The sequence below is a fragment of the Patagioenas fasciata genome, chromosome 5 (assembly GCF_037038585.1).
Source record: "Patagioenas fasciata isolate bPatFas1 chromosome 5, bPatFas1.hap1, whole genome shotgun sequence".
In the NCBI taxonomy this organism is placed as follows: domain Eukaryota; kingdom Metazoa; phylum Chordata; class Aves; order Columbiformes; family Columbidae; genus Patagioenas; species Patagioenas fasciata.
The window spans coordinates 68,729,884-69,211,211 of record NC_092524.1 but is presented as its reverse complement, the minus strand read 5'-3'; the positions used below and the strand labels follow the sequence as shown (position 1 = coordinate 69,211,211).

At 49.8% G+C, this 481,328-nt stretch overlaps 16 protein-coding genes and 1 long non-coding RNA gene across 40 annotated transcripts; 5 read left to right on the top strand and 12 right to left on the bottom strand.

The window, feature by feature from the left end:
* Nucleotides 1-9,486: 9,486 nt before the first annotated feature.
* On the top strand, nucleotides 9,487-13,418 carry ARF6 (ARF GTPase 6). Of its 2 annotated transcripts, none has more exons than XM_065838665.2 (2): nucleotides 9,487-9,613; nucleotides 9,713-13,418. In XM_065838665.2, exon 2 carries the CDS (start codon nucleotides 9,997-9,999, stop codon nucleotides 10,522-10,524), a length of 528 nt encoding a protein of 175 aa, XP_065694737.1. In that variant the 5' UTR covers nucleotides 9,487-9,613; nucleotides 9,713-9,996; the 3' UTR covers nucleotides 10,525-13,418. The 2 variants fall into 2 exon arrangements, with proteins under 2 accessions (XP_065694737.1, XP_065694738.1); XM_065838666.2 differs by having other exon boundaries at nucleotides 9,514-9,635.
* Nucleotides 13,419-31,855: 18,437 nt separating this feature from the next.
* VCPKMT (valosin containing protein lysine methyltransferase) lies at nucleotides 31,856-35,734 on the bottom strand. Its single transcript, XM_065839369.2, has 6 exons — nucleotides 35,491-35,734; nucleotides 35,251-35,361; nucleotides 35,000-35,072; nucleotides 34,020-34,139; nucleotides 32,664-32,768; nucleotides 31,856-32,276 (listed from the first exon to the last, which is right to left on the bottom strand). Exons 1-6 carry the CDS (start codon nucleotides 35,700-35,702, stop codon nucleotides 32,262-32,264), a joined length of 636 nt encoding a protein of 211 aa, XP_065695441.1. The 5' UTR covers nucleotides 35,703-35,734; the 3' UTR covers nucleotides 31,856-32,261.
* Nucleotides 35,735-38,733: 2,999 nt separating this feature from the next.
* SOS2 (SOS Ras/Rho guanine nucleotide exchange factor 2) lies at nucleotides 38,734-94,490 on the bottom strand. Its single transcript, XM_065839311.2, has 23 exons — nucleotides 94,122-94,490; nucleotides 83,184-83,309; nucleotides 80,083-80,214; nucleotides 74,502-74,666; nucleotides 73,637-73,840; nucleotides 71,990-72,133; nucleotides 67,828-67,938; nucleotides 65,539-65,637; nucleotides 61,722-61,849; nucleotides 60,701-61,356; nucleotides 57,816-57,897; nucleotides 56,100-56,222; nucleotides 53,543-53,646; nucleotides 51,658-51,877; nucleotides 50,624-50,743; nucleotides 49,001-49,163; nucleotides 48,222-48,339; nucleotides 47,543-47,715; nucleotides 47,003-47,119; nucleotides 44,872-45,133; nucleotides 42,791-42,832; nucleotides 41,598-41,707; nucleotides 38,734-40,510 (listed from the first exon to the last, which is right to left on the bottom strand). Exons 1-23 carry the CDS (start codon nucleotides 94,206-94,208, stop codon nucleotides 40,025-40,027), a joined length of 3,972 nt encoding a protein of 1,323 aa, XP_065695383.1. The 5' UTR covers nucleotides 94,209-94,490; the 3' UTR covers nucleotides 38,734-40,024.
* A 1,512-nt stretch (nucleotides 94,491-96,002) lies between these two features.
* On the bottom strand, nucleotides 96,003-109,938 carry L2HGDH (L-2-hydroxyglutarate dehydrogenase). Of its 2 annotated transcripts, XM_065838333.2 has the most exons (10): nucleotides 109,850-109,938; nucleotides 109,547-109,662; nucleotides 107,750-107,901; nucleotides 105,032-105,163; nucleotides 103,418-103,580; nucleotides 102,950-102,984; nucleotides 101,969-102,136; nucleotides 100,328-100,485; nucleotides 98,969-99,100; nucleotides 96,003-98,335 (listed from the first exon to the last, which is right to left on the bottom strand). In XM_065838333.2, exons 1-10 carry the CDS (start codon nucleotides 109,921-109,923, stop codon nucleotides 98,140-98,142), a joined length of 1,326 nt encoding a protein of 441 aa, XP_065694405.1. In that variant the 5' UTR covers nucleotides 109,924-109,938; the 3' UTR covers nucleotides 96,003-98,139. The 2 variants fall into 2 exon arrangements, with proteins under 2 accessions (XP_065694405.1, XP_071665935.1); XM_071809834.1 differs by lacking the exon at nucleotides 109,547-109,662 and having other exon boundaries at nucleotides 109,850-109,870.
* On the top strand, nucleotides 109,870-113,877 carry DMAC2L (distal membrane arm assembly component 2 like). The gene is made up of 5 exons (XM_065838337.2): nucleotides 109,870-110,009; nucleotides 110,193-110,299; nucleotides 111,948-112,156; nucleotides 112,638-112,809; nucleotides 113,459-113,877. Exons 2-5 carry the CDS (start codon nucleotides 110,199-110,201, stop codon nucleotides 113,571-113,573), a joined length of 597 nt encoding a protein of 198 aa, XP_065694409.1. The 5' UTR covers nucleotides 109,870-110,009; nucleotides 110,193-110,198; the 3' UTR covers nucleotides 113,574-113,877.
* On the bottom strand, nucleotides 113,862-129,546 carry CDKL1 (cyclin dependent kinase like 1). 2 transcript variants are annotated; one of them, XM_071809835.1, is made up of 10 exons: nucleotides 129,446-129,546; nucleotides 129,036-129,145; nucleotides 124,673-124,794; nucleotides 122,293-122,365; nucleotides 120,209-120,299; nucleotides 119,258-119,458; nucleotides 116,840-116,922; nucleotides 116,322-116,378; nucleotides 115,536-115,691; nucleotides 113,862-114,844 (listed from the first exon to the last, which is right to left on the bottom strand). In XM_071809835.1, exons 2-10 carry the CDS (start codon nucleotides 129,042-129,044, stop codon nucleotides 114,743-114,745), a joined length of 894 nt encoding a protein of 297 aa, XP_071665936.1. In that variant the 5' UTR covers nucleotides 129,045-129,145; nucleotides 129,446-129,546; the 3' UTR covers nucleotides 113,862-114,742. The 2 variants fall into 2 exon arrangements, with proteins under 2 accessions (XP_071665936.1, XP_065694406.1); XM_065838334.2 differs by lacking the exons at nucleotides 129,036-129,145; nucleotides 129,446-129,546 and adding an exon at nucleotides 127,810-128,194.
* Nucleotides 129,547-129,968: 422 nt separating this feature from the next.
* Nucleotides 129,969-191,001, bottom strand: MAP4K5 (mitogen-activated protein kinase kinase kinase kinase 5). 5 transcript variants are annotated; one of them, XM_065838223.2, is made up of 33 exons: nucleotides 190,847-191,001; nucleotides 190,352-190,550; nucleotides 172,091-172,148; nucleotides 160,984-161,074; nucleotides 159,438-159,502; nucleotides 158,683-158,738; nucleotides 157,374-157,421; nucleotides 157,237-157,279; nucleotides 155,582-155,654; nucleotides 154,534-154,665; nucleotides 154,007-154,069; nucleotides 152,565-152,646; nucleotides 152,206-152,322; nucleotides 151,926-152,004; nucleotides 150,905-150,963; nucleotides 149,916-149,980; nucleotides 147,164-147,208; nucleotides 146,252-146,294; nucleotides 145,792-146,002; nucleotides 145,193-145,290; nucleotides 145,050-145,091; nucleotides 144,468-144,552; nucleotides 144,297-144,376; nucleotides 141,316-141,376; nucleotides 140,476-140,590; nucleotides 140,296-140,354; nucleotides 138,796-138,899; nucleotides 138,250-138,427; nucleotides 136,751-136,819; nucleotides 136,065-136,157; nucleotides 134,451-134,521; nucleotides 133,988-134,043; nucleotides 129,969-133,068 (listed from the first exon to the last, which is right to left on the bottom strand). In XM_065838223.2, exons 2-33 carry the CDS (start codon nucleotides 190,457-190,459, stop codon nucleotides 132,981-132,983), a joined length of 2,637 nt encoding a protein of 878 aa, XP_065694295.1. In that variant the 5' UTR covers nucleotides 190,460-190,550; nucleotides 190,847-191,001; the 3' UTR covers nucleotides 129,969-132,980. The 5 variants fall into 5 exon arrangements, with proteins under 5 accessions (XP_065694295.1, XP_065694296.1, XP_071665934.1 ...); XM_065838224.2 differs by lacking the exon at nucleotides 147,164-147,208; XM_071809833.1 differs by lacking the exons at nucleotides 190,352-190,550; nucleotides 190,847-191,001 and adding an exon at nucleotides 172,387-172,410.
* Nucleotides 191,002-200,670: 9,669 nt separating this feature from the next.
* Nucleotides 200,671-230,986, top strand: ATL1 (atlastin GTPase 1). Of its 2 annotated transcripts, XM_065839569.2 has the most exons (14): nucleotides 200,671-200,813; nucleotides 212,555-212,802; nucleotides 213,145-213,279; nucleotides 214,058-214,162; nucleotides 214,724-214,774; nucleotides 216,615-216,671; nucleotides 221,126-221,218; nucleotides 222,588-222,726; nucleotides 223,936-224,063; nucleotides 224,713-224,769; nucleotides 225,930-226,001; nucleotides 227,335-227,766; nucleotides 229,224-229,238; nucleotides 230,263-230,986. In XM_065839569.2, exons 1-14 carry the CDS (start codon nucleotides 200,780-200,782, stop codon nucleotides 230,371-230,373), a joined length of 1,677 nt encoding a protein of 558 aa, XP_065695641.1. In that variant the 5' UTR covers nucleotides 200,671-200,779; the 3' UTR covers nucleotides 230,374-230,986. The 2 variants fall into 2 exon arrangements, with proteins under 2 accessions (XP_065695641.1, XP_065695642.1); XM_065839570.2 differs by lacking the exon at nucleotides 229,224-229,238.
* Nucleotides 230,987-231,922: 936 nt separating this feature from the next.
* Nucleotides 231,923-249,904, bottom strand: SAV1 (salvador family WW domain containing protein 1). The gene is made up of 5 exons (XM_065839895.2): nucleotides 249,662-249,904; nucleotides 247,177-247,623; nucleotides 237,883-238,153; nucleotides 236,891-237,034; nucleotides 231,923-233,064 (listed from the first exon to the last, which is right to left on the bottom strand). The coding sequence occupies exons 1-5, from the start codon at nucleotides 249,753-249,755 to the stop codon at nucleotides 232,866-232,868; spliced, it is 1,155 nt and encodes a 384-aa protein (XP_065695967.1). The 5' UTR covers nucleotides 249,756-249,904; the 3' UTR covers nucleotides 231,923-232,865.
* Nucleotides 249,905-250,606: 702 nt separating this feature from the next.
* Nucleotides 250,607-320,230, bottom strand: NIN (ninein). 9 transcript variants are annotated; one of them, XM_071809828.1, is made up of 30 exons: nucleotides 320,132-320,230; nucleotides 313,669-313,872; nucleotides 305,812-305,893; nucleotides 298,463-298,632; nucleotides 292,294-292,333; nucleotides 290,367-290,557; nucleotides 289,104-289,250; nucleotides 287,717-287,884; nucleotides 286,286-286,422; nucleotides 284,660-284,800; nucleotides 284,307-284,481; nucleotides 283,421-283,531; nucleotides 282,346-282,435; nucleotides 281,114-281,267; nucleotides 280,673-280,794; nucleotides 277,863-278,389; nucleotides 275,142-277,139; nucleotides 273,215-273,340; nucleotides 272,718-272,787; nucleotides 271,619-271,834; nucleotides 271,129-271,242; nucleotides 270,147-270,269; nucleotides 269,508-269,621; nucleotides 268,591-268,737; nucleotides 267,526-267,681; nucleotides 266,036-266,185; nucleotides 265,132-265,230; nucleotides 261,476-261,658; nucleotides 255,590-255,703; nucleotides 250,607-254,373 (listed from the first exon to the last, which is right to left on the bottom strand). In XM_071809828.1, exons 2-30 carry the CDS (start codon nucleotides 313,849-313,851, stop codon nucleotides 254,164-254,166), a joined length of 6,258 nt encoding a protein of 2,085 aa, XP_071665929.1. In that variant the 5' UTR covers nucleotides 313,852-313,872; nucleotides 320,132-320,230; the 3' UTR covers nucleotides 250,607-254,163. The 9 variants fall into 9 exon arrangements, 8 of the variants coding, with proteins under 8 accessions (XP_071665929.1, XP_071665923.1, XP_071665924.1 ...); XM_071809822.1 differs by lacking the exon at nucleotides 320,132-320,230 and adding an exon at nucleotides 319,926-320,002; XM_071809823.1 differs by lacking the exon at nucleotides 320,132-320,230 and adding an exon at nucleotides 316,824-316,974.
* A 5,909-nt stretch (nucleotides 320,231-326,139) lies between these two features.
* Nucleotides 326,140-331,751, top strand: ABHD12B (abhydrolase domain containing 12B). The gene is made up of 13 exons (XM_065839082.2): nucleotides 326,140-326,269; nucleotides 327,963-328,090; nucleotides 328,560-328,662; nucleotides 328,749-328,868; nucleotides 329,145-329,175; nucleotides 329,307-329,352; nucleotides 329,444-329,573; nucleotides 329,803-329,843; nucleotides 330,102-330,181; nucleotides 330,340-330,422; nucleotides 330,947-331,025; nucleotides 331,158-331,282; nucleotides 331,617-331,751. Exons 1-13 carry the CDS (start codon nucleotides 326,187-326,189, stop codon nucleotides 331,636-331,638), a joined length of 1,071 nt encoding a protein of 356 aa, XP_065695154.1. The 5' UTR covers nucleotides 326,140-326,186; the 3' UTR covers nucleotides 331,639-331,751.
* A 351-nt stretch (nucleotides 331,752-332,102) lies between these two features.
* Nucleotides 332,103-349,725, bottom strand: PYGL (glycogen phosphorylase L). The gene is made up of 21 exons (XM_065839081.2): nucleotides 349,585-349,725; nucleotides 347,981-348,233; nucleotides 346,394-346,495; nucleotides 344,638-344,716; nucleotides 343,519-343,622; nucleotides 341,252-341,383; nucleotides 340,667-340,778; nucleotides 340,501-340,583; nucleotides 339,156-339,299; nucleotides 338,881-338,973; nucleotides 337,831-337,977; nucleotides 336,612-336,775; nucleotides 336,396-336,510; nucleotides 335,632-335,733; nucleotides 335,411-335,558; nucleotides 335,237-335,295; nucleotides 334,771-334,912; nucleotides 334,398-334,605; nucleotides 334,183-334,317; nucleotides 332,834-332,900; nucleotides 332,103-332,472 (listed from the first exon to the last, which is right to left on the bottom strand). Exons 2-21 carry the CDS (start codon nucleotides 348,221-348,223, stop codon nucleotides 332,284-332,286), a joined length of 2,568 nt encoding a protein of 855 aa, XP_065695153.1. The 5' UTR covers nucleotides 348,224-348,233; nucleotides 349,585-349,725; the 3' UTR covers nucleotides 332,103-332,283.
* Nucleotides 349,726-351,838: 2,113 nt separating this feature from the next.
* On the bottom strand, nucleotides 351,839-415,835 carry TRIM9 (tripartite motif containing 9). Of its 8 annotated transcripts, XR_011739484.1 has the most exons (14): nucleotides 414,944-415,835; nucleotides 378,835-378,930; nucleotides 378,284-378,406; nucleotides 372,165-372,275; nucleotides 371,274-371,427; nucleotides 369,663-369,820; nucleotides 367,248-367,386; nucleotides 361,987-362,175; nucleotides 359,294-359,335; nucleotides 358,667-358,690; nucleotides 356,961-357,264; nucleotides 355,771-355,933; nucleotides 353,310-353,462; nucleotides 351,839-353,271 (listed from the first exon to the last, which is right to left on the bottom strand). XR_011739484.1 is itself a non-coding variant. In XM_065838576.2 (13 exons), exons 1-13 carry the CDS (start codon nucleotides 415,757-415,759, stop codon nucleotides 353,400-353,402), a joined length of 2,382 nt encoding a protein of 793 aa, XP_065694648.1. In that variant the 5' UTR covers nucleotides 415,760-415,835; the 3' UTR covers nucleotides 351,839-353,399. The 8 variants fall into 8 exon arrangements, 7 of the variants coding, with proteins under 7 accessions (XP_065694648.1, XP_065694649.1, XP_065694650.1 ...); XM_065838576.2 differs by having other exon boundaries at nucleotides 351,839-353,462; XM_065838577.2 differs by having other exon boundaries at nucleotides 351,839-353,462; nucleotides 369,663-369,808.
* Nucleotides 415,836-450,462: 34,627 nt separating this feature from the next.
* LOC136102689 (inositol 1,4,5-trisphosphate receptor-interacting protein-like 1) lies at nucleotides 450,463-451,929 on the bottom strand. The gene has a single exon (XM_065839987.1). The coding sequence runs from the start codon at nucleotides 451,927-451,929 to the stop codon at nucleotides 450,463-450,465; it is 1,467 nt and encodes a 488-aa protein (XP_065696059.1).
* Nucleotides 451,930-455,983: 4,054 nt separating this feature from the next.
* On the bottom strand, nucleotides 455,984-457,450 carry LOC136102722 (inositol 1,4,5-trisphosphate receptor-interacting protein-like 1). Its single transcript, XM_065840046.1, has one exon. It carries the CDS (start codon nucleotides 457,448-457,450, stop codon nucleotides 455,984-455,986), a length of 1,467 nt encoding a protein of 488 aa, XP_065696118.1.
* Nucleotides 457,451-459,920: 2,470 nt separating this feature from the next.
* ACTR10 (actin related protein 10) lies at nucleotides 459,921-470,479 on the bottom strand. The gene is made up of 13 exons (XM_065840040.2): nucleotides 470,319-470,479; nucleotides 468,976-469,048; nucleotides 468,478-468,560; nucleotides 467,389-467,497; nucleotides 465,683-465,790; nucleotides 465,260-465,327; nucleotides 464,878-464,957; nucleotides 464,487-464,522; nucleotides 463,455-463,534; nucleotides 463,291-463,364; nucleotides 462,836-462,917; nucleotides 461,553-461,754; nucleotides 459,921-460,413 (listed from the first exon to the last, which is right to left on the bottom strand). The coding sequence occupies exons 1-13, from the start codon at nucleotides 470,393-470,395 to the stop codon at nucleotides 460,232-460,234; spliced, it is 1,254 nt and encodes a 417-aa protein (XP_065696112.1). The 5' UTR covers nucleotides 470,396-470,479; the 3' UTR covers nucleotides 459,921-460,231.
* Nucleotides 470,297-476,401, top strand: LOC139828153 (uncharacterized). Its single transcript, XR_011739483.1, has 3 exons — nucleotides 470,297-471,126; nucleotides 474,505-475,098; nucleotides 475,944-476,401. It is a non-coding gene; the product is annotated as an uncharacterized lncRNA (long non-coding RNA).
* Nucleotides 476,402-481,328: the final 4,927 nt, after the last annotated feature.

Below are 481,328 nucleotides of genomic sequence, written 5' to 3'. Positions count from 1 at the left end.
CAGGTTTAAGCAGCTGAGAAAGCCCAGACTTCTCATTCTGGCCACACCACGATGTTCTGTTTTTATTTCAAGCCAAGTGGGGCACATCCATCATTTACTAAAGAGCAGACAGGCGACGTCCCACTCCCCGCTCTGAAATGCTCCTCATAGAGAACGGCTTCTTGATTCGCCAGTGTTCTCCTGAGAGCGTAAAGCTCAGAGCCAAGCACACAAATAAGCTATGACAATAAATACATGATGGAGCAGAGTAATGGGGCACTCCTGGGAGCTGGAGCCGTGGCTCAGTTTGGAGCGGGCTGCCCGAGCCGTTGCTGTTTGAGGGATGGTACCAACTCGGGGTGTGCGGGGTCTGAGACAGAAACACCATGGGAAATTCTGCTGCCCATCATTTCCCATTTTAGTACTTTCATTTATTGGGATCATAGAATCACAGAATAGTTTGGGTTGAAGGGACCTTCCCAGCTCCCCCAGTGCCCCCCCTGCCATGAGCAGGGACATCTTCACCAGCTCAGGTTGCTCAGAGCCCCGTCCAGCCTGGCCTGGGATGTCTCCAGGGATGCTTCAGCCACCACCTCTCTGGCCAACCTGGGCCAGGCTCTCACCACCCTCAGGGACAACAATTTCTTCCCCATGTCCAGCCTGAATCTCCCCTCCCAGAGGTCTGGCTGGGTCCTGTGCTGTGACTTTTCCCCGCTGCAAGAAATCCCAACAAACACCACCAAAACAGGAGCACACCTGAGCGAGCAAGGCTGGGGCAGCTTCTTCAGGTCGAACACCTGCGGGAGGAGCTTTTGCCTTTCCCCAGTATCACCTGACCCTTTTTTGCAGACAAGCACAGCATGGTGCAGGGGAAAAGACGCCAAAAGAGGCTGGGTCCCGCTCTCTTGCCCGGGCTGTGCTACAGGGACTGTTCACAGGCGCCATCCCGCTACCGAGCGGCACGGGAGCTTTGACCTGCTCCGTCTCCGACCTGGGCCGGTTCACCCCTCCTTAGGCGACCTGGTGGCCCCCGGCTCCCCCGGGACCACCATATCGATGCCGGCCTTAGCGCGGACGCCCGCTCGGCACAGCTCGCCGCAGCCCAGAACCCCCGGGCTCAAGCCGTCCGCCAGCCTCAGCCTCCCCGGCGCTTGGATTACAGGCACAAGCCACCGTGCCCGGCTTGTCACAGCTCCCGCTGCCGCCGCTCTCCAGAGCTCGGGGACGGCTCCTCCGGCCTCGCCGCGGCAGCCGGCAGTTCCACCAGCCAGATGCGTTAATGCTTCGGCATCACGGGGGAGGAGGAGCATCGAATGCGGGGTGCAAAATGTAGCTCTTCACGTGAAGATTCAGCACAATACTTTGCTTTGGAAAGGCCAAGTTAAGCTGCTGCAGGGCAAAAATTTAAGTTTGTGGTCCTGGATGTGTCCAGCGAGAGCTCAGGAGGATTTGCTGAAGGCAGTCTAAGAGGCAACCTGCAGCGAACACTTGCGGATGTAATTAAGTGGTTTGATTCTCAGAGAAGGATGTAAAATTAATAAAACTGTAATGCAAGGAATAAAATGCAGGAGCTTCTTGCCTTTATCCACTCACTGCTGCAACAGAAAGCTCTCTGGAAATACTTTCACAGGGTATTTGACATCTTCACTGTGTGTTTTGACTGCCCAAGAAACCTCCCCCAGACACCCCATGAGAAGAACTGTGCAGCTGCTGGGGATGCTGCAGGTCCCTCACCTCTCTCTGGCTCCACTCGACCTGTGGTCACAAGGAAAGTTTAGATCCAATGTGTTCAGACAGCCAGTGCAGGCTTTGGTCTAACCCAGGACCGCAGACCGCACTACTGCTTTCCTAGCAGAACAAGTTAAGCTGATCCTAAATCATACACCTAAATCATACACCAGCATCGCCAAAATGGCCTGGTTGTTTTTCCCCTCTTCAGATACACATTGTTGCTTCAGACATGCTGAGCAGCCCCTCAGCAGGTATTTAAGCATTTCTTCCAGACTGTCTGACCCACGTTAGCAGAGCAAAGTCCAGGGCTAAAGAACACACCCAGCAATCCCACCTCAGCAAAGAAAAACAACATTTTCCCCAGTGCTGCAGAGCCCAAAGTCCTTAAGGGTCTCAGGGAAATATGATTGGGATGTAGTGAGTCCTTAAGGGAGGGAGAGACATCATGTTCTGGGCTCCTATTTATCTGCTTAAGGAAGAGCTGGCAGTGACAGCTGGAGTTTTGGTTAAAGCCATTAGGATAATGACTTAGGGGTCATGGGCACAAGGAGATGTAGGCTTGACATCCACAAACACGGGAGGAAGCCAAGCTGTCCCCACAGAAATAACATTTAACGCAGGGCTGAGCATCCCTTTCCTGTCCCCTCCTCCTCCTCGCGACTATTTTGCCACAAACAGGCAAATTTTACATCACATGAAAAAAATATAGCAGGAGTGAATCAAGATAGCAGGGGCATGAAACAACCTGAGAAAATCGGATGGTAACGAGCTTGGCAGACTGAGGAGGGACGAGACACAGAGTCCTGACAGTGGTGCTGATCTGCTGGCACAAGGCTGTGTCCTGGTGTTCCTGACCACCATAGCAACACCTGAAATAAAAAATGAGGCCGCTCAGAGCTGGGGAAACCTTGTCTGCTCAGCTCTGAGCTCAGGGGAGCTGTGCCCCATGCTGCTCCTCTGACAGCTGGTTGCTGCATCTTGCTCAGCAGGAGCAGCTGCTCCAGGCTCCCACTGAGCTCCCCTACACGCGGGAGCTGCGGCTTTGTGCTAAGCTTTATGGGTAAGCTGGGCTCCAGCCTCCCAAAGAACCGGCTTTGGGATCCCACTGAGCTCCAAACCCCCATCTCTTGCGATGAGAGGCAATGCTCACAGTCTGGGACCAGAGAGGCTTCGAACGACAAGTAAAACACACCTCACAGGAAAAAACGCCCTTGGGAACTGCCTGCAAAACCCCCTCTGCGTTAGAGCGTGGATGCAGAACACAGCAGATTTCTGCCAGCCTGCAGCGCTGACTGCAAAGGATCCGCACCCTGAGCTTTCGGGCATCCCCGTGTCACTGCCGTGCTTTGCAAGACACCAGGATGGCCCAGAACATCTGGGCATCAGCAATGGATGAGAGGAAATGGCCTCAAGTTGCGCCAGGAGAGGTTGAGGTTGGACCTGGGAACAATTTCTTCCCCAAAGGGCTGTGGGGCATTGGAACAGGCTGCCCAGGGCAGTGCTGGAGTCACCAGCCCTGGAGGGTTGGACAGACGGACATGAGGTTCTCAGGACATGGGGCAGTGCCAGGGGTGTGAAAATGCAAAAATCAGAGAGAAGAGGAAAAGCCTCCCAAATTACTTTTACTCTTGTTACGGCTTTGTGGTTTTTCAAGCTGATATTGTCACGGTGGCGATTCAGGATTTTGGCATATGAAATTTGGTCGGGCAGGATCCCCCACATACATTTCCTCTGTCTGCTCCTGAAAATCACCTGTGAAAGGAGAAAGCAGCTTTTTTTGCCGTTATAATAGTAACTGCAAAGCCATTTTGATGTACTGAAGATACAAACCAAACCCAAATAGCCTGGAGGCCAAACTGGTTTTCCTGCTGGGAGGCCAAGGCTGGAGGAATTCCAGGGAGAAACGTGGGGTTTCTAGTGATTCTTCAGGGTCCTCATCGCACCATTTCAGCACTCACACAGGCAAACAGAAATCTGACGCGGTCAGAATACTCTACAACACCTTTCCCACTTCTATTCCTTCCCCAAAGATGTTACGTTAACCTTATGGGCATGTCCCGATGACCTTTTTAATGCCACACTGCTGGTACAGCACACACCGCTGGAGAATTTATCTAACACAGGTACTAAAATCAAAGCGTTATTATGTTCCCTTTTCCTCAGAAAGCCACAAAGGTCTTTGAAGGATGAGAGCAACAGCCTTTTCCCACCTCCCTCTGCCAAAAGAGGAGAGAAAAGTGAGCAAGGTGAGCTACACTACATTAAAATAGGTTTGGCCTGATGATCCAAACTGATTGGGAAGGTATTTATATTCAAAGAGATAAAACCAAAAGGGGTCATCAATGCATTTCCTCGAGGTTTGCTTATCCTGGTGCGATGGCCATTACGTAAAGTTGAAGGTGTATCATTTTCCTTCAGCACTCAGTTGTGGCAGCGCTTGGATCACTGAACACGCAAATGAATGAAAAGCAAAACCATGACAAACAATAGATGCAAACCATGCCCATAAGTTCCTTACAGAGAAAGAAAAGATAAGGAACATAAGGAGCAGGCTGCCCTGCAGCCAGGCCCAGACCAGTTATCAAAAGGTCCTACAGATATTTGCAATCTTTTTCCCCAGGCTTTAAGTCATAATCACCACATAACCATAATTGTTTTTCACTCTCTGGGCTGTAAATCCACCCTGGCACAAACCAGCCTCCCCATCCAGCCACACATTGTCAGCCAGTGCTTACTTTTAAAATATTTAACTTCTGCAGGCTACCCAGTAACTTACCAGGTGTCGCCACGGACCCGAGGAGGATTTTAATTCTTAAGCAGGTATGTGAAACTAAACCCTGTCTAAGAGGTCACGTTTTCCAGATAATCCAGAACATGTCTGAGTATTCTAAATGCTTTTGTTGGGTGTTTGACCTTGAAAATCAACCAGCAACATAAGAACCTGTGCTCTATCGAGTATATACAGTGCCGAACCTGCACCTCTTTCCCCAGGGGTGATTACTGGGTGTAGATTTGTAGATCTGTATCAACTTTGTGCAGGCTGAGCACTGAGATTAAGAGTCTGTTTTGCTCAGATCATCACACTTCTTCATCTCCGATGACACATTTCCAGCCCACAGTTACTTAACTCACTATCTTAAAAAGAAGAACCCATCTTTTAAGACAAAAAATTGACATTTAAAAGGCTGGTGACACAAGCTACGTTATCTCCTGGCTCTCCAAGGTAAGGTGCAGTAACTGCAGGGACACAGCGAGGGGGTTCCTCAGAAAACAAAGCCTTTATTTGCTTTACCAAGTTCTGCCATTTACATTCTGCTTCCTGTTCACCGTCCTTCCCGTTCATTTACGGAAACTGCTACGACTGCACATAAAAATGTTTCAAAAGTAGGTGGTGCTCTCTCACCAGCTTCTCACCCATTCTCTGCAGGATTGGTAAAGGCAACTTGCACAGAGCTTGTTAGTGACTAATTTGAGATCTTAACTATTGAAAGAGCTGAGTTCTCAAATGTCATTTTGCTCTACATCATCCCAAAGAGCAGCAATAATTCCTTTGAAAACACATGCCAAACCATGTAAAATCGTCTTCTGGTGCGCAGACCGTGTGGACAGAAAGTTCTCCTGAAGGGCAGGGAGGATCCTCACAAGTAAAGCCCAGCACACGGTGAAAAAGCATTTGCCTGAGCGGATCCCATTTCTCTTTTGTGGCATGTAGCCACCTCTTCGCGTCCTCGACCGAGCTGTGGGTTTCCTGTGTGAAGCAGAGCAGCGAATCGCTTCTTGTCGTTGGGTTTTTTGACTCTGATGACGGCAAGATCGGCTTTGGGTGTTGAAGAATACAGCAGCGTGCTGCAGCTCAGGGCTGAAAGGGCAATGGGCAGCAGAGGGGGCTCAGGGAGCTATTGGGGTGCGCAGCCGGTCCCCGTTCCAGCTGCTGAAGGTTCAGAGACCTGTGGGACAAAGTCAGTGGAGCAGAAGCTGCCGAGCACCGCCTGGAGCAGTGCGGCTCACCCCGGCCACCCAGCGCAGGAGCCGGCCCGTGTTCATGGAACCACAGCACGGTTTGGGTTGAAGGGACCTTCCCAGCTCCCCCAGTGCCACCCCTGCCATGAGCAGGGACATCTTCACCAGCTCAGGTTGCTCAGAGCCCCGTCCAGCCTGGCCTGGGATGTCTCCAGGGATGGTTCAGCCACCACCTCTCTGGGAACCTGGGCCAGGCTCTCACCACCCTCAGGACAACAATTTCTTCCTCATGTCTGGCCTGAATCTTCCTCTTTTAGTTTAAAACCATCACCCCTTGTCCTGTCACAACAGGCTCTGCTAAAACATCCATCCCCATCTTTCTTGTAGGCCCCTTGTAATCACTGAAAGGCTGCATTAAAGTCTCCATGGAGCTTCTCTTCTCCAGCTGAACACCCCAACTCTCTGGGCCTGTCCTGAGGCTGTTTCTGGGCTGCAAGCGCACACAGCCGGCTCATGTCCCACCTTTCTGTGTTGGCAAAGTGACAACACAGATCGGAGCACCCTCCCGTTTGCCGATATCAAGCACGGGCAGGCAGGAACCCTGCGGGAGAGGAGCAGCTCAGGAAGTGTCACGGCCGCTGAGTCAGCAGAAGGTCCCGTTGTGCGGAGATCGGCTCCGGTGCAAGAGCAGCTGCCGCCCCTGTGAATGCAACTCCTCGCCATGGCATGAGTGCAAGTATTTCACAGGTCCCATCACTTTGCGATTGCCAGGAGGGAGAGAAGGAGCCCAGGAGAAACAGGTGGAATGGGCAAAGCCAAAGGTGGCCTGTAGACTGTCCCCCAAGGAAGCGGGACAATGCAGTCACCAACAAACCTAAAGAAGCCATGATTTGTAATGGGTACAAACTGGAATGCAAGAGGTTCCACTTATATTTGAGAAGAAGCTTGTTCCTGGTGAGGGTGTCAGAGCCTGGCCCAGGCTGCCCAGGGAGGTTGTGGAGTCTCCTTCTCTGCAGCCATTCAAACCCGCCTGGACCCCTTCCTGTGGAACCTCAGCTGGGTGTTCCTGCTCCATGGGGGGATTGCACTGGATGAGCTTTACAGGGCCCTTCCAACCCCTCACATTCTGTGATTCTGTGATTCAAGAGGCAAGACCCAAGGAATGGGACATCTAGATCCAAAACAGGAGGAGAAGATGACAGATAAGGCATTTCCCCACTCTGCAGTTACTCATTTTGGTTTGTCCCCCGCGGTGCCCGGCGGCGGGTGGCCCAGCGCCGCAGCACGGCCACCCGGTCCCGCAGCACAGACATTCGGTGTGTCACCGGCTGTGCTGGCAGAATCAACGCTCAGGATCCACGGTCCTCAGCTGGTGGATCCCGGGAGAAAGCACCAAAGTCTCAGCTACCAAAAAACAGCAGAAAAACCTCACGTACGGTCACCCCACCCCTTAACGCCTCACACAGGCAGAACAAAAACGCCAACAAGGCTGTCGCTTCCTGAAACCAGAAAATGCTGCTCTGAGGCCACGAGCAGCGCAATCGGTGCCTGCACAAGGACAAAGGCAGCACTTCAAAGCTCCCGATGTCTCCTTTCCCAACCGTTTTGGTCAAGACCCGTGGTCTCATACGACTGCTGATTTAATAAGCTGCTGCTCGCGGTCACACGGACCAGAGCCAAGTAGAAACCCACTAACATCCACACCCTGGCGTTAATTTTAGCCCCGCTCAGCAGTAAACTCTATTTACACAAATTTCCCGTGCTGGTGAGAGCAGTCTGAACTGGCTGTATCCAGCAGGATCACCGCGGCGCGCTGTAAATCCCACGCCAGTGCAGTGCTTAGCTGCATGATCTCCTGCTTTAAACACCACAATATGAGCTCTGGCACCGCCTGATGCTCACAGGGACGCTCGGTGTCGGCAGAACGTACCCCTGGCACAGCCTGCACCCGTTAGGAGATGGTATGTTTTCCTTGGCATCCTCCCTCTTTGCTCGCTGCATGGGAGAACAAGGCTTCTTCGGAAACTCCTATTGTCACCCGCTTAGTTCTGTAGTCTAGGAAATCTCCCATTCTTCCAGACTTCAAAGACATCAAAGCATTTCCCGTTTGCCCTTCCAGAGGGGATGGCTTTGCGTGTGCCACTTGATTGCAAAAATGTCTGCTGTAAAACATTAACTGAAAATGTGGGTTTTTTGAAGGGATAGAAGGATATGGTGAGGTGAGCCTCACCCAAGTGAGGGTTTTCCTGTGCTCTCCGAGGGCCATGCAGACCAGAAGGTGACATCACCTGGCCTCCCTGAAAGCCAGCCCCAAAATATATTATCCCCATAATATCCCCAACAGGATATTTAGCTGGGTTTTGTGTTCTGAATGCCACGTCCCATGTCCGCTCCAACAGCTCAGATGCAACTACCAACCCAGGCTCGCTCTTCCCCTGCCTTCCTCCCAGCAGGAACTGGGCAGGCAGACCCTGCTCCAGCATGCCAGGCCTGGAGGACCAGCCGCATACTGGTTACGTGTACCGGCTTTGCTGGTGTGTCACTGGGAGTGCAGGATTGCGACACGCTGCGCCTGTGAAACCAGCCGAACGTGTGTCTGCGATGCGTGCTGCTCCGCGTCATGCCGGGCGTGCTGGGGCTCTGCTCCTGGGGATGGGGACGCAGTGTGAACCAAGCGCGCGGCCACAGCTTCAGTGTCACTGATTTGAATTACAGGGAGCAACCTAAAAGAAGGAGCCATAAACCCAATGACACCGCCCACCACAGAACAGTTTGGGTTGAAGGGACGTTCCCAGCTCCCCCAGTGCCACCCCTGCCATGAGCAGGGACATCTTCACCAGCTCAGGTTGCTCAGAGCCCCGTCCAGCCTGGCCTGGGATGTCTCCAGGGATGGTTCAGCCACCACCTCTCTGGCCAGCCTGGGCCAGGCTCTCACCACCCTCACCATAAAAACAAATGAACCAACCCAGCGTTCTAAGATAGGGTTTTAATTTTACAAGGAAGAGGCTCCTTTGGGAGGGCTCTGGTGAGTGCCCACCCCAGCAGGTCACAGCACTGGTGGCAGAAGCACCCAAAGTCACGTCCCCACCTGGGCCCGCGGCTCCTGCTGCACCGCGTCCACCCGCCCCGGGGTCACCCAGAACCCGACACACCGCAGCAACACCCGAGGCAGGTGACAAGGGACTCGGTGCCACCCGCCCTGGGCAGGGGCTCAGCTCTCTCCCCAGGACACCCTGTGCCCGGCCACCTCTCCCACCGGCGGGCTGGGACCAAGGCTGTGACACTAGGGGACCGGCAGAGCCCACAAACGGGCGGCAGCCCCGTACCCGCCACCATAGCGCGGCCAGGCCCTTTAAGACGCGGCCCCTCTGCCCTCCGCGTGTTCCTGCTGACGTGTGATCGCGTGGCGCCTCTCCCCACCGAGGCCCCGCCCCTTCCAGTCGCCCGCATGCGCAGCCCCGCCCGCAGCAGTCTGGCCCCGCCCCTGCCGGACCGCCGCGCAGGCGCAGTAGTGGAGGGAGCGGCGCCCCCGCCCGCGTTGGGGAGGAGGCGGCGCTGCTCCCGGGCAAACCAGTCGGACGCCCCGCCCCGCCGCGCCCTCCCGCGCTGTCTGCGCATGCTCATTTCTACGCGAGAGGGGCGGGGCTCCTAACCCGCAGGCGCAGTTCCCCGCCCGAGGCCGCGCGGGAAGCGGGACGGCACGCCCCGCCCCGGGTGGAAAAGGGCGGGGCAGAGGGGCGGGGAGAGCCGCGCCCCGCCCTCCCCGCGGCGCATGCGCAGAAGGCGGCGGCGGGTGGCGCCGTCGCGCGGCCCGGCGGGCGGGGCGGGGCCGCGGCGCGCAGGCGCGGTGGCGGCCGAGGGGAAGTGAGGCGGGCGCGCGCGGCGCCTTTTCCGGCGGCGCTGGCTGAGGGAGCGGCGCGGAGCCGAGCCGAGCCGGCCTGAGGTAAACCCCACCGGGCCCTGAGGTAAACCCCGCCGGGCCCTTTCCCCTTCCCCGCCCGCTCTGCCGTTCTGTCTCACGCTCTCTCCGTCCCTTTCGCAGGCGGGAACGCGGAGCCGCCGCCCCTGAGCCGGCATCCATGAGCTGAGGCGCCGGGGCGGGAGCCAAAGGCAGGAGCCGGGCGGAGCCGCCGCCTCAGGCCCCGCGGAGCGCGGCCCCTGTTCCCCTCACCCTCTTCGCCCCGCTCCTTCCGCAGCGCCCCATGCGCTGAGCCCCGCCCGCCCTCGCCGGACACTCGGCCCCGCTCGGGCCGCTCGGGTGGGTCCCGCTCACCCTCCGCTTCCCCCCTCCTCCCCAAGCCCGGAGGCCCCTTGGATGCCGCCGAGATGGGCAAGGTGCTGTCCAAGATCTTCGGCAACAAGGAGATGCGGATCCTGATGCTGGGTCTGGACGCGGCGGGGAAAACCACCATCCTGTACAAACTAAAGCTGGGCCAGTCTGTCACCACCATCCCCACCGTGGGCTTCAACGTGGAGACGGTCACTTACAAAAACGTCAAGTTCAACGTGTGGGATGTGGGGGGCCAGGACAAGATCCGCCCGCTCTGGAGGCACTACTACACGGGCACGCAGGGGCTGATCTTCGTGGTGGACTGCGCCGATCGCGACCGCATCGACGAGGCCCGCCAGGAGCTGCACCGCATCATCAACGACAGGGAGATGCGGGACGCCATCATCCTCATCTTCGCCAACAAGCAGGACCTGCCCGATGCCATGAAACCCCACGAGATCCAGGAGAAACTGGGCCTGACCCGGATCAGGGATAGGAATTGGTACGTGCAGCCCTCCTGTGCTACTACAGGGGATGGACTCTATGAAGGGCTGACATGGTTAACGTCCAATTATAAATCCTAATGAGAGAATAACTATTTAGTCTACAAAGAATTAAAGAAAAAAAAAATAACCCACATGGCTTTCCGGAAGAATGATTCTCTACTGAAAAGTAAAGCAAAAGCATCCATAGGATTATGATCATCTTTCTCCAGTTACCGCCCTTTCCTTCTGCACACTTGACTGGATTCCTGTTTTAACTCTTCTTGCTTGGCGTTAGGATGCTCTAATCTCCGAATGTGACACGAACACAAGCACTAGATGCTATGGCAGACTTCCAGCAAACAGGGGAAAGACACATTGTAGACTTGCTAAGTAACTTTTTTCGTTTGTTTGGGTTTTTTTCTCCTCTCGATAGCCCTTAAGATGGTTTGATTATTTTGGGGGATGGTTGGGGGCGGGGTACCATTTTCAGTGTATGCTTTCTGGTTCTACTTTTTTGATTATATATATATATTTTTTTTTTTCCCTCCTATCACTTGCTGTAGATTGCTACTTTTTTGCATTCACGCAGAATATGTTGGTAGGTCTACTTCATCTAGTAAACTGAGAATTATTGCTTAAAAATCAAACTGCAGTCTGTCTTTTTATATTAAGGACTTTTTTTTAAAAGAAAAAGTTCTAATCTGTAACTAAATAGTGACTCTCAGTCTGTCTTCATATCTCAGACTAATAACGAAACGAATTCTTGCCTGCGGTGGCAGCGCGAATACCATTGTAACATGTTCAAAGTGCATTTCAGGCGCAGCCATCGCCAGGTAATGTAAGAACCGCTTTGAAATGTCAGCTGTGAAGTTCTGAACCATACATCATGCATGAGAAGGGATGCAAATAAGTTCCCCATACTACATAGCAACCATATAGCAAATAAGGCAGGAATGATGTAATAGTTCCCGGGTAGATACTGTTCGGTTTTTGTCTTGCATTGCAAACTTTTAAAGACGTTTTAGCTGCAGTTTTTCCTACTTGTGTCAGTCTCCGATCCCATAGGTTCCTTCCAGACAACGCAGCAATAACGTGTAAGCATTGCAACAAGTTTTACTTTAAATCACGGATGTTTAGGCGAAAATCTAGCACTGACTTGCCTGTCTTGCGATGGAGAGGAGTTGCTCCCGTCTCAGGACAGTCTAAGGCATCTAAATCTTAAAAAAGATTTCAGATTCTTTCTGAAATTCATCTCATGGAGGAAGAAATTGGGAGTTCTGTGCTAAGCTGTAACCGAGCTTGGTAATTCAGACATCTGACTGAAGGCCATTTTGAGGAAATAACTCTTTGCTTTAGTTTTCCAAGACTGGATTGAACTCGTCCGAGGAGTTGCCGTCTCTCTCGGTTGTTGCTGTGGTCCTGCGGGAAGGGAACTATGTTGGATGGCTGAAGCCCATTGAGTAACCAGAGCGGGGAGGAGGGAGAGAGAGAGAGAGAGAAAACGACTATGAATGTAAACTTCCATAATTAGTTCTTAAAGGGCAAGCAGCTCATTTGCCATATCGCAGTTTGCAGATGTGACTGGCAAAAAGAACCCCTTAAAAACTCCACCCACCCAGAACAAGTATTACTATAAAAACTCAAGTATTAGTGCTGGGTGTGAAAAACGTTAAAGCAGCTGGTTCTTATTCAGCCTTAAGGATTAACTTCAGATTTCCTCAAGGAGTTAAACTTGATTGGGGAATTCTAGGAATGTATGCTACAAAACCAGAAGAAAATGGCTATTTTTTTTTTTCTTTCTTTAAATTTATTTTCCAGCTATATGAGTTTTACATGAAACTGGGGGCATTACACTACATTTCTGCAGTGTTGACTCCGCATGCTGAGGACATTGTACATGGAGCTCTTACCAAAGATTTATGGCAAGATAAAAATACTGAAATCAAATGCTTTGGACTACTTAAAAATTCTTTTAGAATATGGTTCCGAAAGATTTATCTCTATGTGGGTTGCAAATGGGACTGAATGGGTTCTTGGTGCTAGAAGATAGAGCATTGACTGAGTCTTCACAAGCGTAATGTAGAATTAACTTAAATCTCAGCTCTAAAGAAGAGGTAAGATATTTTTGGTTCCTTTTTTCACTCAAGGCTTTTTGCCACTGGAATATCATTGCTCTATTTTCTAGCTTTTTTTTTTTTCATTTTCTGTTGATGTAACTGAACAAACAGTGTGGTGGTATAAAGACTAAAAACACAAGAATATGGTTACTGTTTTCTTCTGGAGCATAAATAAAATAGCCAAGCACAAAGTAAATGCCTAAACTGGAAAACTTGAAGCTCTATTAATGGTTCTTGAACTTTCTTAAATCTATTCTCAGTCAACACGAAAACTTCAATAACTTAATTTTTCGTCTGAGTTGATTTACTGTGTTTTCAAGTGCTGGGGCAGACTTTGCGTTAAGTTGAATACACAATTTTGTATTTCCTTAGTAACTTTGTTATTCTGTTTTTGTAGGTGAAAGGAAACTGATTACGCTTCTGAATTTTTTTTTTAAGGTTTTTTTTGGGGGGGAGGTGGGTGGGAAGGGGAGAAAAAAGTGGCTGAAACATGTGGCAGAGACTTCACGAATAAATGGCCATTGCTACTGAACAAAAGAGAAAAGGTTTCACTTTCCACATGTCCTTTATAGGTTGTAGCTGAACCTCACCACGAAGGAGTGGCTGTCAAGCTGTTGACACAGCCTGCAGGATACAGGGGCAAATCTGTAAGAAATCCTATGATTCACAATCTAATCTGGAGTTTTAAGTGCATCGATTTGTGTTCATGTGAATTTATGGAGTAAGTTTTGAATGGCGTTAATCGTGTCCGATAAGTGAATGAGTTTGTAGACTGTGATCTCCCTGACTAAAGTAAACAGGAATTTTGTGTTCTCAATATGGCTGTAGTGTTGGTAAAGAACTAATAAGCAGAAAATAAAGCAATTATACAGCGGAGCTCTCCTGGTATGTTACTTATATTTAATTACGAGAGAAACAGAAAGGGGCAATATGGAGCACTCTGTGACATAAAGAGGTCTCTGTTCTGTATCGCACAGTTTTGAAAGCCTGTCTGTAATTCCTCGGAGACTCAGATTAGCGACTATTTTTATAAGTGGAAAGGATGATACTTTAATTCTTCCCACTTGCAGTTACCAACCTTGAGCAAACTTTAGTGTCAAGTTTATGTTGCCTGGGGAGGCGATGGGCTCCGTGAGCGGGCACGGAGGGACCATCGCTGCACAGGACGGTGCCGCGCGTCACCACGGAAGTCACTTGGAAAGGGAAGAGTAAAAGCAGCGATGGACAAAAGGCTTGAGGAGTGAACAGGGTTGTTGGTGGATGTGAATTTGGTGCCTGAGCAGGACGCAGGAGCGGATGGAAGGACTGGGCCAGGTGCAGCAGGGCCGGGGGCGTGCGGGGCTGCGGGTCCTGCGGCAGCTGCTGTCCCACAGCCTCCCGGAGAAGCAGCCGCCTCGCAGCGCCCGTTCCGGCCCCAGTTCCCGCTGTGGGGCGGCTGGGGTGGTGGCTTTGGTGACACAGGGGACAGCGGAGGTTTGGAGCAGCTCCCAGCACCCATGGGTGTGAGGCTGTGAGGAACCATCACCTTGTTGTGGAGCTTTCAGGAATGTTCTTTACACAGGTGGGGGTACCAGGGTGGTGGGTCCTGCAGTCCTCCACAAAAACCTTTTTAGTCCGGGGTATTTAGGCCAGGCTCTGTCTACCTGAACGTCAGTTAAGGGTGTGGCTGTGTAAATGAACTTACTCTGACTTAATTAAACTACTTGGGAGTTTGGAGACAAGGCTCCAGAAGAGTAAACTCGTGTCTCTTTTCATTGTAGTACTGAGTCATTTTTCAGAGTGTCAGCACTTATCGGTTTAAATCGGACCTTTGTTCCAGCAGGAGTTAGCGTGACTCCCTCCCTGAACCGCGCCGTGACTCACGCTCCTGCAGGGATTTCTGCCACGGTCACAGGCCTCGTGGACAGGGTTTGGAAAGAAAACCCGCCGTCCCTAACTGGAAATTAACCCTGCTCATACAAGAGTCCTCGCAAAGCAGTGTCCCTCGCTTTAAAACAAGAAAATCAGTCGCGTCACCAAAACAGTCGCCTGCAAGATCTGGGATAACCGGTTGCTTCGCTGGTGGACCTGAGCGTTATTTCTTGTGTTGTTGGGAATGGGAGAAGCAACCGCCGGGAGCGGAGAACTTGCTCTGGAGGGTGAAGCCGCCTTGGTGCGGGTACCATGACTCAGACCTCCCGCTAACGCCCGGCTGTGCTTTTATCTTGGAGTTGTTTCTGATATCTGTCCAGCCCAAAGGGTTTGGTACGTGGAATCTGAAATCATTTGGGATTTAGCGCTGTCTGGAAACAAAGCCCTTTCCCCTCACCTCGTGGGGAAGCGTAAGGGGCTGTCGGTGAGTTTGTGCCACCTCCACCCATAAACTCTGTTCCTCTCTGTCATCTTAAGCTCGACTTCGCCACCGACGCCACTCAAGTCTTTAAGTCTCAAAATTACGTCTAAGCAGACGCTTTCAAGACTTCGGGCTGAGGTGGGTGACGTGAGCACCGCGATCCATCTCGCTTTCAAAACGCGGAGCAGTGTAATTTTAGCCCTGCCGTGGGTTCCGTGGGGCGACGAGTGAGTCAGAGCCCGAGTGCTCGGCCCCGGGAGCCGGTGGCAAAGGCGCCTTTTTATAGGCAGCAAAACGGGTCTGCGACGTGCGATCCAGGAAGTTGCTCCTCTTGCTTAAGAACAGGTATCTCTGGCCTCCTTAAAAAACAGAGGAGGGGAAAAAAAAAGAAGTGAAGATGTGAGTCATCTGCTGAGCTCTCCGGCCTCAGTCTCGCAGCGGTTTAACAGCCTCAAGCCCTCGCTTCGCCTCAAGAGAAGCGTTTTGCCTTCCAGAGGATGTGCTTCACCCCGTTATGGGTTTATTTAGTCGTATCTCTTAGGACAGTGTTAGTTAGAAAAAAAGGAATCAGGATTTTATGGGTGTCTGTCTCGTGAGAAGTAGAAATTGGTAATGCTTGAAAATTGATAACGCTGAGTGTAACCTGGAGGGGGAGCGGCCAGCAGGTCCTGGGTCAGGGCAGGTCCCCTTGTGCCCCAGCCGCCCTTCAGATGTGGTGAAAACTCACTCGGAGGGTAAAAAGAGAAGAGAAGAAAGCTGAGGTGTGGATAACGAGCTGAGCTCCTGAACCTGTTGCAGTGGCAGTGCCCAGAATGGATTCCTTGTTCCAAATGTAACGGGGGTGATGCTGCCTGTGCCAGGTGCCGGCTTCATCCCCAAGTCTCATTCCAAGGGAGGGGAGGTTTTCTCTTTTATCGTTGCAGGAGATTAAAACCTGGGGAAAGCTGCAGCGAAACGCCGCGTTGTGTGCTGATGGGGGGTTGGCTGTTTTAGGGGAGCGCACTCACTTTGCATTTTATGGGGGTAAAAGTCAAAGACCTCGAGGCGCTCATGCTGTTCTGTGACGGGGAGCAGGACAGATGGGGCGGGCGGGCTGGCTGCAGCAAGGGCGGCGTCTTCCCAGCCTTAACTAGGGCTATTTGAAAAGTTTCTGTTGTTCCTGTGTCCAATTCTTGTCCATGAGGGTCCATCAGAAAAGGCGGAATGGGGCGGGTGGTCCCTGCCTCCATTGCCACTGCTGGAGGTGGAGCGGAGCGGAGGAAAGCGTGCAGGGCCGACACCAGCCCCGAAATACTTCTGGCGCTCATTTGAAGCTGATATTCGAAGAACAAACTCGTTACACGAAGGGTGGGAGATCGATGGGTTTGCTTCGAGGTGGATCTGAGAGCGGTCCCGGCGCCGACAGCTTCTCACTCTTCTCACTGGGAGCAGCGTTTGCTTGGCGCGCTGCCTCAGGAGACTTTGCACTCTGCAAGCACGGAACGCGGGGCTGCGTAGTCCTCGTGCTGTTAATATTTGCTATTTTTGCCCCGAGGAGCTTTCTGCCTTTTCCCTTTGAAAGCGGGGGGCTGTTCACTTTCAGGGCCGCCCGCCAGCGGAGCGAGGTGCGGTTATCCCATTAGCGTAACATCTGCCAGAACGCCCTTTCCCCACGGGGGCTGGATTAGGCTGGAACCGACCCAGCTCTTCGGGAAGCTTTTCCTATGGCGTCCTTGTGCCTTTCAATCCGCTGCTTTAACCGTAACCAAACCCAGCGCCCGTCTCGCACCGTGGGGCTGGAAGCTTTTGTGAGCAAGCAGTGATTTGGCTCTACCTTTCCCTCCAAAGCGCGTCTGAGTGTTCAAATTGCATCGTGTTTAAATGTTCGAATTATATCTGACTTACCACGTATGTACTCATATTTTTGATCTAAAGGGTTGTTTTGGCTGCAATGACTGGGCTGGTTTTCACATCAGCGCTGAAAATAAAAGCCTTTAAGGGGGCGACGAGGGGCAGCAGCGGGACGGGCGCCCCTGGAGCGCTGGATTTCTTCTTGCTGCCCGATACAAAGGTTTGGAACAAACTTCCCCAGCACCTGCTGGCTGGAAAAGGAGCCAAGCTCAGCAAGGGCCGCTCTCAAAGTCGCTGCATTGTGGAAGACATTGAGCCGCTGCCAACGAGCTGTCCCCGGATCTCGCCCCGGCTCATCTTACAACCTTGGACTAGTTAATGAATTCAAAGTCCTCCAGCCCTTGCCTCAAGCATCTTGAGCATGTGGCGTGTGTGAGCCGGGGCCGCTGTCACCCTGGGGTGCTCCTGCCGGTGTCCTGTGGCTGCAAAGGCACCTTTGTGCCCCCGACCCGCTCCTGGCCACGTTTGCTGCAGCTTTCTGGCCCTCTGTAGTGAGGGATGGGAATATTGCAGACCAAGGCTGTGATAAGCTCTCCACTAAGTAATGCTGCCTGCAGCCCCGCAGCTGCAATCTCAGCATCTCAGCTCCTGCCTCACCTGTTTGGCTGATACCTCATGAAGAAATCACCTGCATTTTTCCCCTTGATATGAGGTTATGCTCATGGTATCAAAGCTTCCCAGCTTTTCTTTCCATCATGGTCCTTATTAATGATTGATGAAGGGGGCTGCATCTATGCGGATGAGCTGCAGCTTTGAAGTCACCCATGGGTTTCCCTTACCCGAGGTCACAGCCTGAGCCCCCTTGCTCCAATGCCGCTTGCTTTTGCTCATGGTCACCAAAAAAAGGGGCTGCACATCTTCTCCTTCCCCTCTTCCAGGTGTTCTGGCTCCTGGTCCTCCCAGAAACGCTCCGAGTAGTGAAACTGGTTGATCACGTTGCCGCGGGAGCGTTGGCATCCGAGCGGGACCTGTGCATTAACTCGTTCTGCCCGGTGTTTGCCGACTTGATGCATTATGTAGAGACCAGGCTGCTCTTGGGAAAACTGGAGCTTCCCAACACTCGAGGGTTTAATGAATGGATGTCTCTCTGAAGCTCGCAGCTTCCTCCTCTCTTGGATTGCTAATGAATCGCTTAATGCACCTGGAATGCTTTTCCCATAGCGCAGAGAGGTTTAGGGCGAGCAGGCTCACTCTGAGCTCCAACCCACCTCCCAGCGACCGCCTTCAAAAAAAAGAAGGTGCTATTTAAAGCATCGCATCTGGGGATGTATTTAACATCTACCGACTCCCCGGCATCCCCAGGTTGCCAAAAACACTCACGGTGGCACCAGGGAAGGCTCCGGGACAGCCGCGCCGTGGCTGCGTGGGCACAACCAGCCTGTTCCCAAACCTGCAGTTCAAGCCGGGGCGCTTGCAGATGACAGATAGGGAGGGTGAGGTGACTAATGAAGAATAAATATCCTGTTGCGCCCTCCTCGTAGGCAGCGATGTCTCAACATGCTAATGGCAGATACGGGGAGGCGGGAGGGGGGCACAGCTGGTTCCGTCAGCCCTGCGTTTGTTTTGCCTCTGGGTTTAGGAGAAAATGGGGAAAGCAAAAGCTCTGGTGGCTGGGATGGTGCTGGAGGAGGCGCGAGATGGGGAAAGGATGGGTGGAGGGTGGTGGGGACGGGAGGCAGAGCAGCGCGAGGGGGAAGGCTCTGTCTTCCTCACATGGGTTTATTTCCACTGTTTTCAATGGCAAAACCTGGATTGCCGCATCCTTTCTCGTACCACAACGACTCCTCTGAGTTTCCGCCGGTGGAAGGGGCTCGCAGGGGCATCAGGGCCGAGACGACGGTTTTCCATCTTCTCTGATTTTTTTCAAGGTGCTGCAGAGTTGTTGTTGTCAGAGCCTGTTCCCTGTTTTGGAAACATAATTGAAATTATGCAAATGCTGGTGCAGCACCAGCGAGGGATGTGCTGAACACGGCACCGCTCGGACGCAAAGCTGCTTTAGCACAAACCCCACGCTGCCCGGGGGGAGATGGGGGCTCAGCACCGCTCCTGCCACAGCTCCCAGTCCCACCAGTATCTCATCCTGCTCCGATGATGCTCAGAGCAAAGCGCAGAGCTGCCTGTGCTCACACTGAGACACTCGGTGCTTATAGAATCACAGATTCGTTTTGGTTAGAAAAGACCCTCAAGATGATCGAGTCCAACTATAACCTATCTCAGGCACTACACCACATCCCTGAGAACCTCATGTCCATCTGTCCAACCCTCCAGGGCTGGTGACTCCAGCACTGCCCTGGGCAGCTTGTTCCAATGCCCCACAGCCCTTTGGGGAAGAAATTGTTCCCCAGATCCAACCTCCACCTCCCCTGGTGCCACTTGAGGCTGTTTCTTTGTGTCCCTGACTCCCCTCAGCTCCTGTGTGAACCCCCCAGGTCCCTCAGCCGCTCCCATCACACTTGTGCTCCAGCCCCTCACCAGCTCCGTTCCCTTCTCTCCACTCACTCCAGCACCTCAAGGCCTTTCTTGGTGTGAGGGGCCCAAAACTGACTCCAGGATTTGAGGTTTGGCCTCACCTGCATTGGAGCAGCGACACCGGGTGGGTGATGCTGCTCTCAACCACCCTTTGGCTTCGCATCCCAGCCACAGTGGTCAGTGACAGGAGAGGTGACAGGTAAAGTTTGGGCTTGCAGAATACACCAGCGTGGTGGCATCTTGGTGGGGTGGTGGCGTCTTACTGGTGTGGTGGCATCTTACTGGTGCTCGTGGTGTGGGATCCCGGGCGGGTTTGCAGATGCACAAAGTCCTGCAGAGACATTTGCAAGAGGAAGGAGGATTTTGCCAAACTAAAAGCACTTCCCCCCCACACCCATCCAGGCCTTTCCAACCGCGCGTCCCTCAGCGGTTCCTCTTTTAGCACCGCAGCTCCTAAAACAGCAAAGTGTTGACTGCAGCTTTTCCGGAGGCGGCAGCGCTCCCGCGTCGGTTCACGTGCGGCTTTGCCCCGGCCTCCTTCCCGCTGCGGTTCCGAGGCTGAGGGCGATCTTTTCCGGTCTGATCGCATGGCTGAGGAATGTATGTGCATGTACAGCGTGTCTGGAGTCAGTTCTGTGCCAACAGGAAGGCTTTTGCGAGCAGAACGGGGGGAAAATGATGCCCAAGTTGCTGCTTCCCTGGTTCCCGTTGGGTTCGCGATGTCGATGGGGGCTGCTCCATCCCGGCCTCGCCGTGGGGGCGCATCAGTGATTTCAGCCTCTCCACGGGCCATAAAACCTTTGGCAACTGGAACAAAAATATTAAATGCGGTTGGCTCGCAAGGTAATGCCGGCTAATAAATAAACAGGGTTGGGAAGAACCAGCCAAAACAACAGGCAATCCAGCGTCGCAAACAAGCGTGGCATTCAGCGCTCCCTACGAGACACTGCGGAGGGTGACGATAGTAATTAAGAAAGCAATTAATGCTAGAAATGAAGCTGCCTCACGAAGACAGGAGGAAACGCAGACTCCAGCTGTGCTGGCATCGCTGGTCCTGGCAAAGCCCGTGCGGGACGGGGATGCTGCACCAGGCGCGTTTGTGGGCTCAGGGTCCGTATTTCAGGAGAAGCAGCTGGTGGGGTCTCGGCATCCCCGGCGTTGGTGGGATCGGTGCTGCACGTTCCTCCCCAGCAAACGGCTGCTGGGACACAGCAGTCGAGGAGGAGCGGGAGGACCGGCAGCTCTCCCCGCCAGCTGCTGTGTCAGCTTGGAGCTCTTGTTCAAAAGAGCTGGATGATGTTTCTGCAGCAGAGCCAACATCCAACGCGCTTCACTGGGCTGCAGCGCGCACGTGGGGCTGCGGTCGGGCACGGTGGGGATGCAAAATGCCTTTCAATGTAGATCTGAGTTAGATCTAAAGGTGGTGGCAGCTGAGCAGGGACGCGCTGGGGACACACACGACGCCTTCTGCACCCGCTCCCGGCCATGGGTGTCCGTCTGGTTTTATGTGCACATCTCCCAACACAATGTCCTGCTGGCAACAACACGCAAATACGAGAGCCCCCAGAAATGTTCATTTCTGCCTTTGCACGCTGTAAATGAAAGAAAAAAAAAAATATATATGCACACAAATATATCAATATAAATTGCAAAGGTTTTTATATATATATATTTATAAATAAATTGCAAAGGTTAATCAATGCTAGTGTTCAATGGACCCCTCTTTCTTGGGACGTCTGCAGAGCAGCTGGTACTTGTTCAGATGCCAGAGGAGATGGGGACGTTGGTGAACGGGGACCCCAGAGCCCAACCACGTCCTGCACCAATTCCCCAAACCCACGGCCAGTGACACTTTTTATGATCCAGTGTTTAACTCCAGAGCAAAACCTTTGCTCTCAAGCCACAGCACCCCCTTTTTTGCTTCATCTTTACGCTGTGAGGGGGTCACGGCAGAACAAGGGCTCTGCCACGGCTCCTGGGGATTTTGGGGCAGACACACCAGCCTTGCTGGGTTTGTGGGGGACTCAGGGGCTGGATCTGGGTGCTTCTGTGCTTTCTTTACGCAAGTGTGAAGCCTTGGGAGCAACGCTGCCATCTCAGCATCCCTCATCTTCCCAAAATATCCCCTCTGCAGAGCTCTCCCAGCCAGCTCTGACCGCCCCGACAGCTTCTGCAGGGCGTTGCCTGCCTGAATTATATATAACACTTGGGTTTGGGGTGGTTTTTTACTTTTTGGAAGGAAATCTCTTGCCAGGCAATACAGCTATGGCCTTGCTTCCTCCTCCCAAACCAAGACCTAAAAGCGTGTGTATGCCTGCAAATATTTGGCACATGTGCAGCAGGGTCGCAGGGGGCTGGATCACAGTTTTCTGGTTGGGACAGGGTTTTCCTTTCGTTTTCCAGAGGCTGCAAAGTTGGAAGTGGGGAGGTGATTGATGCTGGAGGCTGGGAGAGCTACAGAGGGCCTGAGAAACCCCCGAGGGATCCCACGGGGAGGGCAGCGGCGAGTTCTCCGCATGGTTTTACACCCAGCATGGGTTCAGTCTCCTGGGCAGTACGTTGTGTAAAAACGCAGGGTTTTTCCCCAAAAAAAGGGTGCGCGGCAAGGAGGCATCGGTGGGGGTCAAATCTCAGTGCCGCAAAGCCAGACAGCAAACATCTGCACCCGCAGTCGCGCTGCTCCTCAATAAACCACATCCCCGTGACGCCGGCGGGTGTAGATTAACCAGAAGGTCAATATTGACCCACGTCCCGCGGTCGGGAGGCTGACGGTGCCCGTTCGCCCCCTTGGCAAAGCTCCGCTGGGAACGACGGCACCGGGGTGACTTTGGCATCGTCTGTGCCGAAACCCCCACGGCGGTGGGGGTGAAGCTTTGTTTTGGGCACGGCCGGGCTGACACCCCAAAATCCACCCGCGGGAGGGGTTTGTCTGACAGCAAACCGGAGCGATACCGAGTTTTCCTGATGTGTTCCCCAGCTGTTCAGCGTTGGAGGGAAATCACACCGGCGTGCTTTCCTCATTAACCGCCGTCATATTTTCCAGCCAGAGCCTCAGCGCGCAGCGCTGTAAATTAGAGTTATTTTCCTTTCTCAGCTGAGGTTGCTTAAGGAGGTTTGGTTGAACAGGGTGCCGGCAAACCCCCATTTCCCACCCGTGACCCTGCAGAGGCACCGGGATGCTCCATCTCCCCTGTTCCCCCAACATATCGTCCCTTCTTTTATCTCTCAAATGCATCTTAAATATAAACCGCAGCTAAAACGAAAGCAGGAAGGTCGGTGGAGCCGGTAGCGCCCGTGGGATGTGGTTCACAAGCTCTTTGTACCCGGGGGATGCTGCGATCCCCCCGTACCAACCGACCGGTTCAGACGTAGGAAGATAACCCACCGAGCCCAGGAGCAACCCCAAATTTCGGCACAAGGCTCGGCCGAAAGTGCCAAGGTTTCCACCAGCGTGAGAAGGCAGACTGTGATTTGCATGGCCAGATCACAAGCTGCTTGTAAAGGATGTGACCTAATTAAAGTTTCGGCTCGTTTCAATATGATTTTCATAGTCACACGGGGTGTTTTTTTGGGAGCCGTACAACCGGCTGTTTCAAGCTCGGAAGAGGAGAAACTCTCTAAATCGCTCTTGGGTGCCTCCCCAAAATTCACTGCCCAACATGAAGCCGATGCTCCCAATCTTTGCTGGTCGACCAGAGGCTGGAAACTTGAATTATGTTGGGGGATGCAGCGGTTGGAAACATTTTGCATCCCGGTTCCTGTGGTTTGTGGTGTGGAAGGTGACCTGGTTCTCCCATCCCGCTTCCCGGGGTGCCCTAAATCCGGCCTTATGGCCGGATTTAGGGCACCCCGGGAAGCGGGATGGGAGATAATGGGGTGAAATGGCATCCCCATGGACCAACCATCCTCCCCATCGCTCAGTTTCAGTTCTTACACAAGACGCCTCCAGCCAAGGTCCCATCAGACCCCATTAACCCATCAGCGCTCCTAAGCACAAGGCAAAACCAACCAGGAGGCTTTTAAACCCCAATAAATATCGCTTTATATCTTAATTTTCCCCGTAGGGATGTCTGTTCAGCGGGGAGGGCATCCCGGGTGGGTTTTTTGGCTGGATAAGCGTTTCCCTGTTGCTATGGTAAGGGTGAGAGCTGGGAATTTTTGTGTGTTGGTAAATCCAACCCGTTCTGCACAGCTGATTTGCCCTCCAATTAAGGGCATTCTTCACTTCCCCTTGCAATTAGCATAAAGAAAACCAATTAACTCCTGTACGGTGGAGGCCGAGCACCACTTTCCACAGCCTTTTGATACAGTCAGAAAAAACCTGTTGACAAAAGACATTTATCAGGCCGAAAGCAAACCCCGCACCGGTGCGTGTTGGAGCCCCATCCCTATGGGAAAACCTGGTTTTGCCCCCTGGTGAATCATTCTCTTGGCTTTGCCAAACCCCGCTGAGGTTGGGGTTTGGGTGCAAACTGGTGATTTGGGTGTAAAAGGGAATTTCTTGATCATCCTTGCAGCGTTTTCCTACTTAAAAAGGGCCAAAAAAAAAAGATGGGGACAGAGTTTGTAGCAGGGCCTGTTGCGATAGGACAAGGGGTGATGGTTTTAAATTAAAAGAGGGGAGATTCAGGCTCAATAGAATGAAATTGTTGCCCTGAGGGTGGTGAGAGCCTGGTCCAGGTTGGCCAGAGAGGTGGTGGCTGAACCATCCCTGGAGACATCCCAGGCCAGGCTGGACGGGGCTCTGAGCAACCTGAGCTGGTGAAGATGTCCCTGCTCATGGCGGGGGTGGGATCTAAGTGATCTTTAAGGTCCCTTCACCCCAAACCACCCTGTGATTCTCCGCTCCTCGGGCCCATTGGCACTTGTGTGTCCCCCCACCACCTCTCTGGGCTGTGCAATGCCTGCTGTGCCATTCGCTTTGCTGAGCACCCAGAGGACAACACCGGTGGGCACAAAGGGCCGCTCTGCTCCCCCGATCCCCTCTGCCACCAGTTCTCCTGTTTTCCACCCCGAAGCCACTGGGATCCGGGCGTGGGCTCGGCCGCGGGGTTTTACCATCACAACGTGCATGCCCGGGCGGCCCCGCCTGCAGTCCCCGCCATGAGGAGCGGCAGGTATTACCTGTTCCCGGACTGCTCCGACTTGCCCTGCACGGCTCGGGCCATCCCCAGCAGCTCCCCCAGGCCCCCCCAGGTGAATTTGGGGCTGGCAACACCAGGGTGCCAGCTGCTGCTTCTGCCAGCAGTGGTTTTACCACCCCGGGCAGCAGGGACCATCTGTGGTTTATCTCCAATCTCCCAAAATAAATACAGGAGAACCTTCCTGGTGGGAGAAGACGGTGACGCCGCATGGAATCAAGGGGTGACCAGGCTCCCACAGCACCGCCGTGTCCCCCGGATTTGCCCCCTGGGATTCCCCGTCACAACACATCAAATTTGCCTGACTGATGCTCCACCTCTGGGGACGCCCCGGGTGGCCCTGGCCCACGGAGGTGGCTTCAATCCACCACGCTACACCGTGATCGCAGCTCCACCGGCTTCTCCTGAATTTCGGTTTCCCAGAAGGAAAAGTTTCCCAACGGTTTTATGTGCTCCTGGTGGACCTGGCGCCCTGCCCAGGTCCAGCATTGCCCCAAATCCCAAGTGCTCCCACCCAGCGGGATGGGTGGCCACCCACCATCTCCCCGCTCCAACGTTCCCCGCGCCAGTGGGTGTCCCCGTTTGCTTTAGAGACCCCAGGAGGGGCAGGATCTGACCCTGCAGGGACGGTCAACACCAGCAGCTAAACAGGCTCAAAAAGGGCTGCAGGGAGGATATATCTGGTCACTATTAAACACCTCAGGGAAAGGGCGGCTCTGCGGTTTGCTAGTGCCTATTGGGTGGGTTTTGGGAGCTGCTGGGGGGGCGCAGCCCCATCCCATCGCTCGGTGTCAGACAGAGCAGCCCCCGTCGTGCAAAGGTGCCCGGAGCATCTTTCATCCCAGCACCGAGCCCTTAGCATGAGCAGGGCCTGGAGGTTTGTCCACAGAGGGGGTGAACCTCATGGCTCCCCCTGTCCCCAAGGGCCACCCGTGACGTTGTGACAAGCGATTACACCGACACGGCATCAAACCCCGTCTGTCAGCCCCCAGCAATAATCCCCCGGGGACAAAAGACCCCGAGGGCAGCTCCTGCCTCCACCAGTAATTCCTCCCCTGCGCCCTAATCCTCATCCCTTCTGTCACAGCGGCCAAATCCAATTAACCGTGCAGCGATGACGATCCGCCTCCCGCGCGGTGGGTGTTCAAACAGACCCAGCAGCCTGTGGGGGGTCCCTTGGGGACGGGTGCTGCGGGGTGGCACCGCTGGCGCTCGAGAGGAGCACCCCAGCCCTTCAGTGGGGTTTATTCCCCAAAAAAAGGGCATTCTGACAGCCAGGAGGTGCGTCCGTGCAAGGTGGAGCCCCACAGCAGGGATGGTATGGGACTCATGGCTTTTGGTCATTTTCCCCGTTGGCTTGGCCATGCCACTGGCTTCCAAACGGCAGCGGTACGATGGCCATCACACCCACATGGGTCCCAATTGCCCTTCGAAACCCAACAGCCATTTGCAGGGACTCACCACAAGTCTCCAGGCTCCATTTCACGCATCTGGATGCAGAGGAAGATGCTCTGGTCCTCATCCAACCCAGCACAGGGGATGGCCATGGGGGGGAATGATGCTCTCCGACCCGGTCGTGCTCCCAAGGCCACTGACGGCTTTTCCCACCACCTAATTTGCCAAAAAAGTAAAAGAAAAGGGTTTATGATGGAAGTACCACAACTATGGGATGGCCCCAATGAGCTCCCATCAGGAACAGGGTGCAGTCAGATAAACAGCCAAAATGTTCGTATTTGCAGCTTTCGTCAGGGCAGCAATGGGGATGAAAGCTGCAAGTTCAGGACACAAAAATGAAGCTTGTGGGATGGAAAGGAGGAGCGGCGCAAGGGGAAACAGGGCACAAATGCAGCACGGCGCTGGGAGGGGGTTTTTGGGGGATGTGCCACCGGGGAGACACTGATTTTCTAGGCACAGACGTGGGGAAAAGGTGCACAAACGATGGTTGGACTCAGGTGGCCACAGAAATGCTGGGCAGTGCCTTAAATGAAGTGGAGAAGCGGTGGAGGCAGTGGCTGACGCCAAGGGGACGGGTTGAGTTGGCCAGGGGACCGCTGAGGGTGACATGTCGGCCGTCGGCCAGTGCTCCAGGACCTGAGCTAATGTTTAGCTTCGGACTTTGCCAAGTTGTCCAAGGGGCAAAAGAGGACGAGGGCAAGAGACCCGTGCGGTGCCTGGGGCCAACGCTCTGCCTCCCGCATGGGCTCCGGCTGGGATGGGTGCCATTGCTGGGTGTAATTTCTAATGACTTGGTCTTGGTTTAGGATATTTGCTGACAAGGCCTTGCTGCGCTCAGCTCAGCTCTTCATAGAACGCTCAGATCTTCCTAACTTATTTACTCCTCTGTGCTGGGCACTGGGGAGGTCAAACCTCAAATCCTGGGGTCACTGTTGGGCCCCTCACGCCAAGAAAGGCCTTGAGGTGCTGGAGCGAGTGGAGAGAAGGGAACGGAGCTGGTGAGGGGCTGGAGCACAAGTGTGATGGGAGCGGCTGAGGGAGCTGGGGGGTTCAGCTGGAGAACAGGAGCTGAGGGGAGACCTTCTGATCTCTGAACTGCCTGAAAGGAGCTTGGAGCCAGGGGGGGTTGGGCTCTGCTCCCCAGGAACAAGTGCCAGGAGCAGAGGAAACGGCCTCAAGTTGCGCCAGGGGAGGTTGAGGTTGCATCTGGGGAACAATTTCTTCCCCAAAGGGCTGTGGGGCATTGGAACAGGCTGCCCAGGGCAGTGCTGGAGTCACCATCCCTGGAGGGTTGGACAGACGGACATGAGGTTCTCAGGACATGGGGCAGTGCCAGGGGTGGGTTAACACTTGGACTTGAACTTGAGGGTCTTTTCCAACCAAAATGAGTCTATGATTCTACTATATTCCCAGCACGCTGGGCTCCAGAGGGGTGTTCACAGGGGCTGCACTAAGAGGACGTGATGGAGAGGATGAGGAGCCCAAAAGCATCCTCAGCGCTGGCACGGAGCTGAGCGTGTCCCGCTAGCCTGGATAACCCGCCCTGGGAGGCTCCTCGTCCCTATTTAAACCCCCCTCTCCTGGGATGTTATTAAGGACGTGCCTATTAAATGGCTCCATGTCACTTCAGTGTGGTTCGCCCCTGTCACCTCCTCCCCAGCATCTCTGGTTTCACCACATCCATGTGCTTCCTCTCCATCTGCATCACCTTTACTCTGCAACATCCCAGACTTCTACATTTTGAGTTTTGCTTTGCCGGGCAGTTTTGCACAATAACATTTTCCAATCCCAGATTATTCTAATGACACCGCCAAAGAGCTAAAAATAGGAGAAAGGCATTTTCTGCTTCTCCCCCAGCAGGCGCTGCCGGGAGCGTGGGGACGGCGCCGGGAGCCGCCGAGGTGTTTGCGGAGAGCGTTTGGAGAGGATCACACCTCCCCTTTCCTTTCCCAGCCCTGGAGCTTTAAATATCTGGCCCAAATCCACACGAGCCTGGGGGTGTTTAACTCCTTCTTTGCATTCAAATCAAAAGGAAATTGAGCACTTAAATCAGGGCTGCTGAGGAAACAGGGTGGTGGGTGTGAAACCACCTTGGAGCTTCTGCGTGTCCTGGGGCGGGAAGGACCAAATCATAGAATCACAGGGTGGTTTGGGGTGAAGGGACCTTAAAGATCACTTAGATCCCACCCCTGCCATGAGCAGGGACATCTTCACCAGCTCAGGTTGCTCAGAGCCCCGTCCAGCCTGGCCTGGGATGTCTCCAGGGATGGTTCAGCCACCACCTCTCTGGCCAACCTGGGCCAGGCTCTCACCACCCTCAGGGCCAACAATTTCTTCATCGTGTCTGACGTGAATCTCCCTCCCTTAGTTTTAAACCATCACCCCTTGTCCCATCGCAACAGGCCCTGCTAAAAGGTCTGCCCCATCTTTCTTGGGGCACTTTCCTCCTGGGGAGGTGACGGCCGCCCTGCCACACACCAGCACTGCACTGGACAGGAGCAGCTCGGCCCAGCCACGAGATGCATGAGTCAGAGGTTTTGGGCACAATGGGAAGTGCGGGCTCAGCGGGACGGGGACGCGCTGGGACAGGGACACAGCGAGACGGGGCTGCGAGGCTGCTGGGCGCTCCAGCTGAACCTCCTCTCACAGAAGCAGCAGGAAGCCAAGTGGCTTTTGCCCAGCCGAGAGAGGAAGGAAACGGGCGAACTCAGGGCGGTGCGTGCGGAGAGGGACGTGCCACACGTCCTGCTGTCCTGCCAGCACGGGCCGCTGGTCCTTCCCAGCAGGAGACCAGCGACCGCATCCCAGATCCGCAAGAGCCGTCTCCAGCCCGGCTGCTTCCCCACGGCATCCCCACCTCCCTCCCGCCCACTGCCGCCTTCTCCCTCTTTAGAAAAGGAAAAAGCAAAGCAAATCCAGGAGTGCAAGAGGAATAAAAACATAACCAAGCCAAAGCAGGAGCCCTGCATCGCCACCCACCCGAGTCACCCCGACGAACTCTCTGTTGCCCTCATAGCCCATGTGGGAGCTCGCGAGGGCAGAAGTAATTGGCACGGGCTAATTACAGGTATGAAGATGGGGGTGCTGCTCGCAGCATCAGACACACAGGCCCCACAGCACGTGGCGATGGGAGAAACCTCCAGCATCAGCCGCCCATCCCAAGGGGCAGCGCGAAGCATCCTCCAGAAACGGCCCCAAAGGCCAAAAAACATTTACCAGAATTGCAGCTGCTGCTTTCTCTGCTCATCGGCGTCTTCCTTCCCTTTCCCACGGGACAGTGGCTGTGAGGAGAAGTGGATGTTGGGAAGAGGCAGCACGGACCATCTGCGCCGTCACCCTGCGAGGTCCGGGGTGACCCGAGGGCTGGGAGCACCCGAACACTCGTCCTCACGCTGTGGGTCCCCACCAGCGCAGGAACAGGCGCTCGCTGGCCTCTTTGTTGCAAAAAACCTCACTGGTTGCTCAGCAGCAGAAAATAAACTCGCTTTTCTGTTTCAGGATGTGAAAGGAGATAACTGCTGGACCACGAGACGGAGCAACCAGGGCGGGGGGCAGCGAGTCCTCGGCACATTGAACCAACAGCATTTCGGGAGGTGAAGGGCGGCGAAGGCTGCGATCCCTCTCCCTGCATCCCACACACCATGAAAGTGTGTGACACCGATGGAACCCTCCCCTGCCACCCGCTCGCGGGACTGTCCCTGCAGCGCACACCAGGACAACAACCCACATGGGCACCACTCACCAAGGAGCAGCAGCAGTTTCTAAGGGGAAAATCCATTTGTCAAGGATTACACGCCACAGAAAATGATTCTAGAGCTGCGGAGGACACACCTTCCCAAGCGAAGCCACCAGTGCCATGGGACACATGGGCGCAGGTCCTGGCCCCACACAATCCATGGGGACTCTGCAGCAGCGACAGGGGACGCGCGGGAATTGTCACCCCATGTCCCATCCTCTTCCTAGCAAAGAAAAAAAGAATAAACCCAGAGCATTGAGGACAAGTCTCTCGAGGTCCCGCAGGTTTCTGAGCCATGTCGTGACTCGTATCGCGACAAGAAGCGATCAGCCATTTCTGCGGCTGGTGCTGGGCGGGCAGCAAACGCTGTGCTCCATCGCCGACTGCACCCAAGCGCCCTTGCTGTTGTTCTAAATGGAAGCGAAAAGCTGCACCAGCTGTCATGGCAAAGAGTCAGCAGCCCCGCAAAGCCCCATTGGGACACAGGACGGTTGCACAGCCATCGGTGTCACTGAGACGCAGGTGTCACCAGAGGGACCGGGCAGGAACAAGCCACCCAGCACGGCTGCGGTGTGACCCGAGCGTGAAATCACCCGTGACCTCCGCGCCTGCAAACCCACAGCGTCAGCCGTGGCTCGAGCTGCTGCTCAAACTGTCCCAGGAAATTGTCCATTATTTAAGTGCCAAACTCCCCGGTCTCCCAAACATCTCCAGCTGTGACTGGTGACTCCAAACCGGCACAGGGACGTTTGCTGCTCTCTCCTACAAGGGTGTCAATCAGATTTTGGCCACATGATGTGTGTGATGCTCTCCCCGAGGGGACAGAGCTGGGACAAAAAGCCAACGGGGGCAAAGGGGACAGGTGACAGAGTGGTTCTGCTTCCAACCGGCCTCACTAGTGTCTTCCTCACACTCCATTTTCCGTTAAGGCCCCACATTAAGAGCAGTAATCCCAGCAGCCACCTGCCCTATAACCACCCTCTCCCCAGCCACCATGCAGAGATCCTGACACCCTTTCCAAAAGCCCTTTTTTCCCCCAAAAAGCAGCCATTTCACCCGGTGGCTCCGGGGATGAGGTGCAGAGAGGCAGCAGCCGCCCACACGTGGCCGTCCTGGTTCTCAGTGGTTTCCTCTTTCCGAGTGGCAGCAGAAGCGGTTGGGTTTGACATCCCCCTTGCAGCGGGCGCAGGCGGTGACGAGATGGCGCAGGGGGGTGACAGGATGCGGCTGTGCCCCCGCCAAGGTCCCTGTCACCCGGTGACGTTGACAACTTGAGCACCACACGTTTGAGGTCAAGGGCAGTTGGCAGCTGCGCACGGGGAGAAGCACAACAACTTCCTCCCTTTTTTCTTCCGAGATCCGAAATCGCACACCCCGTAGATAAAATACAATGACTCTGTTGGCACGAAACCCCTGAGAAACGTTGCTCCCCGCTCCTGGGGTCTGCGGGCAGTGAGGAGGTTGCACCCGCAGCGAGATGCTCCAGAAAACAGCGCCGCTCTCGCTCCACGCTCCCTTTGGACACTCCTCTGAACAAGGCTCCGGCAGGGAAGCCGTGCTGGTGGAAACACACCAGTAAATACCTTCCTGCAGGCCACCGGCTAATTAAGGAGCTCTTTTCATTAACAAGTGAACAAATGATGTGTGCGGTTACGACAAATTACATTCTCGCTTTGCCGCGTGATCACTCATCAGTGCTGTTGTGCTTCGCAAGCCAGGGCAGCGTCTTATGGAGTGTGGAGTTTGCGAGGAACGTTCTTACCGGAGACAAAGGAGCCCCAGCTCAGGGTAGCCCCTGCAAACAGGCTCCCCCAACCCCAACACCGAGGTTTTGAGAAAACCCAGCAGATTTAGCTTAAATATTGAGGTTTCTGAAGCAGGGAGCACTCGTGCTGCACACAGCGTGAATGAGACGCTCAGGGAAGCAGCCGCTGTCATCGGGTTGTGCAGCAGCTCTGTCGCAGCAAAGCCAATGTCACAGCGGAGCCACCGTCACCACAGCCGCTTCCACTACACAGCAGAAGCGAGAATTCCTTTCAAACCAAACCTCAAAGCCACCACTGTGCAGTAACGGTGAGGAATAGCAACACCTACAACAAACCTGTGCACCAGAATTGTTCAGTGTCGAAATCTAACGCTGCAGATCCTTATACCAGCAAAGCACAGGTGGAACTAAAAGGGAGAACAATTTGGTGCAGGAACATCCCGGATGAGACACCCAGGACCTCTGCACCACCAAAGGGACACAAACCACAGGCTAAAAACCCAAACCCACCATCCAAGACCCATCTCAAGTGCAAAAGTTTTATTGTCCGGCCACCTGGGGCTGCAGGACAGACCCCGCTCGCAGCTTTCTCCTCACAGAGCCGTCGGTTCTGTGTCCTGGGATCTGCTCCGCGAGCACTCAGGAGTGCAGGGAACCAGAAGAGGCGCCCAGCACCGCTTTGGGGGAAGCTCTGGTTCCTTTTTCTGCCTTGGCCTGCATGCAGCTCATGTCTGTCCCGGTGGAACAGGGGATCTGGTGTAACGAGGCCGCTTCTGGAGCCTCACGCCAAGTCCACGGTCGCAAAGCCGTTTTCTGCAGATGAGTCACAAACCACAGTGCAGACGGTCCCCCTGCGGTGTTATTCAACCCCCTCGCCCTCTTCTCCAGAGCTCTACCGGCTGCCAGAGGACAGATAATGTGGTCAGAGACCTCAGGATGGAAAACTCTGCAAAGAGATTAAAAAAAAATCTTTAAAAAGCGTATCGATTTTTAAGCGGGCCATTTTTGTTTAAGCACCGGGCCCACACGTTGTGTCAGCACAATATGCAAAAGACTTTCTAGACCTAACTGTCTGCTGCAACAATTAACCGAAAAAATGATCTACCCAAGTGTGATGGGTGCTAAGCACCAGCTCCAGAGAGAGGTTCTGTGGAGAGAGCTGTACGGTGGGGGATACAGTAATAAACCAGCAGTGGGCTTATTATTACTGTGGGGCCTCAAAACGGTGTTTCGGGGCCAGTTCAGAGCTTCGCCCCTGGAACGCTCACACTACACCCAACAAACAGCAGCTCTGGGAACTCCCGGCAGCCGGTTGAAGGTTAAACGCACCCACCGTGTGCTTCCTGTGGATGTTCACGATGTGAATGTCCTCGCTGCGATACTCCTCGTCGTGCTTCTCCAGGGGAATTCTTTCCAGCTCAAAGTCCGCCTGGAGCAGCTGGTGATCAGAGGACACGCAGAACTGAACACAATCCAAACGACACCGACCGCCCTTTTCAATTAAGCTCGTTCAGTTAAAAAGCTCCCACAATATATCGCACGAGGACAAGGAGCCTCAGGAGGTTGGAACCACCACCCTCTGACCATGCCACTAAAGGCCTCTACAAACCATTTTTGCCCCCGTGCAGCACACTGACCCTTGTTTTAACCACTACAGACATCTTGCAACATTTAATAAGAATCCAAAAGCTTGCGATAAAACATTTGGCTTCCTCTGATCTCCACGTCGCCGAGCCAAACCACAGCACCTGCTGTGTCTGCCAACCCTCTCGACTGCAGGGGGGAAAACAAAGTAAGGCTAAAAAACCCCAGCATCGACTCCACCGTGTGCTCAGATTAACTTGGCTGAACCCTGGCAAGCTAAGAAGGAAATAAATTACAAGCGCACAGAAACCATCCAGAAACACCCACACCTATTGTGTTTACTGTGGGAGCGGCACCTCCCCAGAGCCGATCTCAATCGCAGGCGCCCTCCTCACAGTCAGGCCCCACAAGAGTGCAGGGCTAATTGTCAAAAGGTGCTTTTATTAACACGTGCTAATCACCCTGGAATTCTCGCCCTTCCCCTTGTTTGTAGCAGTGTTATTATGTACACAAGGGCGGCTTGTACGCTTGTACTGCACTGACCGTCATCCCCACAACCTCAGGAGGGGTTTGGCTGTTACCTGTGTTCCTTGTCTTCACCTGCACGGAAGATACAGCCGGACTATTTAATTATATCATTTATTAACACTCCCTTTGTAGAGAGGGGAAATTTCTGCAAAAGCAGCTACATCACTTAGCAGGGAGTCCTGAACTCTGGTTTGATTTTGACAGATATTGCCTCGCATACCGTGGCCCTTTGGCAATCTGGAAGGTATTGCAAGCCAGAGAGGTTTTTAACAGCCAACGCAAGTCAGGCTGCTTGGATCAAAAGCATCAATCTAGTTAAGATTAGTAAAGCGAGAAAGGTTAGTTTGACCTTTTGAGGGAAGGAAACCCAGAAAAGTCTCCATTGCTAAGTTGGACAATAACTTCAAGAGTCGCCATCCGAATTTTCTGCTCCATCTAAGCATGCTTCTCCTGCTACAAACTCTGCTTCCTGCAGTCAGCCCGGATTTGTACAAGTAGCAACTCCCACTGATGTTCAGCTGATCCAATACAAAGCTGCTTTCCTCGTGTTCAAAAAGCGCGTGTTTCAGACACTCACCTCAAAGTATTTTCTCTCAATTTCAGGGTTCTTTCCCATCGTCCTCTGTTCGTAACAGCACAGGACACACGTATCAGGGCCCGTGAGGTCTTTCAGCGTCTTCAGTAACGGTTCCAACGACTGCCCAAAAGAGGTTAAACTTTATTTCACTCGTACGATACCTTCTAACTACAGAAAGTCTGCACTCAAGAGAGAAGCTTCCAGTTTTGCTTTTCGGGGAGTTATTTTTAGTGCTTTATCTAGGACAAAAGGAACACGGGGCCAAGCTGGGAAGCTGAGGAGAAAGTGAGACTGCACCGGAGTTTCACAGACCGACCAAAACTGAACCAGCACCAAAGCCAAAACCACCCCCCACTGCTGAGCGGGCGTTTCCTTGAGGCACACAAGGACTATCTCTCGATGTGATTCAAAAGCAAGGCGTTTCTCAGCCGTTCTTGGAAAATGGCTCAGATCCAGACCACGATGCACAGGAACAGGACCACGTGCAGGCGCAAGGGGCTACAAAACCACTGACGGGGCACCGGGACACGGCATTTTTTGGGTCATTCCCCCTTTTTTGCAGCTCCCATTAGCTCCATCCTAGAGAGCTGCAGCCCAGGACACGGGGCAGATTCACAGCAGCTGCTTGGCTGGGATGTGATTTCTCCTTTTCCCTTTCCAAGGGAAGCGCGATGAGAACCCAAACAGTGCCCACAGGGCACTATTACATCTCATCCACCGATGCGCTAAGACAGTAACACCGATATCATTCACGTTTTGCTTTACACTCCGTTCCCAACACAAAAAAAGTTCCCCTCAATATTAACTGATTTCTAAAAAAACAGAAGAGTCCTTGGCCGAACCTCAAGTGGCCCCAAATTGGTTTAAAATACCTTTTTCAGTCTGGTTCTGCACATTCCCATAACCCACAGGGACCAAATATTAAACCCTCACCCTTCCCAGGGAAACTTTGGACACGGGTTGTGCAAAGTCTCATTTACCTCCTCATAGTAAATGCAATCAGCCATCAGTATATAATCGGGGGGAGGCTGGAATTCTGTTACATCTTCACCCCTAAAAAGAAGGAAACAAAAGATGAAAAGCTTCAGTAATAATAAAACAAGGAGGACCGAGCACAAAGTTTGCTATGTCCCAATACCGAGCTCCACTTTCAAAGCGGCGTTTTCAAGTGTGTTTGGTGATTTAACGAAGCGAGAAGGGTTGAAGAGGAGCAGTAAAGGATCATACAAACCATTTCAGTACCTTGGCTCGGACTGACCCTGTCACCAGATGTTTGTTGTTTTCTATATTCACCCTCAGCAGCTCCTGCAGCTCCTCCAGGTCCGTGACCGTCACGTTTGCCCTGGAACACACACGGCGGGGGAGTTACAGCCCAAGCCGGCCCCCACAAAACACACATTTATAAGGTTTCACGTGGAGAATATAATAAAGAAGGATGAGAGGTGTGGAAAGGCGGAGCGGCCGCGCTCACCCCAGCGTGGCCGCCATGATGCCCACGGCGCCGGTGCCGGCGCCCAGTTCCAGGACATGGCGGCGGGCGAGGGGGCAGCTGCCGGTCTCCAGGAACTTGGCGAGCACCAGCGCCGCGTCCCACACCACGCAGCCCACGCCGCCCCTCGCCCGCTGCTCCAGGCGCAGGGCCGGCCCGGCCCGCCGCTCCAGCTCCCGCACGAAGCCCGCCATGGCCGCACGGAGCCGGCGCGGCGCCTCCTCCGGGGCGGACCCGCTCGGGGAAATGGCGGCGCCGGCACTGAGGAGATCGGGGCTCCCGCCGCCCCCGCCCCTCAGCCCCTGGATGGCGCAAACCCCTCGGGAACGGAGTGAACCGCTCCATAACCCTTCCTCACCAACTCTTTGTCAAGTGTGTAAAAGTACACCCACAGCTACACAGAAAAACAGAGTTTTTAGTGCTTACGGGCAGCACTGGGGATCTTATTTCTGCTCGTTAATATCTCAGGGTGGGTGTCAGAGGATGGTCCAGACTGTTCAGTGGTGCCCAGCGCCAGGGTGAGGGGCAACGGGCACAGACTGAAACACAGGAGGCTCCATCTGAACATGAGCAGAAACTTCTTTGCTGGGAGGTGCCAGAGCCTGGCCCAGGCTGCCCAGAGCGGGTGTGGAGTCTCCTTCTCTGAGACATTCAAACCCGCCTGGACCCGCCTGTGTGATCTGCTCTGGGACCCTGCGTGAGCAGGGGGGTTGGACTGGGGGATCTACAGAGGTCCCTTCAACCCCAACTGCTCTGTGATTCTGTGAAGCTGCAGCTTAACTCGCCAGGTTGTTGCAGGAGGGAACACAGAGTCCCAAAACGCCAGGGGTTGGAAGGGCCCTGGAAAGCTCATCCAGTGCAATCCCCCCATGGAGCAGGAACACCCAGCTGAGGTTCCACAGGAAGGTGTCCAGGCGGGTTTGAATGGCTGCAGAGAAGGAGACTCCACAACCTCCCTGGGCAGCCTGGGCCAGGCTCTGCCACCCTCACCAGGAACAAGTTTCTTCTCCTCTTTCAGTGGAACCTCCTGTGTTCCAGTTTGCACCCATTGCCCCTTGTCCTGTCACTGGTTGTCACCCAGAAGAGCCTGGCTCCATCCTCCTGACACTGCCCCTTTCCATATTGATCCCCAGGAATGAGTCCCCCCTCAGTCTCCTCTTCTCCAGCTCCAGAGCCCCAGCTCCCTCAGCCTTTCCCCACACTGGTGCTCCACTCACCAGCCATTGCTCGGGGGGGCGTTGCAGCCTCGTGTGCCCCCGCAAAGTCTCATTTCCATCTCCAAACCACCACATGCAGGAGCTCACCTGGCAACCAAGTCAGACCTTCCAGGCTTAGCCCATTGGACTAAAGAAGACATTAAACACCAGCCAGAGGAATGACAGCTGTGAAGGAATTTTTCTGCATGTGAACTGGCTGGAATTAACCCACAGTGATTAAAAATCTACTTAACGAGTTATCCAGTGGAGCCTGTAAACCCTGCGGACACACGGTCCCACCTGAAGCCGCAAGACTGCTGGAAATAATGGGTGTTGTAGGCCCTCTTCCAATATAAACTTACAAAAAGGTTTTTAAAAAGCAGCTGAATATGCACCAACATTTTCAAGTACATTTTTAAGTTGAGTTTTTCCTTGGACATGGGGAATTCAGTTTTTATTACTTACTTTCCTAGAATTTCTTACTGATTCCCCCCTCCTTTCCCAAGGAGTTACTGCGTTTGGTAGGGGTTCCAAATGATATATTCAGAGTTGCGGCGTATTTCTGAAAACTGGAGTAAAACTGGGAAAAAGAAAAGAAGTAAAAGATATTTCTTTTGGTCTCTTCTTGGTTTTGACCACACAACACCCAAATAAGTTATTCTGGCTTCAGGGTGGGGGGAAACGCTAAAACTCAATAACTCACCACTGGAAACAACTGGGAATACGTTTCTTTTCCTGTTCTTTTGCCTTTGTATGCAGTTCATCTGCACTTTTCGGAGGGAACTGCCTTTTCCCACCCAGCAATTTCACATTTCCCCCCCTCCAGCTCGTTATCATCTATCCCTCTAATTACGAAATAACCGTGGTGTTAATTTACCGCTCTCTTGGCGTCCCCTCGAACGGCGCTGCGGGGAATCCACTGCCCCCGACCGCTTCCAAACCAAGCCCAACCTGCAGAAAACCCACAGGATCTCCTTCCACGTCCAGTCCTGAGCACAAGCTTCACATGATCTGGTCAGGGCTTTGCCGAGTCAGGACTAACATAGAAAGCTGCAATATATTTTAATAAGGATATTGAAAATGCTGCTGCTCTAAGCACTGGCACAGGAAGGTATAAAGCTGACGTCTGTACAGGGTGTTTCAAAAAGATGGACCCGATGTGAAATGCTTTGAAATTGGGTCCATCTTTTTGAAACGCCCTGTATATTGCAACATTTCGGAGAGTTCCCCCGCCCGCAACGAGACGCAAAATGTCAAATCTGGAAAAGTATTACTCATCTTTCAGCAATAGCTGCTGGTGAGGACTTTGAAACAGTGAATACAGGGAACTACATGAAATAATTCACTTGTTCGGCTTTTTGCAGCTCACTGGAAGGGTGAAAGCCGACAGCTGGTCTGCTCTGTGCAGAGCAGCCGGGAGTAAATACTTCACTGAGCACAATTTCTCCACCAGACACCAGCAGAAACGCTCTTCCCAAACTTACAGAAGAGTTACGAGCTGTGTTTTTACTGCAGAGGCAAAACCCCATAATCAGGGCACCATCCGCTTACTGCTCTTCCAGTTCATCCGGCTCGAATTTGGGACTTCTTGGATGTTATTTGTGCAAAACGAAGCGACTCTCCTTTATGGATTTGTTCTTCCCCTTGCACGAACGGCCTCGGCGTCCTGTCCCTGTCTTCTTTCTCAGGGACGGAGCACGAAGGGGACAGGCAGTAGAAGATGGTCCAAGAGAGAGATGGCAAGACGAAGGAAAATGAGCCCCCGTGCCCGGGGTTACCACCGCTCCTTTCCAGAGGGAACACAATGCAGGCAAGGCTGGTGCAAAGCTGGGGTGTCACTCGTGAGCCGGAGCTGCTGCAAATCCCCCCCCAAATCTCCATCTCCAGAGGCTGAGGGGTTGGCAGGCGGAGGGAAAGGTTCAACTCCCGCAGAGCTGTCAGGAAAACTGAGGCACTTTGGATTGCCAAACAGCTCCTAAAATGCAATTCCCGAGCTCGCCCTTCCAAGGAACACGCACTGCTCAAGCTCTTACAAATTAAGACTGGGGTGATTTATTAATCTTGTTAAGAACTCTGATACAAAGCACAGTAAAAGGCCACAGACCAGTAAATAAAATGTGGCTTCTGGCCACTTTATAAATGCTGCTACAGTACTACCAGTAAAACAGACTCACTCACACCAGTTCAAACAAGTAGTTCAACTGGCAAAGAAAAGTTCCATTCGCTTATCAGTTTAAAAAGTTTAATAAAGCTTTAAGTGTTTGCTGGTTTAAATGCTACCAATTTCCAAAACGGATTCACGATTAAGTTAAGTGAGCTCTAAAGAAAGTTACGAGGTTTGGAAGGCAAGGCTGTTCCTGCCAGAGGAAACACTTCTGACCGTACGAGATTGCAGGAGTAGCAGACTGTATTATAGGCCTCGAGTCACTTAAATTTATACAGGTTACTAGCATTATCTGTAAATATACAATATAAACAATTGTACATACATGGCGTATAGCTTTGTTCTCCAGAACAGTAGACAAACAACTCTTTAGCTTAAGACATCTTCGCCCACCAAAACAAAAAGGCACATCTGAACAAGATGCATGCGAAGGACGAGGGATCCTTTCCAGTATCCAAGACGGGGAGGCTTTGCTCGTTCTTTCTCGAAATAATCAACACCAACTGAATAATTTGGTATTTAGATTTCAACCTATTTTTCTCTTTATCTTTTTTTTCTGTCTTCAGCAGCAAATCAATGGCGATTAAGACAACGGCGTTAAAATATTCGAGAACAGTAGCGGTCACTCACGAACCTCCAAGCTTACACAGAATTAAAGGCAGGTGGCCAGAGGTTTAAAATCGGTAACGCTCTATATCCTCGTGTTGTGAAATCATCCCGTTGTTCTTTTTTCTTTTAAATAATAAAAAAAAAAGGCCACTAGTGCTCAAATTTGAAAAAAAAAAAATCCACAGTCGCACCTTTTTCTTTTTTTTTGGCTCAGTGCAATTAAACGGTGTCAGTTTAAACTCATTTAGTGTAGTTTACAGTGCAAAAAGGTATATTTTGTGTACTGGCATAACTGTCGGCACTGAGGGTGTGAACCAAGGCCGTGCTGCTGATCACCTGAGGGTCGCTCTGCCGCCTTAGGCCAGAGTGGGTGGAGACGTGCTTTTCCAATTGAAACCCCGGGTTTGGTTTTGATCAGCAGCACTTTAAGAGCATAATTTGTGAAAGTACTAAAATACACTGCTTTTTGAACGAATAAATAAAAAAAAAACCAAAAAGGAAAACTTTACAAATACTATTCCAGTGTCAATGACTACTATGGCTAAGGTCATTGAGGAGTTTCTGCGTTTTCTAGCAAAGACAGTCTGTGCAAAGGAGGGTGGGAGAGCTCCCTTTTGTAAGTCTTTGGTGGCAGTTTTGGTAGCTGGGGGCTGGAGTTGTGCCGGGGCGGGACGGGGGGCGCGGGCGGGTGGCCCGGGCTGTTGTGGCAGCGGCGCGGGACGCGGGGCGAGGGGGTGCCCGGGGGGGTGCCGGGGGACGCGGCGCTGGGCTCCCGCAGCCGCTCGGGCTCCCGGGGCGCGCGGCCCAGCGGCGGCGGCTGCAGGCTGAGCGGGCAGTTGATGAAGTGCTCGGGCGGGCGCAGCGGGACGGGCGGCGGGGTGTCGGGCAGGGGGTCGCGGGGGGGCGGAGGAGGAGGGCTGTGCAGCGGCTGCTCGAAGGGGCCGGCGTAAGCGGGAGCGCGGGGTTGGATCTTTGGAGGAGGCGGCTGCCGAGGTGGAATCGCCGGAGGGTCGTCGTCCGGTTTTAAACTTCCCTACAACGTCACAGAGCAAAAGACATGGTGAGAATCACAGCATCCCAGAATGTCAGGGGTTGGAAGGGCCCTGGAAAGCTCATCCAGTGCAATCCCCCCATGGAGCAGGAACACCCAGCTGAGGTTCCACAGGAAGGTGTCCAGGCGGGTTTGAATGGCTGCACAGAAGGAGACTCCACAACCTCCCTGGGCAGCCTGGGCCAGGCTCTGACACCCCCACCAGGAACAAGTTTCTTCTCAAATTAAAGTGGAACCTCCTGTGTTCCAGTTTGAACCCATTGCCCCTTGTCCTGTCACTGGTTGTCACCGAGAAGAGCCTGGCTCCATCCTCCTGACACTCCCCCTTTCCATATTGATCCCCATGAATGAGTCCCCCCTCAGTCTCCTCTTCTCCAGCTCCAGAGCCCCAGCTCCCTCAGCCTTTCCTCACACGGGAGATGCTCCACTCCCTTCAGCATCTTGGTGGCTGCGCTGGACTCTCTGCAGCAGTTCCCTGTCCTTCTGGAACTGAGGGGCCACAACTGGACACAATATTCCAGGTGTGGTCTCCCCAGGGCAGATGCAGGATTCTGTGGATTGCTGCTGCTGGCAGAAATGTGACACTGGCACAGCCGTACCTCTGATCTGAATGTGACCACCCTGTTCCTAAAGTAGCGAGCAAGAGTTTGGACACTTGGAACGTGAAACTTTAAAAGGGCAACTGGAGCACTGTGTTTGAAGGTCTTTTAGAATCACAGAATCATTTTGGTTGGAAAAGCCCCTCAAGATCATTGAGTCCAACCAAACCCACCCCTGGCACTGCCCCATGTCCTGAGAACCTCATGTCCGTCTGTCCAACCCTCCAGGGATGGTGACTCCAGCACTGCCCTGGGCAGCCTGTTCCAATGCCCCACAGCCCTTTGGGGAAGAAATTGTTCCCCACATCCAACCTCAACCTCCCCTGGCGCAACTTGAGGCCATTTCCTCTCCTGCTTGGTTAGATGGTTGGACTCAAAGATCCTACACGTCATCTCCAAACTAAATTATTCTATGACTCTAGACATTCCCCGGTTTATTATCCGAGTTGCTCCACGGAAGGTAGCGATACCTTGGCATTGGAAGCGTCCTGATCCATCTTTTTCCGCGGGGGAAGCGGTGGAGGGTTTTGGGGCTCGTCGCTCAGTTTGGGAAAGCTGCCCCAGGAGCTGAAGAAAGTCTCTGCAGAGGGAAAAGCAGATATTTTACTGCTTGTGCAACCCCTCAGGAACACGCTCTAGAACATTAAACCAAACTAGGAGCGACTCAAATAAGCAGATCTTTGTGCTCGACAGCCACACGAACCATTAACGTCAGCTGTGTGAAATTCTCATTTGTTTCTTTAATCAGATATACCCTCACCAAGAGCTCTCCGATTTCCAGAGATAGCATCACCAGCTAACCGGCAACGCTAACGGACAGAAAATGAAGCAAACTCCTGGTGAGCACTTCAATAACCTCCGCAATCCTCTCTGCTTTGCAGAATTCACCCCGTTTGCCACTGCGCCTGCACTTTGCCCGCACGCCTCAATTATTCTGGAGTGGAAGGTTTGTTCTCTCAGCCATATGGATACACATTCAAACTGGGAAACAGAGAGGCTTCGTTAACGGGTTTGCAGCACTTCTGAAGCAGGAGAGTTACATGCTGAACAGAACAGATGATATGAACTCTTACAGCATTTTAGGACATTTGTGGTCCGTCCTTTTTTACAGAGGGGAAAAAAGATCCTCGCAGTTAAGAAACAACAACCCTCGACCTGTATTTGTGACTGTTGTATCAACACATCAGGCACTTCTCCAATTTAATATTTTAACCGTATTATGAAAAACGTGTATGTGCCTGTGTGATAAGTGAGCAAAAAGAGACGCTGCAAACACAGAGGAATTCAGGACACGTCTCACAGCCGTGGTACAAAAAGCACCTCTTCTTTCCCAGCAACAGAACCAGTATTTTCACTAAGTGGCAATACAAAATTATCAGGTTGCTTCACTCGTAGCATTAGTCAAACAAAATAATCATCAAGGACGTTCAAAATAGAAGCAAAATCATGGCAGGGCCTGGGTAAAAATCCAAAACAAAACGAGTTTGTAGACTTTACAAACTGCTTTTAGCTAAAAACTGTACAAAAATAAAATTGTAGTAGAACTCTAATAAACACAACAAACACTTTCATCCCAGATTGCGGATTTTAATTCCCATTCAGCTCTCCTGAAAGCGGGAAAAGCAGAGTTAAATCAAAGATTTAATGGAGTTACAGTACTCACTCGATTGTGGCAAACTGACGGGAGCGAAGATGCTATTGTTACCTGTTAAATGGAAAATAAATAAAGATAAAATAAAAAAATCAATTAAAGGCTTCCCAGACAGAGCAAGTGCACTGCAGCACATAACGTGTGCTTGTGAACAACCTCAGAGATCACCATCAGCTCCAGGTTTACCTACTGCTAACATCAATTAAACTTTCCTGTGTGAAATGCTCCTGAACTAGAGATTTTAAGTGAAGCTGGGCATTAAACTTCGCTATTCTACTCTGTTCTGACACGACCCCGTTGTTGTTCAACCCCCACAGCCCCAGCGCCCTCGGCATTTACCATATAAACACTTTTGGTCATTTAGGCCAAGTCTACCGCCCCCGTAGAGCAGGGCAAGACCTCTCAGGCTGATTTAAAGACTAAGGAGCTGCTCAGAGCTCCAAGCAAAGCTTGGGCGCGTTATCAGGATGAATGAACCAAGAATGTAGCTTATTTAATCGAGACGGAGCGAGTGCCCCAAATCTGGCACCTCGGTTCACATCTCAACACACACCAACTGGATTCCTCTTCAAAGGAAATTAAACCAGAATCACCAGAGCGCGTTCAGCCACAGGCGCGCTCCAGAAACACAGGTGCGCTGTGTGGATGCCGGGTCCTCGGCACCGTTTGTTTCTCTCTCCGATGTGCCACACGTGGTAACACAGGCACAGTTGTGCTTCACGGGGACATCACAGAATCCCAGAATGGGAGGGGCTGAAGGGCCCTGAAAAGCTCATCCAGTGCAATCCCCCCATGGAGCAGGAACACCCAGCTGAGGTTCCACAGGAAGGTGTCCAGGCGGGTTTGAATGGCTGCAGAGAAGGAGACTCCACAACCTCCCTGGGCAGCCTGGGTCAGGCTCTGCCACCCTCACCAGGAACAAGTTTCTTCTCCTCTTTCAGTGGAACCTCCTGTGTTCCAGTTTGCACCCATTGCCCCTTGTCCTGTCACTGGTTGTCACCCAGAAGAGCCTGGCTCCATCCTCCTGACACTCCCCCTTTCCATATTGATCCCCATGAATGAGTCCCCCCTCAGTCTCCTCTTCTCCAGCTCCAGAGCCCCAGCTCCCTCAGCCTTTCCTCACACGGGAGATGCTCCACTCCCTCCAGCATCTTGGTGGCTGCGCTGGACTCTCTGCAGCAGTTCCCTGTCCTTCTGGAACTGAGGGGCCACAACTGGACACAATATTCCAGGTGTGGTCTCCCCAGGGCAGAGCAGAGGGGCAGGAGAACCTCTCTGACCTACTGACCACCCCCTTCTAACCCACCCCAGGTACCATTGGCCTTCCTGGCCACAAGGGCCCAGCGCTGGCTCATGGTCACCCTGCTGTCCCCAAGGACCCCCAGGTCCCTTTCCCCTACACTGCTCTCTAATAGGTCATTCCCCAACTTACACTGGAACCTGGGGTTGTTCCTGCCCAGATTCAAGACTCTACACTTGCCCTTGTTCTATTTCATTAAATTTGTCCCCGCCCAACTCTCCAGCCTGTCCAGGTCTCTGGATGGCAGCGCAGCTTCCAGTGTCACCCACTCCTCCCAGCTTGGTGTCACCAGCAAACTTGCTGACAGTCACTCTATTCCCTCATCCAAGTCATTGATGAATATATTGAATAATACCGGCCCCAGCACTGACCCCTGAGGCCCTGCACTGGACCCAGGCCTCAACTGGACTCTGCCCCATTGCCCACGACTCTCTGGTTCTTCCCTTCAGCCAGTTCACACTCCACCTCACTACCTGATCGTCCAGACCGCACTCCTCAGTTGAGCTGTGAGGATGCTGTGGGGACTGTGTCAAATGCTTTACTGAAGCCAAGGTAGACCACATGGCCCGTACAGATTGCCTCAGCTCCAGCGGGCAAAACCCCTGGAAACGCCACTTGTTATTGAACTATTTACAGCAGGGATCTCCAAACCACGTTGCACGGAACACTGGCGCTACTTCATACTCCACAACTAAATTTTGCAACATTTTTTAAAAAGCTGGCATACACAATACATTTTGCAAGCCTGAGGGACGGTAACGACAATTAATAAAACACACTGCACCGCATTTACCGTAAGAACTGTTGAGATCGATGTCTAAAAAGACGCTGAAGTCGGAAGACGCGGACACGGGCGGCGTGGACGGCGTGTTGGGCGAGGTTGGTGCCGACACGGCCGATTCGTGCTCCGCCTCGGTGATGCGGCTGAAGCTGATCTTGCTGGGCTCCTTCTCCAGCGGCAGCGGGTGCCCGCGCACGGTGCCCGACGTGGAGCCGTGCCTGCCCGTGTTGGGCCTTATCCCGGGAGATTTCAGGGGGTACGTTGTTTTTCTGGGCTGGAAAAAGAACAGCTGGTTAGTAGCACTGATATTTCAGCAAAATGGCCAAGTCTCTGTGAAATGATTTTAAAAGTACTTAACAAATACACTTTAGATGGTGTTACAGCCTTACTACAATTGACTTAAGGTTCAGCCTGTTATCTATAGAGTTTACTGAAAAGTTACGGATTAATGAATATTTTTACCAACTTAATAATTTTAAGTTTTATTTCTTTATTTCCACAGCTATGAAGAATGACGAGTCCAGTTTCAGATGCGTCCCAATGTGGACAAATCGCAGGGAAGAGCGAGTCCCAACCTTGGGGAAGACAGAATTATTCCAAGTGTCCCCACACCGCAAAGAGCCTCAAAGCAGCAGCGTAAGACACTTTGCGCTGGTCCCACAGGAGGTCACCAGGTCCCTAATGCGCATCCAAGGGCAAGGACACCCTCAGATGCGCCTTGTCCACGTCCTCTGGGTTATTCGGGATGAAATTCTGACGCCCACATCACCGGTGTGAATGAAAGAAGCCTGAGATTCGGGTGGAACGCGGCACAGATCAAAGCACGACTGCGCCAGAGAGTGCCCAGAACTGGACTTTCCTGAAGTTCCAATAGAAATATCTCATTTGGGAAGCAGGAACTGGAAAGATTTCATGCCCGATACCTTTCTTAGAAAATATTTTAGAGAAACTACCATAAGCGGCATTTTGCAACAGCAATTTCTGTCATTTTCTTGCCATATTTGTCATATCTTCTTACTCATTCCTCTATCAGAAGATTGCTAAAATGATCGATAGCTCTCCCCAAAATTACCGTAGTCTCCAGCTACTCAAAAGTACAATTACAATGTATTAAAAACTCAAGCATTCTAAAGAACAATCTCTTTAAAAAAAGAAGTTCTGGGCTCCAATAGGTATTTTGTTTAAAAAACAGATTGTTACGCCTTTAAATGGAATTGTATTTTGTTCAGCGAGAAGGCTGCACCGTATAAATTCTGGGGTGTACTTCAACTTCTGCAACAATGCAAAATATTGAGACAAAAGAAAATCAGAAATTAACTTCTACTTAAAGAAAACACATTGGTGAAGCATACAAGCCATATTTCAAGTCATATTTTATAAGATTTTTTGATACTGTGAAATGAAAAATGTTATCGGGTATTCTATTAAATGATTATATGCCAAACAAACCAAATTTAAACTGTGGTATTTTATGTTTTGTGAAAAAAACGTTCATTCTAAAATAAAGCGAAGGCAGTAGGTTTTAGTAGCGACCAACACGACTAAAGTGCTGGAGTGGGTCCAGAGAAGAGCAACAAGGCTGGGGAAGGGACTTGAACACAAGCCCTATGGGGAGAGGCTGAGGGAGCTGGGCTTGTTCAGTCTGGAGCAGAGGAGGCTTAGAGGTGAGCTCAGCACTCTCTAGAACGACCTGAAGGGCAGTTCTAGCCAGGGGGGATTGGGCTCTTCTCCCAGGCAGTCAGCAATAGGACAAGGGGGCAGGGGCTTCAACTCTGCCAGGGGAAATTGAGGCTGGAGATGAGAAAGCAATTCTGTGCAGAGAGAGTGGTCAGCATTGGAATGGCTGCCCAGGGAGGTGCTGGACTCACTGTCCCTGGAGGGTTTTAAACTGAGATTGGCCATGGCACTTAGTGCCGTGATCTGGTCAATGGGCTGGAGTTGGACCAAGGGTTGGACTGGATGAGCTCTGATGGCCTTTTCAACCCAGTCCATTCTGTGATAACACCCGAAATCCAAGTATTTTTATATCATCTCATGGTACAGAATTCTGAAGGAAATCTATATGGCTTATTGGATTAGCTACGTATCCTTTTTCACAGCGGTTAGTGGATTTTAGGTATCGAATTTGCAGGACAAGACTTACAAATCTAGGCGGCTGCTTGCAGTTTCGAGGTTCAATTTCTAATGACTTGTTGAACAGATAATCCGTAAACTCTTTTTCTGGTATCTTCCCCATAGGATTGAGATTTTCGAAGAATTTCTAAATGAAACAAGCATCGATAATAGTTGAAATAGAAGAATATACGCCGAGTTTTAATGAAGGACTAAGTGTACTAAATGCATTTTAGGTTAAAGGCAACTGGTTTTTCTCTAGGAAGTTGTACTGTTTAGTCAGTATTTCTTATTCATTCTGTTTTGTTGCTAAAAAATAAATCTCTGATAGCATCTGAAGAACTATAAGGGGATGAACAAGGTCCAGAACGTGGAACTGAAGTGAGTAAATCCCCACTTGTGCCACGCTTTGCTGTGGTACCTTGTGGTCCATAATCCACCGTCCCCCCTTTTCTGACGGTCACTATTCAGGCAAGATCAGGCCTAGTACAAGATTATCTGAGAATCTGCTCTTGTGTACATCGTTTTCCTCCCTCCTGTTCCCAAAACCAGATGTTTGATGTTTGATTACCCGGATTTCTGGCTCTATCCGTAAACAGTAAGGCTGGTTTTGATACTGCTGAATTTCTCCTGTGATTTCAGCCACTTTTCTCCTCTTGCTGAAGTTAATTAATTCTTTCCCTTGTCTTTTAAGGAAGTCAGGGTTCCCTTCTTCTGTCTTCAAAATGTTTGTTAGGTATATTCCTGATAAAGAAGGAAGTGTTGGGTGAAGTCAATTTTCATTCCAAGAGCTGATTTCACTCTAATGATAAAGTCTGAGCACAGGTAGAGCATTCCCTTTAGTGGTCTAACAGGTGATTAGCTGGCAAAAATTAATTAAGCCTGCATTTTTACATAGGAACAATATATTATTGAAATAAGATGTTTTAACGTGAGATCCTGAGTTTAGAAAAATAAAGAACCATCTTCAGGTCATGACTATAATCCCATCACCAATATTGAGGGGGTGTTTCATCAAGTAAGGTAATACTCACACCAATGTGATACCAGAAATCTGTATAGTGAACTAGAAAAATAAACTTATATAAAAGACACCAAGTCTAAATTAAACATTACGAACCTAAGAAGTCAAAGTCACACGTTATATTACAAATTTTTTCGAGCTAAACGCAACCTTGAACACTTTAAGCAACATTAATCAAACCCCAAACTGCCAGCACCAAATACGAAGCGGCCCTGGGGGTACTTACCAAAGAAAGGCACACAGGGTGGATTGATTGACTTGAGCTTAGCTAAATATTTCTTAAAATGATCTTGACTTAATTCTACTGCTTCATCCAAAACTCTTTTTTTTCTCTCCTGTAGTGCCTAAGGTGTCAAAGAAAAAACAAAGACAGGGATGCAAAGCTTCTCAATAGCACTGGCAGCAGAAACAAGGCCACTTTGTAGCTCTCTGAGCAAAACCGAGCAACTGAAATTCAGATTGGAAAGAAGCTCTTTTGTCAATGGTTCACTCTGGACTCCAGCACTATCAGTTCAGTCACGGGAATCATAAGGCCATAAACAGACCGTTATTTTGTCTATCAACTTACAAACACAACCCTGGCTTTAAAATTTAATAAAAATTAAAGATTTAATTTTGAAACTGACTTCGAGGCCTTGTACTACCTTTTGAAAACATACAAAACTCCATTTTTGTTCATGTTTCTTTTTCTATTCTTTGCTACCAAATGATAAGCATTTCTTTCCTTGGCAAATAAATAAAAGAGTCGATGCTCGTGCAGTCTCCTCTTACTATTGTCCAGCTCAACCGCTTCAGCAAATAGATTTTCTGAGACTCTGACGGACTGAAACCTGTTAAAATACCCCAGCTCAGGGTTCTCAGCCCTGGGATTCTCTTTGATATCCCTAAAACACCGGACTAAAGCAACAGGTTCATTCGGGCAGGTTAACGATGGAATGGCCGCGGCGCTTCCCCTTTTTGGGCTGAACCAATGTGAGGAAACACCTGCTGCAAGGCTCCCCTTACCTCAAAGGTGTGATCCAGTCTGTACACCGACACGGAGTTCATTGCGCTGACGATCTCCAGAACGCCATTGAAATTGTTCAGATCTTGGAAAACCTGCAGGATTTCGATGATGCGGCTCAGCACGGCCACCCGCTCCTCGAAGTTCTCCGTTTCCACGATGCACCTGATCCAAAGACGATTTGCGATCAATAAAACCCGACATTCTGCCAGTTACTACAGCAACATTTTCCAAGCCAAAAAACCGCGCGGTACGTCCCGTATGCACATTTTGGCTCTCGCTCAAGAACCTCAAGCACAAATTAATGTAATGGCATCTTACATATGTTTGAGTTGGAAAGCCAAGGAAGGTTTTGGCATATCCTGTAAAATAATAAAGCAAACTCCAAGTGAGATCCAGGATAAGTCGGTTTTTCAAGTTCATTTTCATTCCAAGAGCTGATTTCATTCTTTCTAATCAATGATAAAGCCTCAGCATAGGTGGACTGTTCCCTTTAATGCTGCAACAGTTGATCAGCTGGCAAAAATTAATCAGGTTTGCATTTTTATTAATATGTAACAACAGTCTCTACAGTGGCATGTTGAACTCACTGGGCTGGGTATGTACATACACAGAATCACACACAGAATCCCAGAATGGACTGGGTTGGAAAAGCCCTCAGAGCTCATCCAGTCCAACCCTTGGTCCAACTCCAGTCCACTGACCAGATCACGGCACTAAGTGCCATGGCCAATCTCAGTTTAAAACCCTCCAGGGCCGGTGAGTCCAGCACCTCCCTGGGCAGCCATTCCAATGCTGACCACTCTCTCTGCACAGAATTGCTTTCTCATCTCCAGCCTCAATTTCCCCTGGCAGAGTTGAAGCCCCTGCCCCCTTGTCCTATTGCTGAGTGCCTGGGAGAAGAGCCCAATACCCCCTGGCTAGAACTGCCCTTTAGGTCGTTCTAGAGAGTGCTGAGCTCACCTCTAAGCCTCCTCTGCTCCAGACTGAACAAGCCCAGCTCCCTCAGCCTCTCCCCATAGGTCTTGTGTTCCTTCCCCAGTCTTGTTGCTCTTCTCTGGACCCGCTCCAGCACTTCAATCTCTTTCCTGACCTGAGGGGCCCAGAACTGACCACAATACTCCAGGTGTGGCCTCCCCAGTGCAGAGCACAGTGGAAGGATCACTGCCCTTGTCCTGCTGACCATGCTGGTTTGGATACTGCACAGGATCCCATTGGCTTTCTTGGCCACCTGGGCACACTGCTGGCTCATGTTGAGCTTCCTGTCCACGAGTCCCCTCAGGTCCCTTTCTGCCTGACTGCTCTCCAGCCACTCTGTGCCAGCCTGGAGCGCTGCAGGGGGTTGTTGTGGCCAAAGGGTAGGACCCACCACTTTGCCTTGTTGAACTTCAGCCCATTGGAATCAGCTATGTAACGGGAACAATACAATGGACATAAGTGGAAAAAATATCTTTCATTCTCAGGAACAGGGAGGATGTGCTGAACCAAAATCTGAACTTGCTGTAATACTCCACAGCCATCTCAAGATTCAAGACAAAAGAATTCCAACAGCAGAAGTGAAGTAAATGCTTCTCTCGGAATGTCGGGGGAGTTAACACCACTGCACTGTCAGCACCTGCACTTACTTTTCGAACCAAAGGGTGAGATTTGTAGTATGACGAATCATTTTCAAGAGATTCGGGGAGTTAATTTCCTTATCTTCTTTAGTCCACACGCTACCGACGAGTTCAGAAGGCTGCACTGCCCTGATAATGACAAAGCAGGATGCAGAGGAACGCTCAGTACAAACAATAATTGTGTGTTCTGTGTTTGCACTAAGAGATTATTTCTTCCCTTAATCACGACTCGATATTTCCCAAATACAATCCAATCTAATCTCCTGCAAAACAGTTACTTTAAATAACTTTTTGACGAGCATTTGACTAGAGAGGGAACTATGTCTTTATCTTAATTGAAATTGGCATTTTTGAATAAGCATTTTCAGATAAGAAAATTACAAAGGACTGAGTTTAATTTCCTGAAAGCATAAGAAAGCAACTTACAGACAGTTACAATTGTTTTTTTAATAAGAAGCTGAAACAACCTGCTGGATAAATGGCCTGTTTGAACAGAAACCTGCTGGCACTGAAGCACGAAAGGACGCTTCATCTTCCAGTTTTACATGACTTTAAAGTATTTCTGCCCAGCGAAACATCAAGGGCAGCTCTATTTATCACAGGTAACAAGAGAGCTGGGGAACTGTGAAATACTTATGGTACCAAACCAAAACGACTCTTCAGAATGAGCTCAGAGGACCCTGATGTACCAGTAGTGCATGAATATGTGTCTAACATCTTCGCTATAAGGGAGGAGAGACAACCACATTCTCTTTTTATGATGCAACACGCGTTTCTGATAACGTAACACTGAGTTTGATTTAACTAGGAGACAATACAAGTTAACATTATCTACTCCTAAGGTTTTAGTGTCCTTCCTGTACTTATTTATGTTGTTGAACGGCTGATATGGAGATAATTTTTGCTTCCTTGCGTATTTTGATATCAAACAAAAAAACCCCTCTTCCCATAAACTCCGAAAGTCAAGGGCACGTACTTTTGACTCCAGGCTCTTTCTTGCTCTAATAATAATAAAACAAGACAGGTATCAGTTCAGTCCCTACCTATAGAGGTCGGACTCGAGGAGCGTGAGCTGCCGCGCGATCTCGATGGGGTGCAGAGTCATGAGGTCGAGCGCCTCGCTGTGCCCCACGCGCCAGATGTGCCACTCGATGGGGGGCGGCGGGCTCTCGAAGGTGATGTTGTGGCTGATGCCGTTGGCCTGCGCCTTCTTGCGCTTGATGATTTTAGCGATCGATTCCACCCACTTCTTCATGGATTTTCCTGCAAAACGGAAGCCATTAAGTAAAAAACAACACCACTCTTTTTAAATACCATCTTAACTGACTTTGGAGAGTTTAATAAAACCAACCCCCAAAATATGTGAACGTGCGCTCAAAATTCTGCATCTCTGCATGCAAATTAATTCGGTTTGTAGTTCCTTATTTTTTCTTGTGGGTTCTCGCACCTGCATCAGTTGGCAAACGCAACCACATGTGAACTCATTTTCGGGTGCCGGTTGTGTTTAACCACACATTTACTGCCAGATTCGGACTGGATCAAAGCAACTTTAGACATTGTATTTTACTTTTTGCCCTCAGCTGCAAGCTGCTTGCTTCACCTACTTAGAGAAGAACTAAAAGAAAGCAAACAAGCTTCAAGTGCGATCTTTCCAACACGCTGAACAAAAAAGATTAGAGAAACAACGTATTTACGGTATCGCTCCAATATTTACAGTACACAAAATAATGGACAAGATGTGAAATGCCTTCAAGACAAATACCTTTTAAGAGGCTAACCCAAATGTAATTATTCCTCTCTGGTCAGCAACAGATAGTACGGAGAGCCCTGTGAAAGATAAACTACCCTTCCCTACATTTGTCTTGGAATGCGTGGCATGGCAATCTGGAAAGTAAAGTCTCTAATCACCAGGATAATGATTAAAATTGACAGGCCAACACTGTTGCTCTCCACATAAGCTGTCGAAAAAAACCAATCGGCAAGTTTGTAAGGGCTTGCTCATGAGGACGTGATACCAAATGGGTCAAGGATTTTCTCCTCAAAAGATGATTTTCAGTTGGAACTTTCAATAAAGGGGAAAAGAACAAGATGGAAAAAAATAATCTCAGGAAGTGAAATGGGAGGAATTCTCTTTGAAAACAGGTGACGGTCTGAATTTTAACAAGACTATTGTAAAGTCGGGCAAGGAGGAACATTACTGTCCAGAAAGTTAAATATCGTCACGCATGAAGGAATTTTTGGTGGGTGTTCAGGCTCCAGAATCACAGAATCCCAGAATGTCAGGCATTAAAGGGACCTGGAAAGCTCATCCAGTGCAATCCCCCCATGGAGCAGGAACACCCAGCTGAGGTTCCACAGGAAGGTGTCCAGGCGGGTTTGAATGGCTGCACAGAAGGAGACTCCACAACCTCCCTGGGCAGCCTGGGCCAGGCTCTGACACCCTCACCAGGAGGAAGTTTCTTCTCAAATTTAAGTGGAACCTCCTGTGTTCCAGTTTGAATCCATTACCCCTTGTCCTGTCACCGGTTGTCACCGAGAAGAGCCTGGCTCCATCCTCCTGACACTCCCCCTTTCCATATTGATCCCCATGAATGAGTCCCCCCTCAGTCTCCTCTTCTCCAGCTCCAGAGCCCCAGCTCCCTCAGCCTTTCCTCACACGGGAGATGCTCCACTCCCTTCAGCAGCTTGGTGGCTGCGCTGGACTCTCTCCAGCAGTTCCCTGTCCTTCTGGAGCTGAGGGGCCACAACTGGACACAATATTCCAGGTGTGGTCTCACCCAGGCCCAAGCTTGTTCATGCAAGGGAGAGTCTCACCAACAGCTCAATTAAAAGCATTACAATTACTCATGTGTGTGTGAAGATGTTCTCATGCCTGGAACCCGGCAGGTTGTACCCAAACAGGGAAGAACAACAGGACCAACACGGTACCTCTGACACTGGAAATGAACGTCTCCAATCTCTCCAGTAGCTCCAGATCTCGCTCAAAATCGTAGAAATGGTGCTCTACCCAGTGCCGGAAAACATTCAATACTCTGAGGAGAGAAAAAAAGGAAATACTATGTTTTGTTTTCAAGGATTTCCGAGGCCCATCCCATGCAAACACTAAATGAAAGACAACTCTACAAACACCGAGTCAACGATTCATGGAGTTGATGACTGTCCAAACACACCGGACAGAGGGGCAGAACGAAGATCTAGCGACACACCGGTGACCACACAAGTCCCCAGGTGTTTAAAACCTAATTTTCCAGTCTTATCGTATATGTGGTTTGGTGCTTTTAAAAAAAAATCTGATATAAGGAATGCTAGGGATGAGGTGGTTTCCGAAAAGGAAAAGAATTAATCAAAATCAGACAAAACTGGTCTTTCTAATATAAATTTCAGGGGAGGGGTGTGTTGTTTGGTTTGTTTTAACTGAGAAAATTACTTAGAATCTCCCATTTGTTAAGAAACAAATTTGTCGTTGTGTCTTTCCTATACACAAACTTCAGCTTAGAAGTTGTTGCAAGTGTTACGACTTTTTAATTACACAAATGGCCGTACTAGATCCAGCACTTCCCTTAGGGACAACACTAAACTTCCTCTGCATTTTTTGTCTACGCTTTCTCAGACCACTAATAAACCTTTCCACATTAAAAAATAAGGTTAATCACGTGAAGGAATAGCTACCCAAAGAGATGATTTAGGCTGGAAATTAATGACAGCTTCTAATTATCAAAAAGAGTGATGTTTTGAAACAAGTTCTCAACAACACTAACACAGGATCTTATCTCTCTGAAGCAGAGGTCAGTGCTATTAACAATACTGGAATTTACAGAGTGCTGGGCATATCAACCTAGCAGCTCAAATTCAGGCACTTATTTGCAACTGTAAGACAGCTTCAAGCTATTATGAACATGTATCTCCTAAATTCAAAGAGAAGCTGCAGAATGGTGTGTGCTAAATAGCAGCTTTAAATCACATCTCATCAGGCAGGCACCAGCAAGGGGACTCAGCTCCCGAACCGTAGCATAAATCAGTCAGCAAAGAGAAGCTGTGATGGATAAGAGGCCTCCTCATCTCTCAAACAATAAATCAGAAACCAAAACCAAAGACCCCGGAAACTTTGGAACAGGAGGCAGGTTTCAAGCAGCTCAAACATAGCACGTGGAGGCAAAAGTGCTGAATTGATTTTGGAAATTAGTCAAACATGGTTAATCTCTGCCTCAAACTACTCTGCAGGTTCCAGTTGGCTGGTAACCACTTGTCCTGCTCAGCTCCGGAGTCGGTGGTGCTGCAGGAAGGTGCGTTTGTGCCACAGTGAGGGGCACTGTGAGGACGTCCCCAACCAACTTCCAGCCTAGCAAGCAGAGGAGGCTATAAAAAACAGCATCAAAAGCAATAAAACTATATTTCAACTCTTATTATGCCACAAAAGCCCATTCTGTGTGAGTTTCTACAAAGGGGCTCTGCAGGCGCCTATGCAGAAATGAACCAGAAGAGTTAAGCTGAAATGAGGAAGAATCCGTGTGGAGAGGCAGCGTGTGGAGCTCTCCCAGGAACTGGCAACTCTGGGGGCTGCTGGTCCTACCAGACCCACAGGAGCTGATAAACCCGGAACACCAGGGCCTGACGCACGTGTCCAAGGCCAAGGAGCACACACGAGGATCAAGGTTACGCTGAGCTTGTGTAACTTGGATTAAACCCAAGAAGGTGGTGGCAGCTAAATATCGATAAAATGGGACTCCTAAGTGACCTTCTACTCGAAGGTACCGACACATCAGTGTGATCCTCCACTTTGAGGAAACTGCTGTTGCTCCAACAGGTAATTGTGAATGACTGTGATAATGCAATAATTAAGGGTAGTCTGTGCATAGTGATCTGCCATTAACGTCTTGATGCCGCTAGTAAAAACAGTTTAACGAATCAAAGTTGTTCTAGCAAATATTGGTTGTGATCTGTGTCTCCTTCTGACCTGTCCCCCATCAGGGAAACAATTAACCTCATTCACACTAGAAACACTTAATTGTTGCCCAAGTTAGCTTGGTCAGCAAGACCTTGAAGATTCACCGCGATGTGTGGTACAGACAAGAGCCTCCCTGTCTGCGTGCAGAGGCACCAACGGCACTGCGAACGGGAGTAAAACACCAGCAGGACTGCAAAGAAATGGAAACAGAGAAACTATCTTCACAGGGGCTGCTAACAAGGAATCCATTCAAAGTGTGGCCACAAACACGCTCAGCTCTACGTCTCTCACCCACAGCCGCCATCCAGCGCTCTTGTGGGCGGTGAGCGCAGCTGAAAACCAAAGTACAGTTGCAACAACAGCACAAGTCAGTGTGACTAATGAGAACACGGTCTGGGATATTAGCCTGGTTGCAGACAGCGATAAGTCCTTACTCGACAGCACAGCAGTCTCCACAAGAGATTACTGTCCCCAGGATCACCGTGTAATCACCCAACTAAAATCTGGCTTTAACAGAACCAATTTAAAAAGCAAATAAACCTGAGTTGCACGGGCTGGACGTATTCCTTGCGGAATCGCTTCAGGTCGGCGCTGATGGGCTGCTCCCCTTTCTCGATGGCCAGCCTGTCTGCTTCCGTAGGCTCCGGCTCCGGGATTTCAAACCTATGAACAAAGTACCAAAAAAACGGATGGCAATTAAGATAAAACGCAAACCTTTTATGTAGGACATGAAGAGCAATTGCATTTGGGAAAAAAATCAGTGTGGTGAAACTCAAGCGCTCATCTAATATCCAGTTTGCCTGGAACTGCCTCCTCCCCTGGCTACGTGCTGCTCACACGCCCTGGTAATTCGCCACGTCTCTGCTCATCACAAGATGTCTAGACTAGGATAGAAGGTTTTTAACTACCTGCTAGCTTGTTTAAGTGAAGATTAGAAGAAAGCTTAAGAGCAGCTTTATCACACCGCATTAAAATGCTGTTTACATGAAGAGTCTGCGCCTTTCAAACAAACTGCTTAGAACATTTCTGTTCTTATTTGCATCAAGACTTAGGTGTCTTTACTCAAATGCGCTCTCACCATCAAGTTAAGCAGTTCAAAACATTTCCACCCCACAGCAGAGGCTAAAACTTAATTCAGGTAACTAATTTAAGATTGAGAGGGGATGGAGTACATCTTAGCCTTATCCCAAGACTCTATGGCACAGGGAAATAAGTCGTGTCGTACTCTCTCCCTATTATTTCCAGCCTTGCAGGGAAAAATATCAAAATTCCCCTGGCATTTTCAGGAATAATTGGAAATCACACTGCCTGTCTCTCACAAGGGAGCAGGAATGATACCAAGTTCCTAGGAACATGAGTAGGTGTGCAGAGACACGGGAAGTTGGTCCTCATATGTTCTCAAATGCTTCTTGAGTGGATCTTTGGTGGTACTGTGGGAAGATGACGCTTCATTCCATTCTATCCCCCACTGGGAAGGTACCTGTGACATTGTTCAATTGGCAACTCCTTTTACCCTGGCATTTGAACACTCTGATTCATCAGGGCAACAGAAAAAGGAGTTTAGGGTTTTCCTTTGATGACAGAGTTTACTTCAATTCAATAGGGGTCCCCATGGAACACAAAGCAAGAAATCAAGTAGCTGTGGGTTTTGAGCGGGAAAATAACATGGTCCTGGATATGATGTTGGCAGAAAAAGGTGATATATGTGTAACCAGAGCTTTGCAAGGACTCACAACTTTAGTAGAAGAATTGGCTGAGAATTCACACCTAGATAGTCCACTCGTGGGATTGTTAGAGTCTTGGTTTGGAAAATGGAGAGAAATTCTAGTATCTGGTTTTACTTCTTTAATCGTAGTAGCAGAAGCACTAATTTCTATGGCATGCTGCATCATTCCGTGTGTCTGAGGACTTGTTCAACACCTTATTGAGACAGCTCTAACAAAGCAAATGCCTTTAGGGCCACTGCCATACTCAGATAAAATGATGCTGCTAAAAGAAGAAGAAAGAAGGAACAGCGAACGCATAACTCCAGAAGAAAAATGTGAAACCACGTTGTCTGGGCTTGATGCCACCTATAGAACTGTATAATAAGAAAATGCAAGTTTGCATTAAAAACTTACATCCTGTTTTAAAAGTTACTGGTTTATGAACTTGACTAAAACATGTGCCACACGCCACTGAGAACCCGAGCAGGAAGGAGCCGGTAAATGAGCACAAAGTGTTTCAAAGTCTTGAGAAAGGGTGGTCATGGCTTACCTTTCGATCAGTAAACTCAGCAGCTCCTGGGGCTTGCAAAAGGAGCGGTAGGTGGTAAGGAAAGTACGTACAAAATTGGGATCTGCAAAGACAGAATAAGAAAATGAGGGAGTGGTTTTTGTCCAATTCCAAAATATCAGAAATAAAGTACACACATACAGAGAAAGTTTAAAGTGCAGAAAATACTCTAAGGCTGTAAGTCAAGCACTCTAATTTGAAAAATACCCAAAATGATACTCTTAGTGAAATTTTCATTTAGCTCTTCGATGCATTTCCCCCTGTCAAAGTCTTACCCGGTGCACAGCGTGTTCTCCCTACAGCCGTCGGCAGCCCTGGCACGTGGAACGGCTTCAACTCCCGAATACACAGCTATTCCCTGGTTTCGTCAAGATGAAACACGGCAGAACTAGACTGTCCGCTCCAGTGACATCAAAAATACCTACAGCACCGACAGAACATTCGCCTTACCTGTTCCTCACCGCCGCGGAACGGGTGTCACCGCGGGACGGGCCTGTCCACAAGCTACCGTGTGTTTTACCGAGCCCACTCTGCTATGTTAGAAGTATCAGAGGCAAAATGTCGTTCCTTTAATATCATAATTCCACCCTCTTGCACAGAGTTTTTTTAGATGGTGGATAAGCAAGCTGGTAAATCACTTCACTGCGAGCCACAAAGGGCCTTCTGATCTCTGCACTGCCTGAAAGGAGCTTGGAGCCAGGGGGGTCGGGCTCTGCTCCCCAGGAACAAGCGCCAGGAGCAGAGGAAACGGCCTCAAGTTGCGCCAGGGGAGGTTGAGGTTGGATCTGGGAACAATTTCTTCCCCAAAGGGCTGTGGGGCATTGGAACAGGCTGCCCAGGGCAGTGCTGGAGTCACCATCCCTGGAGGGTTGGACAGACGGACATGAGGTTCTCAGGACATGGGGCAGTGCCAGGGGTGGGTTATGGTTGGACTCAATGACCTTGAGGGGCTTTTCCAACCAAAACGATTCTATCTGGTTCTAATCCTGACATCCCTGCAGCAGATCCCCTCACAAGGATAACAGCAGCAGTACCAAAAGCTTCCAGAGATGCCTGGCAGCAAACAAACACTAAAATACATGAAAACCAAACCTAGAGAAGCGCATGTGCATATTCTCACTCCGAAATGTGGATTTGGGGTCGTATGGAGTTTCTTTTTCCTTGCTGTGCTGTAAATAGCCTGGGATCCGCCAGCATGAGGCACAGGCAGGTTACACCAGAGTCTTCAATGTGGGTTGTGAATTGCTTCCAATAAGGTGAAGGCAAACGCTGATTTTAAGGAGGTTTGCGCCCCCGGCAGAGCGCTGCTCAACATTTAAGGGATCCAGATACAGGAATACACTTGCAAGCCCAAAGTCACAGCGCTTTCATCCTGCGGTAACGCAGCCCCGTCCTGCACTGGCCTCTCCTGTTTCCTCACATCTACATTCACTCCTCAGTATCACTGATGACACGTTGAGCGTAATTCTTCCTCTTCCTCCTAAACAGCCCGGTAGAATCTCTGCTCTGCAAACGACGCCTGCAATTCCTTTAAAATGGAGCTGCTACTCTGTTCTCTAACCCATGTAGGTTCCTTTATATTATTTTTTAAATGATTTCTTTTTGCACATGCAATTCTCGATAGAAAATACGAGCGATGCGCTACTAATAGCGGTTCGTGATTTAAATCCAAAAGTTTATTAACTCTGCAACTGCTCCCTCCTGGTGTCAAGTGGGGACTTGATGGCATGTGTGGCATCAAGTGTGGCATGATGGGTCATGCTGGGAATGCAGAGAATGCTTCAAACTAACCTGAAAATAACGCAAACCTACAATAACCTGACAGTTACAAAAAGAAACATCACGTATTGACTTAAATACAAAAAAAAAGCACCATGAAGATCTGTCGAGAGTCCCTCCACACGCTGGTAAGTCATGGAAATGCCCCGGTGGAAGCTGAGCGAGAGGATTTTGTTAGTTTTGGCTCCAAACGCTGCTTGGAAGAAGCCCAGAGAAACCTGGGAGGCAACGCCAGCATTGAAAATCCCCAAGGTCAAAGCGGCAAGTTCTCGCACTACAAAAACCGATGTTACGCTCCAAGACCAAGACTCAAATGCATTGGTTTGTCCAGAAGAGCCAAGCTCACAAACCACCAGAACCCATCGCGTCTTAGGAACCTGGGACCCGCAGACAACACACCTAAGGATTACCTGCACAGCAAGTAGTTGCATCAATTCTGCCCTTCAATGTGGGAAACGCTATCTTTTCCTATTTTAAACACAGCTCCACGCTATCTGGCCTCAGTTTTCCAAAAAGACTCGCTTAACCACCAAGTGCATCCCCGTTCAGTGCACACTTTTCACCCCAAACCTAAGATCTAAATTTCCATCAACATTACCACGTCATGTAAGCACTTCAAGGTTTCATTTCTAGGTCTTTAAGACAGTATTTCCCAGGAGAGTTTGAAGAACGCCGACTGTGACGTACATCCCATTCTCCCAGGGACTTTGCAAAGCGGCATCGTACAGTATAAAAAGTATAATATGCAGTATAATAAATAACCTCCAAGCTTTTTCTTCCTCCACAGCCACCCAGCCTGTACCAGCCCCGCTGCTTTAGCCACGATGGTCTCAGGAAACACATCAGTGGCTCCTATTACACCACTGATTTATTTTTTGGGAAGGGGATAAAGGGAGGTGAAGGGCTTGCATATGCAAGATTTTCTTACTGTTTTGCCAGCAAAGCCAGTTGATTTAATAACAGATACAGGTTGGTTTGTTTCCTGCTAATCTTGCTTTACATTTAACGCAGAAAAAACCCCAAAGATTGATTTCACCACCCCTACAAGCATGAACTTAGAAACCATACGTAACAAATGTCCAGCATACCTGCATACATGTGGTACGTTAACCGCTCGATTAACTTCACAACCGTCCCTCCTTTGATGATGGGAATGCCGTTCCTGCTCTGCAAGTTGTCCTCAAACACAACATTCTCTTCCGAGTCTTCCACCACGAAGCGATACACGCTGGGGCTGGGCAGCCGCAGCGGTTGCTCATTTTCTTCTTGCAGCAACACGGCGTCCAGCATCCTGTCCAGCGTGCTGCGGTACTGCAGGGAAATCAGCGCCGCCATCCAGTTCCCCTTCTCCTCCGCGGACTTGGCGGCAAATAACACGCTGTTCTCATCTTTAGACACCAGTTCGAAAGCGTGTTTGTATTCAGACGTGTCGTCTTTGTCGATGATCTGGATTTTCCTCATGATGATCTTCTCCTTCAGCCTGTACTCGGCGTTGCTGTAGCCGGGGAGCCGGGACTGCCCGTGATTCGCCTTGCAGCTGATCATCAAGCCATCGAAGAGAAAGATGTGGCGCTCGTGCTTGGCGCCGATTTTCGTCAAGCCACCTTCCATGATGAATTCGTTACAGCACTGCCCAATATCTTTGCCTTCCCAGCCATCAATATTTTTCTGGATTTCATTCATTTTCTTGATGGCCAAGTGCTTGCTTCTTATTTGTCGGTTGTAGAAGCGACAGACAGGCTCCCTTGAATGAATAAGAGAAAAAGTCACGATGGGCACATTCCACATTTGCTATTCCAAGAGATTCAAACAATAAACTAAATTAATTGTTTATATCATTTTTTCTTGGCCCTAAATACACCCGAGCCGAGTTTACTCTTCCAAATAAACCACAAGTGCTGCTTTGGCTACGGCATGAGTAAGATAGCAACGTTATTCCTAGAAGTGGACCATGAAGATTTTGGGCTACAACTCCATTCACAATGAAAACCAGGCACAACGACACGCCTTCAACAGAAAATACACACATTATCTAACACACAGACACACAAAATTACAGTTGCTTCTACGTCATTTATCTCCTTTTCTGCCAGTTCTGTGTGTTCTCACCCCGGGCGCCGTCGTGGGGAGTGTTTGCTGTAGATTCTCTCCATGCTGCACTGCAGGTTGAGGAGGGCGGTGATGGCTTGTTTGAGACACTCCCGATCCTCCTCGTCTTCGCTGCATTCCTGCAATTGCTGCCACATAAAAACAAAAAAAACCACGTTTCTTCCGTATTTGACTACTTTACAGAAGGACAGGAAGGCTGACAAACATCATGCGTTACCTGCAGTACTCAGGGACTTGGAGTTATTACAAGAAGTGCACTCAAAATTAGCTAAAAATATTTGTTAGATATTCAGGAAAACTCGGCAGATACTCAACAGGAGGGAGTTGAGAAAGTAAACCCTTCACCCTTTTACCAGTGCTAATTGTCAGATATTGTTTTTCACAGAATCCTAGAATGTGAGGGGTTGGAAGGGCCCTGGAAAGCTCATCCAGTGCAATCCCCCCATGGAGCAGGAACACCCAGCTGAGGTTCCACAGGAAGGTGTCCAGGCGGGTTTGAATGGCTGCACAGAAGGAGACTCCACAACCTCCCTGGGCAGCCTGGGCCAGGCTCTGCCACCCTCACCAGGAACAAGTTTCTTCTCAAATTTAAGTGGAACCTCTTGTGTTCCAGTTTGAATCCATTACCCCTTGTCCTGTCACTGCTTGTCACCAAGAAGAGCCTGGCTCCATCCTCCTGACACTGCCCCTTCCCATATTGATCCCCATGAATGAGTCCCCCCTCAGTCTCCTCTTGTCCAGCTCCAGAGCCCCAGCTCCCTCAGCCTTTCCTCACACGGGAGATGCTCCACTCCCTCCAGCATCTTGGTGGCTGCGCTGGACTCTCTCCAGCAGTTCCCTGTCCTTCTGGAGCTGAGGGGCCACAACTGGACACAATATTCCAGGTGTGGTCTCCCCAGGGCAGAGCAGAGGGGCAGGAGAACCTCTCTGACCTACTGACCACCCCCTTCTAACCCACCCCAGGTACCATTGGCTTCCTGGCCACAAGGGCCCAGTGCTGGCTCATGGTCACCCTGCTGTCCCCAGGACCCCCAGGTCCCTTTCCCTACACTGCTCTCTAATAGGTCATTCCCCAACTTATACTGGATATATCAATATCGTTGAATAAATACTTTACTTATCCCTAAAGACACCACTTTTTAAAGATCGCTGCTGTAAATTTAAGATATTTTCAAACTACAGATTCAAATTCAAATTTGAAACCTGCAACTGAAGTGATACCAACAAAAGATTCTGTGTTTATCATTATCCACTATGCAGAGACATTTAAGGTTGGAAAGACTCGAGGCCGAATTCTAATTCTAGTCAGAAATCTTGTGTATGAAGGGCACATTTCACCGCTTTCACTAGGAAAATTTGCCACTTTCAAAAGGCATCATATATTAGCTTTCATGCAGCATCCTGCTGTATTTATCCAAGTCAGAAACAAAAGAAACAACCACATGTTCTTGCACTCTCTGCCAGACTTTATTCTTCAAATATATGGGGAAATTTAAGTGTGTGCATGTCTAACCTGATATTAATGGGAGTTATGAGCAGACTCGGAGCCCCCAAGAGACTCAAAACTCTTGCAGCGTTCCAGGTTTAACACAGGCTATCAAAACCAAATCACTTGGTTTAAAACATACATAGTAACCACCCTTCTCTGTTGCTGAAGAAAATCCTACCCAGTTTGCATGGAAAGCATTTAATCTTAAATTTTAAACACACGTAAAGCAAACCTCTGCTCAATCAGGCACACGTGTTAACGCTTCCCTAAAAAGCAAAGGCTCCGCAGTGTGTAAAATCAGCTCAATGTCTCTGTTCCCCCGAAGCTGCGGCGCCTGATTCCTTTCTCTAATTTCACGCTCTCCACTTCCCGGCTCTAAGACACAATGGCTCATTAATTAGCCCGACCTTCGGCGTAACACGGGTCGCTAATCCAGTTACGTCTTTGAAACGTGAAAGAAGAACATCTTAAGAAGTTCCTGAGGATTATCCTATGCCGCTGGTCCTCACAGAAAGAGAAGTTAGGCTATTTTGCACATGAAATGTTTCTCCGAAGGTACCGGTACCTTCAGTTCTGGGAGCAGTTTGTTGTCTTTTGGAAGATGCCTTTAGAAAAACATAAGCTTTATAAAAGCAAATATTAAAACTACGTCAATGTAAAGTCTGTGTTCTCAACAGTGCAGTAATCGAGAGAAAAGTTTGCTGATGATTGGGGTAGTTTGGATTATCAGTAGAAATACTTAGAGATTTAAAATGTATTGAGACCACTCGGTTTTAAGCTCTGCTACAAAATATGGGCAATCCATACAGCGGAGATGTGTGGTTCACGGGTCAAAAGCAATCATCCTTATTTTTACTGATTTAAATGAGGATATGCAAAAAATCACAGCAGACATAATGCAGGCAAGACTGAACTAACAATAACGATAATGATGATGATGATAATACGTGCCAGATATTAACTACAGACCTGGCCCTAAAACAACTGCTATTTTTTGGCTTGAGATTCATTTGTGAAAACTTTGTATTGTATTCTACATAAGATCCATGTTGCATAGTTTCCTTTTCTTCCTTCATACCAATAAACCCTTTGAAATGAAAAGAAGACCACAGAACACACCTGTACACCACCACTAGTATCGCTTTTTACACTGAGAACTCTAAAGTGCTGTTTCTGTTGCTATTTCAAAATGTCAGCTATAGCCACAGGATATTTACCGGTTTAATTAAAGTATTTCCCAGTTAGTTAACAATTAACTTGCCCTTAAAAGTGTTAAAGTTTCCCAACACAACGGGGCAAATAGGAACTTTTTTACATTATGTTCAGCTACTTCAAAGAGCTCCAAACTAAGCCTTTTTCAATATTTTCTATGGTAACGTTATTTTCCTTATTCAAGAACGATTATTGCAGCTCTGAGCTGTCACATTGCTGCTGCCCGCTGGCCTCTCCTCTCATACCTCACACCAAAAACATTCGCTTGCAAGCAAAAAGGCTCACGCTTAAGTTACTTTTTGGCCTTTAGCTGTTATAGCCAAGGGAAATACCTCCCGACCTGAACCTCCTTGCACACCAGAATGAAGAATGTGCAAGTGATCGGTGCTCAGACCGGTGGAGGTTGTTCTACGATAAGTGATGCCTCAAGAGGCAGAATCGCTCATAAATACAGACTAACTGACAACCTGTATGGTAAACCCCCAAAATAACCTCCTACAATAATACCTTTCTACCATCTGCGTCAGAATTCCATCAAGCCTGACGTTTCATCAATGTCATTTCTTAGAAGAGAGAAAACAAGGAAATAATAGTTTGTATTTTCATTCCTCCTCTGTATGGAGAAAGTGTGGTATGCTACTAAAAATTGTATTAATTTGCTCTCTCTCTTTAATTTAGGACTTGGGACAAATAGTTGAATATTACAAATGGATTATTCTGACTCTGCTGGAAGGAGGTGCCTCCTCTACCCCATAATAAGATCAGTTGAGCTGCAGACCAAGAACGCTGCCCTGAACCACACTTGGCTTTTGCCAAACGAACACCAAACTCAGACAGAAGAAACAAGATTCATATTTTACATTTTTAACTATTTTAGAACTCAAGTTCAATAAAGGTTTGCTTAATATAGCTACTTCAAATGTTCATATCAGAGTGACAAATGCTTTTGAAGACTTTTTACATTGTTTTATTTCTCAGATATATACTAATGTGTCAAATCAATGGTTCCATCTCTTCCATTTTCAGAAGAAGTAAAATCTAAGAGGTTATTTAAAAGCTCAGGTTCTCTGCATTAAGGAACGTTTTTAGCAGAAACGAGAGCGTGGCTTCACTTACCTGTAGTAACTCAAAGTAGTGCAAACAGTGATAGACTGGGATGAGCATGAGCCGCGGGAGGACGTATCGCACGGCTTCTTTAAACCCCTCAGCAGTTGACTGCAAAGGAAAAAGAAACAGGATTTTACTTACACTGAAATACTCAGAACGGGAGCGGACAAGGCCCTCAGGTTAGCACTGCTCTGAGCACCAGGGTTGTGGCAGACACAGTGTGTCCCTCCTATATTACCCTATGCTTACACCTAGTAGTAAGGTAGACAAAACACGCAAAACCGTTTTTGTCTAATGAGACTCTTTGTAAGATTCTGAGACACATAAATACTCTGACATCAAGCAAACAGAACCTGCAAACAGCCTTTTCCCGGCACCGCACTTGCCATTTTCCATCAACAGCTTTGAATTCATAGTCTGTATCTCCGAAAATGTCCTTAGCCCCCAAGAATGCCGGCGATCAGCCTCCTTAGAAAGGTAACCTGTGGGGTGGCCTGGATATTTGCTCAAAGTAGTAAAGCCAGAGGACCAATTTACCCAAAAGTCATTGTATAAGCTCATACCCACTTCCAAAAGAACACATTTTACTGTTGGCCACGCTTCGCAGCGGAATTTAAAGGAAACACTGGAATGTTCAAGACCAGCCAGAAATCCCATCCAGTGTAACAAACACGTCACCAGCGTCCCTCCAATGTCCTCTCCTGCTGGGCTCCTTTTGGTGGGGATAGAGTTAATTTTCTTCGTAATAGCTGGTATGGGGCTGTGTTTCGGACTCGTGCTGAAAACAGTGTTGATAAGAGGGATGTTTTTGCTATCGCTGAGCAGATTACACTGAGTCAAGGCCTTTTCTGCTCCTCACACCGCCCACCAGCGAGTGGGCTGGGGGTGCACGAGAACCTGGGAGAGGACATGGCTGCGGACCCAAAGGATAATCCACACCATATAATGTCGTGCTCAGTACATAAAGCCGGGGGGAGAAGGAGGAACGGGGGCATATTCGGAGTTACGGCATTTGCCTTCCCAAGTCACTGTTCTGCGTGGTGGAGCCCGGCTGTGAATCCCTTGTTCTGCTTTGCTGTTAAACTCTCTTTACCTCAACCCACGAGTTTTCTCGCTTTTACACTTCAGATTCTGTCCCACATCACACTGAGTGGGGGTGAGTGAGCGGCTGCGTGGGCCTCAGTTACCTGCTGGGGTTAAACCACGACACCCACCAGTATGTACATTGTGCTCCAATTCACAGCCAACACACCACAGAAACACGGAGGTGTCATCAGGTGCTGAAGAAATTAACACTAGTAGGCCCTCTCCCTCACAAACCGAGAATCACAAGTTTATGACCTAGAAAATGAACTAGAAATCTTTCCCCACTCCCAGCAGTTAACTAGTAGGTTGTAAGATGAGGTTTTCCAAAAGAAGGTGAAACCCCTGTCATCTTCCAGCCCAAGACAACTATTCAACAGAGACCGAACTACCCGCTCTCTTTTTTGGAAATGACCTCCCCTCTCATTTAAGACTTCTGCACCGCTCTGCAGCTGCTCATTCACATCCATGGCCACGCTTGGACCTTCACACCTTGGAGAAGTGTGAGGGCACGTCCCTAGGAAAGGCCAAACCTTTGCGTGGTGAGGAGAGCCACGAGGGAGACCGGACCCACTGTCAAACGACTCCACTGCCAATTTAATCTGGAACAGGGCTCTGGGCTTTAAACTGCCCCAGCAAACCGTACAAACTAAGCTCTACTATAAGGGTTTTAGCTGCGACCGGCACCGACCGAACACTTGCTCAGCAGCTTAAGTGCACGTCTGAACACAAGCTCCATCTTCTGAAGTCTTTAATAGATCGGTGGCGGAAGGAAGGAATAAAAACCAACCAAAAAAATCACAGATGATGTCGCTGGATAGTCCTATTAAAGAAATGATTCCAGACAAACTGCCAGTCGCAGCCCCAATGCTGAACAAAGGAGCCTGGGATATGTAAGAAAATGAAACTATTGTGCCTGGATGCCTGTGTTTGGCATTAAAAGGCAAAACGGCGATAGAAGTGGCAGGTAGGAGAGGTCGCCCTTTATTCTCAAGCAAGAGTTCCGATTGAGGACAAAAAAACCTGCAAAAGACTCACGGATGGGTCAGAGCTACATCAGTTTTCACAGGGAGAGGCAGACTCTAAATGTCCTACACTGAAAAAAGGTCAATCTAAGGATTTTCTTCCTCTCTAGAAAGTTAAGTGTTACTGACAAAATCCAAACCTTTGAAACATAAAAACGAAAGCAATTCAGCATTTCTCATTTGCACTCACCTGGAAGTGGAGAGCAACAGCAGGTTTGGCCATTAAGTTATTAAAATGCTCATGAAATTGTGGAGAGAGAATATCCTGGGACAACGTTTCATACGGATCAAAGGCTTGCTCCTAAATAAAAGCAGAGAATTACATACATACATGAAAGATGCAAGATATTTCTGTTCTAGCTGGTACCATTCATTTGTTTGATAAGCGGATAGACAAGTGGAACTTTTCAAGAAAAGATCAAATTTGCAAAGCAAATATTCAGTAAACCACAAATCTTTTTCACTTCCAAATCTGAAAGGCGCCCAACGTTTTCTCAGCGTTCCTCAATCTCACCGTATTTATTACCAACAGAAACTTTGTCATATTGAAGCAGCGGGAACCAAGAGCAGCTCTTGCTTGCAGTCCACCCACAGCTCACAAACAACGGCAATTTATCTCCGATTTACCGATAAGGACAGAATTGCAGATAAAAAGTGAGACTTAAGGTGAATTTTGGAGACTGTCACCAGGAGGCTTTGTTGTACCACCATTATTTTGGGGTACATCACCTAAGAATGGTCAGTCATAAGCACTGGAGTTTGCACTTATCTGAAAATATCCAATTTGGGACAAAACAGCTGGTCTGAAAGTCCCAAAGGAAAGTGCTAACGACCAAGGGTTTCAGGTGCAAAAATCACGATTCCAGATGGAGGATCCGGCTGCGATTCCGTCACATCAGCTACAGCGGGATGGGATGAAAACCTGACCGCACATGAATTCTTGCAGGAATAGTTTACGAGTGCTCACAGCTCACCTGCCCCAAAGCCTTGTCAGGCTGTTCCGAGTCTCTGCACATTCACGGGGCTGAGTCACTCGTGAATCACCGGGTTAGCCGGAATCAGCACATACCTCTTTCCACCTCACCGCTTGTCAGAATACAGGCTGCAGAATTTGGGAGCACCAGATACCACAAAGGTTCATTTGAACACTGGGGTAAAGCCTGAATTCTTCCATTTGCAGGGGTTCCAAGGGATTTCCCACCTTACTCATGAGGCAGCTGCGATTTAAGTCTTTGTGGGGAGGAGACACAGACCTGCGCTCTCTTTGCACATGCAAATCGTAATCATCGCTCCCAGCTCTCCTCATCAGGTTCTAACCATCTGTCCGTTCACATTAGATTGGATCTGGGAGCGGGGATAAGGGGGGAGGTTTGGCACTTGCAGCAGCTGAAATTATTACAGTCTCTAAACAACAGGCTGGTTTTCTTCAGCAGAATATGAACCCAGTTTACAGCCTGGCTTTTGGGTTTTGTTTCATTTGTTTACTCCACACAGTATCACAGCATGTTTGGGATTGGAAGGGACCTCAAAAGATCATCCAGTCCAATCCCCCTGCTGGAGCAGGAACACCTAGGAGAGGTCGCATAGGAAGGTGTCCAGGCGGGTTTGAATGTCTCCAGGGAAGGAGACTCCACAACCTCCCTGGGCAGCCTGGGCCAGTGCTCTGTCACCCTCACTGAGAAGAAGTTTTTTCTCAAATTTAAGTGGAACCTCTTGTGTCCCAGCTTGATCCCATTGCCCCTTGTCCTATCATTGTTTGCCACTGAGAAGAGCCTGGCTCCATCCTCGTGGTACTCACCTTTTATATATTTATAAACATTAATAAGGTCACCCCTCAGTCTCCTCTTCTCCAAACTAAAGAGCCCCAGCTCCCTCAGCCTTTCTTCATAAGGGAGATGCTCCACTCCCTTCAGCATCTTTGTTGCCCTACACTGGACCCTCTCCAGCAGTTCCCTGTCCTTCTGGAACTGAGGGGCCCAGAACTGGACACAATATTCCAGATGGGGTCTCACCAGGGCGGAGTAGAGGGGAAGGAGGACCTCTCTCAATCTACTGACCACCCCCCTTGTAATACACCCGAGGATGCCATTGGCCTTCCTGGCCACAAGGGCCCAGTGCTGGCTCATGCTCACCCTGCTGTCCCCAGGACCCCCAGGTCCCTTTCCCCTACACTGCTCTCTAATATGTAATTTCCCAACCTATACTGGAACCTGGGGCTGTTCCAGCCCAGATGCAAGACTCTACACTTGCCCTTGTTAAATTTCATCAGCACACAATACAGGAGGTTTATTTGACACCATCCAGAACAGGGGACAATAAAGCTGCATATACAGTTTCTCTTTGCCATACCGGCCAAGAAATAAATGAGCAAAGGCCTCCGCAGGAGCGGGAGCTCAGCTGTGGGTGTGGGTTCCAGAGCTATTGCAGTACAACCAGGAGCGGGGAGACACGGCGGCTGCTCCAGCAGAAGCAGAGAGCAGGGCTGCAACTCAGAACGGAACCTTGCACGCAAATCTATTAGCGGAGCCAAACCAACACATCATATTGATTCTGTGCTTTTTCAACTTTTTACAGCGTTTTAGGAGTGTTTTCTTTTTCTTCCGCTCAGACTGTCATCAGTATTTTGAAGTTTTGGGTTTGTTTTTTGAACACGAGATTGAAACAAGCTGCATTAGCCATCTGCTGCGAGAGACTAATTCAAAAGGGTGTTTTACACTTGCAGCGTTGCACAAGTTAATGAAATAGGGAGGCGTTAACTTGATGCCTGTGTAAATTATCTGTTATCTGGATTGGTGCTGGTACCTTTCAGCCCCTTTTGCTGTAGTGCTGCATCCCACCCTTTTTCACTTTGCAGATCCCTAAAACTTCTATGGAAACACCAACACCAGTATAACAGATTTACAATCTGCCCATGATTGCCCTGCTTTATGAGCTGCTTTCTGAAAACCAGAGTAGCCACAGACACCCTCTGCCCTCATTTCTGAGGCTCTCCCCACTGCCTGAATTATCTAAAGAGATTATTACCTAAATTACCTAAAGAGATTATCTCGGGCAATCGGGAAAACATCCAGTAGTAATTAGAACTGTAAAAGTTACCACCAAGTCCAATTCTTTGAGCAGGCATTAACAAATATCCGTCTCCCACTCACATGTGTCAGGCAGCAAGTTTTCAAATTGCCTCCACACCAGGAAAGAAATGTTTTATTTGCCCCATACCTCATTATCTCAAAACCACAGCAACATTTCTGCTTAAAGCTTCCAGAGAACCTGTCCAGCCAAAGCAGGAAGATTCCAGCTTTCAAGGGCTGTTTGGTTTTTAATTATCCTTCCAAATAAATTGAAGGACCTTTATAATGGCAACACTAAGGGAACAAACCTGGCGGTAAGATAGGCAGAGCAAATAAACACTTCACTTTATCTCTATTTAACGATCCCTTTTGCAAATATTCACAGAGAGACGCTCTCAACATGCGAGACGATCAAATGAACAGCGTAGTTATTAAGTAGGTCTTGTTCCATATTAATTGAATTATTAAGTTCAAACTTAAAAGAATAAAAAGAAGGTTTGAAGAGTAATTTGTTTTTCATCTGCATTTTTCAGTGAATGGAAATCAAGTGAGATTTTTACTTGTTGAAGGGGATTTGTTCCCAATTAAAGCACAGGATGCCTAAGAGTGGCTTTGGCAATAAACGGAGATATTTCTGTTTCCCAGGATAGTCCTTTTGTTCAGTGGTAATATAACAGCTACTTGCTTGAAATCATTGCTCAAATGCTTCTCCTTATCATGATAATAATAATTATGCTTTAACAACTGAAGAACTCGGACCTAGTCAAGTGGACTTTCCTACTGATATTGTCACATGATGGGTTTGGTGAAGTAACACCATGCAAACTTTATCTTTATAGGGTATTGGTAAGTGAGTGGCATCTGCCCAGATTAAGAACATGTCTTGTTTGAGTGAGGTCACAGTCCAGAGTAGCACAAGTCGCTCCTCTTGCAGATCTATGTCCCACTGCTGTGATTTCTGCGACAAAAATCGATGCCCAGAGAAATGGCAGCACCACGTTCTCTCAACAGGCAGCCCCAGGTAGTTTTCAAATCCACATCCCTACAGGACCGTAGCAATTAATTCTCACTCTGAAATTAAGATTCTAGTTACCTGCTCGATAGTGATCCTGTGATGGGTAGAAAACACGCTTTAGCTTACCTACTAAAGCATGGGTAGGGAAGATCTCCGTTCAGAGCTTATTAAAAGGACATTTTACAACTGCAAACTTATCAGAGATAGAGACATGACCCCAAGTGACTTAAAAACCCGCACAAACACAAGAAAGCACCAAAGCGCCATACCTCTGCCAGATCCTCGAAGCAGCTGCCAGCCAGAGGATGGGGACTACTTTCATCAGTCATTTCGACAGTATCCTCGATCAATCCTAAAAGCTTCACTGTCAGCTCATGAATATCCGAAATGTTGCTAAATATCACATCGATATCCTGCAAACATAAAACGCATCTTAGTAGTGTTTAGAATAGTTTATTTTGCTTATGTAAATATCGGAGCGTTTTTGGTGAAGCCTGAACCAAGAGGAGCCAATAAAAGACAAGGAAGACAATGAAATGACGTGGCGTTCCCCGCGCTGCAGGCCTGCCCGGGCACATCCCGCCTTGCCCAATGCTCCCCCCAGTGAGGTTTGATTCTTGTCTCTCAGGACACAAGGGAAATGAGGCGATATAAAGCAGCTCCAAGTCAGACCCTCTAAACCACAGGTAAAACTCAAGCAGCCACGTGGCTACGTTGGCAGAACACTCCCTGGGCATGGAGGAGGAATCGGCAGCTTCCTTCTCCAAATGGTTTTACATTTTTCAAATCCATGTAGAAGGAGGCAGCCCCTTCCCATGACTGCTATTTCCATTCTGAAAGGCGATTCTTGAGCCTTCTCTGCCCCAACCCAACGCTGCCGAGCTTGTGCGACCTCCTGCCAGGACCACGGCAACCGCTTTGTGCCAACGAGCAGCCTCAACGTTTCTCACACCCATTCTCATATAAGAATACTCCCCAGCTCCAAAATATCGCTCCCTTCTTCTCCCATCCTCTTTGTTTCAACATTGTCCCTATGTTTGCACAATTCTCCTATCAGTCAGTGAGGAACCTCCAGACCCAGCTGTAAGATGAATCATAGAAACATTCTAGTTGGAAAAGACCCTCATTGAGTCCAACCATAACCCACCCCTGTCCCTGCCCCATGTCCTGAGAACCTCTGTCCGTCTGTCCAACCCTCCAGGGATGGTGACTCCAGCACTGCCCTGGGCAGCCTGTCCCACCACTTCACAACCCTTTCCATTCAGGAATGTTTCCCAATATCCGATGCCTCCTGCTCCCTCTCCTCAACCCGCGGGTACCACCTGCGAATCCCAGTTCAGGTTCTGCTGGCCTGGTCCCTCCTCCTTCCTCCCACAGCAAAGCTTCACTCATCTCTCATTATCGCTGCTTCTCTTAGAAGAGCTGTGCTCCTCTTTTTAGGTTCCAGCATCCCAAAACCAGAATTTGCCACACATATAATTTCAATCAAATATTTCAATCGCTGATCAAATAGAGATTCCCTTCCCAGAGAATCCAGAGCCGAGGGCTGTTTCCCTGGCAGGTTCTGCAGACAGAGGTGCCCTGGGGCAGACTTCAAATACCAGTTCAGCATTTATCTCCGTGCAGGCAGACAACTGCCAATCTCTGTGTTAAGCAAAAGTGTAACTATCACCTATATGAGCAAAGGACTCCAGTTATTGCTGCCATCTGACAGGGAATCGCATCCATTAAGCACTCTCATGCTATTAACGTCGATTCCTCCGTTTTATTTCATATACAGTCAACACTCGTTACACACAGACATGCAACAAATCAAGTTTAATTTTACCTCCAACGCGGTGAATGTGATATTGATACGTTATGGCTGCTAGCACAGCAATTAATGTTACGCATCAATAACCTATTAAAGGACTTACATTAGGTGTGAACAATTTTCGGTTTGATAGGAAAGCCTCCCGAAATACTTTGATGATCAGATTCAGCTCCCGCAGATATTGCCTTTCTTCTGCTATTTCGTTTCTCACTAGGTCATAGTAGTTGAGTTCCCCCGAAGAAGAGGGTTCGTCTTCGCAGAGAGAAACCAACCCAATGTCATCCTGATCAAACATATCCATCAAAACCTAGCAAAGAAACAGAAAACGTTATATGCGAGCCTGATTTTTACACTTGGCTCAAGCTCGGCTATTTCAGAGAAATCCTTTGAGTTTTTAATACAATACTTTCTGTGATCACTTTCACAAGGGAGTAACATTTAAACTTTGGCAGCAGAAGGCTGGATCACTTGCCAAAGCCATTTTCTCCTTTATAAGTCAGTAAAACCTAGAAAACAAGTCACAATTCATGCAGAACCAACTCTGAAAACAAAGCATCTTGCAGCAGCCTTTGACAAAACCCTCCTGATACAGATGAAATCACACAAAAATGTTTCTCCTTTTTATAAGGATGAAAACTAAGTATCTTTTCTGTATTATAAAAGAAGGAAAGAGCTGTAATGACAATGCGACACCAGGAGGGCAGTAAGCTGGGAAATAAAGGACAAGATAATTTTCTATCCTTACATTGTTTTGTAAGCGCTACCACTGTTTCAAAACTGAATAAGCTCAACTTAAACTTAGGTCTTTACTTGTGACAGGTCAGGCATGAATAAGGAGAAGCTTCTATATTTGAATAAAACCAGTCTCTCCCTCCTATCCCACTTGATCTTCTAAACATAAATTCAAAAATCACCTCTGGTATTATCTACCTTTGTATCTGTGAATTCTTGTAATGCCCCCTCCTTACCTTATCAGCACACATTGATACTTTAATGTCCTGCTGGGAGATCTCAAAGTGCCTGATGTTGAAAACATAGTTTCCAGCCAGCTTTAAAATGTCAGCTGAGATGTATTCCAAGACAGCCACGATATACAGAGAGACGTGGTAATCCACCTTGTACCCCAGGACCTCCTGCAAATTGAAAATAAGAGGGGAAAAAACAAGCTATTTATTCCAAAAATTCACTTGGAATGACAATGAACACATTGAGTTTTCTGCTGAAATTCATCTGGCTGTGTTGATAATTTACAGTAGCGTACCAGGCAGGGCAAAGGACATCAAATGAAGTTTGACCAGCTGCCCCAGAGGAAATGTTTGCAAATAGCTCCTTGTGCTACTTTGCCATATACTGACAGATGAAAAGCTGCACAAATTTGGGTAAGTCTGGACTCTCCAGAAAAAAAACCTCAATACACTTTATTTTAAATTGTTCTTGATGGAAGAAGTTGTCTTTCATGAAACTACACACTGTGTGTTCAACCTGGTATGTACTGTGATCCATGTTAGTCCATTCTTTACATTTGGCTGAGAAGCTAAGCTGTCTGCATCCTTCCGTCACATAAAATAATTCAACTTTAATGATTAAAGTCTGAACAGAGGAAAAACAGGCTGAATATTGCACATTCTTATTGTAACACATGCTGGGTGTTCTGCAGAACATGCACCACGTAGCTTCTTATTTGGGGCAGGATCATTAAGAATAAGTGCAGGTAAATCCAAGCATTTGAATAACGTGGTCTTGTTCTTGTTGTATTTCAACGCATCTTCTAAAATCAGATTCTGTACCTATGTCCACACGCTCCTAAGCAAGACTTGACTTAAAAAAGCCAGTGTTGTCTAGGAAGGTCTTATTTAATGCTGTTTTCTTCCCTAACATCTCTTCTGCTCTTATTAACCCTCAGAAACGAGGACATTGTGTATAAGAACAGTGATTACACCTCAAAAAGTGCTTTAGTTTCTGCTTATGCTTGAATAATGTTTTCTTAATGCAACTGGTGCCACAACGCTACCACTGGAGAAAAGCATTTTTGAAGCTATGAATGAAAAGCAAAATCAACAGTGAAAAGAAACAGCAAAAAAGAGCAGTGTTTGAATCAGATTGAATTAAACATCAGTGATTTAACCCTGGTTTATTGTCATCGTCACTCCTGGCACTCCAGCCACCCGGGTCGGTACCAGAACTATATGATCTGAAACATTCTGGGGGTGGAGAAATGATGGGAAACACCAAAATATTCCCTCATCCTGCGTGGAAAAACCCTGACTAAAGCCAACGGTCTCGCAACCCTATAAACAGCGATCCTGGTCCTATGTGATGCCCATTGAGCTCTCCTGGATCAGCTACGGGTGATTTTGTGAGGACCCAAAGGCCTAATTTTGCGTGGCCCGATGATCAACCGCTGCTGGATGCCGACACGTCAAAGTGAGTCATTTATAAAACCCACTAAAGGGAAATTCTAATTGTAGGTTAACCTTTGTGTGCAATTTCATTTTACAAGTGTCTATTCCTCTGATTGTGCGTTTTAATTTACCCTTCTTGTGTGTTTTAGTTAAGGAAACCCCGCTATAAGTTTAGTGTGAACCTTGCCATTTACAAATCTTTAACTCCATTGCTATTTTGATTGATTATAACAAATATCCTTGAATGGCTCTGTTAAATTGGCTGATAATTAAGTGCTATGAGTAATTACACAACCCAACCTTGTAACTTACCACAAAGTATCACTAAGTTCTAAATTGCTGCTAAATCGAAGCTGTGTAAGAATTATTTTCATGACAAACTGGAATCAGGGATAGGATGGCAAGTTGTGGCACAAATGACTTACAAAAGCACAGGATCATCCCAAAGCCCAGTTTTCCAAAAGACAGGGTGTGAAATAATTGGTCTGACTGGGAAGCATTAGAGAAGCAGCAAAATGCTGGGGGGGGTTCAACTAAGGATGGAAAACAGAAAGGTGTAATTTGTAAAACACCAGGAACGTGTTTAGAAGGAATGTATCAGGAAAAGTATTAAACAAAAAAGATGAAATGGAGGGATGTAAAGCCACTGAGCTGTCACTGTCTTTGAGGGAGAACAAGTGCAAAAACAACTTCAGGGAGCCCATTTAAAAATACAAAAATTAGGAGAAAATGTTGAAATGATTCAAAACATAGTTCAAATTAGAAAACTAATGGCATTCCCTGAGGATTGGGGTAGGAACGTTTGCAAAGATTCAAGCCTATCCCAGACAGAGGCGACCCCCTGCTCACCTGAGTCTCCCCCATACGCTGAATTACAGAATTGGAAGAAACTATGGGGTGGAGCTGGAGTCAGCACTAGAAAAACACCCCCCCTCCATCTGATTCACACGGTCAATTTACAAAAACGCTGCAGCCGTAAGACCAGAGAAACCAAAACGGAATTTTTATGTGTGTTTGCTTAACCGCCGGGGCCAGGATTTTAGTAAGTGGGGATGAACCAAAGGGGTTGTGGGGACTCAACTCCCCAAACGCCCCCCATTCAATAACCAGCAGAGTGGCGTAACTGGGCTATAGGAACAGATGCACTGGAGGGAGGAGAACCATTCGTCATACCTATAAAATCTTTAGATGAGCTCTCGGCTGCAGTGATGAGAGCAGCCTGTACACATGACATTCCTATCCCAAAAACCATAGACTTTGCCACGCAAACCCATTAATCAGTGGAGCCCCAGCTGCTCTGAAACCTTACCTCACTGCAAACTGAGAGGAAATTAAAAGAGATACTGAACATAATGCTCTTTTAGCCATAGAGGCTGATGGCGATGCCGCACCAAGAGCATTAAGACATCTCCGCACCTGGGGAGAATTAACCCACGACACGATAAATTATGGATGAGAAATGGGATGGGATGATATAACCAGTGGAACAAAAAACAACAAATAAAAATGTTAGACAGGTTAAACAAACACCCCAGAGTGACCCTCAAGGACCGGAGCCCACTAATCGACAATTGTCCAGGAAGAATAAATGAACTATGGAGAAAAGCCTCAGCATCAGGCCTTCCTAAAGCCGCCATTCACAGTGAGCCTATGAGCGTAATCCTAAATCTAATTCAAGTGTGCCAAAATCGCCACGATGGCAAAAGGGGAGAGCGTGTCCCAAGTGCTCTGGTGCAATCGCCGCTCAGAGAAAATGTGATGGCCCTTTCCCCTTCCTTGGAAACGAACTGCAAAATACGAGACCAAAAAACATAGAAAGCAGGACAACGATGGGGTCTGTCCGTCCGGTGAGTGCACACGTACCAGTGGCTAATGAAAGAGGTCCTTAGATTTAATTCCAGTTGGTCCTTGATGGAAATTAGTAACATTTCTAATAGACACAGGAGAACAAATCCCAATACTAACACAGCTGAGTGTGTGACCCAGACAGCAAAGAAAGCGAAATTCCACCTGAAGGATGTCAAAATCTTTAGGCACTTGGTGGATTGCAGGTAGTGCTGTGGTTCCACCAGCCACCCTGAGCAAAACAGAACCACAAATCTAATCTAGAAAAGAATTACAATTTACGGGTACTTTAGGATACTGGAGAAAACAGGTAACCTGCATTGTCTATCATTGCTTACCCACCGTATTGGCTTTTACGAAAGGGAATACTCTGGAAATGGAAAGCAGAACATGAATCATAGAATCATTTTGGTTGGAAAAGACCCTCAAGATCACTGAGTCCAACCATAACCCACCCCTGTCCCTGCCCCATGTCCTGAGAACCTCATGTCCGTCTGTCCAACCCTCCAGGGATGGTGACTCCAGCACTGCCCTGGGCAGCCTGTTCCAATGCCCCACAACCCTTTGGGGAAGAAATTGTTCCCCACATCCAACCTCAACCTCCCCTGGTGCAACTTGAGGCCGTTTCCTCTGCTCCTGGCGCTTGTTCCTGGGGAGCAGAGCCCGACCCCCCTGGCTCCAAGCTCCTTTCAGGCAGTGCAGAGATCAGAAGGTCTCCCCTCAGCTCCTGTTCTCCAGCTGAACCCCCCAGGTCCCTCAGCCGCTCCCATCACACTTGTGCTCCAGCCCCTTCCCCATCTTCACCAGTTTGAAGAGGCGGTCAAAACCCTAACACAGGAAATAAAAACGTTATCAGTCACCAGGACCAGTGTACCCTGACAACCTTATTACAGTCAAATGCGGCAGTGTTGAACATGGTACTCACTGTCACCTGTTTCAAACCGGCCCTAATGGACCAAAGAGATCTTTACTATTCAGCACAACAGCAGTGACTGGGACAGAACAGAGACACCCCGAGTGGGAAAAGGAACTTTTGTCTGTAGTCCCAGCAGTTAAACAAGTTGGGCCTCTAAGGGGTAACCCATCCAGAAAACCCCACCGAGACTTGCATTGCTGTTCCTGTGCAGGTCCGGTACTGGGTACGATACCAGCGCAGCTCCCGGAGATCGGGTTCATCTCAGGATTTTGCTCACCAGAGCCATCATCACCAGCACAAACCCAACTCTGTTCACGCGCCAACGCATGCGACGCATGGGGTGCAGACCCTCACTGCCTTTATTTGCCCTCATCAACATGGGAACTCCAGTCCATCCCGCACCCATGGCTGACACACACGTACGGTGCAGAATTTACTACATAGGGCAGGATGCAATTTCATGTTTCCCCGATTCCTACCACTGCTACTACTCCACAGGTTATCCCGCCTGTGCACAGCTGTGCAGCTTAACTGTGGAACTGTCTTGTCTGTCTCTTCACTTGTGTGTGTTTTAATTTACCTTTTTTGTGTCTGTGTGTTTCAGTTAAAACCCTGCTGCAAGTTTAGCCTGGGCCTTACCTTTACTAACCTTTAACTAAGTTGCTATTTTGATTGTAACAAATTTCATTGAATTACTGTTAAACTGGCTGATGATTAAGTGCTATTAGTAATTATAAAACCTACCCGTGTAACTCACCACAAAGGATGAATAAACCCTAAACTGCTGCTGAATCAAAGCCGTGTAAGAATTCCTGTCACAACGACCTGTTATAATTAACGTGACGTCTAAAAATTGAGATGGCCACTCTCCTCAAAACCACCAACAATAAAGTCTTTTATTAGGTCCTTTTTACGCCTTTGCAGAGCTCGTGATTTTAAACCCAAGGCACCAGTGACATTCAACAGTAACTGAAAGGACACTGACACACATCTTAGTTGACAGTATACAAAGAACAGGATCTACTTGTTCTCTCTTCTATTTTGGTTTCTACAGCATTTTGAAACAAATAAAGGCACCAAAACAGAGCTGCTGAAGTAGGTAAGGTATTTGAGTTTGTTTGGGCTTTATTTATGTTAAAAACGAACTAGGCATGTTTCAAAGCAGAGTAGTATATAACACACTAACGTCTAGAACATGATGAATTTAAGGACCTACATTTATTACGTAATACAACATACTCATCCTGTTCTATGGTGACCCTTTACTCTTTCAACCAACATGAGAAACTTACCTAATTTCACACAAACTAAAGAAATACTTTAAAGGTTATGCTGGAGGGTGTGTGGTGGGCAGAGCAGCAGCCATCAGGTTGTGGGGTTAAGTACCTTTAACAAAGGATGTATTTTGTCCACAGGCAGCAGGAGAGGGTTTCTTCTTTTTCGTTTCTCTATAGCAGACTGCGCATCAGCAATCGCCCACTTGTCTATTGGATGAGGAAATGTCTTTTGAACGCGCTCCTGTCCAAACATAACGAGTGCACTTAGATTAACCGCAGTAATCAAAGAGCAGTTGAAAAAACAACACAACAGCAAATTACTTCCCCTGCAGTAGAGACAATTATCCTCCTCCTCAGTGTTTGTAACGCCTTTTGCTAACTGTTCTCCCCTTCTTACCCAACTCGGCTTCACTCTTTTCAATAATCACAAACAGCCTCACTTCCCTAAGCACGACGAACTCTTTCCAGTCTCCTACAATGACTCCGCTCGATGATCTTCACAGCACAAGAGCAGCGAGAAACCTCAGCTGAGAGCAGGAGCCCAAAATATAAACAACATCAGGAAACACTAAATAGTTTACAGTCTAAAGGAAAAAAAACCCAAGTTGTTACTGTTCCTGTTTCATAAAAGTTCAGACCGTAACTTGTCCTACATCAGAATCAAGTTTATGGCAGAAACTAGGAGAAGCGTTGTGATTAATGAAAAGTCTGGCTTAAGACTTTGGGCTCCACAAACTCACACAGGAGTATCTTCCCCATTGTGGCTGCAGTTTACAGTTTGCCGTGGTAAACTGGAGGCAATTTCAGGTCACTTACATATAAATTCCCATTGTAACAGGTGAGACAACCCCCCTAACAGAAGCAAGTGCTTTGGGCAGCAGCCCTGAGCTGAACACGTGGAACACCCCAGCCCTGCCCTCCACAAAGTTCTCCAGGCCCCTCGCTGCAGTCTCTGCCAACTGTGGAATTAAATGCTGGAAAAACAACTCTAAACTGAACTCTGACAACTGTTTTGATTTTGGAAAAACAGATTTAAGTTGGATAGCTCGGAGCGAGCAGCCATCACTTGCCGCTACACAGCCCACTACCATGGCCCTGCTCCACGTGGCATCCCCAAGCAGCTGTGGTGCCACCTCAGTCTCTGCTTTGGAGCTGTAACCTGGGCCACAATGAGGGTGACAACCCTCTGAGGTTTTCTAGATGAGCTGAAGAATGATCCAAAGAAAAATGGTGAAATCTATGTGTCCCTTTGAGAAAAAGATTTCGGCATGTATCTTGAAATTGACCAGGAGGCCTAAGGTCTTCTGAGGCAGCTTTTAAATATTCGCACATGGCTACTGAACGCTCAGCTTTCGGCATCGGCCGTCCGTGCAGGTAAACACATGGGGACCTTTCCTCGTGGGTATTGGTTGAAAGCTCTGGGTTGTTCCACCAAAATCAACCTTCCTTGGGATTCTACCATGAGACCGCCCATAAAACAGATGTAATGTGTCATTCAGCAGTTTTCAGCAGGACAGTTGACCAGAAACACCCGCCTTCTGCGCTCCCACCTCACTGGGTCCCAGCATTCTGCTGGGAGTGATTTGAAGGGCTTTTTCTATTTATAAAACCTTCATAATTTGACATTTTAGACTTTGGATTTTGCAAATACTTCAATATAATATTATGCATGAATAGGTCCATTAACTCCAGGCTGTTGTGGAAATATCTGCACGATAAACTTGAGAGATCACAGCTCTCCTGTTTTTCCTTACAGCTAAAAGCAGCTGAGGAGCAGAGCCAGAAGCCTTGATTCATGGATCTCGGGTGCCTGTTGCTGGTACAACCTCACCAACAACTTCCAACACAAAACCCAATCCTACTTTCCCCGCTCTGGAAGAGTCTGAATCTATTTACCTACAGAACAATAATGTTTTGGGGAACCTGTTACCACTATTTCAACCTAGCTCTGTGTTTTTAAATGAAATAAAAGTTATAACATTCATAGCTTTTAAATGCCAGGTATATTCAAAATACAACACACAGGGATTTAGTGTCTGCTGTGATATTCATAAATACAATTCAGAGAGCTGCCGGTTATCTCAGAACGTTGCCTGTATTGTGTGCAGTTCTGCACACAGCGTACACACACCCAATTAAAATTATTAATTTGCACATGCACAGGGTAATTGTATCATCGCGTGACTCAGGAGCAGAAATGTCGGGAGTCGGTGTGTGCAATAACCAGCGCTCTCTCAAGCCGGCCCGTGTGCTGAAGGCTTTGATCAGCTGAGAACTGCAGAACGAACACGGTTACTTCTCAGCTCCCCATCCAAAGTTCAAATCCAGACTCTAGGCAGATAACATGCTGGAGAGCTATTAAAGGACTATTAAATTTTGCTTTTATTTAGTCATGCTAGAATCTCCATGCACCAGTATTATGAAATACATTAATTATTAATTTTTGCTTATGATTAATGAATTAACTCAATGCTGAATAAAAGGCAACTGCCGCATCTAATAGGAATCTAAAACCCCTCAAGCAATTATTTTGTAAATAAATACATACATATATTCTTGATTTCCATGACACACATCCAGAATATTAGACAAGGACTTCATTTTGGTTTAGGCTGAAAACCCTAGACATATAGATTGATGTAAAATGAATACTCTACAAAGCTACAAGGGGCCGGAGCTCCATGAAAGCGCTTTCTCCCTCTCGAGTGCAGACTGCCGCGCACTCCATTAAAGCCCTGGTTTTGTACGCGATGACACAAAACAGACAGCTGCAATAATACAAGAGCCTCAGTGAGCTCAATAAAGTTCCAGGAACATACAACTCTATTCTCTCAGCTGCACAATCCAGGCCTAACAACAGTAACCTTTCATTCCATCATTTCCTTTTGTCTGTATATTTATGTCAAGGAGCAGGTCAGCTTGCAACAGCCTTAAGCCTAAGGTGCACTCGAGCAGCAGAAAATCCTTCAAAGTACTGTGCATTTCTAAAAATAATGCTGAAACAAACAGATTCCCACCATTTCTATCCTGAAGCCCTGTACAGGGAAACGAGTTTCCAACTAAGCCTGCTTTGTGAAATCTCAATACTATATAATCTTTAAGTACTATCAGACTCTGTTCTTCAGCTTCGACTTGCTTTAACGTCCAAATACCTTTGTTCCTTTTAGTGATTCTGCAAGCAAGCGCTTGGTTTTCCAGTATCGTTCTTACCTCTACGTCTTGGACCGTCCGCGGCTGAGCGATGCATAGTTTGTTTAGCAGCTGAAGTATCAACTCCTCAATGTAATAGAGGGAATCTTCTTTTGCTGAAAGGTTTGGATGAACCTGTTGCTGAACCTGTCCAAAAGAAATAAAAGAATTAGGGTTTTTTTTTTCCCCATTTAAAATTGTATGGAAGGAAGAATCGGGGAAAAAAGCAGGGCAGCTCTGTACTGTGGTGCTGCAAATTCCCACATGTCCAGTAATTCCCCACAAGTTTTTCTATGTAGTTAAGGTGGCAATTCCTATTCCTGCAAAGCTGGCGTCTCTGTTCAATTAAAACCCAAGTGGTTGGGCCTGATGGTAGAGAAAGGATTTCAAGTCAAGGCACATTTCTGCCAGTGATGCAGCAAAAACAATGACTGTGGGTAATTCTGCAGTTATTCATCCCCAGAATGAGTAACACGCAGTTATGTTACCAACCCTGCCAGTGAGTACTGGGTGACTGTGAGCAGAGGAGGAACACGGACCCACCGGAGGAAAAGACCAAGCAGGGACTCCGGGCTAAGAGAACCAACCAGTCTGGCAGGGAACTGAACTAACGTGCTGGTAAAACCTGTGGCAATAAAAAGCCACGGCCACGGCACCGGAGAAGGGCAGCAACACAAAATAATTAGAACATGAAATGCTGTCTGAGGCATGAGAGAGATGAAGTACAAAAGCAAGGAGGACCTAAGGAAAATCCTGAGTCAAAATACAAGTGTCAAGACTAGGAAACGAGCTGCGAGAAAAGCCAACTTCCACCTCCCCCTAACGCAAGGCAGGATAACGCCTCTCAGCTCCCTTCACAGAGGTTAATCACAGCTTTAGTTTCCAAGGCTGAGCTAGACCAGACAACCTGGAACAGGCAACGTCAGCTTAAGGGTCACAACTAACTCATCCTGGTCCCACGTGGCTGTTTTCCTGCTAAAAATCCCCCAAATCAAACACCAACCCCACCTTAAAGAAAAAAAAAGCACTCAAGACTTAGTCTAGATACTCAGTTTTCCCTGGCAGCCTCTCAATCAGGAAAGCACTAACGAGATCTTAAACTATAGCCAAAAGATTTGTAAGTAATACAATCCAGGGAAATTCCCTACTCTCCGCATACAAACGATATGTTAATCGCCTCCAAAAAGGAATCTTACATAGTTACATTGGCATTCTGTACGTGGCTCCAAACACAAGACAAACGGATCGGAAGTTTCTTGGGGAAGGCAAGAACATCTTCGGGTCAAACTCTGAAATCCAGGCACTCCTCCCTCCAGAGACAACGGAGCTCGGAGAGCTTCCTCCAAATAGAGGAATTCATAATTTCATACCAATACCTTGAGGGTAACTCAATTTGTGGCCCTGGTGGCTTTTATAGATGGTGCAGACACAAGCCCAAAAGAAGGAAGGCAGGTGTCTGGCTGGCTTCCTTCCCCCTGGTCAAAGGAAGGTGGGTAGAGCTGTCCCAGAGCCATCACTTGCTGCTCCATCTCCTGCTGTGGGCTGAAAAATGGGGGGACAGGACTGGGCTTTGCCCCCACAGCTCCACGGGAGGAGAGAGGAAGAGTCAACATGGCCAGCAGGTAGGGAGACAAAGCGAAGATGCATAGAGGGGGCTGCTAGAAGGGGCATCAGGAAAAGTGTGGCCAGCAGGTGGAGGGAGGTTGTTCCCACCCCTCTGCTCTGCCCTGGGAGGCCACAGCTGGAGTTCTGGGTCCAGTTCTGGGCTCCCCAGTTTAAGAAGGACAAGGAATTACTGGAGAGAGTCCATGGGAGGGACACAAAGATGCTGAGGGGTCTGGAGCATCTTCGTGATGAGGAGACACTGAGAGAGCTGGGGCTGTTCAGCTGGAGAAGAGAAGCTGAGAGGGATCTGATCAATGGGATCAATATCTCAGGGTGGGTGTCAGAGGATGGACCAGACTGTTCAGTGGTGCCCAGCGCCAGGGTGAGGGGCAACGGGCACAGACTGAAACACAGGAGGCTCCATCTGAACATGAGCAGAAACTTCTTTGCTGGGAGGTGCCAGAGCCTGGCCCAGGCTGCCCAGAGCGGGTGTGGATTCTCCTTCTCTGAGCCATTCAAACCCGCCTGGACCCACCTGTGTGATCTGCTCTGGGACCCTGCGTGAGCAGGGGGGTTGGACTGGGGGATCTCCAGAGGTCCCTTCAACCCAACCAGGCTGAGATTCTGTGAAGGGGCTGCTGCCGCGCATCTTCAACATCCCAGACACAGAGGTGATGAGTGATGACATGGATGGAGACGTCTACCAAGGACAGGCAGCACAGGGACCACACGCACCAACAATGGGAACCCAAATGTCTCAGGGAAGGGACACACACACCACAAACGTGAAAACATACACCAGTGCTGATTGTAGTGGGACTGATAATTAAGATATTACACGGTGGTGGTGAACAGATGCTGCCAACCATGGGAGCTCCTACATGACACCCAGGGAGAGACATCCACCCAGGCAACAACACACATTCCTAGTGCTTAATTCTGCACTGGTGAAAGCACAGGTGAAGAAACACGTAAATAAAGCTGCCGTGCACTGAGAAGGGAATACACATTCTGCTTCTAATCCAGCTGTCCTGCTCTGTTACAGAGTTTTTGTGCAGCCCTGTAAGTATCATTTAGTTTTCTGCACCCCAAATCTCTGCTTCACAGAACTGTTGCACAGCTGAGCACTCCTCAAAGAAACAAACAAAAAAAAAACCCAAGAAAACCAAAACCACTCCTTGAAACCACTTAAGCCTGCGGGTTTTCAACAATAGTCAGTGCGTTTCATGTTCTTCCTGAACATGAGTTTAATTCACAAAACAATGGGAAACCAGGAAGCGTCGAGTTAAGGTCCCCCCACGTCTCTGACACGAGCGCTGCTGCACAAAAAGCATGGGCTAGCTGGGAAATAAAGACATTGCCCCCACAATGAACCCTTAATGATGCTCAGAAATGACAAGAAGAGGAGCTGTAAGATGAGAGGGAAGCTCTGCTCCCCGTACAAAGAGATGGGGAACTCTCATTTTCCGTATCAGATCGCAGCCGTTCTCCTCTCACGAGGGTCACATCCCCGCCACAAAGACAATGACTTTGCTTGTGACTTAAGTGCAGTTCACAGGTCCGAAAAGGGTTGAGGACGAGCGGAGGAGCATCTTCAAACCCTGTCCGAGAACCTCAGCTTCACACAATGAACACAAACAGAAGTGCTGTAGTCAAGTTTGCTTCGAAAGGAGCAAAACCACCAACATTTCTTGGTTGAGACGACTCTTCCCGGAGGATTTAGAAATCGGCTTCCATTTGAAATGGAAGGTCCCACGCGGTCCCTGGCTTGAGGAGAAGTTATTTTGGTGCAAGAGCCGTTACTGAGGAAAAAACCAATTTCGTAGCAAGACACTGTTTTTCATAGCAAAACAAGAAGTTACAAAAGCTGTGCACCGGCTGGCCAAACCAGATGCTGCTGTAGCAAGGTGAAAACACTGATCCTCACAGTATCCACCTCAACCCTGAGTGAAAGGGCTGGAAAAGCAAGGAGAGTCTGATCAAACACTGATTGTATGGAAAAAGCAGGAGGAATTACTGAGGACATGTTTCTTCCTTGAAGGGTTAAAATACCTAAATCCCCACGTTGCACTGAGCAGCAAGAGCTCTGCTGTGGGACCTCTGAGCAGGAGGTGTCAGAGAAATCAGATTTTTTAACCTGTTTTATCTCTGAAAGCACCCATGTGGAGCGCTTGAAGTCACTGAAGAGGGAGATTAAGATTAGCAGGACTATTTTTTACTGTGTCATTAACATCGGATCATTCCTTCACAAGCCGTTCCGATAAATAAAATGACAGGTAGGAGTCCCCTAAGTGCAGCATTTAAACGCGGCCTTAAGGCCTTTCTGAGGGACCGGCTTTTATTTTAGGTGGGAGTTCATAAGCTGCTCCTTCCTTTGCTCATCTTTTTCACTCCTCCTTACTCTTCCACCCCTCCAATAGCTCAAAATTCCTTCTCAGCAAGACGTTAACAGACTTCACAGGCCCCTGGGAAGAAATCTGTTAAGATGAGGATAAAACTGTTCAAGTTGCTCAGCGGTATTAGGACTAGAAATAAATGGATCGTATTTTTTTAGAACTAATCTAAGGGCAAGCTGAATTTTGAACGGCAGGAGGTCTGGCAACGAGTCTGACTCTCAATAATATCTGAGTTTGGGGAAATTCAGAAGTCCTGAGTATAAAAGCAACAGTCAAAGGGTTGTATTTGAAACAACCAAAAATAAAGGGGAAAAAAATAATAGAGCCAAACTTCTTTTTAGCCCGTACCAATGAGACAAACCAGCAGCTCGGTTACACTGTCTAAATATATTTTTACATTATATATGTATTTTGGTAGCAAAAACACTCAGAAAGCTCCGGTTGTTCCACACGTGCCAAACAAGAGATTGTTCATTACAAAACCAACCAACAGAAACACCCCAAACCCACAACACGCACATGGAGTCCTGAGACAGCATTTACCATCACAAACGCAGAAATTCATATTCAGCCAACGAATGTCTCTTTTTAGGTCGGGCTTTTCTTCCTTCTCATCTTGTATCTTCTCAAGATAACACTGCCTGTTAGAAACATGCAACATCTGCTCCAAAGGCATTTTTAATCCCTCATCTGGATGATGCTCCAGAGGACGAAGGGAACCAGATGCAGTAACTTTAAAGCCTGGGATGCTCTTATCCAGCATTGGTATTCCCAATTTTCAAGCATAACTACAGCATAATTCTTTAGGAAGACCCACAGAGATTCAAATGTTTCGAGCAATATCCCTAACAAAAATGCACCGTCAGCTTTTTAAAAATACCCGCACTAATTTCTAACTTTATTTCTAGTACAGCGATTTCTAGATGGCCCATCTTCTACTAATAAATGCTGACAGAGGAAGCATATGAAGTAGTGTCTTAAGCAAAACAGAACTTCATTTATCTTCATACGGCGTTTTAGTCGTTTTCCCTGCAATTCTAAACATCTGATGCCCAGTTAGCAAAATATTCTCTCAATCCAATAAGTGAGCTATGAAAAGCATCTTGGGTGCATCCTCATCCATCAGCTGCTGTCAAACACACCAACGACTTCAGGCTTGTGTTCGTCGTGTCCTTTTACGCAGAGTCAAGGAGAAACTCAAATGTGTGTATATTTATATGTACACATGTATTTTAATCTTTAAAATGGACGGAAAAATAAGTATTTGGATTTTTTATATATATAAAATGCCTTGTTTAAATTGCGATAAGCCCTGAAAGAACCAGGCACAGCCTCTGCCCTGTGATAGGGAAGGAAACCCCCCGGCTGGCGCGGCGATGGCTGCGAGCACGTCTTGCTTTGATCAAACAGCTTCTCAATCTCCCCCAGCTCCTCCACACATCATTTCCCGCTCTGGGCTCTGAACTCGGCGCCCGCTCCTCACTTCTTAAATCCCACCCTTGCCCAGAGGAACCGCTCGCTCAGGCACACTCAATTATTCAAACGGGCCGGGACCTTTGCAATCTTTCTTTTAGAAGATTCTATAATCAAAATTGAGTCACGAGGAACACAGGTCAGCAGAGCTTGGAGCTGCAGAGCGAGCTTTGAGGTTCTGTTTTAAGTGGGCAGGTGTGAAAATGCAATAAGGAACAATAAATGGCAAAGAGCAAAGATACACACTGCTTAAAAATATATTTGAAAAGGCCAAAGCTTCCATTTGGAGACAGGGAAGACTGTCAGAGTTACTGCTTTCTGAACCAGGTGGTCATTGAAATGATGGTAAAAATCATGGGAAGTGTCAGCAGAGTAAAGAGGCCATAAATACGGGGAAAATATGTCCTCGGCACGTTTTCTTTTCCATGAGGAACCTGCTGGGCTGAAGGAACGGCAGCACATGGCTCATCTGAAAAGCCCAGGAGAAAGGGAATGGGTGAGGTAATTAGAAAAGCAAATCCCAGACTCGACAGCTTCTCCCGAGGAGATCAGATAATGCTTGCGGTGCACATGGAGGAAAGAGAGGTGAAGAACTGGGGAGAGTGGGAGAGGAGATCAAGGAACACGGCAAGAGGTGAGCGGCTCCAGAACATGGGTATAATGGGGAGAAAAGCAGCACATTCTGCCCAGTTCCCCCAGTGTCTGGTTTATGGGGTGTGCAAAGGGGCGAGAAGGCCACATGTGAGGGAAAGAAAGGCCCAAGAGAGAGTGGAATTGTGGCAGTAAATAGTTCGGTTTATTTTTTATTCCCAGGACTAGTTGGCCTGGTAAGCGTTTAAGCCAATGCAAATGCTCCTTTCCATGTCCATTTAAACAACACGGGTAGGAAGTGTTTCTTCTTCTAACTTTATTTCACGTCACTGGCTGAGAAAACTCTCCTACTGCCATTTGCCAGCTGCAGTACTTAAGCTGAACAGCATAAAAACAACAAAAAAAGATAAACAAAATAGGGTTTAAGGACCAGTCTCTTTGGTTCCAAATTTTATTTCTGATAGTGAATATTTATGCAAGAACAACAACAAAAAAGCCAGCATACTTACTTAAAAGGGACTAAAACCAACCTACAACACCACCCACACACCCCTGGGAATAAAAAAAGGTTGGAGGAGTTATATTTTGCTTACAGGGGGCTTGGTAGTGTCCCCTGCACAGGGACCTGCTCCCTTCCCACCTCCAGCATCTCTGGATCATGGACACTGTGTTGTGAGGCAACAACGCTTGTGCAGGTCTATGCGTTTCACGGGTAATCAATATCACCAGCACTTGCCTTAATTCTCCCAAACTGAATCTCATATTTGTGTTTGTAGCAGCTGCAAATCTGCTTCAGAGCTCAAGTATATTTATTAGAAGCCAAATGATCTCAAAGATTCCACAACTAAATGTAACAATTACTCCTAAACATCACAACAAGCAACTTTACAGCTGATATTGGAATGCATTAAATAATAATGGATGCTAATGAAATTAGAATGCATAAAATAGTAAGTCACTATAATGACACTAGAGTGTATTAAATAGCTCTAAACCCATGGCAAACGTGCAGGTGAAACGTCCTGACAGTTCCTGCACTTACCTGGACCACAACCCTACACAAGATCTCTGTCTTCACACATTCATTCTCTTGTTTTAAAATACAGAGAAGCACCGAATCAACGTAAACTTCCCAAATGTCCTCAAAATGGTCTTTTATATTTCTGTCTGCAACATTTGGTAAGAATAAACCCTTTAGTCATGCTCCAGAAATTTGATGAGTAGTCCAGAGCAATAGCAGAATTGTTTTAGGAAATACAAATAGCGTACAGTGCCGTGATTACACCAACACGTGGAGCGCCTGCAAAGATGCGAGTATGAACTGTTTAACGGCCTCTGTTTGTAGATAATGTTCCAAGTTATTGGAATAGAATCTTATTCCAAGTAGCAATGGGAGATATTTGGTGTTAAGTTTTCAATTACAATTCCTAAAAGCTTTTTATACGATGTCCAGTATATTAAAACTGGGATCTTCATAGGAGTTACACACTCAGCTGCTACCACTGAGATTCACACCTCATTTTTTGGGGCTGCCCTGCAATCCCAGTCTGAGATTAACAGACATGACATCAAAGCATTGATATCAACCTGCAAAATCAATGCAGTTCTGGAAAGCTGTGCCTGGAAGAAAGCTGCCGGCCAGCAAGAACGAGCTTTGGCACCGGTTACAAAACCCAAATGCCAATTTTAGCAACAGGTTTCATCATTTGACATCTTTCCCCACACAGGCCATTGGGCCACAAAGAGCTAAAAACCCCAATAAAGCAAACAACAAACACCCAGGGAAATGGAAAAGGGGGAGAGAGCAAAGTCCCCGACACCACCTTCCCCTCCAGCACCCACCCCTGCAGAAAATCCTCCCCGCAGGGTCCTGGTTTTATCAGAGAAGGGGGTCAGAAAAGCCCTGCCACCCGCTGTCATTGTCCCCAGGACCCAAACCCACCAGTGGGGCCGTGGAAACGCACCCCGAGCTGTCCAGAGACATCGGGCTCCTGCACCAACCCAGGCCAGCTCCCAGATTAAAGGCCTTCACAACGCTCAGAGCGTGGACCTGTTTGAAGTGATTTCCTCACTGCAAACAGCAGTTCAAGGAACCGTAACCTCAGCGACCAGATGAAAAAAATACTGTTTTCTTCTGATTCATTTACTTTGACGGGGCTTTTATAACAAGTTTCATTATGTTCACTTCCTACTCAGGCGGCTTCCAGCAGAGCAACCGAAGAAAAACAAATGTTTTACACTAAGGACATGCTTGTACATCTACCAGCTGGAGGAGAGGAAACACATGAAACCACTTCCAAATCTTCAGTTTACTAGATTGCAAGGTGCCAGTGCTAAGGATGTGGCGACATCAATATTAAAAAACAGTTTTAAAACACCTGTATTAATAATGTCTTGCTGTTTAGTTCTGTTTTTCCCCAAAAGACTTGCACTGGTATATACGATTTAGTATTATTTACTAATCTTAAGAATACATACATGCTTAAACACATACAGAATATTGTTCAAAAGACAATTCTCACTTTTTAAAACATATTTAAGAACTGATGTATTTTATCTTCTTTTTTTTCACTTGTGATTTGCCAAGTGTCAGCTGCATAGAATGAAAGTAAACGCAAGTGTCTACAAGTGTTTTGATTTCAAAAGTGACCTTAAACTTGCTGAATAGATAATGAAAGAGACTTGAGCTCTTCAAAACATGTCGTGGACTTACAAATTCAAGAAGCAAGGAAATACTACCTGTTGACAGTGAACGGTGCTGGCTCACTCTCCTGCTCCACGGTTTTCTATGTGTTAGAATTAAGGCTTCTCACAAACTCAAGGAAAACCAAAAACTTTCCTCTTCTTCTATTACAAGAAGTATTCATTAAAAAGGATTCTATTTGCCATTCCTGCAAGCATTTCTACCTCTGTACTACCTGTGATGAAAACCCAGCTGAGAAGTTCAACTACCTCTATTCCAGGTGTTTAACAAAAAAGTTCCTGAAGCTCAGACTTCAACATTTTCCTCACAAAAGCATCCTGCTTGAAAAGATTGCATCTGAACCGGCTGCCAAGGGGATTTCTGAGCCTATTCAGAGAGGAATTGCAAACTATTTGAAAACTGTGGTAACATTCTGTAAGCTCTGCAACAAAATAAGCTGATGCTTTGATGCACACTTCGGACTCAGTGCAACACTTCTCAGCTCCCCGATAAACAACGGAAATGCTCACACCTCATTAGCAAAATGAAAGTGCAAGATGTAAACAAAACAACCCATAAATTTACTAAATCGTCCTGGTTTTAAAATCTCCAGTGTTCACATTAAGGCATTTGATCTTTCAAAGAATATATTAAAACTGACAGCGTCTCCCTCATCGCCCGACTGCCACAACGATACAATTTTGTTTTGACTCACTGATACGGCGTGTTCACGAAATAAATGCACATTACAGCAGGATTGCTTCATGCTGAAGGGTGGGTACTGCAGACAAGGAACTTTCCCAGGAAGAAAAAAGAAACTGCCTATAAGCAACTCCAAATTTTTACAAGCCATCACTGGTATCACTAATTTATCTCCTCTGGTTTAGAAAGCCTAATTCCTGCCCTGCTCCTTTTCACCAAAACCAAATGCAAAGAGACAGTAAGAACTGGTAATAGCAGCACTAATCCACCGTTACACTATTTGTATTTTATAACGATGACACCACCACTGAAGTTTTAAAGAAATCCTTTTGGTCAGAGCGATACACCCTCACGTTTGGGTGGATGCTGGTTGGTGTCAAGGTGACATTTTCTGTCAAGCTCCAGCTGGCAGGAACAGAGACACACTGGAAAGCAACGACAAGGAGGAGGAGATTCAAGAGTAAACAGTAGAAAATCCAGGATTCTTCAGCCAGGCGATTAGTGGTTTTTATGCCAGCCACAAGACCACTTAGCTGCCTTCAGCAGCTTTCAATACAAGTGGCACAGGGGCTCAAAACGAATGCAAATCTTTGGGTTTTATTATTAAAAAAAATAAAATATCCCATCTCTAAATCTATTCTTGGAGAGAAAAAAAAAAGACAAAGCAGCACTCACATGCATTATTTGTACGACAGTACCGCCCAGCACCAGAGGTCAGATCAGCAGCTATTCTGGTAATATAATATATAATGGTCCTCACGCTTTGCTCATCCACAACGAAAGGTAACAAGCAAATGACCCCCGGCAGAATAACATCACCCCATGTCCCACCAGCCTCAATTTAACCCACTCCCTGGGGTGTCCCACCTCAGGGGGACGGGCTGGGGACTCCCCTGCTACCCAAAACACATCAGGAGATCAATTCCTCCCCTGTGACGGGCTGAGCGGTTTCCCACATCACTTATTGATGCAGCAGGCAGTTGCTGATCCCTCTTAAGAAAACGCAAGGAGACTTTACCCTGCGCCACAGTTCTCGACTTTCTTGCAGTGATGGAATGGACAGGTTGGGGGGACAGGGTGACAAGGGTTGGGGTGACAAGGGCCGCTCACCTGGGAGGTGACAAGGAGCCTGGAGGAGCTGTCAGGAGAAGCGGCCCGGGGAAGGGCTGGGAGGCTGCCCTGCCACAGCACAGAACCCAATCAATGACACCATCAGCAGCCGCAAACCGAGCAGCCTCGTTAAGAAGGCAGGAACGGGACCGCTGGCAGAGAAGCCTCCGAGAGCCGCAGGGACCTCGCACCACCGAGGGCAGCCCAGGCTGGACGGGAGAGCCTCCGGAGCCGCCTCAGCCCCGCCGTGCCCGGCGGCACACGGGGGAAGGGACAGGCCGGGGAACGGGTGTGTGGCCCAGAGGAGCCGCTGAGGCGGGACGGGCACCTGCGCCCCCCGGAGCCCGGGAGGGTTCAGGGGGTGCCGCCGCCTCCCTGGCCGCCGGCACACGGACTGACCTTGCGCAGGGCGGGCACGAAGAGCCCCCGCCATTTCGGGCCGTTCTCCTCGCCGAAGAATTCGTACGGCTGCGGCGGCGGCTGCATGGCGCCCGCCGCCGGCTCCTCCGCATCGGGGCCGCCCGCCTCGCCGCTCCCCCGCCGGCTACGGCGCCCGGGGCATGGGGGGCGCTGAGAGGAGGGAAGGAGAAGCCGCCGCCGCCGGCGCTCGTCAGGGCCGGGCCGCGCTGGGGCTCTCAGCCGCCGCTGGCTCGGCTCCTCACCCCCCCGCCCGGGCGGCCATCACATCCGGCGCGGGAGGGGCCGGGCTCCGGGGCCGCTCGCCGTGCGCTGACGGGGCGGCGGGTGAGGCGGCGTCGGCCCCGCTCGCTGCGGCCCCGCTACCGCCGCCGCCCTCCGCGCGCATGCGCCGCCGCCCCTCGCTGCCCTCCCCGCCCACCGCGGCCAGCGGCGCCCCCTGGCGGCTGCGCAGGGGCAGAGTCGGCACACCCGACACCTCCCCCGCCCGCCCGGAGCCGCCTCCTCACACCCGGCGCGGCTGCGGCTAATTAATTAATTAATTAATCGGGAGTGGGGCGAAGTTGTGGCATCACGCTAGCACCTTGAACTCTTAGCCGCTTTGTTTGCTGCGATCCTGGACACGACCCTCCCACAGCACCTCCCTCCCCAGCAGGCGCGGCTGCACTGGCGGGACAGCGGCTCGGGAGGTTCCTGCAAAGCGGCTGGGGTTGAAGGGACCTCTGGAGATCCCCCAGTGCAACCCCCCTGCTCACGCAGGGTCCCAGAGCAGATCACACAGGTGGGTCCAGGCGGGTTTGAATGGCTCAGAGAAGGAGACTCCACGCCCGCTCTGGGCAGCCTGGGCCAGGCTCTGGCACCTCCCAGCAAAGAAGTTTCTGCTCATGTTCAGATGGAGCCTCCTGTGTTTCAGTCTGTGCCCGGTGCCCCTCACCCTGTCATCAGGCACCACTGAACAGTCTGGTCCATCCCCTGACACCCACCCTGAGATATTGATCCCATTGATCAGATCCCCCTCCCCTTCTCTTCCCAGCTGCACAGCCCCAGCTCTCCCAGTGTCTCCTCACAGCACCCAGCTCCTCCAGTCCCCCATTCCTTCACCTCACCCTGCACAAAGGATCAACCAGAACCACCAGCCCAGAAGTCACCACCAGCTGTGGTTTGGTGCCCCCTGACCAGCCTCCCTACCCAGGGGCTGGGTTTTTTCGTATCTACAAGTATATCTTCTCGCTGTTCCCTCCACCCCCTGAGCAACCACTCGGGCCAAACTTTCCCTCATTTCCCTTCCGATGGCATTGTATTCAAATCACACGCCTTATATAAATGCCCCTTTTAAGACTTGTCTACAAAGGGAGAGGATAAATTAAATCAGAAAAAAAAAAAAAAGAGGGCCTTTCTACCTTTTTTATAACACATATTTGTCAAATCCAACCCACTAAGCCATGACATGAGGCATCAGGTAATTTCTTTACAACGTTTTAAAAAAATATATAGCATACCGTACTCTTGCCAGAGTTTAGGACTGATCTTACGGGACATTTTCGGGGAATAAATTGTATTTCCCCAAAGCTGTCCTAATGCATTTATTCAGAACTTCAAGAATTACCATTCCACGTGCCATTACAGGCCCAGGTCAGGCTTAAGACTCATTCTGCCCGCTGCTTACACACCGGTGTGAGAAAGAGCTCTGACGTGGGATAAGCTGAGATAAAATAAAGGAAAAACAAGTTTGCTCATGTGTGTCCCCCCAAATAAAGTAATTCCTGTTATATCGAGCTATATCCTGCCTAATTCAGATGAGAATTAACAAATACCAGTGAAACTTTTCTGTAAGTCAGGAGAAACACACAGACCTCACAGTAATTAGAAAACAACCACCGCACTATTTTAATCATAATAGAGAAAGGCGCAGTTATTAAGCCATCCAAGTGAATTAGACCCTTTTGGAAAATATATTCACATATTTTCACACTTTGTGGGCAACGAGATTTATACATGAAACCCCATTATCATAATCCTCTGAAGTTATTCCTTTAAAAAAGGTTTATAACTTTATCTCTAAAAATACAAATATTTCACAGAATGCTACACAAAGATCCATAATTTAAAAGCTTTAGTTAAACTCTACCCCCAAATAATCATCTCCTGAGAGTAAAACGCACAGCAAGGCTGCACGGTTAAATGTGCTGACTGCAGATTCACCGTAGTATCTGACTGCTTTCCATTTTAATGGTCTTTATTCTGTTAATACATGTCGGGGCCACACCTCATGTGGGAGGAAGCTGCTTTTGCAATCCTTTTGTAGTATTTACTGTTGATAGGCAACACTTGCGCTGGGGAGCGCAGATACGATTGTTCCATTGTGAAGACGTCGCTTTTAGGCAGCCGTGTGGTGTTATAGCACTTGGAGCATCTCAATCTTTGTCTAGTGTCGCTGTGGCTAAGAATAACGAACAAAGGGCTTATTATTTGCATTTCCAGGTTGCCGTTATACGGGAGTCACTTTGGTGGTAAAGTAGATGTCACCAGCAAAATAATTAAGAAAGAAATAGACAGGTTAAGCCCTTTTTCCCCTCAAAAGCAGCTCAGCTCTGTGCAGCAAAACCATCAGCTGGCACACCTGACACATGTAACACACTCCCTGTGCACAGCAGGAGTACAGAAAGTAACTCAACAAAAAAATAAAGAGTATGGCAAATTGCCTGGTAGCAAACTACCCACAATTATCTGTATTAGCCAACATCCTGCGAACATCTGCTTTAACAGTATTCTCAAGTGCTTTGTCCCTGGGGCCATGTAATTCTTTTCTGTAGCAATTATGCAGAACACAGCGAGCTGCTCGGGTACCTGAGTACCCGACTTGTTGAACATCGCTCTGGAGTTTAAAGCATGTTCTCCACACAGACCCTCACCCAGGTGAACCTCTGATAAGGCTTCAAATATCCATAAGGGTTCGGCAGAGTAATCGGTGCTTCCTCAGCTCCCTCCTGGGGTAACAGGAGCCCCTCTTGACTCTTGAGGGTGACACTGTGCAATGTGACTCAACTCACCAGGTTTCTGGGCCTTCCCTCCCTTCACATCGCCTTTTACAAAGACCATTTCCACGGGGTTGCTCAACACGCTGTGCAGAGATAAACTCCTTTTGCGCTACCAGTATTCAAAGGAAGAAACAAAACCAAAACCCATGGAGGTAGTTTCTGATCGGTGCTGACTTCCCAAATTTCAGTGAAATGAAACGTGATTGCTTACACATACATTTTAATTTCAGCTCTTTAACAAAATGGAGACAGTGATCAGATAGCGTATCGGAATTGTGTATCTAAATTGACTTGGATTTGGTAATCTGTTGTTAGGCTTATTTTTCTCTGAAATACTCTACGTTCATGTAGAAGGCCCTGAATATTGTTTTCAGTCTCTGATAAAGCCCTTAATTCCTTATCAGCAGAACCCTTAAGCGGGGCTTATCCATTTCCATTACTTCAGTATAAGCCAGGGGCCTGTAGACTCCAAACCACTGGGAGTCACAGAGCAGCGCACAGAGAACCCCCCCATGCTTGGGGGTCTCCAGAGGACCGACCACCTCTGCAGAGTGCGAGGAGGAGACAACGTTCAGAGCAGAGCCGTGGGGAGTCCGTGTGGGCAACGCCACCTCAGAGGCTCCTCCGGCTTCACCTAAAAGCCCAGTGCGGTGCTGGGAGCCCCTCGCCTCATGCTTGGGATTCAAGGATGCAGGTGTTCAAACCTTTACTGCCAACAGGGCTGTTTGCTGCTCCTTGCAGACAGTGGCACCACGTCAGGTCTCGCCAGGCCCCCTAACTCCTTTGTTCACGAAGCCGAGAAGCCGTGGAACGGCAATGGTGAACATTTCAAACGCCGCTTTTGCACCGCACAGCTGTACCAGCACCGATCTCGCAAGCGACACGTTTTATCTTCATCATTAAAGGCTGCAGAGTTCACTCAACACAGACAAGCTGCTCCACGCGCTGCGCCCGTCAATCATTCACAATTCAAATCTTTGCTTCACTTCATCCGCGATCATTTTTGCGATGGCAAGGGAGGAGGTAGCAGCAGGAGAAGGGGCATTTCTGACATGAAGGATTCTGCTTCCAATATCTCCACTGCCTCCATCAAATACAAAGTCATCTACTAAGTTCCCATCGCTGTCCAGTGCTTGAGCTCTCACTCCGGATGGACCCCTGCAAGATAAAAGGAGGAGCTCACCATTAAGAAGAAAACGTTTTCTGAAGTCAGAAAATGAATTGTGATTTGAAAAAGGAAACCCTTTGTTTTGAACTAGCAAGCCTCGTCAGACATGAATTTCGTGCCAACGTTGTATTGCCCGAGCTGAATAACTCCCTTTCACCATGCGCAAGCTTTTCTTATTCTGAATTTTGGACATGTTTGGATAGTTAAACCCACTTCTACTCACTTCAGTGCTTCATCTTTCCTCACGAGTCTCTTCAGTTCCTCAGCATTTCTAAACTCCTTCGAATTACTTTCTCTCTCCACACAGTAAGAAGCTGAATACAGTTTTATTGAGATGATTAAACTAAGTCAACATTCACTCAGCAGCAGCTCACAGTCTGGCTTCCCCTCCGAATTTCATCAGTGTTCTGCCTTCTTTGTGAACTCAGACTGTGTTCAAGCTACTGAATGTGTCACTAGGATAAAGACTACTTATTATTTTGTGAATGCCACAACTGTGAATTTCACAACTGAATACTTCCATGATTTGGTAGCATATTTTGGGGGAGGAAGGGAGTAATTTAATGCAACTCTTGCTACTGGTTAAAAAGAGAGATGAACAAGCCCCTGGGTGTTATCTTTACCTGAGCACGTCATTGACGGTGACCTCAGGGATGAACTTCTGGAGCTCCTTCACCTGAGCGCTGAGGAAACACGCTCTGTACACCTCACTCAGTCCATAAGACAAGTTCCTCAGCACAAGCCTCCACAACCCACTGTTGAGAGCAACAAAAAAAATCACTGCGGGAAGAACAAACCTTGCACGGTAAATGTCAAACTAATGCTAAGAAAGTAGCAAATGCAACTGCGTGGCTGAAGTTCCCATTCCCAACATCAGTGCTGCAATCAGTGCTTTCTACTTGAGAAATACATCTGTCCTTCCCTGTTTCAACAAACCTTGTTCACAGAGCTGTAGCACTGCATCTACAATCCTTTAGACTTAGCTCTGAACTCCGGTCCTTCCTAAGCCCAGGATTTTCCTTTGGTCCTGTCAAATGGCAAGAGACTGAAAACCCACAGAGAGCAGGGGAGACGGACACGTCGCTTGGGATGTTTTCCCACAAACATTCTGAAAAGATCGTCCCGCTCCTAACCGCTCAGCCCTCAGCCAATGAACCTTGCTGTGTCTTTGCCAATCTTGTTTGCTCGCTTCGCTTTCCTCAAGCCTTCCAGTGCAAAAATCTATAGACAACAATCAAGATACTTGCAACTCTTTAATAAACTGCATTAAGTTGAGCTGTTTGCCAGAAAGCTGTTCCCCAGTTCCCTGACCTGTTTCGCAGCCTCTCCTTGAATCCTCCCTAATATTTTCACATTCTTTTTCCAAGTCTAATTTCCAAAATTGAGCACTTGGTAATGGCCTGTCCAGCCCCTCAAAACGAAGCAAGATTTCTCTCAACTTCTACAGATACCCTGTTTAAGTTTGCAATTTCAGTAACGATTCCTATTTCCTCTGACGTGCTTTCTTAGACGCAGCTTCCCAGCCTGCATTCATGGCCCTTAACATATTTCCTACTACTTGGACATGTTTTAAATACATATTGATGCTCAAATTAAGTTGGACACAGCAATTCAGACCACTCTGTGTTCTCTCTTCCAAGCATCCTCTGCAGGTATTTTAATTGCACTGTCTAGGTTGATTAAAACATTCCCCTGCATTGGGCCAAAACCAATCCTGGAAAAGCTCCACCAGCAGCAACACGGCTCAAAAGCACCTTCCGATGAGCAGCCACATTCTCCGACCAGCTGCGACACGTCTCGGGAGTTGATGAAAATTCAAATACAAGATCACATGAAGTCAAATGTCTTGGAGAAGTCCACCCTCATCAGCACAGCTGTCTTTAAACACACCAAGAACTTGGCGTTTTGACAATTGGCTTCCATGGAGTCACAAGTTGACATTTAAATAACTGCGTTCGGCAGGGAAAAAGGCAAGATATTACCTGTAGGTTACAGCGTCTAAAAACTCGCCAGCGCTGAAGTCAAGCAATTTGTAGCCTTCTCGCTTAAAGGCCAGCACTGCGTTAGGACCGAGCCAGACGCTGCCGTCCATCCTCGGCGTGAAATGAAACCCCAGGAAAGGGAACCGAGGATTGGGAACCTAAAGCGGGACACGACAGTTGTTACAGATGTTACAAACCGGGTCAGAGAAACAGCCACGCAACCGCTCGAGTCACCAAACTCATCCAGGAAAACGTTTGTGAGGGGGAAAGTACAGACATTTACAGTTTATTGTGTGAGAGAGTCAATGAAACAACCCAAAACACAGCCAAGGGGTTGTCCTCCCAATAATGGAAATAACTATTTCTAAATGAACACGTGAAAAAGGAAGGAAATTTGCCATTTTATTTCCAATCACTACAACAAAATTCAAGTCCTATAACCACACAACTGGCTCCTGCGCTGGTTTTTCTGCTTGTTAAGTCTGCAGTTAAAGCACGTCCGTAATTTAAAACACTGACGAACAGAGCAGGGCCAAGTAAAACTGCATTTTAGGTAAAAGCAAAACAAACAGAAAAAAGTATGTGATTTCTCAGGATATAAATCAAGCCACAACAAAACCGATGACACACTGATGTTATTCACCGGTAGTAATTACACTGCGATAAAATAGGTTATAAAATATAAGGAAAACCTCCCCATTCCGGTGTTGCTCAAAACAAGGCGCAGTTAGCAAGCCTGAGTAATGCTAATGGTAAGGATCTGCAGTTTGCTTTCTGTTTGTGAATGGAATTCTGTGTAATTGTGTGCGAAGGCTGAACCAGAAATAAGAAATAAGCTCTATGTAGAGACAAGTATGAAATAGCAAAACCTCTTCATGCGCCAGTACTTCACAATCTTGAGCTATTTAGAAAAGATGCCTACAGAGGTGACTGTGTTATAGTCTGAAAATCAGCAACTATTGGGTATTTCTCAAAAAAACAGTGTCATTGTGACTTAAAAGTGCTTTAAGATAGGTTCTTTTTCTCTATTTAGCGCATTGATTATCCCATTAAAATACGCTATTAATACTTCGAACACTTAGTGCAACTACTCCGCAAACTACACTGGTGGCATCACCAAGAGTTGTGCTGTTTTCTAATCTCAGCCCCAATATTTGGCCATAATGAAAAAATTCTGAGGCTGGAAGGCGCTAATTCAAAGATGAGATTGAGAGGCAAATAGCTAAAACTGAGCTTTGGGTATTAGCACGCAAGATTAAACCCTATGTCTAAGTCATTTGTTATTTACTGTTGCCCCTCACTGGCTTCTCAATCCGGCCTATGGATTTTATAACATAAAGAAAGAAGCCAGGTTTTTGTTGGTACGTGGCTATTGTGCTAAATGTTTAACTATTTCCCCTATTAAAAACCAAACACACACACACAAAACAACTGGCAATCATTTCCCATATGGTGCTTTTACCTGTTCTTCAAGAATTAACAAAACCAAGCTGTTCTCTCAGAAAGCAACTAAATCTGTGTCCATACGTTGTGCATCGCTATCCGCAGTCTAACAGAAATAACCGTGGAATATTGCGCTTATTTCTGTAGTTTTAGCAGTTCTTAGGGTACACTGTGAAAGACAAATAGGGCGGTACGTACCGGATAAATATTTCCTTTAACCATATAGGACTTTTCAGGTTTTAGCACCAAATAATCTCCGCGGAAGGGAACGATCCGAGGTTCGGGGCTGCAGCCGCTGATCTCGGACAGGCGGTCTGAGTAAAGCCCTGCGCAGGTCACGATGTGCCGACAATAGATTTCCTCACCCTGTGGAATAAAATATTTACAAAAGAACAACAAAATGCACAAAAATTCAACATTACTACTGAAAAACCACCCATCACATACGAGCTTTGGAAAAAAATGAGTCGAGACCAGCAAGAAAACCAACCATACTTTCAGAAGGAGGGAGAAGAATCCAACGAGCTTTAGGAAGTTACTTTTTAATGGAAGAGCAGAAATAGAACAAGAAAGCAGCAGCACCAACTTAAAAAATTACTGATGGGGAGTGAGGTTGGTTTCTTAAGTGTATCCTTCTTTTTTTTGCCCCAAAGAAGCATCCAGGTATTCTCAAAGGTGACGACTCCATTTCCCGCGCAGCATTCACTGCCTTGCAGGAACGACATCAGTATATGCTTTACTAAATTAGCTTGTGGCTTTCTGGTAATCAAATGATTCTAAATGCCTCCTTATCATTTGTATAGGTGCCAAAGGCAAACATGAAAATAGGTGTTTCTCACCAAATGAATAAGTCATAAAAGGAGGCCTTGGAAACAAGCAGTGTAAGAACGTGCACATAAAGAAGATAAGGGACATGTACAGTTAAACGTAAGTTCAGCAGCAGAAAGTTGTGCTCTCATTATTAGTCCCAGCGCACAGTAAAATCTGAACATGCTCACAGTTAAGAACTGATTGCAGTTGTTTTACAAAAGCAGCCCTAGATGGCAGTGATCATGTTACTGCACAGCAGGTGCTTCAATTTTTGAGAGAGCTGATTAAGCCACCAGGACTCAATAAACATTCTTAAGAAAAGGAGAAACAGCTTCCTCCGAAGCAATAAATCATCAGTTTACTTCTTACCTTTGAGTTCCTAACAATGACTGGGTAGTTCAGTCCTGGAACAGAATTAGACAAGAGAATGAATTAATACACCAGAAAACTAACAGAACAAGCACCTCGTCACAATCAAGGATCCGGACACAGAATATATTCAAGCTGTGGACATAACCGATGCTGTTGGACACAACTGTATTTATGAATTAATAGGTGGTTTTTATTCTTCCATATGTGTACTAGCTCAGATCCAACCTGCCTTTTAAGATAAAGCACTATCATAAGATTAAACATGCAATATCCAGCTAAATCCGATTTTAGTCGGAGAGAACAACCTTCTTCCTCAATTTTACTATCATTTGCTTTCATCAGCTTTAAACACTTCAGTTGAAGGATGATCTGCCTGCAGGGGGGAAGAAAAAGCTTCAGAACCATGTTTTGAACAAACTCTTCAGCAGAACTGGAGTAAATAGAGGGTAATAAAACCTGCCTTACCATCTTCACTTTCTGAAGGGCTTTCTTTAGCCATCTCCATGCCTGTCACTTCAAAATCAGTCAGGATGGTCCCACCTGCTTCCTGGAAGTCCTCGGCGTAGGACTGGGCCACTTGTTTGTAATTCACAATGCCGGTGTACGGGGAATCAAGGGCCATCAGCCCCTGGAACAGTATTGAGATACAGAAGAAAAGTGAGGGCTGGGTGTTGCTCCTCAATACAGAGAATATTTCACATGGAATAATGTGCATTGCTGCTGTTTGCTGACAACTAGTATGGAGAAAACTACTTAAAGTGGATTAAGTGATCACATAACTACAGCATAAACAAGTCTTGCTGACAGAGAACTTAACGATAAAACAGGTTACCTCAACTTCAGCTAATACGTGCTGATTTTTCACCATACACTACGCAATTCCACCTGCAAGTGGTCACTTGGGAGTTCCACCTGATGCACAGATGCAATAAAAGATCAATGATTTCATCTCAACACTTGGGGCATTGCAACCAGAGAGGAAAGTCCCCTCCGAGCTGGACAACAGCCCATCCTTGTCCTGGCAGAACGCAAGGCCCAAGTCCAGCGTGTCGCTAGAATTGTTAATGTTTCTCAGAGGTGTTTGACTCTCTTTATATCAAAAAGGCTCAGTTTCTCACAGTTTTTATCACGTTAGATGGCACCACAACACTTTTCTAGTTCCGGCTGTAAAATAAGGATAGCAGGACTGCTTTTATCTCAGGGAGATGCTGCAAGTGTAGCGACACCAAAAGACTCTAAGCTGCTCAGACATGACAATACCAGAAGCCACTTACATGCCCACAACAACCAGAACGGTTGGTAAAACTGTATCTTACACTAAACCTTCCTCCCCACTTGATGCAGTGCAATATTTTATAACATAACACCACTCAAGTTCCCTTTGCTTAGGAGGAAAGGACTCAGCCCAGCAAACCAGAGCAAACGAAGTGAGACGCATCTGAATCTACTCATTTGCAGCAATAAATGCTCAGCTGGAGCGTGAGCACTTTAAGGAGCAGATACAAAATGTATATGACAAAAAAGAAAGATAAAACCTATTCTGCTCCAGGAAATTTTTGTCTGCAGCTACCACCACTCGAAAGCAGTGAGCAACTCGAAAGCAACGCAGCTACAGATGAAACAGCGTGGGATCATTTATAGCCAGGTTTTCCTCTCAAAGATACACTAAACAACAACAAAGCTGTATTCCAGAAACTACACACATTTCTCCTGCTGTGAAAATAAACAGGCTGAGAAGCGCTACAGCCACGTGTGTAGAAGCACCTGGATTGAAACTGGCTTAATCCGAATCTGCACTTACAGATGCGAAGGGATTTTCCTTTTTGCACTACCAAGCTTTATTGTAAGTTAATTAATTTTAGGGGAAAGGAGCAGAACCATCTCAGCATAAACTCAGATAGAGCAGTTCTAACGTAGGCAAAGGAAAATCTGCCTATCAACCACAAAAACAGAGAAGTAAGCACCTGCAAAGAGAAGGGAAAAAAAAATGCTTGAAACATATTTATGTTAAATTTAAAAATAACGCCACCTGGGAAACTGAGGCCTTATACGCCAAATAAAAATAAGCAAACCCCTTACCCTGCAGAAGGGTTCTTTGGCTTGTATTTCTTTTGGCCCGATGAGTTTGAGCCCTCGGACGTTGTTCTGCAGCCCTCTCTCGTACAGAGCTTTGAGCCTCGGGATTTCATCTTGTTTGACAGCTACAATCAGCTTCGGGAAAGATAACAAGGCGCACCGGTCAGCAAAACACACGGCCAGCTCGGGTTCGGCACCAAGCCCAAGCTAACAAGTGAATGAGCGAATCCAGGGGAGACAAATGTGATTTGTGCCATTAGTTGCACAAGATTCTATAAATACTTACATACATGTATATAATATATGAAGAAGAGTGAAAAAGAGATGTGAAACTGTAACTTAAGTTATTATTGGTGGATAATATAATATTTGCTAGAAGTACCAGGAGACTATAAATCTGAATGTGAAAGAGGAGAATACAATTTTAAAAGAGCCACTGGGATGCTTCCAAAAATAAAACTGAGTTTAACTCAGGATGTACAAATCTCAAATGGCCTCAATACTGTTACAGCAGGGGTGTGTTCTGACGTGGTGTCTAAACTGAACTGCAGCAGCTTCATTTCACCGTGTAGTCAGCTCACGATTATCACACAAGGTTTATCCAGGCTGTGAATTACCTGTGCTAGGTTTGCACAGACCATTCTACTGCCAGACCCGGCCCAGGTCTCCCAAAACCAGCAGCTTTGCCTTGAGAAAGCACCAAGTTCTCCACACCTGGAGCTGCTTCATGTAAAACAAGCCGTAAAGCCTCAACATCACCTTCCCTGGGATGAACTCTGCTGAGGGAGGCGACACGCACAAATTCAGTGTCAGCAAAGGACCAACAACGCTGCTGGGTCAGCGCCAGCCCTGCCCAAGCTCAAACTGACGCCTAAAGAGCAAGTCTGCTGCTCTCTGGGTGCTTTGAGTTGAGAACAGGCTTGGAACTGGAGGTGTCCAGTGGCACAAATCCACAGTGCCATCTTGTGATCGGCAGGAACACAGCCAGGCCAGGACAAACGGCACCAGGATGAGAGGAAACGGCCTCAAGATGCACCAGGGGAGGTTCAGATTGGATATCGTGAACAATTTCTTCCCCAAAGAGCTGTGGGGCATTGGAACAGGCTGCCCAGGGCAGTGCTGGAGTCACCATCCCTGGAGGGTTGGACAGACAGACATGAGGTTCTCAGGGACATGGGGTTAGTGCCACTTGATGATCTTAAGGGTCTTTTCCAACCAAAATGATTCTTTGATTCTGTGGTGCAGGACCCGTCAACACTGCCGCATGCAGGAACCTCTGCTCTGCACTCCGGATTGGGGGCGATCTGTGCCCAGCTCTCAGCTCAGAGAAAGGCTCACAATGCCCAAGATGTTTCTGAGCAACCTGGGAGGGAGGTGAGACAGTCGGGTGATGGTTAAAAGCGACTCAAGGTGGTTCAGACGAGTTGGCTGTGAAGAACTGCAGAGGGACATTCTGAGGCGAACAAGCAACTAACAAAATGGCCGATGAAATTCAATGCAGATAAATGTGAGATGATGATCATATTAAAATCAGGGTTAGCCTCGCGTATAACATGATTGAATCCTTGTTTAACGTTATCACTCAGGACTAACATCTTGTTGGGGTTAGGACAGACACCCCAATGGAAACATCAGCTCAACACGCAGTGACAGCTGAAAAACCCTAAACAGACAGTTAGGAACAACTAGAAAAGGATGCAGGATAATACAGAGAATTCTGCCATTTCGCAGCAAAAATCCAGAGTCTGACCGCACCTCAAATGCTGTGCACAGCCGTGGTCCTCACCTTGTACCAAAGATGCATTAAACTAGAAATGGTTCAGAGAACAAAGACGGTGGGGAGAGTCAAGACAAAGCTGCTCTAAGAAGAATGGCTGAGCAGACTAAGCTGGAAAGGACGACTTTGTGGGAGAAGGGAATATAAAATCATCTGCAACTTGGAAAGCGTCAGCACAGATGAACTGTTCACCACCTCTTTGAACACAAGGGCTAGGGGCCATCAGATGAAGCTTGCAGGAGACAGTTTCAAAACAATGGAACTCTTCACACTGTGGGTTGTTGATATCTGCAACTGCTCAAAGCATGCTCTGGCACAAAAGCTTTTAATGGAAAAACCTTGGAAGGGAAATCCACTGAGAGTCGCTACAGACAAAACGGATCAGCCTCAGAAAACCACCTGAGCTGGGAGAATTAATAATTTGCTTGTCCTGTTCTCATTCCTCCCCGAGTCTCTGTTTACAGACATTTCCAGAAACAGGACACAGGGCTGGGCAGACCCCAAGCTGAACCAGTACAGGCGCTCTTCTGTCCCAGCATTTCGGGCTGTGTTAGCTGGAGGCAAGACAGCACAAATCCACGGAGCTGGGTCACATCTGGAGCTGTTTTGAAGTCACCATGTCTTTTCAAAGCCTGATATGTCAAGAAGCACAGCACGCATACACCCAGAGCCTCTGTGGAGCTCATGGCCCTACACAAGTGTTGCTCCTGGGATATTGCAGCTCAGCCCCCGGATACGGAGAATTACTATTTAGGTCCAGAAAAGGAACTGATTAGAGTTGCTGGAAAATAATAAAACAAAAAGGCACATTCGTCCTGCAGGAAAAGTGTTGCAGAAATTCATCTCCTGGGCGAAAGACCCCTACCAGGCCTGTGCTATACATTGTAACAGACATTATGCAGTCTTCGTTTCCAAAGGTAAAGAACAGGCAGCAGTTCCTGTACCTTGCCACATTGTTTATAGGGTATTCCCTTCTTGTCGCAGTACTCGTAGCAGAGGGCTGCACCCTGCACACACAGCTTGGCCTTCAGAGACCCAGGCGTGTAGTAAATTCCGCTGTGAATCACGCCGCTGTTATGTCCAGTCTGGTGATGAGCTAAATAGAAATAAATACATGTCATTAAAATACACGTTCCATGATTGGCTCGTACCTTCATCACTTCAGCTGCCAGAGGAGCGAGCAATTTGAGGTCCTGCCCTAAGTCGGTGTTACAAGAGATGCTCAAATGAGGGAACTGCAGAGCAAACGCAATCCCTCCGTCTCAAAAGGCTAAAAACCACTGATAAAGCAAGAGCTAGTTAATAATAAACCATCGCAGCTTGCAATGCATCTCATCAACAGAAAGGAAAAGAAAACAACAACAACATCACGAGTTTTTCCTCCAAGAGCAACAACTACAGGCCAATCAAACAAAATTTTCTACATGTTAAAATTAACTTTAAGGAATCTGATTTTAAACTGAAAAGCATCCTTAAGGGCCTCACTTAATGTCTGTGTAACCTTCAGTTTCTTAGGATGTGTTGGCAGGCCTGGTCGGCTTTACAAGCATTTGTGAACTGGATTAGATTGCTGTTGCCTCTTTGTAACCAAGTAAAATGGAGGTGGAAAACAGCAAACATTTCTATTGAAGGAATTTGGGCATATTCTCCCCCTTAAGTTATTATCCCAAATGTCATTCTTGCTTTGTGCTCACACAACTGTTAAGAAGTTCATGTATGTCCCATCTTGGGGATAAAAAACCACTTCCATAACATATGTGTATGATATGAAGAGCAATGTATAGGCTGGCTGATGGAGCCAGTTAGAGCTTGGGCTCATAGGTGTTTTTTGACCAGCAGCTCCCAGACATTTTTAAGCAGTTCTGCTCCCCAGCGACCCTCTGTGTGCACCAACCATCACTGTTTGCTGTTCTCTCCTCTCCTGCCCCTCCAAAAAGCTGTCCTGGCACCGTTTCTCAGTTCATCCTCTCTGCAGGAATAAACAGGACCTGAACCTGCACTGCTCCTCACTGGAGTTGTTCACCCTGCTTGTCCTTCTCCCCAAACCCCAGCTGCTGCAGGAGCCCCGGGTTGGTTAGACCCGTCGCTTTCAAACAGAGCTGTAATATTCGGTCTCTCTTAACTGTAAAGGCCTAATTTGAAGTCCCAGCAGCGAAGCGCAGGCTGATGGCAGCTCTGCCTCTCCACCGCAGGACGTGTCCTGGACAAAGGGAGGAAGAAACCTCCTGTCAGGGCAGGGCCAGCAGTGGAAGCTGCTCTTCCCAGGGGAATCCATCAATCCATCACCCCTTTGGGAACAGGGGCAGACGCTCTCCCATGGCTGGTCACAGAATCACAGGGTGGTTGTGGTTGAAGGGACCTCTGGAGATCCCCCAGTGCAACCCCCCTGCTCACGCAGGGTCCCAGAGCAGATCACACAGGTGGGTCCAGGCGGGTTTGAATGGCTCAGAGAAGGAGACTCCACACCCGCTCTGGGCAGCCTGGGCCAGGCTCTGGCACCTCCCAGCAAAGAAGTTTCTGCTCATGTTCAGATGGAGCCTCCTGTGTTTCAGTCTGTGCCCGGTGCCCCTCACCCTGGCGTTGGGCACCACTGAACAGTCTGGTCACCCACCCAAAATCCGAGCTCCCCTTTACACGTGTGCTCACACAACACTGAGATTTTGCCGCATGCCTCAGGAAAGATTCCCACCAGCCCCACACCTGCTAACCCCGCACCGCGGCTGAGGAGCCCCAGCACGTACCCAGCTCCCGCTCCTTCTCCAGCACGGCGAAGGCCAGCGCAGGGTGCCGCCGGACGAGCTCCCGCGCCGCCGCCAGCCCCACGATCCCCGCTCCCACCACCGCCACATCGAACGTGCTGCGGAGACACACACGGCCCGTCAGCTCCCGCCGCGACCCTGACGGGAGGGCGGCGGGCCCGGCGCCCCATGGCCGCCGTGAGGGCCGCGCTGAGGGGGCGCGGGGAGCGCCCTACGCCCGGGAGGAGGCGGCGGGGCTGGGGTTCTGGTTTGGGCTGGGGCAGGGCCCCCTCCCCGCTCCCTCACCTGCGCTGGCGGCGCTGGCCCCGCCACAGCGCCCCGGCCCCGCCGCCCGCCCGCCGCACCAGTGCCGCCGCCATCTTGGGGGCGGTGAGACCGGCGGGCCCGGCTCCTCCTCCGCGGTCGCTCCGTGAGGGGAAGGTCAGGCCGGGCCGAACTCCGCCGGGTTGGCCGGCTTGGCCCTTGGGGGCAGCCCGGGGGGAGGGATCCCGGGCGGGGCGAGCCCTGGGGCGGCGGCGGGGCCTCCCCTCAGCTGCTGGGCTGACAGCCCCGGTGAGGCCCTGAGGGGAGCCCGGGCTCGGGCCGCTCCCAACCACACCCCGGTTCCCGCTCTCTCCTTTTCCTCAAGAACGTGATGCTTTGGGGAAAACTCGTACCGTCGGCGTGCAGGCGGAGCCCGCTGGTGCCCGGCGTTTGCAGAGCCTTCTGGGGATGGCTGAACGCCGTGTTCAACAAGTAAGGGCCATTAACGGGGTGCAGAGGCCATTAGCGGGATAATCAGGCCATTAATGGGGTGCACAGGGCCATTAATGGGGTGCACAGAGCAATTAGCGGGTCCCAGGGATCCACCGCGGGGTCTGTGAAGAGAGAATGGAGTCCCAGGAGTGGACAGAACGTATGGTATTGAAACGAAGAAGTAAACTTATCAGCAGAGTCAATTATGCTGTTAAGCCCATTCTTTATTTTATCAGCGCAGGGGATCATCCTCCATCTGTGCTCCAAAGGCTGGGTGCTCTGGCGTTGCTTATATTCACATAATTATCACATATGCATTACATTTTTTGAAAATTTTGACATACATTTGTACTAAGAAATAATCGCTGATGTTCATTATAATTTAGTTTCTTACTTACAATGCATCTATTAATTATTAGATAAATATAAACTAAGCACGCTGCTTGTTAACAATGTATCACTCAATCTTCTGTCTCCCTCTTGCCATGGAGAAGGATCTAAAACTTGAAAAACATCCCCTGGTTTTGCAGGTGGTCAGGAAGCATTTAGCATGTCAGTTGGTTCATGATGGGTACGTCTTGTGTAACTTAATCACAGTGTACAGTAATTTAGCATCTTCACTATGATCAGTGCTTTTATTCTTCCCAGATTGCATGCGGGTGCTCAGCGGGGGTTGTTCCTGACCGGTTCCCAGTTACAAGCTGTGCCCTTCTAGAGAGTTGGACTCGATGATCCTTGTGTGTCCCTTCCAAACCAGGACATTCTGTGATTCTGTGGTTCTCTGGTCTTCCTTTGGCTCCCAGCTGCGGTTAAGCCGCTAGCACAACCATTTGCCTTTACTAACTCAGAAAAGCACCTCACCATCCCATCATTCACAACTTGATTCAGCCACATGAGGGTTTCACATTCACTTTTAGAAAGATAAAGCCTTTCTTTGTGAACCTTTCCCTTCCCATAACTTTAGGCAGTAGCTGTTATAATAGTTTTGCCTTGTGTCTGCTCTGTGAAAGGGTTGCAATGTGTAGCTGGTGGCTGGAATAGCTCTGCCAGGTCTCTGCTTGTACCTTCAGTGCTGCTCACCAGACTGAGAAATCCTTCAACTGAACGGATCCAGGGATTTTAACCGATTGCTGAAATGTGTCATTTTGAAATACTGTGATTTTTGACAATCAGGTTTCAGGAATGACATCCACATCACAAGCAACGTTCAGTTTTTATATAAGCAAAATATGTTTGGGGGACAGATTTGCAATTGTCGTAAAGCCTGACTCTGGGTAGAGAAAGGCGTTTTTATCTCTTCTTACAGAATCACAGCATGTCCTGAGTTGGAAGCGACTCACAAGGATCATCGAGTCCAGACATGGAGGAAACAGTCAATTAGAAAGGTTAACATGTGCCAGGTCAAGTTGCATTTGTATTCTTTCTTTTTTTTAACCAAAAGTAACTGCAGTTTAAAGAAAACCTTATGCCTGACTGATGGAGAATCAGCACAATCCAAATAATTACACATAAACCACTGCCAGTAAATCGTATTTTTTTTCAGACATCGTGCACATACCCAAACGACTGTTGTGCGATGGTATTATTGCAAAGCCAATAGATCAGTCGCATTCTAGAAAGCGTGTGGATGCTCTTTGTGTCTCGGCAGGGTGGACTACGACCGGATCCAAGCCGTGGGCCCCGACCGGGCGGCCTCGGAGTGGCTGCTGCGCTGCGGAGCCCTCGTGCGCTACCAGGGCTACCAGAAGTGGCAGCAGGACTACAATGGGCTCCCCACCGGGCCCCTGGGGAAGTACAAGATCGAAGCCATTAACGCCACCGACTCCTGCATCATGTACAGAGGGTTCGACTATTTGGGTAACGTAGCAGACACAGCTGTGCGAAGATGATACATAGCGGTCTTAGTTCTTTCAGTTGCTTCAAAATCTGAATAACTATATAGTTTTCTTGTTTCAGGTCTCCTTTAAATAATAAAAACCAAAATGGGGAACAGACCATTTGTTTTCTTTTATTTGCAGGAGACCTTGAATTTCCTTCATTAATACATTTCTAATTCCGAGCCGTTGTTTATCGCCCAAACTTGTAGAGTTTTTTTGTTACTTGCCTATGTCAAAGCTCCCAGAATCTTACCAAAAGGATACAAACCCTGGGGTTTTCATATATTTGAAGTCCCATAAAGGGACTTTGAAGATTCATTGTGCGTTACGGCCCCACTGTATAGAGGAGCACAGTGGTCTGTGGTTTTGGAGGCAGTTACTAAATTGGCGAGTGAGAATTTAACATCCAGCATGGCTTGTTCCTGGCGTTCTGAAGCAAATCCTCGTTTTTGTCTTTGCAGATGGTCTTGAACACGTTACAGAGATCACGCTGCAGAAGTGCATTTACATACAGGACGAGTGTCTGCAGCGGCTCAGCGAGACCAAGAATCTCCAGAAGAGTCTCCTCCAGCTGAAGATCATTTCCTGCGGGAATGTCACAGATAAAGGCGTCATTGCACTGCACAAGCTGGCGTACGTGAGCTGCTGAGCTCTTCTCACTCCCTACCTGTTTTTTCCCCATGGGATTTTGGGGTTGTGTTGACTGTAGTTTTTGATCACCTTGGTTTCTGCTCCTGAGCCCCTCTTGCAGTTCCTTTCCAGGGCAGGTTTTGATGGTGTCCTGTTGCATGTATTGTCCTTCTGCACCTTACGCCACTTCCCATCGCTCAGTTATCTCGTGCTCGCTGTGGCCTGGAAGGTTTTAGGGCAGAGCTGCGTTTTCTGGCGCTCAAAGCCATTCAGTGTTACACAGAGTCACGAACATCGACAAAAGGGTGATCTGGGGACTTGGATTTCATCCTACAGAATGTTGTTATTATTCAGGACCATCTATATCACTCTCATTATTATTTACATTAAAATAGCTTTTACTAAATTGCTCTTGAAATGATGAAATACTGTTTAATATGAAGGAAGCTTCATGTGGGGGGTCTAGGATCTCTTTTTGACTGAATTTATGGTGAGCTAAAAACTTCAAGTACCCACTTCAGAAAATAAACTTCCATTAGAACCAGTAACCTTTTAAATTCCTTAAAACAACTATGGTAGAATAATCCTTTGTCTAATTGCTGTTTCAACAATTAAATAGTAGCTGCTGACTTTTCTTTTTAAATATTTACAGGAACCTTGAATATTTGTATCTGAGTGACCTTCCTGGAATAAGACAAAAAGAAACTACTGTGCAGATCCTTCAGCAGGCGCTGCCAAACCTGCAGCTGGAGCTGGACTTGGAATAAGCACAACTACACGTAACTGAAATGTATTTGAGTTCTTAGTATTTATCGTATGTTGCATAAATTAAGTTGTAGGCACTGCTGTATTTCCAGCTATGGAAATAAACCCAGATCACCCAAATTACAATTTGAAATAAAAGGTAGACAGGCACACTGTGAGGATATGGATCTGTCCCACAGAAATTGCCACAGAACAGTAGTGGGAAAAGAAAACAGTTTTGCTGTAGCTTTCAGGTAGAAAGAAGATGTTCCTTGCCCAGCAGTAAAACTTGTGCAGTAAAACACATCCAATAAATTGGAAAAACAAGCTACGTTTCTTTTATTGAAAATCAACACAATATTACATCCTGAGATGACACAAAAGCCCAGAATCATTCCAATACATGTACTTAGGTAGAATTCCTGCCTGCGTCTGGCCAGTGTTATCAATTATATTAATGAATTATTTTTGAAAAAAACAACTTCTGTAACACTACAGGCAAGTGACTTCACTATTGACAGAAACAGCAAATAAACCCAACCTCATGATGCAAGGAAGAAACAGGTGGGAGAAACTCTGAAAAGACTAAAGAAACAACAGGTTTTATGATTAGAATGTTCTCCTCCTGCTAATGGTTCCTGCTGCAAAGTCACCATGAGTACCTTTAATGCTTTGTGATATACAAATGCAAGACAGAAGACACACGTAGCTTTAAAGTAGTGCTATTTCAGCGGTTTATAACTACCTGGAGCAGGTTTATAGCTACTATCTGTTCACCGCTCCTCGTGGAATCAGTGACTTAGTCCCAGTCTAAAGCAGTGTCACTGTTTTGCCACAGTGGGACTCAGATTTATTTGGCAAGGTTGCAGTTTGTCTGCCAAGTCTGCAATACAGGCCTTTGGCAAACCAGAGTTCTTAAATTCACACTGTAAACACAGGGTCACAGTGACCCTGAACCAGTACACAATCCTAAACCAGTATACATTCCCAAACTAGTACACAATCCCAAACCAGTATACAACCTGTGCGTCGCTTCCCTCCCATTAGTGACCCAGAGCACGTCGCTTTACAGCCCGTTTTTGTATATATCATAACAGGTATTCACTTAAGTTTTCCACCATGTATCCTCCTTTTGTAAAGTTTGAAATGACTTGAACTTTGAACAATAAATAGTCTTTCGTCTGCCATCCGGTTAGATGTTTGGGAAATGGTAGTTTGATTTCCTTGTTTTGGAGCAGTACTTCTTGTTGTCCAAAGCTGGCAGGATGCTACTGCTGGTTAACTGAGGCAGGTGCTGTAACGAAAGGAGAAGGTACACGGTGTGAAATGAGGAGCAAGCACACATTTCACTGTCAAATGGAATATAAGATATATAACTATTCCTACTGTAACCCTGGACTTTTCACACAAAGAGTTATGGATCTGGAGTTCCGCAACCAGAACACCTCATTAAAGGTGTTTCTTCCAGTCATCCAGGGCAAGAAAAATATTCCTGTTCTATCCTGCGTCAGAGAAATGGGAGAGGGGAATCAGTTTGATCCAGGAATTTGTGCTGCAGCGGTTCTGCACCCTACAGCTCCAGCTTCCCTGTGCGTTACCAGCTCAGCCGTCATGGGGAATCTCCGTAATCTGGGATTCGAAAGCACCAAACAGATCCCAGAGAGCTGCAGATCAAACCAGACGCACGAGCCCGTCCAGTTTGTCCAGCTGTCCTGCTGCTCTTTGTCAGGAGACGCATTCCCAGATAAACCCCGTCTTTCACCCCCAGCGACTCAGGGGAGCTGCGACGCAGAATTCAGTTTGTACCCAGTTACCCTTTGGCCAGGAGGTTCATTTTCTCCTGGGGCTAAAATGAAGATGGGTCCAATGCAGGAGCTCTGTCTCATGTCAGCTGCCAGCACAGGTCCCCCCGCTGGGATCCAAACAAAACCAGCACCCTCCTTAGGCACACAGCATTAAATATGAATACTACTACAAAATGTTACCCCTGGCACGTGCTTCCGAGTCAGCCTGCCTGGTTTCCGAGCTGCCTTTTCGTGTTCTTTCCCCAGATTCGCCGCCTCCCTAATGCTGTCAAAATAGGGATGCTGCAGCAGCTGCTCACACGTCTGCCTCTCCGCGGGGTCCATCCGAAGGCAGCCCTTAGAAAAGATGAAGTAAAAGATCATACAAAACGGTCACTAAACAAGTCTGCACGATTCCAGCTGCTCGCCACAGCCAACGAACATTTCCACAGATACAAGCGTTAATCTTATTTTTTAGTGGATTCTAAGAGTCTGGCTTTTCAGAGTCAGCATGAAACTTGCCAAGCAGCTGATATTGAACAACATGGCAACGGAAGAAATCGCAGCTAGAGGGACAGTTACAAGTGTGCAGTGCAGCAAACCATCAAGTCTCAAAACCCAGTTAATCCCAGAACTCTCATTTGGAATAGAACTTTCTTAAACAGGGGAGTCTGCTACGGCACTGGCTGGGCTGTTCCAGCGTTTAGCATAGAGAATATTGTCCACAGCTGCACCTTCTTTTTATTGTCTCCATCCTCAGTCTCCATTCACTGCATCTTAATGAGGGAATAACATGTTTTCCACCTCCATGAGTGGATTAGAGAGGAGTGGATGAAAAGGCCTCTCTAAATCCCCTCCAGCTCTAATTTTCAATCAAACTCTGAGAATTCAGTAGCCAACCAAACCATTTACCAGCTGGATAAACAAACCAGACTGCGTTTGCTCAGCCTCGGCGCACAGCCCCTCCACCAGCTGCCTTTTTCTTACCTTCATGAGAGCTAAAGCAGAGTATGAAATATTGGGGAATTTCATTTCTAACGGCTCCTGGAAGGAAAAAACAAAAGTGAGCGTACTCCTATTAGCAAGCTTGTCATTCAGCAAATACAGAGACCCAGCTTTCCACAGCGTGAGCTGTACATCACCAAATGCATCTGTCACTCAGGGACCTGCCTGGCATTCCTGAGGCTGGGAGGGGCAGAGATGAAGCAATTGTTTGCCTGCTTTTAGCCAGGGTATCAGTTGAAATGTCACGAGAGGGGTTCAGCCACCTCCAGATAATATTCCAGTGTACACTGGCAGAGGGCAAAGCTTTTGGATAGAGAAAAAATGCTGCACAGCAAAGGACTGGTCGAGCTGAGGGAGCGAGGCTTTTCCAGCCGTGCTTCCAGAGCAGACAGCACGTGTGTGCTGGGTAGGAAAAAGCAGGAACATTTCTCTGCCCAAGCCCCGCATCTCCTCAGCACGCAGACAGATCGCTGCTGAGTGCATCCAGAAGGAGCTCTTACCATGCTCTCTGGGTCTGGAATCCTCACCCCGCTGAAGAACTGGTTGGTGCTGAACACTTGCTGGTGTCTGGGAATAAGATCCCCTTGGACGCAGAATGAAAAAAACAAAGTCAAATTAATTTACTGGTTCTACAGTGCCTGCACTGAACAAGCTTATCCTCTAACAAGGCTGAGAACATCTAAAGAGATGGAGTACCATCAAGTGAGACAGCAAAATGTGCTTCTGTGAAAACTAACGTCCATCTAGGACATCAGCGCATCCTCCGGGCTCTGAGCTTCTCTGCTGTGCAGCAGAGCAGCTTCTATGAATTGTGGCCACTATAGCTGGAGGCTTTGAAAAATACATATTTCTATTTATCTCCCCATGCTAAACACCTGGGTAACTGCGAATTTGGATTTGCACAAGCAAAAAGATCCCTCAGGAGAACCCAGGGAAGGAGGTGGATGAGGCACTAAGCTGCAGGAACACGTCTGCTCTGTGCCAGAGCTAGAGGGTGCTGTGCAAACACCTACCGGGAGCTGAACCCGACTCCAGCCATGCACAGCACCCAGCTGCGGCCAGGGATCCTGCCCAAAGCCCTCGTGAAGATCAGATCAGCAGCTCCGATCACCCGGAGCAACTGGCAGGGGCCGCTGTTTGCTTTGGCCGCGCTCAGAGCGTGGGCAGCTTTGCTGGCGAGCACTGATGGAGGGCGGCGAGCACTGAGCTCCTCGCCACGCTCACGCCGTGGTTCTGCGTTTTCAAAGGAAAAGGATTCCCGAGAGGCAGCGTGTCTGCATAAACAGCTGCGTCTTCTCCGACTGCTGGAATAACACAAGCGTTCCAGCTTCATCGTGATTTAACTCAGACTAGGGGAGATTCTTTTCTGTAGGATGTTGTACAGAAAAGAGCTGAAATGCAGCACCAAAAGCAACATGTGGTAGTTTTTCCCCAATGCAGCTTCATGGCCCTTTTTTGAAGCTTAGAGCACCTCAGAGCAAGCAAAATGTTAAAATCAAACCCATAATGAGCTCGCACAGCAGCCAAATCACCACAATTATACAGCTGCGACCAAGGAGCTTTGCTCTGTAAATTCTGCTGCTCAGTTCATCACCTGGATCAAAAGGGAATTTCTTCTGGCTGGAACCCCATCATTAAAAATAAATTATAGCTTACCTAACCCTGTTCTGGAGAATGAAGCAATCAATGCTTAACTATATTTCAAGCTAATGAACTTATCTCTTTAAAGCCATTAGTCACCTTTATAGTTTCATAAACTGCTGAGTAAAAATTACAATTCTCAGTTCATGGCAACAAATGTCAATTAAAAGTGGGAGTTTGTTCCTTTCCACTCAAGGAATCAGATGATACACACCAGCATCAAATGGAATCAATGAGGCTGCATTAAGTGTTACATGGATAATGGCTCTTTTATTTCATCTCTGTTCCAAATCCAGGTTGGCTTCCCAGAGGCCACCCCAGCTGAAAAGACTGAACAAGATGTGCATGTGTAAGTCATGACAGGAAAACACAGCTGCCTTTCAGGGACAGTAACACCTCAGATACAGCCAGGACCTGCTAAAGGGAGAGACTGAGATCCACTGGGTGCATTCGCCTCCTGGCTAATCCCAATTCCCACCACAGAGGAAACTCCTCCTGTGCAAGTTCTAGCCCTGCCACAGGCATCGGGAAGAATCACAGAATTCCAGCTTGGAAGGGACCTCAAGGATCAGCTGGTCCAACGTTCTTGGCAAAGCACAGTCTGCCCAGCTGCATCTTAAAAGAATCCAGCACTTCCCTGGGGAGATTGTTCCAATGGCTGATTGTTCTCATAATGAGAGGAGGAGAGGAAACAGCCTCAAGTTGCACCAGCGGAGGTCAAGGTTGGATCTTGGGAACAATTTCTTCCCCAAAGGGCTGTGGGGCATTGGAACAGGCTGCCCAGGGCAGTGCTGGAGTCACCATCCCTGGAGGGCTGGACAGACGGACATGAGGTTCTCAGGGACATGGGGCAGTGCCAGGAGTGGGTTATGGTTGGACTCGATCATCCTGAGAGTCTTTTCCAACCTAAATGATTCTGTGAAAAATTTCCCTCTTGTGTCCAACTGGAACCTCCCCAGGAGTAACTTGTACCCATTACCCCTCATCTTTTCCATGTGACTCTTTGTAAAAAGGGAATCTCCATCATCTTTGTAGCCACCCTTTAAATACTGGAACATGGTGGTGAGGTCTCCCTAAGCCTTCTGAATGCTGAACAAGCCCAGCTCTCTCAGCCTTTCCTCCTATAGCAGCTTCCCAGTACCCACATCATCTTTGTGGCCCTTCTCTCAACCCTCTCCACATCTTTTTTTTGTACAGCCGGGACCAAAACTGAACACAGTACCCCAGGCGTGACCTGGAAACGCCGCATCTGGGCCCGGTGCAGAGGGGACACTCACCCAGGGTTCTCCGGATGAGGTAGAGCTGGTCCACATCAGACTTGCCAGGCCACAGGGGAACCCCGGACAGCAGCTCCGCAAACACGCAGCCGATGGCCCACACGTCCACGGGGGGACCGTACTGCGTGTCTCCCACCAGCAGCTCCGGAGAGCGGTACCATCTGGTAGCCACGTAGTCTGTGTAATAATCACTTGGCCCAGCTAGTTCGGGGTCAGGAAGGAGAGAAACAAACAGGAACGTGGGATCAGAACGATGCAGAGGAGCCACTGCCAGCTGTTCCACATATCAGGGCACCTCCTGGGCAGCAATAGCTACAGGAACAGGATGAGTCACTGCCCACTAGCAGAACCCAACTTTGAAAACACTTGGCAAAAATCAAGACCATATTTTTCTCAAATTGAAAATATGCAGAGCTCCACAGCAGGGCCCTGCACCAGCCAGTGGTCAGTTCTCGGAGCCCACGTGATTTGTCTGAACAAGAGCTAAAAAAACCCCAAATTACAGGCTTTTTGACAATGGAAAATGTGAAGCCGTTGATCATAGAGGCAGCGCCTTCTGCCAGAGGGGACTCTCCTGCCAGGGAGCTCCAGCTGCGGCTCCAGCATTGAGTAAGGAACTGCTGGGCAGCTCGGAGATGCCTGAGGCCCAGTGCCATCTACCAGTGCCATCTACCAGTACCAGTTCAGCAGCAGCAGCACGGAGCTCAGGAGTTTGTTTCCAGAGGCGCTTGGCACCGCAGTGTCTGGGCTCGCTCCCTTTCAGCTGGTTTGGGGATCTCTACCCAGCCTTTGGCAGAGATTCTCTGTGGAAACACACCAGCCTTTGTACAGGATGATTTTCATGTGCATCAAAGACAAGTGAGTCTTTACTGGTGTTTGGAAGCCTGATCCTACACTTCATGTGAGCTTTTGTATTTTAACAATCTGTGTAAGTAGCAAGCCAGCACTCACTCAGTATGCGAGCAAATCCGAAGTCACAAAGTTTGATGACTGAGTGCTTGGTTATCAGGATGTTTTCTGGCTTTACATCTCGGTGGATGCACTGGACACAGAAAAAAAGAGAAAACAACAAGGTAAGCAGCAAGTATTTAACCTGGCACTTAATGCAAGTCACTCGATGCAGGTATGTGTAACACCCTCCTAACCCAGGCTGAGCTCTGTGAATATGTGGGGAGGTCCTAATGGGAGGTGATTTTGTGCGTAGGGCCGCCTGGGATCAGTTCTTGGAGCAAGTCCATGAACTGATACTCTAGTATTGTTATATATTACTGATAATCTAGTGGACGAGCAAAGGGGTTTGCTGGAAAAGCTCACAGATGAGATAAGGGCCATGGTTTAGATGTGGGACGTCATCTATTCCTGCAGATATCAGAGCACGCCTGGTGCTCCTGTGGCTCAGCACAGCGGAGACGCAGCCAGGGTTCCGTGCCCAGCTTTGGGATCCCCAGCAGAAGAAAGACCTGGACATAATGGAGCAACTCCAGTGACATGCCATGAAAATGATTACAGGGTTGGGGTAAGGAGGATGATTGAGCTGGGACCATCACTCAACCTGGAGAAGGCTCAGGGGGATCTCATCAATGTGTATGGGAAGGAGTAAAGACAGGAACACCTGATGGGAGGGAGAAAAGACGACCAAGCCGGGCTTTCCTCACTTGTCCAGTGAAAGGACAAGAGGCAATGGGCACAAAAGAACACACAGGAAATTCCATTTAAACATGAGCAATATTTTTTTTTACTGTGAGGGTGGCCAAACACCCAAACAGGTTGCCCAGGGGGTTTATGGGACCTCTGTCCTTGGATATATCCAAACCTGGACTAGGGGAGTTTCTGAGCAGCCTGCTCTAGCTGACCCAGCTTGAGTGGGAGTGCTGGACCAGACGATCTCCAGAGGTCCCTTCCAACCGCAGCGATTCTGCAGTTCTTGAGAAGTCACCTTGCCTGCTGCAGGTTCCCAACAGTCAAGTTTGGGGCTGGGAAAGAGTTTCTGCTGGTCAAACCAGCAGAGAGTTTCATTTCTTCTGTGTATGTGTGACAAGTGTGCTCTACTGAAATCACCAGGGTCTGGCTCAGGTTGTTCCTCCCCTACCATCACCTCAGCGCAGACATCACAGACTTTTCCTAGCTAAGCCGGTGCTAAATCATTCTCTTGTCTCCTCCTGAGGACTGAAATGCTGCTTGTTAAACCAGCATCATGGAGCTCCAAAAAGGGCAGCCGCATAAAACCTCATTACCTGTGATCTACAGCAGGTCAGACTGCACCATCTCATTGTTCCCTCTGCTTTAAAACTCATTAAATCTTTCAGACTGAGCAGGGGAACAGAAAAAAAAGAGGAAAACCAACAAACCCTGGAAGCAGGACAGAGCTATGCCCAAGTTCCTGTGGCTCGGCTGGACATCATTCTCCCAGCAAAGACAAAACAGCCATTCCAGAGTGGCCTCTTCAATTTCAAATATTGGCAGATTAACAAAACCAAAGACAATTACAGCTAAGTTTGCCTAAAGAATTTCTCCAAAAGGCTCCTTTCCTTCCCTGCTGCTATTTCTACAGAATATTTGCCATGCATGTTTCCCTCCAGGGAGCAGAGGAGGGGCTGTAAAACCGGTTTACTGTATCTCATTTTTGAAACCTTTTAACAGGTAACACGGTTCAGTGCCTCTGACTCTCACCAGCAGGACTTTCTGGGCAATCAGAAGCGGTTTGCTCAGGTCTCAGTCCATCAGACGTTAAGCCACTTTTCTAAACGTCAGTTGTAACGATGGCAGAGGGAACGTACCAGGGTATATTCCTGTTCAGCCTGGAAGGGCTTGTCTAAGGTGATCAGAGCGAATTGCTCCTTGACAGCAAACCCAAGTGACCTGTGTGACAGTAAACGCAGCTGTTGTGGGTATACACTAATATTTCAGATAGATGTTTCCTGTTGAAACGGGAAACTCTGTCTGACTTCATCCCATGAAAGCTCCATAACCAGGAAAAACTCCTTCTCCTCCGAAGCCGCACTACAGTGATCGTTAGCGCTGTTCAGGGGACTTACATTGTGTTTATGGCAGAAGCTCACAGCCTGGAGGGTCTGCCACGTTATGCTCTTCACCAGATGCTCCGGCACCCTGTTTTAAAAAAGCACATTTATATTTTGGTCATTAAAAACAACTTTGCTACCACAGAAAAAAGGAAGAGGAGGCCTTTGAGTGCTAACATTGCACAGGGACCCCTCAGCAAAACCGTTGGGGACCAAAGAGAAAAACACGAGGTGCATTTTCTCGTTATAAATAGATTACAAGAAATACATAACAACTCTGACTCATGTCATCGATTGTCCAGAGAGGAATAGGGACGGATGTTCCTACAAGAGTATAAAGCTCTACTACTGTGGTTTGCATCTCCTCTCCTTCCCTCCAATGGCTGGCAAATGCTTCAGAGAGAGAAACCCCCCATTAAAGATCCAACCTCCTCTCTTTCAGTTACTGTGCAACAATTATTTAACTTCCTTGGCTGTTTGCAATGGTCTTCAACAACCCCAGGAAAGGCTGAGGTGACAGTCTTGACACTTTCAAGCTCAAATACAACTTTTTTCATGTGTTTAATACTGAAAAGCTGCCGATTCATCACAAAGAAAAAAAAAATAACAACAAAACCTAAAGCAAACCAATATGAACAATATGCAGGAAGCTGGTCCTTTTCTTTAAGGCACCTTCTGCCGTCAGCACCGAAGGTTTTGTGCATTTTGACACTGTGGTTGTAATGCTAGAGTTTCCTCACAGAAACATCCTAGGAGAGTGCTGCACTGCCAGCCCAAGGGGATGAAGTTGGCCAAATGAGCTGGAAACACGGTGCAAAGAAGCGTGTGCCCACCCGCCTTAATCCTGACCGCAAAAGCCTTGCCCATCTGCCTTCACAAAGATCAAAAGTACGCAACCAGGTGTCATGCGTTTGTTCACACTGGGGTTGTTCCGATGAACAGAATCCAAATGTGAGGTGTTTTCTTCAAAGAGGGTTATCTGTCCTCTCTTCGGATTCCAGGTGACTGGGTTCAAACTGGGGTGACAGCGGCTCACCAGGCACAAAGCCACCGGCTGTCAGTGCTCAATTCTCCTTCCAGAGCTCCACAACAGCGAGAAACAGAATAACAGGCGCTTGTTTACTCAACGCCCATTGGTCTCCTGCAGGCGATTCATTTACCTCCAGGCCTGGAAAATGATTTATGAACTTCTGCTTAGCATTTCCACAGCACCGAGTCACTGCGAAGAATTAGGGACAATGTGTTTAGTGGGAGTGTCATTTGGAATGTGGCAAAGGAACAAGTCCTGTCCTGGAGAATGTTCTTTCTGCCCGTGCAGCTCTCACTTTGTGCCTGTTTAAAGAGCAGGTATTTGACCCTCTGGTTTCACAGAATCACAGAATGGTGATGGTTTTGGTTTGGTTGTGGAGTCTCCTTCTCTGAAGGTGTTCGAACCCGCCTGGACACGACCCTGTGCGTGTTTGCGGAGCTGCTGTCCGGGGTTCCCCTGTGGCCTGGCAAGTCTGACGTGGACCAGCTCTACCTCATCCGGAGAACCCTGGGTGAGTGTCCCCTCTGCACCGGGCCCAGATGCAGCGTTCCAGGCCACGCCTGGGGTACTGTGTTCAGTTTTGGACACTGCTGTACAAAAAAAGGATGCGGAGAGGGTCGAGAGAAGGGCCACAAAGATGATGTGGGGACTGGGAAGCTGCTATAGGAGGAAAGGCTGAGAGAGCTGGGCTTGTTCAGCGCTCAGAAGGCTTAGGGGAGACCTCACCACCATGTTCCAGTATTTAAAGGGTGGTTACAAAGATGATGGAGATTCCCTTTTTGCAAAGAGTCACATGGAAAAGATGAGGGGTAATGGGTACAAGTTACTCCTGGGGAGGTTCCAGTTGGACACAAGAGGGAAATTTTTCACAGAATCATTTAGGTTGGAAAAGACTCTCAGGACGATCGAGTCCAACCATAACCCACTCCTGGCACTGCCCCATGTCCTGAGAACCTCATCTAAACGCCTTTTAAACCCCTCCAGGGCTGGTGACTCCAGCACTGCCCTGGGCAGCCTGTTCCAATGCCCCACAGCCCTTTGGGGAAGAATTTTTTCCTAATATCCAATCAGTGAGACACGAGATGCTCCCAGGCCACTCAAACCAGCCGAAGTTCACCCAAACACTCAGGCTGGGCGCCCTGGTCTCCCCGGTGAGCGGCACCGTGCGGGAACACACGCAGGCTTGCACACAATTCTTGAGGATGTCGTCGCTAAACCCCAGTAACACGGCATGTCCTGTGCGCTGGGCTGAGAAATCTCTCCTGTAATTAATGAAATTCCTCTGGAAACCCTGCAGAGCAGCAACGACACGGACACCCCCCAACTGCTTTGCCCAAAGCTCCCAGCGAGACACAGGCCACTCACCCCCGGGGGTGCTTGTCCAGCTCATGGAGAACCGTGTGGTCGCAGTATTCGAAAACCAGGTGCAGCCGCCGCTTCCTCCTGAACACATCCAGCAGGTTCACCAGGTTGGGGTGTTTCAGTTGCTGCAACACACGGCGGATGGACTGGTCAGTTATTGCACAGGCAGTGGGGTAAAGGTGGGGGGGACACAGTGTTTTTGCCCACAAGGGTCTCAATTCTTTAAGCCAAAACCTTTTACACAAGCACAACACAACGTGAAGAAGCTGCTCAGCTACAGCCCAGCCTGTGGTGTTGTTATTTCGGGAACCGCCCGTGGGCAACAAGTCAGTTTGGCTTCAGCGAGTGCCTCTTAGAAAAGATGCTCATAGATAAAGGATCCGTCACGGTGCCCACGGCTATTCCACCTTTCATCGGAACCACCCAGCCCTTGACGGCACCACCACGAGAAGCAGCTCTCCCTGGGAAATCACACACGGTAAGAGCCCGGAGCTTGGCATTGATGTTTTTTCTCTCATCTTCTTTGCAATGTGAGAGCTAAAACCTGTGTCAGGCGCCACGCAAAGGCCGGGCAAACAACACCCTTCTGGAAACAGCAGCCATGGGAGGGTTTACACACAGATTCGCTCTGTTTTCACCTATTTCCAGCCTTTCCTATGGAATGGGGATCACATGGAGCGTTTCGAGATGGCACAAAGCCCCACTCTGCCACCCACCTCCCATCAAAAGCCCTTTGTCTACAAGGTTATTGGCCGTGCAGAATAATTCATCAGGCCCTACATTTCTCACTGACGAAACACCATCTCACTGCATCCTTGGCAAACACTCAGTTGTTGCCTAAGCCAGGAAATACCTCAACAAACAAACAAACAAGCTGTTACTATTTACAGAGGAAAAGCTGAAAAGATGGTCAAGCAGGTCTGCACTTGTTAAAATCAACATTGTCCTGACAGCTCCTGCCGCAGGGACCTGCGCTGGCGCCGGCTTCGGACCCTTAGGGATGGTGCATTTACCATCTGCATCACAACTGACTTATGCAGTGATTATTTTCATCTTAAGGTCTTTAATATCACTTAAATCTTAATGCTTTTCCTGCATCATCTGCTAAAATGATACAGCTACATGTCAGCTGTTTGCTTCAGATAGGAGAAAAATTTAGGCTGCCTCTCCCGAAAATCTAACTGAAAAATAAGTATTCATGTTTCCTAGATTATGGCTCTTTTAGAGCGGCATCCAGGCTTATTTTGCCTCTTTTCGCAGCAGGTAGAGAATCAGGCCTATGTATTCCTTTGACAGTAACAGTTACACCACTTATTTACATATAAATGCTCAATAAAATAGAGGCTGATCGCACAAAGGAGATTTGAGGAAAGGAAACAGCAGCAATACCACAACCTGCTGCAATTTTGCACTTAATCGCAAATCCGAAAGCGCCTTGTTTCCCAGCAAGCAAATAAGGTAATTCCACGGAAGGAACACTGAGTATCAGTGACAGCAACACAAGTACCTGCGAACAACGTCACACAGAAATCACAGACCAAGGGACTACGAATTTGGGGAATGAAGTATTAAACACAATGGAACATCTTCCTCTGTGGATTTCTGTGGGGTTTTGTTGGCTCTAAAATCCTAAGTCTACACGAATGCATTGTACCCAGTCTGAACAGCACGATCCTTGTAAAAACAAGTCCATTTGAAGTTATTATTTTAAAATTTGTATTAAGCCAACACGCTGCTAACGTGGTTCTTTCATCAGTTCAGTGTGTAAAACCAAGGCTCTTCTGCATGGAAAAGCTGAAGATGGGGAGATGATGGAGGTGTATAAAGCCATGAGCACCCAGCTGGGGTTCCGTATCCCGTCATCCAGCACAAGTTTATAACAAACAAAAGGAAACACTTTTTCACACAACGCGTTCCTAAAGCTGTGGCACTCGCTGCCTCAGGATGCTATGGAGACCAAACGAACACACCAGTTCCAAAAGAGACGGGACAAACTCCCAACGGTTCATGCAAAGCATGAAGCGATAGGTACAACCGGCTCCAGAAATGGGGTGTGTGACAGAAAACCTTACCCCGTCCTCTCACCCTTTCTCCCGGGTTTCTCCTCATCACTAGGAGCTCGTTCTACTGATGTGTTTTACACCAGCCCAACGGTCCCATCTCTGGGGAGTCTCAGCAGTGCCTGATCGGCCAGGACGTCTCTGGCTCCATGGGGACAGTGGCTGGATTGGTCCCTGTCTGATGGGCTCAGTGGGGACTTTGTTCATGCTCCTCCACTTGCCCTTTGCAGGGTCTCGGTTTCCACTGGCACAAATCCTATTCAACGCGTGATGGCTGTGGAGGATCATCCCTGCCCCAGGGTGTCTGTCCCTGGTCAGATGGCTCAGACTTTCACTGGCACCAAACTTCTCCTGAGAAGCTGACTTGGGCACTTCAGCTGCCCCTTCAGCACTCACAGAATCCCAGAATGTGAGGGGTTGGAAGGGCCCTGGAAAGCTCATCCAGTGCAATCCCCCCATGGAGCAGGAACACCCAGCTGAGGTTCCACAGGAAGGTGTCCAGGCGGGTTTGAATGGCTGCACAGAAGGAGACTCCACAACCTCCCTGGGCAGCCTGGGCCAGGCTCTGCCACCCTCACCAGGAACAAGTTTCTTCTCACATTTAAGTGGAACCTCTTCTGTTCCAGTTTAAACCCATTACCCCTTGTCCTGTCACTGGTTGTCACCCAGCAGAGCCTGGCTCCATCCTCCTGACACTGCCCCTTTCCATATTGATCCCCAGGAATGAGTCCCCCCTCAGTCTCCTCTTCTCCAGCTCCAGAGCCCCAGCTCCCTCAGCCTTTCCTCACACGGGAGATGCTCCACTCCCTTCAGCATCTTGGTGGCTGCGCTGGGCTCCCCTTCCCCGCTCCCTCACGCCGTCTCCTCTCTTCCCGCCTCAGACGCCCCCTCTCCTCAGGGCTGCCCTCACGCCCCGGCGCCTCGATTCCTTCCTCAGGGCTCCCCGGGCCCCCCGGCCGCGGTGCCGGGCTGCAATGGCCGGGCTGCAGTGGCCGGGCTGAGCCCGCAATCGCCGCGCAGGGGATTCGGGGGTTCGCGGCGCAGCCCCCCCGTTCCCCGCGGTGCCCGCCCGCCGCCCACCTTGAGCATGCGGATCTCCCGCAGGGCGATCTTCCTGATCACCGGGTCCTCCTCGGACTCCAGGAACTTCTTAATGGCCACCAGCTGGCCGGTGTCCCTGTTGCGGCACTTGAACACGACGCCGTACGAGCCCTCGCCGACCTTGCCCAGCTTCTCGTACCGCTCCATAGCGCCGGCGGGGCCCCCACAGCGCTGGTCCCGGGGCTCGGAGCTCCGCACCCGCCCGCACCCACGGCCCAGCCCGCTCCGCTCCGCCCTGCGCCGCCTCCGCGCAGCTCCCGGGGGCCGGGGCGGGCCCGGGGGAGTCGGTCTCGGTCTCTCCCGGGGGCCGGGGCGGGCCTGCATTGTATCACAGAATCCCAGAACGTCGGGAGTTTGGAAGGGCCCTGGAAAGCTCACCCAGTGCAATCCCCCCATGGAGCAGGAACACCCAGCTGAGGTTCCACAGGAAGGTGTCCAGGCGGGTTTGAATGGCTGCACAGAAGGAGACTCCACACGCCCCCGGGCAGCCTCAACTCATACTATTGACAGCTTTAATTACAGAAAAAAGGTACCAGTCTGGCTTACTCTTTCAATATTATCATAATCTAGATAACATTTGAATACAACGAGCTCATCTGTTTCACTCAGGAACAAAGATAATTAGTTCTGTGCATGGCAAAATATAGAGCAAACAACAACGTGGAAATTGCAAAGGAGTTGTGTGAAGAAGAGAGTGGGATGGATCTGCCCAAAGGGTAGAGGTAGGGGAAATGAGCAACTTGCCCACAGATCAAATTTAGAGCTATGTATCACCACAAAGTGGGCACTAATTTGTCACCTAGTTCCCCACACATTAGCTAGACAAGGAATCCAAATTATGTATCAGCACAAAACCCAGCCATATAAACTACTTCACCAAACTGAAGTTTACTCACAATACCGAGATCTTTCTGTTTTCAAGAAACTAAGGCAATGAAGTAATTGTCTCCCATGGGCCGGCTGCGGCAAAGTGTGTTTCGGCGGAGCCCTGAGGAGCACATAGAGCAGCACGTGGGACCCCACAAGCAGGGGGTCCCCAGGGAGGGAGGGCGTCCCCATGGGGTTTCCCGGGGCCACACGCACCCTTTGGGGCGCCCAGGGTTCACAGGAGCCCTGGGACGTGTCCCCCCTGTACAGTCCAACACCTCAAGTGTTTGGCACCTGCTGAGCTCCCAGAGCCTTTTTCCAGCATTTCCATCTCTTACCTTGTGCATCTGTTTCGATCCGCGGCTCTTCTGCCACTTCCTCAGAGCCCGGTGGAGGTGATCACACGTAAAGGCTGATGCTGAGGTTCAACTGCAGCAGGAACAATCTCCTGCCGAAGAGGAATATTTGTGTGTATTTATCTACAACAACTGGTGGTCGCGCTGTCCAAAGGTGCACCCACAAGCCCCCTTTTCTCTGTCCCTCAGCACATCCCTGAAGACCTAGGACGCAGGTGGACCAAGGGCTGGACCACTTACAGTGCGTAGATGGCCAACGCTTGTACAAACTGCTCCAGACCCTGTTGAGCCCCAGCTGTGAGCGTCGAACGCTCCTGTTCTTGTTTTCTTATGATTCTTATTTTCCTCCTTTAGGGTCCACCAGCCACCACGTTACCTGTGAGACAACTCACCAATGGTTCTGTGGTGGCTCCAGGTGGCTGTGCTGGAGCGGAGCGCCGGGAAGCACCAATCTGGAGAGAGGTTGCTGCGGCTGTTCTGATTTCTGTGCCATCCCCAGCCTCCCCTTCCCTCCCACCCATCCTCTGGAGATGTCAAGTGGCTCGCAGGCAGCTGGAGGATGGTGAAGCCCAGCCCTGCATCAGGCCCTTCCCACCGACTGCCCTAAAACCTGGAGAGCAGCGTAACTCCTCCAGGATACGATGTTGTTCCCAGCAATGGCAGAAGATGTGCCAGGCAGGGTCAGTTGGACATGAGGAAAAGGTTCTTCCCCCAGAGGTGCTGGACACTGAACAGGCGCCCAGGGAGGTGTCACGGCCCAACCTGACAGTGTTCAAGAAGAGAGTGGACAACGTCCTCAGAGACACGGGGTGACCTGTGGGGTGTCCTGTGCAGGGACAGCAGTTGGACTCCATGATCCTTGTGGGTCCCTCCAACTCAGGACATTCTGTGATTCTAAGCCCACCACACCAGATCTCGGTATCAAACAAAGCAGAGTTTATTTGGCATAGACCGAAATGAACTGCAACAGAAACTCCCGCAGAACAAAGCCCAGTTACACAGACCGAACGAGTGCAGTTAGCGTCTCAGTTACAATCTAAGGACTAAACAAGGTAAAAAGTCCATTTGGGAAGGTCTCCCAGTCTCGTCCTGTGGAGACGCAGCGGCTCACAGACGCGTTGTACCTTTCACCTTCTGAGGAGACGTCAGCACAAGCACAGCTGTACTTTTCAGTTACAATGGATTTGGTGAGGAAATCAAGGGAGACTCATCTACAGGCTGCTTTTCAAACACCCTTGGTACTTCAAAGAGCACTGGGAGCCTGTTTCAAGGCTTTCAAGTTGAATACCTTGAGCATCAAATAACATTTTGATATCTGCCAAAAGAGTAACGAGGGGGTGAGCAAACTTTTGCTGTATAAGCCCCCAAACCACACACTAGGCTTTCTTGACCCTGGTTGAAACGTCACAAGAACATACAGAGACCCAGATAATACCAGACTAACTTAAAGGGTTTAACAAATACAAGTTACACGAGTCAGAGTCACCGGGACAGATCCCTTGTGCTGGACGAGAGTAACGCGGGAGGTTTTACACCAGCAAACAGGATCTTGCAGGTTATGTCCAAAATGCCACTGTATAAAACCAGAGCAGACAAAGCATTTCAGAACACGCCGTTAGAAATGCTGCAACCGCTCAAAAAGGAGGTTTGATTAAACGAGGCCTTTCCTAGATTAATTTGTCATGATTCAGCAAATCACCAGTCATTCATGTCACCCAAAGAAAAATACTTTCGGTTCATTATTCTGCATGACAGTGGCACGACCTAATAGTTATTTACTCCAGTTATTCCCCATAAATATTCATATTTACAGGTTTCTCTAGTCTTTTTAGAGGTCTTTGAAGTGTTTTAGAGACGGTGCCAAATGTCCTTCTGCAGTGAATGGGGTCAGTGGAGTGAAAGCGTTTGCTCTGCATCTACACCTGGTGCTTCACTTTGTCTTCATCTTTTGTTTTAAAGTGTTTGTAGGAGTTACACCATTGGAAGGTTAATCACCAATTAGTGTCATCTACGGAGAAGGGATTTCAGTACCAGAGAACACGAATTCTTTAAAAGGCAATAATTACACCTCTGGCTTTTAGTATTGCTGATCCAGTTACAGCTGGCCACTTCCAATACTTCCAATACATTGTTTGCGGACTGATTGTTATCTGAACACTCACTATTTATAAAACTTGATTTAAACATCAAATCAACACCAAGAATCAGTTTGGAATGACAATGCCAAGTGGGTAAGATGCTAAATTGCACGCAGGTCTGTTTTCCCTTCCAGACCTCCCGAACGACAGGGAACTGGGGCAGTACCTTGTAACAGAAGCCGTTACCGAGCCGCCGCCTGTGCCCAGTTCATTCCCTCGCTGTTAAATTATGAATCGCCCGATGCCCCAAGCAGACGACCCAGCGCCTCGTTCCTCGGGTTGCCAGTTAAGATTAAGCCACTGTAACGCACTTACCTTTAATGCTTTATTAATAATGACACGCGAAGCTTCTAAGCTGTCGTTCCCGGGGCAGCGGATCATGGAAATCCACTTCCAACCCCTCAGTTCCAAGGTTTATGAACCTACGGACGGTGTTCGCTCACATCAAAGCGGGCAGGTTAATGTGAGGTAGTAAAACCAGGTGCGGTCCTGCGGTCAGTCTGTATTTCTATTTAATGGTACCTCAAGAAGTTTAATGAATGAGGAAGACAAAAGGAAGCGAGGTGACTCTTTAATGGAGATATAAGATGAGAAAGTAAAATGCAGGTGACAAAATAGAGAAAGGGAGAAAAGTGATGGAAAGCTTTAATATAGAATACTGATTCTTATCATATTTATTTATACTACACAGCTGGGGAAGTAACCATTTCCAAACAAAAAAGCTCGTCAGCCCCGTTAGGGCTTTAGGTCCCCTCTGCAATAGTATAAATAAACTATACGTCATGGGCAGTCTGATACATGATACTTTCATTCATTAAGGATGACGACCAGGTACAGTTTCCGTTTCACATCACACGGCTTATCCCTAATTTATGAAAATAAAGCATATCTATTTGTACATTTTATATATATATAAATATATATATATATAAAAAATACACGCTGCCGGTCAAGTTACCACACATGCACACACGTCTGTTGTACACACCCACCCAGGAGCAACACGCCTGATATCAATGTTCTACTTTGTGTCCACGCACCCTACGTCTAGGAGTAAAGAAAATCCCTTTGATGGCAATTCTGCAGGCAAACCCAAACCCATACAAAATACTTTGTTGTACAAAACTGCCTTTTTACAAGATGGACCAACATTGTAGCGCAGCCCTCGATAACGCACTACAGCTCTACCGGGAAAAAGAATAATCAAATCTTTATACAGTTGTAAATAAAAAATAATTGTAAGCTGCTCTGCAACCTTCCTTTGCTAAAAGTTAGATACATTACACCATTCTAGCAGCAGATTAATAAATAAGGATTAAATAGTCTATTATACAAAGCCATCCTGAATGGCGGATTTAAAACCAAACAGCTTTGCAGATCCTTTCGCTTCCTACACAAATCCTTTTTCTTAAGACTCAGTATAAAACAGGGACGGCCAGCACTATATCTACAGGATCTAAGGAAAATCCAAGGGGGGTAAAATATTTAACAGTTTATGGCACCTTTACTGCATAACGTTTGTTTTAAAGGTTCTGTTTCCCTATAACTACTGAGTAAAGGGCTATTTACCTCATAGCTTTTATTAAGCAAACTCGATATATCCAACCACACAGTGGCAAGAGACAGAACCAGCTGTTCCCAGCTGCAAAAATGTATTGATTTCCACCCCAAGCAAGCCCAGCGGGCTGTGAACACACACAGCAAGTCACAGTCTGCACCGAGCTCCCCAACGCTCCTTTGTTCCTCGTGTGGCAAATTCGCGCCGGTATTTGCGTTCGGTTACCGTCGCTTAGTAACTGTTCTCGTGGCCAGCCAGGATGTAGAGGTTGCTGTGCGCCGTGGGGTTTTCGGTCGGCCTGCTCTCCAGCACCACCACCCTGCACGCAAACACCAACGTTAGGGACAACACACAGCGCGTGGTTTAACTACCCGGGAGGAACAAACCCGCTGCTCACAGGTTTCTACAAATATGGATTCTTCCTAGGTATTTGGGGTATTTTCTTTAAATTAGTGAGCTGGTTTTTCAGTGTCGCTTCTCGTAAAAACACTAAAGTTGAATATAGAAGGAATAGAAACTATGGGGAGCTTCTTGAACCAGAATCTGCCTCTCTCGACGTGCGCAATGTGTTACAAACCCTTTCCGAACTGTTGTATCCTCCTCCTTGAGATGAGCTCCGTTGGGAAGTCATCTCAGAGCCGGCGTTGTGAGGAGACACGACCCTCCCGTCACCTGCAGCCCAAAGGCGTTGATCCCCCCTACATCTTGTGATAAGCATCAGCCGCTGATCTCAACAGTTCTCCTCACTTTAATATTTATCAGTCGTTGGGTTCTCTCAGCCTTTGTCCTCCTGGATCGTGGTCCTGGAGGCTCCTCTGGAAAACCCATTTCCCCCATCCTGACCATTGTCTTCTACGCATCTGTCCGTGCTCAATCTCCAATCACCTCAGAACTGGAATCTCCTTGCACTTTATATCTCAATGTGTTTCTGTTCACATTTCCATCCCCGCACTGGAACGCGGTGGAGGGTACAGGGGCTCTTAGTAGTAATTTTGGCTGTGGATGCAATCGCTAATTAAAGTTTTGGCTGCTGCAGGTGGAATCAGTGTTACTGCCTTCCCCAGATGGACCCTGTGCTGGGCTGGAACCCAGCCCCAGCTGGGAAGCTGGTTTAACTAAAATCAAAGGTTTATGTTTCATAGAATATCCTGAGCTGGAAGGACCCACCAGGATCATGGAGTCCAACTCCCGCCCCTGCACAGGACAAGGCCCCACCGTGTGCTCCTCGGGGTCATTACCTGTCTGATCCCAGTAAGCGGAAAACCCTGGTTTCATCTGATATCTCTTGGGTAACCTGGAGAAAAGCGGAGACATTAAGGTCCATTTCAGCAGCAAAATGAAACATATCGGGGTCTGAGTCATAAAAAAGATCAGTCTCTTGAGAAATTCAAATATAATTCAGTGCAAATTAAGGGGCTGAATCAGCTCAATTGATGCTGAGTGAAGAAGCGCTTTAAATTTCATAAAATACAATTTATTTTAGATAATTTTTGTATTGTAGACTGTTATTAGTGCAGACGACTGGCTGGCACAGATGGAGTATGGTGATCAAATCAACACAGACTGACCGGCTTTCCCTGCATTTTCAGAGGACGCCATCAAAAAGGAGAGTGCTCCTTTTGAAAGAAACGACACTTCAGCAGTCAAAGGATCAAACGGTGAATAGGGAGCGGGAAGAAATGAGAGCTGGAGCTCACTTACTTCATCTGACTTAAAGCTTTTGCCCTGCATGCCGTGTTTCCAGAAGGCCAGCACGCTGTCCTGAAGGCACACTGCGAAGGGAAAGCACAGTCAGAGCCCAGCACGGCGTCCCCAACCCGGGAAAGCTGAGTTCCCACCAGCGGGGACAACGGGAAGCACGTGGAGCATGGAGATGGTGAGACCTGACTCCCGGCAGGACCACCAAACTGCAACAGCAGCGCAGATTAACTGGACTGGACTATTGGGATGGGTGAGGTTTTAAAGCGCGGTTTAAAAGGTGCCGCTCGGACACTCTTTGTTCGCCAAGACACAACAGGGATCTCGCCCTTTTCCCTTTTCTCCCTTCGCTTCTATTCTCTGGATCTTCCTTTTTGTGATGATTCCGGAATTCTAATGATTCTGCATTTGCGCTGCCAACCAAAACACCGCGGGTTGCTGGAAACTACAGATCACTGAGTTATTATATTTACTTCAAAATAGACACAAGTGTCAAAAATGGGATGAATCTTCCATTCAGGGCCAGAGAGAGAACACAGAAAGGTACCAGCTCTGAATGGTTTAATTACCAGACTGCTGAAATTAATGGATGAGGAGCCTGGTGTTCTTTCAGCAGCTCCACTCTCCGTAACCAGAAAATAGGGAGTTGTTTAATACCCTGAATTCCCAAGAGACTACTCGGAGTGTAAAGAACCGCTCACATTATCCTGTATCAGCCGGTGAGTGCCAGACTTTGGGTGAAATGCTATTATTTAAAGCAAAAAGCGATGGTCGAGTCACATTATGCATGCGTCAGCAGGAGATATCGTACGATACGAGTACAGCAGTTAATTACAACATGTCAGAATTTAGGGAAGAATCGCAGCTTTGATTTAAAATATCTTCCTCCAGGATGGGCCTGACGTGTCTAAATAGAGATGCTGTATAAAAGAACGCGCACTGCTTCACCAGTTGCAGGTAAGACACAAAATCCCTATGTCCAGAGTTTTCTTCTAAAGAGAAAACGCCCGAGGAAGCCAGAAATGCAAGTTGTACAGGACTGATTGTGTCTTCACTGATTTTGATTCAGTTCCTGAGATATGGAATTATTCAACTCACATTAATTACACACTTGGAAGAGCTTATTGCAGCAGAAACACTTGACAATTAGGATTCAAGTTGTAGAAGCAAGGCCGCTGTCCTCTAGTGGCCTGAAGACAGCAGCCTGTCCTCCAAGAATCAGACTCAAATGCTATTACCCTGTTAAAAATGCACGTGCTGTTACTTGAAATAACATCTTAGCTTTGAGAAGACTAACACTAATTTATCTATTACTACAAGTAGTAGCAGAAAGGTTTTTCTCAGTGCTATGGAAATGAGGAGAGACTAATCAGCCTTTTTTTTTTTCACCCAAATCATGATGCATCTTACAGAACAGAAATGACAGCGGGTGGAAATGTGCGCATTGGACACACTACCTGGTGTTCTTCAGCGCGTTGGTGACCAAAACGCGGCTCACGATGTCCTGACACAGGCAGTTTGTAGTGTCAAGCCCCACCGGGTGCATTAGGTTATTAAAGACTCTTCCATGCCCATCCCTCTGAGTTTTAGTCTTTAAGAGAGAAACAAATCACTTACCCACTGACTCAATGCAGAAATCAAAGCTCAGCTCAGAGGCCAATTTCTTGCTCGACTTCAGTTTCCCTTGTAAATTCACAATTTTCACAAATTCTCGAGAAAAACGGAAAAACAACTATTACAACCCAGTGCTGAAAAGGATTCCTGATGGCTCAAAGTGTGAAATATTCATTTCATCTTTCAGATACCAAAAAAATGCCCAACCCAACATCTACGGCATCTGCATAAAATGAATCCATGAACATCTTTCTATCGAAATATAGAAAACCTTGTGCACGTTGTATGTTTTTAGGCTCTGCTGCCAGCCGTCCTGCAAATAACAAAGTGCAGAGACCTGAATGCAACGTGAAGCTTGGAAATTAAGGCAGACGAAGCTGTTGCAAAGCTCCCATTGAGGTATTAACCTCTGATGCTTACGAGTCGTGGTCGTAATGACTGGGTGTGATGGAGTGTGAGTTATTTGCCCTGTTAGTACCTGCAAAGGTCACTTTTTCCAAGCGGAAGTTTCTGATTGGTGTCCGTTCCAATTCCACTCTGTGTGCTGCATTACATTTTGTTTTGAAAAGAAACCATTTCCCATCCAAATTAGTAACGAAGGGAGGAAAATTAACCTGTGGCGGAGTTAAAATCACCAACTGTGGCAAAACACAAGGTGTAATAAGCTTTTCAAGAGATGTGGCACTTACTGTCCAGGCAGACGAGGACAGTGTCCCTTTCCAGCTGGGTGACGTGAATGGCGTCTAACTGCTGATTCCCTTGGGAAAAACAGATCAGAGGGGTTTATATCACATCATGGGACTGATCTCAGCTCCCCTCAACCCCTCACCAATCTCTGCAACTCTTTCACTATCCCACAATATTTTACATCTTTTTTCAAGCTATATGACCCCAGAATGTTCTAAGAGGAGCCCAGGGCCTAAGGACAAGCCCATCAGTTCCAAGTCTGTGTTTAACATGAAAGCACTACTGTTTTTTGGCAGAAAATACATTTTACGTTACAGTTCAGCACATGAAGAGGCATGATAAGGAACAAAAGGAATCATCAAGGCGATCTTTGCTCCTAAAAAACGCTCTTTCCCCATAAACCCACATCTGGAAAGATTATTGCGCTGATATTAAGCTAGTTTTTATTAAAGAAGTTCTTGGTACAGCTGTTGAAAAGCAGTGTTTAAATGTAAAAAAAATATATGTGACAAAGCTAGCAGAGAAAAGCATCTGCAAAATATCAATAAGTTTTTGCAGATAAAAGCAAATCTGCTTATGAATGGAAGGTGACAAACCTCCCCAAGGGCTGCAGGACAGACAGGAATGTATTTATGTGAGTTTTTACACGGCAAAGAAGGGGAAAGAGGAGTAACTCTGACCCCAGGAAAAAGTATTAAACCTTAAATGAGAACCCGAACAGCAGGGTGTCTATTAGTAATAGGGAAAGTGCAGAGTCTTATATCTGGGCAGGAACAACCCCGGGTTCCAGTATAGGTTGGGGAATGACCTGTTAGAGAGCAGTGTAGGGGAAAGGGAGCTGGGGGTCCTGGGGACAGCAGGGTGACCATGAGCCAGCACTGGGCCCTTGTGGCCAGGAAGCCAATGGTACCTGGGGTGGGTTAGAAGGGGGTGGTCAGTAGGTCAGAGAGGTTCTCCTGCCCCTCTGCTCTGCCCTGGGGAGACCACACCTGGAATCTTGTGTCCAGTTGTGGCCCCTCAGCTCCAGAAGGACAGGGAACTGCTGGAGAGAGTCCAGCGCAGCCACCAAGATGCTGAAGGGAGTGGAGCATCTCCCGTGTGAGGAAAGGCTGAGGGAGCTGGGGCTCTGGAGCTGGAGAAGAGGAGACTGAGGGGGGACTCATTCATGGGGATCAATATGGAAAGGGGCAGTGTCAGGAGGATGGAGCCAGGCTCTTCTCGATGACAACCAGTGACAGGACAAGGGGCAATGGGTTCAAACTGGAACACAAGAGGTTCCACTTGAATATGAGAAGAAACTTGTTCCTGGTGAGGGTGTCAGAGCCTGGCCCAGGCTGCCCAGGGAGGTTGTGGAGTCTCCTTCTCTGCAGCCATTCAAACCCGCCTGGACACCTTCCTGTGGAACCTCAGCTGGGTGTTCCTGCTCCATGGGGGGATTGCACTGGATGAGCTTTCCAGGGCCCTTCCAACCCCTCACATCCTGTGATTCTGTGATTCCTACCTGCCCCAATTTCTGTGAACCACGAGGAAGCCGAGTTCAAGTTGATTGTCTCAAACTGGACGACGTGATTGGGTTCCGTGCCCTTGCTGATGGCGACGCAGACCATGGGGTACTCCTGCTCCGGGATCACCAGCATCTCAAACACGTTCAGCGGGCTCGGCAGCGGGAAATCGAAGTGCTGCAAGAAGCCACAATGAGGCATTTGTCAAGTATATTTTTACCTCGGCAATAAAAAGCCTAAAATCACACATGTAAAGTATTAATATAAAAGATATTGAAGAGTTTTTCAGTAAGTGCTTTTTTAAGACAGCACGAGCAGCGTAACGTACGGAGGTATTTATGCGTTAGTTGGTTATTGCTAGCGCTGGGCTGGATCCAGCACTTGACCGCCTTTAGTCACAAGATTTTCTTAGTCAAAATCTTTTCAAGCGCTCAGAACCCACAAATGGGACCAGACTGGGATGTACTTTCCATTACAGATTTTGGAAAGGTTATTTCAACAACCGTATGATGATTAAATGTTCTGAAGTAAAACAAAATACTTACCTTTATTAACATGAATTTCTGCATTGGCTCATACCACTGTAGTAGAACGATCCCAGACTGCAATGCGCCACACAGGTATTTATGTCCCGTGTATGGATTTCGTACTATATAAAATATATTAAAAAATGAACAAACAACAAAAAATTTTAAGTGCAGGAAGTTCAATGCATATTTGAAAAAAAGACCCCAAACTGCAGCTATCTTTACAAATAATTTAAGAAATAGTACCAGTTTCACACTGATAATTGCCTTCTGGCTTGCCATTCATGTGATTAATATTGTGCTACATTCCAGACAAATTAAATTATAATTAATAACCACCAGCATTCTTTGAAGCCACATGCTGAGTGGCCAGAAAAGCCGTAAGACCTTCCTGGGGCTGCGTGGGACGGGAGGGAAAGGTCCAGGTCAAGTTAAATTAAATGAAATTAAATTCCCAAGCAGTGAATCACAGAATCCCAGAATGCGAGGGGTTGGAAGGGCCCTGGAAAGCTCATCCAGTGCAATCCCCCCATGGAGCAGGAACACCCAGCTGAGGTTCCACAGGAAGGTGTCCAGGCGGGTTTGAATGTCTGCAGAGAAGGAGACTCCACAACCTCCCTGGGCAGCCTGGGCCAGGCTCTGACACCCTCACCAGGAACAAGTTTCTTCTCAAATTCAAGTGGAACCTCCTGTGTTCCAGCTTAAACCCATTATGCCTTGTCCTGTCACTGGTTGTCACCCAGAAGAGCCTGGCTCCATCCTCCTGACACTGCCCCTTTCCATATTGATCCCCAGGAATGAGTCCCCCCTCAGTCTCCTCTTCTCCAGCTCCAGAGCCCCAGCTCCCTCAGCCTTTCCTCACACGGGAGATGCTCCACTCCCTTCAGCATCTTGGTGGCTGCGCTGGACTCTCTCCAGCAGTTCCCTGTCCTTCTGGAACTGAGGGGCCACAACTGGACACAATATTCCAGGTGTGGTCTCCCCAGGGCAGAGCAGAGGGGCAGGAGAACCTCTCTGACCTACTGACCACCCCCTTCTAACCCACCCCAGGTACCATTGGCTTCCTGGCCACAAGGGCCCAGTGCTGGCTCATGCTCACCCTGCTGTCCCCAGGACCCCCAGGTCCCTTTCCCCTACACTGCTCTCTAACAGGTCATTCCCCAACTTACACTGGAACCTGGGGTTGTTCCTGCCCAGATTCAAGACTCTACACTTGCCCTTATTATATTTCATGAAGATGCCTCAGAACTTGTTGTGGGACAGCTAATGCAAGAATATGATGAAGGGTTTATGGTTTGTTCATTTTCAACTCGGTTGGATAGAAGCCTGACTTTAGGAATCATTTGTAAATGTGCCCGATGCAGACACGTCCTATGAGACGAACAGGGTATCTGAGTTTGGGACCAGGTGCTTTCTACTCTGCTTAACCATCTTTAAGAGTGCAAAACTGTCAGTTTATTAAAAAGAAATTAATGACAAAGCCTAGGAAAAAAGTGATAAAACCAAACGCCTGCTCACCTATACAGCATTTGTGGCATCCTTTTGTGTCGGGGATCTTTGTGGTTAAGGCAAACTTCCTGGAATAACAATTATTAAAAAAAGCATCAACAAGAGATACCAAAGGCCCTTCGTGCTGTCAGTTCAACAGCACAGAAGTTTCCACTTGTTAATAATTGTCCGTAAGTAAAAGATTTGTACCTTGGTAATATTTTGTCAGGAAACCTGTGGGTTTGGATGTGAGCAGCTAATCCTGTTTTTTTGGCTTGTTCGAACAAAGCTATTAAATTATGGGAGTAGAGCTGGAACGTTTTCCCTGTAGAGAGAAAAGCACAGTTGGTGTCGCACCCACGGCCCCGGCAGAGCTGCACGTCTCAGATAAACCTATATACGGAAAGTTACCTTCTAGAAGAACGGAGCACGTGCGCCGGGCATTCCGAGTGCGGTGATGAGGGAAAGAAAACAACACAACAAGAATAATGCATATAAAGACACGGCATTCAACTCAACGCTCATTTCAGCAACGCTGACGCAGCTCTGAAAGTCAGTTTTACGTCAACTTTTGTAGAGCGTTGCAATTATACAACAATAAATTATATCAGGGTGGCTTATTTATCTATAAATCAATTAGTAGTGTTTTACAGCCACCTCGTTCTCCTTTAACTTGAGGTTGGATTTCTTTTCTGAGCCTGGTTCACCCCAAAGATGTGACAATACACTGAGCAATCAAACACCGCAGCTTCATTTTAATAACACACTTCAGTTAATCCTCTCCTCATCTCATCCTGCTGCCTGAAAACTCCACTTATTCCAATTCTCTTAGCTCAGCTATTCCAAACTCATTCAAATTAATACATAAACAGAATGCAGACACTGCAGACAACCGGCTCCACTGCTTGTAAACAGCCCGTTTTATCCAAGTCTTTCACATTAAAACACTCCTGAAGCAAATCTTCCTATACAAACACAAGAAACAATGCACAGTTGGCGATCCAGTACAATTTATATGGCTTTATTCATTTTTCCTCTATTTATACGTACCTGACAGGGACATTAAGGTGTTATTGATGACATACAGCCAGGTGCACTTGCGGGGGAATAACTGAAGACAGAAAATACTTTCGTTAATAGAACCATGCAGAAACTTCTAATTAATTTTCCCCTTTAGTTCACCCTTTGCACCCTTTTCTCTGTCTGAAATAGTTTTCTTCCCTTCCCTCTTCTACCTATAGGACTTTCAAACTTTAATTGGTCTTTATTTCCTAATTAGCAGAGCGGGAGGGGGACAACTGGCAGGACTGGAGTAGCGTATATAGAAAGATGCAGCTTGCTGAGGAACATCAGCCAGAAAATGGAACATAATATTATTTTGGTAAGCTATTAAACCCCATAAAAGCCAGAAGAGGTGGGAAAAAGGCATCAGTGTTTTCTGAGCAACTTGAATGACCAAAACCACTGTATTTTGTGGGCGTTAGCTGCCTGGCTTTGGAACCAGATGGTTCACAGAAGGCACCAGGGCTTGTTTTTGTGTCAGAGGGAAGAAGCAACTCCAGGTTCGGGAGCATTTTAAAGTCAAGAAGAACCTCTTGAAAACTCCAGAGAATTTTGCTACAAGTGATGGCAAATGACAGCATTCAGGAGGCTCAGCAACGGAAGGAATAAGGCCAAGAGAATAAGGGTAAGGGTTTTGTTAAAATAAAACCAAACCACAAAAAGAGATAAGGCTAAACTCATTGACTCGTATTCATAGGTAGGGTACTCCCTCAAGAAAAAGATTTCCAATAAAGAATTCAAAGGATTAAGCTGCTTCTGAAGGAGAGTATTGGAAAAAGACAGCAGAGGGAAGCTGTTGCAAAACACGGCAGAAGATGCTTGAATCAAAGCTCTGCAACAGAACGATTTCACTGCTTCATGCGAATGTTTTATTGTTTCCAACAGTCACCATAAAGTGACACAATTTCTCACAGAAACGGAAAAAACAATAACGTATATGATACTGCACCTAATCCTGTGCCAGGCACCGAGTTCTTCAGTTCAGAAACCTGCTGAATCACATATGGGCTCGACGCATTTAACGAGCTTTAATGGATTTCTCCTCCCTAAATTTGCCTCCCCTCTGAACTCAGGTGATTCCAAGTGTTCGCAACTCCCCTTAGCAAAAATCCCCGTTTATTTCTAATTTGGCTCCCACAAGCTTAATTCAATGGCTCCACTGGAAGAGAATGGAATATTTATTCCCTATGATGCCTCTCCAATACCTCTTATTTCCCCCCATGCCCTAAGCATCACAACCATGTAATACAGCAAACTGAAACAAGGACACAAAGCCACAGGGAAAGAGGGAATCACTAAATAAGCCCCAAGGAAGAAACAGAAGCAAGGTGAAGATGTAAAAGAAATGATTAAGGTAAGTCGATAAAGGTGATAAGTGGGAAAACAAAGGGCTCAGCCTGGGGAGAAAGGCTACAGGATTAACACCATTAATAGCACCATGAGGGAAACTTGTGCCAGAAGCAGGAAAAGCAAATATTACACACTATTTCAACGTGATCTGCTCGGGTCAGCAGGTCCCAGTGAAGTTTACTTTATGGTACTTAAGAACTGGCTCCAAGCCCAAGGTCTCGGTAATGATTATCTCCAAGGACGGACAAGGACCTCAAGAAGGACAAACACAGCACCTGTGCCAAATAAAAAGGGTGGTGGGAACTGCAAAATCCTCTGGATATCCAGAGTAGCATAAGAACAAGCCACGTACTTTTTAATGGCCAAGAGATAATGAGAACAGCTGTTGCAGATGTGTGCAGAACAGGCTGTACTGAACATGTGAATGTCCTTCTTCAACAGAATAACTGCGCTGCGGTGAAACATTAACAGGTGAAACGTGTGGAGGACCTTGTCCTGTGCGCTGTTTCCACCAGCAAAAGAAGAAAATGTGGGGTAGAAGAAATTGCAGGAAGAAAACACACAACTGGTTGGCCATAAAAGCAGAGTATCTATCAGCAACCGGCTGTTTAATAGAAGGAAAAAGCAGCTTGTAGAAATACAGTGTCTTCCCTGGGTCTAGTTCAGTGTTTTCACTGAAAAACTAACGATGAAATTGGGAGATACCGACCTTGGAGAGACAGAAAGGACTGCGGGAGATGTGATCGGAATCCAAAGTGGGAGAAACAGCTTAAAATGCCCATTTGGTGGGAAGAAATCATGAAATAAATCAAAGCAAAGAAGGAAACAAGGGGTATGGCAGAAGCAGAGTCATAAAGGCTCTGGGGTTTGTGGGGGTGACCTCTCCAAAGTGAGGATGCTCTCACAGAAAAGGAAATGAATGTCTTAATTAGACACTGGCAAGTTCTCTCTGCTACCACTAGCACACCTGACCTTTCAATAGGATGGAAAAGCACATTAAAAAAACTCCTGAGAAGACTGTCACATACAATAATTTAGGACGATGTATAAGAAAGAGACTTGTCTGACTAACGGGGTAAAGAGAAAGTTGTGCTAAGAAACCTTCAGGTATAAATGACATTATCAGCATCTGCCAACACGTCCCTCCCAAGAACACTCTGCTGCTCCTGACTCTAAAAAGCAAATGTGACACCACCACGACGGCACGAAGCGCTTTGGGAAGGGCCAGAGAGCCCAAGAAAACAGAAACAAATGCACATGGATTTATTGGTGGTAACAATTCCAGCTAAATTAAATAGCCAAGGGCTTCGGTAGCATCCCGTGGAGAAGCAAAATGCCATCTAGTGGAGATCAAATGGAGATGGAAAGGGCAGGTAAGCAGCTGTCTCCAAGAAAGATGATATGGTAGACAACTCCTTCGAAAGCAACATTAAATAAGCAGCAACAACAAATGCAGGTAGGCAGGGGAACTATTAATTTTAGGACTTCCACTGGTGGCTTTGATGTGAATCAGTTGATGCCACCAGCCTGGTGTCCCATCTGCCCCCTCTAATGTCAAACTTTCTTGTGTCATAGTCTCCCCAAATCTATTCTTTGTGTTCAATACATCAAAAGATCACCTGTTCCATTGTTGCTTCGTGAAGTTCATTCAGATTCAAAGTATAGATACCTTCTTCAGTGCCAAAGATAATGTACTGGTCTAAAAACGTAAGAGGAATTGGATTATTTCACAAGCCCATTACCACCTGGGCAACAGGCGGGTTCAAAATACAAACCGAACAGAACTTCACCTTTAGTATCGGGATGTATCCACGATGTCGCACAATTAATCTTCAAAGGACAACCGTCAAAGACTTTGGAAAAACACGCTCCCATCTGAAAAACACCACAACGAAACCTGAAACAAGCTTGCAGCAGAAAGCATTCATCTTCTGTACACTTGATATTTGTATCTCCCCCAAAAGCTACAACGCGGCCCCGCAAACCTTTTCATAGACTTCATGCACATTAAGAAATGCAAGGAGAGATTGAAATGATATAATTTTGAGTACCTACTGCATAGGAAAAATATTGAGTGGTTATATAAATGGTACATGAAGGGAAAACAGGCAGAAATGTTGAAGAAATAAGAGCCTCTCCCCTTTCTCTTTATAAAGCAGAGATCACAGCCCACAGAGGCAGCGAGGTGCTGACAGCCACTGAATGCTGAAAGGAAGTTTTTAAGCTAAGGAAACAAATATTGTGCATTCAGTACATGAAAAGCGGCTCCGAGATGCACAAAATCAGCCCAGCTGAGCTGGTGGTTTATCCTGACACCAGACAGATGCCATGACAGGTCTCCAATAACTCCTACTGCAAAAGAGATTCCTTACCAGCACCTTGGGTGTTGGTGGTAAACCATTGATGGCCGGCTTCTGCGGGAAGAAAAAAAGACCATTAAATCCCTCCCACGCACCGATATAAAACTAGTCAGTCAACGTGACAGTGAAATCACACTGAGAGTCACAATACTTGCAGGAAAGTCTCTTTTCTCTTTTTTACGTGGCAGCTGAGGGATTTGTCCAGAGCCTTCTGCGTTTTCCTCGATGAGTTTCAGCACGCCGTCCCCATTCCCTGCAAAGCAGCACGGACACATTTTGGAGCTCGCTTGACACAGTGAAATAGAAAATATATTGTTGGCCTATTCTCTATTGTCTGCAGCGAGAGAGGAGCGAGCTCTGAAGCTTCTGTGCACACATCTTAGGAGGTTGAACCCCCTCAACGACCGCTGGCCACATTTCTTCATGCTGAGCTACACAGGTTTAATCAAGGTTTTCTGCTATCCAACCAGTCCCTGGACCAAAATCAACTGAGAAAAACCTGTGGCAAGGTCCACGTGGATGATCCTCCCCACACATTTTGGTTTTATTCTATTCCTGCAGCACAGGAATGGTGTTAATTGGCCAGGGGTGCTTGTTTGGGGAGGGTTTCCACCATGGATCGTGGCTCATGCGCAGAAAGGAAAACTGCACCTTGCGATCGGCTTGTATTAAATTATCTACCGAAATTAGCTGATTCTAGACCTGATTTCCTTTCGCAGGCCGCAGTCGGTTTTAGGAAATGTAACCTATTTACCTAAGTCGCTGTATCGAGCTGTGAGCAGCCCAGGGCTGCTGATGCTGCTGGTCATTCCGCTGGGGGGGGAATCGGGCTGGGGGCCGCAAACCGGGATGCTCTGTCTCCTGTGGGCCGGGGGGGCTCTGCTCTGCGGGTCCGGAAAATGCTTTATTGTCTGACATTTCTCATCGTCTGGGAGGTTTTCCTCGGGATAACTGTTTATTCTCGGCTGCAACAAACCAAAGAGGTGAAGATTACACGGGAAACGGCACCTGGAAGCGTAAACGTCCAAGTTGCTTTGTCTAGGGCAGCCTGAAAGTCCCCGAAGGTCAAGACTGAATATGAAGCTGCATGAAGTCTGGTAGCAAATAGTATTTAACAGAATATCTAAGCCACCGAGAGCAGCAGACAGAAGCGCTATGGAGGCTCCACAAGTGCGGTTTGCTGCCTGAAACCCTTAAAAACCAGAATTTCTTACCTTCGGGGGTAGCGGAGGTGGCCCTGCTCGCTTTAGTGTTGATCTGTAATGAAAAGGTGCAGGAGTCGTCTTAGTTAAACCCACAACAGAAAGAGAATGACTTGAAAATACAGACAATAAATAAGACAAGCTAGGCGCAGAGAAAAGAGGGATCACAGCTTCACGCAAACAGGGTTAAACTACGAGTCCAAGAGCGGGGCCAAAGCACGTTAATCTTGTTAGAAGTGTTCGTTTTTGACAAGCTCACGTTGTTTCTTTCATAGATGCCAAAGTTATAGAGCATTCTGTGCTGAAGGGTATTTGAAATTAGCGCATAAATATACATTCAGGGACTAGCTCTCCCTTCCACTGCTTAAATTTTACTATTGGGCTTGGTTTGTATAGAAAATTCTTCCTGACAGTGAAAATGCCACATTTCCGGATCGGCCGGTCACAGAACAATGTCCTTTATTATTTATTTGAAAGCAAGGTGATTGCTCATCCTCTCACATCCACCCCAACTGCAGCCGAACTCCGGGAACAACCAATGCAGAGGTTCCCACCGCCCGGTGCCGTTTGCGGCTTTCGCTGCGGATCGGGCAATATTTGGGCACCGGAGGAGCTGCGGGAACATCTGGACACCCCATCACTGCTGGGCCTGGCTCAGGATTGATGCATTAATCAACATAAAACCTGCTTTAAAGTTTTAGGCACTTTAAGACAAGCTCAGGAAGGGGAGAGGGGGAAGAAAGCGTCGCTTTGCAGACATTCTCCTGACAATGGACAAACAGCCAAGCGTGTGTTAGACCTCGGAGCCCCTCACTTATTCACAAAGGCAAAGCTGCCGGCGGCGTTTTGAGGGAAGAGGTTTAGCCAGAATGCGGCCGGCTCTAGCGAGAGCAAACAACAGGGTGCACAGGGGGGTCCACTCACTCTTCAACATCTTCGCTCCCATCGCCAAATTTTGTTAGCAGGCCCCTAGGTAAAATGTTTATAGAATTAAGAGCGACGTGTGCAACTGAACCGATAGGTGATGTAATTCGGTTTCGTAACAAGCATCTCCCAGCCCTTTTTAAAAGTGTTTCTCTCTTTCATTGAATTAAGCCCCTTTTCATTTAGTCCTTTCCTTCCCTCAGCCCCCGATAACCACTGAAGCTCTGCCATACCACACGCCATCAACTCGGCTTTATTTTCCTACCTGGTATTTGAAATATTGTTGAAATGCCTAAAACCCACCTAACTTAAAAAAAAGGAAAGCAGAGGAAATTACTGGGATACAAATGCAGAAAAGCCTTTACAAAGAGAAGTTTCCTCCTTCGGGCTAAAGACAGCGACTGCTTCCATAGCGGTGGGAATTCTGGTTTCAAAGCTGCCCCAGGGTCAAGAAAGAAAATGTGACAAGAGGATCAAAGCAACACTGAAAACATCATTCCGAAACAAACACAACCTGAGAGTAGTTTGTAAAATGGTGATTTGCAAGCTCCATCTTTAAAAGACAAACCCCAGACTGCGATAAATCTTATAAACATCTAAACCCATTAAGATTCATTGCTCAGCCTGCTGCGGTGATGCTGTGAAGGCTCAGCTGCTGCACTGAGCAACTGGGAGGTGAAGAGGAACGACCACGGGGGTAACGAACAGGAAAATACAAGTATATTATAGAAAAACTAACCCAACCAAGTTTGGATTAATGTAAAATATCCCTGCAAGTTACTTCTGAAGGAGAAGAGGCACAGAGTTGCCACCAGGAATTACTAAAACACCTCTAAAAGTCCAACCATCAACACAAACCGCCTCCATAATGCTGAAAATGTGCAAATGCATAACATTTTATAACTGTGTAAAGCTTCAAAATGCTAAAATAAGGATGAGAAACAACGAGAAATCGGTTCAATCATCTGGTGTCGCCCTTTCCAGTGTCCTGAGTTGATTGTATCAATCACCGTTCACTCTGATAGAGCAAAGACCCTTCTGTGCCTCCCGGGATCACCAGAATTGCTGGGCCAGGGCAATTATGTGTTTCCTGTTTATCTTTTTAAACTGGAAGTGGTTTCCAAGCAAGCAGCACAGATTCACCATCCACAGACGTTAGTCCTGTCCTCCTTTCAGTACTAAATCTCTATCTAGTGATTTATAGCCCTAACAAGGTTTGCGACGGCCACGTTCGCGCTGCTTTTAACACAGTCCGGTCCAACTCATCTTAATATCGCTGCAGGAACAGGATGGGATCAATAAGTCGCTTTGCCGGGAGGAGTTTCCCTCCCTCGCGGGTTCCAGCTGCTGCAGAAACGCCAGCACGGAGCTTTCAATCACACAAACCAAGCCAGGGAGGAAGGAAAACAGTCGCTGTCGTTACTGGACCCCAAACTCCTGCTACAGTGAGAGTGGGAACAGAAAATAGGTTGAATTTTTTAAAAAGACCTAAAGATTGGCAACCTCCAGCTTTGCAGGGGCCGTGGTGTCAGCTGACGGCTTATGCAAGACTTTATCTGCAAAAAAGCCAAAGAAATTCACCGTCTGCTCCTCAGTTCCAAACAAAGATGGAAAACAGGCTCTTCTGGCCAAGCAATTATTTCAACCAAAACAGAGTATCTCCCTACATCTGTGCATCGGTCAGCAGTACCGAACTGCCACACTCTTCACTGCAAATTCAAAGATCGCCTTTAAAAGCAGATTGCAGTATTTTGCAGCAAAAGGAGGCCACACACCTAATAAATTCAGTCCTAACTCGGACGAAGTTGTGCTCCCTTACTTCAGGCCTGCTTCATCCCCTGGAAAATCAGTTACGGCACATTTTAACCTAAAAGCCATCACCCCAACACACGACACAACCGTATTAGAGATCACAGCGCTCAGACACCCGCAGCAGAACCAGCCGTGCTGTTGTGCTGGACTCAGTAAAGCTAAATCTTCAGGTTTGGTTTCTCTTTCCCTTTCTTTCAAGGACCCGGCTCAGGGCTGCGACGCAGCTTTGTCACAGGATGTCACAGTGGTGGTTCAGAAGAAAAGCACAAGGCCAGCGCAGGGTCCTGAGCAAGGCTCCCCACTTCGCTGCAGCAAACTGACTCGAGCTGTGTTATTTCAACATTTACACTTCGCTTTCCCTCCACAACTGGGGAGCTACAGCAAATTTAAACCAAAATCCTGCCTGTGGTTACAAGAGATTCAACCCCTTCCCCAAGAGAACGAGCAAACACTTGCAGGAGCTGGGGCTCTGGAGCTGGAGAAGAGGAGACTGAGGGGGGACTCATTCATGGGGATCAATATGGAAAGGGGGAGTCAGGAGGATGGAGCCAGGCTCTTCTGGGTGACAACCAATGATAGGACAAGGGGTAATGGGTTCAAACTGGAACACAAGCGGTTCCACTTAAATATGAGAAGAAACTTGTTCCTGGTGAGGGTGTCAGAGCCTGGCCCAGGCTGCCCAGGGAGGTTGTGGAGTCTCCTTCTGTGCAGCCATTCAAACCCGCCTGGACACCTTCCTGTGGAACCTCAGCTGGGTGTTCCTGCTCCATGGGGGGATTGCACTGGATGAGCTTTCCAGGGCCCTTCCAACCCCTCACATTCTGGGATTCTGTGAGCGGGTAAAACCTCCTTTATGAATATGAAAGTGGATTAGGGCTTGAGGTTTAATTTTCCATATTAAGTCCCAGAAATAAAAGATGTTTTTAAGCTCTGTGCTCACCTGCTGCTTCCACCGTCAACAAAAGGATTCCAATGCGAAGCAAAGCCGGTGCCAGCTGCCACAACCTGAACAGGCAGAAATGTTCATGTTTTATTCCCTGTCAAACTCCAGCACCTTCCCACAGCACATGAACAGATTCCCAAGCCCCGCGCAATGACCCATACACAGGAAAATAAAACTCCAAAGTAAAATAATGTTTTACAATCTAATTATAAAGCAACTCTTGACAAGCTTGTTTGGGCTCGGATTTAAAAGCAACACCTGGAAATATAGCGCCAGTATTAAGTAAGTGACAGGAAAGCAAAAGTTGTGGTGAGAACTCAAGATTTTCCACTTGTAAGACACTCTGCCAGTAGGAGAACACATTGCAGACACCTCCAGGATTGTTCCTGTCACTGGCCATGGCACTGAGGGGATCCCACCAGTAACACCGGGTACGGATTTAATCAGTCGCATTCAGAACAATGAATTTGTACCTACCTGGTGCAGCACAGCTCTAAAAACCAGGAACAGGATCTTTCTGGAGTGCTGATGTCTCCAAATTAAGATGAACAGCAGCTGCTGCTACTCACAACACTAATTAAAAACCAGAGCCCTTGTGTACACAGACACACATGAATCCCCAAGAACACTAATGAGCTGGTTTGCAGTAAATTGCCGAGGGCTGGACAAACAGCAGCGGTTCAGGGGGCAAAATGGGCTGTCCGAAAACCAGCAACAAATAAACCCCGACGACGGGGAGATCAGGGGCTCAAGGGCAGCATCACATTAATCGGCATATGTTGTTTTTCTTAATCTGAGCGCGGCTCTTCGCACAAAGCATAGAGGGCCATTCATTTTCTGCAAAATGTGGCGATTGTCTGGGGAGCAAGAGTGGTCTCCTCATGACTTTATGCTGCAGAGACATATTACTTAGAGTAGAACCACCAAACAATGAAGACACTATGATTTTAACTAAATGAAGGGAAAAAACCCAAACTCGTCCTTACCATTTCATCCCGAGCTTCTGTTTCTTTCCGCAGAGGGGGCTCAAACTGCAGCTTGTCGACTGAAAAACATCCCATTTCCAACTTTAATACACACAATTTTATATAGTGCCCTTTTTTAGTGAAGTACACCTTGCAATATATCTAAATATTATGTACAAAACATTGCCTATAAAACTTGACTGCCACGTAAATATCGGTGCTGGTATTGAAATGCTTAAACTTGCAAACGTGAAACCCACAAGAAACGGACCAAAAGGAAATAGCAAGTCATCATATGAAAGTTCATTAAAACGTAACTCGCAACCACGTTACTCTTCATGCGTGTGAAAACAAAGGAAGTGGCTTTTTACCAGCAAGCTGCCTAAAAATGTGATGTACGTGACACAGAGGAGCCCAGAGCATTTACACTGCAAAAGGCGTTCGTCTAAATATGGAGAAAGACTCTTTCTACCCTCAAAATTTCAACTTTGGCCCAATTGAGTTGGGTATTATTTTAAAATGAAAGGTTATGTTAAAATAATATTCATTACGTTATCACGCACCCCCGTCAGCTTTCGCAATCACAAGCTGCTCCATCGGGGTCAAGAAAAGGTTTCGCTTTTGAACTTGAAACAACGTGCAGACAAACACAAAAAGCTACGTCTTTTCTATATTTTCTCATGACACCCTGTGTAAAGATGCCCTCCTAATCATCAGCTCTTAATTCTGATGTTTGCAGGTTATTAGTGTTTTAAGTAAGGTCTGAGAGAGCTGAAGGGCCGTGCTGGTCGTGCAAGGTTTCCACACAAACATTAAGACGCAGCGACGAGTTGGAATGAAACAGCGGGAAAATACGCGAGTTTTAATTCTGGTTTTGGGAAAAAGATATTATGTGATGGGCTGTTTCTTCTGGTTTTGGTTCTCAGATGTCCCAGCGGCAGAAGAGACTTCCCAGGGTACACAACGAAAGAACAACGGTGACGTCCTCCATGGGTAGAAGGAAACCACCACTGCAAAATGGGCAAACACAGGGGGAACTTACAGTTGATCTCCGACGCCGTCCTCTCTGCGCGAACGTTCCTGTTGGTAGAACGGATCGTATGGCGGATAACGGGGTGAGGCTGCAAGGAGAAACGACAACGCTGAGAAAAGCGGCGTTTCTGTTGGATCTCAAGCAATAATCGACCCTTTGCCCTTGTGGTGACTCAAAACGCAGCTCTAAATGTTGGAGTCGTGCCCCTGTCGAGCTGCAGTTCCCAAAGCAAAGCGCAGTATTCAAACAGCAATTTCACCTAAAGGCACAAAATTAAAGGTGTTCTCACCTCAAAATCGTCATCGTCAACCTCACTGTAGTGCGTGTGGTTGTCAGGATTATTCACTTTGTCCAACAGCTCGACTGCTAAAGATCTTGAAAGACCAGGCTGCCCTACAAAGCTATGCTAGAACCATGAAAAAGAACAAGTTATAATAGAAACTGATACGTAACTTTCATTAATAAACATCAATATATTGAACTTTGCCTGCTTTTTGGGTATTTCTTTGTGACTCAACTTTCTAATTTCACCACCCATGTTGTAAGATCAGAGAAAGAAAATGGTTCCAGTTTGGTTTCTTATTGATCTGCGCATCACTTGGCACTAAAAGAACTTTATAGACTTAACTAAATGTCCGAATCACTTACAGAGAGGAGTCTGTCTGCTGTCGGTCTCTTCTTCGGATTCTTTGTAAGCGCTATTTTGACAAAGTTATGGAATGTTGATGACCTTAAAGAAAAATGAGCGTTTATGTTTCATTTTTCAAGAAGATATTTTTAAGTTTACCGCAGTTACTCATCAAATCACCAAAAGGTCTGTAAATCAGAATGTTATCCAGGTACTTCATTAGCTCAGGTTTGAATAATTACACGACTAAGTTAACAAAACAGGGGATAAAACGTTTGATTCATGGGACTTGCATGAAGAAGTTTTGGTACAGAAAATAAAGCAAACATGTATTTCAACCTATTTCAACACCTATTTCAACTTTTACCATTCTCAATCGTTATGGAATTCAGTATCAGAAGTAAAAATTGTGAATGATGTACGCAGCAAACACTTAAAATCTAGACAAACCTGCTGATTTCACTGTTCTGGGCCACAGGTAGGAAAAGAAAATACAAAGTTCTAGGCAAAGACCCAACTTTTGGAAATGCTTTGTTGCTCTTTGCACAACAACTTAGGTGATTGTGTCACTTCAACTCTTTTAAATCTGAATTATGCCTTGATGTTATAACTAGACCTCCATCTTTTTCAAGCATTTTTCTTGTGATTGCATTTGTGCATCGGGGCTCTCCGGGGTCAGCATTAGCCCAGGTCTGCTTGGTTTTCAATCAGGTTACAACACCCAGCTCCTCTTCTCATCTTCGCATCTGAGGCGGCGGCATCGGAGAAGTGAAGCGCATTGAGGTTTCAATAGAGGAAACACGCACTTAAAAATGTCTTCTCCTTCCCTCTGCCCAGCCAAACACCTCAAGGGAAACAGATTGTACAGCAGCATCACCGGCAAAATAAATCCTGCATGCCAGCGTTGTTTTGAGTCTCATAAATCAAATGTTAAACCCGCACGGTACAAAATCCCGCGGGCAGTAGGAAGGGATCACAGGTTAAAGAAATTATTGCTGAAGACAAGCTGGCAGAGGCACATTCCTCATGAAGGGATTAAGCAATTACCTGTCCCATTGACAGTGGTAAATGCCCTATGAGAGGAATTAGGGGGAAAGGATAAAAAGAATTTCTCTTCTTAGAGCACACAAAGAAAACCCCATTAGGGAGATTTCCCTCTGGATCACCGGCCGTGACTCATTTCTTAGCACACAGGTAGGACTGTCCTGTCCCATCCTGCTGGTTTTCTGCTGTGTCACAAAATGTTTGCTGATGGACCTTAACCCTCTTTCCTTTGCTTTCAGACACTTATGAAAACCAACTAATTGTTTATCAGTGACATTTCCTATCGGTGCAATCACCTCTCAAGTTCCTGAGTTTAAAACTAACAGGTTCTTTTTCACTACCTCCCTTCTTCAATAACGACAAACGGGTTTTTCACATTATCTCCAAAACACTGAACAAAGGGAAGAGTTTAACCTACCATTTTGCTTTTTCCTTTAACTTTGGCGGTTGAAAATTACTTTTTGACATTAAAAACAAAGCCCTAAAGAGAAAGGAAGAATAATGTTATTGTATGGTAAAAAAATAATTCTAATATCTAAACGCTTTAAATTAATACTTCACGGTAAGAATCGTACTGGTGAAACTGGATTATAGTCTGTACTGTGTTAGAGGACAGACATGGTAGAGCTGTTGCTTTCTTATCTTTCAATAAAATCTTCGTATCACCACGTGTAATCCTGTTAAACATCAAGCTACAGCTCCTCTAGTGATTTACTGCACCTGCTCTTCACCACATTGTTGACACTACAAAGGTGGGGTTTTTTTAATTAAGATTTTTCAGTGATAATTTCCACTCTAATTTTAAGTCTGTAGCTTCAGCCTGATGCTTTACAAACAGACACAGCTCACGCAGAAAATAGATGTTTGAAAGGCAGCCCAGTGTGAGTTTCTGGGTGTATGGAGATGGTTAAACCGCGACTGGAGCGGATCCTGAAGCCAGCAAACCTCATGGGGTGAAGATCAAACATGGGCGGCTGAAGCTCGGCGAGTTCAATCGCTGTGATGCCGACGGCCCAGATATCGCAGAGCTGGTTGTATCCGCCGTTCTTCTCCACCGCTGCCACTTCTGGGGCCATCCTTCAAAACAAAAGGCGTCATTCAGTGAGGGCACCAGCCACACGGGAGACTCAAAGCCCCTCACATAACCCTAGAGCGTAAATCAGGGAAAAGCCTGATGTCCCCTCCCTGGAGAAGCAGCCAGAGGTGACGCGTTTTGACCGAGGTCACAGCTGGGAATAGAATCGGTCTCATGATTCCTGGTGAAATGCTTTAATGACCAGATAATCTTCCTGCCCTCAGTGCTCCTTCTCCAGCAGGATAAAGAGGGCAGCGAACAATTAACAGCCATTGTCTGGATTAATCCGTATGGACGCGTTCAATCTATACCCAGAATAGCGCCCGAGGCGCCTCAACTGCATCCCAGTAATGCCAGAAACCAACAGCAGTTACATCTGCATATATAATCCAGCTCGAGATCTACAGAGATATATTTGCATATTAAATGCTGCCTTGTACAGGCGTTAATCAGTAGAGATGATTAAAAGAGAGTTTAAAATCTGTTTTTCTTCACAATTCTTTCTGCACAGAAATCAGAAAGATGTTGTTTAGTTTACTCACTAAAAGTGTAAGAGGCTACTGAGAAACTGAATGACCATTAGGTATCCAGCAAAAGGGGAGAATGCAGGAGGAGTTCTAAGGGAGTTCTGCACTAATAAAACAATAAAATAAAATTAATAAACTTGGGAGAAACAGCAATCCTGCCCCAAGCATCAGGTGACTTGTGCTACAGCGGCAGATCGGCTGCAATCAGCACTTCCCAGACTTCTACCCTATGGGCATTTCCCTTGGAAGAGAGGGAATTTATGCAACTGCTATCTATATCGTATTTAAAACTATGTGTGTGTATATACTCCAGTGTGTGTGTTTTAGAGCTCTTGGCATAAATACAGACTTAGCTTTGCATGCACGCAGAGCAATCGCAGTCGTTTATTACCAGTAAGGGGTACCAATAAATGATTTCCTCTTGGCGATGGTGGCCGTGATTTTTGCTGCGACGCCAAAGTCGGCTGGAAAATGAAATTATCAGAGACTTAGATACCTCATTTTAAGACCTCATTTCTACTCTAGGAAGTATCATGAAAGAACAATCACTATCCTTATCCAAGTTAAAAATTCATTAGGCTTCAACATTTAAAGATTAATAACGAGATCAGCTAATGCCTTCACTGACATCAAATTGAAAAGATCAGTTTCTCTCAGCTTGCTCACGATCCTGCTCCTCTCCTAGTTATCTTTCCATAACACAATACAGCAACCTGACTAAATTTAGTGGATACTCAATTTAATATTTGGGAGGAAAACCAGCATCACGCTTTGGAGACGGTGCTATTTCTGTGTTACTTATGGCAGAACTGCAGGTGAGCGCCTGTTCTCATTGCTGGAGACTGTCTAGGGGACAATCATCTCTTGCTCTCAGAGGTGCAGATAATCAGGTGGTCTTGCAGAGCCAAAAGTCATTAAAGTCCTTCTTATTTTTATTGCATTTGTAGTTTGATAGCTCAAGGATAACTGCGGGCAAATCTAAGTAGCTTAGCAGGCCAAAGGAAGTGAGGGTGGCAGAGCCTGGTCCAGGCTGCCCAGGGAGGTTGTGGAGTCTCCTTCTGTGCAGCCATTCAAACCCGCCTGGACACCTTCCTGTGGAACCTCAGCTGGGTGTTCCTGCTCCATGGGGGATTGCACTGGATGAGCTTTCCAGGTCCCTTCCAACTCCTTACATTCTGGGATTCTATAGAATGTGGATGGGAAGGGGTGATGGTTTTGAACTAGAACGGCAATTCAGGTCAGACACGATGAAGAAATTGTTGGCCCTGAGGGTGGTGAGAGCCTGGCCCAGGTTGGCCAGAGAGGTGGTGGCTGAACCATCCCTGGAGACATCCCAGGCCAGGCTGGACGGGGCTCTGAGCAACCTGAGCTGGTGAAGATGTCCCTGCTCATGGCAGGGGTGGCACTGGGGGAGGTGGGAAGGTCCCTTCAACCCAAACCCTCCTGTGATTCTTTGATTCTATGCTGTATCACGCAGTGGATCCTCGCAGGCTCCAAGGAAGATCTGACATTCTGGCTGGGAACAAACTCCTTGATATCCAGGTAACCCCAAACCTGGCAGATTCCAGGGAAACCTGCGAGGCTTCAAGGCTTAGTTGTTGAAAAAAGACATTGTAGCTTCATGTCAGAATGGAAAACTTCTCATCTCGTACATGTGCAAGCCCATGGATGTGCTCTTTCTACTGTCAACTATTGCCCTAAATAAGAATAAAACATCCTACAGTGCAACAGCAAAAGGTTCATGCCCCAGAAAGCAACATCTAATGAAGCTGCACTGATAGAGCAGATCTGCTGGATTATACTTTATTATTCATAGCAAGCTTGACCTTTGCTTGTACATGTGCTGCTCAATACAAAACAAAGCCTTTCAAAAGCTGAATATTCGTATGGGAAGCAACTGGGAATCTAGATTGTGTCTATTTTTTTGTCTTAATAAAAGACAATTTGCTAAATCAAAGTATCCCAGCTGGTTCTGTAGCTTTTGATTGATCAAATTAAATTGTTCCCATTTGTTTTCTGTCTTCTTATTAAATTCAGGCAGCTTACCTAATTTGACATCTCCGTGGTCTGTTAGTAGAATATTTGCACCCTAAAACGTAATAAATAGAAAGTTAAAATGCTTCATCAGGAATGTTCTTCCACACTAGGAAGTTTAAGGTAAGTTTCTCAAAGTTCTAAGTTACCTTTATATCTCTATGCATTTTGCCTTTCATATGCAAGTAAGCGAGACCCTGGAAATAAGAAAGACAACACTTCATTTTGCCATTTGTTAACAAACTGCAAAGCCAGTCCCATTCAATCAATTTACATTATTTGCTGTATTTTATTTGAAATCGGAGACGTTTGAGATTTGCATAGAAGAGGAATGTTGGATTCTGCTCCTCATCTCTCCCACCTTCAGTCAATATTTACAAAGACTTGCTTAAACCAGCCCTGGTGTAACATTTTACACGGATATATGTGTATTTTCCAAACAAACCTCAAGATACATCACCTTTTCCCTTTACTAAAATTAGCTATATATTTTCAAAGCCCTGAAGCTTTCCGCAAGCATGTGTTTAGCCACATAATTATTCATAGATACACAGCAGGAAAAGTTCCTTTAAGAAACAAGCTGCCTGCATCACCTTATCTTGTATTTCTAGTTATTAGCAATCACAATATGAAAGGGAACTTCAGTCACCTGGTTGTACTATTTTTCCTTATGAATTATTAGAATTTCCTGCCACAGATCAAGCAGGCAGTTTAAAACGTGCCTTTTTTCACCCCTCTATTACTGTCCTGGTTTTGTTAAAACAAGTTTCTCTTTTAGTGAATGTGTCTGTCAGCTAAAGCTTCATATCAGCTGCATTTTCCCGAAATCCAGATCCATGTTTTGGTGAACATAGTAATGGAATGTGAAGTTATTGATAAGCATGGATGGACATCTCGCCAGAGGGGCAACGAGAAACAGGTGACCAAAAACTGACCAACTGTGTATAACATCCCATTCATGTGATACTTCATATAAAAGTAGGAGATCACGAGGATCTCATCCCTCTTCCTTACAGCGACATTAGCAGAGGACCTTGCGAGTCGTCCCTGCGAACTGAGGCCAGTGACAGACTGAATCCAGCTCCGGTTGGCTGTAAAGTCCAGTCCAGGACTTCAGGTACCGGCTCTGCAGTTGCTGAGACTTTCAAGATTGGTTTTGTATATTTTGTATTATTTTCTCTATTTTATCAGTAGCATTAGTAAAACATTTTTAATTTTTCCAGCTCTTTTCTCTCTGTCCTTCTTTCCCTCCCAATCGCTTGTGCTGAATGGGAAGGGAGGTTAACAATACATCTGCCAGGGTTTTATTGTCACCCCGCAATCTAAACCCTCGACAATTACCCAGCTACTTACCCTTGCTTACTATAGCATTAGCCATTTTTTGCAATGAGATTAAATAACTGGCGCTGCAGTGCTTTCTGAGATAACCTGTTTTGTGTACCCGCCGCAGTACAGTACCTGTAGAGTTTCTCTGCACACATACGCAATTTGTAACTCTGACAGAGGGCCCGTTACTGAAAACAAAGATTAAAAAGCGGGTAAGTCTGCAATACACAACACACAAATAACACTGCGGGACAGCCAAAAAGTGGCATCAATTTTACGTGGACCTTATTTCGCAATGGGCTGCAAAGAGGGGTTTGTTTGCCCGTTTTACAGAAAGGCGAGAAGAAATCCTGACCAAGACCTAATGATCATTTTAAAAGTGAGTTCATAGTAATGTAATGTCCTGTGTTCAGAGGAAGGTAAAAAAGACCAAAAAAAGTGACTTCTGCTATTTTTTTAATACTAGAAATGGCAACGTTCTATACTAGGGGCCTATGAGACTTTGTATTGTTTCAAAGTTATATGTACTAACTGGCTGAAAAAGAAAGCAGAAAGAGCTCTGCTATCCCAAAACTCCAAGTCATTATCATTTGAAGGCAGAGCGAGTCCCCAGATCGCTCTTCCAACAACTCCAATAAACCTTTCTACATAATCAACAACTCCAGGTGAAACCTCAGAGGGGAATATAATAATAAAAGAGCGGCCCAGTATTGCACAGGAGCGGGAATAAGAGAAAAAAGAGTCGATAACCTGCTCCTGCACCTGGCATCGTTCAAATAATCAGGTGCAGTGCCCGGCCTGTACCAACCGTTCCCTGTTGTTATTTATATTTCTTCTTTGCACAAAGTTTCCAAACAGTACAAATGGTAAAATAAGTTTCCAAGTACCGTGGTAAATATCCTGGAGGGATCCCCCGCCGCAGTATTCCATGCATATCCACAGCTTCTCGCGGCTGGGAAAAGATAAAACACAGGCATCAGAAGTGGATTGATCTCGATGCGGAATTAATTGTGATTATTTCAATTATTTTCTATTGGTCTTGATCGCTCTGTTAAAAATACACATTCTGATACGTTCTCCTATGGGGAGAGGCTGAGGGAGCTGGGCTTGTTCAGTCTGGAGCAGAGGAGGCTTAGAGCTGAGCTCAGCACTCTCTAGAACGACCTGAAGGGCAGTTCTAGCCAGGGGGGATTGGGCTCTTCTCCCAGGCAGTCAGCAATAGGACAAGGGGGCAGGGGCTTCAACTCTGCCAGGGGAAATTGAGGCTGGAGATGAGAAAGCAATTCTGTGCAGAGAGAGTGGTCAGCATTGGAATGGCTGCCCAGGGAGGTGCTGGACTCACCGGCCCTGGAGGTTTGTAAACTGAGATTGGCCATGGCACTTAGTGCCGTGATCTGGTCAATGGACTGGAGTTGGACCAAGGGTTAGACTGGATGATCACAGCCCATTCTGTGATTCCGTGCTAACTAGCAATTTGACATGTTATTAACGATCTCAATATCAATTCTCACCTAGCAAAATGAAAAATTTTCAACTTCATCAGCCCTAAAAGGTGTTGCTTTAACTCTGACCCCACAACTGCAATAAAGAACACGCAGAAGAAACACCTGAGGTTTATCTGCTCTATTAGATAACACACTAAACTCAGTTTCACTCTTCAATTGAAATTACCTAATGTCTAAAAAAACTCTTTGTGGCTCTGAAAGGCCCACTGAGGATTTAGAAATGTGGCGATTTTATTCGAGTTGAAGTCGATTTGGGCTGCACAGAGCACTTAAAAACGCAGCCCTCCAAGAAATCTGAAGATGAAGCCTCCGAGCAAAAGACCACGCAGGCAATTGGTGATAAATATCCCCGCAGAGCCAATTGATAAATGGCAGAGTTCCACAGAAATGGAAAATATTCCCTATTTCTGTATAAGGTTTAACGTGTGCGCTGGGGGATGCAGCCAGCTGGCACCACCTTGTTTCTGCCTCTCCGTACGCCGCGTGTTACACCGCAATTATGACAAATGTCATTACCAGCGGCTCAGATTCAGTGTTGTGCTCTTACAACTCGCTGGCTACACCTCCGCAGCACACGTTAAATAAAACATCTAAAAGCCATCCTGCTGTAGATAATTAACGAGCTGGTTTGATATTAGAACTATGAAATGTTTAAAATCCACCCCGCGAGTGAGTAGGACTGGATATGTTGTGAGTCTCCAGGGGAAGAATTGCTTTCTGTTCCTAGTGATAAAAATATTCCAGCCTTTTGGCCAGCAGAGAAAACAACGTATTAGTCACTTTTCTCTCTCTTTTTTTAAGCCAACTGGGAACCAAAGGAAATTCAACCTAGAGAAGAACACTGAGGGGATATAATACTAAACCAGACTGAGCATTGGTTTAGGATAGAACGAGCAGAAACGGAGGTTTAAAAAAAAGTGGAGTTTACCTGAGATAGCTCCCAAAATAGGCGACTATGTTGCAATGTTTGCATTCTTTAACCATATATATTTCTTGCTGGATCAATGAGAAGTCATCTCCTGAAAAACAGGAAGCAGCCGCGGTTACATCACACACAAGCAAACGTTCAGAGATCTGAAAGTGGGCGCAGAACTCAGGAAAATAAGCCTGGATAATTGCTGAGACATTCATGAGGATTTTCTAACATGCTCCAGGAGGAGTTATCTGCATACATCATCCTTTCGGTTTTGCATATTTTATTATTTGCACAAAGCATAAATATTTATTGAAGATCAAGAGAGAAGGGTTGGCCCAGCAGCCTGAACGTGATCCATCAGTTCTGACAGGTCAGGAGCACCAAGAGCTTTGGAAAGGGAACAAAGGGATCCCATGGAGGGACCCTCACGATATGAAAGCCCTTAAGGTGCTGAAGCGAGTTGAGAGAAGGGAATGGAGCTGGGGAAGGGGCTGGAGCACAAGTGTGATGGGAGCGGCTGAGGGACCTGGGGGTTCAGCTGGAGAACAGGAGCTGAGGGGAGACCTTCTGATCTCTGAACTGCCTGAAAGGAGCTTGGAGCCAGGGGGGTCGGGCTCTGCTCCCCAGGAACAAGCGCCAGGAGCAGAGGAAACGGCCTCAAGTTGCACCAGGGGAGGTTGAGATTGGATCTGGGAACAATTTCTTCCCCAAAGGGCTGTGGGGCATTGGAACAGGCTGCCCAGGGCAGTGCTGGAGTCACCATCCCTGGAGGGCTGGACAGACGGACATGAGGTTCTCAGGGATGTGATGTAGTCCCTGAGATAGGTTGTGGTTGAACTCGATGATCTTGAGGGGCTTTTCCAACCAAAACAATTCTATGATTCTATGACATGAGGAATCTCCAGCACACCCCACTACAGCACCAGCCCCAGCACAGGGACCCCAGCAACACAAGGGAAGATTTCTTGAAGCTATTTCCAGTCTCCTCTGCCTGACACCAACGGAGATCACACACCATAGGCTCTTTATTAAAAGTATTTCGATAGAGCATATGGCCTGTCCGCCCAGTCAGGCACCGCTGACTCAGAACAGCAGCAGATGCCTCCCCACAAACCGCCTGGGTCTGAGCGCGTTTTTGGATGAGAACGGCTACATAAGCACACTTGCACATCCTAATATTCTTCAGGGAAAAGACAAAAACATCTGAAAAATATATTATAGACAGATCAATAGCCTAGCATGTTGCCGCCACTTTAATTTAAAATGATAAAAGCTGAACATATGAATAAATAAATAAAACTTTATGGATGCAACGAAGCAGAAGTGGAATATCTGAGAGCTCAGCAAAACACCGGTGTGCTGTTATTAAACCCCATTGAGAGGCTTTGCAAAGGGAGAATGTTCCGTGCAGAATCTCAAGCTCAGACATGGCAGATCCGCTGCCCTCCTCTGCGGCAATGACATCGCGATGACATCACAATGGCATCACTGTGACATCACAATGACATCACTGTGACATCATAATGACATCAGCACAGCCTCACCGCCTCCCTCTCAAGAGGGATATCACAAAAATCAGCTTATTAAGCCATCCTAGATGCGTGCCTGCTCTGTGATCGCACACACACATGTATATATATAATTTTAATGTGTTATTACCCTTATTCTTCCTTTGGCATGAATAGAACTGCAACAGCTTTCCAAACTTTAAAGAATTTAGATAAAGGTCCCAGGTTTTGGATAAAAAGCTGCTGCAGACAGCATGGTAACTACCATGTTCCCTCCAGCTCAAAATTGCTCTGGATCTTTACTTTTGTTTTAAATTTCACTAGCAAACTTACCTCCTAATCCCCAAGTTGGCCGAGAAAACACTTAATTAATACGATTTTGACAAGTCCAAGAGGCCTCAAGCACTACTGTAAATTCCCTTTGGATTCTTCGCGTTTATTTAACAAGTAACAGCATAGCTAATATTTTTCATAACCTCTTTAAAAAGAGACGGGTTTATTTGCCATGTTTTATTGCCCTCAGGACCCACAGTGCCGATGTTCCATCCTTTCGGAACCCCCGGCTCTCCAAACACACATTGGTGTGTGGTAGATATTTACTGATATAGCCCCAAAAGCGCCAATCTGATACAACAATTTCCAAATGATCACAACTTGGATGTCTCGATGACTTTTACTTAACAACTACAAAATACAAAGGTAGAAGGGAACGCCCTGGTCCATACGCATCCCTGACTGACTCCAGTACATCCTCAAGGGCTTATCAAAGTTGAATTGTACCAAGAAACACTTCAGCGGGGCAGGAAAATATTAGTGGAAGAGTTTCAAATGTCAAGAGTCTTTTTTAAACCTAAGTAGTGTTCTTCTTAATAATGAAAAAAAAGAGACAACACTATTTCCATACATTTAGCACAGATTTCCCACTGTAACTTGCTTTATAGGTTACCTTTCAGCTACAACTTTGCTTGAATCAATGTCCCGTATAAATGATTACCATGAACAAAGGCTTTTTGAGTTTGGATCGGGTGGATTCATTCCTCCTATTTCTCTGACAAACTTCCCAAGGTTTTTCTCCAACCTTCCTAGCTGTCCATGAGTTTTTTTTGCCAGACATCCAAATACTCTTCTTAACCGGGCACCTTAAACCAAACCACCTTTGCTAATGCCTCTTTAGAACAGCTTAATGCTGTCACATGAAAATCAGGATCGAGAAGCATCCTCGTACCAGCAAAAACTTGCAAACAGCAGCTGAATTGCCCATCCATAGCTCGTCGACTCACAATGGGATATCAGTCCTAGGAACCACGACTGATGGAGGAAAATGGAAGGAAATAGGGTGATTTGAGCTGACAGCAGAACAGGTAAGAACCTTCATGCACATGGGAGATATCAGGGAAGGGAGAAGAAGGGATAATCTGTTCTTCAACTTTATGATAGGACAATTAGCAATGGGTTTCACTGCCTTACCCTACATTCCCTGTACAGACGAAAAGCTTTTCCTACCAGAGTAACATTGCAGCACTGAACCCAAAGACATGGGAAGCTGTGAAATTCCCCACCAGTGAAAATAAAATAGGAAGGAAACACTGAACAAGTATACACCGGAGTGACTCAGGTTGATCCTGTAGTAGAGAGAGACAGATGAACTCTTGATCTGCCATTAATAAACGAAGAATCTACGCAAGAAATGGGGCTACTAACACAAAAAGGCAAGAAAAGAAAAGGTTCTGGGGGAGGAAGACTGAATACAGATAGAAAAGTAGCAAACAGCTGGAAAGAAGGGAATATCCATGAGAAAAGTTTGGCTAAAATATGTAGACAACGATTCTGAAAGATCAGACACAGAGATAGAAGGTGTATAGTCGGTCAAAGACGACAAGAACGAATTCAAAACAAAGGAATTCAGAGTTTCCAGGCAGCTGGAGTATTCATCTTGGCAGGAGATGCTGGAATAGGGCAAGAATTAAATATACTTGGATAGCATGGAAAAAAAAAGACAACAGTAAGACAAAGAATTTGTAGAAAACACTTCATTGAGCAGGAGACGGCAAGATAAAAAGAACTGGATCAAAGGTGACAAGATATCCGCGCAAAGAGATTTTCATCTGTTTTAGTCATCAGAGATTGCTCGACGCTAAATAACGCGGAATTGGAAAAATGTACTTTTTGCCTACTCACATGTTTTCAATTACGGGTTACGCGGCACGACGCGCAAAAACGGCGTTTGGGGAGCCGCTGTGAATCACACGAGCGAGTCGCTGCTACTACCGTGTCACTGCAGCTCCGCGGCGAGACGCCAGCGAGCGGTACGATGGAATATTCTGCGCCCATCGCAGCCCGGGCGGCTCCGTTCTGCTTGTTCTGGAACCCGGCGCGTGGAGCCCCCCCCAGCTGGTTGCTAAGCGAGGTAAGGCTCGGTAAATCCAAAATAAATCCGTGTTTAAACTGGAGATCAAGAAAACTGACAGCCCATTGACACGAGTGAATGATTCCGTTGGCAGACGCAACTTCTCGCCCACGTGGAACTGGCACGTAGGGATGTGTGTGTTGGATCCACACACCCCACTCTGCAGCATGGGAAGGCTCTGATGGTTCTAATGCCCATCACACAATGCGATTAAGTCTTCCGAGCATGTCTGACCTTGACAGCTTTTGAGCAAGTTTACTCGCGGTCACATTTTCACGTGCTCCACTGACTGCTCTGAGCGGTCCCATCCTGCAGAAAGACCCAAGGCCACTTCTCACAGCTCCCGGGGCAGCTGTGAATCACTTTATTCCTCAGAAGGTTCCTCGGGGAAGAAATTCATAGTTACTGCTTTAAAAGGGTTCATTCTGCATTACTTCAGTGCTGCGTCGCAGGGCTGACGCCGTGCGGGAGCAGAGGGAGGGACGGACGGGGCTCGCACGCAACCAGGAGGAGAGAAGTGACGGCATCGGGAGACGCGCGCGGTGTCACCGGAGGGTGGGACAGCAGCGCTCAGTGAGAGGGCAGATGCTGGAGGTGCCAGCCAGCCTGTCAGCGCCCCTGCCCTCGGCGCCAGGTCCTCGCGGGCCCCGACACGCCGGCAGGACACGTCAGGCCGCCCCGGGAGACGTGACCCGGACCTGCCCGGCCTTGCTGGGGAGTTTGGCTGCGGATACTTTGCAGACATGGGATTTTTAACGCCATAATTAATAGTTGTTATTTAGAAGCGAGATGCTGTTTAGCAATAGGGCTGGGCGGATGCTGCCGTACGGGATGCTGAAGGACAAAGAGCAGGGTCACGCCGTCGCTGAGGAGCCCAGGCGCTCTCGTTGTATCTGCACAACCCATCTCCCGAGTTGTTAGAAGCAAGCAGGACTATTCTTCAAATGATTTTCTGTTTCAACAACCCAAGTTCCCAAACAAGGACAGAAAGCCCCATGGGAGCAACAGTTTTGCAGAAACCACTTGGCCTAATGTACAAACTCCACAGCTGAGCCATATCCACAGGTCAGCGGCTCCTCTGCGTTGATTCCAGACATCCCCACGCTCCCCATTCTCAATCCCTCCCCGAACCACCTTCCTGAGCCTCCTGAGGGTTCAGTCTGCACTGATGAAAGGGATGGTTTGTCCAAAACACAGGTTTTTGCTTAGATTGGAGTTTTGCGGCCAGTCCTTCCCCTCTATCCTCATTACATTTAACTCCTGAGACATTTTCCAATCCCCATGTAGATAGCTTGACATGCAACACAACTGAACAACAGCCCCAAATATTTTTGGGGAGCTGGAGAGATGGCTGTAGCACCTCATCCCGCAGCTCCGGCACACACAAAACTCCTGCTTTCTCCACCACCACAATCTGCGTTGCTCTTTACCAACCATTTTGAAAACCGAGAACAATCTTTCAAAGCTTCCCACCTTTAAGAAGGGGAAATTTAAACCGTGCTCAAGCGCCCGAGCTGTTTTATCCATACCTCTTGTCTCAGGATTGAAGGAAACCTGCAGTCGGACAGAAAGAATTCACATTCCCCAAACTCGATGCTCGGAAACTTGACTCCAAGCAGGAAACAGCTCTTTGGAAACAATGATGTTTCCACCAGAAAATTTCACTGCCAGGCATTTAGCTGCCAACTTCTAACCACCGATGGTCCTGATTATCTCGCCACTGATACTATATTATAAAATATTACGCATGGCGACACGCTGGCACAGCAGCACGGGCTCTGCGTGAGCAGCACACAAGTGTCCGCGGTGACCGGTCTAACACCAGATACTATTTCTTCGTGTGTGTTCTCTCCTCTGCTTGGATCCTATTTATGAGCAGCTATGTCAACGTATAATCTATATTTCTATTCCTTAACACTTTCACCTCTTTTCCTTATCTACTGATTGTTCAACATCGCATCCTTTCATGATCCCATCCTTACTCTCCCTTCTTGTTGCCATCTCGCTATCGCTATTTGTTTTCATGTATTTTGCCAAACGGCTTCCTAACTCACCCCTTCACAACCTTCACCCCACATGCTCCACTCTGTGTTACCTTCCAGCTTCTTTCCTACTCATAAACCACCATTGCCCCTGCCACAACTCCTTCTTCATCCAAGAAACTCTGTTGGAAGCGAGAGCTTACACTACATGGAAACACGCACATTTCTGAAAGAACAACAGCAGATCAGAAATGCATCAGAAGCATGCAAAGTAAAATCAGATCAGGCATCAAGATGTTAAATATCATTAAACTGCTGGGCACTCCACATCCTCTCCCAGGTATCAAGAAGTTCTTTTCATACTTCTTCAACTCCAGGTGCTCTTCATCCCCCATAGGCTTAGTTTAAACAAGCCTCAGGTTTGTTCTTCTCCATAGCTCATAGCATCCCTGGGGAATTTATTATACAGAGAATGAGGCTGCATTGCCAAAATACTCTTGTTCGGTGCCCAAAATGCCCCGGACTGACAGTGCAGCTCCATGGTGACCCAGCCCCAGGGCCGTATTCCTACAGGGAATATCAACCACGGGACACGAAACAAACACAACGAACCAGACCCGGCTTTGCGTGCACTGAGCACAGCTCCGCACACCTTTGCACGGCTATGTTCGCTTGTACAAAATCCCACCTCGGGTTTAAGATCCAATCTGAAACAGGTAACTGGCTCCTTCTGGCCTTTATGGGGATGTCCCGTGGAAAAGACAAACACTGCGCCAAATGAAAACCAGCAAAGAGATTCTTCTGTAACACCGCAAAATTTACAGATCGCTGCCAGCCCTCAAAGCGCCTAAGGGCTCTGACGGCACTGGTCATTATTTAAAACGGACATTAGTATCATTTACTTTCTTTTTTAAATTATATTCACCCCAGGAGAAAGTTTTGTGGCAGAAAACGTCACTGGTAGAGTTACCTCTTTGTATTGACTCCCCTCTCGATTCGTCTGCTAAACCCATAGAAGGAAGTGGCCTCAGCGTTTCAGCTGGTTTTGGCTTCTCTGCTGCTGAGTACAGTTGGATTAGTTTCTGAAATAGAGCTGGCTCCCAAATTATTTGAAGCATTTGCACCCATTGAATGCTGGGAAATGTCATTAGCGTGCCATAATACTTTTGCCTAATGCTCTCCAAAGCCTATGCCAAAAAAAAAAAGTGAAAAACACTATCTATTCTGACTTGAGCAGCACAGCTTAAGTAACTGTGGTAGCAGATCTAGTGTACTGCCCAAAAATGCAAATAAATTCATGACAGTAACCTTCTCAGTAAAGAGCTTATTTCCTTTGTCTGGAGAACAGACAAAAGAAGGTAATAGCAGCTGAAATACAATACCTTCTCATGTTGGGGTCTCAGCTTTAAGTTGGAATCTCTTTGCCAACCGATTCACTTGCAACCTGCAGTAAACGAGGGAGTAAAAAAACAAACCACAGTTCATCCCCACCCGCCATTTCAGCAGTTTTGTGGGCTCTCCCAAAATGCTGCCACCTCCTTCTGTGCTGTGTCTTACAGCTTTAATCCAGCGTATTCCTCATCTGCCCTGGGGCACCCTGCTTCAGAGCCTTTTGTCTTCTGCTCCCCATTCCCCTGTCTATGTATTAGTCAAGTGTGGAGCTCTTCTTTTTCCATTTGCTAATTAATTTCCATCTGTGAACCACCTCCTCCTCCTCCTCCTCTCCAGAAGATGCTGTGTACAACTCACAAGCCTGTTTCTCCGGTGACTAATTTCCAAAATTTATGACCAATCTTTTTCTAGTGGTGCCTTCACAGAATCCCAGAATGTCAGGGGTTGGAAGGGACCTGGAAAGCTCATCCAGTGCAATCCCCCCATGGAGCAGGAACACCCAGCTGAGGTTCCACAGGAAGGTGTCCAGGCGGGTTTGAATGGCTGCACAGAAGGAGACTCCACAACCTCCCTGGGCAGCCTGGGCCAGGCTCTGACACCCTCACCAGGAACAAGTTTCTTCTCATATTCAAGTGGAACCTCCTGTAAGCATCCATTGCCCCTTGTCCTATCACTGGTTGTCACCGAGAAGAGCCTGGCTCCATCCTCCTGACACTCCCCCTTTCCATATGGATCCCCAGGAATGAGTCCCCCCTCAGTCTCCTCTTCTCCAGCTCCAGAGCCCCAGCTCCCTCAGCCTTTCCTCACACGGGAGATGCTCCACTCCCTTCAGCATCTTGGTGGCTGCGCTGGACTCTCTCCAGCAGTTCCCTGTCCTTCTGGAGCTGAGGGGCCACAACTGGACACAAGATTCCAGGTGTGGTCTCCCCAGGCCTTGTGGCCTGACAGGAGCCGTTGCTGAGGGGACAATTGCCGCGACCTGCAACACCTCCCGACCCCGGCCTGCTCCAGGAATTGATGTAAGGACAGTCCTAGAAAGCTACAAAAACCCCTTAAAATTAGTCAGAATGTTGAAGCGAGGAGCAGCTGATTTTGCATTTCGAACAGTGCGCACAGTGAGCTGCTGCACCCTGCAGAGGCAGGAACCATCCCAGAGAACTAAACCTGAATAAATAAGCAAACAAATGCTGGGAAGCCTCCTTAAAAACAAAGCAAACCCCCAAGAAGATCTCTGCCAAAGGGCTGTGGGTGTACGTGTGATGGATGGAGATCAGGCTGGCAATGTTTAAAAAATGTATTTAAAAAAATAAAAACAACAAATAAACCAGACTAGAAGAAATTGCTTCCCTGGGCAAGTCAGTCCAGCAACATAATGAAACGTATAATACATGGTCATCAGTGCTAATTAAAATGAGATTCTCAGGAGTGATGACTTTGGGTCAGAGTCTTGGGGGCTGCTCGACCTCCTGTTCTTCCTCCACTAACAGCAAAGGATTCGCCCTCTGCTTCAGCTCCATTTTCCAAGCATCTCTTCCAATTCACCAGCCTTGGTTTGCTAAGGACAGGTTACTCCTCACTGTCACCTAAAGACATGGTTTTAGCTTCTCGGAGCCTCCCAGGCTTCTTCTACCTTCAGCCTTCACAATCATCTCTTTGGCTGCACAGATTAAACCTGCGCTGAGCCAGGTACGGGGCCCTTCAGCCCTGCCTACCCCATCTCCATCAGAGGATGCCAAGGAAGTGTTTAAAACCAGCCCACACAGGGATGCTGCCCCCAAACACCTTCCCCACCCCCAGAGATTTACAGCTCGCTCATAGATGGGAACTTTGTATTTAACAGTCTTTCACAGATTTTTCTTATAAATTTGTAGGGTTGCTTTTTGCACCTGTGTAAACAACATAATACAATGAGGAATTTCACAGATCTTGTAGAAAAAACCACATTTCCTTGTTGCTGAGAGCCCACGATCCGCTCACTGTCCCCGCTGCCACCTCAGTCCCCAAGCAGGACCATGAGCACAGGAGTTCAGGCAAAACGCAACCGGAGAATAACGAGAAGAGATAAAGGATGGAACTGCACTGAGGAGGGATTTGAAACCTACACCAGTGAACAAGTGATGAGAGATTACTTCTCCAAAGCAGTGCAAGATCTTCAAGTGGGACCGAGTTATAAGTGAGGAGATAAAAACCACCTCTTTTTCCATTCAGGACACAATTTCTGATTCCAGCTCTACCAGTCATTTTGGTTAGAAGAGACCCTCAAGATCACAGAACCACAGAGCGGTTGGGGCTGAAGGGACCTCTGTAGATCCCCCAGTGCAACCCCCCTGCTCAGGCAGGGTCCCAGAGCAGATCACACAGGTGGGTCCAGGCGGGTTTGAATGTCTCAGAGAAGGAGACTCCACACCCGCTCTGGGCAGCCTGGGCCAGGCTCTGGCATCTCCCAGCAAAGAAGTTTCTGCTCATGTTCAGATGGAGCCTCCTGTGTTTCAGTCTGTGCCCGTTGCCCCTCACCCTGGCGCTGGGCACCACTGAACAGTCTGGTCCATCCTCTGACACCCACCCTGAGATATTGATCCCATTGATCAGATCCCTCTCAGCTTCTCTTCTCCAGCTCAACAGCCTCAGCTCTCCCAGTGTCTCCTCATAAGAAAGATGCTCCAGGCCCCTCAGCATCTTTGTGTCCCTCCCATGGACTCTCTCCAGTAATTCCTTGTCCTTCCTAAACTGAAGAATTCAGAACTGGACCCAGAACTCCAGCTGTGTCCTCACCAGGGCAGAGCAGAGGGGGAGGAACAACCTCCCTCCACCTGCTGGTCACGCTCTTCTTAATGCACCCCGGATACCGTTGGCCTTCTTGGATCATCGAGTCCAACCACAACCTATCTCAGGGACCACACCACATCCCTGAGAACCTCATCTCTGCATCTGTCCAACCCTCCAGGGATGGTGACTCCAGCACTGCCCTGGGCAGCCTGTTCCAATGCCCCACAGCCCTTTGGGGAAGAAATTGTTCCCCAGATCCAACCTCAACCTCCCCTGGTGCCACTTGAGGCCGTTTCCTCTGCTCCTGGCGCTTGTTCCTGGGGAGCAGAGCCCGACCTCCCCCGGCTCCAAGCTCCTTTCAGGCAGTTCAGAGATCAGAAGGTCTCCCCTCAGCTCCTGTTCTCCAGCTGAACCCCCCAGGTCCCTCAGCCGCTCCCATCACACTTGTGCTCCAGCCCCTCACCAGCTCCGTTCCCTTCTCCCAACTCGCTCCAGCACCTCAAGGCCTTTCTTGATGTGAGGGGTCCAACACTGACCCTAGGATTTGAACTGTGTTCGCAGAACTGAACACAGACCTGGATTAGGCTTCAGATCAGCAAATCTCTCGGGCATCTCTCTCTTCTCCATCTCCTGCTTTTAGGAGGAGTGGCAGAAAACACACAGGGAAATGATGGTGTGAGCACAGGGCCACGTTTTTCCCAGTTGCTGAGTGTCAGCATCACCGCCTGCTCCCCTCCCCTTTCAAATCACATAGCCCACCAGCTCAGAGCTCTCAGTTTACCATCTGCCCTTAATCTTCTCTTTGTACTAACAACACAGTGTAACTGCAACATCTTTTTACGCAACAATCGATAAGGCAGATAAGAACAAACAAGGAAACAGCGAGCAGGACACAGGCAATAGCGATGGTACATCCTGCAGCGCTTCCTGTCATCTGATCGCTGAAACTACAGAAAAACCCAAACACGGCTTTGTCTGCAGCTCCACAGCTGTGTGAAAATAAACATACGGAAAAGAATGAAAAAAAAGCAATTCAAAAATACAGAAAAGAATGTAAAACTTACCGGGCTCTAACTTGATTATTTTTACAGCAGCCAGTTCTCCCGTATGAAGATTTCTAGCCTGAAATAAGAGAGTTAAGACATATTTAATTACACTGGAAAAGCACCTCGCGCAGTCCCACAAAGTGAAAAGATACGACGTGATGTCATGTGTTACTGACACAGCACAACTCAATTAGCCCAGAGCAACCTGGCTGAGGATTATCTGGGTTTGGTATTAGCACAGCATCAACCCCGTTGGAGCTGGGAAGCGTTACCCGCAGTTCCTTTAAAAACCCACAACAAATGAGAGCTCACACCTCCCAAACACCATCTTTAAGGCTTGTTGAGACGGAGAAGCTCACGGGTACGTAGGTGCGATGCTGCACCACCCGTCTTGTGGTGCCAAAGCTCAGTGTGCTCTGAAAGCAGAACTGGATGAGCTGCGATTCCCCAAGAAGAACTTAACGCTGCAAACAAACTCCCAGCAGATCCTGGCAGAGGCCAGTGGTCCCCAGGACCCTGCAGAAGATGGTCCAGTTAAGCTCCGCTTATGTCCTTACAGAACTGTCCTGCCCAGGTACGGTGTAAACTTCACCCTGAGAATTCAGCGCTGGAGGAAAATGTTACAGGAACCTCAGATATAGAAATTTTTAAGAGGGGATTTCATTAAGACTGTTAACAGTAGTAAAATGAGCTCTAAACCAATCGGGCACCATCAGCGGAGCTAAGCTATATCATTCCTGACATGCAACCCGAGCCAATTAGGCGCTGCAGCATTCCCCTTTGCCCATCATCCCCAAGTTACAGGAATCTAAACCCAGCTGTTCCGTTCTTACCCTGACAGACACGCAGGGAACATACGGAATCTGGTGAAGAGGTAGATTATAGAAAATCAAGGGAAATCTGGGTTAGGTCAGAGCAATTTGGGTGGTTATTTAAGATGGGTAAATATGCTGCTGTGGACTGAACTGAAGGAAGCACTACAGAAAAAGAAACACGCTTTGGACAAGAAGAAGTCTTAATTTATCAACAGGTAAAGCAAGAACTTGAGAGATGAACGCCTCTGTTTTGTCAACACTTAATTAAGTTTCCAAATGGGGAAAGGCTTCCAGCCAGGGGAAAAAACCCAAACAAACACACAAATAAAAAAATAAGCAAACAAACCCCCACCCAAACCCACACCAATAACAATGATTGGCATTTCAAAGTCCCATGGCGCTCAGCCGAGAGATGGGTGTCAAAACACATGCTAAGGACAAAAATATGAGTCAGCTGAAGCCAAGGAGAACCTGAACAGCTGCACGACAGAGGCAAACAGAGCAAATCACTGAACAGAGGAACAGAGTTATCTGCTAACCACAAAGGAAACCTTGACCGCTTCTAAAAGTACCTTCCAGCCAGAGATGCTTTTTAGACCACAGCAAAACCTTCGGTATCCTTCAGCATCACGAAGGAGCGTTCGTCCAGGTACAGCCGAAGGATGACGCTCTCGCTGGTGCTGTTATACCTAACAAGGCCGCTATTTGGGTTTTAACCATCCAACTTTGTCTGCTGGAAGGGAAAGCTCTCCAGCGGGTTGGTATTTACGAACTAAACACATCAAGTTATCTGAACCACTCACCCTAAAACTGCTTTTCTGGTCCTACAGCTGAATCTTCCAACTGAACACACTTCTCAGGTTGATGACACCAGGACCACACACAATATTCAAGTCCTATTGTGCCAGCACCAAAGGCAAAAATGCTCAAGTATTAATATTCCCTGATCCTCAACATCCTCGTTTGGATGCTCAGATACAGAAACCCTATTAGATCTTCGGTTTAGAGAGCTGTGTTGCGAACACACAGCAAATTACCCACCCTGGCTCTTCCCAAGAGCCGTCACCTCCTCACCCAGGGACTCTGCTCTCACTCTGGGGTTTTTGTCTCCTCTTCCACCCCTTTCTGGCAGCTGAAAACTTGATCAATGATGAATTACTGTCATCTTGCACATCGTTAAAAATGTAAGAAGGCAAGGGATGAAAACCGGGTTTCCGTAACACACAGCTAGATATGACAACTGTCAAATCAGGGTTCCTCAGATCATTTGGAGAGATGTTAATTAAAGACATTCGCAACTCATTTCCTAGGGGCGTCTACGGTTTGTGTCGTACTTTTTAAAACAAGAGGGTGCAGTATCAAGGGAGTCAGATGGGAACACACAACATCAACATTGCCGCCTTTGTGAAACAACCTTGACATTTCACTATGAATTATGTACAATTCTCCATCATTTCCCTGATGTGAAGAACTAGTTAACGATCTATCAATTTGTTTTATTGTTGCACTTCTTCACTGGGGGGTGAGGCAGGAGCTGAAGTCAATGTAAAAAATTATAGTTCTTCTAGTCATCTTATTTCCAATTTTTAACATTTCTGGTCCCCCTGAAATTTCCTCTGTGCTTCAAGTCTTAGTTCAAAATCAGCTGAAAACAACCATAGGCCAGGGGAGCTGGTCTGAAACAACCGCACGCCAATAATCCAGAGCTGCCAACCACCACGCATGTTATTCAGCAGCTGCTGAGTGTCTCCTGAGCTATTTCTGATAGAGCAAGTTATCATTTATACGTATTTATGTACATTTACCATGTAGAGATGTCTTCCTGAGAGGAAGGCAGAGCCTTTGCTATCTGCTGGTATTGATCTTCACTTTATTTAATGAGACTCAAAGTTGAAAATTGTGTTCTACATGGCTCAGAATGAAAATTAAAACAATAGGATTTTGGCAGAAGGCTCAAAAAGCTTCGACAGAAAACCTGACCTACACAAGAATGGGACCGGAACAAAGGCATATTTGAATGAGGTGAGACAGAGAGTCCAATTCCTTTTGCTCTATGTCATATACAGAGTATATTTACTGAGAAAGAAGAGCTAGGCAGCTTTTTGGTCGTCTTCTCCAGCTGTCCTGCAACTCTGGGTGAGCATCAGCATCCCAGATTGGGATTTGCAGAGAGATTTGCACAGACAGAGCCTGCGTTAGTCCAGGACCAACACACGTTCTTCCAACCCAGGTACAACATCAGTGGTACATCATTCAAAAATGAGCCGTGTGCTATTAGCAGGACTGGGGTTTGGGGCAGTGGGGGGAGTTTTCTGACGTTACACATCAGGTTTTCCCATCGAGACTTCACTTTTTTCTCAGGACTGCATCAAAAAGCTGTCGTGGGACAGTGGATCCAATGCGACACCCACGGCAACCCCTGCGTTTGATGCTTCCCATCACACACCCAACAATGTACACAAGAGAACACATTCTGGGCAGGACATTTTCTATAGCTAACGACCAGAAGTAACATGGAAAACTGGTTTCAGAACCAGTTCTGCACTCTGCAGTTTTATTTCTTTTTAAGAGGGTAAGCCAGACAATTCCACCCCAGGGTCCACAGCGCTAAGCTGGGAGAGATGGTCAGAAACTGGAGAATCATTTCACGTGGACATCTGAACAAGTTTGTGTGCTCGGTCTCCTTGTCCAGCCTCTTTCTCCTTCAACACCGAAGAGGAGAAGAGGAAGGATCAGACACCAACATCACCCTCACAGCCTCCAAATTAGTACTTTCAACATCTGTGGTGAAATCCCCTCCCTACCCCAACGTCTTTGTTTGATCTCCAGCCTTGGATCAACAGCCCGGTTCACCAGAAGAGCCGTTTGTTCAACTGCATCTTCGTTTAATCTGATCATAATTGCAGCTCCTGTGGCAACGCTCCCGTGCGGGCCCATCTTATTCACTCCTTGCCAAGCTTCACTCACCAGTGACCACGACGATTTGCCATCTCAAACGCTGCCTGCTTCTTTTCTGACCTCTTACACTTTAGAACTCTTAAGCTGCTCTACGTGGTTTTGAAATTCCCACTATGCCGCATGGTTCTTTCCATATCTCACCAAATCACCAAACAGACCCTTCAGCTCACCCACCTACACCTCTGAATTCACATCTGGTGCTGCCTGGAGCTCTCAGCCAACTCAGGTGACCCAAAACAATGTCTCTCATCTGGGCTGCTCTAAATCCATGAAAACAGCCTCATTTCTTACACACAGGAAGCAAATTTAGTGTTTTAGCTCTAATTACAAAAGAGAATCCAAAGCATTACAAGCACCAAGGGAATAAAAAAGAGCAGGATACCCTAACAAACCAAGACTCCAGCATCTATGAACCAGAAGGCAGGAGCACAAAGACCGTGAAACAGAAGGTGGGATCTTGCAGATGTCACCACAACGCACCCATCTGACGGACGCAGGCACCAAACCCACACCGGTGCAATCACTGCAGACTTTTGTGGGTTCTCCTTTCTTCTTTATAAAACAAAATAAGCAAAATCTACCCAAAATTCCCTCCATCCCCATCCTGAGACAACCTAAAGAGAGTAATGGGCTGAACAAAGGCTGCTTGAGATGCTGAGAGCATGTCTGTAACAGACACTGAACGCACTTTTCTCCTTCATGCAGGACAGTCTATGGATGGATTAAAAACACAGAAGACGGAAAAAAAGAGAATAGCTTAAAAAAAGTAAAATGTGGGATGGCCATCAAATATTAATGCAAATCTAACCGAGATCTGTGCCAGCCAGAAACAACTGTCCCTCCCATCCAAGTCCCCAACGCTCCGTCCACTGCACGCGGAGCAGATGTCTCGCAGGTCTTTGCTGCTGGAAAAAGGCACCTGACAGTGATTTCTAATTTTCAGGGCTGTTTCTCTTTGGGGAGGCAGGAACACCCGGAGGCGATTGTTCACCCGCACCCTCGCAGCTGGATGGCGGAGCCGGAGAGCGGTACCAGGCTCCTTTATAGTGGAGCCTTTCAGAAACCGTCTCCCAAACAGAGACCTTATAGATCCAACACGCTACAAGGGAACCATCTCTCACAGCCAGCACCGCTACTACTTTTGGGAAGGAAATAAAAGATTCACATGTACGAGTACAAAGCGGGAGGCGACGTTCACACTGTCACCCCCTATTGCCACATTCACAGCAGCTGCCCTTATGGAAGGAGCAGAACCCAGAACACGCAATAGTACCAGGCTTTAAATAAATTCCACATTAAAACCCAAAACTTAGATGTGCAGCTGGCACTCCTAAGCACAGCTATAGTGCAAATAAGGCTTAAATGTATTTCTTTTTCCTGGCAGTTGGTGAAATGTAGATAGTATATCTCATTGGGAGGAGGGGAACGCACACGGACTTCAGACACTTTCTAACACAAGGCCAATTAACTCAAGCAATAAGGGATTAAAAGCTCATTAATGATGTTAGGCCAAATCCTTTGATTCCAGCATAGAAAACCAGACTAAGGATTTGGATAAGGAAAGTGGCTTTATAGATCTCAACAGCCACTGAAACATTTATTTCTCATTCCTAGAAATAACTACAGAAGGACAAAGACCTACGACAACAGGGGTAACAATAATAGCAAAGATCAGTGCACATCTTAACAACATTTATTTAAGAAAAAAGGAATAACACAAGCAATAAGCTCTATGCTTCCAAGCAGACACTGGTTATTCTCTTACCAAGTTTTTTTGGCAGGTCAGCATTTGCAAAATATTTGGCACGATCCTTTGAAAACTGAAACGTCAAAGCTAGAAACAGACCCTGACCACAAGAATACTATTTAGCAACAAATGCAGCACAAAAGATACAAACAAATACCACGTGAGGAAAACAGGAAAAAAGGCCCAGTTTTGACTCAGTTGGAGAACAAAACCAAAACAGAAAAGAACCGTCTCAAGTTACAACTGTGTGCGTTAGATTGGTTTGAAAAGCTGCTAGAAATAGCTCGCTTGCCTGAGAAATAATATATGTTTTTAAATGTAAGATCACACGTATCAAAGAATGCTCAGTATAAATTGGGGAATGACCTGTTAGAGAGGAGCGTAGGGGAAAGGGAGCTGGGGGTCCTGGGGACAGCAGGGTGACCATGAGCCAGCACTGGGCCCTTGTGGCCAGGAAGCCAATGGTACCTGGGGTGGGTTAGAAGGGGGTGGTCAGTAGGTCAGAGAGGTTCTCCTGCCCCTCTGCTCTGCCCTGGGGAGACCACACCTGGAATCTTGTGTCCAGTTGTGGCCCCTCAGTTCCAGAAGGACAGGGAACTGCTGGAGAGAGTCCAGCGCAGCCACCAAGATGCTGAAGGGAGTGGAGCATCTCCCGTGTGAGGAAAGGCTGAGGGAGCTGGGGCTCTGGAGCTGGAGAAGAGGAGACTGAGGGGGGACTCATTCCTGGGGATCAATATGGAAAGGGGCAGTGTCAGGAGGATGGAGCCAGGCTCTTCTCAGTGACAACCAATGGTAGGATAAGGGGGTAATGGGTTCAAACTGGAACACAGGAGGTTCCACTTGAATTTGAGAAGAAACTTGTTCCTGGTGAGGGTGTCAGAGCCTGGCCCAGGCTGCCCAGGGAGGTTGTGGAGTCTCCTTCTGTGCAGCCATTCAAACCCGCCTGGACACCTTCCTGTGGAACCTCAGCTGGGTGTTCCTGCTCCATGGGGGGATTGCACTGGATGAGCTTTCCAGGGCCCTTCCAACCCCTGACATTCTGGGATTCTGTGATATCTCATGCTCTAAATGAGCCACGTGTACAAGCTCATCTTGAACTCCTTGTCTGGGCAAACTCCTTGAGATTTTCATGTCCCACACGGCACCAAACCCAGGCTACGAGTCTATATCAACTTCTTTTCCTTGCTGTAATTCATTCGATAGAATCTAGAGAGATGCTATAGATATCAGTAGAAAAATCTAACTCCAACAAAGCTGTTCAGTAAGTGCTTCCTTAAAATTCCAGCTCCTCAGAGGTGAACTCACAGTTACCAAACCAAAGGGAATAAGCCATAAGTTGTTTTTGCGAGAAAACAGGTCTGGGTGTTTTGTTCTTTGTTGTTGTTACTGTTAAATAAACCAGAAAGAACGGATAATAAAGCAGCTGTGTAAATCAAAGAAGTTAAAAGAAAATCAGTTAAAAAATAGGAGCGGGGAGATTGTTTTTCTGTCCTAAGATGAAGCTTTGGTTTGCAGCTCTGCTGTATCAGTTGCGAAGATGGGTAAGGCATTATGATCTCCTCAAAATGTCATTTGTGTACGTGTCTATACGTGCTATAGTGTCCCTGCGTCTGATGGTACCACTGCCCAGCTGTTTCTACCAGAATAAAGTTATTTAAAATCTTCGTATTATATCTTATGATGAAACAGTGATCAGCAATATTTCTAATTCAGTAGGCGATTCAAAATCACAGCCTGGAATTCTGCTGAGATAAACAGAAATGACATTTTAGTGAAGTTTTTTAACGAGGAAAATTAGAACTTTTAAATGTGCTAGATACATGAGAAAGGTCAAGTATAAAGTATATTTTGCATTTCTGCTAATTAAGAGATGAAATACGCTGCCACTTCATTACAGATGATACCTTTCACAATTTAACAGCTTTCTTATCCTCTCACATCTTATTTTGAGCCAGGAGATAAAAGAAACTGTTTTGATTGTGTTGCTTGGTTTTGTTTCTCGGTTTTGACTGATCCGCTCATTTCAACGACGTAACTTGAAAAGAAGAAACAACTGGTTTTGACAGTTTAATCTCCGGTTGTCCAACAGCGGTTTCAAGCACTTGGCCAGTGACTTCCTCACCTTACTGGTTCAACTCTTTAAAACACGGACCAAACCCACGCTGCTCAAATAATACGCACGCTACAGAAATTAGACTATTGCAGTAAATTAGGGCTGATGATTTAATTGGAATGCGTTTGAGAAAGCCGGAGGAAAACTCGACAGGGACCCAAAACCATCCCCAGCTCACACGCACCCTCTGCTAAAAGGGGCAAAAAGGAAAGTTACTTCTTTATATAGAGAAGATTTCCTCTTGGCATGAAGTTAAATACCTACAGGATAATTCAGCATTAAGTCCTCAGCACCCTTGCTGTCCTAAGAACTGCTGTACTGGGGGTTTGATGATGTGCACACTGCAGAACAGAGCGGTATATTATATATACTATAAGGTCTCTACAAGACATGATATATCCTGCAAGTATATTCCACCTGCAAGAAGATCCTGTTATTGCCCTTCTCTGGTGCAACCACACAGGGATCACACGCAAATTCCGCTTCAAGCTTCGGAAAAACTTCCCGTAGCGAAAGAAAAATGCTACACGGGGATGAAGTAACGGAAGCAGAAACCACGAGGCAGCAGGAGGGACGAAGCCGTAACGTCAGGGTGAGACCACATCCCAGCAGAGATCCCGCTGATAAGGAGATGCTGAAGCCCGCACGGCCGGTCTGTACCCAAAACAAACCTCACCACCCACACAACGAGCAAAGGAAGAATTCCTGTTCATACACCCTAAGCAGGCGGTCGGTTGTGACCGCTGAGCCATGGCAGATCATAAAACCCTCTCAAGATCCCCGTATCCATCCTCATGATTCCCTTATTCCCCATTGTGATTTAAAAACAGACTCTCTGGACAGGAACGGTTAGACAAAGTTTTACAGGCACTATGTTAATCAAAAAGTTCGTCATGCCTCTTCACAATTAAGAGAAGTGGAGGATCAGAACTCAAACAGTGCTTTAAATTTCATTGCAGACATGCCTGACAAAATGAAACAGCATCCTCAGAAACTGCTTATCCTGCCCAGTTACCAAACTCCTCCTAAATACCGTGCTGGGGAAGGTATTTCGACTATGTAGATACACTCTGCCCAGCCTCAGAAACCCTCAAAACCCTTCGCAAGCTGCTAACGCTACCAAAATGATGCCCACGTGGCTGAGCAAGCTCAGTTCCCTCCCTCCGCGTATCATCATTATCATAATTATCATTTTATTTAAATTAACAGCCCCGCTCTGCCAGACAATACAACCGTGAACACCTGCGAGTGGTACATAAATAGTATCTCTTACCCCACCTTAGACAAGCGCATCAACATTTCAGCTGCTGCTGTTTTCAAACCTTCGTAAATACAACACAAATACCTGAAGCTGTTAATCGCTAGAAAGCAATGAACGCTCATGCTGTTCTTCCCGTCACATTTTAATTCTTTACGTTTTACCAGGACAAAGTACATTGAGAGAAGCTGGGATGACCCCACCTTTATTTTTTCTACCGACTATGTTTACATTTCTGTGCCTGTGCAAGAGATTTTGCCACTTTTTTCCTTTAAGATTAATGACTAAACATCCCAAACATCTTTGAGAGACTGACGGTTACAATTCAACTCTAATCTTGCATGTCTGTACATTAAACAGCGAGTTAAGGCAAATGTAACACATTCTATAGTGCTTCAGTAGCAATGATCAGCAAACAGCCACACACAGCTGGGAACAGAACAAAAATGCAGCTTTTGGGGTGGAGCATCACATTAAATATAAGAAGAAATGATGCCTTGAATGCTGCACAGGAAAGGGCAACACAAAGCAAGCTCAGGAACAATTTCTTACCAATAAGCCAGAGCCCCCCTGCAGTGATCCCTTCGCTCTCTGAAAAGAAACAGCACCTGCCTTCCTGGAATGTCTCACAATTCACATTTCAACAGGCTACAAATCCAGCTGTTCACACCGACCTGAAAACGTTTCATACAGCTTTCTGGAAACATCCAGCCACATACTCCTCATTTCTATGAAAACAGGAACCCTCTATACACTTTATTAATACAGAAGATACAAAAATAGACTTGGGAGAAGAGTAATTCCTACATGTCAGAATATCAAATACGGCATTAAATACGGCATTGTGATGGATCAGTTCAGTAAATGCAGCAGCTCTGGCCACCAGGACTCCAGGCTCTGAGGGACGTCCCTGCCTGCATCTTTTTACATCCTGCATGATCTTTTCACCATCTTCAAGAGCCGTAAGTCAATAAAACACATATAGCAACACAAAGGATAACAGTGTAGGGAAAAGTACTGGAAGAGCTTTGGAACAAAAGCATTGGCACTTCTTACTCTGCAACAAATTTCAGGGTTTTTACTGCCTGCTTATGATGCACTGAGCAGCACCTGCTCAAACTGTATCTCAGAGTCCTGTAGTCTCAAAACTGATCAACTTCCAGAGATCTGTGATGCTAAGTGCACTGATCCCACAATTTGATCACCTCTTGACACAGCCGAGAGGAACAAGCTGTCCTGTGTCCAACAACTGGCCACTGGCTCAGAGATAAGACATCAGCCTTTCCATAGTGCCCTCTCCCTCATCTTCGTCATGTTTCCATGCAAGCAAGTCCCTCTTCAATCCCTTTCCTTGAGATGTGACAGATGGAAACAGCACCCACAAAACACATTTGCCCCTGAGCTCCTGTCTGAGCAAAGGAGAAGCCAGGGAGCGATTCCTTTGCTCGCCAAAACAAAGAGACGGTCAAGCCGCGGCTCCTCGGCACAGCGTTCTCCATCTGCCATGGGTGAAGGTAAACTTGGGCTCTCTGAGCAGCTCAGAAGGTTCCTGCAGACACCCTCCGCCTTGCTGGATCAAACAAATCACTCTAATGCTTGGGTGAAGGAATTCAGAAAGCTGAAGAGCAGAATGGAAACCTTTCTGTACCAAATGCTGACATTTTCTAGGAAGAAAGAGAAGTTTATCCAGGCTCCGTATGTGAGGAGCTCCCAACAGCTCAGACCTTCACGTGATGGAGACATTTCATTTAATCATAACAGGATGGTTTGGGTTGGAAGGGACCTTAAAGATTGTTTGGTTCCAATCCCTGCCATGAGCAGGGACATCTTCACCAGCTCAGGTTGCTCAGAGCCCCGTCCAGCCTGGCCTGGGATGTCTCCAGGGATGGTTCAGCCACCACCTCTCTGGGCAGCCTGCTCCACTGCTCTACCACCCTCCTGGGGAAGAATTTCTCCCTTATATCTAATCTAAATCTCCCCTCTGTCAGTTTAAAACCACTACCCCTTGTCCTATCCTGTTTGCTGCAGGGGAACACGTGAGCAGGCAGATCCGGCGCTCAAAATTATGCCGACAGGCTAAATATTCTCCAGCAGATGAAGACACTGGCTTTGAAGAGCTGGTTAGGTGGGAATGGAGTTAAAAGGTGTTCACTCTCAGTGGGGCTGCTCTGCTATTCTGACAAACAGGAGGGACTCCAATTTCTCAGCCATGCCACTCTTGAACAGAGTCCCTAAAGAAGAAAAGGGAAAGGAGGTGGGAGATGCACGACAAATAACACCATGTGGTGCGGCCTGCGTGAACACGCTCTCCATTCTGGGAAAGCACAGCTTGGAGAAAAATGCGGCGGTACATAATATAGAGACCCCTTCTTTATAATTAGATTGAGTAAAGCTGTCAGAAAGATTATACTCTACTTGGTGAGGCCCAATGGGAAGTTCAGCTAAATGATCCCCGCAATACTTCTGCCACAGGTACGCTCTGCAAGGAGATTCGGGGAAAGACCTGCTGGAATAAATTGCCTTTTGCCATTTTTCAGCTACTGTCAGTGTCAGGTCTGCCTTGTTCACCTACTCCCATTAAAAGGAAGGTAGAATCTGTTTCTATACATCACAAATGCAAAATCTTGAATGAATTACCCTGCCCTTCTCATTGACTTTTTATGGGAATCCCAGAACACACCCAGGACCACCAAAATTGCCGTAAACCGCAAATCAAAGGCTACTGCATCCACCAAACTTTGCTGAGTGCCCTTGTTGCTAGGAAGCCTTCAGAAATGAGGAAAGAACCGTTCTAGCTTCTTGAAGAAATATAAAATCTGAAATCCTAACAAAGTGGCAAAGTGTGAGGTCCTGGCAATGCGAAATGCAAGGCATCGAGGTTGCCTTGAGTTGTTCAACAAGTTTTCTGAAGATGAAGACCTACCCGGTTTGCATTGTTCTCCAGTGGAATCACCTTGGGCTAACGCTGCCTCTTCTTTTCACGTACAGCCATAACCAAGAAGTCAGGTGCCAAATAGGAATAAAGGTAACAAGCATATTTGTTTTTCCAGCTGCAGAGCTGACAGACAGCTGCTGCTGTCAGCAAAATACGCCAGCAACTCCAGCACGGCCTTGAGAACAGGAAGAGCTTTCCTCTCTCTCATGGGTGATCTGCGAATTTCTATCACACACCTCTGCCCGGGGAACTGGGAACCACTCGCACACCCCACGCTCTAAATCTCGGACACGTTTAAAGTCATCCAAACGCATTGGCAATGAAAATGACCATTGCATCTTCTAGAGACAAACACGAAGGAGATGCTGGCGTGCGAATGTTCTATCTTCGATCTGTTCGTGCTTCTCAGAGATCTCCTCTGCTGTCGCGGGGGTGGGTGGTGTGTGTGTTTCACTATTCACTTCCTCTAAATGGATATCTCGCATTGAAATAGAGGTCTGGGCTGGAAGGCAGAAAAGGCACAGCTCATATAAAGCACCTCTCGTGTTCCAGACTGGTCTCCAAAAACATGTGTAACACGCAGGGAACAAGAGAACGTGTTCTGGTTAACTCCTTCCTATGCAAGTCCAGAGGATGCCGCAGCCTCCCTGACTGATCGTACCACCAATGAATAACAAAATCATCTACCCAGCAGAATATCTGCTGAAGGATGGGTATCAGACAGCAACACCGCACCTGAAAAGCACAGCAGAGACAAGGCTGGTACCAGCAGGACGTTAAACTCGACAGCACAGACTTTCAGACCCTCCAGTGACGCTGGGTGCAGCAGCAAAAATTGCTACTGCTCGTCCTTTGGCTCCTCTGAGGACCCAAACTGGGAGGACAACTCTTCAAAAGAGCTGGAAAAGAAATCCAACCTTATTTTTAAGATTTCAAAGACCACCTGCTTTTGAAAGTAAGGGAGAAATAAACATAGGGAGAAACACTATTCCCAGCACAGAGCCTCCCATTAACAGCAACAGGAGGTAATAATTAGAGCCAAACAGCTTTGAATGTTCCACAACAAAGACCAAATGCTTAATAATAATAAAATTTACAAAGATTACAAACAGAAAAGCAAAGGATTCCCCCCCCAACTCCTGAATATCCTACAGAGGGTGTCAATAAGCATCTGAGCTCTTAGATATCTAGATATCTAGATACCTATCTATCTGTCTCCTGCTGACTGCATCCTAAAAGAAAACCATGCAGTTTCCCAGAAGAGAAACCCCACAGCAACACAAAGAAACTCAGTGCTGGTCTGATATCATTCTATTAAAAACTATCGGAGCCATAACTTAACTGTACTCTGGTATTAAAATCAAGCCTTAATACTCCATTCTTAACCGGTTGACTTTAAGCAGTAGAATGCTTTAACTGGGAAGGTTTTATGACCTGTTAAATTAGACTGACATTAAGAGATATTTTCAACATATTAAACACAGGTTCTCACCAGCCTTTGGCTTCACCAGGAATTACACGCCAGAGCTCTGAGAAGAAGGCACTGACCACACAAGCAGGGCTGAAACCTGACTCAAACTGGACAGAGTCCCACTTTTATGGCAACCTTTAAAAATATATACATATTTTTTAAACCATATTTGAGCAGAAGAGTCCGTTGGCTGCCACGATCCGATTTCATTGCTCACTACTTTCCTGCAGCACCGATCACTGGCAAACCAGTACAGGTTTCTTCTAAGTTAATGCATTTACATAGTGCAGGAAATCTAAAAAAAATCCCAAGAGAATGAGCAGGTGACTCAAGAAGGAATGAAATTCCCATGATATTTAATAAAAACGCATCTCTTGTTTACAGAGAGTTTCTGCTATTCATTTGGTACATTCCTCTCCCCCTGTGCTTGCTTTTAAAGACAGCCACTGTAGCGCTGGTCACAATCCTGCTTGCAAAACCCCAAACAAGCCAGCTTTAGAATTGCTGCACAAGATGATGTTTGCTCATCGCCTCCCAGCGAGGACAGACACCCGGCTATTCATCCCCAAACAGCCTGCAGGGTGCTGGGCCCAGCAAATACAGGAGCTTTCAGCGCAGTTGCCAAACAAGAGCATTCAAACAGACGAGTTTCCACAAACCAGCCTTTTGTTCCTCGCCTGCAAAAGCCACAGTTTGGGGCGCTTTGCGTTAAAACCCACAAAAAGCCAAAGGGAGAAGGAGAGAGAGGAGAGAGGAGTGGAAGTGTCTTGTTCACCACGAGAGTCAACACGCTGGTGGTCAACGCGCTCAGATGTAGTAGAGGACTTTAAATTCCTTTCCATGTGCGAGGGGTGGTGACCCCGCATCTCTTGCCATGACACAGGGTGTTATTTCCCCTGAATTTCTCCACCAAAGCTATCCAGGAACATTAATAAATACTCAACTAAAAAGTCCATGCAGGAAATCCCCGTAAGAGACAGCTAAAGTAAATTATTGCCTTAATACGGCGCCTGTTTTCTAATCTACAAATACATATAACCTAATGACCTGGTGTTCTAACGCAACCAAATCCTGCAAGGTAACCAAAACAGGATAGTTTTGCACTATTCCAAGTACTTCCAGACAATCCCATGGGCTGCAGGAAGATGTGCTTATAGAGCTGAGGATGATAGTCAAGAAGAGACTGGACACTGTCCTCAGACCCATGCTGTGAACTTTGGGGTTGTCCTGTGCAGGACAGGAGTTGGACTCCATGATCCTGGTGGGTCCCGTCCAACAAATGTGAACTTGTTACCAAAGCTGGTTTGACACAAATGAGCCTACAAGGTCCTACCAAAAAGCCACAAGTTCATGGCCAGGTCAGGCTGGCGTGAAAACCCATCCTGGGAAACACCCGAGCATGCTGTGGGAGTTCACCTGGGATGGCATCTGGGCCGCTTCCTAGTGCTGGAGATTAAATCCCATTTACAGCTTCTAGTGGCTTTGTAAATTCCCTGCTCCAGGACACTGGTCAGCTGGACGTTTCGGCATTAACCACACACACAACCTCTATTTCAGCGCGACTGCGGATGCATGAACAAACCTACAGCATTTTTAAATACCGCTTTGAGGTTTTCATGGCTATGACCATGGAGAACAAAGAAATGTTGCCAGGAAAGCCAAATTAAAACCTCACTCTTGTAGATCTCATCTTTGCAGAGTTAAGGGATATGATGCTGAGGTGCTGACCATTTGACAGAGAGTGGGGACAAAGAAATGCTGTCAGCTTATTATCAAATTCCAGTGAGTAGCCAATCTTCGTTATTACAGCCTCCTTCAGAAGTCAGTAATTTCAGAGAGCTTGATATGATGCTCTGAGAGGTAAATCATTCCAATGAATTAGAATTAGCTTAACAGAAATATTCTGTATTTAAAAAAAACAAACAAAAAAAAAAGAAAACAAAACAATTTTCCCAAGACAGATGAGACAACTAACACGTTAAGATTGTGATGGAAATTATATTTCCAAGGCCGGCAGATCCAAACTTGGATCTACTTACACGTGCTGTGAATAGATAAGAAAATGGTTGATTTACAGATGGTTCCTCATCCACCCTGAAATGTATTTTGGGGAAAAAAGAAATATTAAAGTAACATCAACAGTCCGGTACTTACAAGCAACCCTACAATCAACCATTGTGTGCCATACGACAGACAGGAGAGAAAACAATCCCCAGGAACAATAAGAAAACTCATTTCAGTTTCCAGCTTCAAGAGTAGTAATGAAAAGCAAAGCGGGTAGGAGATTTTCAGAAAGACCTTAAATACTCTTCTGTAACCTAACAGTGAACACAAATATTTGCTTAACCTCCACCTTCAACATCCAGAAAAGAGCCAATTACTCTAAACGCTACCAAATGCCCCGTGAAGAATTTGAGGCATGAACCACCACCACCACCAAAAAGCATCTGAGGAAGAGGCAGCTCTCCCACAATCAGAAAAGCTGCCTCATTTAGACATCCCCAAACCAACCGCGCTGGAGACGCCGGTGACTCATGATTAGCGATGGAGCAGAGAAACCTCTTGAAGAGGTGAGAGGAAAATTCCATTTTAATTGAAGAGCGCTCTCTAGCAAACCCTGCAACATAACAACAATCGGATATTCACTAAGAAATGTGTTTTATAAACAGCCCTGACAGTCCTCGGCAGGCACAAGATGTGCCAGCTGTGCTAAGACTAAGAAAAATAAAAGTGCAATGTTTATATGTTAAATCCTTTCGAGAAAAAAGGTTTACCTTAGTTACTTTAAAACTCAAATAACACAATGACTTTGAAAAATCAGTTTGCTTTGCACCTTTGTCATCCCAGCTAGTGCCACCCAACTCGATTCCCTTGATCCAGTTCCTGCCTGTTTGCAGGGCTTTGTAAAAACAAAGAGCAAACCGATGACCTAGAAACAAATGCAGGCTCTCAAACTACTTTAAACTCATTAACTTTATACTTCTTTCTCATAACAACGTCTAAAAAGACTGCCAAAGACTGGGATTTCATCTTGCCAGGTTGCACTATGAGAACACTCGGGATTATTCCGAGCTCAAACTTCTTCAGGAATACAAGGCACATTTTTCATAACCCGAAGAATGGAGAGGAGGGGGGAGGGCTGTGGTTTCTATTTTTTTTAAGGGGATATGTTTACATGGCACGGAGCAGAGCCATGAATTCAAACCGGCTCCGGAACCGGAAGCCGTATGACATGTCAGCACAGCTCTCTGCCAATTACCAGCATAATCACAAGCAGAATATTTCTTCTTTTTTTTTTTTTTTTCCCCACAAAGAGATGACACAAAAACGCTTCTCTGCATCACAACCAGTTATTTCTCATCCCGCTGCCCCGGACTAGCCAGGCACACCGAAACAAAGCAGCTCAAAGTACGCCGAGTTTCAGATTTATGAAAAACGACACATCCTTTTAAAGGACTTAGGGCTGGATTCCCTAAGACTGAAATATCCGCAGCGCAAAAATATAAACAGGGAAAGTGAATACGCACCGTGAAAACTTTTAAAAATAACTCCCCAAGGCTATAAGTAACCATTTCAAAGGGGTGGTGGGAACAAGATCCATCTATAAAACTTCAATTTGAGCATTAGCGAAGAGCCCTCCCCCAGCTTGAGCCGCCTTTTATGTGGCAGAGCAACACACCTTTTCTTGCACGGTCGGTTGTGTCAGGTCTATTTTAAACACACTCAGCAGCTTTACAGAGTAAAACATCACCCCACTCTTCAACGCAGCTGAAAATGCAGATTGCCCAACGCAGGCTGAAAACTTTTAAGCCTTTCTTTATAAACAACCCGAGCCTAAAAGCTGCTGAGTATCCCTTGATGTTCGGGGAAGGGACTCGTCTCTCCTATTTTCAGCTCCCACGGCTGTGGCTCTGCGAGGTGAGCACCAGTACACACCAGCACACATCAGTCTGAACACCAGTACACACCAGCACACATCAGTCTGAACACCAGTACACACCAGTACACACCAGCACACATCAGTTTGAACACCAGTACACACCAGCACACATCAGTCTGAACACCAGTACACACCAGCACACATCAGTCTGAACACCAGTACACACCAGTACACACCAGCACACATCAGTTTGAACACCAGTACACACCAGTACACACCAGCACACATCAGTTTGAACACCAGTACACACCAGTACACACCAGCACACATCAGTCTGAACACCAGTACACACCAGTACACACCAGCACACATCAGTCTGAACACCAGTACACACCAGTACACATCAGTCTGAACACCAGTACACACCAGTACACACCAGCACACATCAGTCTGAACATCAGTACACACCAGTACACACCAGCACACATCAGTCTGAACACCAGTACACACCAGCACACATCAGTTTGAACACCAGTACACACCAGCACACATCAGTCTGAACACCAGTACACACCAGCACACATCAGTCTGAACACCAGTACACACCAGCACACATCAGTCTGAACACCAGTACACACCAGCACACATCAGTCTGAACACCAGTACACACCAGTTCGTGAGCACCAGCTGGATGTGCAGCGCTAACTCCACCATGAACTGTGACTCCCTTCCAGCTCCTGAGGAGCTTTAATCTGCTGCTGCCTTTTGCGGGCTATTATTAACCTCAGGGATAAACTCTCACCCTTTAAACCAGGTGCTTTAACTGCTGCGCTCTGCAGGCAGGTACAGCGAACTGATACCGTAACGGGGAAAGCATCACCTGCAATATTCACCAATTCAAACCTTTAAGACAGCACCGGGGGGAGCGGTGAAACCCTCCTCCAACGCTGCGAGTTAATACTTTTGAATAAAAGCGTTAGAGGAGATGGGAAACCTCCAGCTTGCCGGGGAGCCCCCCGGTTTTCGGGGACCGCCGTGTCCCAGCCCGCGGGGCCCCGAGCCCCGCTGAGGAGAAGCGCGGAGCGCGGCCCGTCCCGCTCACCTTGTAGACGTCGCCGTAGGTGCCGCTCCCCACCCGCTGGATGAGCTCGTAGTCCTGCTGCGGGTTCCGCCTCAGGATATCCCCGCTCGGCCGCGCCGCCGGCTCCATCTCCAGCCCCGGGGGAAGGGGAACCGCGGCCGCTCTGCTCCTCTCCCCTCCGGCCGGGGATGCTGCTAACGCGGCAGCCGGCCCATGGCTCCTGCGGCGGGAAGCGCTCGGCTGAGGGGGCTCCCGGGCGCTGGGCCGCGGGTGCCGAGACAAAGGCGGCAGCGGGCGGTTGCGCGGCGGTTGGCGGCGGGGCAGCGCCTCCCGCAGCCCGCGGCGGCTCCCGGGGCTCCCCGGGGAAGCGCCGAAACCGGCGGGGAGCAACCGCTGTGGGGAGGGAAGGAGGGAGGTCCCGACCGGCCGGCGCTGAGGAGGCGCCGCGGGCCCGCCCGCCGCCGGCCGGGGCAGCCACAGCCCGTCTGCCCGCAGCAAGGCCGGGCCGGCTCCTACCTGCGCGCCCACAGCCCTTTGTCCCGCCGGAGAGGGAGCGCCGCCGCCGCCACCTCCTCCTCCTCTCGCCGCGGCCCCGGCCCCCACGCACGCACCGGGACGGGTCGGGTCGGGCCGGGATGGCAGCGGGGCCTTCGCGACGCTGCAGCGCCACAGCGCGGCCGGCGGCACCGCCACGGCCCGGCCCGGCCCGCCCACCGCCCGCCTCCCCGCCCCTCGGCGGGAGTGGAACCCGCGTTGCGATGGCTGCTGCTGGGGGAAGTGTGTTACCCTCCCTGCGGCCCTCAGGCTGCTCCGGCGGCCCCGCTGCTCGGCTGGGGCCGGGTTCCAGAAGGACAGGGAACTGCTGGAGAGAGTCCAGCGCAGCCACCAAGATGCTGAAGGGAGTGGAGCATCTCCCGTGTGAGGAAAGGCTGAGGGAGCTGGGGCTCTGGAGCTGGAGGAGACTGAGGGGGGACTCATTCATGGGGATCAATATGGAAAGGGGGAGTGTCAGGAGGATGGAGCCAGGCTCTTCTCGGTGACAACCAGTGACAGGACAAGGGGTAATGGGTGCAAACTGGAACACAGGAGGTTCCACTTAAATTTGAGAAGAAAGTTGTTCCTGGTGAGGGTGGCAGAGCCTGGCCCAGGCTGCCCAGGGAGGTTGTGGAGTCTCCTTCTCTGCAGACATTCAAACCCACCTGGACACCTTCCTGGGTGTTCCTGCTCCATGGGGGGATTGCACTGGATGAGCTTTCCAGGGCCCTTCCAATCCCTCACATTCTGGGATTCTGTGGGGCTCCCATGGGCTGGGCAGCAGGGAAAGGGCAGCCGGCGGGTGGGTGGTCTCTCTGTTCGGTAGAGGCAGAGCCGGGGGTGCAGGTGGGCCCTGGTGCGTCTGGAGACCCCACTGCCTGTCCTGGAGGCGACACTGTGAGCTTCCGTAACAGGTGAGCCTGGGGCTTCTGTGTCATGGAGCTCATAGAACCACAGAATGTCACAGAACGGTTTGGGTTGAAGGGACCTTCAGAGCCCATCCAGTGCCACCCCCGCCATGAGCAGGGACATCTTCACCAGCTCAGGTTGCTCAGAGTCCCGTCCAGCCTGGCCTGGGATGTCTCCAGGGATGGTTCATCCACCACCTCTCTGGCCAACCTGGGCCAGGCTCTCACCACCCTCAGGGACAACAATTTCTTCCTCATGTCCAGCCTGAATCTCCCCCCTCTTAATTTAAAACCATCACCCCTTGTCCTGTTACTACATACCCTACTAAAAAGTCTGTCCCCATCTTTCTTATTGGCTCCTTTTATGTATGGAAAGGCGGCACTAAGGTCTCCCTTGAGCTTCTCCAGCTGAACACCCCAACTCTCTCAGCCTGTCCTCCCAGCAGAGCTGTTCCAGCCTCGGATCATTTCTGTGGCTCCTCTGGCCCCTCTCCAGTGGGTCCATGTCTTCTCTGTGGAGAGACAAGTGTGGTGGCAGGCATGGCTTATCAGGCCATAACCCTTGCTTTGAGGCTGGAGGAAAACCCCCAGCTTGCCTACACCACACATATATATATATTTTCTTTTTAATTTATTTATATCCATATGTATGCTTCTGCCCAACAGCAAGCTGAGCTTTCCATCTTTGATGCCAGAGCTGTTCATGTGCATCCTGGTGGGGGTTATCACAGCTGCCACGGCAAAACCCTGCTCGGAGCTGAGTGCTGGACCTGAGCTGCTCCCAGAGAGGCTGAGATGCCAGAGGAGGAGGAGGAGGATGTACCAGCTGCGGGGAATGGGGACATGGGCTGAGTGGGACTCCCTGGCTCAGTGTCTCTCATCCTTTGCAACCTGAATTGCAACCTTGCAGCTGCACCATGTAATACTTTTCGTGGGTATTTAGCTTTGTGGGCAGCCACTGCAATGATAGTCACATGAGAATTAACTCGTACTTGTTGGGACTTGCCTCCTTCAGCTCCTAAAGTCAAAAGAGCTGCTGTGGAACTGCAAGACGGCAAGTATTCTGCATCTGCCTTTTCTTCTCTGGAAAACAATGCCAGATGTACAAGTCTCTTTGGTGTTCGGGACTCTGGATTGGGTATTTAAGAACAGATTCTGCCTCTTTGGCAGCCAGAGAGCCCACGCAAGTCCGATATAGTCTATCGACAAAGTAGCTGGGTGCTGATTCTCAGTTTAAAATGGAGCCTGGGTTTTAAGCTTACTCCAACACTTTCAGAAATTCCAGATGCGAGTACCTGAAGCAGCGGCGCTGATTGCGTAAGATCTTCCTTCGAAACACAATCTGCAGCATAACTCATTAGGATCGGCGTGTTGCTTTAGGTTAAGCTCAAAGACAACGTGTGCAGGCTCTCGGGAATTGCCTAGTGGCATTTGATTTTATTGGGTTTTTATTCATGTGCTCGTTTGAAGCCAGAATCTGGCTCCAAAATGTAAACTGTCCTGCTGCAGAGAGGCAGGGGAGCATGGGACTGCTAACTTAAAGGGACTGGCATTTAATTTCCCCTTGTGCTCTGAAATCCTTCTACATCCTGTATGTTCTCTCCAACATAAATACGTACGTTTTCCTGAACACCCAGCAAATACAGAAGAAACTATTTACCCTGTAGGGAGCTGTATTTCCTCAGGCGATTTTTAACAAAACAATTACCTCTCCCCCACAAATTAGCTTCCTGCGCTCCTGATAGCGAGCTGTTTGCGTCCTTTTTCTTCTCTCTTCCTCAGCTGAGGGTTCAAACGCCTCTTTTCGCTCTACTGATTTGCTGCTCTTGACGAGCCATCAGATGACAGCACAGGAAAGAGGCCATTTCATTTTCCAGTAGCAGATGGTGCATTAAGACTTGGCCTCCTAGAACGTTGTACAGATCCAAGGGCCGTCCGACGACTGCAGTTTAATGCAAAAGCTCCTGTATTGACCACTATTTTGCGCCCGCACGCTGCCAGGCATGCACTCTTGAACACGCGCTGATTCCCACTCTGTATTTTCCACCCCAGACCACGTTGCTTTTCTGGTCAAGCGTGTTAAGGAATGTGCTTTTATGCAGCATCTTTCGTCTGGATGGGTCCCAGCCTTAAAAGGAATGTTAAGTGGTTTTACATAAGGCATTACGTAGGATTAGAGAATGTGATCTGTTTGCATTGTAGTGTTAAGAGGAAGAACAGCCAAGGTTATTTTAATGAGACTGGTAATGGTAGATGCGAAACTGTAGAAATTTCTAACAGAGAAATATAATAAAGGTGAGTTTAAAAGCAGCAGAATGGGCCGCATGTGTGAATGCATGTTCGTTGTCAAATAAACTCTGAGCATGAAGAAAAAATACTTCAGCTGTAGTTTTCCTCTGCTAAAACATCTTTAATTTCACATAGTCTTAACAACCTCACACGGAAGGTATTCAGTACTATTGTGCGGGATTGTTCCATGTTTGCAAGGTGTTTAAATAATAAAATAGATCAGCTGCCCGGCGATGCCAAGGCTGAAGACTCATGAATCAACCCGAGGGCCTGCAGCTTTTCCCGCTCATTGATTCCTGCAATACGCTATATTTTATATCCAACTCCATTGTTGCGGAGTCCAAAGAAATGCTGCAGCATCCTCCCTACGATTTGAGGTGTAGATTATTTTTTTTTGCTAAGCTTGCAGTTTGGGTTTTTCAGGCTGGTTTTCCTCCCCGATGGAACACATGCTGTCGCTTCTCCCCATCTCCCCATGGCCACGAGCAAGCAGCTATTTCCAGGCTCTCTGCGGGGAGCTTCCAACCACTGAGTCCAGGATGCTGAACCTACTAAAGCTTCTGGGCATCACCTCGGCAGCTCTCAGTGCTGGTAACCCCGCTTTGCCTGCCTGCTGAGCTCTGCTGGTGGGACAGGGCAGGTTTCACAGGGACCGTAACGGCCTGTTGTTGCTGGAATGTCCCTTTGGAGCAGCTGGGACGGCAGTTACTGTGAGCACATGATGACAACTACAAAAAGATGCCTGGAAAAAAACTAAAGAGCTTGGGTAAGGAGGCTCTGAAGGGAACATGCTATTTCTGTCGCAAGAGCAGAAAGAAGGAGAGATCTTGGCAACAGATCTTGGGTGAGAGAAGAAGGAGGAGATGGCACCCAGGCCTGTGAGATGCTTCTTATGTCCCGTTTGGGAATGTTCTTGCTCGAGAAATCATCAGTCTCCCACAGACTGAGGATCTCTCTGGGGGTTGTTGCTAAGATGCTCTGGGAAGAGAGAAAAGCCACTAAGGGAGAGCAAAGCCTTTGCAGGCTGTCAGGGGACTTGTGTCGCTTGCAGGAGCAGGAGAATTAAAGAAGATACAGCTCAGCCCCCCAGGCCAGCTTGAACTGAGGTCCTCGTGCACGGATTTGTTTTTCACGGAAGGAACAGGAGCACTAGCAGCTATACGTTATTTTTGTGTCACCCTGTTTACGTCGATATATCTCAGGAGACTTTGCAGCTGATTGTGCTGTTTGCATTCAAAGGAAGGAAACCAGCTGGATGCCCTTCCCTCCCCCGGGCAGCACGGGAGGGCAGAGGTGAAACAGGCAGCTCGAGGATGCAGGAAAATGTGGCCGTTTAATTAAAAGCATCATTAACAAGCGGACTTGAGAGCATTGCCTGGAAACCTGGCTGCTCCCCCTGTGTCCAGGTGCACGAACCTGGCTGGAACATATTGCGAATATCTTGCTGAATCACGCAGGCAGGTGGATTGGTTGTTTCTGCCAAGATGCAAGAGGAGCTGGAACCCTTTCCCCGGACGATGTGTATCTTCAGGGGGAAATCCTAGAAACAAACTTGGCACACACAGATTTTGGCTTGGGCTTACTAAAGCCACACTTGCAAAAAAAACCAGAGACTGACAAGGAAGGGTGTTTTGGATATACAGGGTGTTTCAAAGAGATGGACCCACTTTGAAATCACTACATACTGAAAATGGGCCCATCTTTTTGAAACAACTGTGGCGTCCATCTGCCTGTCAGTGCAGGAGAGAAAGAGCAAATTAAAAACAATATTGGAAATAGATGGGAAGTTGGGCTTAGGGGGGATCTTATGAGCTCTAAGGAGAAATAAGAGGAAGGTTGAAGTTTTGGGCTGATGGCCCTTTATTTACATGGCTTTTTGTCTTCTTAAATAGTCCCTTCGATTCACAGAGCATCTTCCAGAAGGCAGGACACAGATTGATTAGTTGTTTAATTAACTGCTGAAATTTTGTCTCCTCCACGAGTGCAATACGATGGCTGTGTTACGGCCACAGTGTGCAATCTTCTTTACAGAAGCAGCAAAGGTCATTCCTCTGGTTGCAAACCCCACGCAAATGTAGGTGGGCATAGACGCTATCTGGGGAGAGAAATAGGAACAGCAGGAATAGAAGGATTTCCTACGCATCAAGATCCACTTCACTTCAAAATATTGCAGTAAGAGAAAAACAGTAAGATGTTAGGAAGGCTTCATCTCTCAAGAAGAGTGAGGGAAAAGCTGGTTCTGTTTTAACACTTTTTGATATTTGCTAGGAATTTTTTGCCTCTTAACCCAATAATAAGGTTACAGCAATTAAAACAGCAATGACAAATCACTGCCACAGAGCGTAACTGCTTGCGAGAAGTCGCCTCGCAATGCACTTCCAACACAGTGAAGATCTATATTCCTTTTACTATCCCACGTGATTAAGCAGAAGCAGTGACAGAGCAAAGACCGAGAAGGCAGAAGTGATGATAATAACTGCGGGGAAGGAGCGAATATATTCGAGAACCTTGTATAACCACCGTAAGAACAGATCTGTCACTCAGGGTGAAGACAGCACCTTATCTGCTTCCTGGCAAGGAAAACTCATGGGGACGACACCGTTTCCCTCGGCAGCAAGTCCTGGCAAGTATTTGGTGGCACCTGAGAAAGAGCAGAGCTTTTGCAGCGTCCCTTCGCCACCGCTTGCATAAGGATTGCACAACACAGCCGGTTTCTGTTTGCGAAGGGCTGGGGATATGAAAAGCAACTGCAAATGCTGTCTGGGTAAGTGGGCCAGTCGAATCAAGGTGAATTATGAAACTGCCTCTGCAAGCGGCGTGAGATGGATTTAAATCCAGGTTTTCTGCTCATTCTGGGGCCTTTTCAGCTTTGTGTGGCCTGGCACGCCAGCCTGGGGACCCCCGGCTGTGGCCTCGCTCTGCGGGGTATTTTCTCTTTTTGCCTTTCCCCCATTTAGTATGGTTTTTCCTCAAGAATCCCTCCATTGTGCGCCTGTTCGGCACGTCTGCTGTGAAATCGGCTCTGCAACCCAGCAGCTCATGCAGCAGGAACGCGAGGATGCTTCCTAGGAAGGGCTGTTTGCAACTGGAAAAATAAAGGAAGGCTGAATCAGTGAAGGGACGGCTGGTGTATGAACATGAACGAATGCTGAGTCACCCCCTGGAAACGACAGACACCACCTGCAAAACCAGGACTTGGATCATAGGAAATAATGCAGGAAAAACCCATGGGAGTTCATGTAGATGATCCCCCCGGCACAGCACAGGATCAAACCTCTCCGCTCCTCTTTGATACAACGGTGCCATAATGGAAAGACAGAGGGAAAAAATGGGGCAGTACAAGCTTGGCCTGAGCAGCAATTCTCAAAGCGCATGAGGAAAACAGGACCTGAGCCCATCTCAGTTTAATCGGACTTTCAAATTGATGGATCTCCTCTTCCATCCATTTTTCCCCCCTGTTTCCCAGCTGCTTTGCTTTTAATCTCCTCTTTCAACCTCCAGCGTAAGAAATCCCCCCTCACAACGCCGTTTCAAAGAAGCAACAGGCACATGCGACTTCAGAGATTATTTCTGAAAATTGCAAGGGAGCTTCTGCCAAGGCCGCGAGCGGCTGAGCGGGGCCGGCAGCCGTGGGCAGGAGGATTCAGCCGCCTGCCACCTGAGCAGCTCCAGCGAGCCAAAGTTCTCTGTTTCACTGTGATGCTGAAAGCACAGGGAGGAAGCCAACGGGAGGCAGTCGCGGAGCATCGGAGAAGGCACTTAGAAATTAACTATCAGCATATCAATGGGAGCGCAACAGCGCACGGCTTTGGCACGGATGAGCAGTTCACGTTTCAATGTTTTTCCTGCTTTCAAGAACAGCGCGTGGATCCTGATGGTTCCTGAGCATCCAACAAAGCGGGACGACTGTCGGCTTTCCCTGACCACTGCAGGCCAGCGTGCAGAAGTGAGCATTGCTCTCCCAAAATCTCTTCCAAACGCAGTCTGGGGTCTGTTCCCTCTCATCCTTCCAGATTTTGGCCCGCACAATCCTCTGGCGACTGCCACATTTCCAGTTCAGGGATCATGCCTCGGCACCGTGCTGTTCTTCTTCCAAAGAGCAGCACAGGCCTGCAGCTTCAGACGAGTTAACCAGCAGCTTGTTGGCATCAAAAGTCCGATCAAGCACTAGCGGGGCACGCCGAGGACAAGTGTGCTCGCCAGGACGGCAGCCTGCGGTGTGCAGGTGGGACTGGGCGAGCAGCCGGCATTGCAAAGGGCTTCAACGCTTTTCCTGGGTTGCTCAAAAAACACAGGCCTGGGATGCTGCAGCTGGCGAGAGAGAGAGGCAGAGAAAAAGAAATCAGCACATGGCCCCTGCATCCCTTTGTTAGGAAGAGCGTGACCAGCAGGTCAAGGGAGGTTCCTCCCCCTCTGCTCTGCCCTGGTGAGGACACAGCTGGAGTTCTGGGTCCAGTTCTGAACTCCCTAGTTTAAGAAGGACAAGGAATTACTGGAGAGAGTCCATGGGAGGGACACAAAGATGCTGAGGGGTCTGGAGCATCTTTCTTATGAGGAGAGACTGAGAGAGCTGGGGCTGTTGAGCTGGAGAAGAGAAGCTGAGAGGGATCTGATCAATGGGATCAATATCTCAGGGTGGGTGTCAGAGGATGCACCAGACTGTTCAGTGGTGCCCAGCGCCAGGGTGAGGGGCAACGGGCACAGACTGAAACACAGGAGGCTCCATCTGAACATGAGCAGAAACTTCTTTGCTGGGAGATGCCAGAGCCTGGCCCAGGCTGCCCAGAGCGGGTGTGGAGTCTCCTTCTCTGAGACATTCAAACCCGCCTGGACCCGCCTGTGTGATCTGCTCTGGGACCCTGCCTGAGCAGGGGGGTTGGACTGGGGGATCTCCAGAGGTCCCTTCAACCACAACCGCTCTCTGACTCTGTGATCCCTCCAGGTGTGATGTTTTGGCTGAGGGTACAAGGGCCACCTCAGGGCAGCCAGGCCATGGACCCAGCACCGCCGCTCCTTTGCTGAAGTTTTGCACCTGGGCGTTCCTGTGTGCTCAGGCTGAGTCACGGTCTTACGTGGCAAAGCACTGAGTCAATCTCAAAGACGAGGTGGCAAACACTTGCTGCTAGAGGGAAATCTGGAGGGAAGGTGCAAGCTAAACTTTCCCCAGGGGTGCCCAAGCCCAGGTCCTTGAGCTGCATCTTTCATGCTGCATCTGTGCATGTACAGCATTTGTCTCCTGTCTGTGGATGCTGCTGGGTGTAGGTGCCCGTGGGTGGGCTTAGGTGTTTGTCCTCCATGTGGGTGTCCCCACAGTGAGCCCAGTGCCCTGGAGGGGTGACCTGGTTGTGCTGGATCTGTAGGAAACTGTTACCTTGCCAATAGAATAGGCCTAGGCAGGATCTCTCAGCAAAGCATATTTTATTAATGATTTTGCAAGACCGGGTGTTCCACCTAAAGGTAGGCACATGGAATAGGGCAAAAAGCCCCTGCTAATATCCCCCCCCAAATCCCAGCCACAAATTCCCTCCCCTGTTCCCCATTGGTTGGGAACCGCAGGGTTTAGACTGCTCAACGTCTTCCTCACTTTACCCATCTCATTTATCTAATTCTAACCACCCCCTCCCCTTACTGATTTATTTAAAATATGGATTCCTGGTTCTTTGGTTAACCTTCCCCCTAGCTTAACTTCTTAAATAATCTGTTTGCCATCCAGGATTAGTTTGAAGAGACTTTCTTCTACATTAAGGATTCACAGTCTGATGTCTCTTAGTCCTTCACCCCCATGCTGGGGTCAGGCGCCAGGTGCCCCATTTCATAAAAACAACATTCCTCCTTCAGTGGCTCCTTACAGGCTCCCCTGATGAGGTTCTTAGGGACATGGTTTAGTGCTAGAGTTGGTTATGGTTGGACTCGATGATCATAGAATCCCAGAACATCAGGGATTGGAAGGGATGATTGCACTGGAGCAGGAACACCCAGCTGAGGTTCCACAGGAAGGTGTCCAGGCGGGTTTGAATGTCTGCACAGAAGGAGACTCCACAACCTCCCTGGGCAGCCTGGGCCAGGCTCTGACACCCTCACCAGGAAGAAGTTTATTCCTATATTTAAGTGGAACTTCCTGTGTTCCAGTTTGCACCCAGTGCCCCTTGTCCTGTCACTGGTTGTCACCCAGAAGAGCCTGGCTCCATCCTCCTGACACTCCCCCTTTCCATATTGATCCCCAGGAATGAGTCCCCCCTCAGTCTCCTCTTCTCCAGCTCCAGAGCCCCAGCTCCCTCAGCCTTTCCTCACACGGGAGATGCTCCACTCCCTTCAGCATCTTGGTGGCTGCGCTGGACTCTCTCCAGCAGTTCCCTGTCCTTCTGGAACTGAGGGGCCCAGACCTGAGGGTCTCTTCCAACCGAAATGATTCTATGATTCTATGACATGCCCCCCCTACGGGTGGGTGCCCCGGGTGTGGGGACAGCCCCGGGACGTGGATCTGCCCGCGCCTGCCCCACGCGTGTCCACGCCTGATGCCCCACGTGTGCCTGGCCCGTGGGCGGGTGCGGCGTGGGCGGGTGTCCCCGGGGGCGGCCGTGCCGTACCACGCCGTAGCGGCGGGCGGGGATGCTGCTGCTGCTGCTGCCGCCGGCTCCCCCGCCCGCCCCGCGCCACCGCGGCAGCCGCGCCAGACGCAGCGCGGCTCGGAGCGCGCACGGAGCCTCCCGCAGCCGCCATGGCCCGGAACCGCCGGGAGAGGAGCAGCTGGGGTAGGCGGCGAGGGGCGGCGGGGCAGAGCGGGGAGGACGAGCCCGGGCGCGAACAATGCGGGGCCTGCGGCGGCCCGCTGGGGCGGGGGGCGCGCCCGGCTCCGCCTGGGCCTGGGCCGCCGGGGCGGGGCGGGGCGGCGGGGCTGCCGGCGGGGGAGGCCGCGGGCGGCGGCGGGGGGCTCGGCTGCCCCGGGAGGGGCTTGTGGGGGCGGAGGGCCGCCCTCTGCCCGCTCCCTCCGGCGGGCCACATCTTTCACACCCCCACACCCCATGGGTCTGGCCGGGGTGTCCGGCTGCCCCATGGGAGCGTGGCCGGTGGGGCGGGTTGGGCTCGAGGTGCCCGTTATTCTGGGCCAACCCCGGGGCGTTGGGCGGTTGGGCGGCCGCGCCTTGCTCTGCTCGGGGCCGGTAACCGTCGGCAGCCGCCTCCGTGGGGAGCCCGTGGGCCGCCTGGGTTCTGCCCTGGCCCGCCCTGCTGTCCCTCGGCCCTTCACTGCTGTCCCCCTAGCACCTGCCCTCAGCCCCGGTGTCCCCTCAGCCCCGGTGTCCCCTCAGCCCCGGTGTCCCCTCAGCAGGGACCGGGGTCTGGCTCACCCCACCTTCCCCTCCAGAGAGATCTGCCTTCCCCGGCAGGTCGCTCCTTCAGAGGGTTTGTCACATTTCTGGGGGCTGCAGGGCTTTGTTGGTGTGTCAGCCCCTCCGGAGAGGGGCCATTTTAAATCCAGCTCAGTACAAACCCCGCCTGAGCCCAGGGGAGCTGGCAGCAGCATTGCCAGGGAGCGGGATTGCGAGGAGGAGGAGGAGGAGGAGGAAGTTCTGCGGCATCTTCCTGCGAAGCTTGGCTTCTCCTCCAGACCTGCCTGCCTGCAGCGGGCTGGGACCCACCAGAGCTGCTCCATCCCCTCTGGAGCCAGCGCTGGGCCCACAGGTGGGCTGCACCAGCAAGCAAAGGGGCTCCTGGTGCCTTTTAGAATTGTAGAACCACAGGATGGTTTGGGTTGAAGGGGCCTTCCCAGCTCCCCCAGTGCCCCCCCTGCCATGAGCAGGGACATCTTCACCAGCTCAGGTTGCTCAGAGCCCCGTCCAGCCTGGCCTGGGATGTCTCCAGGGATGGTTCAGCCACCACCTCTCTGGCCAACCTGGGCCAGGCTCTCACCACCCTCAGGGACAACAATTCCTTTCTCATGTCCAGCCTGAATCTCCCTCCTTTAGTTTAAAACTGTCACCCCTTGTCCTGTCGCAGCAGGCCCTGCTGTAAAAGTCTGTCCCCATCTTTCTTCTCGACCCCTTTTAAGTATTGAAACACCACAATAAGGTCTCCTCAGAGCCTTCTCTTCTCCAGGGCTGTGGCTGAGCCTTCTGCATCCAGCACTCATAGATTGCTTCACCAGCTTCCACTGGTGCAGTTTTGTAGAAAATCAGGTTTTAGACAGCCATTTGCTGTTATTTGAGGCTGCTGGGGAGTGTGATTTGTCATTTCCCCTGAGTTGTGTTCCACGTGAACTCATGATATCCTGTCTCGTCACGCAGAGCAGGTGAGCTGAGCTGTGATGTTTAGATACACAAATTACATTCTAATTTGTATAGATGAGTGTAGTATTTCCCATGGTAATGATTAACAGACGAGGGACATGTTTGCGGAAGCGTTCAGATAACGGAGTGTGTGGTTGAAGTAAAACAGAGCGAGTCGTGGTCTTTTTGTGGGAGAGCGGGGAGAAAATGAGCAGCGCTCATTTGATCGGTGCCATTTTTAACGGTGACTCTTGACAAAGGTCGTTAGACCCTTGGGTAAACTGAAAGGAAAGCTTCCTCCTGTATATGGTGACATTCTCAGCTTCGTCTCGCAGAGCTGTCAGTCCCGTCTGTGTGTGTGTTGGGTATTGCACACATGTACACATGCTGGTGCTTACCAGCATGAGAAGAGAACGCAAATGATGCCGAAATGGGTATAAACGCAGAAAGCATCGTCTTTGAAAGAATCGCCTTGGTCCGGCAAGCTGAATAGGCACATCCCTCAGTCTAAACGCGCTGCCAAGCCGTACTCGAGTGAAATGTGATGTGTCACTGATTTGCTGAACTCTTCCTTACATTCTCGGTAAGTTTTGAAAGAATCTGGTGCTGTCCGTGGATCCAAGTGGATTTCTGGGGGATCAGCCACCTTCTGCAACCCATCCGCAGGTCAAACTCACACCCAATCTTCCACAGAGCTTTACCTGTTCCTAGAAAGATTGCCCAGCGCTTTACCAGGCTGGTTGACATGGCAGGTAATACATTAGAGAGCAAAATGGCTGTATCTTTTACTAGAAAAGCCCCCTTTAATAAAAGCGTGCATTTATACAACAGAACCTCGTTCCATGAAAGACGCGTTTACATCCAGTGACTGCAGCATTGTGTGGTGACATCAGTCTGGGGGGTGACTGTCCCACTGTTACGTTTTTCAGCCTCGCTGGCAAAGGAGGAGGCTCAGGCTTTTACTCAAGCTAAGGCAGAAAGTCCTTGCTGTGTTCTAAAAATGAGCTTATGGGTCATTAAAAATATGACGGTGTTTCGAAACGAAGCAAACTTTGTCCTCATTGCTGTCTGATTAGTCAGGCCTGAAAGCAGGCAAGTGCTCAGTGCAACCCTTCTCCTTCGTTTCATAAAAATAATTTGCATTTTTAAAGCTCACAAAGCGAATTAGGGTGAGTATGGCACCCAGAAGAAATCGCCTCGGGTCGACTCTCAAAGCTGGGTTACTGTCACACACGTACGTCCCCGGGAGCTCGTGCAGGGGCGTGTGATGCATCAAGCGCAGGATTTAGCCGCGGGCAGAAGGTCAGCGCGAGGCTGTGCGTTCGTTAGAGCTCTTTTACTCAACGTGCTAAGTGGTGCGTAGACCTCACAACTGCTCCTGGTTGCTGGGTGAGTGGCTGAGGGAGCTGCCAACGTCTCATTTTTTTGCATTATTTTTTGGTAAGAGTGAGGGACCTGGCTTCTCCCAAAATAAGGATTTTTAGTCTAAATCCTGACTGGTGAAGTCCAACCAGGTCGGTGAAGGCTTATAGTAGGTTACACCAATGTTTTGTGAAATCCTTTGTGCTTGGCAGTTGTGGACGCCCAGCAGCTGGCTCCCAGTTAAACCATTAGAGATCTCTGCTCCCAGTCACTCGTTTAAACAGTACAGACTGGAACGAAGTGTGTGAAATCTCTCCCGTTTCCCATCATGGCCCACGTATTCAGCATGACCTACTCATCAAGAATTCGGTTCCAAAACCATAAAAGGGATTAGAGAGGTTACATGTACTTCTTGGTCGGGATTTTCAGACTGGACGTGAGATTCATGACAGGTCTTAAAGGGTCTGATTGCCAGGAAGGGCCGAGCAGCTGTTTTGGGGAGAAGGGACCCCTCTCCAGCACAGACTGAGATCACCACCACCCATTCAGACTGCACGGCAATGGGTTAAACTGGAAAGAAAAGGATCATTTTGGTAGTCTTTTGTTTTTGTGGTTTTTTAACTAATAGTGCTAACATGCTTTCTGTTTGTCATATGTTTTCTGACCTTTTATGGTGGACTTTCAGATTCCAGTTGCTGGCATTTCTTGGTGAGACTGCTGGGAACGTCCTGCAAATGAAATCTGAGACAGGCAGGTCTTTACGCAGAAAGCCACTAGATATGAGAAGATTCACAACCAAATTAGCAGGCTTGTAAATGAGAGAAGAAAATGAAGTGTTGGGACTTGAAAGAAGCGACAACATCACAAGCTAGAGACCTAAATCCAAACTAGACATGGTGCTTGGTCTTTGTGCCTTTGGTTTTGAGGCAGCAGCATTGTACAAAGAGTTTGAATAGCATGGGCTGATCTGTTGCAAGTTGAGCAGGGAAAAGGTCAGCCTGCCTGTCCCCTTTTTGGGGTAGAACTGAGATGCCCTGAGTGTCCCTGGCCGTGGTGATGTGGTCCCCTCATTGTGTTGTGTCCGTGTCACCAGAGGCTTCGGTGTTGGCTCCCTGATTCATGGAAGGGGGAAGCATGGTAGGGAGTTTGCTGTATCTTGCTGCATTTTCTCTGCTACCAGCACACATAATTTGTAGCCAGCAGGTCTTATGTTAACTGCTCTGCATTGACTGGAACCTTCTCTAGCAGATGAGTGTGGCTGGTAGAGGTATCATCATGGCATGTCCCATGGGTCATCTCCAAAAGTCACTTCAGTCTAGAGAGAGCCCAGCTCCTTTGTTCCCTCCAGAAACTCCCACATTTACTATCGGCTGGAGGAAAGTTCAGTGTTATGACAGTAAAGTAACTGAACACAAATTTCCCAGATGGGGTGGAGAAGGTGCTGAACTCTGACAAACCACTAAAACATACTTTAAGTGCTCTATATACATAAACATTTTCTCCAGGTTGTGGAGAAATAGCCTTCCATGCTGTATCCTCTGATTTTGAGGCACGTTTACCAGCCTTTATTTTCAGGCAAAAAGGGCAGAATTAATTTCACGTCAGAAGTGACTAAATCAATAGCGGTGGTGGAGGGAGGCTGGTTGCTGACAGGGTGGATGAAGGACCACACAGAAAATGAGAGTTTTGGAGAGGTATTCATGCAAGATGCATTTCAGTCATCATGTCACACCTGAGGCTGGATAGAATTAAATATGGGTAAGCAAGCAGGCCCAGGATTTGTGTCTGAGAAGAAGATAATGGCCTCTTGGTAGCGCTTTCTTATGACAGTGTTCTGACAAACACAGGTGGGAATAACGTTCCCTCTGAGTTGCTCACCTTGCCTTTGAATCAGCCCATTCTGGCACATGAACTGGAATGGACATAGGTATATAAATCTCTAATATGACCTCAAATATCCTGAAATACTTGTAGAAAAACCTCTGTCTGATGTGCTCTCTTCCCAAAGTAGTTGTGTGCCCGTGTCTCTGAAGGAGATGAACTCGGCCTGGGAATTTGGCAGCGGTAGGCGTTCACAGAATGGCAGAATCCCAGAATGTGAGGGGTTGGAAGGGACCTGGAAAGCTCATCCAGTGCAATCCCCCCATGGAGCAGGAACACCCAGCTGAGGTTCCACAGGAAGGTGTCCAGGCGGGTTTGAATGGCTGCACAGAAGGAGACTCCACAACCTCCCTGGGCAGCCTGGGCCAGGCTCTGACACCCTCACCAGGAAATTTCTTTTCAAATTTAAGTAGAACTTCCTGTGTTCCAGTTTGAACCCATTACCCCTTGTCCTGTCACTGGTTGTCACCCAGAAGAGCCTGGCTCTATCCTCCTGACACTCCCCCTTTCCATATTGATCTCCATGAATGAGTCCCCCCTCAGTCTCCTCTTCTCCAGCTCCAGAGCCCCAGCTCTCTCAGCCTTTCCTCACACGGGAGATGCTCCACTCCCTTCAGCATCTTGGTGGCTGCGCTGGACTCTCTGCAGCAGTTCCCTGTCCTTCTGGAGCTGAGGGGCCACAACTGGACACAAGATTCCAGGTGTGGTCTCCCCAGGGCAGAGCAGAGGGGCAGGAGAACCTCTCTGACCTACTGACCACCCCCTTCTAACCCACCCCAGGTCCCATTGGCCTTCCTGGCCACAAGGGCCCAGTGCTGGCTCATGCTCACCCTGCTGTCCCCAGGACCCCCAGGTCCCTTTCCCCTACCCTGCTCTCTAACAGGTCATTCCCCAACTTACACTGGAACCTGGGGTTGTTCCTGCCCAGATTCAAGACTCTACACTTGCCTTTGTTATATTTCATTAAATTTTTTCCCTGCCCAGCTCTCCGAACTCTCCATTGCTGCACTGTAGCTTCACCTAAGTGGTAGGAGTTGTCATTAAAAAGTTTCACATTTGATGTTGCCATTTGAGACGTGCCTGTTGTCACGGACAGGTTTGGTGGCCAGTAATCACCCAAAGCTCTTGTTTCTGTCAGCATTCTTACGCAGGAAGGTCCTAAACCACTCGTGTTATCAGCGTAATCATTCATCTCCTCGTTTCGCCTGCCAAAGGGAAAAGGAGCTGAGTTGGCCACGCTCTAGTTAAGCTGCTGTGCTGCCAGCTGGATGACTCGGAGCTGCTGGGAAGAAGGTGGACTCTCCATCCTACCACCGCTCCAAAAAAAGCAAAGGATGGGCACGGAGCCTGGCAGCGTTTCCCAGCCTACCGGGCGCCCTGCTGCCCGCGTCCTGGGGCGCAGAGCAGTGGGGTGCTCGCCAGGGCCACGCGTGAGTGCAGATCGTGTTGGGCAGAGGTGACAACGCTGCTGTGCAGCTGGGGTGGAAGAATTCTTTGGAGAGGAGAGCTTGGGATCGCAAGGCGAGACCCCAAATGGCTACCAAGTGTGGCCTTTTACCTGCCACTCTTGCTTGTTGAAAGACAGGGCTAATTTACCACACGACGGTTTTCTTCATCTGTTTCTAAGCAATGCCCTGCAGCTCCCTGGGTGCAGATTTCATGGCGGGCTCTGCCATTTACCCATCATTTCCACAGGTTTCAAGAGCCTGCCTTGCACCTTGTTTTATGGCAGTGCTGTGATTGCATCTGTACCTCCAGGCTGGGGCTGTGTGGGCAGCCGTGCCCTGGGTGTAGGAGGCACAGGTAGGATAGAAAGGCGAGGCGGATTTGTGTGTGGTGTTAAACCCAGCTCAGGAGGCTTTGTGACCCTCGGAGAGTGCAGTGCAGGCAAGATGGCAGAGCGATGGGTACAAGAGAGGGCTTTACTTTGCTCCTTCATCCTCTCCAAGACACCATCTCCCAAGAGCACCTCAGTCTAGACACCCGATGGCAGCCCCATGCTAGGGGAATTGCCAACTCACAGCTGGCCGGGAGTGCTTCGGGATGCAACCGCGGATCCTTCATGGTTATTGCTCTCAAGCATCCCCTCTGCTGTTGCTTCAATGCTTTATTTCTGGTTTTTCCCTCATTAGCCGGCTAAGACGCAGAGCTCTGCGCAAGCCTGGCTCGGCGACAAGGCGAGGATGCCCGGTGCATGCTCAAAGCGCTGCTGCCTTTCCCAGCCTCCCATCGCTGTTGTGCGGCAGGAGGCAGTTCAGCACGAACAGAGCGAGCAGAGCTCGTGTCACAGCAGCGACCGCGCTGCATGTGATAAGTACAAGGGGGACGGCGGCTTAGGGAGCGATGTCTTTCCTTGCCAGCGCCGTTTGCAGAGGGCAGATAAGCCGAAGCTCTCTGGAGAACGCGCAGAGGGATCACTGTACGGTCTGTTCGGCGCTTGGCTCGTGGTGTTGTTGGTGATGCCGTGATACGTTTGTAATGTAGACGGCTGGGGTGAACACAGCTTCAAAAAGGGTCGGCACAGCTATTGCTGCTGATCGAATTAATCCCTAGGGAGCTGCTGGTAAGGTACACTCCATTTCAGGGAAGTAACAGATGAAAGCTTCCCATCAAACCCCTATTTTCTCTCCTTAGTAGTCTCTGTTTTTCCATGCAATAAAGTAACTTGCTTCCAATACCCTCAGAATAGCAGCACCGCATGATGTCTGTGTGTTTTGGGGGGGAAATAATGGCCCAGGCTGCAGCCTCTGCCTTTTCACGGGCAGTGCTTGGATAGGTGAGGCTCCTGGCATCCCAGAGAGCACAAGAACAGGGCTGCAAATTGGCTTTCTCAGGGGCTGGTTAGGCAGCTTGTGTTTGCACAGATGATGGGTCACGTCTGCATTTCATTCCCTGGAATGAAACCTATTTATTGTGCAAACTCATTTAGGGGAAAAGCTGACTTTATTAGTTGGTCTCTGGGAAGCAGTCAGCGTTTCTGTGATCTGGTCTTCCATAGCTAAGGAAGAACAGGCTTAAGCAAGCGCTCAGCAAAGGTACGTTGCATAATTAGTGACATCTAATTTATCTAATTTATTCTTCTGTAGGAGCTTAAATACATTAGACATTGGCAGTCAGTCTGTACCCAGGCGCAAGATGAAATGTGCTGGTTTAATTTATTTAATTTAAACAAAAATAAGTCCTAGGGCAGCTGAAGAATGCTTTATTTTTCCCTTAAACTCTCCCAAAGCGAGGTGTAAGTCCTGTATTTTGGGGCTGCCTGTGTGAACGGAGCCATTTCCTTGTTGCTGTGTGAATGCAAATCCTGATCTCCTTCACCTTCCCCCTTTGAATCACCGTATGGAAAAGAGATGTGGATTCTACCCCGCTTTAGAGTCATGGAAATGAGCTGTTATGAAATGGGGAAAAGGAACCGTATCCTGGCCATTTCTGAATGAGCAGCCTGAGAATTGACGTAATTGCCAAGCGCCGGGAGAGGCGGCAGAAAGGAGGAGTCGGCTTGGAGAACGGGTGAAAACCGGGGTGTTTAGGAACACCGAGCTCTCCTCCTTTTCCTCTTTGTCCAGACGATGCTTTGCCGTTGCTTCCTTCAATGCAGATAACTAATTCATACCGGAAAGACCAATTAAAATAATTGCTTTTCAGTAATGCGCTGTCATTTTATAAGATAATCCCTTCAGTACAGCAGATTAATTTAATAAACAGAACACGGAAGTTTCATCACGTGGAAATAAATATAAAAGACGTTTTTGTCTGCAGAGGGCGTACATGACAGAAGCAGAGATAACAGGGCAGAAATTAGTTCAGATACCTGCTTAATATAAAGCTTTTCTCCTGATATTTCCGATGAACTGGCAAATCAACATATCCTACTCATAACACTTGGAATTTTGAAGGAGAACCTGGGAAGTCCTCCGGGTTTGTGCCCACCTCGGTACCCAACTGGGCGCTCCCATTGACTGCATGTGTGGGATGAGCGAAACGCAGTTTCACCCGCACGCCCGGTGGCTTGACTACAGTCACAAACGTTGAGATTTAACTCAGATTACAGCTTTTTTCCTCTCTGTGCCGTGAGTCACATCCCGTGCAAGGATCTCCCCGCTGTCCGCAATGTGTATCTGTACAAAGAACTTGGGCTCGGCTGAGCAGGGTGTTGGGAAACACCACGGGAGAGGAGGTTTTGCTGCCCTAGACTTTCTAAGGCACTTGCAGCATGGCAGTGCTTAAAAAGAACACGGGAGCCTGGGACCCTTGGGTACCTGTCCTTACATTTAACATGTTGGGGAGATTTTAATGTGCTGGGGAGATGTTAGTGCTGGAAATGGTGGCAGCACGAGGATGACCGCTCTCAGATGCCTTCATTTCTCAAGTCATTCACTGATGCGTGCCTGGATCCTGGGTGGCGAGGGTTTAGATTGCGGGGTGACAATAAAACCCTGGCAGGTGTATTGTTAACCTCTTCTCCTTCCCCCTTTTACCCCTTCCTCTCCCCGCTTCCCACTCAGCACAAGCGATCGGGAGGGAAAGAAGGACAGAGAGAAGAGAGCTGGAAAAATTAAACATGTTTTACTAATGCTACTGATCAGAATAGAGAAAATAATACAAAATATACAAAACCAATCTTGGAAGTCTCAGCAACTGCAGAGCCGGTACCTGAAGTCCTGGACTGGACTCTGCAGCCAACCGGAGCTGGATTCAGTCTGTCACTGGGCCTCAGTTTGCAGGGACGACTCGCAAGGTCCTCTGCTAATGTCGCCATAAGGAAAAGGGACGAGATCCTTGTGATCTCCCACTTTTATATGAAGTATCACGTGAATGGGATGTTATACACAGTTGGTCTGGTTTTGGTCACCTGTTTCTCGTTGCCCCTCTGGCGAGATGTCCATCCATGCTTATCAATAACTTCACATTCCATTGCTATGTTCACCAAAACACGGATCTGAATTTCAGGAAAATGCAGCTGATATGAAGCTTTAGCTGACAGGCACATTCACTAAAAGAGAAACTTGTTTTTTAACAAAACCAGGACATTGGGTCTGTGTATTTGAAATAATGTTGTTTTGGTGTGGTTTTCCCTGGGTGCCCCTAAGCAATGATGTGGGGCTGGTGTTTGGAGGGAGTTGGGTGGTGTTGGTTTCCAACTGTTGCAGAATCTAACGTTTCAGAGCATGTAGGACTTCGGTTAAAAAACCTCCAAGCATCAGGAAGAAAAGATCTTTGTCTTTCAACTGTGAGTAAAGAAAGCTCGTAGTATATGTCTGAGAGGCACCAGAAATCCCTTAGCAACCGCTTTAATGATCCCAATATTTCGTTGCAGGATCGTAGGAAATCAGAAACTCGTATAAAAGCACTGCTGTTATTTCATATATGAACTTGCTGCTGGAGGCTTCTTTATAAAGAGGCCCAGAATGGGCAAATGTGATTCCTTTTGGTATTTATAACTTGCCTTTTAGCATGTGCACGCATAGTCCTTGTGCTTTGAAACTGGCTTAAAACTGAGTCCCTAAGATCAAGTTCTGAAACGCAGACCGAGGAGGTTTAACGTGGGGCTCCCAAAGTTGCAGCCTGAGCCAAGGAACCGGGAGGATGTTGTGGAAATGTGGGGGAATTTCCCATTGCTGGTGAGATGGCCGTAGGCAACTGATTGGCACAGTTAATCAGCTTCAGCATCTCTTTGCTGGGAAAGTTTGGGAACGAGGGAAGGGAAATGTCTGGAGGTGGCAGCAGGTACATGAGGAGGCCCAAGCGGACCGTGAGGCCATTAAAAACCATGATAATTCCAGTTGCTTTAGTCTGGAGGATGGTGCAAGTGACACGTATCTGTCAGGCATATTCCTGTTGCCGAGCGGGGGTGCGGGGACCGAACGCTGGGTACCCCAGCGTTCGGTCCCCGCGCCCCCGCTCGGCAACAGGATTGCGCTTGTCACCTCTCCCCTGTCCCTGGGGATGCTGTCAATGGGGTCGATGGCAGCAGATGATGCTTTGAGTGTTAGCGCAGGCTGCAGATGAGCAGGGCTCTGCGGTTGCTACAGAAACAGCAGTCGCACAGGATGCACCGAGGCAGCGTCTTTTGATAGAGACACAATAAATGTGGCCTGTACCAGGGCTAACGGGCAGGAAGGCCAATGGTACCTGGGGTGGGTTAGAAGGGGGTGGTCAGTAGGTCAGAGAGGTTCTCCTGCCCCTCTGCTCTGCCCTGGGGAGACCACACCTGGAATCTTGTGTCCAGTTGTGGCCCCTCAGTTCCAGAAGGACAGGGAACTGCTGGAGAGAGTCCAGCGCAGCCACCAAGATGCTGGAGGGAGTGGAGCATCTCCCGTGTGAGGAAAGGCTGAGGGAGCTGGGGCTCTGGAGCTGGAGAAGAGGAGACTGAGGGGGGACTCATTCCTGGGGATCAATATGGAAAGGGGGAGTGTCAGGAGGACGGAACCAGGCTCTTCTCAGTGACAACCAATGACAGGACAAGGGGCAATGGGTTCAAACTGGAACACAGGAGGTTCCACTTAAATTTGAGAAGAAACTTGTTCCTGGTGAGGGTGTCAGAGCCTGGCCCAGGCTGCCCAGGGAGGTTGTGGAGTCTCCTTCTGTGCAGCCATTCAAACCCGCCTGGACACCTTCCTGTGGAACCTCAGCTGGGTGTTCCTGCTCCATGGGGGGATTGCACTGGATGAGCTTTCCGGGTCCCTTCCAATCCCTCACATTCTGGGATTCTGTGTAATGGAGGCGTTACAGCAGTTTTTGGTCTGTAAGGAGTTGTTGCGGGCAAGAAGAAGGTGATGTGTTCTCCACGTCAACTCTTGTAATACAAAAAGTGACGGCCCCAAAGCAGCGAGGAGTCTCCAGTGAGATGTCTGAGGAATGGCTCAACAGACATCTGCTCTGAACGATGCTGTTTTGGGGTGGAAATTCAGGCCCTGTCCAGCCCTGCTGCCTGTGTTTCTGCAGAAGAAGGAACCTAACAGCCCTTGTTTTATTTGTTTCTACAGGTAGTTTTTCAGACAAGACTTATGAGTGGAGCTCAGAGGAGGAGGAGTCGGTGAGGAAGGCAGGACCAGTGCAAGTCCTCATTGTCAAAGATGACCATTCCTTCGAGCTGGATGAAGCTGCGCTCAACCGCATCCTCCTCGCAGAGGCTGTCAGAGATAAAGAGGTCGTGGCTGTGTCCGTTGCTGGAGCTTTTAGGAAAGGAAAATCATTCCTGATGGACTTCATGCTGCGGTACATGTACAATAAGGTATGGATTTTCCCAGGGGTATGGTGCTACTGCCCATTGCTCACATCTACCACACAGGGATGAGCTGGACAAGACATTGGTTTGGTGTCTTGGGGATGCTCAAGCCTCTCGTTAGAATGAGCTTCACAAAATCAAATAGAGCAGGTCCTTCCACAGCCCCGTGCACGGGTGGGTTTCTACTGGACTCTTGATTTTGAAGCAGAGGTGTTCACATCTGTTGCCCTGCAGGAAACTTCTCTTATAGGGGCTGCCCCTCGCCAGCGCTGGGGTGGAGGGAGCGCAGGGGAAAGGTGTAAAATCAAAGTGAGATGAGAACCCAGCAAGTTGCATTCCTCTCTGCAGGAAGCGGTGGACTGGCTTGGAGATTACAACGAGCCTCTGACTGGTTTCTCCTGGCGGGGAGGCTCTGAGCGGGAGACGACCGGCATTCAGATATGGAGCGAGGTCTTCCTGGTGGACAAGCCCGATGGTAAAAAGGTGGGTGCTTCTCTGTGGCGCGGCTCTCTGCTGCTGGTCAGCTATTTTTTCTCTTTCAGCTTTTGTTAGACTCTCCTGCCTTGTCTTTGCGTGGCTCAAATGCCTCCGCAAGTTCAGATGAAGATGAAGACCAAGGTCTTCAATCCCATATTTATCATGAATGGGTTTAATGTGATGAGTTGCAATGATGTCTGGGTGTCCCTGATACGATCTCTAGGTGCCCCTCTAACTTTGGGTAGCCCAGAGTTTATTTCTATGCTATTCCCAGAGATCTTGAATCTGAGGTCCTTGCAAACTACTCTCCTTTCTTAGAGCAGTAGCTGTAAAATGGAGTGTTCAGGGTAGTGAAATACAATGTGAACTGGATTTTGGGGCATGTTACAAATTCAGCTTATAGCCAGGAATATTTGTATTCACCTGCTCTTCAACGAAGAGCCCAACACCAAAGTGACACTGAATTATTCACGGTGTGATTTCTAATGCTGTCTCAATGCGTTTTGGGTTAAGGAGGTGCAATACGCTGCTGTGGTTGTCTTCTGTGACATGAAGCAAATGCAAATTCAGGAAGAGACCCATCCACACTGACAGCAAGTGTTTGCTGCTCTTTTCCTTCGTCCTCCACCAAGTATAAGTCTGAAGCAGAAGCAGTGAGATTCCCAGCACAATAAAGCAGCTGACATTCACCCCTCAAGCCCCTTTGGCACTCGAGAGTGATTTTGCTTGGATGCAGATGCTGAACGGGTGCATCCAAGCTGACGTGGAGCTTTCTGCCCCTCAGGTCGCAGTGTTGCTGATGGACACGCAGGGGACCTTTGACAGCCAGTCCACCCTGCGGGATTCAGCCACCGTGTTTGCCCTTAGCACAATGATCAGCTCGATCCAGGTAAGAAGGGGGATGGCTGCACTAATCTCTTCCTAAAGGGTGGTGGCAAAAACCCAGTAGCTTGGCACCAGCCAGGGCTTTTGGTGGGAGAGACAAAGGCCATTGCGTTGGCTGCACTGAGGGCAGGATCCACACGATTCCATCGTCACAGGGAACAGTCTCATCTCCTCACCTCACCCCAAGGGCTTCTCTTCCTACCCTCTGGCCTCTGCTCTTGGAGGGCAGTGTGGATGGGATGGAAGTCTTGGTACAGAGCTCAGCACAACATAAAAATGGAATATTATTTGGAGCTGACAGACTTCCAGGCTGAGTCACATCAGCCCCTGGTGTTTCCATGCTGGAGTGTTTTTCTGCACAGGGAGCAGCAGTGTCCATTTGTCTGACAGTGGGAGTCTGTCCGGCAGTCCAGCCATGTTTGGGGCCTGGCTTTTACCGGCACCACGGACCGGGTGGGACTTGGGCTGTGTCCCCATGGTACTGTAGGCTTTAACCACACCAACACGCGTTGACCTGAAGGAGATGCCATTCTGAGCGCTCTGAAGTTTTTGTTTCTAAATGCAGGTTTATAACTTGTCCCAGAACGTGCAGGAGGATGATCTGCAGCACTTGCAGGTAAGACCCTCGTCCCTGTGCCTGGGTTATGCTCTGCATTTGCAAGCTGTGGTGCTTGGGAAATTATAGAATCACAGAATGTCCTGAGTTGGAAGGACCCACACAGATCATGGAGTCCAACTGCTGTCCCTGCACAGGACACCCCACAGGTCACCCCGTGTGTCTGAGGACGTTGTCCAGTCTCTTCTTGAACACTGTCAGGTTGGGGCCGTGACACCTCCCTGGGAGCCTGTTCAGTGTCCAGCACCTCTGGGTGAAGAACCTTTTCCTAATGTCCCACTGACCCTCCCTGGCACATCTTCTGCCATTCCCTTGGGTTCTGTCATTGGTCACCAGGGAGATCAGCACCTGCCCTTCCTGGAAAGATACTTTCACATTTGGAGCTACAAAATGGTTTCTCAGTTGCCCAGCTCTCGTTTAAGGGAGGTTGTAGCGAGGTGGGTGTTGATCTCTTCTGACTAACAAACATCAGAACAAGAGGAAACGACCTCAAGTTGCACCGGGGAGGTTGAGGTTGGATCTTGGCAACAATTTCTTCCCCAAAGGGCTGTGGGGCATTGGAACAGGCTGCCCAGGGCAGTGCTGGAGTCACCATCCCTGGAGGTGTTGAAGAGATGGTAGATGAAGTTCTCAGGAACACAGGTTAGTGCCAGGGGTGGAGGAACAGTTGGACTCAATGATCTTGAGCATCTTTTCCGATCAAAATGATTCTATGATTCCATGATTCTAAACTGATTCATGGGCATGGAGGAACAGTCACTTGGGTTGGAACCTGTCTTCCCTACGCTCCCGTAACGTGGCTTCGTGGGGGCCTGGGTCCCCTGGCAGGGTGCTCAGTGGGACACTCACCAGGCGGACTGTTCCTGTCCCTGGGATGTGTGTCTTCGTCACAGCTGGTGGCCTGTGGAGCTGGCAATGGCCCATGGCTGTGCTTCGTGCTTCAACAGGGGCTGGGGGGCACGGGGAGGCTGAATGAACCGAGGCTGTTGAGACAAAAGTGCCGGAGAGGGGACATGGTGATGGTCTTCAGCTGCATATGAACCCGCTGCAAAGTGGAGCGCAGTATCTCTCCTTATATCCATTTCCTGGTATTACCTCTAGCTTTCTCTGCTGTTTAGATGCTTAATTGATTGGTTAGGTAGGTTTTTCCAGGAACTTAAGAAAAAAGAAAAGCAAAAGTCCAGCTGGAGAAATCAATATGTGAAAAATTTTGTATCATTTCAGTCAGTGAATATTTTTAACAACAATGCCTTTTAAACATTGAACTTGCTCAATGCAACTCTGATCTTTCGGTTTGGATTTTAAGCCATTATTGTTTAAGTTGACCCATTTTTAGGCATCTGTGAAATACATTATTGTGCCTTCAGTTAGAAATTACGGTCCAGAGGGACTGGAGAGCCTTCAAATCTTGCTGGGAGGCTGAACTTTACAGCCTATGCGCAGTGGGGGGCTGCAGGGAAAGTACTTATTTCTGAATTCATTTCCCCTTCTTCTTGGTGTGTTTAAAGCGAGCGGCGCTCCAGCAGTCCCCTGTAGCACGTGAAGTTTCTGGCTGCTGTGAAAGCAACACCAAGCAGCTGATTTGAGCCATTTCTCACAGATTTGGCAGCCAAAAATTCCAGGCTGAGATCTTTCACGTGAGGGCTCAGTGCGGTGATTGCCCGTAACAGCTCCGGGTGCCTCTCAGGTGGGAACCCAGAGCCCACAGCCAGATTCTGTTCCAGCTCTGCAACTCCTGCTGTTGGTGACTGTCACCAACTGTCCCTTGCTGCCTGTGGCCCGCAGTCGTTGTGCAGACCGACAGACTAACAGTCCCGTTGTTCTTTGCTTCTTCTTCCAGCTTTTCACCGAGTACGGCCGGCTGGCCATGGAGGAGACATTCCTGAAACCTTTCCAGGTGAGTCTGAGGGTCCTGGCCACACATGGTCACAGAATCATGGAATGTCAGGGGTTGGAAGGGCCCTGGAAAGCTCACCCAGTGCAATCCCCCCATGGAGCAGGAACACCCAGCTGAGGTTCCACAGGAAGGTGTCCAGGCGGGTTTGAATGGCTGCACAGAAGGAGACTCCACAACCTCCCTGGGCAGCCTGGGCCAGGCTCTGACACCCTCACCAGGAACAAGTTTCTTCTCATATATAAGTGGAACCTCCTTGTGTTCCAATTTGCACCCATTGCCCCTTGTCCTGTCTTTGGTTGTCACCGAGAAGAGCCTGGCTCCATCCTCCTGACAGTCCCCCTTTCCATATTGATCCCCAGGAATGAGTCCCCCCTCAGTCTCCTCTTGTCCAGCTCCAGAGCCCCAGCTCCCTCAGCCTTTCCTCACACGGGAGATGCTCCACTCCCTTCAGCATCTTGGTGGCTCTAATGTCCCCTCCGCTGCAGTGGCCTGGCCCTGATCCGATTGACTTCACCACGAGGTGTCACTGCAGTTTGCAGGAGGAGGAGGAGGAGATGGGGATGCCTGGGGACTGACTCAGCTGCACAAAACAAAGGCTTTGTGCTTCTTTGCCCCAAAACAGGCTTCCAAATACATCCGACATCCCTCTTTCTTTCCCCTCTGAACCCTTGCCATCCCGAGAGCTCTGCCCTGTCCTGCTGGGCTTGGAAAGCAGTCAGGTTTTGCAGTGGGTTTGTCACGCTGTCACCCAGGGACTCTGTCCAGCCGTTGCTCTGAGAGGTTTGAACCCGCCTGCCCTGGGAATCCCTGCTCCTGGTGAAATGAAAGGATGAGGATTAGCTCAGAGGGAAGGCTCGGTTTAAATGGGATTTTAACTTCAAATAAGGGACATCTGTTCACCCTACTGCTTCCCAACTTGTGAAAAACTGGCATTCAAATAAGGGAGAGTGTTGGGCAGACAAGAGCTTGGCCTGGACACCAGAGCTGTGAGGATGGTGCGTTGTGACAGCCCCTTCCAGTACCAAAGTGGATACGAACAAAAAGAGACCAGGTGGAGTCACCATCCCTGGAGGGTTGGACAGACGGACATGAGGTTCTCAGGGACATGGGGCAGTGCCAGGGGTGGGTTATGGTTGGACTCGATGGTCTTGAGGATCTTTTTGAGCCAAAATGGTTCTATGATTCTATGACTATGGCTGCACCGAATCCCAAAATGCAAATTATAATAGGGAGTGAGTTACTTTGCAATATAAAAAGAGAATTGCTGTCCTCACCACCGCGCTTGGTGGCCTTGGGGGTTTATAGCGTGTCTGTGGTCAGGAAGGGGAAATGAAATTAAAAGGTTAAAAAATATAACAAATGGACAAATTGAGGTTTTGGGGAGCTTTGAGGGTATATAGGATGCCGGCATGGGCAGATAAATGACGTGAAAGCTGCTGGTAATATATGATTTGTAGTAGCAAGAGCTAGGAGAAAATTGTAACATGGTACAGAAAAAAGCCAGACATTAAATAAATATTTCTGTTACTTATTTTAAAACTATCAGGATAATGTAGCCAAATATTTCGGTGAGAGTGAAATACTTCCTATTCCAGCAGTAAAGCGGAGGCTGCAAGGGGAAACTTTAAATCTGCTGAAGTCATTAGGACTGTTATAGCAGGCTCTGATTTTACCCAAGGTGTAACTGCTGTCAAGTCACACAGTTTTGTGGACAGCAAGGCTTGTCAGAGAATCCCGTTGTCAATTTTTTAGAAGTCTGTGGGTTTGGTTAATAAAGGGAACTGTCACTGTCTCCATGAGATGCTGCCTTCTGTAGCCTTATCTCCCTACGATGCCGATTAAAAGCAAGTGAACAACATACCAAGTCAGCACTGACTGGTTTAATCCATTCTAAATGGATTAAAAACTCATTAACTGATAGATGACAGAGCACACTGAACTAATTTTAACAGGGAATCGTCATCCTTCAGAAGCATTTCCTTGGGGTCTCCGATTCCCTGTCGTCTTCATTAATGATCTGGGGAAAACCAGCAAACGATTGGTGATAACCTTTGTGGATGTGATGGGATTTGGTAGCAGGATGGGTGATGATGTGGCCAGGTGAGCAATGGAGATCTGTCAGAGTAGCAATCATAGAATCATAGAATGTGAGGGGTTGGAAGGGCCCTGGAAAGCTCATCCAGTGCAATCCCCCCATGGAGCAGGAACACCCAGCTGAGGTTCCACAGGAAGGTGTCCAGGCGGGTTTGAATGGCTGCACAGAAGGAGACTCCACAACCTCCCTGGGCAGCCTGGGCCAGGCTCTGACACCCTCACCAGGAACAAGATTCTTCTCATATTTAAGTGGAACCTCCTGTGTTCCAGTTTGCACCCATTGCCCCTTGTCCTATCACTGGTTGTCACCGAGAAGAGCCTGGCTCCATCCTCCTGACACTGCCCCTTTCCGTATTGATCCCCATGAATGAGTCCCCCCTCAGTCTCCTCTTCTCCAGCTCCAGAGCCCCAGCTCCCTCAGCCTTTCCTCACACGGGAGATGCTCCACTCCCTCCAGCATCTTGGTGGCTGCGCTGGACTCTCTCCAGCAGTTCCCTGTCCTTCTGGAACTGAGGGGCCACAACTGGACACAAGATTCCAGGTGTGGTCTCCCCAGGGCAGAGCAGAGGGGCAGGAGAACCTCTCTGACCTACTGACCACCCCCTTCTAACCCACCCCAGGTACCATTGGCCTTCCTGGCCACAAGGGCCCAGTGCTGGCTCATGGTCACCCTGCTGTCCCCAGGGCCACCAGGTCCCTTTCCCCTACACTGCTCTCTAATAGGTCATTCCCCAACTTACACTGGAACCTGGGGTTGTTCCTGCCCAGATTCAAGACTCTGCACTTGCCCTTGTTCTATTTCATTAAATTTCTCCCCGCCCAGCTCCCCAGCCTGTCCAGGTCTCTGGATGGCAGCACAGCTTCCAGTGTCACCACTCCTCCCAGCGTGGTGGAGCATGTTGTAAATGAGGGGCAATTTAACGGTTGGGGTGGCTTAATGAGCGATGCGGGGGCCTCTCTGGTAGCATCAGAGCTCACTTTGAAGAAGAGTTTGCAGCTTGAGTTTCTTGGGTGAGGTTCCATGCCTGGGAATCAAACAAACTGAACCTCTTTAATCCTTAAAATATACACATTTGTAAGGCCAAGCAGGGAGTGCAGAGGAAGCGTTGGTGTCGAGGCAGTTGCATTGGCGCTGCTGGAAGGAAAGGAGCGCCTGGCAGTGGAAAATGAACATTTCCCTTTGGAAACATCTCCTCGGTGTGTCCTCGCAGCGTAACGTGCCCTCGCCAGCCGCCGGGCCCGGTCGTGATGGTTTAGCAAAGCTGGTTTGCTGGGTGGTGGTAAAATGAACACGTCTGGAACAATATTGCTTCAGAAAAGGAAGAAAATAGTTCCCAAGTCAAACAGCACGAGGCATAATGTGTTTGTGGAAAAGCCCTAAACATGGCCACATCTCCTGAACATCATCTCATGGTGTCTGGAAGAACAGCGTGTCCTGAAACAGCTCGTGGGTGCAGTTCGGAATGGGCAACTCGCTGCGCTCGCTCTTTTTTTAACCTTTCCTGATGTTCTGTGGAAGAGAAATAAGGAGGGGAAATATTTTCCCTCCCTTCACTAAATCTTTGTTCTAAACATAGACAATTTTTAGGGAAATTCCAATGGAATGGATTCCACTCGTTGATCTGCTTATTCATGTGCATGGGGGGAACGCTGGCACCTCGGCGCTCAGGGCTTTCCCCCAAAACGCACATTTGGTACATGAAATGTAGGTCCCTTGCACAAACGAGACACTGGAGACAGGGTTTTTACTGAAAACATCTCTTTTTTTTTAAAGAATAAAAGTTAAGCCTACTGGTATTTATTTATTTATTGCATAGGAACTTTGAATGCCTCAATAAAGATTACAAAAGCCAGCGATTGCTTATTCATCCCCGTTATCCTCCATCTGCTTCTCATTAAAAGTCTGTCTGGAAGGCTGCCCAGTGAAAAAGGCTGCAAAAATGAGCCTGTAAAATTCCCATAGGATGGAACTAAATGTGGCTGGAATTAGGGAGCTCGTTGCCTTTTGTCCTGCTTAGCAAAACCCTCTTTTCTTGTTTTGCAGTTGAAATGCTCGATGCTGGTTTCAAGCCAGGGGATCCAAGTGCTGCCCAGCAAAGCCGTGCAGCGGTCTGGGTTTGCTCCCCTTCCCCCTCGTAGGACACAACCACACGTACAGGAGGCCCTGAACCCCCTTGTGAACCCCTTTTTGATAATACTCAGCCGTTACACATCTCACATAGCAGCCCCTGGTTCTGTGATTCTCAGCAAACAACAGCAATGCCTTTGACAGACGAGTTTTTTGAGCTGGAGCAACCGGTAACTTTGACTTGGAAGGTACCGCCTGCCGTTGACCCTGTGTGTTTCTCTCTGTTTTCTAGTCCCTTATATTCCTTGTTCGTGACTGGAGCTTCCCGTATGAATTTTCCTATGGATCTGATGGTGGCGCAAGGTTTTTGGAGAAGCGGCTGAAGGTTTGTTCTTTGTGCCCAGGGGCAGCCTGGGAATACACTCGGGGGGATGGAAAAGGAAGAGGCAAATCTGGCTTGTGACCCGGGACGACACGCTGCCAGCACTGGTGGGGATGGAGGGGGTGCAGGGGTGACACTCGATTTGGGGGACGGCTGGTGCTGGGGAGCAGGGAATGGGACACGGCACCACCACCAGGGAGGGCTCAGCTGGGTGGCCACGGGTGTGCGCAGGGATGCTGGTGACCGTCGCACTTCTCCAGTGCCTTAACATCGCAGAAGAGGCATTTTGAGAGACTGAAATATCGGAAATTGTACTAGCACTGGTGTGGCCAGCAGGCCCAGGGCAGGGATTGTCCTCTGTCTCCTGTCTGGGGAGGCCAGTCCTCAAATCCTGGGGTCAGTTTTGGGCCCCTCACAACATAAAAGCCCTTGAGGTGCTGGAGCGAGTTGTGTTCAGAGGAGGGAACGGAGCTGGTGAGGGGCTGGAGCACAAGTGTGATGGGAGCGGCTGAGGGACCTGGGGTGTTCAGCTGGAGAACAGGAGCTGAGGGGAGACCTTCTGATCTCCGAACTGCCTGAAAGGAGCTTGGAGCCAGGGGGGTCGGGCTCTGCTCCCCAGGAACAAGCGCCAGGAGCAGAGGAAATGGCCTCAAGTTGCACCAGGGGAGGTTGAGGTTGGATGTGGGGAACAATTTCTTCCCCAAAGGGCTGTGGGGCATTGGAACAGGCTGCCCAGGGCAGTGCTGGAGTCACCATCCCTGGAGGGTTGGACAGACGGACATGAGGTTCTCAGGACATGGGGCAGTGCCAGGGGTGGGTTATGGTTGGACTCGATGATCTTGAGGGGCTTTTCCAACCAAAATGAATCTGTGAATTCCCTTCCTATGTTCAGCAGAGGGCTGAGGGCTGTGCGAGGCTTCTGCCCAACCCCATCTCCCTGGGGTCTCTTACTGGAAGCAGCTGGGAGAGGCGTTAGAGGGGATTCAACACGTTCCCTAGGGAGCAGGAGCGATGTTTTAGTCACAGGTAGTTTTACAGTGGTGGGCAAGGGCTCCAGTGGGATTAACCAGGAAATGCACGGGTGATTTGGTAGTGGAGAGACCTAATTAAAGGGGAGACAAGAAAGGCCCTAGTGGGAAATCCCAAATGTTTTTGTGTTCCAGTCATACATGGACATGCACATTTTCCAAAAGATAATAACATGTGGTCAGAGATACACTGGTCCCTCGGTGGCTGGAGGAGCCGCGTCTTTGTCCTTGTGCTGTAAGCAGCCATTCTGCAGCACCCCCTGCTCCTGCCAGCACCGCTCGCCCGCTGTCACCGGTGTCCCCATCAAAAGGAAACCCCCTGACCCCAAACTGATCTCTCGCAGGTCTCGGGAAATCAGCACGAAGAGCTGCAGAACGTCAGAAAGCACATCCATTCCTGCTTCACCAAAATCTCCTGCTTCCTCTTACCTCACCCTGGCCTGAAAGTCGCCACCAACCCTAATTTCGATGGAAAACTGAAAGGTATGAAAGCAAAGGTCTGGTTTTTAAGCGGATACCTTAGAAACCCTTGCAGACTGTCCTGCTGGTTCCTGAAACCTCTATAAGTATTTTCCTTGAAAGGCTGGTTACATGTGCTCTAAAAGAAATGTTTTTCACTTTGAAAAGCTTTCCAAGGAATATTTAATCTTCCTGACTTATCTGATGAGCTCTTTCCCTACAGGTCAGACTCAGTACAACAGGTAAAAATAGAACAGGGGAAGGGAAAAAAGCCAGGTTGAGATTCTCCACCCTCAAAGGAGCCATGTGCTGTTGATTTTTGTTAGTTAGTTGTTATGAACCAACTGCTTACAGCATTGCTGGTTACAGGCTGCTTGCAATCTTAGCAATAAAGTGGTCCACAAGTCACTTAAAATAAATTAATGGACAGAAAGATGTTACTTTTTCTCTGGCTTTGTTTAGCTGGTGATCAGATTTGTTCTGGCACCCAGCACGCAGGACAGCGAGGCAGCGGTGGGGAGATGGGCTGGTGGAAACCGAGCTCATCTCTGGTAGTTCCCCCCTTCATTTCAGACACCGAACGAGTGGCGGGGGCAGAACTGACACAGCGGTTGGCAGCAGCGGCTTCTTGACACAATTTGCTCGTTCCCTCAAAGCTGCACTCAGCTTTTTGTGCTCTGATGGAAGAAATGCGGGGAAACTCCCCCTCTCTGCTTACCCTCCGAATGCCTGGATGTTGCATTGTCTTTTCGGTCTCCAGCTTCGTACAGTTTAATTTAAATGGCAGTAAATGGATGCCAGACACTATGACACGGTAAAAATGACTTTTAAGAGATGAATCTGCCTCTGTTGGAGTGACACAAACAGGGAAAGCACAGCGAGTGGCTGTGCCCTGTGCACTAAAGATCATGATTTGCAATGAGTGTATGTGCGCAGATAAGAAGATGCTGCTCTCTGGTTTACCAGCCTCATCACCAAGGCAGGTTTTTTGTCTCCATGCAGTCACATTTGTGTTTGTACAAGTATTTTTTAGACCACAATGCTGATTTGTGGATCTGTGCACAGCTGTATATTCTTTCCGTGGGCTAAATAACAATTTAATTGGGGCCACGATCATTTCTTAGTGCTCACACCATGGAATTACAGGGTGTCGGAGTCTCTGGCGTGACTCTCCTGCTCTTGTTCCGTGTCTGACATTGGGCTGGTACTGACGACATTGGCTTTTGTTTCCAGAAATAGACGATGAGTTCATCAAGAACTTGAAGATTTTGATTCCTTGGCTTCTAAGTCCCGAGAGCCTGGATGTGAAGGAGATCAATGGCAACCACATCACCTGCCGAGGCCTTGTGGAGTATTTTAAGGTATTGGCTTATTTAAGAGAAATTTGGCTTATTCATTGGCGGCACGCTTGCACTTTTGGTGTAATTCAAGAGGAAAGCAGCAGCAGGCAGGCCAGCACATGGTGGCTGGAGGAGATGTTCTTGGTCTAGCTAGTAGTCCTGACTCTCATTGCTGCAGAAAGCAAACACCTCAGTGTTGAGGTCTTATTTGACCACGCAGTGAGCCCAAGAAGTGGACAGGGCTGTTCTCCTGCCCTGGAGAGCCGGTGGGCTGAGGGCCAGATTCCCATTGCCTTCAGAAAAATAGCTTATTTTTGTTGTCATGACTACTGGGGCGTTTAAAGGCAAGACATCAGTGAGGAGTTCTCACCACCTGCTCTCCAGGGCTACCTGACTCTGGCTCCTTTCACTGAATGCTGGAGGTGGGTGCAAATCTGATGGCAGAGGTTTTGAGCATAAATGGTGGAGCAAGAGCCTTGAGTGACCAACTCCGGTCACCCAAGGAGTTGTCCTCAAATGTTTTCTGACAGAAACCACCCTGTGCCAGGAACCTCCTCCTCTATGCTTTTAGCATCCTCCTAAAGCTGTGTCTAGAACTCAGGGGGTGTTTGTGTGTTGCTCCCAAACGCCGTATTCCGCGTGATTTCATTTTCTGTGTGCTGTTTCGCAGGCGTACATCAAGATCTACCAAGGGGAAGAATTGCCACACCCGAAGTCCATGCTGCAGGTATGCGTGAGCTGTAATTACCATTAATTTCCAATTAATCATCAGAGGTGTCCAGCTAGTGCAGCACGCTGGCTCTTCTGTGATTTTATTTTGAATACCTTAGTGTTACAACCCAAAAACCAACCCTTTCTGGAAATATTGGGCAGTGATGAGTCTAATAGGGCTTAGCAATTGCAGCGTCAGCCAGATCAGCTGAAATTATTCCCCTACAGGTAAATCACATTGTCCTGGGCTGCGGTGGCCTCGCATGGGGACATGACATGGGGCCACATGGGGAGGTGACAAATGGCAACAGGGAGGGCACAGGGAGGACAATGAAGATGCTGAAGGGAGTGGAGCATTTCGCTTATGAGGAAAGGCTGAGGGAGTTGGGGCTCTGGAGCTGGAGAAGAGGAGACTGAGGGGTGACCTCATTAATGTTTACAGATATCTAAAGGGGCAGTGTCAGGAGCATGGAGCCAGGCTCTTCTTGGTGGCAACCAGTGACAGGACAAGGGGCAATGGGTGCAAACTGGAACACAAGAGGTTCCACTTAAATTTGAGAAGAAACTTGTTCCTGGTGAGGGTGGCAGAGCCTGGCCCAGGCTGCCCAGGGAGGTTGTGGAGTCTCCTTCTCTGCAGCCATTCAAACCCGCCTGGACACCTTCCTGTGGAACCTCAGCTGGGTGTTCCTGCTCCATGGGGGGATTGCACTGGATGAGCTTTCCAGGTCCCTCCAACCCCTGGCACTCTGTGATCTGTGACATTGCCCCACACAGGCTGCAGTTCTGCTCTCCGAGCCAGGCAGCTTTGCAGGAGGTCACAGCTGTGGCTGTTTACATGTGGCTGAGCCTTTTATCTGGTTTTCTTGCTCTTTCCCACAGCTGAAGCCAAAGTTCTCGTTGTTGTGGCTCAGAGGGCAGGAATCCTCTCTTCATATGGGCTTTAGCCTGGGGGGATTGAAGAGACTGGGTGTATAAATACAGGATGATCTGCTTTGGCTTTGGCCAGTGGCTGGGGAGACTGTGCTTGGCTACAACAGGGGAACTGTTTAATTCTCTCTGTGTGGGGTTCTGGACTATGGGTGCCCAGGCAGCCGGTGGCTGCTACTTTCTGTAATTAAGACTCATTAACCCTGACTTTCTGCAGCTAAACTTTGCACCCTTTTGCCTTTCTTGCAGGCCACAGCTGAAGCCAACAATTTAGCAGCAGTTGCCACCGCCAAAGACACCTACAGCAGGAGAATGGAGGAGGTGGGTGGTGCTGAGCCTGGTCTCTGCTGAGTCTGCATCCGCAGCGTTCCCCAGCCCAACAATGTGATGTGTGACCACGCAACCTGTGCTGTGGCTGCTGCTAATTAGGGGATAAAGTCATTAAAACTGGCTTTTCACCCACGCCCTGCCCTGGCAGCCCCGCTCTGAGCTCTGCTCAGAGGGTGGTTGTGATGTTTAAGGTGAAGCTCAGAGCCCAGCCTGTCCCCAGCTGCTTCCACGGCTCGACACTCTCCATCAGTATTGGAAATTGTTGCTTCTAGGCAGTAAAAAGGTGTGGAGCTGCATGGCCAGGCTGCCTGTGGACCGCCCTGGGTTTTAGAACTCATGGGTCCATACTCTGAAGCAGAAGGAAAATACTATGGGCTCAAACATCCTGGGGTTCAGGATCCTCAGTGTTGTCAGAGATCCGCATGTGGGCTGTGAGCTGTGCAGACACCCGCTGTCCCCTTGTACCCTGCGCCTCGCAGAGCTGTCCCAGATGGACACGCAGGCCTGCAGATCTTTCTGGGGGGTAGTGCCAGGTCTAATTCCAGTGCCTTGCACAGCACAGGAGCTCCAGTATAAGTTGGGAAATGAGCTGTTGGAGAACAGCATAGGGGAAAGGGACCTGGGGGTCCCGGGGACAGCAGGGTGAGCATGAGCCAGCACTGGGCCCTTGTGGCCAGGAAGGCCAATGGTACCTGGGGTGGGTTAGAAGGGGGTGGTCAGTAGGTCAGAGAGGTTCTCCTGCCCCTCTGCTCTGCCCTGGGGAGACCACACCTGGAATCTTGTGTCCAGTTGTGGCCCCTCAGCTCCAGAAGGACAGGGAACTGCTGCAGAGAGTCCAGCGCAGCCACCAAGATGCTGAAGGGAGTGGAGCATCTCCCGTGTGAGGAAAGGCTGAGGGAGCTGGGGCTCTGGAGCTGGAGAAGAGGAGACTGAGGGGGGACTCATTCATGGGGATCAATATGGAAAGGGGCAGTGTCAGGAGGATGGAGCCAGGCTCTTCTGGGTGACAACCAGTGACAGGACAAGGGGCAATGGGTTCAAACTGGAACACAGGAGGTTCCACTTAAATTTGAGAAGAAACTTGTTCCTGGTGAGGGTGTCAGAGCCTGGCCCAGGCTGCCCAGGGAGGTTGTGGAGTCTCCTTCTGTGCAGCCATTCAAACCCGCCTGGACACCTTCCTGTGGAACCTCAGCTGGGTGTTCCTGCTCCATGGGGGGGTTGCACTGGATGAGCTTTCCAGGGCCCTTCCAACCCCTGACATTCCATGATTCTGTGATTCTGTTTCTGGAGTGATTTGACTGTGTTTCCCGTGTTTTCCACGCAGGTCTGTGGTGGGGACAAGCCCTTCCTCGCACCCAGTGACCTCCAGAGCAAACACGTGGAGCTGAAGGAGGAGGCTGTGAAGCTGTTCCGCGGGGTGAAGAAGATGGGTGGGGAGGAATTCAGCCGCCGCTACCTCCAGCAGCTGGAGAACGAGATCGATGAGCTCTACGTCCAGTACATCAAGCACAACGACAGCAAGAACATCTTCCATGCCGCCCGCACCCCCGCCACGCTCTTTGTGGTCATCTTCATCACTTATGTGATAGCTGGAGTGACCGGCTTCATTGGCTTGGACATCATAGCCAGTCTGTGCAACATGATCATGGGCTTGACACTGATCACGCTGTGCACCTGGGCCTATATCAGATACTCTGGGGAGTACAGAGAACTGGGCGCAGTAATAGACCAAGTGGCCGCAGCGTTATGGGACCAGGTAGGATAAAAATCTTTGATTTCAAACACACAAACAAACCCCAACAAGTTTTTAAGTGTTGAGTTTCCCAGGGCTTTTCCTCCTCTGTGAAATGGCTTTTGCGTTGAGGGTTGTTGGATGCCCTGTATGGGCACTGAGAAGGCCAGACCTTGAATCCTGGGGTCAGTGTTGGGCCCCTCACACCAAGAAAGGCCTTGAGGTGCTGAGCGAGTTGGGAGAAGGGAACGGAGCTGGTGAGGGGCTGGAGCACAAGTGTGGTGGGAACGGCTGAGGGAGCTGGGGGGTTCAGCTGGAGAACAGGAGCTGAGGGGAGACCTTCTGATCTCTGAACTGCCTGAAAGGAGCTTGGAGCCAGGGGGGTCGGGCTCTGCTCCCCAGGAACAAGCGCCAGGAGCAGAGGAAACGGCCTCAAGTTGCACCAGGGGAGGTTGAGGTTGGATTTAGGAACAATTTCTTCCCCAAAGGGCTGTGGGGCATTGGAACAGGCTGCCCAGGGCAGTGCTGGAGTCACCAGCCCTGGAGGGTTGGACAGACGGACATGAGGTTCTCAGGACATGGGGCAGTGCCAGGGGTGGGTTATGGTTGGACTCGATGATCTTGAGGGGCTTTTCCAACCAAAACGATTCTGCGACTCTGTGATAACACTCAGACGGCTGCAATGGCCTCGTGCTCTGCTGGCTGAGCTCAGTGTCTGCTCAGCCCTCAGGAGCCACCAGCCACAGCTGCAGGTTTTATTTCTGCAGTGCTCCATGGCCGTTCTCAACGGCTTCTCTGCTTTTTATCTACCAGCGAGATTTTTGATTGAGAGCAACCACATTTGCTTGCAGAGAGCTTTGGGGGAAAAAAATGACCATTTATAATAGAATCACAGAATGGTTTGGGTTGAAGGGACCTTCCCAGCTCCCCCAGTGCCCCCCCTGCCATGAGCAGGGACATCTTCACCAGCTCAGGTTGCTCAGAGCCCCGTCCAGCCTGGCCTGGGATGTCTCCAGGGATGGTTCAGCCACCACCACCAGGCTCTCCCACTCTCACTCAGTTCCTTCCCCCCTGGGTCGGGTGCTGCTCGGCCGTTGTTGCCTTTAAAACACGGCGGATGGAGAACAGGAGCCGCCCAGTGCCTGGATCTGTCCCGGCTGCCCGATGGGGATGCTGAGCATGTAGTGCAGCTGCTGCGCTGCGGTCGGGGTCCTTTCCGGGTGCCTTTGGGAAATTCTGCCATGTTGAAGCCCAGTATTTGCGCATCCCTGTGCAGGAACCAGCAGGGTGTTTAACAAGGGGGGGGTGGCCGGAGCTATAAGGGGTCCTGCAAGGACAGTGTGTGCAGGGCAAGGCCACGGTGGCACCAGCAGTGGCTCTGGGCAGCGCTGTGAGCGCCGTGCGCCCCCATGGCCGTGTGTGATACACAGAGATGCCTTTTTCTTCCTTTCTCTCCTTTTTCCTTCAATGCCTCTCCGCAGGGAAGCACCAACGAGGTAAGTGACTCTTTTCTCCGCATGCGACACCGGGGAAAAGCTGCTCGGCCCCCGCTGCACGTTTCGGCCGCGTCGCTGTGCACTTGAGGAGGCCGGGGGGTGCAGGGGGGTGCGGGCAGCGGCTGCATCCTGACCCCGCACCAGGGATGGTCCTGGGGAAGCGCATTAAATCAGCGTGGGCGCTGTGCTCCCGGTGGCGCTGGAAGCCAAGTTGGGGAGAGATTTGGGCGGGGAGCGTTTGTTAGGTTGGGGAATTTCATCTTTTCACCCACTAGGTCTGGTTGGGGATTTTGGGAGGTCAAAGCAGAGCACCAGTTTGTTTTGTAGCGCCAGCCGCGCAGCTCAGGAGCCCCCGTGCTTGGCGAGGCCTCTCTGGACGTGCCCTGTGTTGTGTTTTGGGCAAAACCACCCCATAGCAGATGGAACACAGAGCCTGGGCAGCATATTTGATCTCCCCAGGAATTAAAAAGTAAATAATCAACCCATTTGGTACCTCCTGGTGCTGAAATGCTGAGCAGCTCAAACCTCGCTGAGCTCGGGTTTTGCTCCAGCTTATGCCTAAATTAGCACAAAATGCTGCGAGGGCATCGCCTCCAACACCCCCAGAGCCCTCTCAACCCCTCACCCCGTTCTTGCTGCAGTTTCAGCCGCTGCACAGGGGACCGGAGCCTCATCTCTGACATTAGTTCTGCAGGGAAAAGGCTTTTCTGTCAGGCAAAATGCACCGGGGTACGTGTGGAAAACGGCAAAAAAAATCTGCAGGAGAATAATAATCTAGAGCAAGCAGGTACGTGTCCTGTAGCAACTCCGTGTGGTGTAAAAGAAAGCGCTGAGGATGCAGAAATTTAAATTCTGTAGAGAAAACAAACCAACTCCAGCTCAACGCTGATTTATTCCAACTCCAGGGAGCAGCTCCCATAACCCAGTATGGTGCAATATTCAGCATCTCCGTGCTGGAGCGTTGTCACCCCCAAAGGGAGCGGCATTGTGGCTGCGCTAACCCACCCTCCTGCTCTCCCCGCAGGCTCTGTACAAGCTGTACAGCGCGGCCGCCACGCACCGGCACTTGTACCACCACGCCTTCCCCGCGCAGCGAGACGCGCCGGCCCCGGGCGCCGACAGGAAGAACGTGTGAGTGTCCCCAGGGTGTCCCGGGACGTCCCCTCGCGGCTCCCGGCCCAGCGGAGCGCGAGGCTGTTGGTTCGGTTCGGTGCGTTCGTTCGCCGGCGCGGTTTTGGTTCTGTTCATATGTACATAGCGGTACCGCCGCGGCTCCAAAGTGCTTTTGGTTTGTAACGGCCAGCGTTACCTCCCAGCTAATTTATGAAGCCTTATTTTCCTCCTTAATTAGTTCACTGAAAGAAAACGTAATTTACATGATACTGCAACTAAAAATCTTCCAGACCTTTGCAATTCTTCAACAGCCAACTTATTTTCAGGTACTTGAACAAGCTGTAACACATAACCGATTGTTTTCTTCAATTAACTATTTAATTAAACATACTTAAAGCTGTATTAACTTGCTTTGTCGGAAGCTGCAAGGGCCCTTCTGCTGTGGTATGTTCATGACCTTGTGCGGAAAGCGGATTTTCCTGTTCGTAAGCGCTGCACAAAGTGTCACTTTGTATACGTGCTGGACAAGTCTCCCTGTATCTCTGTGTATATATTCATGATAGTGCATAGAACGTGTGTTCACAGTTTATTCTTTTATTGTCAGGACTATTAAAGTTGCTTTTGGTTCCTAAGAAGTTGGTTGTACAAGGAAGTTATTGACCAGAGAGGGAGAGCTGCTCCTCCCGTATTCACTCGCTTCGCTTCTATTCACTTCACTCACTTCACTTCTATTCACTGCACTCACTTCACTTCTATTCACTCCACTCCACTTCACTCACTCCTCTTCACTTCACTCACTCCTCCTCACTTCACTCCTCCTCACTTCACTCACTCCTCCTCACTTCACTCACTCCACTCCTATTCACTCCACTCCACTCCTATTCACTTCACTCCACTTCTATTCACTCCACTCCACTCCACTCCTCTTCACTTCACTCACTCCACTTCTGTTCACTCCACTCCACTCCTATTCACTTCACTTCACTCCACTTCTATTCACTCCTCTTCACTCCACTTCACTCACTCCACTTCTATTCACTCCACTCCTATTCACTTCACTTCACTCCACTCCACTTCTATTCACTCCACTCCTATTCACTTCACTTCACTCCACTCCACTTCTATTCACTTCACTCCACTCCACTTCTATTCACTTCACTCCATTCCACTTCTATTCACTCCACTCCACTCCACTTCTATTCACTCCACTTCTATTCACTCCACTTCTATTCACTTCACTTCACTCCACTCCACTTCTATTCACTTCACTCCACTCCACTTCTCTTCACTCCACTCCACTTCTCTTCACTCCACTTACTTCACTTCTGTTCACTCCACTTCACTCCACTCCAATTCTATTCACTTCTCTTCACTCACTCCACTTCTATTCTATTTTTTCTTTATTCCCAGTTTCCTTTTCACCTTCAGAAGGTGCTTTCAGGTGGATGCGCAGAGCATCAGAACCGCACTTGTCACCATAGAACCCGAGCTCCTTTCACCATCCCAAATCCCATTGTAAACCCACTTTATTTGATGTTCTAAAAGGAAAAAATCAGTTGGAGAACCCCTCATTCATTAAACAAAATGATTTTTATTGAATTAATAGGATTTACAAGAAATGTATTTTATTTGTCTGCAACGATGTTTATTGCACTAGAAAGAATCCAGAAATAACATTCCAGGACAATGAATGAACCAAATGAAAATACTGGAGAGGGTAACTGGACAGTTACAAATGTTCCCCAGGTAAGGAAGCTCGAATCCAAGACAAAAACTCCTTACAAAAGAGAAGGAATTGTTGTGCCATCCCTGATTTCTCGGTGGCGAGGCCGGGAATGCTGTGCCCCCCCCGCGCTGGGTTGGGTTTCATCCAACGCAGTTTATGCCGCATTTCAAAACCTGTGAAAAGTTTGCTGGGTCTTCAAGGTGCCAGGATTTCCCCTCTGACTCAGCTGTGAAGACTCATAAACCTCAAGTAGTGACGTATTAAACAACGTAGAAAATAAGGCAATTTGACTTCACTTTGGTGAAGCGCGTGGTTGAGACGATAAAAACCCGCACGGGCTGGTTAAACAAGCTCCAGGGGGCTTCCAGGTCCCCAGGGAAACACACACGGATCTTCCCTTTGGATTTGAACGACGTTTCGAATCCAGAACGTTTCAGAGTTGCATCTATTGCCCTTTTAAAAAATATATGGTCAGCGTCTTACTAATACAGCTGACGGCTACGAAAGAGATACCGGGATCAAGTCTGTGATCAAACCCCGCGCTGGTTTCCAGAATAACAAACTACTCCTTGTACGGAAACAAAAAAAGATTAACAAACATTTTTCATTTTTATAAACAATACATAATACATGTAGAAAAATATTCAAGAGGATAATAACAAAGGTGCAACGTCAACAAAAATAAGCTGCCTTTTCAACAAAAGCACTTTTCTGTCATAGTTTGAAGTGTGAAAACCAAACCTTTTAAAGCTCTTAGTGTCCTCGGGGAAGGTAAAAGAGCGGGTGGGTCAGAAGTTCTTGGCGTGCTGTTGGTACCACTGCTGGCGCTGCTTGCGGTGCTCCAGCTCGCCCAGCAGCGCCTGCCGGAACGCCTCGTACAGCTTCACGATGCGCTCCAGCTCCTTCATGAACAGCAGCTTCAGCATCCCCTGGTACGTGTCCAGATCCGCCAGCTGGAACAGCTCCCACTTCAGGATGTGGTCGTACCTGTTCCGAGAGACAACGCCGTGATTTGTGCGTCCTGCCCGCTTCGAGTTGTGGGGCCGGCGATTGGGTTTCCAGCCATCTACGTTAGCGTGTTTTACATCAAGACATATGTAATTCGCACCGAAACACATAGAGACATGAGTGCGAGAAACATCCGCTACGGCTGAGCTGCACAATCGCTCCTAAACCACTTTAAAGCTCCTATTAACCGATTCTAGCGGAAAACTCATTTTAAGCATTAAACCAGCAATTCCACTCGTAGAATCATTTTGGGTGGAAAAGACCCTCAAGATCATTGAGTCCCCATTGACAACAGGCCTCAAAGGTTTAGCAGTAAAACACCTTTTAAAAATCAGAGTAACACGAAGAACAACACTTAAATGATTATTTGGGAACCCCCAAAGTGGGTATTGAATACCATTTGTGAGGACTGGGTCGGGGGGGGAAGCAATTAGGCCATAATTAACCGGAGTAATTTTGAATTCCCGTTGAGACTCCTCACACAGTTTCTGAACATCAACACGTCCCCACGTTCGGAATTTGGGGTGTCAAACCCACTTTCCAGCTGCGTTTTGTCCACGAAAGGCATTTTAGTGCTACTTTGATTTAAAAGTCTTGGTGTATTTACATCGCCGCCGCAACACCCCTCAATTCCTGCTCTTTCCCAGCATTTCTATAGCATATATACGTACATATATATATATAGTTCGTTCACAATTTAGTTTCCTTAACTTGGCAATAGGCAGCTGACTACTATAGTTATTAAAAGAATATGTTAAGTGACCCGCGGCTTCTTAAACTTCCAAAATAACAACTTCTATATTAAGTGTATCCCAAGTCTTGCTGCTAAAATCACTTTGCCCCAAAAGCGAGATCCTGGAAGTCGTTACCTTAAGTTATAACCACCCATCAAAGCCCCAGTCTCTTCTGTTTTATCTTAAAATATGAGCCAAATCTCTTCTGTTTTATCTGAAGTTTGTCCATTTTTCAATAGAATAGGGAGGTATTATGGCAAACCCCAACTAAAACCCCCAGAATTCTTATCCTCAGAGAATCCTGTTGAAACCAAAGCTATTTTGCTACTATGATCTGCTTTTCTCAACCCACACGACTGGCCTTTGCTCAGCTGAATGCAGCTACGGTGTCACCTGTGCCTAATAAATCATTCCGCAACATCCCCCAGTGTCCAAGTGCACTGATATTCAGATGACAAAAGGCTACGTTTTGCCCACTTACTTCCATTTTTGCACCAAAACGTACGATATTCATACAGTTCTCACCAAGGCTTTGGGACAATATGGAAGAACTCACAAGCATTACAGGGTTTTTTTAAGCTTTAAGCCACTTGCTTTAGCAACAAAGAGGCTCGTTATGAAATTACATAGAAAACGCAGAAGTGATCTTGATGTTAATAATGGTGACGATGATTTTGGGATTGTGCCTTAAGAAACCCTTGCCATTAAGTGACACTGAGACTATTCCTCAATTCTCCAATTTAATATTAACATAAACCAGAACTTACTCCTTCATGGAAGTGCCTGAGAATGACAATAATATTCCCATTACCACCAGCGCTACTTTAACATAAAGCTAAAAGCATACTAGAAAATAGATGATTTTTGATTCCTCTGAACAATGTAAATTCTATTCCGACAGCTTGAATTATTATTATTTTAAATTTGTCTCAACCTACTGAAGAAATTCCTGATAATCTTAAATTGTTTCAATTGTCTTCCAGTTATTTCTCAAGTTTCAAGAGAAGTACCAACGGGAATCCATCCAACAGAGGCTGAACTATTTAAAACTGCATTGTCTGGATGTGCCAAAGACCTAAATAAAGAAATGCAGCTGCAGCCAAAACCTCGAAATATTTATAGGAAACAAGGTTACAGGAACTTAGTGTGGAGAGAGTCCAGCGCAGGGCAACGATGGTGATGGAGTGGAGCATCTCCCGTGTGAGGAAAGGCTGAGGGAGCTGGGGCTCTGGAGCTGGAGGAGAGGAGACTGAGGGGGGACTCATTCATGGGGATCAATATGGAAAGGGGCAGTGTCAGGAGGATGGAGCCAGGCTCTTCTGGGTGACAACCAGTGACAGGACAAGAGGCAATGGGTGCAAACTGGAACACAGGAGGTTCTACTTAAAATTGAGAAGCAACTTGTTCCTGGTGAGGGTGTCAGAGCCTGGCCCAGGCTGCCCAGGGAGGTTGTGGAGTCTCCTTCTGTGCAGCCATTCAAACCCGCCTGGACACCTTCCTGTGGAACCTCAGCTGGGTGTTCCTGCTCCATGGGGGGATTGCACTGGATGAGCTTTCCAGGGCCCTTCCAACCCCTGACATCCTGTGATTCTGTGACGTCCCAATTTAAATCTTTATGGGATGCTGGCAAGCCCAGTAGCCACAAAAGTAATAAAACCCGTTCAGATTATACTAGAAACAGCTAAAAAACAGAGGATTTTTTTAGCTGTACGTCACTGATCATACACAGTTTGAATGTGCAACTACACACCGACCTGCTCATTGCTGCAAAACTTGGTTTCTCCATATTCTGCTCTTAGTTTCTCCATATTCTCTTTAGGAAAAAGTACACAATTTCATTTGGATTTGGATTTAATTTCTGGATTTCTTTATCACTTTTCTAGTTAGTGTTACTATAGTGCGCCTGTTAGGAAATGTCATTTATTTCATTATGCCGACTCAAGGCTTTTCTGAGGGGGATCCCTGTTCCTACAGCGTTGTTTCTTTGAGAAAACGACTTTTTAATACCACGTAGTTCTTAATTAAAGTTCTTGAATAGAATTAGAGATTCCAGTCTGTGTTCACAGTTGTTAGTTGCGAAGGAGAACTGCGTATTTTTTTTTAAAGGATGAAGATATACATAAAGAATTTAACACCCTAAATATATTTAATGTGTTTTTAGGCCATGTGGTACTGTTCTCATAAACACACAAGCTAAATCACACCCTCAACTCCCTAATGCATCATTCTGCAAGTCATGTGAAGCGTTGTGATGATTTTAAGGCTTAATACAAGGCAAAATGCAACACAAAGCCAGCAGTGTGCCCAGGTGGCCAAGAAGGCCAATGGGATCCTGTCCTGTATCCAAACCAGCGTGGTCAGCAGGACAAGGGCAGTGATCCTTCCCCTGTGCTCTGCACTGGGGAGGCCACACCTGGAGTATTGTGGTCAGTTCTGGGCCCTCAGGTCAGGAAAGAGATTGAAGTGCTGGAGCGGGTCCAGAGAAGAGCAACAAGACTGGGGAAGGGACTTGAGCACAAGCCCTATGGGGAGAGGCTGAGGGAGCTGGGCTTGTTCAGTCTGGAGCAGAGGAGGCTTGAGGTGAGCTCAGCACTCTCTAGAACGACCTGAAGGGCAGTTCTAGCCAGGGGGGATTGGGCTCTTCTCCCAGGCACTCAGCAACAGGACAAGGGGGCATGGGCTTCAGCTCTGCCAGGGGAAATTGAGGCTGGAGATGAGAAAGCAATTCTGTGCAGAGAGAGTGGTCAGCATTGGAATGGCTGCCCAGGGAGGTGCTGGACTCACCGGCCCTGGAGGTTTTTAAACTGAGACTGGACATGGCACTTAGTGCCGTGATCTGGTCAATGGACTGGAGTTGGACCAAGGGTTGGACTGGATGATCTCTGAGGGCTTTTCCAACCCAGTCCATTCTGTGATTCTGTGAAAACAATACAACGAACCTCTGGTACGACCCCATCACCCACTGACACAATTAAATTGGTATCAGCTGGAGCTTTGCTTTCAGCCATCGGAATTCATTTGTTTTCCTTATACATGTGCAATGCAGAGGGAAAAATAAAAAGGGGTCTCACTTGACGGGAGCCCTGGCGTAGACCTGCAGCCAGTCGGGGATGTCTGCCGTGTGGTAGGGGTTGGCGGGGACCAGGAGGGGTTGGCTCCGCTCCGGCGCCTGCGGCTGGTAACTCACGGGGGGGGGCTGGTCGTAGCGGGGGACGCTGCAAAGGGGCACAGAGCACAAGCAGTCACTCGGTATCGGTAAATTAACATTAATACAGAAATGAATCCATGCGAAGGCCGATGGCGCAACCGCAGGGGAGCATTGCCGAGAGCGAATTTCTGCTGTTGATTTGGGCTTCGCTCCCATCACATCACACTGGTAACAAATTCACCTTAGTCCTATTTGCCTGCTACCCCAAAACTAAAGCAGAACACAGAAATACTGTTTTGAAAAGATTTAAAAGGCAATATATATATATATCCAACATATTAAATCATGTTAGGACAAATGTATTCAGGCAGCAGCTGGTAAGAGTTATTCCACAAAGGACACCCTCATAGGTTTATCTCTTGTGCTGCACATTAAAACACCCCTTTCTCTCCCTAGGTAATAGCAGGAATAAACTAGTAGATTGGGTGCACACTAACGTTATTTTACCTGTAAATTATGAGTAGCTAAAATACCGATTTTTACTCTAGACAAGCCTTAATTTGTGTTTCAGATGGTATGTGCTATTTGTTCAGACACTCCTAGAATATCAGATCGAGTTTCTTTTCAGTCTTCAGTTCAATTCTGGTCTCAAACTTTGCTGTTTTACTGCGATTTGAAGAGAATAGCTGCTTTGTTTTAACAGGTGAGGAACAAGATCCTGCTTCTAAACTTAAAGACAGTAACAGATGAGACAAAACCCTGATAATTACAACTTCTAAAAATCTGTCAAGAACCAGCAAGGCTTACTTCTAAAAATAACAACTTTTTGGCATGTTCTATATGAGACAAACCCAGCTCCACTGCTCTTCTGTGATTGTGTCTTGTCTAATCCCGTTGAGGAGGCGGATGTCTTACCTGGGCGCACAAGGATGTTTATACTGAGCTCTTTTATTGATGTGATCCACGTAATACACCCCAAATTCGGCGGACTCGACCCTCTCCCAGCCCGGCGGCAGCCCCTCGCGCTCCAGCGGGTGGCTCCAGTGAGTCGTGTTCGTGTTGTGATCTATGTAGTATTTCCTTCCTCTAATAGTCCAGTCCACCGACCAGCCGGGAGGAAGAGGTAAATCTTCCGAACTGTGATTTGTTAAGTTTCCTAGAGATGTAGCAGCAACTCTACCGATGCCTAAAAGAAAAGGAAAAGCGATCATTAGCTAAACTGGTAATACCCAAACCCAACGTGGTGCACAAAGCCAACTTCCCCCCACCACCCTATGGACTTTGAGCAATAGCACGGCGTTTATTATTCATTTTGTTGGTAACAAATTAAAATAGCTGCTCCCTTTTAAGCCTCACTTGTTTCATTCTCTTCCAGCTTCACTGGGCAGCTCGATTCAGAGACAGTGAAAGCATCCTTGTTTTTGCAATTAGAGACATACATTAGCATACGTAACAGGGAAGAAGATCCTATTATTGCCTTGATTTGCTGAGCAGAGAGCGGTGACCTAAGATTACAAGTGTTAAAGCTTTGCATTAACGACAGTTTCTGTTTATACGCTATCACAGCTGCAGCAAAACTATCCACAAAATCCCCACACCCCTTTCTGTTTCTAGTTACCATCGGAAATCACAATTATCTAGAAAAATCACTGAACAACAACAGAGCTTTTCAGATTAACAGTAACGGGACCAGGTAAACGAAGAGAAGAGGGACAAGGTGAGTGCTACACCATGCTGATTGTTATTAAAGAGGTGCGTGCAATCATGGCCAAAAATGTCATCGGTAACAAGGGAAAAGCTGGACCCACAGGGGGGCCTGCACAAGCCCTGTGCTGAACGCACTCATCCTGCGCACCCTCAAGTTGGCGGCACCTCGTTTTCTTCGCTAAAATACTTGTCAGCCCAGCCCGTTTCTGTGCGGTGCCGGTGGGACAGTCAGGGCTCCTAAATAGATCCAGACAAGATTTAGAGAGGTTTTCTGCAGAGTTAGTCACAAAACCTCCAGATCTTGTGGATCTGCTGCTCTGCAGCTTGTTCTTCTCTGAACCCGAGCACCTGCGCTTCACAATGCATGGAAAAATAAAGGGAATTTCCAGCTTTTGGTGATGTAGGTTGCACAGGGAGAAGGGGTTCATGGTGTATCTGGGGTAGCAGAGCCGACTGGAATCTGCAGAAATTCCCATCTCTGCCCTACAAACACAGCACATTTAGGATTTATTAATATCACTAAATAGCTGATTTAAGAGACTGTTCACCAGCGTTTTAAAAGATGCGATTTGTTGTAATATACACACAGTTTTTATATTACAAAAATGCGTGTGCCGGACGCTGAGACATTTACTGAAGAACATCATTCCAATTTCATCTTTTCCTTCCCTCTATATACTATGGATAGTTAGGAAACCAGTTGAAATTAAAACTATAATAATAATAATAACAGAGAACGAAAACCAAACCAAAAAACCCAAACCCAACCACAAAGCCCCAGTGACACAATCAAGAATTGTGCAGGTCTCTCTCCATTCTTCCAAAGTCTCCCACCAACTGGATGTGCTCTCCCAATCCAACTCTCTTTTTTAAATCCTTTGAAGTAGTCACCTTCAGTTATCCACAGTTAAACAGCCTTGGGCTTTAAAGAAATTATCTTTTCATCCCACAATCAACTGCATCTATTCAACCACAGCGTTCAGAGCTTGCGTGTCCCTGTTTCCCGTAGCCCAGATAAAGAGCTCCAGGAGCCACTTTTTCCACTTCCTTTCAAGTCAACGAAGCCACCCCAAGCATCGCGGGGACTGGCTGGGGAAGACACCCCTTCCCTTCTGTTTTTCACAGAATCCCAGAATGCGAGGGGTTAGCAGGGCCCTGGAAAGCTCATCCAGTGCAATCCCCCCATGGAGCAGGAACACCCAGCTGAGGTTCCACAGGAAGGTGTCCAGGCGGGTTTGAATGGCTGCAGAGAAGGAGACTCCACAACCTCCCTGGGCAGCCTGGGCCAGGCTCTGCCACCCTCACCAGGAACAAGTTTCTTCTCATATTTAAGTAGAACCTTTTGTGTTCCAGTTTGAACCCATTACCCCTTGTCCTGTCACTGGTTGTCACCAAGAAGAGCCTGGCTCCATCCTCCTGACACTCCCCCTTTCCATATTGATCCCCAGGAATGAGTCCCCCCTCAGTCTCCTCTTGTCCAGCTCCAGAGCCCCAGCTCCCTCAGCCTTTCCTCACACGGGAGATGCTCCACTCCCTTCAGCATCTTGGTGGCTGCGCTGGACTCTCTCCAGCAGTTCCCTGTCCTTCTGGAGCTGAGGGGCCACAACTGGACACAAGATTCCAGGGGTGGTCTCCCCAGGGCAGAGCAGAGGGGCAGGAGAACCTCTCTTGACCTATTTCAGAAGTAACATTTGTGTGGGACTATTTTATTTAGAGAGTGGAAGGAAAAAGCACAGCCTGCCTCATGTAAAGAATAAAGAGGTTTCAGGTATGGTCACTAACCCTGTAATACTGAAGTAGCAGCAAAACTGTTCTATTTCTCAGGCTCCAATCTAACTGAATAAATAAAAGAATCAGTTAAAAATACCTCACAAACTTCCTCCTGAGCACTGGCCTTTAAAATATTTATGCTCATCTACCAATCTTTTTCTAGCCTTGTCGCATTCTGAACCTTAAAATATTTCCTCTTGTGACAGCACTTACCTGTTTGTTACCTTGATAAAGGAAAACTGCTGGCTGTGCTCGTGATAGCTCCCATCTCTGGTTAAGATTAAGCAACTTAGACCTTTACTTCCAATGAGAAGAACATCCTGGAGTTTTCCTGACCTTTCACAGCACTGGGGCAGGGAAACTATTTCAGATCCTGGCTACACTTAAGTCACTGTGTTTGTTTTCATTCCAATGGCAAAATACAAACATTGAGGCTTCTTGAAAAACACTGTGCTTCGGATAAACAAATGCAGTATTTTCTCCAATTAACTGGACTGCTGTGTTGTAATTTCATGTATGTATAAAGAACGGCTATTAAATCACCACTACCAAAAGAGCTGAGCACATCGATTCCACTGGGGGAAAAGAACTTTCATCAAGATAGTTTTCTGTTTACTGGTACGACCAGCACGTCTGTATTTTTGTTACAGTTCCTCCTACGTCAATACTAGCAGGATTCCAGCAGCAAATACATCTATATTTACTCCTTGGGTTAGAGGTGATTCCTTTCTAATGTTGGAGTTGGTTTAAAAGTGGCTCAAGGCATCCACTGCACACAACTCTTGATACAACATCTATATCTTTTCATGCAAAAGACTGGGAGCTGGACTCAGGTAGCGAGGAAACCCCAAAATCTGATTACATAGAGAAATCATCTAAAAAACAGGCTAAAAAACAATGCTGCACCCAACGGAAAGGCGCCACAATCACTTAATTCTGGCTATATGGTTTCTCCCAGTGACGGCTTCTTATTTTTCATTTCTAAGATGCAAAGAGCAACAACCACACCAGAGCACAAACACATTATACATTCCTTTTGCCATTCTGACTTCATATATGAAGCAGCAGAGCCACATGGTTACGATCAACTCACACAGCTGTAGCAGTAACCAGTTTTGAACCATGTTTCAAGCTTCTCCAACCCACAAGCTCTAATTATGAAATCAAAAGCCAGATTTATAAACAGACAATTGCAAATACTCCAGCTTGTAGACTACCATGTATAGTCTTAACGGCTGTTTTTCCCTTAAAATCACAGATTATACTGGAATGTTCTCCTTGCTGGAAGTTTTAAAACGTAAGGTAACACTCAGAGTCTTACAACCATCAATCCACTATGGTATTCAAATTGGCAATTAGTGCAATTTAGACATTTGTTGATGTAACTGGAGTTGCTAGAGGTCCAAAGAAATTGTGTATTGGTTTTCCTTATAAAACTCAGCATGGGCTTTCTTCAAGGGCCAGCAGGTACACACACAAGAGAAACAGCTCTGCTATGATTTTAAGTAACGCCAGAAGACAAAATTTGCCTTTCAGACATCTAAACCTGTAAGCATTGATAATTAGACTGAACATTTCAAAGAGTAACTTCATAAGTCATCTCTTCCAAAGAATAAAGTTACAGGACAGCCTAAAACCACCTACTGCAAGCTGCATGTTCCCTGTGCCGCTCTGCCCACGGGTGAGACCTCTCCGTGCTTCAACTGCAAGTGAAGTCTTAATTCTAAATCATTTTTGTAGCTGCCAAAAGCTTCACGTAGGATTTTACTGCACACACCAAAGGTGTTCCTTGAGTCACGGACTGGTACCAGTTTTCAATAGCACATTGCAAAATAGCTACAGAAAAAAAACCCCACCGAACTTGGAACTTGAACCATATTTATCAAGATATCTAATGTAAAACCTGTGATTTTTCTCTTGATGGAGGATATGATCTCTACCACAGGACAAGCAAACACAGTCTTGTCGACCCACTTCACTGTAACTTCTTGCACACGTAGTTTTTTATCTGTGACAAGGCAGCAATTATAGTTTTTCCTGCTTTCCCAAGGAAGAGGAGTTGTTGAAATTATCTACTTTTTCCAAGTGTTAAAAGTCTCCTTTCCTCTCCTTAAGGATGAGCACAGTTCTTTATAAACTCCTCTAAGTGGTCCTATCAAACCTCAAGAATGCTCAACGATGAACTTAAATTCATGCGAGTGTAAATCCTTTTCAGGTTGCCTCTCTGGAACTCATCCAGCCTCATTTGGTGATTCTCTTTTATAATAGTATATATCTTCTGATTCAGATGCTACTTTTAAGGAACATCAATATTGAATATTATTCATAGCTCTGATTTTTCCTTCTCTTGTAAAATACAGTACCTTCAGTTTCAGGTCTTGAATTGTTAACCAGGCCAAGAGAAATTATCTGCTGTTCCAAAGCAAAAGAAAATCCTTTTCAATGCAGTTTGCTTGTTTAGGAGCAGCACTGTGTATGTTCTCAACGCTTTGAAAAACAAAGTGCAAACAACAGCAACCACTTATTATGAGCATTAAAAATACTCAGTTTTAAGTAAGGCCAGGCCTTATATTTGGTCTTATTTTCAATTACAGGGTGTCCTAATATCAGAACCCAAACTTCAGCTTTGAGCTCCACATTCCAGCGCATTGTAAGATATCAATGCAAAGAGTTCCTTGATTTAACATTCTCCTTTTAAAAACACATCTTAAGCCAATAACATCACAAATGTGAAAAATATGTAGTATCTTCTTTGATCAAGGAGGCTCTGTTGAGTTTGTTCCAGCAGTATGGAACAAATAAAACTCTAAGTGATATGTGTAACCCTTTCCCAGCCCAACAAAGGGGTTTGATTGTCAAGGAAGTTCAAGTTCTTAGGAGAAAAGGTTTCCAGGTCAGCAGAGTTCTTCAGTCTGCCTGGTAGAAAAATCTTATCCCCAGAGAGGTCAAACGTAAAGGGAAAAGAGCCAAAAAGCTGAAAAGCAAGTCTCACTGTGGATTAGATAAAGTAGTGATGGAGGCAGAGAAATTTTAGAGCCCCTGAACTCCCCACAATCAGCTTCAACTACATTTCCAAGTGTCGAAGAACAAATGGAGCCAAACAAAAGGCCTTCGCATTGTCTTTAATTAGGTCTTGAGAGCTGTTTTTCAGGATGCCCAAATCCTCTCCCTTCCCCTCATCAAATCAGGATGAAGAACAGGAAGAGAAGATGCACAAACTGTTCGATTTGAAGGGTGTAAGCAATAATAACTAAAAGAAGTTTTGGTAACTATCCCATTTAGATAGATCTGCAGGTTCTAGGCCATCCCGACCCATCCCAAAGCATCTGGAGGTCCTTCCTGAGCACAAGGACCTCGTTTGGCAGAGGGAATGGGGCGTTCCGAGTCAGCACCAACTCAGAAACAGGAAATGATGGGAAACACTTTAAATAAAGTACGCTACAAAGAAATTACTGCACAATCAGCACAAATAAAGGGCAGGAATTGCCGTTTGTTTAAAAATGAGTGTGGTGTACACACCTCAAAAGAAAAGCCATGCTACTTCAGCTCTAAATAGGTTTCATTTGATCATTTATTTTGCTCTTATGTTAAACACAAATACCACTTTAACGGGTACAACATAACACGAGATGAACCTGCTTTTCACTAAAGCGCACTGGATTCTCTGTTCACGGGATTAATCATTTTTCTCCTCTGACATCACAGCCAAGTGCTTACAATCCACCAGCAGAAAGTCCCTTTACACTCAGCAATTTTCATATACACATAAGAATTTTTCAGCTTACCGCTCAACCAGGTACAAATAACTCTGAGGTCTTGGTTACAACTTAGTTCCAATCTATACTGTAGATATAACTTCAACCACAGACCTCCCCAAACCTTTAACCTAGAAGAGAGGAAAGAGATGTCGAGGAAAGACAGGAAAAGTCTCTTAGAATTCAGTGTGAAATGGACACCCAAAAAATGCACAAGAAATGCCACAGAGGCAGCCAAACATACAAAACGAGGAGATATCTCAAGTGAAGACATTTTTGCAGGAAAACCAGCAGCACTAGATTGCTAATTAAAACACAAATCTAATGAAAATGAGAAAGACATGGAGAACTGAATCACAGTGAGAGAGGAAATAGGAGTTCAAGGGGAAATACCTATGAAACAACAAAACTGTTGAAAAATCATGGGACTTGCTGAAATATTTGCTGAATACTTGGAGTCTGAGGATTCCAACGAGAACACATTTTCGAGTTTTCTCCGAATTATAGAGGGGGGAATCTTTATTTTGTGTGAAAGCTGAAATTCACACACACCTCTTTGCTTCCACAGCACCGCTTGTCCAAAGTCATGGCGGTTGTAACCCACATAGAATGAAATTAAAACAGAAAACACAAATCACCCACCAAACAGCAACATCAGGCAACATTTCTGAAGAAATCAACCCAAACCGTAACAGAACTGACCTTCTGAGAGGGGTGGGAGAGGAGGAGAAGGGTAGAAGGCAGCACTAACAGATTCTAGCTAATAATCCATCTTATACATTGAAACTGTAGGCATTAGGCAATTTTGTCATCAATTACCTTGATGAAGAATTTTGATTAGGTGAAACACTTAAACAACAGCGGAGATGTGGAAGGAAAAAGTGATTTAGATGAAGAAAATGAAAGTAAAAGGCCTGCCCCAGCATTTTGGAAACGCAGGAAAGATGAACCAGAAATGACACAAAGAGTTGTGTAGCTCAAGGAAAACACTGAAGATCTGAAGACAACGGATGGTTCAAATAAAAAGACGCGTAATGGTCAAATGAAAGAAGTAAGAGAATCTAAGGATTTCTTATTTTCGGCCACATGATTCTTTTACTGAGAAAAAATACCAGTAATTCTTGAAATGATGTACAGAAGTTAAGGCCATAGGTCAATATTCTTGCTGCAGTGACACTGCAAGAGGAATTTAAGAGTTTCATGTTCCATGCTGGGATGAAAGAAAAACAAATGCAACAACAAAATAACAGAGGAAAAGGGAAACACTTTGGCAGACAAAAGATTCACCTTTTTAGTCTCTTCCTACAAATGTGTAAGATTGAATAGTCACCCATCACAAAACACGTATAAAACTCATCAAATGTCAAAATATGAGAGTAAATGACCAAGACCAACCAGGTACCAGCAGCTCCCTTATGATTTCCAGGGGGTGAGGGGGCACATAGACCAACGGGAAAAAAAGCCTTTTTAGAAATAAATCTGTGTTGCTCCAATTGAGAAAAATACAGCTGGAAAGCCTCACTTGTAGCTTGTTCAAACCATCTGTCAGATTAAACCACACTTTCAAACTCATAACTAGAACTCCATTTGCACTTCAGACTGTTTCACCTCTCCGCAGCAGCAATATCACTTTTTGAAGTCTTCCTCAGCACACACAGTTACTGCAGGGATTCTGAATGTTAAATTGATGGATGGGTTGATGAAAGTCTCCCCGCAATACCCCAGCACACGCTAAAAGGTGCTCGTTATCTGGGCCAGATTAATGTTTAATGACAGCCGGCGGAACAACTGACACAGATCAAGGGCTTTCCTGCAGAATCCAGGTATATCAGATGTATCCACATTTAGCAAAATAAACCAGGACAAAGTAGCAAGTTTTAAACCTCGATATTTCAGGATTTCCTGGCTGACAGTAACGCTGCCATTACTCTGCTGCCTCTTTTCACCACAACGTTTCTGGAGTCAAAAAACCCACAAAGCGTTGACAAGTTGTTCCACACACAACATCAACAGCCTTAAATGTTGATGTTCTTCCTACAAGATTTGTTTTTCTAGACAGGAGACTTATTTTACTAGACACTATTTGCTCTTTTGTTTATGGATTACAAGCAATGACAAACTAATAACATATTTCACTATTTACAGGTTTGAAATATTTATTTCAAACTCTTCCTTGAACATCATGTCTGTAGTGTATACAGTGCTCGAATTCAACCCAATTTACTACTTTTAACATCATCTTTCTACGGGCAATATTGTAATCCCAGAGTTTTTATTCCACCGATAGATTAACAACACACTGCACCAATCCAGTGTCATCACTGATATAATCAAGTATTTTTTAAAGTAGTATTTAATGGATTCTTTGTTCTTATGCTGTTCCTTCATTACAAAGTGAATTTGAGGGGGAAACAGGCATATTTACAAACAATGTTAAAGCTACCAAAAAAAACCAAAAACTCAAGGACTAGGAAGTGAATTTCAGCACCAGCTATATGTCAATTTGCTAATTACACAAAGCACTCATTCCTTCCTTTGACTATTTATATTATTTGAAGTACTGAGGTCAAATTACCACAATAAAATTAAATACTAACACAATGATAGTTAAAATATCATAATAAGAAAATGAAACGGTAATGTTAAAATTTAGAGCTGTCGGTTATCCTCCGCAAATTTAATACAGTAGATGACCCCTAATGAATAAAATTCCTTGCGACTGAATCAACTTTGTCATAAGTAAAACAAAAAACCTTGCTCAACCTTGCCACATTTATTTAATAAATAAATCATGTTTTAAGTATATTTTTTCCTTTCTGGATATATGCAATCAAACTCTTAAGAAACGTGAACATGTACTCAGTGCGCTCCTACACCGCCTAACGCCTAAAAACCCGACGCTCGTCACTCAGATGCACCTCTGCACTTCAAGTCTTATCAAAAACCTATCTTTTAAAATGCCACAACGAATACTGACCTGAAGTGTGCCTCCCGTGGTTCTGGGACATCCTCTGGAAAAGGTCGCTGTTGTGTTCGTAATACCTGTAGTCCTCATGTACGCGATCATTTAACTGCCGCCTCCTCTGGGCATCGTAAAAATGATCATAATAGTAACAACGGGCACCAGCGTCTCCATTTTCCAAAAGAGAATTAGCTTCTGTTAAAAAGGACTGGGAGGAAGAGCCATATTCTCTGGGGACGTCAGCTAAACTTCTCGCAAGATAGGACGGTGCAGACAGCCTGTTGCTTTCACGTCTCATGATTTCATGAGGCGGCCTCTGCACCGGAGTTCGAAGGAAACTCTGGTTTCTGGAAACAATCCCATCTCCACCAGAAGCATATGCAGAAGAACTTGAGTCGGGAGGACAGATATCAGTTCGTCTTGGAATGGTTGGACCGTGACGGATAAATGAAGGCATCAGATCTGATACAGAGAACAAAACAGAAATAAGAACTAACGCCTACGTGCTCTCAGGAATCCATTACAGAACCAGAATTCATGTTTTCTCCACTAAACACAAAGTTGAGTCAGCAAAATGCTGTCATTCTGTATCTCTACATTCTCAAACTATCCTGAGGATGTTTCACTTCTTCCTTTACATAAATGGGTTTTGCACATGAACAGTGACACCTATCCATACAATTTCACTGCCTCCCTCCAGTAAGTGATACATTCATTACTCCTCTCCTTACTATTTCTTTCAACATAATATAAATAAGTAGCTTCCCTTCAGGTGACTTGATACAAACTCTGACTTTCTTATAGGAGGAAGTTATGCATATCAGTATCTGCTTTTTATTAATAAACTCTTATAAATTAGGGTAAAAAAATCACTGCATCCCAGAAGGTTTCATCAATAAATTTATAATGATCACCACAAAGTAGTCAGGTAAGAGCTGGTCATTACATTGTGATAAATAGCATAAAGGTACAAAAACTGTCAATCCCTTAAGCATGCCTACAGTTCAATATTAAAAAAACCACCTTAGTGGGTTTTTGCGTTGTTTTTTTTTAAAGACTAAGTCAATGTAATCAGACTACTAAATGATTTTGCATGTTGACTGTGGAACCAGCTGTTCATGCAGCAAATACTTCCAGAAAAGCTGAGCGCCTGCTCCTGCCAGCAAATCACTTGTTGCTAGTTGTGATCTCCAAACTAATCCTGCAATTACAGCATAACACATTTCAGTCTCAGGTTGTTTTCAAAGATTAACGAAAAGCAAGCTAAGTGTGCTCTTTCGTTGTGTATTTGCTAGACTTTTGTATAGTCCAGGGCTGTGGTGTTAGGCTCAGGTTAACCACACGAAGATCAGAGCATCTGAGGTACGTAGCGGTGACCTCAGCGAGTTGACTCAGGGTTTAGAACTGGATCACTCGCTTCCGCTGGGATTCCACACAACTGTCTGTACAGTTATCTCATTTCTCAAAGCACACACCTTTTGACAGTGCAAATTGAGAAAACAACCCGCTGACTCCAAGAAAGAGGGAGAAGATTTGTTCCGCTCGTCCAAAAGACACCTGTTTGGAGGCTTAAACCCTGCTGGGGTTTGGAGGCTTATCTTAACCCCTGCCTGTTGCAGCTGAGCGACGGCAGATGAGAAAATAAAACACCCAACTGAATAGAAGCTGCCAAATTAATGTATGCTGTGACTGAGTTACAAAGGAGGTAGCCATCATGAACCAATTGACATGCTAAATGCTTTCTGACCACCTGCAAAACCAGCTTTAGATCCTCCTGCATGGCAAGAGGGAGACAGAAGATTGAGTGATACATTGTTAACCAGCAGCGTACTTAGTTTATATTTAACTAATCATTAATAGATGCATTGTAAGTAAGAAACTAAAGAATTACAACTAACATGGCCAATTATGAACCTGGAACAACTGAAGATGTTAACACCTACGTGCCCTCAGGAACCCATGACAGAACCCGAATTCACACTTTCTCCACTAATCACAAAGTTTAGGTAGCAAAATGCTGCCATCCTGCAAATGTCATTCATAAAGCAAGAGCTGAACACATTTACACCACCTCCTGGTAATAAAGCAGTTAATGCCTTAACTGGCAAGACTTATTGCAACAATGAAGCCTAGAAATTCAGTGACTTAGTACAATAGCGTGAAATACTCCGGTATCTTTAAAATACCTACACTGTGTAGGAGACACACGCACAAAAGACCAACTTACATATTTCTGTGCTTATTTTCAGTAGCCTGGAGTTTGTAAAAGAAAAAAAAAAGTGTATTTCTGTTTCACAAGCCGTGGGCAGCTGGTGGGACACACTGTGTAGGTTCTTTTACATCCTCCCCTTCAGGTTTAACCTCCTCACAGGATCGTGTGTCCCCCCCTGACCAGGGGAACCCCCCCAAACCCCTCAGGGCCGTAATCAAAACACACAAAGGGGCCCGCCCCCCGGCCCGGAGGCCTCGTCTTTGTCTCCCAGCCCGTCCCCGCACTCACTGCGCAGCAAAGGGCTGGTCTCCTTCTTCACGTACTTCCCCTGCACCTCGCCCGGCTTCGAGAGCTCCGTCCGCGTCTTCTTCCGCGACAGCATCCCACCTCCCGCCCCGCTACCCCCGCCCGCATGCCCGGCGCCGCTTTCCCCTCCACCCCCCGCTCCGCAGGGCAGAGCCCCGGCCGCCCCGGCCCCCTCAGCAGCCGCGGTGGCGGTTGCTCCGCGCCCGCATGGCCGCGACCCGGGGGGTGTGAGGGGGGAACGGGGCCCGGCGCTCGGGGGATGCTGGGAAAGCGGCCTCCGCCCTGCGGGACTGGCCGCGGGGCACAGCGCCCCCGCGCGGCGGGGAGGGCGCCCGCCGCGGGGCGATGGCGGGAAGGGCCGCGCCTCGGGGCCTGGGTGGTCCCCGGTCCGCCGAACCGATCCCCGGACCCGCCGTATCCACCCACCGCATCCCCGGGCTCCGCTGACGGGGAAGGGCCCGGCCTCACCTCCCTGCTGACCCCTCGGCCGGCTGGGGAGGTCTGAGGCGGCACCTCCCTGATTGACTGACAATGTGTGCCTGGCACAGTGGTCACCAAACAGTTACAGTTTAGAGAGTTAAACACCTACAACACTCCACATTTTTCATCTAAAAGTGAAGAATAGGTTTGCAAAGCTTGAGAACAGGCTGTGCCTGGAAAAACTTGAGAGATGTGCTCACTACCCATCGCTTTCTTACACTTCAGTCTATGCCTTACGTAACAGAATAAACTACTACTAGTCACTGCCAGATTGTGCTTTTTATTATTACAGCTTCATAATAATAAATAACTTTGGTTTTTAGTTTGACTAACTAAAATAACTTTGTGTAGGCATTTGATGAATTTGCAGCTACTACATGAAGTGCCTACAGCTTCCATGGGAAGATCCTGAAACAATTCCAGCTTGGATTAAAGTACAGACACAACTACAGATCATACAGTAATTTATTTTTCTTTACATTCATTATAAATAATGCGTAAGTTGCTTCATCTTTCAGTTTTACATGATGTTGTAAGGACAATATATTACACCCGAACAGAAAAAAAGTCACTAGAAAAAAAAATATACAATTGTTTTCCTTTATACAGAAGTCATTTGTCATGAAATTACAGCATCTGACACTGAGCAGGAGACTTTACAGGTAAATGATGGAAAACCTGAGAGACAGTGATGTCATTTATTGAAATTAAATGAAAGTATTGTATTCTTGATAGATCCAGACTGTCCCCTGCTCTACCTTACACGTAATCTGGCTAAAATCCAATATGTCACAATACTTTTTGTTTGTTTTTAATCAGAATCCCAATAATTTAGTTTGCCTTGTATTTAAAGCAGTAATTGGAGAATACGCGGCAATGGACACTTTTAAATAATTTTAAATGGACAAGTAGCACTTCAGCTGTGTGAATTTAGTACACATGAATTTAACCTGGGGTGTTCCATCCTCCAAACCTCCCAACCCTGGATAGTTATGTGCCTTTATTTTCACAGTGATTCATAAAGCAAGAGTTGAAAACACTTAAAACACCTCCTGGTAATAAAGTAGTTAACACCTTAATTGGCAAGACCTGTTGTACGAGTGAAGCCTAGAAATTCAGTGACTTTTGACTGGTACAATAGCATTAAATACTTTGGTATCTTTATAATGCCTATACTGCATAGGAGTCACATTCACACACAAAAGACCGCTAATGCTTAATAACTTACATATTTCTATGCTTATTTTCAGTAGCCTGGACTTTGTAAAATTAGCTGCTTCTCTTCTGAGCAGACACAAGGACCCAATAAGCAACACGACGCTCATTTGTGAGCAGCACCACCGTTCTCCGGGTTCCCTCCTTTTGGGAAGGGATTGTCCTGAATTCTCCTGCAGCAGCAAAAGGTACGGTACAGAAAGGCTCTAGAATACACAATTACAAAAGGCACTTCTGAGAATTAATTCACACAAGTGTTCCAGTGAAGTTTTCCTGATTCGCCTCCTACTCTCTCCTGTGGTCAGGTTGGTTTTTTGAAGTGGAAGAAAAGTACAGCAAGGTAGGATGGGGTGGAAAAGGGAGAAATCAAAATCCCTTTTCTCTGCTTCTCCCTTCTATTCCAGCATCTGGGCTCCCTTTTAGGTACAGCGCTCTAGAAAGGTCTGTATGTTTGGTTTCTAAAAACTCAGTTACTACCAGGAGACTAAAGGAATTAGTTAAGTAGTCCAGCCTTTAAAATGACTAATGTGAAATTAATTCCACAATAGTTTAAGTGAAGTACTCATTGCCCCTGCTCAGTGTTCAGACTTCGGTCACATACTGAGCATTAGACGTAAATCTAAGTCAAGATATGAAGTAGTGTTAAAACATGCCAGCTGATCATATTTTTCCAAATATGATTCTGACCATCTGAACCTCATTTACATGGTTTCCTGGAAGTATTTTGAACTGCAATGCTCAATTCCCATATTGCTCATGTGCAGCCCTGGTACCCACACACAGACCTTTATTGTAACTGCTACCACTTGTGTAACGTTGAGAAGATGGACAATTTCCCTCCTTCAAATTTTTAAAAGAAAGCTCCAATTCATGTCAATGCACTTTGTCAATCTGAACACGTCTCAAAATTTGTGGAAAAGTTTTTGCACCCCGTGAAAAATGGGATGTGTAAATCCCTAATTTGGGATTACCTGGAGAAATAGCCAGTGGAGGCATTTAGAATAGCAGAGAAGTGAAATTATTTATGAGGACTTTGTGCTACTCCTAGGTGTTCTTCCATGGTTGTATTTCCATTTCTACTCTATTGCCTGTGTAAAGGAAAGGAGGAGGAGAAGTCATCATATGGGTAGTTTGGTCCCTCAACCCTCCAAAATTGCCGAGGAACCATGTGGACATAGAGAGCATCCCCTACAGCCACACGAAAAAGCAAAAGCCATTTTCCAGAGGTTGCTGCACAGCTCGTAAATGTGTTACCCCGGTTTCTGGGGGGCTTTTTGGCTCATTGCAAGCACTGTCAGAACCGTCACCTCGCGAGAGGTCTCCGAGACAAAACATCTTGCCCTCTGCCTCCTCGGTTTGTGCATATTTGAAGAGGTCTGGTTTCAAGCATTGCCAGCGTGGCCCCTCGCACCAGTTGGATTTACATTCTTTAGAAGTGGCTGACCGGTGGGATGGGGGCAAGGCATTCATGGGGCATTTCGACTGTTTGCAGTAGTAGACGAGTGTATGAACGTGCAAGCTCTTGCTCAGCTGCTTCGGTGTTGGACCCGTCTCGGTCTGGAAGGATTCCCAGAAACCCTGAATTTGCCCGATGGATGGAATGGGAGGCATTACCCATCGTTACAAACATCAACGCTCTTCCACCTTCACGGCTACAGCACTTCAGCGTGTCGGTGGAGGAGTACAAAGGTAAAACTCCTCCAAATACAATTTGGTTCATCCTGCTTTTCCTAACGCGTGTTTATACAATTATTATTGACATGAATACCCACATTTATAATGTTGGAGGAAGCTAATTTAAGCTGTTATTCCCTGAGTTCATCATATTCACACTGAATAAGTTTCTCCACAATTAATGACAAACGTAGATTCTGTACTAGGACCTACTACAAAAGAAAGGCCTTGATCACTTGGGTCTAAACGAACTCTGCATTAATTGCAAAGGTTCGTGTTTGTGAGGCCTAATGACAGGATTCCACTGAAGAAACCGCTGAGTCCCCCTTTTCATTCTTCTGCCAGCTGTTTAATAAACATCCTCCACTCCTTTACTGAGTTTAAAACTTACATAAACAAGCCTCACATCTTCTGGTTAGTGACTCTTCCCTTTGTTTAGTATCACTTATTCCCACACACAAAAAACTTAAGGCCTCTACAATTTCTATAAGCTGTTATGCTTAGTCGGAGGCAGTAGTCTAGTTACATATTTTTAGGCGGTTTTGTTTCTGAGCTCTGCAGAGAAACAGCCATGAAGAATAACCCATAAGACTGAATATATTGCTTTACAGAAACCAGAGTTGGTTTGCAGGACGCACCACATCAGGAAAGTCTTGCTCTCCATAGCAATTACCCTGACAGTGTTGTGGACTCACCGATCAATATTACTAAGTTTGGACCATGAAGTATTCTAGAAAGCCAAAACTATTTCAAGTTTCAAATTCAGTAACCTAAGTCTGCATTAGACCTTGGCTTCAGTCTGGGTAGAAATAATCGATTCAGTACAGTAAATTCAGAATTTACATTTCAAATTAAACCCAAAGTATCAAAATAAGTTAACTTAGAAAAACATATGTCTCTTTTTTTACACCATGAAGATTACTTTTAGGCAAAACCTAGCAGGAAAGCGGTTTGGGACTAAACAAAAATGCTCTTTTGGCAGCGTGCGGTTTGGGATTTAGCTCTGTCCTCTCTGTTAACTACAACTCATCCACACAAAAAGGCAACGCAGTGAAAAGCTGAAATATTAACATTTCAGTAAAGTGCATGGGACTGTGGCAGACTTACTGGCTTTGCTACGACCTTATCTCAGATGCTGAATGAAATGATGGGGATGCCAGGTTCTTGACTATTCTGTTGAGGTTGGCGATTTTCTCTTCGAGTAAATAGTTTTTCCTTTCAGCCGTTTTCTGCCGCTGTTCTGTCATCTCCAGAGCCTTCAGCAGTTGTGCGTTCTCAACGTAGAGATCCTTGACCATCGCATCTGCTTTGGTGTTCTTGGAAAGCTGAATTGTGAACGGAACAGAATCCCTCAGCAAATCATGAAGGAATTAAAAGCAAAGAGATTGCTGGGGAAGCAGGCGAATGTGTTTATTGGAACTCAAAGGAAGACAACCCACCCATTCATCTTATTTTCCTGTGTTAAAACCTAAATGTCTGTGAAGTCTTTATAGATACTATGAATATTTTGAAAGTGGAAAGACTTTGGAAGGAGATCAAGCAGATACTTCGATCACTTGCTACTTAGAGACCAACCCCTCCCTCACTACAACCTCCTTTCAGGTAGGGAGAACAAGAAGGTCCCCCCTCAGCCTCCTTTTTTCCTAAATTATTGAGGATTTTTGAAGAACAAAACCCCCCAAATCATATCAAGCAAAGCATATGTTGGGGCAGAGGGTGTGAGGAATCAATAACTGTACATTAACCCTGTTTGGACTCCTTAGGAAGTTATTTTTCCCTCCTTTCCCAAGCAACTCTTTTAGTTAAGATGCTTGGCTGGAATTGGATGTTTGTTTCCTGATTTTAAGTGTATCAGCATACCAAACGAGCACAGCTTTTAGGAAATTAATGAGTGGTAGATTCTGTCCCCAATTTGTATTTTTAGGTAGTTTGGGGCAAATGTGCTGCGCTTTAGCTCAGAAGCATTAAAATAAAAAGGAAAGCACAGAATCACAGAATGGACTGGGTTGGAAAAGCCCTCAGAGCTCATCCAGTCCAACCCTTGGTCCAACTCCAGTCCATTGACCAGATCACGGCACTAAGTGCCATGGCCAATCTCAGTTTAAAACCCTCCAGGGCCGGTGAGTCCAGCACCTCCCTGGGCAGCCATTCCAATGCTGACCACTCTCTCTGCACAGAATTGCTTTCTAATCTCCAGCCTCAATTTCCCCTGGCAGAGTTGAAGCCCATGCCCCCTTGTCCTATTGCTGACTGCCTGGGAGAAGAGCCCAATCCCCCCTGGCTAGAACTGCCCTTCAGGTCGTTCTAGAGAGTGCTGAGCTCACCTCTAAGCCTCCTCTGCTCTAGACTGAACAAGCGCAGCTCCCTCAGCCTCTCCCCATAGGGCTTGTGTTCAAGTCCCTTCCCCAGTCTTGTTGCTCTTCTCTGGACCCACTCCACCTTTAACTTTATTCCAAGCAAGAATGGCTTGGCAGCTTTTGCCCACTTAATCGTTTATAGAAGTAACGGGGATGATTTGAAGAAGAGAATAAGAACACTTACTTGTTCTTTCAGCTGATTTACTTTATCTTGGAGAAGCCTCTTCACAAGCCTCAGTTTCTGTTCAACATCCATCATACGCTCTTCCATCATTTTTAGAAGCTGCTCGTGACCCCCCTGCAAAGCAACATTTATGTGAGAATCAGTTAAGAAAAAGCAGTTTACATTAACCATTCTTTTTCTCAGTTTACGCCTAAGGCACATTTGAGTAGATTTCAAAGAGTCGACTAAATTACTAAACCATTCGCAGAAGCAAAATGTTATGGCAACACTGAAGGGACACTCAGAGTATTGAAGTAGTTAAACTCATCATTACCAGATCTAAGAAAAATTGATATAAAATGCTAAGTTCTGTCTGGAACCTGAGAGTCAGATCTGGGTGGTTTCCTCTCCTGGTTCTTGGGTGTTGCCATATTTCTGCTGAATGTGGGAAACAAAACACCAATCAAAACCTTAATGATTTGAGAAATAAGTTAAGGTGAAGTCATCAGGGCATGTTAATTTGATAGTATAACTTTTCCACACCAAAGACCCCTTGAAATTGAGTAATATCCTAAAAAAAAAGCACGATGCTATTACCCCGAAATTGATTTTCATTGTTTTTAGATTAGTTGCTGATAATTGTTTTCAAATAGTAACTCTAAAATGATTTCGCTCTTTTTCTTCAGCAAGGTAACAGACAGTCTAACAGAACTGAGTGCCCATTAAACCAATATTTTAATTAGAAACACCAGGGACTATAGGAAAGCTTGATTGTATTTGGGAACTTCATATGCTCACTGCAGGGATGGGGATTCTTTATTGCATTGCTGCCTTGCTACTCTAATTCTAGGGAATCATCTTGACTTTGAGAAAGCACAAACCACCTCCCCAAAATTCCTCCAAAACCAAAGTACCTTTGTGCACATAGGGGAGGAGAAATGAAAAATGGACAGAGAATGAATGAAAAGCTGAGGGAGGAGCATTGCAGGAAACATCTAAACCACTGTAGAAAGATCCCCTCAGGGGATTGATTGAAGTCCAGTTAACATTTTATTTGGTGGAACACCAGAAGTTACAGTAGGGTCATAGAAAATGCAGCTGCACAGTGTTGCTGGGCTGGGTATTTCTCTGGATTAACAAAGTACAGTTCAGCAAGACTTGTAGGGGACTTTCTAATCAAGTTATATTTCATAATTTGATTGGAATTCAAACCCATGACTAATTTACACTCCACACAGGTCACAGGGGGCTTGAGTAGTTAAGTAGAAACTACAAATTATAGCTTTCTCAATACCTGAAATCCCTCTTTTTTTGGCTTAAAGTTGATCTGAGAATGTTCTAACTAACTTCATATTATTTCGTGTGTATGGGAGAAGCCAGCTCAAGCATCAGCTTTAGGGTCACTAGAAAGATAACAGCAAAAATACCTTTGAAAGCAAACAGCTGAAATGATGCGTGGCTCCCACCTAGAAAAAGTCACGGGCCTGAAAAAGGTGTTTTCCTGACCTCTCAAAGTATTAAAAATCCAGTTTAATCTAGTAATTTGGGACGAAATAAACCGCTAAGGAATGTTACCCAAGAAACAAATGTGTTCATAATCACTGCCTTTTGACTTTACGGGCACGGCAGCTGAATGTGCCCATATACCACACATTAAGTGTGCGGGTACATCTGCTGAAGAAAAGCTGAGTATCTGTACTTAAGTATATCCCCTATTACAAATCTTTCCCATAAGTCCTGATAGGACAATCCTCAGTATCAAAGAAATATTTTGTCTAAAATTCTTGTTCATAAAGCTGAAACTACTGATATTAGTAAGACAAGAGACATTATGTTTAAAAACAATTTTATTTTCGTTTACATCAAAAAATGTCATCTTCCCCTGTTAGAAAGTTTATACATCTTATACAAAAACGCAATATAAATACCCCAGAATCTCTTCAGATCTCATATAAAATTAGCACCATTTGAGAAAAATAGTCTCTTTCCACATCGACCAACTCAAGGTTTTAAATAACATAAATAAAAAAGTATTTGTAACAAGTTAAAAAAGACAGTTTATGAACTTCAACAAAATAAAGGAATAAATAGGAAATAATACCAGAGATTTAAAAATTATTATTATTAATTTTTTTTTTTTAGAAAAAGCACAAAATAATTTGATCCTCAAGTTTCTCAGCTTATGCCAGTTCGTGTGTTTGTGTGTGTTTGTCATGGTAAGGAATGAGATCGCAAGCAGCCAAGCTGTCAGAGGTGCCCGATCCTCCGGTAGGAATCTGCGTGCACTGCTCGCTGCTCCGGTAGCAAGGCCTAGAGAAAGGAGGCAAGTGGGATACTTCACCCTCAGATCCAGGTTCGCTCGTAAATACGTAACGCGTACTTCAAGCAAAGCACCGATACAAGCAAAGCAAGCAACGCACAACCAACAAAAAACACGCACAAAAGAGAGCATGCAGAGTATCACATATTTATCTAAGTAGCGCTACACATTGAGGAGATGTTTGGGATGCTTTTTTTTAGATGTAAGGAGTCCTCAGATGGCTCGCCCATCTTTTGGAGGCGATTAACTGCAATTAGCAGAGCAGTGAAGTTTCTTAGAGACTCTGTTCAGTGGTGCCTGATGCCAGGGTGAGGGGCAGCGGGCACAGACTCAAACACAGGAGGCTCCATCTGAACATGAGCAGAAACTTCTTTGCTGGGAGGTGCCAGAGCCTGGCCCAGGCTGCCCAGAGCGGGTGTGGAGTCTCCTCTGAGACATTCAAACCCGCCTGGACCCGCCTGTGTGATCTGCTCTGGGACCCTGCGTGAGCAGGGGGGTTGCACTGGGAGATCTACAGAGGTCCCTTCAAACCCAAACACCCTGTGATTCTGTGAAATAATCTGCCACTATATATATGAATATAACCTTACAGATTGCTGAAGAGCATTTGTGTAAAATGTAGTCCAACTGACCTTTGAAAGAACTTATTTGCATTTCTATTTTAAACCCAGTTCTAAGTCTTTTCCTGAAACAGGCGGACAAGCTGTTGGTCAGAGGTTATTTGGCCTTTCAAATAAAGAGCTGAAGAAACGGGAAATTGAGCAACTAACTCGGAACAACAATATTGGTTAGCAGAGATTCTAAGAGAACTTAAGATTGGGTCATTAACAGGCTCCTGAGCCTAGTTATTGAGCAAGGAATATGAGATTGCTGCCGTGCAGCGGGTACAAATCACAGCACCAGACACAGCGGAAACACCCATTGGGAGTTCAGAAGAGTCCAGACACATTAACACAGCAGAAAAGGCTCAGGAGCTTTAAGTTTAGTGAAATTTGAACATATGACAGTAGTCTTGGGGGGCACAATAGCTCAGGACCAATCGTAAAATGAACGAGAACACAAACCACCATAGCAGTGATTGAAAAGCAGGAGTGGGATAGCTTTGGGTACCTTATATTACACAGAAGGACTCGGGGATCTAAGAAAGCTGCAAAGTGCAAGGCAGCAAAACTAAGTGATTAAATTACACAGAAAGCAGGGATAACCTGACGTTGTACTCACTGGTGAAAAGATGATGGACAGGGATTAGGATGCAATTGTTCAAGATGCTAAAGGGGACATTAAAAGGGACATAAGCTCAACTAAATGTTAACCCTAAAACATGGATTAAGTGCGTTGGTGCATTTGCAATTACTTGCAAAACCTCTCTGAAACTACTTTAATATTAATGAAGCTTTCCGGAATAAAAGCTTTTACAGGAAACATAGCAGCGATTTATCTGTACAACTGCAGTTCCAGGATGTGACCAGTTTGCAAATTGTTTCTCAGGCTTTCACAGGAGAAATTACAGAGTCATCACTCCTAATGCAATACACAACATTCATCTGCAGATCCTACTGCTGGAATATGGCTTTGATCCATTTCAAAACTCAACTGCATGCTCTACTTTCCACTCTATGTAACCCAGTACATTAGCCTGGCAATGCACGTCTATTGGGACCCAGCTGAAAGGGAGAGAACCTACAATTGATGTATTTTTACTTATCCTATATTATTTGCTGTTCAGTTCTTTTTTTTTTTGGGGGGGGGGAACTTTTTGATTTTATGCCTTTTTAAAAAAGAATTCTCACTTCAAGTTTTGGAAACCTTAGAAACTGTTACTGCTTATATTCTCTCTCCATAATATCTTTTTTCCAGAATACCCTATTAGCATGTTCAGATATTTTTGAGCTTTGAATACTTGCTCTTTGATATATATATACACACACATGTATATATATTTTAAGTGTAGCTGCAATCTGAATTTAAAATTTAAAGATTTTTTTCTGCTAACAGATTAATAAAAGTGTTAGAATTTTATCTAAGTTACTTAGAGCTTCATATTTTCTCAGAAGACAAAGATGTAATATTATGTTTTTAAGACCTATGGCTTGAACCATAACCCCAGGTTCTAATATAAGTTGGGGAATGACCTATTAGAGAGCAGCGTAGGGGAAAGGGACCTGGGGGTCCTGGGGACAGCAGGGTGACCATGAGCCAGCACTGGGCCCTTGTGGCCAGGAAGGCCAATGGTACCTGGGGTGGGTTAGAAGGGGGTGGTCAGTAGGTCAGAGAGGTTCTCCTGCCCCTCTGCTCTGCCCTGGGGAGACCACACCTGGAATATTGTGTCCAGTTGTGGCCCCTCAGTTCCAGAAGGACAGGGAACTGCTGGAGAGAGTCCAGCGCAGCCACCAAGATGCTGAAGGGAGTGGAGCATCTCCCGTGTGAGGAAAGGCTGAGGGAGCTGGGGCTCTGGAGCTGGAGAAGAGGAGACTGAGGGGGGACTCATTCATGGGGATCAATGTGGAAAGGGGGAGTGTCAGGAGGCTGGAGCCAGGGTCTTCTTGGTGACAACCAATGATAGGACAAGGGGTAATGGATTTAAGCTGGAACACAGGAGGTTCCACTTAAATTTGAGAAGAAACTTGTTCCTGGTGAGGGTGGCAGAGCCTGGCCCAGGCTGCCCAGGGAGGTTGTGGAGTCTCCTTCTCTGCAGCCATTCAAACCCGCCTGGACACCTTCCTGTGGAACCTCAGCTGGGTGTTCCTGCTCCATGGGGGGATTGCACTGGATGAGCTTTCCAGGGCCCTTCAACCCCTGACATTCTGGGATTCTGTGAGCCAAAGCTTCAGAGATTTAGAGATCTGGTTACTTTTTGAAGAAAAGAGTCATTTGGCAAGCCTGGTCCCCAAGCTTACACCTATATGGGAAATGCCAACTTCTCTGCCTATTGCCTATAATTCAGTTTTACATGTTAAAGACCCAAATCAACACTAATCATGGCTCTACCCAATATGTGCATTGGCTGTAATCTTTCTTGGAATTCAATCATTTTTCCTCAGAAATGCCAAAGCTGAAGTGTCTGTATAATGTTAACAGTGTTCTCCAAACAATGTATTGTCTTACGGCCAATTAATGAAGCAAGGCTGACCTTATAAAAAGGATTAATTTGTTTGTATTACAGCTGACAGAATATGACAGCAACAGCCCAAATCCCTATTTTATGCGTACGTGCTTGTGCAATACGTGGTGTAGTGTGTTTTTTAAACAATGGTTCCAGACATGGACTTTAGGTAAAGAAAACAAAGCAAACTCCTATTAACACTTTGTGTATTGATCAGAAGGAGAAAAGCCAGTTGAATGTGGGTGGGAGTGTTTTTCTATTTCAAGATTATTAAGAGGACTTCGGAATGAAGCTATGGCTCAAGCTAAATATGCTAGATAAGTCGGTTGGTTTGTACCTATCTTTGATAAACTGGATTTTCATTTTTGAACTGGCATAAACAGAGAATGGATCTCATCAGAATCTGAAAACAAAACCCAAACAACGAGACGACTAACCCGATATGGTTTTAAGGTCGTCGCCTGCGGAGTAAGGAGAGCTTTACCTGTTGCACGTTTGTTGCAGAGGGTCTGCTCTCGAGTTCTTCCTGAAGACGTTGGCTTCTCCTCTCTGCTTGGAGGAGCTGGTGTTGGAGCTGCAGGAGCTGGTCCTTGGGCACCACGGCACAGCCTTGCTGGAGCTCCCGGGACGGCTGGCTAAGCATCGCGCTGCCGCTGGACTGGAGCATCTGGGCAGCGACAGAAACCAACCATCAGCCTTCGTACTACGTGGTTGTTAGCGATGCACTAGGCTAAGTCTCGAACAAATTCCTGGGCACAAGAGGAACGAGCCTAAACTTAAGAACAGAACCTCAACAGGCAACTTCTCTCTTTGCAATGAAAAGAGATGCATCTTTACGTGCGGTTCTGGAGTCTAAAGGAATCTGAGCTTTGATTCCTAATTTCAGAGCTGAATTATAAATTCACTGAATTTCTGATGACATCCTGTCCAAGTTAAATGGGCCTCTGGTGAGCTTTAATGTCCTTTTTAATTTTAACCTTGATCTCAGCAGCTCTTCTAAAGATAGCATCCACTTACAAATAAAAGCACCAGCATGAGGCTGAAGAAGCTGCCCACAAGTGCTAATTATTTCTTTAGTCTTCTATATAGTCTTTCATTTAAGATGGGGAGTTAACACCCTCAAAAGCCAAACAAATTTTCCATGTCATGTTTGATGCCCTAAGTAGTTTGATGCCAGCTGCTACGTTACATTCAGAATTCAGTATTTTAAATCCCGTATATCTTTTGTTATGTTCTCTACTGACTGTAGGAATTTTAACATAATACAATTGTCAATTCGAGTCGTGCCACAAGCAGAGTTAAATAGCAGGCCTAGAGAACTAAGTGTCTGTGCTGCTCTCAGAGGGGCCCTTGAGATCTGGATGCGTGGAGTAATTTGAAGTAGTTTAACTCCACATTTAAGTCTTGCTTTCACTTAAAGTTCACCAAATGCATCAGCAAGTCTATATGGTGTAAAGGCAGCATATACCAAAGCGTTTATGTGTCCTAGGTGTCCTCTGTGAAGTTTTGCTACCAGAGAAATCTTGTAGTTGGCAAAACTAGGCCTCTCACATTGAATAAAAGGATCACATTCATAATAGTTCACGCTACAGCCAAAAAAGCACCTCGGAACAGCCTTGTCCCAAATGGTTTAGCTTCCCAATGTTATTTATTAAGTGTTGGTCCCACTGATGAAAGTGGCTAGAAAAAAGGCATTTCTGGCCTACCTCACTGTGGTAACTGCGGCCACGAGAGCCCAAGTTACATAAACTTGCCCAGCATCAGATGAACTTTCAGACAATATTAAGAGCTAAGACTGTTTCATGTCACTATTTAGCATTTTTCTAGGCTAAAGTAAAAGCCAGGTAAGACTACCTCACGGTTATAATAGGTTATAATACTAAAAAGACCAGAACTGTACAGTAAAACAACCCCAATGTTTCAGACAAGCTGCATTTGCATAAGTTTAATACTTTCTTCCCGTAAAGTTCAGATGGCCACATCATAAAATTCTCACCTCTTAAAACCATTACCCTTAGGAAGAGGCATTAAGATAATGGCAGTGGTTTTAACTTTACCTTTCAGAAGCGGTAGAATTAAGGCCTCAATTCATAATTATATGTCAGTTATTGAGTTCATCTGTAAGCATCTCTTGTAATATAATCATCTATAAGCAGCTCTTCTGGCCATCCCAGCATCTGTACATCTCTGCTGGCCCAGGTAAACAACCAACAGGTTTGTATGTATTTTAAAATAAAACTATTTGTATTTTTTAAGCTATCGGGACGTTCTCTTGAATCAGCTTGTCTGCAAAGGAGCTATTATTTTATTGACAATAGAAACAGCAAAAATATTGAGCTTGTGATTGAATTTGTTTAGTGTTTCCTGTAGGCACACAAATATCTAATAGAAGAGCTGAAGAAACAGTTAATATTAATGGCACCTTAAAATAAATACCAGTTGCATGGCTAATGAAAACAGTACAGTCTTGTCATTAATTTGTGGAAGAAAGTGGAACAATAACGAGCTTGCTAAACTATTAAGGATGACACAGTTAATATTAAGGAAACATTTGACAGTCTGGTGAGAAAGCATGCAGATATCGGAGATAAATATGAAAACACCTTCAAGCCTCACAATCAATGGGTTAGAAGGAAGGGGTTGAGCCACTTTTCATTTTCTTATGTTCAGTTTTATTCTTTTGAATGCAATTGATTGTTTCTTTCTGTTTTCATGGCAATGTCTTAGGAGTAGGCAATTTGGCCTACAGAATCAAACTGCACAATATACTGACCGCAAAGATTTTCATGCGGCTGCCCAAGTAAAAATCTTCTATTAAAATGAATAGTGGCTTCTTTACTTAAAAGATAAATGGAATAAAAAAAATAAATAAATCCATAAAATAAATGTTTTCTCCATGCTAGGGTAGGACATTGAAAACGATTGCTCTACCTTCGCACACTATTTCAGAAAGAGAACTGCACCCTTCTCTGCTAGTTCCAACCACTGAGCTCTAGACACGTTAGCCACGAACAAAGGAGAACAGGCACAAAAGAGAAAGTTAGAAGTCATCAAGTGCTAAGTGAATGTTACACACACCTGCTCAGAAAGTCCTATCAGGAGTAACTAAAGTCCTGCGCGTTTGAAACGTGAGCTTTGGGAGAAAACGCTATTCCATGCTTGATGTTCATACAAAAGGGTTTAAGAGTGTTTGGAATTTTCCCCAAGCTTAATTAAGACTGTACAAAGAAAAGCGCAGGGCATAGAAACAAGTCTTCTCAGTAACTTGTCAAAATCTCATCTTTTCTAATCAAGTTTTTTACAATTTTACAGCTAGTTACTTAGTAGATTCAGCACAACATTTCCCATTTGCTTACTTGTGAAAAACATGAAGTCTATTAATAAACAGTGTTGGGAAAGTCTCATTTAGAAGATGCTTTGATTTATTGAACAAGTCAAAATTGTGGTGGGTTTTTTATGTTCTGTTTTAAACTCAAATTCAGGAGATGAAGCTTAGGTAAGACCGCTGAGACACAACTCGCAGGTCTTGCCTGACCTTCAGGCATAATTTGGCCATTCCTGTAAAGGAGGACATCAAATAATGCAATGTTCCTAAGATCCAGCATGATCCATCTCCAGCAGTGCTGACCAAACATCCACATTTACAGCAGGCTCGGGAAGACCCTCAGTTGAAGTTTTCACTCACACGTGCCTTTCGATTAACAGCAAACTATGCAAACTGTTCATCTATCACGCTCTGGATTAAATAGCAAGGTTTAAATCCAGCAGATTACTCCCACAGTAAATAGGAACAGGTTTAGAGCAGTATTACACAAATATTAGTTAGGAAACTCGAGGTTACATGTTTCAGGAAGGAAAATGGAAGTGTTAGCCTTGCCTCAAGCTCAGAAACAACATTTCTTCGCTCTTTGATTTTATAACTGAAGCCTTATGTGAATTACGAGGAATCACAACAAGAGAAACGTGTTTGTCACAGTAACGTCTTGATCATGAAAGATGAGATTAGGCACTAGAGGAGATTAATTCTTGCTTTGATTAGTTTCCTGTGTTCCTACACATATAGAATATTTTAACATAAACTCATAGATTCAATGAGATAGTGATGAAGCCCCACACTATTCAGTACCGATATAAAAGTACCTCCATTAACTGATCGTCCAGTTTGACTTGCTTTTTTCTTAGCCCTTCATTTTCTGAGCTGGTTTCCAGTTCACGTTCAAGAGAATTCATCTGACTGATCTGTTAAGGACAAGAAGTTACTTTAGATGGTCATTTCTTATTTTGTCTTTTTTAACAGGCAAGTCACAAATCAATGCACATGAAGACAATTCAAGATTAAAAGACACAGGTATCTGGACAAGTGAAATGTTTTGCTAAAAGTGATATCTCACAGAATCCCAGAGTGTCAGGGGTTGGAAGGGCCCTGGAAAGCTCATCCAGTGCAATCCCCCCATGGAGCAGGAACACCCAGCTGAGGTTCCACAGGAAGGTGTCCAGGCGGGTTTGAATGGCTGCAGAGAAGGAGACTCCACAACCTCCCTGGGCAGCCTGGGCCAGGCTCTGCCACCCTCACCAGCAACAAGTTTCTTCTCAAATTCAAGTGGAACCTCTTGTGTTCCAGTTTGAACCCATTGTCAATTGTCCTACCACTGGTTGTCACCAAGAAGAGCCTGGCTCCATCCTCCTGACACTCCCCCTTTCCATATTGATCCCCATGAATGAGTCCCCCCTCAGTCTCCTCTTCTCCAGCTCCAGAGCCCCAGCTCCCTCAGCCTTTCCTCACATGGGAGATGCTCCACTCTAAGACAATGTTATACAGCAACTCTGACACAATTTTCAAAGAGTAGACAGCGCAACTGATTTTTAATCTAAAAGTGGTAACGCCCACTCTGCAGAAGCACAGAGACAGTCAGCTCCTTGGGACAGGGATTTGTGAGACCAAGAACACAAAGCTGAGAGTAAAAAGAGAAAACTACAGCTTACCACATTAGCTCTTAGAGATGCAAAGTCTTGCACTGAGTCACATTTACCACCTAAAACGCACCTTTCTGTTTGCAGATGACAACTCCTTCTGCAGCTGTTCACACTCTCTCTTCAAGCTTAACTTCTCTTGCTCTATGGCTTTGACGATACCCGACTGGCTTTGATGCTTTTGGTGCTTCAGGGAAAGGATTGTGGATTCCAGCTGTCGGATCTAAAGAGACCAGAGATGAACAAATGGGGAAGGACATTCCAGACCATTCAAATATCAAGTTACATTTACATCATCTAAAATACCGAGTACCAATCGATTTCGGAGTCATAACAGATTCTGGTATATTTTTTACATTTAGGCTTTGAGGAACAAAAGGTCTTTCCCTTCCTCCTCCTCATAATTTGCCTAATGCTGTGCGCCAAGAAACTGAATTTAAAGAATGCTCAGAATATTAAGAATTTCTCACGAAAGCAAAAAAATGTGAAGGGTGTTAACTGAAAGTGGGACCAGAATGTTAAACAAGGATTATCAGGATTTTCTTTAAAAAACGAGCTGTTTGAAACATCGTAAGCGTGTCCACATACTCAGTGCAGATATAAAGGAAAACAAAGGGCATACTTAGTGCTATCTGGCATGGATAAGATATCAGTCCCTATCTCTCAATCAGCCCATTATGAACTCAAGTTGCACCGGGGAGGTTGAAGTTAGATGTGGGGAACAATTTCTTCCCCAAAGGGCTGTGGGGCATTGGAACAGGCTGCCCAGGGCAGTGCTGGAGTCACCATCCCTGGAGGGTTGGACAGACGGACATGAGGTTCTCAGGACGTGGGGCAGTGCCAGGGGTGGGTTATGGTTGGACTTGATGATCTTGAGGGTCTGTTCCAGCCAAAATGATTCTATGATTCTACAAAAAGATGCTGAAGGGAGTGGAGCATCTCCCGTGTGAGGAAAGGCTGAGGGAGCTGGGGCTCTGGAGCTGGAGAAGAGGAGACTGAGGGGGGACTCATTCATGGGGATCAATATGGAAAAGGGGAGTGTCAGGAGGATGGAGCCAGGCTCTTCTCGGTGACAACCAATGGTAGGACAAGGCTGCCCAGGGAGGTTGTGGAGTCTCCTTCTCTGCAGCCATTCAAACCCGCCTGGACACCTTCCTGTGGAACCTCAGCTGGGTGTTCCTGCTCCATGGGGGGATTGCACTGGATGAGTTTGAGGTCCCTTTCGGTCCCTGACATTCTGGAATTCTGTGTGATTCTGTGATTCTGTGAAAAACTATTCAATTGTGCATTCTTTCTGCAAACTAATGAGCAACTATCCTCTCCTGTTTTACCTCTGCCAAACAATCATAGAATAATTTCAGTTGGAGGAGACCCTCAGGATCATGAAGTCCAACCATAACCTAACTCTAGCACGTCCCTAAGAACCTCATCTAAATGCCTTTTAAACCCCTCCAGGGATGGTGACTCCACCACTGCCCTGGGCAGCCTGTTCCAACACGAGTCACTGAGCCTTGCCTAGCACACAGGGTCCACCTGTGATCCGTCACACCTTGCTCTCGTTACCTTCTCCCTGGAGTGCGTTAGGTCCGTCTTAGCGCTCTGCACCTCTCTCTGCAGCCTCTCGTTCTCCTGCCGCAGCAGCTGCTGCTCCTGGTCCATCAGCTGCTCCTGGTGGTCCTGCAGCCCTGAGGAAGGCACAGCCCCTTCTAGAACCCGATTCTTAAGACAGACAGAATTGCAGGGTTAGGCCTTCAACAAAGAAGCAGACATTTTCTCTGTTCAGGTGGGTTTTAATTGGCTTTCAGTAACTCTAAAGCTGCAGGATTCCCGTCCTCCTCCCACCCTATGTTTTCCACCAAGAAACCCAACATATTAATCACGGTGCCAATCCAAAGCGCTTCCTTTTGCTAAAATCCCGGCTAATAGCTGCGCGCCAGAGTGGGTGATGCGAGGGCACGGAGTTCAACGGCACAGAAAAGCGCTTCGTGCTCCATTTCACAGCCTCATCAAGCAAATAATACAACTCGCTATTATATATTATTCAGTAATAGCGGTAATTTAGTTCCTGTTGTACAATTCTGAAACAGCCTCTTTTCCATGTGGACATTAAATATTCCTTAATTACACGGCAAATGAGCCAAATTAGTGACTGAATTCATAATACCAATCCCAAGACTGCTGTCTACAACCTCCTTCAGTGACAATTCCTCATCAGTTAAGAGGCCGACATAATACTGTGCCTTTCAAAACCAAGTCTGACTGAAAATTAGACCCCCTTGTCAATTACTAGTTTGATTGTTAATGAGCGTGTAGCTTTGATAGGTATAAATTCATACATGTCCCACAGATTTTAAATCATTTTCGCAAAAGATTTCTTCGAGGGAAGAAGGGACACTCAGGAGATGGACTGATATGACCTTATAGTCAAAACTTTTTGTGTTTTAAAAATAACTTTAAAATCTGCGCTTTATATACAATCTGGCAAGATTGTATAGAAACTACTAAATACAGAGAACATTAAAATAGAGCTTTTTTGCAGCCACATCCTTTAAGCTTTAGCTTTATATCACTTGTCGGTAAGCCCCAGCATGCAAAGCTGGCTGACCCCGAGGCACCCGAAGCCGTTACCTTTTCATTGGCATTCTGCAGTTGCTTGTGCAAAGACATCACTTCTTGTTTCAGAGCCTCCTTCTCCTGTTGGCTCGCCCGTAAGTCCGATTGGAGTCGGGACATTTGAAGGTTGGCGTTTTGCAGCGTTTCGTCAAGACTCTGAACCTGTCAAAGAGCAGGAACACACAGCTTGGCCTTCACTGGACCAACACTTCTAACTTTGGTTTGCTAGGATGTGTATGCACCACAAATCACCCACATTTAGGTTCGCGGATCGAAGAGGTTTTAACTCAAAGGGGCTTTGACAGCCCCCTTTAAAAATGCTAAATGTTTTTCTGACTTTCTGTTCCAAATTAGGAACCGATCTGGTCAATGGACTGGAGTTGGACCAAGGGTTGGACTTGATGATCTCTGAGGTCTTTCCCAACCCAGTCCATTCTGTGACTCTGAATACAGCAATGATATTGCATTCAGAGACACCTTCCACCCCGTATATTTATTGTGACATGCTGGGAAGAGAAGATTTCTCTTGAATTATTTATTCTTCCTCATGGCCCACGGCCAACAAGAAACCTCAAGTGTCATCAGCCCAGCTAAAAGCCATTTTCCCCCGCCTGGTAGAGAGATGAGCCATGGACAGAAGAGCAGAGGCCCTGCAATATTTTAGGAATAACCAGGCAGAATGAATTGGCAAAAGGAACTTTTAGATGCACAACAACATAGCTCATTCTCAGGGAAAAACATCCCTCATTGCATTTAACAAGTTGCCTCTTGTCCTTTAAGAATGTCACTTGGAAAGCCCATCAAAGCGGCCATTCTTAGCTGCGTGACATCTTCGCACCCATTAGGAGATGGCCGTTTCTTATGAAAAAAAGGCACTGAAAGATTTTAAAAGTGCTTTTGATCTCAGGCTATAATAAAACCCACTGTTATACCTTTTCTTGTGACACGGCGAGCTGTGTTTTCAGGGTCTGGCTCTGCTGTTCCCAGGTCTTCTGCTCCTGCTTCAAGCTGCCGATTGCGTTCTCTAAGCAGCTTACTTGAGCTACCTGAAATAAGATTACATCGGTAAGCCCGACTCATTCCGGATTTAACTCAATTTGACTCAAGTGTTAAGCCAGAGGGAGTTACAGCTACGCAGGGAAAATTGCGGGAGAGCAAAAAAACCCTTCAGCCCGAATCTCCACACAATGAGATCATTATTTATAGTGTGCGTATCAGTTACGCTGCTCAAGTTCACCATCAGAATATGTTAGAGTTGCAATAAAAGCACAATAACACTGTCTTCCTTGTCCCACCTGCAATATTTATATCCAGGCCTCTGTTCTTTGCAATGGTTGGAATTTTCTATATAATGAAAGTAAAGCAAAGCTGACCTCCCCAATCTAAGCTTTCTCTCTAAAACCAGCTAGGAAAAAAAAGACAGAGGCAACTAAGCCTTTATCTGGCTTGAAGGTAAAACAATAAAATCCAAAGTGTTTTTACAAGTTAGAGTGATACAGATACTGATATAAGAATTTCAACAGCCCACTATAGCATGTAGGTAGCACCGCGGATTTGCAGTTCGTTCTCACCTTATCAATGCATCTGTTTAATTCCTCACTCAGGGCTTCCTTCTCTTTCTGCAGCTTTTCATTTTTAGTAATTAAGCTCGAAACTTCATTCTGAAGGTCCGAGAGGTCGGGACATCTGGGCAGCTGTGGGAAACAAACCCCTCACAGCTGCATTTCTGTGCTGTTTCCAAATTTTGCATGCAAAAGAAATACCATAGTCCTGACTTCTGATCCTTTTCCTATTTGATACAGCGCTTCAGCTTAACACTCTGCCTTCTCCCATGCTGCTCTGTCTTTGCTCGCTCAATCTTCTGTCTTTAATTACATTCAAGCCACAATCCACTCTTCACTGAATAGGCCTCATCTGCCTTTGCTTTTTAAGACCATTATCAATCCTAAGCATTGGGTGCATCAAATGAGTGCTTGATGCTGTAAAGGAAATTACTTTGTGGGGCCCTAATCAGGAGAGCTAACATTTGTAGCCTTCATTATCTATGTTTATTAGCATATATTTACAGCGGATTGAACCACGTTTACACAGGTGATAACCAAACACTCCAGGAAATGATCCTCAGAAGCTGTGAGATGTCAATCTCCAGATGGGTTTAGCAATAGGAATTATCTCTGAGAGGAAACGCTCCATCCTTGAATGGAGCTACATGGGTATCACCAGGTACACAGGGAAAATGTTCCCCTGCCTATACCGTGTGCACAAACTAGAAAAGCTGTGTCCATTCCTAAATTAGAGCTTTAAACCTTCATTGTCAAAGCCTGGCTTTGCAAGATCCACTACTCTGGGAGACCTTTTGGCGAAGGCCAGGGGAAACAAACCTTATTTGAACAATTCTGCATTGTACCAAGAGACTGTTTCAAGAGGTTTTATGTTCCCCCACTGTTATGACCTTTCTTTAAATAAATCAGCTATTTCCAACTCGGGCAAGAGCGCAGGGCACATTAAGAGCCAGCCAGCGGTATCTGATGGCACTCAAATAGAACACCGTACCTGCTTTGTCTTCTCAAGTTCCTGCTTGAGCATGTGGTTCTCCTGCTCCAATAGATGAGCCTGGACCTTCATTTTTGACAGCTCCATCTCCAGGGAAGACACCATAGTTGATAACTGCAAAAAGTATAAGGCTTCAACTTAGGAGACGTGCAGAGTGACAAAGGTTAACCAGAGGATGCTGCAAGCCGTGACACGGGTGTGAGCTGGGATGGCACTGGACTGAACGGAACAGGCAGGCTGGAAAACGCAGGTAAATATTGAACATCACTAAGCTCCGTTTTCAGGACAAACCCCCACACTTCTACCTGGCTGCTTTTGGCTGTTGCTACGCTTTCCCCTCCCACTGCCGCACACAAGTACGTTTGCAGATCACACTTAGGAAAGTTCAGCTTTGAAAGACCCTGGAAAGCTCAAGAAAAGGACGCTCATTCCACAGCATCTCCTAAAAGTTCAGTTGTCTCATCCCCTTAGACACAGTGTAAGCTCCTACCTTCACTTTGGAGTTCTCCAGTTCCTCTTTGAGTACCAGTCTCTCCTTTTCCCATTCTTCCAGCGTACACTTGCCCGCCTCCCTTTCCTTCTGCTTGAGCACCCTCGCCAGCTGTTGGTTCAGATCCTGCACATCTGCTTGATTTTTGGAGTTCCTCTGGCTCAGTTCTGTATTTTCAGAGTCCAGCTGCTGGTTCCTGGTCTTCAGATCTGCTACCTGGATTGGGACAGTAGTGTCAGCAATGACTGCATTTACACCAGAGATGAGATTTTAAAACATTTCCTTTCTAAAGATGATTAAAAGAAGTGCCAAGTGTCACTCCAGTTTAAGGGTGACTCTGAGCAGCGGGGCACAGCTATTAACTCTACTCTCTTCTCTGTAGCACCACTTATTTCCCTGTAGCTGTTTAACTTGCTTCAGGCTCTAATTATCTGCCAAATCAAGTAGAAGCATATTTAGGAGTAGGAATCTACCTGATGGTCAGCCTTACAAATTGTTAATTTCTCATAATTGGCCTTAATTATAGCAGTTATGGTACCAGTCATCTGGCAAAGCACCGTGTTCCTCCTTCCCATTTCGAGGGTTGTGCTGGTGAGCCAGTGGATTATTCTGAGCAAGCAGAGTTTTACAAAGCAATAACAAGAGGGACAAGGATGTAAGAGCTACTTAAACCTTTTACCTTGCAGTTTAGCATAACAAACCACCCTTAAAATAAAAGTTGCAGTCTCACGGATATGAGCAAATGGTCAGGGCTGACAGGACTCCTGGAGCCAGCTCGCTGGGAAGTAAATAGAGGCTGACTCACATAACCTCTGTTTCCCATAAGCATTACACACAGAGACTACAAAATAAAGATTTTCAACTTTATATTTCTATTAAATAAACTTTACAAAAGCGTTCTCAAGTCTGTAAGCAAGATAATTACAGCAGCATTGCAGTTGTCTTCTGTTTAGGTCAAACAAGCCTCATATCAATCCCAAAGAATTAATGAGAACATCTATCAAGAAATTAAATGTATATAGTGGTCATTTTTGGTTGCCTTTGTGGCCGTCTAAGGAACAGCTTTTATACAGTGATGATTTCTGCAGAAGTCGTATACCTGCTTTTTCAGGTTGTCAACCATCTTCTGTACAGCCACCTTCTCCTTTCTCACGGTCTCTATCTTTTGCCTAAGGAAAGAAAGGCAGCTCATTAATACGAGGGTCACTTCTTAATATACACGTCTACGAGAACGGGCTGTTTTTTGACATAACCCAGCCCAACAAGCCCTGCCGTGGCTGAAACCAGAATAATCACATCAGGTCAGCTCATAAGTAGCTCCTGGTTTGCATGTGTCACTGGGTCATCTCAACCCCTACATTTAAGCCCCTGCTTTGGCTCTAGGAACAGGCAGGACAAATCACAGCAGGGAAAAGGACAACAAATAAACTGGCAGCTGGTTGGATTTCCAAAGGCACCATAGAATAACCCCATTTCAGGTTTTGTAGAACATCTAACACACCAAGGAGCTTTAAGAAAAGGGATGCGACCATCCTGCCAGCACCTCAGGGAGAGCCCGAAGGTGCAGATGTGGTGCAGGTCCCGCTGAACTCTTACCGCATTTCTTCTCGGGATCCATTCAGCTCCCTCAGCTTCAGGCTGGAAGCGTTGCCTTCCTCATTTAATAAAGTCACCTCGTTTTTCAGAACAGTATTTTCTTCCCTGAGCTTCTCGGCTTCACACCTGTGGCAGAGAGACAAGCGTAAACTCTATTAGATCATCTAGGCCCACAGGGAGAAAAATCCCTAAAAGCCTAAACTACTTGTAATATTTCAACACAAAGCTACAATTGACTTATTTTATGTATAAACTGTACCCAGATTTTACATTTCATTTAGTAAGAGTGCTTCCCAGATCCTTGAAAAAGGGGCTTTTCATGCATGTTTTTGTACAGCTAAAGTTAGTTATAAATCTAAGATACCTAGTAAAAGTTTCACAGCGTAGGGGAAAGGGACCTGGGGGTCCTGGGGACAGCAGGGTGAGCATGAGCCAGCACTGGGCCCTTGTGGCCAGGAAGGCCAATGGTACCTGGGGTGGGTTAGAAGGGGGTGGTCAGTAGGTCAGAGAGGTTCCCCTGCCCCTCTGCTCTGCCCTGGGGAGACCACACCTGGAATCTTGTGTCCAGTTGTGGCCCCTCAGTTCCAGAAGGACAGGGAACTGCTGGAGAGAGTCCAGCGCAGCCACCAAGATGCTGAAGGGAGTGGAGCATCTCCCGTGTGAGGAAAGGCTGAGGGAGCTGGGGCTCTGGAGCCGGAGAAGAGGAGACTGAGGGGGGACTCATTAATGGGGATCAATATGGAAAGCGGGAGTGTCAGGAGGATGGAGCCAGGCTCTTCTCGGTGACAACCAATGGTAGGACAAGGGGTAATGGGTACAAACTGGAACACAAAAGGTTCCACTTGAATTTGAGAAGCAACTTGTTCCTGGTGAGGGTGTCAGAGCCTGGCCCAGGCTGCCCAGGGAGGTTGTGGAGTCTCCTTCTGTGCAGCCATTCAAACCCGCCTGGACACCTTCCTGTGGAACCTCAGCTGGGTGTTCCTGCTCCATGGGGGGATTGCACTGGATGAGCTTTCCAGGGCCCTTCCAACCCCTCACATTCTGGGATTCTGTGATTCTATGTCTTTCAGTCCTTAAGTTACAAAGGACATAACTTTAACCAGCTTAACACCAAAATATGCAGACTCCTAGAAGAGTGGGCTGTTTCCCCAGCCGTTTCTAGAACCCAGCATGCTGGGAAGAGCAGTGTTAAAGTGCTTTTTCTGTCCTGAGACGACTGGAAAAAATAACTTAACCATGGTGCAATACCCAAAAAAAACCCCAATTTCCTGCAGGAAGCTGGTGCTGAACAATAATTAAGCCACTTGCAGGCACTTTATGGCCTCCAAAATAATCCTTGCGGTTACCATATCACACACCTGATGGATTCCTAACACTTAAGTGCTCCCGCTGGGCAAAAAGTTACCGTAATTCTGTAGTATTAACTTAAATATTGGGAAAAATAGAAGCACTTTCAGCATTCCAAGTAACATTCAGTATCAGAAAGGCACAGACCAAGTGAAGAGGTGATATTAGTAAAAGCTAAAAGCATTCTGGAAATGTTACCGTGGTATTTTGGACACAAAAACACAGGGGTTTCTGATGCACCATCAGCTACACATTGCGAAGGTGACAACATCCACAGACAGAAGAGCTGGCGGGTTGCTCCTGGTTTACCATACAGTGTTAGGCCACGCTCAGAGAGGAGTGAGTCTCACAGGTTTATTTCAACCGCCGTTATCCACGATTAATCAGCCTGTCCACTGTTAGAGTCCAAGGCACCGGTTTCTAACCAGAGTTAAACTACCATGGTTAATGCAGCTGCCGAGCAGCAGGAGGCGGCTACGAAGCGATGAGCGGGACGCTAGGTTAGTTTTTTAGATTTGGTTCCCGTGGGGCCGCCACGTTTCCCACAGTGTTTTGGGGTTTGTTTCTAAGAGTACGTTACCTCAAAAGATCAACTTTTTGCTGCAGCTCAGCGCACGTGCTTTGCAAGCCGTGCGGCACGGTGTTCCTCTCCTCCTTGGGCTTGAGCCCAGCAGCTGTTTTCTCCTTCAGCTTTCTGTCGGGTTCCAGCAGGTCCCTCTTTTCCGACGACGTTTCTGTCACCGCGCTGTTGCTTTGGGCACGTTTGCCTTGCTGACCTGTAGACATGGCTCCGTGTTCTTCCAGTTTCCCCAGCTGGCACTGCAGCCTTAACTTGTCATTGTGTGCAGTGACGTTCCCTTGAGTATCTTGTTCTTGGACATCTTGGAGGACCTCTGTGTTTTCCTCTCTGAGTTTAATACTTTCCAGTTTACTTCCTTCTAGTTGGCAATGAAGGCTGCTCAGCCTACGCAGGTTGTCTTCTAGCACTCTATTTTTTTCGACTAACTCTATCATTTGAGATTTCAGATCCTCATTTTCTTCCTGAATTTCTTCGTGTAGCAACAGAAGTTGAGCCTGTGCCGTTGATCTGCCTTCTAACTCTTTCACCCTTGTCCAAAGCTGAGCTATTACGCTTTTCAAGTCACCATTTGCCAACCCAGGAGCGCGATCGAGCTGGACCGGGGCTTCACTCAGTTCTTCAGCCTTCTCAAGCTCAACTTGCAGCTTCAAAGCATCAGAAACCAACCCTTTATTTTTGGGAGCTACTCTGTGATTTAGCAGGTGAACCTTCTGCTGTTTCACATCCCTGTGTAGCGTTTTTGGTCTGGGTGCTCGCTCAAGAGTTTTCTCAAGGTCTTTATTTTCTTGCAGCAGAGGCACCCAAGAAATCAGCTCTTGATTTTCATCACGATCCTGATTGCCATCAGCTCCCAGCGCTGCCTTCCTTCCTTGCATCTGTACCTCAAGGACACGGCCACCTGCTTGGGCTTGAGCAAATGGTTTCTCCAAATCTGAATCAATCTCACTCATTTCTTCCGGGTCTGTGGCATCAGCCTCCAAAAGGAGGAGGACATTTGAATCCGTTCCTTCCTCTGCATCTTCACAATCGCTGGGCAACCCTTCGAAAACGGGATCTGTGTCATCCGGCGGCTGAGATGGTTCTGAGCTGGAGCTGGGGGGCCGCAGGGGCTCCCGCTCCGTCACCCGCAGCCTGTGCTGCAGCCTCAGGATCTCGGCCGCCATCCGCACGTTTTCCTTCACCGCTCGCTCGTGCACCTTCTGCAGGTTTAAGAAGACATCCGCATCATCTCCCAGAGGCGCCGCACCAGGGAAAGCAGCGATTTTGCTCTTTGCTTTTGCATACTCATTTTCCAGGAGCCTATAATGATTTTGTAGAGCCGAAAAGCTACAGGTCTCCCACTGCAATTTCTGTATTTTCCCTTGAAGGTCTGAGATTTCCAGACTCAGCTCGGCCTTTTCAGTTTCTGCTCTTACACAAATGTCTCGGTTTAAACTCTCCAAAGCAAGAAGTTTGGAATTGAGGTCTTCTTTCTCTTGCTTGTGTTCACTGTTGAGTCTCTCCAGCTTTTGCCTAACCAGCTTCCCATTTTCCTCCACCACGGATATACGCTCGTCTTTGTTCTTCAGCTCTTTTTCGTGGTCCTTTTGGAGCTGCGTCATTTTATCGTTCAGCTCTTTCTCTTGCTCCTCAGCAGCGCTCCTCAGGTCCTGCAGCTCCTTCTGAAGCTGCTCTCTGTCGCACACGAGCTTGTTCACTTCTTCCTTGAAGTTCTTCTCCAGGAGATCTTTCTCCAGGCTCAGGGCAGTTGAAACGGCTTTTTCATTTGCCAGACTCGCCTTCAGTCGCTCGTGGGCTTCAGCAACCTCATCCTTCTCCAACTCCCACCGCGACCTCTCCTCTCTTTGCTGCTCGGCCAGTTCACGCAGCTCTCGCTGGTGACGTCCTTCTAGGTTTTGGATCCTTTCTTCATATTTACTCACAAGTGTTTGTGTGTCGACAGAAAACTGAGTTTCTGCATGAGATGCTCTTCTGTTATAGTCACTTGCCATTTTATTCCTAAACACGGTTAACATAACATATTACCAAACTCTGGGCTAACTTGGAGGTTCAAACGCCATTTCAGGCTCAATAAAATAAACCGAAAAATTACTTTTTCACTGAGTTTTAGATGAAGCGTGATTCGATGGATGTTTCAGAGAGCCAAGGTTAAATTTAGGGCAAGTCGTTGAAATCTCAAAAATACAAGTCTAATTGCACTGGCAAACTGTAACTCACAAAACACCCTCAGAAAAGGTTTCATGTACAAGATATGCCCTTCTATTAATCTGATTTGTGGGGGTAGATCATTCCTACCCCCACCTCTCCCTGTCACAGGGGCAATTTCAGTTTCTTTTGACACTCAGTCCTGGCTAAAAAAGCATTGATTTCTTCAGAAAAGAACAACTGCAAATACCCAAACGCTTTAAAAGTACAAAGCAAGGACTTGTAAAGCCCAGGGATCCTGAACAGAGCTCAAAATTAATCACGCCTGGTTATGCTTTAACACTATTGCTCCCTCCGGGTGAGCTAAAAATCAATATAAATATCTGAGAAAGGTCAGAGAAGAAGCCCCTGGATAGCAGCCCAGTGCTCTGGAATAACACAGGTGACAATCAGTATGGGTGAATTAAACATTGGGACTGATTTCTGCACTACACCTTGCTCACCATGCCACGGAGGTGACCACCACGCCAGGCCACGGAGGTGACCACCACGCCAGGCCACGGAGGTGACACTCACCTTTCCTCCTCCAGGTCCTGCTGGTGCTTCCTCAGCAGCTCCTGTTGGAGCTTCTCCTTCTCCAGGGCATGCAGCTCCGCCATCCTCTCCAGCTGCTCGCGGAAGCCACGTTCCAGCTCTCCCTTCTCTTCCTGCAGCGTCTGCACCAAACCCCTCATCTTTTCCTCCACCCAGACACCGTTTTGAATCAGTTCTTCCCGTTCTCGACCGAACTTCTCATTCACCTCCTCCAGCCTGGCTCTGACGTCTTCTTCGTGCTCCTGCCTCAGTAGTTCTTGCAAATTGGCTTTTTCCTCAGCGAAACTCAGCTTTAGTTTGTTTTTCTCATCGTTGTGCTCACAGCCAAGCTTTTCCTGCTGCTCCCTGAGCAGCGCTGCCTCTCCTTGCAGCTCTGCAATTTGATTTGTAAGGGCAGCTATCTGCTTTTCCATGACGTGCATCTCCCCAGCGTACTTCTGCCTCAGCTCCTCCTGCTCCTTTTCACAGCGGGTTTTTGTCTCGTTCAGCTGCTTTTCGTATTGGCTCACCTACAAACAGGAAAACACAGACCACACGGTTCATTTCCTACAGAATGTTCTACATAGATGCTTTCTCAACGTTTCTCTGTTACGTATTTCCATATATTCTACAGAACATTTTGATTTACGCATTCGCATCTTATATGGATTTCACCTGCTAGGAATGCTGTAGCGCTCAGCTTCATTTCCTGCTGTGATAAAGACTGTTATGCAGTAGCCAGTGAAATTCAGGCTTTTCCATTAAACAAATTTGTAGCAGAAAGAAAAGGAGAGAAGCAAACAGCAACTTCCAAGCCCTAAATTAGCTTTGCAAATTGCAAGCGGGCTATTTCTTTCATTGATTATTCCACTGATTGATTACTTCTTCAAAACCTTCCCCAATTTATAAGGCAGACAAGGCCTTTCCCTTTAAAAAGGTTTGTTGGTCAGTTGGTTTTGTTTCTTTATTGTTCTTGTGTGTATTTGTGATTTTGTGTGGTGGGTTTTTTTAGATTATTTTTATTTATTTCACTTTTACAAGTGACATGAGACAAACCCTTAAGCAAAATGAATGATTTCAGTGTAATAATGATTTGGGAGTATTATTTCATCAGTTCCCTTTTCCCATTCCCATCCCAGCTTCATCACAACGCAGTTTCAGTGCACCTGTGTTATGCCATACACAAAATGAACAGGTTATAGTTCTATAACAACTATAATCATATAAGGTGAGCACAGGAAGCTTGATGGGACCCCCACCTTCTGGACCTGAATGACTCCTGCAGAACAAACAAGGACACCAGAGCAAGGCAAGTCTTTCTTGCTTGGAAACAGCGTGCCCAGGACACAATGGTGGCTCTGCCAGCTCACTCTACTACCACAGGCACCGCAGCAGAGCTGCCCCAGCCTCCTAAACACATCTTGACCCAAAATTTCTCCACATAGAGCCAACAGAGATTTCTGCATGTGTGGAAAGATTAATCTGCAGATGGACACTCAAAAAGTCATGAAATAGTTTCGGTTGGAAAAGCCCCTCGAGATCATTGAGTCCAACCATAACCCACCCCTGTCCCTGCCCCATGTCCTGAGAACCTCATGTCCGTCTGTCCAACCCTCCAGGGATGGTGACTCCAGCACTGCCCTGGGCAGCCTGTTCCAATGCCCCACAGCCCTTTGGGGAAGAAATTGTTCCCCAGCTCCAACCTCAACCTCCCCTGGTGCAACTTGAGGCCGTTTCCTCTGCTCCTGGCGCTTGTTCCTGGGGACCAGAGCCCGACCCCCCTGGCTCCAAGCTCCTTTCAGGCAGTTCAGAGATCAGAAGGTCTCCCCTCAGCTCCTGTTCTCCAGCTGAACCCCCCAGGTCCCTCAGCCGCTCCCATCACACTTGTGCTCCAGCCCCTCACCAGCTCCATTCCCTTCTCTCAACTGGCTCCAGCACCTCAAGGGCTTTTATGTTGTGAGGGGCCTAAAACTGACCCCAGGATTTGAGGTTTGGCCTCCCCAGTGCCCAGCACAGGTTCGGTCACTGCCCTGGGCCTGCTGGCCACACCAGTGCTGGTAAAAGCCAGGATGCTGTTGGCCTTTTTGGCCACCTGGGTCAAATGGGGAGCTGACTGCCAATTTTCAGCAGCACAGCTATGATAACAGCAGAGCTTCCATAATCCCACAGCACAGGTCGCATCTCAACACCACGGGACCACACAAGCACGGCATTTAGCACCGCAGGCTCCTGCCGGCAGCTTTTCTAACCCACAATGATCCCACGCCAGCAGGAATTAAGTGGATAATTTGGATGCAGCAGGTTTTCCAGACAAAAAACACAATATGGCCTCAGAAAGGCTCACTGCTCTCTCCTGAGCTGGGGGGATCTACTGCAGCATTTTAGCAGGGCCTGGTGGGATTGGATAAGAGGTGGTGGTTTTAAACTAAAGGAGGGAGATTCAGGCTGGACATGAGGAAGAAATTGTTGGCCCTCAGGGTGGTGAGAGCCTGGCCCATGTTGTCCAGAGAGGTGGTGGCTGAACCATCCCTGGAGACATCCCAGGCCAGGCTGGACGGGGCTCTGAGCAACCTGAGCTGGTGAAGATGTCCCTGCTCATGGATGAGCTTGGAAGGTCCCTTCAACCCAAACCATCCTGTGATTCTACAATTCTTTCAGCCCTCTCCTTCGCCCACCAACGTGCAGAAAGAGCAGAGAAGGTAAAGCCTCACATTCCACAGAAAGGTTATAATTTGACCAGGAATTAAAAGTCATTTAAGACCATTCCACCTGTATGATGAGGCTGGAAAAACTGTGAAGTTGAAATAGCTTACTGTGTCTTCAAGCTCCTGTTTGAGGTCATGTAGATCCCTGTGATGTTGCTCCTTCAGTTGTTCAATAGCCATTTCTGCCTCTATGCTCATATTTAATGGGTTGCAGTCTTCGGAACCAAGTCCTTTAAAAACAGTAATTATATACATATTCTTGAAGCACAAAGATACTTATTCTCAACAGAATTATTTCATCAATTTAAATTTGCTTAGGCAGCTACTCGCACCTCTCAAATTCCCATCACACAGACAAGAAACGGCAAACATTAACTCCAGCTTTGAATATAATACATCGGTTGCATTCCACTTAATGTTAAACAGCAAAACAGAGGTGGTGTTTGAGTCTAATTGTGAAGGTTTGGGTAAGTTTTCGCGTAATTGCCTCTAAGATGTTACGATAAATAACTATAGTGCTGAACTGGTGATAGAGGAGATGTGCTTTACCTTGGTCGGGTTCGATACCGCTATTGCCGTGAATTTTGAACTCGATGTCGAACTCTTCCGACAGTGAACTTTTCAGTGGGGGTCTGAGCGCTTTGCCTTGGGCTCGGGACTCCTCCAGCTCCGAGTGCAGCTCGTCTATCCGGTCCTGCAGCTCCTGAGAGGGGAGAAAGCAGCTTGAGTGAAAGCAACCAAGGCAGCTGAGCATCTCCCATGATGAGATGTTGGAAAGGGAATTACAGCAGGGAAAGACTTGTCAATAATCCTGCCGTCACGCCACAGTCAGCCATGCCCCATCAGCTAAACAACACCCTTCTCCAGGTTCCAACACATGCATTTCTTACTAAAAGAGCAAAACCTTCTACAGACTGACAGCTTGGATATATTCTGCCTCTAAAGCATATTGTGCTCCAGGACCTTTCACTTCATTCCTTCTTCCTATAACCTTTTTTAAACAGCAGCTTGGAAACATTTTCAAACAGTCGAGAAATACCTCCTCAAGCACTTATCGGCTTGAAAAATCAAATCAGAAGCAAAAGATCAAATTAGCAAAGAGATACCCTCATTACTGCATTTACCATCTGGTACTTCTGCCCGCTTGCCAGCGGAACATCCCAAGTGTTTGTGCCAAATGCCATGTGCTCAGCGTTTATTGAGGAAAACGAATCCCCAAATGTCTAAACACACAGCTCTGCAGATTTGAAAGGCTTGGAAAGTGAACCCTGAGCACCAATTCATATCTGCCAGTACTCAAAAAAATAAATCAGTTGCATATTCAAGCAATGTCGTATCAAGAAGCATCAATTCAACAAATATTGCTAGACAATCTTTGCTTTCAAACTGCCATTTCCTAACAGGCCTACCGTGTTGTTTCAGATCAGACAGCCTTTAGCCAAGGTTGCTCTTTATTGAATGAAAAGGATCATGCAGAACAGAGGAACCGAATGCTCGTAACCATAGTGGTCATCAGAAAGTAGACATGTAAACAGGTAACTTGCAGGCCCACTTTAAATAAGTATTTCAGCCATGCAAGATTTGGGCAGGAGAAGCCATACTTTACATTTTCAGTTTTATTTTAAGAAAATACTACTGGTTTGGAAACCACCAAAACTTGGATATATCTTATTTCTGCTCTTCATTTGCAATTCAGAGTTGCAGGAAGTTATTTCATAAGCCAAGAAAGGCCTCGTGTGTAGTTTGCAGAAAGGGCAGACGGGTGCCAGGTCTCCACTCACCCTGCACTGCCGCTCGTACTCGCTTCTCATCTGCGCCAGCCTCTCCTCCTGCAGGAAAAACTCCGCGCTGCTGGGATCCAGGTCACCAAACTGAAACAGCACCAAGGGATCCAGTTATTTTCCCACCAAACAGCCCGGATGCCATCGGCAAACCGTCCTGCAGCCTGCGCCCTCTCCCCTCTGTTTGTTATTTGAAATACGCAGAATCTGCTCCCCTGCGGGTAGGAGACAATGAGCAACCTCCCTAAAAAACACTGCCTGCCATCTCACCATAGCTCTCATGCTAACTTGGATTTCAGACCACAGCTGTCTGGTTTAGCATATGCACTTCTCAGCTGGATAAATAGTCCTGACTTTAAAGGAGTTTGGAAAACAGATGCTGGGTGAGAATCCTCATATATGAGCCTCTGTCTATAGGTGCACACACAAAGAAATGTCTTTGGAGAAGTGATATTCTGAGGAGGAGATTTTTTATGCTGAGGGTGGTGAGAGCCTGGCCCAGGTTGGCCAGAGAGGTGGTGGCTGAACCATCCCTGGAGACATCCCAGGCCAGGCTGGACGGGGCTCTGAGCAACCTGAGCTGGTGAAGATGTCCCTGCTCATGGCAGGGGTGGCACTGGATGGGCTTGGAAGGTCCTTTCCCGCCCAAACTATCCTATGATTCTATTACATGATTCTGTGGTACAACCATGATCTGCTGCTCACCTTGGTTTTCACCGGAGTTTAGCAGAGTAGCACCAAACACCTCGTGGATCATCTGCCTTAGAAAGCACACGCGCATTGGGCCTACCCACAACTATGTGCTGGGGAAAAAAATCCCTGCAAATCTGCAGGATGACTTCTTTACTGCAGGGCTTGCTAATGTTAAATGGTTTAAAACTACTGCTAAAGTTGGATATCTTTAATTTCCTTAACTGTAAATCCATCAGGTGGTGCACATCTACAAGGCATGTGCCTCGCTCACATCTGGATAGGCACCCCGAAAACCTCCAGCTATGAGTTAAATTGGCAGCTTGAGTGCAGTAACTGAATAGCGATTTAATTCTGGACGCACACTGGGAACAGGAGGATTTACCTTCTCGGCCAGGACGTTCTCCAAGTTCCTCTGCAGTTTGCTTGCCAAACTTTCACACTCGGCCAGTTTTTCTCCTGTCTCCAGGAGCTCGCTCTCCAGGCGGCTGTTTTCCTGCACCAAACAAACACCCCCACAACAGCATCAGCATTTGGAGAAGGAAAACATCAGCACGTGGTAACCCACTCGGGAAGAGTCGTCTCCCATTGAGTCGGAGTAAAACACCACTACAAGCTTCAGAGAGGAATGTGAATTTGTTACCCATGCACATACAAGCCCTCCTGTCACATCAAACCAGCAACTTCTGTTTGTCAGACAACACCATTACCTTTAACATTTCCTCGGGTTAAAAAGCTTTAAATTATACAGTAATGCAGCTGCCAGATTCAGAAGAAAATAGTGACTGAAGTGTTTCGTAATAAAATGTTGGAAAAGGATGTGAATCTATGGGGTCATGTGTGAATGATACCGTTCCATTAGACAGCAGGTACTTTATCCAAAGGTGTAACAACAAACTTGCTTTAGAGTTTTCTTTTTAAGCAATATTTTAAGCTTTATCAAGACATTATCTCCAGGTTGGACAGCAAAACAGCCAGCAAGGCAGCCGGCCCATCCGACAGCTGTACACACACACACTCTGCACTTGATGGCAGCAGAGATTCCAACTGGAGCCTTATGAATCCAAGGAGTAACCTGCCAAGGCGACCCAAAAAACCCAATTCTCATGGATACGCCTCTATCTTGCTGCTGAAATCACTCTCCACCAGCTCAACGTGCACACTATAACACAGCCTCTCAACAAGGATGATGTTGCAAGCATCGCTCCCCACTTTTGAGCATCTTTGCCCCTTTTGGGGGGAAAATGCCGGCTGCATTTCGTTCCCGTTACCTTCAGGGAAAGGGCCAGGCGGTCCCGGGTGTAGTTCTCATCTATTTTCAGCTTTTCTATCTCCTGCTCCAGCTCCAGCCGCTGTTTGTTAGCCTGCTGCAGGATCTGCTCCCGCTCTCTCCGGAGCTCGTTCTTCAAAGCTGCAATTCGTTCCTTGTACTCCTCGTCCAGCTTCCTACAGAGACATCACAAGGAAGAAGAGCTTGGAAAAAGAATCAAGGTGCAAATCCCGCTGCGAGTCGAGCTTGGTGGCAACCAGCGGGCACAAAACCTCCAGCTCCATCACTTGAGACCCCGCGATGCCGCAGCGGTGATCCCGAAGAAGACGGGAGGGCTGAGCTGGGATGCCGTACCTGAGGTTGTACTCGTTGCGGCGCTCGATGGCGGCGTGGTGGTCGTCCACTTCCGAGGCCATCAGCGATTTCAGCTTTTCGGCTTTTTCCAAGTCCGACCGCAGCTTCTCTTTCTCTCTGGCCACTTGGTCAACCCGCTCCCTAAGGGAAGGACAGCCGGCCTGGGTCAGGGTGCCCCTCCTGGTCCCCTACAAGGTGGCTTGGCAGAGAAGAACATCTCAAAAAGCTCTCCAAGGGCCTTTTATCATCAGCTGCACTTGGTCACTAGAAATGATGGCTCTGGACCTCTCTTGGTATCCCCAAGAAGTTCCTGAGACCCCAACACTTGAACTCCTCAGCTGTGCTCTAGCTCTGCAAATTGTAGCACTACACCATTTTTACAAGACATTTTTTTGCCTCATTTACTTGTTCTCACCATTTTATTACCTTCACCACTTCATCCTTACACTACATCCAGTCTGATTTTGATCACAAGCTTGTAAGATCTGCTACCTTGAGCAGCTTTCTTGATGGAAACTTGACAAAATATCTTTGAGTGAACATAAAAAGGTATTTAGACATGTAGATGCAAACCAACAGTGGGAAACCTCATCTTGTGAGGTTTCATACAACCTAAGTGGGCAGCTCGCAAGCACAAGGGGTAAAACAGAGTTAACAGAACACACACACAGTCTTAACGACCAGCAAAAGTCATCTATGGTGTCACATGAAGATCCAGAGAGGTGGTGGCTGAACCATCCCTGGAGACATCCCAGGCCAGGCTGGACGGGGCTCTGAGCAACCTGAGCTGGTGAAGATGTCCCTGCTCATGGCAGGGGGGCACCGGGGGAGCTGGGAAGGTCCCTTCAACCCAAACCCTCCTGTGATTCTATTCAAAGCTTTGCAGCACAAATAAAACACCTCCAAGCAATAGAACTTGTGCACGTGGCAGACGGATGCAACCTGAGGGTGCAAATGCTTCGAGCAAGGGTCCCCGAGTGGGCCGGACAAGATGATCCACTGGTGTGTGGGAAGAAATACTTGAGCTTCAGTGGTGCACGTGCATAATTTATAAATTAATAAATATACATACAAGGAAATATATATAGGGAAATACTTTCCACCCCCTGTACTCTCACACTGGACAAGCCTGCATGGCAAGTCCAGTGCAAAGTCAAATTGTGTTGACTTTCAAATGGAAAAGGTGAGTGGTGCGCAGTGTTTTTGTACCTCACCCGCACCTCTGTCACACGGCTAAATGTGTGTGACACCACTGCACGAAATCAGTTAGCATTAGGTGTACTGCTTATCAAATTGCACCAGCCTCTGTCTTAAGTCTTGCATTCCTTGGCCATCAATGACCATTGCAGAGTGCAGTGGCCATTTCCAGACCACAGAGAGGGGCTGAAAATAGTTTTAAAATTTACTTTAAGTATATTTTTTCTGTAATAATTGCTTCTGAGTGTTCTACCCACGCAAAACAAGAGGGTTGAAAGTTTCTGCCCAAGCTAACAGAGAACCAACCCTTCCATTGCCGCTTGGAGAGGTGCTACGAGCTGCCATTAATCAGCTGCTAATTAAGCATCTGCTTGGCCAAACGGAGAAGGCCGGGAGGACGCGGCACAGCCGGCGATCCCGGTGACTTACAGCAAGTGTCTGATCTCCGTTTTGAAGCTCGCCAGGGCTGCCTGGTGGACTCCGTTCTTGGTTATTAAGAGCTCGTTTTCTAGCGCCAGCGTCAGCTCTGACAAGTTCACCTTCCCGTCCAAGCTGAAATCCAAAGCCTGCAAAACAACAGCGTCGTTAGAGCAGAACGAGCTTCCCTGCCCTGCAGGAGCCTGGAGACATTTGTATGTGAAGTGACAGAATAAAACGAGGAGGCTCAGGGAAGATCTTTGCTTGCTGATTAACTTGTCGCAAATGCCCGTGGGGGGATAAACCAGACATTTCTGTCACCTTCCGACGCTAAAGAGCTGCAGCCAGCTGCGGAGATGGAAAGTGTCCTGGTTGTGCTGCAAGACCAACAGGAAATTAAGCCCACGCCTGATTAAAAGTATTAATCCTCTAGGGGACCTAACTACATTGTCCTTTTTACATGTTAAAACGCCGCAAGGAAAGTGGCTGAAGATGTTCATGTTAAACACAACCAGCTCCTGCAACAGAGATGACACAGGAGAAGCCTCGCAGGAGGTGTTTGGTAGCAAAGATCCCACCTCTTTGAAAATAAATCATCCGTAACGCTTTGTAATTTCCTTCAACTTCATTCTAAGTGCAGGAGGAATAATGGTGGGGCTGAAACTCTGTGTACACTGGAGAAACCACCCCAGTGACACCAGTAACAGAGCGAGCTACCAGTGGAAAGCAACGAGCAGAAGCACAGGTAAAGGCGTGCAGCGCCAGTCCAGCAAAGCCAGCACCAGCTTAGCAAACCGGCCAGCACAAGCCCACACTACTAGTGAGTTTTAAAGCCTTTGCAACAGCAGAATTTATTATAACTTGGATATTCAATATCCACGCAGGCATTAAATCCCAAGAGAAATCTGTCAGCATCGCTGCTGGGAACCCATTAATGCTCTCACAACAGACACAGGAAATTATCTTTTCCCTTCCAAAGCTTCTAGATGGACAGGGATGGGGTTTCCTTCAGGTCTCTGATTTGCAACCTGCATCACCCTTTTACTCTGTACAATAAAACGCTCATTACCGGGCAGGGTTTCGAGTGCACTCCTCCGCCCCAGCACAAGTGATCACTCAGGTCATTCCAGCTCTAAAAGGTTTGTAAGTGCAGCTATTTAGCAAAGTAAAGGAATTAAAGTGCTCTCTACAAATATCGGTGACCTCTTCGAGCTAAGCTGGAAGTCACATCACATTTTTATCATTAACGTTTAGTTCTCTGGGATGCCCCATCATTTCAATAAGGGAAATGACTGGAAATTTCCCAGAACGGTTGGAATGTTGTTAGGATGGGGGGTTTTAAAGAGGGAAAAAGAATAATCCAGCTGCATTCCAGCACCCCAAACTGTGGAAAATTATAATGAAAAGTGCAAATAGAAAGGGTGGGATGGAGGTGCCGGTTACCTTGAGGATGTCCTGGCTGTTCTCGATGCCCTCCTGGTGCCAGCAGTCCAGGACACCCTCCACGCAGCCGTAGCCCATCCCGTCGTCCAGGCTGGAGAAGAGGCAGAAGCCGAGGGTGCTGGGCATGGCCGAGGGGGTGGTCGTGCGCCTGCCACTCTCATCGAACGACTGTCGGGAGAGGGAGCGATGGGGCGCGGGCAGAGCCGGGCGTCCGCCAACCCCACCGCCACAAAGGCTTATAAATGTCATTTCGCTAACAGCCCCCTGGAGATTAAGGATTAAGGTCTGGCTCTTCCTCACAAACCCCCGGCAGGAAGGCCACCGCTGACCCCAAGGCACCGCAACCAGGCGCTCGGGATTTAAAGTAAATCCGGGGAGGAACAGTTCAGAGCTGCCCTCGATGCTCCAAAAAGTTGGTTTTGCACTGTCCATTTCTGGTTTCAAGCGTCACCTCCCCTCAAAAGCCTGCAGGGAGCAGGTGCCCAGGTACTTTTGCTATAACCCTCAGCTTCCAGGCAGAGATGGGTAGCAGATATCAAACTCTAATTACTCTTTTCTTTAAAGGATATGGGACCTGCATGCCCACAGTCTCCTGCCTACCCCAGGCCACCACTTGGCATCCAATTTATACCATTTACTTACTGTTCTTCACAGCTTGCAAGAACCATCTCCAAGCCACGCTACCAGTAAAGTGGACCCAACTCCCATTGACCATGAGGGTGTTTTCTGCATTATCCCCCAAACACCCCAATATATCCAGAGGAAACCTGCAGCGGCTTCACCCCATCACTCTGGCTGCACTGCTCACTGGGACACGTCAAGCTCTGCCACCATCTGCTGCCATGATGGGGCAAGGGGACAATCACATCTGCCCCATCACAGGGGACAAATGTGGAAGAGGAGGAGACTGGCCAGGTGGGATTTGCTAAGGAATTCTCTCTCTCCTCTTAGAATCATAGAATCACTTTGGTTGGAAGAGACCCTCAAGATTGAGTCCAACCATAACCCATCCATGGCACTGCCCCATGTTCCTGAGAACCTCATGTCTGTCTGTCCAACCCTCCAGGGATGGTGACTCCAGCACTGCCCTGGGCAGCCTGTTCCAATGCCCCACAGCCCTTTGGGGAAGAAATTGTTCCCCACATCCAACCTCAACCTCCCCTGGTGCCACTTGAGGCCGTTTCCTCTGCTCCTGGCGCTTGTTCCTGGGGAGCAGAGCCCGACCCCCCTGGCTCCAAGCTCCTTTCAGGCAGTTCAGAGATCAGAAGGTCTCCCCTCAGCTCCTGTTCTCCAGCTGAACCCCCCAGGTCCCTCAGCCGCTCCCATCACACTTGTGCTCCAGCCCCTCACCAGCTCCGTTCCCTCGGGATCCACCTGGGTTTCTCACCTGCATGGAGAGGTGTCGTTTCAGCTGCCTGTATGGGGTAGATGCCGAAGGTGTCAGTGACTTTCCATTTTTAAACAAGCCGTAGAAGAAGTCCTCTACGCTCATGGTGCCATCTTGCCCCAGGTTATGTAGCACCTCTTCAAGTACCTGCAAGCAGCAGGGGAAAGAAATCACACCTGTTATTGCCAGAAGCACCACGGTAATAACGTGGCACAGTAGAAAGCATCCTATTCCCATGGTTGCAAAGCCAAAGTTCCCTGGTACCCTGCACCAGCCTAACATGGTACGGCAACCTTCATACAGAAAATTGCAGAGCCACAAACACGATGAAAATCCTGCCTGTAAAAGTGTCCATGTTCCTGCTCATCTTGGAGCCTCCACCTTGTGAGGCAGCACAAAAACCCCCTTGTTTCACCCTGCTCCTGAGACGGGGTGACCGCAGAAATTCAATGTAAGGCAGCAAGACAGATGCCAAAATCCCAGCAGCTTGTGAAGTGACCAGGCAAAAAAAACCATAGGAAGACACTGCAAGGTTATAATAAATCTGTTTTATGCTTCAGGGCAGTCTGCTTTCTGAAAGCAAGACCAACCTTATTAGGATCAGAGATGTTAGGGGTAGTCCCTCGCTATTTCTTTGTCTCCATTCTTTTCTCCTCCCCCTTTTCTGCCTTGCTTATGTTTTAATATCCTGAAAACATTTTGTTGCAAATGCTGCAAAGGAATACCTGCTCAGAAACATGTTTTATGAAGGAAAGGATTACAAACCATGTTATTTTAAGATGCAAAGCAGTCTGATTTTTTTATAAGACTAAGCCCTAAATTGACAAGAGACCTTTTGCTAAAGAAATCATTGTCTCTTGTACTCTTCCTGGAAGACAGAAACCGCCCGTGGGCCTTCACGAAAATCAAAAGCAACCACCTATGTATGTTTTAACCCATATTTACTGTCTAGCTAGAAGATTTCTGGGATTAAGGAGCCATGCTTGGAATCTAGGATATGTTTACTCCACGATCGCATGAGAAGACACACACGCGATGGTGTCAGCTGCTCTGTGCTACAGCACCCTCCCACGTCTGATGGTTCAACACCAAACTCCCCAGAAAGCCACAAGCTGGAGCCGAAAAACCCCTTTCCAAGTAGCGACCTGTTAAGCAGCGCTTGTGCTTTAGGCTTGCGGTCAACCGCAGGTCAGGCTTTGTGCGGGCCACACTAAAACCCAGATGTACTTGCTGGTGTGAGCGGGTCCATACGTGGTCGCTCACCTCCCCGGCCGCCGTTTGGAGCCCGTACTGCTCACAGATGGAGATGAGTTTCTTGCGGTTCAGGTGCCCGTCCCTGGTGATGCCCAGGTGCTCGCAGACCTCCTGCAGTTTCTCCTCTATCCAGTCTGGGGTGGGCAGCGATGTTCCGGGGGAGGCGTTCAGGTCGTCTGGGTTCCAGAAGCGCAGCTGCCCTAGAAATGGGGGAAAAACCACTCTGGTTTCTGCACACAAGTGGCCAGCAGAAGACCTGGGGGTTCTGCACGCCACAGGGCAGAGCCTCCCTCCTTGCTCATCAAACCCCATGGGACTGTTTGCTTGACTTCATCCTGCCCAGAGCACTTGGCATTTTGAGGTATGGCAAATCCTGGTCTGTTGGACTCTACCAAAAGGAGCAGATCCTGCTCAGCGTTCAACCAGCGCATACCACCATAGAATCATTTTGGTTGGAGGGGACCCTCAAGATAGAGTCCAACCGTCATCCAACCCATGTCCCTGAGAACCTCATGTCCGTCTGTCCAACCCTCCAGGGATGGTGACTCCAGCACTGCTCTGGGCACCCTGTTCCAATGCCCCCCACAGCCCTTTGGGGAAGAAATTCTTCTTAGTTTTTCCTCACCAATGGTCAATGTGGGCTGGTGGCCAGGAGAAACACAGCCCTACCGTTGAGAGACAGAGAAGGGACCTCTCCTCTTCTGGGCAGTTATGGCATCAAGGGAGAGCACTGAGCACATTACACATCCATATGTACCTCGACCAGGTCGAGAACTTCAGTGGTTGCCTGTTTCCAGAAATGTCACCCCCAGGTGGAGCTGCCTAAACTCCCATCCCCTTTGAATGTAAACTGTAGTGTATGTTTCCATCTAACTACCTCCAAACACCCCTTCAGGGGAAGAAGAAACCCAACAAACAAAGCAGTAGCCTTCAGCTGAACGTATTTCTTGTACCTCCAGCGAATGCCCTGAGCACAGCCTCACCCAGCTGGAAACGCTCACTAGGCACAAAACAGAGCTTGCTCAGCTGCAAGGCCAACATCTTTCCACCCGCTATCTCACCCTGGGGCTAGAAAAGCAGCTTTTAGAGAAAAAACATCTGGTCGCTTTGGATGGGGTAAAGATTAGAAAGCGGCCAAAATATGGAAAAGGTGTTGAAGCAATTAAAAGTTGCATTGCTTAGTTAGAAATGCATCTTTGCGTGCTGAGGGTTGGGGACAAAGCCTGCCGGCCTGGTGACAGGAGTTGTGACACTGCTGGCTGACGCTGCGGGGTCCGCCTTGAGCATCCCTGCCTGAACGGTGGTAGAAAAACCTGGGGTCACATCCCAGAGCAAAGCAGGACGTGTCCCACTGTTCTCCCTGCTCACAGCTGGGTGTGTCCCCCTGCCATCCCTGCTCACAGCAGGACGTGTCCCCCTGCCATCCCTACTCAGTCCCCAAACCCCACACGCCGCGTCCATGCCGGACAGGGAGCAGGATGGGATGGGTCACCAAAGATCACCCCGCTCCCCCTTGCAGGACAATTAGGACACATTTAATGCCTGGTCTGTGGTGACATGGAGTACCTACCATGCTCCTCTACAGCCAGCACCCCCCAGGGCAGGACTGGGGGACCAGGACCAGCCCTAACTGCTGTTCTGGGGGTGTTGGGAGACTGGCAGCACCCACACCACAGCCTTCGCACCAGGCAGGAGGGAAAAAGAGGGCAGAGAGGGTAAGGCACAAAAATGTGCCCTCCAAGAAGCCCTGCTTTAGCTTTTTTTCCCCATCTTGGGGCTTGCCTGTCCTGTGTGCACCTTGCTGAGCTCTCACCACACGGTGTGGGGACAGCCCAGTGCACCCAGCTGTCCCAACATGCTCTCCAAGGGTTCCACTGATTCATCTTCAAAGCCAATCAAGGAATAAGCAGATACAAGTGCTGCTGCTTGCTCTTACCCTCGGCCTCGTACTCCTCGCTGTCTCGCGTCTTCCAGTGCTGGGGAGAAAACAAAAGGTTCCTGAGTTATTACTATTGCAAGACACGGCCCATATGAAAGAGACTCCGCGATCAGCATCAAACGAGCTACAGGGCTCCAGCAACGCTGCCAGGCTTTCATCTCCCCGCTCCCCGCGGGCTGGGCTGGCAAATCCACAGCTCTTTGATGCTGCCCATGGCTGGCAGGCGAGGTGCTTCACTGGGATAAACCACAGCTGCAGCAAAACGCCCGGAGCCCCACAAACGGCCCAGGAGAAGCGGCTGATCTGAGTCCAGCAGGTTGATGGGGAGGGAGGGATTTGCCCTCCAAGCAAACCATCCTGCTTGTCTTAGATGTGTCGATGGTTGAGATGAGTCCTGTGTCCAGCTCTGGGTCCTCAGCACAGGACACACATGGACCTGCTGGAGAGGGGCCAGAGGAGCAACAGGAATGATCCGAGGCTGGAACAGCTCTGCTGGGAGGACAGGCTGAGAGAGCTGGGGTGTTCAGTTGGAGAAGAGAAGGCTCTGGGGAGACCTTAGTCTCCATACTTAAAACAGGGCAATAAAACAGATGGGGACAGACTTTTTAGCAAGGCCTGTTGTGATAGGACAAGGGGTGATGGTTTTAAACTAAAGGAGGGACATTCAGGCTGGACATGAGGAAGAAATTGTTGGCCCTGAGGGTGGTGAGAGCCTGGCCCAGGTTGGCCAGAGAGGTGGTGGCTGAACCATCCCTGGAGACATCCCAGGCCAGGCTGGACGGGGCTCTGAGCAACCTGAGCTGGTGAAGATGTCCCTGCTCATGGCAGGGGGGGCACTGGATGGGCTCTGAAGGTCCCTTCAACCCAAGCTGTTCTGTGATTCTACCCATGGCAGATGCAGAGCCCGAGTGTCCCAGGCACCAGGGACACCCACCCATGGCAGGTAATTAAGCTGCAATGAACCCAAAAGCACAACGGGGACATCTGCTCCCAGAGCACGTGCAATCTCGGAAATTAAGCTTTTGCTGCTTTCTGCTTTCCCTTTGGACAAGGGGCACCCATCTGCTGGAAGGCCACCGCCTGCACGGAGCCGAGCCCGCTCCAAAACGCCTCCGCTGGCCTGAGCTACGAGTCAGGAGATGGACCTGGGCTGCAATCAAGCTCCCTGCTGAGCCAGCGAGAGCATAAACATCCTCTTTGCTGGTCTTAAGCCACCCCGCTTCCGCTGTGGCAATACCACATCAGCTCAGAAGTATGTTATCTACAGTGATTTCCCCATGTACTACACGTTGTCCTGTCCCTACCACCCTTGTACCAGCCGAGGGTATTAACTCGCACGCCACGCTCAGCGATATTAACTTCTGGTTTAGCAACAGCATCGGCAGATGTTACTTCTCCGCCGTTACAAGTGGGTACTTCTGCACACACGTGACCGATGGATTTGAAGTCAAAGTCACCCAGGACATAAAGGCTCTAAATCATCATATAAAAATGTTCAATACATCTCATTCAGATTACAGCTAAAAGCCATTAATCTACAACATTACCATGGAAACTGGATTAGGTCAGTGGACTTTTTTATAGCTCTGCTGCTTGCTCCCGGTTCATCTGGCAAACCAGGCACGGGCTGCTCGCTGCTGCCGCAGCATCTCCATGTCCCCCTCTGCTTTGGGGACGAGTCACAGGGCTGGAATCGGGGACAATCTTGGATGGAGAGGGGGGCTTAACCTTTGCTTCAGGCAGAAATCAGCCCAAGAGAGGCAGGAGGTGACAGGCAGGGCTGGAATCTGCAGCTCTTCTGATGTTCTGGACAAAGCCAAGAACAAATATAATACTGCACCAGAAAACTGCAGATTTTGGCCCAAACAAGGGCAGTCCTGCTGGTATCACCATCGAGGCACTAGGGTGGCAGATTCCTATTTGCTTCATAAACCATCAGGACAAACACACAAAATTCAGAAGCCGAGGCAACAGGTACATCAAGGTACCACTTGCAAAGGCAGAAAACAGCCTGTTTTCCCCAAAAATGCAGGAGCTGAGACCACCCCAGTCCATAAGCTCCTGTACAAACGCAACAGGCAGTTTGATGCTGGGAGAAGGTATTTTCGGGTGCCAGACAGAGCCGTTCCCCATGGGGCTGCGCATCCTTGGCGGGGGCACTGAGGTGAATTTGGGCAGTGATGCTCAGATGGGGGGGTCCACCGCTCTGTCAATATCTTTCTTGCATAAGCAACGTATACATTCTTATATAGAATCAGATCTAAACTGTTTAGCACCAGACTCTCTCACTGCAAAAACTTGCCTCTTAAAACGAAGAACCTCAAGCTCCAGCACATGGTGACTATAAATACCCTAAAGGTGCTGAATATATCCATACATACAACAACCTGGAGATGCTGAATATGAGGGGGAGCTGCAGGCTGATAATCCACTGCCACCACCCCTGGGGAGCTCGTGTCACCTCCCTCCCGGTGCCGGGGATCCATTGTGCAGGGCTCAGGGGGTCCCTTTGTGCGACGGGGGCTCGGGGTCGGCCACCACCGTCGGGAGGACAAAGCGGGGCCGGGGCGGGCGCGGGGGCCGGCACATCCCCATGTCAGACAGGACATTGTTTGCCCGGCCCCGGTGATGCTCCAGCTGGATGCGGGTCACACGCACCGGCGGGACGCGCGCCGGAGCAGCCATCCCAGGAATGCATTATTGATGATTATTTGGGCAGGCGCGTGCTTGGCCGGGCTGAGGAGCAGATGGCCGCGGCTTTCAATGCTCACCCACCCTCCAGCATCTGCAGCCTGTGCCGTTTGCTCGCGGTGGCCTCTTCCCCATAATAAGGCAGCAACCTCTTTCCCCCCCGCCATCTGCTTCAGCAAGACAGACCTTTGTTCTCCGCCAGAATATATTGCTAATTAAAATGACGATCAGGAGCGCACGCTGAGCCCGTTCTGCAAGGTGAGCCTTCGCTCCAACACCAACAGGCCTATTCTTCCCTCCCTCCCTGCTTGCCCTGGGACCAGCTCGAGCAGACACCCCTAAAAGATGCAGCAAATCTCCACAACCCACTTTGCAAATCACCCTCAGCTGCACGGCACCAGAGTCACACCAATAAATGCACTTTCACAGGGAGAGTGAGCACCATCCTGAGCTGTCATCTGCAGATCCTGACTTTACAGGACAGTTGCATGTTTGGACATCAAGGAGCTGAAGACAAAGAGTTTCAGCCTGATGCTCCCAGAAGGTTTTGCTCTGACAGGCTGTGCCATGCTGGAAGCCACTCTGTGCAGAAGCAAACATGCAGATGTCTGGGGACCAAGTAGCTTTAGCAGGGGACAGAGCTGGGATGTGACAGCGGTTTCTATGACCTGCAAGTAGAAGGGACCTTTCCCAGAGCTGAGCCAGCGGCTGGGGACAGGGAGATGACAGATGTCCCCTGCTGAGGTTTGGAATCCAGCACGGCCTTAAGACTGGCTGAGGACCAAGGAGCCAAAGGATGCTGCTGCCCTACCACCAGCTTGGGGTTGGTACCCCATGGCCACCAAACCTGCTCCCCAGCCCAGCCCTGCACCACCACCATCACTGCACAGACCATCAGCAGGTGTAATTCAAGGTGAAAAGGAAACAAAAGCAAAGTCACAGCACTTCTGAGACACACTGGGCCAGCTCTCAGCTGCCACGGGCTTGAAAACCCAACAGGCTCCATCACCTGTATTAAGCGTTTAGGTCAAAAAGGTTGAAGTGACAGCTTTGGCCACCGCAAGCTTTCGCACGGCATTTCCAAGCGCTTTTGTGGCTGCGGCTCCATCAGCACCACATCCATGAAGCTGCCAGAGCCACTCGGTTCTCATCACCCACCAGCATCTGTGGGGACAAACTCACGTGGGTCAGAGGGAACCAGGGGAACCCCACACCACCCTCTGTTCACAGCAGGGTCAGTGCCCAGAGAGGTGGTGGCTGAACCATCCCTGGAGACATCCCAGGCCAGGCTGGACGGGGCTCTGAGCAACCTGAGCTGGTGAAGATGTCCCTGCTCATGGCAGGGGTTGGACCGGATGAGCTTTGAAGGTCCCTTCCAACCCAAACCCTTCCATGATGCTGAATTCAACCCCAGCTGGTCGTGACTTCATCCAGCAGCACCTGGAAAGTCACCAGGGCTGGAGGTGACAGCCACTCTGGGCAGCCGACCCCACGCACACACCAGCCCTCCCGCCTCTCCCTGTGTGTTTACAGAGACGAGAAGGGGAAGGAAGCCTCTCAGACAGAGCCTGAGCCCTTTTAATTGGCACCGGTTGAAAGAAAGCAGCAATTAAGCCACAGTGCCCCAGTTCTCAGGCCAGCAAAACACCCTGGGCTGGAGACAGGCTTGAGGAGCACGAGCAGCAGCGTGTTCACGGGCACAGCAGGAGAAACCTGGGCTAAAGCTGCTAGATGTGCTGAGCCCCAGGCTCCAGGCGTCTCCAACACTGCCCAGAATTTCAGCCCCAGGACCCCCCAATGCCTTCAAGCAACTCATTTCTATGCGTACCAAGAGGATGCTCTTTAAGAGACAAGACAATAATCAAGATGAAAAAAATGGGGATTTGTATAATCACCATAAAAGTTTATCCTGATTTTTTGCTCAGGTTGCAAGAGAATTAACTATCTCATCCGCCCCAAGAAGTGCTACAAGAGGTCCCACCAGGAGACTGATGCAAAGGGAATCACAGAATCACAGGCTGGTTACCTATCGATTGGGTTAATTGGCTGACCTTGTTAACAACCTGGCCTTTTACACCTCCTTGACAGCTGAACCGGAGGAGTAAGATTACAGTGGCCTCTTCTATCCAGGGCATCGCTTCCCTGGGGGTCGTGGGCAGATTAACATTGATTTCAAGGTCAGGGCAGCCCATGTGGCCGGCGCCAGGAGATGGATGAGCATCCCTGTGGCGATGGGCAAAGCTTACTGAGAACAGGGTAATAAAAGCTGGCTCTGGTGGAAAAGCTTTACTTTGAGTTTTATTAATTTTATTTTCAAGCTCAGCTGCATAGGAATAACACAGAAACCTAGAAACTGGAAATTTCTCCCTTGCTGGGTTGGGCATCCCTGATGCAGGTGGCTGCAAAGCCTCCCCCAATCTCTAGGAAAGCACAAGTGAAGGCAGACACAGGGGAGGAGAGAAAGCAGCAGCAGGTCTCCCTCCCACTGGAAAACTTCCACCACGAGCTCCAGAGCATGCAATACTGAATTGACAATGCTTGGCAAACCGGGGTGGGCTGGAACGAGCCCAGCTCCAGGGCAACGCTGCCGGGGCCGTACGCTAACACAGGCCACCAAACCAAACCGCCCGTCTGCTCTAGAGAAGCAGGAGGTGATTCGGGGGTTAAAAGCGCTAGCACAGAGAGAGCCACAACTTCTGATCACAAAACCAGAAGGAGAAAAACAAATCGGGATATTCAAGCAAGCATTTGCACAGGTGTAGGTGGGGCACAGGGCAACCAGTCGTCTTCGGTGCAGGAGCACACGAGCTTTTTGCTGGGAAAATTAAAAGTAGAAGACTGAAAGGAGAAGGAGATGGCTCTGGATTTAGGGCACTGTCCCAAAGCAGCTACAAAACTCTACTGCTCAGCACCCTTCTTCCCCATCCCCATGGAGAAGAGAAGCTCCAGGGAGACCTTACTGCGGCCTTTCTGTACTTAAAAGGGGCCCATAAGAAAGGTGGGGACAGACTTTTTAGCAGGGCCTGTTGTGATAGGACAAGGGGTGATGGTTTTAAAGTAAAGGAGGGAGATTCAGGCTGGACATGGGGAAGAAATTGTTGGCCCTGAGGGTGGTGAGAGCCTGGCCCAGGTTGGCCAGAGAGGTGGTGGCTGAACCATCCCTGGAGACATCCCAGGCCAGGCTGGACGGGGCTCTGAGCAACCTGAGCTGGTGAAGATGTCCCTGCTCATGGCAGGGGGGGCACTGGGGGAGCTGGGAACGTCCTTTCCAACCCAAATTATTCCATGATTCTATGATCCCCTTGATCATTTAGCACCCGAGCCACAGCTGGGTTTTTACCGATGTACAGGTGACCATCGCCTTGTCTGGAACAACCCCATGGACATCCGAAGCACCTCAGGATGGTGTGGGGACGGGTGACACTGACACTGGGGGTACAGCCCCCCCCCCAGCACCCAGCCCGGTCCCGCTCACCTCCTCGCAGCCGCCGGCGGTGATGTGCTGGGGACACGCTTCCTCGCCCAGCGGCTCGATGACCGTCACCTCGGCAAAGTCCTCCACCGACTCCTGGAACTCGGGCAGGGACCGCCGGCCGTAGCGTTTGCCGCCTTTGATGTACTTGGGCTGCGCTTCTGGGGAGGAGTCTGGGAAATTCAAGAACAAAGCGCATCAGTAATGGGATTTTTGTAGATCCAGCTCCCGGGTCACAGCACACAGCGCTGGTTTGGTTGTAGCGTTCCGAGCACCGAATTGCCACCACCATTCCAGGAGCGCTGCCCTCACCGTGGCGTCAGGCCCGGCGCGTTGGAGTTGGTCCTGCTCCAAAAAACCCAAAGTAAGCTGTCACAACGTGGAATCAGGGCTACATCTTCCTCACCCTTCCCACATTAAGTATGTGCTGTTGATAGGATGAAAAATCCAAAAAGCACAGCCCAAAACAAAACCAAACCACCCAAACACAGCACAACAGCACCACAAAAAACCCCTCAACCTTGCAAATGCAGCCTCAGATGGAAAGTCAATTAGGTCTCTCCTCCTTGCACTAATCTTCATTACCGGCGAAGGGCAGGTTTAATTAGGGACAGCGCTGCACTTCCGCAGCTCAAGACTCCAGATGACACAGACACCTGGGCGAGCGCCGCTGCTTTCGCTGGATTTAAATCACAGCTCCATTAAAAGTGTGAAAACAACCGGGCGAGTGGAAAAAATTGGGCAAGTTTGGAGGCAAATGTCCCCCCCGGGGGCCACCGGGAGCAGCTGTGGGTGACGGTGGGGCAGGTCCCAGCTTGCGCTCCGCAACTAAACCAACTGCAAGATCTAAATAACCCTTTGGAGTCGTGGGCTAATTACAGGGGGCTCCGCTCGCATTCCCCGGCTCCAGCTTCCCACAGCAAGCTCCTGCCTTCGGGGACTGAATTATCCAGGAGGGGCATCAAAATGGAAAAATAAATAAGCATGTTTTGGGCTATTTGCAGCAAGAGTCTGGAGCAGGGGGTGAATTAAACCAAGGACCAAATTAACCAGGGATTCAATTAGGGAAAGGCTTTCCACCGCGCTTTGTTTCGGTGTTTGAAACCTTCCCCTCCAAACCCCCCCAGGACCCGATCATCTTTATTTTCTGCCACTTACAGCGGCAAAAGCAGCAGCTTTTTAAATTTTTATTTGCGGAGCGCCGCGGTACAAAATAAATGCAGGGGTGCAATACTAATAAGGAGCGGGGAAGCTGTTCAATCATTGACAAAGGGTACACAGAAAGCAGCGCGTCGCTAAACCCCCTGCCCAAACACCTCCTCGGATAATATTCCTTTAGATATAGAAGAAGGCTTCAAGCTTGTTAGAGGGAAAATATATATATTCTGCAACTTAGCTATGCAATGAATTATAAACTACACAGGACGAGGAGTCCTTTGATTCCTCCAGCCTTGCACTCCAGCCATCCCTATTGCAGCTCTAGGGAACGAACCCGGCGCCCACGTTTGAACGAGGCCATCTTAACAAGATTTGCTGCAGCTGGGACTCGCACATGAAAGTTGTGTGATGAAGAAAATCGCAATGAGACAGGCTGATTAAGTAAGAGCCCCAGAACAAAAGCAAACCTTATCACTCCTATTAAAGCCTGCCCGGTGGTGAACAATCTCCATCCAGCAGCTCTCTCTGAAATGCTAATATTTGTGGCTACTCGTTCACCCATTTATTCTGCCATCCCCCTGCCCTTGCAGAAAAGACCTGGGGGGCTTTGGTTTTTATATTTTAAGTCAATTTTTTCCCCTCTAAGACAGAACCGCATCTCCACGCCCATCCGTCTTTGCAAAGACGTGGGGGAAAAGAAGCTGTAATTTAGCAATAATTAAGCTATGGCTTAATTTCCTTTTGTATTTCCCAATGCTCAGAAGAGTCTTTTTTTCACCCCCCCCACCCTGACAATGCATTTAACCCTTGCTGAAGCTGAAAAACCAGCTGTATATGGAAGCACAGGTGCCTTCACGCTACAAACGCTTTAAGAGCAAGCAGGGAAATGGGAACATCTCCCCGCTCCTGTGTTTTAAGCATTTGGAGGCTGGCAGCTGATTCCTCTCACTCCTCTTCACTCTGAGCACCTGGGTGTCCTTGTTGTTCCTTTGCAATTAGAAAATGATGAAGTCTGGGAGGGAAAGGCGACAGCTCACAGGTCCAGAAGAGCAGAAAGTTCGCTCCCGCCTTGCAAAGCTCTGGCTTTGCAATAGGCCGTGCCTAAGCCCAGCTGCTGAATGCACCCCAGCTCAGGCATCCCAAAATCCCATTTCCAGAGCCTTCTCCTTGCAGAAAGCCCCAAGCACCATCATCTCTGGACCAGGTTCAGCATCCTCCGAGCCCCCTGCCCTCCGGCTTCCCAACCCAAACCCCAGCACAGCACCAGTGTCGTCAATGCTCCCGCAACCCCCAATATTTAGGGAAAGCTGAACACATAGCAAAAAGCAGTAAAAACCTCCTTGAGTGCAGAAAGTTCACTCATGAGCTGAACGGTTTCTTATTTCCAGCCAAAAACTCAGCAGAAAGGATGGAAAGAGCTGCTCAATCCTCACCTGCTTTCAAAGGCACGTGAGGAAACAGGGACATGTCAAAAACCATAGAACCATTTTGGTTCAGAGACACTCTCAAGATCAAGTCCAACCATAAACCAACTCTAGCACTGAGCCATGTCCCTAAGAACCTCACCTAAACACCTTATAAACCCCTCCAGGGACGGTGACTCCACCACTGCCCTGGGCAGCCTGTTCCTTCCTATGAGAAGGATGCACAGGAGACAGCCCTGTGTGCTATTTACCCCCCCAAAAAAGTAAAACACAACGTATTTCAAAAAGATGGACCTGATTTCACTTTGAAATTCAGTCCATCCTTTTGAAATGCTCTGTATTGAACACCGAGGGGAGGTTGCTCGTGCTCAGGTCCGACCCCCGGTACCCGTTCTGCAACCAGGGATGCGGCTCCTCAGAAAACCTCGCGTTGTGTGGCTGACGAGCCACCAAGAAAGGGAAAAAAGGAGAAAAGAAAATAGGTCAGACCCTCCCTGCTTCCTACAGCCCCTGGCGACAGGCGGGCTTAGGAAAACACACACTCCAGAGCTGGCGCCTAATTAGACACTGGGGTCTGATCTGCCCCCCTGAACTGCCCCCAGGCTGGGGGTGAGAACAGGAGCCTCCGAGAGAGCAAATCCCATTGTCTGGGGGGTTTGTGGCCCCCAAACTGCCCCTGACAAAACAAAAATCAACCCTAAATCTGCATTTCACAAGAAACCCCCCCAATTAAGGCACTGCAGACAGAGCCATCAATCCCCCGGCTCGCTCCCTCTCCATCCATCTCCACAGTTCAACGTCTCCATGCTTAGAGATTTACACTCGATTCTCTGCCTTTCTGCGCTAGATAAGTCATTCACAATCCTGCTCTGCCCTCAGATGCTTGGGGAGGGGTCGGGGGGGCTCCCCATGATGCTGAGCAGCGTTTTCCTGGGCGCAGCATCAAAGGCACGGAGCGCAGACAAAAGGGGGTTTAGCGCAGGAGACCCTCGCGCCACGAGCCCAGCGTTCGCAGGAGAAATTAATTGCTGAAGATTTGGAAAGGAGGGATCCTCCAGACAGCTTAGTGCTGGGCGAAGCCCATTGCAGCTCCATCGGCTAAATCCTAAATCCTAATCCCCCCAGGCACCAGGTACTGCCTAAACTCCTCCTAGTCGCTATTTCACAGTTTAAGCTCAGCGACTGAGTGGAGATGAATGGTGGATGGGTCACCACAGCCCTAAAAATCAATGTATTTTGTCCCAAAGGCATCGCTTGTGCCTAAACCATCCCTGTTTGAGCAGTGTCACCTGCTTTATACTTGCCCCATACCCTTTGCATCCACATGAGCGATGTTTCCCGCACGGGTGGGATTCCTGCAAGGGCATCATCGCCCTCCCCATCCTCGAGAGGGCATTTCTCCTGTCTCCATGTGCTCGGAAGCAAAATAACCCACAAAGACCCAGCAGCCCCAGGGAAGATGGCATCAAGCTGCTCTTTAATTTGTCCTGGGTGCTCCTGTAATCCTGCACTCCACCCCGGTAATCCCTCCCTATCCAACGCACAGAGCTGACTTCTTATTTGCCATAAGCGGGGGAGAAAAGCCTGATTTTTTTCCCCCTCCCTTAATCACCCACATCACTGATTTTTTTTCCCTTTCTCTCCCTCTTAAATCTATTTTATTGTCCCCAGAACAGCCCTTCACTGCTGCAGTGACCTGGGGACAAAGAGCATCGGTGGCAGCAGCACCCAGCCTGGGTCCCACAGCAGCACCTCTCCAAAGCATCAAACCCCAATAATTCAGGTTATAAGTTATCAGCACACACCACCTTTTTCAGGCAGCTCCGCAAAGGTGCTGCTGAGGGTGACGGGTCCTAAAATAAGCTAAAATAAGCACTATTTTAAGACGCAGCTTAAAACCCCAGTTGGGGATTTCTCAGTGGTTGATGCTCCGGTTCACAGCTGGGTCTGTGTCCCCACACCGAGGGGACGGAGCCGATGACGGCGCTGGGAACTCCGCCTGCCTGGCTTTGTAGGGCTGTTTCCCAGGCAAAGCGCCCGCAGCACACCAGGACCATCCTCCCTGCCAGCCTTCCCTTTGGAAACAGAATTGGGCTTCTTTGCCAAGAAAATAACTCAAAATATGTATACTGGCTGCTCTCTGCAAGCCTGAGTGCTCCCAGCTGCTGCTTCTCCACCCAAAACGGGGAAACCCCCCAAAACGGGGAAACCCCCCAATTTCTGCAGGAACTGCTTTTGCATCCCACGGCAGTTTTGGTTCCTTGGGTCCCCCTGTCACCCCAGGGCTGCCCTGTCACCCACAGGCTCCTTGTGCTGCACCCATGGGGACAGTGATGCTGGGTCCCCTCGGCCAGGTAGCAGCTGGTTTGGGGACAAAGACACAAGCCCTCCGGCCACTCACAGACCCAAGGGACCTTCCTGTCACCCAAAAGTCCCCACGTAAAACCACAGCATCAAGGCACACATTTATTTCCTCGCAAACACCACAGATGCAGCAAACAGACTTAAATTCTGTGCCTTTTTTCCCCCCCTCCTCCTTCCAAATTAAATTTTCATTTAAATGACACAATTTGGAGCTCTTAACTCAATTTTCCCCGAGCCCGGGGCAGGCTGTAACACCAGCGCTTCCACAGTCCCTGACAGTTTGACACCGACAGCACAAAGCAGCTTGTTCTCCAAATCTCGAGTTTGATCTAAATTAAAAGAAGCAAAGACTTGAGCGTTAACTGACCTGTCAAAACCTATTAAAAATAAATGCCTGCCAGGCCTGCCCGGCACAGGCTCCCTACCTGCACCGCACACCCTTTGATCACCTGCAAAACCCGGTGACAAACGTGTCCCCGGGGAGGGTTCTCCAGCTCCAGCGCAGCCTCTTGCCCGCTGCATCTATGATAACGCGATAATCCCAAATTTTGCCCTTTTCTAGAAGATTTATTTATACTTAAATCAAGCCGGAGCTTCTCAGCCATCCAGCATGGGACAAGGTTCCCTCCGAGCTCCTGAGCATCCCCTGACCTGCAGGAAAACCACATTAAGGGATGCTGGGTGCAGGAGCTGTCATCACCATCTCCCCCTAAGCATTAACAGCTTTGAAAATATAAGAATCTACCATTTATATCTCTTGGGCCCTGTGGTTTTTGCAGCCTATTTAAGGGGGAAAACTGTAATTTTGTTGACTGGCTGCGCTCTTGATGGTCCCGCTGAGACTGATGGTCCAGCTGAGATTGATGGTCCAGCTGAGACTGATGGTCCAGCTGAGACTGATGGTCCAGCTGAGACTGATGGTCCAGGGGAGGAAACCTGGAGTTTCCCTCTCCCCCCTTGCTAAGCTGTTTTCTCCTTTGGGGATTTCATGCTCCTGAGGGTGTGAAAAGTCACATTTTCAAGACACACTGAAACAAAGGGAAGGAGCAAACGGGGCAGTGAGGATTCGCAGCAGCCGCTCATTTCTCCAACCAGCCCCAAACTGGGGGTTCATCTTGTTTGGAAGCATCTTTGGGTCAGATTGATTGTGTGATAAATGCAGTCACCTCAGAGTAGCTTCTTATGGCGCTGAGCTCACCCCGCTCATCTCAGACACAAGAAAACAGAATGGACTTCAACAATTTAAAAAATCAGTGCTATATAGGATGGGTATTAATATTTCTGCTCTTCCTCTAATAACCATCACAAAAACCACAGCAGTATCCAAAGCCAGAGTGGGGTTTTGATAAGTACTAAAGCAATTATGTGATTGAACTGCCTGTAACGACGTGCTGCATCTGGAGAGCTCCTAAAGCATCCCTGGCCACCAGAACTGTGGTGTGGGATGGAGAGATCTCAGCCCATTTAGCAGCTGTGGGACATCTCGAGCATCTGAAGTGCTGTTAGCTGTCTACGGGCAGACATCACGTGCATCTCCGGGCACTTAGATCATGGTAATGGGATATAAATATCTAATAGCTCAGAAAACACTTTTGTACAAGGCTCCACAACAGACCTTAACTCTCTCTTCTCCCTAGGCCTGGGCATCCAAGCAGAAGAGAACCTAAAGAGCATTTTCTCTTCTAAGTTCCTCCATGAGAGCTGCCCACGTCTTTGCCAAAGAAAACAGAATCACACAGAATGGACTGGGTTGGAAAAGCCCTCAGAGATCATCCAGTCCAACCCTTGGTCCAACTCCAGTCCATTGACCAGATCACGGCACTAAGTGCCATGGCCAATCTCAGTTTAAAAACCTCCAGGGCCGGTGAGTCCAGCACCTCCCTGGGCAGCCATTCCAATGCTGACCACTCTCTCTGCACAGAATTGCTTTCTCATCTCCAGCCTTAATTTCCCCTGGCAGAGTTGAAGCCCATGCCCCCTTGTCCTGTTGCTGACTGCCTGGGAGAAGAGCCCAATCCCCCCTGGCTAGAACTGCCCTTCAGGTCGTTCTAGAGAGTGCTGAGCTCACCTCTAAGCCTCCTCTGCTCCAGACTGAACAAGCCCAGCTCCCTCAGCCTCTCCCCATAGGGCTTGTGTTCCAGTCCCTTCCCCGGTCTTGTTGCTCTTCTCTGGACCCGCTCCAGCACTTCAATCTCTTTCCTGACCTGAGGGGCCCAGAACTGACCACAATACTCCAGGTGTGGCCTCCCCAATGCAGAGCACAGGGGAAGGATCACTGCCCTTGTCCTGCTGACCACGCTGGTTTGGACACAGGACAGGACACCATTGGCCTTCTTGGCCACCTGGGCACACTGTTGGCTCATGTTGAGCTTAAAACATACTATTTCAGATAATTTTAGTATTTACCTGGCTCTTGGAAGTGCTCTTCATTTGACAGGGTTCTGGATAAGATGAGGATGAGTGCTTCTTTAAATTGATCAAAGTGGACCTGTGGGGAGAAAAACAAAGAAAGGAGGAAGTCAACTGGTGCAGACAATTAAATATCAAGCTGATAATCCAGCAGGAAGACGAGCAGCAATGCAAATCCCATGGACCACCATGCTGAGCCGAGCACCTTGACATGGGCATGATGAACCTGAGCTCCTTCAGTGTTGGGGCCTGGAGAAATGACAGCCAGCAATGCTAAGACACAGCCAGTGTCTTTGAACACGTTAAAAAAATATATATTATTACCATAATGATGTAAAGCCACTGCTTTAGTGCTTTAATTGGGTTTTTCTATCAAGCAAGAAGCCAAAAGAGTGTGTCCAGAGGACCAGGGAGCATTTCCACCACTGAGATGACCCAGCCAGGGTGGGTGGCTCCTCCAGTGGGACCCCAGTCCTGACCAGTGATGTAATACTGGGTTGTGGAAGTGCTCCAGTGCCCTAATTAAGCTTCAGAAAACACTTTCCAAAGCAGATGGTAGAAAGTCGCACCCTTTCCAGGACAGCCCTGCCCCGGCTCCTGCTCCGCAACCACTGGAAATACCAGGTCTGGATTCCCAGTGTGGCTATGGGAAAAACAAGGAGGAATGAGGATTATTTCCCCCCTCCCCCACCCTCTTTTCCATCTGTGTCTTCCTGGAAAGCCTCCCTCCTCACCACCACGAGCAGTTGCAAGGGGCTGGAGCATCATCCTTCGCAGCCGCGCCGGGGAATGTCAGCGATCCCAGCCACGGGGGACAGGGACAGGAACCCAGGGACAGCTGGGGAAGCGATTTGACGTGGGTCAGCGCCCAGGCAGAGCTGGCTGCCCCCCTTTCCTTTCAGCTAAATACATCTCCGGAGAATTTTTAGCATTGAACGAGAGACTTTATATTTAAAGAACCCACCGAGGCTGCTCTCGCTGCAGGTCCGATCCCTGCGGATCCATCACAAGGGTTTTAATGGGGCTGGGGGAGGTATGAGCTGCAAAGTCCAGGTCTAAACTTCGCCAGCTTGTTCTCAGGGTTGAGCCAGCCCAAAAAAGAGCAACGTGGCCCCGTCAGACGGGACGACAGCAGAGAAAGGGAACAACCTCATCCCGCAGCTCCAGCCATGCAAATCATCGCTGTGGTTTTAAACACAGGCACCTCCAGTCATTAAACAGTTCGAAATAGGTTTGGCAGAGAAACTCGTCAGGGGTGCCTTTGTCTGAATACTAATTGCTGCCCTTTGTTTCCAAGGCCTGGTGTACTTCAAAAGGACAGTTTATAGAGATAGAATTTGCCTGATTAAAATAAAAAACTTGACATTTAGACTAAATGAGGATGAATAAAAGATGAGGGTGTTCGAATAACAGGTCCACTCCCCATGGGATCTTCTCGGGAAGGGAACGGTGACACCAGCCATGGGGACAGGCACAGTTGGTCCCTTGGACAGGTGCTGGGGACAGGTTTGGATGGGACCCCACAGCAGCAAGAAAATACACTTAAAAAATCACTTTTGCAAACACACTGAACAAGCGGGCAGAGTAAAACCACCCAGGCAGGTGCGGGGAACACAACCCGCTCTAAAGACACCCGTGACTTGGGGAACACAACCCGCTCTAAGGACACCCGTGACTTGGGGAACTCAACCCGCTCTAAGGACACCCGTGACCTGGGGAACACAACCCACTCTAAGGACACCCGTGGCTTGGGGAACACAACCCCGCTCTAAGGACACCCGTGGCTTGGGGAACACAACCCACTCTAAGGACACCCGTGACCTGGGGAACACAACCCGCTCTAAGGACACCCGTGGCTTGGGGAACACAACCCACTCTAAGGACACCCGTGGCTTGGGGAACACAACCCGCTCTAAGGACACCCGTGGCTTGGGGAACACAACCCGCTCTAAGGACACCCGTGGCTTGGGGAACTCAACCCGCTCTAAGGACACCCGTGGCTTGGGGAACTCAACCCGCTCTAAGGACACCCGTGGCTTGGGGAACACAACCCACTCTAAGGACACCCGTGGCTTGGGGAACACAACCCACTCTAAGGACACCCGTGACCTGGGGAACACAACCCGCTCTAAGGACACCCGTGGCTTGGGGAACTCAACCCACTCTAAGGACACCCGTGGCTTGGGGAACACAACCCGCTCTAAGGACACCCGTGGCTTGGGGAACACAACCCGCTCTAAGGACACCCGTGACCTGGGGAACACAACCCGCTCTAAGGACACCGTGACCTGGGGAACACAACCTGCTCTAAGGACACCCGTGGCTTGGGGAACACAACCCGCTCTAAGGACACCCGTGACTTGGGGAACACAACCCCGCTCTAAGGACGCCCGTGACTTGGGGAACTCAACCCGCTCTAAGGACACCTGTGGCTTGGGGAACACAACCCCGCTCTAAGGACACCCGTGACCTGGAGAATACAACCCACTCTAAGGACACCCGTGGCTTGGGGAACACAACCCCGCTCTAAGGACGCCCGTGACTTGGGGAACACAACCGCGCTCTAAGGACACCCGTGACTTGGGGAACACAACCCCGCTCTAAGGACGCCCGTGACTTGGGGAACACAACCCGCTCTAAGGACACCCGTGACTTGGGGAACACAACCCCGCTCTAAGGACGCCCGTGACTTGGGGAACTCAACCCGCTCTAAGGACACCTGTGGCTTGGGGAACACAACCCCGCTCTAAGGACACCCGTGACCTGGAGAATACAACCCACTCTAAGGACACCCGTGGCTTGGGGAACACAACCCACTCTAAGGACACCCGTGGCTTGGGGAACACAACCCCACTCTAAGGACACCGTGACCTGGGGAACACAACCTGCTCTAAGGACACCCGTGGCTTGGGGAACACAACCCCACTCTAAGGACACCCATGACCTGGGGAACACAACCCACTCTAAGGACGCCCATGGCTTGGGGAATACAACCCGCTCTAAGGACACCCGTGACTTGGGGAATACAACCCGCTCTAAGGACACCCGTGACTTGGGGAACACAACCCCACTCTAAGGACACCCGTGACTTGGGGAATACAACCCGCTCTAAGGACACCCGTGACTTGGGGAACACAACCCGCCCTAAGGACACCCGTGACTTGGGGAATACAACCCGCCCTAAGGACACCCGTGACTTGGGGAACACAACCCGCTCTAAGGACATCGTGACCTGGGGAACACAACCCGCCCTAAGGATGCCTATGACTCGGGGAACACAACCTGCTCTAAGGACACCGTGACTTGTGTTTGCCAAGTAGCGATGACGAAGAGGAAGAAGAAAGAAGTGGGGACCGAGCCCCCCCCGCCGCAGCTGTGCGCAGGACAGATGGCTCCGTGTCCAGGCCGTACAGCGATTTACCGTGACCACCGCGACCAAAGGATGCTGGGGAAGATCAGGCTGCGGGGCAGGAGGTGGCCGTGTCCTCCAGCCCCCCGTGCCATCGCCATGCGGCAGGATTTGAGCATTTAAAATGCAAATGGGCAGCGCGGAGACACACGGCGAGTGCTTGAACAGTCTCGGGGGGTCCCGCAACCAACTCCAGAGGTGCAGCCCAAGCTGGGAGAGGGGGTGTATTTTTCTTCAGGGAAACCTCTAGCCCATTCCTAACACTAGATAACTAGGAAAAACAGCATCTGTTTGTGGTGCACATTTGACCTTGGGTGCTGCACGTCTGTACACAGAGAGTACTTCAAGAGTTAGAGAAATGCAATTGTTAAAATGAGAGCTGTGCTCAAGTATGAGCCAGGCAAAGCCACAAATGCCACAACACCTCACATTTTAAGGAAAGTAATCCTTTCCTTTAAGGAAAAAAACCTTTTATTTTTTTTTTTTGCTTAGAGAATATTCCCAGCAAAAGGAGAGGAGCACTGATTACAGCAGCATTGCACAAAGCACCATCCACTTCTGGAAAACAGCTTCAGAATCCCAGAATGGACTGGGTTGGAAAAGCCCTCAGAGATCATCCAGTCCAACCCTTGGTCCAACTCCAGCCCATTGACCAGATCACGGCACTAAGTGCCGTGGCCAATCTCAGTTTAAAACCCTCCAGGGCCGGTGAGTCCAGCACCTCCCTGGGCAGCCAACCCAAAACCTTTACAAAGGCAAGGCAGAAAGTACCCAGCAGCATAAGAATGTTGGGGTGCTCAAAGTGTAATGCTCTCTTCCATGTGCTCGATTGAATTTGGGGTGTTTTGGAGGCACTGACTCATCCACCTGCTCCCAGGGTTCTCAAACAGCAAGTCAAGGGCTGATCCAAGTCCAAACCAGCCCGAAGGCGGCAGAGTTTGAGAGGCAGCGACATGGAGCGTGTTAATGCCCAAAGCACGGATCAGGGACAGAACACGCGTCCCTGCAAACCCCACAGCGAGACCCGGGTTCTGTGTGGTGCTGGGGACATGTGAAGTCCCTAGTGAGGAGAATTTTCCCAGAAGGAGTAAATCAGAGGCAAACAAGACTAATAAGCCACACAGACAGAGCAAACCCAGCCCAGCTTCCCCACGGGAATCGGGAATCAACCAAGCTGCCGGCTGCTGAGCATCCCAGCACCTCTGAGAAATCCCGACGCCCGCTTTAAAGCGATTTTCCTATGAAGCTGCGACTTATTAGCACTAGAAAGAGAGCGTGTGTGTGCCAAGCTACCTGCTGCTTCTCCCTGGTTGTCCCTGCAATGCAAAGCAGCAGTCTGCAGTCCCAGCCTCTTTAGGACAAGCCAGCATCCATGGCTCCTTCCAGCTCCATCTCCTTCATCTTTGAGCAGAGTTCTTGTCCCAAAGCCCTCTCCCCACTTGCAAACTCCTTCCGGCAGCAGAAGGTTGCAGAGGGAAACATCAGGTGGGGACAATATAGGAACAGGGCAACCTTGCAACCAACCCTCCTGCCTGGCGTGCAAAAAGCCACCGCGGGCTCAGAGGGAATACATTCGGAAGAGGTCAGCAGGAAAAGCACTGGAGGGAACTGAGCAATGAAACGCCACGCCACAGTGTCCTTGCTGCGGGCTCGCTCGTGCAGGGACGGGGAAAACCAGGCTCTGTGTCCCCACTGCGACAGCCACCAAGGACGGTCCTTGGGCAGGGGTTGGAGGTGCCCAATTTATAGAATCATAGAATCATTTTGGTTGGAAGAGACCCTGAAGATCAGCAAGTCCAACCATAAACTAACTCAAACGCTAAACCACATCCCTAAGAACCTTGTCTATGTGCCTTTTAAACCCCTCCAGGGATGGTGACTCCACCACCGCCCTGGGCAGCCTGTTCCAATGCCCCACAGCCCTCTCCAGGATTAATACTTTCCTAATATCAACCTGATTTACCCAGCCCTGCAAATTCTATAACATCAGTCATCGCTGCAGCCCATGAGCACCAACCCAGAGACACCACATGGCGTTAGCTGCTAATTAATGGGCGCTGCACCTCAGAGGCGAGATGAGAGGGCACGTCCGCAAGCGTCATCTCGGTCCGAGGGGCTGGAGGAAACAGCGTTCCCAAGGAATCCCAGGAATGGCAGCGAGCATCGCCTCCGCACGCCATCGCGTGAGGAGCGCAGCGCTGCGATGCTTTGGCTCTGCTGTGAGCCAGGGCAGGATTTACACACCCCCGGAGATATCACGTACCCGTTAATCCCCAAAGCATCGCACAGAGAGGGGGATGCAGCGCATCCAGCCCTTCACCGGGACGCCGGCTCACCTCCCGCTCCAGCCCAGCAGCCCCACATTCATCCCCGGAGCGAAACCCCCGCACAAAAGCAAGCGCGTGGCCCCACCGAGTCGCCCCCTCGGTAGACAAAACGCTCCCCCCTTCCCGGTGCCCTCCCATAAAACCCGGCCCCGGGAAGCGCAGGAGAACAAAAGCTGCTCCCAGCGCCGAGAGGGACCATCTGCGGCAAAGAGCCGGCGGGGCAGGTGCAAGGAGCCCGTGCTCGGGGAGCAACGTGTTTGCTGCTATTCTCTCGACGAGCTCCCTAGGAAACCCAGAGGATTCGAGAGCTATTAAATCAGGTTGGCGCTTAGACATGGGCCATTGCTGCTGCTAACGAGCATAAATGCCGGGGAGACAGGAGGAAATGGAGGAGACAAAGATTATTTTGACGTTCAAGTCGCAGGTTGTAAACAAGAACTGTCCCCAAAGACAAAGGGTGGGGAGGGATGGAGCTCCTGGCCGGACAGAGCCAGCGTGACCCAGCACGTGGGATGCTTTAACAGGGGCTTTTTGGTGCCCTTGGGCTGCACATTTGCTGCATTTAACTTTGCTTTTCAGCCGCTGAGCGTGCCATCGCTTTAGCCCTGGCCAGCTGCGACAACCACTTCTTTAGCCTTGCTCTTCCATCCCCAACCATCCCACCAGCACGGCCAGACAGCGGCATCCAAGTGGTGGGAGCTCAAGACGGCCGAGCAGCACAGAAAGTCTCGGGGGCACAAGCAAATGTCGCGCTGGAATTCCAAAGGTCAGAAACCCCCGTCTGGATCCATCCCTGCTCCAGCACCATGAGCAGAATTGCTACGGCCCCAAGGCAGGCGAGGAAGAGGAGGCTTTGTTCGTTAAAGGAATTATTTTGTTTCGTGAAAGCTGCAGTTTGATAGGAAATTGGAGTCGAGATGGCTGCTTAGCTCATGTCTATAGAGAGCCCTGGCTGCCCCGCTCCACGTTTTCTGGTATTAATGAGCAGGGATGGGATTTCAGGGTGATTTTGAAGGACGCACCCGACGCGCTCGGAGCGCAGCGTGCTGGGACTCGGGAAAGGCAGGAGCACAAGGACATCCATGCTGAACATGAAGGCCCCCAAGGACGAGCAGCTTGTGCTCCACACCCCGGAATTTAACTCTATAAAGGTACAACCACAACTGAAAAATTGCTTTGGAGAGCATGGTGAGCTCACCATGGCAGGATCCTGCAGCCCTGCAGAAGGAAGGAGCCATTTGTCCCCAAAATTCTGTTCCAGGAGGGTCTGTGATCACCACAGCTGCCTGTAGACACCAACACCAGGTAACACAGGCAAAGGCAGCTCAGGCCAGCTGGAGTTGGACAATATTGTCTACTTTAGAGAAATGTGCATGACTGCACATGGCCCCACCAGTCAAGGTAAATCACGGGATCAAGCCATGGCTTTAGGTCTCCATCACATCCCAAGCACCACAGGTTTGCACAAGCACCTGGTGAGCTGGTTGAAGGAGATGACCCAGGTCGGCGGTGGCACTAACTAGAGCTGGGGGACACGTGCTGTGCGAGCCAGATGTGCTCGGCCAAGCCCCAGTGCAAGGACAGCGGGGACCTGGCGCTTGGTCTGGCCTTGGACACTGAGAAACTGCACCCTGCATCAGTGCAATGCCAGCACACAAGGCTAAGCATGGAGTGGTGGTTTCTGAGAGTTTCAGGTTGCTTCTAGACAGGGAACACACATCAGAACAGGTTGCCCAGAGAGGTGGTGGCTGAACCATCCCTGGAGACATCCCAGGCCAGGCTGGACGGGGCTCTGAGCAACCTGAGCTGGTGAAGATGTCCCTGCTCATGGCAGGGGTGGCACTGGGGGAGCTGGGAAGGTCCCTTCAACCCAAACTGTTCTGTGATCAGCAAGCAGTTTCCTTACCCTTTATCACTCTCAGAAGCCACCCTGTGCCCACACTGAACAGAACAACGGACCTTGCAGCCCCAGAGTCTCAGTGATGTTGAGCATCCACAAAATTACAGATATTCAGCCTCTTTCCATCATCATCCCATGCGTGCAGGAGCAGCTGCCTGGCTCTGCCTCGCTCCCAAGCCCTGGACCCCCATCGCCCCCCACCATCACCCCAGCCTTACCCTGCCTAGGAGGTTGCCTTGCAGGAGGGTCTGCTGCAGCGCCGGGGCCACCTCCTCCAGGTGCAGCATGTGGCAAAGGTCGGTGAGCTCCTCCTGCCCCAAAGACCCCGTGCCCGTGCTGTCAAAGCTGTCGAAGAGCTCCTTGAGGCGAGCTTCATACTGGTCCTGCTCAGCTTCATCCATCCCATAGCCTGCCACGCTCACCTGCGGAAAGATGAGGACGGTGAGCATCAACTGCAACACAGCACGCAAAGGCAAAAACAACCCCAAGGGATGGTCCAGGGGCAGCTCATGAGGCCTTTAGCTGCAGATTTTGTTTGCACTAAGCAAACTTGGTGTTTTACCAACCCCTCCAGCTTCTCATATCCCACAGAGAGCCCCCTGCAGGGCTGGTCCAGCTCTGGTTCCTCAGCACAGGACACACATGGACCTGCTGGAGAGGGGCCAGAGGAGCCACAGGAATGATCCGAGGCTGGAACAGCTCTGCTGGGAGGACAGGCTGAGAGGGCTGGGGTGTTCAGCTGGAGAAGAGAAGCTCCAGGGAGACCTTATTGAGGCCTTTCTGTACTTTAAAAGGGCTGATGAGAAAGATGGGGACAGACAGTGCTGGCACTGGGGGAGCTGGGAAGGTCCCTTCAACCCAAACCATTCTGTGATTCTATGGGTGAAGCCTGAATTCACACAGCAGGAAGACCAAGGGAAAAAACCCTACACCCAACCCAGGTGGCTGGGACATCCCCAGGTTGCATGTCCCTGCCTGTCACCTCACACTGGCTCCACAAGCAGCTCATTTGGCTCAGCTGGAGCAGCTGGTGCTGCAGGGGAAAATTGTTCCCTTGAGCTGGTTCCCAGGTGTTGCAGGTGATGCTCTGCCCACCTTAGCAAGAAGATAAACAACCATCCCAGGGAGCAATGTGTGGGGCCTGCCTGCCGTGGGGAGGGCAGGAGATCCCAGCCCCTGCCTCTGCCCCAGCTCATACAATTCAGGTCACCACATAGAATCATTTTGGCTGGAAAGGACCCTCAAGATTTAATCCAACCATAACCCACCCCTAGCATTGCCCCATGTCCTGAGAACCTCATGTCCGTCTGTCCAACCCTCCAGGGATGGTGACTCCAGCACTGCCCTGGGCAGCCTGTTCCAATGCCCCACAGCCCTTTGGGGAAGAAATTGTTCCCAGATCCAACCTCAACCTCCCCTGGTGCCACTTGACCCCCCTCCACGAACACAACACGCATCCCTGCACCAGATATGCTCCTTTTCACGCTGGCCTGGGTTCAGGGAGCCCCAACACACCGTCAGCCCTGTCGATGCCAGCGCGTGGCATCTCTGCCCTCCTCCAAAACCCTGGCACAAAGCCCCAGGGTGCCCTGCGCTGGGGGAGGTCTCCCTGCCGCTCACCCAAGGGCTTTGTCCTCCCCTCCAAGCCAATAATTTTCCGTCTCTTTCTCCCCATCACTAAGCAGAGCATCACAGCCCCAGGAACTGGTTTGGGGAGGGAAATTTCCTGTTTGAAATGAAGGATTTGGCTGGCATCTGTTCACCCGGTCTGGCTGCAGGGCAGCAGCAGCGTAACCCATTGCCACAACAGCTGTGGCGTGCACGGCCACTGCAGGGGACGTGCCACCAACCTGGGGGCACTGGGTGGCAACGGGCATTGCAGGGACCCAGTGCTCCAAGGACACACCTGGGCACCCCGGGATGCTCAGCCAAGCTCAGACCGGCACCAGCCAGGTCTCCATGTGAATTTTGTCTCACCCACATCACTGCAGGCTGTTTCAGCCACAGTTCCCAAAGATGGGGTTCCTACCCAAACCTGCTACGGAGCAGCCACGTCCCCTCCTCCCCCTGGGCATCGCAGGGCTCCTGCAGCCACCCGTGTCACCAACGGTGCGCAGGGACATCCCAGAACAGGCGGAACTGCCCCAACGGCAAGGTGCACCCCCACCTCACCCCCCGGCCCCACCGCAGCCCCAAACACCACCCAGAGCACCGACGCCAGCTCACACAAGCACCCCACGGCAGAGGGGCAACCAGAAAAACCCATCCCACCACCACGGCTGGAAAACCGGGCAATCTCCAGGGCAGACACTGCAGTAGCCACATCCTCAGTTTCACTGGCCACAGGAGCAGATGAAAACGCAGGGTGGCGTCGGGCTCCTGCGCCTGCTGAGGGACGCAAGGCTGGTGCCAAGCAATGTGCAGGGTCCATGGGACAAAAATAGCCCAGCCTGGCCATCCTTCCTCCTGCAGTGACACCAGCAAGGACAGCGGCATCGCCACAATCCCTCCCCATCCCCACATCGCCCCCCCTGAGCTCACACCTGCCGTGACCCCTGGTTTCACCCCCAGATGCCTCTTGAGCTGCTTTAGCAAAGCACCCAAGCGCTGCGGGGAGGACAGGGGGCGCAGACACTTCTGCATCCAACCCAGGGCGCAAGGGAGGAGGCAGCACCCGAAAACTCAGGTACCTGCGAGCAGAAGGAAAGCGGCAAACTGGTTTCCCGGTACTCACGCTGGTAACTCCATTTCCCACCCTCACCCACAGTTCAGGGCATTTGATGGCGGCTTCTACCAGGCACCGGCATCGGGAGACCCCTGGCAGCCGCAAATCTCACAGCCGAGCCTGCAGTAAAGGTGGCTCCGACCCGTGGGGGTTCTCAGGCGTTTTGGAGCTTATCTTCAGCATTCGCCACCTCCTGCCCCCCAGAATCCTCTCCAGCACCCGACACTACTTCCACACAACTAGAACCAGCTCCCCCAGTCAGTGCAGAACGCTAAATGCCATCACACAAGGTGAGCATTAAGGTCACCCCCTCTCGGTGTTACAGCAGCACTCAGCCCCAAAAACTTACCCCACATGGGTCCAGGTGAGGGAGGAGGCACTGGGGACCCCATAAAACCAGCAAGAAAAATCCGATCCCCAAAGGAGAAGAGCATCAGGTGCAAAGTCCCTGCCTGGGGACGGACCTGCCCTACAGCCCCGGTGACTTTTGGGCAAGGGCACTGTGTCCCCACAGCGAGGGACGGTCATGGGCTCCGCACCAGCTCGGTGAGACCCAGCCACCCCCACGCAGCCCGGGGAGGGGATTTCATGCTTCCCAGCGCAAAAAGCATCAGGAATAAAGAAAGAAGGGCCACGCTCTTCGCCTACCTGCAGTCAGTCAAGGCCGGCGAGCTGCCGCGATCCCGCACGCATCCCGCACAACCTCCATCTTAGAGCGGCTCCGGCACGCAGCCGGCTGCGCAAGGTGACCCAAGATGCCTACTCCCGGCTGAATTATTCAGCAGCGCTCAGAGAGAGGAGGAAAAACCAACAGCAAACCCCGAGCCTCCTACCTGATGAGCGCAGGACGCTGCCGGGCATCACCCAGCAGTCAAAATAATGAGGTCAGGGGCATCAGGGACCCGGGGTGCGCGGCATCCTCGGCACCCGCGCGCCTGGCGGGGCTGGGGATGGGCGACCAGCAGCAGAGAAAGGGCTGAGAGGGGAGGGGGGAAACAGAAGAGTCACACAAAGCCCGAATTAAACCCCCAGCCTTTCATCTCCGCTCCAGATGGGCCAGCAGCTGAGATGCAGGAGGGCGGCCCGGAGCCGGCGGGATAATAGGGGTGGGCAGGCAGCAGCTGGGGGGGTCCCCGGTTCCCTGCTTGTTCCCTGCACAGGGCATCACTTTGTTCAGATTTATAGCTGGCCTTCTGTGTCCTGTTAACCCCCCCAAATGACCAGCTTGAGCAGATGGCACAGAAAGGTGCAGGTTTAGGAGAACCACTTGGAGTCATAACCACATTATTCTTTATTTCTCTTCTCCCTATTACAAGTCCTGAGAAGCAAAGCGCTCAGGGGTGACGAGAAAAGGAAGTTTGCACTGGTGTTTCTTTCTCTCCTTTAAATCCGGCCCCTCCTGAGGGCCAGATAACCTTCACGGCACACAATGTAGAGGCCTGATACGGCTAAATTCTCAGCTAAATTTAACTCAAACAATAAAGGCTTAAACCATAATTACCGCTTCGCATATTAAGTGCTTGGAATCAATAGCAACCTCCAAGATTTAGCCTCCAACTAATAAAGACACAGATTACCTGGTCTATCAATGGTACCATCAAGTAAAACCGTTACAATTAGCACAATGCCCTTTTTTGTGTGCAAAACAGTATTAATGCAAACAGCACATTTGTTGCTGCCCAGTGGCACCACATGGAGGTTTTGGGGATGCTCTGCCCTGGGCTGCATCCCCAATTCTCCAGGGCTGTGGGCTACCCCACCTCCAACCCAAGTAGCCCACTGCAAGAAGGGAACGGCCTCCAGCGAGTCACCTCCTGCAAGGGACAGCAAGGACAACGTTGCTTTTGATGCTACGACCCAAACGAGGGCCTGACAATTAGCGAGTGCCCAGTGGAGCAGCACCATGTGGCCACCTCCAAAACACAAGCACCCGCTCCCCGAGACGCGATGGTTCAGTAGCATCTACCTCGGGCAGCTTAAAAACAACTCGCCCGTCCCTCTGTGCTTGGGACAACCGGGACAACGTGAACACGAGTGGCAAAACCCACCAGGACGCCAGTTTTTAATGGCAGAGCTTATGACGAGATGCCCGGCAGCCACCAAACCCAGACCCTTGAGCCCTTGCTGGAAAGCTGGGGTTGTCTCATCTACCTCATTATCTCCTTCCCCTAATGAACCATCTCATCCACAGCAGCTGCCACTAAGCTGCCGTGATTCACTGCGTACACCCCGAAACCCCCACATTGCCGCCTGTGTCAGGGCAACTTCTGAGATGGGTCCACCCCGCAACACCCCGTCTCCTCTTGGGGAGCAGCAGCTCCACAAAAGGTCCCACCGAGAAGCAAAAGGGAAAGGGACAAAACCCCGAAAGGACAATAAAGCACCCAAATATCAGTAAATCACTCGACAGCACGCCCGGCTCTTCAGGGGTCACCACCAAAATCAGCCTTACAGCTGGCGGTGCCGCCTCCCCCATTGAGCACGGCCATAATTCCTGCAGCCCAGTGCTGGCTGCTTTGCACCTCAATGCCACCTCTTGCCCCACTCCCCAAAACACAGCCAAACCCTCCAAAGTTGGCAGGAAAAAGAGAAAATAAAGCGATTCTGTTAACCAAGCTCCACTCCAGATTAGCAAAGCAGCGATGGCACATAAAGTGCTATAAATTTATGTAAAGAGCTTCAAAAGAAGCGCAGTGTTTTGAATATTCACACCACCCCGGTATTTGCATTGTAATAGGGCCTTTCAATAAGCAGCCTTCCCCTCAATAAGGAAAAACAAAGCGCCCATCTGTTTTGATTTTGCAAATTGGGCTGGAGTTGCACCGCAATAACTCGGGGAGCCCTGAGTGCGATAAAGCCCAAGGTATAGGCACAAAGCTGATTATGTCAGAAGTAAACAAAGCAAGATGGGAATTTATCCAGCGATGCCTCATGCACCGGGAAATAAGGAATTGGGTAATTCCCGCAGAGCTCAGCCCTGCACCGGGTCCGATAAACCAGGGCTGTGCTGAATCACGGCGATAACGCCGCATCCATCATGCCGTGGGGACCGGGCAGCGAGTCTCTCACCATCATCCCCGCTTCGGTGAGCAACGGAGAAAGATGGGCAGGATCAACACACCCACCCAAACTGACACCCACTTGCACCACAACCCCCCAGTGCATCTGGCTCTGGCTGCTGACCCTCCCAGGCTGCAGATTTGTGGTCTTCCCACCGAAAACTTCACCCCCATCCTTACCCCAACGTGCCAGAGGTGACAGGCCCACAGTTTGCGACCAGACAGCAGATGCCGTCTGCCACCCTGGTGACAGCGAGGGCTTCGCCGATGACAAAACAACTGCTGTTCTGAATTCCCCCAGCCACAGCCTGCTGCTTCCTCAGCCCAGCCCGGGCAGAGCTGGGCCAGGACCGCCTCCCACCCTCCACGTTTTGGGGCTTTTGGAGCATCTCTCTGTGGACAGGGACGCACCATAGGACAGGGTGCCCTTGGCAGGAGGGGGAAGTAGCACTGGGTGCTGCCACCAGCACGAAGGCCACTGCTGGGGATTGCGCACGGTGTCCCCCTCACGCTCACATACGCCTCAATTCTGCCCCCCGCACCCTCTGGCTACAAGCCCCCATGCCCAGCACCCCTTCCTCCAGCATCACCCCCTTCCTCCAGCATCACCCCCTTCCTCCAGCATCACCCCCCCTCCTCGCTCCAGTATCCCCCTTCCCTCCAACATCTCCCCCACTTCCCCAGCACCCACCTCGCCGCCGGCGCCCCGTCCCCGCCGCCCCGGGCCGGCGCCCCGCACACGCGGCCGGCGGTACCGGGAAGGGGCGGGCTGAGCCCCGGCACCGCCCGCGGAGGAGGGACCGGCAGCGGCCAGAACCCCCCGCACCGCCCCGGGGCTCGGTGATCCCCCCACCCGCGGGGCCCGGCGCTGCACCCCCGCTCCCCTCCCGGGCTCACCCGGCGCGGCTGCCGGTCCCGGTGGCTCCGGGCGCGGCGGAGCGGAGCGTTGCGTTGCGGAACGGGGCCGGGGGAGGCGCCGCGTTCAAATGCGGCGGCGTTTATTGGGCCGCGGCTCGGGGGCGGCCCCGGGGGTGCGGGGCGGCCCCGGGGCGGGGGCGACCGGCGGCCTTTGTGCGGCGGGGCCCCGCTGGCACCGCCCGGCCCGCCCCCCGCCTGGCGTCAGCGGCGACCCGCACCACGGGTGACAGCTGCGTGGGGTCCGCCACGCTGTCCCACACCACCGGTGGCAGCGCCGTGGTCCCCAGTGTCCTGCCGCTTGGGTGGCATCACCCCGGGTCCCCGCTGTGCTGTTCCCTGGGTGGCATCATCTCGGCTCCCTCCTGTCCCGCACCCCAGGGTGGCATCACGTTGCTGCTCAATGTCCTGCACCCCATAGTGGCATCGCCTTGGTTCCCACAATCCTACAACCCAGAGTGTCATCACCTTGGCTCCCACCATCCTGCAAACCAGGGTGGCTTCACGTTGGTTCCCACCATCCTACAGCCCAGGGTGGCATCACCCCAGCTCCCCACTGTCCTGCACCCCAGCGTGGCATAGCCCTTGCTGCCCAAAGTCCTGCACCCCAGCATGGCATCCCCCCACCTCCCTCCTGTCCTGCACCCTAGGGTGGCATCACCCCAGCTCCCCACTGTCCTGTCCCCCAGGTGGCATCATCCCAGTTCCCCGCTCTCCCGCATCCCTGGGGACATGGCCATGCAGCACCTCATCATCCCCCAAAAAACAATAGCACATCACCTGAGCTGCCCCATGCTTGAAGGTCATTGCACCATGCCACCCACTGTCCCCAGCCCTGAGGGCACAGCATCCTGGCTCCTCGCCATCCCAAGGCCTACAGGGTCAGCATCCCTCTGGGTCCCCCTATGTCACTGTGATACAAGCGCCACGCTGCACCCCATGGCACCCAGCCCTTCCGCTCACCCCAGCACCCACAGTGGCCCAGCACACCCACCCGCCTGTGCCCCCCACTTGCTTTGGGGGGACACAACCAGGGGTCACCCTCTGCCCCATGAGCCATCCCACGGCGGGGTGGGGAAGGAGCTCTGGAGCTGCTGACACAACATCCACAGGCACCAGCAAAACTCAAACCCTTAATTAAGCCTCAGCAGCCCTCATTAGAGGCTGGAGCCATCGCTCCTGCTCAGCGCCAGCAGGCACAGCCTGCGTGGCAGGGAGCTGGCGGTCCCCAAGGCTTGTGGCTTCTCTGGGGGCTAATGAGGGGTTCAGCTCACCCTGCAATCTGCTCTCGCACAATTGCATGGCCTTATTTTGCTGCTTGTTTTCCAAAAGCGCTACGGACGTAATAACTTTTAAGCCCTCTTCCCTTTTTTTAAAGCAACTTCGGAATTGCTTTGCAGGTTCAAAATACTTATGGCAGAGGAGCAAGGGAAACACAAAAGCCTGGATGGACGATGGGTCATATAAACCTTGCTTTGGTAGCAAACCAGGCTTAAAACCCAATGAGATACGGGCTGGTTTGCCCCACAGTCCCACCGGCGGTGACAGGGACATGTGGGACACCATATATGAGCTAAAAAATGTAACATTTAAGCCACTGCATCAGCTGGGGTAGATCTGCTGCCCGAGTGCTCCTGCTCAGCGCATCACTGCCGGCTGCCCAGCGCCAGCACCGAGGACATGGCAGAGCCGAATGGGTCCCTCAGCATCAATCAAAGCCCTGCCCAGGGACAGGGCTGTGTCCCCGCAATGACGGAGGCGAGGAAAGGTGACTTTAAAGGGAAGGGGGCCTTGGCGAGAGGCTTTGCTGGACAGATGTTAGCGGCTTTGTGCTGAGCGAGGGCTCTTTTTTTAACATTTGCCATTTTTCTCCAAGGCTTTCTTCTGCTCTGACACTTGCTGAGGGCTTTTTCTTTCTTTTCTCTTCCCGCATTTGCTTTCTTCATCCCTGGTTCAAACACTTTTTCACCGCGCATTATGCCGAAGTTGAAACCATCTGGTGCTTTGTTTTGTTGTGAGCCCGGCGAGTGCCAGGACCTTTATCCCCTCACCCTCCTCCTCGCCGCTGCTCCCTCGCTAATCCAAGCGACAGCCCCAAAAACCCCCCGACATCACCCAACAAAGCGACTCGGCGCGTGTTTGCCTGCGTGCAGCCGGGTGGGCGATGGGGACAGGCAGCACGCTCGGTGTCCCCATGTCCCCAGCCAGCCGTGGGGATGCTCAGCCCCCCGGCTCGGCTCTATCGCCACAGTGCAAATTCCTGACTCATTTTTAGGACCGGCTGTTAGCAGAGGCATCCTGATTTTATTTTTTCCTCACTTTCCCAAAGGAGGAAAGCGCGTTTCTAGGAGCCCCGCCAGACGCAGACCCCGCCAGCCTATTTTTGGAGCCCCCTTCCAGCAAACAGCTGCGTTTGAGGGTGGCGTTTGCAGCGAGCGCCTTGCGAGCGAGCTCGGCGGAAGGAAACCTCCGCTCGCCCACGCCGCCACATGCGACAAAAAAGGGGGCATGTGGGGAAATCCAGGACTGCTGGACATGAGCTGCTCCAGCGCCCAGGATGGACTGAGCGGGGGGGCTGGCACGGGGCCACCCAAAAACAGGGTCACAAGCACCAGGCGCTTGCGCAGGCACCAGGTGACCCCGCTGCGAGGCTGTGGGTGCCTGGGCTTTGCAGAAACACCCTCCTGACATGGCTTTCGCTGCCCCGTCACGCTGTCCTGCCCCTTTCCCCTGCACAATGGGGAGCTTTGTTCTGCTGGGGTGAGGGAAGGCCCGGCCGGGGAGCTGAGGGGGGAGCTGGGGGTCTCTTCCTGCTGTGAGACGCCCGTCACCCTGGCGTCCCGCCAGCCCGGGGGAAGCAGGGCCATAAAACAGCCAGAAAATGAGCAAAACCAGCTATGGAACCACCAGCAAGATGTAAACAAATGGCTCATTTAAGACAAGATGCTGTAGGAAAAAACAGCCGGAAACCTCCCCATCTCACAGCCGGTGGAGGGAGAAGTTTGGACTGAAACAAGCCCAAACTTTTTTTTTATTTAGCTTTTTTTTTTCTTCATAAAACAATGGCGATTCGCACTCACCCACGGCAGCGCTGTGCCTCCCCAGCTGCGGCTCGTTGCTGCCATCGCACGTCCAGCCCCCGCTGTACAAATTGCATTTCTGTCCCTGCTGCTCAGGCCTGATCCTGCACATCCCTTGGGCTCCAGGATTTCCCCTCCAGCCGAGGAGCCCTTCATAGTTAAAAGGGGATGATAAAACAGATGGGGACAGACTTTTGAGCAGGGCCTGTTGCAACAGGACAAGGGGTGACGGTTTTAAACTAAAGGAGGGAGGTTCAGGCTGGACATGAGGAAGAAATTGTTGTCCCTGAGGGTGGTGAGAGCCTGGCCCAGGTTGTCCAGAGAGGTGGTGGATGAACCATCCCTGGAGACATCCCAGGCCAGGCTGGACGGGGCTCTGAGCAACCTGAGCTGGTGAAGATGTCCCTGCTCATGGATGAGCTTTGAAGGTCCCTTCCAACCCAAACTACTCAATGATTCTATATTTGCTGTGTTTACTGTGCTGGTTCCTTATTGCAAGAACTATTTGCATGGATGCTCCATAAGATGCTCCAAAATATCTGCCATAACTCTGTGTTGATCCCCTCCGGTTCTCATTGCCAAATAAAACCCCTAAAGGCAGTGCTGGCTGCACCCTGCCCATCCTTGGGGGTGATCTCTCCCATCACCTTTGTGGCAATGCCACGTCCCCCAGCACCCACTGGGAATGGGGAAAAAATGGGGGTGGAAGGAAAAAGCTCCTGCAAGTAAAACCAGCCGGATCTGCTGGTCGCTTCCGCTGCCCTCCTGCCCCCGTGGCACAAGAATAGCAGCTTGCGGCTGGTTTGTGCCACCTCGTTGCATCATCTGCTGACGGGGAACGTGCACCCGCCTGCCCACAGCCCCAGTGGGCCCGGTTTGACCGGCCCTGTTTGTCTTTCTGTTTGCATTTGGGGCTTGGAGCATCCACATTAAACCACAGCGATTTGTGTTCAGAGGAGGGAACGGAGCTGGTGAGGGGCTGGAGCACAAGTGTGATGGGAGCGGCTGAGGGACCTGGGGGTTCAGCTGGAGAACAGGAGCTGAGGGGAGACCTTCTGATCTCTGAACTGCCTGGAAGGAGCTTGGAGCCAGGGGGGTCGGGCTCTGCTCCCCAGGAACAAGCGCCAGGAGCAGAGGAAACGGCCTCAAGTTGCACCAGGGGAGGTTGAGGTTGGATGTGGGGAACAATTTCTTCCCCAAAGGGCTGTGGGGCATTGGAACAGGCTGCCCAGGGCAGTGCTGGAGTCACCATCCCTGGAGGGCTGGACAGACGGACATGAGGTTCTCAGGACATGGGGCAGTGCCAGGGGTGGGTTATGGTTGGACTCGATGATCTTGAGGGGCTTTTCCAACCAAAATGATTCTATGATTCTGTGATTCTAAGCCCCCCACCAGACACCCACCCTGGGTGCTGCAGGGCCCTGTGCCCCCGTCCCACCATCGTGTCCCACCTTGCCTGGCCCTGACTAAATGCTTTTCTTTTGTGGAGATATTTAAACTTGTGTAGTTACTATCAAAAGAAATGAAGCAACTCAGTATCATTATAGCACAAACATAAACACTTTTGTTCCTTTTGGGAAGGTTTTATTTTCTCTGTTTTTAATCTGTTGCTATAGGATGCTGAGGATAAAGAGTTAATTCAGGCAATATAAGGTATGCAGTACGCAAAAGCCTCATAAGAACAACTGAGTGCAGAACTTCTCTGCCCCTATTGGAACTTGGTGAGAGTTTCAAGAAGGTGAAATTTAATGGATTTAACCGAGTTTCTGTATGAGGTTTGGCATTCCTTTCATTTAGAGGCTCCATCTTAAATTAGGAGGTAGAAAATGTAAAGTCAAAGAAGAAAAAGACAACATACAACCATGTAGTCTTAGGGAGAAAAATCCAAATCAAACACCACTTTAACAAATGGATTAAAGAACTGTAAGGGATAGGTGATGTCACATGAAAGTGTCACATCCTCCACCAGGTGAAACTGGTGGAGAATTCACTTGAGTCAACAGCTTTGGTTTGAAACATTTCTTTAAAAAAAAAAAAAATCATATATATATATATATATATCTCAATATATATCACAGAATCACAGAATGTGAGGGGTTGGAAGGACCCTGGAAAGCTCATCCAGTGCAATCCCCCCATGGAGCAGGAACACCCAGCTGAGGTTCCACAGGAAGGTGTCCAGGCGGGTTTGAATGGCTGCACAGAAGGAGACTCCACAGCCTCCCTGGGCAGCCTGGGCCAGGCTCTGACACCCTCACCAGGAACAAGTTTCTTCTCAAATCTAAGTGGAACCTCCTGTGTTCCGGTTTGCACCCATTGCCTCTTGTCCTGTCACTGGTTGTCACCGAGAAGAGCCTGGCTCCATCCTCCTGACACTGCCCCTTTCCATATTGATCCCCATGAATGAGTCCCCCCTCAGTCTCCTCTCCTCCAGCTCCAGAGCCCCAGCTCCCTCAGCCTTTCCTCACACGGGAGATGCTCCACTCCCTTCAGCATCTTGGTGGCTGCGCTGGACTCTCTCCAGCAGTTCCCTGTCCTTCTGGAGCTGAAGGGCCACAACTGGACACAAGATTCCAGATGTGGTCTCCCCAGGGCAGAGCAGAGGGGCAGGAGAACCTCTCTGACCTACTGACCACCCCCTTCTAACCCACCCCAGGTACCATTGGCCTTCCTGGCCACAAGGGCCCGGTGCTGGCTCATGCTCACCCTGCTGTCCCCAAACCCCCCAAGTCCCGCTGTTGTTTGTTTGGTTTTTTAACCTGGCCCCGCCCTCGGCTCGAAGGGGCGTGGCTTAGCCTCGGGGGCGTGGCCTGCTGCCGAGCGGGTAGCGGCGAGTGGCGGGCTGTGCTGGGCGTGGGCGGGGCCTGGGACGTGCATGGCGTGGGGCCGGGGCTTGGCGGCGGGGGCGGGGCCTGGCGGCTCGAGCAGGCGCGCCGGCGCGGGCGGTCGGCGGGGCGATGCGGCGGCGTGGAGAGCGGGGTGGTGGCGACGGCGACAACGGCCGAACGGGGGGCCGGGTCCGCCCGGCCCGGCAGCAGCGGTGAGTACCCGCCGCGGGGCGGGCAGCATGGGGTGCTACGCCGGCGTAGGGGCGCTGCAGGGCGCTCAGCTGTGAGCCGGGGCCGGGCAGCGCCGCGCTGCGCAGCTCAGGACAGTGTCGCTGTCCCCGGGCGATGTTTATCCGCCGGGTCCCCCTGTAGTGGTCATGCGCTGTACCCAAGCCGTGTCGCCTGCCGCTTTTCCTGTGTCCGTGTGCTAACGCTGTGCCCCTGTGCCGTCCGTGTGTCCCCGTGCGTAGGTCTGTCCCCATGTGGTGGCTGTGCTCATGTGTCCCCGCTCCGTGGCCTTGTCACCCTGCTGGAACCATGAAGCCATGTCTGACCCCCCCACCGTGGCCGTGGCACCCCGCAAAAGCCACGATCCCGTACTGTGGCCATGTCCCCGTGTCACCCTGCCATGATTCCATATTGCGGCCATGTCCTCATGTCACCTTGCCGTGGCTGTGGTGCAATACTGTGGCCATGCCACCCCCCATCATGGTGCCATGCTATCGCGATGTCCCCATGTCACTTTGGCATCCCTGTGATGCTGCGTGGTGGCCTGTTGCCCTACCAGCTGTCAGGGGTGCCCCTTGGTGGGACATTGCCCCACCCCGCTCTGGACCTGTCAGTTCTCACCTGCAGCAGGTGTTGTGCAAGGGCGGGTGTGAGTGCTCGCCCCTGTGCTTCAATATTAGATGTACAACAAGAGCAACACCTAAAAACTGACGGTAGTGACTGCGAGGGCATTGCTGGCCATTGGACAGCGGGACTGCTCAGACCAAAGTCTCAGGGCATTCTGGGGCTCAAGGAGCCCCCCGTGGCTCCAGCATGGCTCGTGCCACCCTGCACCCTCCCAGGAAAGGTGCCTGTGCCTGGAGGACCACGCCATCCTGCCCTGGCACCCCCTTTGCAATCTTTCTCAGCATCTTGCAGCACTCCCCAGGGCAGGCAATGGACTAAATCCGCTTCTGCAGGAGTGACAGTGACCCCGGGCATGTGCTGGCAGGAAGCGAGCTGTGCTTGGACGCCTGTCAGAAACCTCTGCCCTAAATCCCCCAGCACCAGGACTAGTTTCCCCATCACTGTCAGCCCACAAGGGACAGTGATGCTGGGCAAGCTCCGGCTCCTGGCCTTCTCTTCCCTCTCGGAGGCTGGGGCTGGCGCAGGACACTGCTGGAGATTGTCACCCCGTGCTGGTGTTCTGGGAACTGGTTTCTCCTATGGGGCTGTGGGCTCCCCAGGCCCCTTTCCCAGCTTTTCTCCTTGTCCCTGGAGAGTTACAGAGGCTCTTGTGAACACCTCTGTGATGCTGTCTCACCAGCCACAGCTCGGGGTGTTGCCACAGATCGCTCCTTATTGCCGGTTTGAGTTGCAGCTCCCAGCCCTGCCATGTGTCCTGCCCCTCCTGCCTGCCGCTGTCCCCGAGGCTGCGGGGGACCGGATCGTGGCCTCTCGTGTCACAGTGGGGCTGTTCAAACCCCTCAGCCCCATCCCCAGAAGCCAAACACAACCCCGGTGTGGGGAACCAGTTCCCATTCCCAGGGGGACACAACCAGCAGCCTCAGACCTTTGCGAGGGAAAAGCTGCTGTATCCAACCATAACAAGTGGGGCTGAGAATGGAGACCCCGCACCATGGTGCCCCAAATCCCTTGGGATGGTGGGGATGTGCTGACAAGCTGCTTCCCTTGCAGGAGCTGGCTGTCCTGGTGTCCCCGGCTGCGTACCCTCCTCGTGGACCTGCTCCTCATCTACCTCTCCGTGCCCTTCCTCATCCGCCTCTTCCCCGTCCTGCTCACCAAATTCGTCTTCCTGAACTTCTGTAAGTTGTCCCAACTGCGAGAGCCCCCGACTAGGGATTCAGCAAGCCAGGGCGTGGGGACAGGGTCCCCAAAACGTGGGAGGGGCCGCACCCGGTGCCTGGGTGGCTCCAGAACAGCACCCATCCAACCCCCCTGGCTTGCAGAGGAGGCACAGAGGGACCTGTCGGCGCCTCGTGTTTTGCAAGCCGTAATAATGCTGTGCTGCTGACCCTGTTTAGCGCCAAAAGTTGCAACACATCTGGGCACGGACAGCATCGACGGGGCTAGAAATTCGGGTGGGAGGTGATGACAAAGGGCTGCGCTCGCCCACCCACTCCGTGAGCCGGCTGCAGCACAGCCATTATTTCAGAAAAAATAACACATTGCTTTGGAAAAACTTGTGAAAGCAGCTGGGTGTGGGGGTTCCTGGGTTGTCGGTGTGAGGGTTCCTGCATTGTCCGTATGACGGCTGCGCAATTTCTCCATCAGTGTCATTCCCATACTTCGTGGACCTTCGGCGGCCGGAGCTGTTGCTGAACAACACCGTCAGCCTGTACCTTGACACCGAGCCGGGTGTCACCGTCGGCATCTGGTGAGCGGGACAGTCCTGGCACCCCGGGTGGGCACAGTGGCCAACTGGGTGTCCCTGCCCCGGGTAACCACGCTCTTGGCCCCCAGGCACACGGTGCCGGGCAGCAGAGGCGCCGAGGCGCAGGGCAAGGACCAGCGCTGGTACGAGGAGGCACTTGGCGATGCTCATCCTGTGATCATCTACCTGCACGGCAACGGGGGGAGCAGGTGGGTATTTGGGTGCTTCTCTCATGTAATGTCTCTGTATGGGTTGAGAACCAGCAAACTCGGTGCAGGAGCCAGTGGGGCCAGGATTGCTGTGGTGGTTTCTGACCTTGTGAGTCAAGAAAAATCCCTTTGAGTTAGAGGGAAATGTCGGAACGCACCCACTGCAGAGCATCCAGCTCTCCCCTCCTGGGAAAAAGTCACCCCGGTCCCTCGCCTGAGCCGGCGCTGGAGGGGACGGTCCCCTGAGGGTCCCTTTAATGTCATTTTTCCCATCAGGGCTGCCAGCCACCGCGTCCAGTTCCTGAAGGTAAGGGTTCCCCTGCAAGGGGACAGGGACCTGCTGGGTGTAAGGGTCACGTTGGCTCCGGGGACCCAAGAGGGACCCGGGGGTGCGTGTCCCCCACCCCATGGCGTAACACGGTGCCGCTCCTCTGACAGACCATGGGGGCTGCTGACTTCCACGTCCTGGCTCTTGACTACAGAGGTAAAGTCGCCCCCTGCTCTGCCTTTTGCTGAGTGACCGCTCCTGGGGTTGGTCCCCCCTGGGTGGTGACACAGAGCCATGTCCCCTGCAGGCTATGGGGACTCCAGCGGACACCCCACAGAGAGCGGCTTCACCACGGACGTCCTGGCGCTCTACGACTGGGCCAAAGCGCGGAGCGGGAACAGCAGCATCCTCTTCTGGGGACACTCCCTGGGGACGGGGTAGGTGTGGGGGACACCCCGTGGGTGCTGGGTGATGCCCGAGCCCACGGCCGGTCCCCAGGCTGTGACACTGCTGCCAGACCGGTGCCACATGGGGATGGACCAAGGGGCTGGAGCATCTCCTCAGTAGAGGTAACTGAAAAACAAAACCCAGGGGTGTCCAAGGGTGCTGTGCACCACCCCGGTGCTTTGTGGCTGCTCCCCCTCACTGTCCCCTCTCTTGTCACAGGATTGCCACCAACGCAGCAAGAAAACTGCAGGAGGAGCGAGGTAAGGGCCAGCGTGGCTGCATTGGCCCCACGGTGTCCCTCTGCATGTCCCTGACCAGATTTCGCAGGCCACAGAAGAGCTGGAGAGCCCCTTTACTTTCTGCTTGAGCATCAGGCTCGGCCCCATGGCAGGGACAAGCTGTTGTCCCCATCTTCCTTAGCGTAATGGGGGATTTTGGCTGCTGCCTGGGACAGGAGCGTGACAGCAGCCCCAGGGTGGGACACAGCCCCCCACAGCCATGTCTGCTCTTATCCTCAGGGGTCCAGGTTGATGCCGTGGTCCTGGAGTCGCCCTACACCAACATCCGCGATGCGGCCGCCAACATCCCCCTCACCAAGGTGAGCCCAGGGTGACAGGGCGGGGACTTTGCCCACGGGGTCCCCCAGCGGTGGCAGCCCCAGCCCCCCTGCATCTCCCCCCTGCATCTCCCCGGGCAGGGGAAGGATGCGGCAATCAAAGCCACGACTTAGCACCCCCCAAACTCTCTCCCTGGTAGATCTACCGCCAGTTCCCAGGTTTCGAGTATCTCATCTTGGACTCGCTAGCCCTGGGCAACATGTTCTTCCGCAGCGACGAGAAGTGAGTGCCCAGAGGGACGGGGGGGACACAGCCATCCCCCTGGGGCTGCAGGGGTGAGGCTGGGACCAACTGGGCGGGGAAGGACGGGTTAGACCTGTCACACCATGTCATTTGTGTTTACCCAGCTCCCTAATGCTTTAAAAGTAGCTTTTTGTTTGCATAACTTCAGATATCAATATTACTATCGAGCAAAGTCCGCAAGCCAACATCCTTTTGTTTTGAGTCCTGGCCGCGTTGCAGCACACACTGTGACAGCAGGGTCCTTCCCCCCGTCTTTGTGGGTGCTTTTGAAGCTTGAGCAACCTGTGGCAGGGGTTTAAGGTTATTTGGGTGCTGGGGTGAGCAGGGTGGGCATCACCCTGGGGCAGTTCAGCTGCCCTTAACCACCGAGGGGCTGGGATGGCTCTGAAAGGCATTTGAGGGGGGTGAGGGTTGTTGTGGGGATTTTGGCAGCACCCAGGGAGGCTCCCTTGGGTCTCTCGGCTCCAGGGGTGACTCATGGGTGCTGTGCTTGCTGCCCGCAGTGTGAAGGTGCTGACCTGCCCGCTCCTCATCCTGCACGCCGAAGATGATGCTGTGCTGCCTCCACACCTGGGCCACAAGGTGGGGACCAGCATCGCCCTCTGCGTGGGATTTAATGGGGCTGGTTTAGCCTGGTTTTGGGAGCCCCAGGGGCCATGAGTGGGTCTGGGGGTCCCTGTGCATGGCACTAACCACACTCGCACCCCGTGACAGCTCTTCGAGGTGGCACACAGCGCCTACAAAGACAAATCCAAGGTGAAGTTCATTAACTTTCCCAAAAAGCTGGGTCTGGGCCATGACTACATCTCATTCAACCCGGAGCTGCCCGCCCTGGTGAAGTAAGTGCTGCTCTGCAGAAATGGGGAGGGGGTACAGAATGGGCCTTGGCTGCTTCTTCCATGAGTGCATCCCTGTTTGCTGCTGACTGCCCCTGCTCCTTCCCCTCCCTGCCGTACGTTCGAGCATCCATTTGTGAGCTCCAGTCACTCCTCCCTGCCCTCAGCCCATCCTGAGCTTGGGTGACACGGGGAGGTGGCCCTGGGGACAGTCCCCAGCTCCTCTGTGGACAGAGCATCAGCTTTGCTCTAAGCCTAGCTCAGCCCCACATCCAGGAATGAGAAATACGGCTCAAGGTGGGCAATACAGCATAAGGTTTATTGTGTCTCATTGCAGAGACTTCTTGAACATGAAGTGATGGCGGCTGCTGCAGGCAGCGACCACAAGCACTCCCTCAACCCCACACCCGGAACCCCTCATGGCACTGAATTTACTGCTATAGGTAATAAAAACTACTGAGAAACTTTCTAACCTGGAGGATGCTGCAGGTTACTCAGGGGGTGGAGGTGGTGCTGGGATCTGGGTGCTGCTCCTGGGACAGGACCACACAAGCCAGGACGAGGAGCAGCAGATGGGCTGGTGTGGGGGATGCTTCAGCAGCACCTGCAAGGCTCAGCCAGCTGTGTCCAGCTGTGCTGCCCCCCCCCATCCCCACCGAGCGTGGGGATGCTTCAGCAGCACCTGAAAAGGCTCAGCCAGCTGTGTCCAGCTGTGCTGCCCCCCATCCCCACGGAGCCCCAGCTACTCACCTCTTCCACCCGCTTTCCGCGTTAGTGTGGCTGCAAATGAGACCAGTCCCTAAGTTTAGGCTTCAGCAACTCCTTGGACTCCAATGGCACTTTTTATTTTTAGCACCTACACAAGCAACAGGGCGATGTGGTTTCGCTTTCCGCACAACACTTACGTTATAAAAAATCCGCCCCCCACACTTCTGGAGCAAAACCAGCAGCAGCGACACAGACTAGACAGCAAAGACAACTCTACAGCGCGTGTGCTCGTGTCCCTACGCCGCCGTGCCGTTGGGGGTCTTGTCCTCGGCCGCGTCCCGGGGCTGGTTGGGTGGTGGGATCTTCAGGTCGGAGGGCTCCACGTGCCAGATGTCCCGGGCGTACTCCTTGATGGTGCGGTCGCTGGAGAACTTGCCGGCTGCCGCGATGTTCTTGATGACCATCTTGGTCCAGGCCTTGGAGTTCTGCAAGGAGAAGGGTGGGATGCTCGTGCCCATGGGTGCCACCTTGGCTGGGAGAGTGGCTTTCAAGCCCTGCAGCAGCACAGTCAGGAGCCTCCTCGCCAGGAACAGGCTGCCCAGAGCGGGTGTGGAGTCTCCTTCTCCGAGACATTCAAACCCGCCTGGACCCACCTGTGTGATCTGCTCTGGGACCCTGCGTGAGCAGGGGGGTTGCACTGGGGGATCTACAGAGGTCCATTCAACCCAGCCACTTCGTAATTGTGTGAACCCATCCATATGCACAGCCCCGCAAGACCCCAGCTCCAGAATGGGACGCTGTGTCCCTATCCCAGCCCCCCTGCCTTGTCCCCAGGCGGGAACTCACCAGGTACAGCTCGCTGACCTTCTCCTGGCACTTGACATAAGCCTCGTAGTCTGCAAAAACCTTAAACCTGCAGCAGGAAAGAAAGGAGTGGTCAACAATGGCAGAAATACCTAGGTGGGAACAGCGGCAGATGGTGGCTGCAGGTCATAGGGCTTCCTCCAACACAAATAGAATCACAGAAGCATTTGGGCTGGAAGAGACCCTCAGGATCATCAAGTCCAACCATAACCCACCCCTGGCACTGCCCCGTGTCCATGAGAATCTCATATCAGTCTGTCCAACCCTCCAGGGATGGTGACTCCAGCACTGCCCTGGGCAGCCTGTTCCAATGCCCCACAGTCCTTTGGAGAAGAAATTGTTCCCAAAACCCAACATAAACCTCCCCTGGTGCAACCAGAGGCCTTTTCTTCTTGTCCTGTCACTTGAGAGATGAGAAATGCTTCAGCCAAATTCACCCTTGCAAGCCGTGCTCGTACAGAGCCCTGCGGGCCCTTGGGTGCCGTGACACGGGCTGGACGGGTGCCCTGGAAGAGCACACCCAGTGTCACCTCACCAGGAAAACATTTCCCCATGTGAACGCCCACAACCTTGGCTGCTCAGTGCTCCAGCCCTTGAGATACAGAAAAGCATCTGGTGAGAGCTGCACACCCAAATGCACCTTGACTTTGACGGGGCATGTGAAATGCTGTGTATGGAGTGCTGCATCCAGCTCTGGGTCCTCAGCACAGGACACACATGGACCTGCTGGAACGGGGCCAGAGGAGCCACAGGAATGATCCAAGGCTGGAACAGCTCTGCTGGGAGGACAGGCTGAGAGAGTTGGGGTGTTCAGCTGGAGAAGAGAAGCTCTGGGGAGACCTTAGTGCGGCCTTTCTGTGCTTAAAAGGGGCCCACAAGAAAGATGGGGACAGACTTTTGAGCAGGGCCTGTTGTGACAGGACAAGCGGTGATGGTTTAAACTAAAGGAGGGAGATTCAGGCTGGACATGAGGAAGAAATTGTTGGCCCTGAGGGTGGTGAGAGCCTGGCCCAGGTTGGCCAGAGAGGTGGTGGCTGAACCATCCCTGGAGACATCCCAGGCCAGGCTGGACGGGGCTCTGAGCAACCTGAGCTGGTGAAGATGTCCCTGTCATGGCAGGGGTGGCACTGGGGGAGCTTTGAAGATCCTTTCCAACCCAAACTGTTCTGTGATTCTATGGAGAGCCTTTTGGGGCATCAATTGCTCCCCCATGTGTGCAACATCTATGCCAGAAAATGGGACCTTATCAGCCAGGGGGGCTGCTCTGCACGGGCATGTGGAGTTTGGTGGAAGGACCCACCCCAGGGTATGGATGGCATTCCAGGCCTCACCGGTCATGGTGGAAGAGCATGTTGACCACGTCTTTGAAGAGGTCAGGCTCCTGTGGGGAGAAGAAGCCACTCTTAATCTGGTCAACAGCTTGCTTCAACTCGGGGAGCCGGTCGTAGTACTGCTGGGCATTGTACCTGGTGGGAAAGGCTTGACGTGAGATGGTGCTGCTCCAGCTGCCTGTAGTGGCAACCCCCACAGTGTCCCCAGCCCTCACCCTTCCCTGTCCAGCTTCGTGACGTCCTCCACCCTCATGCCAAAAATGAAGAGGTTTTCCTCTCCAGCCTCCTCGGCCATTTCCACGTTGGCTCCATCCATGGTGCCGATGGTCAGAGCCCCGTTCAGCATGAACTTCATGTTCCCCGTACCCGACGCCTCGGTGCCCGCCGTGGAGATCTGTTCCGACAGGTCGGTAGCTGGGATCACTGCCAACAGAACACATGGACACGAGGGGCTCATGGTGAGCAGCTTTAGGTTTACATTGTGCCAAAGGAGGGTAGACTTGCTGTCTCGTGGTGGTGGAACTGAGGGCTGGTGGAAATCCATGGGGTGAACATTCCCTCCCCACAGCGTGCCCCATGTAGACTTACCTTTCTCTGCCAGCGAGACTCTGTAGTTCTCCAAGAAGATGACCTTCAGCTTGCTCCCCACAACGGGGTCGTTGTTCACCATGTGAGCCACAGCGTTAATGAGCTTGATGATCATTTTAGCCATGTGATATCCCGGGGCAGCCTAGGAGGAAAGCCATAGGTGAGCCTGGAGAGCTGGTGCCCGGAGCAGGTGAGGAGCACAGGGAAGCACCCACCCAGCGCCGCTCCCATCACCTCACCCAACCCCTCTCTTGTGCCACCAAGTGTCTGGGGGGCTTGCATGACCACAGGCAGCATATGGTTGTGCCAGCCCACTCAAAAACTTGGTGCCTTGCTTGGGTCGAAGCCAACAAGTGCTACTCCAGCACATCTTCCCTTCATTGACATGGCCCCATCTGCACCCAAAACCTCTGGGGCATTTTCAAGGACTTTCTCCAAAATTCCTGAAACTCCCGACCCATCTTACCTTGCCCCCAATGATCACTGTCCTCGGCACAAACACATTGGCAGGATCCCTCCTGATGCCTGGAGAAGACATCAGCGTGGTGTCACCTTCTGTTTTAGCTACAACCCCGGGGAACAGGGATGCTTGAGCACCCCCCCAGGGCAGCCTGTCCCCTCGGGGCACGTGGTGGCTTACGGTTGTACATGGTGATGATGTGTAGGCAGTTCATCAGCTGCCGCTTGTACTCGTGGATCCTCTTCACATGCACATCAAACATGGAGGAAGGGTTGATCTTCACCTTGTACTCTTTCTCCAGGTAAGAGGCGAACTTCACCTTGTTCTCCTGGGTAAGGATGGGGACCATATCATCCCCAGCCTGTCCCCCTGCCTGTGTCCCCCCTGCCCGCACCCCTCACCTGCTTCACTTTGGCAACCTCGCGGATGAAGAGGTCATCGTCCACAAACTCATGCAGCTTCGTCAGCTGGCTCAGGTCTCGCACATAGTCCTCCCCGATTTTCTGCAATGGGACCACAGGGACATGCTGACCATGGGATGGGGACAGCAACCTTCATGGGGCACGCTGCTCTTGCCCAGCAGAGCCGGCAGTGCTTGGAAAGCTGAAGCAGAGCACCCAGGTGAGATGGAAACAGAGACTGGCCATTTAGAAGATGTAAATTGTAGAATCACAGAATGGTTTGGGTTGAAGGGCCCTTCCCAGCTCCCCCAGTGCCACCCCTGCCATGAGCAGGGACATCTTCACCAGCTCAGGTTGCTCAGAGCCCCGTCCAGCCTGGCCTGGGATGTCTCCAGGGATGGTTCAGCCACCACCTCTCTGGCCAACCTGGGCCAGGCTCTCACCACCCTCAGGGACAACAATTTCTTCCTCGTGTCCAGCCTGAATCTCCCTCTTTTAGTTTAAAACCATCACCCCTTGTCCTATTGCAACAGGCCCTGCTCGAAAGTCTGTCCCCACCTTTTTTATCAGCCTCTTTTAAGTATGGAGAGGCCACACTAAGGTCTCCCCGGAGCTTTTCTTCTCCAGCTGAACACCCCAACTCTCTCAGCCTGTCCTCCCAGCAGAGCTGTTCCAGCCCTGGGTCATTTCTGTGGCTGAGGTTGGATCAGTGTCCCCGCGGTCGGGAAGGGTTGGGGGCCAGCACGCTCCCCCCACACTGTTACCTCTGCAATAAGCTCCGCCAGCCCCGGGTTGCAGAGCAGGAGCCAGCGCCGTGGGGTGATGCCGTTGGTCTTGTTCTGAAACTTCTCTGGTTCCAGCTCTGCAAAGTCCTTGAAGCTGTGAGGACAAGGAGGGGACAGCTTCAGGCTCACCCACCTGGCACCACCACTATTGCCAAGCCGAGGCTGATCCAGCGCCGCCTTCCACCCTGCACTTACACTTGAGTCTTGACTATCTCGGAGTGGATCTCGGCCACGCCGTTGACAGCGTGGGAGCCGACAATGCAGAGATGGGCCATGTTGATCCTCTTGGTACCTCCCTCCTCTATCAGGGACATCCTCCGCAGCCGGTCCACGTCGTTGGGGAAGAGGGACGCGATGTGCTGCCAATGGAGGATGGAGAGGCAGTGGGTGGTGCTGGCAGTTTGGGATGTCCTGCCTGATGGTTCCCGAGAAGGAGGCCACAGCAATGTCGCAAATGCGTTTGACGCCAGGCAGAGTGGTGGCTTTTACTCCAGAGTGACGGTGTAAACCCTTCCCCAGCAGGGATGTCTCTCAACAGAAGGACCCCCCACCCCATTCCCCATGGAGAGGGGTTTGTGGGCACATGCATAGTCTGGGGGGATGTTATGGCCAAAGCCTCGTCCTGCCAGACCAGGAGGCCAAACCACAATCTCCTTTATACTCCCAACCTCATCCTTCTCCAGGATGAACTGAGCATTTAGGGAGCAAAGAAATGCCAACAAGTAAGTGCCTGGAGCAACGGGTGAATCCCTTAAAATAGCCACCAAATGTGGATTGGAAACAGGCTGGTGGGAATCATAGAATAGACTGGGAGGGAAGGGACCTTCCCAGCTCCCCCAGTGCCACCCCTGCCATGAGAAAGGACATCTTCACCAGCTCAGGTTGCTCAGAGCCCCGTCCAGCCTGGCCTGGGATGTCTCCAGGGATGGTTCAGCCACCACCTCTCTGGCCAACCTGGGCCAGGCTCTCACCACCCTCAGGGACAACAATTTCTTCCTCATGTCCAACATGAATCTCCCTCCTTTAGTTTAAAACCATCACCCCTTGTCCTGTCGCAACAGGCCCTGCTTAAAAGTCTGTTCCCATCTTTTTTATCAGCCCCTTTTAAGTATGGAGAGGCCACACTAAGGTCTCCCTGGAGCTTCTCTTGTGCAGCTGAACACCCCAGCTCTCTCACCCTGTCCTCCCAGCAGAGCTGTTCCAGCCTTGGGTCATTCCTGTGGCTCCTCTGGCCCCTCTCCAACAGGCCCATGTGTGTCCTGTGCTGAGGGCTCCAGGCTTCCCTATATACGAACCTCCCAAAATTGCAGCCATAACCACGCAGCCACACACCCAACATCATCAGTTTGTGCATCCCCCTAATCTCCACGTGTGTCATGCCCGCCCTGCTCCTCTGGTACCCCAAGGCACTTACATCCAGGTGCCTCTGGTTGATCTCGTAGATGATCTGGAGGTGTCTGGGGAGCAGTTTCTCCACCAAGTCCACCGGCCAGCGCTCCAGGGCTTCAGGGAGCACCGTGTGGTTGGTGTAGGCGAAGGTTTGCTTGGTGATGTCCCAGGCCTGCCAGGGGGAGAGCCAGTGCTGAGCGGCGATGGTGGGGGACCCGTGGGTGGGTGCTGGCACCCACTCGTAGTCCTCCCACAGCAGCATGGCCAAGCTGGGTCCTCCAAGTCTGTCCTGGTTAAGCCCAGCCTGACCACACCACATCATTCCCAGCTACCAAACCAGTTCCCCAGCTTCTCTGCCATGGGTGGATGGGAGGGCGGGGACAAGCAGAGGGGACCCATGGGCCAGGTCAGGTCACAGAATCCCAGAATGTGAGGGGTTGGAAGGGCCCTGGAAAGCTCATCCAGTGCAATCCCCCCATGGAGCAGGAACACCCAGATGAAGTTCCACAGGAAGGTGTCCAGGCGGGTTTGAATGGCTGCACAGAAGGAGACTCCACAACCTCCCTGGGCAGCCTGGGCCAGGCTCTGCCACCCTCACCAGGAACAAGTTTCTTCTCATATTCAAGTGGAACCTCCTGTGTTCCAGTTTGAACCCATTACCCCTTGTTCTGTCACTGGTTGTCACCCAGAAGAGCCTGGCTCCATCCTCCTGACACTGCCCCTTTCTATATTGATCCCCAGGAATGAGTCCCCCCTCAGTCTCCTCTTCTCCAGCTCCAGAGCCCCAGCTCCCTCAGCCTTTCCTCACACGGGAGATGCTCCACTCCCTTCAGCATCTTGGTGGCTGCGCTGGACTCTCTCCAGCAGTTCCCTGTCCTTCTGGAACTGAGGGGCCACAACTGGACACAAGATTCCAGGTGTGGTCTCCCCAGGGCAGAGCAGAGGGGCAGGAGAACCTCTCTGACCCACTGACCACCCCCTTCTAACCCACCCCAGGTACCATTGGCCTTCCTGGCCACAAGGGCCCAGTGGTCATGGTCATCCTGCTGTCCCCCAGGACCCATGTCTCCCCCACCTTGTTCCATGGCAGCTTCTCGATGTCTACAAAAATCCTCATCAGCTCAGGGATGGCCATGGCGGGGTGCGTGTCGTTCAGCTGGATGGCGACCTGTGGGGAGAGCAGGGGCGACACATGGGGACACCAGGAGGACATGCAGAGATCCCATTGTGCAAGTCAGCTGGGCACAAGCACCCACGGAGGGTCCACCCAACCTCTCCAGCCCTGGATGTGCATCTGGGAGGTGTTGAAATGAGCTCCAAGGCACATGTCAGAGCCACCCTGGCTCATACCTGGTCGGGGAAGGAATCAAACACAGTTCGGACACTCTCCGTGCTCCCGAATTTGGATGCTTTGAAGCGGCGTATGATGTCCTGGAGGGTGGCAGCCACGACAAAGTACTCCTGCTTCAGCCGCAGCTCCTTCCCCTCGAAAAACTGTTGAGCAGAGGAGCAGAATAATGCAGAATCGCACCGTTCTGCTCGGGCACGGCTGCACCCGAGGCTTCCTACCACACAGGGACCCACACACACACATTTCCACCCCACAGCACAGTGTGAGCCCCTGGTGCTTCCCCCAGCACTGGTGAGGAAGAAATGGTTGGCCCTGAGGGTGGTGAGAGCCTGGCCCAGGTTGGCCAGAGAGGTGGTGGCTGAACCATCCCTGGAGACATCCCAGGCCAGGCTGGACGGGGCTCTGAGCAACCTGAGCTGGTGAAGATGTCCCTGCTCATGGCAGGGGTGGCACTGGGGGAGCTGGGAAGGTCCCTTTAACCCAAACTCTTCTGTGATTCTATCCTCTCTCTTTTCAGATTTCCGCACAGGAGTTTTGAGATGTGCTGTTACAAATAGAGGTCTAAACAACCCCTGAGCATCATCCAAGTTTGTTCTCTCTGGTTTGAAACTTTTGGCCACAAATTTTGGGCGATGCGATGGAAAGGCAATCCACAGGGGTTGTAACACCTCAGAGCTCTTCCTAAGACGAGAAATAAAAGCAGCATTCATGCAGCACAAAACATCAACCCCCTGGTCTGCTAGAGAGGATCTGCATAAGGCATCCTCACCACCCCAGCTGTGGTGCCCCCAGCTTCCCTCAGCAGCTGGGAAAACTGGGGTAGGATTAAATTGGAAAAAAAACCCATCAGGACCCGCCAAAAAAGGCTGCAGGGCAAGGAGAGCCGCCCTTCACCCCATTCTCCTGCTCCACAGCTTGTTTTGTGCCCATTGAAGGGTTGCACATCCCACTGCATCTCTGCGCGGCACAGCAAGAACACCCGCAGCGAGGTGTCAGGATGCAAAAGGCAATTAGAGGCTCAATGTCCAGTACAGGGCTAAAAGGGACTGGCAGGAAAACCCCAGCAGTGTTCATCGTTTTGCCCTCATGTTAAATTTTGAGACTCAAGGGATATTTCTGCAGCAGGACGTGCTCATCCTCGCTCCCTTCCCTACCATGCTGAGCTCAGATTTGCCTGGGAACGGACTCACTCGTGCTGCAGCTGGCGAGAGGCGCAGTCCCCAGCCAAGCACTACAAACGGCTTGAAACACAGCTAAAAACATCTCTGCAACGTCCTGGCAAAAGGGGCTGCTCCGCAATCTCTACCCACCCCTAAAACCGGGACACCCCCCACCCCGACTCACGTTGTCATTGGGGTAGAGGACACGGGATATGTTCTCCGCCAGGTTCCTGTCCAGCACGGCCTGGATGTAGTCTCCAACGTTAACTGGGGAGGAGCAGAGGGATAAGGTGGGTGTGGGACCCCCCTGTGCCCCGTCCCCACGTGTCACCCCACGAGCAGCCACTTACAGTCCCGCAGGTTGAAGTCGTTGGGTGCCCGAGCCGACCACAGGCGCATGGTGTTGACTGTGTTGTTCATGTACCCAGGCACGGGGGTGTCATAGGGCAGCGCCAGCACCACCTAGGACATCAGAGCCAGGCTGTGTCCCCAGCTGGTGTCCCCCTGCCCCCTGGAGCCCATCCACAGGCCCTCCCAGGGCAGTATGCATGGGGACATGCTGGGTAGCCCCCAGCCTTGGGGACACCCCGGCTCTCCTGGGTCTGCACAGCAGCTGGTGTTTGCCAGAAGCACTCGGGATGGAGAGGAGGTCAGGAGAAGCTTAACTTAAGCCACAATACCGAGGTGTGCACTGCACACAGACCCGCTGGAGGTGCTTTTGGGTATTTCGGAGGTTGGAGCAGCAAAACCTGTCCCCATCCCCACATCCGTCTCCTCCCCAGTTTGCTCCACTTGCTGCCTTTTCCACCCCAGTGAAGCAGCCTCACCAGCGCAACCCCCCTGGCTGGGATGGAGGACTCAGGAGAGCCAGTGACAGTCACCCGGGTGATGGGACAAGCCATGCAAGGGGGGTTCCTCACACACACCGGTCCTACCTGGGTGTCCACCCACTTGGTGCCGGTGGCCGTGTGCTCCACCCGGCCGTAGAAGTGCACAGGCAGCATGTACTCGGGACGGGCTTTCTCCCAGGGGTTGCCATGCCGGAGCCAGTCGTCAGCTTCTTCCACCTGCCAAGAGGGAGCAAGAGAGGTAACAGGGCCACCCAGCACTGGGGACACCTCCATGGGTTGTGCCATGTGGAGGATGGCTGGGAAAGGCTCCAGAAAAGGGGATGCTGGACATGAGGAAGAAATTGTTGCCCTGAGGGTGGTGAGAGCCTGGCCCAGGTTGGGCAGAGAGGTGGTGGCTGAACCATCCCTGGAGACATCCCAGGCCAGGCTGGACGGGGCTCTGAGCAACCTGAGCTGGTAAAGATGTCCCTGCTCATGGCAGGGAGGGCACTGGGGGAGCTGGGGAGGTCCCTTCCACCCAAACACTTCCGTGATTCTGTGCTTTGGAGTCTGTCTGCCCCAAACCCAGGTTTTGGCACCGCAGGGTGAGCCCAGAGTCAGGGCTCTGCCAGAACACCCCGAACCCCAGCATCTCCCTGCCAGAGGACTGATGGATGAGGATGAGGAGGTGGGGATGAAGAGCAATACTTCTCTTGGTGCACTGCTAACACTGCCACGCTGCAGCTGAGATGCCATTAATACCTTAATTGGGTTTTTCATCTCAGCCTGCAAGCTGGCTAACCAAGGGGGCTCATTCCTACCTCAGCAGTGTTGTTACAGGGGACATCCTGGGTTAGACGTCACCTTTGGCATGGGCAGGACAGAGCTCTGGGTGTCAGGGACATTGCACAAGGACCAGGTGGAAAAAGCGCCATTAGGATGCAGCAGACAGGGAACAGTATTTCACAGCACCAAGGAGGAAAGGTCTGCACTTGCTGGCTTTTTTGGGAGCGCTTGCAGGGTCCCCCTGGGTATTCCGGGTTGTCTCCCACCAGGGGTTTTACACACACACACACACATTTTCCAAGGGTTTTCCAAAACAGCCTCTTCCACCCTCCGATGTTTAACCCAGGCGTGGGGCAGCACAGCCAGGCTGGGGGGGCTGGATCTGGTGTCCCTGCATTTCCCCACATCCCTCACTCTTTTCTTTCTTCCTTTCTCTCTGCTCTTTCCTTCTCTGCCTTTTCCTATACCCCCATTTCTTTGTCTCTCCTTCCATATATATATATTACTCTCTTTCTCTCTCCCTTATACCTTAGTTTTCCTTCCCTCTCTAGCACTCTCTTTCCCTTCTGAACATATAACGATAACACCATCTTTAAGCTCTGCTGTTGATTTCTCGTTAAATTTCACATTATAGCTACTGATGGTTGCCAATACCCTGCTCGAAGCAGGACTTTCGCTGTTAATGTGTTGATAAGTTCTGTTACACTTTTGCCAAGTCACCATTCGCTGTAACCAATATTCCAACAAGCACTTCTAGTAAAACTCGCAATTGAATTGGACCGCAGAGGTGATTGTCATTCACTTCACATAACGGCGCGCAATTAACCCAGAGTTAACTCACACCTGGTCTCATCTGTTGAGCCAGGGTGTGTGTCGCACCTAGAGTTAACTCATCCCTCATCCCATCTGTTGGGACGGGACACTCCCACCAGGGGTTTTACATACACACACACATTTTCCAAGGATTATCCAAAACAGCCTCTGATGTTTAACCCAGGTGTGGAGCAGCACATCCGGGCTGGGGGAGCTGGATCTGGTGTCCCTGCATTTCCCCACATCACCTCAATGAAACCATCCCCACCCCACCGGGAGCAGGGACACGACTTGTGCACCCTCGCCGGCTCCATACAGCCACGGGGCAGCTCCCGCGGTGCTGCTGGCCCTGAGCGGGACACGATGTGGGAGAAAACTCCCAGGGAGAGCATCCCGCTAGCCCCGGATGTCACGCTGACGACTTGCAGCTCTCTGCTAATTAGCATGGCACTCCCCTCCATGCTGCCGCACCGAGCCGCTAATGAGCTCGACTGGGAATGGTGACACTGGGCTGATCCCAGCCTGGAGCCAGCGGGATGAAAAACGAGCCTCCCCGCCGCAGGGAGGGATGCTGAGTGCTTGCACTGGTTTAAGAAGTTAAACTGGTTCGAGTAAACATCTGACGAGTTTTAAATATCGCAGCACCAGCTCTGCTTCCAGCAGGCTCCAAGCTAAGGGAGAGTCGGTGCACCCTGATCTTGTCCTGATCTTGGCTGGACTCGGGGTTTCGGTGGTGCTGGGGGACAGTAAGGGCTATACGTCACCATCCATACCTGCCACCCGTCCCGGATCTTCTGGTTGAAGATGCCGTACTCATAGCGGATGCCATAGCCGTAGGCTGCCAGCCCCAGCGTTGCCATCGAGTCGAGGAAGCAGGCTGCCGGGAGAGAAGAGAGCAGTGAGCTTGTCCTTGTCCCCGTGGAGAGCCAAGGGCCACAAGCAGCCACCCCGCAGGGACACGAGCCAGGGCCAGCAGCCGCCACTCGCTCCCTGTCCACCCAGAGCCTCTTTGTGCACAGAGAGGCTGGAGCAATAAACCCCACCCAGGTTTAGGATGCAAAGGCCCCAGGGCTGTGACCCACCAGTCTCATGAGGTTCAACAAGGGCACGTGCAAGGCCCTGGATGAAGGTGGGGGTATCCCTGGTATCGAGCCAGGCAGGGATGAAGGGATGGAGAGCAGCCCTGTGGAGAACGACTTAGGGTGCTGGGAGGTGAAAGATGGGGCATGAGCTGGCACCGTGCGCTTGCAGCCCAGAAACCAATTGGATCTTGGGCTGCATCCCCAGCCCTGTGGGCACCAGATGGAGGGAGGTGATTCTGCCCCTCTGCCCCGCTCTGGTGAGACCCCCCTGCAGTGCTGGTCCAGCTCTGGTTCCTCAGCACAGGACACACATGGACCTGCTGCAGAGGGGCCAGAGGAGCCACAGGAATGATCCGAGGCTGGAACAGCTCTGCTGGGAGGACAGGCTGAGAGAGTTGGGGTGTTCAGCTGCAGAAGAGAAGCTCTGGGGAGACCTTATTGTGGCATTTCTGTACTTTAAAGGTGCCAATAAGAAAGATGGGGACAGACTTTTGAGCAGGGCCTGTTGCTACAGGACAAGGGGTGATGGTTTTAAACTAAAAGAGGAAGATTCAGGCCAGATATGAGGAAGAAATTGTTGGCCCTGAGGGTGGTGAGAGCCTGGCCCAGGTTGGCCAGAGAGGTGGTGGCTGAACCATCCCTGGAGACATCCCAGGCCAGGCTGGACGGGGCTCTGAGCAACCTGAGCTGGTGAAGATGTCCCTGCTCATGGCAGGGGGGGCACTGGATGGGCTCTGAAGATCCCTTCCAACCCAAACTGTTCAGTGACACTCCCTAGGCAGTAAGACCATTTTTGGGGGGCTCACTCACCAGCCAGCCTGCCGAGACCACCATTCCCGAGACCAGCATCCTCCTCAATCTCCTCCAGCTCTTCCATGTCCAGCCCGAGCTGCAGATCAGAAGGAGAAGGTGATGGGCTGGCAGCTCTCGGGGCACCCAGCCCTGCAGAGGGGTGACACTGCTGACACGCACCCCTGGGTGCTGCCCTGCGCCCAGCACCGCCGTGACCCCTCACAGCTGGGCTCCAGGAGGGACAGAAAGGCACCCCAGCCTGTAAGAGCCACCCCTGCAGCTGAGACGCAAGGATTCCTACCCAAAGCGGTCCCTCTGCCCCTTCACGTGGTAGGGACCAGCTCTGGAGTTCAAGTCACTCCACCAGCCTTTGCAAAGGACACACATGACCTTGACCTTGCTGTGGACAAGCCCCTGGGGTGGGGAGCACCCAGCCATAACCAGGGTGCTGCTCTTGTGGTCTCAGACATTTTGGGCAAGTCTCCAGGGATCACTCCCTCCCTCCACATCCCAGCCCCATGGGGACAGGCACCTGCTCCCCCAGCACCTTGTCCCCCTGCGGCACCACCTGGGCGCCCATCCCCTGGCTCCGGGCATCACACTTTAACAGAGACACACACAGAAGCAGCTGCACCACTTTTACAAGGAAATTGAAACTTTTCAGCCTGGGATGCTGTATGACAAAGAGGTTTTGCCTATGCAAAGCTCCTTACGCAGCTCAGCAGGAAAGACGGTGCCTTGCCAGGGCTGAGCCACCTTTTCTCATGGAAAACTCTCGGTCCAATGTCCCCTTGCTATTCCACAGTCACAGCAAGAAGGGACAACCCCAGCCCACAGACACCCCTGCGGGAGGGCCAGATCCTGCACCGCTCATGTGTAAGCGGGCAGCACCTTTCTCCCAAACCAGCCATGCCATTGTTCTGCGGCACTGCGCTCTACAGCTCTAAATCTCAGCAGCAGCCCTGAGTGCCTACAGAAATATCCTAAGCGATTTCTATTATGCCAGTTATTTTACTTTAGAAGTGTTTGGCCTTTATGCCCGGGAGGCTCAGCGGACGCAGTAAGGAGGATTTTTCCTCAAGAGCTTTACATGCCATCTCTGCAAACGAGATTTCCAAATAAGCTCACGCTTTCTGCTTCCCCAGGCCACCACCACGCAGCATCCCAGGCTCTTCCGCACCCTCACCCTGGCTGAGCTGCCGCCCTCAGCGCAAGGTCAACAGATAAAAAAACCTAAAAATAAGTTCCTCTCTTTTGAATGCATTTGCTCGAAAGCTGCTCTGGTTGTTGTGCAACCACCCCAGCCACGTACGACGGTGTTGGTCACAAGGGGTGCGAGTGAATGGTGAAGGGAAAAGGAGCCATCCAAAAACCTTTGATAACCCGAGTGCCACACGGTGCCAGCACCACCCTGGGGTTGAGTTAGGCCAAGATTTGATTCCCCTCTGCTATTGATTATAGCTATTAGTGGCCTCATGCATACAAACATGAGCTTCCTTGCAGCTTATGGGCTTGATTGTCCATCTGAGCAGTGCTCAGCAGCACTGTGCCGCATCCTGCAGCACTCGGTCACCAGTTTGGGCAGCCCCCATCAGGTTGCAGGTACCACCTGTGGCCCCCGGTCTTTCAAGAAAAGCTCTTGGAGCAGCATTTATCCATGAACGATGCTCAGGGAGCAGTTTGCAGCCAGTGCATTAAAACAGGGACATCCCAGGAGCCGGCAAGCACTGAGTCCCCCCAGTCTGGGCCCACACTGACCCCCGGGGATGCTCACCTGGTAGACGGCTTCATCGCAGGCGTTCTGCAGCCCCAGGTTGATCATGGTGTTTTGCAGTGTCCGCCCCATGTAAAACTCCAGGGAGAGATAATAAATCCTCTGAAAGAGAAAACCACCCCCCAGTCACCTTCCCCAGGGCCAGAGGAGGCCCCCTTGGACCCCAGAAGCCACTTTCAGGTGTTATCTGCAAACAAGAGGAAAATCCCCAACTCTCAACAGAGCAGAGTGATTTGCACTGGGAATCTGGGGGTGCTCGGAGGCCCCGAGGTGGCCGTGTCCTGCAGCCCCAGCCCTGCTCTCCTCCTGCCGCGATTTCCCAAGCGGGGACCAGAGCAACGCCGAGGTGGTTTTGTTTGGACAAGCCCCAGAGCGCTGTCCGAGAGCAGCGACAGCTCCGGGTGGTCACCCTGAGCACGCTGGTGGCCACGCCGGTACAAAGTCAAACTTTATAAAAAGGAGACATTTCCTAACATCGCTCGGAGTTGGAAAGCAACAGGAAAACCGAGCAAGCTGCCAGGGCCGGGCGCATGTGACAGCGGCGGGGACACGAGTTTCCTCTGCTGTCCCCGGGGTTGGGACCACGGCACACTGTCACCTCCCCGCTCTGCCATGGCGGGTGCAGGATGCGGCCGGTAAGATGGAGGCTTGTGTAAGCCGCCCCTCGGCGTCAGCACCGCAGGCTTTAAGGAAGGATTTAGGCCGGAGGAAGTCGCTGACTTGACAGGTTTCCCCAGCACCTGCGCGGGGTTGGGCTGGGATGTACTGGGCACGATTGATCGGGGCTTAGTGGTTTGGTCCCAGCAGAGCTGGAGGCAGCAACGCCGGGCAGACGCCACAGCAAAACCCTCAGATTCAAGTCCTGCAAGAGACTCATCTCTTTTTCTCACCCCTTCACAACACAAGGGGGGTTGAGCTCTCAGGGGCTGGCACGGTCCCAGCAAGGTGTTTGTGGGGCCAAATTGGAACCGACAGGGCCGCCCAGGTGTCGGGGGGGATTACTGCTTAATCCCCCTGCACCCTGAGCCCCGTGCGAGCAACAGGACAGAAACTCCTGCACAGCCCAGATCTTTCACCCTCAGGGTTGCTGTGGCGCAGATTAGGCTTGTGCCTATTTTAAACCAGGCTTGCTCGCAGCTGCCTTCGGGTTCGTTTAAGCCTTTTCAATGAATTCTCCCTAGAAGGCTCTGCAGCTGCTCGGGGCAGACCGCACCCACGCCAGCGCTGCGGGACAACAAACCCTGTTCCCATGCCCCGCACCCAGCGCCGGGCCAAACCGCGCTCTGTTTGTTTTGCAAAGCAAAGGACAGTGGCCTCGCTTGGTAAAGTCCAGTCCCGACGCTCGGCAAAAATAAGGAAATGCCCCTAAACACAAGAAAAAGCGGCCCCTTTCTTTTCTATTTTCCCACAGCGGGAAGATTTGCACCCAAAGGGTTGCGATGGTTGCACAAATTCCCACCCTGGCCATGACGCAGGAGCCAACTTGGGGAAGCAAAGAGGGGGTTCCCACCACTCTCCACCCCCCGCCCTGCAAAGAGACGTCCCCCCAGCAAAGAGAGGTCCCCCCCAGCATCCCCTCGCTCCCACCTTGGGGTCCTTCTCGTAGTAGTACTGCTGGGTGCGGATCCAGCGCCCCACCAGGTGGTCCCGCACGGTGTGGGCCAAGGCGAAGTAGTAGTCGCGGGGGGTGGCCACGTTGCGGTCCTTGACCAGGGTGAAGTGGAGGTGCCGGTTGAAGCCCCGTTTCAGCTCGGCCACGTTCTCGGCTCCCACGATCCCGCGGATGCTGATTTGCTTTCGCCGCTCCTGGTCCGACAGCGGTCGCGACATCTCGGCGGGGCTGTGGGGACACGGAGTAGGGGGGGGGGGGGGGCACAGCCACCACGGGGCTCTGGGGACGCGGGGCTGGGCACCGGTGAGCGGGTTCCGTCTCCGCCCCCGGCTCTGGCACCGCCCCGGGGAGGGGACGGGGATGGGCTGAGCCGCCACGGGCCGCCCACGCGTGGGGCGGGAGCGGAGCTCTGTGGGGGTGCCCGGGGGGGGAACCCCGGGGAACGCCACCCGGGGGTGCAGAGAAGGGGGTACAAAAGCGGGCGTGCCCTGGGAACAACCACCCTAGGGATGCACAGAAGGCTGTGCAAGGGGGGGACACCAAGGACATTCAAAGGGGAGGCCCGGGGACTGCCACCCGGGGGTGCGCAGAGGTGGGTGCAACGAGAGGGACCCCATGAAAGCGCAAAGGGGATGTCCCAGGGCTGCGACCCGGGGATGCACAGAGGGGGGTTCAAAAGTGGGGGTACCCTGGGGACAACGACCCTAGGGATGCACAAAGGGGTGTGCAAAGGCGGGGACCCCACAAAAGCTCAAAGGGGGTGCCCCGGGGATGCACAGAGGGGGATACAAAGGGGGGTACCCTGGGGACAACCGGCCTAGGGATGCACAGAGTGGGGTACAAAGGGGGCTACCCTGGGGACCGCCACCCGGGGATGCACAGAAAGGGGTGCAAAGGTGGGGACCCCACAAAAGCTCAAAGGGGATGTCCCGGGGATGCGCAGAGGGGGGTACAAATGGGGGTACCCTGGGGACAACAGCCCTAGGGATGCGCAGAAGGCTGGGCAAAGGGGGGGACACCATGGACATGCAAAGTGGAGGCCCAGGGACAGGCACCTGGGGGTGCAGAGAGGGGGGGTAAAAAGAGGGGCACCCTGGGGATAACCGCCCTAGGGATGCACAGAGGGGTGTGCAACGAGGAGGACCCCACGAAAGCACAAAGGGGATGCCCCGGGGACTGTCACCCGAGGGTGCACAAAGGGCTGTGCAAAGGTGGGGGAGTACCCCAGGAACTGTGAGTTGGGGATGCACAGAGGAGGGTACAGAGGGGGGTACCCTGGGGACAACCGCCCTAGGGATGTACAGGAGGCTGTGCAAAAGGGGGGACCCCACAGACATGCAAAGGAGGTGCACAGGGGACCGTCACCCGGGGGTGCCTAGAGGGTGTGCAAAGCGCGGAAGACACCCAGAATATGCAAAGGGGGTGCCTGGGGGTGCTCTTGGGGCTTGTGCAAGGCCTGTCCTACCGGCCCTGGACAGAACAGCCGCTCTCATGGCTGAGATGGGAAGTGTCACGATCTCACTCACCCCTGCACCCCCTTCCCCTGCACCCCTCTATCTCCCTGCCTCCTGTCCCTCACCTCCTCCTCCCTTTGCTCTCTGCAATCCCTCTGGAAATGGCGTGGGGTTTCTTCTGATGGGCTCTGAGCGCGGTTCCTTGGCTGCCTGCCCTGCCTGCAGTTCCTCCGGAGGGCAAGAACAGCCGATACGAGTGCAAACACACCACCTCTTCCTCTTCCTTCAGCCATGCCTGCGCAGGCTTTCCAGCCTTGCGTGTTTTCCCTGCCCGCTTCTGCAAAGCTAAACCACACGCAGCTGAAAGCAAGATAACCCAACCATGTCCCCATGGGGTGCTTCTGGGGTCACCCCGACTGTCACCCTGGCTGGGACTGAGCAGCACGAGGCTCCACGCTGAGCTGGGTCCCAGCAAAGGGCTGCAGGGGCTCCCCCAAATTCAGGAACCAGCCCCAACTGCACATGTACGATGTGGAAAAAGAAGGGATGTGCCCCATCTTCCTGATCTTTTCACAGGGCAAATGGGAGGATTATTGTCTGGGTAGAAGCCTGGGCATGGTTTCCTTGCCAGGAGATGCCAGGTAGAGTAGGTGAGGGCTCAGTGCCCAGAGCAGGTGTTTTACATTGGGATCTGCCCTCTGACACAGGTGGAAATTGCAGCTGTGCAAATCACAGCATCATTTTGGTTGGAAAAGACCCTCAAGATCATAAAGTCCAACCATAACCCACCCCTTGCACTGCCCCATGTCCTGAGAACCTCATGTCCGTCTGTCCAACCCTCCAGGGATGGTGACTCCAGCACTGCCCTGGGCAGCCTGTTCCAATGCCCCACAGCCCTTTGGGGAAGAAATTGTTCCTAAAATGCAATCTAAACCTCTCCTGGTGCAACTTGAGGCCGTTTCTTCTTGTCGTGTCGCTTGCTACTTAACGGTGCCATGCAAAGTGCTCCAAGAGGTGCCAGGCGTGGGGCAGAGCCCTGGGGGGATTTGGGCAGCCTGAGACCCCCAGCCCTGCTCTGCTCTACGTTAAAGCCGGGATGCAGCTGGTGTCTCTGCCCTCACCCATCCCTGGGTGGCTGGTGTCCCCTGCCCGGTTGTTCCCTCTCCCCGTGCATGACTTGCACGCTGGCTTCAACACGCTGCAGGGAGGATGGAATTTCCCTTATCTCTGGTGTCCTGGGCACATTCCGTCTCTGGAAGGGACAAGCATTGTTCTGAGACGCAAATGCACTTAATGCATTAGCGGTTTTTCTTTAGCCCTGGACTCCAGCCCGTGATGAGCTCAGAGGCCTCGCGCTGAAAACCTCTCCTGGGGCACCCTGAGAACACGGAGAGCGTCGCTAATATCCCAACAGCGAGTCCATCCCAGGGCCCTGGGAGCGCTGCCCTTGCCTTTCCTTGGGAAACAGCCCCAACACCACTCACCCCTCAGCATTTCCCCTATTCCTGGAAGAACTACCCCCCCCCGCCAGCGATTTTAATGCTGCCAGCACAATGCTGGGCTCTTTTCCTTCTTGACATCTTATGATTTCTATCATTTTATCTCTCTTCCCCACCTGGTCCTTGCCACCTTCTCTCACCCTGGATGGGTCTCTGGGCAGGGACTGGTTTTGGGGTGGATGCTGCTTGATATCCAGCCAAGGTAATTCCTCCCTCCTTCCTTCCATCCCAGCTCCCTGGCACCCAGGGCCATCCCCTGGCCCCCCAAATCCCGCTGCTGACGGCTGCAGGAGTGGGGAGCCCCGAGTGGGCCCCATGAGCTGCCTGCTCCTTCTCCCAGTGTCCCAGCTCAGCACCCACACTGGGAACAGGGAATTGTTGCTGCTGCTTGTGCACAAGAATGGAGATGGGAGTGTGCTGGGGAAGGGAAAGGGTCAGGAAACGGCTGGGGAGGATGTGGGGCTGCTGGATTTGGGGTTCATGGCTGGGTCAGTTCCCTGAGAGCCCACAGGCACAACATGGGGTTTGCAATGACATCTCCCTCCTGGGGCATCTCCTGGTATGCGTGGAAGACAAAAGTTGTCATGGCACCATCAAGAGAGGGTGCTGCGGTGCTGCCATGCCGGGAAAGGGGACACAGCGGCACGAGCTCGCCCCCGGCTCCATCATGTCACGGTGCCACTGCAGTGCTGGGTTTCATCCAGCTCCTGCGCCCCCTCCCTCCCATAAACCGAGTTCTGTCCATTCTCTGCTGCCGTCACCCGACGGGGACAGCGTGGGACATGCAGGGTGTTGTGGTGACCTGCACTGCTCGGGGGATAAGATGGGAACCGAAGCCAGGGGCTGCGGTGGCGCGGAGATGCTCTGAGAAGCTCCACCCTTCTCTCGTAAAAGTCCTTTATTAGAACAGCAAACATGACACTTCTCTTCAGTACAGCGGCTGTATGCAGCGATCATCGCGGTACGGGGGGAACGACGTCTTACAATCACTGGGAGTCTAATAAGCACCATGAACATCCTAAAGAACGGGGGAGAAGGGTGGAGAGAGGAGCCCCGGGTGAGCCGGCCACGGGGGCTCCTCGGGAATCACCAAAGAGCTGCTCGGCGTTGTCCCGCAACGCGGCTCTCCTGCAGCTCAGAGAAGCTCCTCGGTGTAAGTCAACGAGATAGCACCCATCCAATAAATTAGGTAAACTTAATACTAGAGCGACAAGGGAACGCGTGGGACCGGCCTAGAGGAGGGCACGCTGGAAGGGAATGGTCTATGTACACTGGTCTTTCTGCTGGACCGCTGCTCCCGGAGCTCCCCCCCGACCCCGGGGGACAGCAAGGGACCGAAAAGCCAAGCGTGGGGACATGCGCATGCGGGCGCCCTCGGCACGGGAACGGGGGCCGGCACCAGGCACGGCGCCCACGGGCTCCTGCTCCTCTCCTGAATTACCAGAAAGTTGGGCAAGGGAGCGGAGGCGCAGGGCAGCGGGCACGGATTCCTGAGTGCGTGGTAGGGCTGTGGCCAGCTCTCCTTCCTCCCCATCCCCATCCTCATCCCCATTCCCATCCACATCCCTGTCCCCATCCCCATCCCCGACGCCGGGCTCCCTGTCAGACCCTCGCTGCAGAACGAATTCTCCTGTGAACGGAAGGACACTATCAGGTAGTATTTAAGGCTAGGCTTTATACGGCAACTATAAAAAAATAAATGCTAATCTCCAAAGAGCCGGGTGAGGGCTCTCCGGCGTATGGCTGTGGCACGGGGCTGTGGGGAGAGCACTGAAGGGGTGCTTGGTGCCGGACCGAGGGTCTGCTGGCACCCCCTGCCCCACAGAAACATCTCTGGGGGGACAAGAGACAGGGCTGGGCGTTTTGGTAAGGACACAGAGACTGACTGGTAATCCAGGACCCACCTCTAGACAGGACCGAGGGCGCTCTGCAAGAAAGGCCATGGGGGGAAGGAAATGGGGCTGGTGTGGGGGGCAGCTCTCCCGGGGCAGGGGTCCCTCTGGCCAGCCCCAGGAGAGGGGAAAGCGCTCTGCCAAATGAGATGAAACTGCTCCCTCCCCTGCCCAAACCCCAACTCAAATCAATAAAACCAAACCTAAAAGCAGACACAAGTAACACCTCAGGCTACCTAGGTACTTCATCAGCCAAAAAGAGCTAAACAGCGAAGCGCACACACACAGGACAGCGCGGGAGGGCGGCGATCGGAGATGGCCAAAGGCCGGGTTCTTCCTTCCCGCTTTGCCTCCCTGTCTCCGGCTGGTAGCCGAGCGGGGACCTGGTGGCCAAGCAGGGACCCTGTGGCTGAGCAGGGACCTGGTGGCCAAGAAGGGACCCTGTGGCCGAGCAGGGACCTGGTGGCTCGGAGTTCAGCCTCATCCCACAGGAAGGAACGGGCTGGCTCCTCTCATCCCGAGAAGAGGCAGCCGGCTCCAGGAGCGTCCTCAGGGCATGGCCGAGCGTGAAGCGTAGAATTCGGGGACCGGCAGGCCGGTGTGTAGTGTCACCTGCAATGAGAGACACAGGGCTCAGCAGCATTCCTTTGAGCATGGTGGGACCGCCCATGGATGGCAGCTGGCACATCAGCCCCAGGGAGGGCAGGAGCAGCACCTGGGGAAGGCAGGATCATAGTTTGGGTTGAAGGGACTTTCCTGCTCCCCCAGTGCCCCCCCTGCCATGAGCAGGGACATCTTCACCAGCTCAGGTTGCTCAGAGCCCCGTCCAGCCTGGCCTGGGATGTCTCCAGGGATGGTTCAGCCACCACCTCTCTGCCCAACCTGGGCCAGGCTCTCACCACCCTCAGGGACAACAATTTCTTCCTCATGTCCAGCCTGAATCTCCCTCCTTTAGTTTAAAACCATCACCTCTTGTCCTATCACAACAGGCCCTGCTGAAAAGTCTGTCCCCATCTTTCTTATCAGCCCCTTTTAAGCACAGAAAGGATGCAATAAGGTCTCCCTGGAGCTTCTCTTCTCCAGCTGAACACCCCAGCTCTCTCAGCCTGTCCTCCCAGCAGAGCTGTTGCAGCCTCGGATCATTTCTGTGGCTCCTCTGGCCCCTCTCCAACAGGCTCATGTGTGTCCTGTGCTGAGGGATGGGAACAGAGACATTCTGGGGAGCCCAGTGCTCCTCCTGCCCTGTCACGCATCCTCCCGGTTGCTGTGGGGTCGGGGGGTACTGAGTTTGTCCCCAGGACCACGGTGGTGGCTCCATCTCACTGCACTGCAGGAGCCATACACCAATCCAGCGTGAACTGGGACTGCTGGTGACAATGGTATCGAGCCTCAGTTATTCCCAGTTGCTGCAGACGGATCCAACAGCTGGCAGGTGGGACATGGCAGCGGTCCTGACTTTCTGCAGATGGGTGGGACAACAGGGTATGGAGGGGGTTGAAGGACAGCAAAGGTGCTCAGTGCAGGAGACCTCCGAGAAGCCACCAAGATGAGCAGGGTGGGAGGACGGACCTTTGCCGTGGGGATGCTGGGGAAAGCTCAGGTGCAAAGCGGGAGTGAGGCGCTCAGCTCAGCATCCTCCGCGGATGGGGAGCAATGCGGCAGAGGCTGAAACACGGGGACAAAGGGACAGTGACAGAAATACCAGGGATGTGATTCCCGCTGCATCTGGGAAAACCCCGGTCCGTGGGAAGGGGTAATTCAGTTCCCTCCACAAATACTTTAATTTGGGACAAAAGCACAATTCCTTCTTTTGTTGGAACAGCAGCATTTTCAGATATAGATTTATAGAAACTTTGTCTAAAAGACAATTATTTCCCTCCTAATTAGAGTAATTTTTAATTACTCATATACCTTTGAAGAAGGTTAACGAATGGCTGGAGTTTATTAGCAGCCTTTAAGCAGCATTCCGTGGGACTTCTCTGTTGAGGGGGATTTAAGCTCTGCCTTGCCCCGAGAACCGATCGAAAGTAGAGGGACTCCAGAAACACGCTCGTCTCTTAGGGCTGTGTAGAGGATTGTGGTGGGAATTAAACCCAGCACAGAGCAGGAGGTTTTGGAAACAGCGTGGGTAAGTCAGGCTTCTTTAATTTTTCCTAATTAAATTCATCTCTCCTAATTTCTCTGAGCTAGGGGACTCCCCTGCCCGCAAAGCCCTTGGGCTGGGACACTTGGGCAGGGATGCTGCCATGGTTTGGGATGGTACCGCCCAACTTCTGTGCTGCTGGAAAAGTGTCACTGCCTTGGTGACGAGGTGCAAGGTGTCCTAGGATGTGCCCGGGCGCTCGTGCAGGGCTGGAGGTGCAAGTGGACAGAGTGGACGTGACCAAGTCAGGTTTGGTGAGTGTAGAAGACTCGCTGGGTGAGATGAGAGCAGGGATGGGATCAGTGAGAAGAAAAACGGAAGATGGAAATACCAGACAGGCCGAGCGAGCCACCGCTTGGTGATGTTCAGGAGAGCGGAGAGCTTGGGAGAGAGGGAGAGAACAGGGGTTTGAAACTCCTCAGAGGAAAATAGGCTTTAAAAGGTGCCCTTGCCCCCTGTACTGCTCCTGGTTGGGTCCTGGGAGAGCTGCCAGAGCTGGTGAGGCTCCTGGGGGTAGAACCAGGAGATGGAGCTGTCAGACCCATCAACCAGGGAGGGCTGGAGAACCCTGGTGCTTCCCCGATGGAGAAACCTGGAGTGGGGAGCAGGACGCAGCAGCTGCAGGAAGGCATGTCCTGATTTTAGAGACTCTCAGGCGGTTTAGGGTGTGAGTTTAGCTCTTGCCAAGCCACCACTCCACCAAGTCCCCATTTTGATGAGCATCGCCCCACGCTGCGGTGACAGCGGTGCTCCGCAGAGCGCGGTCAGAGCGCGTACCTGCACGTTCCTGTTGAGGCTGACCGCGGGGAAGAAGAGGCCCTCCAGGTTCTCGAAGGCTACAGGCCCTTGCTGGTCCTCATTGATGGAGAACGTCAAGGTCCTCCTGGTCAGGTCCAGCAGCACTCCCACCGTGGCGCCTTTCGTTATCCCACCCTCGGTTCTGCGGGGGCGAGAAGATGATCAGAACATCTCTGTGGAGTAATGTCCCTTCTGCTCCTGGCTCAGGGTTCAGCCCATGGACCTTCACCCATCCCAGCCTCCTCCTCAATCCCCCTGCAGAGGTGCTCTCTGTTTGCTGTGGTGTCCCCGGGGTCAAAGCCACCTACCAGAGCAGCCACAGGAACACAACCGTGGTGGGGGAGCAAGTGTCCCAGGGCAGCAAACCTGCAGGGCTCACTCCAAAACCTGCTGACCCATCAGGGAATGTCCCTTGAGGCTGCAGGAAGGTGACACCAGGCTCTCCTCAACCTACCAGAAGCTTCAAAGCTCCCAGCTTTGATGGCCCACAGGGGAAGCAAGGAAGACCTGTGGTGCAGGGATAAAAGCAGATGCTGTTTTCTCGTTGCATGAGCTTTGGGTGTTAATGGGAAGAGGGTGCAGCACAGGAGTGGTGCCATGCAGGCTTGGGGAAGAGTCATCATGGAAAGAGTCATAGAATCAGAGAATAGTTTGGGTTGAAGGGATCTTCAAAGCTCCCCCAGTGCCCCCCCTGCCATGAGCAGGGACATCTTCACCAGCTCAGGGCAACAATTTCTTCCTCGTGTCCAGCTTTAATCTCCCTCCTTTAGTTTAAAACCATCACCCCTTGTCCTGTCGCAACAGGCCCTGCTTAAAAGTCTGTCCCCATCTTTCTTATGGGCCCCTTTTAAGTACAGAAAGGCCGCACTAAGGTCTCCCCAGAGCTTCTCTTCTGTAGCTGAACACCCCAGCTCTCTCAGCCTGTCCTCCCAGCAGAGCTGTTCCAGCCTCGGATCATTCCTGTGGCTCCAACAGGGAAGGAATAGTTGGAGCAAGGCAGACCCAAGGAGGCCAGGATGGTCCATCCCTTTGGGCAAGGGCACATCCTCTAACAGAGGTGACAAGGAGCAATGTCACCCTGTGGGCACCTGCAGGTGCCACTGGAAAAGCCGTGTGCTCTTCCTTGGGCTGTGGTCTCTGGAAGGAAGACCCCGCTCCAGACCACGTACCTGTTGGTGTGTGAATTGTTGTGCATGAACCAGCTCCGGTTATTGTCCACGTACATGGCCCAGGCCTTGTCGTCCTTGCCCAGCATGGCATCCTTGAGGACGTCGATGCGTGCCACGCCAAAGGCCGGGTCAGGGTGGTTATCGTAACGATCGATCGACAGCTCCCAGTAGTGGAGCCCTTTGGAAAAGCCCGTTTTCCCCAGCACCACCCTGTCATCATAGCTGTTGCAGGTGACAGTCAGGTTGTCATTAGAAAAGATGATGTCAGCGTGGGCAGAGGACGGATCGAAAGAAAACCAAGCAACTGGAACACACAAAGGGCACAAGGTTAGTGTGGTGGGATGGCGGCCGTCGCGGCCCAGCCCCGGGGAGCGGACACGGAACAGCACATGCGACATGCAGGACGCCGGCTCTGCCCGCCCGGGACGCAGCCAGGAGCAGGCAGGGAGCTGCGGAGCTGGGGGGCTCCCCGAGGGCACCCCCATCCTGGGGGATGCTGTGAGCTGGTGCCAGCGCGGCTGAGGTTTCATGGGCAGGACTCACACTGGTTTTGCTCTTGCTGCTCCTCCCGGTGCCTGTCTGTCCCATCCCCTCCCCTCCTGCTGTCTGTCTGTTTCATCCCATGAGCCTGAAGAATCCTGATCTCATAAAATCTGGTCCTAACAGGAGACATTCTGTGCCATTCAGGTCTCCAGGCTACCTAACTTACTCCTACAACTATGGGTTACTCATGCAAGGAATGGTTTGCAGGGTCAGGCCCAGCGTGGGAAGGGGACTGAAAAGAAGCAGATAGAATCATAGCATCACAGAAGGGTTTGGGTTGGAAGGGACCTCCCCAGCTCCCCCAGTGCCCCCCCTGCCATGAGCAGGGACATCTTCACCAGCTCAGGTTGCTCAGAGCCCCGTCCAGCCTGGCCTGGGATGTCTCCAGGGATGGTTCAGCCACCACCTCTCTGGCCAACCTGGGCCAGGCTCTCACCACCATCAGGGCCAACAATTCCTTCCTCATGTCCAGCCTGAATCTCCCTCCTTTAGTTTAAAACCATCACCCCTTGTCCTATCACAACAGGCCCTGCTCAAAAGTCTGTCCCCATCTTTCTTATCGACCCCTTTTTAAGTACTGAAATCCACACTAAGGTCTCCCTGGAGCTTCTCTTCTCCAGCTGAACACCCCAGCTCTCTCAGCCTGTCCTCCCAGCAGAGCTGTTCCAGCCTCGGATCATTCCTGTGGCTCCTCTGTGTGTGTATTTGAGGGCTGGCGGTCCTGGGAACCGAAAGCACATCCAAAGGTCTACATTGACAGAGATGCTACGTCACACCAAGAAACCTCCCTGCGGAGCAACCGGCCACACGTCAGACAACATCCAGCTGATGGAAAGGCTGCAAAACACCCCAAGACCTCCACGGCTCGGTACAGCTGCTGGTTTAAATGCACAGGACTTGGTTACTGCAAATCTGACAGACACGGTGTCACATCAAGACTGAGGCACAGGGTGTCACAAGCCACCAGCCCGGTTCCCCACCAACGAGCTGAAACGTGAACTGACACATCCACAAAACACTCTCACGTTTGCAGGAGTAAATACGCCTTGAAAAATAAAACACTCCGGTGAGATTTCTTCAGTGATTTATTGGCTCGTTGCACAAGACAGCTCACATGCACGCGGGTGCCCCAGCTCCGCACCGCGACGGAGGCGATTCCGTACCTGCCACCATTTTTTTAATGTCAACTGTGGTCATTCCCAAGGAAAGGCATGCAGGAGAGAAAACAGCACGTAAAGTTGGGTAAGGAAAAGGAACGAGAAACAATTTCTGCTTTGCCTGCTTTTCCAGTGAGCGCACGGACCTGAATTTCAGCATTTTGGATAAAGGTGGGGAGAGGGGGAAGGAGGAATCCCACGGGGATGGACACGGGCTCCTTATCCCGGGGGAATGGAGGGGATTGATTCCTGCAGAAGGGCTGAAGGGGACAGGTGAGGGGTCACCAGCGCTCACTGCAATTAGCTGCAGAGGTGCTAATCACCTCCTTGGCATTTGGCCCGTGTTCAAACGCTCCTAACGAACTGGAATATCTATTGTTTTGAGCAGGAGGGTCAGATCTTAATTATGGGGCCACTTCCAGGGCGGTGACTTCAGGGATGAAATTTAAAATGCCTTTACATCAATGACCATTCCTCCACCAAATCTGCCTATTGCCAGGACATCCCAGAGGGGCAGGGTATGAGCAAGAAACGCTGCTCGCCCACCAAAGAAAAGTTAAAGATTAAAAAAAAAAGAGAAAATTATGAGCAATATGGAGCAAGGTGCCAGATAATCGTAATAAATATACTTGCCCAATTGAGAGTAAGGCGTTCCTTGTGTGTCAAAATTGCATCCTATAAAGAGATACTACATTTCACACATCACAGCTAAGAAACAGCAACCACCTGAAAACCACTTGTGAGCATTTAACCATCAGCTGAGCAGCCACGGGAGGCTCGATTCCTTAAAAGCCAGAGCATGGAGAGGGGTCACAAATAGGACCTGTGAGTCGGGGTGCGGGCTGTTTTGGTGACTCTCACCTCTGGGTAGTGTGGAACATCCGCTCTGCCATCGCCAGGTCCCATCACAGCCTTCGGAAGCACCAAGTCTGATCACTGCCTGCTGGGGAAGCCAAATCGCGGGTCTTTCCACCAGGAAAGGGGCAGGAAATTTTAGCTTTGGTGGAAAACCTTGGGTGCTTCATAAGTATTCTCTAGATTGACCCTCAGTTGAATCACTTTAATAAAACAACGCTCCTTGGAGGACAGGGACTGATGGAAGAGCAGCCTGGAGCTTTGGCTGCAGCTGCATGGGCAGGATGTGTTGGGGTGTCCTTCATCCTCCTGAGACCGGGTTGGAAACACCTCCTGGGATGGATCCAGGAGCTTGTCCTGATCCAGGAGCTTGGCCAGGATTAGGGGGCAACATGATGTCCCTGCACATGACAGGGGTTGGATTAGATGACCTTCGAAGGTCCTTTCCAACCCACATTGGCCCTGAACGGAGGGCATTCATGTTGGGTGCCGGATTTTAAGGACAGCCCTATCTTGTGGCTGGTTTTCACCTCTCCCTGGCAAGGAAGGAGGCTTTTCACCCTGCTGATGTGCGTGTTGGTGGGAAAGCATCTGGCTGCAGTCGTGCTCCGCGCCAAGCATCACCTCTCAGGCTGTTTTAATGAATCGCGCCCTGTGCTGCAGCTCAAAGAGTGATTTTCAAGGTGCCTGTGCATCCCTGCCATACAAATTCACCTGAGTGCGGAACAGCACGGACACACGGGTGCATCCTTCGCCCCGTTGTGCCCTGTCCCCCCACCCCGGACTGCACACACAATGCTGCTCACGGCCGTTGCGGGAGATCTCGGTAACACCGGACACAAAACGAGAAACGTCCGTAACAAAACAGAGTTCAAGCCATTAGCGCAGAGCAGCACGATGAGAAGAAAAACCAAACCAAACCAAAAACAAACAGAAAAAGCACAAAGAAAAGAAAGTGGCGCCGTCCCCCGGTTATTCTGGCAAGGGTCATGCTGCAGCATTCCTCATTCTGGGTTATGGGATGGAAATCAAACAATCGGGGGCCCCCATTCTTCCAAAGAAAGCCGTGAATTACTCCACTGGAGTGGTGTAAATCCAGAGTGGCGGAAGAATCAGGGCCCAGGATCTTTAGCAACGGCAGATGTGCAAAGAGTGGTTAGAAAACAGCTGGGAGAGATGCCCTGTGGCTCCTTCGTGGGCTGCTCGATACCGTCACTCATCCTGCCCGGGCTGCCTACGTCCCACCGCAGCCCCAAGGACAAGCACAGCGCTGGTGGCAGCTGCCAGACCAGCGAGGTGGCACGGGAGGGGTTTCCTCTGCTCTGCAGAAAACAAGACTTGGATATGATCACATCTGGCTTTGCAAAAAGCTGAGCCCGGTGCTCAAAGCTGAGTGGATGAGAACCCATGTCTTCAGGGTCTTAATAAGCCAGGCTGCAGGGGATCTGTGAGCTGGGCTTAGAATCACACAATCACAGAAGGGTTTGGGTTGAAGGGACCTTCCCAGCTCCCCCAGTGCCACCCCTGCCATGAGCAGGGACATCTTCACCAGCTCAGGTTGCTCAGAGCCCCGTCCAGCCTGGCCTGGGATGTCTCCAGGGATGGTTCAGCCACCACCTCTCTGGCCAACCTGGGCCAGGCTCTCACCACCCTCAGGGCCAACAATTTCTTCCTCATGTCCAGCCTGAATCTCCCTCCTTTAGCTTAAAACCATCACCCCTTGTTCTATCGCAACAGGCCCTGCTGAAAAGTCTGTCCCCATCTTTATTATGGGCCCCTTTTAAGCACTGAAATCCACACTAAGGTCTCCCCAGAGCTTCTCTTCTCCAGCTGAACACCCCAGCTCTCTCAGCCTGTCCTCCCAGCAGAGCTGTTCCAGCTTCGGATCATTCCTGTGGCTCCTCTGGCCCCTCTGCAGCAGGTCCATGTGTGTCCTGTGCTGAGGACTCAGCTTGCATGTTGACTTGCTAAGAGGGGTCTAGATTTAATCTAACAAACTGAATTTCACAGAACAAATCTCCCAGCAGAGGCTGAGTTTTCTGGCTGTACAGGGAAAGCAAATCACTGAGATGTCCCCACAGGTTTCTCCCAGGGAGGGGCTGCTCTGACTGTCCCCAGACACAAGGTCAAGGCGAAACAGAGATGAGGGATCTGCTCTGCCGGCTAGCTGGGTGAAATGGTTCAGCCAGGCCCTGCCAAAACCAGCACCCACATAAGGATTTACTGCGCTGCTCCATCACCCCAGACCTAAAGCTGCCCATGCTGGTACGTAGAGATGAAGACACCACGAGAACTACACCCCCAAAACGTCCCTGGGCGGCAGGAGCAGGCCAGTGACAAACAGAAGGAGATCCCCCTGCCATCCGCATGTCATGGGCAAAAACAAAACACAACAGAACGAAACAAAACAAATATCTCGGAGATGCCCAAAAGCACAGAGCAAGGGGACATGCCAGAGGCGCTCGGCTCACCGGCTGAATTCAGGGACTGTAAAGAAGAATGCAAGCTCAGCTGGTGGGCCGAAGATCTTAGCTCAAAGTAGGATCTCCCCGCAAAGCTGGGTTGTAGATTAAGGGTGGAGGAGAAAGGACTCATTCTACGAAGCTGCGATCTTTCCAAAGGCACTGGAAAAGGGAGGGTCTGTTCTTCTGACTGCGTGTCTAAACGTAAGATCAATGCAAACTCGAGATCAGAAATGGGGTCTGCCGGACGCTGTCACCCCGAGGTCAGCCCTTGGGGCAGAGCACAGACGCTTTGGGGCGCACAGATCCTGCTCCGCTGCAGGACGGTGTGTGGAGCAGCAATGTCTGGTGCTGTGCGACCCCGCCGGACCCTCCGGGAAAGCTTTGCCTCTGACAGCATCGGCAATAAAGCTGTTTTCACCTTCCAAAATGTTCCCGTGTCACCGTGACAAATTCAATACGCTTTTCTTTAAGGTGAGCCCTGCACCTAAAGCAATTCACACGTTACCATGCACACTTCCCAGGGCTCTTTAATAAACCTCATGCTTTTCTGTGCACAATAATTAGCGGTGTAAAAGTCAGTCGGTTGGTAATGCCGAAACACACTTTGCAGGGCCGTACTGAGCTATAGAACCCTGAGCACCACCAAGCACCCACCTTACTCAAAGGTTGTTCGGGATGTTGTGTTCTTGGTTTCCCTGTGTACCTGTCAAAACACATCTGAGCCTTACAGTAAGAATTTAACTCGTGATTCACAGCAGAACGTCAGAGTAGAGGGAACCTCTCAGGTCATCGGTTTCTGTTCCCTGCTACCAGTCACCTGCAATTCCTTCCCTAGCCTTGTCGAGGGAGATGTTAACGTGGAAATGTAGGATCCACCATCCTCCACACAACCAAATCAGATAAACTCCTGGACGCTGTACCCCAGCCTTGCTGCCTCAGCTGTAAATACGGACTGAGCTGGAAAGCCACGTTAAAACAAATAGAAGGAAGCGTTTCTTTGCACAGTGGTTTGTAACTTCTGCAACTTGCTGCTGCAGAGGCTGTGGAAGCAAAGAGCGGCAGTGCAGTCAGATACAGGTCAGATAAATTATTGCACAACAGGTCAATAAATGGAGCTCCAGGTTACGGAGGGATATGGCCTCTGACACCTACCAAGAGTGAGAGGAGCTACTACCAAGAGCAGCTGGGCTCATGGCTCTCCCTAAAGAGCATCTGATGTTCCTCTAGCTCCTCGCAGCATATTTCCCCTTGTGTTCACTTCTTTCCAAAAGCTGCTGGTTACAAAGCCCTGGTTGCTGCTGAGGGTCACTCCACGGCCGTTAGGGAACTTGAAGTTGGGTCTCAGATGAGGAACTGGGCTTGAAAGAAGGGCTTCTGGTACTCGTCAAGGGTGGTGACCAAGTCCCTGTGTCACATCCCCGGCTCTGGTGGGTGGCAGAGGCAGCTGGGAGCTTGTGGTGTTGGCAGAGTTGGCCAAGTTTGGGAACCCGGGAGAGGGGACAGCAGGGCACAGGGTGTGACAGTCCCAGTGTTCCTCCCTGATCCTCTGCTCCAAGGTTTGTGTCTCACCGAAGAAATAAGAAGCCAAAAGCAGGTTTGCCTTGAAACTCTACAGCAATGCCTAAAACTGGGGATTCAGTGCAGATGAGAGAAGGAGGAGCCAAGGGACGGCGAAGGGGGACAAAGCTCTTCCCGGTGCTGGCTCTTGGTGCACGGACACAGGCAGCACATGCCCAGGAGAGTGGGGCTGGAGGCACCAAGCAGCCCAATGGAAGGGCTGAGGTGTGGGCAAAGAGACCCAAGGAGGGCTGAGAACGGAGCAGCAGGTTTTGGCAGGAGGGAGGTCAAACCTCCGCACCAGCCAGGAGGGCAGATCTGGGCCAGGGAGCAGGCGGACAGTCCCCTCCAGGACTGCTGAGCTCTTCTGCTCCATCTCCTCCTGGGGTGAGTTGGTCCCTCATCCCACCATCCAACTTTCTGGACAGCCCATGGAAAGAAACAACCTTGGATGGACTCAGAAGCCATCTCAGAAATGCCTGTAGAGAAAAGCAGGTCTCTTCCTCGGTTCCTTGCCATCGCATTAGGTGCCTGATCCTGGGAGCAGCTGTTTGCCTGACCAGAGACAAGGACGCTGCAAAGCCTCTCAGAGCCTGTTCCATGACCGCACCAAGGAGGCTGCGGGCAGGATGCAAAGGGGAATGTGTCGAGAGGAAAGCAGACCTGGTCCCAAAATCAGCAGGAGACTGGCCAGAGGCTGGAGAACCGGCTGGATGAGGAAAGCCCAGGAGAGCTGGGGCGGCTCAGTCCAGGGCGCAGGAGGCTGCGGGGACACCCCAGGGACAAGAACAGCTGGAAAACATCATTCCCTTGGGATGAGCAGAAGACGTGCCACACCACGGGCTGGGAAGGCGCTCTGCAGTTTGCTGTAGGCTTATGTGCATGCTGACTTTCTGTGGGACGTTCCGGAGGTGCCGGCTGGCTCACCTGGGCTTTAAACCCTTCTCATCCTTGTTCTCTCCAGATGCTGGGACTTTGCCAGACGTTTCAACCCCCACCAGCCTCTAGAGCCCATTTCACTGCTCACTGGAGGCAGAAGAAAGACTCCAGTTAACTTCCACAGGCTGCGGATTCGTGTGCTAAGACCAGAAACCAGCTTTTAAATAACACCCTCGAAGCAGGATTTCTCAAAACCACTTAGAGCTGCGTTCAGAGAGATGTTCTCTTCACATTGAGCCCATCTCTTCTTTTGTCCCCGCTTCCCGCACAAACCGAGCCCGGCTGAAGGGAAAAGCTAAGCCTACTTCAGACAAAATAGCACTTAAAGGCCTGATGCTGCTGTAAAGGTCGGTAATAAAAGCCAAACCGAGAGCTGTGATGTGTGAGGTGGCTTTGTCCAACAAGTTACTCGGATATCCGGAAGCCGCACACAAATGTAATTTATTTCACTTTGAGTCCAAAAAGCTCAGAAAACGCTCCAGGCCCATTTGACTTTTTCTCCCGCTTTACTTTTGTGCTGGAATAACAAATGCAAAAGCCCATCCAGTGAGAAGGCTGAATGCAGAAAACTTTTATCCGATGCTCAGAAGAGTGAAACTTGTGTTTGCTGGCACGGATGGAGGCACCGGCGCCAAGCACAGCCTGACCTGCTGTGACCATGAACAGCCATTTTCCTCCAGGTTCTTTGTATTTTGGAGCTGTGCAATAGGCAGAATTGTCTCAACGGTGAAAACGGCCAGGAGAGGAAAGCAGAGCTGGCAAGATCATAGCGGGGACCCTGCAAAATCCTGGTGGGGATGACTTAAAGCCCAAGTGGCTTTGGTTAGGAAACTATGTCTCAAGTGGGTTTTATGAGACGCAAATGTGATGAGAAGCCAAAGGTCTGCTGTCTCCTGCAAAGGATGGTGAAGCTGGGTAGTGAAGAGGGCAAGAACTGTTGACCTTCAGGCTTTGGGAGAGGTTGTGGTCACCCCAGCTGGGCCGGGGTTGTCCCATCGCTGGATCTCCAGAGGAACGCTGCAGCTGCCTTCACGCTGGTGCTCAGCTTTATGAACACACACACAGCCTGTGATTTGGGTTTTCTGCCTCTCCCATGAGGAGGGCTTCTCACAGGTTTGCTGTCACCTCTGTCACACCTGAGTCCGTTCCTCATCGACCTGTCCTGCCCACGCACCCAAACCGGGCACGTGCCCTTTCCCAACTGGACGGGTCATCTCCTGCAGACAAGTGCGGGCAGCCAAGTGAAAACACTGTATAGCTTTGCTCTGCTTTTGTTTTCTACTGTTTCAGCAGAAAACCCTTTTTTCCTCCTTGCTCAAAGCCACCAGAGATGCTCTATGGCAAGAGGGCTCTCACATCATCCTTCCACCCCACCAGTGTCCCCTCCTGAGCCCAGACCATGTCTGCTGGTAGCTGCTGGGGCTGGGCGAACACGCTGCTGCTCTAGAGCCAGCTGCCTGCGGAACAAAACCTTCACATAGCTCGGATTTTACCCTGAGAGCAAGAAAAAGGGATTCCACCGAGCGTGGAAAGCCCCCCAGGAGGGGTTTCTCCTTGGGCAGCAGATACGGCGGTGGGGGGTGATTTCTTCCTCCATGGCAGCATTACCCGCTGCGTCTGGCTCACCTCGTTTCTCAGAGCTAACCTTACCGCTCTCCACCTGCACAGCAGAAACAAGCCCATTTTGCGTGACGGATTAAGCGCCTGGTGTGACAAATGTACTTAAAGTCAAGCGGGGAGACTCCACCACAAGCTGCAAGGGAGTGTTTAATATTCCGACCGAGCGGGGATGGTGCAGACGATGCCGGTGTGGCCGGTTGTGAGTCCTGTGGGTGTGCAAGGACACCCGTGCGGTCGCTGTGCTCTCTGTTCTGCACTACCAGGGCCTGCAGGGGACATCGTGTGGTTTTGGCATTGTGCAGCCCTTAGTGTCTCAGAGCAACGTTGCCAGCCTTGTTTTGTTTTAAATGGAATTCATGGAAACACCGGAGCTTCCCATTGTGTAACGCAACCCCTGCTGCAACCCAATTTTTAAATACCTCTCTGCAGGATGCCTCTCACTGATGCCTCATCTTCTGTAAAGGAAAAGGGGTGAAAGAGAAACTGTGGCACTGTTTGAGGCTCCTGACCCAACCTTTCTTCCTTCTGGCCTTCCTGCAATGATTGCTGAGGTACTGGTGTAGTTGTTACTACTTAAAAGGATGAATCCTGTCAGCAACTGCTAACCTAAAGAAATGTAATTCCTCTCAGTTTTAGGTCAGTCTGCTCCTCTAACAAAGATAAGAGTGACTTGCAAAACACTTAATCAGAGATTACTGACCTTGCAGCTTTAGAATTTTGAAGTCTGCACCATTAGCTGAGTCTTGTTTTAACTCGAGACGGTTGGATAGTGTCCTTTAGCTGAACATTGCTCATTTTACGCTAAAATGATTATGAAACCAACATGTAAATGTATAACCAACTGGCTCTTCAGGATGGCCCTGATGGTGTGAATGAAGTTGTAAGATTTTGTATATAACGGCTGTTCGTTTTCTCTCTGGCCTGCTGGCTTTATCCCAGCATCCAGCCTTGCGCAACTCTGTAATAAACCAGATCTCATCTCCGTCTGCTAAAATCTGGCTTATTGCACACCGGGTGGACCCCGTTTTTGGTACAACACCGGAGGACCAGCGGAGCGGTTCCCTGATGGCGATGCTAAGCTGGGCTGTGCTGGAGGAGCCCCGCGCGTGCGTGTGAGCCGTGGCCGAGCCGGGGCTGTCACGACGCCTTACCCTCAGATGTCTGGAGGACCAGGGTCTTGCTGTACGGGCTGACCCCCGACTTGTTGAAGGCTTTGACGCGGGCGCTGTACGTGCTGTTGAAGTGAAGCCCATCCACCGTGCACATGGTCTCCTTGCCCACGTACACCTCCTGCAAAGCAAGCACAGGGTTAGGGCCCTGAACATAGAGTGCCAGGGGTGGGAGAAGAGCTCCTGGTTGTGACACGTGGGGTTTGGCTGTGCTCTGCTACCCGAGGCAGATTTATGGGCACTGGATATGGCTGAAACAGGGTAAAATGGTCCTATGATTTGTTTCTTGACACCATAAAACCAGTTTCTGTAAAGGAAGGAGATGTTGTTCACATTGGATCAAGACACAGGATCAGAGAGCGGCTGGGGTTGAAGGGACCTCTGTAGATCCCCCAGTCCAGCCCCCCTGCTCACGCAGGGTCCCAGAGCAGATCACACAGGTGGGTCCAGGCGGGTTTGAATGGCTCAGAGAAGGAGACTCCACACCTGCTCTGGGCAGCCTGGACCAGGCTCTGGCACCTCCCAGCAAAGAAGTTTCTGCTCATGTTCAGATGGAGCCTCCTGTGTTTCAGTCTGTGCCCGTTGCCCCTCACCCTGGCGCTGGGCACCACTGAACAGTCTGGACCATCCTCTGACACCCACCCTGAGATATTTATCAGCATTGTTCAGATCCCTCTCAGCTTCTCTTCTCCAGCTGAACAGCCCCAGCTCTCTCAGTGTCTCCTCATCACGAAGATGCTCCAGACCACTGAGCATCTTTGTGTCCCTCTTCGGGATTCCCTCCAATAAGTCATAAGACATCAAGTAAGTTGTAAGACGTCAGTCCCAGCTGAACTCCCACTGAATCCCAAAGGAAACGAATCTACACAGACTGAGCCTGGGACATAAACATCCTTGCAGAAAACAATTTTGCAGGCTGTTGGTGGCGGATCACGGTGTTCCTTGAAAGAAGACAAGGTGATCACACCGACTGCGCACTGACTCACGGGCACGTCACACTCCTGCTGCTGTAGCCCCGCTCGGAGAAGCTGGGCAAGCAGGGACGATGGTGAACGGGCCTATGGGCTACTGAAACACTCAGCTCACAGATCGTTGACTTGTAATTAGCAGATCCCACAACAAAGCCCTGCTTGGTGCCCTTGATGGAGGCTCTGCTCAGGCAGGTTGTGCTGGGTGCTGCTGCTTCCAGAGCCAACCCTGGAATCTGGCCCCTTTCTTTGCAGGTGGGTGCATGTCCCCAGAGCTTACAGGGGTCATAGAATCATAGAATAGTTTGTGTTGGAAGGGACCTTCAAAGCCCATCCAGTGCCACCCCTGCCATGAGCAGGGACATCTTCACCAGCTCAGGTTGCTCAGAGCCCCGTCCAGCCTGGCCTGGGATGTCTCCAGGGATGGTTCAGCCACCACCTCTCTGCCCAACCTGGGCCAGGCTCTCACCACCCTCAGGGCCAACAATTTCTTCCTCATGTCTCAGGTGCCTGATGCTCCCCTGCGCTGCAGAGCAGGTGATGATGGCTTCCAGCCCTCCCGAGACCCTGAGCGGTGTCCCAAGCCACAGCAGACCCGGGAACAGTGACTGGTCAGTGTTTGGGCTTGAGGAGTGCAAGGTAGGTGTTCTAATGAACCCGGTGAGATCAGTGATGTGACATTAACATGGTCCTATAACAGCAGGAGCACTATGCACATCCAAGCCCCTTTGACCACCGGTGGGACAAGAGAAGTCCGGCATGCTGGGGAATTGCCCTCACCTTGCTGGGGTGGCTGTGCTGAGTCTTGGTGTCCCCACACCCAACCTCCTGCTCCCTTCTCGCTCCAGATCCCCCCACATCACGTCTCTCCTGCCTCACCTCCGCTCTGGCTCCTGCCTGCCTGAGTTTCTCATGAATGAATTCAGAAAATGTGATGGGCTGGTCCCTGCACCCGCTCTCGGTGGATGTGAACACGCCAGGATAATTATTAGCGCGTTGGATTAGAGAAAAAAATCATATTTTAATTGTGTAATTACAGCAATTTAAAAGCCCTCAGGCCTTAAACACCTCTGCTTGCTGGCAGCTGGCAAGCCATGAGTCTTTCATGGCAATTAGCATACATTGCATGAAATATTTAGCAACTTAAAAAGACGGAGCTTCAAATATGGTTTTTTTGTATTTGCAAGTCATATTGGTCACTCGGAAGGTTATTTCCTTTCCCTCAAATAACCTTGCCCTGCAGAAGAGCCGGCAGCTTGTCGGCACTGTCAGCTTCTCTGAGCAACGCAGCAGCGTGTCTTGTGTCCCCAGGGAAGGAGAGGACTTGCAGAAAGTCTGGGGAACATTTTGGTCACTTCACGGTGGGGCAACACCAGAGCCAGGAGCAACAGCTTGCTGCTGGGACTGGCTTTGTGCTCCGAGCACCTACCCTGAACTGGCCGCCATTGCCGTCGTCGAGCTCCAGGATGTAGCCTTCCACCTGCACCGTGGACAAGGGCGGCTGCTTCCAGGACAAGGTGGCACTGTTGTTGTGGGTGCAACACTCCTCCAGCTGCAGGATCGGGGGAGCCGGCACTGGGGAGGAAACTAAACACAAGTTAGTGTAACCCTGGCTGCTGGCAGCACGGAGGAGGAGGGGGAGAGATTTCCACAGAGCTTCTCTGCTTTTTTCCTGTGTTAACATCATAGAACCATTTTGGTTGGAAGAGACCCTCAAGATTGAGTCCAACCATAACCCACCCCTGGCACTGCCCCATGTCCTGAGAACCTCATGTCCGTCTGTCCAGCCCTCCAGGGGTGGTGACTCCAGCACTGCCCTGGGCAGCCTGTTCCAATGCCCCACAGCCCTTTGGGGAAGAAATTGTTCCTAAATCCAACCTCAACCTCCCCTGGTGCCACTTGAGGCCGCTTCCTCTGCTCCTGGCGCTTGTTCCTGGGGAGCAGAGCCCGACCCCCCTGGCTCCAAGCTCCTTTCAGGCAGTTCAGAGATCAGAAGGTCTCCCCTCAGCTCCTGTTCTCCAGCTGAACCCCCAGGTCCCTCAGCCGCTCCCATCACACTTGTGCTCCAGCCCCTCATCAGCTCCGTTCCCTTCTCTCAACTCACTCAGCACCTCAAGGCCTTTCTTGGTGTGAGGAGTCCAGAATTGACTCCAGGATTCGAGGTCTGGCCTCCCCAGGTCCCAGTACAGGTTCGGTCACTGCCCTGGTCCTGCTGGCCACACCAGTGCTGGTCCCAGCCAGGATGCTGGTGGCCTTTTTGGCCACCTGGGCACACGCTGGCTCATGTTCAGCCGCTGTCACCAACACCCCCAGGTCCTTTTCCACCGGGCAGCTCTCCAGCCGCTCTTCCCCCCGCCCGTCCTCTGAGCTTCCCTGCCTCCCAGCCCATCTGCATCTCCTGTCGGCTTCCCAGGACTTGCCAACTTGCAAATTGCTCACAGGTTGCAGCGGCTCTTTTGCTTCCTGCAAAGCAATGCGAACGCAGCGGCTCGCTGTGGTGCGGGAGGGGGAGCACAGAGGGAACGGAGAACAACGAGGAAATTAAAACTGAAATGAAGCTCTAAAACAGCAGGGAGGAAAGGAGAGAGAGGAAAGAGCCTGAGCTAAGTGGCGTGGCTCTTTGTGCCTTTGTATTTGGTGAGCAGCTCGCGAGCTGGCCCCTGCCAGATGCTGCTCAGCACCAAACATGTGTGAGCAGAGGTTTGGGAAGCACCTTGTGATGCTCCTGAGACCATGGTCTCAACCTCCACCAGTTGAGCAGGGACCAGCCTGGCTCTCCTGGCACTGCAGGGCACTTTCTAAAACCAAACCAAGCTCCCGGCACCTTGATCTGGCACAGAGCAGCCCAGTGATGCAAGACAAGGGAGGCAAATGGCTGGCCCAGGGGTGCAAAATACACAGGAACCAGCATAACTCTGGTTCTGGGACGCTCAGATTTGTTGGGAGAAGATGTAAAACTGCTCTGCTGCCCCTTCCCTGTGATGAGTTGGATCAGCATGAACAGAGAGGGGCTTTTGAAAGGTGCTGGAAATATTCTTACCTTTCATCTGCACGAAGTCGAGCTGGTGGATGGACTGTAGCAGAGGAGCGTTGTCAAGGTTCAGGTCGAAGTCCGTGGTCATCCGAGGTGTGAGCGTCCCCTTTCCCCACTGGTCCTCAGTCAGGTGCACTCTCCTGATGAGAGCGTCCGAGATCTGGTGACAAGGAGCAGCCTCAGCACCCGAGGGACACCTGGGCTGGGCATTGTCCCTGCCCTGTTTCCCCCCTGGAGCTCCCACTATTGGCCCTGACTGTCAAAAGCTGGGACATCACATGTGGTTTCATAGAATAGTTTGGGCCGGAAAGGCCCTTCAAAGCCCATCCAGTGCCAGCCCTGCCATGAGCAGGGACATCTTCACCAGCTCAGGTTGCTCAGAGCCCCGTCCAGCCTGGCCTGGGATGTCTCCAGGGATGGTTCAGCCACCACCTCTCTGCCCAACCTGGGCCAGGCTCTCACCACCCTCAGGGCAACAACTCCTTCCTCATGTTCAGCCTGAATCTCCCTCCTTTAGTTTAAAACCATCACCCCTTGTCCTATTGTGAGGGATTTCCACCATCGCCCTTTGCTGCAGGCTCAGATTGGCACTCTGGGGAGCTCTGGGGACTATTTTAAAGGCAGAGTCTGCTACCAAAGGGATCAGTCCACGCATGAACAGTGGGATGCTGTTCTCAAGTGCTGTTTGTCCGTCTTGCGCTGGAGAACCACGAGACAGCGCGTTATGATGATTGCTCCAGACACACAGCACCACTGCCTGCTGCCACCCTGTGCTCAGAGCAAGCAGCGCCCCTGGCCTGCTTCTGCTGTCCTGCTGTGAACCTGGAGCTGATGAGAGCTTGGCCCTTGGTTTTATGGCTGGAGAAGCTGGGGGATATCACCCTGGGTGTAACCAACCTGCAGAAAGCCGCTGGGGTCGTTCTCCTTGATCACCTCCAGGCAATACTCCATCAGGCCCGTGGTCTGGCGCAGCTTGACCGTGCAGTGAGAAATCTGGTCTCGCACCACCTGCAATTGACAAGGAGAGCGGTGTCGCTTGGAGCTGCTGGGTTTTGGGAGATGGGAGCAAACAGGCTCTGGTGACACGTGGGCACAGAGACAGGGTGACACAAAGGGAGACAGAGACTCGAGGGAAGAGAAAATGGCAGAACCGGCCATGATACAGAATTCCGGATCCTTGAAAACCTGGGGAAGAATGAGGTTTGTTTAGCTCAAAATTATTAATCCACGTAATTATTCAAAGCAGCAGGGCAGTTCCACGCTCTGTCTTTAATTCAGACAGCTTCGGAACTCCATGCAAAGCAAATGCCCAGCCCCATAGCATCCACGGGGCTGCCCCATCCCTCCTTGGCTGTGGGGCTGGCTCCGGGGCAGCTGCACCCAACGGCCCTGGGTGAGGAATGAGCCTGGGACCCCATGAGGAATGAACACATCACCTCTCTCAGCTTCAGCTCTGCCTAACAATCTGTTTGAGATGCTCATCTGCCCATCGGCTGAGATGGATCGCGGTATGGAATTGCCTCATTTTCTCTGTTGGGAGCCAAGGGAGGAGCTCAGGTGTGCTGCTGAGAGGAGATAAACCCTGTGCACCTCATGGTAGGGATCCCTACCACGTGCCCAGGACCTGGCAGCTGACGGGAGATTGGCAGAACAGCTCAGGAAGAGAGATTTTATGCTTTAGAGGAACGTGCCCATGGTAGATAATATTTATTTTTCCTGGAAGAGCTTTAAGCTGTGTAGAGGCTGAACAAAGCTACGCAGCTCTAGGGATCGCGGCTATTCAGGATGTTAGAGGCAGTAAAGACGAGCTTCCCATCGGCACCTGCAGCTGCAGCGTGATGGAAAAAGCTCCAAGAAGCGGCGATTAACACTTCTGGAAGCTTGAACGACTGCCCTAGGCTGAGAAGCAGCTCCTCCCATGAGCATCCCGCCCGGTCCCAGCGCTGGGGAGGCAAAATGAAGCCAATGTCAGCCTCCTGTATGGAACAACCCGGGGTTTCACGGGAGGCGATGACTCCTGCAGGGCAATCAATCACATCGTGGGTTGCTTAATTATCATTTAATCACCTCACAGGAAGAAAAGACTCACCAGTCCTGCAACTCGGGGACAACGTACCTGCTTCTGAGAAATGCTATAACACGAAGCACCCTCCTAGTTGGCTCCTTTTTAATCTTTTAGGGACTTGCTGTTCGCAGAGCCACCTATGGTTGCTTTTAGCAATCCCAGCCCTATTTTCCCAGCCTGTGGCAGGGAGCTGCAGCCACCACACCCCATGTACAGGGCAGAAAAGGCAAAAGAAGAAGCTCCCATATTGTTCCTCAGGACCCAGACATCTGTATGGAGGCTTGCAGAGATGCCGGATCACTCTGAGCAGTGTGATGGGCAAACACCGATTTTGGCCTCAAACGCCGTCATCGGAGGGCAAAGAGTTAATTCAGTGCCGGTTTCTAACACCTGAGTGCACTGGAATGGTTGTGCAGAGGGAACGGGGAGTCCTGCAGATCCGGTTTTGCTCAGCGGGTCAGATGGCAGCGACGTGTGACAACCTCAGCCCAGCGTTCACGGCTTTCTGCTCACTTGTCACTCGTCTCAGAATGCGTGATAACTCTCCTATTTGGGTTCTTTGTAATATTTAAAGTGTATACGGTCTATTAAAAAAACAGGTAAAAATACTGATTCCTGGCATTCGCGCTGTGCAGCACCAGTTCAGAACAGTTATTGCCATGACTAAGTCTGTGATGGATCATTCTTGACTGCTCTGGAACTCAAGGAAGTAGCAGTGTCTGATTTTGTCCCAGGTTAGTTATATTAGTTAGGCGCTATAATCACACAAGCATTTATAGAGACGTTAATTCAAGTGCAGATTGGACACGAGGAAAAGGTTCTTAGCTCAGAGGGTGTTCGGTCACAGCCCCAAGCCTGATGATGCTCTTAGTCCTATGGTTTAGTGCCAGGCAGTCCTGTGAGGAGCAGGGAGTTGGGCTCCATGACCCCTATGGGTCCTTTCCAACTGGAGATATTCTATGACTCCTACACCGACGTCTTCTGAAAGCATGGGCAAGCCCCTGGGTTTCCTTTCTCCGTGGGGATGGTCAGTCCTTTGGGGTGAGATCCAGAAGGTGCAGAGCGGGTACAAACCCTTGCAGCAACCTGCAGCCCCTGCCATGCAACACAAAGCAGCCCCCAGCATCAATTTGATCCTGTCTGCCCAGAGAGAAGGTGCCGGAGGGTCGTTCTGCTCTTGCAAGGGTTGTTTGCCATGTGGATGCTGGGTCTCTTGGCTCCAGATTGTGGTGTTACCACTGAGCGCGAGATGAGCCCAGCCTAAGCTCGCTGCTTGAGCAAATCCTGACTGAGCCAGAGTGAGGTTCTGCATTCCCGGCCTGCTGGGCTGCAGAGGGGTGAGTGGGGATCACACCCCGAATGCCCAGAAATGCGGTGTCCTTCTGTCGTGTGAGACCCTCTCCGGGGAAATGCACATGCTGCCAGGAAGACAGTAAAGATGGGATTGGTGTAACAATCTTCTTATCTTCTTTGCAGTTTAAATCTCTGTCTGGTTTGCCCAGGATAATGAATTTGTGAGCTTCTCCCTGCCTGAGTAGATGCTTTCGAAGTATTACCAGCAGAATTGCCATCTGCTCCCGCCAGCCAGAACACACGGCTCCAAGAAACAGCATTTGTTCAGTGAATCATAGAACAGTTTGTGTTGAAGGGACCTTCCCAGCTCCCCCAGTGCCACCCCTGCCATGAGCAGGGACATCTTCACCAGCTCAGGTTGCTCAGAGCCCCATCCAGCCTGGCCTGGGATGTCTCCAGGGATGGTTCAGCCACCACCTCTCTGCCCAACCTGGGCCAGGCTCTCACCACCCTCAGGAACAACAATTTCTTCCTCATGTTCAGCCTGAATCTCCCTCCTTTAGTTTAAAACCATCACCCCTTGTCCTATCACAAGTGGCCTTGCTCAAAAGTCTGTCCCCATCTTTCTTATGGGCCTCTTTTAAGCACAGTAAGGCCACAATAAGGTCTCCCTGGAGCTTCTCTTCTCAAGGCTGAACAATCTCAGTGAAGACAGGCACGGTGTCCCAGGACAGCCCTGGACATGTGTCTCCCTGTCACCTGTCACCCTCATAGCCAAAGGACAGGTCACAGGTGGGGCAGGGGGACCTGCCACCACTGCCCCAGTGCCAGCATGGGCCCTGCGAGGCTCCTGGCCCTGTCGGGAAGGAGGGACCCGGACCCAGAGATGCCAGCCCGGCTTTGTCCCTGTGTCCTGCGCGCTCCCGCCGTGGGTGAGGTGAGGCCAGCGCCAGGCAGCTCCAGGCTGATTAATTACCGAGCTTCCTGGCGGATTATCCCGCTAATAAACCTCTGGTCCGGAGTGGAAGTGCTTGCTGCAGGGTGCCACCGAGGCTACGTAAATCGTTATGCATGAGGGCACAAACTAAGATACAAGAAATTCCATTTATCATAAGTAAAAGCTGGGGTTTTTTTTTGCCATAAAGGTGGCCAAAGAGCGGAGCAGAAAGGCTGTGGAGTCTCCAGCCTTGGAGACACTCCAAGCCTGACCCCGGGCAGCCCAGGGCAGCAGCTGTAGGTGCTCAGAAACCGCAGCCAAAGCAGCGATCCTGCCCTTCTGTGACTCTGCCATCCCCTTCGGGGACCGAGCCCCTATTCATCCGGAGAACTAGAGCATGAAACAGCAGTCTAATTGCAGCATCTACACAGCAGGCGAGCCGACAGTAGAAATCCTCGTTTCCCCTCGCCGCCAACAAACCCTTTTCAAGGCAAGAAGAGGGATCTTCGGTTGGGATCTCGTGGGACACGGTGGCTTTACAGCTTGTGCGCTCCACACCAGAGAAGCGGGATGCAGGCAGGAACAGTCAGACTCCATGAATTGCTTTGATCAGGGAAAGAAAAGGTTTTAAAAATAAGATGTAAACATCCCCCATGCCTTCAAAGGCACGGTCTAAACCCAGTGGGGCCAGGGAAGCCTATAAGTTTTCCATATGGCCTTAAGCATCCTGCGGTTCTCCTCGTGCGCCAGGGATTTCCACATTTGAGGGGCAGCCTCAAAGGACTTGCAGGATTCACCAGATTGCCTGTAAAACCAGGTTGCCATGATTTTTGCATGGAAGTAGATACTTTATAAACCTCTCCTGAAGCCATGCGGGTAACACACCTCATTGAGCACTGGCATCTTCTGGGAAAGGGGTAATGGCTCAGCTGGCGAGGGGATTTGGGCAGCTCCATGCCTTTTATTTGTGGGCGTTTTTATTAAATGTCTTTTTTTTTTCCCCTTTAAGTGCAATGGAGGCAACAGGCAGAACCTGGCTGCTAATTACAACCTATAAAAAGGACTTTTGCTGTGCACTCACAGCACCTCACCACTACCTTAAAATAGGAAATTTATTTCAAGAGCTTTTCTTCCCTGCAAGATGACATTAACTATAATTTACATTTTAATCCAGCTCCTAGAAGGCAGTAACATCTGCGCTCGACTTAAATATCTTCTTCACCTTCCTCTACATTTTAATTCTTGGATAGATTAGTGGTTTTCAAGGCACTCAGCCTCACTTGAACCCCGGCTCCTCAGAGCCCGAGTCCTGCCGGGGATGTCACCTGGAGGACACGGAGCCTCCGCAACCGGGTGGCCGGGACATGACCACCTGGGGACAGAGGGACGTGCCATGGGGAGCGGTGCTACAAACCCAGGTGGGAAAACCCAGATGGAAAAATCCGCGGGACAGATCCTGATGGTTTGTGCTGAATCCCACAACCGCACGTCCTTCGAGCGGAGCTTTTCCAGGTGGATGTTTCCATGGTGACTTGCTTCTTGTTACTGGGAAAGGAGGCTCTGGATGGAGCTGGGAGAAGCGGAGCTGCTGTGATAACAACCCCGTGCAATGTGGTAACAACCTCGTGCGATGCCCACAGCGGCACATCCTGGACACTTGCACAAGCCCATTAGTGTGAGCTTAACAGCTGGACTTTATAATCTTGAGGGTCTCTCCCAACCAAAATGATTCTATGATTCTGTTTCCCAATGGAAATGCTGTGGTGTCCATCATCTGCAGGCGGACCAGAGACCGGTGGCCTCCTCCCTCATTTGAAGTAGGTCCAGGAATCCCTCTGGGAGCCCAAAGAAAGAGCACGGGAGGATGCAAGCGGAGCCAGAGAAGAGACACAGATGTTTGTAGCCCAAACACTGAAATGCCCTTGGAATAAGGATCCTGGAAGCATGAAATGATGTTGCTGTGAAACGTCTCAGCTGTGCGGTATCAGTGATGGCCAGAGCCCAACTACCTTCTCCACAAGACACAGCTACACTTGCTCCACTGCCCCCAGGTGGAATCTGGCCTTTTGCTTCCCTTCTTAGCCCCAAACCAGCTGAAAAGACACAGCGTAGTGACTGCAGGAACGCCACAAACCCGTTTTCAGAGCTGACCTCAATGTCCACGTTGAGACCTTGTAACTCAGCTTCCCCAATGCCAACAATTCACCGCTTGGTGCAACCTGAAGCCATGAGGTGCTCACCAAGCACAGAACAGGAAAAGGAATGATTCTTACTCCTGGCCAGTGACAAAACTGCTGTTCTATGACACCAAGTGCCCCAGGACTCCAGCTGAAGCCAGCAGAAGTTCCAAGCACTCAGCATCCTGCGGGATCAGGCTAGTGGCTCAGAAGTAAGATGGGACCTGAACAAGGTTCTTTTCCATCCTGTGGGTGCTCTGTGTGTGGCTCTGCTGACCCAATGACCAGTAATTAGCCCAGTAATGAAGTAATTCAGTGGGAACCACCACCTGGAGGAAGCAGCACTTTGCTCAGGGCCCATCATGCTCGGGGCGGGCTGGGCATCCGCAGCAAAATGGAATTCAACCAGTGTGAAAAGCGAGAAGAGCAGCTTTCCAGCAACCTCCCTGCTCCTCCCACAGCACTTCACCCCGACAAACAGCATCATGATCCTCGTCCCCATCTGGTTCCAACCTTGCAGAAAGCTCTCTGGGTAGGGACTCACCTTCAGCTTGTGCTCGTGCTCCTTGTTGACCCGGGACAGCAACTGCGCTTTCCTTCTGTTGAGGGCATCGATGAGGGCGTCACACTGGGCCACCAGGCAGGCTTCAAACTCCACGCTGTTCTCCTGTGGGTCAGAAAGGAGCATTACAGCCCAGGGCATGTCTCCAGCTGGGAAACCTGATTTTTTTTTAAATGCTACCACATGGATCATTTTTATACATGCAGCCACATCACTGTGACACACAAATCCATACCATCAGCACATGGGGTGCATATATGCCTTTGGCTCATGGTAAATGTGGCTGTGGCAGGTGAGCAACAGGTTGGGTCACATCCTTGGATCTGCCTATGGCAGAGAAGGGAAGGGCTGTGGTTACCACTGCTCCATGACACAGGCAGCTTCAGGACAGCAGTTTTCGGAAGGGCTGCAGGGGGGTGTTGATTGTGGGCCCCTTTGGGAGGGCACCCACCAAACCAAGCCAGGGCAGAGGATTGCAGAGAGCAGCTCATTCCCCGGGGAAGGGGCTGCTCCTCAGCCAGGAGACACAGTACCTGGATTTGCTGCACCATGTTGCGGAGCTGGACCAGGAACTCTTTTGCTTCCTTGGCTCTGTCTGACAACCCGTTCAGGGCCTGGGAAAGCTGGCTCTGCAGAGAGAAGAAAAGAGCAGGGTCATTGCCGTGTCTTGGGCTCATCCCTGTGCTGGAGGAGCTGGTGTGTGTGGCTGGGGCTGGGGATGGAGTGTGGCCCAGCGCTGCCTTCCCGGAGTGTGTGGCCTTCAGCCACCGCTGAGGGGTCCTGGCCCTGCTGCCCCCAGTGTAAGGAGAGAAAAAGGAGTGTTAACCAGCACAGAATCACAGAATCATTTTGGTTGGAAAAGCCCCTCAAGATCATCGAGTCCAACCATAACCCACCCCTGGCACTGCCCCATGTCCTGAGAACCTCACGTCCGTCTGTCCAACCCTCCAGGGACGGTGACTCCAGCACTGCCCTGGGCAGCCTGTTCCAATGCCCCACAGCCCTTTGGGGAAGAAATTGTTCCCCAGATCCAACCTCAACCTCCCCTGGTGCCACTTGAGGCCGTTTCCTCTGCTCCTGGCGCTTGTTCCTGGGGAGCAGAGCCCGACCCCCCTGGCTCCAAGCTCCTTTCAGGCAGTTCAGAGATCAGAAGGTCTCCCCTCAGCTCCTGTTCTCCAGCTGAACCCCCAGGTGTGATCTTGCTTTGTGGCAGACACAGAAGGGGACCCAGAAGATGGTTGATGTCCCCAAATCTCCAAAAACCTAATGTGACCGTCCCCGCTGTGGTCAGGACGCTGGCACCAGGCTGACACCTTCCCCACCATGCCGCATTGGTGTGAATGGGACAGGGAGAGGGAGGAGAGGAGATGGGAGCAGGGGGCGATGGTGCGGAAGGGATACGAGGTCACCTGCTGGGATGGTGCTGGGGCCGAAATCAAGAAAACCAAACCAAACCAAACCAAACCAAACCAAACCAAACCAAACCCCGCTATTGGGAAGACAAGACAGCAAATGGATGGCGACCATTTAACGGCCCGGAAAATGACCTTACTGCTGGTTCCCCAGGGGACGTTAATATAACCCTAGCGATTTCTGCATTTCCTTTGTGATTTATTGTGCTCGAGTCATTAGGATGTGGAGCTAATCAGAGAATGCATCTCTAATAAAAATGGGATTACTAAATCAGCTCAGCAGGGCCTTCCCATCCCCGAGCAATGGAACAGAGATGAGGTGGGAGCCTGAGCTGCTCCCTGCGGCGCTGGGAGCCCCAAAGCCACTGGTTTTGCCTCATCCACTGCACCCCTGAAAAAGCCTCTGTCACCCTGCCCCACGCTCGCCCTCCAAAACCCATGCCCGGCTCCAGCTCCCCCAAGCTCAAGAAGATGATTTAATCCCATCAAGGTGGCTTGGTTTGCTGAGAACCGAGCGCTGCAGGGCCCTGGGCTTCGGTAACGCAGAGAAAGTCAGCGGGAGTTTGTTATGTTTACAAGCTCCTCATTAAAATTGCAGCATGGTGGTTTTTCTTTCCTTTAATAAAGTCTTTGGCTTTGTTTTTTCTATCAACGCACATTTCAGAAAGGGCATTTTAATATCAACATAACTCTTGGAGGCTTTCCTAATAGGGAAGCGCTTTAAATGCGCTCTTAAAATTTAATGAGAGCTCAGTGACGGCCGTGTGCACTGTCCATGGGCGGCTGCTGCACCCCAAACACCCCCAGTCTCACAGCACAGCGGCTTCCAGCTTTGAGCCTGTCCATGCAAACATGGTCCATCCCCTTCTGAGCATCCCTCCCTCCCTGGCCCTGCAGCCCCCTCCTCAGCCCAGCCCTTGAGATGATCCGAGGCTGGAGCAGCTCTGCTATGGGGACGGGCTGAGAGAGTTGGGATGTTCAGCTGCAGAAGAGAAGCTCCGGGGAGACCTTAGTGCGGATTTCAGTGCTTAAAAGGGGCCGATAAAAAAGATGGGGACAGACTTTTTAGCAGGGCCTGTTGCAATAGGACAAGGGGTGATGGTTTAAACTAAAGGAGGGAGATTCAGGCTGGACATGAGGAAGAAATTGTTGGCCCTGAGGGTGGTGAGAGCCTGGCCCAGGTTGGGCAGAGAGGTGGTGGCTGAACCATCCCTGGAGACATCCCAGGCCAGGCTGGACGGGGCTCTGAGCAACCTGAGCTGGTGAAGATGTCCCTGCTCATGGCAGGGGTGGCACTGGATGGGCTTTGAAGGTCCCTTCAACCCAAACCATCCTGTGATTGTGTGTTCTCACTGCCACTGGCTCCTGCAGGCGAGGGGCATGAACTAATCAAGAAACTATTTTTTCCATACTCATAAGGCTGATGAAGTGCACAGGGGACACCCTGCCCCATCCCTTGTCCCCGGCACGGAGACTGGGGTGCAATGTGCAGTAAGAACCAGCACACCCTGCGCAAAGCTGGTGATGCCAGTTCCTATGTCCGGGTGGCCACAGGTTCCTCACTGGACATGGGAGCTCAAAGGTTTGATTTTTCACCGGTAAGAGCTCCATACCAACCTCCAGGAAGGGTCCCCATCACACCGAGACTCTCCCGGAGCCGAGACACATTCCTGGACATGTCCCTTTGAAACACAAACCTGCCCGAATCTTCCGCTGCATCCCTGCTGCTTACGGCAAGTCACCCCTCTGGGGACTCAGAGCTGCAAGCCATCACGGTTAGCCCATTAACCGAGGTTAATTAATGCTATACGACACCCATCGGAGCGTCTATGGGAATGTGCGCGGGGACTCGGGGCATGCCTGGATGTATTCATTAAGGACAGCGCTGCAGGCACGGCGACAACATGATTCACCACCGCACACCCCAGAAAAACACAGTCCTTCTGGTTTCTCTTATTATGTTAATAAGTCAGAGGCTGCGGAGAGAAATTAAATGACTGATTGTGTCTGTAAATTCTACAGGTACCTGCCACGACCCTTGGAGCACACCCAAGCTTTAATGGAGAGGATTTAATCAGCAGACACGGATGGCAGAGTCACAGTTTTCCCACAAATGTGTGATCTACATGGAGGGAGCAGGAGATGGAGACTCAGGATGAGTCCCCGGTCATAAGGACCTTGAGCTTTGTCTCCTGCGGGTGCTGGACCAGACAAAGCTGGAACGCTGCACTTTGCATCTACACATGAAACAAAATCTTTGGGGTTCTCAGGGCTGCAAACCCCGCTTCGGGGACCACTGTCCCCCCTGCAGAGCAGGGGACGGAGGATGGGGACAAAGTGTCCATCAGCGTGCAGCTCGCACGGGCCGGACCGGAGCAGTCTCACCCTGAGCTCGCACACGCAGGGGAATTAATGAGTGTGAAATGAAGGGAAAAAAAATCCCATTTAGTGCCGTCTTAAAGTCAAGTGAATTTGTTCTTTGCGGAAAGCTGGCCTCTTTTTCAATGCTCTTGTTTCGAGGCAGTAAGAAGAGACCTCTGTAATGCACATTAGCATTAATGGGAGCTAAGCATTTTAATCTCTGTCCCCAGAGCACTTAGGAGAGAATCCTTCCCCTCTTTGTGCTGCTAATAGCTCTGTAACCCTCCTTCCCAGGCAGGGCTGACAAAGGGGTCTCTGTCTCTGGTTCCCAGCACAGGGATGAGTGCAGAAGGCTGGTGGCTCAGTGGGGCTGAGCAGGCTCCAAGAAATGGAGAAAAAACACCATTTTAAACTCTGCGTTGTCTCTCAGATGGAGCCGGTGTGGTTCTCCTTCCATATAACCCAGCAGCCAGCGATGTGGCTCCCCTGGGTTTCCCTTGAGGCGAGGAGGTGGCTCACCTGTTATTTCAGGAGGCACAACGATCTTAAAGGTCTTTTCCAACCTAAATGATTGTAGGGTTCTAAGTGTGCGCCCTGTGAAAGCCACCTCCTCTGGGCTGCTGCAGACCACACCTGCGCCAAAGGCCATTTGCACCCAGCATTTCAGATGAATGCACCTCCTCACCAGCCCCACACGTCACCCCCAGACACAAAACTCACCCCCAAAGAGCTCTCAGCATCATATTGGAGCCCAGCACCTGCCCTGACATCTCAAACGTTGCAACCAGCTCCTGAACCTTCTCTCCTTCCAAACATCTCACAGCCAGCTCCTATGCTGGAGCTTCCATATGGAGGTAAAAGAATCATGGGATAATTTTAGTCAGAAAAGCCCCTCAAGATCATTGAGTCCAACCATAACCCACCCCTGGCACTGCCCCATGTCCTGAGAACCTCATGTCCGTCTGTCCAACCCTCCAGGGATGGTGACTCCAGCACTGCCCTGGGCAGCCTGTTCCAATGCCCCACAGCCCTTTGGGGAAGAAATTGTTCCTAATATTCAATTTCAACCTCTCCTGGTGCAACTTGAGGCATTTTCCATCCTATCACTTGCTATGTGGGAGAAGAGACCAACCACATCAAGAAAAGATGCTGTTTCCAGCTGTTCTGCCTGTAGCCTCAAAAGGGTGAGGAGATGTCACAGATGCTGGAGTTGAAGTCAGATGCTTCTTTCATTTAATTAAAGCATAGGACCTACAGCCTTCGAATCCTGAGGCGAGCTTACTGTACGTGATGCCCGACTAATTAAAATAGGATGTTTAATTAAAACTTGCATCCAGTCAGGAAGCTGATGAAGCTAAACCGCTGTTTAATTGGCTTTTGGCTCCAGTCACGAGAGCTTGACTTTTGGATTCAACGCTGCCTAAGAAGAGAAACCAGGAGCTGCGGCTTGGGCTGAACCTGCTCCTCAGGACAGGAGCCTTCAGTCTGGGGTGTGGGGAGACCAGACCGGGGTCCTGCAGGTGATGGTCCCCATGGGACACTGGGGATGGTCCCCATGGGACACCAGGCTCCTTCCTGAGTCTGCCCTAGAATCATTTTGGTTGAAAAAGACCCTCAATATCGAGTCCAACCACAACCCACCCCTGTCCCTGCCCCATGTCCTGAGAACCTCATGTCCGTCTGTCCAACCCTCCAGGGATGGTGACTCCAGCACTGCCCTGGGCAGCCTGTTCCAATGCCCCACAGCCCTTTGGGGAAGAAATTGTTCCCCACATCCAACCTCAACCTCCCCTGGTGCAACTTGAGGCCGTTTTTCCCCATGCCGAGCCCCAGGGCTGGGCTGCTGCCTGCCAGCCGGTAGGATTTTGTTAGATCCCCTTATTTTTTGATCGCATTGATAACAGAACAAGCAAAGCCGTGCTGGGTGCTGCAGCACGGAGCGGAAATCACTGCCGATCCTGGCAGTGTCCAAACTGGGGGTCCTATCAGCTCGGGCCAGGTTGTTTTTAATTATCCCCACCTGCCCTGAGTCGTTGTGTATCCAGGTGAATGTTGCACACCTGTGCTCCTGGCAATAAGGAGCTGCCGCAGGGTTTTGGGTGCTTCCTGGGAAGGCAGTGCCACCAGGAGCAGCGTTTGGGATGTCCCTGCGAAGGACAAACACTGAGAGCTCAGGTGGCACCGCTGTCCGCTGCCTGTCCCACACGAACACGGATGTCACCAAGATCCCTGTGCTGGCCTAACCCACCCCTTCGGTACACGGCTAAACCTGGGTCTGAGCCATTTCTGTGCCCAAGCCCCATATTTGTGGGATTATCTGCTTCCTTGGGATCCCCGTCCTACCACATCATCTCCCCCGTGCTCCCTGCGAGATGGTGATTGCCATACCGAGCCAGGAGCTGAACCCCCCAGCACCGACGTGCTGTCACCGGGGCGCACAGATGGCCCGGCCGCTGGCTTTGTTCGCTCACACACTGGGGCAGTGTATTTCCTCAGCAGGCAGAACTGATTCAAAGACTCCAGCCTGGAAATAAAACAAGGATATATTCTTTTCAAGCGCGTGACCTTGCTAAAACCCTTTCATTGCCTCCGGTGTGGCTCCGGGATTCCCCAGCTGCTCTGCCTCCTCCCAGCCTTGCTGCGGGAAATGCTGGGTCCACGCCGAGTTTCTTGCACGTTTTATTAAGCCTGGTCTCAATTATAATCCGCAGCAGCAGGGGCTGTGTCCATCAGTCTGTCCATATTAGTGTGGTGACTTTCTTAAGCTCAGCTCGCTGCCCGGAGCCCCTCGCTGTGGTGGGGACAGGGGTCTGTGCCCCGACCAGCCCCAGGTGTCAGGAGCCCTCTCTGAAAGGACATTTCTAATTTTTGCTGATGAAAGGAGACTTCTGATGCTTGCAAAAGGACCTACTGCAATTTGGTGACCAAGCCCCGCATTAGCCAGCACTGGGGACACTGCTGGAAGCAAGAGACTAGGGGTAAAAACCTCAATTATTTTCTTTGCATGCATTTTAATGCGTGCAATTGTTATGCTAAAATTGCAGAAGAATTATTCTGCACTCCAGACCCCTGCGAGGAGCAGCACCAGGACAGCCCGGCTGGGACACGGGGCTGTGTGTGCCTGGGGGGACAGGTCACACGCCGCTTCTTTCACTCCAAAACAGCATTTTGCTCCTCCTGTGAACCTGTGTGCTCACTCGAACCTCCTGTGTCCCCGTTTGCAGGTCTCCTGTGGCCAGGACAGCTGGTGCTCTGCAGCCTGCAGTGATTTCTCAGCGGGCTTTGGGAGAAGCCTGTACAAGGAGGACGACCTGAACCCGCAGCTTCCAGTGTCCTTGCACTGTAATCCCACTTTTTCAAGAGGCAAACGATCAGGCACGCAAAACTCTCCAGCAGAAGATACGGGTGCCAAGTGGCCTGTGAGATCATAGAATAATTGAATGGTTTGCATTGGAAGGGACCTTCCCAGCTCCCCCAGTGCCTCCCCTGCCATGAGCAGGGACATCTTCACCAGCTCAGGTTGCTCAGAGCCCCGTCCAGCCTGGCCTGGGATGTCTCCAGGGATGGTTCAGCCACCACCTCTCTGCCCAACCTGGGCCAGGCTCTCACCATCCTCAGGGCCAACAATTTCTTCCTCATGTCCAGCCAGAATCTCCCTCCTTTGGTTTAAAACCATCACCTCTTGTCCTATCACAACAGGCCCTGCTCAAAAGTCTGTCCTCATCTTTCTTATGGGCCCCTTTTAAGTACAGAAAGGCCACACTAAGGTCTCCCCAGAGCTTCTCTTCTCCAGCTGAACACCCCAACTCTCTCAGCCTGTCCTCCCAGCAGAGCTGTTCCAGCCTCAGATCATTCCTGTGGCTCCTCTGGGCCCTCTCCAGCAGGTCCAACAGATTGTTACCCAACACATCACCGGTTTCCTTCCAAAAACCTGGGGACAGCAGATAAAATTCTTAGATACCCACAGAGCTTCAGTGACCTATATCTCAAGCACTGCTGAGGATCGGCCTTGGTTTAGCTTAGCCCCCAGAACAGCATAGATTTCAGATGATTCCTTGCAGCCAAAACCCAGCTTTGTACATGGACGTTTGGTGTGGGTCGGTTCACGTTTGGCAATTTGGACTAAACAAGAGGTATGTGATGTCCTGGGCTGCTCTTTGCTGCGAGGATGTGTTGAAGATGCTCTGTCCTGGCTTCGATATAGGATACAGCCCTTGCTTTGATTTTTAGGGAGAAGAAATATGAGCCCCAAGATATTAGTAACAGCTCTTTGATATTGTCCAATTAACTCCCGTCTTGCTTCATTAACACTCAACAACAAATCATCTTAGCTTTTCTTTGGCAAAACTAGCGCACGTCTCTTTGAAATCGCACAGAGAACTGCCAGCTCTGTTACAGGGATGCTGAGAAAAGCACGAGCTAAGCCAGGGTCTGCTGCCCACCCCCGGGTACATGGGGGGGCAAACAACGTAAGGGTGAGAGGCTGTTTAAAAAAGGCCAAGTATTGTTCAGTATGGCGAAGAGGAGATTGAGGGGAGATCCCATTGTGGTCTGCAGCTCCCTCACAGGGAAGGTTGGAAGAGACCCTCAAGATCATTGAGTCCAACCATAACCCACCCCTTGCACTGCCCCATGTCCTGAGAACCTCTGTCCGTCTGTCCAACCCTCCAGGGCTGGTGACTCCAGCACTGCCCTGGGCAGCCTGTTCCAATGCCCCACAGCCCTTTGGGGAAGAAATTGTTCCCAGGTCCAACCTCAACCTCCCCTGGTGCAACTTGAGGCCGTTTCCTCTGTTCCTAGTGATAGCACCCAAGGGAATGGCAGAACATGTGCCAGGGAGGGTCAGTTGGACATGAGGAAAAGGTTCTTCACCCAGAGGTGCTGGACACTGAACAGGCTCCCAGGGAGGTGTCACGGCCCCAACCTGACAGTGTTCAAGAAGAGAGTGGACAACGTCCTCAGACACACGGGGTGACCTGTGGGGTGTCCTGTGCAGGGACAGCAGTTGGACTCCATGATCCTTGTGGGTCCTTCCAACTCAGGACATTCTGTGATCCAGCAGCGCTGTGCAGATTCTCCCACAGCCTGGGCACAGCTCCCAGGTACCCAGGGCACAACACAGGGCTGGGCTCCTTCGCAGCCCCACAGGCGTGTGCTAAAGGAATGCACTTTGGGCCCAAGAGATGCACAGATGTGATGGATGCAGACACCGAAGTGACACATGCCAGCAACAGAAGTACCGACAGCTCCGTATGGGTTGTGATGAGGCTGACGGGAGGAAGCAAAGAGATGTTTTGGCTCCAAAAGGCACTTATGGACACGTCCTTGAGCAGACGGGCTGGTTCTTTGCTAGAGGTGCCATGTACAGGTAGAATAAGCACCCAGTTACACCTGCCTTCCTCTCTGGAGAAGCTGGGAACACACCATCTTGCACATGCTCTTCCTATATTTGCAGAAAAAGAAAGTTTAAGCAGCATTTGCTGCTCCCCAGCCCTCAGAGGGCTCAGCACTGGAGCAAACCCCTGCACGGAATCATAGAATCATCTTGGTTGGAAAAGACCCTCAAGATCATTGAGTCCAACCATTAACCCAACACTGGCACTTGACCACATCCCTAAGAACCTCATCTGCAGAGGGGCTTTGCCGCCGGGCACGGCTTCTGCCAGGCTGCCCCGCTTCCCAATGCAGCTGCTGCCAGCGCAGGGGCAGAGACATGAAACGAGCAGAGCTGAATCCAATTAGAGAGATCGGAAATGAGAGAGGAGATGGGAATGTGTCCAGGTTGCTGAGAGCTCCTTGTGCCAAGAGAGAAGAATCACAGATGAGGAGGACAGTGTGCTCAGGGATCCTTGGGCCAAGTGGTGCCAGAAATCCATAGGTGAGAGCTGAGCGTGACACCAAGAAGCACGGCTCAGCATCACACCATAGCCCTCTTAGCATCACACTGCAGCCTTGTTAGCATCACACCACAGCCCTGTTAGCATCACACCATAGCCTCATTAGCACGCCTGGTGCTCGAGCTAATTGTCCTGGTTGCAGCTCTGTGCTGCATGGGCTGTATCTGGAGGAAGATCTCAAATCATAGAATCACAAAATGGTTTGGGTTGGAAGGGACCTTTCCTGCTCCCCCAGTGCCCCCCCTGCCATGAGCAGGGACATCTTCACCAGCTCAGGTTGCTCAGAGCCCCGTCCAGCCTGGCCTGGGATGTCTCCAGGGATGGTTCAGCCACCACCTCTCTGCCCAACCTGGGCCAGGCTCTCACCACCCTCAGGACAACAATTTCTTCCTCATGTCCAGCCTGAATCTCCCTCCTTTAGTTTAAAACCATCACCCCTTGTCCTATCACGAGTGGCCCTGCTCAGAAGTCTGTCCCCATCTTTCTTATCCCCTTTTCTGTCTCCAAATGGCACCACAGAGCTGCACTGTGGTCTCCTGCTCGAGATGAGCAGATTGGGGTCAAGCCCAGCTGGCAAAGGTCCTCCTTGGATGGAAATCAGGTAGGACAGAGTGTAAGAATAGAGATGTCACCTCCTAATGTCACTGGGGCTGCCTGCAGAAAGCAGGCACATTCTGGTCTGATCAACAGATGTCCCTCCCCTCGGGATGACACAGGGCAGGACACATTGCAGATGGACTACAGGAAAAAATACCCAGCAAACGAGTCTGTGCTGAAGGGAAACTGTGGAAATTTGGCTTCCTGGCGCCCTGGAGAGTGAGACGCATGTTACTCTGAGCTGCTTTTCTCTGCCACCCCTACCAGCGTCGACCCAGCCCTGGAGGAGCATCCAGGAGGGAAACAGAGAGGTGAATTATTGACACGGTGTTACCCACTGGTCTGCTGCATGGCTGTTGAGGAAGGCAGCGCACAGCAAATATGAAGAGTAATAACGTTTGGCAGTTCAGGGTAATTGAGGCAACTGCTGTCGTTACCGTCAGCCTCGGAAAGCACACAGGTCAGCTTCTGGAAGAGCGATCTGCAGGTCAGAAGGAACCGGCTCATCGAGCAAGATCGTCCACATCTCAGGCAGCCTCTTGAAATAGCATTATTATTGTTTTAAAAAGCAATAAATTCATTGCACGGCCTTAATTAGAGAGAAAGGCAGTTAATAAAATCAGACGCTGCATTTCCTGAGAAGGCTGCTTAGCCGCTAATCTCCAGGGCAGCTCTTCCCTCCTGAGATTGCTGCTCCTTGTGGCATTTTCCCTTCGCTCTGACTAAGCCTCTGAGCCCTGGATCCCCCTTCCCGAGGTGCAGCACACAAGAAACCCCAAATAACCAGCTCCAGGGACCATCCCAGGGCATACGGAGAGGGAGCTGCCTCTGCAAGGGGCCTGGAATTAAAATAAGGGGCAGTGGAGGAGATTGGATGAGATAAAAACCCAAATGGCTCAATGAGAATGCACTGGTAAAAGTGTGGACTCTTTTCAGGAGCTTTTGGGCTTGCTGGTGAAGGAGAACCTGGAGAAATGGGCTCAAACGCAGCATTTTTGTGGGTGATAAAGGAGCGTGCTGGTGTTGCATCCATCCAGCTCTCCACTCCCTGCTTTCTTGTTGGCCCTTTTTAAGTACGGAAAGGCCGCAATAAGTTCTCCCTGGAGCTTTCCTTCTCCAGGTTGAACACCAGGGCTGCACCCACACTGAGACAACCCTCTCAGGTTTTAGTCCACGTTTTCTTGGCAAGATCCCCTCACTATTTTTCTTGCAGAATTCCTTAAACCCACCTGTGCATTGTGAAAATACCCAGCAAACAGCCCATTTCCCACAGGTCGGACTCAGGTTTGCTGGCAGAGCGGTCAGGATAGACATTTGGCATCTCTCACAATGAAGGAAAAGCAACACAGCAGCAATCTGCTGTCTTCTACCCAGCAAACAACCCCAGGTCAATGCTCCATTGACCTCCATTCTCCTTCGGGCTCAAGGATTGCCACAGGGTTCGAGTCCATCCAGAAGAAAATGAGCTCCCCAGGGATGGCTACAAAATGCTCACGCAGAACAAACAAGCAGCAGGGGAAGAACTGCTAGGAAAGGTCAAGGAGCTTTAAACCACTTCCACGCAGGTCAGGGATAGGGAAAGGTTTGCGTCTGGCTAGGTTGGGCATCTTTTTATTAATAAAATCCAAAGGGTGTTCGTGCAAATGGTGATGAAGTCCCACCAGGCAAACCCTCGTCTCCTTAGACCCCGTTTTCCTCCACAGTGCATTGATAAACATGTAAGCAAAGACTCAGGTTATGTTCACATGGGCCAGAATTTGTGTCCTGTACAGAATAAAGGTCCTAAGGGTGTACAAGTGGATCAGCACATCTATTTTTTGGGTAGGGTTAGCACAAGAGTACACAGGTGCCAGGTCACTGCTGTGTGTGAGCACCAAACATCTCCCATGTAGTCATCCAGGCAACCCCTGGCCCAACACTGCATGAGGTCCTGGCACTGCCCAACACCCAGGAAAGTGCAAAATGCAGATCTTAACGCTTTCTGCCTCAAAATGATGCTCCCTTTGCCTTTGATCCAATTACTGCCTTCCCACTCAGCCTGCCTCTGCGGTTACTCACACTTCAGCTCTTCCATCCCATTATTGCATTAAGTCTTTAAATCTGATTACTTTGTTTAGAGTTAAATTTAAACATGATTAAGAGCATAAACAATGATTTTTACCAGTCCTAGCCCAAATACAGCAGAAAGCAGGTTGAGAGCCCCATGGGGCAACTCCTCTTTCTGCAGCGAGGGTTCTGACCATCCTTCCGTCTTGTCCTGTAGCCTTTAATAACCATCTGCGTGCTGTAGCCTGGCGCAGTCCTAAATGGGCTTGACAGCTAGCCAGCTTCTTGACTTTGCTTTGACATCTAATTGCCTCGAGATGCAAATCCTGCTGCGCTCTCCAGCTCTGAGCAACCGAGGCACGAAGGGAAAGGAACACAGCCCATCGCTGCCATCGCTCAGCATTGTCACTGGGGCTGGTGGGGGAATGACAGCAACGCACCAGCACCACCATTTGATGACCACCAATGCCTTCCTATTGAACGGGGTCCTGCTGCCCAGGGACGTGGTGGAGTCACCATCCCTAGAGGGGTTTAAAAGATGCAGAGATGTTCTCAGGGACACGGGTTAGTGACAGCGTTGGGTTCGTGGTTGGCCTTTTCTAACCAAAATGATTCTATGATACGGCAGCCAGGAGGCCTGGAGTCCAAGCCTTGCTCTACCATAGATGACCACTGCGATGCTGGGCAAGTCCACTTCTCCCATCTCCTCCCAGTGTAGAGCAGAAAGCTCTGGGGTATCTGGTCAACGGAGGTCTCCTGTGCTTCATACAAAGGTACAAGCACACCTTTCAAACGCCAAGAGCACGTGGGCTGGCAGCAAGCGGGCCACGCAGCCTTTGCACCCTCGCGGCTCTGCGTGCCGTCGCTCCCGTGCCGTATCTCACCGATACCCAAACCCAGACGGCTTCCAGAAATCCCGGCCCGGTGCCCTACCAGCAGCTCCTCATTTCACGGTCCTTTGCCTCTTTGGCTGCTGACCAACATGGGGATTTCACGGGACATCAGCAAGCGCTTTGTGGCCTTAGCCAGAGGGAGGTTTTCAAAGGCGCAGATGGGAGATGGCACCTCACCCCCCTGGGCTATGGACACACAGGCCTTCCCCTCAGCGGGAGGACGCATGGGCATCCCCCAGCATCTCCACAAAGCGGGGCAGCATCGTGGCCTTGCGGACAACCCATCTGCTGGCATTTCCCTATGAATCCTTGATGCTGGAGCCTCCAAGGACGGGCTGGGGTACCCAAAAGCTTGTCTGCCTTTCCCAACTTAATTAGCGAAACAAAATTATCTTCTCTCCCACTCACATCTTACCTTGGGCACAAGACAACTACAAGACTGTTGCTTTTCTGCGTATGTTCCTTCTGGCTATTTGCTCTGAACCATCTGCCCCTGCAGAGTGCAGCTTGGCATGTGCTGAAGTGAAACAGCATCAGCACCGAAGGGGTGGGAATAGACGACCTTTCAAAGGTCCCTTCCAGCCCAAACCACTCCATGAGTCTATGACTACAGCCAACACCTGGTCTTTGCCATCATTATCTCAAAGCTCAATGCTCTCAGCCTTAGGCCACCTTGCCCAACCTGATACTCCCTGATGGGGCACTGGCTAATACCTGTTGAAGGAGATGGCATTTGGGGTCAAGAGCACTTACTCTGGCCATTGTCCACATGCCAAAACTCTCAATCACAAAGCCTGCTCTGCCAAAAGGGTAAATTTCACCACATTTCCCCTGCTGCAATTTAAGCACCAAGCTTAGTGCTGCATTCATGGAAATATAAAGCCTGCAACTATAGGCTTGAAGACCATCACAATTCCCCTCTCCAACCTCTTTCTCCACACATGCCCAGCTCATTTGTTCTTTCCCCTGTGGACTGTTCTCCCCACATTTGAAACTGCTTTGATACTTGGATGCCTCACACCATCACCATCCTCCAGCTTTTGGAGTGTGTCTCGTGTTCTCCTCTGACCAAATAAATCACTGGGCATTATCAGCTCTCCAGGCAAAACCACCGTGATTTACCTATCTCAGAGTACACAGACAATCCCTCCCTCCCTGCTTCTCTGACATGTTTTTAAGAGAACGTGGGTGGCTTCTTTGTTCCTGTTTTTGTTCTAAATGTTGCTCTTGGCTACTGCTTTAAAGCTTGTGTTTAATGGTGAGTGCCCGATGAGCATAAAAGCGAAACGCTGAGTCTCCAGAGATGTTCTGCTTAACAAAGATGCCCAGAGCCAGCAGTGAAACAGGTTTGGGGACCGGAGCATTCTCCGCAGCTCTCCCTCACGTCTCTAGGAACCAGCAGCGAGCTCTGGCTCCACCACAAACCCCCATGCGATGGCTGAATTACCGGCAAACCACATGAAACAGCTCCATCCTATCATTTAAGCATGTTATCATAGAATCACGGAATAGTTTGGGTTGGAAGGGACCTTCAAAGCCCATTCAGTGCCACCCCTGCCATGAGCAGGGACATCTTCACCAGCTCAGGTTGCTCAGAGCCCCGTCCAGCCTGGCCTGGGATGTCTCCAGGGATGGTTCAGCCACCACCTCTCTGGCCAACCTGGGCCAGGCTCTCACCACCCTCAGGGACAACAATTTCTTCCTCATGTCCAGCCTGAATCTCCCTCCTTTAGTTTAAAACCATCACTCCTTGTCCTATCCCAACAGGTCCTGCTGAAAAGTCTGTCCCCATCTCTCTTATCAGCCCCTTGTAAGTACTGAAAATTATTGAAGTGGGCTGGAGTGGATGTGGCCTGAACACACTCAGCTCCAAGGTGTGACCACTCAGGGGCTCTTTCACTGCCACACCTGAGCCCCGGTGCAGGGACAGCTCTATGGGGACACGAAGGGGACACAGCCAAACCGCCCATCTGCCTGACTCCCTGTCTGCGCCAGCCAGCCTGCTCTGCAGAGACAGAAGATCCCCGCTTTGCTAGAAATCACTGGAAAACAAGACTTCACTAGCAACAGAACATCAGCAAATTATTACTATTTTTATGCTTTCTGCTTTTACTAAGATTGCTGGTATCACACAGCCACAGCAGGGGGAGGAGGAAGAGTGAGGAAGCAAAACCAAGACGTACACAGACTGATTGGCTTTTCTTCTTTGTCCCTTCCCTCTCCAACAGGACGGGAGCTGCTCCCTGCAGATCAGCCCCTTCGGATGTTTGTTTTCAGCCAGGGGTCTCTTGCAGTCTCCAGCCAGCACGAGCGAAACACAAGGAGCTCTGGGCAGCACCAAAGTGTTTCTCCTGCCTGGGAACTCACAGGGACTGCAGGTTTGCCACCACTTCTCGCGTCTCTTCAATGAAGCAGAGGGCAGAGCTTACTAGAGAAAGCGTCTCGTTCAGTTATTGCTGTTGCTTCTGGGTAGAAGGCTGGACTTGAGCTCTCTGAGGTCCCTTCCCATCTGAAGTTTCCTATCACCGAAGCTTTATTATTATACTATAAAAAGAGCTTTTGCCTGCTGTGAACATCCCTTCCTGAGCAGAGACGGCCCCATCTAGTTGCCCACCGGGGCTTCATCACAGGGGTAGAGCAATGCCACTGCCAAACCCCTTGGGCTTCACACAGTTCTACCTCTACGTCCATGATTTGTTCAAGACCCATGCATCGATCTCCTGCTCATTTAGACCAAGTGTTGCCACTGCTGTGCATCAGGGACGGCTCTTCCTGCTCTCCAAGGAGAAAAACCAAGGGCAGATGCAACCGAGATCAAAGGGCAGGTCCAAGGACCAGGATTTCATATTTCTTTTGAAGCACCACTTTATAAATCCTTCCCATCACCATGGATACGGGAGCACTGGGAATGCAACGCTCACCATGGCAGCAGCAGAGATGCTTGGGGAGCTGCTGCCAGGAAAGCACTTAGAGCCGAGCAAGGAAGCTCAGATCTCACCTCAAGTGCAGGAAAAACACCGTAAACTCAGCAGTGTACCCAGCCTTTCTCATGTTAACTCCTTCCTCCAGGCACTGGAGTCTGAGCTTCTACATCTGCATCCAAGCTTCATGAGTTTGAATGGGTTGGATTTGAGATTACTCCCCAAATGTGATAACAACTGGACTGCATTTGGTGCTGCAGATGTCCAAAGAGTTGGCTTGCATCAGGAAGACTTCAAAACAAGGAGGGAATAGGACTCAAAGGGAAGGGCAGAGATGGGAATCAGAATGGTTTGGGTTGAAGGGACGTTCCCAGCTCCCTCAGTGCCCCCCCTGCCATGAGCAGGGACATCTTCACCAGCTCAGGTTGCTCAGAGCCCCGTCCAGCCTGGCCTGGGATGTCTCCAGGGATGGTTCAGCCACCACCTCTCCGGCCAACCTGGGCCAGGCTCTCACCACCCTCAGGTGCAAAAAAAGCATCTAATTCCCAGACTAAGAGTAACTAAGAAACCTGTGCATGTGCCAGATGCTCCATCCCCACATGGGGGGCATTTCGCAGGCCATCAAATCAACCCCTTGGGACACGCCATGGTTTTTTAGCTCTGAGGGCACCGAGCAGCGAGCAGCCCTGGCACCAAGACACACACATCACTCTGATGTCCCCAGGCTGGGCAGAGGATGCTACAACAAAACCAACGAGCAGCTCTGTGGGTAGCACTGAAAGGACACCGAGAGGTCTCCTCGCTTGTCACCCTGCAGGCCCATCACCCCTTTTGGAATCCTGACAGCGTGGCACAGCACAGGGGAGGAAGGAACGCGCCATGGGTGGAAGTGGTTTAACACCAGGTCCTCCGGGAAGGAGCCCCCAAACCAGCGAGGCACCCACAGCGGAGATGGGTGTGAATTCAGCAAGCGCAAAGATTCAAAACCTTGGAGGATTTCAATTTCCAGCTCTTCTGATGCAATTCAGGAACGAGCTCTTTGGAAACCCTGCTCCCTCGAGCTCAGAAAACGTGTTTGAAGGAGCCTCTAGACAGCCCACACTAAGATTTTCAAGGAAAATAAAGCACAGAGTGACAAAAGCACTCAAAGGCAGCAGGAGAGTGGGAAGGGTGCAGGCAGCGGAGGATGAGAATCATTATCACGAAAGCTCATCAAATGAACTGGATGGATTACGAGAAGATTGCAGACTCATTAATAAAAAGGAAGGAAGCACCAATCAATAATTCTGGAAAAGCTGAGATAGCGGGTGCCTTTAAAAAAATCATTCTTTAATAAGAAAGGACGTATGGGTAATTAGGAAGTAATGAAGAACTTGTCAGCGTATGCACAGAGCGTGAGGAGGCGAGGGGACTCCGTCCCCACAAGTGACGGATTCCTGAATCGCTGGAGCCGAGCGATACATCTTAGTGTCACGGGGACAGTGCCTAATGGACTCCCTGAATCATTCATGGTTATTTATGAAGAAGTGAAGAATCCAGGAAGTACCAAGGGATGGGAGGGGGGAATAATTCACATTTACTTCAGTAATATTTTCTTTTTATAGGAAAGAAAGGACTCCCAAGATCTTAAAGAAAAAAGCAGCCTAAGGAGAAAAGGAGCCACAAATACAGTAAATACCTCTAAAAGTCTCTAGAAAATAATGGTCTCGGTGTGGGGAGGATACACCTGGATGTTGGGCTCTCGCATCCCCCTGCAGCAAAGATAAATCACGGCGGGGAGCCTGGTCCCTGCCCTTTGGAGGAACCCCAGAAACTTGGCTTCAGACACGTGGTTGGGATCCGAGCATCATATGAAGGAGGAATAAGCCTGAAACAGTGAATGAGGGTTTGATGGAACCACTAAGAGTAGGAATCAAAACAGCTCTAAGAGATCTTCTTGGCCATAAACATACATGAGAAATAAACGTGAGCTCTGGCCAAGAAGAACTTCGTAAGATTCATGGAGTAGTCACCTCCAACCAGTGTGAAATGAATGGATTCTTGGGAAACTGCAAAATGAGAAAAAAAGAAGAGGTGTGCAAGAGATATCTGTGACTTCACAGCATGGATGCAGCTCCCGGTGCAAGGACAGGGCTCAGCCGGGCTGGGAAGGGGCAGTGACCACCAGAGAACCTCGGAGAGAAGGAGCCTGGCAGAGCAGAGGAATCTGGAAAGGGCAGGAGAAACGGGTGACAGCAAGAGAGGGCGGTGATGTGTTGGGAAGGACTAGCAAACATACGGCATCCGATGTGCTCACCACGTGCAGGGTTTCCTCCAGCTGACAATGACACCTTTAAAAATCCATATAAACCTGACACTTGCTTCTGTGCTTGTTCTGCCTGATCAGGAGAGGGAACAGAAGTCACAGAATCACAGAGCGGTTGGGGCTGAAGGGACCTCTGTAGATCCCCCAGTGCAACCCCCCTGCTCAGGCAGGGTCCCAGAGCAGATCACACAGGTGGGTCCAGGCGGGTTTGAATGTCTCAGAGAAGGAGACTCCACACCCGCTCTGGGCAGCCTGGGCCAGGCTCTGGCACCTCCCAGCAAAGAAGTTTCTGCTCATGTTCAGATGGAGCCTCCTGTGTTTCAGTCTGTGCCCGGTGCCCCTCACCCTGGCGCTGGGCACCACTGAACAGTCTGGTCCATCCTCTGACACCCACCCTGAGATATTGATCCCATTGATCAGATCCCCCTCAGCTTCTCTTCTCCAGCTGAACAGCCCCAGCTCTCTCAGCCTTTCCTCATCAGAAAGGTGCTCCAGATGAGGGAAGAAAGAAGCTTCCAGGAGGCCAGGGCAGAAGGATGCAGAAGGGTCTGAGAAGATTGAGCAGCTCCTGACAGTGAAAGGACAGTTGGGGGTGACACAGAAGTGATGGTGACCTCTCCTTTGGGCGTGCCAGCCAAAGGACACCAGTAGATCCAAGAGGACAGGGTGGCATCCAAGTCAGGAGGGATGTGGTGTGGAAGATGCTGTGCCATCATAGCATCATAAAATGTCCTGAGGTGGAAGAGACCCACACAGATCATGGAGTCCAACTGCTGTCCCTGCACAGGACACCCCACAGGTCACCCCGTGTGTCTGAGCACGTTGTCCAGTCTCTTCTTGAACACTGTCAGGTTGGGGCCGTGACACCTCCCTGGGAGCCTGTTCAGTGTCCAGCACCTCTGGGTGAAGAACCTTTTCCTCATGTCCAAACTAAACCTCCCCTGACACCTCCAAACCGAGCGTCTTGGGGTCACTGGGCAGGAGGCTACACCTCCCCATTGGGGTGACCTGTACCTCTATGTACCCCAGGGCACATCAGCTGAGAACACACAGGATGCTCAACCACTCCTAACAAGTAACAATCACGTAATAAAAGCCCATCACCTTGGTCTCTGACTTGCTGCTGTTGCCGGCCATGGTAACGAGAGAACCCAACAGGAACATGTGATTTTTAACCCTAGAGCCACCAGAGTAAAGGAAAATACTGGAGAAACTCTCTAATTTAAAAACATGAGCGGGGAAGGGGGAGATGAGAGTGTTAGCTCACAGAAGGCGCATCAACTGGTTGTCTGCAGTCATAAGCTGCCTTGTGAAGAGCCGTGTACGGGATTAGCAGGCTGATCTCACATCTCAGACAAGGCTGCGCGGTATTTATCTTCACACACAGAAGCCCTTTCATACCACAAAAGTACAAACGTAGTTGCAAGTGGTAAATTTGATCTCTTTTACAGAAAAAAAAAGAATCTCCAGAGACCTTGTGCAATCTGTATCTGACAAGCACTGCAAGACCCCTCTCACTTTGCAGAGTCAGCAAAAGCTCCACTCTTTCCACTTAGGCGAAGGGTTTGTTTTAAGTCACTGGTTTAACTTAAGAGGAAAAGAAGCCTCTTGCAACACGCCCGCTCGGGGTTTAAAACGCTTGGGGAGACAGGTGCTTTGGCAATATTTATAAGCTCAGCTTTGAACCCAGCACTAAGCCGGCCAGCTCGCCGTAGCCATTCACAGCATCTCGGGAGCTCTGTGATCCCGTCCCCAGCTCCACCGCGACACCAACAAACTTTAAAGAGAATGCGAGAGGATCTCCCGGGTGCGGAAAGCAAACACCGCACAACGTGCCGGCAGGGGCTGGGAGCAGCTTGTTAAAATGCTCTTTGTTCTCCCCGCTGCTGGGTTACGGGGATGAAGAGCAGCAGAAGTGAATCTCAGATGAGTTTTGCTCCTCCTGCTACTTAATTCTGGTCTTATCTTATTGGTAAGGAAAGAGTATGTGCTCAGGAGAGAGTGCATCTGAGCAGCAGCCTTTACACGTAGCAAAGGAGCTTCATGTAGCCTGAGAGGATCCAAAGGTGCTGTGACCAGTGTTGGTCTCATTAGGTAGGGGAGACCTTCTGATCTCTGAACTGCCTGAAAGGAGCTTGGAGCCAGGGGGGGTCGGGCTCTGCTCCCCAGGAACAAGTGACAGGATGAGAGGAAACGGCCTCAAGTTGCACCAGGGGAGGTTGAGGTTGGATCTGGGAACAATTTCTTCCCCAAAGGGCTGTGGGGCATTGGAACAGGCTGCCCAGGGCAGTGCTGGAGTCACCAGCCCTGGAGGGTTGGACAGACGGACATGAGGTTCTCAGGACATGGGGCAGTGCCAGGAGTGGGTTATGGTTGGACCAAATGATCTTGAGGGGCTTTTCCAACCAAAATGATTCTGTGATTCTGTGTTCATCTGGTGCAGACCAGATGGGTGCAGGGACTCCCATGGGTGTCTGAGCTGGGATGCCCATGAACAACAGACCTACTCCAGCGGGATTAGCCCAGTGCTCTGCCTGAGCTCATTAGCCTCAACTCTTAATTAGCTCCCGTGCGGCCAGCTTGGGTTTCCCTGCCGTGACCCCTTGGTTTCACAATCCATGTGCACAGGACGAGCCTGGGTTTGTCCTGTGGTTGTCCTGTGATATTCCACCAGTTCGTACCACTCAGCTCGGGCAGAATCTGTATGGGGCAGCACGTGTGTTGCCTTTGCCACCAGCACCACAGGCTTCATGGTGCTGGTTCTGTGAAGAGGCTGCAGTTGCTTCACATGACAGCTTAGAAGGGAAAAAGGACAAATGTTCTCAACGTAAATGTCGCAAAAATCCAGGTTTTCTGATATAACTCTAAAATGTTGAACTTGGGCTTTTTTCAGTGGCACATTGCAAGGAAAGGAGGTTGAAGCAAGGTGGGTGTTGGTCTCTTCTCCCAGGTAACAAGTGACAGGATGAGACAAAACGGCCTCAAGTTGCGCCAGGGGAGGTTGAGCTTGGATGTGGGGAACAATTTCTTCCCCAAAGGGCTGTGGGGCATTGGAACAGGCTGCCCAGGGCAGTGCTGGAGTCACCATCCCTGGAGGGTTGGACAGACGGACATGAGGTTCTCAGGACATGGGGTAGTAGCGGACCTGGCAATGCTGGGTAAACGGTTGGACTCGATCTTAAATGTCTTTTCCAACCAAAACAATTCTATTATGTGATTCTCTAAGTGCCAGGGCTTCTTTGGGTTATGGCTTTGATTCTTGAATATTTTTACTTCCTTAAACTACTTATAAGTAGAAACATTCTACTTAAACTTACAACTAATTTTGAATACAAAAGGGAAAACCAGCTCATTAGCAAAGCCTGCCCAGGCCTGTCGTCCCTTCCCTCTCTCCAGCACAGGGAAGGGGCTCCCAGGGCTCCCATAAGAGCAGCAGCAAAATACACATTGCTGCAAACGCCGCGGTGCACAGAGCACCGCAGGCTCCAAGCCGTTGCCAGCACTGCCACCCTGGAAAGCCACCCAGGAGGTGCTTGCGGTCACACGACAAGCCCTTAAGAGGAGAAGTTTCATGCCACCGGGGGTAACAGCCCCAAAATAAAACTCTCTGTTCCACAAGGCAAATCCATCAGTGCAATTGGAGGGCTTGCTTAAGCGTGCGTGTGTGAAGCCCCGCTCCAAGGGACACACGAGCAGGTCCTGCCACCCTTTGGGGACATCACATCATCATGGCTGTGGAAGTCACAGAATCACACAGAATCCCAGAATGTCAGGGGTTGAAGGGACCTGGAAAGCTCATCCAGTGCAATCCCCCCATGGAGCAGGAACACCCAGATGAGGTTCCACAGGAAGGTGTCCAGGCGGGTTTGAATGTCTGCAGAGAAGGAGACTCCACAACCTCCCTGGGCAGCCTGGGCCAGGCTCTGGCACTCTCATCATGAAGAAGTTTCTTCTCATATTTACGTGGAACCTTTTGTGTTCCAGTTTGAACCCATTTCCCCTTGTCCTGTCACTGGTTGTTATCGAGAAGAGCCTGGCTCCATCCTCCTGACACTCCCCCTTTCCATATTGATCCCCAGGAATGAGTCCCAACTCAGTCTCCTCTTCTCCAGCTCCAGAGCCCCAGCTCCCTCAGCCTTTCCTCACACGGGAGATGCTCCACTCCCTTCAGCATCTTGGTGGCTGCGCTGGACTCTCTCCAGCAGTTCCCTGTCCTTCTGGAACTGAGGGGCCACAACTGGACACAAGATTCCAGGTGTGGTCTCCCCAGGGCAGAGCAGAGGGGCAGGAGAACCTCTCTGACCTACTGACCACCCCCTTCTAACCCACCCCAGGTACCATTGGCTTCCTGGCCACAAGGGCCCAGTGCTGGCTCATGGTCACCCTGCTGTCCCCAGGACCCCCAGGTCCCTTTCCCCTACACTGCTCTCTAACAGGTCATTCCCCAACTTACACTGGACCCTGGGGTTGTTCCTGCCCAGATTCAAGACTCTACACTTGCCCTTGTTCTATTTCCCGCAGGTATCAGTCTCTCTTGGGCATGGGAGGGCTCACCCAGTTGACCAAGGAAACCACGTGTAGGGATGTGCTGGGCTGGGACCAAAACGCCTCTCAGCAGAACCAGAGACCCTTGTCCCTCTGTTCGCTCATCCTCTGCATCCTATCCCCTCCATACGCCTTGTCTAGTCTCTGATATTTAATTACAGACTATATCATCCACCCCTCCAAACATATACATTAAAAATAATCTTCGGTGTATCAGGTCTGCCTCCCAAGAAATACCGATGCTTTATTGCAGAGCTATGCAGTGACCGAGGCCGCCAGCTTTTAAAATATTCTCAGTAACGATGAGGTAGATGAATGTATTTATGCTCACACAAAATTGTGAACACGGTAAGTCGTTATATAAACTGTTATATAAATTACCTACCGATCGCATATAAATTTTCGGAGTCAAATTCCCCCAAGCTCACGCTAACGGGGTAAATCACTTCAAGTTACTGTGGTTATTCCCGACGGCAGGGACCACTCTGCAGAAACGAAGGAAGCAGAATCTGGCCTTAAATTACACACTCGACACACATTTGTGATATTACTCGTATTCAGAGATCTCTTGGCTCCTTCAAACTGTAACTGCAAATCAACCCGGAGACCCCAAACCAAGCAAACTGTCTCTTTAAACAAAATGACTGCGATATAATAAATATTGATTTTGTAAACATTTTGCTGAGGTTAAAAGCTTTCCACAGGGATGGTCATTAGGCACATAACTCTGCTCTGCATCCCTGGTAAGCACATCTATTCAAAGGTCATATATTATAGCGGAATCTCAGGCAGCCTAAATCAGAACTTGGCTCTGCAGCACATGCCCTCATCAGGCAACGACACTGGTCCTGGAAGCTTCATTATATCTAATTAAAATCAAATGTATTTTGGGGCATATGCAAATAAAGTGGATGTTTTCTTAGGTTCAAAAACCTTGCTGTGATGTAAATTCTTCCGGAATGGCTTAACACCTGGTGGCTGCATAGATACAAACTCTACTTGCGTGTTTTCCTTTTAAACTACACCGGTTTTACTGTTTATAACGTACAAGGCGATGAAAGACACACTGACTAGAAGGGAACTGTTCCATGACCCACCTGAAGACAACTCTGAATAAATCGCACCGCCTGGTACCCTTTGGACAGCCTTGGTGACCTCTGCTGGAAACCACCGGTCTGCATACTGGGTGAGGAAAAACCCCAGTATCCCACCCTTCCAGTCTCAGCTTCCCAGTTAAAGCTGAGCTCGACTCACTTACTTTCTGGCTAGCAGCTTTCCTCTCATTCAACAATAACAATTGCTCTGTGCAGCAGGGAATCGCCATCAATTTGGTGATAAAACCCCAAGGGGCCTTTGCAGATTTGGGCGATGATGGAGATTTATGGGTTCAGGGCAGGACCACCATGGGTGCCAGTCAGGTGTCGTATCTGGAGCTGGGAAACCATAAATCCCTCGTTTTGCAAGAGTATTTAGGTCGATGGTTGATTTTCTGTCAACTCTCATCACGTGCCCAGAATAGAGACGGGACAAATCATTGTGGTCAATGGCATTCGATGGCACGATCTACACGAGGCTTTAGCTCTATCTTAAGACTATCAAGTTCTCCACATATTGCCAGTCCAGACCCATCTGTCACCAAACTGCTCAACCAGAGCCCTCTGGACCCACAGGCTGGTTTTGTAAAACCCAAGGCTCTTCGACCTGATCTGACTCTTGACAACTTTCACAATTCATTGAATCAGAGAATCTTTCAGGTTGGAAAAGACCTTTAAGATCATCAAGTCCAACCGTTAAACCAACGCTGCCAAGTCCACCACTACCCCACGTCCCTGAGAACCTCATCTCTGTTCAACCCCTCCAGGGATGGTGACTCCAGCACTGCCCTGGGCAGCCTGTTCCAATGCCCCACAGCCCTTTGGGGAAGAAATTGTTCCTGATATCCAATCTAAACCTCCCCTGGTGCAACTCGAGGCCGTTTCACAGCTTTTTTGAAGCCAGATCTGCAGCATATGGCAGGAAGAGATTTCATCCCACCATACACAGCCTGCTGCAGTCCTGACATAAATTATTCCCCCAACTTTCCTTTTGATGCATCACAAGACGCATCGAGATGCCAAATGCCGAGTGCATGTGCTCCCGCAGAAAGACGATCTGTGCTAATTGCCACGAACGACCTTGCGCGCTGTCATCCTCCTGACTTTGCTGGGTTGCGAATGATCCCAGGAGCTGAAACAGTCCCAGAAAAGGGTCCCACTTTTCTCAAGTATCGGAAGCAACATCACAGAATTGAGGTGGTGTTCCCCCAGGTCACGCTCATGTTTGAATCACAGAGTCATTCTGGCTGGAAGAGACTCTTAAGATCGTTGAGTCCAACCATAACCCAACTCTGGCACTAACCCATGTCCCTAAGAAATGTGGGTGGTTGTGCATCATCTAGAGGAGTCATAGGGAAAAGGTCATTCTCAGGGAAGAAGACACTTAAGTTGACGCATCTGTAGATTTAATCCAGCTGAGATATCAGGCAGGAGCCTGGGGTAAAGAACACCTGCTTACAAACCTGATCTCACCACTTCTGGTGTTTTCCAAGACTCCGAGCACAGCCAGACTGTCCCTCCCAACTGTGCCCGCTCGCAGGTGAAGACCAACCATGCAGCTACAAACCCTGGAACCCAAACCCATGAGGCACAAACTAAGAGCGAGCTAAAGCACCACATGGACAGCTTTGGCATTCTTCCCTGTGATAACCTACTCATGTGAGTCTCGGGATCCCAGCGAGGAGACACGGTTTGCTTGTCCCTCCTCTCGCTCGCTATGCACCAAAACCACGCTATAATTGAACATAATATCCTTTGCCCGAGCAGAAACGGGGTTGTTTCCAAACAAAATCCACCTGCGTTGGTTCTCACGGCATCCTGGGGCCAGCGGACTCGCTCCAATCGTAAAGTGGCTCTGGTTCTATCACAAAGAGGTTTCAAATGCTGTTCAGTGTCATCGGGTGGAGCTCCATCGCTAGGGAAAGAGGTGTATTTCTCCTGAGCTCAGCTGGGAAAGGAGTCAGACTTATGTCTACTAAATAAATAGCACTCCACATTCCCTGGATCCTCCCCAGCTGCTGAGGCCTTGCAGCTGCAAGGTGGGGAAGGAGAAAGCAGCTGAGAGCACCAGGTGGGATCGCACCTCCTTTGCTGCTCCTCTCCCCTTTTTCCCTGCCACAGATGCGTTCCTGCAGGCTTCACACCATGACGAGACATCCCAGCAGCAGAGCAGCGTGGTGGCACTTACCTATCGCTCACAGCCCATCAGGAGATCGCACGCCAGGCCAACCAGCCACATCTGGCGCATCTGCCGAAAGCAAACACCGGCGGCACGGCAACACGAGCCAGAAACCCGCTGCAACAGGCAGCTGGGCAGGCTCTGCTCAGCAGGGATGCAGGCAGCCAGAAAGGGAGGAAGGATGCTCCTCGGAGATGCTGCAGCACGGTCCTCAGCATCTGACAGCCCAGGAGATCAATAGAAAGCCCAACCACCGCCCCAGTCACTGCCGGATCGACCGGTGGGTCGTCTGGTTCGTAACTCCTGGAGCACAGCGCGATACGCACAGTCGATACCATCAAATAACCCTCTGGCCCCTCGGTCTGGGCTGTCACCTGTCATTAGTGGAGCGGCGGGGAAGGGGCAGCGCTGGGCTCCCCTCCCTCCTGCCGAGCAGCCCAGAGGGCAACATTCAAAATGAGACAAAACCACCACTCTTTGCGGGTATAGGATTTTTTTCCTAAGCCAACAACAGATTCTAACTGCGGTGCTCTGGGGGAGGCGAGAAATAATCTCGTAGGTGAGAAATTGTGTCTACGCACTTGCTCTGATTCACCGAGCTGTGGGCTGATGGTGGCACAGACTGAAGCAAACGCCTTTTTGGGTCCTCATTTCCAGGGAATTCAACGTCAAGATGGAACCAGCGTTGCTGTGGGACGGATAAGGGACAAACTTGGCCACGTCTGAGCTGCGGAGATGAGTGGGGTTTATGTGACAGCGTGACTTGAACCACAGCTGCTGCTCCTCCTAGAAAAGGCCCTCACAAAGCGCTGGCTGTAGATTAAAAATGGCATAAAAAAAAGAGGCAGTCGGCTGAGCTGCAAAGGAGCAACAATAAAATATACGTCGGGACAATCAGAGAGGCATTTTGATTGCTTCCTCAGACGGCAAGACTGAGACTTCGCTGGCTTTGCCATGAAAGTCGAGGTTTGTTTTACACTTCTGTCTCGTACCCTGCCAAAGAAAGAGCGCTGTGTTCCCGGGAACCCGCGGCAGCTGTCACCCAGCCAAGGGACAATGCCAGTGCTCACCCAGCACGGTTTGCACATCAAGGGCTCTCACCAGCTTCACCATTTCAACTCCAAAAAGCATTTAAGTCATGCCCTTCAATCTCCGCGACTTCAATTGAAGACCGAGCATGTGTGGAAGTGCTTTCCCAGGGAGGGAGGTGACGCTCTCATTGTGTCCCTGATGGGATTTCACCCGGTCCTGGCAGCCTCTGTGGTGCTGGAGGTTCTCAGCACATCTCCAGGTGCAGTAGAAGGTGCTCGGTTATGAGTTTGCATTACAGCACAAGGTTTGTGGGCTGGAGGGAGCTGTGCTGAATACACAGCTTTGGACAAGCTCGGTTAGTTCAAGGAAAAGGACAGACAGGGAGACCAAGCAATTATTAGCCCAGGAGCACAAGGTGAATCCTTGGTGGGGATTGCTGATCTCGAGACACAGCTACGAGCCCATCCTTTCTTCTTCCAGCCACAGCTCCCTTCCTTGCTGCAATATCAACAGCCAGAGCCGCATTTGCCATCATCATCATCATCCCTCTCCTCCCCTGCTTCGGGCTGGATCAACAGCTGCTTTGGGCAACACAGCCCAGTCCTGCCAGGAAGGGAATGGTGGCTCTGACCGCCAAGCAGCCCGTCTGTGTGCTGAAATCAATAAACACGCCTTGTAAGAAATGACCCGTTTCAAAGCCTGACACAGCCCTCCCTTCTCCCAGCTTTACACATAGTCCAATGGAGAGACCACAGAGAAACTTGTTAGGAAAGGGATGCTTTCCTAACAACTCCCCGGAGCCAAAACCAGACCTCTGAGCCTGCCTTATGGACAGAAAGGTCCTTCCCAAGCAGAGAGGCCACCGGCATGGTGAGATCCTCAGCCAGCAAAGGGACACAGACCCTGCGCAGCCACCGCACCCAGAGTCCAACCATTAACCCAACGCTGCCAAGTCCACCACTAAACCATGTCCCTAAGAACCTCAGCAGATGACAGGAGCGAGAGCTTAAATTCACATCAGTATTACAGCATCACATTGTGCCAGCTGAGGATCTGCAGTTCGCTTCTGTTTTGTGAGTAATCTTTGAAATATTGCCCAGTGTTAGCAGCAGCTCTTCTCATCATCCACCGCCGATGCCCGCAAAGGTCAAGAGGTAAAGAGCAGTGAAGTTAAAAGAATTACTGAATTAATGCGTTTTGAATCAAGGGGTTATCTGGGAGGACAGAGGGGTTTTGGCAGAGAAGACCCCAGGAGCTGCAGGTGGGAAGCAGCTGTGGTTCCACAGCACGGGCTTAACCAAGAGATGCTATGGATGCGTCGTGCACCCTCGAGCGGAGAACACAACCATAAGTCATCGTTAATTCACACACACACTGTACAATCCAGTCGCAGGGCAATGGGAACTGATGGTGCAAATCCAGAAGGACCAGACAGGGGAAAGAGAAAAAAAAAATGGAAGTAAATGCAAAGGTCTGACTCCCGAAAAAGAAAAAAGACAAGAAAAGAATCACTGGTTGAAAGATGCCACAGTTCCAGCGTTCACGCAAATAATTTAACTGATATTTAAATCCATCAATTAATACCAGGTTAGTATAGGGGTAATTAACACCGATGGGACATCTGTCACTGTCAGGTCCATTGCAAAGGGTTTCTGCTGACTGTCCTACAGAACTCAGCATGCACCTATTACCACCCCTCTATTTCTGTAATGCGGGGAATTTAGTGGCTAATCAAATGTAAAACACACAACCCAAAAGCTGGTCCATGGTGGCGCTGCTGTGCTGTGCTTTGGTGTCACCCCTCATGGCCAGGGACCGGTTGCTCCAGCCAGATGCTGGCTCACAAAAATTTCACCATGAGCTTGGGCTGATTCTTTCCAGCCAGAAATTCTGCTCTTCACAGACCAGCTGAGCTTTCCCAGCCAGCTCCAGGTCAGGCCAGCCCCAAAAGCTGCATCCAATCCTGAAGGCAAAATGTGACTTAGGTCTGATCGCCAATAAAATTCTCCTTTGAACTGGAACACTGAATCCTTTGACAAGCTCTTCTCGCTCAGGTCTCTTCTGCATTATAAACAGATGTATCTCCTTCCCGCATTCACCAGCAAAGAGCCACTGCTGTGGGGTTTTATATCCATATATCTCCTTGTTAGAAAGTGTATTAGTTTTCCTTTCCATGACTGCCCAGTAAGACCTTTATCCACTAATCCACCCCCCAACTGCAGACCCAGAGCACCCATTCACCAAACCATCAGTCTTTTCACTCACAACCTGCATGGTCCATGAGAATTTGGGAAACTTCCATCTATGGTACCATTGCTTTGCTCTTCCCAGTAACAAGGCTTCTGCCTTTGCTGGTCCTTCTGGGACACCACCTGAGCTGGGGTCACTGGAGATTTACCCCGTGAGCTCCCTGGGGCTTATGCGCTTGCTCTAAATAGATATTTATCCAATTCATCCCATAGGACTAGCTAGAGGAACAGGGAATGAGCCGGCTTATTTATAAGCCAATTTAATAGGTAAAACACATACCACAAGCACACAAAACACCTCGTCCCCAGAACAAAGAAAGCAGGGAACGAGGCTGCCAAAAGGGCAGTGCTGAGAGCTGGGGACTTGTAACAATTCACCTCTCTTTTCTTTTTTAATTATTCTTTGATACAGCTGGGAAGAGCACATGCAACTCGAAAGCACTCAGCTTTAAATGAATATGTATGTGAATCACACAAGTTAATTAAGGGATGTGGAAAATTCCTTCAAACTTTAGGGAAGAGAATGAAAATATCTTCATAAAATGGTAGATGGCTGGATCGCTAGAAAGGACACTTAATAGACTCCTTAATAGGAGTTTGTGGTCATACGTGAGCAAATGACACCAAGCAAAGTTTTCCCTCTAAAAAGCTGAACTTTTGGGTGCTGGTTTATTTAGAAGAGTGGGAATAAGCGATGCATGTGCGTCTCAAGAACACATTCCCGACCAAGATCCCCCCTGCACCATCAGCTCCCCCAGCGCTCCTTGTGAAACCTGGTAAATAAACAGCAACACCTTTTTATCGCTCTCATGTCATTTACTTAACACCCGGTGCCGTGTTTGCTCTGCTAATTCTGGTTTTTCAGGCTAGGGATGTGGTGAGAGGAGAATCCCTGGGTGATGCACCAATACCTGGTGATATTTCCATGAAAGAGAAACAAGAATTAGTCTATGGGCTGGTTTTTCACCCATCCCAGCTGAGGTGCTCCTGACTCGCACCACAGCAAAGGTAGCAAGAAATATCACCCCAGTGGGACCCTTCCTTCATGAAGTGGCCAAGGAAAGAAAATCATCAGATACAACCATGTGGGGAGAATGGAAAGGGCTCGATATTCACAGAGCACAGGAACTTAGTGGAGAAGATAAATCCCACCAGTCTGTACTTTGAGATGCTTAAGAGCATTTGAAGCATCTGAGCACAGATGGTGCAACCCAGCATCGCCCTGTCAGGTCGGGTATTTTTGGCTTTCCCACTGGAACTGATTTACACTCGCTCTGAGATGGCCCCGGGCCCATTTCCATGTGCGGATAATGAAAGAGGACATCTCCTGGCATCAAGAACGTCTCATAGAACTTCTGCACCACGTTACCTTTGATCAGTGTGATGTTTGTGGTTGCTCTTTATTCCACTAAATGCGGTAAGAGCCACCTGACATAGAGCTGTATTCTAAATAAATCAATACAAGGTGGCAGCATCACCTCCGGATCCTGGACAGACACACTCGCGTAAATCCATGTGCCTTGGTGACATTTCTTTGCCTTTTTCTGACTTGAAAGCATCTCGTCCTGTTTGGCACTCTGAGGATTTGGCCACAGAAAAGTGGAGCAATGGGGAAGGGTGTTTGGCTGGAGAAGGACGGGAGAGATGGAGCGAGCGTGGTGGGATTCGGGAAGGCCACCAAACCAAGGCTTGGGAAAGTGCTTCGCTTCGCAACAGGAAAAGCTTAAGGATTCTCACCGCTTCTGTTTTCGCAGCAAGTATTTTCCTTTGCAAATGCAAGCAGATCTTTGTCACGCAGCAACTCCCTGGATATTTCCCAGGAGCGCTGTGGGCTACAGGAATCCCCGTGGACCCAACCGCAGCACGTTGACGGTGCCTCAAGAAAGTGGCTCCTCCAAGTTTCTGTGGCAGCCAACAGAGTCCCAGCCAAGTAATTAATGAATAACTCTGTCTGCTTGTCCCTGTCTTGTTTGTGACACCCACTGCCCCCTGGACAGAAACTACGAGGCACTGGTGGTGTTTTCCAGCTCCCAGTTCACCCCAGATGTGCAAACCAACTGGAACAAAGTCACCCTTAGTGTACTCGGGATTCTTGAGTCTTCAAAGAGCTCTCTCCGCATCCCTCAAGACATCTGTGCTAGTGGCAGCCTGCATGAGCTGAGGTCTCGATCGTTGCTCTGCTAATTAACCTCTGACCGTTAACAATCATTACAGCTGATTCACCGGAGTGCATAAGGTCAGCTCACAGGGTTGTCTCTACCGCAATCTGTGCAGAGATGCTGCAGGGGTTTGAAATACTAAATTGAAATATTAAACCCTGGCCCAGGTTGGGCAGAGAGGTGGTGGATGAACCATCCCTGGAGACATCCCAGGCCAGGCTGGACGGGGCTCTGAGCAACCTGAGCTGGTGAAGATGTCCCTGCTCATGGCAGGGGTGGCACTGGGGGAGCTGGGAAGGTCCCTTCAACCCAAACCATCCTGTGATTCTATGAAATCCAAGGAAAGTTTGTGTCTTCAGCCTGGGCAACACCACCCTGGGCAGTTAAATCCAATGTAAGTGTACAACCAAGAGCACTATTTATCTTCCACTGAAGTCAAGACCTGTTTCTCCTTCACTACATGATGAACTGTAGGGGAAACGGACCAAGGGGTCCTGGGGACAGCAGGGTGACCATGAGCCAGCACTGAGCCCCTGTGGCCAGGAAGGCCAATGGTACCTGGGGTGGGTTAGAAGGGGGTGGTCAGTAGGTCAGAGAGGTTCTCCTGCCCCTCTGCTCTGCCCTGGGGAGACCACACCTGGAATCTTGTGTCCAGTTGTGGCCCCTCAGTTCCAGAAGGACAGGGAACTGCTGCAGAGAGTCCAGCGCAGCCACCAAGATGCTGAATGGAGTGGAGCATCTCCCGTGTGAGGAAAGGCTGAGGGAGCTGGGGCTCTGGAGCTGGAGGAGACTCAGGGGTGACCTCATTAATGTTTACAGATATATAAAGGGTGAGTGTCAGGAGGATGGAGCCAGGCTCTTCTCAGTGACAGTCAATGATAGGACAAGGGGCAATGGGTTCAAACTGGAACACAGGAGGTTCCACTTAAATTTGAGAAGAAACTTGTTCCTGGTGAGGGTGTCAGAGCCTGGCCCAGGCTGCCCAGGGAGGTTGTGGAGTCTCCTTCTGTGCAGCCATTCAAACCCGCCTGGACACCTTCCTGTGGAACCTCAGCTGGGTGTTCCTGCTCCATGGGGGGATTGCACTGGATGAGCTTTCCAGGTCCCCTCCAACCCCTGACATTCTGGGATTCTGTGAACTGGACAGGCTGCAAACAGAACATTTTGGGTTGGAAAGGGCTTTCAAAGCTCCCCCAGTGCCACCCCTGCCATGAGCAGGGACATCTGCACCAGCTCAGGTTGCTCAGAGGCCCGTCCAGCCTGGCCTGGGATGTCTTCAGGGATGGGCCATGTCTCAGTGTCAAGGTAAAGCAGACAATGGCCCAAGCCCAGAGTCCTGGTTTAAGGCAAAAGAAATGTGAATGAGACGCCTGTGGATAAAAGATGCAGAGCCCCTGTAAAGGAAACCTGTGATCCCAACCCAAAGCAGAGAAAAGCTTCTTGCTTGACTGCCCAAAAAGAACAGAAGCTTGCACCACCCTTCGCCATGGGACACTGACCTCTTCATCTTATTTCTGTGCACGGTAAACCCAGATTGATATTTGCTGCAGCCTGTTTATATACATCTATCTATCTATCTATCTATCTATCTATCTATCTATCTATCTATCTCTCTATCTCTCTATCTCTCTATAAAAAGCCGTTACCAAGCTGCTGAGCCTGCACTCACCAAACACTTCCCAGCAAAAGCCAGGGGGACTCGAATGCGCAAAGAATAAATGATTCAGCTCCATCTTGCGTTTCTGCTTTTGACATGCCAAGCAGCACTCCAACTTGTCAGGACCCAATGCAGACAGCTGCAATCTATGTACAAATCTGGGACAATTCAGATTAAAACCCCATTTTCCTCTATATTTCTCTGAATATTAACCCCTCTCCCAACAGCTGTCCTGAAAGGAAAATAGAAGAGAGCGGATTTCCCGTGATCTGCGTTTGGCTTAGAAATCCCAGTTCGCTGAATGATGTTTGATTGCACCGCAGCACAGATTATTTTGAAACGATCATCTGCGAGAGCCACGCAATCAACGCTCCACCAGAGCAAAGCAAAAATTGGGGCAGTTCCTGAAGAGATCTGTAAAAAGCCCTTCGGTCTCCTTTCCACATGCTGCACTTAGCAGCGATCGCCCCAGGCCCGACAATCACGTACCCAGGCGTGAACGCTGCTTTCAAGAACAACAGCTCATCAAGGCACCCTCGGGTCACCACGGCGAGAATCGCAGTCTCCTCGGGTCAGAAATTAAGAGCACAGATGTATCCCTATGAATATTTTGCACTGAGCAGGGCTGTAATCACAGAAAAGTCAAGAGCTGATGACTCTGTCCTTTCCTATGAGCTGTAGGTGCTCGTTACAACCACTCATTGCTGTGAAAACACCAGGAAAAAAGGGATGGTCGCTCTTTCAGGAAGTTTCTCTTGCTGCCAAAGGTTTTTCTCCTCAAAAAACGACGCCCGGATACTTTTGCAAGAGGTTCACCAGCCAAATCCACAGGTGGTTTGGTTCCTAACGCCCCATCCCAACCAGGATAAAGCTTGCAATGTCAATAGCCGCTCCCCTTGATTCAGTCATGCAGCACCTCGGGGAGCACTTCTAAATCACTCCTTCAATTATACTGTATTGCCACAATTGACTCAACAGACTCTTTTCCCTCCGTAACAAGGAAACATCAGGGAACAGCAGTAAACTCCTTCACTGTCGTACCAAAAAGGCCACTTTGACAACCTGCAAAACACGGGATCACCCAAGGCAGGTGTGACTTCACATTCTGATTTCCAAACATTTGAGAGAAACTGCATGAAAACCATCATTTCAAATAACATTACAGCTTCGTGTCTGTTAGCTACACCAATGAAATACTGCATTGCTAAAGCTCTGCCCCGTGAAAAGGTATTTTGAAAGATGAAAAAAGCATTCCAGGGAGATAAGTCATGCTAATGATGAACATGAGGACTGGACCTGAAGTACCTGAGCACACAAAGTTGTCCGGACGCTCATGCATGTACCTAAGTGCCTTGCTGCACCTGAATCAAAGCAGGAGGGTAAAGCCCAAACCTTATGAAAGGTCCTGGTACCCATTAGATTTCTCTTGTTTTGGAGAGCACCACAGACAGCTGGACCTGGTTCTGCTCTATGTCAGTACACACCAAATGGGTTCATTCTTCCCCAGGAGGTGTGTCAGAAAACCCAGGCTGCTCCCACACAGCCACCACTTTCTGGGTTTCATAACAGGCAAGAGGAGCGAGATGCTCACAGCATCTGACAGCTCATGTCAGGCTAACACGCCGAAGAAGAGCCCCCGTGCCCCTGTGAGCAGGTTGTCACCTGTGCCATGGTGCACCCCGGCAGCCCAGCACCAGCTGGGAGCAGTGACAGCACCCCACGTGTGACAACAACGGACCGGGCACTCAAACTGTTCTGGCACGTGGGTGTCATCTTTGTGAGAGCGCAGGAAAGCTGGGAGGAGGTGGTTGTGCTCCTAGGAGAAGGGGGTCAAGAGGAGCCCTTTCCAGCAGCAACACGCCCCACCATGCCCTTTCCTCCCACATGGCAACGTAACGTGGTCAACCACTTCTCCAGCATCATGAGAAGCGATGGCCTGTCCCTGTGTGCACCCACTGACCCAAACGGGGTGCAGGGCTGCATCCTCCACCAAGCTGCGCAGCATCTCCTAGAGAGTGATCTGGCCAAACCCCTTTCAGCAGGGGGGTCACACACCTCCCAACCGCTTGTCACAGGTCCCCCCACCTGCTCCTGCCAGCAGCGATTTGCTGGAGTGGGGCAGGGGGCAATTATTTCAATGTTCATCCTAGAAGTGACACCCATCCCCTTGCGCCCTGTCCGCCTGCGTCCCAGTCACTTCTGCCCCAGTTCCCTCGGCAAGGGGGTCACTGGTGCGAGCGGGGAGGGAGGCAGCGAGGTGGATGGAGTTGAGCTGAAGCTAATGACAGCCATGTCCCCGCCTCAAGCGCTGGGACCCTCTCCTCCAGTGAGTACATGTGTGGGAGCGAGTGCGCTCCAGAGGAGCTGATCAGTATTCAGCGAAAGGCTCCGCTACCGCGCTGCCCGCTCGCCCGCCGCCGTCCCTCCTCCTCCTCCCCATGACTCAGTGTGCAGGAGGCGGCAGCAGCCCGTCCCCAGCAGCACCCCACGGCACCCGCTGCCGCGGCCCCGTCCTCCCCCGCAGCGGATTTCACGCCTCCCTCCTCACTGAAGCATCGCTCCCCATCGCTTTTCCAGCTCCGCAGCGCAGATGTCCCCGATCCACTGCCAGGCCATCCCCCGCAGGCCTTGCCAGCTCCTCGGCTTGTGGGAACCTGAGGGCATGGCATGATTTGGGGACCCACGGGGAGCATCACCTGCCTTTTGCCAGCCTCCCCGTACCAGGGGAACATCACCTGCCTTTTGCCAGTCTCCCCATACCAGGAAAGCATCACCTGTCTGACAACAGTCTCCCCTGTACCAGGGGAACATCACCTGCCTTTTGCCAGCCTCCCCATACCAGGAAAGCATCACTTGTCTGACAACAGCCTCCCTGTACCAGGGGAGCATCACCTGTCTTTTGCCAGCCTCTCCTTATCAGGGGAGCATCACCTGCCTTTTACCAGCCTCCCCATACCAGGAAAGCACCACTTGTCTGACAACAGCCACCCTGTACCAGGAAAGCTTCACCAGCTTTTTGCCAGCCTCCCCATACCAGGAAAGCACCACTTGTCTGACAACAGCCTCCCCGTACCAGGGAAGCATCATCTGCCTTTCGCCAGCCTCCCCATACCAGGGAACAACCCTCCTCTCAAGCAAGGGTGCAAAACACATCCCCAGCATGGCAGAGGGCAGGTGGTGATGCTGTGAGCTGCAGGAAGCTGGACCGGGCAGGGCAATACGTGCTGAGCAGGCTGCACAACCACGGGGAACGACCAGGGCTGCTGGCAGAGGCCACCCCCGGGCCAGGGCTCACCTTGTGGAGCTTCCACATGGCACCCAGGGCCTTGACTTCGTGGCTGGAGTGCTTGCCCTCCTCCAGGCACTGGTAGCAGACGGGGCTCTTGCACTGCACGCAGTACATGCTGTGGTTCTCCAGCTCATGGTCGGTGCAGGTGGAGATCTTGCGGGGGCTGAGGCGGCGGCTGACGCGGCCCTGGGCCGGCGGGACCAGGCGGTGCTTGGCCAGCGGTCCCCGCGGCGGGTGACACCGCAGGCGGCAGGGATCGCAGTAGAAGACGTCGCACTGCTCGCACATGACGGCCGCCTCCTTGGGCGCCTTCTCGCAGAGCTGGCAGCGCAGGGCCGCCGCCCTGCCTTGCTGGTAGCGATCGATGACACCCTCCAGCAACCGGTTGCGGGGGAAACCCCGCAGCCCGCGCTCGTCCAGCACCAGGCTGCGGTGGCACTGCGGGCAGGTCAGGCAGGCGTTGCGGGGCGGCGGCGGCGGCGCCAGGGTGGCGGGGGGCGGCGGGGCGGCCGGCGGGAAGACGCGGACGCCGTTGGGTGACTTCTGGCAGGGGGTGGTGGGAGCGCTGGCGAAGCCACCGTAGGAGCCGTAGCCGCTGTCCGCCTCGCTGTACAGGCTCATCTTATCCAGGTCCAGGTAGTCATAGTCGGAGACGGCCGAGCCCGAGGCGCGGCGGCTCTGCGGCGACTCCGACTCCGGGGTCTGCACCAGGATGTTGCGGGCGCACGCCTGGCACAGGTTGTGCGAGCAGGGCAGGATGATGGGCTCCCGGTAGAAGGAGCCGCACACCGGGCATTTCAGCTCCTCTTCCATCTCTTCCATAAGGGAGGGAAGGCAGCGACGCGGCGCCGGCAGCGGCCGCGGCAGAGCCCGTTGAGCCACCCGCACCGCTCCGCGCCTCGGCGCCGACTGCGCGTCGCCCGCCGCCCGCCCGCCGCGCGCTCCGCCCCGCCCCGCCCCGCGTCTCGCCATTGGTCCGCTACCGGCGGGGAGGCGGGCCGCGCTTTCCCATTGGCTCTGCCGCCTGCCCGTCCCCCCGCTGCCGCCGGCGGCGCGGCCGTGAGGGGTTTCTCGGCAGGGCTGCGGAGCGGTGGGGTCGGTGCCGGGGCGTGGGGCCGCCCCCGGATTGCCCCGGCTTCTCCCACCCGGCTCCTTCGCCCCGGCTTCCCCCTGCGCCCAGGGCCAGCGTCCCTAGCGCTAGCGACCCCGCGCCGTCCCTGCGGGCAGCCCGCAGCAGCCTGCCCCGAAGGTGCCCCCCAAGATGGCGGTGTCCCCCGGGCCCTACACTGCGGTGTCCCCAGGCCTGGCAGCCTGGCCTGGCGAGGAGCTTCGGTGTCCGCTGGGTGCTGCTGGCGTGTCAGGGCCGTGTGCTGGGCTGCCGCTGTGACAGGCGGGTCCCAGCCCTCGGGGGAAGGTGACCCGGGCTCCGTGCGGTGCGGCACAGCGGTGCCGTTCAGCCAGCGGAAAAATAAAATTGCTCGTAACGTCTCGGTGTTCTTGGTCACTTCTCTCCCTCTGGGGCTGCGCGGTTGCTCCGTGGCTCCCGTGACGGTGTCGCTGGACCTTCCTTGGGATGAAGCGGCAGTGTGAGGAGCCAGGTGTGGCAGCGGGGGGTCCAGGTGAGGCATGAGAGTCCCTGCAGAGGCAGCGAGGGGCTGAAGAACCTTGACTTCTGATCTCTGGTCTGAAGGAAAGGATGGGTATAAACTGGAACACAGGAGGTTCCACTTAAATATGAGAAGAAACTTCTTCCTGGTGAGGGTGGCAGAGCCTGGCCCAGGCTGCCCAGGGAGGTTGTGGAGTCTCCTTCTGTGCAGCCATTCAAACCCGCCTGGACACCTTCCTGTGGAACCTCAGCTGGGTGTTCCTGCTCCATGGGGGATTGCACTGGATGAGCTTTCCAGGTCTCTTCCAACTCCTGACATTCTGGGATTCTGTGATGATCCGGTGCCACTGTTCACAGACAGTCACTAAGGGGACCAGCTTGGGGATCCTGGTGCTCATTGGCTGAGCCATGAGGTGACACAGGTGGCCTGGACACAAAGGTGGGGAAACTGAGGCATGTTCACAGCAGCTCCCAAGTGACTGTGAGAGGGTGAGGGCTGGATGCTGACAGGTCCCTGTGGCTGAGGGTTGGGCCAGTCTGTGGCCAAGGGCCAAGACCTGAGCGGAGGGATGGGGGAGCCCCTGGTGAGGCTCGTTAGGGCAATTAGGTGTTCTCAGAGCCCTGACAGTGTGTGTGCTGGGGACACTGGGACACAAGGGGGTGGTGACCAGTGTTCTTTCCTCCAGCTGCTTCTATGTGCACATCCAGAGTGCTGGGAACTCACACGGATTCCGCTGCCCCAGAAATCAAGGTTATTTGCTGAAGTAGCCAAGCCACAGGGTGCACTTGCCATCGCCTCCGGGCACACCCGTTTCCATGGTGGGGAGGTGGCAGAAGTACTGGGGACACCCAGTACTGGGGACACCCAGACACCCTTGGCTGTCCTCTGCTTGAGGATTGTATGTCCCCAACACAGGGCTACCTACCCGCTTCGTGCTCCCTTCTGGCGTCTGCTCAGAGCTGGTCATTTTTATTCCTGCTCTCATTCCTCTAGCTGCCCTTTTGCAGAAGTAAAACCATCATTCCTTGTTTGCCTCTTGTTTCCTGTGGCCATTTCTCACTCTGGCAGGTATGCGATGCCGTTTCTGCCGTAGTGATGTGCTGATTGTGTAAACAGGCAGAAAGAGGAAAAAGCCCCACGAAGAGGAACACAGCCAGCGCGTTTGGAAGCAACTCTTGGTCATAAACATTTTGCTGTTTTCTTGGCGCAGCAGCTTACGCCTTCACTTCCATCTCAGCAGGAGGTGAGTGTCTCCGTGCTCTGGCTGTGTATTATTTACAATTGTCAGACTTGTCACTGCCCCGAGAACTGTGCAGCTGCGAACCTGCAATAATTACTTGACCCAGCTTCCACGTTCATTTGTCTCGTGTCGCTGTGATCAGTGGTAACAAGTTAAAGGATCAAGAAGGCATAGAATCATAGGATCAAAGAATAGTTTGGGTTGGAGGGGACCTTCCAAGCTCATCCATGAGCAGGGACGTCTTCACCAGCTCAGGTTGCTCAGAGCCCCATCCAGTGTGGCCTGGGATGTCTCCAGGGATGGTTCAGCCACCACCTCCCTGGCCAACCTGGGCCAGATTCTCACCGCCCTCAGGGCCAACAATTCCTTCCTCATGTCCAGCCTGAATCTCCCTCCTTTGTTTTAAACCATCACCCCTTGTCGTATCACAACAGACCCTGCTCAAAAGTCTGTCCCCATCTTTCTTATTGGCCCCTTTTAAGTCAGTCATCTTGTTCTAAGCTGCCTTTTCTCATGTACTTCTTGCCACGAGCCTCAGGTTTGGAAGCAATCCCGGCTCCCACTGCAGGAATGGTTCATCTCTGCTTCTGTTGCAACAGCCTCTGCTCTGGGGAATGCAGGAGACTCCGCTGGGCTGAGATAAATTAACATCGTTGGGACTCTACAAGTGCCGTTGCATCCCTTTAGTGATTTTTAGTAGCAAGGACTGTTACCACGAACACTGGCTGCCTGCTCCTGGCTGTTCCCTGCAGCTCTGTTTGCTTTGTCTGCTGGAAATGCAGATTAAAAATCAGGGTCAAGCTTGGAGAGATCGACAGGGGTGAAATGGGTGGCGGGCGATGCTGTTTGAATTGTATGTGGTGTGTCGCTGAGTTGAGATGTAAGAGTATGGGGAAAGAGAAGATGGGCAGATGTCATGAGGGCCACAAGCGACCATGAGGAGAGAAAGCAAAAGGGATGGGGAGCATGAGAGGCCCTCGACCCCCCAGTTCCACGCGGGGATGGAGGTGAGGGCTGGGGTGACGACCAGGACTTGCCCAGCACTGGGAGCTGGGGGAAAAAATCATCACATTCCGGAGTTATCTTGGGAAATGGAAAATCATCACAAACCGGGACAAAGCATCTGAACCCCAGCATTTCCCCATGGAGATTCAGCAGTGTTTTGTTCCGTGCAGTCCCGCGGTGGGAGGCTGTTGGTGACGGTGACACAAGGGTGGCCGTGGGCAGGGGGAGCTGTGGAGCTGAGGGCTGGGAATCCTGCTTGGGAGGCAGCAGCTGTGTCTTCCATTTTAACAACTAAATATTTTCTTCTTGTTAATATTCCCTTGATGACAAATAACCTAAACTTCATTTGCTTTGGGCAGTTGTTCTTTCTTAAACCTGCGCTGCTTTACATTTATGTATATGTACGTGCATACATGCGTTTGCTACAAATTTTTCTGCTGAGAATCCCCCGCAGCGAAAGGATTACAGGACGGAAAGAAGGCGAGACTAGGAAAATCAATAACATTCACATCTTAGACTGGAGCGAGGAGCAGCGGGACACGGAGCTGACGGCTGTCTGTTGCTAATTAATCTGGCAGCATCATCCCTGTGACACTGATCAATCCCCCAAACTGCTCCTCTGTGCTGCGCTGGGTCCTCGGGTCTGGGCTGTGATTTCAAGGTGGACCGGACAGATGACAGCAGGTAATTAGTAGCCTGGAGGGTGAGTTTGGGTTGATTTATGAAGCCTTGAGCTGATTTGGAACTAATAAATAACAGCAGATCTTCCAGCACCAGGTGGGAAACCTGCTTCAGGCTCTGGAAACATGTCCTCCTGGCGTGGGGCCTCTCCAGCCTTTTGTACAGGAACATTCGTGTTCCTTGTGTCCGCTGAAAACATCTCAGCAGATGCCGCCTGGGATGAGAGTTGCCTTTTTATGACTTTAAGACATTGGCAGCTCGTAATTTACCCCACAATCAACCGATACACCCTGATCCTCCTTCTCCTCAGTCATTTTGAACAGATGAGCTCCAGGCTGACAGCAGAAATCCTTGTTTATTAGTCCCTGCATGCATGCGTGACCTTGAAATCCATATCCCTCTTGTCGTTCCGCCCCCCCAGGTCATTCAGACTTTTCAATATATCTTGCTGCTTCTCCGCACTGAGGACACCTCCTGGCTCCGCATCATTAGCACGTTTGCTGAGGTCACCCTTGTCCTTGTCGCCAAGATCATCAGCAGAAACGCCGGTGAGATGTCTGACAGCGTCCCAGGTCTGGAACTCACGGGGCTGCGGCAGTAACTGTCTCAGCACAATTTTCAGAGCTTCCTCCTGGTTATACTGTTTGCTCCGAGCATCATTCCGGGGGCACCGAAGAAGCTCAGAAAGTTGAAACCCCCTCCCATTTGTTTCTGAGATCTCTTCAAAAGTAAGTGCCAAATTATTGCAGATTATCGACCTTTATTGAACCCAGGTGGCATCTTTGCCCATTTTATCTCACTGTTGCCAACTTGCCTGAACAGGCGAGATCCAAGAAATACTTTGTGCTTGTACCCAAACCTTCACGTTTTTGACTGTTTTGATGCCTGTTTCTCAGCACCGACCTCCCCTTGCCCAGAACAGGTTGCTTTGCATCACTGGGATTTCCTGGTATAGTGATGAGGTTTCCTGAGGCTGGGTTATTTTGGAAACTTGAGGGGAGCTTCCCAAGAGTAAACCACTCGAAGTCAGGATTTTGTAGGAGACAGGCGAAGCTGCTGGGAAGTGGTAACCGGGAAATCCTCCGTACCTGAGCGGTGGTGTGAGCGCCATTGAACCGCAGAACTCTAACGCTGATTTGAGACAAGCCGCACTCATCCAGTCACAGGAGATTTGCCCAATTTGAACTTGGGGCTGAACTGGTATCAGGAAGAGACTTTCCAGCAGCCTCTGAATCAGGAGCTACGCAAATCACCATAGCAGTCAGCATCTCACTGCTTCCCTCTCGCCCTCGCTCCCCAAACGATGACACTCAGAGCTTCTTCATCTTATGAGCAACCTTGAGGTTCATGGTTGGACTTGATGATCTTAAAGGTCTTTTCCAACCTAAATGATTCTATGATTTTATTCTATGATTCTGTCCGATACATCGAGAAAGTTATTGCCACCCACGCAGAGCAGGTGTTAAATAAACCCCTGAAGAACCTGTGGAGGTGGCTGAGGCTGCTGTGGGACAGGGACTGGTTCTGAGCAGCCCCAGCTCTTCATCGGGGAGAAACGCTAACGAGAACATTTACAGTGTAACCATTTTAAATATTTAATGATTTTTTTCCTTTAACAGACTTTAATTACAATCGCTGAGCACACACTTTCCATATTAAAACCAGCCCTGAAGTGGCAGCGCAGGATAAAAACCCAAATGTTGAAGAACCGCTGCTCCTCTCTGAGGACTTCTTGTCAGTGACACCAGCGGTGACCATGGTGCTGAGCCCCGGGGTGGCACTGCCCGTCTGTCACCTCCTGAAAAGATCTCATGAGAATGATTTCTGAAAATAAGGTGGCAAAATTGCTCCATTGAGCGACTCCCAGCCTGGCGACACGCCAGGGCCTGGGGACATCTGACTGCTGCAGGATGCAAAAAGGAAGAGAGATGCTTAAATGATGCCTCGGAGTGAGATGTGTTGAAATACCTGCAAATCTAAATTTGCTGAATACTTTCAAAGGTGACATCATTTATTTATCTATTTATTAATTACTCTGCGGAGCTGGTAGAAAGATTCTGATTTCAATCAAGAGAGAGCAGAAGCCACCGCTGATACAGCTGAGCTGAGCTGCGAGGATGAATCGTGATGCTCCTTTACTGTTGCCTTCGCGTGCTACCCACTTACTCATCTCCCCTGGGATTAATGCCCCGCTTCTCTAGCCTGTGACTCATTTTGGAGAACGGCAACACAGAACTCATCCCACCAAAGAAATCTGTCTTTCCTCCCACGGTCTGGGCTTGTCTTGTTCGTCCTTCCTCTGCTGCCCAGAGGCTCAGCTGGGGAACATTTGGTGCTGCAGAAGATGTGCTGAAGGTGTGATATCCTCTGCGTCTTCAGCACCGAAAAGGAAACTCTGAGCAGCATTTATTAACTGCTGGGAAAAGGGAGGAGAAACTTTGTTCCCATGAGGCTGGTTTTGGGGGGTTTCCAGAAATAAAACCTCACCTCCAAGTCTCTTCTGTGTCCTTCACTGCAAGCCAGAAGATGACAGCTGATTACACCTGGAGAGGTGACGCGGGTGACATGGATGTCACAGATAAGCCAGTGGGGATCTAAAGGGGTTTGAGGGTGTCATGGTCAAGATGCTGAGGGAAGGAGGAGCCCATGGCCATGCACTGCAAGGAGGGGAGCACGGGGAGAGCACAAAGGTCTCACCAAAACAGCCATAACCACCGTGGCCAGGACCTGCCCGTGGGACACTATGAAAGTGCCAGGACTTAGCGGTGCTGGTGCTTCAAAAGCAGAGCCTGGGGCACTGAGGGAACAGATCCCCTCAACATTTAGGATGGGATCATTTTGTCCCTGAGTAGAGATTCAACGCGCACACACCAGACCCACTTCCCCAAGAGGGAATTTTTCATGATGAGAACAATCAGCCAGTGGAATAATCTCAGGGAAGTGGTGGATTCCCCAACATTGGCCACGTTCAAGACGCAGCTGCACAGGGTACTGGGCCAGCTTGTCTAGACTGTGCTTTGCCAAGAAAGGTTGGACCAGATGATCCTTGTCCTCTGTTCCAACATGGAATTCTATGGTAAAGTTTTATTCTTGCTTCTCACAGGGAGATTATCATAAAATCACAGGATGGTTTGGGTTGAGGGGACCTTCCCAGCTCCCCCAGTGCCCCCCCTGCCATGAGCAGGGACATCTTCACCAGCTCAGGTTGCTCAGAGCCCCGTCCAGCCTGGCCGGGGATGTCTCCAGGGATGGTTCAGCCACCACCTCTCTGGCCAACCTGGGCCAGGCTCTCACCACCCTCCTCAGCATCACCTCAACTCCAAACTCCCGTCTCTGGGGATGCTGATGGCAGAGCCAGGTCTGTCCCAACACCGTCCCTCTGCGATGGCTGATCCAGTGCTTGACACCTCATCTTTCTGCATCACCTCCCACCACCCCAGAGCGGGCTGTCCCCACGGTTGTGTGTCCTGCTCCCACCCGTGCAGATGCCACCCAGGGCCCTTCCTTTCCCTCTGCAGTGCTCCCGCTTCAGAGGCTTCCCAGGAGTTAAATCCCATTGCTGGAGGCTCAGCCCCAGCTGCAGCTCAGCGATCTCGCAGCGATTTCACCGAGCGCAGCGTGGGAGCGACGCGGTGCCGCCGGGCGGTTATTTATCACAGCCGCCTCTCGCTGTGCTAATGGCTGAGGGGCTCAGGAGGGCAGCGAAGGCGTTTTGCTTCTCCTTGCCCAGTTAGGAGCGCTGTAAAAGCCACCTTTTCATGGGGCACCGGGGTCACATCCCTGCTGGCAAACTCCAGCTCAGGAATGGGACCTGAAGTATTTCCAAGATATTCCTGTTTGCAGACATTTCATGCTTGCAAAATTCCTGCTTTGGGCAGAACGCGGCTCATTCATCGTGATTTAAACCCATTCGACCTCCACTAACCTCTGCAGTGCAGTTTGCTTCGTTGGAATATCTAAATAAGTAAAATTTGATGTGCTAATGAGTGCCTGCGTTCATCCAGGCACTAGAGAGAAGCTTCAGGAATAGCCTCCCCATTAAAGAGCAGAATGCAGAATATCTGATTTTCAAGCCTTATTCTACCCATTGCGCCTTATGACTGACAATTTTTGGAGAAATCAGTTGAAAAGTTTTTGGGTGTTATCAAGTGGGAGGCCACAAATCTAATGTATAGCCGAGGCTGGTGCAGATTTCTCCTCGCTGCCATGGTAACCAAACTAACTAAAAATAAAAAGTATTCCCATAAATGTCAAAACACACCATGGCTTCCATGACGTATGGAGTATCTGACCTGAAATCTGTGATCATTATGTAACGATGTTTAACATTACAGTAATTACATGGAAAAATTGTCGCCAGGTTAGATGTTTTGCATAGCTTTGGTAGTCAGTCAGCTTCCCTGTATTCTTTGATATTTATGTTGTTAATGTGCTAATTAGATGCTTAGCGGAGCCGTTTAACATCTGTGATGATGTGTTACATGTGAAGGGAGACGTTGCGCTCATGAAATCGCTGCTGTTGTCCATGTTCGATAAATAACAACTAAATAATCCATTACCCAATCTACATTTTTGGAAAATCTGCCTGTGCAGGTGGCAACACCGTGTGGACTGGGACAACCAGCCCACGGGGGACACCCTGTGGACATTTTGGCTGCTCACTCCCAGATGTGCAGGTATCTCACCAGCTTGTGGCTCACAGGAAGACACCCATGCCTGGTGCCTCTGTCCAAGGGCTCAATTCATCTCCTCCTAAATCTGACATCTGAAATGAGCCAGGGGCTTGGGAAAGAGCCTGGGGAGGCTTGCTCAGGTGTAGATGTCTTCATGGTGGACATCTACTGCTAGGTGGGATGAGATAGTTGGGCTGATACCCACGTGCTGGGTTTTTCTGTTGCTCTAAGCAGCCTTCAGATGAAGCCCATGATCCAGGACACTCATCTTGTTTCAGGGTTGTCTCTGCCGAGGTCAGCAGAAGGTGCCACCACACCTCACTGTGAGACTTTGTCCCTGCTCACACTGCTGTGTATTTTCCCTTCCAGGACAGCTGACATGGGAGGTGGCTTCTCACCAGAAGGAAGATAAGGATGAAGAAGCCGGGTGTCCTGGGCGGGTGTCCGGGAGAGATCCCGAGTCCTGCCGACCACATGCCAAACCCTGGCAGACAGAACCTGACCTGACCTGAAGCCACGGTGGTGGCCAAACCCCAGCAGAGACAACGACGGGCTCAAACGTCCCACCTCGTGGTGGTGTGACACCATTGCTGCTGTCCTGCTGCTGTGTCCCTGGGTGGGATCAGTGGTGGTGATCCCACGCTCACCTTCCACTAAGCAACTGCTGCCTCCAGCTCTTGGCAAGTCTCCTTCTCCTCCTGCCGTGGATAACGTGGCGTGGGTGTTCCCACCAGCCTGTTGCCATGCAGTGACACACTCGGATGAATCAAGGAGGTGGTGGAAGCGCTGGGGAGATGTGAGGGAAGCAAACCAGGCATGTTCCAAGCCCTGAGAGCCTACTCCTCATAGAGATTCAGCTCTGGCCTGGCAAAGTCACATTTTTCATCTCAGTAAACAGACAACACCTTGGGAGGACACAGAGGAACCAGCATCTCCTGCCAGGTGGCAGCTGGGCTCAGCGAGGACGTTGGGCTGTCACTCATCTGGGTCAACATCCAGAAGACCAGTGTGTGTCCATGGATGTCCAGTGCAGCTGCTCCTACACACCATCGCTACCTCCTGCTCTTCTGCTACCAAGGTTAACTTCAAAAATGTCAGAAATCTTTATTATGGGGTATTATTTCCAACCACCCACACATTTCCTGTGTGTTTAGGGGATCCAGCACCCAATATCCTTGTGGGTTCCTTCCAACTCAGGACATTCTCAGTGACATGGGGCAGTGCCAGTGTTGGGTTAACAGTTGGACTCAATGATCTTGAGGGTCTTTTCCAACCAAAGTGATTCTATGAAATGGTTTATGGGCCCCTACAACGAGCCTGTCCTGTCCCCAGTGACAGGACCAAGGCCACCACGTGTGGCACTGAAGTTTGCTGCTGGGACACTTGTTTGGCGTGTTCCCACCCAGCTCCACCACCCACCCAGCCCCTGGGCTGCCCAGGCGAGTGCAGAGAGGTCGCAGACGGGATGTTTGGAGATGCCGGTTGTGGATGTGGTTGGTTGGGGAAGACCTGAGCTGATATAGATGTGGCTTTGCCGTGCTGGAGCTAAGAGGCAATGTTCCAGCCTGAACCTCCGAAAGGAGCTTGAGGTGAAGGAGACATCTGGACCATGGGAAGAGAAAGGGATGGACACTAGGACACCGGTGCTTCATGTCCGCTCCATAGTAAGTGTCTTCAGGCTCAGAAACAGCCAAGAAGATAGGTGTATATCTACCAAAGGGTCATCAGCAGCAGGGTAAGGCTGTCTCCTGGCTGAGAGGAGAGCACTGACCAGCAATGGTCCTGGCATGGCTTAACTGCAGAGGACCAGGACCTGCTGGACACTCTTCTTAGCTCTCAACATTCTTGCCTGTAATTCATGCTTCCCCCCTGCTTTTGGCTTCGATTTTTAGTGGGAAAACACTGAAAGCTTTTTCCAGGAAAGCAAAAAAGGCATCATTTGTACGGAGACTCCAGCCACCCACGTGCTGCAACCGCACAGTTTGAAAGGGCTGCGAAAATGAAAGGTTTGGGGACTTGGGTTTGTGCCTTAGTGTGGAGCAGGTGGGAGCAGGGGGAGGTGGGGAACGGGACTGGAGGAAAATCAACCTGCGAACGAAAAGGAAGAGAATTAAAATGAGTCAGCGTAGCCCTTCTGCACCTCGGAAGCTGCTGGTGGCAACTCGATGCCACCGGGTACTGCTGCTGTCACCTGTCTTGATAGGACAAGAGGAAATGGCCTCAAGTTGTGCCAGGGGAGGTTTAGATTGGATAACAGGAAAAAATTGTTCTCAGAAAGGGCTGTGGGGCATTGGAACAGGCTGCCCAGGGCAGTGCTGGAGTCACCATCCCTGGAGGGTTGGACAGACGGACATGAGGTTCTCAGGGACATGGGGCAGTGCTAAAGTCAGGTTAAGTTATGGTTGGACTTGATGATCCTGAGGGTCTTTTCCAACTGAAATGATTCTGTGGTTCTGTCCACACTGCAAGGTGTCACAGAGCCAGGGCTGCAGGGCTGGCTGCTCAGCTTTCGGGTACCCAGGGTGTCCCAGGGTGACCCATGAGACCCAGGAGCTTCCTCCAGGTCTGTGCTGGCCCTGAGATGCTGTTGGCTTTTCATTTGTGTTGAAGATTCCTTTTCCTGTACCTATTACTTGTTTTTCTTTTTTCCCCCCTTTATTTCGTTGTGTGTTTTTTTCCCTGCTGCCATGGCAACCCAGACAGATTCTGGTCACGCCTCTGCTCTGCCCGGCTGCAGATGGCCAGAGGAACATCAACCAACAAGTGACACACTTCCCTGGGGACCAGCAGGGCTGGGGATGTCCCCTGCGGGCAGGGACCTCGCTGGATCCCAGCAAAGAGCAGAGCTCGCCCTCCCAGGTCACGGTCTCCATGACACCCCCATGGGGAGGCTGTTCCAGTGCTCCACCACGCTCTGGGTGAAGAACCTTTCATAATGTTCAAAATCCCCACTCCCGCCAAGGAGCAGCTCCAGGCTCCATGGGACTTGGCGTGTGCTGAACCCCAGGTAGATTCAGGTGAGACCATCTCTTCCAGGAGACCTTCCCAGACACCATCCATGCTCAGCACAAGCTGGTGCCATTGCTAAGTGTCCGGAGAGTCCTCTTCCATGGCCCTCCCCTGCAGCCCTTGGGAATGTTTTGTAGCCAAACACTGGGTGACGTCTGGGGTATTTTGGGGTCTCCTCGCTTGGCTTGAGAGGTCCCTGCTCGGCCCATCAGGCCAGCGGTGGTTCAGATGTGGTCAAGCATGATGAGAAGCCGAGCCCAGACTGGAGTTCTTCTCAGCTCAGAGCCCACAGGCAGGGGCTCCCAAATCTCCCGGGACATTCAAGAGAAGGTCCTTGTGTGCTTTGCAATATTTTAGTTTCGCTGACAGTTTTTACTGCTGAATCCTCATTAACCTGGTAATTCACGTAACATTTTAGCATTGAGTTCTTCCTCAGAAGTGTCTGGCTTGGTCTGACCAAACTTTTCCCAAGAGATGTGGCATGGGAAATGTCAGCTCTGGCTGCCCAGAGTTTGGGGCGATGCCAGAAGCCACCGATCAAGGTCTTTCAGTGGGAGGAGGTGGGTGGTGTTTGTGATGGGGGATGATGTTGGCTCCCCTCCCCCAAAAAAATCTGCTCCTCAGTTCTTTTTGGGACCAAAATTGATATTCTCTGTTGATGCACATGATTTTCAGTGCTCTAATGGACCTTCAGTCTGAAGTTTATTTGCATTTTAATAAACCGCCTTTGATGGAGAACACCCTTCTCTATTCATTACCCACAAAAGGAGAGTGAATTGAAAATTATGCAGGAACTTAATGCATCTGAAAGGAAATTGCAGGCTCTGACTTGACTTCACTGAGAAATCTGGAGATCAAATGATCCCGTCTGCCAGGGACATCAAAACCAGGCAATGTCTGCTTATGCTGAGAGCGCACAAGGGAGTAGCTTTCATGAAAGGATGCTCTTGAATGAAAGCTGCAGATGTTTGAGAAGATAAGGCTGGCCACACGTGCTGGACCCCGGGCCAGGAGCTTCTCCTGCAGTGGTCAACAGTGAACACATAGTGGAAAAGTACAGGGTTGAGAACAGAGTCACCCTTCTCCAAGTGACCTCCTCTGGTGGCTCAGGGACTTGGATCCCTATTGAGGTGTTTCCTTGAGGACCCCATGGAGGCTGTGGGCTCGGGTGGGATGTGGTGAGGGCCGGGGAAGGAATGGGATGGAATAGAAAGGCCCCATGAGGTGATCATCCATCCGTCATGCTGGACTAGATCTTAGCTTCCTTATGAGGAAAGACTGAGAGAGCTGGGTCTCTTTAGTCTGGAGAAGAGGAGACTGAGGGATGACTTTATTAATGTTTATAAATATACAAAGGGTGAGTGTCAGGAGGATGGAGCCAGGCTCTTCTCAGTGACAAACAATAGTAGGACAAGGGCTAATGGGTTTAAACTGGAACATAAGAGGTTCCACTTAAATTTGAGAAGAAACTTGTTCCTGGTGAGGGTGTCAGAGCCTGGCCCAGGCTGCCCAGGGAGGTTGTGGAGTCTCCTTCTCTGCAGACATTCAAACCCGCCTGGACACCTTCCTGTGGAACCTCAGCTGGGTGTTCCTGCTCCACGGGGGGATTGCACTGGATGAGCTTTCCAAGTCCCTTCAACCCCTGACGTTTTGGGCTTCTATGATTCTATGATTTTGGACCAGATGACTTTTGAATGTCCCTTCCAACCCAAGCTATTCTATGATTCTGTGCTGCAAGGCTCGGTGCAAACAGCTCCCATCAGAGAAGGATGAGGCCCAGCAGGGATGTGCAGCTGAAGGCAGAAGTGTCTCCCCAGCTCCCTTTCTTCTCTCCTGATCCTCTTTGGTGGCTGCTGCAGCTCCATCTGTACCCGGGGGTGGAGGTTTGCTGGAGAGGAGGAGTAGGTGGGCAGACAAAATTACCGAGGCGAAGGCAACCAGAGAATAGGATCCCAGTGTCTGAGATCTTCATTGTCTTCTCTGCTATTGAGCTCAGGAAAATTTAGCACCATTCGAGTGAAGCAAAGCTGTCCCTGCAGCTCTGCCGTTTGCAGTTGGAAACAGGCTCCTCAAGCACCCTATTTATAGCTGTTCAGCTGCTGCTTTGCTGAGCCTCTGCACCAACATGGGGTGATGGGGAGTCTTGACTGCATGTTCCCAAGATGATCCCACGGGATTTAAATATCTCCAAGTGGTACTGATGGAAAAGGCCTGTGTTGGCTGCTGATGGCACGGCCGGGCTGGATGTTCTTGGTCTGGAGTACAAGTGTGATGGGAGCGGCTGAGGGACCTGGGGGGTTCAGCTGGAGAACAGGAGCTGAGGGGAGACCTTCTGATCTCTGAACTGCCTGAAAGGAGCTTGGAGCCAGGGGGGTCGGGCTCTGCTCCCCAGGAACAAGCGCCAGGAGCAGAGGAAACGGCCTCAAGTTGCACCAGGGGAGGTTGAGGTTGGATGTGGGGAACAATTTCTTCCCCAAAGGGCTGTGGGGCATTGGAACAGGCTGCCCAGGGCAGTGCTGGAGTCACCATCCCTGGAGGGTTGGACAGCCAGAGGTAGGACAGGGACATTTGGTAGTGCCAGGGATGGGGGAGTGGTTGGATTTGGTGATTGTGAGGGTCTTTTCCAACCAAAATGATTCTATAGTTCCCCCACAAAGTCTTGCCAAGCCCCCCCCCCCCGTTATTGTGTGGGGACACAGGGGACAGCAGGGCAGCCAGGGGACATGGAGGGGCCGTGGGATGGTGGGGCAATCACGGTGCTGGTTAGTCCAGGTCTGTATGGGCTCTGTTGTGTAAGCCAGCCGGATACCCAAAGATTCGCTCCCAAACTGCAACAGATAAAAATACCCAGGGGATACGTGCTGCTCTGACTAAAGCTTTGCTAAAATAGAAGACCGCGCAAATCCCTTTTTAGCTGCTCCTCCCGAGCCTCCTGCCTCTTCTCCTGCTGGGCTCCTACCCGCAGATGGCGGGTGGGCTGATGTCTCACAGCCCTCACCACCCCGTCTCGTCACGTACCCGGTCCCTGCGTGCTACCTGTGTCCTGGCGGGCGCTTTTCTTGCTGTGGCTTTGCACTCACTGGAGTGGCCATAAAGAAATGAAGGTTTAGAAGATTTTTTTTTTAGAAGCTCCTTAGCCTGGGGCAAACTGGATGTGCCATATCCCCATGTGCTGGTTACAGGCCCCTGGCTCTGGTACAGAGCTGCAATATTTGCATTGTAAAATCTTCTCTTTTAGGATGTTAAAATAAAATCCCGAGATCTTTCGACGCCTTTCTGTTTGAAATCCAGTCCTCCAGATCTGCTGATCTCTGATCTGGCTGTTAGAGAATTTCTGCCATCCCTGCCCATAGAACCACAGGATGGTTTGAGTTAAAGGGACCTTCCCAGCTCCCCCAGTGCCCCCCCTGCCATGAGCAGGGACATCTTCACCAGCTCAGGTTGCTCAGAGCCCCGTCCAGCCTGGCCTGGGATGTCTCCAGGGATGGTTCAGCCACCACCTCTCTGGCCAACCTGGGCCAGGCTCTCACCACCCTCAGGGACAACAATTTCTTCCTCATGTCCAGCCTGAATCTCCCTCCTTTAGTTTAAACCCATCACCCCTGTCCTATCACAACAGGCCCTGCTCAAAAGTCTGTCCCCATCTTTCTTATTGTCCCCTTTTAAGCCCAGAAAGGCCACACTAAGGTCTCCCTGGAGCTTCTCTTCTCCAGCTGAACACCCCAACTCTCCCAGCCTGTCCTCCCAGCAGAGCTGTTCCAGCCTCGGATCATTTTGTGGCTCCTCTGGAGCCCATCAGATGGAAGGAACAACCCAGGCTTCCAAGAGCAGATCTTCCCACCAGCTGGCCATGCTCTGCACCACTTCCCATTAACTCCGCCTTGCCTCACAGCTTCTCCCTTACTTGGTACCGGCAAAACCTGGTCCCAGCCCAGGGCTGGAGGAGCATCTGGAGGAGGTTTTCTGAGTGGACAGACAGACAGATGCCCCTAAGCAGAGGTAGGCTGTCACCTGAACACCTGACAGCACTGCCAGGTGTCTGCTGCATTGTCCATCCCTGGGCACACACCTGTTTCTCACTCATGTTGTGTGAACCTGCTCTATTGCTTCTAGCAGGTAACAGTTAGACTGGCCAGTGAGCCCTGTGTCATATATATTGCCCTGCTGTGAAAGCATCCTCTTATGCCTTTAGGTGGATACAAGGAACAAGCACCAGGAGCAGAGGAAATGGCCTCAAGTTGCGCCAGGGGAGGTTGAGGTTGGATGTGGGGAACAATTTCTTCCCCAAAGGGCTGTGGGGCATTGGAACAGGCTGCCCAGGGCAGTGCTGGAGTCACCAGCCCTGGAGGGTTGGACAGACACATAAATGAGGTTCTCAGGACATGGGATAGCGGTGCACTTGGCAGTGCTGGGCTAGCAGTAGGAGTTAAAGATCCTAAAGCTCTTTTCCAACCAAAATGGTTGTACGATTCTATCAGGACACACAGCCACAGCAACACGTGGCTCCCCAGGGCTGCACACGGGCGGGCTCGGAGCAAAGCTGCTTCCTGAGGCTGCACAAAGGCCCTGCAGAGCCCCAGGGGAAAACCAACCCGAATATCAGCAGAGCCCCAGTGACACCCACCTGATGGCTCACATGCTTCAGCTGCAAAACAGACCCTGCACCGCTTGCTTGTGGGCAATACAAACCAGCACTGGAGAAGAACCTTCCAGAAGGATGGAGGAAAACCATGCAGTGACTGTGACCCTTTTCCTTTTTAATGAGCCTCAGGCGAGAAGGACCAGCTGAGAAGGGACAACGCGGCTCTGCCACCCCACCAGAGGGGGGACGGGTCTGTGTTGTCACCCAGCTCTGCCACCGGCGCGACAAAAGGGGTGAAACACCTTGGGAGGCAGCTTAACCATGCAGGACGCACAGGAAAGAGATTATTAATCCTTTTATATCCCGCAATAACTCGATGTCACCCCGTCCTTTCGCGCGCTTCCGCTGACAACAACACAGCACACACACATCGTTAATGGGTTATTAAAATGCACTGGGAGCTGCCACTGCAGGCTGCTGAGATAGAGGCTGCTCTTGATGCTACGCCAAATAATTTGAGTTTTTCATTTTGGTGATCATGTAAACAAACTGTCAGACGTCCAGATGCAGGCATGGAGAAATATCGATGGACTGGAACAGTGGCGGGGCTGGGCATGTGTTCATCTATTAATCTGACTGTTGTGAATAAATTAAATGACAGTGTTAGAAGTATATTCCCTAGGCCCATGTTCTGCTATATTAAGATGTGATGATTTTGCATCTTGGGTCACTGAGCAAACAGAGATGTGGCTCACTGGTGGAATGAAGCCAGAAATACACAGCCCCTTATTTTCAAATCTATAGAATGATAGAATCATAGGATCATTTTGGTTGGAAGAGACCCTCGAGATCATCGAGTCCAACCATAACCCACCCCTGGCACTGCCCCATGTCCCGAGAACCTCATCTCTGTCTGTCCAACCCTCCAGGGATGGTGACTCCAGCACTGCCCTGGGCAGCCTGTTCCAATGCCCCACAGCCCTTGGGGAAGAAATTGTTCCCCACATCCAACCTCAACCTCCCCTGGCACATCTCGAAGCCATTTCCTCTCATCCTATTGCTTGTTCCTTGTATCCACCTAAGGGCATAAGAGGATGCTTTCATAGTAGGTATATATATTTGATTTATTCCCTGTGTGTTCTCCCAGCACCTGTGTTGCCTCACCTCTCTGTTTGCAGAGTTTCAAGAAGTGTCCCTTCCAAGAACCACACTGTCTCCCCAATTTTTTTCTTTCTGAAAGACCTTTGGCAAGGATTTCCCTGGATTTGCTCTATATTGTACAGAAGTCCCTGTATATAGAGCGCAGTAGCGAGGTACCGCGCTCAGCCATCGCCTCTCCTAGCGCAGACACACCACGCATCACGCTGCGACCCGGGCACGCTGCTCCAGCCGGGGCTTGGAGCCCAGATTTCTTCAAAGCCTCCTCCTGGCATTGCTGCGTTGCCTCTTGGCTGCTTGAATCCATCCCAAATCCTCAAGCCCACGGTGGTGGGGAGGCCGGCAGCTCTGCGGGAGGAGCGCGGGTGGGTCTCGCTATCTGTCCTTGCTGCAGTGGCATGTGGAGCAGGTGGAGGGGACAGGGACAGGGAAAAGGGACCTGCCACAGCACAGGAGGGATGGCCAGGGGCCATGGTGTGGCTGTACGCTGCTGTGTCAGGGTAGAATCATACAGTCATATAGGTTGGAAGAGAACCTCAAGCTCATCAAGTCCAACCATAACCCACCCCTGTCCCTGCCCCATGTCCTGAGAACCTCATGTCCGTCTGTCCAACCCTCCAGGGATGGTGACTCCAGCACTGCCCTGGGCAGCCTGTTCCAATGCCCCACAGCCCTTTGGGGAAGAAATTGTTCCCAGATCCAACCTCAACCTCCCCTGGTGCAACTTGAGGCCCCTGGGCATCCACAGGCTCCTGCAGCCCCAGCAATGGGAACACAGCCCCTTGTCTCCAAGTTGCTCCCGCCCAGTGTTAAAAGCAGGCTCGGGCTGCTCCAAATCCTGTGTAAAACACTAAAATCTCCCAGGCAGCACTTTCCAGGGGCTGGCCCTGCTTTCCTCCGCCCGAGCCCTGGTGCTGCTTTCGCAGGAGTGAGCCCTGGCTCTGCACCAGTTCCGCAGGGACACGGTCCCTTGCAGCACGGGGGATGGAGATGAAATAAATCGCCTGTCTCCTCCGGCGCCGCAGGGTTTGTGGAGCTCCCGCTGGCTGCCAGCTGGCCGTGCACGGGGTTTCTGCTCTGCCCGCTTGCCTCCGGCCACGGGGACACAAGGGGACTCCCCAGCAGGCTGGGGAGAAGGTGAGGGAACCCAGAGCTGGGATGGGAACCCGGCTGTGCCAGCACCCAGCTCCCTGCAGCCTTTCTGGGAGCAGCGGTGGGCTCGGGGAGGGAAAGGGGCTTGGCCACAAGGGCTCTGCAAGGAAGAGAGGGGACCGGCTTACCCTGGGGACACAAGGATGGGTGCAGGGCTCGGAGCAGAGACCAACCTCCCCCCGACAGCAGGGACCTGTGGAGCTGGCAGTGGCTTGTGGACCATGATGCTCAGTAGCCACCAAGAAGCCCATCTTTCAAATCCCTTCTTGGACTCATTTACGTGTTTGGCCCCAGCTACACCCTGAAGCCATTTAATCATAGAATTGTTTAGGTTGGAAGAGATCTTTACGATGAAGTCCAACCATTAACCCACCACTGCCAAGTCCACCACTGATCCATGTCCTGAGAACCTCATGTCCGTCTGTCCAACCCTCCAGGGATGGTGACTCCAGCACTGCCCTGGGCAGCCTGTTCCAATGCCCCACAGCCCTTTGGGGAAGAAATTGTTCCCCACATCCAACCTCAACCTCCCCTGGTGCCACTTGAGGCCGTTTCCTCTGCTCCTGGCGCTTGTTCCTGGGGAGCAGAGCCCGACCCCCCTGGCTCCAAGCTCCTTTCAGGCAGTTCAGAGATCAGAAGGTCTCCCCTCAGCTCCTGTTCTCCAGCTGAACCCCCCAGGTCCCTCAGCCGCTCCCATCACACTTGTGCTTCAGCCCCTCACCAGCTCCGTTCCCTTTTCTCAACTCGCTCCAGCACCTCAAGGACTTTTTTGGTGTGAGTGGTTCAAAACTGCCCCAGGATTCAGGTTTGGCCTCAGCAGTGCCCAGCACAGGGACGGTCACTGCCCTGGGCCTGCTGGCCACACAGTGCTGGTACCAGCCATGAGCATCATGTGAAGTCCCTTTGCCAGCCCGATTCAACGTGTGTCCAGAGCACTTCAGGACACAGACAATTGCTCCCATAGGGACAATGCGCCTGCACAAGCATCACACTACATAAATACAGAATAAAGACTCGCCAAAGCAGAGCAACACCTCTGTGAGTGTATTTTAGCTCAACATGTTGTCCCCACCAGCAGAAGGCAGCAGCCAGGGAGGAGAGGCTTGGTGCAGCCCCTGCTCCGTATCCTTCATCAGCTGCATCACTGATTGCAACAAATTCTCACTAGAAAGAAATAAGGTATAGATGCAAACGGAGATTTCTCACTTGTTTAAACCTATACCTTTCACAGATGATTCAAATCACTAATTTATATTAGTTTGATTTCATCTGTCCCCAGTCCAACCAGGTGTCTTGTTCTCAAACGTTGTTTGCCTTCCTTTGCCAGCTGTGCAGCTTTGTTTGACCCAGCAGCACTAAACCCCGGATCCTGACACCTGCTGAAAGGATTTCGGTCACAGCCAACCTGAAAAGTAACCTCAGAGATGCAGCTTTATTTTTCTTTTCACTTGGGCTTTTGTTTTTGTGCTGGGAGTTTTTTATAGCATGACATTTTCCTATATGACTAAAGACACTTCAAAACAAAACGGGGAGGAGATGGCACAGGCAGTGACTCGCTGTTGATCGCACCGTGATGACAAAGCCCTGCTCAAGCCTCAGCTTGAATTGTGGGTTTTTGCAGATCACCCCAAAATCGCCTGCACCTCTTTTCCGTTGATGGTACCAGCGCAGGCCACATCTCCAAAGCCAGCAGGTTCGTGAAGACCACAGGGAGGACACACTGTGCCCAGGAATGTCACCGCAGCTGAGACACGCTCCTGGAAAGCCCTCTGGCCACCACACAGATCACTTTACAGCCTCTCACCTGCCCATTTTTTGGAGCAGAACTGTGAGTTTTTGGAGCCATGTGGCCACCTCAACCTCGCACACACTCTCCTGAGCAGGGAAATGCCCCTCCACGGCTCCTTGCTGCAGAGGAACATAAATGGGTCCGTCAACCAGAGCTGCTGCTTGTCTTCAAACGCACAAGGACAATCAGCATAATGACTTCGTTTACAGTGGAAATCCGATTACCGCAGGGAAGCGTTTCATTAGGGTGGATTTTCTCTGCGGCTGCCACACGTGGGGAGCTCCCCTGCCGAACAACCATTTCGCTGGTGCTGGTGCCAGCGCAGGGGACCAGATCCGCGTGCCCGGGCGTGCGTGGTGGTGACAAGGTGTGCAAAGCGGGAGGTCACACCAGAGCCACGGCCCTGGGCTCTGCTCTGCTGCCCGCAGCCATCTCCCAGCTGTCTCCTCCCCGCTTCTCCCTCATGTGTTCCCCAGCTGCAACCCAGCCCACGCTGCCTGACTCAAACCTGGGCTTGCAGGGTGACTTTGTCCCCATGCTGGGCCCTGGTACGACGGGGAAGTTGAGAACAAGTCCCATGGGAAGCACAGCAGCTCTTCCCAGAAGCCCTTGGAACCACATCCCCACCAGCCTGGGAACATGGTTCACCCGTGCTCAGCAGCAGCCCCACCGGAGGGGACACTGACGTGTCACCAGCGGTGCCCGTCCGTCCTTTCCCAGCTCCTTTCCCAGTCCCTGTGCTGGTTAAAGCAAGCCTGGCCTGCCCAAACCTGTGCTGGTTTGGTTCTCTAGTAAAACAGCCTGAAACTGTTCCCCTTGTTATGCACATTATCTACTGAGAGTTTGCTCTGAGAGGGAAGGGAAGGCAGTTATGATAGATTTTGTTAAAGAGCAGAGTTCACCTTCCTGGCAATGACAGATTGCCTCCCTGCTATCGCTGCACTGCATTGTGTTACCAAGAAAATTAAACAGTTTCTTTTGGGGAGTATTTTATTGTCCATTTATTTTTTGTGTGAAGGTTCGGTTTTGATTCTATCGGTGTGCGGCAGGCTGGGCTGTTATCAACATCAGAGAAAGGCATAAATCAATGAAAATGAGGGGCAAGACTGGGTGCTAGGGAAGACTGCTTGTCTATAGGCCCATTTTATCAAAATCCCTCTTGTCTCTTTGGTCTCTGGTTTAGATGCTTTGATAGAAACCCCTGGGTCCCACTTTTCCAATGTTTGATATTCAGCTTCTCACCCATCACCAGCATCTCCTCTTGCGGGGTGTGGGAACCCCACTCCGCAGAAGCACGCTGATTTATTGCGTGTAACGAGGTGTCCCCATGCTTTTCCTTTGAATGGCAACCAAATACCTCGGCACTTTTCAAACGAATTCTGCAGCAGAGCTGGGGTTGTGCAGCAGCCTTCTCAGCTTCTCCAGCTGCTCATCTCCGTGCTGGGGCTGCACCAGCCACTGGTTTGTGTCTGTGGGTATCAGAGACCCACACGTTGCTTCCCGGCCCGTCACGCACTAGGATAACAAGAAAATGACTCTGGTAGCGTTTAAGCATGATAATCACCACCTCCCTGTCAGGTTTCCGATTCACCTTGTGACATTTAGTTTTATGCAGCATATTCTGGCTGAAGAAAGGATTTGTGATGATTACAGTGAAAGCTTCCTTGTGCCCATTTATTTTCCTGGGTTCAGCAGGTTGAGCTCTACCAGAGGAGTGTGCTTTGCTCTGGGAGACTTTTTTTCTGGCCCAGTGTTACCTTTGCTACCTGCAGGTAAATGGGTACGTGCTGGAGAGGACTCCTAGGAGAGCAGCTTCTCTAACAAGCACAGCTTCTGGGTTGCTTTCTCAATGACATTTTAAGGCAGAGGCAGGCAGGGATCTGTGGGTGAAGGAACATTTTGCATCAGCCTACACAGCAGTTACAGCACCCTCGGTAAGTAGCGTGTGGGCAAGTTGTACAGGGCTCTTCACAACAGAAATGCGGATATGTGTGCCAGAGAGAACACCCTCCGGGGGACAGAGGGCAGAGCTCTTGTTCCAGAATCATTGACTCAATTATTTTCTGAAAGCATATAAAATTCACTCTGTTTTTTATTGCAAAGGGATAAATAAATCTGTATTTTGTCAGTGCAAATAGGTTTCCATTTGAATTTACAGAGGGCATGAAGGATCAGTCAGTTCTTGCTCTGCAGGTAGCTCAGTGTAAGCCCTCGGGCCATGAGCAACAGCAGAGAGTGGTGGAGGAAAGTACAACGTGACAAAAAACCCTGTCCTGTGAGTGACACAGCACATCCATCCTCATCACAGCCTCCCGTCACCACTGCCCGTGGCCTGGCTGTGCAGTACCTGGTGGTTGTGTTGGGAGCCCTGCTTCTGCGACTGCAATTCTCAAAGTGAAACTTGGTTATAGAAACAGTATGAGAAGTTTCTAGAAAAGCTTACGAGATGTCCATTAGAATGCGTGTGGCAAATGCACACCCATTGTATAAAGGCACTAGCAGCAAGCAAAAGTAGGACTATAACACATTTCCACAACCAACAGCGTGCAGCATGAATACGCTGCCACCACCACATCCCTCGCTGCCACTTGTGGCCGCTCCAGAGCCCAACGCAGGATTCCGTGGTGCCAGCAGAGCAGGGAGAGATTCATCCTGCTGTGGTCAACTCAGAGAAGGTCTTTGTTGACCAGGTTTGCACTTGCAGACTGACTCTGTATGCTAAATCTGGGCTTTTTGTGGCCAGGAAAAGAAAACGTGAATAATAAAGTCCAGAGTGAGATGCAAACTCTTCCAATTTGGGAGTTTGAATCTCAGACTTTATGTTGGGCTCCATGCAAGTTCCTGTCAATTTAATCCCAGCCTGGGAAAGCAAATACCCATCAGCACCAGCCAGCAGGGTACTCACAGCACGGCTTTCCGGGGAGGGAAGTGGAGGAGAGGTGCTAAATACAACGTCGTGATGTGCTGTTCATATTCTTGTGAGCCTGATTCAGAGCCCACCAGTGTCCACGAGAAGATATTTGGCTGGGTAAGGCTGGCTCCTTCTGGAAGACCGGTTTTCGTCCTGTTGCCATACTACCGCTGTGTTTCTCTTTTTGCTGGAAAATAGAAAATTCATACAGAGAAATGTTCCCCTGTGTTCAAAGACGATGGATTTGGAAGTGCTGTCTCCCTTGCTAGCCTCGCCAGGGTCGGGAGTCTTGTTCTGTGCCTCGTTAGATGATCTTGCTGCTATTTCTGTGCCGCTCTGCTCGATCCTTTGATGCTCAGCGGTCGGTTTGAGATGTCTTGTTTAAAGAAAAAATATCAACTTGATTTAAAACTCTTCTTCCAATTAAATCACGGCGGGCTTTCTGCCAGCAGCCAGCCAGCCTGTCTCCTTCTGAAGGCAGACACGCGTCCCGCTTTCAAGGTGCTACAGCGCGGTTTGTGGCGCTGTCTGGCACAGTGGGGTTTGATCTCAGCAGCAAGGACATGACTCCGAAGAGCTTGGCACCGATACCCTCACAGGGCAGCCTGAAGTGAATGAAAAAGGGATGTAAAGAAAAGGAGGAGTGGTGTGATCCCCCCCGAAGAAAAGCTTGTTGTCTGGGGATATGCAGAAAATCAGACTATATCTCCCCTTGTCCCCATGGCCCCTCTGACTTCAATATCCAGGAAGACAATCAAATCTAATCCAACATAATCTTCTAGAGTGTCATGAACTGCATCTCACCAGCATTATCTGATAGCTGGGAAGTGCTGGGCCTGTTACAGATTATGTTGCTTATCTGAAAGAATTGTTTTTGGCTTCAAAAGCAACATCACTTCCTCACCAGCTCCCCAGGAAAACTCCTCCAGCCTCAGAGACCGCACTGAAAATGCAGGTTGGACCTTCAAAGCCTGTGCAAGGCTGGGACTGGTCTGCTCTGCTTGAGAATAGCAATAGGTCCACATGCAGCACTGACCACAATTAACACCTTATGGTTCTTGTTGCCTGGTTCCAGCTTCTCGTGTTATGAAGGTTTCGTTTTAGAGACAGAAACTGGACCCAAACGGGAATGTATGGAATGTATGAGCTAAATAGGGCCTATTTTTGTCTTGCCCGAATGAGCCCTGTGCATGTAGCCAGTACAAGAATACCTGCACAGACTTCCCTCTTGCAAAAGTGCCATTTTACAGGAAAACGGTTGTAATATCCTTTTCCCCTGTATGTCTTTGGACGCCCTTAGGCAGACTCCTGTGCTGGCCTCAGGGCAACAGGTTTCTTGTCACTAAAATACTGCAAATGGGTTTCAATCAGCACAACATTCACTGTCTCCTGGAACCAAAAGCTCTCACATTGGTGCAAGATGATGTAAAACCAGTAGGTCTGTAGGGATTTACATCCACGTCATCCTGGAGTAAATAAATAATTGGAGATGAAGAGAATGTAATTTTGTCCCTGGCTTGAGTGTGCAAGACAGTACTCACCCCCTTTTACACACACATGCTTTGCTCTATACTCCTAGCCCTGGTTTGTGTGTCTTTTGCAGCAAAACGCTATCAGCGGAGGCAGTAGCAACACTTATATTTCTGGCTGCCCAACATTTCCCATGGCAAGCTCCTGCTTTCAGTCTCTCCTGAGCTGAAATCTCTCCTGCTGATGTATTCCAGACCACCTAGCTGCCTCGCAACAAATATTCTGGAAGGTTTCTGCTAGAATGGGTCCGGCAGTCTGAGGCTGAAGCTGGGGAAAACAGGAGGCTTGCCTCACGCACCGCTGATTCTCACCCACGTTTCTCTGAGGTTGTCTCATTCTTCCCCAGTTTTGATGAGAAACTGGAAATTTGGGTGTTGAGCCACCCTTGCCTTCTGCTAGTCCTGCCAAAGCTTGGCAAACCGTGGCTGCACGATGCTCCTCTGAAAACAGGTATGGTGGGGGAAGATGCAGGATCTAATGTAGCAGCTGTCGTGGCACGGCGCGGTCTGAAAATGAACCGGCTTCTATGCTGAATGCAGCTTTCCTCGCTGCACCTCCAACAGAGGAGAGAAAACCTGTTTGTTTGTGGAGAGCTGAAACAACAGCGCCATAGCTCAGCCCCCGAGGAAATGAGTAATCCCAGATCCAGTGCTGGGGAAGGAGGTCAGGAGTACACAGGGGAGGGGGCTGAGGGGAGGTTGGTTCTTAAATATATGAATATTGAATTCCCTTGGCAGGGGAATTCCTCCTGTATACAGAGCCAGGCAGAGGTCTGGAGGAAAATGAGGATGTTGACTTCTTATTTATTATTTCTTGGAGGCATGCTCACAACAAAACCCTGCTCCGAGAAATGCTGTACTAACGCTGGGCAAAACCTTGCCCCACAAAGCCCATGAATGCAGGTGATGGGAGCACGAAGGCAATGGCAGCCAGAGCGAAGAGCAATGCTGTTAATGTGGTGGCAGCTGGGAACAGTGGCAGCCTCTGGACATCTCGGATGCAAAGGGGAGAAAGACAAATGGAAACGGCTGGAGTGGGAAAAATGCCAATCATTTTTAAGATGTGATAGGCTGTGCTGTGAGGGGAGAGCCAGAGGATGGCAAGGTGCTCTGGAGAGAGCTGAGCGCAGGTGAGAGAGAAATCAAGAGGTGGGAATGGGGTCAGGTTGTTGGAGGAGGCTTTGCAAAGAGAGGAGAGCAGAGGGACAGCTGCTGGCACTCTGTCAGTTTATCAGCTGCTCTTCCCCAAAGTGTCCAACGTGGAACTAGAAGAGATGCAGGTTTGAGGAGTCCTGGGTGTTAGGAAAGACAGCAGAGGGGTTCGCGCTGGAGAAACAGCAGCTCAGCTCGCCCACCAGTGCGCCCTGGTCTGCTGGAGCTCTCTGGGCTCCACAGACACAACAAAAGCTCTGACACTTCTCCCAACACCTGTGTCTCGATCCCAAACCAAATCTGCCCCCAGAGATGTCCCCAGATGAAAGAGGCAGAGCAGAAGAAGATGAAGCTCACCAGGGCTGCAAGGTGGCCTTGCAAGAGGAGAGAGGGGCGAATCCTCAAGGGAGCAGAATCTGCTTGACATGGCATTCAACACCGAAAAAGAGATAAAAACTATTTCAAAATCGTGCACAAAAGAGTTAAAGCAAATGAATAAACATGTGAGACAATATTAATTGTCTGAAACACAATCTGTTTGACTTTTGGTTTATAAAGATCTCTCCACTTTAGTTTCCATGGCAACTATTGCGCAAAAGCACACTTTTTCTAATCATCTCCACAGAGTTTAGAGCAATTTTGTAATTCAATCAAATGTAAGGAAGAGAATTTGTTTTTGCGTTGAGAAAACTGCTACCTAATGAGCAAACAGTGACTGGGAGAGGCCAGATTTACAATCATGACCCTAGCGAGACACTTAATTACTGAATAATTAGCAGTTACTGGAGTTTCTTAGCAGGAAAGGCTGATGGATAGGGGTTGTGAGAAGAGCTGTTGTTAATTCTGAAGTCTCCCAAGTAGTTGTGCAAAGCGAGGAGCAGCAAACCTTGCTGCGCAGAGAGTTTTCCACCAGCTGACGCAAAATGCAGTTGGGCATGGATTGTGTAACGGCGGAAGCAGAGATGGTGAAGCTCTTTGCCCACGCTGAAGATCTCAAGAACCTTAACCCCAAACACAAGGGACTTCTGGACCCTGTGAGCCCACGCTGAGGCAGCTCAGGCACTGGGGAGCAGAAAGACTGGGCTGTTGGATGGGAATGTGCTTCAAATGGGGCTTCTTGAAGCGCAGTCCCATGCAGTGGGGGGTTCTGCTAATCCTCCCCAGCGGTGGACAGTGTGAAAGCCAAGTTCACAGGCAACAAGCCCCATCTGGCTTTTGGGAAGTCAGTAGCACCCTCTGTGGGTTTCAGTTGGGATGGGTAGGGTTGAATTATTTCCCCCAATACAGAGGGTTTTTCTGTGGGAGGAAGCATTGATGCATGGATTGTCTTCCTGGAATGAAATCCAGAGCTACAGAAGAGTAATTAGTTCTGGACTTTAATCGTTCTAATGCTGAAGCCTAGAAAACTGTTCTGAGCAGAATTCTAAATGCCAACTTTCCCAAAACACCAAAGCCAGAAAACAGCCGAATAAATCCGGCGGGATCAGTTTTACTTCCTACAGCAGCACAAAACGCAGCCCTAGGCCTGCGCGGGACATTCAGGGTCAGCCTGATTCCACCTTGGGCTTTAGGACGATGATTTCACGTCTCCCGCCTCATATGATTACCCGCAGGAAAGCTCTCTGCATAATCTCTTGGCGTTTCATAAATGCAGGCTCTGGAAATGAGGTCAGGGCTCTGCTGTTGTACCTCGTCCAGGGACTGCGGAGCTTGGGTCGTGTTTGGAGATAATTACCTGGCCAGTCCTCTGCCGTCTCCAAATGGTCCTTCAAAAGGTTTGGTGTTCAGCTCCTCGGCAGGATGTGGAAGGGTACTTAAAAAAAGAGAGAGAAAATACGTAAAAATAGAGCTGGCTCAATTTGTTCACATTTCAAACAGGGATGAATTAACATCCAGCAAAAAAAAAGGCAAAGAGTGGGTGAATTTGTGTGGATTTTTGAAAATGCTTTTGACCGCTTACAGAACTGGCTGCATTTGGAAAATTTTATCATCTCCATGGCTTTAACTTTGGGAAAATGTTGAGATATTCAAGCATTTTTTATTTTTTATCAGCTCAAAAGCAAACCCAAAGAAGCAGCTTTTCTACTCCCACTCCTCCCTGTGGGATCTGACTTTCCGAGGCACAGATGTCATCGAGAAAAAGACGATTTCTTGATTACACGGGCATGTTTCACGTTATCATATTTTAACCTGTATCAAAACCAACCAGCTCTGTGGGCAGGAGAATGTGTTGGGTTCAGTGCCTCACAGCTGAACATTCCCTTGTCTGACAAGCGTTCTTGCCGACTGAAGCTTTTCCACTGGTTAAGACACTCGTAATTCCTTCTCCCACTGTCAAACAATAATCCAGGCTCATGCTTCGACCTCCTGTACATCACTAGCACTCACTCTCTCTAACTGGCCGACTCTTTTCATGAAACTTAAACTCGATGTTTTTACAGCCCAAATGGCCCATGTGTTTTTGTGTTGTGGGGAAGGACTGTAGGCTGACCATAAAATCTCAGCTCCTTAGGAAAACAACCTAAAACCATGAGTAACAGTATTAATGGACAAGGAAAATGCTCTCCACGTTAATACCTTGGAAGATGACAGGGTGTCCCTAGCAGGAGAGCCAGGTAATTCCTAGCTGAAGAGGATTTTCTTCGGTGTCTTGCCGTATAGAAGCAGCCTCAACACTGCCACTGTGTGGCAGCGCTGAAAAAAAACCATTAAAAACATTTGCTATTCAGTGAAAAAATCACTCACCAGTGCAGAGCTCACCCCCCTGGGCCAGAAAGCCCCTGATGTGCATTGTGTGGGTGATTTTACAAACAAGCATTTGCACCTTCTGACCTCCAACACGGGAACTTTGTCCCACCAGAGGAGCTGGAGTCTTGCAGGACTGCTTGGGACTTTATCGGAGGATGAGGACGGCTATTGGCATTTGCCGAAAGGAAAGCTGTGGGCAGCCTGACAGCGATCCTCGGGGCTTGGGAGAGTTTTCACCAGTGATCCTACATTCGTGGAGGTGCAATTGGAGGCCGATACTGGCTGTAAAGTCACGATACGCTGTTCTCGTCACAAAACTCAGCAGACAAACGCCTTTTCTTCCCGCAAACACCATCACCGAATTTTAACACTAGCACTGCATCCCTGACAGGCAGGACCATGCTTTCTTCTCACTTCAGTGTGCGAGAAGTTGTGGACAAACTTTGCAATAAGAGGGAATGTTAAGGACCTGTAGTAAAACTTATGTAACGTGTTGGCCTGCAATTTAACTCTTGCCACCCCCAGAGGGGAAGATTAATGTCTAGAATCACGAAGATCTTTAGATGCAGGACCAAGCAGAGGGAGCGGTGCCAGGATGGTCTTGGGCACACCACAGGTTGGTCAAGATCAGAGTCACAGGCCTCTGCAGCCTTGTCAATATAAAACCACCTGGCATTGCTCCTGTGGAGGAGTACGATGTCTCTAATGAAGCATGAAGGGAAGGAGATTGGGCTGTGTGATTAACCAGTGATGAAACCAGTGCTGGCCATCCACCCTCCTCACAATGTGTTTTTTGCCAATCTTGGGTCAGAAGAAGAGAGCAGGCACAGAAAAAGGGAAAAGGGGTAGCGCTAGGAGCTATGTTCATTTCTTAAGGTCACTCAGAGCCATCTCATATTTGTTTGATTATTAAATCTCTTCGTTCTGCTGCAAACCTTGAAAGACGAGGCAGACACCTCCGCACGCAGCTTGGGAGGGCTGGGGTGAATAGGCTGGAGGAAGAACCCACAAAAGATACAGCCAAGGCCTTCTTGGTCTCAAATGCCTCAAAACTTTACAAAGCAAAAAGACAATGTCCATGTAATAATAGTGGAGATAAAAAGTAATTCACAACGGTCATTACCCTTAAAATAATTACTGGAACCAAGCGAAGGAGGTACAAAGTCATACTTTCCAGGGTCTTTCAAGCTGTTTCTTAGGGAGCTTGATGTGCATTTGAAGCTGCTGCTTATTTACAGGGAATGCCCACCAGCCCCTTTCCCCTTGAGCCTGGGAGCATTAAATAGCAAAGTCATTCCCCCGTCTCACGCTTCCGCACGTGGGTCCCAGCAGAGCTCTCCGCTGCCATCATCGAAAGGCTGTGTTGCAATTGCTCCTGTTGTTGCCTGTACGCCGTCACCTTTTTTCTCTTTTGTTAACCTGCACATGGATTAAATCAGATTCATCTTCCACGCAGTCATCTGTTCGGATGCAAAGAAGAAAGGAACATTTAATTATCCTTTTATTCAGCACATGTAAAAGGCGGGATCATGGTTCTAGCCACCTTCCCCAGCACGCAGGTCAAAGCAAATAATCACACAACCTCTTCTCCACATGGTAACGTGGCACATTTGTTTATGCACTTATTCTTCAACGTATTTTAAATTAGTAGGGTGAATATTGCTACCCTGAAGAGACAAAGACAGCTCTTCGCATCTCGTCTCATTACTGAACGGGGGTATTGTTGGATCATCAATAACAAATTTGAAAAATTCAATTATGACTCAAATGGAATGGTGATGAGCAGGGAGAGTGTTGCAGGCAGTGATTTATCGCCAGACCCTGAATCAACGAGTTACAAGCTTCATCAAGTCCTTGGTAATGCCTTTGTGTCTTCTACAAAAAGGAACATAGACATTGTACTATGGTGTCACGGAGGCACCCCGAGGTTCGTTTAAGGGACACAAGGGTCCAAAACAACTTTTATTAAACCGGTGAGAAACAGGGTTTTAGCACTTCAAAAGTGACTTAAATACAGGTTCGGATATCAGTTGAAGAAAATTATGAAGGGGCAGCAACTAATACAACAGGCGGTCCACAGAGTGCATGCACATGGCTTCACCAAAACAATGCCGGAGCCGTCCCTGAGTCTGGGAGGAGTCCACACTTGTCTGAACACAATGTGGGATTATTCTTAAAGAGATACACATACTCCTGGTGAGTACGGAAAGCGTACACTCGTGATTCTGCAAGGGTAAAATTATAATACACTCGCAATCCTGCGAGGGTTACTACACATGCAAATGTGCATGGAATATTACACACGCTTATGTGGAAGCACGGGAGGAAAATGCACTCGCGATTGTGTGAGGAAATAATTTATACACGTGCTTGTATTGAGCACGGAAAGTTACACATGCAAATGTGCACGGAAAGTACACGTGCTTGTATTAAGCGCAGAAAGTACGCGTGCAAATGTGCACGGAAAGTTACACGTGCTTATGTAGAAGCACGGGGGGAAAATACACCCGTGATTATGCCAGGATTAATTTTACACGTGCTCATATTGAGCACGGAAAGTTACACGTGCATGTCACAGTATCACAGTATGTTTGGGATTGGAAGGGACCTGGAAAGCTCATGCAGTGCAATCCCCCCATGGAGCAGGAACACCCAGCTGAGGTTCCACAGGAAGGTGTCCAGGCGGGTTTGAATGGCTGCACAGAAGGAGACTCCACAACCTCCCTGGGCAGCCTGGGCCAGGCTCTGCCACCCTCACCAGGAACAAGTTTCTTCTTATATTTAAACAGAACCTCCTGTGTTCCAGTTTGCACCCACTGCCCCTTGTCCTACCATTGGTTGTCACCGAGAAGAGCCTGGCTCCATCCTCCTGACACTCCCCCTTTCCATATTGATCCCCAGGAATGAGTCCCCCCTCAGTCTCCTCTTCTCCAGCTCCAGAGCCCCAGCTCCCTCAGCCTTTCCTCACACGGGAGATGCTCCACTCCCTTCAGCATCTTGGTGGCTGCGCTGGACTCTCTCCAGCAGTTCCCTGTCCTTCTGGAACTGAGGGGCCACAACTGGACACAATATTCCAGATGGGGTCTCACCAGGGCGGAAAGTATAAATACACTCGCAATCCTGCGAGCAGTTTCACTCACAGCCGTGGCGGCGAGGCGAGCGGAGTCTCCATCCCGGGGCTCTCGGCAGCACCATCTCGCTTGTGCTCCCACAGACCCGTGACAATGGGCGGAGTCTCAACGAGAGTCCCGTTTTGATTGGCTGATCAGACCTGACTGCGGCCATTCCAGAACCTTCTCTGCACCCCCACACCAGCTGTGGGTGCCCTGAAGCCTCCAAACATCCCCACACTGGTCACAGGTGCCCAGTGGCTCCTGGCGCCTCCGCGCTCCCTTCTCCTAATGGCCCTGGCCAGGGGCTCTGGGGCCAAACAAAAGAAGCTGTCAACCTCAAACAGAGAGAGAGGTGGATGTGCCTACTCCTTCCATGATGAAGGACGGAGGGGGAGAGAGGGGGGTTTGCATCCTGCCACATATGGAAAAGTTGCCAACATTGAAAAAAAAAACCCAAAGAAACACTGTTTTATTCTTTTTTGTGCTCTGCTCTAATGGCTGCTGCAGGCCAACGCTCTCCACCTGCCAAGGCCCTAAATGATGGGATATGGAATTATGGCAAAGGCCTCTATGAAAGACGCAGGGAGAGGAACTATCCAAGGAAAGGTGACAGCGTCGCAGCTGCTGAGAAAACTTTGTGTCAGAGAAACTGTGCATGTGGAAAAAGAGGTTCCTTCCCTTGGGAAGCTGAAGGTGTCGATAGACTGCAGTGGGGGAGATCTGTTGTCCCTGTGGCCACGTACAGCACTTTCCTCACCTCACGGAGCCATGGCCTGCCCTGAGTGCCCAGAGCTCTCGCCCATTCCTCAGCCAGGACACAAGGCACAGGAGGTTAACACAGCTGTAGCATTTACTGTGGCTGGTTATAGAATCACAGGATCATTTCAGTCAGAAGAGACCCTCAGGACCATCGACTCCAACCATAACCTAAGCTAACTCCAGCACTAAACCGCTAGCAGACCAAGCGCCATATAAACCAACCCATGATCAAAACACCCAAAATTCTGCCGTTGCCACCAGTCCCACAGGCAGGTATTGATCTGCTGGGTCTTCCTGTATCTTTCCTCATCATACCCAGCAACTGTGGGGATAGAGGAGAACACTACTTGTGCTCCTGATCCCTTGACCAGCCATCCCAAGGCCCTGAAGTCGCTCTTGATCATCTTTAGTTTTTGCTTTTCATTTTCATCACTGCCTACCTGAAAAATTATTAGTGGGTAGTAGTCTGAGGGCCTGACCAGGGCAGGAAGTTTCCTTTCCACATCTTTACCCCTGGTCCCAGGCGGCAGTAGGCTTCCCTAAGAAATGGCTCTGGCCTGCATATAGGGCCTTCTGTTCCCTTGGGAAGGGAGTCTCCTACAACTACAACCTGACTTTTTTTCCCTCGTGGGAGTTGTCTTGATGGAGGGTGCAGGGTCACATATCCTCTGCTGCACCTCCAACTTAGTGGAACCACCATCCTCAATGTTGTTTGGTTCCGCTTGCAAAGCTGTTTTGCAAGGGAATGTGGGAGCTGGGGTGGTCATATTAGGGACCTTCCTCCTTCTGCACCAGGTAGGAATTTGCTGCCATTTCCCCCTATTCCTGAAGCATTCCAGACGCTGAGCCTCATGCCTGTTTGACAGAGGCACCTGGGAAGGTGGGGTGGGTAGGGGTTGTTTCTCCTGCCACCCCGAGTGTGGACTTGCTTCTCGATGTGGAGTTGGCATCACTCCAGCAGCAGAGCTGGGTGTGCGGAGCTGGCAGCTCCAGCAGCTGCAGCTCAGTCCTCCCGAACTCCTGGGTCCTTCCTGAGCTCTCAAACCGGAATCTGGTTGCAGGATGCAGGGCCTGAGGGCTGTGGATCACAGACAGACAGGCAGGCTCCTCTCTGGATGTCAGCCATGGTCGAAGAGAGAGTGACCCTCGTGATCACCCTCTTATATAGGAGGTATGACAATTATGGGATGGAATACTTCCGTTGGTCAGGTCTGGTCACCTGTTCCATCCACCCCTCCTCAAACACGTCCCTCTCATAACGGAACGTAGAAAAACTTATCAGTCTTTCTTGGCTACCATAGTAATAAATCTAAACATGAGATTCTTCAGCATCCTGCTGGTCTCTTATCAGCACCAAGTACAGCATCCTAGGAAAAATATGCAGGCTAAAATTCAGCAAAGTACAGCCACCTAGAAGAACTGAGCTGAAAGAGAAATCCCTAAAAGAGAACCGGTCTTGTTTTCAACAAAACCAGGACATCCTGCCACCCCGAGTGTGGACTTGCTTCTCTTCATCCTTTGCTGCTGACCTGCCTTCCTCAGTCAGGCAAGGGGAGCAGACAGGAATGCCTTGATCTCCGTTCCTTGCTGGTGGTCTTACCTGCCCACGGGCGGCCAGAGCTTGATCCCACGACTTCATTTCCATCTCCAGCTCCCTGATCCTTCTCAACCTTTCCACCTGCAAACACAGCTCTATGACCAGGCTGAGCAGGTCAGCCAGCTGCCCACACCTCACACAACTGCTTTCTGTATTACCACTCCATACCCATGAAACGATCTGACATGCTCCGCAGTCTGAGGTCTGGGTGCTGCATGTTCCTGTGGCAGCTCTGTCTGAGTTGCTGCCTCATTCCTGTAGATTGTGGAGGATTTCCCTTTGCTCGGGATCAGCCGCTTTTACAGCGATACTGTTGGTGGAACCGCAGCTCTGGGATCTCCCCCTCGCCTCCTCAATCTGTGGCCAACCTCAGCCTTAGATCTTACTGTAGCTGTGGCTCTGCACGTCAGTTCATGGCATTTAAATCTCCTGCGGTTGCTCTGTAGTCGCTGCTGTACTTGCCATTCGCCACTGAATGACTGACGTCCACATCAGCCCTTTTGCAAAATGCTCCTTGTTTCTGCAGCAGCTCAGCAGCGGATTGGCTTTGTGAGACAAGGTCTTGTTTGCCAGGGGTTACAGGGGTGTCTTCTGTGAGAAGCTGCACCCTATACTTGTGTTCCTCGAGCAAGTGAGGCACAGAAACAGATGCAGCATTTGTTCAAACACAACTTTTACTGGCAATTTTGCAAATGGGAGAGCTCCCAGAAGGAACGGGCGCTCTCAAAGCCAGGGGTGCGGTCGCTGTGCAGTGGTAACGGAGTCCCTGTCACAAGCCTCCTCGCGATGGCCTCTCCAGCTCTGCGCAGGAAGAGCTCCTTCAGCGTCCTTGGAGCGCCAGTGTACGAAGCCGACGCTGCAGCAGGACAAACTCAAGCCACGCGCTCTCACAGGCATCAGGATCCTGCTCCAGGTGGCGGAAGAGGTTGAGCGGTTCAGCCGTTCGCAGAGCCTGGGGCAAGACGATCTTCTCAGGCACGTTCTCGTTGCCAATGAAGAAGTGGTTCAGGCGTCCCTCCTCCAGGCAGCTCTGCAGGTACAGCAGGATGTCCTCCAGCCGCTCCAAGAAATCCCTCCTGCCCCAGTCTGGCAGGGGTATGGTGGTCAGCAGGTGCATCACCACGGTCTTTAACGTACGGGTGGAAAAGTCCGTGTCCAGCAGGCTGCGGGCGCAGAGCTGCAGGCATCGGAGGTGGACGCTGTCAGGCTGAGCCTGGCTGGCAATATGCCTGAGGAACTTCATCTCTGCCACAGCGTAGCTCTCCGGCCACATGGTGCTTGGGGTGTAGGCGGCCTCTGTATTCTGGCTGCTCACAAAGATGTCCGAGTCGCCTTGCCTCACCCCAAACATCAGCTCAACAAAGAGCCTTTTCCCCCCGCTTTGTGTCAGCTGGAATTTGCAGGAGCGGTCGGAGGGCAGCACTGTTAGGCAGTGTGTGGCTGACTCAGGCAGGATCCTCCAGGAATGTCTCAGCATGTCCTGGAAACAGCGGGCGATTTTCTGCACGTCGAGGTAGGAGTCAGTGCAGAGGTCGTGTAGGATGCTGGGGCCCTCATCCCTCCACTGCTCCTCCTCGTGGTCGTGGAGGAAGCAACGTGGCTCTCCTGCCGGCTGCTCCGTCTCACAGGTGCACACCAAGTCCACACGGATGCAAAAGTTCCTCACTGGCCCCAGGTGGCTCGGCTCGAGGTGGAAGATGTGTCCACGGGGGGGCTTCAGGAGCACAAGCAGCCGGTAGGTGATGTCTTCTTCACGGGGACTCCAGCCTTCGAAGGCGCTGCCCACCTCAATGGCATTTTCCAGCACTTGGTACCATGGATCGAAGAAGACATACTTGAAGACCAAGATGAATTTTTCCACCAGGTGCTTAACAGCCTCGCTCTCTCTGTCCCAGTTCCGAATTGGCCTCTGGATGCGCCGCACATAAAGCCTTCGCAGGTCATCTGCACCTCTCTCTGGCCCACGGCTCCGTTTCCTGAGCCACCAGCAGAACCCGAAGAGCAGGACCAGGACTCCAGCAAGGGCCCAGCAGTGCCAGTGCTGCAAGGCATGGAGGAGCAGGGATGCCCAGGCAAAGCCGCTCTGCTCCTGGTTGCTCTGCTCCTGGTTGCTCAGCTCCCGGCTCCTCTCCTCTACCTCCCGCCACAGCCGAGTCATCTCCCGGCTCAGCATCTCCGCACGCTGCTCCATGCGCTCACGCATCTCCTCATCCGGCTCATAGCCGACCGATTGAACGTTCAGCGTAAGAATTTGCCAAATCACCAAGAAAGTGTCCAAAACAGCCATGGTCTGCGGAGAAGAAAGAGAAGGGGCTCAGTGGGGCTGGGCGGGATGGAGGGTGCTGGTGGTGGGGAGAGCGGGACAGGGGCCACAGGGAGCTGGGGGCAGGCAGGAGCGGGGCCGAGGCAGCTGGGAGGCAGCAAGGGCTGCCCCGGCCCTGGGGCTGTGGCTCCGTGCCCTGGCCAAGGTGCTCCCGTGAGCGGCCGGGCCCTCCATGCAGGGTGAGAACCCAACCCCGGGGTTCCCGTCCAGCCCGGCCTCCCCCGGCCTGCGCACTCACCGCTGGCCCAGTCTGGACTGGGGCAGCGCTGCTGCTGGCGCCCCTGATAACCGCCCCGCGGGGACTCGTCCCCTGTGATGTCACAGGCGCCAGAGCGCGTCACAGGCACAACCGCCGGCCACCCCGCCCTTCGGCCCCACTCACAGCTGCCCCGCTGTCCCGGTGAAGGCTGGGCCAGAGTTGATGTTCTTCACGGGCCCCTGCGTGGTGCTTCACGTTGGGTTTGCTGTCCTCTGCCTGCCCATGGCCATCTCACAATCATAGAACGGTTGGGGTTGGAAGGGGCCCATGATGACGCTCTAGGCCAACCCCACCTGGAGCACTGTGTGTGGTTCTGGGCACCACAGGACAAGAAAGACATCAAACTGTTAGAGCCTGTCCAGAGGAGGATGACCAGGATGGTGCAAGGCCCTGAGGGCAAGACTTCTGAGGAGCAGCTGAGCTCCCTTGGCTTGTTCAGCTTGGAGAAGGCTGAGGGTTGACCTCACTGCAGTCTCCAGCTTCCTGTGGCAGTTGCACATCCCCTGACCGCATCCCAAGCCTTTGATAGGACCCTTGATGGCTCTTCAGCACCTACTGTGCCCCTTTGTGCCCCACTGAGCCTTTGCCAATGTTCACACCTTGGGTGGTGCTGACAGTCACATCCTCCCCACACCTGGGGCAGGGTGACTTCACCTCCCACCTACTGGAGGGGCGGGAGGGGCGGGAGGGGCGGGACCTTTGTCAGTTGACAGGGTCTTCAACCAAAGAGGTTTCCAGAGATGCTGAGAAGCTTCTAGACCATGTTGTAATGCTCACAGCGGAATCTGACCAAGCTATAAAATGGGGTCCCTTTCAAAGCCCCTCTTTGAGTGGCCTTCTCGGAGCAGTGAGTCTGTTAACGGGAGCCCTCCCCTTAGATGGGGTACTGTCTAAGGAGAGTTCCCAGGGTTGAGAGTGCCTCAGCTCCACACTTGGGTGAGTGGTGGTTTTGCTCTGCTGGTTATACCCTTGAGTGAGTCCTTGCCTAAACCAGCCAAGTAACTATTTCTCCTGGGTACCCCGGAGTGAGAGGCCTCTGGTTTCTGGCAATTGTATGCATGCACATGTGGATTTTCATTATTCTCTGTAGTCACACCCCAATAATCTCCTCAGTTGATATCCAAGTCCATGATTTATGTTGTCAGAGTGCTAAGTAATTTAGAGAAACCCTGTTTCTAGTCTGTCTATTGGCTCCACATTCCAGCTAGAATAAAGTAGTTTTGGAACTTGTTGTCTGCATGAAATTGACGTGTGGGCTGTCTCCACCTCACTGTGTCAGGAGAAATTCCGATGGGACATTTCAAAGAAGTTCTTCCCTAAGTTAGTGGTTGGCTGCTGGAACTGGCTCTCCAGGGAAGGGGTCAGGACACCAAGGCTGTCTGAGTTCAAGGGTGTCTGGACGACAATCTTAGCCATATGGTTTAAGTTTAGGTGGTCCTGCGAGGAGCTGGGGGTTGGAACTGGTGATCCTTCTGGGTCCCTTCCTACTTGAGATATTCTATGATAAATAACCGGAGGGCCATGCAAGGCCAGGATGTTCCCTGGTAACGCAAGGCGCAGGGAGGCAAAACGGTTCCTGAAAAGGCAGAAGAGGGCAAGAGTGAACAAATTCTTTATTTTGCTCTGCATGGGCACATAGCTCTTGCTTTACAGACTGAGCTGCCTTAACTCAATGGACAAGTTTTCCCACCTTTACCCTTCAGATTCTCTTCAGCGTGCCACTGGAGGGAAGGGCTTGAGCAGCTGTGTGATGCCAAGGTGCAGTGCACCTCGAAGCCTGGGGCGTGGGCCAGGTTGGAGCCGCCGCAGGTGCAGATGTTGGTGGTAGTAGCAAATATTCTAACGAGAGCTTTGAAGGCCGAAGTGGAGCAGGGTTCCATGTGACCAGCAGTTGGACATGCGTCAGTCGGTCCTAAGCGATAGGCTTAGGACCTGGAGGAAAGGGCTTGAGCAGTTGTGTGATGTGAAGCTGCCTCTTGGGATGAATCCACAACACCTGGGAAGCCAAAACCAAGGGAATCATGAAACCAGAGTCCACCATATCAGCCCTTGATACGGTTTAATGCAAGGCGGCAATAAACTGTGGCAGATGCTCCTTGTTATCCCCTTTACCTCCCGCCACCCCTTTCCTTTAGATCGGAAAGATGATAGGAAAGATAAGGGGAAAGGAAGAGAGACTTAGTCTTCTAGGTGGAGAGTTTTAAAGGGTTTTATTAATGTTACTAATAAATAGAGAACATATAGAAAATATACAAAACCAATCTCAAGTGCTCGATGTGGAGTTGGCATCACTCCAGCAGCAGAGCTGGGTGTGCGGAGCTGGCAGCTCCAGAAGCTGCAGCTCAGGCCTCCCGAACTCCTGGGTCCTTCCTGAGCTCTCAAACCGGAACCTGGTTGCAGGATGCAGGGCCTGAGGGCTGTGGATCACAGACAGACAGGCAGGATCCTCTCTGGATGCCAGCCATGGTCGAAGAGAGAGTGACCCTCGTGATCACCCTCTTATATAGGAGGTATGACAATTATGGGATGGAATACTTCCGTTGGTCAGGTCTGGTCACCTGTTCCATCCACCCCTCCTCAAACATGTCCCTCTCATAACGGAACGTAGAAAAACTTATCAGTCTTTCTTGGCTACCATAGTAATAAATCTAAACACGAGATTCTTCAGCATCCTGCTGGTCTCTTATCAGCACCAAGTACAGCATCCTAGGAAAAATATGCAGGCTAAAATTCAGCAAAGTACAGCCACCTAGAAGAACTGAGCTGAAAGAGAAATCCCTAAAAGAGAACCGGTCTTGTTTTTAACAAAACCAGGACATCCTGCCACCCCGAGTGTGGACTTGCTTCTCTTCATCCCTTGCTGCTGACCTGCCTTCCTCGGTCAGGCAAGGGGAGCAGACAGGAATCCCTTGATCTCCGCTCCTTGCTGGTGGTCTTACCTGCCCACGGGCGGCCAGAGCTTGATCCCACGACTTCATTTCCTTCTCCAGCTCCCTGATCCTTCTCAACCTTTCCACCTCCAATCGCAGCTCTACGACCAGGCTGAGCAGGTCATCCAGCTGCCCACACCTCACACAGCTGCTTTCCGTATTACCACTCCATACCCATGAAACGATCTGACACGCTCTGCAGTCTGAGGTCTGGGTGCTGCATGTTCCTGTGGCAGCTCTGTCTGAGTTGCTGCCTCATTCCTGCAGATTGTGGAGGATTTCCCTTTGCTTGGGATCAGCCGCTTTTACAGCGATACTGTTGGTGGAACCGCAGCTCTGGGATCTCCCCCTCGCCTCCTCAATCTGTGGCCAACCTCAGCCTTAGATCTTACTGTAGCCCCATGGCTCTGCACGTCAGTTCATGGCATTTACATCTCCTGCGGTTCCTCTGTAGTCGCTGCTGTACTTGCCATTCACCACTGAATGAATGACATCCACATCAGCCCTACTGCAAAATGCTCCTTGTTTCTGCAGCAGCTCAGCAGCGGATTGGCTTTGTGAGGCAAGGTCTTGTTTGCCAGGGGTTACAGGGGTGTCTTCTGTGAGAAGCTGCACCCTATGCTTGTGTTCCTCGAGCAAGTGAGGCACAGAAACAGATGCAGCATTTGTTCAAACACAACTTTTACTGGCAATTTTGCAAATGGCAGAGCTCCCAGAAGGAACGGGCGCTCTCAAAGCCAGGGGTGCGGTCGCTGTGCAGGTGGTAACGGAGTCCCTGTCACAAGCCTCCTCGCGATGGCCTCTCCAGCTCTGCGCAGGAAGAGCTCTCTCAGCGTCCTTGGAGCGCCAGTGTACGAAGCCGACGCTGCAGCAGGACAAACTCAAGCCACGCGCTCTCACAGGCATCAGGATCCTGCTCCAGGTGGCGGAAGAGGTTGAGCGGTTCAGCCGTTCGCAGAGCCTGGGGCAAGATGATCTTCTCAGGCACGTTCTCGTTGCCAATGAAGAAGTGGTTCAGGCGTCCCTCCTCCAGGCAGCTCTGCAGGTACAGCAGGATGTCCTCCAGCCGCTCCAAGAAATCCCTCCTGCCCCAGTCTGGCAGGGGTATGGTGGTCAGCAGGTGCATCACCACGGTCTTTAACGTACGGGTGGAAAAGTCCGTGTCCAGCAGGCTGCGGGCGCAGAGCTGCAGGCATCGGAGGTGGACGCTGTCAGGCTGAGCCTGGCTGGCAATATGCCTGAGGAACTTCATCTCTGCCACAGCGTAGCTCTCCGGCCACATGGTGCTTGGGGTGTAGGCGGCCTCTGTATTCTGGCTGCTCACAAAGATGTCCGAGTCGCCTTGCCTCACCCCAAACATCAGCTCAACAAAGAGCCTTTTCCCCCCGCTTTGTGTCAGCTGGAATTTGCAGGAGCGGTCGGAGGGCAGCACTGTTAGGCAGTGTGTGGCTGACTCAGGCAGGATCCTCCAGGAATGTCTCAGCATGTCCTGGAAACAGCGGGCGATTTTCTGCACGTCGAGGTAGGAGTCAGTGCAGAGGTCGTGTAGGATGCTGGGGCCCTCATCCCTCCACTGCTCCTCCTCGTGGTCGTGGAGGAAGCAACGTGGCTCTCCTGCCGGCTGCTCCGTCTCACAGGTGCACACCAAGTCCACACGGATGCAAAAGTTCCTCACTGGCCCCAGGTGGCTCGGCTCGAGGTGGAAGATGTGTCCACGGGGGGGCTTCAGAAGCACAAGCAGCCGGTAGGTGATGTCTTCTTCACGGGGACTCCAGCCTTCGAAGGCGCTGCCCACCTCAATGGCATTTTCCAGCACTTGGTACCATGGATCGAAGAAGACATACTTGAAGACCAAGATGAATTTTTCCACCAGGTGCTTAACAGCCTCGCTCTCTCTGTCCCAGTTCCGAATTGGCCTCTGGATGCGCCGCACATAAAGCCTTCGCAGGTCATCTGCACCTCTCTCTGGCCCACGGCTCCGTTTCCTGAGCCACCAGCAGAACCCGAAGAGCAGGACCAGGACTCCAGCAAGAGCCCAGCAGTGCCAGTGCTGCAAGGCATGGAGGAGCAGGGATGCCCAGGCAAAGCCGCTCTGCTCCTGGTTGCTCTGCTCCTGGTTGCTCAGCTCCCGGCTCCTCTCCTCTACCTCCCACCACAGCCGAGTCATCTCCCGGCTCAGCATCTCCGCACGCTGCTCCATGCGCTCGCGCGTCTCCTCATCCGGCTCATAGCCGACCGATCTAACGTTCAGCGTAAGAATTTGCCAAATCACCAAGAAAGTGTCCAAAACAGCCATGGTCTGTGGAGAAGAGAGAGAAGGGGCTCAGTGGGGCTGGGCGGGATGGAGGGTGCTGGTGGTGGGGAGAGCGGGACAGGGGCCACAGGGAGCTGGGGGCAGGCAGGAGCGGGGCCGAGGCAGCTGGGAGGCAGCAAGGGCTGCCCCGGCCCTGGGGCTGTGGCTCCGTGCCCTGGCCAAGGTGCTCCCGTGAGCGGCCGGGCCCTCCATGCAGGGTGAGAACCCAACCCCGGGGTTCCCGTCCAGCCCGGCCTCCCCCCGCCTGCGCACTCACCGCTGGCCCCGTCTGGACTGGGGCAGCGCTGCTGCTGGCGCCCCTGATAACCGCCCCGCGGGGACTCGTCCCCTGTGATGTCACAGGCGCCAGAGCGCGTCACAGGCACAACCGCCGGCCACCCCGCCCTTCGGCCCCACTCACAGCTGCCCCGCTGTCCCGGTGAAGGCTGGGCCAGAGTTGATGTTCTTCACGGGCCCCTGCGTGGTGCTTCACGTTGGGTTTGCTGTCCTCTGCCTGCCCATGGCCATCTCACAATCATAGAACGGTTGGGGTTGGAAGGGGCCCATGCTGACGCTCTAGGCCAACCCCACCTGGAGCACTGTGTGTGGTTCTGGGCACCACAGGACAAGAAAGACATCAAACTGTTAGAGCCTGTCCAGAGGAGGATGACCAGGATGGTGCAAGGCCTTGAGGGCAAGACTTCTGAGGAGCAGCTGAGCTCCCTTGGCTTGTTCAGCTTGGAGAAGGCTGAGGGTTGACCTCACTGCAGTCTCCAGCTTCCTGTGGGAGTTGCACATCCCCTGACCATATCCCAAGCCTTTGATAGGACCCTTGATGGCTCTTCAGCACCTATTGTGCCCCTTTGTGCCCCACTGAGCCTTTGCCTATGTTCACACCGTGGGTGGTGCTGACAGTCACATCCTCTCCACACTGGGGCAGGGTGACTTCACCTCCCACCTACTGGAGGGGCGGGACCTTTGTCAATTGACAGGGTCTTCAACCAAAGAGGTTCCCAGAGATGCTGAGAAGCTTCTAGACCATGTTGTAATGCTCACAGCGGAATCTGACCAGGCTATAAAATGGGGTCCCTTTCAAAGCCCCTCTTTGAGTGGCCTTCTCGGAGCAGTGAGTCTGTTAACCGGAGGCCTCCCCTTAGATGGGGTACTGTCTAAGGAGAGTTCCCAGGGTTGAGAGTGCCTCAGCTCCACACTTGGGTGAGTGGTGGTTTTGCTCTGCTGGTTATACCCTTGAGTGAGTCCTTGCCTAAACCAGGCAAGTGAATATTTCTTCTGGGTACCCTGGAGTGAGAGGCCTCTGGTTTCTGGCAATTGTATGCATGCACACTGTGGATTTTCATTATTCTCTGTAGTCACACTCCAACAATCTCCTCAGCTGATATCCAAGTCTATCTTCTGTGTTGTGAAAGTGCTATCAATTTGTATAATCCCAGGTTCCAGTTTAAGTTGGGGAATGACCTATTAGAGAGCAGTGTAGGGGAAAGGGACCTGGGGGTCCTGGGGACAGCAGGGTGAGCATGAGCCAGCACTGGGCCCTTGTGGCCAGGAAGGCCAATGGTACCTGGGGTGGGTTAGAAGGGGGTGGTCAGTAGGTCAGAGAGGTTCTCCTGCCCCTCTGCTCTGCCCTGGGGAGACCACACCTGGAATCTTGTGTCCAGTTGTGGCCCCTCAGCTCCAGAAGGACAGGGAACTGCTGGAGAGAGTCCAGCGCAGCCACCAAGATGCTGAAGGGAGTGGAGCATCTCCCGTGTGAGGAAAGGCTGAGGGAGCTGGGGCTCTGGAGCTGGACAAGAGGAGACGGAGGGGGGACTCATTCATGGGGATCAATATGGAAAGGGGGAGTGTCAGGAGGATGGAGCCAGGCTCTTCTCAGTGACAACCAATGATAGGACAAGGGGTAAAGGGGTCAAAGTGGAACACAGGAGGTTCCATTTAAATGTGAGAAGAAACTTGTTCCTGGTGAGGGTGTCAGAGCCTGGCCCAGGCTGCCCAGGGAGGTTGTGGAGTCTCCTTCTCTGCAGCCATTCAAACCCGCCTGGACACCTTCCTGTGGAACCTCAGCTGGGTGTTCCTGCTCCATGGGGGGATTGCACTGCATGAGCTTTCCAGGTCCCTTTCCATCCCTGACATTCTGTGGTTCTGTGCACTCGCTTATAGCTCTTACATGGTTGAATTCATTCTTGGAGGAGGGATGCTGGCCCAGTTACTAGCTCAGCACAATTTGAGAGCTACAGGCAGAAGAATTCTCAGCTAAAACTCTCAAAACAGGACCGTGTCCAGGCGAAATACTGCATCGGCACCCTTGCTAAACAGCCCCATCCCTTTTGTCACATGTGATTCAAGGGTGGAGTATTTTAGTACAGAATTTATCAGGAAAGCTTCCATAGATGTTTCCCATAGCAGCCCGCCCTTCTTTCTTCTAAGCATATTTAAAATCACAATATCTTAAAACCAATTCTCTCAACAATGCCGTTTACTGTACATATAAATAAGAAACAACTCAGTAGACTATAACTCATGATGGCATAGAATTTCTTCAGAAGAGGACAAAATAGCATAGGAGTTGCCAGAATTAAGCTTTTGAAGTATAACTGGACATGGTTTAAACAGTGTTAGTACCTACCACCATATTCCTCCAAAACATCCATATTTTTCATACTTAAGTGTTACACACAAGTTACTTAATTAAAAAAAAACCCAACAGCGCCAATGCACATATATCTACTTGAAACAGACAAAGAGAATGGTTGTGTAGCATTGAGAAGCTTATTTCTCAGTAGAAAAAGCCCTCTTCATCAGCGGTGGGGGTGCTTTTCCGACATCAAACATCATTTCCAGTGGAGGATTATTAAGACAGCACCAGTCAGGTATACGGCCGGTCTGGCTGTAATATTCCTTGGACACAGACCTGCTTCCAAGGATGTCCTGAAGTGCTCCAAAAATGGCTCCTATATTATTGGGGTTAAAAAAAGAGAAAAAGCTGCATTAACTTGATGTAGGGAATTTCTTCTGCTTCTTCCCCTCTAGACTCCCAAGTATTCTTTTTCAGCTCTGTCTCAAAAATCAAAGGAATGAAAGGATCTAACTGCTTTCCTCTTCAGTAGCCCAGCTAGTCCTAAAATTCATCTATTTATGTCCCTCAAAAGTGACTGAAAACAAAGAATCACCTGCTTTGTGCTAAGAGCAAAACTGGCCTCACTGACCAACAAAAGAAGTTTCCTGGAAGTGTTTGGTTGAAGTACTTCCTGTGCTTCAGGAAATTTCCTCTCCCCGAAACGGGTGTCACACGACACCCAGAACTCTACACATTGTGAGAAGATTCAGACGGCAGCAGCTGACGAGCGCTGCCAGGGAAGAAAAGGATCGGAGAACTTGGTGCGGAGAAATCATTCTTGTTTGCTGATCCTAAAAGCGGGCTCAAAAGGTTTTACGACTAAAATCTGATAGACAGTTACATTTCAATGCATGTGGAAATAAAATCTACCTTCACGGCTACCTTATACATACCAGAGGGGCTCAGCTTTGCAACCAAAGGGACTGGACTAGATGATCTTTTGAGGTCCCTTCCAATCCCTAACATTCTCTGAAAAGCATGAATTCTTACCAACCTCAGAACCTTCCTTAAAAGAGTTTCAAGCAACAGAAATCCCTTCTTTTTCCCAAACGGCGGCCAAAATCCAGTGCTGAGCTGCTGTTTTTGTTCTCGGCGCTTGTGCACAGCACAGGGAGTCAGAGCCTCTGGCCCCTCCACAGCTCCGCAGTCAGTAACTCATCTTGTAAGCAGAACTTCCTACACAAAGGTCTCTGCTCTGCCTAATGATTCACTGGTGCCACCATACGTCGGTAGCCCTGTACTGCACCTGGGACAACACCACCTTTTCCACACCTTTTGTCACCTGTTTAAAGCTCCCGTAACCTCACTCCGCACCATTTCTTCCAGGAGGGTGTAACAATTCCACAGAGCTCCAATGCAGCTCGATTGCAACAGCTCACCTAAGTCTTCCTGCTATTTATTAATTACAAATCCCACTTGGAAGGTTTGTTTTCCCACTTCATACCTTTGCCTAACAGCTGTTGTCGTTCTTACCTCCCAGCCAGGCCACACAGTTGGGTTTGGCAGGTGGAGTATGAATTCTGAAGGTTTTAGTAGCGAGCGCCTCTTTGTATTTCGGTTTCTCTACCAGGTATCTGATTTCAGCCATGAGCCTGTGAAGGAATCCTGGCAACATCGCGGTGCCACCAATAACCACCAAGTTCTCTGCCAGCTGCTTCCTGGTGTCTATGGGACACTAATGCAAACAGGAATAAAAAAATAACAACTTAACTGCAGTCGCATGAACAAGCGTTCAAAGGTCTGTTAGAAATTCAATCTCTCTACACACATCAACTGCTGTTTTCTCTTTGCTGAAACACAGCCAACATATTTTCTCTAGACTTCCCAAGAAAACCAGGCTTAAACTGCCTAGTCAAGGCTTATGTGAGCCCAGTGTGAGTCCCCGTAAAGCCCTTCAGGTGAGACAGGCACACAAAGGACAGAGGTATCGGTGACACTAACTCTCATGAGTTACAGAATCCCAAAATGTGAGGGGTTGGAAGGGACCTGGAAAGCTCATCCAATGCAATCCTCCCATGGAGCAGGAACACCCAGCTGAGGTTCCACAGGAAGGTGTCCAGGCGGGTTTGAATGGCTGCAGAGAAGGAGACTCCACAACCTCCCTGGGCAGCCTGGGCCAGGCTCTGACACCCTCACCAGGAAGAAGCTTCTTCTCATATTTAAGTGGAACCTCTTATGTTCCAGTTTGAACACATTGCCCCTTGTCCCACCACTGGTTGTCACCAAGAAGAGCCTGGCTCCATCCTCCTGACACTCCCCCTTTCCATATTGATCACCATGAATGAGTCCCCCCTCAGTCTCCTCTTGTCCAGCTCCAGAGCCCCAGCTCCCTCAGCCTTTCCTCACACGGGAGATGCTCCACTCCCTTCAGCATCTTGGTGGCTGCGCTGGACTCTCTCCAGCAGTTCCCTGTCCTTCTGGAACTGAGGGGCCAGGCTGCCCAGGGAGGTTGTGGAGTCTCCTTCTCTGCAGCCATTCAAACCCGCCTGGACACCTTCCTGTGGAACCTCAGCTGGGTGTTCCTGCTCCATGGGCGGATTGCACTGGATGAGCTTTCCAGGGCCCTTCCAACCCCTCACATTCTGTGATTCTGTGTGACCCCACAGACATTCATCACGAGGCAGAACTTTGTCACTCTGCGCTGAACCCAAATCGCAACCCGCAGTCAAAGGGTGTTAGTCTAGAAAGAGTCATTTTTAACAGCATGTTCTGCCAGGCTGGACGCATTCAGTAAATTGTTTATAATATAAAGACACCTGAATGAGTGAGTCTAAGATCAAAGTGGCAACCGATGTCTCTTCGTTATCCTGTTCAAACAGTATTTCGACGACGGAGTCTCTGTTGAAGACGAGACATGATTGTTAATGAGAAGCAACATGTCGTTATGAGTTCACGCTCATCAACAGCAGGGCTGGAAATCACCACCCACTTCCTGCTAACAACATGTCATCACCACTTCTTCTGTGCCGACACCCCGTTCACATCACTAAACCTGCCTCCCCATCCTGCACTGATGCTCCATCTCTCATCCCTCCAATCTCTTTGTTCCCATCTTCAGCCCTGGAGAAGCTGACACCTCTCGTTACAGGCTTGCACTGTGCCCAGCACAAAGCCTTCGTTTAAGAGACATTTAAAGCATACACAAGTGTTTCATTAAAATTCAAAATATATCTCCTCCTAACGATAAATGCTCTGATGTGGTGTTTCTCACCTGATGGAGCCAACTACATGGAGGATCTTTTCTCCATCTAAAGGATAGTCCACATCTGGAGGTGGTGAAGGACGCTAGAAGTAAAACCATACCTGCATTATTTGAGAGGGCAAAAAGGCGACGTCTGCTTCAAAATACAAGGATGAGCTTCATTCTCCACCCACCTCAGCGCTGCCATCAATGTTGAACTTGGCTGCCTTGATTTTGAGCCCACGTTGGAGATCACTCACAAAACAAGTGCGGACTTCATAAAAGAGAACAAAGGGGCAGAAGAGAGACTTTGGTGGATCCTCCCACCACTGACACACACAACAATTTCGCTTCATTTAGAGAACACACCTCAGGCCCTTGCTGGTCCAAGACACTATCAAACAAAGGCAAAGAAAAGCAGTCTCTACACTTCAGCAGATTTCAGGTGCTATCTAGACCATGAGTTTAAATGAATTTACACCAAAACTATGCTAGAACGGACAAGATTTATTTCTCCAACAAGCTATGTAAGATTTAATGACAGAAGCACGTTACTAATTGCACCTTCGGTTACCATCAGGTGCCAGGGCTTGACTGCACTGTCAAACACACCACTGTGGGTTTTGCACCACGGCTTCCAATGAGATATTGTAGCGTGTTTAGCAAACAAGAAATGTCTTTTATACATAGTTTATTTTGTTTCAATATTGCCTTTAAGGCAAACTGAGCCATCCTAGTTAATTTATAAACAACATGAACTTAAAATATTCTTACGTCGTGACGTTAAGTCTGCTTAAATGCTGCATCTCCAACCGAAGCATATATACAATAACAGGTTTTGAACATTCGATCTGGTGACTCTAAGCCCCATGTAGAACACACACTGTACACGTTATACCCAGAAAACAAAATGTCAGGAGTTAAAAAACGTGATGTCAAGAGAACCCGACCCACTGATGACAGGAGATACACAACCGTGCAGTACTGTGCTGGTTACCAAACGCACCTACGAGCTATATCTTGACAACACAAACCTGAAGGAGGAATTCAACATTGTTTTGGTTTTGCTTTCAAAGATCAAAACCACCCCAAGTTCTTCCAGTAGATAAGAAATATGATAAAGAGAGAAGGAAAAATAAATTCCTAACTGTAAAATATTGCACGTTATTATAGTGCCCTACTGCACAATTTAACAAACTAGAGTTTTGTGAAGCAGAACGTTTTACCTTTTATATCCTCTACTATGTCTTCTGGAACTGAGCCTGAAATCAGAAAAAATAACTTAGACCATACGTTTTATAACTAGAAAGAGAATTTAAGAATGAAACTAAGTTTGAATTACATTTAGTACAGCAAAGTTTCCCTTTGACAGCAGCTTTTAAAGGTTTCCAAGTAAGAAAGAATATTAAGAATGAAAAACAAGCGTCCTCTCTCAAAACAGACTGAAAAATTACTGTAGAAATTTTCTCTCAGCCTTCATTCAAACCTACTGCTATGAGTGGTTTATCATAAAAATAATGCATTTGTTAAATACGAAGAAAGAAGTCAGAAAAGTAGATCACGTAAGATGCAGTGAATACTGAACTCATTTTATTCACTCCACCAGACGGACCTTACCCATGACAGACGGGAGGCTTTGTCCTTTGGCTAATCCGGTATCGACTGTGCACTTCTCCAACAGCTGACATTCCAGCTCCCTAAAACATCGCACAGCAAGCTCGTTAAAGAGCTGTTAACTCGGGCTGATTCCCTACATTATGCTTAAGGGACAGTATTTATTCCCTTCTGCTACATTCTTCTAAATAGAAACTGAAGCAGATCTGATGTCCACAGATTTTACTATAGCAACAAAAGCCAAAGAGGGGTGACTTCACAAAGCGAATGCTGCCACAGTAATTATGACTTAAGCCATGCTCAACAGGAATCTCCGCTCATTAGTCAAAGATGAACTTTCACAAATAGATCACGGCTAACCTGGAATGTATAACTGTGAACTTACTTGTGGATCGCCTTTCCTCCCAGAGGCAGAGAACCCCAGCAGCTCAGAATCGGAACTCCCTCGTAAATCTATACCAAGATCAGGAAATTCTCCTTTTTTGTTATGAGTTTTCAGTCTGCTGGCACTAAAGGCTTTTTCCCCTCAGCTTCCTCTTGCATTAGCTACTGGTAACACTTTCTAATTGCTTTTCTCCAAAACTAATTTCTAGTATATAAAGGCTGGAGTTATGAAGCACCCACCCTTCCCAAGTTTTGAGGGAACACGGATTTAGCACATGAGCCGCAAAGAGATTCCCCAAGTCACGACATTTTACAGTCAAAAGCCAGACTGGATCGTCTGTTCCTGCTATTTTTAGCAGACCTGAAGTCTACAAATAGACCAACTTATTGCTGAAAATGGTGTTGGTGTATTATTAAAGGATACAGGCAGCACCAAGCTTTCTGCAAATCCACAGTCCAGCACCATGGCAGAATTGATCCCAAGCGTCAGGAGGGACATGAGGTGACTTGGGGCAAACAAAACAGACGGTACCTGCATGGAAACCAAAAGCACAGTTGACAGAAGAGGGGAAAAGAAACAAATCACCCAAAGCACCGATGCCTTCTCCAAATATGATATTAAAAGCAAAACCCAATCAATTGTATCTTGAAGTATCCATTTTTAATCTCATTTTTAAGGTAGTATAGTAATGAACAGACTACAACAGGATTCTAAATTTCACGTTCATCTTATTTGTGGTACATACCACTTCAGTACTAATTAATCTTGCAATGGGTTTGTAAGAAAAGCAAGTGTTAACTACAAAACTCCTCTTAAGTCATAGATCAGGTTTCTTAATGTAATTGTCATTAAAAAGAAATCAAAGAAACTAAACCACACCTACTTGAAATGCTGTATAAAGACTTGAAGGTGTGAACAAAGGTGTCAGAAAACCCCAGACATGTACCTTATGAGAACACACTGGGGCACACAACTTCCCAACAGAAGATATTTAAAACACTCTCCGCAAACGAGCAATTTCAATAAATTCTGCATTTAAGTGCAAAATTAGAACCACAGAATGTCCTGAGTTGGAAGGGACCCCCAAGGATCATCGAGTCCAACTCCTGTCCCTGCGTATGACAACCCCAAAATTCACACTGTGTGTCTGATCCTTAGCCAGGACACACAACTTATAATATTGATCCTGTATTAATATGCCACTCTTTGCATAAAATGGAAATATTAGCCAGAGGGAATTAGCCTCCCATCAGCATTAGTCTGTTTCTTAACACATCACAAAGTCCCTCAATTAAAATATGACTTTCTAAGTCACAAGTCTTTTCAGCAACCAGTTCTGCAGGGGAGCGCTGTATCTGAGACATATTTTTTTCATGTAAGGGGATTAGGAAACAAAAAACCCTCCGAATCCCTCAAATCTTTCAGCAAATTCAAGTAATCGGAAAATTTTATCAATAGTAGGAAAGAATTATGCTGAAGCTTAAGATGAGTTGGTACAGTGCGGTCTGGGAGCACAGTGAAGTCCTGCAGACAAACTAGCTTCACCACTTGTTATAGAAGAACCTTAACCTTTGTTCTAGCTGAATTGGAGATGGATTCACCTTCCAAAACATCTTCCCTTAGAACTGAGCAAGAATTAGGTTCAATGTTTTCTTCAGAAAGGCCAATTAAGCAGAGGAAATAATAAATTACACATAAGCTCTTATCTAAATGAGTGGAGCCAGGGGTTAAATCACACGCCAGGCACAGATATTGACTGGTGGAAGTCATGAGATTTGCTGAGAGAGCACTAGCAAGGGTTGAAATATAAACCTGGCTTTAGGCAGCGCTCAATGGGGATTATTTGATCTGTCTGGAGCAGCACAATGCGAGCTGTATTTTCCTGCAAGCCACAGAAACCTTTCAGATTCTTAATAACTCCTGTTCTGCGGCCTCACAAAGCATCAGAACAGAACAAAACCAGCCTGTAGTCCAATCTCCAAGCCCTACTTCCCCAGACGACCATCAGCTTTATTTTCCATTTTGGCATTCTTTTCATTTCTCTGTCCACATCTGGTAGTGATTCTAAGTAAAATTTCTACCGGCAAGTGCTACGCTGAGCACATCCAGCACTTATGTAAAACACGTACCTCAAAATGCTTGAAAAGGACCCTTGTGAGCGTGTCCCTGAAGTGGGAAGGGCACAGGACAGACTCTATGATCACAACACGGCGGTCTCGGGGATTTACCAACAGATGTCTAAAGAAGGCAAGACGTGTAAAACAAAGCTGGTAAGTTAAAGCACGTATTACGAGACCTACTTTAAGTTCATATTCCATTCTCCTCAAAAATCCTAAACATTTGCATGTAGGTAGAACTTTCTACAGCAGATCGCAAAGTCTTTTTCCCAAATTCTAAAAACCCAACGCTTTCCTAAAAGAAACTCAGGAAATTGAGTTATGGAAAACAAATTATAGACTTCTGAATTATACAATTCTGAATACGTTATACATTTCTAAACCAATATAAAGAAATGCAAAAAAGGCATAAACAACAGCCATTAATGACTTGCTCGGTGTAATACAGTGTGTCCATAAAGAGGGAACAATGATGTAGCTTTTCTGATCCTAGTGGAAGAGGATGGAATTGTCCCAATTTCAATTAGAAAGTGATGATTAAGGACAGGAAAAAAAAGACCAGAAACCCACCCCAGGAGATCTGAGGCACAGAAATTAAGTATTGGTTTCCCTGTGCCAAGTGATGATTTTTACTGTGTGAAAATAAGGAATGGAAGTAAAGAGAAAAAACTAAGTCCCATTTTATTATTCACTAATGGTACTAAAAATACAATAAAAATAAATATTAGGTAAAAATACTTCAAATCACTGTCATGAGGAGAGTTCTGCACCGATGTAAGATGAGTTTCAGCCCTACCAAAATCAGTACAGCTCCTTCGATAACGACTTTCCCCATCAAGTCCTTTACGAGTGCAACAGTTCAAAGGCAATTTATCAAATACTTTGTAATTCCAGAGAGCAACCGACGCTGCAGGACGCTAACTTTTTGTAACACAACCTGAATTTCAGCATCACTGAATTTCTCCTGCAAGAACACAGCCAGACCTACAGAATCTTCTTTCTAATTTTGCCACAGCCTCCAGTCACACACGTAAAACCTCCCAACGCACTCGGAAAAGAGCTGCAGAAGGTCTGAATAACTGAGATCCGAGCATCTCTTACCTGAAATATAGCATGTGGATAAATTCCTTCAGATAGGAATATAGCTCTTCTGTGTTAATGTTGTACTGAACAACTTTCACAGGCTGTAAGGGAAAAATAACCACAGTCAGCTTAAACCACAGTCAGTGATTATATATAAGTAAATATATAGTGTGTATATATATATATATATATATATAAAATAATATACCATATCTGAACATACTTAATCTGACATATATGAAGAAATCCTGACTCTTGCCTCATTTCTCTATGTCCTTAACAATGCATCTCATAAACTCAGCCTTTAACTAAACTCCAGGGTTTAATAATGCTGATTTTTCACACTGCTAACTTATATCTACATTAGTTTTCCAAAGCTGCCATTCTATACTATAGTAACAATCTTTTAACAGCAGTTTTTATAAGATAATGAAAAATACCTTATGATGGACAGAAAACGCATGTGAAAATTCTTTCTGTATCATAATATAGTTCAGGTAAAATAGCTTAATTTACCTTTGCGACATCGGGTTTCTTTATTTCACTAGGAATAATGCATCTTGGTCCTGTTTCTCCTGCAAACCCACACCTAAAAGACAACGTTGAAACCCTTATCATTTGAAGTCACTATTTACATGCACAAAGGCTTTGTTAAATCCCCTCCATAACCACATTGGAGCGATTTCCGGGTAATGAAGCAAGTACAACTTCATATAAAACCACGCTTCACAGTTTCATGGTCTCTTTAGAGCAGCAGAGACACCCTTGGGATACAAGCAGGTAAATCCAACCACTCTAAAAAGAGCAGCACACACATCTGCAGAGGTGCTTTTCCTGCATTATAATCATTTTTCTGTGTGCTGGCCGCCTCCCTGAGCAGGCCACTGAAACCCAAGGAGCATCTGCAGAGTATTTCAACTCCAAACATGGGGCTGGATTGTTTAAACAGCCCCTTTTCCACAAGGGCTGAGTGCACCTGGGACATGAGCATGGGGGGATTTGGGGGTTTGTCACACAATGGGGCATTTCCACATGGAGCCGGAGAGACACAGAGGCCTTTTTGGCCCATGACCTTTCAGTGAGACCCCACCTGGAGTCCTGTGTCCAGCTCTGGTTCCTCAGCACAGGACACACATGGACCTGCTGCAGAGGGGCCAGAGGAGCCACAGGAATGACCCGAGGCTGGAACAGCTCTGCTGGGAGGACAGGCTGAGAGAGCTGGGGTGTTCAGCTGCAGAAGAGAAGCTCCAGGGAGACCTTATTACAGCCTCTCTGTACTTAGAAGGGGCCGATAAGAAAGATGAGGACAGACTTTTGAGCAGAGCCTTTTGTGATAGGACAAGGGGTAATGGTTTTAAACTAAAGGAGGAAGATTCAGGCTGGACATGAGGAAGAAATTGTTGGCCCTGAGGGTGGTGAGAGCCTGGCCCAGGTTGGGCAGAGAGGTGGTGGCTGAACCATCCCTGGAGACATCCCAGGCCAGGCTGGACGGGGCTCTGAGCAACCTGAGCTGGTGAAGATGTCCCTGCTCATGGCAGGGGGGGCACTGGGGGAGCTGGGAAGGTCCCTTCAACACAAACCGTTCCGTGATTCTACAAATTCCTAAACACCCAGCGTTTCTGCCACCACCTCGAGTTACACCCTGTTTGAATCTAAACCACGAGACTACAATATAAGGCTGTTACTGTCGGCTTGGTACCACGCAGATCACCACAGAAAGGGTTGAGGGGGGAAAACAAACCCAACCAAACCCCCCAACCACGATTATTCACCCCGACGCCAGGCCCGCCCCGCAGCCGCGGCACTGGCTCCGCGGAGAAGCCTGCGGCGACACCAAGCAGCGCAGGTGCAGCACTCACTTGGTGAAGGCCTCGCCCAGGTCGATCACCACGGCGGTTTTCTCACCGCCGCTGCCCAGACCCTCGTACAGCGGCATCGCGGCTCCGGCTCCTCCACCAGCGGCACGGCGGGGCCTCCTTCCGGCGCGGCGCGATGGGGCCTTCCTCCTCCCCTGCGCGGCGAGCTGCCCGCGGCGCCTGCCCGCACATCCGCCGTCCTACCGATCCCCTCACCGCCCCGCCGCCGCTCGCCGCCCATCCGCAGCGCTCCGAGGCTCAGCGAACGCCTGGGCGGCGGCGCTGTGTGTGGCGCGGCGCGGATTTCCCTCGGCTCCGCTGCGGCGGTGGGCTGGACACCCTGCGAGGGAGGAGAGCTGGTGAGGCCGCTGCGGGGCAGCGATGGCGCCGCTGCCGTGAGGAGCCGCAGCCCCGGGCCGCGCTCACCCCAGCGAATGGCAGCGGGGACTCGGCGCCCGGCAAGGTGAAGCCATCCCGAAGCGGGCGTGCCGTAGGGACGCATCAATTCACACCGCACGGCTCATCTCCGAGGGACCGAGAGTCACCTGCGCCCTCCAAGCCCCGTCAAACCGACTCTTGCGGCCTCCAGAGCTCAACCCCCCCGGCCCTGCCGTGTCCGCTCTGCTGCGGCCAAATTTAATGCGAGAGGCGTTTAATAAGAATGTGTCGCTACCCACAGGGTGCAGCGTCCTTCCGCTCAAACAGAAATAAAATGTCCCCAGGAGCAAGAAAAGCGCCATCACAGCTCCAAGAGGAGTGAAGACAGGAGTGCACTCATACACTGAGAACAGGAATAATAAACCCCACCGTGGTAACTGTTGTTTTGAAGAGCAGGTCACCTGTGCCTGGTAAACAGGTGGTAGGAGATGAGCTGTGGTGGGAGTCAACTGGTGGGGTAGAGTCATAGAATCGTTTCAGTTGTAAGAGACTCTCAGGATCAGAGACTCCAACCATAACCCACCCCTGGCACTGCCCCATGTCCTGAGAACCTCATGTCCGTCTGTCCAGCCCTCCAGGGATGGTGACTCCAGCACTGCCCTGGGCAGCCTGTTCCAATGCCCCACAGCCCTTTGGGGAAGAAATTGTTCCCCACATCCAACCTCAACCTCCCCTGGCGCAACGTGAGGCCATTTGCTCTCATCCTATCGCTTGCTACTTGGGAGAAGAGACCAAGACCCCCTTCTCCACAAGCTCCTTTCAGGCAGTTCAGAGATCAGAAGGTCTCCCCTCAGCTCCTGTTCTCCAGCTGAACCCCCAGGTCCCTCAGCCGCTCCCATCACACTTGTGCTCCAGGCTGATGTGAGCGCTGAAAATGTAATTTTAATTAGATCAGTTTTAGCCATTTTGGTGAAAGTGTATTGTTGTGCCGATACAGCTGGGGTTTGCCTTGGTCTTTTTTGAAAGTGGAAATATGTTGCTGTTTGGACTTTCATAGTCACGGAGCTGCACCACAAGACACATTTTCTAAGATTTGGGGTAATGCTGTGTTATTTTAAACCCTCAAGAAATAGCAGGCTGTCAAAACCAAGATCCTAACTCAGTTTTGGAGCAAAGAAAAACCTGCATTTGTCTGTGTGTATGTTCCCACATATTGCAATGAAAGACTTTGACCCAGTGTTGAGGCTTTAACCCCATCAAAGTTAGGAAATGTTAAGTTTTTCTAAATAATCTTCATCTCTGCGTTATAGCTAAATGTCAGCTCGCTACAGGTGAGGGCAGTCACCACTTGTTTACAAGTTATTCGAGGTGTCTGAAATATGCAGCCTTGCTTAGATGGTGTTTTGGTCTTGGTATTTCTGGTCTGTAACTGCCATGTCTTGGCAGCCCCTGAGTGTGACTTTGTGGGAATGGGTTCTACGGGTGGATCTGGGTGTGGGTGGAGAGACAGTTATCCAAAAACACATGGAAGAGAGGAAAAGTACGCACCGAAAACTATGAGAGCGTGTGTGCGGGAGTGAAATGTGTGATTAGTTATCTGCTGTTAATAATAACAGCTGGACTCTATTAATAGGAAGGGCTCAATCAATAAAAGGTGTTCTAATGAATATTGTTTGTGATGCCGGTGGAGTTTATGAGAGATGTTGGCTACTGGAAGTGAAAATTTGGGGTCACTTGAGAAAGAGATTTGTAAGGCAATGCTTCCCCCACTGCCACCAACCCCCACCAGGCTTTCCCTCCTCCTTTCGCTGTGATAACCGTGCCAGTAGAATCAGCTGCTCTTCAGGGACTTTTTTATGCTTGCCCAGGACTGTAAGTCTGGCCCTGATCACATCCCCAAAAGGTCTGTCACAGGGTATTTATGTCAGCTCAGTGCGCGGGACCCATTTCTTCTTCAGGAAGCATAATAAATATTAAAAATCTATTAGCTGCTGAGCTGGGTCTGGACATTTGCTCATTGCCAGGCAGGCAAACCAAAGAGCCTGAAGTGCCTCTGATGAAGCAAGAGGGTTTCAAGGTTGGCTGTTGTCACACGGGTGAGCTCTGGTGCCACAGAAGCCCTGCTCCCTGCGCTGTGAGCTGCTGCTGGCAGTTTTAGACACTGTACTTTTCGTGTAGGTGGTGGCAGTGCTGTTTGTCCCACATCCACACTTTCTATTTCGGATCTGTGAAGGTGGAGGCATGCGGGAGAGTGGGACGGCGAGTGGGAACGAGGTGAGACACCGAAAGCTGTCGCTGCTGCCATCTGCTCAGTCGCCTGAGCAAACCTCTGCACTAGCTGCTTGTTGGACTAGCAGCTCTGCAGAACCCTTCTCTCTTCTGCTACTGTCACGGCCTTGTCGCCTTCCCCCCTTCTGCTGTCTCTAGAGTCACCTGGGTCATGAAGTGGCATTGAGAGAGAATAGAGAGGAAAGAGGAGAGGAGAGGAGAGGAGAGGAGAGGAGAGGAGAGGAGAGGAGAGGAGAGGAGAGGAGAGGAGAGGAGAGGAGAGGAGAGGAGAGGAGAGGAGAGGAGAGGAGAGGAGAGGAGAGGAGAGGAGAGGAGAGGAGAGGAGAGGAGAGGAGAGGGACGAGAAGAGAGGGAAGAGAAGAGAGGGAAGAGAAGAGAGAGAAGAGAAGAGAAGAGAAGAGAAGAGAAGAGAAGAGAAGAGAAGAGAAGAGAAGAGAAGAGAAGAGAAGAGAAGAGAAGAGAAGAGAAGAGAAGAGAAGAAGGTTCATGTGTTTGCAGAGCAGGAGTGGAGGCTGGAGGTGCTGGAGGAGATGAGGCATCCTGGAAAGGCTCAGTATTATCTTGGTAGGAAGGCTCTACAGAGGGATCTGGACCAGCTGGATTGTTGGACTGAGGCCAATTTTATGAGGTTCGACAAGGCCAAGTGCCAGGTCCTGCACTTGGGTCATAACCCCAGGCAGCGCTACAGGCTGGGGAAGAGTGTCTGGAAAGCCGTCTGGACACAGGGGTGTTGGTCAAGGACCAGCTGAACATGGGCCAGCGTGTGCCTAGGTGACCAAAAAGGCCACCAGCATCCTGGCTTGTATCAGGAATAGTGTGGCCAGCAGGACCCGAGAAGCGATTGTGCCACTGTGCTGGGCACTGGGAGCCCAAACCTCAAATCCTGGGGGCAGTTTTGGGCCCCTCACACCAAGGAAGCCCTTGAGGTGCTGGAGCGAGTTGAGAGAAGGGAACGGAGCTGGTGAGGGGCTGGAGCACAAGTGTGATGGGAGCGGCTGAGGGACCTGGGGGGTTCAGCTGGAGAACAGGAGCTGAGGGGAGACCTTCTGATCTCTGAACTGCCTGAAAGGAGCTTGGAGCCAGGGGGGTCGGGCTCTGCTCCCCAGGAACAAGCGCCAGGAGCAGAGGAAACGGCCTCAAGTGGCACCAGGGGAGGTTGAGGTTGGATGTGGGGAACAATTTCTTCCCCAAAGGGCTGTGGGGCATTGGAACAGGCTGCCCAGGGCAGTGCTGGAGTCACCATCCCTGGAGGGTTGGACAGATGGACATGAGGTTCTCAGGGACATGGGGTAGAGGTGGACTTGGCAGTGTCAGGTAAACGGTTGGACTTGATAATCTTAAAGGTCTTTTCCAACCAAAACAATTCTATGATCTGGAGCAAACGTGAGGAATACGGGCAGCACAGAGGGAATGCAAGAAAGGTGTGAAGAAGGTGAACTCTGCGGTGAGAAACTTGTGGGAGACTCCTCACAAAGCACTTGTATCCCTCGTAAAGCTGTGACATCTCATCTCCGTCCCTCAGGTGCTGTCCCACACGTCGCCGTGCACTCTTCGTACGACCCATCTGCAGTGCGTTCTGGAGTAGGAGGAATCATTGCCAAGGCAGCAGCGGAGGATGCTGACACATGAAAAGATAAACAAGCAAAACCTTATAGCAATTAAACATTCTGACACAGAGTTCAAATTGCCTTATGATATTTTTAATGTTTTTTAAAACTATTTTTTTTAATGGTTAGTATTTTGTGCCCTTCCAGAACATGGAAATGCAGCTGAATTTTAAATCCTATGAAAACAATGATGCCTGAAAATGTGTTTAAATGGAATTCTCACAACAGAGCATTAACTCTGCCGTGTTTGAGCAATATCCTGAAGAATACGTGTTCAGTTAGAGTCACATCTGACTGAGCTGGGAGTTCTATTCAAGAAACTTTATTTGGGCTTTCTGTGAAGTGAACAATCCCAGAATTTCGCAGGTTCTCCTGGGGAAATTCCGATTGGACACAAGAGGAGAATTTTTCACAATGAGAACAATTAGCAATTGGAATAATCTCTCCAGGGAAGTGGTGATTCCCCAACACCGGACACTTCTAAGGTTCAGCTGGTCCACCTGTATACGGTACCTTACTGTGCCATAATGACATGTTTACAACGCTATGTTTTAAATGCAGTGTTTCATGTAAAAATAATTACTTAGCTATATTTTAAAAACATCACAGGCTCTCCTTGAAATACACAGCCCATTGCTTCCTCCTAAATGTATTATTGCTTGGTTGGGAAAGAGTTTGCTGCTAATCACATCAGCGTCTTTATAGTCCATTGGAAATCTTTTCTTAAATTAGATTAATCAATCACAGTTAACATGAGTTCTGAAATGCAAGCTGCAGCTTAAAAGTGGCTTAATTTAATGGATGGTCTTTCCAGAGCCGAGCAGTTATTGATAACAGAAGCCAGAGACTTAGAGATGTGCCAGGGTTTCATAACAAAATCCATCCACGCCGTGCGGGTTTAATCAAAGAAGCCACTTGCATAATGTGCAAAGCGCTCGCGCTCCCCCGAATATGTAACTGTTGAAGAAACAGATGGTGATGCTAACCCGTAAGAACCCGCCTATAAATACATTCAAAATAACAATACAAATGAAGAGAATTATTCACAGTGTAAGGAGATGGCGGGACAATTAAGCCGGCTTGAGGCCGAGGGGAATAAAAAGCAGGGTCTCCCTAATACAAGAAAAATACAAGAAATACAAGAAAACAATTATTCCCCAAATGCAGCTGGTTCCTGTAACTCCCGGGTGCAGTGGTGTCCTCTGCCAAGCAAAGAAGAGGTTGCGTAACTGTAAAAATAAGAGGAATGAAAAGCAGCCCATTGAAACCAGTGAAAACTCTTCAGTTTATTTCAGATGTATAGCACAGTTGATTTTGGCTAATGCAGTCCTTTCCTTTTTTCTTTTCTTTCAAGACTCTGTTGGTATTCAAGCCACTGGCAGCAGAAACCCTTTTCAAATCTCCTGCGGACGCGTTATTGTCACCGAGCGGCGGTGGAAGCGGCGCTGGTACCTCGAGGTGGCAGCTACAGAACTACCCGGAGGGTTAAAAGGGAACATTTTTCATCAAGAAAACGACTTTTTCCGTACAAGTGCTGCAATCCGGCAGCTCTCAGTTGAATTAATCCCTGCAGTGCACTTGCAAACATCGCAAACATAAAAGAATGTGTCCTGCAGCATCAACACTGCAGGCCCGAGCGGCTCCGGCGGGGCCGCATCGCGCCCAGCTCGTATTATTCTGTTCCCTTCAATGCCGAATGCCTCCCTGGAACCCCGCAGAGACGCGGATTTCAGCTCAACCCTATGCATATTTCAACAGCAAGGCATTGTTATTTTTTCTTGGTCATAAAATAAACACTCTCTGCTGTCCCCACATTGGGTGACTTTGTCTGTGGACTCGATTTTAAGCCTCTATAATCCCTATATACAGGCTAACTGAGGCACGCACCCCGGTTTTCTCACACAATCAGATAGTTGCATGCTTAGGCCAAGCTTTAGATGTAATAAAAGAGCAATTTCTCCGAGATCTCTTGTAGCTTCTGGAGCTCACAGAGTGTTTCCTCACCTTTTTCCAGCACAGGGACTCAAGGGGATCCACTTATCAATGCTCTGAAAGGAGAAAGAGCAAGAAAACCTGTTGTCTTTCTGCTGCTTGGGGTTCTTCTTAACCTGGGTCCTGCTGTAGGATTTCAGCTCAATTGGTTTGAATATTTCCAATACAAAAATGTGTATTTCTCTGCTCATAACCACCCCAAAAAGTTGTCTGTATTGCCCTAAAAATCCCCCGAAAGGTGGTGTCTGGATGGAGAGCATTGCTGTTTCACGCTAAAACACAGTTCACCTCCCACCCAGGCATCTTGGTGCTGTGTGTCAGCCACAGCAAAGACCCCGTTTGTCCCCGTGGTTGGGGACTTTCAGCCCCATGGCATAAGTTTAGTGAGTGGTGGAGTTTCAGTGTGAAACTGCCTTAATTTAAAACCTGTGGATTCAGGGGTTTGGTTTGGCTTGCATGTTTTGAGAAGCAAAAGAAAGCTGAAGTTTTCAAAGGGTATTATCTGAACAAGTATTTAAGATGATGGAGAAGCAGAGGGTTTAATGCCAGAACAGTGCTTAGGGTTAACTTGCTTTGGGGTGGCGTATCAAGCGTGTCTTTTATTGTCAGCCTAATTTTGTAGTGGAGTATGTAGGACAGGGGGAAAAAATATCCGAGCACTACAGGGAATTGAGAGGTGGTTCACATTTTAGCTGAGCTTCCAATACTCATGGGGATGGCTTCCTCAGCACTGGGAAAATGGCAACATGTGGTGTACGTCGGTATCACCTGTGTTGATTTTTGTTACAGGACGCTGTGATGCAGCCGTGGAGGTGAACGCTGGTCCTCCCGGGCTGCATTCCCAGAGCGAGCGCGGCCGATCCCCGCGACCTTGGAGCAGCCGCCACAAGCCTGGTTTCTCCTCTGAAAAGCGACGGTGTAAAAATGGCGCTTTGCTACTCAGCAGATCTGGCCGCTGCGCGCTCTCCAAGTCACATCTGCTGACTGCGGTGACAAGAGCAAGTTCTTACGGCTCTCCTGCTTCGTGAGCGCTGCAGAACCGCGAGGGCTGGGGAAGCAGAAGCTGGATCCTGCGTCTCCTTGTAGGGCTGATTTCTCTCAATTGCAGCCGGCAGAGGGGCTGCCCTGGCATCTCTTGGCCTTGCAGAGTTTTTCTGTTTGTGCCAGCAGTGAGGAACGTGGCAAAAGAAAGGAACCTGGCCTGACTCTGTTAAGATGACACTGGAAGCTGTGCTGCCATCCAGAGACCTGGACAGGCTGGAGAGTTGGGCAGGGAAAAATTTAATGAAATAGAACAAGGGCAAGTGTAGAGTCTGGAATCTGGGCAGGAACAACCCCAGGTTCCACTGTAAGTTGGGGAATGACCTATTAGAGAGCAGTGTAGGGAAAAGGGACCTGGGGGTCCTGGGGACAGCAGGGTGACCATGAGCCAGCACTGGGCCCTTGTGGCCAGGAAGCCAATGGTACCTGGGGTGGGTTAGAAGGGGGTGGTCAGTAGGTCAGAGAGGTTCTCCTGCCCCTCTACTCTGCCCTGGGGAGACCACACCTGGAATCTTGTGTCCAGTTGTGGCCCCTCAGTTCCAGAAGGACAGGGAACTGCTGGAGAGAGTCCAGCGCAGCCACCAAGATGCTGAAGGGAGTGGAGCATCTCCCGTGTGAGGAAAGGCTGAGGGAGCTGGGGCTCTGGAGCTGGACAAGAGGAGACTGAGGGGGGACTCATTCATGAGGATCAATATGGAAAGGGGCAGTGTCAGGAGGATGGAGCCAGGCTCTTCTCGGTGACAACCAGTGATAGGACAAGGGGCAATGGGTGCAAACTGGAACACAGGAGGTTCCACTGAAATGTGAGAAGAAACTTGTTCCTGGTGAGGGTGGCAGAGCCTGGCCCAGGCTGCCCAGGGAGGTTGTGGAGTCTCCTTCTCTGCAGCCATTCAAACCCGCCTGGACACCTTCCTGTGGAACCTCAGCTGGGTGTTCCTGCTCCATGGGGGGACTGCACTGGATGAGCTTTCCAGGGCCCTTCCAACCCCTCACATTCTGTGACTCTGTGATTTGTTTTGACTGCAGATGGCATTTATCATGTTTGCAGTTAGAGGAAAAAGGAATCTGGTCATCCGTGGCATTATTACATTTGAAATAATTAATTGGCCATAAACTTCCTGGTATCTTTTTCAAAGTGGACTTGTTTTAAATGTATTTTCCCCTCTGTAAGAGGGGATGCTGTTCTCACTTTCCCTAAATTAGACTCATTGCTCCTCCATTCCAATGACTGCTGTGTAACGGGAAGAACAGGTCCCCTTCAAACAAGTGCTACCAGCTGTTGTAAAGGTGAATTGTGAAGCAAAAATACAGATGGAGATGTGCACTGATTTATGTGCTGCATGTCCCAAATATCCAATTTGGGAAAGTCATTCAGGAGCAAAATTAATGTTAACTATTTTAAAATTGCCTTTACCTTCTGTGGCATGTCCTGACATACTTAGGAGAGCTGATACCATCTCATCACAGATGCCAGGAGTAGCACCACAAAATGCACTATTCTGATGTCAGGACAACGATCTTTTAGTTCATTTTATACATACAAAATGTGCTTTCATGAATATTTTTAAATGACTCAGTCTCTTAATTAGGACTTTTTAGTTTGTGCCATAAGCTGCAACAGGAATACCACCTTTTAAAGAAATGCACTGTATTGCGTTATATTATTAATTTATAAAGCGGAGTTTGCTGCTATAATAATACACAGATCATACAAGGGCGTCTGACAAAAATCAAATATCGTTATTTCCATTTTATGGAAGGGGAGATGACTGCAGAGAGCAGCGCGGTTTGGTTTTGAAGATCATCTAACAAGTCAGAGGCAGGAATGGGACGTGAGTCCCGTGGTCTTTTTATCACCTACACTGCCCACATGGAAGAATAAACCAGCTTACATCAGAACTTAAGCTCCGAATTTCACCCAAGGGCATTCCTTGAAGGCCAAGCCCAGCAGAGGGTGGCACTGAAAGGTCTCGAACCGGAGCACTAAGAAGGGAAAGGAATGGATATTTCTTAACTTGCTGTGGAAGTGGGGCCCGTTTTACTTGGTTATAGATACGCTCTGCAGGATACCGAGCCCAGTTAAAAATTAGTATTTCCAGTTAATAAAGCATAGAGATGAAAAACAAAGCAACGCTCTCTAGCGATCTCTGATTTCTGCCTCTTCCATCAAGCCGCCTTCTTTCAGTCTGCAGATTTTGTCGATAACGCAAAAAGGCCGTGATTTTGGCAGGGGATGCGGGGTAGAGAAACTTGCAGCGTATGGGGAATTTGCAATTCCAGATACGGAAGAAAACACAGATAACTGTCTATTTTGGTTACCGTGATTACCAGTGAAATCTTTAACCTTGAGAGTACACAGGGCCCATCTGGGTTCAGAGTCAGTCAATGACAAGGGGGAAGCGAAAACCTCTCCAATCTATTAAGTGAGAAGAGCGGAGCATCACTTACACACGCTTTACATTTTAAATACGTATCCTGAGCATTTTAAAGGTTGGATAGAAAAGAGGTTGAAATCAATACCCCTCATTCTGAATCCCAGGTCAACTGGAAGGGGTTGATTTTGTAGCTACTAATGCTGAGCCCGGTGGACTTGTTGCCAAGGGCTCTAATTTCTGGCAGGGGGGTCCCTGTTTTCCTGCCCGTGTCCCCGCACACGGGTGGCTGAGCAGCTTGGGAATCGATGCCTGACCCGCCACAATGTGTGCAGCGCTGCGGTGGAAAATAAGCCCTCATTGATTGCGGTTTGCTGGAAGAATTCAGTGGGTGAACCTGCGGAGAGGTTTGGGTGCCTGAGCTGGGGGTTAATAATGTTTAAAATGGCCACAAAAATGCAGCTCTTACCTTTTCCTTTCCCCTCTGCTCTGTCTCCCTTAGAGGAGAGAGTAAACATCCTTTCTTCCCACATATTTTTATATATCTATATATATATTTAGAAAGAAGCCGCAGCACCAGACACATTGATTTATGAATAATTTCCCAGATTTTACAACTCGTAGATGCAAAGCCAGATAGGACTATTCACATCGTTCTGTCTGACCGTTTGCTCCACCAAGCCTGACTCTGAAGCTCTTTCTGATGTCTTTTGCCAATGACTGCCTTTATTGCTGATACAGGCATTTTGACACTTTATTTTCAACTTATGCAGAGGTTAGCAATATTACTCGGAAAGAAATTGCCTTGACCTACAAGAAATCTGCCTTTCAAAAGTTTGAATATTGGATGCAGAATGCTACCAAAATGAATTGGGTTGGTTCCAGTTTGGTTGAAATCCAGTAGCAAACACTCGATTTCTCTGAAATTAGAGAGGTGGAACATTGAGGTGAGTTTAGCAAAGGGAACAAGTGTAACAAATGGGAAGAAAAGAACAATTCATTGATGAGGAATATCTCGGTTTTCCTCAATAAGTTATGTTCGTAGAATTATCAAATGATTTGTGTTGAAGGGACCTTCCCAGCTCCCCCAGTGCCCCCCCTGCCATGAGCAGGGACATCTTCACCAGCTCAGGTTGCTCAGAGCCCCGTCCAGCCTGGCCTGGGATGTCTCCAGGGATGGTTCAGCCACCACCTCTCTGGGCAACCTGGGCCAGGCTCTCACCACCCTCAGGGCCAACAATTCCTTCCTCATGTCCAGCCTGAACCTTTAGTTTGAAGCCATCACCCCTTGTCCTATCAAATGGACATTGCTTTTCTAGAGAGCCCAGTGTTTG

Bases quoted from the DNA above. Each gene is read 5' to 3' on its own strand.
- ARF6 (XM_065838665.2), top strand. From the start codon at position 9,997: ATGGGCAAGGTGCTGTCCAAGATCTTCGGCAACAAGGAGATGCGGATC.
- VCPKMT (XM_065839369.2), bottom strand. From the start codon at position 35,702: ATGGCGGGCTTCGTGCGGGAGCTGGAGCGGCGGGCCGGGCCGGCCCTG. The intron at 35,362-35,490 runs GTGAGCGCGGCC...TGTGTGTTCCAG, and splicing joins ATCATGGCGGCCACGCTGGG to GGCAAACGTGACGGTCACGG. The intron at 32,769-34,019 runs GTGAGTGTCTGA...TCTGATCACCAG, and splicing joins TTGAGAGAAAATACTTTGAG to CTGCTCCAGGCGGACTTTGA.
- SOS2 (XM_065839311.2), bottom strand. From the start codon at position 94,208: ATGCAGCCGCCGCCGCAGCCGTACGAATTCTTCGGCGAGGAGAACGGC. The intron at 48,340-49,000 runs GTAAGGGGAGCC...TTGACACCTTAG, and splicing joins GACTGGATCACACCTTTGAG to GCACTACAGGAGAGAAAAAA. The intron at 41,708-42,790 runs GTGAGTACTGTA...TTCCCTCTGCAG, and splicing joins CGTCAGTTTGCCACAATCGA to AGACTTTCTTCAGCTCCTGG.
- L2HGDH (XM_065838333.2), bottom strand. From the start codon at position 109,923: ATGGCGGCGGCACTGGTGCGGCGGGCGGGCGGCGGGGCCGGGGCGCTG. The intron at 107,902-109,546 runs GTACGTGCTGGG...ATTTCTATTTAG, and splicing joins GGAGAAGGAGCGGGAGCTGG to CTCATCACCAGACTGGACAT. The intron at 98,336-98,968 runs GTAAAGATAACA...TTTATCTTGCAG, and splicing joins ACCGTCAATGACGTGCTCAG to GGGTCCATCCGGAGTGAGAG.
- DMAC2L (XM_065838337.2), top strand. From the start codon at position 110,199: ATGCTTTGGGGAAAACTCGTACCGTCGGCGTGCAGGCGGAGCCCGCTG. The intron at 110,300-111,947 runs GTAAGGGCCATT...GTGTCTCGGCAG, and splicing joins CTGAACGCCGTGTTCAACAA to GGTGGACTACGACCGGATCC. The intron at 112,157-112,637 runs GTAACGTAGCAG...TTGTCTTTGCAG, and splicing joins CAGAGGGTTCGACTATTTGG to ATGGTCTTGAACACGTTACA.
- CDKL1 (XM_065838334.2), bottom strand. From the start codon at position 128,154: ATGCAGGCCCGCCCCGGCCCCCGGGAGAGACCGAGACCGACTCCCCCG. The intron at 122,366-124,672 runs GTGAGTGGCCTG...TTTTTAAAACAG, and splicing joins CTGGACAAGCACCCCCGGGG to GGTGCCGGAGCATCTGGTGA. The intron at 116,379-116,839 runs GTAAGAGCTCCT...TTTTCCTTCCAG, and splicing joins TTCCAGACCCAGAGAGCATG to GAGCCGTTAGAAATGAAATT.
- MAP4K5 (XM_065838223.2), bottom strand. From the start codon at position 190,459: ATGGAGCCGGCGGCGCGGCCGAGCGGGGATATCCTGAGGCGGAACCCG. The intron at 158,739-159,437 runs GTACTTGGAAAC...CTTTGTTTTCAG, and splicing joins CCTCCAGGATATTTACCACG to TAACGGGCCCTCTGTCAGAG. The intron at 150,964-151,925 runs GTAAGTTCCCCC...GATGTTTTTCAG, and splicing joins GACGGCGTCGGAGATCAACT to TCGACAAGCTGCAGTTTGAG.
- ATL1 (XM_065839569.2), top strand. From the start codon at position 200,780: ATGGCCCGGAACCGCCGGGAGAGGAGCAGCTGGG. The intron at 214,775-216,614 runs GTAAGACCCTCG...TTCTTCTTCCAG, and splicing joins ATGATCTGCAGCACTTGCAG to CTTTTCACCGAGTACGGCCG. The intron at 221,219-222,587 runs GTTTGTTCTTTG...GATCTCTCGCAG, and splicing joins TTTTGGAGAAGCGGCTGAAG to GTCTCGGGAAATCAGCACGA.
- SAV1 (XM_065839895.2), bottom strand. From the start codon at position 249,755: ATGCTGTCGCGGAAGAAGACGCGGACGGAGCTCTCGAAGCCGGGCGAG. The intron at 238,154-247,176 runs GTCAGTATTCGT...CTTTTCTTTTAG, and splicing joins CCACGGGAGGCACACTTCAG to GCATCGGTAGAGTTGCTGCT. The intron at 233,065-236,890 runs GTGAGACCCCTT...CTCTCGGAACAG, and splicing joins TACGCCAGGGCTCCCGTCAA to GTACGACCACATCCTGAAGT.
- NIN (XM_071809828.1), bottom strand. From the start codon at position 313,851: ATGGATGAAGCTGAGCAGGACCAGTATGAAGCTCGCCTCAAGGAGCTC. The intron at 277,140-277,862 runs GTGAGTGTCACC...AACCGTGTTTAG, and splicing joins CAGGACCTGGAGGAGGAAAG to GAATAAAATGGCAAGTGACT. The intron at 269,622-270,146 runs GTGAGAACGAAC...ATCTTATTTCAG, and splicing joins TAAACAGATGCATTGATAAG to GTAGCTCAAGTAAGCTGCTT.
- ABHD12B (XM_065839082.2), top strand. From the start codon at position 326,187: ATGCGGCGGCGTGGAGAGCGGGGTGGTGGCGACGGCGACAACGGCCGA. The intron at 328,869-329,144 runs GTGGGTATTTGG...TTTTCCCATCAG, and splicing joins CACGGCAACGGGGGGAGCAG to GGCTGCCAGCCACCGCGTCC. The intron at 329,844-330,101 runs GTAAGGGCCAGC...TCTTATCCTCAG, and splicing joins AAAACTGCAGGAGGAGCGAG to GGGTCCAGGTTGATGCCGTG.
- PYGL (XM_065839081.2), bottom strand. From the start codon at position 348,223: ATGTCGCGACCGCTGTCGGACCAGGAGCGGCGAAAGCAAATCAGCATC. The intron at 344,717-346,393 runs GTGAGCATCCCC...TCTGATCTGCAG, and splicing joins GCGATGAAGCCGTCTACCAG to CTCGGGCTGGACATGGAAGA. The intron at 336,511-336,611 runs GTAAGTGCAGGG...TTGTCCTCACAG, and splicing joins GAGATAGTCAAGACTCAAGT to CTTCAAGGACTTTGCAGAGC.
- TRIM9 (XM_065838576.2), bottom strand. From the start codon at position 415,759: ATGGAAGAGATGGAAGAGGAGCTGAAATGCCCGGTGTGCGGCTCCTTC. The intron at 378,931-414,943 runs GTGAGCCCTGGC...TTCTCTCTGCAG, and splicing joins CCATGTGGAAGCTCCACAAG to AGCCAGCTTTCCCAGGCCCT. The intron at 358,691-359,293 runs GCAAGTATATTT...GAATGACCACAG, and splicing joins AACGCCTTACTCTCAATTGG to TTGACATTAAAAAAATGGTG.
- LOC136102689 (XM_065839987.1), bottom strand. From the start codon at position 451,929: ATGGCTGTTTTGGACACTTTCTTGGTGATTTGGCAAATTCTTACGCTG.
- LOC136102722 (XM_065840046.1), bottom strand. From the start codon at position 457,450: ATGGCTGTTTTGGACACTTTCTTGGTGATTTGGCAAATTCTTACGCTG.
- ACTR10 (XM_065840040.2), bottom strand. From the start codon at position 470,395: ATGCCGCTGTACGAGGGTCTGGGCAGCGGCGGTGAGAAAACCGCCGTG. The intron at 468,561-468,975 runs GTAAATTAAGCT...TTTCCCTTACAG, and splicing joins AGAAACCCGATGTCGCAAAG to CCTGTGAAAGTTGTTCAGTA. The intron at 462,918-463,290 runs GTGAGAAACACC...CGTCTTCAACAG, and splicing joins CATGTAGTTGGCTCCATCAG to AGACTCCGTCGTCGAAATAC.